The sequence below is a fragment of the Andrena cerasifolii genome, chromosome 8, assembly GCF_050908995.1.
Source record: "Andrena cerasifolii isolate SP2316 chromosome 8, iyAndCera1_principal, whole genome shotgun sequence".
In the NCBI taxonomy this organism is placed as follows: Eukaryota; Metazoa; Arthropoda; class Insecta; order Hymenoptera; family Andrenidae; genus Andrena; species Andrena cerasifolii.
The window spans coordinates 7,965,380-8,511,731 of NC_135125.1; the positions used below are offsets into that span (position 1 = coordinate 7,965,380).

At 40.3% G+C, this 546,352-nt stretch overlaps 39 protein-coding genes across 66 annotated transcripts; 21 read left to right on the forward strand and 18 right to left on the reverse strand.

Annotated features, from left to right (window-relative positions):
* Positions 1–1,193: 1,193 nt before the first annotated feature.
* LOC143372471 (succinate dehydrogenase [ubiquinone] flavoprotein subunit, mitochondrial-like) lies at positions 1,194–23,961 on the reverse strand. Its single transcript, XM_076818647.1, has 9 exons — positions 23,636–23,961; positions 20,796–21,222; positions 19,063–19,461; positions 18,627–18,795; positions 2,460–2,626; positions 1,986–2,212; positions 1,771–1,915; positions 1,388–1,692; positions 1,194–1,300 (listed from the first exon to the last, which is right to left on the reverse strand). The coding sequence occupies exons 1-9, from the start codon at positions 23,693–23,695 to the stop codon at positions 1,214–1,216; spliced, it is 1,986 nt and encodes a 661-aa protein (XP_076674762.1). The 5' UTR covers positions 23,696–23,961; the 3' UTR covers positions 1,194–1,213.
* On the forward strand, positions 19,500–20,771 carry LOC143372499 (uncharacterized). Of its 2 annotated transcripts, XM_076818700.1 has the most exons (4): positions 19,503–19,905; positions 19,980–20,124; positions 20,188–20,427; positions 20,522–20,768. In XM_076818700.1, exons 1-4 carry the CDS (start codon positions 19,826–19,828, stop codon positions 20,633–20,635), a joined length of 579 nt encoding a protein of 192 aa, XP_076674815.1. In that variant the 5' UTR covers positions 19,503–19,825; the 3' UTR covers positions 20,636–20,768. The 2 variants fall into 2 exon arrangements, with proteins under 2 accessions (XP_076674814.1, XP_076674815.1); XM_076818699.1 differs by having other exon boundaries at positions 19,500–19,905; positions 19,980–20,427; positions 20,522–20,771.
* A 932-nt stretch (positions 23,962–24,893) lies between the features above and the next one.
* Positions 24,894–34,659, reverse strand: LOC143372466 (succinate dehydrogenase [ubiquinone] flavoprotein subunit, mitochondrial). The gene is made up of 13 exons (XM_076818633.1): positions 34,531–34,659; positions 34,332–34,445; positions 34,146–34,227; positions 33,476–33,703; positions 32,443–32,729; positions 32,221–32,359; positions 31,988–32,156; positions 31,352–31,547; positions 31,062–31,259; positions 29,456–29,650; positions 28,354–28,497; positions 28,155–28,265; positions 24,894–26,384 (listed from the first exon to the last, which is right to left on the reverse strand). Exons 1-13 carry the CDS (start codon positions 34,657–34,659, stop codon positions 26,298–26,300), a joined length of 2,079 nt encoding a protein of 692 aa, XP_076674748.1. The 3' UTR covers positions 24,894–26,297.
* An 85-nt stretch (positions 34,660–34,744) lies between these two features.
* LOC143372428 (uncharacterized) lies at positions 34,745–52,257 on the reverse strand. The gene is made up of 8 exons (XM_076818571.1): positions 51,747–52,257; positions 48,940–49,214; positions 46,683–47,086; positions 45,369–45,443; positions 42,299–45,085; positions 41,555–41,638; positions 37,166–38,086; positions 34,745–36,249 (listed from the first exon to the last, which is right to left on the reverse strand). The coding sequence occupies exons 1-8, from the start codon at positions 51,877–51,879 to the stop codon at positions 36,036–36,038; spliced, it is 4,893 nt and encodes a 1,630-aa protein (XP_076674686.1). The 5' UTR covers positions 51,880–52,257; the 3' UTR covers positions 34,745–36,035.
* Positions 52,258–58,303: 6,046 nt separating this feature from the next.
* On the forward strand, positions 58,304–61,492 carry LOC143372161 (protein obstructor-E). The gene is made up of 3 exons (XM_076818111.1): positions 58,304–58,600; positions 59,982–60,399; positions 61,256–61,492. The coding sequence occupies exons 1-3, from the start codon at positions 58,354–58,356 to the stop codon at positions 61,281–61,283; spliced, it is 693 nt and encodes a 230-aa protein (XP_076674226.1). The 5' UTR covers positions 58,304–58,353; the 3' UTR covers positions 61,284–61,492.
* Positions 61,493–65,874: 4,382 nt separating this feature from the next.
* On the forward strand, positions 65,875–73,844 carry Cpap3-d (cuticular protein analogous to peritrophins 3-D). Its single transcript, XM_076818697.1, has 5 exons — positions 65,875–66,097; positions 69,217–69,435; positions 70,855–71,122; positions 73,320–73,454; positions 73,543–73,844. Exons 1-5 carry the CDS (start codon positions 66,043–66,045, stop codon positions 73,556–73,558), a joined length of 693 nt encoding a protein of 230 aa, XP_076674812.1. The 5' UTR covers positions 65,875–66,042; the 3' UTR covers positions 73,559–73,844.
* An 87-nt stretch (positions 73,845–73,931) lies between these two features.
* LOC143372497 (protein obstructor-E) lies at positions 73,932–165,142 on the reverse strand. The gene is made up of 6 exons (XM_076818696.1): positions 164,931–165,142; positions 164,528–164,620; positions 90,231–90,436; positions 89,237–89,653; positions 77,950–78,360; positions 73,932–74,874 (listed from the first exon to the last, which is right to left on the reverse strand). The coding sequence occupies exons 4-6, from the start codon at positions 89,286–89,288 to the stop codon at positions 74,564–74,566; spliced, it is 774 nt and encodes a 257-aa protein (XP_076674811.1). The 5' UTR covers positions 89,289–89,653; positions 90,231–90,436; positions 164,528–164,620; positions 164,931–165,142; the 3' UTR covers positions 73,932–74,563.
* On the forward strand, positions 111,257–115,623 carry LOC143372429 (uncharacterized). Its single transcript, XM_076818573.1, has 6 exons — positions 111,257–111,485; positions 111,532–111,692; positions 112,280–112,678; positions 113,788–113,930; positions 114,735–115,297; positions 115,620–115,623. The coding sequence occupies exons 1-6, from the start codon at positions 111,382–111,384 to the stop codon at positions 115,621–115,623; spliced, it is 1,374 nt and encodes a 457-aa protein (XP_076674688.1). The 5' UTR covers positions 111,257–111,381.
* Positions 152,047–163,472, forward strand: Gasp (Chitin binding Peritrophin-A domain-containing protein Gasp). Of its 2 annotated transcripts, none has more exons than XM_076818050.1 (4): positions 152,047–152,337; positions 156,406–156,807; positions 157,347–157,560; positions 163,139–163,472. In XM_076818050.1, the coding sequence occupies exons 1-4, from the start codon at positions 152,298–152,300 to the stop codon at positions 163,197–163,199; spliced, it is 717 nt and encodes a 238-aa protein (XP_076674165.1). In that variant the 5' UTR covers positions 152,047–152,297; the 3' UTR covers positions 163,200–163,472. The 2 variants fall into 2 exon arrangements, with proteins under 2 accessions (XP_076674165.1, XP_076674164.1); XM_076818049.1 differs by lacking the exon at positions 163,139–163,472 and adding an exon at positions 159,721–161,019 and having other exon boundaries at positions 152,058–152,337.
* A 2,723-nt stretch (positions 165,143–167,865) lies between the features above and the next one.
* On the forward strand, positions 167,866–174,581 carry LOC143372463 (nose resistant to fluoxetine protein 6-like). The gene is made up of 14 exons (XM_076818630.1): positions 167,866–168,008; positions 168,076–168,298; positions 168,498–168,742; positions 170,394–170,587; positions 170,922–171,043; positions 171,744–171,986; positions 172,343–172,550; positions 172,634–172,799; positions 173,408–173,487; positions 173,561–173,656; positions 173,729–173,858; positions 173,939–174,113; positions 174,196–174,338; positions 174,418–174,581. Exons 2-14 carry the CDS (start codon positions 168,094–168,096, stop codon positions 174,541–174,543), a joined length of 2,133 nt encoding a protein of 710 aa, XP_076674745.1. The 5' UTR covers positions 167,866–168,008; positions 168,076–168,093; the 3' UTR covers positions 174,544–174,581.
* A 473-nt stretch (positions 174,582–175,054) lies between these two features.
* On the reverse strand, positions 175,055–177,266 carry LOC143372489 (E3 ubiquitin-protein ligase TM129). The gene is made up of 6 exons (XM_076818682.1): positions 176,879–177,266; positions 176,542–176,800; positions 176,273–176,462; positions 175,492–175,686; positions 175,278–175,423; positions 175,055–175,205 (listed from the first exon to the last, which is right to left on the reverse strand). Exons 1-6 carry the CDS (start codon positions 177,078–177,080, stop codon positions 175,088–175,090), a joined length of 1,110 nt encoding a protein of 369 aa, XP_076674797.1. The 5' UTR covers positions 177,081–177,266; the 3' UTR covers positions 175,055–175,087.
* A 1,095-nt stretch (positions 177,267–178,361) lies between these two features.
* Positions 178,362–183,299, forward strand: Dare (NADPH:adrenodoxin oxidoreductase, mitochondrial). Of its 3 annotated transcripts, XM_076818669.1 has the most exons (5): positions 178,364–178,511; positions 181,263–181,401; positions 181,457–181,675; positions 181,743–181,958; positions 182,028–183,299. In XM_076818669.1, the coding sequence occupies exons 2-5, from the start codon at positions 181,282–181,284 to the stop codon at positions 182,853–182,855; spliced, it is 1,383 nt and encodes a 460-aa protein (XP_076674784.1). In that variant the 5' UTR covers positions 178,364–178,511; positions 181,263–181,281; the 3' UTR covers positions 182,856–183,299. The 3 variants fall into 3 exon arrangements, with proteins under 3 accessions (XP_076674781.1, XP_076674784.1, XP_076674783.1); XM_076818666.1 differs by having other exon boundaries at positions 178,362–178,511; positions 181,743–183,299; XM_076818668.1 differs by lacking the exon at positions 178,364–178,511 and adding an exon at positions 180,960–181,094 and having other exon boundaries at positions 181,743–183,299.
* On the forward strand, positions 178,506–181,099 carry Aft (cap methyltransferase 2). Its single transcript, XM_076818632.1, has 3 exons — positions 178,506–180,208; positions 180,292–180,841; positions 180,913–181,099. The coding sequence occupies exons 1-3, from the start codon at positions 178,760–178,762 to the stop codon at positions 181,026–181,028; spliced, it is 2,115 nt and encodes a 704-aa protein (XP_076674747.1). The 5' UTR covers positions 178,506–178,759; the 3' UTR covers positions 181,029–181,099.
* A 954-nt stretch (positions 183,300–184,253) lies between the features above and the next one.
* On the reverse strand, positions 184,254–185,840 carry LOC143372488 (baculoviral IAP repeat-containing protein 8-like). The gene is made up of 2 exons (XM_076818681.1): positions 184,864–185,840; positions 184,254–184,782 (listed from the first exon to the last, which is right to left on the reverse strand). Exons 1-2 carry the CDS (start codon positions 185,701–185,703, stop codon positions 184,420–184,422), a joined length of 1,203 nt encoding a protein of 400 aa, XP_076674796.1. The 5' UTR covers positions 185,704–185,840; the 3' UTR covers positions 184,254–184,419.
* Positions 185,841–189,598: 3,758 nt separating this feature from the next.
* Tsen2 (tRNA splicing endonuclease subunit 2) lies at positions 189,599–192,217 on the forward strand. 2 transcript variants are annotated; one of them, XM_076818674.1, is made up of 5 exons: positions 189,599–190,103; positions 190,178–190,352; positions 190,425–191,274; positions 191,755–191,915; positions 191,998–192,217. In XM_076818674.1, the coding sequence occupies exons 2-5, from the start codon at positions 190,185–190,187 to the stop codon at positions 192,160–192,162; spliced, it is 1,344 nt and encodes a 447-aa protein (XP_076674789.1). In that variant the 5' UTR covers positions 189,599–190,103; positions 190,178–190,184; the 3' UTR covers positions 192,163–192,217. The 2 variants fall into 2 exon arrangements, with proteins under 2 accessions (XP_076674789.1, XP_076674790.1); XM_076818675.1 differs by having other exon boundaries at positions 190,181–190,352.
* A 1,100-nt stretch (positions 192,218–193,317) lies between these two features.
* On the reverse strand, positions 193,318–194,235 carry LOC143372504 (COX assembly mitochondrial protein homolog). The gene is made up of 3 exons (XM_076818707.1): positions 194,096–194,235; positions 193,684–193,788; positions 193,318–193,602 (listed from the first exon to the last, which is right to left on the reverse strand). Exons 1-3 carry the CDS (start codon positions 194,157–194,159, stop codon positions 193,394–193,396), a joined length of 378 nt encoding a protein of 125 aa, XP_076674822.1. The 5' UTR covers positions 194,160–194,235; the 3' UTR covers positions 193,318–193,393.
* Positions 194,231–197,147, forward strand: Rpn11 (regulatory particle non-ATPase 11). Its single transcript, XM_076818687.1, has 6 exons — positions 194,231–194,357; positions 194,511–194,633; positions 195,606–195,755; positions 196,248–196,511; positions 196,581–196,847; positions 196,925–197,147. Exons 2-6 carry the CDS (start codon positions 194,541–194,543, stop codon positions 197,084–197,086), a joined length of 936 nt encoding a protein of 311 aa, XP_076674802.1. The 5' UTR covers positions 194,231–194,357; positions 194,511–194,540; the 3' UTR covers positions 197,087–197,147.
* A 117-nt stretch (positions 197,148–197,264) lies between these two features.
* Nop60b (dyskerin pseudouridine synthase 1 Nop60B) lies at positions 197,265–201,052 on the reverse strand. The gene is made up of 8 exons (XM_076818656.1): positions 200,894–201,052; positions 200,414–200,538; positions 199,997–200,329; positions 199,512–199,922; positions 199,298–199,418; positions 198,653–198,891; positions 198,344–198,571; positions 197,265–198,015 (listed from the first exon to the last, which is right to left on the reverse strand). The coding sequence occupies exons 1-8, from the start codon at positions 200,904–200,906 to the stop codon at positions 197,917–197,919; spliced, it is 1,569 nt and encodes a 522-aa protein (XP_076674771.1). The 5' UTR covers positions 200,907–201,052; the 3' UTR covers positions 197,265–197,916.
* Positions 201,053–201,416: 364 nt separating this feature from the next.
* Cdc45 (cell division cycle protein 45) lies at positions 201,417–206,267 on the forward strand. Its single transcript, XM_076818652.1, has 9 exons — positions 201,417–201,604; positions 202,504–202,656; positions 202,887–203,096; positions 203,173–203,340; positions 204,326–204,573; positions 204,653–204,989; positions 205,072–205,466; positions 205,538–205,614; positions 205,691–206,267. The coding sequence occupies exons 1-9, from the start codon at positions 201,554–201,556 to the stop codon at positions 205,753–205,755; spliced, it is 1,704 nt and encodes a 567-aa protein (XP_076674767.1). The 5' UTR covers positions 201,417–201,553; the 3' UTR covers positions 205,756–206,267.
* Positions 206,268–206,640: 373 nt separating this feature from the next.
* Positions 206,641–222,779, reverse strand: LOC143372479 (nucleoredoxin). Its single transcript, XM_076818661.1, has 7 exons — positions 222,164–222,779; positions 209,422–209,691; positions 208,645–208,745; positions 207,921–208,116; positions 207,742–207,832; positions 207,541–207,677; positions 206,641–206,974 (listed from the first exon to the last, which is right to left on the reverse strand). Exons 1-7 carry the CDS (start codon positions 222,650–222,652, stop codon positions 206,747–206,749), a joined length of 1,512 nt encoding a protein of 503 aa, XP_076674776.1. The 5' UTR covers positions 222,653–222,779; the 3' UTR covers positions 206,641–206,746.
* A 435-nt stretch (positions 222,780–223,214) lies between these two features.
* On the forward strand, positions 223,215–224,709 carry LOC143372505 (mitochondrial import inner membrane translocase subunit Tim10 B). The gene is made up of 3 exons (XM_076818708.1): positions 223,215–223,391; positions 223,504–223,599; positions 224,068–224,709. The coding sequence occupies exons 1-3, from the start codon at positions 223,368–223,370 to the stop codon at positions 224,299–224,301; spliced, it is 354 nt and encodes a 117-aa protein (XP_076674823.1). The 5' UTR covers positions 223,215–223,367; the 3' UTR covers positions 224,302–224,709.
* On the reverse strand, positions 224,586–229,334 carry Arfip (ADP ribosylation factor interacting protein arfaptin). 2 transcript variants are annotated; one of them, XR_013086296.1, is made up of 7 exons: positions 229,198–229,334; positions 228,433–228,621; positions 227,896–228,063; positions 227,500–227,821; positions 227,234–227,411; positions 225,207–227,163; positions 224,586–225,048 (listed from the first exon to the last, which is right to left on the reverse strand). XR_013086296.1 is itself a non-coding variant. In XM_076818683.1 (6 exons), exons 2-6 carry the CDS (start codon positions 228,602–228,604, stop codon positions 227,011–227,013), a joined length of 993 nt encoding a protein of 330 aa, XP_076674798.1. In that variant the 5' UTR covers positions 228,605–228,621; positions 229,198–229,334; the 3' UTR covers positions 224,586–227,010. The 2 variants fall into 2 exon arrangements, 1 of the variants encoding a protein (XP_076674798.1); XM_076818683.1 differs by having other exon boundaries at positions 224,586–227,163.
* A 1,691-nt stretch (positions 229,335–231,025) lies between these two features.
* Pix (ATP-binding cassette sub-family E member 1 pix) lies at positions 231,026–236,182 on the forward strand. Its single transcript, XM_076817842.1, has 9 exons — positions 231,026–231,156; positions 231,764–231,999; positions 232,263–232,478; positions 232,562–232,769; positions 233,189–233,375; positions 233,450–233,856; positions 234,944–235,256; positions 235,330–235,564; positions 235,638–236,182. Exons 2-9 carry the CDS (start codon positions 231,787–231,789, stop codon positions 235,683–235,685), a joined length of 1,827 nt encoding a protein of 608 aa, XP_076673957.1. The 5' UTR covers positions 231,026–231,156; positions 231,764–231,786; the 3' UTR covers positions 235,686–236,182.
* Positions 236,183–239,858: 3,676 nt separating this feature from the next.
* On the reverse strand, positions 239,859–299,554 carry LOC143372472 (uncharacterized). 3 transcript variants are annotated; one of them, XM_076818650.1, is made up of 11 exons: positions 299,344–299,554; positions 298,841–298,943; positions 297,982–298,087; positions 296,763–296,973; positions 293,683–293,849; positions 293,036–293,213; positions 281,023–281,412; positions 280,728–280,949; positions 280,433–280,651; positions 271,205–271,293; positions 239,859–240,261 (listed from the first exon to the last, which is right to left on the reverse strand). In XM_076818650.1, exons 1-11 carry the CDS (start codon positions 299,417–299,419, stop codon positions 240,199–240,201), a joined length of 1,824 nt encoding a protein of 607 aa, XP_076674765.1. In that variant the 5' UTR covers positions 299,420–299,554; the 3' UTR covers positions 239,859–240,198. The 3 variants fall into 3 exon arrangements, with proteins under 3 accessions (XP_076674765.1, XP_076674764.1, XP_076674763.1); XM_076818649.1 differs by lacking the exon at positions 239,859–240,261 and having other exon boundaries at positions 271,124–271,293; XM_076818648.1 differs by lacking the exons at positions 239,859–240,261; positions 271,205–271,293 and adding an exon at positions 279,350–279,594.
* On the forward strand, positions 248,740–255,114 carry LOC143372470 (uncharacterized). Its single transcript, XM_076818645.1, has 11 exons — positions 248,740–248,857; positions 249,129–249,264; positions 250,212–250,314; positions 250,893–251,050; positions 251,195–251,462; positions 251,862–252,069; positions 252,242–252,423; positions 253,158–253,365; positions 253,490–253,693; positions 254,269–254,502; positions 254,911–255,114. Exons 1-11 carry the CDS (start codon positions 248,755–248,757, stop codon positions 255,093–255,095), a joined length of 1,989 nt encoding a protein of 662 aa, XP_076674760.1. The 5' UTR covers positions 248,740–248,754; the 3' UTR covers positions 255,096–255,114.
* On the forward strand, positions 255,913–271,112 carry LOC143372467 (uncharacterized). Of its 6 annotated transcripts, XM_076818634.1 has the most exons (12): positions 255,924–256,088; positions 257,178–257,313; positions 258,142–258,244; positions 259,205–259,362; positions 260,123–260,390; positions 260,731–260,938; positions 261,123–261,304; positions 261,473–261,680; positions 261,745–261,948; positions 263,136–263,369; positions 263,549–263,773; positions 270,805–271,112. In XM_076818634.1, exons 1-11 carry the CDS (start codon positions 255,959–255,961, stop codon positions 263,755–263,757), a joined length of 2,040 nt encoding a protein of 679 aa, XP_076674749.1. In that variant the 5' UTR covers positions 255,924–255,958; the 3' UTR covers positions 263,758–263,773; positions 270,805–271,112. The 6 variants fall into 6 exon arrangements, with proteins under 6 accessions (XP_076674755.1, XP_076674754.1, XP_076674753.1 ...); XM_076818640.1 differs by lacking the exons at positions 257,178–257,313; positions 258,142–258,244; positions 259,205–259,362; ... (5 more) ...; positions 263,136–263,369; positions 263,549–263,773 and adding exons at positions 265,339–265,474; positions 266,101–266,203; positions 266,455–266,612; ... (4 more) ...; positions 269,757–269,960; positions 270,171–270,404 and having other exon boundaries at positions 255,913–256,088; positions 270,584–270,831; XM_076818639.1 differs by lacking the exons at positions 260,123–260,390; positions 260,731–260,938; positions 261,123–261,304; ... (2 more) ...; positions 263,136–263,369; positions 263,549–263,773 and adding exons at positions 267,176–267,443; positions 267,775–267,979; positions 269,134–269,315; ... (1 more) ...; positions 269,757–269,960; positions 270,171–270,404 and having other exon boundaries at positions 255,916–256,088; positions 270,584–270,831.
* On the forward strand, positions 264,552–279,424 carry LOC143372469 (uncharacterized). Of its 2 annotated transcripts, none has more exons than XM_076818644.1 (11): positions 264,552–264,705; positions 273,195–273,330; positions 274,637–274,739; positions 275,282–275,439; positions 275,994–276,261; positions 276,606–276,813; positions 276,998–277,179; positions 277,352–277,559; positions 277,684–277,887; positions 278,439–278,672; positions 278,882–279,424. In XM_076818644.1, exons 1-11 carry the CDS (start codon positions 264,645–264,647, stop codon positions 279,085–279,087), a joined length of 1,968 nt encoding a protein of 655 aa, XP_076674759.1. In that variant the 5' UTR covers positions 264,552–264,644; the 3' UTR covers positions 279,088–279,424. The 2 variants fall into 2 exon arrangements, with proteins under 2 accessions (XP_076674759.1, XP_076674758.1); XM_076818643.1 differs by lacking the exon at positions 264,552–264,705 and adding an exon at positions 272,345–272,526.
* On the reverse strand, positions 281,831–291,388 carry LOC143372496 (uncharacterized). Its single transcript, XM_076818695.1, has 2 exons — positions 290,570–291,388; positions 281,831–287,512 (listed from the first exon to the last, which is right to left on the reverse strand). The coding sequence occupies exons 1-2, from the start codon at positions 290,951–290,953 to the stop codon at positions 287,084–287,086; spliced, it is 813 nt and encodes a 270-aa protein (XP_076674810.1). The 5' UTR covers positions 290,954–291,388; the 3' UTR covers positions 281,831–287,083.
* Positions 299,555–299,731: 177 nt separating the features above from the next.
* LOC143372491 (INO80 complex subunit B) lies at positions 299,732–302,332 on the reverse strand. Of its 2 annotated transcripts, none has more exons than XM_076818686.1 (6): positions 302,197–302,332; positions 301,722–301,887; positions 301,437–301,623; positions 301,137–301,370; positions 300,882–301,054; positions 299,732–300,792 (listed from the first exon to the last, which is right to left on the reverse strand). In XM_076818686.1, the coding sequence occupies exons 1-6, from the start codon at positions 302,198–302,200 to the stop codon at positions 300,660–300,662; spliced, it is 897 nt and encodes a 298-aa protein (XP_076674801.1). In that variant the 5' UTR covers positions 302,201–302,332; the 3' UTR covers positions 299,732–300,659. The 2 variants fall into 2 exon arrangements, with proteins under 2 accessions (XP_076674801.1, XP_076674799.1); XM_076818684.1 differs by having other exon boundaries at positions 302,155–302,240.
* Positions 302,333–302,824: 492 nt separating this feature from the next.
* Positions 302,825–308,049, reverse strand: LOC143372493 (BTB/POZ domain-containing adapter for CUL3-mediated RhoA degradation protein 3). Of its 3 annotated transcripts, XM_076818689.1 has the most exons (5): positions 307,890–308,049; positions 306,895–307,207; positions 306,616–306,814; positions 305,894–306,044; positions 302,825–304,029 (listed from the first exon to the last, which is right to left on the reverse strand). In XM_076818689.1, the coding sequence occupies exons 1-5, from the start codon at positions 308,047–308,049 to the stop codon at positions 304,022–304,024; spliced, it is 831 nt and encodes a 276-aa protein (XP_076674804.1). In that variant the 3' UTR covers positions 302,825–304,021. The 3 variants fall into 3 exon arrangements, with proteins under 3 accessions (XP_076674804.1, XP_076674805.1, XP_076674803.1); XM_076818690.1 differs by lacking the exon at positions 305,894–306,044; XM_076818688.1 differs by having other exon boundaries at positions 302,825–306,044.
* Positions 308,050–308,440: 391 nt separating this feature from the next.
* Ift20 (intraflagellar transport 20) lies at positions 308,441–310,131 on the forward strand. The gene is made up of 3 exons (XM_076818705.1): positions 308,441–308,576; positions 309,009–309,163; positions 309,487–310,131. Exons 1-3 carry the CDS (start codon positions 308,453–308,455, stop codon positions 309,598–309,600), a joined length of 393 nt encoding a protein of 130 aa, XP_076674820.1. The 5' UTR covers positions 308,441–308,452; the 3' UTR covers positions 309,601–310,131.
* Positions 310,132–310,876: 745 nt separating this feature from the next.
* On the reverse strand, positions 310,877–317,624 carry LOC143372468 (putative protein phosphatase CG10417). Of its 2 annotated transcripts, none has more exons than XM_076818642.1 (6): positions 317,368–317,624; positions 315,311–315,590; positions 314,007–314,781; positions 313,757–313,916; positions 312,053–312,508; positions 310,877–311,966 (listed from the first exon to the last, which is right to left on the reverse strand). In XM_076818642.1, the coding sequence occupies exons 1-6, from the start codon at positions 317,476–317,478 to the stop codon at positions 311,724–311,726; spliced, it is 2,025 nt and encodes a 674-aa protein (XP_076674757.1). In that variant the 5' UTR covers positions 317,479–317,624; the 3' UTR covers positions 310,877–311,723. The 2 variants fall into 2 exon arrangements, with proteins under 2 accessions (XP_076674757.1, XP_076674756.1); XM_076818641.1 differs by having other exon boundaries at positions 313,757–313,922; positions 317,368–317,623.
* A 9,225-nt stretch (positions 317,625–326,849) lies between these two features.
* On the forward strand, positions 326,850–387,213 carry LOC143372457 (uncharacterized). Of its 2 annotated transcripts, none has more exons than XM_076818617.1 (2): positions 326,850–331,310; positions 380,301–387,213. In XM_076818617.1, the coding sequence occupies exons 1-2, from the start codon at positions 328,039–328,041 to the stop codon at positions 380,428–380,430; spliced, it is 3,402 nt and encodes a 1,133-aa protein (XP_076674732.1). In that variant the 5' UTR covers positions 326,850–328,038; the 3' UTR covers positions 380,431–387,213. The 2 variants fall into 2 exon arrangements, with proteins under 2 accessions (XP_076674732.1, XP_076674733.1); XM_076818618.1 differs by having other exon boundaries at positions 380,305–387,213.
* A 1,443-nt stretch (positions 387,214–388,656) lies between these two features.
* LOC143372458 (uncharacterized) lies at positions 388,657–440,030 on the forward strand. 3 transcript variants are annotated; one of them, XM_076818620.1, is made up of 9 exons: positions 388,657–389,242; positions 389,821–390,998; positions 433,880–434,366; positions 435,270–435,751; positions 437,087–437,280; positions 437,681–437,826; positions 438,186–438,260; positions 438,341–438,520; positions 438,625–440,030. In XM_076818620.1, exons 2-9 carry the CDS (start codon positions 390,016–390,018, stop codon positions 438,664–438,666), a joined length of 2,589 nt encoding a protein of 862 aa, XP_076674735.1. In that variant the 5' UTR covers positions 388,657–389,242; positions 389,821–390,015; the 3' UTR covers positions 438,667–440,030. The 3 variants fall into 3 exon arrangements, with proteins under 3 accessions (XP_076674735.1, XP_076674734.1, XP_076674736.1); XM_076818619.1 differs by having other exon boundaries at positions 388,660–389,242; positions 437,516–437,826; XM_076818621.1 differs by lacking the exons at positions 388,657–389,242; positions 389,821–390,998 and adding an exon at positions 416,491–417,330 and having other exon boundaries at positions 437,516–437,826.
* Positions 440,031–452,877: 12,847 nt separating this feature from the next.
* On the forward strand, positions 452,878–453,753 carry LOC143372506 (uncharacterized). Of its 2 annotated transcripts, XM_076818710.1 has the most exons (3): positions 452,878–453,067; positions 453,258–453,440; positions 453,606–453,753. In XM_076818710.1, exons 1-2 carry the CDS (start codon positions 452,985–452,987, stop codon positions 453,397–453,399), a joined length of 225 nt encoding a protein of 74 aa, XP_076674825.1. In that variant the 5' UTR covers positions 452,878–452,984; the 3' UTR covers positions 453,400–453,440; positions 453,606–453,753. The 2 variants fall into 2 exon arrangements, with proteins under 2 accessions (XP_076674825.1, XP_076674824.1); XM_076818709.1 differs by lacking the exon at positions 453,606–453,753 and having other exon boundaries at positions 452,880–453,067; positions 453,258–453,578.
* Positions 453,463–457,876, reverse strand: Rnh1 (ribonuclease H1). 4 transcript variants are annotated; one of them, XM_076818693.1, is made up of 8 exons: positions 457,760–457,876; positions 457,108–457,263; positions 456,869–457,018; positions 456,260–456,371; positions 454,677–454,807; positions 454,337–454,601; positions 454,181–454,263; positions 453,463–453,704 (listed from the first exon to the last, which is right to left on the reverse strand). In XM_076818693.1, the coding sequence occupies exons 2-7, from the start codon at positions 457,209–457,211 to the stop codon at positions 454,183–454,185; spliced, it is 843 nt and encodes a 280-aa protein (XP_076674808.1). In that variant the 5' UTR covers positions 457,212–457,263; positions 457,760–457,876; the 3' UTR covers positions 453,463–453,704; positions 454,181–454,182. The 4 variants fall into 4 exon arrangements, with proteins under 4 accessions (XP_076674808.1, XP_076674807.1, XP_076674809.1 ...); XM_076818692.1 differs by lacking the exon at positions 457,760–457,876 and adding an exon at positions 457,570–457,740; XM_076818694.1 differs by lacking the exon at positions 457,760–457,876 and having other exon boundaries at positions 453,463–453,746; positions 454,153–454,263; positions 457,108–457,453.
* Positions 457,877–458,409: 533 nt separating this feature from the next.
* Positions 458,410–461,995, forward strand: Rad17 (Rad17 checkpoint clamp loader component). Of its 2 annotated transcripts, none has more exons than XM_076818673.1 (9): positions 458,410–458,542; positions 458,704–459,097; positions 459,652–459,808; positions 459,875–459,997; positions 460,079–460,257; positions 460,336–460,425; positions 460,499–460,689; positions 461,075–461,197; positions 461,327–461,995. In XM_076818673.1, exons 1-9 carry the CDS (start codon positions 458,498–458,500, stop codon positions 461,348–461,350), a joined length of 1,326 nt encoding a protein of 441 aa, XP_076674788.1. In that variant the 5' UTR covers positions 458,410–458,497; the 3' UTR covers positions 461,351–461,995. The 2 variants fall into 2 exon arrangements, with proteins under 2 accessions (XP_076674788.1, XP_076674786.1); XM_076818671.1 differs by having other exon boundaries at positions 458,413–458,542; positions 461,075–461,193.
* On the reverse strand, positions 461,475–490,355 carry Ip3k1 (inositol-trisphosphate 3-kinase-like protein). 2 transcript variants are annotated; one of them, XM_076818680.1, is made up of 5 exons: positions 489,434–490,355; positions 466,455–466,755; positions 465,180–465,388; positions 463,971–464,442; positions 461,475–463,346 (listed from the first exon to the last, which is right to left on the reverse strand). In XM_076818680.1, exons 1-5 carry the CDS (start codon positions 489,460–489,462, stop codon positions 463,137–463,139), a joined length of 1,221 nt encoding a protein of 406 aa, XP_076674795.1. In that variant the 5' UTR covers positions 489,463–490,355; the 3' UTR covers positions 461,475–463,136. The 2 variants fall into 2 exon arrangements, with proteins under 2 accessions (XP_076674795.1, XP_076674794.1); XM_076818679.1 differs by having other exon boundaries at positions 466,455–466,739; positions 489,434–490,354.
* Positions 490,356–519,174: 28,819 nt separating this feature from the next.
* On the reverse strand, positions 519,175–530,681 carry Ana3 (rotatin homolog anastral spindle 3). The gene is made up of 29 exons (XM_076818616.1): positions 530,551–530,681; positions 530,297–530,481; positions 529,982–530,155; positions 529,147–529,295; positions 528,351–528,609; positions 528,115–528,273; positions 527,249–527,353; positions 526,665–527,186; positions 526,196–526,416; positions 525,870–526,107; positions 525,594–525,803; positions 525,300–525,506; positions 525,021–525,194; positions 524,815–524,950; positions 524,522–524,746; positions 524,188–524,449; positions 523,937–524,112; positions 523,618–523,860; positions 523,318–523,541; positions 522,783–523,076; positions 522,478–522,718; positions 522,220–522,388; positions 521,959–522,155; positions 521,152–521,885; positions 520,760–520,964; positions 520,482–520,693; positions 520,120–520,260; positions 519,782–519,911; positions 519,175–519,708 (listed from the first exon to the last, which is right to left on the reverse strand). The coding sequence occupies exons 1-29, from the start codon at positions 530,585–530,587 to the stop codon at positions 519,440–519,442; spliced, it is 6,498 nt and encodes a 2,165-aa protein (XP_076674731.1). The 5' UTR covers positions 530,588–530,681; the 3' UTR covers positions 519,175–519,439.
* Positions 530,682–546,352: the final 15,671 nt, after the last annotated feature.

Genomic DNA, 546,352 nt, shown 5'->3' on the forward strand with positions numbered 1-546,352 from the left:
ACATTAAAGTTATGGGTTTAATAAATGATATCCGCTGAAAATCCAGTGTGTTCTTTATAAACGAAGAGAGAATGCACACCCACACAGAGAACTACGCGGACATGAATTGTAAGATCCTACACGCTTGCGGGGTATTTTGCAGACAAATAATCTTTTCTGAATAAAAGGCTGTACGAATGCTTTTTTTTATTGACAATCTTATGTACACTTTTGTCATGCCGCTCAGCATGAGCACACGAATGAATTACTCCAAAGTACACAGTTCCGTGCATGTACCTCTGCTTCGAGATTATTCACTTGCAACATTTTATTAAATAACGCGGTACGATAAATTATTAATGCGCAAGTTTAACAGGTAACGTAGAAACAGGCTTATCGGCCAGCGAAAGTACAAAACGACGTTACAGTGATTCTTAAGGAGTAAGTACCGAGACTTCTGCACGAGCTGTTAATACCAGGGACGAGAAATTTTCATCGAGGGAATCCAGTACCGAGTGGCTTTCATCCCAACGTATACCAAAGCCTAGCTCTTGATGAACGCTGTTTCCGTGTTAGCCTGTCAACGTTTAAGTATTGAGCCGCAATAAAACCTTGCTGCACAACCTTTTAGGGAGTACTAGCTCGCGATTTATCGTATAAGATATTCCTTGCATTAAATACAGTCCGTTAGCGATTATCGCGCGCGCGCTGGTTCGTAAAGTGGCTCGTTGAGAAACGAGACCGTTGGCTGAGAATTATGAACAGAAATACTGGGCGTGTCGCTTACAGAGGTAGGGGGAACTTTCCTCCTTAAAAGATCTGTGCGTGAGAATTACTCGCTGCCTGAATCGCGCTAACATTTTTACTATTAGTTTACATAAAGGTAGCAAGGGGGAACTTTCCTCCTTAAAAGATCTGTGCGTGAGAATTACTCGCTGCCTGAATCGCGCTAACATTTTTACTATTAGTTTACATAAAGGTAGCACTGGTTCGCTAAGAAGTCGAACGGGGACTCTTCTTTAAAATAATGAAGACGATCTCAGCACCATTATCCTACAAGGACAACTAATCTTGCCCGCGGACGCGCGCAAGGGTATTTGACAAGAATTAAACTTTGGTGCACGACGTGGTTCACGTGCGTAATAAATAAGTTGCTGCATCGTAGTGTTAGGTCGAGTGGCCAGATTCGAATTAAGTATGCGGTTAAGCGAGCTAAATATTTACTTGGAGAAATCTAATAGGAACGAATCGCAGGTGGAACCGTCGCGCATTCACTTTTATCTAGGGTGTTGTCTATCACCGGTCTGTAGTCGATGGACACCTGGAAAACGTAATTTTTATTTTGTAGAATCGTAGAGACGGCCGCGGCGCTTTGCATACCGGGCGATTTGTTAGCAGTGGTACGTACTTCTCCCGTTCTTACGTTCAGTTTCGTCAGGGTGTGCTTTCGCCAGTGTTGGTCCAATGGTTTTGGTTGCTGCTTCTCTACTGGTTTGCTGTAGTCCAACTCATCGTTTCTGTCTTTGAAATCCTCGCGCGCGTGTGCCCCGCGACTTTCCTTCCTGTTCTCGGCCGCCACTATTGTCTGCATCGCGTTGACCATCAGATTTTGTAACTCGAGGGTCTCCACCAGGTCAGAGTTCCATATCATGGATTTGTCCGATACTTTAACGTCGTCCAGTTTCTTGTAAAGGGCAGACATCTTCTGGCATCCTAGTAGAATTCGGAATTAATTTACAAACATGCGTGCTTCATAGTCAAGTTGAACACAAGCGTTCATCAAGGGTTTACCATCTTTCAATGTCTCGGCCGTTCTAAACACAGCCGCGTGCGTCTGCATGGTTTTCTGCATGCTCAATCTCAAGTCCGCGGTAGGAATGTTACCCTTCGCGTTTCTCACCCAATCCAAATTCGCCACACTCTCTTCTCCAGCGTTCTAAAAAAATTGGATCGCTTTTAGCAGCTTCTATGTTATGTAACCTATTGTGGTGGATGGTAATACCTACAGGTCGAAGAGGCCCGATAGATTCTGCCGGCTTATTCTCTGCCGCTATTGTCTTGGCGCACGCGCGCCCAAACACGACTAAATCTAACAAGGAGTTTGCACCGAGGCGGTTGGCGCCGTGGACAGATGCAGAGGCGGATTCCCCGCAAGCGTAGAGTCCGGGCACGACTTTATCTTCGTTGTTCTGCCTTGTTAGAACCTGGCCCTTGTAATTCGTAGGTACTCCTCCTGTAGGATCAAATTGTCACGTAGTAGCGCTGCATTGATATTTGGTGGATTATATATCTTCTTTGTCGTTATTATTTATTATTCGTTCTAAAGTTTGCTGTGCTATAGTGCCAATCATTTTGGGGTACATTAAGGGGCCGTCCTTAAAATACGTAAGGGTAATTTTGGAGATTTCTTATCCCCTCCCTCCCACGGTATAAGAATTCAGTATAAAATTTTTTTTTAATGTCGAAACAAAATCACATACCCATGTTATAATGCACCGTGGGTATTACGGGAATAGGTTCTCTAGTCACGTCAACTCCTGCAAATATCATTGCCGTCTCTGAGATCCCAGGTAATCTGGCTGCCAATTGTTCGGGAGGCAAGTGATGCAGTTGCAAATAAATATGATCTTTTTCGGGTCCAACGCCTCTGAATCAGGAAAATAATTTTCAATCGTGTAGGTAAATTGATAGAAGTTATGTAACATTCGTACGGGGGCTAGTGATAATTCATTCCACTCTGATCCATTGCTAAAATACCATCATTCGCACTAAAATATTTACTCGTGAAATGCCCATCGTTTCTAGAAAAGTTTTTATAATATTGTATGCTTTATTGTATTCCCACTTTGAAGAAACACAGTGTTGTATGTATTTGCAATTCCATGTGCTCCTCCGATTTAATTTGTAAACCTCGGAACGCTATGATCATCTAGCGTTAACACACATAGGCCGGTATTCATAGTCGCTACTTATTCTTAAGCAAATGCTTAAGGGGGTAGACACGTCACGTGACCTGGCCACTTCTCGCTGTTTCATTTGCTCTCCGGAGACATTACTTTGTGCCATCTCTTTCGACGGCATGTTCTCCTGTTACAAAGTCATGATTGTTCGTTTTTCGTACTTATATGAGCAGATTTTGGTCTGGGAGAGGTCTCATTCGAAAGAAGAAGATTCAATGCGGAGCGCTCTGCTCATGGTTCAACGAGATTGTGTTGATATGTAATAATATCAGTGTCCAAAGTAAAGCAAAAGTCGACAAAATATACCCGCAGAATCCAAGCATTTTTAGGTCACTAAAAGAGTTTTGTGACTCAAACGGTGAGCAGAGCGCTCCGCATTGAATCTTCTTCTTTCGAATGAGACCTCTCCCAGGCCAAAATCTGCTCATATAAAAACGAAAAACAAAAAATCGTGACTACATTCCCAAATAAGAGTTCCGCCATATTGGCGATAATACGTAGCAAGTCACGTGACAAATTTAGTTGAGGTAGTAGATACGAGATGGCGCCTACTCGGGAGGACTGCCAACGTGGATTCATAGTAAAACTGAAGCGATAGCTGGATATACGAGCCACAATAAAAGCATGATGGAGTCAATGTATGACATTTTCGGACGATTGTAGGTTAGGTTATATTCATTTTAGGCATACATTGACATAGGAACTGCTGGGAATTGTATACATTTACTAAATTAATGCTTTTATCGTTACATATACATCACTTGAAATCGCTGTCGTATTTATGTCATAGTAATTCAGGCAGTTAGAACAACAACGGCCTAACCTACATTAAAAAAAAATTTCCTATTGTACATCGATGGCTTACAATTAGTGCTAAACAATTACAATGCACAAAATTGGGCTTTGTAACAGGAGAACATGATGTCGAAAGAGGTGGCACTAAGTAATGTCTCCGGAGAGAGAATCGAGGATGCCTTCGAAGCTGAAATTCAGAATACCTCTTTTCGCTTCATGTTCTCCTGATACCTGGGCCAAAATCTGGCAATAATTTTCAGAATGCACAAAATTGGGCTTTGTAACAGGAGAACATGATGTCGAAAGAGGTGGCACTAAGTAATGTCTCCGGAGAGAGAATCGAGGATGCCTTCGAAGCTGAATTTCAGAATACCTCTTTTCGCTTCATGTTCTCCTGATACCTGGGCCAAAATCTGGCAATAATTTTCAGAATGCACAAAATTGGGCTTTGTAACAGGAGAACATGATGTCGAAAGAGGTGGCACTAAGTAATGTCTCCGGAGAGAGAATCAAGGATGCCTTCGAAGCTGAAATTCAGAATACCTCTTTTCGCTTCATGTTCTCCTGATACCTGGGCCAAAATCTGGCAAAAATTTTCAGAATGCACAAAATTGGGCTTTGTAACAGGAGAACATGATGTCGAAAGAGGTGGCACTAAGTAATGTCTCCGGAGAGAGAATCGAGGATGCCTTCGAAGCTGAAATTCAGAATACCTCTTTTCGCTTCATGTTCTCCTGATACCTGGGCCAAAATCTGGCAAAAATTTTCAGAATGCACAAAATTGGGCTTTGTAACAGGAGAACATGATGTCGAAAGAGGTGGCACTAAGTAATGTCTCCGGAGAGAGAATCGAGGATGCCTTCGAAGCTGAAATTCAGAATACCTCTTTTCGCTTCATGTTCTCCTGATACCTGGGCCAAAATCTGGCAAAAATTTTCAGAATGCACAAAATTGGGCTTTGTAACAGGAGAACATGATGTCGAAAGAGGTGGCACTAAGTAATGTCTCCGGAGAGAGAATCGAGGATGCCTTCGAAGCTGAAATTCAGAATACCTCTTTTCGCTTCATGTTCTCCTGATACCTGGGCCAAAATCTGGCAATAATTTTCAGAATGCACAAAATTGGGCTTTGTAACAGGAGAACATGATGTCGAAAGAGGTGGCACTAAGTAATGTCTCCGGAGAGAGAATCGAGGATGCCTTCGAGGCTGAAATTCAGAATACCTCTTTTCGCTTCATGTTCTCCTGATACCTGGGCCAAAATCTGGCAATAATTTTCAGAATGCACAAAATTGGGCTTTGTAACAGGAGAACATGATGTCGAAAGAGGTGGCACTAAGTAATGTCTCCGGAGAGAGAATCGAGGATGCCTTCGAGGCTGAAATTCAGAATACCTCTTTTCGCTTCATGTTCTCCTGATACCTGGGCCAAAATCTGGCAATAATTTTCAGAATGCACAAAATTGGGCTTTGTAACAGGAGAACATGATGTCGAAAGAGGTGGCACTAAGTAATGTCTCCGGAGAGAGAATCGAGGATGCCTTCGAAGCTGAAATTCAGAATACCTCTTTTCGCTTCATGTTCTCCTGATACCTGGGCCAAAATCTGGCAATAATTTTCAGAATGCACAAAATTGGGCTTTGTAACAGGAGAACATGATGTCGAAAGAGGTGGCACTAAGTAATGTCTCCGGAGAGAGAATCGAGGATGCCTTCGAAGCTGAAATTCAGAATACCTCTTTTCGCTTCATGTTCTCCTGATACCTGGGCCAAAATCTGGCAATAATTTTCAGAATGCACAAAATTGGGCTTTGTAACAGGAGAACATGATGTCGAAAGAGGTGGCACTAAGTAATGTCTCCGGAGAGAGAATCGAGGATGCCTTCGAAGCTGAAATTCAGAATACCTCTTTTCGCTTCATGTTCTCCTGATACCTGGGCCAAAATCTGGCAATAATTTTCAGAATGCACAAAATTGGGCTTTGTAACAGGAGAACATGATGTCGAAAGAGGTGGCACTAAGTAATGTCTCCGGAGAGAGAATCGAGGATGCCTTCGAAGCTGAAATTCAGAATACCTCTTTTCGCTTCATGTTCTCCTGATACCTGGGCCAAAATCTGGCAATAATTTTCAGAATGCACAAAATTGGGCTTTGTAACAGGAGAACATGATGTCGAAAGAGGTGGCACTAAGTAATGTCTCCGGAGAGAGAATCGAGGATGCCTTCGAGGCTGAAATTCAGAATACCTCTTTTCGCTTCATGTTCTCCTGATACCTGGGCCAAAATCTGGCAATAATTTTCAGAATGCACAAAATTGGGCTTTGTAACAGGAGAACATGATGTCGAAAGAGGTGGCACTAAGTAATGTCTCCGGAGAGAGAATCGAGGATGCCTTCGAGGCTGAAATTCAGAATACCTCTTTTCGCTTCATGTTCTCCTGATACCTGGGCCAAAATCTGGCAATAATTTTCAGAATGCACAAAATTGGGCTTTGTAACAGGAGAACATGATGTCGAAAGAGGTGGCACTAAGTAATGTCTCCGGAGAGAGAATCGAGGATGCCTTCGAGGCTGAAATTCAGAATACCTCTTTTCGCTTCATGTTCTCCTGATACCTGGGCCAAAATCTGGCAATAATTTTCAGAATGCACAAAATTGGGCTTTGTAACAGGAGAACATGATGTCGAAAGAGGTGGCACTAAGTAATGTCTCCGGAGAGAGAATCGAGGATGCCTTCGAGGCTGAAATTCAGAATACCTCTTTTCGCTTCATGTTCTCCTGATACCTGGGCCAAAATCTGGCAATAATTTTCAGAATGCACAAAATTGGGCTTTGTAACAGGAGAACATGATGTCGAAAGAGGTGGCACTAAGTAATGTCTCCGGAGAGAGAATCGAGGATGCCTTCGAAGCTGAAATTCAGAATACCTCTTTTCGCTTCATGTTCTCCTGATACCTGGGCCAAAATCTGGCAATAATTTTCAGAATGCACAAAATTGGGCTTTGTAACAGGAGAACATGATGTCGAAAGAGGTGGCACTAAGTAATGTCTCCGGAGAGAGAATCGAGGATGCCTTCGAAGCTGAAATTCAGAATACCTCTTTTCGCTTCATGTTCTCCTGATACCTGGGCCAAAATCTGGCAATAATTTTCAGAATGCACAAAATTGGGCTTTGTAACAGGAGAACATGATGTCGAAAGAGGTGGCACTAAGTAATGTCTCCGGAGAGAGAATCGAGGATGCCTTCGAAGCTGAAATTCAGAATACCTCTTTTCGCTTCATGTTCTCCTGATACCTGGGCCAAAATCTGGCAATAATTTTCAGAATGCACAAAATTGGGCTTTGTAACAGGAGAACATGATGTCGAAAGAGGTGGCACTAAGTAATGTCTCCGGAGAGAGAATCGAGGATGCCTTCGAAGCTGAAATTCAGAATACCTCTTTTCGCTTCATGTTCTCCTGATACCTGGGCCAAAATCTGGCAATAATTTTCAGAATGCACAAAATTGGGCTTTGTAACAGGAGAACATGATGTCGAAAGAGGTGGCACTAAGTAATGTCTCCGGAGAGAGAATCGAGGATGCCTTCGAAGCTGAAATTCAGAATACCTCTTTTCGCTTCATGTTCTCCTGATACCTGGGCCAAAATCTGGCAATAATTTTCAGAATGCACAAAATTGGGCTTTGTAACAGGAGAACATGATGTCGAAAGAGGTGGCACTAAGTAATGTCTCCGGAGAGAGAATCGAGGATGCCTTCGAAGCTGAAATTCAGAATACCTCTTTTCGCTTCATGTTCTCCTGATACCTGGGCCAAAATCTGGCAATAATTTTCAGAATGCACAAAATTGGGCTTTGTAACAGGAGAACATGATGTCGAAAGAGGTGGCACTAAGTAATGTCTCCGGAGAGAGAATCGAGGATGCCTTCGAAGCTGAAATTCAGAATACCTCTTTTCGCTTCATGTTCTCCTGATACCTGGGCCAAAATCTGGCAATAATTTTCAGAATGCACAAAATTGGGCTTTGTAACAGGAGAACATGATGTCGAAAGAGGTGGCACTAAGTAATGTCTCCGGAGAGAGAATCGAGGATGCCTTCGAAGCTGAAATTCAGAATACCTCTTTTCGCTTCATGTTCTCCTGATACCTGGGCCAAAATCTGGCAATAATTTTCAGAATGCACAAAATTGGGCTTTGTAACAGGAGAACATGATGTCGAAAGAGGTGGCACTAAGTAATGTCTCCGGAGAGAGAATCGAGGATGCCTTCGAAGCTGAAATTCAGAATACCTCTTTTCGCTTCATGTTCTCCTGATACCTGGGCCAAAATCTGGCAATAATTTTCAGAATGCACAAAATTGGGCTTTGTAACAGGAGAACATGATGTCGAAAGAGGTGGCACTAAGTAATGTCTCCGGAGAGAGAATCGAGGATGCCTTCGAAGCTGAAATTCAGAATACCTCTTTTCGCTTCATGTTCTCCTGATACCTGGGCCAAAATCTGGCAATAATTTTCAGAATGCACAAAATTGGGCTTTGTAACAGGAGAACATGATGTCGAAAGAGGTGGCACTAAGTAATGTCTCCGGAGAGAGAATCGAGGATGCCTTCGAAGCTGAAATTCAGAATACCTCTTTTCGCTTCATGTTCTCCTGATACCTGGGCCAAAATCTGGCAATAATTTTCAGAATGCACAAAATTGGGCTTTGTAACAGGAGAACATGATGTCGAAAGAGGTGGCACTAAGTAATGTCTCCGGAGAGAGAATCGAGGATGCCTTCGAAGCTGAAATTCAGAATACCTCTTTTCGCTTCATGTTCTCCTGATACCTGGGCCAAAATCTGGCAATAATTTTCAGAATGCACAAAATTGGGCTTTGTAACAGGAGAACATGATGTCGAAAGAGGTGGCACTAAGTAATGTCTCCGGAGAGAGAATCGAGGATGCCTTCGAAGCTGAAATTCAGAATACCTCTTTTCGCTTCATGTTCTCCTGATACCTGGGCCAAAATCTGGCAATAATTTTCAGAATGCACAAAATTGGGCTTTGTAACAGGAGAACATGATGTCGAAAGAGGTGGCACTAAGTAATGTCTCCGGAGAGAGAATCGAGGATGCCTTCGAAGCTGAAATTCAGAATACCTCTTTTCGCTTCATGTTCTCCTGATACCTGGGCCAAAATCTGGCAATAATTTTCAGAATGCACAAAATTGGGCTTTGTAACAGGAGAACATGATGTCGAAAGAGGTGGCACTAAGTAATGTCTCCGGAGAGAGAATCGAGGATGCCTTCGAAGCTGAAATTCAGAATACCTCTTTTCGCTTCATGTTCTCCTGATACCTGGGCCAAAATCTGGCAATAATTTTCAGAATGCACAAAATTGGGCTTTGTAACAGGAGAACATGATGTCGAAAGAGGTGGCACTAAGTAATGTCTCCGGAGAGAGAATCGAGGATGCCTTCGAAGCTGAAATTCAGAATACCTCTTTTCGCTTCATGTTCTCCTGATACCTGGGCCAAAATCTGGCAATAATTTTCAGAATGCACAAAATTGGGCTTTGTAACAGGAGAACATGATGTCGAAAGAGGTGGCACTAAGTAATGTCTCCGGAGAGAGAATCGAGGATGCCTTCGAAGCTGAAATTCAGAATACCTCTTTTCGCTTCATGTTCTCCTGATACCTGGGCCAAAATCTGGCAATAATTTTCAGAATGCACAAAATTGGGCTTTGTAACAGGAGAACATGATGTCGAAAGAGGTGGCACTAAGTAATGTCTCCGGAGAGAGAATCGAGGATGCCTTCGAAGCTGAAATTCAGAATACCTCTTTTCGCTTCATGTTCTCCTGATACCTGGGCCAAAATCTGGCAATAATTTTCAGAATGCACAAAATTGGGCTTTGTAACAGGAGAACATGATGTCGAAAGAGGTGGCACTAAGTAATGTCTCCGGAGAGAGAATCGAGGATGCCTTCGAAGCTGAAATTCAGAATACCTCTTTTCGCTTCATGTTCTCCTGATACCTGGGCCAAAATCTGGCAATAATTTTCAGAATGCACAAAATTGGGCTTTGTAACAGGAGAACATGATGTCGAAAGAGGTGGCACTAAGTAATGTCTCCGGAGAGAGAATCGAGGATGCCTTCGAAGCTGAAATTCAGAATACCTCTTTTCGCTTCATGTTCTCCTGATACCTGGGCCAAAATCTGGCAATAATTTTCAGAATGCACAAAATTGGGCTTTGTAACAGGAGAACATGATGTCGAAAGAGGTGGCACTAAGTAATGTCTCCGGAGAGAGAATCGAGGATGCCTTCGAAGCTGAAATTCAGAATACCTCTTTTCGCTTCATGTTCTCCTGATACCTGGGCCAAAATCTGGCAATAATTTTCAGAATGCACAAAATTGGGCTTTGTAACAGGAGAACATGATGTCGAAAGAGGTGGCACTAAGTAATGTCTCCGGAGAGAGAATCGAGGATGCCTTCGAAGCTGAAATTCAGAATACCTCTTTTCGCTTCATGTTCTCCTGATACCTGGGCCAAAATCTGGCAATAATTTTCAGAATGCACAAAATTGGGCTTTGTAACAGGAGAACATGATGTCGAAAGAGGTGGCACTAAGTAATGTCTCCGGAGAGAGAATCGAGGATGCCTTCGAAGCTGAAATTCAGAATACCTCTTTTCGCTTCATGTTCTCCTGATACCTGGGCCAAAATCTGGCAATAATTTTCAGAATGCACAAAATTGGGCTTTGTAACAGGAGAACATGATGTCGAAAGAGGTGGCACTAAGTAATGTCTCCGGAGAGAGAATCGAGGATGCCTTCGAAGCTGAAATTCAGAATACCTCTTTTCGCTTCATGTTCTCCTGATACCTGGGCCAAAATCTGGCAATAATTTTCAGAATGCACAAAATTGGGCTTTGTAACAGGAGAACATGATGTCGAAAGAGGTGGCACTAAGTAATGTCTCCGGAGAGAGAATCGAGGATGCCTTCGAAGCTGAAATTCAGAATACCTCTTTTCGCTTCATGTTCTCCTGATACCTGGGCCAAAATCTGGCAATAATTTTCAGAATGCACAAAATTGGGCTTTGTAACAGGAGAACATGATGTCGAAAGAGGTGGCACTAAGTAATGTCTCCGGAGAGAGAATCGAGGATGCCTTCGAAGCTGAAATTCAGAATACCTCTTTTCGCTTCATGTTCTCCTGATACCTGGGCCAAAATCTGGCAATAATTTTCAGAATGCACAAAATTGGGCTTTGTAACAGGAGAACATGATGTCGAAAGAGGTGGCACTAAGTAATGTCTCCGGAGAGAGAATCGAGGATGCCTTCGAAGCTGAAATTCAGAATACCTCTTTTCGCTTCATGTTCTCCTGATACCTGGGCCAAAATCTGGCAATAATTTTCAGAATGCACAAAATTGGGCTTTGTAACAGGAGAACATGATGTCGAAAGAGGTGGCACTAAGTAATGTCTCCGGAGAGAGAATCGAGGATGCCTTCGAAGCTGAAATTCAGAATACCTCTTTTCGCTTCATGTTCTCCTGATACCTGGGCCAAAATCTGGCAATAATTTTCAGAATGCACAAAATTGGGCTTTGTAACAGGAGAACATGATGTCGAAAGAGGTGGCACTAAGTAATGTCTCCGGAGAGAGAATCGAGGATGCCTTCGAAGCTGAAATTCAGAATACCTCTTTTCGCTTCATGTTCTCCTGATACCTGGGCCAAAATCTGGCAATAATTTTCAGAATGCACAAAATTGGGCTTTGTAACAGGAGAACATGATGTCGAAAGAGGTGGCACTAAGTAATGTCTCCGGAGAGAGAATCGAGGATGCCTTCGAAGCTGAAATTCAGAATACCTCTTTTCGCTTCATGTTCTCCTGATACCTGGGCCAAAATCTGGCAATAATTTTCAGAATGCACAAAATTGGGCTTTGTAACAGGAGAACATGATGTCGAAAGAGGTGGCACTAAGTAATGTCTCCGGAGAGAGAATCGAGGATGCCTTCGAAGCTGAAATTCAGAATACCTCTTTTCGCTTCATGTTCTCCTGATACCTGGGCCAAAATCTGGCAATAATTTTCAGAATGCACAAAATTGGGCTTTGTAACAGGAGAACATGATGTCGAAAGAGGTGGCACTAAGTAATGTCTCCGGAGGAGAGAATCGAGGATGCCTTCGAAGCTGAAATTCAGAATACCTCTTTTCGCTTCATGTTCTCCTGATACCTGGGCCAAAATCTGGCAATAATTTTCAGAATGCACAAAATTGGGCTTTGTAACAGGAGAACATGATGTCGAAAGAGGTGGCACTAAGTAATGTCTCCGGAGAGAGAATCGAGGATGCCTTCGAAGCTGAAATTCAGAATACCTCTTTTCGCTTCATGTTCTCCTGATACCTGGGCCAAAATCTGGCAATAATTTTCAGAATGCACAAAATTGGGCTTTGTAACAGGAGAACATGATGTCGAAAGAGGTGGCACTAAGTAATGTCTCCGGAGAGAGAATCGAGGATGCCTTCGAAGCTGAAATTCAGAATACCTCTTTTCGCTTCATGTTCTCCTGATACCTGGGCCAAAATCTGGCAATAATTTTCAGAATGCACAAAATTGGGCTTTGTAACAGGAGAACATGATGTCGAAAGAGGTGGCACTAAGTAATGTCTCCGGAGAGAGAATCGAGGATGCCTTCGAAGCTGAAATTCAGAATACCTCTTTTCGCTTCATGTTCTCCTGATACCTGGGCCAAAATCTGGCAATAATTTTCAGAATGCACAAAATTGGGCTTTGTAACAGGAGAACATGATGTCGAAAGAGGTGGCACTAAGTAATGTCTCCGGAGAGAGAATCGAGGATGCCTTCGAAGCTGAAATTCAGAATACCTCTTTTCGCTTCATGTTCTCCTGATACCTGGGCCAAAATCTGGCAATAATTTTCAGAATGCACAAAATTGGGCTTTGTAACAGGAGAACATGATGTCGAAAGAGGTGGCACTAAGTAATGTCTCCGGAGAGAGAATCGAGGATGCCTTCGAAGCTGAAATTCAGAATACCTCTTTTCGCTTCATGTTCTCCTGATACCTGGGCCAAAATCTGGCAATAATTTTCAGAATGCACAAAATTGGGCTTTGTAACAGGAGAACATGATGTCGAAAGAGGTGGCACTAAGTAATGTCTCCGGAGAGAGAATCGAGGATGCCTTCGAAGCTGAAATTCAGAATACCTCTTTTCGCTTCATGTTCTCCTGATACCTGGGCCAAAATCTGGCAATAATTTTCAGAATGCACAAAATTGGGCTTTGTAACAGGAGAACATGATGTCGAAAGAGGTGGCACTAAGTAATGTCTCCGGAGAGAGAATCGAGGATGCCTTCGAAGCTGAAATTCAGAATACCTCTTTTCGCTTCATGTTCTCCTGATACCTGGGCCAAAATCTGGCAATAATTTTCAGAATGCACAAAATTGGGCTTTGTAACAGGAGAACATGATGTCGAAAGAGGTGGCACTAAGTAATGTCTCCGGAGAGAGAATCGAGGATGCCTTCGAAGCTGAAATTCAGAATACCTCTTTTCGCTTCATGTTCTCCTGATACCTGGGCCAAAATCTGGCAATAATTTTCAGAATGCACAAAATTGGGCTTTGTAACAGGAGAACATGATGTCGAAAGAGGTGGCACTAAGTAATGTCTCCGGAGAGAGAATCGAGGATGCCTTCGAAGCTGAAATTCAGAATACCTCTTTTCGCTTCATGTTCTCCTGATACCTGGGCCAAAATCTGGCAAAAATTTTCAGAATGCACAAAATTGGGCTTTGTAACAGGAGAACATGATGTCGAAAGAGGTGGCACTAAGTAATGTCTCCGGAGAGAGAATCGAGGATGCCTTCGAAGCTGAAATTCAGAATACCTCTTTTCGCTTCATGTTCTCCTGATACCTGGGCCAAAATCTGGCAATAATTTTCAGAATGCACAAAATTGGGCTTTGTAACAGGAGAACATGATGTCGAAAGAGGTGGCACTAAGTAATGTCTCCGGAGAGAGAATCGAGGATGCCTTCGAAGCTGAAATTCAGAATACCTCTTTTCGCTTCATGTTCTCCTGATACCTGGGCCAAAATCTGGCAATAATTTTCAGAATGCACAAAATTGGGCTTTGTAACAGGAGAACATGATGTCGAAAGAGGTGGCACTAAGTAATGTCTCCGGAAAGAGAATCGAGGATGCCTTCGAAGCTGAAATTCAGAATACCTCTTTTCGCTTCATGTTCTCCTGATACCTGGGCCAAAATCTGGCAAAAATTTTCAGAATGCACAAAATTGGGCTTTGTAACAGGAGAACATGATGTCGAAAGAGGTGGCACTAAGTAATGTCTCCGGAGAGAGAATCGAGGATGCCTTCGAAGCTGAAATTCAGAATACCTCTTTTCGCTTCATGTTCTCCTGATACCTGGGCCAAAATCTGGCAAAAATTTTCAGAATGCACAAAATTGGGCTTTGTAACAGGAGAACATGATGTCGAAAGAGGTGGCACTAAGTAATGTCTCCGGAGAGAGAATCGAGGATGCCTTCGAAGCTGAAATTCAGAATACCTCTTTTCGCTTCATGTTCTCCTGATACCTGGGCCAAAATCTGGCAATAATTTTCAGAATGCACAAAATTGGGCTTTGTAACAGGAGAACATGATGTCGAAAGAGGTGGCACTAAGTAATGTCTCCGGAGAGAGAATCGAGGATGCCTTCGAAGCTGAAATTCAGAATACCTCTTTTCGCTTCATGTTCTCCTGATACCTGGGCCAAAATCTGGCAATAATTTTCAGAATGCACAAAATTGGGCTTTGTAACAGGAGAACATGATGTCGAAAGAGGTGGCACTAAGTAATGTCTCCGGAGAGAGAATCGAGGATGCCTTCGAAGCTGAAATTCAGAATACCTCTTTTCGCTTCATGTTCTCCTGATACCTGGGCCAAAATCTGGCAATAATTTTCAGAATGCACAAAATTGGGCTTTGTAACAGGAGAACATGATGTCGAAAGAGGTGGCACTAAGTAATGTCTCCGGAGAGAGAATCGAGGATGCCTTCGAAGCTGAAATTCAGAATACCTCTTTTCGCTTCATGTTCTCCTGATACCTGGGCCAAAATCTGGCAATAATTTTCAGAATGCACAAAATTGGGCTTTGTAACAGGAGAACATGATGTCGAAAGAGGTGGCACTAAGTAATGTCTCCGGAGAGAGAATCGAGGATGCCTTCGAAGCTGAAATTCAGAATACCTCTTTTCGCTTCATGTTCTCCTGATACCTGGGCCAAAATCTGGCAATAATTTTCAGAATGCACAAAATTGGGCTTTGTAACAGAAGAACATGATGTCGAAAGAGGTGGCACTAAGTAATGTCTCCGGAGAGAGAATCGAGGATGCCTTCGAAGCTGAAATTCAGAATACCTCTTTTCGCTTCATGTTCTCCTGATACCTGGGCCAAAATCTGGCAATAATTTTCAGAATGCACAAAATTGGGCTTTGTAACAGGAGAACATGATGTCGAAAGAGGTGGCACTAAGTAATGTCTCCGGAGAGAGAATCGAGGATGCCTTCGAAGCTGAAATTCAGAATACCTCTTTTCGCTTCATGTTCTCCTGATACCTGGGCCAAAATCTGGCAATAATTTTCAGAATGCACAAAATTGGGCTTTGTAACAGGAGAACATGATGTCGAAAGAGGTGGCACTAAGTAATGTCTCCGGAGAGAGAATCGAGGATGCCTTCGAAGCTGAAATTCAGAATACCTCTTTTCGCTTCATGTTCTCCTGATACCTGGGCCAAAATCTGGCAATAATTTTCAGAATGCACAAAATTGGGCTTTGTAACAGGAGAACATGATGTCGAAAGAGGTGGCACTAAGTAATGTCTCCGGAAAGAGAATCGAGGATGCCTTCGAAGCTGAAATTCAGAATACCTCTTTTCGCTTCATGTTCTCCTGATACCTGGGCAAAAATCTGGCAAAAATTTTCAGAATGCACAAAATTGGGCTTTGTAACAGGAGAACATGATGTCGAAAGAGGTGGCACTAAGTAATGTCTCCGGAGAGAGAATCGAGGATGCCTTCGAAGCTGAAATTCAGAATACCTCTTTTCGCTTCATATTCTCCTGATACCTGGGCCAAAATCTGGCAAAAATTTTCAGAATGCACAAAATTGGGCTTTGTAACAGGAGAACATGATGTCGAAAGAGGTGGCACTAAGTAATGTCTCCGGAGAGAGAATCGAGGATGCCTTCGAAGCTGAAATTCAGAATACCTCTTTTCGCTTCATGTTCTCCTGATACCTGGGCCAAAATCTGGCAAAAATTTTCAGAATGCACAAAATTGGGCTTTGTAACAGGAGAACATGATGTCGAAAGAGGTGGCACAAAGTAACGTCTCCGGAGAGCAAATCAAAGAGCGAGAAGTGGCGCAGATGTTTCGAGACAGTGACTGTTTAACGAAGAGACGCAGAATTTTCGAACGCCTCTTGAAAGGCCTGCGCCTCTTATTTGCAACTTTAAGGCGATGCCTTTGAAGCTGAAATAGCCACTAAACATTTGTTGTCATATAGCATATATTTAGGTTATATTTTCTGTCATTTCGAGGAGCCGACCACATAATAATCACGCGCATCCAGTCTGCGCATTTTCACTAGCCCAATTCAACATTCAATACAATTTTGTATATATAATGTTTGTTGATAACTGCTTTCTGCAGAGGACGTGTAATAAGTGTATTTCATGTTCTGTTTCGGTGCTTTGCTAATAAAAAAATGTCTAACCTAACAAATTTCATTTTCTGGGGACATTCCCTCATCTATTTTCCCTTTTCACTTAGAATTCCTTACTGCTAACGTAGAATATTGTAGCATAAGCACATTTCAAGTAATTAAAATGTACAATGAATTTTCTACGTTTACAGTACCAGCCGACTTTCCGTTTAAATTTTTATAAGTATAACGGAACAGCTGAGAATTTCTTTCCTTATTCAGAATAGAATACAGTAAATAGCAAACAGCTCCCTCTCGCGTTCACCGGGTAATCGTCGATCTATCGGTATTACCATTTCTATGCAGAAAAAACTGCTGTAATACCGACCTGCCGAATCGGCCAGGTCACGTGACGTGTCTACCCCCTTAAGCATTTGCTTAAGAATAAGTAGCGACAATGAATACCGGCCAATAAATTAACATTCGCTTTTCAAAACGTGCAAAGATGGAAGAACCTGTTAATTTGCATTCCGAGATTCCAGATCGATTACAGAGGTCCTGCAACTCGTGATGCAACGACCTTCAACAACATATTCATTTATTGCTTTTAACAGGCTCTTAAAACTTTGTTTAAGTGGATGGACCAAGTCCCATTCAACGAATGCAGTGTTACAAAAATTTGTTTATTTATTCGCGTTCTGAGAGCCTGAATTTCTTGCAGAAGTGTTATAAATCATTATGCAACGATTTTGAGCAGCAATATTATTCATTTACTGTTTTTAAAGGTGTTTAAGAAAACATGATCAATTGTCCTTTTAAAACTAATAAATTTACGGTATTGTTGCTCAAAATAATTACGCAGTAAGCTGCAATATATTGTGAAGCTACCAGATCCTCCGAATTAGGATAAATATATAAATAAACAATGTTTTATCACCCTGCATAAGGTGAATGGAGCGCTTTAATTCACATATGCACCGCTAGGTGGATATAGTGTTCTCGGTTCATAAATCGAACGAATTTTTGAAACTACAATATGCATAGATACTTGACATAGAAATAAATAAATAAAAGGGCATTAGTTCATTAGTATCACATATTATTAAAGCACTTCTTGATCCAGAAATTAAGAAAGGAGTACGTGGAATTGCAATTGCATAAAGCAGGGCACTTCTTTCGACAATAAATGTAAATATTGGCTATGAAAATATAATCGAATGATCGTCTTTCTTAAGCAATAATCGACGTAACATAAATTGAAATCATAGCTTGAATGATTTTTAACCTTTAGAGGGCCGGGATTTTTCATTGAAATTGTAAATTTTATTTACTAAAAATTGATGCATATATACCACCAAAATGGCCGACAAAGTATCCAAATTCTTAGGTGGCCACTGTGGTGGCCAGCCCGGCCCTCTAAAGGTTAAATACTGACGCTTCTGCACCAACACCCTTCATGCATTCATGGTAGAGTATCCCAGAATCATGTAAAAAACAAGGTGCAAATTTCTTATGTTATAAAATCCTTTCCCATAAATAGTTAAAATTCCACTACACATTTTCCTTGCACTTCTCTAAGTACAGTAGAGCGTCAATTACCCGAACCAAAAAATCAAAGATTATTTTAAAAAATAAACTTCGTTAACATTAACTGTATATACTATGTGTTGTACACATATATTTTGCGAAATATTCATTACATTTCAAATTATAGTAGTAATAGTCTTGTATTTAATAAGTAACTTTAGGTGTAATTCCTACAGTTATAAACCGAGATGCATGCTTCGTTCTCCGAACTGTTCGATTATCCGCGCAACTCGATTTTCCGAACCACTTCGGTCCCAATTAGTACGGATAATTGCCGCTCTACTGTAGTATTTAACCAACACCACATTCTTTCCATATGTATAACATTAAATACACGTATCATGCGGTTACGTGAAACATGTATTAACTTTTAACGGCAGTAGAGGAGACCTTCTATTATATGCAATTTCAGATAAGAAAAGTAGCCCATAAGTAACCCATTTAATAAGTTAGATACCGCGCGCAATACCTTGAAAACGAAGCCTCGCATTGAAAAATGGTAAAAAGCTTCTATTTATTTGGACACGAGAGATGGGAATGCTCTTGTTTGCCGCGTGATTCGGGGATAGTTCGTACGCACCATTCCTATGACTCACCTGCCTTCCCGGATTTCAATGGTCATAGACCTAGATACTACATCCCTAGAGGCTAGATCCTTCGCAACTGGTGCATAACGTTCCATAAACCTTTCACCTTCGCTATTCACGAGGTAGCCTCCTTCACCGCGGCTGCCTTCCGTGATGAGACACCCGGCACCATATATTCCTAGAATGAAAGATCAATCACAGATCCGTTACGTTCGGGCTCGAGCATAAAGCCGAGAATCCACCGGGAAGCTAAGCTATGCTATGCGATGCTATGTTTTAACGTAGCTTTTGTGGAAACGGTTCCATAAGAATGTATTGAAGCTAATTTTTTTTAAAAGGAGCAGGACATAGCATGGGATAGCATAGCATCGCATAGCATAGCTTAGCTTCTCGGTAAATTCCCGGCTTAAAGCTTTGAAGCAACGCTCGGGTGTTAGTTCCATACCAGTAGGATGAAATTGTACAAACTCCAAGTCCTGATTAGGCAAATTAGCTCTTGAAACCATGGCAGTGCCATCACCAGTGCACGTATGAGCGGATGTGCACGAGAAGTATGCACGTCCATAGCCTCCGGTTGCTAGAACCGTGTTTTTAGCATGGAAGCGATGGAGAGTGCCATCTTCTAGGCAAAGAGCGAGCACTCCTCTGCACTCTCCATCTTCCATGAGCAAGTCCAAAGCAAAGTATTCGACGAAGTAATTGCAGTCATAGCTCAGTGACTGGCCGTACAGAGTGTGAAGCAAGGAGTGACCTGTCCTATCAGCTACGCAGCAACATCTGTGAGCTTGGCCACCTTTCCCAAACTTGAGAGACTGCCCACCAAAAGCTCGCTGATAAATCTTGCCTGTAATGAAACAAATAACTCAGCTGCAAATTTTACAACCGATCCCTGATACAATTATGCCTATTCGTATAATTATGTATCAAAATTGAAGTTTCTTTATAATCCTTTAAACAATATAAAGGGTGTTCCAAAAGTAAAATTCTATATACCATTATGAGAGCAACGTTCACATTGTTCACAGACGTGTAGCAATGTTTAGACGCATGGCAACCGTAAGAAGTGATTTGTTGTTTTTAAATGTCAGGAAAAATTTTTGTATTAGTTTCTCCTCTGGTACTGTAATAAATTTTCGCGACGATACTGTCTTTCTTGTCAAATATGCAGATACATTAATGTAAACAGTAAGATTGCGCACACTTTAACTATGGATAACAGTGATAAACAAGAGCAAAACCATGATGAATCTAACAGTGCGGGGAATGAGAAAGACGAGTCACAGGAGAGGTAGAAAGCGGCTATCGGTAGCACGCATGAAAATTCTTGACTAAGTAGTGATACTATTGCTTCGATATTTCTAGAATAAATTCAAAACCATATTTCACGCCCAAGCAAAATCAAAGTGGATGTCCCCACTCTCGTTCTCGATCACCGATCAATATCAGAAGCCCTATACAGTGGAGGAGCTCCAACGCTTTTGTAAATTTTCTGCACGAGTTTAGACAGGTAGGACGAGTACAAATGAAACATTCACAGAACCTGTTATCGGGAGGTATCCGACGTTTACAGAATTTTACCAGTCCGAAAAGCAGAAGGATATTTCAATTAGCTGGCGAGAGATGGAGGCAAATGTCCCCTAAAGAAAAACAACCATTCGTATGGGCCGCTGCGGGTATTCGGAGCAGGCTAGTGAATCAGCAGAGGAACGAGGAAGTGAATAAATCAAATAAGAATACAGAAGAGAGTAAGAAGGAGACCCCAAGAGGGAAACAAACAAGGAGGATTAAAAAGTCGGAAAGAAACAGCAAGGTTAATTCGTCATACATTCAGAGCAACTACAGGTCTCTACCATTTGTAAATAAAACAGAGATAACGATGCACAATAAGCATATGTTTATTGTAGAAACGGCAACAAGTTAAGAAGAAGAATAACACTTCTGAATCGGACACCGATTCAGCCACCTCTGGTACAGCTGGCTCGAGAACAAGCGGAGATATTTCGAACGAGAGTTCTTAGAGAGGCGTTGGTTCTGTAAACGTGTTTGTACGTACGATCGATTCATCGTTCAGGAATATTCTGCGTTATAAAACTGACTTCATCCAGGACCATATTAAATTGCCTCTCGTAATGAAGTATAACGCAAAACTAGTCTAAGTGTGATTTATAAAAATATTACCATCCGAAGTTCGACTGAAAGGCATTCCACAATTTTCCAATTCAATGACCGCCTTCGGGGCTTCGCGAGTCATGTAATGAATAGCGTCCTGATCACCCAGCCAGTCTGATCCCTTAACAGTATCATACATGTGCCACTGCCAGTTATCATCCTCCATATTACCCAAAGCAGCATTGATACCTCCTTGAGCAGCTACTGTATGCGACCTTGTCGGAAATAACTTAGTAACCACAGCTGTTTTAAATCCCTCCGCTACCAAGCCGTAGGCTGCGCGTAATCCTGCTCCGCCGGCACCCACGACAACGGCATCGTAGGTGTGATCCACTAGCGGGTACTGTTTAGAGATAGCGTCAGAAACTTTTGCAGCCCTGCCGTCTGGTGTATAATGGAACTTACGATTTCCAATAACAGGTAATCCCAAGTTATTCTGAAACGATGCGAAACCAACTTGGGAAACTCTCCTGGAACTTATATAGCGTGCTTTAGAACTATACATGAAACTCCAAGCAGTTAATAGGATCCATGAGGGGAAAGGAAAAAAGGTTCTAATAAAACAGGATTGCACGCCAATTGAATTTATGATACTTTTTTTTGATACTGTTTTTATGTACAGCCGGGAATCCACCAGGAAGCTAAGCTGTTATGGGATGCTACTCTATGCGATGCGATGCTATTCTATTCTATGCTATGCGATGTTATTCTATGCAATACATTCTTGTAGAACCGTTTCCACCAAAGCTACATTAAAACATAGCATCGCATAGCATAGTTTAGCTTAGCTTTCTGGTGGATTCCCGGCTTAAGTTTTTGTGAATCGTAAAACAGCGGTACTTTATACCGCGGTACGCACTGTGCGCACGTTACAATCTTGAGAGTTCAGCAATTAATGGCTGACCTCAAAATGAATGTTACGTGAGTAATGAACAAGAAATCGTATTAGCTTCTACTAACACTTGCGGCGATACCAAGATTCATTTCAAGTAGCAATTGTTTAAGCGATCCTGTATGCAGAGATCATCTTTATTTCCTCCGTAGTACACGTGTCAATTTACAAAAGATTACTTCAAAGTACCGAGTATCTGTGTATGGGTGTGCAAGTAGCAATGCAGAATTGGCAACTCGGTTGTATCACAGGACTTTACATAATCTTTGTAGTAGAACAACTAAATATCTCAGGAACAATTAGTTCATGGGCCTTGATTTATTAAAACTTTATCTCTTTATGTAAGTTCTGTTACTCGGTTGAATTTTCACTTACAGTTCTATACAACCCTGTATATACTCTGTACGTAGTTGCAAAACCATAATCAGATCTTGTGTCTACACTGCATGCATACATGTATATGTTGTGTGACATATATAGTGTCGTTAGTGCATTGCATTAACGAGCTATTTATAAATCGTGAAACGGTTTTAGAAACCCAACTTCGAAAAAAAAGCAGCACGACTATTGTTTAAGTTATTACAGAACGCGAACTAATTTAACGAATAATTCGAGTGACAGCTGACTTTTTATATTTCGAAATATGTCGAGAGATATATCGGTTCCCACTAAATTCGAAATAACGCACAACTTTCGACAAGTAACTCATAAATAATGTTTTTTCGACGAAATCGTAAGAACAGTACACCAAGTAAGTGGTCAAATAATTTATTTATTTAGCTTGGTTGAAATTTACAAAAGATACGAATTTCGACAATCACTATACGTACAGGTAATACCTATCTAATAATACAACAAACAATTCGCATTACTAACATTTATGATACAGGAATAATGAGTCGTTAGGAAGATTAAGGTTAACTAAGGCACACATCATTCTGCCAAAAAGCGTGGTGAACACGTACACAGGGTTAATTGACTACTAACGCATTATCGACGCATCTGGAAACATTACTTCCTCGACTGGAATTACGCGTGTAACAAGGAGGATTTCACAATACGACGAACGCATGTCTCCCAACATGCGAAATTCGCCACATGGAGACTACAGGAAGCGATACATGCACAGTTTCAATCCTCTATCACCAAAGAAAGCTCTCGGACGGCAACAAAAGATATTTGCAACGCAACGCGTTTCGCAAAGCACCGCTAAATGCGGTATAAATTAACGGGACCAGGATTATCTAACATAATTTCTACCATTCTCATCCGTGCAATGAGCAGAGCGGGATTACAGTAAAGCTCAACGAAACTGGAGGGCAGTAAGGCGATTAAGTTCGTGACGAGCGAGGAATCGTAATTTAAAGTGTGCAATTTCCCGCTAATGCAAACTTCCCGTGCCGGCTGGGCTCGTCCGCAATTATAATTGATCTTCCAAACTGTAATACACGGCGGACGATAGTAGTTTCGTATCGCGTTCAGCTTCGATATCAGTCCAGGGGTAAAATAAGCTGTTGTCCGGCTGGCACGGCGATAACGGAAAATTCGAAGCGGCCGTTGCTAATTGAGAAGAGTGAAAAGTGCATTGTCGTGGGGAAACCGGCTGGCTCGCGGGGTGGCGCGTACGAAATGAGGGAAGTGCGGTAAAAAAAGACACTCGACGTCAGAATCGTCTGCTAAACGTTTCGTGGTCCCCCTCGGACGCAGCCAACTCGCCTTCGATCGTCGCGCTTTCATCGTACATTTGACTTTTTCTATCGTTTCCAGGGGATCGCCTCGGCCGTGGAAGTTTGGTCGCGAGGAGATCTTTGCCGACCCAACCGACACGGGTAGACGTTGCACGATACGCGTGTGTGCTTGGCAAAACTTACGTAATTGATCGGCATAGAGAATCGCACAGCCGAAGGTGCATCGTCGCCGGGATAAAAATTATGTAACTTAATGAAAAACGCCTTACCAACGTTGTCGTGCGAGTATTTCTCGCCAGTAACGACGACAGCTTCAACAGGCCGCTCATCCTGCCACGACCCGACGTACCTGCGGCGTATTTTACGTTTTTAACCGGGACCCGTGCAGCTCTTCGTGAAACGCGCGACTCGGCTACACCGTGCAACTAACCCCAATTTTTCTTCAACTTCACTCCCGCACTTCTTGCACGGCGACGTGAAGCGTTCGAGTCGGTTGAGTACCGACTACTGGCGGAAGCTCTCAGATGTTACCAGTGCTGCCAATCGTATCGCCGCGAGATAACCTCACCTCTCGGGCACGCGTTCATTTCACGTTTCAGCGTCAATCGGCGATTGCTTTTCCTCATCGCTCCATTCAACCACCCGGCGATACGCCCTCGAGCCGAGGCCAGCCCCGCAGCTCGCGGAATTTCGTGGCTCGCGTCGTGCGAAAGTGGACGACCGTTGGCGGGAAAATTGAATGATACCGCGAAAGAAATAAATGTTCAAGCGGTTCTCATTTTACCCTACGCGCGGACGGGGTGCTAACGGTACCTCGAATTTTCGGATTATTCTATCGCTCGCGCTTGCAACGGGGAGAATCCTCGCCGCGGCCCGCACATTGTATTCCAGAAGTTCGCCTGTAGTTTAAATATTATTTATCACGGAAGGTGTGACTAATGCAAATCCTAATCGATAAGCGTACGCGCGGCTGTGCGGACCGGTGAAAGGTGAACGTATGGTCGAGAGGTAACACCGTTTGCATCTGAAAGTTTTAGAAAGACCTTTGTCGAATTCGAATTGGATCGCTCGTTAGGCGATATAGAGGACGATGCTCGATTATCAAGCGTGCACGTTACAGGTATCGCGGCTAGACGGAAACCTCGGGTCACGCGCACAATTGCCTGTTTGCGCTTTAAATCATGCAGCGTTCGGTCGCGCGAAAAAATCTCACGCTTTACGAGGTTGTTAGCACAGTTCGTAACGGAGCTCGCGCTTAACCGAGCTTTATTACCCGCTGCGCGGGGAAGGGAGGGGGAGGCAAAAGGAACGAGAAGGATTTGTCGCGCTGTGGGGTTGACGGCACGACGCGTGTCTCGTCTCCCTATTGGTCAACGCTCTGTAGGCTCGTCTCTCATACATATAGGTAAACCTTGGCTGCCATATGGTGGGGCATCGTATATATAGACACGCTGCCCAGCCAGATGCTACTGGCGCGACAGCGGTAAAAGTGTTGGTAGGCGTAGGAGTATTTCGCGAAAACAGGTTTGCTCGCATTTGTGTAGCCACAGGCGCGTGCACGTGCACGTAGCGCAGCTGACGGTTGCGCGTACATACACCACACACATTTTACACTTTCTAACCCCAGAATAGTGGCGCTCGGAAGACTCCAGCGGCAATAAGCTTTTTATATTTGTTTTGCGCGATTCCACTGTTGATGACTCAATCTGAGCGCGATAAAAATTTTGATGAGTTTACGATCACGAGTTGCGAAATTAGGTAGTACGGGCGATGATAGAGGTATGTGATTGACGTCTAAGAAATTTATATTATTATATATTCATATCAGATGTCAAATAAACATGAAGAAATAAATCTGCGTTCTCTCGCACCTCTTATCGGGTGGACTTATTTCATATCACATATCTTTCCTCCTTCTTTCTATACCCCTTAGCCATTCCACTACCTCCTCAACCCTTCTCTCCTGAAGTATTGTTTCCACACTTATATTTATTCTTTCCACACCTGTACAGTCCTCCGCCAGATGCTTTAACGACCTTATATCTCTTTCGCATAGCTTACACCTTCTATCCTCCTCTTTCATCCAATACCTATTCCCCTCTTCCATATTTCCGCACCTTGCCATAAGAGTGTTTGCACGTATGTTCGTCTATAAATTCGTTCTGTTCAAAAGAACACAAGGAATACAAAAAAATAAAGTAATTACTGAAACAACACAAAAACATTCGTTTTTCTTCGCTCACTATTTTTTTTTTCATAAAATAACCGATCCTCTAAAGGTTAATAAGTAGCAACAGTTTTACTTAAATTAATCTACCCCTTAATTTTGAAAAAAGCTGGAATCGCAGGGGAAGAAGTAAAACCAAACGAGCCAGGCATTTAAGTAACAAAATAATTTATTAAACCTTTAATACTAGCTTCTACGAAGCACATCTGAGAGCCACCTTTCGTTAGGCCCGTTTCACAAACGTCGATGAAATCGCGCGAAGGATAAACCCGTCGCCTCCCGAAAACTTTATAGTGAAAAAAGAACGAACTCTGCCTCGAAGCCGTGACGTACAGAATTTTTCCACCCAGCGATAAGAGGCAAGCATTCAACGGCCAATCGAACAGAGAAATTATTGACGCGCGCGCGAATCCCGTGCCTTAAACGAGCCGTTTCGCCGCTCGGATATGTAAATTCGATAGCGGATGGTTCCACGGGGTCAGAATTAATTAATTGTATAATATCGCCCGTTGGAGCCGAGTAAACAGACGATTTGCGCGGAGGACACGTACGGGGCGGGCAACGGAATCCAGCCGCGCTCGAGTCCCGCGATAATCAGCGACACATGCGTATCCCGATTACGTTGACAAACGGCGAAACGTTGGCGTCGTTTTAATTAAACGGAAAGGAGAAAAAAAATGAAACGCTACGGATCATTGTAGTCGTCAATAAGCTCGAACCGACGGGGGGACGTGCTTGGCCTCGTCCTCGTCCAACGTCGTGTCCATGACGGGCCGATAAGAGATACTGATCTGCAAACGCAGAAACCTCTCTGACGTCTTTGCGCGAGGGAACACCGTTGCGCGATTCGTATACACGCTATTATTTTTTCTAACTATTGAAAAAGCGAAGAAATGTTTCATATGAAATTTGATGGAGGAAACTTAAGGGGTTATGTTTGCCTGTGAGGTCTGGAGAAACATGTATACTCGGGAATTTTGGGGGAAAAACCCCCTGAAGGCTTTATCGATCAAACCTTCAAGGACTCAGACCTTGGTCACTTAAGAGTAACTACCGCGGGTTTTTAAACGCGTTAAGGGAAAACTTAATCAAGTTTAAAAGATTTTTCGTTATTTCGGTAAATAACTGTGTTTTATCTTTAATTTGATATTAAAAAAACCGCACACCTAATAATAATTATTCTATAATTTAACTTTGAAAGTGAAAGATGCAAAGGGTGCTGTTTCTGATCACCTTCACACGTTTTACTATGAGCTATCAAATTTTGCGTATAAATTTCAAAATGCTGCATAATTATTTAGTAATTTGTTGGAATAAATTTGTATCATAATAAGCTTATCAGGGCCGGCTTTAAGGGAGGGGGTGGGTACAGGCAGGGCGGCCGCCCGGGGCGCCAGATTTGTAGGGGCGCCGCTGTATGCGTTTATTCATTTATATCCGTTCTGCTATTTGTTTTTCGCGCCCTTGGAGGGGCGCCATGATAATCTATCCCGGGGGTGCCAAGTATGCTAAAGCCGCCCCTGAAGCTTATTATTTTAAGAGAATTTTTGATTTTAGATTAGCCTGTTATGAAATATCATGTACACCGTGTTTTTATCACCGTCAGAGTTGATTACGTCCGATCATTATACGGGCCATCTCTCCCAACGACGAGAACCATTTCTTTCGGCACCTCGGGAGAGATGCTCAGAAGTCATGACTTCAGTTTTCAACCCGGTTTTCAGCAAACAGGGTGGATGTACCAGTGAATGGACATTTCATATTAAAATGAGTAAAATAAATTATTAAAATAAGCAACTAATTAATTAGATACTTCTTTTAATTTCTTGCTTCATATCCAAACAATTGTTGCAGCACGTGGAGTCAATCGCGCTGCAAACAAAATTTTTAAAAAAGTGTTCATTCATTAGCCTTGAGTGTTCATTTATTGGTGCGTTTACCCTACCTATCGCCCAGTTTTTCTGAATCAGCTCAAAATTCTGAACACACTAGGTATATTCCAATGAAATAAATAATATCAGTATTAGTTTTAATAGCCATTTTATGTCAGGTATACCGACACCCCCGGTTTAACCTAGTTCCAAAAAAAAAAAATACATTGATATTGCAATCCCTGTAAATAATAGCTCCAACGCAAATCTTGATATTCCATTAAGTTCCTTCCATCAAATGAGACAACTTTCATATTAAACATTTTTCCCCTTTTTCAGAAACGTCAGAAAAACAACAGCGTGCACACGAACAAGCCGAACACACTGTACATAATGAGACGCAATGATAACGATAAAACATTTGCTAGCCCACGCTGAAAAATAGAGCAAAGTGTAGTATCTCTTTTTATCGCGCGAGATGGAGCACGTAGGTACTGATACCACCGTTTCGTTTTCACTGGAAGGCCCCCCTTCGAGAATAATACGCGCGGTAGGAGTTGGGAAAGGAAATATGTAAATATAAGTCGGAGGAGCTGTTTGGGAGCCTTTACGCGAATCAAGCGACTTGGGCCGAGCGTAGGCTGTTGGATCAATGACAAGTGAAAACCAGGAGCCCGATCGATAACTCACCGATCCGTCGTTCCGAGACCACGTGAGAGTGTGTTTGCGCCAGTGTTCACTGTACGGCCGTTTTGTCTGGCCTTCGAGCGGCTTGGTATAGTCGTACTCGTCGATTCTTTCCTGCGACCATGAAATGTTTTAATTTTGCTTCGACGTTCTTACGAGACGTTCGGAGGACTGCGATGGGGGGGACATGTTATGTAAATACCTTGAAATCGTCCCGTGCGTGCGAGCCCCTGGACTCCTTCCTATTCTCCGCCGCGTAAACAACGTGCAGACCAACCAGCATCATGTTTTGTAATTCGATCGCTTCAACGAGCTCTGTGTTCCAAATCATCGACTGGTCTTGCACCTGAAGCATACTTAGGATGTTCTCATGCCTGTCACAAGTGGCAGTAAATTCAAACGCAAGATTGACAATTAGTAGATTAGAATCGAGGGGAATTAAATGCTTTTACAGGGAATTGAAATTGTGCGAAGTGTTTACTAAAAGGCTTCGGAGCTTGGCGAAAAATATTCCACTCTCCAAACCAGTGTTTCTCAAACTTTCTCAGGACATCTTGGTTCTATCGAATTAATCCAACCGCCTCCTACCACATACAGGGTGTCCGATTTCAATCTTTCTACCGAGTTATGTCCTAACGTTTAGGGTTATTCTGAAGAAATTGTTTTAAAGTTGCAGTCCGTCGAATATTATCGATATGATTGATGTAAAAAATATTCTAGTGATACTAGAAAATCTGAGTATACGTTTACAGTTTTTCATAGTTACAAGGGGAGGACAGGGTGTGGTAGAGATCGATTTTGAGGAGCCTAGTGGGTAAAAATCCCACACTACCCTTGCGCCCCCGGGGATTCCCCTCTAGAGGCATTGGGGTGTCTTTTGAAGATTTCTCCACGTTAAAAAAAATAATTTATAAATATAATTAACATTTTGTTATTTTTTTTCCTATGTCTACCACACCCTGTCCTCCCCTTGTTAGTGAACATTGTTGAGTAATTATGTGCGACCTCGTGTTAATTAAAATTCTATTCGCACCCATTCCACCTCTTAACGCCTAATGCCCCCCCCCTTACTTTGAGAAACACTGGTCTAAAAAAAAGGAAGTGTCCATATTATTCGTGGGACTATTCCTTTGTTAGCGTTAAACCGATCGCCCAGAGTTTCGTACATTGTGTGTAGTAACTAAGTAGTAACTAATTTGAAAGTAAAAGTCCGCGCGAGGGTGCTGCACCGGCCACTCTTGCGATCTTTGGTGTACCGTGGCTGACGCTCGCGGGAGTGGAGAAATTTCGATCAATTCACCTACACATATGTCCGGTAGGTCGCAGGTGAAGAGCCGCGTCATTTCGCGACATCCTCGCTGCAGCACGTCGCAGGTTCTGAAGACCGAGCAGTAGCGGTGCATGGTTTGCTGCATTTCTTCCCGCAGCTCGGCGACGGGCACGCAGCCTTTTGCGTGGCGGGTGGCGTCGAAGCGACAAATGGCTTCCTCGCTGATAGCCTGCTCGCCAACATGTCAGGGAAATAAGGAAACACTCGGAGCACAATGCTCGTTGGAAACATTCCGCCGGGCAATTTATCTGCCGCTCCGCGATGCCGATCTATTAATTATCGCACGTTAGCCTTGGTGTAAGACCTTCTCTCGCGTTTAGCAGCGATAAAGGTCAGGCTTTATAAACTGCAGACCGCCTTTTATTGCAATTTTCGAACTACTCTGTACAGGGTGTTAAAGAAGTGGCGGTCACTGCTTTTGGGGAATGTACAACTGTGGGTCGGCTGACATTTGTGATAGAGGCTTGACGCAAATTTGTTTATAACATCGAACATTGATGTAATTTTTTTTATTAACAATACCTTTTCCACTACTTTGCACGTTTCGGCTTGTTTCGTGATTTTGAAACGCCCTGTATATTTCTAGCGCTGCCACGTGATTGCGCAATAGTAAAAAAATGGTGTGAAACCAATTTGAAAAAGCGGAGGCAAAGAAAGTAGTCAGATTGGCGTAACTAGTGGTAACATTTCTTGTTTCGTTGCCAATATAACATTAGTTGAATAAAAACAAGACACTCGTGTTACTGGAATAGAAGACCGCAAATTATTCCGACGCGGTTGGTTGCGCGCTTTGGTTAAGCAGACCTTTTTCGCTTGCGTTTGCAAGTGTAGTAGTGCGTACTCCTTTTATCTGAAGCGTTCTGAAGACTATACGCGCGAACGTTTTATTCAATGCTCGACACTTACTCGGCAGAAGTCATTGCTGGATTTTATTGTTCGAACTACTGCTAATGGTCCTCCACTTATGTAAATTCTTGCATATATACGCGAGCTTACGGCCGTTCTTAAATTACGTAAGGGTAATTTTGGTGATTTCTTTGGGATTCCCTTCTATATCCAGTATATAAATTCGCTAGATTTTATATTCCAACCACCTCCCCACCCCCTTCCTTACGTAGAATTATTTTACATTGCATTCTTTCAGTTATTAAAATTCTTTTAAAGGTCTGTATAATTTATTTAACTGGGATTTGCGGGTGCAATGAAACATCGTTTTTAGGCTACTCATATTGCAAATTAGATTTAAAAAATATTACAAGAGACGCTACCTGACTACCCTCTTTGTAAAAGAACGTAAGAAATTCGCGACCCCTAATCTACCCTTTATATCGAGGGTACAGTGTTTAGGCAATTGCGTATTTTTATAATTTTATAGACCACAGATAGAGAATTGGATTTCAATATAAATTTCTTTCCTCTTACAAAGATCTTCAAAAATTCTATCTTTCAGTTTTCACGCGTATGCAAAAACGTCCACCGTGTAATAATCACTGATTCATATAATAAGTCAGAAAAGGCGTTACTTAATTAACTATCGAGATTGCTAGTAATTAAGATGCAAGTGGAAGAGATATCCTTACGGTAGGCAGATCCTCGTGACGTTCACCAGGTCTGGTCATGCAATCGATCTGATCGGCGATGGCCTTGCCAAAGACGATCAGTTCTAAGAGACTGTTGGCGCCCAGTCGATTGGCGCCATGCACCGACGCACATGCAGTTTCACCCGCAGCCCAGAGTCCCTCGATAATGCTGTCCTCCTCGTTTTCCCGCGTCAGAACCTTGCCGACAGAATGTCCAATCGATGAATCACACCGCGTTTCTTCGTTTACCTAAGCTCGTTTGGTCCTCTCGTTTCTTTCCCTCGTCTCACCTGCGCGCGCCAATTCGTGGGTGTCCCGCCCATGTTGTAGTGCACCGTCGGAATAACAGGAATCGGCTCCTTCTCCACGTCCACGCCGGAGAACACCCAGGCTAGATGCGAAATCCCTGGTAGCTTCAAGCGTATAGTTTCTACTGGCAGGTGGTGCAGCTGCAGATGCACGTGATCTTTCCTCTCACCGACGCCCCTAGGTCGTAGCGAAGGAAGTATCCATTTAATCAAATTAATCGAGCGATCTGCATAGATTCGTAGCATTCAGGAAAATATTCTGCGCTTAGGTGATTCGAATCTCAGCGAATTTCCTTCAGCTGGAAAATAATCAGCTGCCTGACTTATTGCACGAGTCTCCTTTTTAGTAGATTCTTTGATTCTCATATGTCGTTTATAAGTATTGAGGCAGCTACTCGTCGCAAATTTTCCGTGGCCCAGATACTTATTATTATAAAATTCAGACTGGATTTAAAACCAAGACAAAGTTAAATAAAATTTTACTAAATATCCGATTTTCCGCAAACACAGCAGGTGTCCTGATACTTATAAACGGCATTGTACGTCTATCGCGCCACCGGGAATTTAAAGCTTCGAATTCTATCTCGTCCGCTGTATCTGTCCGTGCAACTGCGTCACCTTCCTTCGAACACTTCCATGGTTATCGCTCTGGACACAATGTCGCGGGACGCAAGGTCCTTGGCGTTCGGCGCGTACCGCTCCATAAAGAACTCTCCTTGGGAATTCATTAGCTTTCCACCTTCGCCGCGGCTGCCTTCCGTTATCAGGACACCGCTTCCGTATATCCCTAACGGAAAGGTTAACCGGTGTAAACGCCTGACTCGGGCTCGTTCTTTTGTCGCGCTGCATACCGGTTGGGTGGAACTGGATGAACTCCATGTCCTGTAGCGGTAGTCCTGCTCTGGCGCTAATCGCCATGCCGTCACCGGTGCAGGCGTGCGCAGCGGTGCAGGACAAGTAGCACCGACCCGCGCCCCCCGTCGCCAACACCTGCGAAAGGGTGTCAGTGGAGCATTCAGCGTTCATATCTAGTAGGAAGTAGGAATGGAGGTTCCCATCTTACAACCGCTCACCGTGTGATGGGCCCTGAAACGATGCAGCAGGCCAGTCTCCAGCTCCCACGCCAAGATGCCCTTGCAGCACCGCCCGTTCATGAGAAGATCAAGGGCGAAGTACTCGACGTAGTAATGCACATCGTAACGGAGGCTTTGTCCGTACAGAGTGTGCAGCATTGCGTGGCCAGTTCGGTCAGCAACGGCGCACGTTCTGTGAGCTTGACCGCCCTTCCCGAATTTCAATGACTGGCCACCGAAAGCTCGCTGGTAGATCCTGCCATCGTCTGTGCGACTGAAGGGGCAACCTGCAGATTCGAGAGAACGGACCTCTGGAGTTTAGTCAATTTGTAGCAGACTTTAGCTTGGAGCGTTTAGAGTCTTAACAGTTTCTTTAGGGGGAATGTTAGATAAGTACAGTACTTGTAGTATTTATTGCATCACTCGATTAAACAGGTTATCTATACTTATACTAGCAAAATATCCCGCGCTTCGCTTCGGGCCTAAGAGATATTAAGGACTCTATGCAAACTGAGTTCACCCCTTTGAACCCCGTAGGGGTTGATTAGTGTAAAATCCTGAAATTTATTTTTAGGGATTTGTGTGAGAAACCTTTGTAGGTAGAAACCAAGTTGATATCTAATCGGGCATAAGAGATATTGAGAAGTCCGTGAGAACACACTTTACCCCTTTTAACCCCCTTAGGGTTTGATTAGTGTAAAATCATGAAATTTATTTTTAGGGATTTGTGGGGGTAACATTTGTAGGTGGAAACCAAGTTGATATCTAATCGGACCTAAGAGATATTGAGATGTCCGTAAAAACACAGTTTACCCCTTTTCACCCCGTTACGGGTTGATTAGGACAAAATCCTGAAATTGGATCATTGGATTTCAATACCAATACTTTTCCTTAACAATTAAAATCTTCAAACTGAACCTCATTTCCAGATCATTGAAGTTCGGTAGGTTCCCGCATAACTTAGCCCAGACGAAGCTCAATACTGTCTGAATCGATAGTGTCTTGGTAAAAGCTTTTACAGGATGAGGGTTACCAAAGTTCTCCAGCTCGTAGACAGCTTGCGGCGCTTCCCGCGTTAAGAAGTGAATCGCGTCCTGATCCCCTAGCCAGTCAGATCCTTTGACAGTATCGTACATGTGGTACAGCCAATTGTCGTTTTTCTCGGTGTCGATGGCAGCATTTATGCCACCCTGGGCGGCCACAGTGTGAGATCTCGTTGGGAATAGTTTCGTGACCACTGCCACCCGATATCCCTTACTTCCTAGTTAATAGAAAAAAGGGGGTAAAGGCGAAATTAAAATTGATTCACTCCCAAATCATATTAATATATTAACCCCCTGCTTCAACTATGCATTCTTCCCTACGCTTTGATAATTCTCAAAATCAACCGCGAGTCATTTAGAGTCAACTGTATATTTAATAATTCATTCTATCAAGTAGAACATGCAACGAGGATCCGCGCAAGAGTGCTAAAAGAAGAAAGACACCAACTGCACACGCATTATCAGGGCTAATTTGTAATACTCTCGATTTATAATACTTTGGGACAGGTAATAGTGGAGGTATGAAGCTAAGGGGTGGCTGTCTGTGTGCCAGATTAAAATACTGGTAACAGATAGTTGTAAAACAGATAGCTGAAGTAGGAGAACAAATTAAGTAGAAGTTTCCTAGGGGATGATCCACGGATAACTGGTTAATATTACCTAAGCCAAACGCTGCCCTTAATCCCGCACCACCGGCGCCAACGATCACCACATCGTAACAGTGATCTATCATCGGGTAGCTCTGCAAGCAATTTTTCAAAATCCCAAGGTACACATTCACAGTTCGCGGGTATAGGTTTCGTGGGTACTAAGGTAACGACACGCAATCTATTGAAAGTATTTTACGTTATCACCGTCCTCCGCGCCGCATTTCGATTTCTCGGCTGGGCTGACGTTCACGTGAATGCTCCGTAACACTAAACCTTTCTCGCCGGAGTATCGAGGTTGCGAGGCACGCCGCTGGAAAATTCAACGAGTCGGCGTCAGATCGGGCGACAGTGGCCAGTTTAAAGTAATCCTTAAACACAATTCTTTTGCTCCTTACGAGAATTCGTGACAGCCGATGCACGGATCGTAGCATCTCAAACCGTTCTGCGAGAGGATTTTGAAATTTCGGTACACTTCGGGATACATTACACGCGATATACAACGTTACGTCACGTTCGCTCGTCATTTGATAAAAGAAGCAAGAAGGAAGCGCACCATTTTCAGGGCGATAACTACGCTCTTTTCTCTCTCTCTCTCTCTCTCTATCTCTAATTTTGTACAAGCATAACTTTATTGCACTTGCAAAAATACAGTTGGAAACATAGACAATTTTACATCTCGTCGATAGTATACAATTAGTTGGGCGTTATATTATCTGCACGCGAGTCGATGGCTTCGTTTCTGCGGATCTTCGGTCGCGATTTCGTCCTCTTTGGTACTGCTTGAACACCAGAGAGCTAATGGCAACGGCGAATCCCTTTCACTGGGACATTAAGGCTATTTCGGCGTATCTGTAGCGCTTGGCTCTTGGCTCGTTCGTAAACGGCCAGTCGTCAGACTCTTTGAATTAGAAAACGCTGAGTACAGTGCTCGCTGAACACTTGGAATTTATCTTCAGCAACGCAACCTTCGATTAACTACACGGCTGTTAATCGAGCCGCAGCTTCCGCAAATGGTTTCACCTATCTCTAACAAGTAACACTAAGCCTACGTTATATTGTAGTTATTTCGTTATACGCACACACATACACACGCGCGATTGGTGTTTATTTTTATTCTCCCGTTGTGCTTGCACGTGTAAAATGCTTTTAAAAAAATAAGGTACATTCGGGGGTTGGATAGAAAATGAAGACGGGGGTAAGAAGATATGGAAGTAAAGGTGTGAACAGTGAACGAAGCAACCGAGAACATTGGTGAAACTCGTTATTCCCATCTGAATGTGCGCTCCTTTCGTGTCGGTACGCTTCACAAGCGGGGATTCAACGCTGCTGCCGTTTATTCCGCGGCAAATCAAGTGGAATTTATTTGCAGATCAAACCCTGGGCAAGATTAGACCCTTGTGCCGACTACAGGCTAATGAGAATCCTACAAACCCGCGATACACCGTAGAATAAATACCATCACTCAGCTATCGGTCGACACAACTAGATATTCGCTTCTATTTAGAGCTCTATCATTTGCAATTGACGTTTCTTCCCTCCCTATCTCGTGCCCCTTAATACTGAGAATTTCTTCCGGCTGCATTAAAACTTCCAATGACAGTAATTAGTGACTAGAGTACAAGTACCTTCACCCTCTCCGGGTCTAAGCTGCAAGAATAGTATTTTCGCTTCTTCAGTAACACCTGTCGTTTAAAGTTATTCATCCTTCGACTACTTCGTGCCGATACATCTCCATTCACGCTTTCGACAACCTACTTATTACTCATGTTCGATTCGAGCTGTCTTATGAGCCAGTTGCTCGTAAAATTTTGCGCTTTCCGTCGTAGCGATGTTGGGCTGGGTTTCTTCAAAGACGTTTCCCTCAGCTTCGAAGTTGCCTCGGGGAGTGGCTCGGTAGGGTTCAAAGTACGAGTCTCCTGATGCCGCACTCGCAGCAGAACTTCGCGGTTTCCGGGAACTTAGAGCCGCACTCGTGGCAGAATTTCGACATCTTGCACTTGGCGGTGGCCCTGGTAGCATCGCCGTCCCGGCGATTCTTCCTCGGCATGTCCTCCTCCAGGCGACCGGCCACGTCGTTGGCGCTGCGTCCATGGTTGGAATATTTGCGATTTAAACTAGGAGGAAGAAATTTAACGGGGGGTTAGGCATGCGGGAGATAGCACCGTGCGCTGACGCGGTTATGTCTACTGCCAGAATCTCGGGGATCGTTGAATGAGAAAGAGTATTTATCGCCAGGGGAACACTCGCTAACGGGGAATTCTATTTTTTGGGGTAGGAAAAATAGCAAAATTGGGGGAATTTTTCTTTAAGAAACTAGCGATTCGTTTCATCTGAAATTTGGACCATGTTTTTATGCATCTTTGAAGAAGTTGCATTTTTTTTTATCATGCACACCAGCGGACGACGAACTTTGCGCGGCGCGATGGTCGAGCACGCGTAACTCCTATATTTATTATTAAAAACGAATAAAAAAAAAACTACATCTTCTTCATAGATGCGTAAAAACATGGTTCAAATTTCAAATGAATCGGATCGCTAGTTTCTTAAAAATAAATTCCAAATTTTGCTATGTTTTTAACCCGAAAAAGGAGATTTTTTTCGTCTTTCAATATCAGTTTATTTTCAACGAGAGATCATAACAACAGATTTGGAAACCTCACTCCAAAAAAGTCCCAAGCCTCTTGTTCCGAAGCCTCAAAGCTGTAAGCTGCAGAACTGTCGTAGCTTTTACAACCTCGCTATATCCCTTCCAGGCATGGCACCTAGATATATCTAGGTACTATAGTACCTAGACGGTACATAGCGAGGTCGCAAAAGCTGCAGGAGTCCCAAAGTTTACAGCTTTGAGCTTCCCGAACAAGAGACCTGGAACCTTACCTCCTCCAAGAAGTGCCAAACCACTAAGCTGCAAATTTTAAGACTCCCACAGCTTTCGCAACCTCGCAATACCCGTTCTAGGTGCAACACTGCAACGCGACCTGAACGTCCGCTTGACCACACTCAACGAAAAGCCGTAAATCACATATTAACCTGCTATAGGCGGAGTCAGCGCTGAGCTTGCCGCGGTCCTGCCTCTTGTAGCTCTCCGGCGAAGACAGTTCCTCATCGCTGACCTGGTTGTTGCGTTGTCTGCTCTGGGCCGGGCTAGACGTGGACAGGGAATCGTGCTTTAGGAGGGACTTGAGGGACGGAAAGGAAGCGTTTCCATCCTCGAACGAGGTCATCAGCTCGTCGAACACCGAGTTCGACCGTTTGATGTCCACGTCCGAGGACACTATGGAGCTGAGGCTGAGGTTGCTGTTCGACAGGTTCGCGTAATTATTGCTTCGATTCCTCAAGCTACATGGGGACCTCTGCGACTCGTTCTTACGAGACGGTTTCTTGTCACGCGAATCGTTCGAAGTAACAGCTTTCGGAGCGGACGAGGCCCTGACAGAAAGGGAACGATTGACCGCGGGTTGAACGACTTTAGGCGACACCTTGTCGAGGATCTTACGAGCCCTCTCTGTGCTGCCAACGAAACTCCTGGTACCGCGACCCGCGTCGTCCACGACGTCCCCGCCCAGCGCCCTCGACTTGTCAATGATCACCCTTCGACCTAGCTCCCTGGCGGGAGATTTCTTCTCCGCGTCGGGTCTAGATATCGACTCCTTGAATTCTTTGCCGCCCTTGAGGAACACCTCGCGCGACAATGAATTGGTCTCCGTGGAGTCGCTCGAGAAATCGGTAGTGAGGTCGTCGAATTCGAAGGGCGGGGCTATCAAGGACGAGCGTTTCTCGGGAACCGAGTAAGGGTATTTGACGAAAGCTGAGGAGTGGGATAAGGGGAACGAGGTATCGCGGCTCTGCTCGGCTCTCGGTGGACTCTCCGTTACGGATTGCTCGCTCGTGTCCGAGAGCAGGTCGTTCATCTGCTGCTCCGCCAGCAGGAACGGATCGTAATCCTTGCCGCTGAAAGCAGGAATAGTTAAAGGACCTAAACGCGTCTCGATGCAACAGACGTTTCTTTTTAGGGGACTCGATGAACGGATGCTGGGAAATTGGGAGCAACTTTGGTCCCTTGCCTGGGGTTCCACGTCCAAGCTTCGTGGCTTGGATGTATTAGGTTGATGGAGAAGGTTTGTCGTAATTGTCGAATTAATTAATTGTCGATGAGCCTTTCAGTCTCTCTTCTATAGAACTCTTGAATCCTGGAATGCATGAACTCTGGACCAGCAGTTTCGGTGGGAACTCTTTGTGGTGGAGAGACTGATCGAGGTGCTTAAATATGTAAATAAAGATGAGAAGATGTAGATGGTGGATGTGCGAGGTATACCTTTGTTTGGGTATACCATTCGTGCCATTTTGGTCCAGCATTCTCATGCAGAAGAGTTCCCTTTTCCATTGATCAGAGGGAGTCGCTTTTGCGGCAATTTTTGCTTGACTGCATCGAGGTACAAACGTTATTTTTATTTTAGAGCAGTGATTCCCAACCTGAGGGTTGCGAAGTTTTATCTGGGCGGTCGCCACGGTTATCTTTTCTTTGCGATTTTTAGCACTTATTTATTTTAATTATTAATTAAAATTATATTCTGCAATACCTGTTTTTTAATATGTGTTTTCTTTATTGTATTAAATTTACCTTAGCTCGTATAGGGGGAGGGGGTCGCAGGTTATTTAAAAAAAAGTTTGGGAAACACTGCTTTACAGTAAGGCTTTGTTTAAAAGCGACAAACCTTTTGCACCAACCTAATAGAATGTGAAGAGTGCACCATAACATATGGTAATAACTTCAGACGTACATATACAATAGGGTGGCCCTTATTTTCAACCTGCGATTTCTTTTGCTCTCACCACCTAACGTGGTTCCATTTCATAAAAGAAAACAGTCCCTGAAAAAAGATTAATGGAATCGGACAACAGGAAAGGGTGCCTACCAAGCCTTAAAGTTTAGAATCCATCAATAGTTTGGATTTAAAGGATTTCTCAAAAATGGTAAGCCCTAGCGAAATTTTGTTCAAATAATTCAGGCTTTCTAGAGGGTGAGAGCACAGAGATACAAAAAAAATCGACACGTATAAATAAGGGCCTAATATACATATACATTCAGAACATTAGTCCCCGAAAAAATTCCTACTAAAAATGTGTTTTAATGGCTCTCGTTAAAATAGAACTAAGCTAACTTTGGTTCACTCAGGCATCTACAGCTTTGAGTCTTGCGTATAATTTTAGCTGCTTCTAAACTCAATCATTTTATATAAATCCCTGGTTGACAGCTGACCCTCGAAACCAATAATTAACACCGCGAAATAAGCAAGTACATCCTACAGAATTTATAACATCAGTGGTGAGGGAAGTTTGAAAAAGAAACGTCTTCGAATCATAGAACGTTAGTGCATGTGTCGTATGCTTTCGTTTCTTGGAGGATTCTGCTGGTTAAACTACTTCAGCAACTACTGTTTTAATAAAGCCTGGAGCGCCTTAATCGTGCCGTGGTAAAAGGAAAGAGACGTGACAGATGAATGAGTCTTTCCCTCTAGGTACAGCTCGCGGATAAAACTGTTTGCGCATCCTATTCTAGAGAACGATCGATCAGCGGTATGGATGAACCTGTGACGAGATAACGATGCGTACATGGGGAATCGGCCAAGCCTATCAGTTTCGGGCAAACAGGCAAAGCGTGTTCTCCAACCAGTCTGCAAAGCAAACCTTTGCGCATAGTGGCGGGTAAACTCGCGTGGCGATAACACATGCGATGCAGAATGAACCGAAGAACGTGCCAAGAGTAAATTTGCGGTTCGAGTGGCCTGGGATCTGTCGTTAACCCTTTGAGTGGCGTCGGCGTGTTTTCACGTCGATATCTTTCGGAAAGCATCGGTGGTATTGATTGAAAGTCCTCGACGGTCGTTTGGTTTGAAAATAAATCAAGCCTCGCTTTACATTTTGTTGCCTTCGACGAGTAATGGAAATTGTAATTTTTATCTTAATTGCAATTAATAATTGTAAATTTTATGCTCTTTATTAGATCTTCATAAAAGCACGATCAATGGATAGGCGAAATTTTTCTGATGAAAATCAGCCGAATTCAAACTCATTTGCTTTATTTGTGACCATAATTAGATCTTAATTAAATTCAGTACAATTTGGCTCCTCCAACTAGAAATTTTGACGCAATCAATTGAAATAGAATTTGAATTCCACTAAGTTTACTTAAATTTGGCTCCTCCGACTAAAAGTTGTAACGTAATTAATTAACATCGAAGTTGATTTCAACTAAATTTACTAAAATTTAGCTTCACCAACTAAAAATTTTAACGTGATCAATTAAAATCGTAACCATAATTGTAATAATTGTAACCGTAGGCTGTTCGACAATAGAAACTGAAATAGGTGATTGCCATGATATGAAAATAAGATGAATGGCGGTGGAAGCTTGGTTTCTTCGTTATTGATCCTTTAGGTGCTGCCGCTTAGAATGCATAGCGTACACGGTGTGCGGAACTCTTCTAATCGTATCTGCTAACCATAGACTCCGAACGCCTATGGGCGTTCCCCGCGCGCACTGCATGCACAGAACGAGCCATAGGTCCCAAAGGGTTAATTGTTGAAAAAATCGGTTCAGGAACGCCTGAAGAACGGCAATTCGGCGATCAGTGGGACAGTACTGATGTACATACACCTCGCGCGCCGCTGATCGCCGAATTGCCGTTCTTCAGGCGTTCCTTACCCGAATTTTCAAACATTAATAACTAAAAAATGACGCCTCCATTGGAATTTCTTCACTCCTCATTTTCGTCTTATTTCGTCACATAGAATCACCCACTTCATTTTCTACTATCCATTCCCGAACACCCTGTATAATTGCGAAGCGATAGCGATTCGAATTATGTATAATTACAAATAGCCCGACTAATGTTAGATTTCGACTTATTTTTATCGGCGAAACTTCACCTATCCATTGATAGTGTTCCCACCTAGATTTAATAAACAACATTGAAGTTTAAATTTCCATTAGCGTCATCAAAACTTAATGGGCCATTTTCCCAAATCTTATGCCACTCAAAGTGTTGGAGTTCGGTCACAAGCTTTCCTTAACACGTTCGCCGAGGGTGTTAATTTTACTTCTTCACAGTGCAGGAGTCATGTATCTTATACAGTTTTCTAAAATATCGTAAAGTGTGCATCTAGAATCGTCAGCAAAGTTCCAGAAATGTGAGAGTTGCCACTTGAAGCCAAGATTACAGTTTCGTTGCTGTAGTATGAAACCTGTGGAAGACGCATAGATGCGCGTCTTGTACAACAACGAACGTGTTAAGGGAACTTCAACGGGAAGATTTCAGCCAGAACTCGCGCGACGAATCGAAACGATTCGGAGGAGGAGGATTTTATAATAAAACCAGAAATCTGTCTTGGCAGCTCGTTCATCCGCCTGCAACTTACGTTCTACCGCTAAGTACAAGATTAAAATCCGGCCTTCTGCGCACGTAATTGCTCCATACGGGACGTAATGGCAGTTTAAAACTCCTACAATATCGTATGCGTGTTAGGAGGACTAAGTACAGTGCAACAGATGCTTTTAATATGCAATCAATGCGATGGCAAGATCTGATCCTATTTGAAGCAAGCAACGCTACCTCTGCTTTTAGAGATCAACCCTGAATTTCCAAAGGACCTTCGGCAACTCGAGGATTAAAAGAAATCTGATACTTTGCAGAAATGTAGCTCGTGGTCTCAATATCTATTCTTTATCCATCATCGAATCGGGTCTGGAGTTGGAAAAATCCCCTCAAAGTAATTTTGAGTTTTCGTATTAAATATCGTTCAGAGAATATGGAGAGATGGAAAATATAAAATTGTATGGTGCTCAATGATCTATAACGTGACGGTATAAAATTTATGAAAAGTTAAATGTCACGGAAATCACCCCCTAGGGACTAAAGGCGGATTCGCACGTATCAGTTCCGTTTGGCGATTGTAGTGCCAATTTATAATATTTATTTAGTTGCAACTCAATTACTGTATTTCAAATTAACATTATCTATTAAATTACAATATCTTTCACCACTGACTGGCACAACCGATACGTGCGAGTCCGCCTTAATTCAGCAGAAATGGAAACAAGAATTCACCCCATAATTATAGAGGGCTAGCAACGATCGCACTCGAATCGCGTATCAGCGCTACCTGTATCTTATCAAGGAAGAGTTACTGGGAACAGGTGGAAGGACACAGACTTTCGGGTTCCTCTTAAGAAACCTGCTCGCCCCTTGCGACGGTGGATCCAGGTTAATCAATCGATTCCTCGAGGCCTTCTCCGCCTTCTCCCAATACGTTTGGGTATTAAGCTTCTCTTCGCCATACTTTTCGTTAACCACCACCTTGGCCGCCTTTTTAATCTCTGGCAGCACCCTGAACCTGATACTCCGATTCCTCGTGCCAATCTCCTCGATGGTCTCCACCTCGACCGATTCCACTTGCTGAACGTCCGCGACATCCATGGTGTCGAGCGACGAAGCCAAGCTGTCCGTGCTTTCGTTCAGAATGTTCATACCCCCGCGAATTTCATCTTCTGTTCGTATCACTCTCGAGCACCGCCTCTTCACAGCAGTCGAGCGACTCGTCAGTTTCTTCAGCTCGACGCGAGACTCCGAGAGTATAATCGATCGTAAATTTCGCACACCGATCGTGTCGTCTTTAACCGAAGTAGGCCCACGGTTCATTTTGCCCCCTATAATTTGTTCCCCGACAGTGTTATCGCTGTCGTAATCGAAATCGTTGCTCGCGCAATTTCTGTATATCTCCAGCACCTCCTCCTTCACCGCTTCATCCCTATCGACGATCGACTGCACGATGATTCTCGATTTGCTACTCTTACGAAGCTTATCCTTCGTCAGCTTCCCTTTGAAATTTGGTTTGCGAGGCTTCCTTGGAGCCACGTCTGGCTTGGAATCGGCGCTGTTCTGTGGAAAATCCGCGTCAGCTTGACTGTTCGAAGATCCCTCGACAGCCTTCCCACCCTTCTTAGTGCTCTTATCCTTCGAGGAATCGTCGCAATCGAAATCCCACATCTCATCGTCGCTCTCGTTGTCCACCTTCTCGCATTTAAAATCTAAAGAAGCGTTCGATGAACTATTGCATAGGTTTACTTGACAGGGGTTGTCTCTGACGCCTTGAACGGTCACTTCTTCTTCCTTTCGAATTGCTGCAGGCGAGACACTGGAGACGATTCTACTCGCGTTCAACTTCGAAGCTCTGGTGCTGGAACTATTTTCAAATTCTTCGTAACTAGTCTGGTTTGATTTATCGAGCTTGGCATGCACCGAAGAGCTCGATGCACTCGAGCCCCTGGTTTCCACGCGATATAGCATCTCTGCTCCTTTTTCTGCGTCTACAGACATTTTCCAGTCGCAGTTTTCAGGGGGCGGGGGTGAATTTTCTCTTAGACTGTCGTAAGTATCACATTTCGAAAGTGGATTTTCTATTTGAGCGTTGAATGGCGTACTGGATCCAGTTGGCTCTAACGTGTCATTCGTCAGAAACGCATCGATTTCTGTCCCAAGGTTTCTTTCGACAGGAGCCACCTCGTTCTTCGCAGAAAGGTCAAGTTCGTCTTGGAGGAACTCTGCATCGCTTTCATTTTTGAAAGCCTCTATATATACAGTCTCATTTGATTCTTTGTACAACGTCGATTGATCTGCTTCTTGCTCTAGTGTCTCATCATTAAAGATCGTGTTGCACTTATCGAATTTTTCAGAGAAACCTGTCAAGGCTTCTGTATCCTCTTCTCTTAAATTAGCTTTGCTCGTTGAATTTTCGCCATCTGATTTTGCATCCTCCGTCACAGACACGCGATTATTTAATCCAGCGATAATACTATTTACTCCACGATTCTCTTGCGAATCTGTGATCGGGGAACTGTCAGAACACTCCTGCGTAACTTCATAATTACTTTCCGGCGAGACCTCTGCGTAACCTGCCGATGTCAATCTCTTCCTCTCCAGAAGTTTGCTTCTCGTCGATTGAAAATGTTCACTGGGTAATTCCTGTTTCGACGTTTCCAAGTCTAGGTATCCTGGCTTAGAATCAGCCGGCTTGCTTTCATCCTCGATCCCAGGGTTCCTCGATCTATTCGTTTGATTCGCGCGGCCACTTCCAGCCCCACTACTACCATCCAACTCCGCGAGACGAGTACAGCCGTACGAAGAAGAGTGCAGTTTATCCACTCTCTCCTGATCCCCCAATCGAAATTCTATCCTGGGACTGTGTTTCACAGGCCTCCACTTCCTTTGACCCGTAAGCTGCGCGTCGTCAAGGTCACCGTACACCGAGTCCTTGAACGAGTACGTTCGATTCAAGTTGGCAGTAACCGTGGACCAATTGACGCTACCACTTCTCGAGCTGAGTTTACCGATATCGTCCTTAAAAGCACATTCGCTCGGGGCAGCCTCCTCTGCATCGTCCTCTAAGAGCCTTTCGTTCAAAACGAACTCCTCCAAGCCTCGATCCCCGTGATCGGGGAAAGGAGTGTTCGGAAGATTCTTCAGATTCTGAGCTTTCACGTCTCTGCGCTGCTGGCCCTTTTCCTGGCTGATCCTCTTCCACGTGGTTAGCTCATTGCCCCTGTATATGTGGCAAGGTTTCACGGTCATTCCGTTCACCTCCGCGTTGATCGAAACGTCGTTCACTTTCGGGTTGCCCTGGCTCCTGGCGGAAACGATGCTCGCCTTCTGCGACCTAGCGGAGTGCAGCGCCTGATGCTTGTCTTCCTGTTTGACGCGGCTGCTGGCGGGCTCCTCCCGCCTCGCTCTGTCCTCCCGCTTTCGAGGATGTCGCTTGGAGGCTCTTGGGGTGCTACTGCACTCTTCGAGACCTTCTTTCTTATGTTTTAGGGGCGGTACAGGGAGGTGGGAGGTTCTTTTAGTGGGGGGTGCAGGTCGGAACAGTGGCGGTCCAGCCTCGTCCTCTGGCGGCCTGAGGAGGAGGAAATAGGATCAAGGATGTAGATATGCCTGACATCAGGAGAAGGTCATCAGGCTTTTGTAGCACGTTGCAAAAGGGGGATGACTAACGTGAGAGTTGGGATATATATTTTACGTGGTTGAAAGATTCGGATTTTTGCCGCGAAACAACCTTGTCCCTTTTCCTTCTCCTCATGCACACTAGGGATACGCGTTTACGCTAGGTTTCCGCGCTTTTTTTAATATGAAACTATCGGCTACGCCAATGCGCGGTTAGAGGTAGGAAGGATGCTTACCTATTCGTACGGTCGATCTGCCGCGACTTCATCGGACCTAGGGGACCGGACTCTTTCGTTTGTCCTGAACGTCTGCTGTAATAATTAGATCTCTACTAAATTTCGAGCGAGTCAAGCCTAGACATCCTGACATGTCTAAACTTTAAACGTATTAAGTTTGTAAGGAGAGATCATTTTCAAGGATACTCTGTATAGATAATAGAATCTTAATATATAAAGCGGAAAGTGTTTGTGGGTCTGTCCGTCGCCTAAAAACTTTCGAACGGCAAACTCTGGGGTCGCGAAATGTGTCTCAGCTCATTATGTGACTATTTTCACAAATGAAAAAAATAAAAAAAATTATTTTTATAAAATCAGAATCTAAATTTCTTGTCATATGAAATTCTGGGGAACAAAGAATATAGTTTTTGGATAAAATCAGAATTTCTTTGGAAGATACTGCGCGGTTAAATCCGCCACTAAGTTTAATTAGTCTAGTTACCTGTAGCGTACATATATTAAGCTACACTTATTGATATTACTTCTTAAAGAAGTAAGAATCTTAAATCGCAATAGGGTCAAAACCCAACATAAAACCTCATTTCGTATTCGAAAATTCTACAGGGTGTTCGACAAGAGACAGTAGAACATGAAATGAGTGGCAAAATAAAACGAAAGTGAGGAGTAAAGAATTTGCGGCAGGGGCTGCGTTTTTTAGTGTTTGGAACTTCAGGTAAGGAACGCCTGAAGAACGGCAATTCGGTCATCAGCTGCACGCGTTACGTAGATCAGTGGCGCCACCTACAGTCATCGTCAAGAAACCACTATGTACTTCGCAGTCTTCGCGATCTACTTAAGTCCCAGAGTTTACAACTTTGATGTTTCTCTTAAAAACGTGCCAAAGCGTCCAAAAGTCCCGTAGGTTTTACAACCACGCTATAACCCTCCTAGGTACAATACAATACAGTCGCCGTGAGAAAACAAACACGCGTTGTTCTTTCACGGCGACTGTAGGTGGCGCCACTGACGCAACGCGTGCAGCTGATCGCCAAATTGCCGTTCTTCAAGCTTTGCTTACTTAAACTTTCAAACATTAATACCTAACAAACAAAGCCTCCATCGCAATTTCTTTACTCCTCATTTTCACCTTATTTTGTCACGTAGAATCACCAAATTCATTTTCTACAACCTGTTGCTAGACATCTATTCCACTATGTGACAAAATGCACCCCGTACCACAGCGTGAGCGACTGACGGGCCACCCTCCGTCCAAGGATAAAAAATCCTCGAAGCGCTTATTGGTTCCCTCAAAATGGTGAAATGTGTAAAACTTACACGACAGCTGATTTATGTTTCACTGGACTGTCGTTGGTTTTGTTGCAATTTGGCGCCGAGGCGCTCTCTTTAGCCCTGTTGGTTGGCAAACTCGGTGACCCCTTGTTGCTGGCATTCAGGGTGATCGCGGAACCGGGTGAATACTTCTCGCGGGTGGTTTGTCGACTATTCTTCAGGGACGGAGCGCGATACCTCATCCGTGCCTCGAGACGCTCCTTGGCGATGTTGGTCGCTGGACTGATCGGCGCCTTCGCAACCCTTTCTTTGCACCAGGCCACGTGTCTGTCGAAGGCCTTGACGCCGAAATGTCTGTTGCAGGTGGGGCACATGCCCTGCTCGTTGGCGCGCGTCGGCGCGCTAGACGTGGCCATCGAGTTGCAATGCTTCTGCATCGTGGGCTCCGCCTAAAAGCACAACACAGTGTCCCGTTGCATTGTTCTCGCACAACAAATTCGAATTCCTTCTCCGCGGCCTATTCACTCGCATTGCTCAACCCGCTGAGCGTGTCGGAAACCCCCGCTTGGTATTCAATGTATTTCAAAATGCTCGAAGGCGAATCGAATGCTACACGCGATGTAATGGTTAGTATTCTATTGTGAGAGTAATTGCTCCAGCTTTCGTAACGGATTGTGCCGCCTTCCTTTATTTACGAATTATAGTAATTATGGTTTCAGGTTTGGGGGCCTGTTCGGGTTTAGGGTTTTGGCAAATTGAAAATCTCTGGGGAGAAATTTTGAGGTGCTTTCGTCAAGGGGTTGGAAATACGGAAATGTTTTATTTGGAATTGTGGAGGTAATATATTTAAGAAACAAATGAATTGTTGCAAGTTAAGGCGTAGTGAAATAATTAAATAAACAATATCATACGCGATTCAAGAAAAATGTGCATTTGAGGATCTTGCAACAGGAGGGGTGCAGCTCCATTTTTTACAGTTGCTGACGTGTGATATACATAAAAATTAAAAAATTCTACATCATTTGATGCAAATTTCATAAGAAATGAGCGATTGATTGCAAATAAATAAAAATAGAAATATTAATATTAATATTAATATATAATATAAATATTACTATTGATATTTTTAATATTTTTAATATTTTTGTAAAACTTATCGGCTCAATAACTACTACTTATTGTGTGAAAACATGTATTTTTCAATTAGTGTTGTCTTGTCAATGTTAAGTCAAAATAATAATTTTATAAACAGCTTTATCTAATTTACTCGAAGTTGGTAAATATGGAGCTGCATCCCTCTTGCTGCAAGGTCTTTAATTGCATTTGGTACTGGCGCAAGTGCAAGTGAGTATGAAATGTATAAATGGTAATAAAAATAATTGCAATAAATGCACCATGTGAAACCTAATTGAACTGGATATCCTACATATTAATATCGATCTTGTATATTGATATGTTATTGAAAATATTAGTTGTTCTATACGTAATACAAAAGGTCACGTTGATGGCTTACCACAGAAATATTGTACGCCCACTTTTTGTGAAATTGTAGACTTGTGTATTTCTTTAATTATAACCCTTGCATTTTTAAATCTGTTTTTCTCGTAAACCTTAAAAGTGGACGCAGTAAGTGATCGACGTGTAGATTCAAATAGAAATTCATGAAATTCCACTTGCAACAAATATATAAAATATTCAATTACATTGACTAATTTTCTACTTCAGAAGTTTTTAAACGAGTCAATTTTATTTCTCTCGAACACTGAACGGAAAGACTTTGGTAATACAAGACCATGACGAATAATATAATACTACGGTACGGGTTGCAAAAGAAGTTCATCTCACGCACGAATGCACTTGCATCATTCACGATGCATCTAGGTTAATCTGCGCTCTACCTGCAATTCTCAACTCACATTTCTCTCTCTGTATATCTTCGTTTTTAATGCAGCTCTGTAACTCTACATTTTGAAGCTGCCTCAGACATACTAATCTCTTTAAATACTACGAATAATCATACTTATAAGCTAACTACACTATTCAACTTCCCCTACTGACTATTTCCTAATATATTAAATTAATATATTAAAATTTATGCATGATTTTCTACTCATTATTTTTGTATAGTCTCTTAAGACATTGTACTAAAAGTAGGTAATAACAATTTCATATGAAAACTGTAAATTATTCCTGAAAAAAATTCTTAAGAATGGCTTACTATTCCGCCCGCACAGTGCTGTTCCCGCTTAATCCGCCACCCCTGTAGCCAGCAAACACTCAAAACACGTAGCCCAGAACTTACGATTTCGTTCCGAGCGGCGCGGATCGCGCGCAGAAAATCATCGTGCGTCTGCTTCCAGGTGGATGCGGACGTTCTGTCGTCCTGGCAGTGCCGCCTCCTCTCCTGCCTGGGCTGAAACTCGGCCAGCTCCGTGCCCTGGATCCTCTGCTTGGCCGAGTCGAACAGCTTCCTCTTCTTAGTCGCGGCCTGCTCGCATATCCTCGCGTGCTTTTCCAACGACTGCGGCATAAAAGTCCGTGCGCAGAACGCGCACGGCAGTAGGATGGACGCCACATCTGTGTCCATTTACCGTGAATTAGTCTCCGCTGCTGCTATCCTCCCTCCTGTTCGGGAGGGGCGGGTGCGCGAGAGGTGCGTCCGTGCGGAGTGCGTCAGATTCGCGAGGGGCTTAATCACGCCGCGGTAGCGTCAGCCAACGTGCACCCTCGACAGAGCAACTTTCTGATCCGTTTCGGAGGTGCTGAACGTATCCATGGCTCGCGGCTACGGGTAAGGGAAGACAAACAAGGCGATTGAGCGGTCTTAACGCTTTGACCGCCGCCGACGACTCGATTGCGATTTACTAACAAGCCTTCCAGGTGGCCGCCACCGATCGCTTTGGTTTTGGGGTGTGTTTTAGAGGACCGAAAAATAACCAACGCGTGTGTTCTTACTTTGGGGTGATACCACCTCTCAAAGTTCGTAAGAAGATGTATAAGCATTGTGTTGAATAAAACTTGATATACACAGTTTTATAATATTATTTCAACTAACAATAGAAACTTTTATATTTTTTACCTCTTAACTTTCATACCTCTCGATATAGCTTTTAAACCTCGGAACTTTTATACCTCTTCTTATGAACTTCGAGGGGTGGTTTCGCCCCCTAAATCTGCAAGCGGGGCAAAATAGAAAGAAGCACGTATTTCTAATTTTTGCGGTCCTCTAATTCATATTCGAAAATCAAAGGAATCGGAGGCGGTCACCCGGAAACCTCTCCTTGTAAGTACTTTCCGCGAGCTTAAGGCTTAAGAAATCAATCGCACTCCCTATTTATCCCCGACAGAATTATACCACTCAAAGATTCATATCCTACTTATTACACGCTGTTTCAATAGTCTTCAACGACCACAGAATACTTGGAAAATTGAAAGAAGATATCCAGCAAGCGTAAGTTCGCCGCGAAAGGCGCGGCCGTCAAAGTGTTAACCCGACTCAGCTTCACAGAGTCCACAGTCTTGTAAACGCGCCCGAACGCGTCGAGAGATGCGTGTCGCTAGTAAACGTGAGAGATTCGTCAAGGCGAATGCGCAACGCTCGTTAACTGGACACTGGGAACGCAGAACAGCACCAGAAGCTAAACTGATCGCAACTCTGGAACGTCCCAAGCCTGGCACCAGCTCGATAGCGATTACTGCCACTGTGTATCGAACGGCAGGTTCGTCAAACTTTTCTAAATTCGCCACAGAACTTATAAAATCGCCGAAACGGTCGCAGCGGGCGAGTCGCAGTAGCGAGCAACGGATGCACAGCGAGCGCGTCCGGGGATCAACGATCAAGGAGATCAGCGGTACGCAACAGTGTCGATCGACGTCCACGAGCTCGCTGAGAGGCGATAATTAACTCCGCGACAGAGCCGACCGGCTAGCTTCGAGCCCGCGGATCGCGAACACCTGCGAGGCTCTCTTATTCAACGGCGACCACGACGACGCCGAGGACGAAGACGAGGTGTCGCCCCCGCGGGAGCCGCTCGCCTACGGAGGAGCAAGCTTCCTTTTTAGGCGCTACAAGCTTGCCGTTCATTGTAGGTATCTGTTGCACGAGCAGAGGAGCGCGTGCTTGCTCCTGTCACGATTCCTTCCGTCCTCGCTTTCCCGATGACGGTGTGGCCAAGTTTACGGTGTTGTAACACGTTTTCGTAGCAACGCCTTCACGGTCAGATCCCTGCTCCGCGTGGACGTAAGGCGGGCACGAGATGGTCGCCTTTCTTAGCTGATAAACGATTTTTCTTGGCTTCCGCGGCTCTGAGCGTTGCACGCGTCTCGCGTTTCATTACTGGGATGGGTTCTTAGGTTCGTGTGGAAGATTTGCATGTTTGTAGTTATTCTTGGGTAATTTACTGGATTAATAGGGTGGCATAGTTGCTTCTCAGAGTTTAGAAGAGTTAGGTTTCTTCTGGGATGTTCTGAAGTGTGATTTTTTGGGAAGAGTTAGGTTGATCTTAAATTAGAGTTGATCTAATTGTAATTGCGTAATAACTCACAAGGGAACACCGCGAACTTTGTGGGACTATAGAGTGACTTAAGACAAGAAGAAGGGTATGCTTCATTCGTGAACATCGCCCTTTAACGGCGTAAAAACTAACCTCAAAGTCAAATAGGCTCTCTCACTGTTTCGGATATAACTCCTGAAGTACAAGAGGCAGAACAAAATGTTTCAAACAAAAGTTTCATGGTATAATAAGCGCTGCAAACTTGCGTTAACAAAATTCTGGAAAGAGTTTAAACAAAATAAATATCTAATTTAAAAAACTTTTTTCAAAATTTTGTTAACACCAGTTTGCAGCGACGATTGCGCCATTAAACTTTTGTTGGAAACATTTTTTTCTGTCTCTTGTAGTTTAGGTGTTATACGCGAAAAAAATGGGAGTGCCTATTTGACTTTGAGGTTAGTTTTCACATGCTTGGGCGCGAACGAAGCATACCATTGTTCGTATCTCGAGGCACTCTATAAGCCCACAAATTTGCACTCCAGTCGGTGAGTGAGTAGGATTGCAGGCGTAGAAAAAATACGAAGGGCTCGAAAGCATTCCCAGCCACGAATCTCACCTGGATCGGAACATTGCTCGACTTCCAGCAGTGTTTCCGATTTATCGACAGCAGGTTGCACTTTCGACGAGCTTTGATCGTAGGGGGGGCCTCGGTCCGCCCCTGCGACGGCTCTCGAAACGCAGCACCACATCGAACAGCATGGACAAGACACCGACTGATTGTGAGAAGCACCACGAGGCTGCTCTTGCCCGCGGTCTCTGTCTCCTCTTGTAAGAGGGATTTATTTTAGGTGTCACCGCGAGAGCATCAGGAGCAGCGGTACACCCCCCTTCCTGTACAATCGGCTCAAAAATATCGTCCCGACGACCAAAATCCACGGAGAGAATATACCCTTCTAGGTACATTAAATAAAACCAGACGTGTATTACTAGAAGTAATTTCTATTCGTTCGTTGGTAGTACAGGACTTCTAATTGTGGATTTAGTATTAATAGATTATGGATAAGTAGAGTGATTGCTTAGTAAATAATTCTTTTGAGTCGATTGTACGTGACGATAGAAGAGAGGCTCTTCCATGATGCTTCACACATTGTGGGTGAGCGGTGTGTATAAAAGTATACACTTTTACTAGAAAGTGGGCTGAGAATTTCTGTTACGAAAAGTTATTATTGGATAGGAAGTTCAGCGGCGACTTGTCCACTAATTATTGCAGGGTATATGTTAAGGTTTGTCGGGTTTTAAAAACCGGGTTTAAAAACCGGTTTTTATTTATAAATTTGTAGAATTCGAAAACCGGTTTTTACATTTACAAAAACCGGTTTCTATTTATATATTTGTAGAATTCGAAAACCGGTTTTTACATTTACAAAAACCGGTTTTTAAATTTACAAAAACCGGTTTTATATACTAGAATTAATATGCAGAATGAATGAATTATTTAATTAAAAACGTTCACATTTTTACTTGAAATCGCATCGGACACAAGCATATTGTAGTAGGTAACAGTTTGCTGTAAAACTAATCTTCATGAGCTCATATTTTCAGAAAAATAATACTAAATGGAATCAAGATTTATAATTTGGTACCACCTTTTAAAAGATTTAACAGATATTTTGTACGGATTTTAGTTATTAAAAAATATGATAACTAAAATCCGTACAAAATGTCTTTTAAATCGTTAAATAAAATATTATTGTGTTATATTTTTGTAGATCCATAAATATTAAAAGAATAAAAAATTGTACGGATTTTGGTTATTCTATTTTTTTTTTAATTGGCTTCGTATAGATATAGTTCTAGTGTAACAAAATAAGATTATACATTTAATTTTAAATTTCCTTAGAAAGCTTTCCTTTTTAAGTCTGGGCATTAATTGATTAAGGCGAATATTTGTCGAGGCCTGCTCAAATAATCTCGGCAATTTAATACTGTCGACACAGGTTCGCCAAAACTAGAGAAATTGTTGCCAAGACATTCAGTTGTGACGAAGTATCGATTGCACTCAAGCTCGCGTCCTTATTTCGTTTTACGAGTTCCGCTTCCGGAACATGCCGTGGTCACCGATGACCCATGCAACACGAATAGTGATTTAATATACTGATAGCATGCATTTGTTGGTTTGGTCGATATTTGACAAAGTGGAGTAAACGAAACGGACTGATGCACAGGAATAGTTATGGACACAAGGAACAGTCAATGTACATACGTACATTATAAATGATTTCATTCTAACATAATGCATAACACAAAGAATACATTAATAGAAACGAGGAAGTACAGCATTGAAAGTGAAAATAAATTTACAAATACGATATCACATCATCTGTCTCGCATTAAAAGGCGGCAAATTTAATTTCTAACTGTAATGTCGGTAAAATATCTCAACAGATGAAAAAGAAATTCCTCGAAGTATTACGAACCAAATAAGGTTCATAGAAATATTTTCGATATATACAACGAAGATATCGTATTAGTATCGACCAATCACACGCCAGCTATCTCGAGCGCCATGGAATTACATATCGAATTGTTTTTCGTACGAATTAACTTCGACTGTACTTGCGACAAGACCCTGCGTCGATAATCGATTCGCGATCGGAGATTCAATTTTCCACACGATAAAATGTATAACCTTACCTTCTGTCAGCCATTCGGTTTCATTTTTGAGGAGCATTGTGGTTAGAAATCGGTCATATTAGCTCGAACCCGTCGCTAGCACCTCTCTTTTCCACTCAACCATCCGAATATATTCGTGTTCCCGTGGTTCCCATATATATATTATTAGAGAACCGTCCCTACCGCGAAACTGTAACCGGATCGGAAGGGCACCGCGTAAAAAACTCGCGCAGCGATCGCTGTGTTCTCTCGACGCGTTACTTACGGCATACAAGCTACCGCGATCTCGTAAATGCTAACAGAGGGGAATTCACGTATGCACACTTACCCTGAACCTCCGCCATGTTAGTTGTTAGGGGAAACAATGGTCGTCATAGTAACCGGTGACAGGTTCTCTGACTTTTAAGGACTTCGAATTAAGATCATTGCCACAGATGAGGCACAGGGTGAATATAATATCCGACGTAAACTTTTTGTAATACGATTCGCGGGTCTGTGTATCCATTACCATTTTCCTGTAACATCCGATATTATCGATTCTGAAAGGAACAAGGTAACAACGCTGTTAGCGGTAGGAATTAAAAGTGAATGCTATTGATATTATCAGGATAGACATCTCATCATCGACGAAGTATACCTGGTCTGTGATCTCATCATCGACGCTGTGATTGGGGGCTTCCGAGCGTCATACCATTTTCGTGTCGCATGCAACGTTATCGACTCGGAGTGGAATTCGATCGGAACGCTCCTAGTAGTTAGAATTAACATTAAAAATAGCGAAACTTAGGTCGGTATTCATAGTCGCTACTTATCTTTAAGCATTTGCTTAAGAATTTGTATTTGTATTTTTGTTTTTCCTGTGTTTTTACACAGGATGGCGTTTCAAGCATTTTTGCTTATATTGCCCAACGAACATTAGTCATTCCTTTTTCCCTCCTCTCTCCTTCGGGTCCCAGCAGCGGCAGCGCACTGGTAGAAAGGTGGTCTCCCATCTTTCCCCAGTACACCGCCCCGTGATGCTTAACTTCGGTGATCTAACGAGAACCGGTGTTTTCCATCACGGCTACGGCCGCTGGTTGCTTAAGAATAAGTAGCGACTATGAATACCGGCCTAAGTTTCGCCTTACTGTATCATCATATCAGCTCGATGTAACCTCACTAAACAGACCAGGTGTATGATAGACCCACGGTGTAATAGACAGGTGTTCCAACTCCTGTTCAGAATGTGTAACTTTTTCGTTCTAGTTCTTCTGGCGGCCGCTAGAGTGGCGCTCAAGGAGAAAAGGCTTAGTGATCCTCTAGGGAGTGATCGGTATAACCGCAGCCATTTTGGAGCAAAACCGGAAATAACATAACCTAAACGTTTATCTATCTCTTTCTATCAGTATTTCTCTCTCTTCCTATCAGTATTCTGTCTCTTTCTTTTTTTTACAGTTTCTTGTTCTTTCTACTTTCGGTTTAGACCCCAATTGCGTGGACCAATAGAAAACGCGCAACACATTTTCCGATTTGGAAATGGACATTTGACTCTGGACGATGAATATTTTTTTGTTTATAATTTTTAGCTCGAATAGTAATGATTGGACAAACAAACTGTAAATAGAAAAAATGTGTGCCGTGACGAGCTTTACAACACTATATGTTTTTAAAATACAGTTTAACAAAACTTAATTTTCCAATCTTTTTTAACGATTGGACAATATTATAATTTTTCCCATTTCCGAGCGCTAGTCCCCTTATTGCATCCGACCTTTCATTTACGCTTAAGGCTTTCTGACTGTTTTTAAGTATACTATAGTATTTCCTCTATCCCTCTTTTAAATATGGAAACATATAGTAAGCAGTTGCATTAAGTTCCCACGAATTATAATAACGATTTATACAATAAAATAAAAAATAAAAATAACATGTTTACATCCTCTGCACGGTGACATAATACGTTACACAATACCCTTGTCTTGTGTACTCGATAGATACGGGAAGATGATCCCTTGATCTTTGACAATATATAGTCTCACGTTTCCCAGCGCGAAAGGTGTTCAAAATGTCGACCTTTAACATTATCGATACGTATTACAAAGTGACACACAGCATCAGCCAATCACAAGATACAATCGTATCCCGAGTTGTGTCATCTACGTTTCATTCCATAATCGTTGCTTGGCTTTCGAGCAATATAGCGCTTTCGTGCCTGCGTCCGATTAGAAAATGCACTGCTGCGCCCCAACGGCACGAATCGAATGTGAATTTAAATTGTTCTGCTTTCTCGGGCATCAGTCACGGGACACCGTTTAAAAAGCGATCTGGCTGGATGAAAGAAGCGAGTGGAAACTGTATTTTTATTCAAATCATGGAAAGTCCGCTGCCCCCCTTTGTCTCGCGATGGCGCCTAAGTGAGCATCGGACGCGCATACTCTCGTTCCATCGCTTGATTCATCATCAGCAATAAGGTGCCCGAAGAAGATCACGCAGACCTGTTTGGCCAATCCCCTCGAAACAATTGAATAGCCCTTGTATAAAAATCCAAAACACTTTAAGTGCCAAAACTCAAATTTCTCAGGAGAGCAGAGAAAACTTCCCTGACTTTAAATTATTTACGAAATTTCATTTGTCCTGACTGCTAAATACGCTTGAGTATACAATAACCCAAATGCATCAGAAAATTTTCTATCGTTTGCTTTAATATAGTCGAAATACACGAAGAAAAGAAATGTATGTGCCACCCCTTAGTTGCAGAAAACACTGAATGTGACTCATTTAATGTGATTCATTTAAATTTGCAAGCACTTTAAGTGCCAATCCTGTTTGTCCCTAGCTAATTGCCTGTTAAGTACATATTTTCTGCACAGGTGGCGTTGCACGTGCCAGCAGTGCCATCTTTTAGCACTAGTGGCAACTTATTCACAAAGGGACATCGCATTAAAACTCTATACTACTGTATTACCATTGGCATGTTGAACATTTTTACGATAAATTTGTTTTTTTTTTAACTTTGGCACTTGCAGCGTTTTCTGCGAGAACTCTGGAGCAGGCACCGAAAAGTATTAATTCATTGATGAAAAGCGAAGGTTGAACGATCGAGATTCGAGAGCTGTGCGTATTCAAAACACCCGGAAGAGAACGTGTGCTCAGAAGTAACGATATTAACATTCACGGACACTTTCGAAGCGTTGCGCAAATATAATTTCGCAGACGCGCGTGAAATCGCGCGGAATGATTTCTGATCTATCCTCCATCAATTTCCGATCAATGGGACAGCAGGATTTGAATGGCCATTAACGAAAATGATCGAAACTAACACGTCGGATTAAGAACGTTCGAAGATGTTGATCGCGCCAGAAGAATAAGATTATTTACATAAATTCAGTAAGGGAAGAGTTTTTAAGGCAATATAGTCTGCGCTTTTCAAAATGAAAATTGCTACTCTATGAGTCTTATTAGTACCTATATCAGCAATATTTCGTTTTTCATTATTTCTTATTACGTTAACTTCAACGAGGAAGGACTTGACAGTGGTATATAATCAACTAGCTTTGCTATTCGGCTTCGCCTGAAATTTAGATTCTGATTTTATAAAAAAAATATTTTTTGTATGAAAATAGTCACATTATCGCAAGCTTTATTTATTGCAAATATAATACGATTCATTGTACCAACGATATCGCAACGAAAATTCTGTCGAAAGTGATCCAATAAATATTTTCAGTACTGTATATCTGAAAATCTATACTACCCTAGCTGACCCGTCACCCGGTGTCACCCAGGAATTATTTATGACGTTTCCAAAATAAAAATCCTAAAAAACAGACAAAGTCTCACTATTATGTATTAATATCGATAATTATTACATTATTTATATTATTAGCATTATCAGTGAAACTCGGACTAAACTCTATAAAAACACCAGTTCCAAACTTTCTTCCGACCACCGCCGTATCTATTTCCCTTAGCCGCAACATTCCATCCCCGCAATCGCCCGTTAATCGTTTCCCGCTAAACGAATGTCAACGGTAAATAATTGGATAAAGCGCCAGCCGGGGCAGCGATAAGACCCGGTAGCGGTCGTCGCCCGCCCGGCGGGGTGGGACCGAGGGTGCGTACGCGCCCACCCGGAAAGAACCCAGCGGACAGGAATATCGGTGTCAATAATGCAGACACGGTAGAAAATTAAAAAGCGACGAAAAGAAGAGCGAGCGGTAACGCCGGACAGAAAGCCGGGCAACGAGTCCCGGGAACATATCGACACTCCCCGTCGAAGAAAAGCGGTGACAGGAGAGCAAGCGAGAAAGGAGTTTCGGCGAAAGGGGGAGGGGGTGGGGGGGTTGTGAAATGCAAGGAAGGATGCAGTGGTGGTGTGGCGACAGAACGAATCAGGACCAGTTTCAGGCCTGCACTCACGTTATACCAACGTTGCTACGTGCCGCTGAGGAACCGCGAGAGGAACCCGAAGACGCACAGAAGAGAAAGAGGAAGAAGAACAGGAGGAAGACGAAGAGAAGAGCGAGCTCGGCCTGTGGCTTTCTGAATCGAGGGCTTGGAGGAAAAGGGCCATGTACCGTCGCGTCCTCTCCCTTTTGTTGGTCAGCGCGGTGACCTTGAGCAGGGCACAGTTTCGGTGCCCGGAGCCGAAGGGCTTCTTCGCGGACCCAGAACAGTGCGATCTCTACTACGTCTGCCTGGGCGGCAAAGCCGAGGAGAAGCTGTGCAAAGACGGCCTCGTCTTCAGGGACGACAACCCCAAGAAGGAGCTCTGTGATATACCGGCCAACGTGCCCTGCGGAGACAGAACCCTTCTGCGTAAGTTTTCCGCCCCGTCTAGATAGAATTTCGCTAAAAGAGCAACTAGCGTCATTGCAAGGCTCGCACTTGCGGCTCGCGACTGCTTTCGGGGACACCTCCGCAAAGTTCCTGCTCTGTTTAAGTGAATACACCCGAGGCACCAGTCGCTAGTCAAGTGTCTCGAGTAAAGGTGCTTCGCGAAGACTTTTGGACTTTGCCTTATCTGCTTTCGTGGTTATTTCACGTCCCGATTGAACTTGGACAGTGTCTGGTTTGAATTAGGTAACTCTGTAGTAGGTATGCAATGGGAGAAATTAATATCTGTGTTCTTGCACTCGCGAGGTTTGCAAGCTTCACCTGGAACCTTTGCGGTGGCAGTTGGTTCAGTAGCAATTTGTTGAGGAATATACAAAGGAACGTAAAATTGTGTGAGGTAACAGCGGGCTGCCAGAAGTCCTCTTACCGATTTTCAGCGGTTGCTTGACCCGCAGCCTTCGCGGTGACTAGGAAGGACTGGGTAAAGATCGCTTTTGAATCAGAGCTGCGGAAAAGGTTGCTTGAGGAAATGAATCGAATCGCGAAATATAACGGCGAAAAGATGGGCGCGATACCGGGAACTTTCTGAAGCGAATTTACGAGGCACCAAAGGTGAAAGTGACGTGTATCGATCGCGGCACCTAAGAATACTCCGGTCACGCTGTATTCGATTTTCGAGAAACACCGATCACCCGGCGCGAATCCAATTTCCAGCGCCCACTGGGTCTTGTTAGCCTCTCGGGGAAAAAAAAACGTCGCGTCTGAAAGTGGAAGCCCAGCCTCGTTCGAACGGCCCAGCCTCGCCCCTGCCCCCCGACACAGCCGAACGACAAAAGAGCAACCGATTAGATCGGCTTGCAATGTCGCCGCGGATGCGATAAATTGGGGCGAACCGGTTCCTCCATGAATTCCTGGCTAAATTCGTCTCCAGCCTTCGCTGCACTTCTTCTTCCCCGCTTTGCGTTTCCCTGCGGAGCTGTTTTTTATCGGACGAATAAATCTGCATGCTAATCCCTCTCAATCGTGCGAATTCCAGGGTCTGAGCAAAGGAAACGACGCAACGTCTGGTGCTCCTCTCGCTGGCCCATTTATCAGAGAACAACTGGGTTAGTTTCCTTTGCTCAGACCCTGGAATTCGCACCTAACCCAGACCTAACCCAGCCCATACGGCTAGGAGATGAATAGTTATCTGAATAGCTTCTTTTAACGTCGCTCAGAGTCATTCTACTAGCTTTTCCAAGTCTCCTTTCGCGACTGTGGATCAGAAAGACTTTATCGGAATTACTGGCAATTTGAATTGCAACGAGAGCAAGCTGATCCTTAATGGCCCTCGGTTAAGGTTAAGAGACATTTCGCTGTTCAGAGGAGCCTCAGCCGAGCAAGGGGTGCCCACGTGCTAATGGATACTTCAAGCACGAGGATCCAACCTCTTGCGATCGTTTCGTTAATTGCATCGATGGCGTGGCGCAAATCATGCCCTGCCCGCCTGGCCTGATCTACGAGGACAAGATGTCCAGCTGCGTTTGGCCAGCGGATGCGAGCAGGCTGTGCGAGCACGTGAAGAGGGATGTTCTCGATGATGGCTTCGTCTGCCCCGATGGCGACGTGCCAGGACCACTCGGCAGGATCTTGCCCCACCCGACGTACCCTCACCCAGAGGACTGCGCGAAATTCTACATCTGCAAAAACGGCGTGGTCCCGCAGAAAGGGCAATGCGAGCCGGGCACCGTTTACAGCGAGGACAGCTTCAAGTGTATGGAGCCAGAGAGTGTGTCTGGATGGTGAGCTTCAATGATTTTAATTTTTCAATTTTTAAAATTCTAAGGATTTTCCATTTTGAAGTGTTTGATTAAGCATTGAAATTAAATTTAAACTTATTAAATAACTTGAATTTACTTAACTTAGTAAACTATTTAAAATCAAATTTTCAATCTTGAAATTTGTAAAAATCAAACTTCTTGGTGTTTGGATGGTGAGCTTCAATGATTTTAATTTTTCAATTTTTAAAATTCTAAGGATTTTCCATTTTGATGTGTTTGATTAAGCATTAAAATTAAATTTAAACTTATTAAATAACTTGAATTTACTTAACTTAGTAAACTATTTAAAATCAAATTTTCAATCTTGAAATTTGTAAAAATCAAACTTCTTGGTGTCTGGATGGTGAGCTTCAATGATTTTAATTTTTCAATTTTTAGAATTCTAAGGATTTCCATTTTCAAGTATTTGATTAAGTATTAAAATTAAATTTAAAGTTATTAAATAACTTGAATTACTTGACTTATTAAACTATTTATATTAAATTTTCATTCTTGATATTTATAAAAATCGAACACCTCCTTCTTGATGTCCGGAATGTTTAATTGGTGTTTAATTAATAAACCTGTTTCGTGATGCAATAGTTTTAAACTTAACGATGAGTAAATCTTTCCCTGACACCTACTTTGAGAAAGTCAATTACGAAATATAGCTTCTCATTTTTTTACATACTTTTGGCAGATATATGATATATTATTGCTTAATAACAAATATTACTTAACTTTGGAAGTATCATTAAAATCATTTCTTCTCCGATTGATTTGCAAAAGTAAATTTCAGTAAAAATGATTATTTTTAATTTGTTTTCCCCTGTTGCAGCGAGGACTACTACAAGAACAAGAATTAAATAGAGACAAGGTGCCAGTTACTCAGCGATACATCTGTAACGCTGCATTTTTTTTTTCTACACTTAGGAACAATAAACTCGTGATACACTTACGTAAATGAGTGGCCTTTGCATACACCTCCCACGACAATTATACCTTTCTCCTTATGTAAACGGATTACGCTCTAGAAATTTATGGCGTCGATAACTTTGTTGCGGCTTGTTACGGTGGATGATAAAATGCGAATCGCCAGCCGCGACTTAACATACCGGAAAGAAATTTCCAGTGGCGGTAGCAGACGTAAACATTAGCGTGGATTTTATGGTATTTTCCTTCTAAGAGTGTACGAACTCGACTGCGAAACACTGTGATCTAATATACGAAATCCTAAGATTGGTATTTTGAAAAAATTCAAGACAAACCGCCCTCATTTTGAGAACACAGATATAACAGAATCTTTGAATATTGAATATGCACCAGGAACTTTCTACGATTGGATTATTGATCAGAGAATAATAATGAATGAAAATCTGATCTCGTTTGAATACAACGAACTGCGCATAAGTAATGAGTGGACTGGCAGACAATTTCACTCAATTCACCTGATTGCAACCTTTCTCTTTACGTAATTTACGATGTGCTCGATGAAACGCGCTCTCGCGACCCTGTCCGACCATCCGCGCTGCTGTCGAGCCCGTCGCATCGCCGAAAAGCTGCGAATGTTCATATTCGAATTGAACTTTCACTGTTTAAACGAACCCCGTGGATACAATTTCTTCTTACCTTCATACACCTATGCTTGAGTAAAAAGCTGTTGTGAAAGTTTACGTTGATTCGAAGATCGTTAATCACTCTATCTCAGTCTCTATATTTCGATTTTTCAAAGAAGGAAATTATAGCAATACGCATTTTCGTTTTTTTAGAGATTAAGTTAAATACTGGTTACGCTCACCCTTGATGAAGCAAAATTATGGGAAGCGATAATCGAAAGCTGGGGAAAATAGGAAAACTCTTTTTTTTAAATTAACGCGCACTCTGGAGGTAGAAAAATGATACCCACATTTATTTTAAAAGCAACACCCCTAGATTTCCTGTAACTTCGTAAACTAAAAATCAGTATATCTAAAAATCAGTGGATTGAGGATTACTAAAAAAAAAGGAATTTGAATGAAAAATATATAAACTAACTTGATCAAAGTATAAATAAATTAAACACGAATCCCTAGTTTCTGCGATAAAAAATACAAATATTCCTTCATTTGTTCCCACTTTCCTTGTTAATCGCACAGTGATTCGTAAAATTTGCGTCCCAATTTTTGCAAAATGAAACACGATCAATCCCACTGCACGATTATTAAAAAAAAAATAATAAAAAAACTGAAGTATAAGGTGTCAAAGAAATTCTACCCAGAAGAATTACAAATTACATAACTCGAAATAACCTCGTCAGCCAACGATTTCTAATGACATGCCCAAAACCAGTGGGCATAATGCCCGAAGCAGTCCTTTAGAGTAAATCTGCGAAGGCTCCCAGAGCTTCGGATCGTTGGACGTTTTATTGAGAAGCTATCTAGAGTATCGAGAACTCGATTAGCCATCGGCCAGCCGGAGACATGACCGTGACGTATTTATTTCGTTCATCTGACCGGTTCACCGACAATGCTGATACAGTGAGTAGCCCGATCGCGTTGGTATTCGCCGGCTTTCACTATCCATGCCGGGAGATCTGGTTCCCCCTTCGGCCACGAAGTAGCAATGAGTGTTGCGTAAGGACAGTTAAGGTCCCGGACGGGTAACCCGCGCTCATGCATGTACGCTATCGAAACGTATTCGAACAGACACTTGGGCCGAGGTGTATTCGAACACGTGTCCCGCTGACATTAATTCAGCTGCACGTTCCGTGGAGGAATGGTCCACGCGGCAGCCATATTGCTGGTGTAAGTTCTAGTAGACTCTGATACGAAGTACAGTACAGGAGGACCTCGTAATTAATTATTGGAAGGTCCCTATAGGCAAAATTAGGCAGCTGCCCATTTTTTAAAATGAAGACTTAAGGGGTCATCCTCAGTCAGGAGGCCGAAAGAAGGGTGGTCTTTGGAAATTTTTTACTCAAAAGCTATGACACATTTCTCAAAAAATCTTTTTTCCTTTTAAGCATTGCATCTAGTACCGTGCGTCGTAATTTTTTTATTTAAAAATATTTAGCAATAACTAAGTTATTGCCCATCACTCGAAGGTTCTCTAAAAAAAGGCTTCTGCGGTGACCACTGCTGCTCGAAAGTCGATCATCTAAAAGCCTTTTTTTAGAGGACCTTCGAGTGATGGACAATAACGTAGTTACTCGTGAATATTTTTAAATTAAAAACATACGGTGCACGGTACTAGATGCAATCCTTAAAAGGAAAAAAAGATTTTTTGAGAAATGTGTTATAGCTTTCGAGTAAAAAATTTCCAAAGACCACCCTTTTTTCGCCCTCCTGACCGAGCATGACCCCTTAAATGAAATATTACATGTTGAATTGTAAGTGTTTTAAGCTACGAATAAAAATTCAGAGGCTCAAAAAGGCCAAATAAAGGAGTTATAAGCCATCAAAAGGCTCAAATAAATTTATTATAAATACAGGGAGGAATTTGGCAAGTTCGCTTAGGGCCCAAAAAAGGCTCGACTCGGGCCTGGATGTTTGATGTGCCTTTTATGTAACTTTGGTTATTCCAATTTGAATATTATTCAATTTTGAGGGATCTTGGTGGTTTGTGTAGGGCTTGAAAATATTGAAAGGTTTTGAAAATTTTGGGGATTGATGAGTCTTCAAAGTCTTGATTTCATGATTTCTCTGATATGATTGCGAATGAATATATGGGTGGTACGAGGCGATCGAACATGTGTTGCAATTTCATGTGTTGAAATCACTTTCATAACTGATTTTATTATTTAATAGGTATTGGAGTATTTATCTGATGCAATGTGGTAAAGTATGTACGACCTTCAATGCTCAAGGGTTCCTTCAACTTTCGAAGAATTTTTGAAAGTGTTTAAAAAGGGAGAAGAAGAAAGACTGCTTTCAAGCGTCAGATACTTATCTGAACATTCACTGTAATTATAATTAGAGTACTCATTATCCACGCAATTATGTAAATAAGGATTATCTGAATAACTACTTGCCAACAGATTCGAGAAGCGCATGGAAATGTTAGCAGGAGGAAACGATTACCAGTGTTATAAAACATTATTTACCGGTTCTGCACATGCTCAAGAAGCATCATCGCGAAGCTCATTCCTCGGACATTTAACGAGTTACATCGATGAAGAGGTTGCGCTGATGCATAATGGGAAAAATATTTTTTCATTCGATTATGTAATTTGAAATGCTTGCTGCGATCCCAGAAGCGGCGATGGGTCGCAAATTTTTCTTCTTTTCAAAATGTCAAGAAAGCTACGCGTTCCACGAGTTCCTCTGGTGATTGTATTGACTAAGTTGCACGAGTACTTTTACTATATGCATAGAAGATACATTCAAAATCATCAACCCGATGTGTAAATCACTAGTAAATCATTATAGTACTGAATATTAAAAGTAAAAGATTAAGGCAAAGTATTTTGGTAAATAAATGTTTAGTGAGCGTAAAAATAAAAATTCATTCTGTGCCTGTTGATCTCATCTTAAATTACCTGTTTATTTTCTACAACGTACAGTGATTCCCGACCTGTGGGTCGCAAAGTGTTTTCGGGAGAGGGGGTCGCCACAGTAATTTTTAGTTGGCGATTTTTAGCACTTATTTATTTTATTTAATTATTAAGTTAGAATTATATTCTGAAATACCTATTTTTAACGTGTTTTTTTAACATTATTAAATTTTCCCTACCTTATATGGGGGGGGGGGGGGGTCGCAGGTTGTTTGAGTATTACAAAATGTGATCGCGATTCAAAAAATGGTGGGAAACACCGTTCTACAACATAAGAATTTGAATGATTTAATTAGATATTGCTAATTAAGATCTTGTTTGAACAATATCGGTAATTTTAGCTCACCAGTCAGAAGAAGCTCGCGAAGCTTTAGAAAAGTATAGTAAAGAAAAGTGGAGGAAGGTATTCTCCAAAAGCAGAGGAAGAATCTGATTAGCGAAATATTTATGTATACATTTCCCATATTAGGTACATAACAGGTACTGCACATTTCATCTATTAACGTTCCATCCAATGCGTACCTTACAAACAAGGATCTACTTTCCCCAAAATCAATACAGAAATAAAGACTACGCAAGAACGAATAACCGAAGTTTTACTTTCGTCAAGCCAAATCACCTTCAACGTCACTACAAGGACAATAATAATTCCTTTGTTACTAATCAAAGAGCCCTCATGAAATTAAACGAAGTTTGACCACCACCAAATGTTGGCTTCCAGTCGAACCAAAGATCGAAGAAATCCTCATATTCCAGCCCCACCCTGTCTCTAATCACACCAAACGCGAGCCACGGTGCCTCTGTACCTCTAGCCCCCTTTCAGCGGTCCCTCTAGCCAAATCCAGCTCGCCCCCTGGCGGCCGATTTTCGCCCAAACATTGTACGTATGCCCCCGAGAGCGACGGACCGCTCGGCTCTATTCGCCGGTTAACCGAGGCCGTACGATCGCGGTGAGAAATCGCGGGGAACGATCTGGTGGGGTGACAGGAGGCCGAGTATCAGGCAAGTGAAGGGAGAAGCTCTCTGTCCCGAGGTCGATAACGAAGTGTCAGTAGTCAGAGTCGACCCGTGGAGGATCAGACCGAGCGTGCACTATGAGCCATCCGAGGAGCGTGACCCTATTGGCCCTGGCGGCTTTTCTGGCCTCCGGTAAGTTTTTTGCGCCAATCAGCACCACCGAACGTTACCCCCGATCGCCCCCACCAATCGCGCTCGCCCGCGGCGAGCCTACGATGCACCCAGTGCTCGCGCGCCCGTCCAGGGCATGCACGAGCCCCCACGTTCGCGGATGTCTCCGTTGCGCATCGGGCCCCCGTTCCCCGTGCTGCATCCTCGCCAGGCGTTTTCCCTCGCATCTCCAGGGCTCCTCGTTCCCCCGCGTTACGACACCCACGTAGCAGAATTTCAATAGCTTTCACTGTCCCGCCAACGGCCTCTGCTCTCGCCATATGGTTACGTCGCCGCGACCTATGATATAATGGCGGAGCCCGCCGTCTAGCCGCTTCACGCCTTCCTCGTCTATTATTCAGCAATGCATCGGGCATATCGGCAGTTACCATCTACTCGAGAGGCATTATTCATGAGCGCCCACCTTGAAGAAGGGCCCCGTGTATCTAGCACTTTCTACCCTCTATTTTCTCTTCTTCCAACGTGATCCGCGGTGCTCGTTTGTATGTGTGCTGTTGTTCGTTATTTGTCGCTTTTTCGTGGGCGAGTCGTGGCAGGATTCATTGCAGTTGGAGTTTTATTGGATGTAATTGTAGATCGAATGGGATTTAAGCCGGGGATCCACTTGGAAGTCATGCTAAGCTATGACATTCTATGCTAAGTTATGCTATGTTGAGTTATGCTATGCTATGCTGAGTTATGCTATGCTATGCTGAGTTATGCTATGCTATGCTATACTAAATCTGGGAATCCACCGGGGAACTAAGCTATGCTATGTTTTAGCTTAGCTTTTGGTGGACACAGTTCCATAAGAATGTATTGAAGCTAATTTTTTAAAACGTAGCTTTGCATAGCATAGCTTAGCTTCTAGGAGGATTCCCGACTTTAGTTATGTTAAGTTATGCTGAGCTATGCTGAGCTATGCTGAGCTATGCTGAGATATGCTGAGCTATGCTGGGATATGCTGAGCTATGCTGAGCTATGCTGAGCTATGCTGAGATATGCTGAGATATGCTGAGCTATGCTGAGCTATGCTGAGCTATACTGAGCTATGCTGAACTATGCTGAGCCATGCTATTCTAAGTTATGCTATGCTAAGTTATGCTATACTATGTTAAGCTATGATATGATATGCTATGCTGTACACTATGCTAAGTTTGAAAAAAGTAGCTTCAATACATCCTTATGGAACCGTTTCTACCAAAAGCTAAACTGTGCAGTAGCATAACTTAGCATAGCGTAACTTAGCATAGCTCGGCATAGCCGCGCTATGTTTTTCGAAATCATAGTACACTATGTTAAATTTAAAAAGATTAAAGCTAAGCTAAGCTGTGCTATGTTTTTTACGTTTTATGGCACAGACACATATAGCATAGCATAACATAGCATAGCATAGCATAGCATAGCATAGCATAGCATAGCATACAATAGCATCACATAGCATAGAATAGCATCGCATAGCATAGCATAGCATAGCATAGCATAGCATAGCATAGCATAGCACAGCATAGCATAGCATAGCATAGCATAGCATAGCATAGCATAGCATAGCATAGCATAGCATAACATAGCATAGTATAGCTTAGCTCAGCTTGCAGGTGGACCCCCTGCTTTACGATCACAGGTGGTATCCTTTGCCTGTTATTCGTTCAGATTCATTAATAAATAATTGATGCTACTTTGGACTGCAATTCTGAGAATTGATGTTAATGTTCCCTCCATCGCTGTAATCTCGGCAAATTGATAGCGAATAACTCGATTCTGTATGGCTGACGTTGTTGGACAGCACATTTCTCCTTCTACCGCTACCAGATCTAATCCTTTCCTCCTAGCTCCTCGTCCTTTCTATCGCGACTACTGTCGAGGTTTTCTAATAGGCCTGTAAGTCGTTTCGACTACTGGCAATCCGCGATCCTGTCTATGTTCCATGAATTCAATACTCTGCAAAGAAGCGGCGACTTTCGATTCGACGGTGTATAAACGTTTACAACCTCCCGCGAACCACATTATCATTTTCTTCTGCGTCTGTGGTCTGTCATGCGGATCTCGATCACGACTTCCGTTTCATCGCCCGTTTACGCTTCAAGATCCAGCATCCGCAGCCTTGATTTCTTCTCGCGATTGCTTCTTGCTTTACGGATGCGGATTTCCGCCGCGCGCACCTTTTTCACACTTTTTGACGCGACCGTGACGAACTGTTTTCCTTTGCTTTTTGCATTTTAACGCCGGTGGCGGTTTCTGTTTCAATAATCTGTTTCTGGTAAATATTTTGCATAGTAGTGGATGTATCGCTCGGTTACTTGTAAAATTGAATAACTTTCTACAATTTGTTTAAAGCAATTCGTTTTCTCCATTTCTCAGTGTTTCTCCACTACCATTTACTATTCAGCCAGCTCGACGATGTTACCTTTGGGTCCAAAGAGACCCAGACACCACCAGTGGAAGATAAAACCATTCTCTGTAGAATATTTAATATCGAAGTGCCGTCTATTATGAAACAGTTGCTACGGTGGTAGATTATATGCTGCACAATTATCTTGGCATTGTATACACCACATATCGAGTTGCCACTTTAATCCAGGAAGTGGACGTAGGGCAGCGTTTCCTAATTGGAGTTCCGCCAAATTTTAGTCAGTTCGGAAGGTTTCGGCAGGGTACAGCAACATATGCTTCGCGAGTCAAATACGGTTATTTTGATACTTGAAGGAATGCAGAAATGTCCAAAGTTTCCGCCACCTAATATGAATTATGATACTGTAAATTTTTAATCACAATGGCTTTAGGGTACCTAACGCATGCTCGTCGTGTACTTGGTTCATCTGTGTTTTTTGTCTTTTTCCCCACCAAAGAGCATGCACTTCAGTTACTAAATTTCTATGGCTCTTCTAAAAATAAAGAACGTGTATTTTACCACGTTTTGACCCTTCTTAAATCCCGAGTTGGCGACCCCTGACGAAGGGGATACCTACCCTACACTCTACGTCACACGAAATTCTCTACACGCATTTCCATGTTTCCTCCACGTCCCTTTTAAATTTTCCCAACCCTTCTGTTTCTCCCTTCTCCTTTCTGACCTACAGAACTCTCTTTTTTTCACGCAGTGGAGTCAGCTGCCCTTTTGGACGCGCCACCGTGCCCCGATCCACACGGAGTGCACGCGTACCCCCATCCCGAGAGCTGCAACGCCTTCTTCCTCTGCACGAACGGCACCCTGACCCTCGAATACTGCGAGAACGGACTGCTCTTCGACGGCCATGGAGCGGTGCACGACCACTGCAACTATCTCTGGGCCGTGCACTGCGGTGATCGCAAGGCTGACCGTAAGTATCTCGTTACCGTGTCTCAATAATCGCGGCAATGTCATAACGAATGCAAACGAGGCACGCGCGAAGCTTTATCTTCCCACGGAGAGTGGACTTAAGGCGAGTTCCCGCGTATCACTTCTGTGACGGTCCAGTGCCATCGGCTTCAGTGGTGGGAAGTATCGTTTCCCTGTTTCGGAATGGAGCAGTTCGCGCTGATCAGTTACTGAAATTGACAGAACCGAACTGTCACTGAACTGACATGTGGGAATACGCCTTTATTGCCAGGGAGCCGTAGCACTGATGCGTTCGATGATGAGAGAAATTGCACGCAATCGCGGTGGAACACGCGCGACTGCTGTTAACATGTGAGCTGAGAAGGTAAGCGGTGTAAATTCACAATAGCGAATGGAGAAATCGAAGATTCTCATGGATTCGATTCTGTAATTCTACTAGAAAATCTGTGCCATCTTACTTTTGCTGTGCAAAAATTTAACGCCTAAATGGTATATTTTTTTATTGTGCTCCAGTTTTGCGTAATTTTTGTTAAGACATTTTGCTGTCAAGATCGAAGGTTGATCGACTTAACTGCGAAGGTTTGTCAATGTACGGGTTTAAGATACATTAAAATTTAAATATTATATAGAATATTCAATGCCAATAATAGTGTTTTTCCCCATGTGCATACGATGGTTTAAGGAAGATTTATGTACCGTGCTGTGCGAAATTATTTCAACTCACAGTTGTATGTAGCGTCTGTGTAAGAAAGTAAAAGTTCCAGGACCGAACGTTTTTGGTAATCGCTCGTTACTGAGCCACGTTGATGTCATACATCATAAGGACTTGGCACCGACAGATTATCTCCGACCACGCGTTGCAATATCTTCCAATTCCATTTTTCTTCAACCCCAATTTGAGGTTTAATGTCTGCTTTTGGCAAAGTTCCCTTTGTGGCCTACGATGGCAATATTGGTGCCTGGTTGGTAAAATTGACAGTCTATATTTTTTAATTTTCGGTAAATGTGAATTTAAAGTTCAACCCATTACCGTAAATCAGGTAATAATTGAAAGCTATTGCAAACTACGTAAGTTTAATCCCGTATGGAAGATTTGCTGATTTTTATTAATGTACTGTACAAATCTGGGAAAGTGTGTAATTACTTCCATTAATCCTTAAGGATTTTAGGATGGAATGATGAACTAACTTGGCCAGTTTTATCTACAAGATAAGAAGGCCAGATTTTACGAGCGTATTTAAAAAAATTTGTTTTCGATCACAGAATCCGCACGTGCAACGAAAACTACCCTCACTGTTGTTACGCTCTTATATGGAACGCAGTGTAGTATCGCGTTAAAACAGCTGAAGAAGATACTACTTCGTTATTATTCCAAGTGAACCGTCGATTCCATTTAGAATGTACTAAACGTTATTTCTAGTGACGCCAATCAGCGGCCCAGGTTGCGAGTACCAATTCGGCTTATACCCTGCCAGCGATGTGTGCAGCACCAATTACATTAAGTGTATCCACGGCCATCCCCATGACGCACAGTGCGACGCAGGATTAGTGTACGACCCGAAGACTCACACGTGCGTCTGGCCAGATCAACTGTTGCCCTACTGCAACCCAGATGAAATCGTTGGCTTCAAATGTCCTCACAAAGTGCCTTCCCACAGCCCAGCCGCTAAATTCTGGCCGTTCCCCAGGTGCGTATCGCAAATAAGATCTATTTCTTGTAATCCTTCTGCGGTGCTCGTCTCTTTTATTCTACACGCGCGGAAAACGCCTATGAGCGTTCGCGGAGTACGATTAACAAAGGTCGTCATCACTGCTCCGCACGTGGCGAGTGTTCAGTAAACAAGTTTCAGCAGAGTGAAAGTTAATACTTTTTCTCGTGGTCTATTTACGATTCTAAGACACAATCGAGCCAAATTCTTACAAGTATTATTTACAAATATTATTACCTACCTTCCTTAACTGAAAGAATCTTTAATTTTTATTTATTTAATTATTACGGGATAACAACCTTCTGGCACATTATAATAACGTGAAAAGACACGAATAGAGAATGGACAAATAAGGTAAAATTAGAATTAAAATTAAATATTCGAGTTTATGATTAATGCAAGCGTGGGTAATGTTGGAATACCTATATCTTCTGCTGTTAGTTTTACATAATTCTGAATCTTACTTTATTGTACGTGGTCGTTATTTCTACTGCTCCACAGTTAGATCTTCTGATAGGCTAATGACGAAATAGATATCATAAGAATGAGAAGATGATTTCTATTTTAGATCAACGAGAATTATATGGATTTTAGATTTGCTTCTTTTATTGCAATTGATACTAGACTCTTGGTAACTATCTTTCACGCGTAATTCAGGCAACACTGGCTCCTTGGTTAAATCAAATTCCCTGAAACCGCGTTTAAACGGAGCTACACGATTATTACTTTCACTTAAAATGACTTTTACTGGAGCTACTATCGTTTCACCACCACTTTCTAGAAATATCTTTCCTAATTGATAACTTAATACAGACGTTTTGCCGCAAATTTCATCGCAAACTACCACCCTTGGCAAATTACCAGTACTATGAACACTATCGTCAAAAAAAAAAAGAAGAAGAAACTAAGTCATCACTGCGACGTACCCGTAAAAAATTAATTAACTTTCCTGTCGTTCAGCTTCTTATTTAGCTTCCTCGAAATAGCCTTCTGAGAATTGCAACTGCACCCTTCTGCGAAAAAGTGCTACCACTGATTTCGTATCGCGTTTATAACACATGAATTCTACAGCGTACTTTTATCGCCGACTTCTTACGCATTTAACTAAAGAAGCACCACGCAGAGGATGAGAAATCTTCTTCGATAAACTACACTGCTGGGGGAAGAGTCACAGGCAAAGGAAGATACTGGACAGGTTTCGTTTGAAAGCAAAAGGAGGCACGAGTTCTTAAATATCACGCGATTCGCGTTTATCCGGTGCGCAAATTAAAAAGAACCGGTCTACCTCTGCTATTAGGGAAATTAAGTGTGCACGCCCGCTGAGAGACAACGCGTGTCTCACGAATAATCGATTTTATATCAGCCGTGTTAGTAAACATGTTACTGCTAAGAGCCAGCCAGGATGTTATTCTCGAACACGGTAATAAATAAAAAAAAAGAAAAAGAAAATAAGAAAAAGTTTGAAGTCGAATAAAATTTTTCCCTTTCAATAAAAATGTTTGGAAATAGATTTGTGATATAATTAAAACATCACTATTGATAAATGACGAATAGCAATACTTAAAATAAACTTAGAGTTAACACTTTGCCCCTAATGTGTACTCAATGGAAAATTAATTATTTAATAATGTCAGGATTAATGTTTTCTCAAACGCGAGTACATGTATGTTTATAAGCGTGTTATAAACACGCAGAAAAAAAGTTGGAGTTAAAATAACACATTTCAGACTCATCTATCCAAAAAGCTAAATTGAAAAGAAATCCAATTGGAAGTCTCTAAAGCTTAATTTTTAATTTTTAAATGAATTTCCATTTTGCGATATCCGAATGTGTATAATTATCATTGTGGTATTACACGTATTTATTACGTCACCAAAATTTGTAAATATATTCTATTCTTAAAGAATAAATTTGTAAATATATTCTATTCTTAAAGAATAAATTTGTAAATATATTCTATTCTTAAAGAATAAATTTGTAAATATATTCTATTCTTAAAGAATAAATTTGTAAATATATTCTATTCTTAAAGAATAAATTTGTAAATATATTCTATTCTTAAAGAATAAATTTGTAAATATATTCTATTCTTAAAGAATAAATTAAGAAAGCTCATTTTACCCCGAGGTTCACTTTGCCCCGGTCTCCCCTACATATAGAAACCTTTACGTTTCAGATTCCCTGTACCAGGCGATTGTGGCAGACTCATTACCTGCGTCGAAGGCCACCCACGTCTCCTAACCTGCGGGGATGAAAAGCTTTTCGATTCTGTGACTCTGAGCTGCTTGGACCCCGACGAGCTGCCCCACTGGTACGTGCCGAACCGTGTTTCGTTAATTCAATATTTACCGATACTCTAGTCCCTTAGAAGCTACCTAAACCGATGATTTCTGTTTCAGTGCCAATAATCTGTAAATAATGTAGGAAAGTCAGCGATCCCGATTCACACCATTAGCAAAAGCCTATCTACTGTCACAGAATCCCGAATCATCGAAGTCGTCTTCAGTGCTTCCTAAAGCGAAGTAAAATTTCCATTCCAGTCGACAACTCGATTGCCGGTTTAGAGGCACGCGAAGCCAGCCTGTTAAATAGATTTACATTTAGCCGGAAAAATCTGTTATTCCCGATCAGGTAGATTTTTTATAATTACCACAACGCTACCGCATTGCTGTTTCTGTATAAATGTATAAACCACGAAATCTGGGGGTATTTATGGGGGAGAATATTATTGAGAAATCCCAGCAACGATATGTACAACGAGCTATTCAAATAAAAATATGGACACGAGTACAAAAAAAAAAATATACAATGTACACTTTATTCCAACGGGTCTACATCGTACAGGTGTGAACGTTTCGATAGTAAGTCTTACGATTAAAGCGAGAGTAAGTGGGTGAGGATGGGTAAAAAGAGTATTTACACTTCGACTATAAGAATGATACAGAACGGATGGTGAGAGCTTGTTGGTAAGTGCATCCTCGCGATGAGCAGAGGGTTTACGATCGAGGGGTACGCGTCTCTTTCTGTTCATCCCTCTCGACTCGCGTTGCGCAAGTGCACGGGGGAAGAGCTGTGTCGACAGAGTCACCGGCCAAAGAAGAACGAAAGAAGTAAAAGGGAAACAAAGAATATCTGCTCCTTCTAACCAGTAGTAACGACTACGTTTATAACGAAGTGGTGAATATACATGAAACTTAAACTGAAGCGTCTCCGCGTGCTGCCGCGAGGCCCGTCCGATCGACGAGCGCCGTTCCACCGATCCGTGCCGGTGGATTCCGCGTGCCCTGGCTACGAGTGCCAGATTCCCGGTTGCTGTGATATCTTGAGACGTGGAAAGAGTTCCCGACCACCCTCGTCGCGGCTGGTCCTCCCTGTTCGCAGCTCGAGTGCTCGCACGGTTCATGGAACAGACCCGGCGGTCTAGTTTCTGGGCCGCGCTCGAAGGGATATGGGGAGCGCGCCTGAGGGCAACGGCGGCACGCCGGGCGGCAGGTTCTCCTCTTCTGGCTCCTGCTCGTTCCGACCTTCTGGAAGGTCGCCCTCTAGATTCGGCGGCGTCGTGGGCACGTCGCAATCCTCCGTGGGCGGGACCACGCACCTCAGTGACCTACGGTCGAACACCAGCATCGCTGGGCATCTCTGCAGCCGCGGGTAGCCGCCTTGGCATTGCCAGTAGCGGTTGCAGGACTTGCCCAGGGGAACGTTTCCGTTCGCGTCGTCGTTGCAGAGCGCTGTCGGGCATATCCGGTTACGTGTTACGGAGTGTATTTCCGCCGTGAAGGAGGATCGGATGACGTGTCGTTAGTAGTAGCGTTTGGCGTGGATGCTCGAGTTTGCGCGGCAGTGTTTCAGGAATTGCGTGAGTTTTTGTAGAGATCTGATGATCAGGGTGATTTGGTGGTATTGTTTAGAAAAATGCAGCGAGGGAGACTTGGGAAGCGGGGTAGTGTAGGCGAAGAAAAAAAAAAATTGGGTGATGGGGACTCGAACCCAAGATCTCTGGTTCCCCCGAGTGCCTACTGGCCAGCCGCGTTATAGTCTAGTGAAATTAGGATCTGCTTTTGGAATAATTCACACCAAGCTAAATTTTAGTATGGGTCTTTATTTGGTCGTTTTAAGCAGTATGTTAGAAGTCCCCATTGGTACGACTGCTGCTTAAAATTGTACAGAGGGTTGAAAGTAATGGTTTCTCGCGAATATCTCGTTATCTAGCAGTGTTACGACAAAAATAGTTATTATAAAATTTATAGCTTAGGAAATTCTCTGTGAGAAAGGTCTTATGAGTTTTTTTCGTAGGTGTAAGCATTTTCATGTATGTCGGGTTACCAAGTTTCAACCCCGATAATTTTGACGAGGGAAGATCTCGAATCCGGAAATTCAAAGAATTATGAAACTCTGTAAATATGTAGGGGATGTCCACCTGAGTACAACGCAATTTTGTTTGCTGATCAAATTCACTCCACGAGGGTGCAATTGACCCCTGATTTTTTTTTTATTTTGTATTATTACTCGCAAACTGTACGAGATAGAAAAAAATGGTTCAGGAAAAAGTTACTTCTTTTAATTAGGACTATCATTTGGTAACTTATAGTCCCTACAGTTCTTAGGGTTCGCGAGTTATAACACGAAATCGAAAAAAAAACTGATTTTCAGGGGTCAATTTCACCCCCCTAGTGTGAATTTGGGCAGCAAATAAAATTGCGTGGCACTCAGGAGGACATCCCCTACGTATTTACAATGTTGCAAACTTTTTTGAATTTCTGGGTTCAGGATCTTCTCTTGTCAAAAATATGATGGTTGAAACTTGGTAACCCGTTATACACGAAAATGATTACTTCTACAAAAAAACCCATACCACCTTTTTTGTAGAGAATTTCCTAAGCTATAAATTTCATAATAACTATTTTTGTGGTGTGACTGCTAGATAACGAGATATTCGCAAAAAACGTTTTATTTAATCCTCTAAAATATTTAGCGTTACTCTTTTCAGAATTCTACAAATACCGTTCTTATTTTTTTTTATGATCAGTGACACACCCAGAGTGGAGCCAAGGGCCCCTAACACCCCCAAAGAATGGGCTTTGTAAAAACAAAAAGAAAACTGGATTTTACTCTTTAAATAAACTTTTACAATCACCTACTGGATTTCATTGAGTTTGCATTAAAAAATATTTGTATCCGTTCAACTCGACTGCCCCCAATATTATATCTATGGTATATCTGTGCTTAATAGCTTCGGAACAATACTTCTCGCGAGTCCAAACTATATTTCCATAAAAAAATTAGTCGAATTTCTCTTAAAAGTGGCGAATTAGTTGAGACGAATTTTATCCCCCGAATTTGGAATTGAAATATTTGCAGAGTCGGGGTCTTTGTCTCCGCGGAGTCTACGGTTTCAGGAGCTGTCGCGATCAATGGGCGTTTTATTCGTGAAGCTGCCAGGCTACCTGGTTGCAGACGTCGCTGCGTGGGGCAGTCGAAGGCGCGACGAGAACTCACTTCGAATGCTAATTAGCGACCCGCCTGTTTTTCCTCGCGGAGGGCACTGACATCCAGCGAGGGAGTCTCCAAGGAGGAGAGGAAAAGAAGGAACCCCGCATAACCCACACGCGTGTCGTCTCGTACACGGTCACTTTCGAAAGTGAGAACGATCGCGAACATTGCTCCGGGGTATACGGGGCGGGTTTTGCGAAAGAGAAGAGAGAACAGATGTTTCGAAGCAAGGTGACGGATTTCGTGAATAGGATTTTAAAGCTTTCACAAGCCGCAACGTGAAAGCTGCCCGCTGCAGGCGGACCGTTGGGTGCCTTGAAGGTTCGTTAATGAAATCGAGTTGCGTAACTTTGTCGACGCGGGGAAATTAAGTTGTAGCATTCAGATGTATGCAGAAACTCTACGTTTTAATAAAGAGCATGCAAATTAAGCGTTTGTGTAATTTGAAAAAGTTTTACACTCATTTTTTTGTGATTTAGATAGGCTTATAAGCAGTAGACACTTGAATCACATAAATATCAGTTTGGAAAATAATATAAAATTTTGGATAATTGTAATTTGAAACGAATAGTAATCAGATTCTTAAATTTCCTTAAAATCACTATTAATATTAAGGTGTACGGACTTTGTTAACATTTAACTGTATTTAAGGTAGGTCAAAATGTGAAAACTTTTACATAATTAATTTTATATCTGTTAATAGAAATGTGAGATTACTGTAAAAAGCAAGGGAGATGCAAGTATCTCTATACTAATAATACTGTTAATTATTATTAGTATAATATTATAGTATTATTATTAGTATTAACGAATAGAAACCCAATACCGAAACTCCTTTCAATATTTCCTTCTCAGTGTTAGCATATATTTCCAAAAGGAAAGACGTATCAAAACTGATTATCTAGATCAGGGTTTCCCAAACACCAGTGTTCCGCTAAACCTGAATAGGTGTTCCGCGACAATTTCGAAAGGTTTTATACACTGCAACACATTTAAAGATCTTCTACTAAGTAGAGCATCTGGTACGAATTACCCAACCTAAAAAATAAGCTAAGAGTTCCCATAAAATTTCCGGGTTTGCGAAGTGTTCCATTGTAGAAAAAGTTTGGGAAACCCTGATCTAGATGTGTCGAAACAGTTAATGAAGCATTGCACTATCATCATCAGATTAACAATAAATATCACTTGAAACCAAAACAAAAACCTAGCAATGTTATAACAATGTTTATCACCTAAAAAACACCATCAACATGCAAGAATTTTTGTCATATGCATATGATCATAGAAGCGAAACGATAATAGTGTTTACTCACGATGCTTCTGGCACCCCTCGACGTTCTCTGGCCAATCGCAGGACCTGGCTCTCTCGTTGTACAAAAGACCGCCGATGCAAAGTTGCTCGGTGGCGGTGCCGTTCCAGCATGTCCAGTACCTGGTGCAGGATGTCTCGTGGCCAAAGATACCGTACAGCCAGTCGCAGTGGTCCGCTGGAATCGGGGGATTGGCTTGTCGTTTGCCATCGCAGTAGTTTGCCCTCCAGGGGTAGTCGCAGCCCTCTGTCACGCCACGGTGCTTCCCAGCGAAAACAAGGCCGTTTGGACAGTCGAATAGCTCGGGGCGTCCATTCACGCATTCCCAATAACGGTCGCAATATTCCAGGTCACCCACGACCCTCGATTTCGTCTGGCAAGGGTCTTCTTGCTGTTGCTTCTGGCCGTACGAGCCTGAAACAAAGGGTAATTTAAGCGTTAGTATTAAGGCTAGCTTTTAAAACAGCTGTTCCCTTCCCGCTGAACCTGGATGATATACTTTGAATTATCTTTACCTGTGAGTTATAAGACAAACGAAGTACCTGATAAGTATCATTTTTCATCGTAATTTGTGCGTGGAATGAAGACGTGTATATTATTATTATTGTAAAATGCATGAAATCCTTTTAAGACTTTCTTAGGGTCTTGGTACACTTATTGTTGTCGGTAAGTACTTGTGGTATAAATGAAACGTCCAGGGAATGTTACTAATTACTTTGCGTAATGTCGAGTAGGATATAATGATATTGAAAGAGGGGGTGGAGAAGAGAGAAGGAAGGGGAATAGATGTTGCAGAAAATTTAGAGTACAGAGATATAGAAGCGCAGCAACAGGGGCAGGACTTGAAAATAGTGCAATCGAAATATAGTCGATATATATATATATATATATACATAAAAAAAATATGTATATATAATATATTTTTATATATATATGTGCTATAAATGTATAGTGCACTAATATTCGTGTTAATAAACTTTTGCACTGAAAATGAATCCTATATCTTCCTTACTGTTGCATTTAATTTATTTAAATATTGAAGCAGCCTCCTTATTGCTGCAAACCCTTTGAATAGTGAATACTTTCTCACTCCAAACCATTTCAGATTGGACACAGTAACCATATCGATCACTTAGGATAACAATGCCAGCACAATGCAACACAATAGAGCAATTACTCAAAGTGACAGTAACAGTACTGATAATTCAACTAGAAAAGTGGGCGATAAACATAACGATTATGATTGCACCAGTGTGAGCTCGCGGTGACTTAAAGTCAGTCGTAAAATAGATCTTGTTTTCGCTAGAAATCGGTCCCACGAAGGAGAATGGCACCTATCAGCCGCTAATGAACGCCTTTTACAAAAGCACCGGGGAGATCAGACGCCTGTCCGCGATTATCAACACTTTTAAAGATTCCTCTTGCGCGGCTGTTTTTTTTTCTTCACGCAAGTAGGAAATTATGCGTAACTCCATTGAGAAGGCCAAGCGGCTCGAACAGCCGCAACTAAATATCAAGTTGCGCGACAGCACGCTCGTTCTCCTCTTTCGATTCAGGAACGTGTTCCCGCCGACCGTGAGGCATAGTAACACGATTTCTTGCCCGATCTGATCGAACGGTCGTGAGTCATCGTTCGTTGGCACATCCTTCCCATCGAACACGTCAGAATCGAGCTTTTCCTGATAGCATCGCTACGAAAGTAACCAATATTTCTTGCGAGAAAGTTGGAGCTACAGTGACTTTAGGCACTCACAATTCGAATTGAGCAATCAGCGTATCTGAATGCTAATTATTTAGAAAACTGCTGGACGCAACAATTTCTTTAGAGTGGCCTTTTTACATTATTTGTATAACAGTGCGAAGAATCGCTAAACTTCACTCTGACAGGGAATTTGTTTACTTAAAGCAGAAGTATATTTTTCAAAATAAAAAACCTTCAGTCGAATCGGATAATAACTTTTGGGGATACAGGTCCCACCGATTTGGATGAATTTTTTGACGCCTTGACTTTAACGAATCCCCAGTGCCGTTTGTAATGATTAATTATAAAACAAAAATATATTTCTATAATCTAAGACATCCTTAATACAATGCAAAAAGTCTCGTCAAATTATATGTAGCAGTTTTCCTTTAATTAATTCCTAAATATCACCTATTTTTGGGGGGCTCTAGACCGGAACGTCCCCTTAATTGGAAATCCTTCAAGAACAATCCTTTAAATGCAGCTTCTGCGTTTTAAGATTAAAACGTGATTTAATTTGAGAATTTTAGTGACAAGCACGCGGCCACGATAATAAATCCATACAGTACACAGACACGGAGGAAATAAAAAGGATGCTGACTCGTGAAGTGTTTTTTGTGATACATGGATTTAAACGATAAACCTAGTTTCTAAGTTACGAGCAGCTACATCCGTTTGCTTCACGGCTGTAGTCTTGCACAGCAACGAATGCGTTTTCAATTGTCTGCGTTACAGCGTAATTATGCATTACACTGTTAATCGAAGATAAGGCGCTCTAATGCGCGTTACGTGTTGCAGAATGCAATCCCCCGTGTGATACTTTCTCACATGCCAATCGCGATTAGAAAGGTGTTAATGTTCTTCATCATCGTCGCGTATAACCGTGAGAAAATAGCGATACAATCGGTGGAATAAGAATACGTGGATGGAATATGAAAGCTTTATTATAGAAATATGGTAATTAACTTGCTGTAAGTTGCGTTGCAGCAAGGGACTGGTTGTAGCTAGTTATTTTTCAATAATTAACTTCGTATTAGAAGATTATTATTTTTGGAGATATTACAAGAAAGGAAGGAGGAGGAAGAAATAAATAAAGGGGCAAATAGAATGACAGAGAGTTAATTTGCTGACGTGAAGAAAGTTTAAATGAATGTAGTGGCGATGAAAAAATTAATAATATCGTATATTCTATTGGAAAAATTATCTGTCTAATTTTGTGAGAAGGCTTTGAAAAATTTTTATCGATAAAAGTGTTTTTGTCACTTAGAAATAAATTCCCAAAGATGCGACTTATTTATTTATTTTTTTTTTTTTTTGAGTTTCTATGATATTTCTGAAGCCGTAAGCCAGCGTTAGCAATTGTTACTGTATCCCCACTATAGACAAAGTTCATAAATTTACATAAGCACAAACTTAATAAAAACGGACATTTCCGCACACCTAACATCACCTAGCAGTGAGCGAACGAACTTTTGCGCCGACCTAATAACGATACAACTGGTTTCCACGTCTGCAGCCTAGAATACAACACATCCTGCCTCCACTTCACTACCATTTTCAGCCACCCATGGGCACTTACTAGCAAGGGGACGTTTTCAGGCTTCCGCCTCCGATTAAATTCTATGCGATGGATTGAAATATTATAATATTCTTTAAACTAACAACAGGAACTTTTGCCCCTCTCCTTGTAAACTTTGAATGGTAAATTCACCCCTAAATATGCAAACAGGTAAAAATAAAAAAACACGTATTTGCCATTTTTCGGTCCTCTAAAACATATCCGAAAACCAAAGTAATCCGAGGCTCGAAAGGAAAATAAACACCTGGGAATCTTATGAATTTTGAGGGGTGCTGCGCAAATATGCAAACAGGCTAAAATAAAAAAGCATTTACATCTGATTTTTTGGTTCCCTAAAGCATATGCGAGAGGTGAAACCCAGTTGTATAGCAGCGGCCCAGGATCGCGAAACGAATTTACATGCACAGAGTCCTCTGTGCCCCGGGTCACCTCGGAGGAGTCCTTCGGTCGTTCAACCACAAGGGGTTACACGTAGCCAGCGTAATATCTCCGCGTTCCGTAAACGGGAGTAATTCGGTCTCCATTCGGAGTGGCCGGGCAGAAAAGCAAATAGTAAAGTAAGGTGGGAAGCCAGCTCGCAGCGCGCTCCCAAGAGAGTACACCTTCGATCGCAAGTGAAAGTGTCTAGCCTTGACTTGCAACCTTCAGGGCACCTCTTTCCTCCGCACCATGCTCCATAAAATGTACGATTCGATTCGCGACGTTGTATCTAATGTCGTTCTCTCATCCTCCTTCGAGGATCGCGATTACCAGCGAACAAAGCAGCCGTAGCTACAAGAATCGCCTGGTGAATTTCCCGAAGGAATGCAGCAGGATGAAATCGACGTCGGCCACCTTCATCTCCGTCTGCTTAATCAGGGCGTACCTTTTCGTTAACCCCTTAACGACACATTGAATTTTAGGAAAATGTTAAAAAATTACAACCTTTTTTATGCTTCTATTTTACTATATAAATGTTTATAAACCGGGATGAAACATTGGTTTTTGAAAGAAGCGTTTACTTTTGTGTACGTAATAAGAAATTATGCTTGTTAAATTATATGTTTGTAGAAAAAGTGAAAATGAAAACATGGAAATTCTAATAAACCAATGCAGTATATAAATAAATAATAATAATAATATTTCGCGAGGAATGTGTTGTAGTAGCACTGGCTCGTTGTGGCGACGTGTGTCATGAATCATGCGGTCACGATTATATCCAACGTTATATTACGGGGGTGGGATTTTGAGACAGCGAAAGTTGACCCGCGTTAACTTTATTCGACACATGACAAATAATTCTTTTAACTTTTATTCGTTATTCGAAAAAAAATGAAGCTAATTTTTTTATTCGTCGAACGTTTTGACTTCAGCGTCGAATAAATTTTTCAACTTTAGCTTTAGCTTTAACTTTAACTTTAACTGTATCTTTAACTGTAACTGTAACTTTAACTTTAACTTTATTCGACGCCAAATAAAGTTAAAGTTGGAAAATTTATTCGTCGCTAAAGTTGAAACGTTCGACGAATAAAAAAATTACCTTTATTTGTCGAATAATCTAAAGTTAAACTAACTTTTATTTGATCCGTTATTTAAATAATATTTTATTTATTTAATAGCCAACTCTGTTTTGAGACTGTTCGTAAGAAACGTAGGTAATATTACAGAAGTTGTCCTTAAGGGGTTAACATCCAACGATCGACTGATAGCTATTATCTCCAGCATTCAGCAGAATGCAGGAAAAAGAAAGAAACATATCCACGCCAGTTTATTTCGCATCGACAGGTTTCGGAGGAAAAAATGCAAAGAAGGTGGCACTCGTTTGGTAATTTGCCTAAACGAGACCCAAAATGTAATATCATTAAGCGTCCGATTCAGAAGAGGTCCACAGATTCCTTCGTTTTAAGTAAAACGTGTTTCTGACCAGGACGATGGACCTGGAATAGAATCCTGAATGTCAAGGGTGCCCAGCTCGAGATAATGCAAAGCAGGATGATTTGTGGATACGATCGTCCTCGTTCTCCAGTTTCAAGATGGAATCATCGAGTATTTATAGCTTCTCCTAACAGCCCAATCACTTCTAGCTACCTCTCCTAACGGATTATCCCTTCGGCTAAACCAGGGCCCATGGAGGAAGTAATAAATCCTTCGCGGTTCCCACAAATTTCACGAAAGCGTAACGCGAGTCGCTGTTGTTGTAATCTCTTCAGCGGCGGCGGTTTCTTGCCGCGTGGCCGTTTTATCGCAAATAAAACGATTAGCTCGAAAGGCCCGCATTGTTGTATTCGGGCGTTCACATGGAGCAGCATTCTATCGAGCATTCTAGACTACTGAAAGGCGGCGGTCCATTTTGAAAGGTACAGGATAGTTACAGGCGCACCGCGGCCACTTTTCTTCAGGTATGCAATCCCCCGTTACTCGTCGACGAATCTTGGTATGTTACACTAACACAATGAACGCCGCGCCAACACGGTCGCCGGACTAGATCCGATAGATAAGGGAAGGAAAGCGAGACGCCGGACAGGAATCGTGGTAACTTCGACTTATCCGATCCCTGAAATTCTCCTCCCTCCCTCCGTCGCGCAATTAACTGGTATCCTCGCCCATCGAAACGCGAACGCGAACCTGGCCAGCTTAATTGAAATTTAAAATCGCGTCCCCGGCTTGTGGTATTTCACCTCCACAAGCATCGTTAGCGTTGTTGGCAAGCTGTTTTAGTAGCTTGAAAGGATTATTCAGCGAACTCGGGGGCGCGAAACGAGACGTGCAGTTCAAAAATGCAACCGGGAATCCTATTTTCGGGGCTGAAAACATAGCAAAATTTGGGATTTTTTTCAAGAAACTGGGGATTCGATTCATCTGAAATTTGGACCATGTTTTTGTGCATCTCTGAAGAAGTTGCAGTTTTTCTTTATTAAGTTTTGATAATATTTAATATTTTTTATGAATTTTTAATAATAAAAACTGCAACTCCTTCAAAGATGCACAAAAACATGGTCCAAATTTCAGACGATTCGAATCGCTAGTTTTATCAAAAAGAATTCCCAAATTTTGCTACGCCTTTAACCCAAAAAATAGGATCCCCTCCTTAAGCGTTGTATAATTTGAAGGCGTAAAGAAAGTATAATACATCAGTATACTATTGTTATTTTACGCTATTAATATTAAACCAGTAATAATAAAAGTAAGATGAGATTTCGTCCAACGTTGTCGCAAACTAGATTCTTTTAAAATTTCATCTCGTGATGAAAGTTAATTATTTTGAGCTGCGCAGCTTTTGAAACCGCCGAGTCTTCAAATTTGCAAGTCCCACTTATTACGAATTCCACTACTGAGAATTTCTTTGCGTACACGGAGGTTAATAAATTTTTAATGTTCTACTGTATTCGGGGGAATGAAATCAACCATGAACGTGAACTAAATCGATTCGCATTCGTCGATGCCTTTCTTACATTAAAGCTCCACGCCTCGAAATCGCTAAAAGAAATCGTCGCCTGCTTTGTAGGTGGACACATCCCTGGTTAGGCAGCCTGGTTATGTAAGAGAGCCTCTTATTAGCAGTGTCGTGGCACCGTGTTACTTTCCCTTCCTTTACGACTCCTTGTAAAGAAGTAAGTGTTCGCAGTAGGTCACCGGTTGCTTCTAACAATGAGGATCAGAAGCGAGAGTGTCTCCACTGTGGAGCGTCTAATTCTTCACGTTCCACAGATAACACGCGCTCTCCACCATGAATTGTTAAGCTTCCCTACAGGCTACCTTCCGACGTAGACTGTAGATCCTAACTCCTCTGTACTCCAGCTCTCCACTTATTGTCAGCGGAGAATTTAATTGCTCGCTTTTCTTGCGAACGCATTTCTTCGAAACACCTCATCTACTTTCCCCTCGCGCCTGATTAATAACTCAGTGGCGTCGGCGTGTTTTCACGCCGAGGGAGCTTGCCTGAATGTTTACTTTGGAAACAGTCTCGAAACTTTTCTTAGATTGCCTCCTTTAATTTTAATTCCCATCCCAATTTCTGCAGCATGCCCTTGCTCGTTATTACAGACAAACTTGCGAACAAGTAGAATTATTAATTATCTGTGGAGTGCTTATTACAGGACACAGATGCATTGGCTCTCACAGAATGCAATCTATCTTCCTCTTAAAATGTAAGTAATCCTCTGCAAGGTGGAACGTCACAGAAATAAATAGGGAATGTCCCGAAACGCTTGGGGTTACATATTATGTTACATGTAACATATTTTATACATTAAATCAACCTCGATGTAAACCTTGATTAATATAACTTGGTTCTCGGTGCGTTCAATTGAAAAATTGGCCACAGTTTATTTAAAAGAGTAGATATTATTATTCGCGGCATTAGCGAAGATCGTGTAAAGAAATACTCGCCCAAATTTAATATTTAACTTATACATCAACTTAATACTCTTCTAATATCCCTGCGATTTTATCACAAGCTTTAATCTATTGTGCATATATTCAACTAATTTTCTGAGAAATTCGGGCTCATCTTGTTGTCATTCTTCTAGCAAAATTTCTTTCAGCATTTCTTTGGCGGTCGGTACTAGTTAAAAATATATTAATCAAGCTTTACACTAACGTCAATTAATCACAACAGGTAACTCTGAACTAAGTAGCATTATTTAAGGAAGCGAAACATGTCGCGCGTATGGGGTGGGTTTTCTTTTGCGAGTAACTTGGTGTACCAACTTCCTCGTAACAGAATATTTTCCAGAAATCAATTCGTTATCAGCGCGATTAATGTCCACGAAGAACTTGCCCCTGCTCGACTAATTCCCCGCGAATTTTCATTCGGGAACAGGTTGAATTAATTCGTTACAAGAACAACCGTAACAGGTTCGAGTCGCGGAAATTCTACCGCGCGTCGAAAGCGGCAAAGCGGCAGAATTCCCTGGAAAAGTACACCGTTACCACCCTGCTCGACCGCGCTCCTTCCTGAACGTGGAAATAAATGAATATCGACGCCCTTCCCGGGATCGTTAGCGAGCTACCAGGAGTTGCTCGACAGTCGGCAGCCCCACCTATTCCCGCGTGCCTTCCGTAAAGTGCAACGTTCCACGTCAAAACTCGGTGCGTTGTAATAAACGTGCTACGACCGAGACACGCCGTTTACGAGAAACGTGCCACTTCCTTTTCCTTCCCTCCGTCCAACCTTTTCACCCCTCCCCCTCCTCGCCGCAGCCAATTCCTCAATTTTCCTCGCATTCCACGCCTGATGCCAGATGCAATCTCCAATACGCGCTTCTGTTCCATCAAAACTGCATTTGCAAAAGCGTGGAACGGTATATATGTTCATTAACCCAACCCTGCCGGGCACTAACTAAATTAAAAAATATTTAAATAACGGATCAAATAAATGTTACCGAAGCTTTAGATTTTTTGACGAATAAAGTTAATATTTTTTATTCGATACTTGACGAATAATTCTTTTAACTACTGTTCGTTGCTCGAGATTTATTTAAATAAAGATTTGGTCTGTCTCTGGTTGCAGAGTCACAGTGGACCCAAACAAAACTGCTTTACTGACTCAGCATCAGTACTTTATGAAGATCAGAATTTTATATTTTATCGAGATGCAAATTTAGTTTAAATGGTTATTCTGAGAATTTTGGGGATATTATAGTATGGGTCAGAATAGACCCGGTGAGCGGGAATCAAAGGTTAAGGGAGATTGTAAAGCTTCAGTTTCAGAAATTTCAGGGAAATTTCAGATTCGGGCCATTCTTTACCCGGCGCGAGGCGCAGCCCATTGTAACACAGAGTGAGGGTTAAATTGCATTTTTCAGTTATTAAAATTCTTTCAAACGTTCATATAATTCCTTTAACTCGATTTCGTACGTGCGACGAAACACCCTTCTTTTGACTACTGACATTGAAAATTAGTTTAAAAAAATATTACCTAAAATGTTACCCGACTCCCCAAAAGCCTTAATTTAAAAACGACTCCTTTGCAGGCTATAATTTCTTTGGACCACATTTTTATCGTAATGAATTACAGACTCCATTTCTAGCTCGCAGATTTTGTCCCTTTCCACAACAACTTGCTCTCTGTTCGCGCGCGAAATGGCGCCAGCGGAACGTTTCTCCTTCGCATTCCCTTCTTCCCCCCGCTAATCACCGTTAACGTCAGACATTTTCTCTGCACATTATACCAAAGCTTCCGGCCGCGGAGAGTTTCCAGGCGTATCCCAGGCGAGCACACCAGCCGATCGCGGTTTATCGCGGGGAATTCCGGCCGGGAGGAAGGAAAGCGATCGCGGAAACGCGCGCGAGTAGCTAAGTAATTCGAGGATTACGCGGGACACCGGTTATCTGTCGGCGCGAAAAATAATCTCTCTAATAAAACTGTGCGCCAACGGTAGAAAGTAGAATCTCTTACGTAAACCTCGCAGAACGAAGCGGTGCCGATGCAAGGCAACCGACCCCTTCGAGATGCGTGGCGTCGTTCCGCGTCTAAAACGCATTCGGGAAATTACGAGTTCCGAGTGCCAGGCAGCGTCTCGGAAAACTAGGTGAAAGCGCACGGCTGGCTTGCCTCGGATTGTTCGCTTAGAAATTCGAGGGATGCTGTGTGTTACTTTCCTCGCGTTTCGCAACCGAGGTCCTTGCAAAGGGAGATCTGAATTGACTCCACTTTCGAAGCTTGCGGGTCTAGTCTCTCTAATCGCGAACGCGCGAGTACCAGGGACGACAAAAACTTTCTTTCACCGCGACCGAGACGATGGAAAGAATTAAACAACGGCTCGCTATCCGCGGATGCAAAATAAGGGAAGGAGAGAAAGAGAGAGAGAGAGGGAGAGAGAGAGAGAGAGAGAGCGATCTGTCTGCCGAGCTACTTTCATATTTTCACTCCGTGGGACACGGGAGAAAGTTCTCGAGATGTGTGAAACCCGGTGAATGCCCGTCATTGTCTTACGAAGACGCGTGTAATAATCGACGGGGGTAGGGGCATTCCTCCAAGTTAGGAGCGTCGCGCGGTATTGTGTAACGAAAAAAAAAGGAAATCCGATTAATTAGCCAATAGGAATGGGAGTCGACGAAATTCCACTGGCGACCGAAGTCGACGTTAATCAATTCCCTCCGCGCTCTTTAGTCACTTACTTGTAACATAACCGACAGCCGCGAATAATCGAAACTCAATTAAAAAGTCACATTTGCATGCCCCTACGCTCCGAGAATGTTTCACTCGGTTGTATAATCGCTGAGTGAATTCGAGCAAGCGCGATTAGTCCTTAAGTGAGAAATGAACGAAGCAGCTGAATTATTCACCGCGGGGGGGGCAATTGCGAAATGATTAATTCGATCTGCCCCGCGCGAATCACCCTCGATTTCACGGAGGACAGCAGGCTTTAATCGAGGCATCGTCGCGGAGGATCGCCCGCGAAAGTAGGCCGACGCGCACTTCTTCAGATCCAGCGGCAGCAAGAAACGCGCGCTCGTCTGATCACAGAAAGTCCGTTTTCACTTGCACTCGCCGCGGTACCAACAGCCGCGCTGCTCCAACCGCCGCCGCTACTTGGCCGAGCAACGAAACCCGCACGGAGTGTGTCCGTGCTTCTCATCGATTTGCCGTAATCAAAACGTCGTGTGACGAGCAGCGACGGGGCTAGAATGTTCATTAGTCGAGTGCCATTTCGTGGCCGTTTATGTACACCGTCGGAACACGGCGGCGATAAAGACGTTTGATTTATAGAATCGGTCGCGGACGACCCTCCCTCTGCGCCTCCTTTTAAAGGCTCGATAGAACAAAGTCGCTATTCACGTCGAGCGGGGTAGAAGTTAATTTGTTGGGGAACGACGCCGTTTACTGTGGGACGAAGGAGGCGATGAAGAAGACCCCGAGGCTCGCGAGGGCGGTGTAAAAAAGGGGGGACATGGGGAACGCGGAGGATGAAGAAGAGGAGGAGTAGAGGCGTGATAAGACGCGGCTGGTGAAGAGGAAGATGTAAATGCAAGAGGAGAGAACTCACCGTACGCAGCCAGCAGCACCAGAAGAAACGGGAGAACCTGCGACGATGCCATTCTGAGTTATACCGTGCCACGGCCTTGGGCAAGACCAATTCGATCAACTCGAATCTACTCGAATTTCAATCCGGGTGAAACCATCCAAGGATGGGGCGCAGAGCGTGAAGTGACTGTTATAAGAACCGAAGAAGCTCGGCTGATGAGTTTTCGTGTCGAGACTGGTCACTGGGAGAGGCGTTTGGCTTCGTGTCTTATATGAGCTCCCCACTCTTCCGGCAGGTCCGATCTCTGCCGCATAGGAAGGCCTCCCTGGAGAACACACCTGGTTTCTTCTATCGAGGACCCCGATACTTGGCTGCGCGGTATCCTCTCGCGATGATACCGGCGAATTGGCGGTGGGCATCGCGGGGCGCTTCCGATCACTGCGTGACAACAAAAAATCGAGTTAGCTTGATTGTTATTTTAGTCTGCAATGCGTTGGTGGCTGGGAAGTTTTAGTCGAAAGATCAAAGTCGATTTGCGAGAGTAATGTGTGTACTCTACTGGCGAAATGTTTGGAAGCTCTGTGAATCGAGGGAGGGATATTTTATCCGCAAACAAATAAATTGTGAGTGATACTTTTGTGCGATAAGGGATTGAAATGGATGGGAAGCAGAAATACTGTTATCACCACTGAAAGTGGTAACTTCGAATTAGATAAATATTTTTCGCCGGTAGTGTGTGTGTGTGTTAAGAGTATTTTGCATTGCAATCTTGGCATAGGTTATTAAAAAAATTTTAAGGCCTTTAAAAAAAATACCAGGCTTTTAAAAAAAATTGGAGAACTTTAAAAAAAAATTTAAGACCTTTGAAAGATAATTTAAGATCTAGTAAAATATTTAAGAGCTTCAAAAAATTATGTTGAATTCAATTTTTTAGATGCGAATATTGTTTGAAGTGACTTGAAGTAAGGAAATGATTGAATTTGAAAATTTTTAAGAGAGTGGATTGAAGACTCACTGTGGGAGAATTAGTTGAAATTTTTCCAGCATTTAGAGACAGAAGCAATTTTACTCGTAACTGGATCTTGGGGAGGATATTGTCCTTCGTTCTGCTTCCGCGATGTTCCTTTGGTATGGAGCAACTGGATGCCAGGGAACGAAGTGTGGTATTTTATTGAATTGATTAGAGGAATTCATTGCTTTTTCCATGCTGTTTGTCAGAGCCTGAAACAGAAAGAATCGCTACGTTAATGTGTATGAACACTTTGTTTTAAGTGTTGAAGCAATTGTATCATGAAGATTTATTCAAGTTTTGCATATTCAAATGAATAAAATTGGGAGCCACAAAGTGAAAATTTTAAATAACGCAGACGAATGAATTAAGTTTTGAGAATTAACAGTGATATCAGGTTTTATATTATGCGTTGGACTTTTTGAAAGATAAAACACTTTCAAGAGTGATAGTTTTTTCAACAGTGCATTTTATACTATTTGCATATACCTTTTATGGGTTTGTATCTGAAACTATATAATTGAGTATCTAAATTTTATAAATTGCTACTTGTGAATAATTCTGCATATGTAGATTCGATTTCCTTTATCTATTTGGAATTATCTACAGAATATTAATTTATTTTACCTGTCGAACTAATTTATTCTTTATATCACCACGTGGCATACGTTGGAAACGTAGAATTTAATTGTAATTGTGAATTTTTATTTTGTCCCCTTATATATTTTTGCCCAACTTTTATTATTTTGAGGTATTAATTTTAGATACATTGACGAAATATGATGTATCGTACAAAATTTGGTTTGTCTAGAAAATAATATAAATGAAATTTAAGACTAATAAAAAATACATAAAATATAAAAATGAATAAACTTATAAGATGAACTAATTCCTGCAAAAAAATACAAATTACTCTACTCCTGACGATTAAATAAATATTCAATAACCGCATTTTAGATATTCCATTCTAATTCCAAATAAAATCCCCTTAACATCTAAATTTAATCTATTCTTGATAAGAATTCTAATCCACGATTATAAATTCATCGCGTTAGAAATTATTACGCACCGAACATTCTGTTTAGGTATTCCTTTAAACACATCAAGCTCTACAGTAGTAGAATTCAAAATAAAATATTGCACATCGTTTAACGTTCTGTCACACCTTGACGTCCCCCAATTAATTCGAGCGCGCAAGTCCCAGTCAAAATACGAACCGAGATCGGTCGTTTTGATTCCATTGTGTATGATTTAACAACGGAGTAATTGGATTTATCGCGCGATACTTCATGCTCGGATACTTCGTAACGATGCCTAGCAAATTGCGTTGACTCTATCATCGTACGCGATCATATTTCACTCCTGTTTTCTTTCCCTTTTATGGAACGAATATGCAGGAATCCTTCCTGCTTTCTATGTCATCTGCTCGCAGCCTTTTCCGCAGCGCCGCGGCACCATTTATCTCGCGGCAAATTCTATTGATAAAACTATCAATTAGCCACGCTGGTCGACCAGCCGTTGCGAAAACTCTCCGCATCCATCGTCCTTCGCTAGATTCCCGTCCCTTTGACTTCCTTCTGTTCGCTGGCGATTGTTTAACGATTATTTCAAAACACAGTCACAGGCAAGCCGTTCGAATCGGTCCCCGAGGTTTCTATAGAAATACTATAGAAATTGGCAAGCTTCGCCTGAGAAACTGAACGCTGCGGGTATTGAGATATTTAGAGGGAAGAAGTGGAAGGGTTTTCTTTAATTTTATAGAAATTTGTTTCCCATGAAAAGAGTCCAGAGGTTGTTAAAAAAAGGAAATAGAAGTTATGGTATTATATGATTTTCAGGATAAGAGGAGAAGAGTTGTTTCGTGATTCTAAAAAGTTCTGTGTGAGTACTGCTGTTAATATTAAACAGAATTTTTTCAAAGACCACAAAGAACTGCAGCGCGTGTGAAAATGAAAAGAGAACACTTGCGACATCTTTTCTACATCCTCTCTACATCGCTACTGTACTAGCACCATCATTTCTGTACCTCACTCGCACCTAGGGTCAGAGATGGGTAAAATTTTTATCCAAATAAAATTTCGAATAACGAATCATTCGCTCCTTAACCCGAGCTAGTTTTATTAGACACGTGACGAATAATTTTTCAACGTTTATTCGATATTGGAAATTTTATTTAAATAAAAACTTCGCCCACGCTGCCTAGGGTTGGCGACCGTAGTATAACATATAGTACGGTACCTACTATATTTTTGTCTAGTGCACTATATACTGTTAGAAAAGGATATAGTACGTAAAATAACTACATTTCTGATGCATCGATAAAATTCCACGATTTTTACTTATCCTTTTATTCCACCCAACGTCGAACTTTAATTTGCGAATTTAAACTTTAAACTTTTCTCTGTTGATCTGGAAAAACTGTTTCAGTGTTTTCTATGATGTGTTCGGTCAAGATTTATATAAAATAATTTCATACGTTCTCTCTATTCCCGCCACCTCAGCTTTTACGCACAGGATTTTTTCTGTAACAAAATGAGCAGGAAAAGAGAAACAGACCCAGTCTATCTCTCATAAAAAATTGAGCTCCTCATATATACTTCGAACTTTCAGTGCAATCAAACCTTTAACATATTTGTTAAAGACAGTAAATAAATTACTAATACAAAACGCACAAAGAAATATGCATTTAAAAAATAAGAAATCGTTTGAACGTAGTACCATTTTGCACCACTTTCCTCTGGAAAGTACCATATTTATTCACGATGCACGTTCACCCGTAAAGTACTACATTCTCCCGGAAAAAAGTCGTCAACCCTACTCGGTCCGCGAAGCTAGAAAAATCCGTTCTAACTCTAACAGAATTACTTCCACGGTCCACGTTAACCGATCCTCTTTTACTCGGTTCGTCAAGTACCATTCACCATCCTCGCCCCGGACCCTTGCTTTTCAGCAGCCTGTATAATAAGAACAATGAAGAGAGCATTCACCCAGGGGATATCAGGGTAATCTTCGATCTAATATCTTCCAGATTTGACGTTACGCAAGATTAAGAGCGGCCGCGGCGCGCGGCTAACGACGCGGATCGTTCTTCATTCTTTCGAAACCGCGGAGGGGCGGGACGCGGGAGGGGTGGCGTTTGCTCGATATAAAACGGTGATTATTTTAAAGGAGAATCGGTATCGCGCCGCCGGTGAAATCCTCCGGGCGATCGTTCGCCGAGGATCGCGTGGACGGAACGTTCTCTCCTCGTTGAACGTTAAAGGCGGGGGGTACGATCCCAACAAACCGAGGCTGCTGTCTTTCTTGAGCGATACCACGGCGGCTGCTCCTGTTAGAAACGTCGGCGGGTACACCTTCGCGTCTCAGCGGTCTCGAAAGAAGGCCTTCACGGTTTCTTTCACCGGTTCGAGCCGCTTCACGCGATAAGTTGGTGAAAATAATGGTGAAACACTCCTGATTACCAGATGAAATTCACTCGCGTCCCCCTCTTCATCCCCTCCTGCCGTCTCCAGCCGCGGCTCTTGGGCGGATAACGCCAGGGGAAGCGGGCGCGACGCCGAGGAAGTCGGGAGTGATTCGACGGGGCAGTAATAATTTACTACCAGATTTAGAGTAATAATAATGGTTTGGCTGTTATAGCATCAGTTTTTTAATATTTGTTTAGTACAGTAAAATCAATTACCAAGCTTCGAATTAATGGTATTTGTTAAGTAAGGAACTGGTATGCAACCATGTCAAACTGATGAAATACAGTGCCTTCTTAATTAAGTCTTCCTTGACAAACGATTATTATTTTATGAATAGAGTAATGCGTCTTTACAACCTATAGTTTCGGGGGAAACTTTAGGAAACTCTGGTAACTATCAGACGCTACAATGGAAGTCCTTGTGGAAAACACTGTAAGTGCCAAAAATATTATCATTAGCACCTAGAACATTTTCCGATAATTTGTTTTTCATTTTGGCACTAACTGTGTTTTCTACCAGGACTGTTCAACTGAGTTAATTTTTTCTCCTGATTTTGTATTCTAAATTTTCTTAGTGTACAACGAGGACGTAGTGATGATAGTAAAAATGGAGATTTACGTTGCGTATGTGTGTTCTGTTTTACAACTGAAATGTCGATTCGAGTGTTTTTGCGAGCTGAATGTAATTGCGGTGGAGTAGAAATGGGAATTAAGTGAGAGGTTGTCTGGGATTAATTATGCGAGTTGTTAGAAGAGAATCTGGGTACTGGAATGAGCAAGTGCGTTGTTGAATTAGGAACTTTGGGAGTGAAGATGAGATTATATTAAACATTATGTTGAAGTTATGGAAAATAAGAGCTGAAGAAAAAGGTAAGTGGTGAAGAGGATGATTAGATAATTTTAGATAAACACAATATTATTCTACTGTTAACACTCGCTTTCTAAGAACTGTTTTATTACTTGCTGTGCAACAACAGTTTTTTGAATATTAAGAATTTAGTGAAATATTATTGTTGGAAGACCAGGAATTAGACTTTAATCTGCACATCTAAAAATTTATAAAATAACTCTAATAGTTCTTCTTGAAATTAACTTCTACTTGAATATTCAAAATAACCAAACAGGGCATTTAAAAATTATAAGAAGAAATTTTCCTGTTTACTTCGAAGATCGTCAGTAAATTTTGTCGTTCTATTTCTTCTCGACATCCTCTGCTTTAAATTAATTTGGCAAATTAGTTATAAGAAGAATTAATAATACATTGTACATTCCCCACTGGGTTTCTTTTTATTACACGTTGTTTATTTACAGAAAGCAAGAACCGATTTTCCATAACCGAGCCACTGATCCCCTTAAACCGACTGCTTGAAAAATATTTACGACAGCATGTCCTCCAGTTTTCCACTCGCAGGAGCACGTTGTGCAACTAAGTGGATCGTAAAGACACAACGTTTAGCATTATTATTAATCCCATGCGAATGAATAATGGAGCAGTTTTTCCTTCCCCTGATTCCTGTCCCTACCTACTCTTCCGTTCCTTTCACTCGCTTCCTAGTGATCCTGCGAGACATTTGCGGTGCTTGGGTAAAAAACACTTCACACAAAATATTCCTTCAAACGTTTGTACAACAAATTACCTAGAATTCGTGGTTCTGCGAAGACCGGCTGCCTGGAAGCAACTAAATGGACACCACTTTCACGAACGCTCGAAGAGCGTCTAATAAAGGAACTGTGTGTAATAATCTGATGAAAAAGTGATAGTCAAAGATGACTAACAAATCATTCATAATTGGCAATATGCGACTAACAATCCTTAGAAAGCGAGTATATAAATGTGCGTTGTGGGTCAATAAATCACCAAGTGTCTTTAACACTTTTGCTATCATTAAGCAGGCGAGTTGTTTGCACGAGAGTGCAATTTGCTGTGGCAAATTAGAAATATGTTACAGCACGAGATTCGTAGTTTTTTCTAAAGTAGATCGCTAATCGAATGCATAAGCAAGTAACGCTTATGAATAACGCAGGAACGCCGAGCCAAACAAACGTAGGCAGCAACGAAAGCGTTAATTTTCTTGCGAATGAATAATTACTCGCAACAGATTATTGGACTGTTTCTGGTGCTTTATTAGACTCGAGGATATTTTAATTAAGAAATTCGAGGGTAATAGTGATAGCATGTAGAAATCCCCATATTAATGCTCAAGCATTTATGAGCCTAGCTTGTACATTATTCATATTTATAAATATTCTAATACGTTTATTAAAACCAGCGATATAAATATGGTGGCTTTGTAATTTATTTAGAGAAATTTTTGTTTTAATTGATCAACTACAATGGGGTTGTTAAGAACGCGTTAATTTTATGCTGTGCAGTTTGAAGAATTGATTTATTTATTTTTAAGATAAGGTATGGACTTAATTTAAGGTAAAAGCAGAGCATCGTCAATATTGTAAATTGATTAATTGCAACAATATCAACGATGTTGAAAGTGTACACACAAATCATATCTCTGATCTGTCCAATCATGGAAAAAAATAAAGGAGTAGAAAGAATGTAATCATTGATTTAAAGAAAGATTAGTTACTTGTACAGCAATATGAATTATTCTACTGTGACACATCAATTTGTTATGAGTTTTTGTCTGCATGTCATTATGAAAAGTTTCCGAAGGGAATGATACTTGAATTAATAAGAAATGGAGAATCGTTTAAAAATTTATTAAACCCCCTTTACGACTCTAGTTACAAATTAAAAGATTTGTGTACTGCATACAAAGTTTAGGAAAAAAGTTCCTATCAACATCTGAATAGATCATTAGAACACGGTACGTAACGAAGTTAACGAAGCATCTCGTCCATCTTAGAAGAAAAAAAGAAAGGGAATTTTATAGAAACCTCTGCAATAACAGTGGTAGATAAAAATAAAATGTACCTCGCTAAACAATTAGTGATTTTCCCGAAAAGTCAGGAGACGAAATCAGGATACTAAAGATATCGATAATGAGGAATCTCGACAACTCACTCGAAACTGACAACATCGCCGAGGATGCCCCAGTGTTTTCTCACAAAATCGAAAGAAAAAAGATTTGCATGCGAGGTGGAGAAAGGGGGAAAGATTTCGTAAGAAATCGACTATGCTTCCCGGAAGAAGGAACGCTTGAAGCTCGACGACTGGAGTTTAACAAGGATTTTCACCTTGTTCCCTTGTGCAAGAAAATAAAAGGAATCGAGGAGGCCTTGTTGTTACCAGACTAAGATTATCACGATGCTCGGTGAGAATGGTCACAAGAGGAAACGAGAATGAAACGTAAGAATGAAACAATGGGCGCCGAGTTTCGAAAGTCTCTCGCGGTGAGCGAGGCGTTCGTACCCCTTCGCTCCCCTCGATTTCACCCCTCGTTTCAAATCTACCAATTAGTCGTTCAAACTGCTTAATCAAATCGTGTCATCGATTTGTTTCGCTTGCACCCCAACGGGCAGATTGAACGATGGAAATACAGTAATTAGGGAGTGATAAATTCCTCGTTTCTGTAACAGCAATTTCACAATTCTCAGACTACTATCGGCGCTAGATGACGGAGTGCGGCACACTAGATGCTATTAATATTCAGTTAAACCGATTTCAAGTTTTAATAACGAAATGAAAGGGTTTCAGAGTTATTATTAGATAGATAATTATTATAATTTCATTTCTAAACTTTATCCAGATAGGCAGTAAGATTTTATTAGCCCTGATTATAATCAGGTGTATGATAAAGGCAATATTATTATTAAATAGATAATCGTTAAGTTTATGGTGACTGTGATAAATACAAGTAAGTAGTGTACGTTAGTATTAGTATTTAAGTATGTCTGTTTGTGACTGATTACTATACTTAACTGGGAATAGATTTCACTGTGCTATTTTAAATAGAAAAAGAATTCAGTGATTGTAGACTAAAATGTCACACTTGTAACGTTTGTTACACAAATTACACTTACAGTGAAACTTTGACACTTATTATTATTATTATTATTATTATTATTATTATTATTATTATTATTATTATTATTATTGAAAATTAAACGGGCATTGCCCAATACAAAGCACAGTTACAGCGACGCGATAGGATTTTCCTGACACAATAGTCTGAAGAGCTTCCAACTGAAAGAGGAACTACTACCGGAAAAGAAGTCGACATAGTCTACATAGAAGCTAGCACTGAACATTAAGCGATCCATTGGATCAAGTGACCCACATTTACATTTAAATTTGCGGTATACGAAAGGTGGCCTTTGTCTGACACATCTGGTAGGAGCATATAGATCAACGAGTTCCAATAGTGCGGAACAATTAATTTCACTCCTTACGATCTTAAAAAGAAAGGTCATGTCCGCTACAGTTCTGCGCGCAGAAAGCGTTGTCATGTTAAGTTTATAACAAGTGTCGATGTAAAATCAACTTATCTTCAAAATATTGATTCTAAATGCAGTTTTTATGGTAAATATGAATAAATTTTTCTGAGCATCGTGTGTACAATAATACAATTTAGCGATTCTACTATATTTCAAAGAAACTTGAACCTATAAAACCACTTTCTTATTCTGTTAAAGAAAATTAAAGAAAATTTATGCATCGAAGCTGAAAAAATTGAATCAATTTCCTTAATATATTATTTAAAATCAGCACGTCACATTTCCAACTTTAACAAAAAATGTTTGCAAACTCGAAAAATCTACTTCGCCAAATGCAAGTACGAGAACTGCACACCCAAAATCGTTTCGTTAATAAAATTTCTATTGTAAAATCTTCGAGACAATAACCTCTTCCTCGCTATCATAGATTTTTTTACACCCCTGACATTTTACCTAAATTTTATTTCCCATTTTTTAAGCATGCGCGCCTGAAGGAACGGCAACTGTTGAGCAGCCGTGCAAGGCAGGCCACTGATGCTTAGAAACCAACAGCGCCGTCCTCTCTTTCTCTTTCTCATCCGCTCCTACCTACTGAAATTCGAGTAGGAAACGTTACTCTGTTCTCTAAAATTTCTGCTGCTGTTCCGACTGTCGTTCGCGGCATCGAAAATAAAAATGCTAAATGGTTCGATGTAATATCAATCAAGGCACAAACGCGCGATTTAAGAAACGCTCCTGCGAAACGTGTGCGCCGCTTCATAATCGTCGCGCACGCGTTAGAAAAAGAGCAATTATCGAGGAAGTGCTTAATGCTTTTTGCTCGCGAACAACCGTGCACGCTGACTCTTTCACTGAAACTTTCGACAGCGCGCTATAGTTACGTAAATAAAATGGTGATCGCTGAAAAACGTCTGCGAGTCAATTGGGAAAATCATATTCAGCTAAACGGTCGGTGGCAGTTTCTTGTGGCCACTTCGGTACAGGCCTCTGCGCGCGTTGAGCAGCGTTGATTAATGGACCAGCACACACTGTCAGATGCCTCTCCGCGCCTGACTAATTGTGCGAAGCGGTGGAGCTCAAGAAGATTTTCGCTTCAAGATGACATTTTAATTGGGCGAATTAAACGCACGAACACGCGTCGCCGTGCTTTTGTTTTTAAGGGGCGGCGAATTCGTGCGCACGTTTAATTGAAACGAGGAAAATGTAACGCAGAATGTGAATTTTAATTAGCCACGCGAATGAGCCATGGAATCTGCGCTGAAACGAAGTCGGAAAATTTTATATTTAATTTATAATAGTTTCTAAACTTCTAATTAATTTTTACTGCTTAAATTATCATCTGCTTTTCTAGTTTCTTTGCAATAGTTTTGGGTTGGTGACACGGTGCAATTAATTTACTATCTTTTTTCTGAATATTTGAAATTTCTGAACGGATATCGATGCTGTAAATATTATTAACGAGTAGGTATAAATTTAGTAGCAAGTAGATATAATTTTTTTTATTTGAAGAAGTGCACATTAACTTAATTCAAGGAATTATTTTTCTCTCGATGGAAGAAATTATTTGCATTGGAATACAAGCGAGACAAGGAAGACTAGAGAAGCTCAGCGGATGAAATAGGAATACTCTGAGAATAAGGTTCCATCGAAAATTATGTGGACAAATTCGTACGCGATATTGTTACACGCAGTGCGTCAATTTCCACAGAGTACCCCACTCATGTCCAAGTACAAACAGAAGCGAAATCACTGGCACATATGCGTGACACCTGACATCGACTAATTAATAAGTGTAATGGAGACGTGTTAGCGGTGAGGTAGATTAAAAATTTCACCATTGTAGCTTCTGCATTCTGCTATGATTACAAATAATAATCGGTGTGGAAAGTAAAAGTGCACGACGTCTCGTAATACACCACATATTAGCGCCAAAAATGAGCATAGCTTATATACTAATTTATTATGGGCAACAACCCTTTGCAACATTATAATGGCATGAAAAGACACGAATAGAGAACGGAGAAGTAAGGTAAAATTAAAATTAAGATTAAAATAACAAATACCAAAGAAAGCACCAGAAAGGGATGAAATGAGATGAACAGATATTACAAATACGAGTATCAATTTTGCAACTCAATCGCCCAGTAGCTATACACAGAACTGAATTTCTGAAGGTTGATAAGGAAGTAACGAAAACGTCAATATTATGTTACTATCCACTTACGAGCATACATATTATGTCAATACAATTGTGTTTACAATACAGAGTGTGATGTCTACCAATATGAAAAAGCAGGTGATGCATCATATCTCTATTAGGGAAATAGAATTTCATTGTTTCGTTATAATGTTTGCATTATAATACAAATGAATATTTATAAATTTCCATACCGAGTAATCCACTGGTGCATAATGCAACGTGGCGTATTCAGGGTACAATTTCGACTAACACCTAACAAACGAGTCACTCCATAAAAAAAAAAATAAATAAATATGTCGTGAAACTTGCATTCCTATCTGCATGCACATTTCACTTGCCGAGTGTTATGTCAGTAACCTACATTTTGCGTGAATCTTGAAGGCAAAAATAAAGATTGCGTAAGAGCACGTTTGTGTGTTCCTGCACGTGTCCTTTACAAGGAAGTTGAAAAATACTCCCTCGGAATAAAAACACTTAACACCTCCCCAAATTATTTACACAAAAAGAAGTGACGTTAATTTATTCCGAACACCTTCGTAAAGTTCCCCACCCTTTGCACAGCCACCGGAAATTCGCGAGGCATTAAATTTCATGTTATTCGTTCGATTCCAGCAGCTCGTAGGGCCACGTCGCCGAAAGATGGTCGTTAGAAATAGGATAAATTTGAGAGCCTCTGGAGAAGTCTGACGTGCAGAAAGTGTTGTGAGTCTGTGGGCTGCTATGACCCGGAGAGCAAGGACCTCTGGTCCTTGACGAGTTCGAGTCCACCGCTTCTTCTCCTCTCTTATTTTCTGCTCCTATCTTTTTATTTTTCTCTGTTGGCGGACCCTCCAGCAGCACGTTTCATCCTGCTGGTCCTTTGGCTCCTTTTTAATTGTTTTATCCCTGCCCCATCTTTCCGTCCGCCAAAACGCATTCGCTTCATTAGGCACGTCTAACCGAGACATGGGAAAACCCCACCTTATCTCAAAGACGGCGTCGATTCTCGGACAGCCGAATAAGTCTATGAGCTACGAATACCTTTGCCAAATATATACCTACTCTTGGCTTTACATTCGTCCTTTTTTTTTGTTATGGCCGGAAAGAAAAATTAATTAGGAACTGTAAAATAACAAAATGAATCTCTGACTGTTTGTTATTTACAAATATTGAAATACAGTTTCTGTTCATTTTTTTTTATTTGTTCACTGTTTTTTTAATTTTTTTATTATTCATTTACTTTGCTAATTGTCAGTTTAGATAGCTCTTTACTTGTCTAGCGCAAACAAATTAAATTTCAATAAATCTGTAGTTTCAGGATTGACTTGTTATTTTTTTTTATGAATAATTATGTGAACCATAATATAATTAAATTAGTATTAGGCGAAAAAATATTGGAACGGAGGATTTGTAATTAAGAATATATACTAATAAGTTGTAAAATATACAAATTTTTATGGGAAGAGAAAATTGTATAATTCTTAAAATATTTTGAATAATTTAATTATTGGAGGGTAATTAAATTTATAAAAACGTATTTAATCAAACGTCAAACGACTACAGTTTTCAAACCGAGTTTCAGCAAATATTCAGCAGTTTTTTTTCTGAATCAGCATAAAATTCTGAACATATTAGGTTCATTCTGATAAAGTAAATAATATCGGTATTAATTTTAATAGCCATTTTATGGCATGTGAACCCACTATATCGGACTTACACCATATACCTAAGCAATTAGAATTATCTATTGCCCAGGGTGGCGAAGCAAATGTTTCCCGACTGTGGATTTGGAGGAGCAGGGGAAGTACAAATTAAAATATCAAATTTCAACAGCCTAAGACACAGTAGCACGCAAACAGAAAATAAAAAAATGGTAAAAGTGCCTTCGGAATGCCCGAAGCTGGAATTCCACACACCCCAAAATCCGAAGCGTAGAGTACTCCACAATTTCCACAGAACTCACGCCGCCCGCTAGCGCCCGCAGGGGCATTCTCGCAAGAAACGCCTAGTATAAATACGCGTATTTATTTCAGACGCATTCACTCGGTATAGGAAGAGATAGAAAGTGTTTGTACACGTTTAAAGTACCTATTGCGAGTCAGAAAAGTGTCACTCATGAAAAGGCCATAAAAGGGCGCCAATCGTGATGTATCAACACTAGTTTTCTCTGCAATTATTCGTAATCACTTGGGAGCTCGTCTTACGAGTTCAGGCGGTATGCAAGTCGCAGGAAAAATCGGCATCCATTCGATTTCCTTTCGGTGGCCGCGTTGCGTAATACGCACGCACGCGTGTACACGGTAACGGTACAGATGTGCGTGACGGCGGTCACGAAACTGTGGAACGAGACGTAGACCGAGGCGATTAAAGCGGAGCCGAATCGGTGCGGGGAATAACTCAGCGTAAGCAGTCATCTGCAACGAGGATCTCTGACCTTCTATGCAGTTCTCTACGAACATCCCGGGCGAAACCGCAGCCGAGCAACCTGGCGGTGCAACGGAGGAATGTAACCCTGTGCTGGGGGAGTTTGTTTTCTCGGAATTGACGCGTTTCTCGGGAGTTGCAAGCATGCGGCAAAGCATGCGGCCGTTGTAATTCTTTCGTGACTAAGCTGCGGACTGATAGTGATCCGTTTTTAACATCGATGCTAACGAAAGTTAAGTAAACGTTGCGTCTCTTCCCAGGAGTAATGGACTATACTGCAATGGCTAAAAACAATAGGGGAAATCTTTTTTTCTAAAACCTACTTGGCCGATTGCTCTGAAATTTTTACAAAATAGTCCACACACTACTAGCTCTCGTTGGAAGCAAAAATATATTCTTATGTTGAGTTTATCATACTTTTTTTTACTGAAAAATGACCGAAAAAGAAAGAGAAATTTCGGACTTCGATTCAAGCATTCGCCATTTTGCCAATTTTCAACATAAATTATTTCTTCCTGTCCCGACGATAACAACAAACCTACCGATTAAGAATCTTCTTCATTTCTTTCGTTTAGTCCACCCTGAGAGCTCCAATCATCCACGCCAGCGAGACACGATTCTTAAACATACGTTTATTGCGGGCGAAATGAACACAACAAACAATTAATTTAAAACCGAATAAAAAATATATATGTATGCCGAAGAAGTGACTAAATAAACTACAAAAAGAATCATAACGATAGACGTACGTATCACTTCAAAAAAAATTCACGAACATTGATCAACTTCGCAGCGTTTGCAGAGAAATGGCCTCTTACGTAACACAGTTAAAATTTATATATATTTTCTGCCTTTGCGAAGAATTAATTTTCCATTGCGATGGTTTGCTCTCTATAGATGGCTATGTACTTTATACCCCCATTATCGACTCTCGCCTTATTGCGCAATTAACTACGATACTTGTTACAATCGTTACACAGCCTCGTCCATTCTGTTCTCAGCAATCGTTCGTCCACACTCGTTCAATGTTTTGATACACACTTCACCCGGACTCTACAGTATCAAGAGGCGATGTAGGGTTACGCGGATGGTTTCTAATAGAAGTATTACAATTTCACATTAACTCGAGATGCGCAGAAAGTCACAGAAAAAATAAAACGAGCAGCTATGTATGTTCGCAGCCCGTTGAACAGAACGTGAATAATTTGTTTCCTATTGGTGCACACCGATCTCCCCAGCGTTGAAAAACATTTATGTTCGGCGAGAGAGGTGAAACAGGTATAGTGAGACCACTTTCTACTGGTTCATTAGTTAAAACGTGGGTACATATGCTTTACGATTTGACCGAAAAGTAATGCAAATGATTTTTCGCTCCCCCTGTAATTGGCGATAGAAGTTTAAGAGAAAGTGAAATTACACTTGGATGCCTGCAACTTTCCTCCATCGCGAACACAACAACCAGAGCTTACGTGAAAACTTGAATTATCCCACCCGACAAGGTAGTCTTTCACGTTAGGCGACGTCAACCACGTACACACCCAAGCCTAATTACGCGTTGGGTGGACGTTATGCACCACTAACGTAAGACAGCGCTTAAAACAAATTCGCGCGATGCGCGATTGAAACGCTGCCGCTATAATCGTTAAGAGTTCAAACCCGCTACGCGTTGCAAGCGCGGAGGGACCAGTGATTCCCTACAAGTCCCCAAAAGAGCCGCCGAGTGTAGGAATTTTTCCTCGCACGATCCTGAATCAACAGCAATTACTGTAAATTCGCAGAGTCGTCTGCAGCGATTACGCTGAGTGCTCGTATCGCTTTCCAAAATTTATTCCCCTTTCTTCGAGAGTCTGCCTACCGGACAGTCTCTCCGAGCGAAACGGGCAGCCCGAACGGGGGTGGCCCATCTATTTCAGCCTCTCTTCGACCTACGTCTCAACGAGAGGCACACCGATGAATTTGAACGAGCATTACGGTATCCAGGCGCGGGTTGTGCATTTTCATCGCTCGTGCCATCCACCTCGAGTGCGTCAAAAGCATTTTAGGCATTTGCGAGGCCGGGCTTCGCGGAGGGCCAAAAAGGAAGGCGAGGTGAAACGCTAGGCTCCCAGAAGGGCATCGACATTAATTTTTTTTTACAGCCGTCGTTCCATGTGAATAACGACTGGTCACAATGCCGTCAAATTCGAGAGAGGGGGCCGCTGGAATTTGCGTCGAAGGTACGCGTGGGATATAAGAAAGGTGCCATTCGCAAATATAAATATGGAGGACGTGTTTGTACAATAAATTCGCCTGAATTGGATTTATCGTTGCTTGGCTGCAGGTAGCTGGGATCTGATAGTTTTCTGCTCGGCGCCATAGAGATGTTTTCGCAAGTTTCCTGACGGGGGATGGGCGATTCTTTCAGATGCGCAACTGTGGAGGTGCGCGAGAGGACGATATCTTTGACTTCTTTAATGCCTCGTGGACGTTCTTATTCTTTCTCTGTGCTTATTCGTAGGAAATATGTAATTAGATTTCCCTGGTCTTAATCCATCGTGGTCGCACCTTCTTATAATCACAAGTTGGTCACACGGGGTTCGCTGTACCCCAGCGTCATTTTTTGAGTTACCATTTTCGAAGTTTTGAATCTGTTAACTTTTCAGTGATAATTGTACGTTCGTAATACTTATACAGTCGTGGTCTACTAGTCTTTTTCTAGAAATGTGAATTTTGTTATGATAAAATTTGTAAAATAAATTGCAAACGAATGAATTTTTATCAATCATATTGCTATAAAAATTCTGCGTACTGCCTAAATTTGAGAGTGACGCAATAAATATTTCCAGTAATGTGTACCAAGTATGTACTTTGATCGACAGGTCCTCGTTCGTGCATTTCAGTGGACAATAAAGCTGTCAGTGCTGCGAGAAGAATGAATCTAGATGTGTTAATGAGATCTGAACGGTGACTCTAAAGGGCACTTCTCTGTCCACCATGGTCCAGCTCGGAAATTGAAATGTTCCACGATGTGGGCCTCAGGCCTCGAGCGAGCGAGCGGAGGTCGCGTCGTCGTTCCACTGGGACGCGTTACAGTGTGCGTGCTCGAGAGATATCACCGTCGTATTTGGACCTAAGTGGTAGATCGTGTAAGTCTCATCAAATTTATTGTCCGATTCGACACCCTGCTCGAGTAATCTCTTATCTGAACTCGTGGTTTAGGTGATCAGCTGCCAAAATTAATTGTACCGGAGAACCTGCTCCCTTTTCTCCAGCCATTTTTTTACTCCAGTTTCAGATTAGTTCTCTTCATCTGCCGAACGTCTATTTCGTTGGAATTTAGTGGGGTTAAACTCTATTAGTATCGATTATGATAAAAGAGTGAGATATTAAGGGGACGAGGCAGGAAAAACGCCTACACATCAGATGACTATAGCGCCGTCATATATATGTATATATTGTCAAAACAAATTTTTTTTTACTGTTTATAGTATTAGTAAACATTAGCTAAAAGTACTAGTCACAATTTGTATTCATTTCCTTCTAATTAATTTGCGAAAAATACTTGAATTTCGAGCGCTTTGACTGCCTCCTTACTTAATAGTCCCCTAAATTAATGTTAATACTGATCGTAGTGAACGGAAATGAAATATTATTATATCTACTGTTCGGCTACTTTATTAGGCCTGAAGGGGGTGTAAGTCTGAGCGGAGATCGAAGAATTTGTTGTTCGAAATTCATTGCCTATTTATTTTGTGAGATTTTATAACCTTCTCTTTCGACATCGCTGTCAAATTCTTCGCCGTGGATTTCGCTGCAGTTTATTTTCGTTCTATTGATCGTGCGTTCTATTTCGTACCCACGTCATGCGTCTTATTCTTCCGAAATCGTTCCCTCATATTTCTCGCGCCTTATTTTTCTATTTCTTTTATGTTTCAGACCTGCTACAGGTTCCTCCCGATTATCCAGCTTCATCTCTAGCCGTCTCTCGCGGTCCGCCGAAAAGTTGGCCGAAAGAAGAGCAAAAGGCGAGCGAGGGAGAACGCCGTTGTAGAGGATACTCGGATGGTAAAATGAACCCGATCGGGCCGATTAATCGCACCGTGGGACAAACGATTTCACGGCACCACCCCCCGGGATATATGTCGGATTATACTTTGGTGCCAGTTCTAATATTTCTCGTGTGATCCCCGATCACGACGGAGGACAGCTATTGAAAAGTGATTTTAGTGACACAAATCCGCTGCTATGCGAAACACGACCACGTCGCACAGATAAATATCAGAACTTGCCAATATCTATAAATAATTCTATAAAGTTGTAAACATCGTCTGCGTTGTACCGTGTGCGAAAAAACATTTCAAGGCGAAAGTTTTATGGTTCTATAGGGCGAAAGGAATGGGAATCTAGTAACAATTTTGTATAATTTAGTAAGTGGTAGTAATTGTATTATTAACTATTACTGAAAGTATCACAAGAATATTCTAGTTAATCTGTTACGAAACGTAATTATAAATTATTACAGTTAAATTTAGTTATCAAAAATTGTTACTAAGTATGTTTACATTCTTCCGCCTATGAAACCATCAAACTTTCACTTCGAAATTATTTTGTATGTTGTGAATAATATAAAATAATAATAATAATAATAATAATAATAATAATAAACTAGTGATTAGGTGTTCCATTTCTGATGGACCACTCTATACATATATGCCAACTCAACGTGATTAATTCGTTATATATTATACGTTAAAAATATTATATATATTATTATATTATCATGTTATCATAATATCATAATATCATATCATAATATCACAATATCATAATATCATACTATCATACTATCATATTATATATATAAAAGAAGACAATATATATGTGTGTGCACACGAATTATGTATATCAAGTGAAATACATCTGATTAAGTAATCAGTATGCATCCGCGTTTAATTAAACAGAAACGTAATACACCATCGATCGTTTCATAGAGATAAATAAAAACTCCTGTCCCATGAAGAAAGGAACTTATTTTAGCAAGCTTACTTTAGAATCCCCAGCAGACTCCAGAAGAGTCTGATGGACTCGGAAATTCGAATCACGGACGCCTACGGTGTCCCGTAATCTTTTTTCGGAGATACTCTCCATATAAGGGAGGCTTGTAATTATTCGGATATAGGAAGCCGAGAAACGAAACTGACACAAAACCGTCGGTGGACAGTTGAAACGTGCTTTTAGGTATTTTTACACGCTCGTTACAGACTCGAATCATTTAATTACCCGACTCTACGCACCGAACTTCTCTTCCACTTGAATAACGACATTCGAATGGATCGCAAATAATATGACAAAGGACCCTGCTTACACTCACGAAGAAAATCCTTTCGCGTGATTTTCTCGTCATGTTTCTATAACTGTTTAGTAAGCATACCTTCCACTGCAGGATCTGCACACAGCTGAATAAAATTATGGACCTTAAACGAGTCTAACAGCCAACGAATTCCCGTCACGAAGACGCACAGTGTTTCACATTTTATCTCTGCACGACGGTGCTCGCAGATCTTGCCAGCCATTGCGATTAACCGTAAAATCTTCGTCCTAGACGGATATGGCAATGTCTATATACGTGCCTTAAAAATTTCCTAAAATTCCTCCATCATTTTCCACGTTACTGAAAATCGCGTAGCGTGATGCATGTGCGCGGTAAATAAAAATCTATCTCAGATTTTTCCACGATAAACATAAATTGAAGAGTTCTTGTAGAAAACATTGTAAGTGCCAAAAATAAAAATTCTATAAGTACATTGGCACGTGGAACATTTTCCGATAAATTTTATTTTTAATTTCGGCACTTAGGTACAGTGTTTTCTACAAGGACTGTTCGTTTGAAATTGATTATGTCTAGAAATTGTTAAAAAAAAACTCTGATATCGAAGCTAATTTATTTGAGTTACTTGTAGAGGGGAACAGAGGAAACTATAAATAAATCTAGCTAGTCGTTTGAGGGCCTTGAAAATAGGGTGGTCTCTCTAAAAAGAAAACGCAGATCTATGAAACGAGTTTTGTTATAGGCAGCGCAATTATTCTGCAAGCAGGGCATTCAATAGCTTCAACTTAATCGCAAGTAATTTAATGCTTGATGAAAAGTGTAATAAAAATTTCTTGGCAAATCATCGTACCATAATGTGATTTTCATTTTTCAAACGCGAAAGAGGTTACATCCGCGCGTAGATTTAGTGTGTGTATGAATTTATACACCGCTACTGTACTGTACAGCGTGCACTTAACAAGCACACTAATGAACATGTTTCCGTGAGAATGGTAATTTACTCGGTGAAGCTATTATTTGGATGAATTTTTCTCCATAATGATCCCATCGTCTATTTTTTTTTTTTACAAATAATGAGAAATCGAGGATTGGAGATAATCAACTTCTCAAGTATTTTATAGTACTTGTAAGAGATAATAGATCTATAAATCGACCAATAACGCTGTACCTATACGAGAATAAGATTCCATTCCTTCGTCTCGGATTCACAAATATGCGATCTTAAGATACGCAACTGCATCCGCGGGAACAGCAGAATACCAATAAAAATGACACGCGAAGAAGAAATAAAATTTCTTGCGCATAACTGCGAAGCTATAAATTTATCCTTGTAATATTCAACCCTGTCTGATACCTATCTTCAAGACACACGTCACATTCTGAGAACATTATCATTTCAAAATTGAACGTAACATTAAAAAGTCACATTGAATTTTTCATTAAGAGAATCCAGCCTCGAGGCAGAAAACCCTTCGCGTTATACCACAGAAATTTCTCCACCACAGGGTGGCTTTGAATTCTGAGAATTCACTAAATTCATTAATGTCGCGTTACACAAAACGAATATACGACGAAGCTTCGAGTGACAAAAGCGTCGGAACCATGGAGCACAGTGGCCAACTTAACTGTTTCGAGAGCCACTAAAATGTAAATGGTCTCACGCACGGAAAACCGAATGCTGAGGTCACGCGTGACTCACGAGCGTACGCAGTGTTCTTGCCAAAAAATCTGTCGGGGGCGAGGACCCACCGACCCACCAGATATCTGAATTTCAGGATTACAAGAATTCGCTCGCAGCGTTCCTTTTTCCCCGGCTCCTCGGCGAGGATTCTTCCTCATTGCCGTATAATAAAAAAGGCGATGATCCCAGCGCCGCTGGTCCCGGTAACGCAACCTGCACCGTAAAATTCACGCAATGTCCCCAAGGGGAGATGGGGCGGAAGGGGGGGACAAGTTGTGAACAGAGGCATCCAAGGACCCGCCGTGCCCGAATATCAAAATGCACTTCGGTAATGAGAATCCTTCTAAGGAGCAATCTCCAGAGTGCATCTACCTCTGCATTTCGACTTTGGGTCCCACAGCTTCAGCGATCGAGGGTCCCTTTCTTCAACGACCAAGGATTTTAAGTAAAACGAAGGCGCGGCAAGTTCGTCCTACGAGATATCCGAAACTCATCAACCAAGATCGAATATTAACGCTCCTTAATTAAAAAGGAAAACACGAAGTCCTGTCCATCCTTCGGGGGCATTCTACCTTGCGCGGCCGAAAGATAGGTGAGTCATTGTGAATTTTTTGTAGAGAAACTGTTCGATAAATTAATTTGAAGTTTGGCAGGCTACTTGATAGTATCTTGAACTATTTTTCTGAATTTTTGTGTGCCACAGAATGCTGACTGACAGCGTTGAAAAAAAGGGTGGTCCGGGCGTTGATGGAAAGTAGCCAAAGGATTACCTGAAGCACAAAAAGGAAAAGAGATTCTTAACGTATACGAATGTGGCTATCAGTGGTAGTAGATTTGTTGCCACTCCTTATTTATTTAAAGAACTTTTCCCGACATTTAGGCGACATTCGATTCGTCTTTTCAGAAAGCTGCCATTTTAACATTTTTCATTTCTCTTAGTGAATCTACTACCACAGACAACCACAGTCACATAGATTAAGAATCTCCTCTTTGTGTTCCTGATAATTCGTGGGGTACTTTCCACCAACACCAGGACCACCCGATTTTTTCAGTCAGCACTCTGTGTCACAAAAGAATTCAGAAAAATAGTTCAAGACACTATCAATTTGCCGAGCAATTTTTGTACAACAAAATCCCGAAGACTCACCCATTTTTCGGCCCCGCAAGGTAGGATCGCCCCTTAAGGAATCGCGGATAATTGCGCGAAAGGTGGCTGCGTAGGACTGCAGCCGCCAGGATTGCATAAGGAGATTCTACGAGATGAGCACCAAAATGAAGGCGAAAAGTTGAACGCACAGCGAGCGGCTGGGGACAATACCGTTACAGAATACTCTGGTGAAAAGCCGCCGGTGTCCAAGTACGTACATCCTGGAGGGACCTTGACATCCTACGCGGTCGACCGCCACCGGCATCCGCGGCGGATCCATCAGTGACCGTGCGATAGCTGGCGAACAAACGAATGATCACTGGGGAATTACACGGTCCTCGCCGGTCATTCTAAATCTCCTCCAATAAGAAACCCGGCCGACGCGCACCGAATCGCGTCCTTGCGGCGTCTTCGACCCCAGTGGAGGGGAATTTTCAGCGGCAGCAAGAGGTGGTGCAGAGGCCTGCACTTCCTGAGCAAGAGCCCGCCGCCGGGGTCCTGCGCCCGTGTAATTGGGGTCCTGCGATGCTACTCCCTACGGAGCAGAATGGTGGGGGATGCCCTATGTAAGCCCTCGAACCGACCAGGTCCAGACCATCCAGCATCAGGACATCGTGCAACGTCCAGAACACCGGGATTCGCCACCGTTCTCCATCCACGAGTATCGCGAGTTCACCGTGAGACCTCCAGGGTGCCTATCCCCCCAGTATATCGTCGATCTCGTGGTCAACAGTCACGATGAGGTTCATCTTGATATTCCTGACCCTAGTGCTCAGCCTCTGCGACGCGGCCAGACGAACGACGACCGCCGCGTCCACCGCGGCTACGTACGCGGGCAGGCAGCTCGTGCCCCGCGGTCAACGTCAAGGTTAGCGTTCAAATAATAATTTTTCTCGCCATTTTCGAATTTTCCTGGGTCGAGCTAGACGGTGTAATGGATCGAGCAGTTTCGCGAGCTCACTTGGGAGAGTTCTGTGCAAGGTGCATTGAGGCGTTTAGAGCAACAAGGGACTAACGCTAGTACTCGGTTGACGGAGAAATAGGCGAGCTGAAGAATAGGGTTTCAACATTTTATTTTGCAGTCGTTGATGCCAGCGCGGGTATAATCTTTAGCTTCTGATGCTATTTGAAATGCTCCCTATTCAAGGCATAATTAATTTTCCATTTAATTGTAATAAGTACGCAGATGATACCGCGAGATTTCAATGCAACAAGTGACTTTGTTGTGCCATGTGATTTTAAATTAGAAAAAAAATAATTCTTCTTATTTTGTACGATTAGTGCAGGCTAATTCAATTTCGCAAAATAATGCGGGTTAGTCCGTTTTTCTTCGCAGTGCCTCGATTATTGTTCTCGTTAATAAGTCCAATTAGGAAAATGCTCTTTGAAACGTGAGGTTCGAAGTCTTTATACGGTGGCGTGATGGGTTTTTTTCTCCTGTGGCTGTCGCGACAGAGAATACATGGGACCTCGTGGAGCTGCAGAAGTTGGATAACCAGGCAACGGAGTTTTGGAATAGAAATCCAACTGCGCCTGCGAATGACACGGAGTTAGAAGATTCGGGCGTTTTGAACGCCAGGCAGAGTTACCCGGGACTCCCCAGCCCGGGAGACACCAACGAGCTGCCAGGGCCCATATCTTCGACGTCCAGACCGACTATTAGACCGCCACCAGGGTGTTACGCTTTAAGGGGACAGTTTCCCAGTTCGAAGAGCTGTGCGAATTACTTGAATTGCTGGGACGGCGTGGTTATCGAGCAAACTTGTCCTGACGGATTGCTGTTCAATGCACAGAAGTTGGTCTGCGACTACGATTACAACGTGAACTGCGGGGACCGACCTCTGCCACCGCCAAGTAAGCAAATCGTATCATCGACGAATGACTTAGAATCGTACGACCTCGATTCACCAATCGTTACACTTTTTCTGATTAAGGGGTTACGTACGTTCTCCACGCCCAATAATTGATCGTGCTTAGAAATTTTTTGCTGGATATGAGTGAAGTAAATTGAAAATCCTATAAAATTATATTGTTTCGGGGACCTTGATGCATGTAAAAAAAATTTGCAAGAAAATAGGGGCCTCTTGGGCAGCACGATATTTCCCCGAAAAAATGCCCAATAATAAAAATTCAACAACGATCTTGTAAAATGGTGTTGTAGCGATGGGCTAGTGGAATCAAATTATACACCTAGAGGGGCCTAAAAACTGATGTTCTTTCAGATTTTTTTTTATGAAGGTTTAACTTTATTTTACTCGTAATTTTTTTTATTAATTATGTTGCATCTTTGGTTATAATACTTCATTTTTGTATGCAAAAATATTAGTCGTGTAATACAGTTATAGAGGCTGGTTCCAAGTGATTAATTCGTTGCAGTGATTTCGGGTACGCTCATGATTAAACAGATTTTACATGAAAGCAAAAAGCAAATTAGCTGCTTAAAATATATTAACAAATGCTGCTTCTGACACGGCTGGTTTCAAGAAAGTTGATTTTTAAAGAAATGGCATCACTCTAAGTGAAACGTTCAATTTTTCGGCATGAAATCTTTCCTTTTTATGCGATAAAAAAGGAAGTATGAATCAAATAAAAAATCCGCCCCGTACAAAACTGCGTAATAGTGTATCGTATAGCCATGAAAAATTCAGAGTAAATCGAATAGTTCTTGAGTAATCGCGGGTACCGTGTTTGAAAACCTGGTTTCGACAGAAATGCATTTTGAAATTTGCATCAACGTATGGCAACACGTGAGCATATCTTCGATATTCCTACGAATTTCTGTTCCAAATATTGGGAAAACATTACTGACATATCAAGCACTGAAAATATGTAAAAAAGAAACCGATCTTTTTGATATATCAAGCCGAATGTCCCCTCTTAATGGAAGAGTAGAAAATGAAATTCTAACTGTTAGTAAGCGAAGGCCTATAAGTTTGTATTAACAGAGGTGTTTGTTTCAACAGAACCGTCAATGCCTCCCGGATCAAAGCTGTGCCCCGAGCCCAATGGTCGGTACAGAAGCTCCACAAACTGCTCGGAATTCTACGTGTGCGTTTTCAGAAAGCCCATCAAGTTCAGCTGCCCCCGCGGCCTGGTCTATAATGACGTAAGAATCCCATTGTTAAATTCTTCCACGAGCATTTCTGGAATTTTAAGTCGCGAAATGACAGCGCTGACCGGGCAAACGTGAGAATCTCCTCCGCCTCGACTCCCACTCTCCCTCGACCACGGTCAAAGGCCGCTTCTGCCACTTCCGCGTTGCTTGAAATCAAATTCGATACTAACGTGCTCGACACAGCCTTTTGATTGCGGTACTACTAGAACCCCGTTGAATCAGCATCTTCTAAATCACAGTCATCTTAAAACAAGGCTGTGTCGTTAAATGCAACTACTACAAACTTTAACGAAGACCACTGCCCAATCTTCCTCTACCACCCTATTTCAAATCTTTGAATGAACTTGATTCGTAGCAGGTACAGAAAACAGACTTTACAAATTTTCTAATATTTCTTCAAATGGCTCGAGTGCCACGCATTTGCCATTCCTGTGCTGTCACACAGCGGCGGAGAAAAGAAAGTTTACACCTCTTAAAGTCGCATGACTTTTTTAAAATTGGTCCAAACGACTTGAGTTTTTTTGAGAAGCTAGAATTATTAGTTCGCCAAGCAACGTGTTTCGTCGTTTTGGATAAAAATGCAATTGTTCGGAATGGCGAAGTGAATAGTAAAAGTCGTTTTTTTTTTCAAAAGGACAAAACACTCACTTAGCAAATCAATCCTTCTAGCTTCTCGAAAAAACTCAAGTCGTTTGGACCAATTCTAGAAAAGTTAAATGGTGTGAACTTTCTTTTGTCCGCCACTGTACGTTCTTCTAATGCTTTCTTTTAAATTCCTCATTTATCGTCCCACAGATACTGGATGTCTGCGACTACCCTTACAACGTCGACTGCAAAGGCGCAGCTACGCCAAAACCCCCGCCAATAACCATCTCCCCAATAACGGAACCGCAAACACCAGCGCCCACCTATGCACCACCCTATGGGCCGTCGCAACCACCCTCCGAGCCACCCCAACAGCCGTCCTACGGAATACAACAGCCGCCCACCTCGCCGCCGCAACCACCCCCGTCCTATGGGCAGACTTATCCCGCAAATCCTTGGTTGGAGAAGACAGACCCTTGGCACCAGCGACCAGTGGCGTCGCAAGCGGAACTCGACAGACTAGAGAGCGACGATCAATTCAGCGAGCAACCACAGGCGCCGGAGCTGATCCAAAACCCTTGGAACCTGCTGCAAAACATCCCTGCCAGCCTCGCCACGGTGCCATGCGAAAATGGCAATATACACAGGCTGAACGACGCCTGCGTGAACGTGGTAGTTTGTAGAAACGGCCGCCCGCAGCTGGTGCAATGTTCCTCGGGGCTCACATACGACAGACCATCGGACTCTTGCAAACCCTTCTCCATTGCCAAATGGTAGGTGTTTTTTTTTTTTTTTTATAAATAGTAAGACCAGAGATGGGCATTGAATAAATAAAAAATTCTTTAAATAACGGATCGAATAAAAGTCACTCTAACTTTATTCGAGGCTCGAATAATTCGGGTTAACTTTATTCGACACACGACGAATAAATGGTTTAAGTTTTATTCGAAATTTTTGTTTCATACAAATTTTGCCCATATCTGTGTGAGACTGAATAATTCATATTTTCTGATGTCAATGTTTTACGAAGGGAGACGTGGAGAGAAGTACCTACGTGCTGTATTTAATGCAACGTGCTTTTTCTTTCTGTTCCAGCTAATCGACCAATCACTTAGAACCTACGCTTTGTACTAATACGCTGATCATTTAAACGTAAATAAAGCATCGAGTTTTCTTAAAACCCGAGTGTATTATTCTCCCCCAGTCATTGTGATCGAAGTGATTTTTCAGAGAAATTAGGAGAATATTCAGGTATAAAGTGGGGTTCGATCTGTGCCAATTGTGAGTTAACGAAAGTTGTGAGAATTACCTTCGAGTAAATGAAAATGAATATTCTTTAGAAGTGTTATAACAGAATTCATGTGTTCTTTTTTTTCTGTGAATTAACTCTACTTTCGTAATTTCACTTTTCGCGTACTTGCGAAGCTAATTAAGAAATGCCTTTGCGTAAAAGTGAAAAGTGTCTTTCGAAGGCTTTGAGTGTTTAATACACAATGTAACGAAGGCTGTGCAATATTTGTATATGTGTGCACAATACTTAAAAGCCTCATGGCTGTACTATAAACATTTTCATATATTTATTTCCGGCGATAACATTCAATTTTGCAGTTTATAGAGGGAAAGAAAATAATAGTCTCTACTACTGTACAAAAAATGTGAACAGTCTTTTAAACAATCTGGCAATTAAGAAAGAAATAGTATTCTACAGCAATTACAGTTAAATTTTGTAAGTGGATAGAAAAATATTAGACCCACGTTTGGTTGCACAAATACTGAATAGTTCATGAGATATTTAATAATAATTATTATGTTTATCATATCGATGCATAATGGCACTTATACAGGTTTGTTTCGAAAAATCGACTCTTCCTTGCATATTACTTTTATATTTCTTGTATATTTCTTATATATTGTATAAGTACCAATACTATTCATAATAATTTAGTGTAGGTTAATCCAAAGTAATGTTTAGTCTGTAACTTGAATCTTTCGAAAGCCGCATTCGATGTAGGGAGGAACACAATTTCAAAAACTGTCTGTTTCTTAGAGAGCTGAATTCTTTTACGGCACTAAGTATCTAAATTTTTATGAAAATAGACCTTTATTAGATATGTCTCAAAGGTAAAATATAGAAACATATTTTAGATAAGGTTTAGTAAAAAAAAATCATTATATTTCTCGTCCGTTTATTTAACTGAAAAATAGAGAGTTAATAATTTTTTTTTAAAAAATATGACAAAGATCTATTTTGAGCAAAGGTACGTAAAAATTGCAAGTTTCTATCTCTGATACTTTTTGTAAAATGTGTGTCTGAAGTAGTAATGTAAAAAAATTTGTTTATTTTAAGCAGTACTCAGGGAATACATATATCCTCTGGATGGTAACAGAGAATTCAAAGAAGAAAGGAGTGCATCGTTCTGTTCGCCACTCTCAGAGCGCGGCACTGTGCTTTCACGTTCTCCAGTGGCGGAAACCAAGAAACGAAGCACCGGGAAATATGAAAAAAGGACCACGATAAATACAGTGACTCACAGATTTCTTCGCGTACTTTACAAGAATAAAGAAATCTAAGAATTACTACGTCAGTCTTGCTCTCTTCAAATCCAAAGAAATGTATTCTTCTTTATCGGTAGCTTGCATCAAATATGTACATTTCTAAATCAGCTATCATAGAATTTCTACAAATTTTCTAAGAATTTTCTACTGACACTAAAGCTACCATAGATTTAGTGTAAACTAAACTGACGTCTTCAGAATTTGCTTACAAAAAATCTACAACCGCTTTTAATAAAATCTAGAAAGGTGCACTTTTTTTATAATTATTATGAATGGCTATTATGTCAAACGCTAATATCTAAATATTCCTAAGTAAGTCCTCTGTGTTTAATTCAAATGAATATGGTCTTTAAAAGTGAAAGCATCGTTCCATTTCAAGTCCCATTACCTAACGCTCATCCAGCATTCCGAATTTTACTAAGATAAATAAACCTGTATAAATGCCAGGAAATGAATATGTCAATCTTATTTGAAGAAATCTGTGAGTCGCTGCATATTCTTGCAGTGAATTGGAGTACATGGAAGAATGGCATCATAAGATAATACTGAATTAAAGTCGTAGCTTCTATAATACTATTAATGTTTACTTGTAAACATAAACTATGCTTTTGGAATGGAACTAGATATTTTCTGCGTTGCCCATTTCCATGTTCCCACCCTTGTCGCGTTGCATTTCATTGCATCCCTTGCATCTAAATTTTTTGAATTTACAATTACTTAAAGTGCTATCTGATAAACCTGAAATTAACGAATATATTTTCCTCGATAAAAGACAGGAGAACTTAGCAGATCAGATTTACCAGCACCTTAATAATTCCGAATTTATAATTTATTGCCTGTACATTACAATTGTGTCAGACGCACACCTACTCAGAGAAAGGTAGAAATAATAATTTGTACTTAATAGTTCTATTTTTTCAATAAATCTTTCACTATAGGCAACTTTCCTATCAACAAGTGCAATAACTCCTCAAACCCGTTTTTACTTAATATATAAAACGCTGTTACTTTCTTTAACCTTTCACGTAATCTTACACTCAACCCTTCTTTATCCTTGAACAATGTTCCCAGAAAAAAAGCGCTGACATCAACTTCCTGCCGCGCACGGATCAAACAGCATTTGCTAGCTATTTCCAACATTCTCCCTAATAGGAATGTTATGGTTGATCAATCGTTGGCTCCAAAGAGGGGACGTGAAAATAGAAAAGCGTGGCCCAGCAGAAGCAATTTTGCAAGCGTTCAAAAATGAAAGGAACGAAAGTCTAATGTACGTTCCACGCGACTCTATCGTAAAATTCCGAAATTACGTAACAAACACCTTCTCTATCATTACTACATTATAAGGAGTAAGACTTTCCTTCATAACACTCAACAAACCTACACAGACGAGTTCGTCGAAACATGTAAACAATGGAACTTTCGTTTAAACTCATAAAGCCTTTCAGAATAGAACATTATCTAATCCCTTTCAAACATTCGTAAATTAATTATACATGCAACAGGAACTAGCGTAATTTTGTTTAATTATACCCAGGACACTTAAATATACAATTGAATGTGATGCTACATACGCTACCTTTTATAAATCTTAATCGATTCTCGTCTAACAGCCACAAAACCGAATGATATTTAAGAATTTTTTTTTGAAAAAACTGTTGGTCATATTGGATTAAACTCTTTTGGAATATAACGAGGCATCTTTAAACTTGCAAAAAATATTTTTTTTTATGTGGATCCTTCTTATTATTTATGAATTATTGTGGAATCTTTTTAACCTCTTCGACGATGTAACTCCTGTTGGCGGGATGTGTAGCAACAATCACAGTCATCCGATTGCAAAGAAAATAGAAGTTTCTTAAAGTTAGACAGTTTACGCTGGTATTGGTCCACTTTAAAGAAAAAAAATGAAAAATTGTAAGAGTTATGGCGTTTGAAAGAGAAAGTAAGTTTTTTCCTTAGACAAATTTTTCATATTATTCTTTATATCGACGAAAAAGTGTTATAAATAAAAACTAAAATTAAAATTTCAGGTTCAGTCCCAGCGTAAAGTATTTAACTTTAAGAAAATTCTCTTCTTTTTGCTATCAGATGACTATGGCAAGTGCTACACCTGACGCCGACATCGTCGAAGAGGGTAACAAGATTCCACAATAATAATTAATAAATAATAAGAAGGATCGACATAAAAAAAATTCTACAAGCTTAAAGATATCTCCTTATATCCCAAAAGAGTTTAATGCAATATTAACAATAGTTTTCTCAATAAAAATTCTTAAATTTCGGGGGTATTTGTATTTGCAGAAAATGTGATATTTACTACAGATCGAATACTTTTCACCGCTTCGCTAATTTAAGCTACCAAATAAAGTAAAATTTCTCGAAGTTCCTCCATAAATTTCCAACGGTTTTCACAATTATTCCACATAGGGAAAATATACTTAGTAAAACGGAGTTAAAAAATTGGTTCATTTTCCAAACACAAATTTATCAACTCAATGTTTGCTGAAGCAACAGGGGTAGCAGTGTCCTCGGTCCGTTCCTGAATGGAACCGAACGCACTGACAGCAAAGAGATATCACTTTCCCGGCTTTCTTGGTGCCACGCCCGTCTGCCGTGCTTTTGTGCGAACTTGAACGAAACGCGCGGTCTCCGCTGCATACTGATAAGTGAAAAACAGCCTAGTTTCAAGATCCGGTCAAATCGCGAGCGATGAACAAAACCGATGTTAACCAAACGATTCTCCATTGCTCGTTAAGGTGAAAACAGTAACACCACTTGTGGCATTTTTTACACATGAAATTAATAAAGAAATAAAGTTCGAAAATTCGTAATCACCTGTTACACATTTCCCATTTCTGCACCGAAGCCAACGCAAAACGGAGTGTAACCAAAATTCACAAAAATTCACAAAGGCCCAAAAAAAAAATCAATCTGCAAGAAGAAATCGAACTGCAAGAGAAACAGAGGCAAAAGGAAGATGCATATGTCGCGGAAAGAAAACGGCGGTGGAAATTCCTGGCACTTAAGCACGGAGAATGCGGCTCGCGGTATTATCGTGCGATCCTTTCGTTGCGGAAGGTTCAAGCAATGTCTACACAGGCGAGAAAGGACAGCGCTGGCTCGCTCGAGACTGCATATGGCCTCGACCTTTCCGGAAAAGCTTTCGATTTATGGTAAAGGATCCTCGTTATTAATTGTGCATCGGAGATACACAAACGGAGACTCTGGACGTTCTCACTTAAGAATATAATCATTAATCGTCCATTAACTTTTGCAAGCCTTCATTGTGTTTGTTTAATGCATCGAGTTGGATGAGTGAGTGGAAAATAATGGGTTATCGCTACGAAATTTCATCAGCTCCTTTCTCTCATCTCCACTCGCTTGCATCGGTTTGCTAAAGCAGAGGGTAGAAAAAATTTGACTGTAATAATACGTTTCATACTTTGGCGTAATATGGAGAACTGTTCCCTCCGTTCGATGAACATGAATTAACGATAGCCAGGGGACGTCTTTCGAGGTGGACCTTTGCAACATAGACAACTAGTAGACGTTGCTAGAGTTGATTTACTACATTTTCAACGCGTGCTTGCCAGTCATTTAGAGTTTCTTTATAATGCATCTTACTACGCGTTATGCAACGCACTAATGGATCGCGAAATATTCGATACCGTGTGACTTTGCGGAAATGAACCCACTGGGGTAGTTTCTGGTTTCACGAAGAGAAAAATCAGTTCTTCAGCAGTCGGTAAAATCAATCTTTTTTCTCCCGCAAAAATCGGGACTTCCACTTTAAATAGCCGTCATTATGTTTTAAATTAATATTTCGGAAATTCCCTCCCGTGAATCAGAGGATACATTAATGTACTAACGAAATCTTTTTGGCTTCTTGATTTTAAATAATCTGATTCCGAGTGGCAGTGCTCACCCCAAAACAACTTTTTAAAAAGGCCTTAAGACTCAAAAAAATTACCAAATGTTGTATAAATGTTGCTCTTTTAAGTGCAAAAAGTTCTGTAAAAATATGTGCTTCCGCTTTTTCAAAAGAAATTCCCAAACATTTGCCTTTTCTCGGCCTCCCGACTAGCAAGGGAACATCCCGAACCCGGAAGTTAAAAAAATTCGGGATCCACCCTTGTAGGTATAACCCCTTAAACTAATGGGAGGTCACATTCAACTTTTTTCGATTTAAGAAACTAATTTTCAGGTCCCCAATTTTTACATTACACATGTCTGTGACTGTTTAATAATCTTCACAGGCGCGAAGGAAGACGACTGTCGAGCCCGAAGACATTAAAACAAAAAGCTGGTCATTTCTGTGTGTCTGTGTTACATAATGTCGCGCAAAATTTGCAACATGGATGTAGACCTATCGCGTAATTCTTTATACCGAATTTAGGAGCAGCCCGCTCTGCGTTCGGTTGGCTCGCAATGAAAGTATCCATCTACCACGCAATTAGCGTTAAAATCGAACGAGGAAGTGGATAAATCGATTGCGTCACGGGGCTCATTCGCCGGCCATAAATTTCATACTAATATTCCCGGCTCCGAGTCGGTGCAACCTGAAAACGAGCGCGGATTACGTGCGTCGGCCAGCGGAACGTTCGCGATTCATGAATTCTGTCACACAAAAGACACGTGTCCTGTTCGCATACCTCGGCAACGGAACGCGATTGACGTGTCCTGACTCCTAACTCGTTTTTCGTGTCACGCGGCACATACCTGCTCGAAATGAATCAGATTTAATAAGGCTGCACGCTGCACCGATTGCCATTTTCGTGGAGAATCGTTCTGTCCGTCTGAATTCGTTAATTCGCCGGAGACAATGTTCCTGTGGCCTGCGCCGCGCGCGATCTAATTAATCGGAACTTTCGACTGAGCGGGACACTTCAGATTACACGAGATACCTGTGTATTACACCTACGGGTCATTGCATGGCCAGTGACTATAATTTACATCGTGCGATATTATATAAATCTGGGCGCGGGATGAAGGTAGCCTGAAGTCTATGAAAGTTGACAGTAAAAGTAGCTTATACTAGCATTGACTTTTCCACGAGGCTGGTAGGCTTCCTTGATATCACAGTAGGTATGTTTCCTACTGTGTAATATTGTGTAATACTGATTCAATTCGACAGGGATCTGAGAAGCCACGAGCTGCTTGCAGAACATTTGCGAATTGGTGGATGCGTCGTAAGTGACGTCATAATTAAATATTTAAATGCGCCAGTAAGAGTACACGTAGATAAAAACAGAAGCCACTGGGGGACTTACATAGGATGTGGTGTATTTGAAAATTTAATTTAGTAGGTCACTAGTAAAGAGCACTCAAATTAATAGAGCTTCACAGGTTCGATTTAATAGAGCGTACGAGTTAGTCGTTCGTTATTATTCAAAATACGAATCTAATTAGCGATAGCGTGCTAATTTATTTTGCTAGGGAAATCAGTAGAGAAGCAAATGCCCATCAGAGAATTCATGACTAAGGAAGATTTAATGCACTATAGCTACGCTACTAGTGGATCGTACATTCTGCGTACGAACTATTAATTATATTCATTATTACGCAGAGTAAGAGTCCATCTATGGCGCGTTAATTCCTTTCGCCAGGGAAATTAATAGATAAAGGAGAAATTAGCTCTCAATAAACGTTCCCAAGCGAGATTTATAGTCAAACATTTGCTAGCGAGTGAGATTTTTCGAAGCTTGAATTGCAGCTTCGGATGAACATAATTCACCTCGTAATTAAGGTTTTTAATCAGGATATGTTTTATTCACTTCATAGCAGTTTCTCTAGTAGTTAGTTTCACATAGAACTGAGGTGCTTTAAAATTGATGAAACGCACGATGTCTGTTCCATGTTATTATTCAAGGCTTTTTCCTTTGCAGAGATTAATAAATAGGAGCCTGTGGGTAGAGTCCTGTGGACATGGTGGGTGGGATAAATATTCGACGAGCAATGTACTTAGCTCTTGCAAAATTTCCTTTGAAACGGGGAATCTGACACAGTTAGCACAGTTTATAAAATTCAATATCTCAGTAGAAACTTATAAAAGAAGATACTAGACTTTTACTCAGATAACAATGTGATTCACTTTTTTCTAAAACTACTTTGAACGCTAATCCAATCTTGATACTTAGCGTACGCGAAGGTCTTCACTCGGGCTTTAATTTCCGAAAGCAGTAAGGCGCGCTCTTCAGCCAGATTCGAGAAAATCGACTTTGAAAAATTCTGCGATCAGTGCACAGCACTCACGACTACTTTTACTATAGACACTTTTTTTTTATTCATTTGAACACCTACCAAATTCGTGGGAATTAACAGATACTTAAATATCATTTTCAATTAAAAACTCACATTTTATTTTAAATTGCCTCTAGCTCGAAAAATCATACTTTTCATTGAATTTTTCAAAGTCAATTTTCTCGAATTTCGCTGAAAAGCGCGCCTTACTGCTTTGGGAAATTGATGTCCAGGTAGAGACCTTCGCGTACACCAAGTATCAACATATTCTGAAATTGCAAAACCTGAAGGTCCCCTTGTAAGTACAAACACGAACTTAAATGAAACCCAAGTTCCCAGCATACCAAACAATACCTCACAAGGGAATATCCCAAACCCGGAAATTCAAAAAATTCTGAAACCCCGCGAATATGTAGGGAATTTCCTCCTGATTACAACGCAATTTTTGTTTGCTGCCCAAATTCACTCGAAGGGGGTGTAATTGACCCCTGAAAATCCGGTTATTTTCCGATTTTCTGTTATAACTCGTGAACTGTAAAATAATTTTTTACCAAATGATAGATTTAATTAAAAGAAGTAACTTTTGTCTTGAAACTATTTTCCTATCTCTTACAGTTCGCGAGTTATAACACAAAATCGGAAAATAGCCGAATTTTCACGAGCTAATTTCACCCCCGTCGAGTGAATTTGAGCAGCAAACAAAAATTGCGTTATAATCAGAAGGAAATCCCCTACAAAATTTCAAAATTATTTAAACTTTCGAGTTGGGGATCCACCCTCGTCAGAAACTAGACTAAAACGGTTAACTCACGAAGTATCGACAAACTATAATTACCAAATTTTAATTCACAAATTTGGCCATTTTCAAGCGCGTAAAAAAAATCACGCGGAATGAATAAATCCGCGTAAATCGAGGGAAGAGTGTGTAAATAATACAACGTCCAACTTTCTCTGTCAAAATCGAAGAGAATCGACTAAAGCCGCTGCCAATTATCGTCCACCGCTCGGTCGTGCACCCTTCAAGGAACACATTGTTTCAGGGGCGGGTTCCCGCGAAGCCACGTGGGCGTACTAACTGCATTTCTCGCGCGTGACACATCGGAAACACTTGAATATCGATACGCAGCAATCTTGCACGTAAGCGTGTACCTCCACTCGGTTCTGTACGCCGCTGATAAAAAAGGCCCCGCGTAAAGAAGCGAAAAAGAAAGGGGGGAAGATGTTGTAGGTTTCCTCGCCCACCTCTCGCCATTCCGCTCCGCCATTTTTCCACTTCGAAAGGTAAATATCTCTTGAAAGTCATTGTTCCTAGGTGTGACTCGAATTCTTCGGATTCTCTCTCTTTCTCGATCCATTCCATTCGTCCTACCATACCACTTTGCCAGCCGCGCTGCCCATACAGCGCGGGTCGTGCTCAAAAACGCGTTCTCCAATGTGCCTCACAAGGGAAGATTCCAGACCCCAGAATTAAAAAAATTCTGAAACTTTGTGAATATGGAGTGAATTTCCTCCCGATTATAGCGCAATTTTTGTTTGCTGCCCAAATTCAATCTAAGGGGGTGTAATTGACCACTGAAAGTCCGGTTATTTTCCGATTTTGTGTTATAACTTGTGAAATATAAAATAATTTTTGTACCAAATGATAGATCTAATTAAAAGAAGTAACTTTTGTCTTGAAACTTTTTTTCTATCTCTTACATTTCGCGAGTTATAACACAAAATCGGAAAATAGCCGAATTTTCACGAGCTAATTTCACCCCCGCGAGTGAATTTCGGCAGCAAACAAAAACTGCGTTGTAATCAGGAGGAAATCCCCTACATGTTCGCAGAGTTTCATAATTTTTTGAATTTTCGGGTTCGGGATCCTCCCTTGTCAGAAGAAAAGACTGTTCGGAAAAGAGTGGAGAGGTTTGCAACTTATCCCCGCTGTTTTATTCAGGTGTAATAAATTCGCGGAGATGTTCATCTGCTTGGAAATGCACAATTTATGGAGAAAGTGTTTTAAGCTTTCGCATTTCATATTTTCCGTCTGTATTTCTCCATTTACGGATAAATGGAAATTGAGAACGACGAGGTGGATGGAACAGTTCTAAGGAGGAATTAAAAGAATCCTGATCTACTTCAATGCCTAATATTACAAAATAGGAATTATGGTACAAAATGGAGTTCCATGTGATGGATCTTAAAAAACTGGTAAACAACTGTTAAAGTTAGAAATTACGCATTAATTTTTCACACCCCCCCAAAGAAAAGGGAAAAGGGAGATTAATGTAACCACGACCGAAGTAATTTAAGAGCTTTGTAAAAACAAAAGAAAACTGTATAATGTTACAAAATAGGAATTCTAGTACAAACTGGAGTTCCAGGTGATAGATCTTAAAAAGCTGATAAACAACTGTTAAAGTTAGAAATTACGCATCAATTTTTCACACCCCCCAAAGAAAAAGGATAAAGGAGATTAATGTAACTTTAAATAAATTTTTATAGCCACCTAATGAATTTTATTGAATTTGCGTTGAAAATATTTTTAACCCTTCAAATCGGCTCCCCCCAAAATTAAATCCAGCTACACATTTAGATTTTACTCCCATTCATCTAGAGTAAAAATGGCGCTATCACTCTTATCGCTATTACTATGATTACAGCGGTTGTCATTAAATTGGAGGAAATAATTAAAACGACAGAGAACTAATGTTCGAAATTACCAGACAATAAAGAGCACGGAGGAGTTTAACGTGGAGGTTCGCCAACCTACTTCGATCGAAGGCACAACTAGGTCACCTTGCCGGAGGTTTTGCAACTCCGGTAGGCAGCTATCTAAGAGAACTATATAGCTGCGCAGGGGCGAACAGCGCCATACGTACACCATGAACTGAAAATCCGGTTTTGGAAAATACCGAGATACTCGAGGAGCCTCGGAGGACTGTTCCTTTCTGCTCCGCGATGGCCATTCTCGGGCAAACTTTCGTGAAATTCCTGGAACGCATTAACCACAGGCTCCCTCGTCTTCTTCGTCGGTCTTTCTTCGAATTGGATAACTTTAGAAAAAATACCTCGTCGATTCATTCTCCTTGCGTTAATTATCTTTTTTCTACATATTTTGCTGCCATTTTTTCCTCTGCGGTGAACAGGAGTCCAATAAGAAAATGGAATACCACCACAGAGTTTCCTTCTAAAACAAAATCCCTAGTTGCTCCATTTCTCTTCAAACGAATCGGAACTCCTTCACGAAGAATTCTTTGTCTTTCCATCTCGATAAGAAAGCAATCTCTGTCGATACAAATATCACTTTCTTCTTCGTTGTAAACAACGTAATATTCCGTGCCTGGTCAACAGCTAATTAACAATGCACTTTGTTGATTTAATTAATTACAAAGGGGACGTAGAACACAGCAGCCCTACAGCATGGGCCAATTTTCTTGCACCGAGACTTTCTTCGCTTTATCATTCTATATATTAAATGAAAAGAGAAAGCACTGGAATCAACTTTGTCATTGATGACGTTGCTGAGTGTACTAATGCCAACGATCTGTTTTTCTCTTGGAAAAGTAACGCTCGGCATCTGGCAAGGTCGATGGCGTCAACGACTGTCGGGAGACGCTTGAGAAATGGAAGGCCACTTTCCCTTTCTCTTCGTTCTTCGACAATGCGCTCGAGTGTTCCCCGTTTTATATCCCAATAAAATATTACGGAACGAGGCTGCGCAAGGTAAAACATTGTAAACTATCGCACGGAAGCCAGCGGTTGCTTATTACCTCGGTACCTTCAACGAGCTTAAAGCCTTCGGCAAAGATTTGTACTCGAGCTTCTCGGTGTAATCTCGCCCGCTTACTTTCTAACGAAGCACCTCTTGGTATTTATGTAACTAATAATTCGCAGGCGTCAGCGTACATTTTAATCGTACGTTAATAAAACAACTCTGCTAAGGACGACGAAACTTCTGTCTGATGCGATTGATCTCTGATTAGAAAATTCCAAGATGTCTGATTGCAAACAGGATGCATCTACTTCCTGAGACTACCGACGCATCAGGAGAAATTCTTTTCCCTGCTCGCTAGCCAGTAGCAAGAAAAAACAATATCACACGTCGTATTTATTGAATATAATACTTTTTGATTTTTCCAGTAAAGAATTCGCAGAAACTACAACATCAAAGGGAGGTCAATTCTATGCACCTCGATTCGACGATTTTCTGTGAATTAAACAAAAAAAAAAGAATAAGTTTATCCGGTACCTTAAACTTTAAAAGCTGTTTTCTCGAGACTAAGTTTTGCAAATCGGAGCTAATGATATTTCAAAAGCTACCGAACCGATTTGAATGAAACTTGGCACGATTATTTCTCAATCAATGTAGTCTTTGTCATACGGATTTTTTTTATAATAGCCACAGCTTGGTTTTAATCATTAAAAAAAATGATGAAGTTTGTCTGAGACATTGCACTACGGGGTTGAATTAAAGTTCAAACACTCGTATTTTCTTTTACATATCTACTGTATGGGACATTTTTCTTCTGCCCTTTTCGATGACATGCAGAGATCTTTTTGGCACCGCAAACTACACGGCGAACAGGACGAATTATCGTCATTTTTTTTAAATATTCTGTAAATTATAAGCTTTGAGATGCATATTATGAAATTTGATTAACAAAATTCCTTAGGGATGAAATTCAGAAAAAAATTGTGTGTAAACTCAACCACTAATTATAGTAATTCCCCGGAACCTTTTTCCCCACCAACAAATCAACCCTGAAACAATAACCCACCGAAAAACTACAAAAACTTATTTACCAGCAGGTGCTAGAAATATTTAATTCCATTCTTGTGCAACATTTGGAAACATGACGATATGCATTCCACGTGCATTCTTCGTGAATTAAGGGGGGCACCTGGTGTAAAACGCAGAGAAAGCAGGCAGGTTTGGGAATGTTTTTTCAATGTACCAGTATAGGTATCTTTTTCAAAATTTTTGGGATACAATTTCGCACCTTTCGACAAGTAAAAAAAAATATGCTGATTACAAAATATTTTTACGCTAGCTCACAGATAATATATTCCTGTTCATATGTATATCTTTTTTGTATTTCCTTCTCAGATGATCTAGTCATTCCCGACAGTGTGGGCCACTTTTTGCAGCGATCCGGGAAGCCATTTTGTTCACCGCCATTTTATACAATTTAAAAAAAAAATCTAGCAAAATAAAGATTGCTTTAAAACTGTATAAAAAATCCAAGCCCTATATTTTTATTTACACGAACAAAAAAATCCCTAAATTGGTATTTTATTAATGGCTTCAGAGTGGGGGGACCCCTGAAGGAATCACGATCCCAAAGATCTCAGGATCTTGAAGATCGCGATCGTCGGCCGAAGATAACAGGAAGAGGCTTCACCATTCCAAGGGGTGGCATTCCAACGCGGCTAGGTCCATAAACAACAATATTAATGAATGAAGAATAACGGGGCAAAGTTAGCAGCAGGGCATGGTCGAAATTTATACGCGTCTGACCTTACGGGGGACCACGTATGCCGTTTCGTCGAGATGCGTTCTCTCTCCGACAGCAGTGGAATTACGCAACGGCATATTATATGAACCTCTCGCCTCGCCTACCGCCTTCTCTCGCAGGCACCTCAGCTGTGCGTGCGTATCCGCGGTAAGGTTAAACTTCAGTGACATTTTGGACGACTTTCACCGGCCGGCCGGACGTGGAAGGCTGCTTTCTTCGTCTTTTCGTCTCGGCGAAGATCGGAGCCCGGTCTCTAATTAAATTAATCCAACACCGGCAGCACCGCGGGCCACGATACGCAATTCGTGGCTTAATTGGATTCACCAGGATCGCTAGGTGCACGGCCGATGGCCGTGACCCAATTTTTTTTTTGTTTTTTTGGCAGATGAAAGGAAAACACGTACACTCGTCCACTTTCCTGCGTGTAATATTATTGCGAACGATGAATCGGTGAGACGGGAGCAGGGTATTCTACGAACGGAGTAGCTACTTCGGATGGAACTGTAATCCCCGCTAAACGAAGGAAACGGTGGACCTGGAGAGAGGAGATAGCGAGACTATGCGGAGAGCAGATTGCATATGCGAGATCGTTTAATCGATGGCGGGCTATTACGAATGCGACTTATTGCGAGAATCCAGCGATCTTGTGGTGGAAGTGAACGCTGGGTGAAACTGTTTGTTGGGAAGGGACGAGTGCTAGTGTGAGAGGATTTTGTTCCAGGTTTGGCGTTAGTTCATTGGGTCGCCTGTTAACGGTTTAATTTAAGGGGCAGCCCTATTTAGGACGCTAGGAATAAGGTGATACTTGGGAATTTTTTTCTGAGAAACTGTTAAGCGGATCTTTTCCAAACTTTCAGGCATTTTAGTTCACATTCCAATTTAAATTTGGTGAATTTATTTAACTTCTTTTTTTAAGTGGTCGCAATCTAATTTTAATTTTGTTCAATGTTATCGGGTGGATCGGTGTAATATGACACTTTCCAATAATTTTCTATTTAATTCAGAGATTTATTTTCAACGAATCCAGGTCTGTTATGAAAATACTGTCTTCGTCTAATTCTATACTCGAACTCGAACGCGGATTAAAGGGAGAATCTGGTTTAGGACGTTTGAGAAAGGTGGTTTTCGAGAATTTTTTTAACACAGAAAAATAAAGTCGATCCTTCCAAAACTTCAGGGGTGTTTTAATATATATTTACACAATACAAAAGAGAATTTTAATTAAGAAATTTCGAGGTCATCGCGCCAAAATTTGTTTAATCATGCATATAAATATATTTTTTTAATTTCAAGGTTTCAACACTTTGTTTTTTTTTTCAATATTTTAGTTAAACTATTTTAGGGAAGAATACGTTCACTGTTAGTCGCGTCTACTTTGAGGTTGGGCCTGGGTTCACAGGCTGATTGCCGTCTATGATTCAGTTAACAATAAGGATTGAAAAATATGCACACACGCGGTTAATGAAGAGCAGCCCGGTTGCGATAGAAAATTTCATTACAAAGCGGCGTTTTCACTGAAGCCTCGTAAACTCTGAACTACCACTGCTCACGTTAAGCGCAATAATTTCAACATTCGAGGAAGATATGAGTTACATACGTTCTCCGCTTTCATATATTCAATGGGAACTAGTGCCTGCGTGCACGAAATTGCACCCATCAAAATCAGTAACCGTCCATCCTTCTCACACCTCTGCTCCACGAACTCGCGCACATTTATCGCGAAGTGTCGTAATTGCTCTTCATTAGCTCTTTAAGGTATCACGTGCAGCAAAAATTTGCATAATTAACGAAACCGTGCCATTTCTAGCAAATTAATCTTCGAGTAATAGTCCCCGCTCAATTCCCCGTAGAATTTAAAATCCTATTACATTCTTTAAACAGCTAATTCTATTTTGCTATCGCGCACCAACTTAAAATTAAAAAATTAATTAAAAATCTTCTTACAGCAGAAGAATCTCCTGCTGAAGAAATTTAATCACGGTTCCCTCAAAATTACGTTCCCAAAAATCACCGGACGTCTCAACAAAACATTTGGCCAATTTACTTAAAATTTTCAGAGGAGTCGATCATCCGTAATAATTAGTCAGGCTCGAATTCTTTCATAAGTGTTTCCATAAGTCGATTCCCAAGAGCTGGGCGCGCTCCGTTCAGGAGAAAGCGGGAATGGGTGCGAGGGAACAAAAGCAAACAGAACCACGCGTGCACCTTTCCACCGTATGCAAAAAGGCACGCGCGGTTCCCCTCGCATTTTCACCCTGCGTCTCCCGCTGATCTTTCGCGCGCGCCGCGCGTGCATTTCTTCCTACACGCCAAGCGTGTCGGCGGCCGATTTACCGGTCGCCGCGTTATTTTCGATTCGATCGCGGAAGAAACCGACTCGTCTCGTCTAAATATATTCAATGCAACCGGTACTCGAATCGCCGCGCCGCCACATCGCTGGCATTACGCGATAGCGCGCATACCGGGGCGCACAGAGGCAAGGCAGGGCGGCGCACACGTCCAGGGTGCGCGTGTGCGCTCGATAATCGTCCGTTTAATAATCGTATGCGCGCGGATAGTCGACGGCACGGCGCACTGTTCAGTTAGCTGCGCGCAAACCCGCCCGTAGACCGTCGGATAGCCGCGGAATATCTAGGGCGCAGCGCGAAGTGGTTCTCCTTGGGCCACCGATGCCGCATTCCGATCCATGCATCTCCTGCCACTGCCTTTTTTCCCCTCTTTCTCTCTGTCTTTTCCTCGCTTTTCCTTCGTTTCGCTGGTCTATCCTGTCCCCCGCCTTTATTCCTCGAGCGTAAACGTCTCGTGAAAGTAAACGTTTGATTTCAGATATTATTATCACCTTGTTGTTTGTGATTTTCAGTGATGCGGGGTTAAAGTATGGCGAGCAGGAAAGAAGAGACGTAATGTTGATATTTTATAATCCGCTTCCTCGATCAGAACATCCCTTTTACTTTAGGTACCCTCATCAAGCATCTGTTACTCAGTTTCCCTCTCGTCCGTTGTCCGTTATTCCCCCTTTCTATCTTCGTGTTTTACTTTCTCCCTCGATCCCCTCACTGCGCTCTTGTTTCTGTGTGTATTCCGTCGCGAGAGTTGCTTCTCCGCGACGCATAAAACGTAAACCACAGCCGCGTGGAAACAGCGTTACAGATCTGCCGCATCGTTTACCGCTAAGTGCGCTGTGCCTTCTACGAGTGACGTCTCCGCGAAGAACCTCTTGTAAGGCTGCGTTCCCACGTTTATAACTTCAGCGAAACAAAGTTTAAAAATCGACCTTTACTATTCGTTTCGCTATTCCAACCAACTACATTTTTTTCCAAAACGACGAAACGCGTCAGTTAGCAAACTAATCCTTCTAGCTTCTCAAAAAAACTCAAGTCGTTTGGACCAATTCTAAAATAGTTATGCGATTTTAAAAAGTGTCCGAATATTAATGCGAGTCACTGTACATCTCACGCTGTCCTAAGCGTTCGACCTAAGGCTCTGGCAAACGTCATTATTATTGCCCTGGCCCGAAGCTCGGTCCCACGCAGTAGGCACTCGAGCAACTGACAGTTTTAGGCTTAGGAGATAAACAAAACCTTCTCCAGGACCACAGTCCTCTAAATTGTAATACTACATAAGTGTATTCCATCAGGGGTTAAAGACAATTTTATATTATCAAACAACTATGGACACTGAGCTTCTAAATATATAAATTGCATGCCTGCGGCTGCCTTTGAAAAGCGACTTTCCTCAAACCCACCGAGCGTATTCTGCGCAACGCGTTAGAGACGTGCGAGCGCAGCCTAAGACGTTGACGTTCTGTTGCAACGCGATGCATTATGCTGGATCGTTCGCGACTCGTGCCGCGATTGCAGTTTTACCACGGATGGCGTCATTCAACTAGAAAAATTTCTACCGGTACGCTTCGACGCGGTGAATCTCCATGGCCTTGAAACCCAACGATGCTCTCCTAATCGAAAGCAGTTTTCTCGTTGTTCGACAAACGTAGCGAAACTAGCTGTGTCCTATAAACTTGCAAATTGCTATCTTAAATGCAACTCCGCAAATTGTAGAGGCAATTTATAACACTTATTTAATTGCAATAAACTGAGTTGCTATAATTTCAGTTAACATTATTTATTAAATACGCAACTGATATGGAAACATGTGCAGAAGTGAAATTACACTTCTTTTGAATCGACCCTCCTTGACAACTAGCTATTAATTTATAAAAAGAGTAACGTTGCTTAACAACGATATATGTATGATAATAAATGAACGAATGAAGATTTAGTGGCTATTCTTTCAGGTTTATACACAAAGGGGGCTTAATTCGTAGACACTGACAACATTGGGTGACTGTTCTTGTAAAAATATATAAATAATGTTGGATAATAATTTATCGTTTGAAGATTCGCTACCGAGAATGTTGAGCTTGATTATTTGTCGAGTATGTACACGTGCTATTCCGTATGGTCTGTCTACTACTCGCTGTTTCTACTTGCTCATTGATGTCTCTGTGAACGTTGACAGTAGTATGACTCAAATAAGACACTTACAGCACATATTTCTAAGGATTATTTGTGTCGCTAAAAAAATAGTGCTAAAGATAATTTGAATAATACCACAGCCAACGTTTACAAACACAAATACCGCAGTAAAAATAATTAATATTAGGCAGACAAGTCAGCCAAATCGTTCCTAGTTACAATACGGGTGTATCTAACAAATTTTCAAAGCCATCTTCCTTAAAAATCTTATTCCATATGGTCGAAATAAATTCTTAAGCATTTCAATTTCAACAAATTGTGAATTTTATCCATTTTTCGCACTTCTCCTCAAAGTAATTTCCTTTGTATACCAACTCCATTGTAATATAAAGAAATAGACGCCCTCACTGTGCTACATCCGTTCTACCACTTTTAAAAAAATGTCACACCGATTTTCTAAATAAAACAATTTTCTTCCTAAACATCCCCACATTCGCAGAATCGATACTATTGCGTCACAGAAGTCGAAATTACTTCCTGGATTAAAACAGACGTAACAGGACATTTGTAAGACATAACAAAACATTCTTTTAATTGAAATCGAAGTGAAATTCAAAACAGGTTTTTGTTTCGATTCCTTCGATCAGGTCTGAGCAACACATCCATTCCAGATTTCTCTAATTAGTCGTTTCATCGAATTTCGATGCTGCAGAAATGTTTATAAAACCTTAAGGGTTTCTTAAATAATTTACATTAAGCCTTTACGAAATTACTTCGAAAATGTAACTTTAATCACTCCTTTTAAATAAATTTTTGAATACCGTAAGAATTTGAGAATGTAATCGTCACAGGGTGTTGACATCCATTCTTTAGCAATAACACAATGAATTGCAACCATCTATAAAAATTCACATGCTTACTAAAACGACTGTTTTCAAATAGTGACAAATCGTCTTTAAATCGGCGACAAACAACTAACGAATTTGTCACGATGCTGGTAACTGTTTTTAAAGGCGACACGTCTGAATACGGAAGCAGACACGTAAGTGCGTGATACGTGGAACTGTAATCGCCGTGGTGTAGCAACGGACTACTAAGAATTACCACATCTACGAACTACGCTCAGCTATTTATAAATATTGGATCCAGTTATACAGGGTGATCCAGGGGAAAATATAAACATTTTCACGTTCACTTCTTCCGGCAACTTTGAGTGAAAATCGTCGCGCGGCATGTCTGATTAACAATGGCCAAAAGGCAGAAAAGTACGTTAACATTTAACTCAACAAATTTTAGTGAATTTTCACCTCGAATTCTGAACACTTAATAAATTTTGAAAATTTATACCATAATTCGAGCCACTGACAGACTCCAACCCAATATTAATTTCAATTTTGCAACAGAGAATAATTAATTAACTAAACTATGACGTTACGTTTCTCGTCATCGGTACAAAATGATCAATCAAAATCAATATTTCGATTAGTCATTCCGCCAGTTAGGGGAGGCCGGGGCTAAAAGTTCCGATTTCGATAAACCATAAAAATGACTGGAAAATAATGTAGTTATTCTCTTCACTATGGACTAATTTCTTGTTAAATTTATTATATCTTCTGATTTTAAGCTTGTGTTGAATATATTGTAATAGGTTTCCCATAGAAAGTAATTTATTTGTGGCTGATCGAAGCGGAACTTCTTACCCCTACATGGGGCAAGTTGTTATCGCATTGGGGTAAGTTGTTACTATGATATAAGAGTTGCCTTTTAATGAAATATTTCATTTTCTAATGAAATAAAGCAGAATTTTATTAATAATGGTTATTTATGAAGGTTCGGACCAACAAAAATGTATTATCTTTAAAAGAAAACCAAAAGCGACAGTTTTTATTTATCTTTACGCATAACTTCGATCGAAGTCGTGTCCCTTTCCGCCTTTCATTCATATGTTCGCATCTTAAAGCACAGCGGAAACAATTTATACATTTGCGGTAGGTCTGTGACGATAGCACCCCCAAATTCGAATTTTTGGAAAAACTCAACGGCATTCGTTTGTCCATCGTTTGCCCACGTTTGCCCATAAAAATTTTTTTTTGCCCACCCTCCAAAAAAAGTTATGAACAAAATAAAAAATTTGTCTTCATCACTCACGATGAATTCATTTCAATTTTTTAAAAGAAGGATACGAATATACCCGATCTGGCCACGTTTGCCCACTCTCAGATTTCATTTGCCCACCCTCCAGAATTTAAATAAAAAATAAAAACCGCGAAAACATGGGTATAGATGAAGCGATCGCGTTAAAGTTCGATTATTCTCGAAAATATTATCAAAATCGTTCTTTCAACGGTGCAGTTCGTTAGTTTAGATGTAGAAGAGATTTGCCCATCCATTAATTTCGTATGCCCACCCTTCAGAATCGAATTATTAATGAAGATAGCCAAGAAGTGCGGTACCCGTTAAAGCGATCGCGTTAAAGTTCGATTTTTCTGGAAAATATTATCAAAATCGTTCTTTCAACGATGCATATCGTTTGTCCAGATGTAGAAGAGATTTGCCCATCCATTAATTTCGTATGCCCACCCTCCAGAATCGAATTATTAATAAAGATAGCCAAGAAGTGCGGTACCCGTTGAACCGAATACCTTTCCGTTCGTTTTTTCCCGAATGAATTATCAAAATCAATTGTACTCACCGTAAAGGTTGAAGGTGTTTGGTGACATGTTATCCAAAAAATGTTGCACACACTTCTTTCTCACTTTATTGGAACGACACTTAAATTTGTATCGCTCATCGAACACTTCACACATCTGCAGCATGTGCAGAATAACACCAGAGTGGTTTTCTAGTCATTTTTCACTAATTACCGCAATGATATCGCACAACGGAAAATAATATAATCTCACAGTTACTTCACAAACCGTAAATGAATGCACGGTCTTGCAAGAGTTGCGTCCGAACTCTGTAGACCGACCGACTTTTGTGCGTCGTTGGAAGGAATTCGAGGGTATCGCAGACATCTGTTTACGTTTCGGCACGTTCGATGACGACACGCAGTGTTGATACCCTAAAGGGTAGCAGCGCCGAGTGCCACTGCCGAAACGTAAACAAATGTCTGCGATAGTCTCGAATTCTTTCCAACGACGCACTTCTTGGCTATCATTATTAATAATTCGATTCTGGAGGGTGGGCATACGAAATTAATGCATGGGCAAATCTCTTTTACATCTAAACTAATGAACTGCATCGTTGAAAGAACGATTTCGATAATATTTTCCAGAAAAATCGAACTTTAACGCGATCGCTTCAACGGGTACCGCACTTCTTGGCTATCTTTATTAATAATTCGATTCTGGAGGGTGGGCATACGAAATTAATGCATGGGCAAATATCTTCTACATCTAAACTAACGGACTGCATCGTTGAAAGACCGATTTTGATAATATTTTCTAGAAAAATCGAACTTTAACGCGATCGCTTCACCTGTACCCTTCTTTTCGAGGTTTTTATTTTTTATTTAAATTCTGGAGGGTGGGCAAATGAAATCTGAGAGTGGGCAAACGTGGCCAGGTCGGGTACATTCGTATCCTTCTATTAAAAAATTGAAATACATTCATGATGGGTGATGAAGACAAATTTTTTATTTTGTTCATAACTTTTTTTGGAGGGTGGGCAAAAAAAAAATTTTTTATGGGCAAACGTGGGCAAACGAAGGACAATCATTTCCCACCGAGAAATCATTAAAATGTTTTCATGGGGGTGCTGATGCAAATTTTTTTTTGCCATAATTTTTTTTTTGAAGGGTGGGCAAACGAAATTTTTTTATGGACAAACATGGGCATACGATGAACAAACGAATGCCGTTGAGTTTTTTTAAAAAATCGAATTTGGGGGTGCTATCTTCATAGACCTATTTGCGGCGGGGCAAGTTTTTACGGTAACAACGTGCCCCAAGTCACGGTAACAACTAGCCCCTACCGACACATGTAGCAATTTCAAAGACTATTCTGCTTATACATGTATTCAAACGATAAACCCTATTACACCATGTTCTTAAATGTCATTTGATCCATAAGAACGATTCAATCTATAATATATACGTTAAATAATTGAAATAGACCAAAATGTAATGATAGAAAAATTTTTACTTATCTGGTATGCGACTAATAGGTCCTTGCTTACAACCACACAATTCGCTGTCGCGGACGCAATTAAAATGGGCGAGAGAGTGGCGTGATCAACTCACGCGGAAAAAATAATTTAAAGTACAACGCTCTTTTTATTTTGAAGATAGAGCCGTCGGAACAACTTACCCCCGGAACTTTTAGCCCCGGTCTCCCCTACACAAAACCCTGCCCTAATTTTTTCACAGTCTGATTTATGCAAAGTCATTCCAAGTTGATTTTGTTAAACTTGAAGAAGCATTTCATAGCTATGAGTCGACGTTATCACATTTTTGAGAGCGCATGTGTTCTCATATGATTCGGTATAGCGTATTCGGCGAATTATTTATTCAGGCAAATGGCTTGCACATTTAAGTTACTAGGAAAAGTTGGAACTTTCAAAGTCATGTATCAAGCAATCGGTAAAAGTGAGCCATGAAATGAACGGAACCCGAGGCAACCACTTTGCTGCAGGCGTTAAGGATACCGTACCTTAAAGTTATGCGTTCACTCGCGTCCGCAGCTACGTTGCCGAGCTAACACTCCAGGCGAATTTCGTTATTGGTGATTGACCTTGAAATCTAGGCAACCTCGTGGGGTAATCGGTCTGTTAATTATTATACGACTGCAACCGAACGCTATTATTGCTAAATGGTAACATTCTTGGGATTGCTACTTCAACCGTGGGAATCATTCATAATTCCTGAATACTTTTTTCTCCTGTGTTGCGTTACCTTTATCAGTCACTTGACTTCGTCGATTATCACGAGCAAAAACAATTTATTAAGGAATAAAAGGAAACGTAAATAATGTTACTTGATTTCCACAGAGTAACCCTTGTGACGGTAGTGTGGTGGAATAAGTGTAATGAAATGAGAGGGAAATTGAAAGTTGCAATAAATCATCTAAACTTCCTTTACTTTCCTCAACGAGTAAGAAATTGAACTGTATCAGTATGAATGCAACCAATGCTTAATATTTCCATGCTTAATAATTAAAGGATAATGTACGAAAAATATGAAGTTAATTGAATAATTGACTGCTACCCTTAGAATGTACTCTTTCGTAATTCTATGCTGAAATTATTATGTTCGCGTATGCGTGTATTACATTACACGTGACATAACGAGCATACTTCTACCGTGGTGCAAAATGTTACATCATGTTTATCATCCTCGATTAACACGCTTCGTGTCTGAACACATAGGTAATTTAATGTATGCACAAGCCACGAACATTATTCTGTAGCGGGTGCAATTTGAATTCGTAAATAATTAATGTTTAAAATCGTGAGAGATTTGAAAAATAAGTGTTGAAAGATTTGTGCACAGGGAAAAACTAATTTAAAGGTGCTGCACATTAATATACAAAGTCATATTTAATTGTCTCCAAATTTCACCTTATATTAGTTGTGTTTCACTTCTATTTTATACTTTGCATTCAATTAATTCAGATTCTTATATTTATACTAGGTATATAGTAATTATATTATAATAAATTAGCAATAATTGAGTATTAGTATTAATACTAATTAATAGTAATAGTTAATACTATTAATGCTAATTAATAGTAATTAAGTGTAATATATATTTCTATTAATGCTAACTAATAGTAATTAAAAGTAATAGTAATTACTATTAATAATAAGTAATAGTATTTAAAAGTAATAGTGATTACTATTAATAATAAGTAATAGTAGTTAATAGTAATTAAGAGTGATAGTTATTACTATTAATACTAATTAATAATAATGAAGGGTAATAGTGATTAATGTTAATTTATTCCCAAAACCGCATAGGTTACATATCTAAATACTTTCCAAAGAAATGTGAGACTTACTTTCTAACTATCCTTTCCCCAACTTTTAATTGTTTTCTAGCACTGGGTCGCTGATTACCTATACGTAACCTTTCTGTATTTCGTCACGAAGATACGATGTGACTTCTTAGTTATTTACATACATTACTTTCTAAAAATGACTTTCGTTCCTCGTATCTTACGAATAACCCGAAATCTACCCGTACAAATTAACCCAGTCAATTCACCATTTAGTTAAATCAAAATCTATTCTCTGCCGATCCATTCTAAAAAAAAAATGAAAAAGTGAGAATCTGAGCCAGCGTAATGAGTTTCAATTATCCCTCAAGAATGAGTATCGAACGGGGTCAAAGAAATCCGTAAAAGGAAGAGTTATGAAAATACGCGAAGGCGAAGCGGGCTTAAAAAAAATCTCGGACAATCTCTGTTCCGTTCTGAATGCAACACTACCGCCGACTTCGCCAAGAAATGGTTTGTTGCACCAGCGGAGTGCAACCGCTGGTTGCATCCACTTCGCTCGCGAGGATTCCCTCTTTCCATTTGGCTAATCGAGCACGAGATCTAACGGTTTCTCATTATAATACCTGCTCGTACGTGCATGTGCATCGCGTGCACCGGACGCAACAGGCAAGTGCATGGCGTCGGGACATAAGAGCACCGCGGAACAGCGGGCACGGAATATAAATTTGGACGTTCGTTAACCTTTTCCACGCGATCGAGTAAATCATTTTTGCTCGCGATGATAGGTCGCGTCTTGCCGCCGCAGAAGATCCACGCACAGAATTCGAAATTTATGATAAACCCGTTGCGGGTATAGAAAAGAGACACGGTGAAGGGAAACTAGAACGGGGACATAAGGCAACATAATTTGACGACAGTACAATCCTGAAACGCGAACTGTGAAGTGAATGTAGAGATAAATCAGATAATTAAGAAAAAATTAAATAAAATAAAAATTGAATACGATAGACCAGAGAAAAGTGGAACCTTAAAAGTTTAAAGTAGAATAAAATTTGTTCTTTTCAATAAAAATATGTGCGAATAAATGTAAAATACGACTTAAATATTTTAACATTTCTATCAAAAATACTAATTTTAAAAATCCATTCGGAGATACCCAGAAATTAATTTCCAATATTTTAAAAGAATTCACGTTTTTCAACACCTGCGTGTGCACAAATATCATGGTTATATTATATAAATTTATTAGTTCACGAATATTTGTAAATATATTCTATTTTCAAATAAATAATAAGAAAAGCTCACTTTACCCTGGTCTCCCCTACGTAAACATTAACTTTAATAACTCTTCGTATGCCTTCCGAAATTTTTACAGCATTAAATATATCCCATACTTCGTCAATTTATTAAATTCTATTAAACTGATCCTATTCTTCTCATTCTCAGTTCGCCATAACATTTCTACCGCAGAAGTAGATCGTTTCATCGGACTGCGTTGAACGCTCCAACGTGCAGGTGCTATTAGCCTCAGCAGAGCTGGAATCAACTCGCAGAATTGTAACAGATAATACCACGCCACCCCGTACCTCAACGCTGCTACCAAATTCTATATACCCAAGCATTTTCACCGACACAGATCGTTGTTAAGTGCAAAGGGGAATGCACACATTAAGTCGATCATCGTCTCTGCCAACATCAAGTGTTACTGGCTCAAGTGAACTGAGTCTACGCAATTAACGATCTCGGTCACTTTCACTGTCGATTGAGCGTCTTAAAGCCGGGTTCACGCATCCCCGCAGACCCGGCGCGTAGTGTTTCAATTGTGTACGCGATAAATGTTTGGCGGCTTTCTAAAAATATTTTTTGCAAATTAATTGCGAATAAAAAGAGGCAAGGGACGAAAATCAAACGAGAAGCCTCTACAGTATTTATGCCCCAGTTCTGCTTATACAAATTTGGATTGCTTAAAAATTTATCTCATATTTTTTTAGGTCTTTCTTGCTTCATTCCAAAACGGAGAAACGATACTTTATACCACTGACACCGATGCCACTGAACGGTCACGGAATTGGCACGCGTGAATCCGCCTTAAGGGCCAGCGAAGCCGGGAGGAAGATCATCGGCCACCGCGGCTGCATTCCCGCTCTTCGCCCGCTCTCGTATCGGCGCTTAGAAACGAAATAGCGTCACGGCGGGGCCACGCAAAAAAGGTGATCGCGGTATCACGATTTGCCAATCCTTTGACACGAGCGTGGGAGGGGAGCCTCTCTTTTACACGGAGAAACGCCGACGGGACGGCGGAGTCGAAAACTGGGGGACACTTAAAAGTCGCGGCGCGCAGAGGCAAGCCGGAGAAAACCGTTTGAATGCTTCGCGGAATAAAATAGCCGGATTCTCGCGAAAGGGAAAAGACGTGCCAAGGCAGACTGACTGACAGACGGAACATGAATATCTGGGCTGATTTCGAAATCGTTATAACAACTTTCTTCCAACGAATCACCACGCAACGAGTCCGTTTAACCAGGAGGACTATTGCGAGTTCTTTTAGTCGATGTTCCCTAGCGTTGGATCTGAAAAATATTGTTCCACACTCAGGGGCTCTAAAATCTTCTAACGATTCTTAATCGAAGTGGTTAAAAGATTTGTATAAAATTGTAAAAATTCAGGTGCCACTTCTGTGACGAATGTGGACCTTCCTGCTGCCCTGAGAAGCTAAACGAGACGGTGAATTTCTTTTCTATTATTCCTAGTAATTCCCCAGAAAATATAACGCTTCACGCGGCCCGCCCCGGGTGTTAACTTATTTTAGTTAAACGCGTTTCTAATAAATAAGTACTGCTCCAACACGTGTGATCAGTGTTGCGTTCCACCGTTACCGAAACTTGCAGTACAGAAGCATTTTAACGAGCCCACTATGGGGAATAAGAATTTTGTTAATTATCGTATCTGGTGAGAATCGGCAAGAATTAAGCAATAATCAATTCTATATTATACAACTGTATATTAAAGAAAGGATATTGGCAACGAAATTCTTCGTTTCTTCCGCCATTCATTTCAGACGCGTTTAAAGACCGTAGGAGAAACCGCTGCTAATTTCGTTTCGACACAATGCTGCTTTAATCTTAGCGCTCTGGGAATTCATATCGGGCCGTATCATCGCGGAGGAAACGCGAAATAGAAATGCAAACCGCGTTCTGGGAGGAGCTGCCCTGATCGGCATTCTCGGGGCACCTCCGACGCACACGCCGTCGTCGACGACGAAAACAGCGAAGTGTCAACAACCTCGTCACCCTCTTACGCCCGTGCTGACGTAGCCATAATGCTGGACTCTTACGATTCGCCGTCCTCCCCCGAGTGACGGCGTCAGCTTCTTTTCACCAGCCACGGCCACCGATCCCGACGTCGCAATATTCCGCGACGCGAGCCAAAGGCGTTGCATTCCGTCGATCAAAAGTTCCATATGTTGGGCAACTTTAGAGAAACGATGCAGGGTGATCTGGGGAGGGGGGAACTGTAGGGGACTCTAGGGGAAACTTTAGACCATCTGCTGCACATTTTGGTGCAAAGTTGTCAGACTCTTAGACCCTCGCGTAAACAGATCGAAATCGTGATCTCGCGGAAAATTTTAAGAGCGAAATATAGCAACATAGACCTCCCATATTGTTTGCCTGATGATGTAAAGTACACTGCCAACAAACCCAAACGAGGAGTGTTAAGAGCTACAAAGGGTGCAGTTCGCGTTAAGGGGGGATTCTCGTGTAACAGCCCCAAAAGTAACCGATATTTATGATTTTTTTTTTTGATAAACTATTACTTACTAAATAGTTTACTAAAACTAAAATTATTACTGTTACTTAGTTATATGCTTCTTTGTATCTAAAGCCTACGTCCCGTTAAATTAATAAATAAATAAATAAATATATTAGCTAAGTGCTTTTTGGGATATAAGGGGACGTAATTAAACTTGCTGAAAATTGTTCTTTTTATAGCACCTGTCACAGTCATCTACTTGAGAGACAAAAATTTCTTAAAGTTAGATAGTTTGGGCTGGGATTCACTCTACTTTAAAAAAAAATAATGAAAAATTGTGAAATTTATATCGTTTGAAAGAAAAAGTATCTTTTTTCCTCAGATTACTATATATCGATGAAAAAAGTATTATAAATAAACGCTAAAATTAAAATTGTATGTTCCGTCCCAGCGTAAACTACCCAACTTTAAGAAATTGTTCTTCTTTTTGAAGTATCAACCATGGTTTATCCAAAAAAATTCAAGAATATCAATTACTTTTGTGGTTGTTACACGAGAATGTCCGCTTAAAGAATATTAAACAAACTAATCCAATGAATCTCCCCTCACCGAACTTTCAAATCTTTTTGACCCATTTTACCCCAAAAACTTACCCCTTCCACTAAACTATACACTAGAACAGAAGAGTTACATACTAAAGAATTGGTGGCTACCCCTGCTACGCAAAATCAAGACCATAATCAACGCACCAGCGATTGGTGCGATCGCAAATGCCGATCATAAGAAGAACAGACGCGAAGGTGCAGCTTTGGATGCTGAACGTTCATCGCAGCCAGCACTCGACTTTCACTCCTGCGGCCAGGGCGAACGATGCGCCGTGCCAGATAAAAGCCATGCCGGGTCGTCGGCAGAGTACTTGCCACCCCGTTCTATCCACGGCGTTCTCGACAACAGCCGTCTCTCAGCGATGTAGCGCGCTCGACACCATGCGCCGCTTCTCCTCGCCATTATGCAATTCGACAGACGTTACCTCAACTTACCACGCTAGCAAGAAACCGTCGGGGGCGCAGCGTGGCGACGCGGCTACCGAGCCGCAACGTCGCGTGCCAATCGCAGACGGATGCGCGTTGCTGCACGTGTTACGCGTACCTACTCGCGATGCATCGGCAACTTTTCGAGGGTCAAAGTTCCTTGGACTGCCAGAAACGCTGGTATCCAAGCGGACATCATAGTATCAGAGCGGACATCATGGTATCAGAGCGGAAATCATGGTATCAGAGTGGACATCATAGTCTTACGCTTCACAGTAGGATTTGGCGAGTCTACTCTATTATTTCAGAATCGATCGATTATTTTTGCTGAAAAATCGATTAGTTTATCGATTATTTTTGCTGAAAAATCGATTAGTTTATCGATTATTTTTCTGAAGAATCGATTAGTTTATCGATTATTTTTTCTGAAAAATCGATTAGTTTATCGATTACTTTTTCCTGGAAAATCGATTATTGTATCGATTACCTATTCTAAGAATTTTTATAACTCCAGTAGAAAATTACGAGACGGGTAAAATTTGTATTTAAATAAAAATTCCGAATAATGAATACAAGTTAAAAGAATTATTCGTAATTTGTCGAATAAAATTAACCCGGATTCTTTAAGCCTCCAATAACGGCTAAAGTTAAAGTAAATTTTATTCGACCCGTTACTTAAATAATTTTTCATGTAGTCAATGTCCAACTCTGGTAAGTGGTTAATACGGATCGTGTAATTTTTAAGAGTACAATAGACAGAGGGCTCACTAGGAATGCAGTGGATAATGCTTCCCGTGCATTGAACTCGCCAAGCTCACAGCCGTAACGTGATCCGTGGGTCCGATAGAAGACGGTGCAAAGACTCGGCATCGTACGCAATCTTTCGTAAGTTTCTAAAGCCCTCGGGAAGATGAGTTATTGACATCGAACTGTTCTGTCACTGGCCGTAAATCAAGCATCATAAAGGCCCGCGCTGTTACGTCAATTACGAATATAATTATACTGCATATAGCGCATAATTCTTCGGACCGAGTGTGACATACCGCCGTTGGTTCCGGTGACGCGGAACTGGTGTCACTTGCATACAAAAGATTTGCGTGTAACGGCAACTTAAAAAAAAGACGAGGAAGTGCTGTATTCATCGAGTGTCAAAAACGTCACAAATCATTTGCGATGGTAACTTCGGTGGATATGTGGCTGATAGCTGACGAACGATTTCGAACGCTATGCATTCACCATCGCATTACAATTTTTAATGAGTAGGCTGATTTTAAGTCGACTTTATTCACCCCAGATGTGCTATAGATTTTCTTGTAATTAATATATTTCTACTTAATTAGAAACAGTCTTAGCATGGGGCAAGAGGTGGTAAATGATTCGATATACCTGATCAATTGGATTGCTCGAAGTTAAAGAAAATTGTTGAAATACAAATTCAGGACTGTTTTGCAAGTGTTTGAGGTAAGAAGAAAGCCATCTTGCAATCGTTACATAAGAAAGTTTGGGAAATTGAAGAATACTTTCATCACCATCATGAAATTATTCTCAATGGACAATTAAACACTTCCCACCTTTATGTTCGAGTAATTTACAATTCCACCAGCAATGTAATGCCTTCTTTCCTTATTTCAGAAGTACTGCGTAGCACATAAATGCGTCATAAACTTGAAATGGATATAAGTATTTATAACTCCATAAATATCTCTGAATAGCAAGGCAAAATGTATTACTTCAATAAAATAAGCCAAAGGCACCCAAAGCAAGAATGTCTGAAATAAAAGTCATTAGGTGTTTGGTAAATTCCTTTTTGAAAAGCACGATCCAAACCTTTCAATCAAAACTTACATATTAATTTATGCCAAATCTGTCTCTAAATAAAATAATGAAATTATCGAAAGAATACACCAAAATTATCAGTTTAATCTGGTAAAAAATTCAACGTAATTTGATGAATTAATAAAATAAAATAATTAAATATATCCCCTCTATTCAACTTCAACCACAAATTTAAATCATCATGACAAATATACCTATATATAAAGAATAAATAAATCTAAAAAAAAGCATAGAAAAATAAAAATAAATTTTATTCAAATCACTAATCTCATTACTAATAAATTTTCTCCAACTAAATTCAAAGAAACTGGTGAAGCCATATTTGAAAAACATACAAAACCAAAAGATCAGACCCCACAATTTCCCCCATACTACATTCGCGATTCTTCCCGCGAGAGCCTCGATTTGCATTAAAAATCAAGGGAAACCGCTCTAGAATATCCTATTTAACTATCTTATTAGAAACCACGAGAAACTAGCCACGAATGCGAATACCTCGATTAATCACACAACCATAACACAGCTATTCTCACCCCGTTTCATCGCTTGATCTGGCATTCATGTCTCCAGCTCTCCTTGGCTGAAGACTCGCGCGAGCTTCGAGCAGCGCGCGTTTCCCAAGTACATACGTCTAAGCAAGCCTTCGACTTCCAATTTTTACCGCGAGAAAGGTTGTTCCAATTGGCCGCGGACAAAGGGGAATTAACATCGTGGAAACAGGCTGTACCAGAAAGTGCAGCTTGTAAATATATGCGTGTGTAAGTTCGACAGGGATTCAGGGCAAGGTGACAGAAGAAGTTCCAGGAGGAGGACGTCCAGTCCTGCTCGAAACGGGCGACTTAAGGAGACCAACGAGCCGAATATTAATTATCGACAGGCGCGGCACCTGCATCCTTGGGACACCGCGACACGTAACGACGCGCAGACTACCACCGCGACAAACCACCATAAACGCCGCAGCGTTCCCGTTATCCGGAAGGCGTTTGTGCATTAGCCATCCGGTGCAATACTTGCTCCTTCGTATTCGGGGGTGTCTTTCGTAAATGGGCATCGCCGCACCGTATTAAAAATAGGGGTTTACAAAAATTCCCGAGTTTCCCTTAACGCGTTAGCAGCGGGGAACGAGCTGGGCAATTCAGAACTTACTTTCGAAGGAGGCAGGAAAATGGTAGAAAGTTGTTTTATGCTTAATTAACGCAGCTCTCAGGAACAGTTTTATTGCCGATCTTCCGCTGGGCGTTAATGAAACTCTGAAATGTGAAACGCTAGATAATGATATCGAGCTGTAAATATGATTTGAAAGAAAAATTTAATTACGAAACTTTGCAGTGCTTGTACAGAAGTAATTGAGACGTGTAATTTCGACGCACGAATGTCTTCGTAAACAAGGAAAAGAGCGAGGCAGATCTTAATGGGAAGCGCGAAGAGCAACGTGGAATGCCACCCCATCGCGTTCCCTTATGAGTTGTCGGTAGCCAGGCAAGAAATTTCCACGATGGGCCGGAAAAATGTTATTTCCACCTGATAGCTGCTGTGCACGAGCGCGAAACTCCATTCTCCGGGCGCGAACGCGAGGTAATTAACAAGTTCGTATAAGCGTATTATGAGTTTTGATTTCTATCCGCTTTCATGGCCGTAGCCGATTCGCAGAACCCCGCGGCCTTGATTATGACCTTTCCCAGCAAACGTTACTCCCGATTGCACTATCTACACTTATGGCAGTACTTTTTAACACACCAACTGGGGCAGGCGAGGTAATTTATTACTGCAAAATGAGTCTGCATTTGGCGGAATGAATAAATCTAATGTGAAAGTATAATTATTATACTCGGGCGAAAGAAGGAACCGCGGCTTTAACCCTGGGGCGACGGGTACCGGGTCCACTTTGACCCACAACAAAATTCTGTGGTGTAGAAGAACGTTTCCCAATTGGAGTTCTGCGATAAGAAGTTTAGGGTTCCGCGAAAAGTTATGTTATAATAATGTTTAAATATTTACAAAACAAAGATCGAATGAAACTGTTAATGTTTTCAGTTAGTTATGAAATAACAGTAGTTTTTTCTTTACTATTATCACTTTTGTTCCAAGGAAACAGTTACAAACTGAAGTGTATTTACTGAAACTTTTTTCCCATACCTTTTTGCATAAATAGGGAACTGATGTTTTCTTGGAAGTGGAAAAAAGTTGCAGTTGAACAAGAACATTTATTCTGATTTGGAGAAGTTAAAGTTGCAGCAAGCAGATTTCCCGTTATGGAATATATAAAGAATAAATAAATCAACGTAGGTTTTTGATCGTTTTTCCTCTTATTGTTAGTAAAATAAAATAATTATATACAATTCACAACTTGCTTTCTCTTCGATATTTATACTGCTTTCAATTCCTTAAATAATGCTAATTAAAGGAAACAATTCTAACTTTTATATTTTACCTTAAAATACCTGTTGAGAAATATATGATCCTCCAGAACTTTTATTAATCGAATACGAAATAACTGTTAAAAACGAACTTTTGCAATGGAGTTAAAGCGTTAATGCACAAGGTTAACTTAAAACAGAAAAAAATGATTTAAAAGTTAAAAGTTCTTTAAATCACTTTTATTTATAAAAGTTAACAGTTTCGTGCGATCCCTGTTGCAAAAATGCGTAAATTATTCAGCGAGAAACATAGACTTGACTGCAAAATTTGAAACGGACTGTATACAAAAAGAAGAAAGCTTTCGAAGCTGGGTGTTCCAAGAAATTTTAGTGAGCTTTTCGAGAGTTCCTTGGAAAATTGGGAGACATTGGTGTAGAGCGTTCTATAGTCCTATTCTTTCAAAACAATGAAGCTAATCAGTAATGAAGTTTAGAAAGCTTAAATACACACTTTTAAGTCTGCAAGGTGAATTCCTAGTGGGAAATGGTCCAGTTAACAGATTAATGTAACGCAGGGATGGTAATACAAATATTAATATGAAGTGTGAACTGCGAACAAGTATGTCCGACGATTTAAGAGGAGTGTTGGGCGATGTTTCTATCGTCTTCATTTATATTGAGTTACGGCGCCAAGGTCGATCAACCTGCGATATTTCAGCGAGTTTTTTGCTGTTCGTTAGAGCAGCCGATCGTAGACGTGCACGTAAGAGCGAATACCGGCTCGGCCGATGCGATTTATTCGAGAAACTGGATTAAGCGGAGCGAGAAAGTTCCGTTATCGTCGAAAGCGTTCGGCATTAGCATGCGCCTGTCCGCCTTGATTGAAATCGTCGCCTCGAAAATTTCAGTGAATTAGAATACGTCCCTGAGGCATTGCAATACATTGAAGCGCTTCTTTTGATGAGTGTTTGACTTCACTTTCAGAGTGATATTGAATCACTTTCCTCCTTCTATGGCTATTTTATAATATTGCAAAGAGAAGTAGGAAATAATAGAAAAAGTAGAATTTAATGTTGTGCGTATAATATCGATGAGAATCATACTTCGAGATTTACATTAACTGAATTACAGAGAATTGGAAATATTTATTATTAAAATTAATAAAACTTTAACGATTTATATCAAACTTATTTTGGCCATGATTGTGAACCACACATTTTTGCAATAAATCAATTTCACAATACCTAATATTTTAGAAGTAATAATATTATTATTAATCTCTTATGAGAGCTATAAGTGATAACATGTTTATTCGAATGATGTAACAAATATTTCCAGTACTGTATAATTATGAGATTTGTATGATCTATGGTGTTAAAGTTGAGGAAAAATTGAAGGAATTAATTTGAAGAATCGAGATTCAAAAAATGAATTAAGGAATCAAAATTTAAGGGATCGATGTTAGTTATACGAAAGCTTTTCAAAGAAAACATCAGTTCCAAAGCGATTATCCTCTATCACTCTACCAATTTCGCGCACAATAATCGATTTCCTTCGAACCAAGCTGCTCCTTCGACAGAACCAGAGCTCACCGCAAGATATAAGAGAAAACTGACGAAATAATTGCAAAATCCTTGGAAGTTTCTTGTATAAGAAACGCAACAAGCGCCAGAAATGCGAATGGATGATGCAAGGGAATAAATGTCAATCGTCGGTCCGATCAACCGCGCATAAAATTTCTAGCCACCGAAATCGAAGAAACCGTTTTCGTAAGTGGATGCAAACCTCCAAGAGAAGAATTCCACTTTATCAGTGAAGAACCATCTGCAATTATAATTTAATTACAAGCCACCGACGGACGTGTTTCATTGAACCTATTAAGAAAACAAAATTACACTTTTAAGGAAGGTCCAAAACACTTTCTCACGAAATAACGCAGAGTAAATTTTAGAAAAATCCGAGCAGGTATACTGGGTTTACGTGGATTTGAATTTTTCTTAGCAAATCCTTGCCAATCTATTTTCGGCCGATTGCGTCGAAAAGCTGAAATAACGGCTACTGTCTTGCAGTTGTCAGAGAGACCCTCTGCCGGAATGTTGGGTGGTGTATCGGACCTGGGTGTCACGGTGAGTCACGTTGGTCGTGCTCGACCTTCGCCCCCTTCCAGCCTTCCCCGTTATTTTATATCAGGTAGTCGCTAGGAACCCACGATTATTATTATAATCACGTAGCGATCGGTCAATATTCTGCAAATCGTGCGACCACGGCAGCACGCTGCCTGTGTACAAAAACAATCGCACCTGGCCGGACCCGACGAATTTCGATGCTAGACGGGCCACGGTATATACGGGGACTGATCGCTCTAATACAGTTACGCGGAACAGCATGCTGCCACGATCAGATACCAAGCGGTGAGTGAGTTGAATTTCGAGAAGAAGAATCGGAAAGGCTGGGTTTGAAGAATGAAAAAATTAATTACCAGAGCCAGTGGCGGAATTAAGGAAAAAGGCCCAGGTGGCAAACGTTGTGAGGGGCCCATTTTTTCAGGAAATGAAGAGGTAGTTTACTTAAACGGGCTGAGTATAGTAGTACAGGAAAAAATGGTGTTTGGATGCAATTATAATTTTTTTTTTAACATAGGGCCCTAGGGTCCTTCTGAGCAGAGGCCCATTTTGGGGGAAATAAAGAGGCAGTTCACTAAAAACAGGCCAAGTCTAATAGTACAGGAACAAAAATATAGCGTGTGAATAAAATCATAAATTTTTTTAAGATAGGGCCCAGGGAGCAACTCGTCTTCGGCCGCCCGTTAATCCGCCACTGAGCAGGGCAAAAACTAAAGTAGTTAAATCTATCGAGCGAAAAAGAGACACGAAATTTGTGGGATTAAAATTGAGAAACTTCAATTCGAAGAATGAAAGCTAAACAAATTTTGAACGGATTAAATTTAAAAAAAAATCAATTTGAGGAATATCAGATTCAACATTGCAGCTTGTCTACCGTTACTATGTATTCCTGCCGTTCTATCGTGTCCCAATTACGGAGATAAATTATACTTTCTTGCCCAATTATGCAGGAAGCTGGTCTCCCATCAGCGCGGCGTACTTAATTTTTTACACCCACTTCTTACGTTCTGGAATAAAAGTTTTTCCACGAAAATACAGTTCAGCCGCAGTCCTCAGAGAAACACTAGTTTTTGCAAAATATTTAGAACAGCAGTCTTTAGTTTAACAAATTGCAACGCACTTAAGACTACATTACACAACGCCGAGTTCCCACCCATAAAACAAAAAAGCTTAAAACGCAAAGTAGGCATCGTAACTAACAAACGCAGCCGTTCAGCACTGGCGCTACACAGCCAAAAGAATTCACGAGCATCCTTTTGCCAGGATCGTCTAATCGACACACCCGCGACATCCTCCCGCCCCTCGAGCCCCCGGACCCCTGGCAACGGAAGGAGCGAGCCGAGTCCTTGGAGCAATATCGAAAAGTGAATTTTAAGGCGGACCGTGTGAAAACCACCATCGAGAAACTGGTCGCGCGGGTATTCGGAAACCGTGGAGCGACTAAAAACTGGATAAAAAAGGGAGAATCGTCGAGGCAGACGACACGGGGAATAAAAATTATAGCAGGGGCGGGGAGGGGAGTGGGGAGGGGAGTGGGGAGGGGTGGAGAGGAGAAGAAAGAACAAGACGAACGTTATTACCGGACCTCTGTTGGGTCTTTGGATGGCATTTTCAGCGGAGAAGAATAAAGAAAAAGAAAGGGAGATCGGTGAAACGAAAGAGGGACAGAGAAAGGGGGCAGACAGAGGGAGAGGGAGAGAAAGAAACGCGGAGTACATAGTACCTCTTCTTGAAGCGACGAGGAGGAGAGAAGGAGGTCCCGCGGGAGGTGGAAGAGGAACAACACGTGACCAATGACTTATATAAAGGTGGAGAACGACAGGGCGCAAACACGGAGTTCTCTCTGCGCAGTGGAGCCTGTGTCGTAAAAGTGATTACAATTTTTTTTTTTTTAAACTTTTTAACCGTACCTCAAGCAAGTAACTCGATCACGACGCCACGCGGGAGATACACGCATTCGTAACCATGAGGACGTACTACGTGATAGCCGCCATTCTGATCGCCGGTACGTACCCGAAATAAACGGTCGCGAGGATCGAGGGGGAGAAAGAAATGGGAGGATTGGGGAGAGAGCGGGTTCGGGACCGGGTTAATGGGGTGGATTATTGTCGGGGGCCACGGACCGGGGAGGGAAGTGTCGGCCCCAGGACGATTTGTCGGAAGTGGAGGACATAAGTGTGTGACATACGCGTGTGGACCACAGAGTGCACTATTCATTCGCCGCGCCTGTCTTGGTAGAAATAATCGCTAGCAATGCGTTGGTACGAATAAAGGAAACGGGGATGGAGCCGTGCGTGGGATCGTTTCCTATTTTGACAGCTGTCAATGCTCCTCCGTTAGACCTCCTCTCGGGTCTGCGACGGACCTTTGGCAACCGTGTCTCGAGTCGCAAACTGTCCAGCTACCGAGCAGTCTTACTATTTAATATTCGCTACCGTTTTACTTCGGTAATGATCTTTCGTTCCGTAAATTTTATCGCTCAGAATTTGTTGACAACCGCGTCGTTTCTGGCATCGACAGTGCGCACGAATCGCTCCCCGCTTCTTCCGATACTTTACGAAGTGTATTATTTAATCCTCCAACTGTAAAGTGGAATATTTAAATCACGCCTGATTTCTCTGAACTAAGAAATTATTGTACACTCTAATCGCGGCCAGGGTATGAGGATTGGCTCGCCATACGGTCCTATGTGTTACTCCAACGGTCTGTTGGTAGAACTGAGTAAGTCCATCAGTGGATCCTAGAATCCTTGAGGATTAATGGAAGCAATTACTTTCTAAGTTTTTTTACAACAATAGATTAATAAAAATCCGTATGGATTTATTGTAATAGAGCGAACATTAAGTTTGCATTTACCGAGAATAAAGGAACATGGGCTCGGTCAGTTTCACCAGCAAGCCAACGACCTGCCAAAGACCTGTCAAATTCGACTCACCCACCTTAACTCGCTCGCATATATTCCGGCATAAGATACCTATTCCTAATCAAAACGCGCAGCCTAACGAAACATGCGAAACCCTCGCAAGCCCAGAAAAGCCTAGACCCCTACTGTACATCCACCCAGCCGACGTACCCAGCGTAATTACCAGAAATCACGACTACGTTTCACGCTTGCCCGAGCGTTCTGCCAAACGAGACGAGATCGAAAGGCGTATTCAGTTTCCGTGCAAAGAGAAACCTCCTCGACGCGCATTTGCACTCTTTCGCCTCCCCTTCCCTGGACTTTCCTCGCCGCGACAGGATAACCTTGGCCCAGATCTTGACCCTTCTTTTTATCACCGATCGCCGCCGCCCCAAACGCGATATTACCCTTCGGCGGTCGAAGAGATTCGTAAACCAGCAAACGACGGCGCAGGGGGCGGAGTGGCTCCGATTACGAAGCAACGTTATCAGATTCGAGACGCGACTTTTGGTACCGGTGCCGAGAAAAATGAAAGTGAACACAGCGCGCGGGAGCCCGCCAGGGCCCCGCACGGAGGCGGGGGTTCGCGCGCGCGCCTGTGTGTACGTGGGAGAGTGCATGCTGGCGAACGAGGGAGAGAGAAGGAGAGAGCACACACGGCGGGAAGCGTGTAGAGGAGAGCCGAGTGAACGGGATGCTGGGAGGGCCCAGTCACGAGCCGTATTGGTGTTGCGGCCGCTGGCTTGGGCCTGGCTCTAGGCCCAAAGTGAAAGCGCCTGGCGAAAGTCACTTTGTGTCCTTACATAAGACGTTTAGGTTGTCCAGACATCATGCGCCGCGAGAAAAAAAAAGAACAACGGATTATTAGGCATAGTTGACAGCAGCGGGGAACGGCACAATACGGGACGAGCAATCGGCACTGATAATAAAACGCGCGACGTGGCAACGACAGCGTCCTTCCTCCTAAGCGAGCGCGAGACAATAACGGAGTCACCATTTTGCAGTCGACGGCCAGCTTCACCGTTTAATTCCCCCTCGAAGCCGCAGTGATACATAATGACACTTTTTTTTTCAACTCACTCTACAGGTCGTAATTTTTCGGTAAACTTCAATCTTGCTCATCGATATTGGGTCAGAAACATCAACTATAAGAACGTGAAATACGAATTTCCACCTGACATTTTAAATTTTACAATTTGATGTGCAATATTAGATTTGCGGTACGAATTAAAATTTTGATTTTTATAATAATCACCTTATACTCGTAATCAGCGTCCCCGAAAATCTATACGCACTAAGTTTCTTCCGAATATGCCTTTTTTTTAAATTTCGCTTCGACATATTGGATTCATGATCTACAATTTCGAAAAACTGACTTTAAACTTGGAACCGGTGGCTAAAAAAGGCCACGGGAATTGGTAAAGAAATTCAAAATTCCGGCTCGATGGATCGATGGGGAATTTAATTACGAAGAATTTAAAAAAAAATTGTCAAGTTTACTGAAAAATTACGACCTGTAGACTGATTTTAAGAAAATGTCATCGTGTACCACTGTGCGACGGTAATATCTGTGGAGCGGCAGAATTTAGCAGATTACCGCGATCCCTGGCACGATTAAATGTTGTATCGCGCCTAACCGCAGAGATTTTTTCTCCTGCGGATCGCTCTCAACTGGGAGACTCCGGCCGGGACTGGATGAATCCAGCGCGGAGATATACAATTCAACGATCGTCGGTGCTTTAATCAAACTGTTTACAATGATGAATCGTTCGAAGCTTCCTGGGACAGTAGAAACCGCAACAAAATCCTCGCTGCCGCTAATTTCGAAGCTAATAAGCAAATATGTAATCAGTTAAATTACAGCGCTCGGTTCGATTTCTATTGTTCCATTCCTGATTCGATTTACGTAAGGCAGCGTTTGTGCGAAGAGTTGCAGCTGGTTTAACAGTTTTCTTTCGAATGTTGCATCCTTTTTATGCATCCTTTCCTGTTAAATAAACTTTCTCGTGCATCTTATTACTGCAAAGAGGCCTTTGTCCGCCTACTGCCATAAACTAGAGCCAACTTTCTTCTTCATCTTCTTGTTGCAGAAGTGTCTCACTCGCTGTGGTGTTAGGAACACTCTAATCCTTACGTTTTTTTACCCCTCGTGGTATATTATAGAAGCGACTACTACAGTTCAATACCGGAGGCCAAATTCAACTTTCATTTCGTTATTTGAGGAACGACTTTTTCCACGAAATTCCGCTTCCTCGTTCAGCTGATTTTTACCATATCCCTTCCGGATCCATTTGGAAACTACATTTTATTCTTGATTATTCTATCGACGGATATTACCTTGGACTAAATAATTAAGGACAACCCGGTGCAACTGTTCTTCGTCGTCGTAGAAAAGTTACTTTCCTCGGACAGAATAGAAACCAAGTAAAGTCTCAGTTGAAGTAAGAGTTTTCTTCTCTTCTGAAATAGGCAGTAGAAACTGGCAGATCTTGTTTTCGATAGTGACTTCATCACATGTTAATCAAGTAAAATTCTTTCATTCCTCTGTGTTATTTTCTGCGGTACCACCTTTGACGATCTCCACAGCTGGAGTTTAATTTAGTTAAGAGGGGAATTCGCGTCTAACAGCCCCAAATGTAACTGATATTTAAGAATTTTATTTGGACAAACTGTTTGTCATATTGAATTAAACTCTATTGGGATATAAGGAGGCATCTTTAAACTTGCAGAAAATATTTTTTTTATGTCGATCCTTATTATTTATTAATTATTGCGGAATCTTGTCCACCTCTTCGACGATGTAACTCCCGTTGGCGGGATGCGCAGCACCTATCACAGTCATCTGATTGCAAAAAAGAAAGCAAAGTTCCTCGAAGTCAGATAGTAAAAATACGTTTGGTTTTTTATTTCCGATAATCCAGTTGTCCGAAATTTCAACCGTCAGCAAGGGGTCAAATTCTGAAGACGCCAATTTCACCGCGAAGTATTTACGTAACCAAATGAAATACGCAAACAGTAAAGATTTTTTCTTGTAATTCAAGAGTGACACAATAAACCCCCAAAAGTTCAAAAATGTTAACTGTATATGTCCTTACATAAGCCATGACCGAAAAGTGGCCGAATTTTCAGCCGAGACTACAGAATGCCCCCTTAACGTTGCGTCCATTACAGGCGTGAGCGCCCAGGAGTCGTTCAAATGTCCAGACGACTTTGGATTCTACCCCCATCACATATCCTGCGACAAGTACTGGAAATGCGACAACAATGCCGCGGAGCTGAAGACCTGCGGCAACGGTCTCGCGTTCGACGCGAGCGACAGCAAGTTCCTCACCGAGAACTGCGACTACCTCCACAACGTCGACTGCGGTGAGAGGACGCAACTGGAGCCAGCCATCAACACACCCCATTGTCCCCGCCTGTACGGTATCTTCCCCGACGAGAAGAAATGCGACGTGTTCTGGAACTGCTGGAACGGAGAGTCCTCCAGGTACCAGTGCAGCCCCGGGCTCGCGTACGATCGTGAAGCCAGAGTCTGCATGTGGGCGGATCAAGTACCCGAGTGCAAAAACGAAGGTGCGTATCCCCAGGTGTCCAGAGATCGCAGAGTTGAACGCGAAACTATCACCGCCATCCTTCTCACACGGAGAATTCAATTCTTCTCAAACAAAACGTCGCAATCCTCTCAGTGTCGGTGATCGGTATCCCAAATCAGCAGCAAAGGTCCGCAACTATTGCGATACCCTTGAAGAATCTTCTAAATATGTTTTCTCTTCGATGATACCATTCTTCATGTCCCTACGAACCTGACCGCGTTAGAAAACTCGCTGGGAGCCAATTACACGTCTCCGAGTATTATTTATTCGTTGTGGTACTCCGAGTTCGATTGCCGATACGTGACAATAGCCCCTACGCGCATCCTGTGTTTCTTCACGCGGAATCCCTGCTCGGTTGCCGGCGCGCGGTAGAATTCAAAGCCGAACCCTGATTTTACCATTCACTGACTCACAACGGCTGTTCCCCCCCTGCGGGTAATTGTGAGGAGACTCGCGATGGCGCTTTTGTCCGTCTCTCTTCCGTCTCACCGTAGCATGCCTGTTTCTCGCGTTGTACAGAGGTCGCAGGAGGCTTCACGTGTCCAGCTGCGGGTGAAGTGAGCGGAGCATCCGGCAGCTTCAGCAGACACGCCCATCCCGAGGACTGCAGAAAGTATTACATATGCCTCGAAGGTATCGCCAGGGAGTACGGTTGCCCCATTGGCACAGTCTTCAAGATCGGCGACTCTGACGGCAGCGGCGCCTGCGAGGACCCTGAAGACGTTCCTGGATGGTGAGTTCGGTTTTGTAGTTCGCTCGTTTCAGCAACCGGCGATCTTTCGGTAGGAAGACTGACTTCGGCCTTCTTATTCCGACGAACAATGATTTTACAATCTCTCGGTTAATTATTTGAGGAATTGTTTTATTTATGAGCTCGTTTTGAATGGAATTAGGGACTCGTGTGACCACGTGTAATTTAGATTGTGATGGATTATTAGCAGTGGCGGATTTAACAGGGCGGCTGACGAGCAGTTGCCGCCTAGGCCCCTGCACAGAAGGCCCCTGCAGGGCCCCATGACAAAAAGAAATATGATTATGCTTAGGTATCCAAACACTACTTTTTTCGTACTACTACACTTGGCCCGGGTTTTAGTAAACTACCTCTTCATTTTCCCGATAAAATGGGCCCCTGCCCGAACGGCCCCCTAGGGCCCTATCTTCAAAAAATTATGATTTTAACCGAACACTAGATTCTTTTCTGTACTACTACATTTAACCAGTTTTTAGTAAACTACCTCTTCATTCTCCCCCAAAAATGGGCCCTTCGGAACGTTTGCCACCTGGGCCTTTTTTCTTAAATCCGCCACTGATTATTAGAAGTTATAAAGTCCGGTGTGGTTGGTTAGAAAAACTACATCGTAGTATCGGGGAAGTAAGTAGTTGCTGATGTTTTATCAGATGCTTAGACTTGCTTTTAGACTTGTTCCACCTAATCGAAACAAAATACAGCGATTTTTGCCAAAGAGCGCCGCGACTTCCTTGTATCTTATCTCGTGTTCCGAGCTTCAATTAATAACGTTAAAACGAGCAGCAAAGAGAGACTTGTAAATTTCAACGGGCTGGGAAAGTGTGCGACCAGATGTTACGTAAAGACGAATTCTGGATAAACCAGGTATTATATAGTCCGAGTTTGATTACGGTCTTTAAAACTCTGGCCATACGTTCAAACACGCTCTGGAAGTGCGTAAGGTATTTCTTCTTTTTCGGGTGACGCAATTAAATGGATATTCCCGGTACACCTTGCTCTCATACCGGGCAGATAGGTTTTGCGTAACACAATATTTACATAATGTCCCTTGAAGAAAGAGATACCGGGTACGGACGTTTACAGCCTTCGTGTGTTGTTATGAAAATATTTTTAAAAATATTTAAGTATCTCGCGCAATTTTAATAGACACGCAAAATTTCAATACAACCCCTCAATTATTGAAATTATTCTGAGAATAATTGTGCGATAGAAATTGAATATTAGTTGTCAAAGTTGAAACTTAAATTGAAAGTGATTACATTCTTCAGCTACTAATGACGACAATCTAAAGAAATAATCTAACACTTTCAATAAGAATTAAGAACACGACCATTACCATTCATTTCAATGGTGCGACAATCATGATGTTAATTAACAAAAAAATTCTCTAACCTCATTTAATCTATTAATGTATCGTCCTACTACGAAGGTATCGCCTTATAAAAGTTACCAAATATACTTTGTCACGAAATAGAGTGTCGTGCCTTGAACGAGTACGTACAATGCAACTCTTAACCCTCCACGGTCACACCTTCGTATAATCACAAATTGGTCACATGGGTTTCATTGCACCACAACGTCATTTTTAAGTTACCATTTTCCTACTTTTCAATCTTTAAACTTTTGGATGATAATTGTACATTCGCAATAGTCATACAATGAAGCGCTAAATAGTTTTTCTCTGGAAACGTAAATTTTGATATGCTGAAATTCATATTTAAATAAATACTTGTGGATAAAAGCGGCATTATTTAAAAATCACTGAAGTCATAAATTTCGTTATTGTGGTCTAACAATTCACAGAAATATTGACAAAGACATATCCTGGGGTGCGGTACACCCCGCGTGACCACGAAGGGTTAAGCAACAATCTGATGCAAACGCAACTATGATACTTAAGTGTCCAATCATTCTCGAAAAATATATCATTCAAAATTAAAGTCTAAGATAAAATAATCGTCCCCTTGTTCGACGCTATATTCATAACACGACATTTCGCGACAAACTATCCGACACACTCACACTAAAACCGAATCTATGTGTGGTGTACTCTACGTGATTAACTCGACACGGAACGCACGCGCAAAGGCGGGTGGCACGTCACGCATGTCCTAACCCTGGATTTTTCCCGGTTTTGCTCCACAGTGAGGATTATTACGGTGACCTGGACCTAAAGAGCATCAGGAAGAGCGAGCTGCTTGCAGGAATCCAGCACACAGGAGAGCCCAGGAAGCCACCCCAGGGCAAGCCAAGGCCCCCATCGGCACCTGCGAGGCCCAACGCACCCCTCCAGGAATAATCTCTAATCTCCCCGTCCCCCTTCTCTCTTTCTCGCGTCTCTCCCTCCTTTCTTCCATTCTTCCATCTTTACATCTCTCTTCGCCAAAACACCCCCACCCCCTCTCTCTCTCTCTCCTCCCCTCTTTCTATCACACATACACAAACGAACACACACACCTACTCATACAATTCCCGAGTGAACAGTCCCCGATATGTTCGACACCTCGGTATACGTGTAACACCGAGTGCCAAGAGTGCCCAACTTCGTCACGTTCGGTTTAAGCGTTCCCATTCGAGTCAAATTCTCCAGAACCATATCGGCGGTTTCTTTCTACTCAACGGTTTGACTCGAGTCCGGGACGGAGAAGCACACCCGCGCGGTACGATTCGGCTGGAATCTACCTCGAGGTTGATGCGAGCTTGAAGAGCGTAAAATTCGGATGCTATTTGCGTCGACGCTTGAGTTCGGTAGCAGCCGACGCATTTCAATGCCGGCGATGGCAACGTGGACGGCGGACCCTCGTGCCCGTACGATTTTAATTCCCCGCGCCCTGTTTCCTGTCTTCAAGATCGTCTAGACGAGGAAATCAATCGAGGAACACGCACGAAATTATTAAGAGACTGACTATACCTCACCGCAGCGCGGGGAAGTCATTAAAATCTACGAGCAAGAAGCGAGTACTTTCTCCGGGGAACCCCATTCCCAATGCTCCCCTCGCTGGTCCCCGTTGCCACTCGGCGTATCGAAAAGAATCTTCGGAGTAGCCGATCGGTGCACCGAAATTCGAATCGCGATCGTACCGTCTCGGCAATAACTTCGCGCGAAGCTCCCTTTGAGCTTGTTCTTTCGTTCTTTCTTGCCTGTTGTCGTTTGCCACTTCATGGCGTCTTTGCTCTTGCTGTTGATAGTTTCCTTGTTATCGTGAGACGGTCGATTTTAAAAGGAAGAAAGCTCCCTGATCGCGGCATGCATCGTGCACGAAGAAATTCGGTGAGAGTCCTCTCACATTTTCTCGATTCGACCCTGCCCTGTCGCGCTCTTGGCCTCGGTCGAGCATGCTTGCGTAAGCTAGACTCGCCCGTGTATTTTTAAGTAATGTGAAAGATTCGTATAATAAAAGGAAAACGTCGTGGAAAGGCTGTGTACTTTTGAGACTTTAATTCCCGTTACTCGGCACATCAACTTTCACGCGAACGTTTCCTGTGTCGCTTTCTGCTGGAGCTCTGCGATCGTGAATCTAACTAATGCATGCTCATTTCCAAGTAAATAACACGCATAATTTTATGCACGTTCCCGTATGTGCTCAAGTCTCTAAACACTGTGACCCAGTCACTTAACACGTGAGAATTCTCGATGTGTTTGTCGCGAATTTTTGAGGATCGTTAAAATGAAATGAAAGGGTCGTGCTGTTAAAATTACGCTAATGAAGCATCATGGTGAGCGACCACTTTTGGCCGGGGGTGGATTTGTATATGGGCTAAGTAGGCTGCAGTCTAGGAGGGCAAATTTTTGAGAGTGGGAAATTTTGAGGGGCGGAAAATTTGGGGAGCGACAAAAATTGGGGGAGGAGGGTGAAAAATTTGGGGAGCGGAAAATTTTTGGGAGCGACCAGTTCGGGAATGATAGATTTTGAGGGGCGGAAAATTTGGGGAGCGACAAAAATTGGGGGAGGGGGTGAAAAATTTGGGGAGCGGAAAATTTTTGGGAGCGACCAGTTCGGGAATGATAGATTTTGAGGGGCGGAAAATTTGAGGAGCGTCAAATTTTAGGGAGCGACAAATTTTGAGGGGCGAAAAATTTGGGAAGCGGCAAATTTTCGGAAGCGACCACTTTTCGGGAACGATAGATTTTGAGGGGCGGAAAATTTGAGGAGCGTCAAATTTTGAGGGGCGAAAAATTTGGGGGGTGAAAAATTTGAGCGGCAAATTTTTGGGAGCGACAGATTTTTTGGAGCGGCAAATTTTCGGAAGCGACCAGTTCGGGAATGATACATTTCGAGGGGTGGAAAATTTGAGGAGCGTCAAATTTTAGGGAGCGGAAAATTTTTGGGAGCAAAAAATTTGGGAAGCGACAGATTTTGAGGGGCGGAAAATTAGGGAAGCGGCAAATTTTGGGGAGCGATAAATTTTGAACGAAGGAAATTGGAAAAGGTATAAACACAAAGGCTTGAGACAACTTTAAGAACAATTCTCATATGTAAGTTGCCATATCGAATTAATTTTAAAATTGTCTCAACGCTTTTAAATTAAAATATTTGAGTGGCAGACGGTTGTTAGCCTAGGGGCGCCAAATCTTCAAATCCGCCCCTGCTGCTGGTTTTGGTTTAGTTTTAGAGACATTTTTAAAAAAGGATGAAAATAGTAAAATAGCCTTTGCATGAGATATTCAATCTTATATGAATATTTAGAAATTAATTCAACTATAACTGATTTAATTTCTAAATTTGGAGACGTTTACCGTGTTTTAATTCAACTATAACTGATTTAATTTCTAAATTTGGAGATGTTTACCGTGTTTTAATTCAACTATAACTGATTTAATTTCTAAATATTCATATAAGATTGAATATCTCATGCAAAGGCTATTTTACTATTTTCATCCTTTTTTAAAAATGTCTCTAAAACTAAACCAAAACCAATGTTGAAGCACGAAAAGCACTTTACCGAATTTGTACACCAGGGGTGGAATCTGAACGTGTAATTTTTAATTTGAATCACTTCAGAGAATATTTATTTCCATTCTTCTGTGAAGTATACGATTCTATCTGAGTGTTTCATATTTTTTACGGTGCCATTAATGAAAACACTTGCACCATTGATACAAGTAACGTCAGAGCATGGAATGTTTGATAAAATGAAACGAAGAAGCACTAGGTAAATTCAAAATTCGTGAAGACAGCTTCGAGAGTATCGTGAAAACCTCAATACCTACAACGAATTCTTTTTAAGAAGTTATATGCACCACAAAGGTAAAAAAAGAACGTCAACTTCGGAATTTTGCCGCCGCGAAATTTTTAACTTTTATTGATCCATTTTGTTTTCATTTAAACGTGCATCTATCCAAGTGCTTTCAAGTTCCAATAAATAGAATTCTACTACTGTAAATGTTTGGCTAAAAAATTCAACTATTTGATACTATATTGAATTCTGCTCATTATTAATTATCGAAATTTCTCAAATTCAAATTAAAGGATATTCATGGGATATTTGACTTCTTTATTCTGTTTTTTCTTTCAGTAAGAGAATGATAATTTTTTGATTTTATGAATAAAAAATTTCATAGCCAAGACTACTATGGCGACGTGGACGTGAAGGCTCTACGCAAATTGGGATACAAGAAATGAGTATATACACTTCCAGGATGGAGAACTTAATCAGTTCAACGAAGATCAAAATTCACAAGAAGATTCAGGGTTCATCACGAATGGTCGATTTCCTCTTTTTTCTTCTTGAAGACTAAAGAGTTCCAATAATTAATCGTTCCATTTACATCGTCTTCTGACATTATAGACACCATACATAACTACGACCTCTCTCTCGCCCACTTTCATTTTAAATCATGCATACGTTATCATTCACGATAATTCATAGATTATTGTAATATAGATTACTATGTAAATAAATTACTATTAGAGAGCATATGTTTTATTCCATGCGTTGACTCTTTCACCGAAGATTACTATTTTTATAAGTAAAATTTTTTCCAAAAATTGATCGTTAAGCATCTATTGAAACCTTTCAAGATTCATATTTATATTGTACTTTGTAAATACATCTTTGCAGATGTAATAGTATCTGATACACCATAAGAAAAGATTTATAATTTAAGTATTATATAATTTCACCACAGTATTCCAACAATAAACTGTCCCACAAATGGACATAAGAAGAAAGCCCTGCACGAAAAAAAAGCAACAAGAGCTTCGCGATACATTTGGATATCGTTAGTATTTGATTAATGATAATCAAGTAGATAGTAGCAATTAAATGACTGTCGGTGCTGATAATGAGTAGGTGGGCTTTAAACCGAAGTTTGGTAGAAGAAGTGGACCCTCAAATAAATGTTAAAAGATTTTTTTGACCCAATATGACCACATATTTAAACATAAAATTTTCCGTTCTTTTCGTATCTGGTGTCGAAGACAGAGGTTCCCATTTAAAAAAACAAATTGACTTGGAATGGCCTCTAATTTTGAGCCATAGCTCATAGTCAATGCAACCATCAAATACCAAAGAATTTAACGAAGACGTACAGGGGACATGTGGACCCGCTCGGGACATTCCCCGAACGTGCAGTACGTCCGGAACATGTCTTTGTGCTATTTGGGTTCGCGATCAAATCTTTATACCTTTTATACGTGTTGAAAGTTTGAAAGACGTCTTAAAGACGTCTTATAGACGACGTATGCTATCTGGGTATTGCAAATCAATAAATCATATTATAGAACTTTCATTTATCATATGGCAAAACACGATGCACAAGAAGACCCTATACTGATTTAAGAAATAACACAACAAGAAATAGCTACTAACTACTTATGGGTATAAAACATTTAACATGCTCATGGTCACCGAAGCGCGTACTATACAACCGGTCACCCGTGTCGCTTCAAACATTTTCACCCAACGACATGATAGGTGACCGTAAGAGGAAAAAGAGCATGCGACTCACCGACTGTAGTCTTCAAGTTGGGTACCTTTCGTCATGGTGCTGCAACCTGATGGAGGATATCTCGGATGCCCCAGTGGAAGTCATCATAAATATCTATAATAGAAAGGAATAGAAGATATTACAATCTGCCCTTTAAATTATGACAATTTCGATTTTCAAATGCATTTTTATAAATTTGAAACACTGAAACTGGAATAGTTAACTTTGTAACAATATATTTGAACGTAATGGAAACTTCTAGTAATGACTTTTAAAATTCAAAATTCAATTCTGTTTGCTCATACGTACTCTGATTTCTCAAGAAAGATTGTTAAACTTTTAGAAATTAGGTAAAATAAGCCGAATAGAACACGCAAAAAGATAGAAAATTAGAAAATTTTGAATAAAATAAAACGACACTTACATCTTTCCCGCGCGATCTTGCACCTAACATCCTCCATGCACGCAGGCTGATTCTAACCTCTAATATCCGTCAGCGGTAACACTTTCAGAGATAAGAGAAAAGGTAAAAGAATACTAATGCGATTGATGATAGTAACCAGCGATCAAGTCAAAACTACAGAAATAGACGAAGTACAGGATCACAGACGAGGTATAGGATAAATCTATTAACCAATGCATTTTTCTGTCACCGGTTTGGGAGGTTCTAGAACCCCTTTACCATTTTTCTGCCGCATGCAACGTTACCGGTGAAACCTCGGAACAGATTGTAGCGCTACGTGTGGTAGGAATCGGAATTCAAGAAGTGTAAAATTAGTTCCTTCGAAACCCGCGATTTTCAAATGATTCTATTAGAGTAACAATTTATAAATCGTTTTATAAACGTATTCCGTGCAACGACCGGGAAAGAAGGAACACAACAAAACAAGAACACATACGCCTTTTAACCTTGCTGTCCTATTCAGGTTTATTTAACGCAAAATAAATTAATTTAACATACAAATTTATATAAACAACATTATTTGTGGAAGACATGCTTTCGTGATGTTACGTGGAATACCTTGCCAAGGACGTACAGAGATCAAAAACATCGAAAAAATCGACGGAATGAAATAAATCATGCAAAACCATCGAAGAAATACCTACCTGAAAGAGAATGAAATTCTGATTAGATATCTAGACCGAACCAAACTCACGCCAAACTAACCAGCAGCTCTCAGACGAGCACCCCTCGACTCAGCCCCAACTTTGCTGTCAACGCTGCAACCACTCTCGGCTAGCTTTACTTGCGCAAACTCTCCCGAAGAAATTCCCGAAATCAGCGATCTTCTCCCTTATTCTGCGATGTTTAAGGGTTTATAGCTCAGAGCAACGTTAACCGATTTAGATGAAATTTTCAGCATGCATACTTATTTCAATCTACAAACGGGTTTTTTGAATTTTCATTATAGGCTCGGAAAAAAAATTGAAAAAGAAACGACCTTCACTATTTTCATCGCTATTACGACTAGTTGCAATTTTTTTCAAAACGAGAAAACACGTCACCTAGAAAACTAATTTTCGCTAGCTTCCAAAAAGAAAACTCAAGTCGTTCGAACCAATTTTAAAAATGCTTTCTATCTGCAGACAAAAACTGCACGTTAATGTTGAAAAACTGTGTTGTCACCACGTATTCATCCTCTTCTTTTTTCGTCCAAACGGACACACTTATGTAGCTATTCCGCTGCGGCTAATGGTTGTCCGCAGTATTGCAAAGTAAGATCGGTATTACGAAACTATTTATTACCATGTGATTTATGAACGTAAGAACGGTACTAAGTAACGTATTAGGGATCGTTAACGATTGTCGAGTGTCTCTTATCTACTAAAAACTGAAACAAATTACACTGAAAAACAACCGCTCCAGGTTGGCGACGCATTAGAAAACACATCCGCGGTTTTTAAGCTGACGTCCTCGGTTTAAGAAAAAAGTACCTGTAGTATGTATAGAATATGGAAATGGCAAGCGGCCCAATTGCTAAAGAATAGGGACTCTGTTCCTGGAGGAGCTGGCGACGGAGTGGAGGAGGCTATGCCTTTTGGTAGGAGGACTGTGAGAAACCCCACGGCACTTACCCCCGAACTGTCCTGGAGCGAGCTTCTTGCAACCCTTCATGAAGTCGTTTCTAACAAGTATAAAAGGATAATATAACAAGAACACAGAATATCTTAACGCAACGCGACTGTGCTCTTAGCATGCTCGTCAACGACTCCCGATCCGCACGATCGCGGGGGACCGTCCCAATTCGACCGTTTGCGCCGATCTTCGTCCTACGGCTACGACCTACGCCGACCTCCGTCTTCCGCGCGACGGCCTTACGGTCTTTGCGACACACTGGTCGCCATTATGGAAGCTCTCCGCGTCTTTGGTACGTTCCGATCATATTATTGTAAAATATAGTTTGGAATTATATTTACGCCAGCGCAAATATAATATCGTAGAGCTGAAAAAGAGAACGACTACTTTGCAATAATAATACCGTTTCATTTGCATAATAATACCGTTTAAACGACACGCGGCGTTAGGAAACCTGCCCGCAGTGGCGGATTTAAGAAGAAAGGCCCAGATGGCAAATGTTTTGAGGCCCATTTTTTCGGGAAGGGTAGTTTACTAAAAGGGAGTAAGTGAGGAGTACTGAGAAGTATAGAAAAAAATATAGTGCTTGGATAAAATCATAAGATTCTTTTTTGAAGACGGGCCCTAGGGGGCCTTCTGAGCAGGGGCCCATTTTCGGGAAAATAAAGCTGTAGTTTACTAAAAACGGGTTCAGTGTAATAATACAAGAAAAAATATACTTTGGATAGATAAAACCTTAATTTTTTTAAGGATCGGGCCCTGGGGGGCCTTCTGGGTCGGGACCCAGGTTACAACTGCTCATCGGCCGCCCTGTCAAATCCGCCAATGCCTGCCCGAGGTCTCGCTCCGCTTTCGCCACTGTCTTCCTCGGGGATACTTGTGCCCTACCGTTCCACAGACATTTCCTCGGGGCCCAGTGCGCCTGTGGAAAGCTACTTGGTCTCCACCAACGATAACACATCGCCTGTTACAAGCCTGAATTCATCGCGAACACTATGCAGGAAGCTTGGCTCCCCAAGGGGCAAAGGGAGAAAAAGCGAGTCCTCGGATGCTCGCCTGCGAAGGGTTGAGGGGAACTCGAGGAACTCCTCAGTTATTCAGGGAAAGAGGACGAGCTCCAGCGATGAAAAATAGTAGTCAACCACCCCTCCGCGCAGGTGAATAATAAATCGCGGTGGAAATGGGTGGTGGGGTGTCGCGGCGCGACTTCAAATATAACGACGAAGCTTGTTTTGCACTTGGATTCTGTGATTATTCCTCCTGCACGGGAGTTCTTTGCCGGTGGTCGCATTTCGATACTCGGCCCGCTGATACAAATAAATCGTATTCTCAGTCGCGGACACGCTCTGTCTCCTGCCGGTGATCGGTGATTTCGGGTTCCCTTTCCACGCTTATGTTAGGCATCACACGGTGGTTGGGATATATGTAAGTACGCGTCGGCTCCTAGTGGATACCGATACCCGACAGTGTCATTTCCAGTTGTCATTTCCAGAATACTGTCCAGGGGACCATGGGGTGCGAGAGATTACTGCCGCTGCTGATAGGGTTGCTCTTGACGGTGCAGGGCTTCGCGCCCGACAAGAAGGCCATGGAGGAGACGCTTCCGGCGTACACGATCGCCCTCAATACGAACATCCTCAACGCCAGCCAGTGTCGAAGGGAAATGGAGGTGTTTCGGGGCGGCGTGGACCGGGGAATGCTGTGGAGTCTGCGAAGTTAGTAAATCGGAACTTCTCTCAGCGATGTTTCAGGGAAAACATGGATCGTGGATCGGGACCTAACGCCGCTAGTCCACCTAGTGCGTGAAAGTAACGCGGGTCCAATTCTCCCTCTGTATTTCCCCCGATCGCGCGCGGTGCTCTTCCCGTGCCTCGGGACGGACGATCGCGATCACGGATGCTTTTGTTTTCCAAGTGTTGGACGCCAGCGGCAAGCCTGGGTCTGGCTTCACCGAAGGGAACAATTATTGGCTGGGGAAACGGGACCAGTGCAAGTTCTTATCGGCCAAGACCAGCATGACGCTATCGGCGTCGGTCCGAAGGAATAACAGCTTGTACAGGGACCCGGAGCAGGAGCATCCGCCCTACGAGCTCGACTTCTTCATCGCTCATATGGTGCACAACAGCACCTTGCAGTATCACACTACGACAGGCAACGAGGTAGGGGGATTGCGGTTCGCGTAGTCGAGCGCGAAACTAGCAGGTCCACGCAGACTTAATAGGGACCGATAAACGTGATTAATCCTTTCCGCTGGTCACCTTCTCTGGCTGACGAAGAAAATACGCGGTGCAGTGCCGTGTGAAATTATTAGACTAGGAATCCACCTGGAAAAAAAATTTAGCTTCAATATGACGCGTATGGTAATCCTAATTAGCATGATAGTAAGAGTTAGAAATTTTAAGCGAGTTATAAATAAAGCGGAAGAATTAATGTTATTTGCGCCGCAGTCGAGATGCAGCGCATTAACTTTAAATATGCGGGAGATCGATGATTTATATACATTGGCGTATCTAGTTAGCCAGGCCCACCCGGCCCCCTTAAAATGCGGATTACCCTCCCCCCCCCCCTAAACGTGGAATGGCCCCTTCCTAGAAACTATCACAATAAGTAAAAAACATTCGTCCGTTAAATAATCAATATTTTTTATCCAGTTTACTCTTTGTTGTAGTGTCAAAAAAATATGTAGGTAAATGATTTTTTTAAAATGTGTATGTATATACACAGGAAATCTTTATATAAAGATGGGGCCTACCCTCCCCCCCCCCCCCAGACAAAAATCCTAGTTACGCCAATGTTTATATTGTCCCGATATTTCCCCGTGGAAAATGTCCTGTAAATTCGCTCTGATGTATGGTATGCAAGAGTGATTTTCCAGCGGAACGTCATTCTTTGCTCGGGGGGTTGTTTACAGAGTCATTCGGATAAACAGCAGCCGAACAGCAACTGCCCATCCGTCTTTAGCTGACGAAGCAAGAACTGCACCTGCGTCGAGTTATTAATCGATGACAGGAATATACATACGAGATATCTTGAAATCGCGGGCGTCCGGAGATGGAGGGGATGTAAAAGGGGCAGTTGCACCCCTAGCTTTTGTGAAAGATATTTCTTATTTTTAAAAACTGATCTTTATTAAGTTTATACTAAAAAATGGAATATTCTTAAATTTCTAATTAAATTAGCACCACAAAGTGGGTGCAAAAAATCAAGAGGGCTGCTCCATTCGCACCGCGTGTCTCATGATCCAATTCGTCTATGTCATTGCCAAGATCGTTGTTTCATTACTATATTTTTCTTTACCGTCTGGAAAAAAGTCTGCGAACGCCCTTGCTTGAAATATGCCCACACTGCTTTACACGTAGTAAGGGATGTGACTTGTGAATTCAGGTAAATGTGACAGAAACCGAAGTCGCTGTAAGAGTTCCTACTAACAGCTAAGTATGTGCCATAGGATTAGCAATTGAGAATAGCAATTTGAACATGAAATACTTTCTTTTCCAAGGATGACGTTTTTGATGAAGTATCTTAGAGCGCGTGTAAATTTGATAAAACACATTTCCAGGTCGTTATGTAAGGCTCATTTCTGGAGGCTGCCATTCGACTTAGATATGGAAATTCAATGCACTGGAAGCAATCGATTAGAAAATATTAACACGAGCTCGTTGGTTCTCGTTATACGATCAGTCTTCCGTGAGCAGCGCGACCGATGTCTACAGCCGGACGCGTTTGTTCCTCGCATGGGATAAATAAATCCCCTATTTCCAATGGCCCCGATAGAAGCTTGCGAAACTCCTGGTGCTTCTTGCATTTCAGGACCTGGTGGTACTCGGACTTTGCTTGCCATCGACCTGCACCGTGAGCGAGTTGACCGTCGTGCTGGAGAAAATCTTCCACGATAGAACCTTGCTGATCAGCCAGCTCTACTCCGCGGACTTCAAATTGCGCAAGGTCTCCAATTTGAGGGACGACAATCAATGGCTGCTCAGCTGGAACATGATCCTCGTTATGTGCGTAAGCGAGAGAGCGAGAGTAATCTTTGGCCCCCTGAATACAGCCGAACCTTTATACCCGCGCGCACGTCTGGCCCGTTGCGTTCGATTAACAAACGCCGCGATCGACAACGAGCGATTCGAGGAATTGCAAGCAGGAGTGAAAGTTATAAAGTATTACGTATCGCTAACAGAATATTCGCTGGGAAAACATATCGTTGCGGTGCTGTGTGGGAGGGTACGCAAAGAAGGTGTACCCCTTTGTCGCATAAGCGACGGCAAGTGTCCAACTATTGACACGCGCTAAAAGGAACGGACGATCCGTGACGGGTATTTGAATTTCTGCCCGCAGACTCATCCTGCTGTCTGTGGCCGGAATTGCGATAATGGGCACGATGTACGACGTGCTCGTGTACCAAAAACACTTGCGAAAGAAGAGGGAGTGGCTGACTTCCGAGAACAATAACAACGTTGGTAAGCTGATCATCTTGTAATCAAGCGCTGCTCAGTAAAATGTAACGTGGGGAGAAGAACAGCGGTGGAGTGTCCAAGATGTCAACTTGCCGGACGGCAAGTGGGTTCCCTGAAACATCAGACAATATATTAAAAATGTTAATGACCATTTAGCAGTGTCGGATTTAAAGAAAAAGGCCCAGGTGGCAAACACTCTGCATACATAATAGCATTACAAATCAATTTACGCGCGTGTGGTTCGAAAATTATGGGAAACCTGGGGCCCTGGGGTATCAGGGTCGATGTGAGTTGTATGGAATATGTGGAGTATTCCCCACTTGAGATTCGTGTGTAGAATTTCATATTAGAGGATTTGAGAAGCATTCTACCATTTTTTATTTTTTGTACGCGTACTACTATTTTTTAACCTGTTGAAATTTGATCTTTTGAGGTGGGCCTTCTAAGCAAGGGCCCACGTGACAACTGCTGATCGACCGTCCGTTAAATCCGCCACTGCCTTTTAGTAGCTTGAAAAACTTACTGTATGTAACTAAAATTTACTTTGTGATACTATTTTAAATAATACCCACTGAAGATGATGATAGAGAGCTTGTTAGATGAATATCGATCGTTTAAGTTACTCAGACCGTGTTACGTTGAGCACCGTTGAGAAGTTCTATTAACGGAATTACGAAGTGAGATTTCGGATCTGTTGGATTAGAACTGAAGAACAAGGCCGAGACGAACCGCGAGCCTGGTCAGGAGGAGGCGGCGATCTCGGACCTCAGACCGGAGAGCATTATCGGGCAAACTCTCATGTGTTTCTCCATCTATTCGAACGTGAAGCAGATATTCAAAGCAGACACTCGCCCGGACTCCATACGTGCGTTCCATGGTATCAGGTTCTTCGGGATGGTGTGGATCGTCATGATTCATACAATCTGGTTCGGAAGCTACTTCGTAGGTGAGAGGTATACCTTGCAGGCTGCACCGGCTCGTCCCTAAAGGCAAAGCCTTTCAACTGCCTAGGGCGTAAAGTTACCAAGGGGCGCAAAATGGACTTTTCATTGTTGGCATTTTCTGAAACAAAGTTTTAAATGAAATATTACAAGTCGTACTGTAAATGTTTTAAGCTACGGATAAAAAAATCAGAGTAAGGTCGTCGAGAAGCTCAAATAAATGTATCATAAATAGAGGGCGCATTTTGAGGCCTGCTTGCAAATACAGGATTGAATAACAACACAGAACAAAGTGATAGATAAAGGGGTAGTTTATAGTATTTATTACTTACATACAATGGAAGTTCTGTGATCATTTCAGGGAACAGGTCCATAAATCATATAATGGCCAACAGCTTCGTAATGCAAGTGTTTAGTAACGGGACGTACTCGGTGGACACGTTCTTCTTCATGTCCGGATTCTTGTTGGCGTACTCGCACCTGAAGGCGCAGAAGAAAGAGAAGGAGATCCCGTCCTGGCTCGTGAGCGGTGTTCAGTACTGCAGCATAGCCATCAAACGATACTGCAGGTATGCCTGGTAGATGAGCGTCGACCGTCACTCATTCCACGGTGCGCAACAGTTTTAACACATCTGAATCCCAACTCGATTAGGCTCACACCTATGTACCTGGTAACGATACTGCTCGCCATCGTAAACTTCAACTGGTTCGAAAACGTTTCGATGCACTATATGTCCGAGCGAATTGCTTGCAACTGCCCCAACTACTGGTGGAGGAACGTCCTCTACATCAACAACTTCTTCGCCTGGGACGAATCAGTATGAGGCAATTTCGATTATCTAATCGAAAAATAGGGTCACTATTATGATTTTTTTTTTTCATATAAAGAAATGAGATATTTCAAAATCAAGAGATACACCTTGTTGTGTATGAATTAAGCTGTATTCCCTTAAAAAAGAGATTTGCTATCTGCAGAGATGTTGCCGTAGCAGCCCCTTCTCCCAAGGGCTTTTCATAATTACAGCATTTGCGGTAGCAAAATTATCTCAGAGATTACTGAACCGATTTGATTAAAATTTTCCACGAATATTCTTAAGACTATAATCTAGTACTTATCGGCGCCGATTTTGAACTAATTTCTTATCCGAAAAATGGCAGCTACTCAAAGTCGAGCATGTGATTTTCGACCCAAGTTTTTGGTTAATAAAAAACAAAACAAGAAATTAATCGAAAAATCGTCTCGTCAATCACTAGATTATAGTCTTAAGAATATTCGTGCAAAATTTTATTCAAATCGGTCCAGTAATCTCCGAGATACTTTTGGTACCGCAAATGCTGTAACTCTGAAATTACAGGGAAACACAAAAATAGGGTGTGCATCCCCTTAAGGGCTTAAGTAATCTTTAACGGGAGACAATCGTTTCAGTGCCTCGTTTGGAGCTGGTACCTGGCCAACGACATGCAGTTCTTCCTGATCGGTTTATTATTGATGGTAGTGTCGACCAGGTAAGCTTCTGCAATTCGACTTCTGCAGATCCACCCGCTAGATACTCGACTAACGTTAGATCTATGGTTCCAGACACTTGCGCCTCGCACTGGGCATAAGCTTGGCCTTGATGATCGCGTCGATATGGACAACCGCTTACGTAGCGTACAGTATAGACTACTATCCAACGTAAGTGTACACCATGCTCGACGTGAATTATTATACATTAGATCGATATTTAAATGCGAACGCTTTTATTAGCTTGGACCAACAGTTTAAGAACGCAGGGATCGTGTACCAGCGACCATGGACCAGAATCAACCCGTTCTTGATAGGGATGAGCACGGCGTTTCTCCTTAAGAAGTTGAACAATAAATTGCATCTGTCGACGGTAACAATGGATGCTGACGAATGGTTCCCTTAATAGCGGTGCATATTGTATTAAATATTGAAACACGTTTTTCGTTGCAGACAGCCAAAGCTGCGGGCTGGACCTTTGGCATTTTGTGCAACTGCTCGATAGTCTTCGGTATGACGAACAAAAACGTGTCTCTGGCCGCGTCCGTGATTTATACGGCGCTAGGTAGGACAGGTTGGGGCTTCGGTATAATGTGGCTGACTGTCGTCTGTGCCACAAACAATGCCGGTGAATGAACTTTCTTCAATTTACTTCTAAGGCATCATTTTTTGCACTGTTTAATCCTCGTGTACGTTCTTCGTGCTTCTAGGTATTATTGGTAAATTCTTGTCGCTGCCAGCATGGGTCCCCCTGAGCAGGCTAACGTACTGCGTATACCTCATCAACCCTTTCCTCATAGACTCGGTATTCCTGTACAGTGGCTACCCCAGTTACATTGACGTTCCGACGACCGTAAGTATCAGTGACATAGACTTCTCTCGGAAGATGCCGTTAAAAAATTATCATTTCCTTTGTGTTCTGCCTGTTACAGGGTGGATTAGCCTTCGGGATGGTCTTCATCAGCTACCTTTGCGCTGTAGTTTTATCCGCGATTACGGAAATGCCGGGCATACTGCTGTTGCGACTAGCCTTAAACTCCAGTAGACAAAAGAAATGAGTATATATGCACATCTGTAAATAGATATTTCTTAGATATTTATAGGGCCAATTGTGCTGCGTATTCGGTGTTTAAGTTTTTAATTAACGAGCGGTCTGTACATAGCGATGCGAGCTTATAGTCAAATTAACTAAAGAAGGCGCTTGGGCGCGCCGTACGCCCGCCGCCAGTCCCGTTCGTCGAGCTTATAACGAGTGCGTACTGTTTACAGTTTTGTCCCGTTAAAGGAAGACGCTGGGAGGAGACAAGCCGTTCCCTCAACGAAACGGTATGCTATGCGGCTCGTCTTTGCCGTCTGCTTTTTGTAATACGATGCTATCTCGAATGAAATTGATGGCTTGTAACTGTCACATGCCATGTCGCTCATTCTCAGTCTCTCGCTGCGGCGACTACAGAAGAAGTAGCGGGGATAGAAATGTTCTCTCAACGAAACAGAGAACTCGTCCTTATAACGGGACAACACTCTACCATATACCAGTGGAAATAGTATTGACAAATATCGCTTAAAAAATTTGGTTTTATATTATCTTATTATTTGTAATTCTTAAACAGATTGTACAAGACATACGTCTAAAATGCAAAATTTCGATCTACATACAGGACAGGTACATTTGGAGGATAACCATGCTTCTGGAGCATTTTCATCTTGTCTTGATGCAAACCTGTAACGAAACGGTTTTTAGTTTAAGTGTTAGTACAATGCACAAAAAGTAATTGAAATTTCAATTATTAACCATTTTGCCATGCAATCTATACACCATATTGGACGGCAACAACATATCGTACAGTCGTCAGGATTTCCAGTTCCTACACTGCTGCATTGTTTAAACAATTTTACATTCGATGTGGCTTGCATACATCCAATGCATTGACCTAATTCCTTGAAACATTTTTATATGGCTATTGGTTTAAAAAAATGAAATACTAAATGTTTAAATGATAGAATACCTCTGAACATTCGTAAAACGGATTTTCTTGCACTTGCTCTTTAAAGTTGTCGATAAATCTCTCAAGTAAGGTTTTATGAAAAGTGATATTCTGCAATATAACGATGGGGCGTGAAATTTTATCTTGCAAATTTTTGAAGTCCAATGCATCTAATCTTATGTCAAAAGATTCTGCTCCGGTTCTTGTGGGCTTCACCTATAATAATAACTAAAGAATATGTTTTCAGTTAACAAAGCATAAGGGCTTTTTCACGCGACATACTTCTATGACTAGCAACTGATATTTCAAATACATTCGTGGCATTTTTCTATCTTTTTCTAGCTTCTTAAAACCAGTGCCATCTCCGCAATGTGAATATATCCGAAATATGTACAAGTTGTGAGTCTTGGAAGTGTCTTTTATGAAAAGGCTCTGAAGATTAATTTGTTAAAATAGTTTTGTCCACGAGTAGTGACTTTTATACGGCTTTCAAGCATGTATACACGGCGTGGCTAAATGGGTAGTGCATATAACTACGAGAGGAGTGATTTTTCATACAAAAATTAATTATCACTCTGTAATTTTAATATATAAAGCAGAAAGTGTTTGTATGTTTGTCTATCGCCTAAAAACTTTCGAACGGTAAACTCTGGGGTCACCAAATGTGTCCCTGCTCATTGTGCCTAGCTAATCCAGAAACCAAGTTTCTACCATTATAATATTAAGAAAAAGTTACAAACAACAATTTGGGATTCCTAGAGTTCTCCTTGGACAAAACCAATTTAAAATAAGTAAAACATACCTGAATGTTAATAAATTGAACTTCTCCTCTTGTCACAGGTGACATGTCATGAGTGTCACTTTTATTAACTATTAGAGCAGTGTCGCTCTGATGTGCAACTATTATTCCATAAGGCATAACTTTGATTATCCAGTTGTCGGTTACTATTATGGATGTTACACTATTCGTGGCAATTATAATTTTATCTACGCTAAAACAAAATTCCAATTCTTCATTCTGTTTTCTCAAAGCGAATCGCTTTGAATAATGTTCTGAATATAATATACAACCTTCGATACTCTATATTGATATCAGAAGCTATAGCGGTCCATGTTCTATTATTATAATCATTATTATTGTTACAATAAACTGCAAGATTCCTTGCTATAGGGTGCTTGGCCCAGTTGTTCATTGACCACATTAAAATTTTAGATAACGTATACAGCGGTATAATTGTGGCACAAATGAGAAACATCAACCACAAATTGGCGTGCCCTAATATTGTTACAGTATCCACATATCCAAATACAATTAACCCGGAAATATAACCTAAATGAAAGTGACATTTATTGCACTTTCAGGAGTACGTAATAATGTTTAAAATAATAAAGTCCGAATTGTATTTACCGAACGGAAGCACAGAATGTATAAATAATGTAATTGCACTTCTTCGTATATGATACTGAGTAAAAAACTCATTTTCACTACCTAACCAGTTCGAAAATATACTTTTGATGGTTAATCCAGCTGAAACGAATTCTGTGGGCGGATATATAATACATCCTGACATTAAAGTGTAAGACAAAGTGTAAAAGAAAAAGGCAGACATGCTTTAAGGAATATATATCCAACTGGGTATCGTCACTGTTTTTCCTGACCGTTTGAAAATTACTTTCAGAATAAAATGTTTGGCAATCGGCGTTTAAACGCTTTGCTTTGTCAACGTCGTGAACGTCACTTAATGCGAAGTGATACGAGCCTGCAACACATCCTAACCCTCCGGTGTCCGCGGGACGATTGGAGTTGATAAAATATCGATGTATCGAATATTCGATATTTTTCACGCAATATCGATATTTTCGGTCGATATTTTTCAATCCGATATATCGATAGTTCGATATTAAAATCTCAATATCGGCATCGATATATTTTTACCATGACGTCATGGCGTCATCACGCGCATGCATGGCGTGTTCCCCCTTCACTGACAATTTGTGCATCAGGAACATTCCCGGCAAGCATGTTCCTTTCTTCCTTTCATGTTCCTTTCTTCCTTTCATGTTCCTTTCTTCCTTTCATGTTCCTTTCTTCCTTTCATGTTCCTTTCTTCCTTTCCTGTTCCTGACTCCAGGGATGGCGGGCTTAAGCTACGCTGATGGGAGAGGAAACACCTACAGGAGCGGTGGTAAAGTGGAAAAAAGGCCGTAGTAGGTTGACAGAGGAGCATATAAAACAAAGAGTTTTCTTATAAATTATTCCTGAAAAATACTGGTTTAATTAATTTTTGTAATTTTTTTCAGTACCTACCTACTTAATTTTTGTATTTTTGTATTTTTTCAGTACCTACTTAATTTGTGGTTCTTTTATATTTCTTATATTAGTTAATAAACGTAATTAAAATAACATATAAGTTGTTTAAATTCTACCTCAATAATTTAAAAAAAGAACTTGTCCCTATTATCGTGCCCCTCGGTGCCCACTGATTCCCACCGTGACTGCTACACCTAACCTTACTTTCGTTTCTCAGAATGGGTGAACAGAAATTAATATTTGTATATTTTGCTTTTGTAATGAAAAGGTCATATTAAAATTACATAAAAACACCTCTCGTAGAGCAAAAAAATGTTTTGAGCAGTTCAAAGTTCAAAGACATAACCTAACCGCGGGAACGCTATTCAAAAAAGGGCACGGTAATTGGGACAAAAACATGTATTTTTATTTCAATTAAAAGAATATGAAAAATTAACATGTTGAACCCGAAAAAATGCCTTAATAAAGAGGAACGTTCAAAACACCAATATAAATTTTCACCAAGCAAAATTAAAGTAAGAGAAGTCAGTAATTAATTCCTTCCCGAGCAAGTCTGCGTCAAACCACGGCAATTGGGACATCTACCCCACATTTCATGTACGGTGTTGCGTGACAAAAATAGTTAAAATTTATTCGCAGTACACCGCATTTACAGTGTATCACTTTCATGGTTTTTCTCAAACGAACTATATAATAAAAAATACTGTATTTATTATCACGTTGCAAACAGGTGAGGAATAATTCTAAACACTGAAAAGGACGAGGGTCAGCCGAGGCAGCTAAATACAAAAAATAACCTAACAAAATTCGGGGCTTGTTATCTGTAAGAAACATTTAATCCATAGCGTTCGTAATTTTAGTTTCGGCTACATCCATACCGCCTACTTTAAAATTGCGTGTAAGAGATGCCTTTATACCATACAAAATTATTTTAACGCGCTATCTCTCTGAGCAAACTGAACAAATGACTTGAAGGGAATGATGGAAACAGATGAATGTGGTTTGAAAGGGCAGCAAAATTTATCTGCAGGTAACAATCCTTCCCACAATGAAACACCGATGGAAAGTGAGCATGTAAATAATTTATTCGAAAAATGCTTCCCAATCGCAAACAATGAACGTTACTTATTACCTGAACCAAAAGCAATATTTAAACATAGCTTATGGAAAATTGATAAATTACAAATGTTAAAAACTGAATTGAATAGCGCAAAGAACTGCTTAAATAACTACAATCTCAACGAATGGCAATCGCACACGAAGCAAAGAAACAGTGCGAAAGATGTTATGGCACGTTTGAGAAAAGAAATTCAACCGGAATTACTCACTCAAGCATGGAGTAAATTCTACGAAATAGTATCCTCCTTTCCTCTGGTACCATTAAATCATATCGCCGACAATAATCAATGCTTCAAGTCTATTCACTTGTGCGAGGCACCTGGGGCATTCGTAACATCTTTAAATCATTGGTTAAAAACAAACGCATCAAATATTCAATGGGATTGGATCGCTACAACGTTAAATCCGTATTACGAAGGCAATTCGCCGTCTATAATGATAGACGATGATAGATTCATAAGGTACACATTGAAACACTGGTGTTTCGGAGAAGATAATACCGGAGATCTCATGAACTTAGAAAATTTGGATAAGCTCGTAAAGTTAGCAGAACCGCATCGCGAGATATTTTTAGTCACTGCAGACGGCAGTATAGACTGCGCGGATGTTCCAGGGGAACAGGAGAATGTCGTAGGGCACTTACACTTCTGCGAGACTGTAGCTGCCTTACATCTTTTGACTACAGGTGGTAGTTTTGTATTAAAGATTTTTACTACTTTCGAATGCCATACAGTGTGCCTGATTTATCTATTATGTTGCTGTTTCGGCAACGTTAGCATAGTAAAGCCAGCAACGAGTAAAGAGGGGAATTCAGAGACTTATGTAGCGTGCACTAATTTTAAGGGACCAACCTTTGTGTTCCCATATTTAGAAAAGTTTAGAGAACGCTATGGGCACGGCATTACACAAGCGATTTTCGGCAAAGAGGATATTCCATCTGCATTTATAGAAAAACTCGTAGAGTGCAGCGAGTTTTTTAAGGCTCAACAATGTCTAGTCATAATGAACAATATCTTCACGTTTAAATCAGACGAGGCTAAACTGTTTTACGATATAAAACAAATTCAGCGTATGGTTGCTGATAAATATATAAGAGACTACAATTTAAAGAAGCTAACATCGGGGGAAATTATTGGGCAAACTATGTTAGAGGAAACTAACAGTATTAATGTATGTAAAGGGGCATTACAGGGATCTTATAATGATCGTTGCGAGCAACAACATTTAGCCCCCCAGGAACAATTAAAAAGTTTCTATAACGAATGTAACAAAATAAAGATATATATATCGGCCGATAAATTTGTGAAAGTAAGCTATTTTTCATAGACTTTTACCACATTTGGTTTTCCATTTCTTTTAACTGAATTAAAATTTTTACATTTTCTTTATAGTTCAAGTGTAACAAATTGCCGGAAGATTTGGAAATTTCTTCGGGGAAAATGTTTCATAAAGTCTGTAGTTCAAGATTCTGCGGTAAAAATATCTTGAAAATACGAAACTGTGTAAACGACATTCTTGTTCACTTGGGATATGAAATACAGTTTCCTTCGGCGACAAATATAAATAAATTAACGGAGAAACTTCTCATGAAACCAGGCCATAAAATTTTAATTTTCCAATATACAGACGTCTACGATAGCCATGAAATAATCACTAGAATTCATGACGCGCTGCAAGACCTCAATAGCGGGGACTCTTTGATTTTAGTTGGTTATTCGTTGCTTACTCATCTCAGCGTGGGACTTCTTTACATCATAAGTTGTGCATTTAATTCTCTCAAACTGGAAATTTGTAGCGACGTCGGGTCAAAAATTACTTTACAGAAGTATAGTTACAGTCTTAAAATATTGAAATGGTTCCTCGACATTAAAGCTGCTTCTTCCGATGCTGAGATGAAAGGGAAGTCTATTGTGAAAGTAATTCCTGCATCATTTTTATATGGTAAGGAGCAATTACTGCATTCCAGTTCTACTTTTTTTTTTACATCATGTCTCACATTCATCTTTTTCTAGAATGTGATTTATTCTTCTCAATAATGGACGTTAACCATTGGGTTATCAAATCATTTGTCCATTATACAATAAATACACTAGAAGGAAATATGTCCAGCAAAAACAGTGGCTCGTGATATTCGCATACTTTGTAAACCTCTTGGTCCAATACCTTTGGTATAATAAATCGCAATTGTATGTTGGTAAATGGCGTATTTTTTTCTCTCTTAAATTAGTCTGACGAGAATGTTATTCTTTGGTATTTGAAACAACAATACACAAACAACTCCTCGGCTGCCTTCTTTTTAAAATCATCATACCTTCGATTATAAGTAGTAACGAAGCATTAATTTTATTTTACATTCTTCTAGATTAATACAAATCACTACTATGAAATTTGGTACAATTCGTAATTACGTTCGTGCACTTTCAACGCAACCTGTTGTACCAAAAGTTTGCATTGTTGGTGCAGGACCAGCGGGATTCTATGCTGCGCAACAATTACTAAAGGTGTGTACGGTACGCGATAGGAATAAAGTAACACGGTAACATAATGATTCGACAGAGTTCCAGCAACATAAACGTGGATATATTGGAAAAATTGCCAGTACCGTACGGTTTAGTACGTTTCGGCGTAGCCCCCGATCATCCGGAAGTGAAAAATGTTATTCACACCTTCGAGAAAACTGCGTCTAACGCACGTTTTCAATTTATAGGAAATGTTAATGTAGGAACAGACATTACTATAAAAGAATTACAAGATATTTACCATGCAGTTCTATTGGTATGCACGAACTCACTTTTCTTCAATTTAACAATCCCGAATGAGTAATTATTATCTACTACTTCAGACATACGGGGCGGAGGAAGATAGAGTGTTCGGTATACCCGGAGAAAATCTAAATAATATAATATCAGGACGACGTTTCGTTGGCTGGTATAACGGAGTGCCAGCAGATAGTAATTTAGATATTAATTTAGACGCAGAGGAAGCGATCGTGCTGGGTCAGGGTAATGTCGCTATAGACATTGCCAGAATTCTGCTAACACCGATAGACAAATTAAAAGTACATTCTACACTTTCCGCAAAATATATCTCAAGATATATTCCTCTAATGCACCTTCCACTGTTTCAGACTACTGATATAACGTCACATGCCCTAGAACAATTATCACGAAGTAAAGTTCGCAAAGTATCATTGGTAGGAAGAAGGGGTCCCTTACAAGCAGCTTTCACAATCGCTGAACTACGCGAAATACTGAAATTGGAGAACTGTAGAACTCACTGGCGTACGGATGATTTCGTAAATGTAAAAGAAGTAGTCAGTAGTTTAGCGAGACCGCGGAAGAGATTGACTGAACTTATGCTGAAGCATTTAGAAGAAACGCCTAAGAATATAGCAGCAAGCGCGAAAGAATTACATCCAATATTCTTAAGGAGTCCCGTCGAATTTCTGGGTTCTGGCGACATCAGTGGTATTAAGCTATCGGTAAACAGACTCGAAGGAGATGATTTATCGACACAGGTCGCGGTGCCTAGTGGATTATTTGAAGACATTCCGTGCGGCTTAGCGTTTCGCAGTATCGGTTATAAATCTATTCAGATAGACACGTCAGTGCCGTTTGATAACAAAACTGGTCGTATTAAAACTTTAACAGGTAAAGTCGGAGATAATCTCTATGCTGCGGGTTGGGTCGCGACAGGTCCTACAGGAGTTATATTAACAACGATGACGAATGCATTCCACGTTGGTAAATTGATAAATAAAGAGTTATCGATTATAGGAAATAAAGCAGGTTCGACGGGTCTACGCAATATTCTTGATAAAAAAGGTATACCTATAGTGACATACAGTGATTGGAAGAAGATTGATAATGCAGAGTGTAAAAGAGGAGTGGAATTAGGGAAGCCAAGAGAAAAGATAACTGATATTAAGAAAATGTTAGAAATTGCTTTGAGCTAGTAAGAACAAAGAACTCATACAGGGTGTTACTCTAATGATAGTCAATACTCTAAGGGGTGATAATACAGGCGAAAATAAGATGAAAATCAAGAGTGACGAAATTGCGGTAAAGGCTTAGTTTTCAAGAAAATTCACTTCAAATTTCAGCTAACTGAAGGGCATGAGTGTTTAGCTGAAATTCAATTTCGTCACTCTTGATTTTCGTCTTATTTTCGCCTGTATAATCTCCCCCTACAGTGTTGACTATTAGTAGAGTAACGCTCTGTATAAGAAATATCAAATAAATAGGAACTTATAACCACCAAGGTTTAGTTTATTCCAAGATTTAAGAGAATTATGCATCAGCTTTATATAACTGTACACGATATATTTAAGAGAAAATATTCCTGTAATGTATTTATACGTATGTTACATTTCAATTATAAATACTGAATCATATTTTAATATTATAACTTATAATTTTTATTATTTACCCTATAAAGCAGGAATATATTATTGTATTAACACGTTTGCTGCGGTATGGGAAACATATATTTCATATCACATTCCGTAATCTATATATATGTATAAAAAATTAAAAAAAAAATTAAAACCGACTTCAAAAAAATAAAAATGCACTAAAATGTAAAAAATAATTTAATCCCTTATTTAATCTACTACTCTCGTATTTTTTAAGTCGGCGCTAGATTTACACAGTGCAAATGATGAGACGCCGACTTAAAAAATATGAGAGTCATAAATTAAATAAGGGATTCAATTATTTTTTACTTCTTAATTGTTTTTAATTTTTTTTTTATTTTTTATTTTTAGCTTTATATATATTGACACAACATGCTTAGGAGATATGCGTGTACGTACATAAAATAATAATAATTATTCGAATAAAAAAAGATCAAAATCGGTCCATATGCTGAGGAGTTATGCGGGGACAAACATAGAAAAAAAGAAGAATAAAAAAAAATACATACGGGGCGAATCTCCTCCTTTTTGAAGTCGGTTAAAAAGAAGTCCTGACTGACTGACTCATCAACGCCCAGCTCGAACCGTTTAACCTAGGAACGTGAAATTTGGAAGAAACATTGTTTTCATGACATACGTGCCCACTAAGGAAGGATTTTTGGAAATTGCGTCCCCAAGGGGGTGCACAAGGGGTAAAATGTATTTTATCGGATTCCTTAATATCTCTTAGGCCCGATTAGATATCAACTTGGTTCTTACTCACAAAGATTGCCCACAGAAATGCCTAAAACCCAATTTCAGGACTTTGCCCTAATCAACCCCTAAGGGAGTGGAAGGGGGTAAACTGTGTTTTCATGGAATCCTTAATATCTCTTAGGCCCGAAGCGAAGCGCGGGTATTTTGCTAGTGCAGTGAATGCAGTGATAAAGGTGTAACGCGTGAATATCAAAATATATTTAATTCATGTAAATGATTTTTTTATCAAGAAAAAATAAACATAACCTAACTTATACTTAAAAAAACTGACGCATACCAGCCTCCCTCTGTTGACAGCTCGACGAATTAGGCGTGACTGGCATCATTGCCTATCACAAGCAGTGGAATACTATGAGAAGAAGGCCCGCACGGTCATAGTAACAGGTTCTCTACATACAGCACAAGTTGTCATATCTGGGGCACACTTAACACACGCAACTATATGTCCACATGGTAGAAATACTACTCCTAACTCTCCGTTATAACAAATTTTACACATCCTTGCGTCATCTATGGGCTTATTGTATTGTGTCCCTGTATTTGTTACATCTTCCGTCCTCCCTTTTATGAATGCTACATTACTTCCAATCGCGTTCGCTAACCCACTATTGTTAGACCCTTTACTTTCAGAACTTGGACCAGGGTTACATTCCGCTTCTTCAACAGGTTCAACTTTTTTAATAAAACTAGGTAAATTCATTTGCAATGTTTCCTGAAACAAATGGGGTGTATATGAGCATATACTTTCATTCACTTTGTACAAATAACAAACAACTTCAGTTCTGCTATTTACTTCTTTAGACGGCGGCGATATGTGCTGACCCGTTATTTTATTAACATAATCTTGACCCTTAACCATTAGTAGATAGTAGCATTTAGAGAACCATTTCGCGTGCTGTTCCCAAGGATCGTCCTCTGGTTCCCAATCTTTTAAACCCCCTCCACAATGATAGCATAACGTCTGATCACCTTTTCCAGTATAATAAAAGCCTGCATCTGCTAACTGCTGTTTCGTTTGTGGCATAAACTTTGGCCATGTTTCGAAAGTACATAGCCTGGCATCATAACTGGCATACTCGGAATGTACCAATCCTTTGGGCCTTCCCAGTCCTAAACAGCTCAATTTTGCTGTGCTTGGTAATTGTAATTCTGTGGCGAAATTATGATTGTCGGGACCAGAAGTGGGCTGATACTTAACACCGCAAGGTCCACATACATCCCAGCTTCTCGATCTGGGCGGTAGAACGGTACTAGGATCAACCCCAATTGGCACATTACTGCAATGTATTTTGCGAATAAATCTACACCTGGCTGACCAACGTTGATGGTCAACCATAGGGTTATCGCCTTCTACCCATTGACATATCTCTACGTGGCATTCAAAACATCTCACTTTATCATCTTCACCAGTGTAATAGAATCCAGCCGCTGCAAGTTTTTCAGGTTCAATATATGATACAGGCCAATTTTCAAAGCTCTGTAGTCTAGCTGCTTCAAAGTGATAGTCGATATTATCCACTTCGTCGCTCAATACGTGAGCTGGTGTAGGCGGGGATGGTACCAAATGTGGATTTGCTGAAGGCTTAAAACTTTGATCGCTTTCCAAATCTCTGTGCTTGATGATACCAGTCATCTTATTTCAATAATATGTCGATGTGGAATATTAGAAAGGTGGTCGTGATTATTTTTAAACCTATGAAAAATTTTGGAATCCTTACATTGTGCGACTGTGATTATGTGGTTAATTTTACTGAAATATCCATGGACCTAAAGGACGGTGCATAAAATAGACTTATAGACGCGGGGAGTGAAGATTTCCGCGGGGAAGGACGGTATACACTCAGCCATCTTGTGCCGGTGTAGGGATCCGTAGCGGCTTCACCGAAGCTCCACCAGAGCAGAATATCGACTTATTAACAAAGGAAATCTATGGTATTCTTAAGGAAATACCATAGATATTTGAAATTTGGATAGGAATATGTAAAAGGTATTTCTGAATAATAATACAGTTTGTTTCAAGTTTCTTTCAATATATTTGCATAAAAGGCCTTTACAGTGTTACAATAAAGTATAAGGTATATAAAGTCACTATTTTCTTGTGATTACTATCAAGGTTTCCATCATTCCTTTGAAATATTCCGAAGTTAAAACCTGTAAGAAGAAAAATATTTTTAGTAACTTGACTTGTCTATTATTGAACATGGGAGAAACGTTACAACAGTTTGTCACGTATGAAAATATATTAGTAAAGGGAATAATTTTATTGTGCAACATGTTGGTTGAAATTAGTCGTTTTAGATATTATATGTTCCGGTAAGATTTAATATTAATTCCTACCACTCGTAGCACTGTAATCTTATTTTAGAATAAGTCGGTAACGTTGGGTGCGACACGAGCAGTGGCCAAATCAGCAACTACGTACTCTGAAATCTGTTGAAATGCGGTGCGTGGGTGCGTGCTTGTATATGTGTGACATGTTTAGAGTTTAGAGTGTGCCAATGCGATGTAACTAATCTGACATACTATAACTAGAGCGATTATTAATCGTGTATATTTCTGCTTTACAGGTAAGGAATTTTTACATAGAAGACGTTAAACCGGCTGCATTTTCGACTGAGTTCATTGATATGAAATTTGCACAAGATACTGCTTCAGCCGAACCCAGACCTAACCCAGACCTTTTTTTTTTTTTACGTGGAGAAATCCCTAACGGATACCCCTAACCCACCCCTAACCCAGACCTAACCCAGTTACACTTGTAACATTTCATTGTATTGCATTTCACTTATTTGAATAAATTGCAGTTAAGTGGTAATAGAGTTTTTTTATTTAACGAGCACTACTTACTCCTTCCTATTCCAAATCACATATAAAAGATATGCTAAAAAGAACACCTAAAAAGATCCTTCCACGCAGAGTGGTTTTAAAAATCTTCGCATTAAAGCACTACTTTAAATATGCCATTCAATACTCTCAAACTCTATCGACTTTCGTTCAAGGCTTCTACTTCTCTTCAGAGACATTATTTTGCGCTACCTCTTTCCACGTCATGTTATCCTGTTACGAAGCCTGATTTTAGAGATATCTGAAAATTTTCGCCAGATTTTGGCCAATATATCAGGAGAACATGAAGCGAAAAGAGGTATTCTGAATTTCCGCTTCGAAGGCATCCTCGATTCTCTCTCCGAAGACGTTACTTAGTGCCACCTCTTTCGACGGCATGTTCTCCTGTTACAAAGCCCAATTTTGTGCATTCTGAAAATTTTTGCCAGATTTTGGCCCAGGTATCAGGAGAACATGAAGCGAAAAGAGGTATTCTGAATTTCAGCTTCGAAGGCATCCTCGATTCTCTCTCCGAAGACGTTACTTAGTGCCACCTCTTTCGACATCATGTTCTCCTGTTACAAAGCCAATTTTGTGCATTCTGAAAATTTTTGCCAGATTTTGGCCCAGGTATCAGGAGAACATGAAGCGAAAAGAGGTATTCTGAATTTCAGCTTCGAAGGCATCCTCGATTCTCTCTCCGAAGACGTTACTTAGTGCCACCTCTTTCGACATCATGTTCTCCTGTTACAAAGCCAATTTTGTGCATTCTGAAAATTTTTGCCAGATTTTGGCCCAGATATCAGGAGAACATGAAGCGAAAAGAGGTATTCTGAATTTCAGCATCGAAGGCATCCTCGATTCTCTCTCCGGAGACATTACTCTGTGCCACCTCTTTCGACGGCATGTTCTCCTGTTACAAAGCCCAATTTTGTGCACTCTGAAAATTTTTGCCAGATTTTGGCCCAGGTATCAGGAGAACATGAAGCGAAAAGAGGTATTCTGAATTTCAGCTTCGAAGGCATCCTCGATTCTCTCTCCGAAGACTTTACTTAGTGCCACCTCTTTCGACATCATGTTCTCCTAGTACAAAGCCCAATTTTGTGCATTCTGAAAATTTTTGCCAGATTTTGGCCCAGGTATCAGGAGAACATGAAACGAAAAGAGGTATTTTGAATTTCAGCTTCGAAGGCATCCTCGATTCTCTCTCCGAAGACGTTACTTAGTGCCACCTCTTTCGACATCATGTTCTCCTGTTACAAAGCCCAATTTTGTGCATTCTGAAAATTTTTGCCAGATTTTGGCCCAGGTATCAGGAGAACATGAAGCGAAAAGAGGTATTCTGAATTTCAGTTTCAAAGGCGTCACCTTTAAAGTTGCGAATCGAAGCTGCAAAGGTTTGGAATTTGGATAGGAATATGTAAAAGGTATTTCTAAATAATAATACAGTTCTTTTCAAGTTTTTCCCACTTTATTTGCAGAAAAGGCTTTTACAGTGTTACAATAAATTAATATAAGTATGTAGAAATGAATGCTGATTAATATTGTATTATTATTAAGTATAAAATATATAATTTCACTTCATTTTATGTATAAAATCACTATCAGCTTTCCGTCATTTGTCTCACTTAAAGTTCCTCAATCCTGTCTACCGAGAAATGTTCCCAAGGTTAATCTGTAACAAGAAGAAAATATTTTTAGCAATCTGATTTGTCTATTATAGAAAATACAACAAATAGATTTGTCTATTATAGAAAATACAACTAATTTCAGGCAAAACATATAAAGAATATAATTATCTTCCTAATTTAAGACAATTCCCCTTTATTTCATGTAAAATACATCTCAACGCTGTACAATTCTACTAACATATCAGTAAAGTACATAGGAAATGTATAATATATTAGTAACTTGAAAAATATTTTTAGTAACTTGACTTGTCTATTATTGAACATGGGAGAAACGTTACAACAGTTTGTCACGTATGAAAATATATTAGTAAAGGGAATAATGCGCTCCAAAATTCTGCGTCTCTTCGTTAAACAGTCACTGTCTCGAAACATCTGCGCCACTTCTCGCTCTTTGATTTGCCCTCCGGAGACGTTACTGGATGAAAATAGTCTTGGAAAAATGTAACAATAAATAAAAAAAATTTAAAGTGTTCCTATATCTACCGCGAATTACTTTTTTATTCCTGTTACTTTAAAAATAAATATAATATTGAAGTGAGATTATTTCCAGTATTATTCCTTTCATTCATTTTTATATAATATCATTCAGTATAGTATGTCCTCCTCTGTACTTGGTTACAATAGCATGTCCAACTTCCAAGCATTATTGTCGAGTTATTATTATAATTTTGCAGATTCTAACTTATACTACTAATTACATACTTTCAGTGATACCTATATTACAATAATGCAAAAAGTATTTATGTAATTATAAAGTACCATTGAATGTTTGAACCTGTTTTTCTCAAAAACGCTAAAAGTGGACATACAATATGTGTGCACTAATTGTAAGCCATCGATGTACAATAGGAATAAATTTTCGCCAAGCAAAATTAAAGTAAGAGAAGTCAGTAATTAATCCCTTCGTGAACAATTCGGTCTCAAAGCACGGTAATCGGGACATCTACCCTATTCACAAAGTTCAGAATTTTTTGACGTTGCGGCGTCATCACACGCATGCGTGGTGTGCGTAACTTCCCCCATCGTTACAAATAGTCTGCCAAATACCAAATGTACCAAATTACAGTTCATTTAACGCATAATATTTACATGTAGGACGTGCAAACAGTGAATTGTTGATAACGATATTGACGATATGTATTTGTATCACTCGTGGCACTATAAAATTGTCTAATAAAACCGGAAGAGAACCCATGTAGAGAAGTATTATTTATTCTGCAATGTCTGCAGAAGTACCGAATATGTCTTTAGAGTTTAAAATTGTACTTGCGGTTAATAATATTTTAAAAGTTTCAATTATATGATTGAGGAGAAATATATTTCTTAAATTATATATACCGATCTCTAATGAATGTGATTCCTCATTTAAACTTCCGAAAAAAGCAACCTTAAAGTGTACGATACATTGTGAAATACAACAAAAATTGTATTAGGTTTATTGAATATAAAATTTAAAATCGCATCATCGACTGTACACGAGTTATTGATATTAAAGAAGTTCCCTGCTAATTGTATTTCTGTAAGTGATTATTGAGATTAATCTTTATAAGCTTTTTTGTTGTTAAATTACATGTACGTACTTATTGCATACAGTAGTAACATGAATTTACGCGAACCGAAGAAGAAACGACGTGTGAAACTAAAAGAGCAATCACCATTTCCAATTGTACTGGATGAGAAAAATGACTGGATAACTTATACTGCTCATCTCACGGAACTGGGATCATGCATTATCGAACCAAGCGAAATAGCTGCGGTACATTCTATGGTAATGATCACTAAATGATCTGTTACAGATATTAAGTATATATTATTCTTACCATGGCAGTTACTTGTTTAGGGCTCCTTTGGCAAAGGTTCGTTGTCGCGTGGTTTTCCTGCATTCGGAAAAGCGCGCTACGGAGCACCTCCTGTTATTAAAAATAGACAATGGGTACGCAGGCAGGAATGGTTAAAACAATTTAACGAACTTAGCATGGAACCTAACAATAGTAGACATATTAATTCAGAGGAGAAGTACGAACATTCTCAATCCGAAGACCCCAAAAGTAATGAAAAGTCTTCGAGTAATTTGGAAAATGACAACGCATTAGACATAATAGAAGTAGACACAAATTGTATTCCTTCGGAGAAAGAGGAGAGGAAAGGCCAGGAAACTGATAAAGATATAGAAATTACGCAAATAATTCTTGATTCTGCAAAAGAAGATGATACCTGCGTGATTCTGAACAAAAGTGGTGAAGAACAAGCGCATGATACTAAGGACAATGAAAAAGAAGTCGAAAGCAAGGAGAAAGAGAGGTCCGATTGTTTCGAGGATTTCAGTTTCAAGGAAGACGATGTATATTTTGTTAATAACGATACAAATATTCAAAACAAATTACTTGTCTTACCAGACAGTGATTCGGAAACTGAGAATTATTTAAAAGAAATAAAACCCAAGATCGAATGCGAAAGTTTTCCAGTTCAAGAAACGCTTCACCTCACATTCGAAGAAACGTTTTTCCTTCTGTATGGCTTAGGTTGTTTAAATGTAATAGACTTCGACGGCAATTTATTAGACATCGATAGCGCCTGGAATTTTTTTTGCAAAGCCGATAAGTATTTTATTCAGAAGTATGTTGTGTATCATTATTTTCGAAGCAAAGGATGGGTAGTAAAACCTGGACTTAAGTACGGCGGTGACTTCTGTTAGTATTGTTCTTTTTTATGTTCGATTTAAGAGGTCATGCTGGTAATCACGCCGCAAAATTCGGCAACATTCAGGCTTTTTTTCTCAGTGAATACAATGAGCAACACTCAAACTTTAACAAAATTGCGCGCATTCAAACTTCAAGAATGGAAAATTTCGAAACTTGAAGTTTGAATGCGCGCAATTTTGTTAAATTTTGACTTACGTGGCTAATTCTGGCACCTGCGATAGCGGTACTCATAATGATTAAGAATCAGTTTGGTTGTTTTGAAAAGCACACAATTAAAAGTGTATTTAAAAAATTGTTCCGTATACATTACAAGTAGCTTAATAAATGAAAAAAAAAGTTTGACATTGTTATTCATTGTTTTCACTGAGAAAAAAAAGCCTGAATGTTGCCGAATTTTGCGGCGTGATTACCAGAATGACTCCTTAATATAATAAGCTATATTGTAATAAATTATTTTCAACATTCTAGTATTATATAAACAAGGACCACCATTCTACCATGCATCGTACATTGTAATAGTGGACGTTTTAGACGGGGATTCATCGATCAGGCATGAAAGTAAATCCATGCACAAATCGACATGGAATAATTTATTAGGGTTAGAGAGATTGTCGGAGACCGCGGCAAAGGTACTCCGCAGAAATCATTTATCTTTCAAGTTCTCTCTTGTACTTCAACTATATTAAATTCTATTTTGCATTCCGAATTTAGGAAATATTATTTGCCCAAGTTTTATGGCCGTCTTCGGTTTCGCAAACTTCTAGTTTGCTGAACGTGGATGTTCTCTCGGAATTTTCTGTAAGAGAACTATTGTGGAGAAGATGGAACCCCAAACATAATAGAGAGGTGGAAGAGGAAGATGATGATTCATGTTAATATTTAATGAATTTATGAAATTAGTAAATAAATGTGAAAGCATTATAATTTGTAATTCTGTTCTTTCATTTATCTCTACTCTTTAACGTTTCATTATCTTTACTGCAAGAATATATTTTCATTATTGGAAGGAAGTAATACAAAAAGGTATTACACCTTGTTTATAAATTACAAAATGTGGCGAAATGCACACAAAAAATAGAATGGTAGGTGGTGTGGCATATGGTATAGAACGCGCAAAGATAATATGTACAAATTAATGAACATTCTACTAAACAACAAACACTGCCAATACCTCATACCACTCGCCATTTCATTTATGTGAGTATTCTGACTAATCCTTAAGTGAATTGGGCCTAGTGGACCCAGCCGACATTTTTAAACTGCGAGTAAAACTACTGTGAACATCACACCACCCACTCCACCTCGATACCTTCCTGCAACCTGGCGATGAAAGCTCTGGCAGGAGGGTGAGCAGCTCGCGTAAATGTAACTTCTATTGGGTGCGTTCAGCGGACTCAACCGCTACGTAGCCGCTCACTGATTTTTCGTCGAACGCTACCGCTAGGTTGCTCACTAGGGCGGAGCGATATTATATAGGCGAAAAAGGAACCTGCAGACATGAATATTTTCCAATTGTTTTTTACAGTTGTGCTTGGTTAATCAAAAGACAACTATCCCGCATCCAGGCCAACTGAAAATTCAAAATTAAATTTTCCGCTCCGCCCTATTGCTCACCGCTCAACACGTTTAGTGAGCGGTCGCCATTTTTTCGAGCGTAGATAAACTCCGGTACTTTTACGGAACGCGTTCAGTTGCTACAAATATCGCTACCCTCCCAAGTGTTGTTCAGCGGAACCAGGACCGATCACGGCTGACTCAACATTTGAGTCTGCTGAATGCAGCCATTTTCAACATTCAAGTGGATCCAGTGAATCAACGCTCCATTTATGTAACTCTTCCCAATACCATTTCACAGATTGCCACAGTGTATTTATCTAAAAGTTCTACCAATTGGTGCTCGCATAGCAAATAATTCTGTACACATTACCCATATGCGGATGCTCTGGCATCCAATGTGTTAATTTATCTCTTGAGGCTGGAACAAACACATCAAGTAATTTAGTCGAGTAGCGAAGAATTTAGCAATATACCATTGTTTTCATAAACTACTCGACTAAATCAATGGATCGGTCTGAACCAGCCTTTATCGAAAGTAACTTAAAGGTTTCTATGCGGATGGTAGTCTAGCCGTTCTGCTTTTCAAAGGTATACCAGTCCTTCGATATTGTGATCTCTCTTCTAAATATTCTTGCGTACATTCTTCCTTGAATTTTTCGTCAGTAAACCATTTCGTTAAGCATGATTTCAAAGCGGCATTTTGTTCCCGACACTTAACAACCATTAAGAAGCTGCTATCTTTACAGCACTTTGAAAAATCTACGAAGAAAATACATAAACAACAGTATTGCATAACATATTCGGATATGTGTAATATTTTTGAAAATACATTAAAATTACCTGTAACCTCTTGAGTGCATTTCAATTCCTTCGCCTTGTCTCGCATTTTCTGTGGTATGAGCACATCTTTCTCTACATTTCTTAATGTTTTATCACAGGGATCGCCTACAAAACGCGTCTATGCGTATGTAAGTTCGTCAATACTATTTGCGTACTCGCTACGTAAAAATTACTATTTTTTTGCATTATTCCGAATAACGTGACTCGTGGAAGAAAATATTCCGTTGCTTAAAAGAAACTGACAACAAAGTAAGTTAAGAATATTTGAAAGTAAATGTAGGCAGCTGCATTCTAACAAAAATTATTACGACCTGGCTGTTCCTAACCTCACTTTATCATAAATTATATCTCGCTTTACACATTCGCTTATTCTTTTCTTAAAATATTTATTACAAGAAGCTTGGAAATTTACCGAGATTATGCGGTCCTCCTCCCAATCTTTGCGGAAGAACCGAACGCTGCAACTGATCTTTCATTGTGTTCAATTCTCTTGTGTTTCGTGTGATTCCGTGTAATTAATTCTGCAAACGCAACTCACCCCCAATAGGCTGCGCTCGTGAGTGTGCACATTTGAGAGTTGTCAGTACGTTGCTTATTTACAAAGGGAATGGTTGCTTGAAGCTACGGATGAACGAGAAATTATAACATCCCCTGTCAGTCGTCTAATTTATTAAGTGAGTAGCATATTCTGTACGATTTAAAATATTATACTTTCATTTCGATGCATCGTTAATGAACATAACCTCAACAAAGACTGTCGAATATTTAGAAAGCGGTATGTTTTCTGTCTCTGACCCGCGATTTAAGCTTACATACGATGCTTTTAGATTCGTCCAAGAAATAGAAGCTAGAAAAATATGGATCGACTTCTGAGATTAGGTGGAGGTATGCCAGGCCTGAATCAAGGACCTCCACCTTCGGATGCTCCAGTTGTTGACACAGCGGAGCAGGTAAAATATCTCTGACTTTACATTCATCACCATTGTTTAGTTCCATTTTCTAAGGAGACTAAGAATTTTTTTGTTCACTGCAATTCAAAATTTCACCTTCGAGAAGATCTAAAAAGGGTCATTCCACTTTTCGGAGTAACATTTCGGATTTTGGTGCAACTTGGATATGTTGTAGTCTTTAGGGATATATAAACATATCTCGACGGATTTTTCGAAATATAAAAAATTGTGGATCTTACAGCTCTTTGAAATATAGTGTTAACTTTTTTTCAAAAAGTTATAACTGTTGAACTAACAAACTGATCAAAATGAGCTGGGTGCTTACAATGAAGACATAAGAGTACCTAATAAAAATTATTTCATGAAAAAAAAAAACAAATTTTTGACTATTTATTTTGCAATTGTTCTAAACAAATGCCATGTTTTAATAGCGGGGCACTATTTACAAATTTGAAAAAAATGAGGGTGTAGTCCTATTTGCAATGGCGGATTTAAGAAAAAAGGCCCAGGTGGCAAACATGCTGAGGGGCCCATTTTGGGGGGAAAATGAAGAGGTAGTTTACTAAAAACGGGCCAGGTGTAGTAGTACGAGAAAAAGTAGTGATTGGATACTTATATCTAATCATATTTTTTTTGTCATGGGACCCTGCAGGGGCCTAGGCGGCAACTGCTCATCAGCCGCCCTGTTAAATCCGCCACTGCCTATTTACGGACCCGTTTTCAGAAATACGGACACTTTAAAATTGGCCAAATGAAAATTAATTGAATGTTACGCCGCGTCGCCCAGCACCGGCTCCGGAAAGTTACTCCGAAAAATGTCCGACTTCGCGTGGAATGACCCAAAAGGAAGAGTCGATTTTGTTTCGGTACGATGGCGGTCGGAGCTACACAAGAGTATTTAGCCAATGTCGCAAATTATAGATTAGTATAATAGCCTGCGTTTATCGATAAACTAATGTTATCTTATTTTAGGTATACATATCATCGTTAGCACTTTTAAAAATGCTTAAACATGGACGTGCTGGTGTACCCATGGAAGTGATGGGTTTGATGCTGGGAGAATTTGTCGATGATTATACTGTCCGTGTTATCGATGTGTTCGCTATGCCTCAAACAGGAACAGTAAGTATAAAGATCTATTAGGCCCGGTGTAGACGAGCGGTTTACGATAGTTTGCCGCCGCGAGACGCGCGTGAAATTTTTCTAGCAGTTCACATTTTCCGCAGTTCGCGGTTTTGTAACGCTACGATTCGCGTTTTCTTCTCAAAGGAGCATTTACTTCTATGTTTGTGGATTTGAGAGAGACATTTTCTTGCGTTAAATAAACGCAAAACGCTCGTGTGAACTGCTTCATATAAATCTATGTTCTGCCAAAACGCTGCGGCAAACTGCCGCAAGCCTCTCGTCTGCACCGGGCCTTAGATCAGTGATGAGCAACCCGCGATTGTTTCAATTGAAAATCTATGTCAGAAATAACAAAGTCACTCCAAAAATGGAAATTCATTGATTAGTATATTTACTGGTCGCTACCGGCCGAAGGTTGCTCGTCGCTGTACTAGATAACACTTTTCTAGTGCTAAATTTACTAGTACTATACTATTCGCACACTTACAGGGAGTCAGTGTCGAGGCAGTCGATCCAGTATTCCAAGCGAAAATGTTAGATATGCTTAAACAAACTGGTAGGCCAGAAATGGTGGTTGGGTGGTATCACTCTCACCCGGGATTCGGCTGCTGGCTTTCCGGCGTGGATATTAACACTCAACAGTCGTTCGAAGCTCTCAGTGAAAGAGCAGTGGCCGTCGTCATTGATCCCATACAATCTGTGAAAGGAAAAGTTGTCATCGATGCGTTTAGGTTGATTAATCCAAATATGATGGTAAGCGCCTGGATAAACTAATTTCTATTTCCAATGGAAATTTGTACTTATTATTTGTAAAATTTATAGGTCTTGGGACAAGAGCCCCGTCAAACTACGTCCAATTTAGGCCATCTCCAAAAACCATCCGTTCAAGCTTTGATTCACGGCTTAAATCGCCATTATTACAGTATTAGCATTAACTATCGGAAGAATGAATTGGAACAGAAGATGCTGCTGAATTTACACAAGAAGACGTGGATGGACGGTCTCACGCTTGCTGAATATTCCGAACACAGTAGGCTCAATGAAAATATCGTATCCGAAATGCTCGAGCTTGCCAAGAATTACAACAAGGTACAGTATTAAATATTTCTTAAAAACGAACCCAGTATTCCAGAGGAATGTGCTAATGCGAGAATTCAATTGTATAGGCTTTGGAAGACGAAGAGAAAATGACGCCCGAACAGCTGGCTATAAAAAATGTGGGCAAACAAGATCCAAAGCGGCATTTAGAAGAGAAAGTGGACACACTTATGTCTACAAACATTGTTCAATGCCTGGGTGCTATGTTGGATACAGTTGTGTTCAAATAATTATTTCTTAAAACACCATTTGCAATATATTATTAAAAAAATATACATCTTTCTAAAATAATTCCGTTCGTGATATGCACCCCAAAATAGTACATATAATACGCATACTTTTTTACTACTACCTTTTTCCAATTTTCATCGCCTATTTGCTTATAAAAAAAAGCAAAATGCGTATAAGGTTTATGTTCTTTTTTATTCAAGATGGATTTATAAATCTGACAGATATTCAGACAGTACATACGATTTGTTTTTTAACCTAAGGCGAGCAACATATGTACACGCCGAAAAAGAATGGAATAGTGTAAAAAGATAAGCTGCAACAGAATGGAAATAATGCACTGTTGCGCGTTATTAGAAACGGAAAGTAAGAAATAACATCGCAGTGAATAGATTTGAAAGGAAATATTTCTTTACATTTACAAAATACTTCTGTAACTTGCAAGTAGAATTCATTTGCTATGTACACTCGTTGCTACAAAATATAGTGCCGATAGTTTTTATTTGCGAAATTTATGAAACTTAGCCAACAGTAATATTTGATTTTGCCTTTGTTGTACCGCTAATACAAGGTAATATATTACTGTAAGCGAAACTCCGAGATATAATCTAAATGATCACTAAATATAACTGACACGAATTATGGTCTGTACAAGTTTACAGAGCATAGAAAATATTATCTTCAATTTAATACAATGGATACCACGTATCAGGGAAACTGAACATTTTTTTACAAATTAGAAATTGCAGAATATAAAGGTTATTCGTGTAGGAGCGACTTTTATGGAAAGATTATAATATTCCTTTAATAACCGTTATTTTAAAAAGTGTTTTCAACTTGAAGCTGGTGCTGCTTCTTGTTCCTGTTCCGGTTCATGATCTTTATCTTTCTTCTTCTTCTTTTTCTTCTTTTCCTCCTTTGCCGGCGATTCCTACGAACAGAAAGCATTGCTGAATATTCCAAATCCTTAACCCGGCGGGAGGCGCACCCCATATTGTAACACCGGTTGTCGCTACCGGGTCAAAAATACCCAAAATTGAAATGTAAAAAAAACATTTATATTTATAACTTTTTCCCCCATAAATATATTTAAAATTTTCTTTTTGCGCATTAAAGTCAACGAAATGGCGCTTAAAAAAGTAAAACAAAAATTATCTCTATATTCATTTATTACTTCAGAATGTGCGTTTGAAGAAGGGCCTGATTTTGGGCTGTTGAGGGTAACCTACCCCCTTAAAGAATATTCAAAATCATCTTACCTCAATTGCACCTTCAGCTACCACTGAATCATCGGCCTCGGATTCAGTCTTGTCCTTTTTCTTCTTCTTCTTCTTCTCTTTCTTCTCCTTCTTCTTCTCTTTTGGCGATGTTAACTCCGGATCTTCAACTTCCTCTTCCTTTATCGTAACATCTGCTGCAGGTTGTGGGCCCGTCTCTTCCCGTTTGCGCTTTTTACCAGCCGCATCGGTAACGCCATTTTCCTCAGTCTGTTTAGCCAACACAATTTAAATAATCAATTCGATGCTGATATATATTTGCACAAAAGTATCGGGAGCATAAACCCTTACCTTAATCGTAACTGCAGAGTAGTCTGTGTAATTTGCTAACCAATCAGCAGGTGTATTTTCATTTGGCTTTCCATGCTTATCTAACTTTCCTTCGAGTATCATGCGTTTCTTTACAGAAGCCTTTGGGCCCAAACCCCATTTTCTCGGATACGCATCCCTCTCCATGATTACTCTTTTAATTTTCGCAGCTACACCGTGATCGCACGCTGCCATCGTAGGAGATGTCATTAACGCTACAGCTGTACACGTGAAAAGAAAATTGTTAGTAGAATTATTCTGAAATAGTCTAAGATTGGAATTGTACTGAAAGTTCGAGTAACAGAATATTAAGAGGACCTTCCGGTCTAAAAGTCGATTTCTTTTTTATTTAATTTTTCGAATGTTCAACCTTTTAGGAATACGTGTTTCAAAGGATTCGTTGAAATTCGTAAAATTCCCGAAGTTATAGGCAAATGCCTCAAATGAGTAGCGGCAAATGCATGGGCAACCGGCCACTCGGCGCCCACGTAAAACTTTAAACGCGTTTTTCTCGAAACAGTGGGACCTGTATTTCCAAAAGTTATTATCCGATTCGACTGAAATTTTTTTTTATTTTGAAGAATAGTAATGTGCGGCATTGCTATACTACTTTGAAAATTTATTTACCAAGTGCTATAGCTTCGCCCTTAGTTGTTACTATTACGATTTCCTGGTTTAATTCAATGCCATCGTCATACATCAGAATACCAGGCAGCATAATTTTAGCTCCATAGCAAATAGCATTTACCTATTAATGTAATTAAACAGCATCGTACAGAAACGTTCTCTCCCATTATGAGAATTATGCGCAGTTGCGTAAACACGGATAACGAATACATACCGCGCTATCTTTCACAATAATTCTTTTGTGATTTACGAGTAGAGCTTCGAGAGGTTTAATCACTCTCCTTAAATACGACTCGTCGCCATGGTTTTCGTACAACCATTGGGCATCCAGTATATCGTGCATAGTAACCATACCATCGTTCTCAGATTGCACGCCCGAACGGTTTCTGCGCAGTTCTTGCATCTGGCAACCGGTGCCTAAGAAGAGGCCAAGGTGAACACAAATAGTTCTAATGTAAGAACCAGCCTCGCAACTAACTTTGAACACTCCCATATTTCGTTCGTCGTCATAGTCGAGGAACCAACTGTCGTAAACTGTTCTGACACGAAGCTGGCGCTTAACTGCGGATATGAGCGGTGGCCGTTGGAACAGTGCGCCGCGCAATTTCTCCAGCGCTTGACTCACCTACGTCGTTTCATTGCAACATTAGCAAATTATAGAAGAATTAACAATCTAGGTTCGACGCGAGTTACGCTTACCTTCTGTAGACTTTCAGGAGCGGAGTGCAATTTGAAAACTGCAACGTACTCTTTCCCAGCGGACTGTTGCGACTTAGCTAGTCTAGTCGCTCTATCGATACATACTATCAAGCAACCAGATACCTTGGGATCCAAGGTGCCGGAGTGACCAGTCTTCTCTACTTTTAAAATTCTCTTTATCCACGCCACGACTTCGTGCGAAGATGGATTACACGGCTTGTCGAGATTAATGCACCCGGATTTTACGTACTCTGATAAAGTACGATGTAGCGGCGTCGAACCACTGGTTAGAGGCGTAAAATGTTTTGTGCGCGTCAGCATTTTATTAAAATTCTGGAATATTAATTCACCTTCGGTTAGCATCGCGCGAGAAACGATTTTCTCGACAGCGGAGTCGATTTGTTTTCGTGTACGTACCTTAAATAAAAGAGGCCAGTCCTTGTACTCGAGCTTTACGGGCTCGTCGGAAGGTTCGACTTGGCACTTCATCGTCGCTTGAATTTCGCCAAGCGATTTCTTTTTACTTTTCTTCTTACTCTTGTCTGCAAAACAGAAATGAAAGCTAACCTATATATTCGCACGCTTTTTCATCCTTAACGTTCCGTTAACACGACACGATAATCGTGCACGCACGTGGAGAATTAATTTTAACATAAAACAGGTGCAAGTGATGGGTAAAATAGATTGTACTTAAAGTAATATCGTCAATCGCGGTTTTTATGCCAGAAAAACACGTGATTGCCGCTAGACATTTAACCAATATTTTTAACAGAAGGTGTGCGTCTTTACTGTTAGCTACAACGCGAAACAAGGACTCTCACTTAAGGTAGATACTGTAGTCCGGTAAACACTGTACTAGATAATACAATAATAATTAATAATATTAACAACAATTACCAGTTTCTGCCATTTTTAAGTAGATAGAAACAACACGTGTACCGCGAGCAATCACGAGGAACCAAAGCGACACCAAACACGCGGGAGCGTCCTGCGTCGCGGAGATAATTCCACGGACAACGTGCAGAGTAGATCGGAGTAGATCTGTTACTTTAAAATGACACTCGAAGGGTATAGAAAAGTATCTTGAAATTTTCTTTAATGTTCGATCTGTACAGTACAATAATCAAATTAGATAAAACTGCTGGGCGCTGTGAAAATGATACAAAACGCCAGACATCGAACTTGATTTTTATTCGACCTAAAAAGATACGATTGAGGCTTATCTTCCATTTTACTTGTGCAATGACCACTTTCAAATTCAACTGCAATCTCCGCTCGATTCTTTAGAAATATCTTTTGTATTTAAAATTGTCCATTACGGTGTGACATACGCATTAAAAGAAAATTCTCATGGAGCCTATGAGATTCTTTACTTTGCGCATTACACATATAGTAACTTATGGAATGGACGTTCTTTCCCGCTTTTCTATGGGTGCATCTGTTGCATATTCTGTACCGCGAACAGCACGCTGTCGTTTAGAATTGGCGGAAGGCGAAGCGGAGTAGAACGAACGGGATAAACATAACATACATTCCCATGCCGAGGATTACTGCAACATGTTCGTGGAAAACTTAGAGAGAGGTTTCTACCGTTTGATAAGGGACGATGTGAGTTTCTGCGGTTCGAGAGTTCGTTAACCTGATATGTTTATATAGGTTAAACAATGCTTTCTGTACACCTATACTGCTTTCAAATAATCTCGAAATCTTACTCTCAATATCCCTGTACTTTTCACTTTTCATTCGTGCCTATTAAGATATTTAATACTTGCTAACAGCCGTGAATGCCTCAAATTGTTTCGCATTTGTCAACAAGTAGTAAATAAGCAATTGTAAACATTACGAAGTTAGATATTTTTTATACTTAGTGAAGTTGTTGTAAATGTGTCTATAATATTTAAAAATTTGATATATCTTCTTTGTAGTTGCATTACCACACTGGGGATTGTGTAATAAATTAATCAGAGAAATTAAATTTAATTGTAGAGCCCTCAGGCCCTTGCATAAAATGGAGAAATATAGAAAAGAAATTTGTTTTTTAACGTCATTTAATATTTCCATAACGTTTGAAAGAAACATAGATTATTGAAGAAATATAGTCATAAAATATTCATAGATCGTGTCATGTTCAGATTGATGTGTGTTTGGCTTACGAGTTAGAGTAAGTTGGTCAACATCGATTCACAAAATTTATTGTAGCTCTGTCAATCTCAAAGATACGCCAATGAAATTTAAAAGGTATATGTAACAAAGAACGAGGAATCTAACTCTGAATTTGGAATCTCGCACTGATTCTGGCACCCGCACAGAGTCAGTGCGAGATACCGAATTCGCTATAATTATGCGTCTCATGCAAAATGGGCCTGAGTGTCCTGAGGCCGCTCTCGCAGCCAGCAGTACAATTACTATTTACAATTGTTTAGCTTAAATGAAAATAGTAGTGTATTAGGTTGTAATTCATAATTTTAATTGTAAAGTTATTTGTGTACCTCCGTTTGTATTTACAGAGGTGTCTGCTGCTAGTTAATTTTGATATCGACGCCATTTGTGCCTGCAGAATTTTGCAACAACTTTTTAAAAATGACAATATGATATATACACTGGTGCCTGTACAAGGTATCCAGGATATGGTTCATGCCTTCGAAGAGAATTGCGAGGAGGTAATGTAAAAGCAATGTAAACGTATGGCTCCATATCAAAACCACACAGTACAATATTACACATGCAATTTAGCACACATCAGAATAGTGCACAGAAGATGGTCTACATAGAATTAAAAAATCATGCTAAATTGCATGCATAATGTTGTACTGTGTAGTTTTGATATGGAACCAAACATATATCCTTTTCAATGACACACTCAACGATCGATGATTTATTATTTGTTTAGATAAAGAATGTTATTTTTATAAATTGCGGCGGCACATTAGACTTAGTGGAATTACTGCAACCGGCAGAATCTGTGATATTTTATATTCTTGATAGCCATAGGCCCTATGATTTATGTAATATATATTCGGAAGATCAAGTACGCATACTTGGGAAGGCTGACGAAGATGAAGAGATTCCTGAATACAATGAGATCTTCCGAGACGAATCGGTAAATCTGTTTTTCCGTTTCTTGTGAATATAAAGTTGTGAATGCGGAGGAGAATGTTAAATTCTGTGCTTTTTAGTCTGACGAGGATGATGCGAACGAAGAATCGGACGGTGAGGAATCTCAGAGGAAAAGACGAAGGTTAAACGAAGAAGATATTGTTAGAAGGGCTGAACGAAGGAAGTGGTCAGAAAAAAGGGACACTGTTCTGTTCAATTATACGCAATACAGTTACTATGGCAGATCAGTATGCATCTTGTTAAAATACATCACGAATAAGTTTGACCAGAAATGGACAGGGTAAGGCACTACTTGAGGCTACTACCTTGGTTTACATCAATGTTTCTATTTCCATAGGAAAGTCTTTTTTATAGCCGAATTACAGCGCACGTTACATTCAATTCAATCAGAGTTGTGCAAATTTTATTTCGAATAAACTTTTATTCGTTATTCTGGAATAACTTCATGTTATTCGTAACTTTTATTCGAATATTATTCAAAGCAGAATTTATTCGACAAAATTTATTCGATGTTTAATTCGAATAAAAATTTATTCAATATTTAATTCGAATAAAAATTTATTCCATATTTTATTCAATATTTAACTCGAATAAAAATGTATTCAATATTTTATTCGAATACCGCCCAGCTCTGAATTCAACCATCACAGTTCACCATTAAAGCACGTAAATGAGCACGTAAAGCATAAACAATTGGCTCGCGATCCCTTAATAAAATTAAATGATTATTGTATTATCTTACATTTGCTATAAAAGAAAATACAATCTAGGGGCCGCCCTTAAATTACGTAAGGGTAATTTTGGTGATTTCTTACCCCCTCCCTCCCCCAGTATAAAGATTCGTAAGATTTGCCCCCTTCTTACGTTATATTTTTTCAGTTATTAAAATTCTTTTAAAGGTTTATATAATTCATTTAACTTGGTTTCGGGAAATTGAAACTAAAACTACTTTTCTGGAACATTAATGATAGAATTTGTATTTATCGAAAATTAGATTAAAAAATATTACGTAAGACACTACCTGACTCCCTCCCCCGTGTAAGAAAACGTAAGAAATTCGCGACCCCCTCCGCCCCCCCAAAAAAAGCCTTACGTAATTTAAGGACGACTCCCTACTATTCTCTGCAGGCAATAATACTGATGTAAATCGAAGTAATAGCCTCATGTGCCTTTATGGTAGTTTAAATTTCATTAAATTTTCTGTTCTCACAGAGTGCAATGCTTGTTTTCGATATGGCGTGGAATATGTCAAAAGACAGTTTGGACATGGTTTGGTGGGCTATAATCGGTTCCACCGAACAAGCTATTCTTGGTAAGATAGAATCAAGATTGAGTGTCCTAGAAGAGGGATCACTCCAAGCTCATGTGTCCAGATTAACTCACAAACAGGGAGGCGAAGTTGACAGGCAACCGCATCAAGAACAGCAGCAGAGTACATTCAGAATTACTTACGACAAAGAGTATCCTTTCATCTCGAGAATACTTCTTATCAAATCTATAACAGACTATGAAATTCGATTCCTTACATATAAATTACAGTCTTTCACTCGCGTTGTATCGACACTGGACTGTAGAAGCTAGTTTGAGACATTCGGTACCCACTGCAGTATCGTTAAGACTTTGGTCGATCAGAGGAGAGCAACGGTTAAAGGAGCTGCTAGCAGAAATGGGATTACCTCTGGCGCAATCGAAGCAGCGATTTTCCGCAATGGATCTTGTGCTTAGACAAGAGTTTCGGCAAATGGTCGAGAAATTAGCGGGGAAGTATAAAGTAGACACTATCATCGGGACAAGCTTTACCCTTCAGTACGGTTACAGATTTAAGTACTGTGCTTCGGATGTAGTTTACGCTATGCTTGCTCTAATGGAGTCTTCTGTAAGTCGACAGTACCCGCGCGTCTTTCGTGCTCAACTCCAGGAATACGCTTGTAGTCACGTTAACTCTTTTAATCTTACAGTCGAAGGACAAGTTGCCGCAACGTTGTTTCTTAGAAGCATTGGACTGTTTGTCACGCACGAAAAAGGATATTTTACAAAGCGGCGTAGAAAAAGCGAAGCTTATGCTTAGCAGTATTTTTAAGACGGCCCAGAGTATTTTACAAATGAAACAGATCAGAAGCGCCGGTTCGTTTCTTTACACAATCATCCCAGAAGGGGTGGCTGACAACCACGTGTTCGCGCATCCGCATTCGTTAATGATGCTAGCGCAATTTACTCTGAAGGCTTACGTAGATTCTTCGAAAAACAGGCGAGCGCCAGAATGGCCGCTTATAGTCTCTTCGATATGTAACAGAGAAGATGGCACGTGCCTTGTGGTTGGTATACCACCAGTTTGCGAGGACCAGCCGAGAAGGTAAATTAAACTCCTGTAAACACGAAAATATTTTAACTACGTGCGATTATAATAATATTAATTTATTACAGTCTATTTGGAAGGGCCTTCGAACAAGCGGCGAAAAATACAAACTCTTACATAGAAGCGGACTACTTTGACACTACAAGTAAGAATCCAATAATCTTTACGATTTTACTCTCAAGACGTTTAATCTTCGAGTGACCACTCCCTTCTCTTTTCAGTAATAAGACTGAAAACCGAAGAAAGATCAAAATTTCTGGACGCTTTGGCAGCTCTCCTAGCGTGAATTTTTTTAGCGATTCCTTTGACGTATGAAAATAAATATTTTCTGCCTATTATTTATTCTCTAGATAAAATAGAGCAAACAGCCACAGCGGTGTCTTTTAAAAAAGAAAAACGCGACGATAGAATCGATTCGAGATGATTTACGACGCGCTGTGGCTCTTTGATAAACGTGAACTACTTAGTAATATCTGTTTTATAAATAATGACGCGTAGCTTTAATCGTACTGTAGATATGTGTACAAAGTGAAACTAACGTAACGTATATTGTAAGGCTTTCGTTTACATGTGAAATGGCTAATGAAACATATTTGTAATAAGATGAGCGGTTCGTTTAAGAAAAAAAAAAAATGAAAGTGAGAAACAAAAGTGTGTTCAGAAAAAGAGAGATACAACTTGAAGAATAAATAATTTGTAGACGAGCAATGTAAAAAACGGCGCTAGATATAATTTTTTACATGGAAACAAGTATACTTATGAGAAACAGAAATTTCAATAAATTTGTCCAATTTTTTATACCTGTTTATTTTTCAATTCGCAATGATTACGTTAATTTAAGATACGGAACTTCGCGCAGCCAACGATTGCTTGTTGCCTGTACGGGGAGCAGGATGAATTAAGCAGTTAGTAAAACTCCAGATACGTTCGACGTGTTCATTTGGCGTTCCTTAAGTAATACATCGTAATATATTAACGTACTCGTGTGCGTGTGTACACTTAAAAATACAATCCGCTCGATTTATTATTGACTATGATATATAATACATGTCTTTTGGTTACTTCCACAAAGGGGCGTGCGAATACAAAAGCGCAGTCCTGCGCGGGATTCCTTCCTACTGAAAGGAGCAATGGTATCACAGAGACAGGATTGAGAAGAGAGGATGGGGGGTTTCTTTATTCTGTGGTTGTATAATGACCACTTTAAAGCCTAACTGCTCCTTCCCCCATGGTCTTTAATACATTTGTATAAAATCATCCGTCCAACACCATACGACTCATGTAGAAACTTGATCGTTCTTCGCGGTCTTGTGCACCGCGGCTATTTTGTTTATGGGCAATCTGTTGTTGCGGAAACCATCGACAAACTGCTGCACAGAGTCCACCGTTATCTCGGCGCCGTCCTCCATCACGATGTAAACTCCTCGGGGTATGTCGATCGCCGTTAGGAGCGGCACGGCGTCGTCCAGACCGACGAACTCGCGCAGTATATCTGACGTCTCGCACTGCGATACAGACAATTAGGTATTCAGTGAACTAAAACCAAGCTGGTGATGCGACGTAGTCAATGCCGGATTAAGATCTTCAGGGGCCCTAACCACTTAAAAGATTCTGAGGTCCTCTTATACAGGTGATCACTTCAACGCAATGAAGGTTTCTCACTTAAATAACGTGAGGCTTTTTGGGGGGAAGAGTTCACGAATTTCTTACGTTCAAGCTTACGTTTACCGAGTTAAATGGATTATATAAACCTTTAAAAGAATTTTGATAACTGAAAAAAAAAATGGAAGGGGGTTGGAATATAAAATCTTAGGAATTCTTATACTGGGGGAGGGAGAGGGTAAGAAACCACCAAAATTACCCTTACTACTACTTACGCACTTGATATCACTAAGTTGTGTTTGGAAAATATAAAAATTCTTTTGAATGGTACTGTTGGGTTCTAGGTGTGCGAGAAAAACCTCTAGTTCTAGGAGAATGAGTCTTATGTATGAAACTGATTGATATTAAATTCATATCAATATCCATATTGACCTTGACCTCACCACTGACACGTGCGTGAAATACTTACATCTAACGCTACATAAAACTGCAAAATATCATCTGGATCATCGTAATTTGCATCGTAATCTGGCCTGTCTCTTCTGTACGTCTGCGCGGCCGGTAACAATACGCTTTCCGCGAACTGAATCTCGCTGTCTTCGCCTTCTGTCAAAATATACCATCGGTAAAAAGGGAACGGCCTGGGACAACGCTTTTCGAGTGAACTTACCGACGAACAGTATAATTGCCGGCGCGTCGTGCAACGAGGTGGCATACTTTTCCGTTAAGATGTTCACCAAACGACTGGTCCATGGAAAGTTCTGTAGAATGAACGAGCCTGAATGTAGAGCGAGTAATACGAAAGCGATAGGGACGGTTTAAAGCTGTTCGAGGAAAATTCTCATTTACCAGTCCTTCGGGATCCTCGATCAGCTCTGCTCGACCGTCCAACGTTATAATATTATCCCGAGGATCGAGTATCACTAAAGTGGGTATTGCTTGCACGTCGAGAGCTCTCGCTAATTTTCGTCGTCTCTCCTCCTGACTAAAGGGTATCCTCAACCAAGGCATCGTTTCAATATAAACGTTATAAGATTCCTCGCTCCTGGTGCAGTAAAAAATACATTTTAATCAGACCTTATCTTCTGCATTTATACATACACGTTGTCTGATTGCAATTAGGGCCGGCGTGAACTACATTTTATAAGAAATATCTATGCATAGGGCCCCGAGAAATCTACGATTAACTGTTCGTAGACCGTGGGGCCTTTTGAAGAAATTTTACAATAATAAATATCCATGCATAGGGCCCCGGAAAATCTACGATAAGCTTTTCGTAAACCGCGGGGCCTTTTAAAGAATTTTACAATAATAAATATTTATGCATAGGGCCCCGGAAAATTTACGATTAGCTTTTCGTAGACCGTGGGGCCTTTTAAAGAAATTTTGTAATGATAAATATCTATGCATAGGGCCCCGCAAAATTTATGATTAGCTTTTCGTGGTCCCCGAGGGGCCGGGTTCCGGTGAACGCGTTGGACCCGCTTCGCGCCAGCCCTGATTGCAATTACAGGTTTTCTTACTTATTTGGGGATGAAGGAACAAGTAACTGTTTGGCAAAACGAGAACTTACCTATCTGAACTCACGAAGATCACCTCAAAATCGTGACCCCTCTCCCGAATTCGCTGATAGGTATCCACAAGCTGTGGGGTGAATGCTTTGCAGGGTGGGCACTGACATAGGAACATAAAAAATGCATTACTTATTACTACAGTAGTTGGACCTAACGCGTTATACAAGGCGAGTCATGTAGCTTGTTGAAGCAGGACCAGATTGAGATTTTTGGGGCCCAGGACTATCAAACCTTCGAGGACCCCATTGCTTGAGAACCAGGTGGAGAGGGGTAATTTCGTAATAAACCATAAAATAGAATACGTAAATCTTTGAAAAATTTAATTTTTGATTTCATCAGAAGTAGTAGACAAAATTTCATTTAATTATCTTTTTACAGAATGGAAGGCTTAGAACGGGGCCCCACTTTCCAGTGGAGCTGCTATTAGTAAAATATCAATGACTACAGCGAGGTCTCGACTAACCGAGCTTCATATATATATTAATAAAAATTTGAACTGATATGCAAAGTATTTCACAGACTGCAATGTTTAAATTCCTTAAGCCCAAAGATTCCAAACGCTAATCGCACACCGTGTGCGGGAACCCTCCGATCATACTTGTCAACCACACTCGCTGGACGCCCATTGGCGTTCCCCGCACGGACTGTATGCAAAGGGTTAATCTACCACTACGCTCAGTATTTACTATGCAATTTTTCAAGGTACCTCGCTCAGCCTATATAACTTTTCCTTCCTTAAAAAAAGAAGAAAAAAAAGCAAGGGTTTGTGTACGTACCCAGTGTGCGCTAAAGTAGACACCCTTGAAGCAGTGTCGCAGTTCTTCGTGTAGCATGGGCTCATTGCTATCGCGGGCTCCACACGGCAACAATGGCCCATCCTCGAGGGCTGCTTTCGGATGAGGAGGCTTCCAAGGAAATTCAGCCCCGGTCGGATCGCCGATGGTTCGCTCTACGCCCCCTCTGGTCACCACCGAGCCGTTGGAGCCGTCCAATAAAATTAAAGTCGGTACACCGGCCTTTATTCGATACCTCCGGGTCAGCCTGGTCTGTAAAAAAGATACTTGATCGCCTGCAACAGCGTTTCACCCATCGATCGCAGGATTCTTAAGGATCCTTCATGAATATACATTTCACGGGGCCCTTTGTTTGAAGTCGCGGCAGATTTGCATTCGCGACTTCCGCCGTTCATTCCGCGATCAAAGCTTTCTGCAGTTTTTTTTTTTTTTTTTTTAAAGAAACTCTGGCCATCTTGGACAAGTTTTACGCCGGAAATGCTACCGGTATATTCTAGGGCTGTTACGAATAGTCGAGCATTCTAAGTATTCGAATATTTGAATTATTCGAAGAAGTTATTCGAATATTTGAATTATTCGGAGTTATTCGAATATTCGAAAAATTATTTGTATTCGAATTATTCGAAAAATTATTTGTATTCGAATTATTCGAAAAATTATTTGTATTCGAATTATTCGAAAAAAATATTTGTATTCGAATTATTCGAATATTCAAACAAAAGTAGTGGCTATTTATGAATTGTAATTGCATCGAGGATTCCTATCAAGAATTAATAGTGCGACTTTAACGGTGAATGCAAACCTCGATAGTCTTGTTTAAATACATATTTGCAGGATGTATATTTAAAAAAGTATTAGCATACAGGTATGCACAAAGTCGAGATCGCTTGAGCTTTATAAATAACCACATCTGTTTCTCATCCCAAAATTGCAGGAAATATGATTGTACTATAATAGTGTTTCCTAATCTTTTTTGAGTCGCGATCCCCTTTTATAATATCCGAATAACCTGCTCCCCCCCCCCCCATATAAGGTAAGCTAAAGAAAACACATTAAAAATAGGCATTTCAGAATATAATTCTAATTTAATAATAAAAAAAACAGAAAATCAGGGTAGAAACACTTCACGGCCCACAAGTTGAGAATCACTGTACTATTCAGTCGTCAAATGTAGATTCAAGAACTGTACAAATTCCATTTTCAGTTGCGTTTCAGTTGTAAAACGATCAATTAAAGCAATTAATTTCGAAATTATAAGAAAATTAATTTGCAGAAACTCTCTTTGAAAAGACCGCCAACATTCACTAAACTATCGCCGTATTGCAAATCCTCTGCGTTCCTTCCGTCCCCGACGTTCGCTACATTATTCAGAGGCCTTAAAAGCTACGATTTAAATTCTAAAAAACGTATAAAAAGAAGTAGCAGGTACACCGAAGCACGTAACGTTTGCACGAACAAAAGCAATAAGTTCCCCGGCAACAATTTCACGCTACTCGGCTTCGGCAGAATTTCGTTTCGAGTCACGGTAAACGGCGGGCTCGAATCCAGCTCGGGCGGCGGGCGAGTATTGACTGTAAAAAGAAGACGAGATAAAAAAAAAAAAAGGAAAAAAGGAACGGAGGTAGAGGAAAATCGAATCCCATCAATTCCAGGATGCGTGAGAGGAGTACGCGATAAATGAGTGTGTACGCGAGGCAAGTAAATTCAGAGCACGTAGTTTGCCTGTGTTTCTTCCGTTACCCTTGCCGCGATACGAGATTCAACCGCGGCGAAAAGGGCGCAACGAGTGTCTCTCTACAGGGGAGTAACGTCTGCTGACAATGAGTGCCATCCCTCCTGCCCAGCTGCGTGATTACGGTGCTACAAGAGGGGGAGCAGCGGGGGGGGGGGGGGGGCACGGGCGCGAACGTGATACCAGAAACTGGCAAGGCCCCCCGCGCAGCGGACAGATAAGGGAGCGCGGACGTGCAGGAAAAGTACAAGGGCAACGCAGGCGCGGCTGGCTTTCCGTTTCTTTGCAGATAAGCAATCAACCCTTTCAACACCGCGCCCTTCCGCGGGGGGGGGGGGGAAGTATCGCCGGGCTGCGAGGAAACGCCAAGAAAATGCTCTTCGCTTTCAGAGAAATGATCGAGAATAGCGTCTAGTGTCTGCCGATAATAAGTACCGTCGTCTTTCTGTCTGTTCTAGCAGACTGCGCGATTACAGTAGCATCAGACGCCGGGAACGAGACGGCGACGGTAAAGCGAGAAACTTCCATCCCGCTGGCGGGGATAAAGGAGAACGACTCTGTCACGACTAGACTTCAAGGATTTCTAACAAGTTTCATGAGCGTTTTCTGGTACTCTGAAATGAAATCGATGGAGGGTCGCGGGGCTCTTCGAGAATGTCTTCTGCTACTGAGTTAGGGGTGGTGAAACTAATTCCTGCGATGTGGATCTTGTTAATGAATTTGGGAATATTATTGCTGTGGGCTTTATAGGATTTTTGTTACATTTTTTTAAGTTTCTTTCTCGAATTCTGAAGAAGAATTCGTGGTCAGTTGTAGGTGTTTTCATAGTTTCTCTATTTTGGAGTTATCAGGTTGCAACTTATGCTTATTATGTGGATCTTGTTAATGGATTTGGGAATATTATTGCTCTGGACTTTATAGGATTTTTGTTACATTGTTTTAAGATTCTTTCTTGAATTCTGAAGTAAAATTGGTGGTCAGTTGTAGGTGTCTTCATAGCTTCTCTATTTTGGAGTTGTCAGGTTGCAGCTTATGCTTATAATGTGGATCTTGTTAATGAATTTGGGAATATTATTGCTGTTGACTTTATAGGATCTTTGTTACATTTTTCTAAGTTTCTTTCTTGAATTCTGAAGAAGAATTGGTGGTCAGTTGTAGGTGTCTTCATAGCTTCTCTATTTTGGAGTTGTCAGGTTGCAACTTATGCTTATAATGTGGATCTTGTTAATGAATTTAGGAATATTATTGCTATGGACTTTATAGGATTTTTGTTACATTGTTTTAAGATTCTTTCTTGAATTCTGAAGTAAAATTGGTGGTCAGTTGTAGGCGTCTTCAGACATTTTCTATTTTGGACATATCAGTCTATAACTAATTTTTATAATGTGGATTGTGTTATTCAGGCTTATAATATTATTAGTAGGTATACATTATATAGGATTTGTTTCAAATTTTGAAGTAAATCGATGGGCAGCTGTAGGTCTCTTCCAAGTATAGAACTAGTCTCTGTAATGCGGATTTTATTACTTTGTAATATTACTAGAGGCTTCATGGGATCCTCTTAAGTTCTTGTAGGTACCCTCTTCTTCAATTTTAAAGCACTATAATATCAATAGCTTACTGTAGGCCTCTTCAAAATATGTTCCAGTATTTACCACAAGTTAGATATCTACAATTAATTTTTGCAATGTCAATCCCATTTTCCCCCTTTCTCAAAATATTATTCCTTCTCCCTGCGAAATACCAAAATCATAAAACTTAAGTGCTGCAAAATATCCATAGAGTTCATTCAGAAAACAACGAAAAAAGAAATATAAAAAAATAGTTTAAAAAATAATACATGTACTAAAATACTGAATCTAAAATGATTATTGTCACATTCTCCTAAGATCAATTAAACTTTATGAAGAACTAGAGTAAGTATATTAAACCACGCTCCAACTTTCCCCTAAAAATTATTTCCTTCACTGGAAACATTATCATCAGAAATGCAATACATCTTCATTTTCCGTTTCAAGTAATACGTTGCACGCTTTTCGCTAAATGAATCTTTAGTGATCGCTCGACGATGAGCAATTAGTTCGTTCAAAGTAACGCTCTATTATAACGCTGTGTTAATTTTTTACACCGTTGAATGCGCGATTATCGATTTCGACAGACGACAGCGGGAAATAATTCTCTCGCGAGAAAGTGATCGACTATGGTACCCGTTATTACTGAATACCGATTCCCGTTAATCTGTCTGATTACTGGAGAACAAAAGGGGCAGAGATGATTGGAGCACAAGACATGTTCTGGAAAGCTTTCAACATCGGAGCAGCTAATGGAGGGGAGATCCAGAGAACGGAAACTGTGCTATGAATTATTTAAAACGCATCGAAGAAAAATAAATGAATTTCTCGGTACACATTGTCTCGTTGTTACAAAGGCTCTGGTGTACCATTGTAATCAGCCTGCTATTATAATATCTCGCTGCACACGTTGCCGTGGCTAAGAACGTTAGAGGCACAATTATTGGGCACGTTCCAAATATTGGAATTTCTCACTGGAAGCTCAGAGCAAAAAGTTCAAGTATCGTGATTAGGGAATCCAATCCCGCGATCCCGGCTGGTTTTTGGATTCCACTTTTATATTTCTCAGTTGTTTATAAAGTAATTTACGTTTTGAAAATCCTCGGGATAAGTTATAACTTGATATATCAAATCCCGGGGGTTTTAGAATAAAAAAAACAACCGGGATCCCGGGATTGAATTCCCTAATCGTGATAAACATTATAAAAACCAACTTTTGGAAAAAAAACCTTCGTTCATCTACTGAATTCAACCATATATTAACAGAAAGTTTTTGAATTTCTAATTTCAGCTGATCAGGGAAAACTTGCTCACCGCACAGCGCCCTTATCAAAACAGCTTCCGCGAGAATGGCTGTCATTCGTTCATTTCTTAATGTTTTCCTACAACAAAATTACTAAGACTTGCTACACATATGTACTTTTAAAATAAGCGAACAGTTGTAAAAAAATATACAGTAGAGAATTCACAAAAAATTCCCTAAAATCGCGTTCTTTTTCGAAAGCTGACTAGGCGCAACCCCTTAATTGTAACAATTTCCACAAAAAGCTTTATCACAAACAACGCAAACAGTAGTCAGTCGCAAAAATGACGAGCCTTAGAGTTCTACCTTTAAGCCATAAAAGAAAGCTGCGAAGTATCGCCTAGAACTGAAGACAGCTCTTGAAAAACGTCTCCCCTAAGCTGACGAGCTCACCCATTAATAAGACTCGGCGGTCTAACGCGCCTACCGAATTTCGCAGCGGCCCTTGGTCGGGCCGAGGCAACAATTAGCCAGGAAAATCAAATGGGCTTGGCGGCCAGGCGTTGCGCGGAGGCGAAAGGATCAAGGGGCTATCGGGCGGCCATCGGAGCCGCCACTGTATCAAGCTGCGAGGAGGGACCGAGGAGATCCCGGCGGACCTTTGTGCCGCGAACGCCTTTCAGCGGCACGGCCGGCGGGAAATCGCTACCCTTTCGAGACGTTCTCAACGGTCGGCGATATTTCGCCCGTACAGCATCCGGGGACAGGGGATGCCTATTCGCCGGGCTTGCCCGTGTCGCGTGCACCGAGATACACCGGGATTCTTTGCCGATACGTCGCGGCTGAGCACAAAGGGAGGGTGCGAGCGGCGGAATAAGGCAAGGAGGGTCCGCGCGGCACGGTCTGGGTACCGAACGTGCGACGTCGTACGTTATCGCGACCCTCCACGGGGGAGGCATTACCGCGGTCCCTTCGTGTATTCCCTACCCGGCGCGGCCTCCCGCCCGTTCGCACGGGTCCGCGTATATACGCGGAGTTTCGTTTGCCGTCTCCGTCTCGAGCGGTCGATAACGCGTATACGTCCTCCCTTGGCGTTGGCTGCCGCTCGCTCGACGGTGCTATCGTTATTTCCCCCGGTGGTCTGTATGTCCCCTACCACGGGCCACCGCCGTCGCTCCTGCTTGCTCGTTCCCCCGTGTCGTCCTTGCCCTCCATCGCCCGCTTACCCTCGTCGATTCTCTCCACCTCCCTTCGCCCGCTCGCTGCCTCTCCGCCGCCCCACCTAACCGCCAACCAGCTACCGGGAAACTTGTATCAGTACGAAAAACGCCACTGTAATATCACTATTTTCTGATCCCGCCGTGATTATGCGCACGCTTGGCTCAGGCTCCAACAGCGCCCGTTGACGGTTGCCTCTCTCTGTGTTCGTTTGCAAAATCCGATGCAGGGGCATGGAGATTTTGCCAGCGACGCGTGGCAGGTGATTCGAGCTGCTGGTGTGGGAATTTTAAAGGTACTTTTTGGGAGTATTGCGTAGCTATTCTTCCAACTGTTGAGTTATATATATGTATGATATTGGTAGTTGGAGATAATGGGAACTGATACAGCTGTTGGATCGAATAAAGAAGTTCTGCTGCGTTGCGTACACACGAATGGTGTCAAGTCGAAAATGGCCTTATTAGGCTTTCTAGCTTCTTTTGAAAAGTGGAATGTTATATGTAGATGATAGGTTCCTAATTAATGCGAGAGTATTAAATTTCATGTATGTTATTGCTTGTTTTTGGGTAAGGTGATTCAGTTTTTTTTTAATATTAACGTAAGTACGGCATTTAGGCGAAGTAACTTAAACTAAATATCCTCTGCTGACGAAAGGAATTCCTTGAACTGCAACACCCACAATTGTCGTTCAGTATTTCTCGTCTGCTAATAATGAGCATCAGATTCGTCAATTTTAGAAGGCACAAATTCTTAATCCAGTGTTTCACATTTTATAATATTCTTATAATAAAGGTAAGGTCAATTGAATAAGGTAAAGAAAGCACATTAAAAATAGGTATTTCAGAATATAATTCTAACTTAATAATAGTACCAAAAAAAACCGTGACGATCACCTAGAAAACACATCACGACCCACAGGTTGGGAATCACTGTATTAATCATTCGCCGTGATCAGGGAACCTGAACTTAAAATTGCAGAATTTCGATCGATATGGCAGTACCTAGTTGAATATTCGGCATTCAATCGAAGTTTAAGCCTCGAATTCATTGAAACGGCTACCGAAGAGGAAATCGATAAAATCGGTCGCGTCTCGGAATGCTCTCAGTTGGTGTTGCTCTCCATCGATTTCCTTTCGACTTAGTGTTTCTCAGTGAACGAAAAAGCTCTCGGTTCGTTCGGCTAATTTTCGTGGTATTAATGACGATTTCGCGTAGGACGGAGGGTAATTTGAAAAGTGACGTCTTTCAGTCCCCATTTTCTACCAGACACTCTGACGCGCGGTCTCCCTTGCAAGAGGAAGCCCTCTGGCATACCCGTGACATCGGGTAGAAGACAAGCGATGGAGAGGAAGGGATGAGATCACTGTTGGCTCGTTCGCGCGCGTTCAATCGCCTCCTTCGTGAACGACAGAGGTGCGCAACGTGTGCGTACTTTGTCGCCTGATTCGCCCGGCAAGCACCGGGGAAAAAACTTACATGCTACTATTCAGCGAAAAATTCCATGGAAACTCCCGCAAGGCGCGTTTCTATCTAGTAATGCGCGAAGGGTTCTCCAAAAGTGACACAGGCTTGTAATCTTTACGATTAGATAAATATTAATATAAATCTACAGATCTGTGTAATATACTGAATAATGTGGGGGTGTCTATTTTTGAATAAAATGAAATTTGGAGTGAAACTGACTGCCTTACTTGAAAACTATTTAAATGCCAGCGCTGTAATTATTCTAATATTTCAGAATTTGATATTCACGAAGTTTTAGTATCTGTAGAACATTAAGTTTAAATTCAGAAGGATTTAATAACTTAAAAATTTGACTAATCAAGATTAAAGATATCGCAGTGTAAATTTCAAATGATGTATCGAAAGCTTAAGTTTGCGCAAATACGATAATTTATTACCTCGCACGTTGGAAGTGCCATAGAAACGCGGCTTGAAGAACGTCTGGCTAATCAACACACAAGTACCCACCTCAAAAAATGATAATTCCTTTACACGAAAGTTTACCAACGATATCCGTGCTGCGGAATATCAAAAGTAAATTTCAGGTGGCACGCCACAAATGTCGAATATCGTTAATCGATTTCGCGCGCGGTCGGGGTTCGATGCTTCCCGACACTTAAAGTTGCGCACCCCTGGGTGTACACAGATATCGCCTGCCGACGTCTCCCGCCCAACCACGACGCAGACCACTGTGTTTCCATTGGTCAACCCCAGCAGCAGCGTCTTAAGCTGCCGCTCTTTCAATTACACGCCGCGCGAACGACCACACGCTGCCGCGAAGAGCCTCGAAAAAATTGCGCAGCATGGAAGATGCAACCTCTCGCTTGTCGTCGCTAGCAATCGATCTTACAATGGCTACCATCGATAATAGAAAGACGACATTCTCAAGTAGATATGCACCTCGCCTAACTGTTAGCGCCCGCTAAAAAGAGAGCACAGTCGCGCCACGCACAGTGCGCGAACCAAGCGCGCGGTAAAAAGAACTTACCGACAATCGGGCGAAAATGAAAGGCGCAACTTAAGATGGGATAATTTCGAGAAACGAATCACGGAGATGAAAGGTATCGCGGGAGCAAGCGGCAAACGGCGCGGAACATTTAATTCCTTTTCTTTTTCGCATGCAACTTTCTACCACTTTCGTCGCAATACACGCGTGCTCGTCGGGCGCGCGACGTCAAAGCATTCGGAGGGGGTCTTCACGCGAGTATTCGAGTCATAGGTACTAGAATACATTTATTCGAGCGATTCGCACGTACTTCACTTCTCCTTTGACCATCGCCGAGTAGGTCGTGTGTAATCTACGCGATATGCCGGCTAAAAAGCAGATAGAAACAGCGGCGGAGGAAGTGCAGAGGGTGGCGTGGGTGGGCGTGCGTGAGGGAGGGAGACAGCGCCGCGCACGGGTCACTCTGTGTACGAACTACCTCAAAGTCTATCTAGATTCCAACGTTCCTCGCGTTCCTTTTTTCTCTCCTTTCCGTTCCAGTCGTTTTTCGTGGGAAGGGACCTGCATCGCGGCCGATCCCCCGTCGCCCTCTATCCCCGGCGCACGCAAACGTAAATATATCTGCCCTCTCTGTCGGCCGCTCGGCTTCTTTCTTGATCTCGCCGGCCGAATGAGAAAGCTATTTGCGGAAGATATGGGTCGGCCACCCCGGAATGGAAAGGCTGCTCGGCTTGACTCTTTTTCCCTCGGCGCTTCCCCGTCGATGGCAAAGGCGTGTACCTTTATGAAAACGGTTTACGTCGTACAAACGATGAGCAGCGTGTCTCTATTATATGCCACCGTTCAACCGGCAGGCGGACATCGTAGCAGCGCTCTCTCTCGGCCTTCTTTATACCGCTAATCGGTTAGCTTCGTCAGGCGAACTGGACGGCCCCGAAATAAAGCACGAGCCAACCTCCGCTGTTTAGAGAATCGAATATCGAGCTGATTAAAGAGCTATTTACACGGGACACTCCGGTAGCTCGCGAGTGCCGTCATTTCACAGTGTTCTCGTTTTCATGTGTAACTTGAGTGGCAGACACAATTATCAGGTTCTAACCAATGGGGACAGAAGCACAGAGTGTCCAATGACAGGTCGTTTCTAAAGACCAAGGTATCGACAGTTTTAATAGCTTTAGCGACTGACACGATTTGTGTTTTCGTTTTCTATTTCCGTCGTGTTTAAGGTTGCACTGGTGTCGTTCGTCAGTTCTGCGGCAAATATTTCGACGAACGGGTGATCGTATTAAGGACTGGTCGTGATACAGTTGCTTTGACCCTTGCAGTGGCCGTTGCCTAGGCAACCAGCGCCAGTTTCACATTTCTTTGTTTACCTTGAATGCGAGCTAAGAAAGTACCGGAGGGGGGGAAAGGGAGAAGAAAGTATACCGTGTCGATTCTTCTCGCAAGCAGAGTATACAGCGCCGAAGTTGCTCTTCTCATTGTTAAATGAATGGAACAAGTATACAAAGGAGGCTGCGATTTCAAGGGGGTGATTCCCAATGTGGATCGGGCAGATAGGCGGAATAACGAGCAAGGAAGAATCACGAGGCTACTTGACGCTAATTGCGGAGGACGCTTATCGTTGCGTTTACTCGCGAATCAGACTATCGAGTGTGTGTGTGTATGCGTCACCAACACAAACGGCTCGAGTGGCCTGACTAATGATCGTGGAAAAAAGACAGAGAATAACGACCTCCGATATTCTTTCATTTATGTGCATCCCGGTAATGCGTGTGTATTGAATAAATACCAAGAACATTCGTCTTATATAGCAGTTTTGAGCAAGCGGCGTGGTATTACATTCAAATTCAAGTCGCTGCCTAGAAGCTCGGTATAAACCAGACGCGTTTCTTTTTCTTTCCCTATATATTTTTTCCCTTTCGTTCGTTACTCGACCGCGATGCTAGAAGTTCGTTAACTCGCGTAAAAAATACTGAGGAGAACCGAACACCGTTACAGGGCCGTAATGCAACGCACAGCCACTCAAACTTTCGAGACACGAGATACGCGGCGCGTTATCGAGATGCGCGGGCCGATGAAAAGGTTCGATCCTCGAAACTGTCCTGCCTTTTACTCGAACCGATAAATATTCATAAACTTATCATTTCAAACTGATTTTATGTATATAACTATTCCCTTTGGGACAATGTTTTAAAATTCGAACTACTCAGTGCTCCACCTCAAAGGAAATTCTTGTGTCAATTGTTTCTCCGCAACAAATATTTTAAGGTAAATAATTACTCGATTTTGTCAGGGGGCGGATTTGGAGATTTGGCGCCCTTAGGCTAACAGGCGACTGCTGCCCTTTCCATGAAACATCATCCAATATTTTATTTCAAAAGGGTCGAGACAATTTTAAGATTAATCCAATGTGACAATTCATATAGGAGTTATTGCTAATTCGCTATATGAAAAATAGTGAACTGTTTTTAAAGTTTTAGCAAGCCTCTGTGTTTAAACCTTTTCCAATTTCTTTTGCCCAAAATTTGCCTCTCCTAAAAATTTGTCGATCTCTAAAATTTGCCGCTCCCCAAAATTTGTCACTCTCCAAAATTTTCCGCTCCCTAAAAGTTACGGCTTCTTAAAATTTGTCACTATCGAAAATTTTCCGCTCCCCAAAATTTGTGGGTCTCGAAAATTTGCGGCTCCCCAAAATTTGTCACTCTCCAAAATTTTCCGCTCCCAAAAATTTACGGCTTCTTAAAATTTGTCACTCTCAAAAATTTTCCGCTCCCCAAAATTTGTCACTCTCCAAAATTTTCCGCTTCCCAAAATTTGTCTCTCTCCAAAATTTGCCGCTCCTCGAAATTTACGGCTTCCCAAAATTTGTCGTCCTAGACTGCAACCTACATAACCTATACACAAATGAGCCCTGGATGTTGCATAATAATAAAGAAATGAACAATCTAACACCATTGCAGCCGAAAAAGAGAGGAAGAGAAAGAGAATACTCCTTAGGAGAAGTGTCCCGTTTGAAAAATTGGAGCGAATCACACGAGCAGCAGTTGCTTCGTGGAAATATCGCGGACGATTTTTCGTTGGAGAAAGTCGGCTCTGCCCGATGTGCTGGGCGCAAATAAAATCGGCCCCTAAATAGCACGTCTGGCGAGGGGTTAAAACACCCGTTGGAAATAAAAAAGGCGCTGCACGCGCGGTCGTTCTGCATAACGGCGCGCGTGCCCCCCTCCCTACGTGCACGTGTAACTTTATGACAGACATGTGTACAAATTTCAAATGATACGCTCGCTTCAATTGGTCGCGCGCTACGTACCGACCGTAAAAGTTCGCGCAACGCCGGGGCGAAAATCACCAGCGATCGTAAAAAAAAAAGAAGAAAAAACCGTTACGAACGCCCCGGAGGAATATTGAAACACGGTGAGTCCATTGAAATTATTATACCAGCGGCTGGTTTTAAAATCAGTCGGGACGCTTTCGAAGTTTCGAGAACTTACGGATTATCTGAATGACCGTTGCGGCTGGAGGGTCGTTATTCGGCTTAAAAACCGGGTCTAATTATTTAATTGAATTTAATTGAAGCTGGCGCATGTCTGCGGATCGCACGATAAAGAGCCACGGTGACATCAGTCCGGGACAAAAGGGAGAAATGTAGAATATCCAGCCCAATTATTCGCAATTATATTTCGAGCATTATAATCCCGACAGATGTAGAAGTCTTTAAGCCGACATATGTTCAATTATACGTTGTGGTAAATACGTTACATTGAGCGTGGAAATGTATCTCCTCCGCGAAGAATTTCGCTTTCAATATCCAACAGTAACTACAGGCTTATAAACTTACTATAAATTTAAATAAAAAGGGAAGAGGCAGAATGTTTAAGATATTCTGTATTAACGTACTGTCAACTAAATAAATTAGTTTTTACTTTTCTAAAATTCATAATCTATTTATTAGTAAAACAGAAGTTGGTAACTAATCCTCTAAGGTTGTGTGGGTAATTTACGGTTCTCTATTCTATCGACGCTTAAAGCAGGACTAAGAAAACGAGGAAAGTCTGCCAGTCTAAATTCGTCGGTTTATCGGGAATTAAATGCGGGATGCGAGTGCGACTGGGTCAATGACAGAATAACGTGCACTTATCTCACACTTATACGTAAACTTGCATTCAACGTCCCTCTAAAAACTGCCTTGATTCGCCCGTGATTGTTATCTTTATTAAAGAATGTACTATTACTCGGGACAATCTCATACCATTTGCATGAAGCAGGAGAGCACGGCGTGAAAAGGGGAAAATCTCCCCGCTGCGTCGTTCGACGATGTTACCTCGACCAGTTGGCAACATATTGTATTAATACTACTTAATTCGACGCGCAATTACACACGTTACCAAGGTAAAAACAGAAAAAGAATGTGTATAACGCACATAGTTAGCTATCGCATACTTAATATTAACTTCATTATTAACCGAAACGTTAGACGGAAGAAATAAAAAGTCGCGTATGTCTCTTACCTTCCTCTCGTAGTCCAAGTTCGGCACAGCTAGCCAGGGTAACTCGGAGACGTGTGCGCGAAAGCTCTCCTCGAAGTCGAGGACGTCGGCTACGTTACTCCAAAGCACCACGTGCACGACCTCGAACTTTTTTCTCCTTTCCCTTTCCCTGCCGGGATTCTCCGCGTCCCGGTCGTTCTCCGCGCGCGGCGAGTTGACGTTCGCGTAAAGCTCGAGCAGCTGACGCGTGAAGTCGTCGCAGGTAGCACCGGGGTTAATGAAACTGAAATACACACCGATCACCCCACAGGTCGGCCGGCCGTCTTCGTCGACCAGCGAGCCGCTAGCGTCGCACGGTTTCGTGTCCTGCTGATTAACCTGATTGCACCGCGACAGTTGTTTACCGAACAGCCTCTGTTGCCAGCAGACCGGCTTCCCGGCGGCCGCGGATGACTTTTTCGTTACGTTCCCCGAGGTGGACGATGCCTGCTCGCTGTAGCACGCGGCCATCGCGCGTAACAATTGGCCCGCTTCATTCACCGGCGACACGCACCGACGGACCCCGCGTTCCCGACACCGCGCGAAATCGAACGTCTTCCTCCACCCTGCCGTCGACGCGGACTGATTCACGTTTCGCTGACTCGGGACACGCGACCAATCACGAGCGCTCCGATCCGACCGGGGCCGAGCGCGCCCCGACCGGCGCCGATCAAAGCGCGCTTTTCTTCGACCACACGCATCGAAATTCCTTCTCCTTTCGATTAATGCAACATTGAATGTTTGTCCAATAATACGAATTATGTATATATCTTTTACAGTTACACTTTATGTTTGGAATATTTCAAACGTCTTAAATTGCAAATTCTAAATTCGACAGAGAGAATATCTGTTGCATTCGAAAGTTGTGCTACATTTTGGAAAAAAAAGTACTTTTTAATCGTTCGAGAGTGTGAACTTATTAATTACTCTTCTGTATTATAAGTAATATGCGGTTTTAATTATAATGCGTAATTGTATTGAAAATTACCTTATCGATTGTACGCACTTCTCGATATGGAGCAACGACGATAAATCGAATGGGAAGTTGTGTCGATAGTCGATATTAAAGAAGTCGTATCGTTATGAATTTGAAGACTATGGTGTACTGTAACCTAAACGAAAGAAGAAATTGTGAATATTAGAACGCTGCGAGCGTGTCACTCGATTTGGAAGTAGTAATACTGATATGGACGGTACACACATAAGAAATGTACTTACTGTTAATACTGTATATTTAGTAATTAAGTATCACCTCCTAACCTATTTCCGCACGCGACTAAATCAGAGTAAAACGATGCTTTTACACGACTGTTATTTTGTAGTTCAAGGATTTTCTGCTTCTGTATAATCAAATATCCGAGGCGTGCTTCAAGAGGTGTACGAATATATTTATTTCCAGGGATATTTCCAACGACGAGGTAAGTCTCCTAATAAAAACACTCGTAGTGCACCGCTGCTTTCGTGAATGAACTATACTGTTAACTGGATGGAAATGAGTTCATTTGCTGCGAAAATTTCATAATCACACAAAAGCGGCGAATTATGGTAGGTCGTCGTAACATTCATTGCGGGTTAACTGTTAATAGGTCGATCGCTGCGGACATTTGAAACAAATCTTATACTATAAATCAGAAAGTGTTTCGTATGTTTGTCTGTCGCCTAAAAACTTTTGAATGGTAAACTTGGAGGTCACGAAATGTACCTCAGCACATTATGCGTGGTTAATCCAAATAAATGTGATTATTTTCACCAAAAAAAAAAAAAATTTTCTTTTATAAAATCAGAATCTAAATTTTTGGCGAAGCCAAGCAGTAAAGCTAGTAGATAACATAAAACCATACAGTTTTTAAGCGTAGAAGTACCGTTTTAAACTCATTATTTTGCAGGACATCTGCTTAAGAAAGTGCTTGCAAAAACATATTCAGGCGAATCATAAAATGATGGAAATATTTATGGAAGTGCAGCCTATCTTTGTACGGAAGAGGATAGAGGAAGCGCAAACCGCTCAGGCAGCGTTAGAAGCACAAGCTGCTCAGGCAGCGTTAGAAGCACAACCTGCCCAGGCAGGGTTAGAACCACAATTGCAGATGGAAGAGAGCGTTCCCAAGGTTGCAGCATAGATAATCCTGTGCAGTTAAATTGTCCGTTACATGTTTTACGGAAGTTATGCTTTCAAGTAATAAGACGTAAAACGGTTACTTAAGTCAATGAATATTTATATTGATACAGTGTAAGATAATTTAATATATTGCAACGAATAAATCACTATCCACAGAGTAATTAGTAAGCAGCTAATTATAGCGAATTATTTCTCCACAATTATATTTTTCAACGTTAAAATGACAATCTAATATTCAGATAGAGAAAGTACTGTTAATTGCTCAGAAATCTGTACAAAGCAAAGTATATAAGCATTCATTTATTATTAGAAGTTTGTATACACATAATATACACACAATAACATCATGATTAGGAACATAATACATTAGCTACGATACGTTTATAAATTAAAGACCGTTTAAACTGTATTCTTCAGTAATGCAAGTTACTTGATGTCCCTTTCCATTCTTATTCCTTAATAATAAATATCTGACTCTTTATTGTTATTTTATTACAGTACCTTTGTATTGGCCTAGACATTCCTAACAATTTTTTTCTCGTGTAGTGGAATGTTTTGTGTACAATCATAGCAAAAGCTTGAAAGGAAAGGAAAGAAAAAGAAACATTTAACGATCTTTGAAGATTGCATATTAAATAAACGCGATTGCTATGTCATGGACAATGATTCTTATTAATCCCTGTTGCTATTCCACAGATAAGTGTAGCTTTACAACTATGAGAATTTGCAGAAATTTTGGAAGTACAGTCTTCCTCGGATTATTGAAATGCTTTTCTCCCCGGGTTATCGGGAAAGACCTACCCACCCTACAGTTTTGCTTCCCGAGAATTTCCCGGACCCACATCTTTCTCGATAATCCGGGGAAGACTGTATGTACTATGAATTGTGTACATATGATTTGCTTACACATATTACATTATGTATATTCGAAGGTTTACAATCAGAGCTGAGCATTAGTCGAATAAATTTTTATTTGAACGATCTCGAATAAGAATTGCGAATAAACTGAAGTTATTCGAGAATAACGAATAATTTTTTATTCGAATAAATAATGCCCAACTCTGTTTACAATATGATCGCGTTAGAAGTATTACACTTCAAAAAATAATGATAAAACGTATTGATGATATTACGATATAAATAGAGTAATTTCTTTATAATTTAAATTACTATCAATGCTAATGTAAACTATGAGTGTAAGTAACAAACAGTGGTGACAATGTACATACATTTATTTCCGCTATATTAAAAATTTTCTATGTGTAAAGCATAATGATCTGCAGTGCTTAGTGCAGATTCTATGTATTGTTGCCTTAAAATAGACTATAAAGTCAACACATGAAATTAAATGTAAAGTACAATTTCCATTCGCATAATTTTTTAAGTGTTCACTTAGACTTTAAGCCTTAGAGAATATGACTAGTTCAGTTTTGCAACGATTCGATACTTCCTTCTTAAAATACAAATATTTTCAATAGAAAATGATTGTATGTAATGAAACATTACTATAGCTATTACAAAAGAATTATTCGTACACGCGTTTCTTTCATCGAAATACTCGAAAGTATTTCTGTAAAATAAATTATAATCACACGTCACATATTACATTTTGCTGTAATACAATTAATTTTACAAACGTACATGCTCTGTATACATTTGTATCTTTGTTATAAAGATATGAATACTATTTAATAGATTACTTTTGATTAAGAAAATTATAAAACTAAGTGAATTTAATTATAAGCAGCTTCTTATGCATATTAAATAAAATCATAAGAAGAGTATTTAAGTTGATTTAAACGTAAGATTAGATCACATGGCCGGTTCAAAAGTTATTTCATTCGTGGCCACTTAAGAACAGTTAATTTCGGTATAAAAATCAGTAAACGTAGGAAGATAATGATAATGCCGATATATATGGCAATTTAAATATACAAATATTGAAAATTTAACATATGTATATTCGGAAGTGTTAAAATTCCCATAAAATCTTTTTCCGTTTTCAATCGAATAGATTCAATGCAGTACACAAATAAATCTGTATTTAGGAAGATTGATTCTCAATGTACCGTAAATAAAAATTCAATCGGTACGTCGATATTTAAAATGGAATGAAAAGTACAACAGAATATGTAAACTGTTTATAATTTCATTACTAGTATAATGTTGGTGCAAAATGTAATATAAACAACCAATACTGTTTTACATATACTGTAAAATTCAAAGCTCGGTTCATCATGATATTTCATGTACAATTTACATTTGCGACTTCTCTAAGAAGTCAGATATAAAAATTAAATATCTATTGCCTTTATAGTTTCACAAGCATCACTAAATAAAGAAAACTTTTACCAAATCTCTTATCAGACATGTTCTTAATTCTCGCGAAGTGTTGCACGTAAGTTCTATTCATATGATTAAGATGCATCGATGCGTCGTGCCACGCGGCACATATAATGGATACTGATCAATATTTAAAGCATTACGTATACGGAAAAAAATTCAGTCTGTTTTTGTCGTAATCGATACTTATTTCAGAAATCATTTGCACTGACAAATTACTTGACAGCAATACCTTTTAACACATTTTTAAAAGTCTGAAGAATGATCTACCTTGTCACTTAGTCGGTCGCTCGAAAACTTCGCGTAGACGAACGCATCTTTCTCTTCGTCTCCTTCAAAATATTTGCATTTATTCATTCTACTGTAACTACTGTTCGAGCCACGATGGTAGAGACGAGTTCGGTGACTTGACCTTTATATTAAACTGCTTCAGCGTTGCTTCCAATGCAGTCTGATTTCCAGAGAAATAGGCAGACACTGCATTATGAAATAGCAGTAACTGCTTATGCATTACCTTGATCTGTAATAAAATTTTCATGAAAACAGGCGCAAGGCATTTGGAAGAGAAATTGCGAGAAATAGAAACATACTCTATTTTCGTCTAAAAATTTCAGTTTTATCGAGACATCTGAGCGTAATTTCTCAAAATTCTGTTTATGTTCCTCGTAATTGGCTTGCGCCTCTTCCAATCTCCCGGCGTTAGTGCCATCAGATTTTGTTGCCTGCGCCAGTGCTTCGAGATCCGTTCTGTAGGCGTCGTATTCTATTCTGCGAATAAAATTAATATTTTTAAAAATGCTAAAACTACGAGAGGCTTTCAAGATGTTCCAGTTCTAGCTTTTACATTTAATAATACCTGGCCGTTTCATATTGCCGCACCGTAAGCAGGGTGTCTTCGATAGTTTTATTACAAAGTGTATTTACGGAAGAAACAAAGAAATTTAAGGCCCCTAATAACGTTTCACCATTTTTAGTCAAGTTTCTTTGAGTCTCAGAGTTATACAGAAACTCTTCTTGCAACTCTGGAGACTTTTGAGCTAGTTCAGAAAACGCTTCCCCTAGGGCATGTTGTGTTTGAACGACGTGATGGAAATGAGAAGCTAAAGCTCTAGATAGTCGCAAGACATTGCAATACTTTCTTTGTGTGTCTCGCAGTAATTCAATTTGTGTTTCGAGCTCTGAAAACGAACATACATTACAATTACAACGTGCAATTCTAAGTGCTTTTACATAGAGTAGAATCTGAACTTACCTGAATCCACAGTACGAGATGTTTTTCCCAGTTTCTCATACATTAACTGTTTTGTACACTTATAGGTAGAAATACTCCAGTTTTTAATACTCTCGATTTTACTCTGCGCAGTACGCATCGTTTGGGTATCGCCATTTTGAATAGGCGTATTTGGAGATACCGTCACAGCTGTTAGATTCACAAACGTATTAATATAATTTTTAATACCTTTGCACTGTCGTTTGCAGGAAAGAAGGAACCCGGACGCTAAGCGGGGCTACTTTGCTACTTTGACGAATACAAAGTAAGGGAACGAAACATAGGCAGGGGCTAATGCGAACAAAGTAGACCCCTTGCTCCGCTTGGCGTCCGGGTTCCTTCTTTTCTGCAAACGACAGTATGCTGCGTTCAGTCTAAGAGTCTCGCTTGATCATACTGCGTTCCCTGCCAGTTTCCTGCCAATCGACAGGAGGACGTTGCAACGCCACCTCAGAGCGAATGCTCCGCGGAACCAGGTTACTCCTAGGATGAACGCAGTGTAATAACTATGATACCTACACATTTGCGATGTAGGACTAGCCAATGTTAAATTTATCGTAGCTGGTCTGGATTGAGTATCGTTGCTACAATTATTCGGTACATGGGGTGGTGGAGTGCCACCGTGTACTGCACTGTCGCTGTCATTCAAAGCTGGAGCATCCTTCAACATTTCATGAATACTTCGTTCCATTCCACTCGACCCACTAACTGTTCGAAAGATTTCAGTTAGAAAATAATTCGTCACATAGATCGCTTAAAAGCTTCCTCGAAATTTTACAGAGGCCAGCAATGATGTATATCCCGAAATAAAATCTGATTAGAGTGGATTAAGAATTAGTAAAAAATGTTACTGAAATGTGCATTCAAGTAGAATGTTAAAACCACTGTGACTTCGTAGATATTGTACGAGAAATTATTATAACGAAATGATTGGTGAACTTCGCCGAAAATGGGGAGTTTTGTAAAAAGAAGAAAATGTTTACGCGCTACCGCCATTTTTTTATAACGCTCGAGTCAGTAAAAATTGGCATACGTAAACAGAAAAATGTTGCGTATGAATAATGCACTGCGTTATAGTATATTAAATTATCGTGCGTGTTTCATTAAGGAGGTAAACTGTGCGAATGAAAGGAGCAGTGAGAGCTGTCACTTGACACCTGTTTTAAAACTATGTACGGTTAGGGTACAATGTTCATTTATAAATTTCAATTAGTATTGCTTAAACAGGCTACGATTGAAAATCTCTGACAATGGAACGAAACAGAGTTTTAAGATGGTACTTACTAGGAGATAGTGGATTGCAGATATAATTGCTATTATTATATGCTTAAAACTTCAGAATGAATCTTTATAATGTTTCATGTGAGATGCAGTACACGTAGCTAGGTGGCGCGACGCGTACAATCTTTGGAAACACCCGAATCCTATCGCGCGATTCCGAGGAAATTTTCAGATACTAACGAGGGTTGGTGCCCGTATAGCGCTGAACCGCTCTGCTCGTCGGAGTGCGGGTGTTTCAAATAAAACAAAGTACAAGGAGAACTATTGGGAATTTCTGTGAGAGCGAATTCAATACACACAAGTATCGAAACAGTGCAATAATGTTTTTGTCATTAAATAGTCTGTTAAATTTTACAAAATCGATCATCAAACAGTCGAAATTCCCAATATTAATTTTTGCCACCAGATTGCGTAGCGGAAATAAGAAAATGCCAATTTGTAAGTTAAACTTTGGAGTTTTATTCTCGATATCGGTTCGAACTGTTCAAGAAAGCAGTTAATAACAGAATGCATGCAGCGTTTCGAAGTATTCTCCGAGGTCTTCGCGGAAGTCATTGGCCAAGTCCTCCTAGTCCTCCCATAGATCTTCGTAGTCCAATCAGGATGGAGGATGCGTCAGATGCAAGCTGTCCTTCGGATGTCCGTCCGCTCCCGCGAATCGGCGTCTATCTTTCTTTCCGTCTTCGGGTTGTGGTGGAAACTCGGTGGAAGCGCGTTTTTCCGTTATGCAGCGGGGTGCCCACGTGGGAAGAGAAAGTATACTCTACTCCGAGGATCGAGAAAATAACCCTTGAAGGAAATTTATGGGGCCCTCGGAACGAAAACCTCCACTGTTTTCCCGGTCGATATAGGAAATACGGCTTAAAGGTCTGTGCACACATATCAGTTCCGCGTGTCAGTACCGTTTCGTCGTGCCAGTGGTAAAAAGAAGAGGGGCGTAGAGGGTGCTAATACGGAACTGATATGTGTGCGCAGACCTTTAAGGACCAGTGGAAAACGGAGGGTCCGTACCAGATACTGAGGTGATCGTTGAGGGGTTAACGTCTCCAACACTTCTGGAGTCAATCGACATTCCTAAAGACTAAACAAAGAACAGGGCTTTCTCAAAAGATTACGTGACTTAGAAGAAACTCGCGATTCGTTTCGGGGTTTACTAATTGAGACTCTGCATAAGATCTTTCCCACGCATGCCACCCGTGTCGCGTATTCTTAACAATACTCTCCTTGATCACACGCAAATGTCTGCTTTTAAACTTCGCTCCTAATTCACATATCGATTATATTCATTCCCGTAGCTACATTCGCGTGATCACGCAACACACCAACGAGCAACACACCGCAACAATCCTCAGATTCGTAATTATAATTTCCCAAATGCCATCTGCTAGTCTTATAAGAAAATGTAAGCTGGGAGAAAATAAAAAACTAACCTAACTTCCCAGATAGCAATTCGTTGCATTTATTTCCTATATAGGTAAAGTTCCGAAGAAATGTTGTTTTACTGAAATAGGTAATTTCTCTTCCACATATTAATGAAAGGTTCACACGATTATTCTTCTCTATAACATTTAGTGCTCCGAAGAAATGTTATTTTATACTGAAATATAATTTCTCTTGCATAAATTAATGGAAGGATCAAACGAATAAATATAGCATAAAGACTACTTTTGTTAATTGATCGATTTATAAATTATTATTTGAAAATTGCATAGTACATTTCGATTAATTTAATAAAATCTGGCAGTAATTTGTTTCCTCTGTTATTTATGACGATTAGAACCGAACGGTATTTAAAATTAATTTACAAGTTAGACTTGCACTTCAATATCGAGTGCATAGTCTACATCCCTGTGCTCTATGATCGAAAGCGAGGCATGCGGTGGTGGTGTGCGAGTGCGGAACTCCTTCGAAAAGGTTGCAAAGGGGTTTCCATGCTTCCCTCCACGTTTTTGGTTTTGACAGGTATGTATTTGTGGACGGTGGCTATTAAATAATCCAAAATAATATGATACATGCGTAACGAATTAATTTCGTTCATTATGTGATATTCTCGCGAAATACTTTTCGGCAAGTATGTTCTATGAATAATTGAACGAGGTTAGAATCGCGTGGTGAATTCGGGAATTATATTCTAGTGTAATTACACGTTCACAGCGGTCGCAAATATATATCTAAATTTTTTTATGAGCTACTTACCATTAAATCGGTCTTTTCCATTTTGCAGTTTAATGAGACGAGTAATTAATTATTTGTTAAGAGGATATGAGTAAAACATATGTTGAATTATTTTTTAAGTTCTAGTTGGTTAATAATATTCATCGTTTAAAAGAAATTCCTCTTTATCAGGAGGACATTCAATTAGTTTAGAATATAATTTATTAAGCATTTATTCGTAATTACCCAACATTTTTTAGAACATTAAAGTTTCTTTAAGCCAAGTCCTTTTGAGATATTTTTGTACACGTTAAAACAATCACGTTTTCACACCCATTCTGATTACATCACCGAATCAATGCCGATCCATGAAAAATTCGGAACACGCGTTATTAAGGCAACTTTGAATTTTCAGGTAGCTAGATATAAAATATCATCATGCCGCCGAAAAAGTCTATGGAGGAAACGGACCGCCTGACTCGTATAGCTATCGTCAATTCGGACAAGTGCAAACCGAAGCGGTGCAGGCAAGAATGCAAGAGATCTTGCCCAGTTGTGCGGATGGGAAAACTTTGCATAGAAGTTACTCCTAATAGTAAAATAGCGTCTATTTCAGAAGAATTATGTATTGGATGTGGTATTTGCGTTAAGGTATGCTGAAAAATTCTTATAAGTGCGTACAAGAGCGCAAGAGCTAGCGTTTCATTGTCGGGCTACTACGTACCTCGTGTTTTTACCATTAATAATTATTTAACTATTGTACTTCAAGCCGGTAGCACCCTTGAGTAATTAGTAAATGTTATTTTAACTATTAAGAAGTTTATTGTATCGTTTCTCTGAAGCTCGCGAAAGTGCCCGAGGATAAGATGTTAAATTCATTATTGCTTGAAACATAACGTGACTTTTGTTTTCAGAAATGTCCGTTCGAGGCAATATCTATCATTAACCTTCCTAGTAATTTAGAGAAAGAAACTACGCACCGTTACTCAAAGAATTCATTTAAACTGCATAGACTGCCTATTCCACGTCCCGGGGAAGTGCTAGGTTTAGTTGGGACCAATGGGATTGGTAAATCAACTGCTCTGAAAATTTTAGCAGGAAAGCAGAAGCCGAACTTGGGAAGATTTACCGTACGCACACTTTATGCTTCAAATTATATAAGCAACTTTCCTGGAAGCTTATAGAATTTTCTTTGTCGATTTCGTTAATTCAGGATCCACCAGATTGGACAGAAATCTTGAGCCACTTCAGGGGCAGTGAATTGCAGAATTACTTCACCAAGATATTGGAAGATGATTTGAAAGCTCTCATCAAGCCTCAATACGTAGATCAGATCCCTAAAGCTGTGAAAGGCACTGTGCAACAACTCCTGGATAAGAAGGACGAGTGTAAAAATCAATTAGATATTTGTAGAATGTTAGGTAAGTTAAAGACGGGAAAGTGATTAAGGTAGTAGAGCAGGCTTGGGAATTAAGTGAACTTGGCGGCCGATTTTCAGAGGCAACGGCTCCTTTCTCCCGCCGCGCGCCTTGGCCCCCGCGTTGGCCTAGCTGCTTGGAGCTCCTCAGGCCCGTACCACGTGAGCCGCGCGTGGCGCGTTGACAAAACAAAAATGCATCGACAATTGTGCTCTCTGGGATGTGGAAACCTATTGATACAATGTCGCCGTAATGCGCCACGCACGGTTCATATGGTACGGGCCTGAAGCGCTCCAAGCGCCTAGGGGACCAATACGCGCGGCGCCTCTGAAAATCGGCCGCCAAGTTCACTTAATTCCCAAGCCTGTAGTAGAGGAATCGAATAAGAGACTGATTTTTAATGGCTAACAATTGCTGTTCAGATTTGTTACATATACGCGACAGAGGCATCGAAGCACTTTCTGGCGGGGAGCTTCAACGATTCGCTTGTGCTATGGTGTGCATTCAGGACGGAGACATTTTTATGTTCGACGAGCCGTCTTCATATTTAGATGTGAAACAGCGTCTCAATGCTGCCGTAACTATCCGATCTCTCATTCATCCCGACAAGTAAGCAATTAGTATTTACGTAATGTAATCGTAGATTTTCTATAAAAACTAACGGCATTGTTGCAACTCCACAGGTTTATAATAGTAGTGGAACACGATTTATCAGTTCTGGACTATTTGTCAGACTTCATATGTTGCCTTTACGGTGTTCCCGGAGCTTACGGCGTCGTCACTATGCCGTTCTCCGTGAGAGAAGGCATAAACATTTTCCTTGACGGTTTCGTACCGACGGAGAATCTGAGATTCCGCGAGGAATCTCTTGTTTTTAAAGTGGCGGAGAGTGCCACTGAGGAGGAGGTGAAACGTATGAATCACTACGAATATCCTGCAATGGTAAAGACAATGGGCTCGTTTCGGTTACACGTCGAGAAAGGTCAGTTTACGGATTCGGAGATTCTTGTGTTGCTCGGTGAAAATGGGACAGGGAAAACGACGTTCATTAGAATGTTGGCTGGTAATCTGCCACCGGATGATGGCTCTGGTGAGTGAGATTCAATTTTACTTCTATTGAAAGAGCTTTAAGGGATCATTCCGGTTAGCGCGCCGATAAATTCAGCGATTTTCAGAAATTTATTGCGACGAAAATAATTACAGTAATGGAATAAAACTTTTTTCTATTTATTAAACTACATTTCTACAGTTAATAGAAAATATAAAAGTAATCAAATTATTGCTTTTCAAATGCTTTTGAAAGCGGTCTTTTGATGACATGTTTAAAAATTCATGCCTCGATCGTGAAGGCGATTTCAACTTATCTGAACCTTAAAATCCAAACAGATTCTTGATTAGTATGACTGTCGCTGTCGCTCGGACTATAATTAGTGAATTATCTTAAAAATTAGCAAAATGGTGGGCAAAATGCAAGAAAAATGTTTTTTCGGCTTTTTTCTGTTGCTATTTTCGATTTTAAAAGTAGGTTAGACTCAATGAAAATACTTGGTTGTAGTCCCTGCGAGAGTTTCAGGTGTGCAGAATAAGCAGTAAAATTTATAAAGCAATCGGATTTTGAGATTTTATCTTCACGATGTGGACAAATGACGTTTCGAGAAAAACGCGATCAAAGTTTTCATTTATAGAGACCGAGCGTCTGCGCTCCCTACAAAATGCCTCTGTAGAATGACCCCTTAATATTAGGAACTTCATTTTAATAGCCAACTAACGGCAAGTGTCTTTTGTGATTATCTCGAAAACTAGGAAAAAGTTGTTGAAAATTGTGCCCCTGATAACATATTCAAAAATCATTGAAATCGGTGCTGGAATACCTTTTCTGCATAATCACCCAAATAAATTTCACATTTATTAGTCGCGAATTTTCATGTTTTAAAGCCGTTTCACATTGTGCTAAATTTATGAAATAATTGTATTTCATTGTGAATTTGGAGATACATAATAAGCATACAAGTCTTCCTTTTATTAATACCTAATCATTATTGTTATCCACATCTTAACAAATTTTACTTTATAATTTTATTAAACTAGATTCCCACCAAGTCTAAGCGAGAGATGAATTAGAGACGTAAGGTTATCTGTTTCCAATTAGATGCTTTAAATAATATCGACTTTTACAGGAAGTATCCCTCAACTTCACATTAGTTACAAACCACAGAAGATAAGTCCTAAATCTCAAGGCATCGTGCGGCAGTTGTTGCATGAGAAAGTCAGGGATGCTTATGTCCATCCCCAGTTCGTGACGGACGTAATGAAGCCATTAAAGATAGACGACATCATGGATCAAGAGGTGCAGAATCTTTCCGGAGGAGAGTTGCAACGAGTGGCTTTAGCTTTGTGTCTTGGAAAGCCTGCCGATGTTTACTTGATCGACGAACCTTCTGCCTATTTGGACTCCGAGCAACGTTTAGTCGCGGCTAAAGTAATAAAACGGTAATTATTGCCTTGGAGTAGAAGACAGCGATGCCCGTATTTAAGGAATTATTAAAACTTGTCGTTATTCTAGGTTTATATTGCATGCGAAGAAAACGGGATTCGTAGTAGAGCACGACTTCATCATGGCTACGTATTTGGCTGACCGTGTAATAGTATTTTCTGGCACACCATCTTTGGAAACCACGGCTCATAGTCCGCAATCTTTATTAAACGGTATGAACAGATTCTTGGAACTCCTAGGCATCACTTTCAGAAGAGACCCGAACAATTTTAGACCGAGGATTAACAAGAGCCAGTCTGTGAAAGTACGTAATTTTAAATTCTCATACAGTTCGACGTGCAAACGAATACGAAATATTGATAATATTTTCTCGATAGGACCTGGAACAAAAGAAAGCTGGTCAATATTTCTTCCTGGAAGAGTGAGAACCGATCGCGCCGATAAGTTGAATAGCAGCTCATATAAAATACTATTAAGAAGTTTTTGTAAATCTTTATACGTTTAAAAGCCGGGAATGAATTTCTTACAATATACTAAACGCTGGTGGTGCATAATTTTGCGTTAAATATTCCTATATTTCACGCAACATACTCGAAATATTTGTAATTCCAACACGCCCAGTATCCCTGCTAACGGGATATTTATTTTAATGAATTTAGCAAAAAAAAAAATTGATTTAAAGAGAAGTACAATCGTATTTTTCTACGATATACTGCTGCCGCGAATTTATTTATATTGAACATTCGTCACGAGTCACATTTCGAATTTGATAAATAAACGATACGGTGCATTTTTTTTTGTACAAGTTCTTATTTATGTCCTATTGTGTGTAACGAATCAAATGAATGTAACTGTCAGTATATTTACATGTAACACTGCTATGAGACGTGAATTATAATACAAGTGGAATGTGGAGATGAAATGAATCGATCATTTGATAAACCTTACGAATTCAATAACTTTCCGATTTTATATATTGAAGCTACGTTATCAGCTTTTATCCCTCATTTTATCAACTGTGCTTACCTAGGCAACGATCTCTTATATAGTACACTGTCCGAATAAATGATCGCTAAATCTAGAAATCCTCGATTCTCTCTCCGAAGACATTACTTTGTGCCATCTCTTTCGACGGCATGTTCTCCTGTTACAAAGCCCAATTTTGTGCATTCTGAAAATTTTTGCCAGATTTTGGCCCAGGTATCAGGAGAACATGAAGCGAAAAGAGGTATTCTGAATTTCAGCTTCGAAGGCATCCTCGATTCTCTCTCCGAAGACGTTACTTAGTGCCACCTCTTTCGACATCATGTTCTCCTGTTACAAAGCCAATTTTGTGCATTCTGAAAATTTTTGCCAGATTTTGGCCCAGGTATCAGGAGAACATGAAGCGAAAAGAGGTATTCTGAATTTCAGCTTCGAAGGCATCCTCGATTCTCTCTCCGAAGACGTTACTTAGTGCCACCTCTTTCGACGTCATGTTATCCTGTTACGAAGCCCAATTTTGTGCATTCTGAAAATTTTCTCCAGATTTTGGCCCAGGTATCAGGAGAACATGAAGCGAAAAGAGGTATTCTGAATTTCAGCTTCGAAGGCATCGCCTTAAAGTAGCAAACAAGAGCTACGCCTTTCATGGGCCTTTAAACAGTTCTCGGTTAATGTGATGCTTTTGAAAGACTCGAAGCTTGTAATTTCTGAATAGTATTCCATGGGCATTAGTTGCAAAATTTTCTTCAATATCGACTTATTAACAAAGGAAATCTATGGTATTCTTAAGGAAATACCATAGATATTTGAAATTTGGATAGGAATATGTAAAAGGTATTTCTGAATAATAATACAGTTTGTTTCAAGTTTCTTTCATTTTATTTGCATAAAAGGCCTTTACAGTGTTACAATAAAGTATAAGGTATATAAAGTCACTATTTTCTTGTGATTACTATCAAGGTTTCCATCATTCCGTCGAAATATTCCGAAGTTAAAACCTGTAAGAAGAAAAATATTTTTAGTAACATGACTTGTCTATTATTGAAAATGGGAGAAACGTTACAACATTTTGTCACGTATGAAAATATATTAGTAAAGGGAATAATTTTATTGTGCAACATGTTGATTGAAATTAGTCGTTTTAGATTTTATATGTTCCGGTAAGATTTAATATTAATTCCTACCACTCGTAGCACTGTAATCTTATTTTAGAATAAGTCGGTAACGTTGGGTGCGACACGAGCAGCGGCCAAATCAGCAACTACGTACTCTGAAATCTGTTGAAATGCTGTGCGTGGGTGCGTGCTTGTATATGTGTGACATATTTAGAGTTTAGAGTGTGCCGATGCGATGTAATTAATTTGACATACTGTAACTAGAGCGATTATTAATCGTGTATATTTCTGTTTTACAGGTAAGGAATTTTTACATAAAAGACGTTAAACCGGCTGCATTTTCAACTGTGTTCATTGAGATGAAATTTGCACAAGCTACTGCTTCAGCCGAATTACCCAGTTACACTTGTAACATTTCATTGTATTGCATTTCACTTATTTGAATAAATTGCAGCTAAGTGGTAAAAGAGTTTTTTTATTTAACGAGCACTACTTACTCCTTCCTATTCCAAATCACATATAAAAGACATGCTAAAAAGAACACCTAAAAAGATCCTTCCACGCAGAGTGGTTTTAAAAATCTTCGCATTAAAGCACTACTTTAAATATGCCATTCACTACTCTCAAACTCTATCGACTTTCGTTCAAGGCTTCTACTTCTCTTCAGAGACATTACTTTGCGCTACCTCTTTCCACGTCATGTTATCCTGTTAGGAAGCCTGATTTTAGAGATATCTGAAAATTTTCGCCATATTTTGGCCCAGGTATCAGGAGAACATGAAGCGAAAAGAGGTATTCTGAATTTCAGCTTCGAAGGCATCCTCGATTCTCTCTCCGAAGACGTTACTTAGTGCCACCTCTTTCGACATCATGTTCTCCTGTTACAAAGCCAATTTTGTGCATTCTGAAAATTTTTGCCAGATTTTGGCCCAGGTATCAGGAGAACATGAAGCGAAAAGAGGTATTCTGAATTTCAGCTGCGAAGGCATCCTCGATTCTCTCTCCGAAGACGTTACTTAGTGCCACCTCTTTCGACATCATGTTCTCCTGTTACAAAGCCAATTTTGTGCATTCTGAAAATTTTTGCCAGATTTTGGCCCAGGTATCAGGAGAACATGAAGCGAAAAGAGGTATTCTGAATTTCAGCTGCGAAGGCATCCTCGATTCTCTCTCCGAAGACGTTACTTAGTGCCACCTCTTTCGACGGCATGTTTTCCTGTTACAAAGCCCAATTTTGTGCATTCTGAAAATTTTTGCCAGATTTTGGCCCAAGGTATCAGGAGAACATGAAGCGAAAAGAGGTATTCTGAATTTCAGCTGCGAAGGCATCCTCGATTCTCTCTCCGGAGACATTACTTTGTGCCATCTCTTTCGACGGCATGTTCTCCTGTTACAAAGCCCAATTTTGTGCATTCTGAAAATTTTTGCCAGATTTTGGCCCAGGTATCAGGAGAACATGAAGCGAAAAGAGGTATTCTGAATTTCAGCTTCGAAGGCATCCTCGATTCTCTCTCCGAAGACGTTACTTAGTGCCACCTCTTTCGACATCATGTTCTCCTGTTACAAAGCCAATTTTGTGCATTCTGAAAATTTTTGCCAGATTTTGGCCCAGGTATCAGGAGAACATAAAGCGAAAAGAGGTATTCTGAATTTCAGCTGCGAAGGCATCCTCGATTCTCTCTCCGGAGACGTTACTTAGTGCCACCTCTTTCGACATCATGTTCTCCTGTTACAAAGCCAATTTTGTGCATTCTGAAAATTTTTGCCAGATTTTGGCCCAGGTATCAGGAGAACATGAAGCGAAAAGAGGTATTCTGAATTTCAGCTTCGAAGGCATCCTCGATTCTCTCTCCGGAGACGTTACTTAGTGCCATCTCTTTCGACGGCATGTTCTCCTGTTACAAAGCCCAATTTTGTGCATTCTGAAAATTTTTGCCAGATTTTGGCCCAGGTATCAGGAGAACATGAAGCGAAAAGAGGTATTCTGAATTTCAGCTTCGAAGGCATCCTCGATTCACTCTCCGAAGACGTTACTTAGTGCCACCTCTTTCGACATCATGTTCTCCTGTTACAAAGCCAATTTTGTGCATTCTGAAAATTTTTGCCAGATTTTGGCCCAGGTATCAGGAGAACATGAAGCGAAAAGAGGTATTCTGAATTTCAGCTTCGAAGGCATCCTCGATTCTCTCTCCGAAGACGTTACTTAGTGCCACTTCTTTCGACATCATGTTCTCCTGTTACAAAGCCAATTTTGTGCATTCTGAAAATTTTTGCCAGATTTTGGCCCAGGTATCAGGAGAACATGAAGCGAAAAGAGGTATTCTGAATTTCAGCTTCGAAGGCATCCTCGATTCTCTCTCCGAAGACGTTACTTAGTGCCACCTCTTTCGACGTCATGTTATCCTGTTACGAAGCCCAATTTTGTGCATTCTGAAAATTTTCTCCAGATTTTGGCCCAGGTATCAGGAGAACATGAAGCGAAAAGAGGTATTCTGAATTTCAGCTTCGAAGGCATCGCCTTAAAGTAGCAAACAAGAGCTACGCCTTTCATGGGCCTTTAAACAGTTCTCGGTTAATGTGATGCTTTTGAAAGACTCGAAGCTTGTAATTTCTGAATAGTATTCCATGGGCATTAGTTGCAAAATTTTCTTCAATATCGACTTATTAACAAAGGAAATCTATGGTATTCTTAAGGAAATACCATAGATATTTGAAATTTGGATAGGAATATGTAAAAGGTATTTCTGAATAATAATACAGTTTGTTTCAAGTTTCTTTCATTTTATTTGCATAAAAGGCCTTTACAGTGTTACAATAAAGTATAAGGTATATAAAGTCACTATTTTCTTGTGATTACTATCAAGGTTTCCATCATTCCGTCGAAATATTCCGAAGTTAAAACCTGTAAGAAGAAAAATATTTTTAGTAACATGACTTGTCTATTATTGAAAATGGGAGAAACGTTACAACATTTTGTCACGTATGAAAATATATTAGTAAAGGGAATAATTTTATTGTGCAACATGTTGATTGAAATTAGTCGTTTTAGATTTTATATGTTCCGGTAAGATTTAATATTAATTCCTACCACTCGTAGCACTGTAATCTTATTTTAGAATAAGTCGGTAACGTTGGGTGCGACACGAGCAGCGGCCAAATCAGCAACTACGTACTCTGAAATCTGTTGAAATGCTGTGCGTGGGTGCGTGCTTGTATATGTGTGACATATTTAGAGTTTAGAGTGTGCCGATGCGATGTAACTAATTTGACATACTGTAACTAGAGCGATTATTAATCGTGTATATTTCTGTTTTACAGGTAAGGAATTTTTACATAAAAGACGTTAAACCGGCTGCATTTTCAACTGTGTTCATTGAGATGAAATTTGCACAAGCTACTGCTTCAGCCGAATTACCCAGTTACACTTGTAACATTTCATTGTATTGCATTTCACTTATTTGAATAAATTGCAGCTAAGTGGTAAAAGAGTTTTTTTATTTAACGAGCACTACTTACTCCTTCCTATTCCAAATCACATATAAAAGACATGCTAAAAAGAACACCTAAAAAGATCCTTCCACGCAGAGTGGTTTTAAAAATCTTCGCATTAAAGCACTACTTTAAATATGCCATTCACTACTCTCAAACTCTATCGACTTTCGTTCAAGGCTTCTACTTCTCTTCAGAGACATTACTTTGCGCTACCTCTTTCCACGTCATGTTATCCTGTTAGGAAGCCTGATTTTAGAGATATCTGAAAATTTTCGCCATATTTTGGCCCAGGTATCAGGAGAACATGAAGCGAAAAGAGGTATTCTGAATTTCAGCTTCGAAGGCATCCTCGATTCTCTCTCCGAAGACGTTACTTAATGCCACCTCTTTCGACATCATGTTCTCCTGTTACAAAGCCAATTTTGTGCATTCTGAAAATTTTTGCCAGATTTTGGCCCAGGTATCAGGAGAACATGAAGCGAAAAGAGGTATTCTGAATTTCAGCTTCGAAGGCATCCTCGATTCTCTCTCCGAAGACGTTACTTAGTGCCACCTCTTTCGACATCATGTTCTCCTGTTACAAAGCCAATTTTGTGCATTCTGAAAATTTTTGCCAGATTTTGGCCCAGGTATCAGGAGAACATGAAGCGAAAAGAGGTATTCTGAATTTCAGCTTCGAAGGCATCCTCGATTCTCTCTCCGAAGACGTTACTTAGTGCCACCTCTTTCGACATCATGTTCTCCTGTTACAAAGCCAATTTTGTGCATTCTGAAAATTTTTGCCAGATTTTGGCCCAGGTATCAGGAGAACATGAAGCGAAAAGAGGTATTCTGAATTTCAGCTGCGAAGGCATCCTCGATTCTCTCTCCGAAGACGTTACTTAGTGCCACCTCTTTCGACATCATGTTCTCCTGTTACAAAGCCCAATTTTGTGCATTCTGAAAATTTTTGCCAGATTTTGGCCCAGGTATCAGGAGAACATGAAGCGAAAAGAGGTATTCTGAATTTCAGCTTCGAAGGCATCCTCGATTCTCTCTCCGAAGACGTTACTTAGTGCCACCTCTTTCGACATCATGTTCTCCTGTTACAAAGCCAATTTTGTGCATTCTGAAAATTTTTGCCAGATTTTGGCCCAGGTATCAGGAGAACATGAAGCGAAAAGAGGTATTCTGAATTTCAGCTTCGAAGGCATCCTCGATTCTCTCTCCGAAGACGTTACTTAGTGTCACCTCTTTTGACATCATGTTCTCCTGTTACAAAGCCAATTTTGTGCATTCTGAAAATTTTTGCCAGATTTTGGCCCAGGTATCAGGAGAACATGAAGTGGAAAGAGGTATACTAAAAGGTATAGCCGGTTAATATGGTAAAATGTGTCCTTGAACCGAATTCGACTCACGATGAATCATTTGAAAGCTTATTAAAAAAGAAACATTTGTGGCAATTTTCAACTTCGTATCTCCACCAGGACGGTAGTAAAGGGCAAAAATAGGAAATCAGGTTTTTGTTGAATTTCTCCTATACTAGGGGATGAAAAATTTTGAAAAAAATCAGAGACATTTCTGTTGTCGGGGCACATATTAGAGAATTGTTTCAGATTTTTAAATTGAAAAACCAAGCTGTGAAAAATAAAAAACGCCAAAAAATGCTGAAAGATGCCGATTGTGCATCGAAGCATGCTTGGCACTATAATTATATTTTTACTGTAAGTACGTATGATTGTTACTATTGTCCTGAATTTTTTTCAGATTTTTCAATTGAAAAACCAAGCTGTGAAAAATAAAAAACGCCAAAAAATGTTGAAAAATGCCGATTGTGCATCGAAGCATGCTTGGCACTATAATTATATTTTTACTGTAAGTACGTATGATTGTTACTATTGTCCTGAATTTTTTTCAGATTTTCCAATTGAAAAACCAAGCCGTGAAAACTAAAAAACGCCAAAAAATGCTGAAAAATGCCGATTATGTATCGAAGCAGGCTTGGCACTACAATTATATTTTTACTGAAAGTACGTATGATTGTTACTATTGTCCTGAATTTATTTCAGATTTTTCAATTGAAAAACCAAGCCGTGAAAACTAAAAAACGCCAAAAAATGCTGAAAAATGCCGATTATGTATCGAAGCAGGCTTGGCACTATAATTATATTTTTACTGGAAGTACGTATGATTGTTACTATTGTCCTGAATTTTTTTCAGATTTTTCAATTGAAAAACCAAGCTGTGAAAAATAAAAAACGCCAAAAAATGTTGAAAAATGCCGATTGTGCATCGAAGCATGCTTGGCACTATAATTATATTTTTACTGTAAGTACGTATGATTGTTACTATTGTCCTGAATTTTTTTCAGATTTTCCAATTGAAAAACCAAGCCGTGAAAACTAAAAAACGCCAAAAAATGCTGAAAAATGCCGATTATGTATCGAAGCAGGCTTGGCACTACAATTATATTTTTACTGAAAGTACGTATGATTGTTACTATTGTTCTGAATTTATTTCAGATTTTTCAATTGAAAAACCAAGCCGTGAAAACTAAAAAACGCCAAAAAATGCTGAAAAATGCCGATTATGTATCGAAGCAGGCTTGGCACTATAATTATATTTTTACTGGAAGTACGTATGATTGTTACTATTGTCCTGAATTTTTTTCAGATTTTTCAATTGAAAAACCAAGCTGTGAAAAATAAAAAACGCCAAAAAATGTTGAAAAATGCCGATTGTGCATCGAAGCATGCTTGGCACTATAATTATATTTTTACTGTAAGTACGTATGATTGTTACTATTGTCCTGAATTTTTTTCAGATTTTCCAATTGAAAAACCAAGCCGTGAAAACTAAAAAACGCCAAAAAATGCTGAAAAATGCCGATTATGTATCGAAGCAGGCTTGGCACTACAATTATATTTTTACTGAAAGTACGTATGATTGTTACTATTGTCCTGAATTTTTTTCAGATTTTTCAATTGAAAAACCAAGCCGTGAAAACTAAAAAACGCCAAAAAATGCTGAAAAATGCCGATTGTGTATCGTGCAGACTTGGCACTATAATTATATTTTTACTGAAAGTACGTATGATTGTTACTAATGTCCTGAATTTTTTTCAGATTTTTCAATTGAAAAACCAAGCTGTGAAAAATAAAAAACGCCGAAAAATGTTGAAAAATGCCGATTGTGCATCGAAGCATGCTTGGCACTATAATTATATTTTTACTGTAAGTACGTATGATTGTTACTATTGTCCTGAATTTTTTTCAGATTTTTCAATTGAAAAACCAAGCCGTGAAAACTAAAAAACGCCAAAAAATGCCGATTGTGTATCGAAGCAGGCTTGGCACTATAATTACATTTTTACTGTAAGTACGTATGATTGTTACTATTGTCCTGAATTTTTTTCAGATTTTTCAATTGAAAAACCAAGCCGTGAAAAATAAAAAACGCCAAAAAATGCTGAAAAATGCCGATTGTGCATCGAAGCATGCTTGGCACTATAATTATATTTTTACTGTAAGTACGTATGATTGTTACTATTGTCCTGAATTTTTTTCAGATTTTTCAATTTGTTGCGCCGCAGTTAAAAAAATTAAAAACCGACCCCTTAAGGTAAAATAACGTGGCGTTGCAATTATACGGATAAATTGTAATGAATACATTTTCAGTTACAACTGGGAGAAATGGAAAGAGTATTGGATGTGGCGTCTTCCCCTTTCAATCACACAAGTGTCGCTATGTGTGAACACAATTTGGTATTTGTGTGAGGTCTGTGCTTACAAGTGGAGGACTAAAGGATTTAATTTTATTTCTAAAAAGTAACTGTCAAGGGAAGAACACCATGTGATAGGCTTCGATTTTAATGAGCCTTGGCACGATGAATGTACGTCGAAAATAAGTAAATAGGTGTCCGAGCGTTTCTGCCTATGGGCCTTAATAATAGAGATATTTACATGGAAATTATTAAAGTTGCACAGGCACCTAGTTTCTCCAAACTAGACGAAGCCGCGAAAAAGTCCTTGATTATTAAAGCTGCCAAAGCGGGTGCTTTTAAACGATAAGCAGATAAGATAATAAAATGTATGTGATATTTGATGCGTAACAGCTTTAAAAATTCTCCAGTTTCTCTATAATCGTTACAGGTACCGGCACCACCAAACAGAAAGATAATTACGATTCTATTTTCTCGCTATTCGCGTCTTAATTCCCTTTAATTAAGTTTCTTATATCCATTGAAGTGCATTTATTCGTTAACATATTACATTAAGTTAGATTTGTAAGAACATACTCATCCGTCTGATTCGACGACGAAGTTAAATCTCGTAGAGATACATCGCGTTTCTTTTATACACAGAATAAAATTCTGAATAAAATCATTTTAAGCCTCTCTATGACTGCCTTTTTACTTTTATCTACTGACTGTTTCCGTGCTAAGGAGATATTCGATCAACAGACTCTATAGCACCATCGTTCGTACATTATTTTTATTACGATATTCTCAATATGTAAGTGAAATACAATACAATCAAATCTTGCAAATGCATTCATAATATCACAGATTAGGTATAGACAATTGAAATCGCCTGCCCGAGCGAAGCATGAAAGTTTTTAAATATATCATCAAGACTGCTCTCAAAAGCATTTTAAAAGCAATGATTTTATTATACTTTTATATTTTTCATTTGCTGTAGAAACGTAGCTTAATAAATAGAAAAAGGTTTTATTCCATTACTATAAGTATAGTTCAAGCGACTGAATTTAGTCGATATTTCAGAAAATCAGTCGACTATAAAATAGTAGTTGTTGATAAATATGTAATAAGAAATGAGACTGTCTGTGTATGGTGCATGTAATAAAACTCAAAACTGATAAAATAAATAAATGGAGATTGAAAAAATCGTATCAATTATCTCTCCTAATAAACCTTACTGCTCCAGTAAAATATTCTTATGAATAATGTTAAATGTTCAGTAAAGACAGATACATATATATGTGTATCGTCGCACGAAGATATTACCGTTGTTTTCATGGCAACAAAGTTTATATCAAGAAATTTGTATATGCAGGAAGGGATTGCAAATGCTTGTCTATGAAACATTCTATCCAGCTTTGACGTCACTGCATTTCTAAATATTCCAGATTGTGTAAAATAACAAATATATACGCTACACTGATAATGAAATTGAAACAAATTATTGTTTTGAACAATTGATAGCTACTCGTTTCTTTTCCTCGTGCAATTAACTCAAATGAAGCACAATATTTTGAAATTCTCGAGGTCGTTGCTAAATTGTGCCGGTGATTATGAAAGTGGTGTAAAGTCACGTATTTTTTTTTTCTCGAGATATTTAGATTGTTGCGTTTGGGTGTATTAAAAAATATTTTTCCATTATTGGAGAAAATATTTCGCAACGTATATGCTCCTCTAATGCCAAACTTATCTATCAATGTAAAATTTTATGAATAACTTGTACGAAAATATGTTTTTTAGATCCTTGAATGTCTCTCAAATTCCAAAAATGGTCAAACGTAGTTTCTCGATCTTCACAACTTAAGGGTAGAACCTGGCGTAATCGGCAGAAATCAAGGCTCTTTTGGAGAATTTTTTGCAAGGAAACTATGCAGGCAATCTTTTTAAAACTTTGAGGCTGTATTATTATGTATTTCAAGAAGTGAAGAAACATTTTTTGATACAAAAATAACGCGGTAGTTCCAAATGGCGCAAGTGTTTCGGAGTGGCCGATTTGTTCAACTGCGTGCAGTCTGGGGTTCTTTGTAGTGGTGTGAAACCAAAAAGCAAAATAGTTTTGTATTTTTAATAAAATTGTGCTATGGATGAGCCTCAATCCGGGGTAATATTATTAAATTTAATAAGTTTTATTGCACAATTAACGTGAAATTTTTTAGAGAAAAATGCCACTATTTTTTCAAACACTCACCATTATCTTAATTTTTAATTTTTGAATGCGGATTTAGGTTCATCCATAGCATAATTTTAATAAAAATACAAAACTATTGTGTTTTTTGGTTTCAGTTTCCTTACAAAAAATTCTTACTTGGTTTTTACAGTTTCCTTACAAAAAATTCCCCAAAAGAACCTTGATTTCTGCCGATTATATCGTTCCCGCTTAAAGGGGAATACCCCTGTGACGGCCGGAAAAGTAAGTCGCTTTCAAGAATTTTTTCTAGAAATGTAAATTTTGATATGATAAAATTTGTAGTTGAAAATGAGCGATTTTCCACGGTTGTGGGAAAAAAGCGATTTTTAAATTTTTTTTATGTTTTTTTTCTTGCGACAAATCCTCTTTGGAAGTCGTAAAGACACGACATTTTAGCTCGAAAATTATTCTTGGGGTACAACACACCCCTTGCGACCACGAAGGGTTAAGGGAACTTTTCGAACGGATGAGAACATGGCGAGCTAATGAGTAATTTTGTGTTAAAATAATAAACGCCAGGATATTAAGGCTAAAACCGAAACGGAACAGGGAAACGATTTCCTGAGAAGTTGTTGGTTTTCGTATCTCCCTCATTTGTAAAACGCACAAAATTACAACGTATTTCACCGTGCCAGATAACATTTGTGCACTTCTTCCGTCACAACCAGCTCCTGTAAACTGTTGTGCAATGTTAAGAATGTTTCTAAAACTGTACAATAAAAATATTCTTAGTATCAGTAATTATAATCTTTTCGATGTTATCTATACTCTTTCCAATCGCAAAATTATCTCTTATTCATTTCCTAATCTTTGAAATATGCTAACGAACTACTGCTTTGGTATAAACGAACAATGCATATTTTTGCTTTAATGCCGATTGTATTACATATGTATGAACACGTGTTTTATCAGTCGCGCGATAAATTCTTATGATTACAATTAGTTTGATCGACAGTGGTCGGAGAAGTTTTAATAAGAAAAAGGGAGACACTGCGCGGGGGTGTTTGAATTATATTGACCATCCGAATAATAAAGTCTCTATTAAGTACAGCTTCAGTTGATTAAAATCAATATTAGACATCGACTAACAATGAACAATTTAAACTGACCTCATTTTCAATGCGTTATCAACTCACTGTCTTGTAAATAATATATTCGCGCGTAATCAAGTACATACAATGTTTTTGGACATCCAGACACCTCAAGCGTTTTTAGAGAATAAAATACGAAATGTTTTGAATGCATCGCTTTTATACCACATATTTCATCACATCATAGATATATATATATATATATATATATATATATATATATATATATATATATATATCAATATTCATATTAAGAAAATTGATATTTATTATCACATGATATCGATAAGGAGATGAGCATGGATTAAGTACTATTTAATTGGCCTTTGTTTTTTCTGGTCCATTATTGAGCACCTAAGTCGTTTATCCTTTTATCAAAATTTGGATATATGGAAATATTTAATCGACTATCAATCATTGGATACAAATAAACACGATACTAAAACACAGCAGACCGTTTTTTTTTGTTTTAACAATTATTGATACAGAAACGTGTTAGAATAGTATTAGCAAATGGGGTTGTTACAAGGTACTTTCAATCGATGCTGCCTTCAAATGGTGAGACATTCAGATTACAGTAACGTTAACACGATATTCACATAAACTTATTCAGTGTCGGGATAATTATGCACGATAATCCGCACACGTTCGGCGATTTCCACGAGTTTGGAAATATTTAGCGAGAAAAAGGTTTCGACAGATAAATTTCCCACGGTATTATAAAGGAATCGATAAACCCGGAAATGCAGGCCGATAAGAAGACGAACGCGCGATTCAACACACGACCAGCAGTTTTCCATAAATTAGAGGCCACCGATTCCGCGAACGCAGAACGCTCGATCGTAAGGGAAACGCGGATGCTGCGGATCATCCCCGCGAGAAGTGATGTCGCAGCGTTCCCCCTTGGTGAAAAGTGCTTTTTCAAACGCGACGAAGTTTTGCGCCCTCTTCGTAATTCTTTTAATCCACGCGCAACAGTCGCGCTGCTGTAAGTACATGGAATAAAAAATATAATAAACAAACATATTTTTTGTAGGATTCTAGTTAATTCGTCTTATCTTGCTTATCTGCCCTAAAAATATGTAGGTGTCGGGTTTTAAATCATTTTCTGAGGAATCCTAATGTCTACTTGATATGTTTCTACTCGATCAGATCATTTCCCACTGTTAAATGGAGTTCCACCTACTTTTTACGAATAAAATTGAATCCTCAACTTCTGAAGGGAATTCGTTGTAATGCACTATTTCGTTTTCATTTAGCGTCCGGGGATGAATTAAACGAAACGGAGATAAGCTTTTCGACGCCTGAAGAATGTGCACGGACTTGCGTCGATGATGAACCGCCAAAATATTGCCATTATAAATTCCACCTGGAATTCTACACAACAGTTGGACCGTATGTATCACTAACGTATTTACTGTAGAATCTTGAGCGACAGAAGCTTTAAGGGGTCATTCTATGTACTTTGATCGGTCGAAGAATTAAGCTATTTGTAAAGATTTTTTTCTTAGTAAATGCGACATATAATGAAATAAATATTTATGGTATTTATTAAGCTACTCTTATATTATAGAAAAAAAATTAAAAAGAAATTTTTTATTATGTTTTAATGTTTTTTTTTGTAAAAAGCAATTAAAACAAATTGCAAAAATTCTTTTTAAATTTTTTTTTGTACAATGTAAGAGTTGCTTAATAAATACCAAAAAGATTTATATCATTGTATGTTACATTTACTGAGAAATGTATATCATATAAGTACTAAATATTTGCAATGGTTAAGTAACACTTTGTGTGCGCGAAATGATTACATACCGTCACTATTATTAGGGAATTTTATAATTCGCAATTATAATTTTATTGTTAAACTATTTAGCTTTGGCACCTCAGTTTAGAAGAATAAAAGTTGAAAAAACTTACTATTACGTCCATACAGTCGGTATTAAAACGTAGAAACGCAATAACCGTGTTGATTCTACCTTGTCATTAGTCTACATGCTATCAGTATTATTAACGCTGCAACGGAAAGTTTTTATTAAAATATGAAACCATAACAGCTGACTTAGGTGTACACACAAACGTTCAATACAATCCTTCTATATTTGCATATGAATTTGTTTTTTTAAAAGTAAACAGAGCGAAAGTATAAACGTCCAATGATACGAAAATAATCCTTTAATCGAGTGCATTCTTCAATATATTCGGCTGGAATTTTATATTTCTTAACTGCATGACTCCTCGCAAACAACGCGTCGGAGGGACACTCTTTGCTTTTGCATACGCATTCTTATATTATTATCATTGTATCTATATAATGGCCCACATGCATTGATTATTACTTTCAGCGCTTGCAATGTAGCGGAACAACAGAAGCAATGCGTTTTCGCCGATGGATTCGAGAAGACAATTACAACTATTAATCGACAGTTACCAGGACCTAAGATCCAGGTACGTGTTGATAGTAAAATATGTTGTAGTAGACAGACGATTTTTTCTAATTATGTTTTGCTACTCCTAAACTTAAAACACTGCCTTCCTTTTCATTACTTGTAACTATGCGACATTATTTTGCAATCGACAAAACGTTATTCTATCAGCATAATAAGACTGCGAGTAGTTTGGAGAATTCGTTTTCGAGTGACTAGATTTTTCATTCCATTTTTCATACATATTTATAATGAGACTTAGCATCCCCCGTCTCGGCTTCGCCCGAAATATTAGCGTAACTGATTCATGATCTGTAATTTGCAAACTAAACTCGAGAGCCCTCGGCCACTTATTCCCGCCGCGGTGCTGTTTCGCGAGCGAGAAGCGCGCTCGGCCATTATTTAAAAATCAGTATTTAAAAAAAATAAAAACGTTAGAACCTTCCTCTCGCCAAGACGAACAAAGTGATGTAACACAATTGTGCGTACAGTTCATATTTACTGAGAAACCGTATTTCAAAGTATGCAACTTCAATTTTACATAATAGTATAGATTTAGGAATTCATTTAATTCGATAAATTTTTATAATCGTTTTACAGGTGTGCCTGGGCGATTATGTTATAGTCGATGTGAAGAACGCTGTTATGGGCCAAGAAGTCACAATACACTGGCATGGAATCTTTCAAAATGGTTTTCAATTTTACGATGGCGTTCCTTATGTCACGCAATGTCCTATTCCATCATCTTCAACGTTCAGGTGAAAATTATGACATACTGTATTTCATATATGATAGACTTGCTGTTCTTTACAACGACTTTAAGGGAAAAGGCCCAGTTCTGGCAAACGTTCTGGGACACAGGATACATATATTTTTTAAGAAAGATTTTATGAATTTCGTAGGTACCAGTTTAAAGTGGAAAACTCCGGTACGCATTTCTACCACTCTCACATATCCACGCATATGTTAGACGGACAAAACGGACCTCTCATCGTTAAAGATCCTCCGTCTGAGAACCCTTCTCGTGATTTGTACGACGAGGATGAGCACGTGATCTTTTTAAACGACTGGATGCATGAATTTTCTGTCGAACGTTTTCCTGGTCGTATAAAAAACAATCTGGGGCAAGTTGCCGACAATTACCTGATAAACGGCAGAGGAAATTGGACGGTAAGATACAATTTTTTTGTAAAATGAATCCTTCTGTTCATAGCATAGCATAGCATAGCAGAGCATAGCATAGCATAGCATAGCATAGCATAGCATAGCATAGCATTGGATAACATAGCATAGCATAGCATAGCGTAGCGTAGCACAGCGTAGTGTAGCATAGCATAGCGTAGCGTAGCACAGCGTAGTGTAGCATAGCATAGCATAGCATAGCGTAGCATAGCCTAGCATAGCATAGCCTAGCATAGCATACCATAGCATAGCATAGCATAGCATAGCTTCCAGGTGGATTCCCGGCTTTACACATGGAAGTCTACAAATATATATTTCTTCAAATTTCTTGATGTAATCTGTAAAAATACTCGAGGAGTTATCTTATAAGGGTGTAATTACCGACAGGATCCAGACAATCCCAACGACACTACAAATGGAAATTTGACCGAATTCGTAGTTACCCAAAATAAGCGATACAGATTTCGCATAATCAATTCGTTTAGTACAGTGTGTATAGCAGAACTTTCAATTCAGAACCACAATATGACGCTAATAGCGCAAGACGGTGCGAACGTGAAGCCCGAACACGTGGACATCCTAATTACGTCTTCAGGTCAGATCAACTCCTGAGACTTTAATTTGAAGAGTCGTACACATTTTATGTTATAAGTATATTTAAACATTGTACTATGCAATAGCATTGCAGAATAGTAGCCGTTGCATAAAATATTACTGATTGAATTGTACTGTACTTTTGTGAGAATTTAATATGTATATGCACACAGGTGAACGAGTGGATGTGATAATACATGCAAATCAACCTGTTGATAATTATTACATTGTCGTGCGTGGTCTCAGCGAATGTGCGGAAAAACGTGTACAACAATTAGCTATCCTGAGATATGTGGGTGCTCCGTCTACTCCATCGAGGCCTCTCCCATCTTATGATGACGCGCCGACTGGTATTGTGAGTGAACACCTTAAGGGGGAATCCTTTTCTTTGAACTAAAAACATAGCAAAATTTGAGGTTTTTTTGGTAAGAAACCAGCGTTTCCATTCATCTGAAACTTGGACCATGTTTTGATGCATCTTTGAGGAAACTGCAGGTTTTTTTTTATTAATTTTTAACCACAAATATAGTAGTTATGCATAATCGACCATCACGCCGCGCAAAATTCATCGTCCTTTGGAGTGCATGATATTTACCTACCAGGCAATGTGAAACAGAAAAATGATACGGCGTTTTATTTTATACATATGTAGCTTCAAATTGATGAACCAGCAAAAAACAAAAAAATTTTTTTTATTTACCTGGAAGGTAAATATCATGCACACCAGCGGACGACGAGTTTTGCGCGGCGTGATGGTCGATTATGCGTAACTACTATATTTATGGTTAAAAATTAATAAAAAAAAACCTGCAGTTTCCTCAAAGATGCATCAAAACATGGTCCAAGTTTCAGATGAATCGAAACGCTAAGTTCTTAAAAAAAAATTCCTAAATTTTTGTATGTTTTTAGCCCATAAAATAGGATTCCGCCCTTAATGAATTTAATTTCTAACGATGAGTTGATCACATCGGGCAAGAAAAGAAAAGTTGACTTTCTATGTAATTTCTATTTCATTGGTCAGGATTTTGTAGGAAGAATCTGAGAATGTTTAATAAAAGATTTACCATATGAACTTTGTAAACCCCATAGGTATATAATCCACTGAATGGAACGACCTGCAATTCAAACGACACCAGCAAAGCAGTTTGCGTGAATCAATTGAAAAGCGTAGATGAGGACCGACGTCCATCTAATGTCATGCCTGACCTGATTCAAATTTTGGACTTTTGGTTTTTCAGTTTCTCCGATGATGGAAACAAATTACTTTTTGAAACGGATTCGTATCGCAGCTTTTTCAGTACGTACATCAACGTCTTGTGGAAGTATAAAACTGTGGCCGAATTAAAGCAGCAAAAATTAGAAGAATGTATTAACGTTTGATTCTCATATGTGATTGTATTGAAGGGTGCCATTTATTTCAGATACACCTGGTGCGACTCAGATCGTATCTATGCTCAACAATTATACATTCGAGACTCCATCTTCGCCTCTACTCACGGACGCAAGAAGTTACGAGACTATATGCAAGACGAATCACCCTAGTCAATGCGTAGAGCCTTGCGCATGCACTCAAGTTTATGACCTTCCACTAGATACCGATATAGAATTGCTGATATACGATCGAGGTAAAATTTTTATTTTTTATACCTTTCTTGCAGCTTTGCATTCTCATTCTCCTTCTTCTTCTCCTTCTTCTCCTCCTTCTTCTTCTTTTTTTTTCTTCTTCTTCTTCTTTAAAATTGTAAGCACATAACGAAAAAATTTGGATGATAAACAGTTTGACTTTCACTATATTAGAAATTTTTTAGGAAGTCTTACCCGAGTGTTCTTCGCTATAAATAATTTTACATCATTGGGTTTCTACGTGCTAATTATCACACTCGCATCACGGGCGTCCGGAAGGGGGTGCAAAAGGGGCGTTTGCCCCCCTGACTTTTGAGAAAAAAATCGCTTATTTTTCAAAACTGATCTTTATTAAGTTTATACTAAAGAAGGGAGGATTTTTAATTTTCGGTTTTTAAATTTTTAATTAACTTGGCACTACAAAATGGGTTAAAAGAATCAAGAGGGGTATATTTTTCATTACCATCATCCCAAAATTGCCCTCCCCTGGAAAAAAGTTTGCGGACGCACCTTGCCTTTTATATAAGCTTGCTATTTTCTCGGAATCCCAAATGATTCATGAAAAATTATGTTTCAGTGCCGGTGCAAGGTTTGAACCATCCATTCCACTTGCACGGTTACGAGTTTCAAGTGTTGGAGATTGGGCAGCATCCCGATGGTACACCCCTTTCACCGGCGGATATAACGGAGATAGGGGCGGCCCATATCAAACGTCTTCAGCAGGGTCTTTACCGTGACGCACCTGGTAAAGACACTGTTAAAATTCCAACCGGCGGGTACGTGATTATACGTTTCGTGGCTAATAATCCAGGTAAAATGTTTCATTATTTTTCTTAATAATAATTTTGAAAAGCATAGCTTCGTTTACTGAGACTATTGAAAGTATAGCCAGGGCCGTTCCTGGCGGGGGGTGCAGAAGTTGCCAAGAATAATAATCGAAACTCTTTCGCACGATAACTGTTTAAAATTATGTATATATACATATAAAAGTAAACACTGCATATCAAATTCTTAACTAAAAAATATTAAATTAATGAGGGCGGCAAAATTGTTTTTGCACCTGGGCGCCAAAACCCAGGAACGGCCCTGAGCGTAGCAATAAATTCTATACTTATCTTACGCGCGAAACTTATTGCTACTGTTAGAGAAGGATTTATCCGTTGTTCTGCGAAGTATATAAAACGCTTTTATTTGCTAAACTGTGCGATTTTTGTTGCAGGATGGTGGTTAATACATTGCCACTTTTCCTGGCACCATCTCACTGGAATGGAAATGGTCATTCATGTAGGAGAGAAAGAAGATCTTCCACCATTACCACCTGATTTTCCTACATGTTCTAATTGGGTGCCACCAATCCAGGCTCTGAATGATTTTTACAGCTTCAGATATCCGGTACCTCATTAAGGGGTGGTCTAGAGCCCCAAAAAATAGGTGATCTTTAGGAATTAATTAAAGGAAAACTACTAAATATAAGTTAGTGGGACTTTTTGCATTGCTTTAAGGATGTCTTAGATTATAGAAATATATTTTTTGTTTTATAATTAATCATTACATACGGCACTGGGGAGTCCTAATGAAGAGGCAAGATTTCATATACGAAACTTGCCTTTTGAAAACGTGAGCGTTCCATTTAAAGTATTGTTATTTCTCCAAAAGACCATTTTTAAAATCGGCCTTGTCAGAAACAGCATTTGTTAATACATATATTTTAAGACACTAATTTGCTTTATGCTTTCAGGCAACATCTGCATAATTAGGAGCGGGTACCAGTAATCACTGCAGCGAATGACGCGTTTGGAACTTGCTTCTACAACTCTATTATACGACTAATAGCTTTCGATACAAATATCAAGTATTATACCCAAAGATGTGACATAAATAATAAAAAAAAATTACGAGTAAAATAATGTTAATACCTTCATAAAAAAAAATCTGAAAGAACGTCAGTTTTTAGGCCCCTCTAGACGTATGTCTCCCTTCAAACTGAATGACAAATCACACATGCACAAGTGTCAGGATAATTACGAACGGCAATGGGCGTATGTTAAGCGATACCCTCGAATTTGGATATTCTTAGCGAGGAAAAGCTTTCAACAGAAAAGTTTTCCCCGGTGTTATCAAAAATGAATCGATAAACCCGGAAATGCAAGCCGATAAGAGCGCGCAATTAAACACACGACCAGCAGTTTTCCATAAATTAGAGGCCACCGATTCTACAAAAACGGAGCGGTCGTAAGGGAAACACATAGATCCTCGGATCGCACCCGATGTTGACGATCGTCCTGCGAGAAATGGTGTACCCGCGTTCCTACACTACCAAAAGTGCTTTCTCAAACGTCACGAAGTTTTACGCCTCGTTCGTAATCCTTTTAATCCATGCGCAACAGTCGCACTGCTGTAAGTACACGTAATAAAAAATATAATACAAAAAGGTTTTATAATGGCTGAATTGAAAAAGGAAATGAAAATGTAGGTTTTAAAATCAGCCTATCTCTCCAGTTAAGATATGTTCTATTTTAGAAGTTTCATGATCGTAGTTAATTCATTGTACCTATCTTGTCTATCTGTGCTAAAAATATGCAGGGGTGTCATTTAGGAGAATTCGAAAGCTTTTGATATATTTCTACTCAATCTATCAGATCATCAGAATTTTGTCAAATCCTTTCCCATTGTTAAATGAAATAGTTTCATTTAGATCTCACAAAGAGGTATTTCCCTCTGGAGGAGTCGGGGTGCCTGTTGAAGATTTCCCCAAGTTAAAAAAATTTATAATTTTTAAAAAAGAAATTATAATTTTTAAAAAAGAAATTATAATTTTTAAAACAAAAATTTATAATTTTTTTTTATTTTTTTTTTAACGTGGAGATATCATCAAAAGGCATCCCGACGCTTCCAGAAGGAAATTCCCCGCGGGCGGCAGGGTAGTTGTGGGATTTTTACGCACTAAAACCCCACGGCCACTATGAAATTTTTAATAATTTATATGTAAATATCTTTAGTATTAAGGCTTATTAGCTAAAACGTTCGGGCACCTATTTACTTATTTTCGACACAGATCCACTGTGCCAAGGCTCCTCAAAATCGATGTCTATCACATGGTGTCCTTCCCTTGTCAGTTGCTTTTTAGAAATAAAATTAAATCCTCAACTTCTGAAGAGAATTCATTGAAATCTACAATTAAAAACTACATCGCGCATTATACACGATGCGTCAATATATGACCGGGATCCTGACTCTATAAACAAGAAGGAGCTTGAATTCTAAATGCTACATTAATCGAGAATGTTGAATCAGTTGAATCATAGCTAGATATTTGGAAAAAATTCAATTGTTTTTATTTTATCTCAGCAAACTCCCAATTTTTATTCGATCTCAATTTCTTTAATTTTACAAGAAATTGAGACTTTCTGTGAATTCTATTTTTTTCCAAAGCAAGTCGTTTTCTTACTTTTTCACTTTTTAATGCAGTATTTCGTTTTCATTTAGGGTTCGATTATGATTACTCTGAAACGCAGATAAGCTTGTCGACGCCTGAAGAATGCGCACGGACTTGCGTCGATGGTGAACCGCCGAAGTATTGTTATTATAAGTTCCACCTGGAATTCTACGGAACAGTGGGACCGTATGTATCATTGCCGTATTTGGTGAAACATCTTAAGCGACAGAAGCTTTAATAAAGCCACTCCCTATTAATTAATATAACTTTGGTGCAGAGGATTCAATTTCCACAATACTACTTGCACTCTTCTTTAACTCTGCATCACATGTACAGTGGCGTGCAAAAGTATTCGGTCATCCTTTAAAATAGAATAACTTGTTTAAAATTGATCCAAACTAATCCTTCCAGCTTCTCAAAAGACTCAAGTCATTTTGGACCAATTTTAAACAAGTTATTCTGTTTTAAAGGGTGGCCGAATACTTTTGTACGCCACTGTAGGTACAAAATATTTGCAATGGTTAAGTAAGACTTTGTGCAAAGTGATTACATAACACCATTATTATTGGTGAGATTTATAGTTTGCAATTATAATAGCTAAACAGTTTAGCCTTGACACCCCAGTTTAGAATAATTAAAGTCGAAAAAAGGAGCTATTACGTCCATGTAGTTAGTATTAAAATTAACAGCGAGCTAGATTCACGGAGAAACGCAATAATAATAACTCCGTTGATTCTACCTTGTCGATAGTATTATCAGTATTATTAACGCTGCAACAGAAAGTTTTTATTGAAATATGAATCCATAAATAGCTCACCCAGGTATACCCGCAAACATTCAATACACTCCTTCTGTATTTGCATATGAATTTGTTTTTTGAAAGTGAAAACACAATGTCCAATGGTAGGAAATTTTTCGAATTTCATAATTGCTAACTGTGACCCATCGCAAACAACTTACGTTAATATAATAATTGTATGTATATAATGGGTCACATGGACTGTTTACTTTCAGCGCTTGCAATGTAAAGGCACAACAGAGTCAATGCGTTTTCGGCGATGGATTCGAAAAGACAGTTACAATCATTAATCGGCAATTACCAGGACCTCTGATCCAGGTACGTGTGATAATAAAATATTTAAGGGGATGTTCCGGTCTAAAAATCGATTTTTTTTTATTTCACTTTTCGAATGTGCAACCTTTTAGTAACACGTGTTTAAAAGGATTTGTTGAAATTCGTAAAATTCCCGAAGTTATTTAAACTTTAAACGCGTTTTTCTCGAAACAGAGTTCTCAAAACGGTGGGACCTGTATCTTCAAAAGTTATTATCCGATTCGACTGAAACTTTTCTTACTTTGAAGAATATAGTTCTGGCTAGGAGGGAAACCAGGAAAATACAAAAACTTGAAAATTTATAATTTTCTAAGGCGTTGAAAGGACGAAAACTATAGGGAAAAAGTGATTTCAAACTTCAAGCGTCGTTGGTTTCTAAAGAAATGTCATTTTTGTAATTTTTTCTGCCCTCCCCCTAGCCAGAAGTATATTCTTCAAAATAAGAAAAGTTTCAGTCACATCGGATAATAACTTTTGGGGATACAGGTCCCACCGATTTTGATCAATTTTTTTGACGCCTTGACTTTAACGACTCCCCAGTGCCGTCTGCAATGATTAATTATAAAACAAAAAATATATTTCTAAAATTTAAGACACCCTTAATACAATGCAAAAAGTCCCATTAAATTATATATGGTAGTTTTCCTTTAATAAATTCCTAAAGATCACCTATTTTTGGGGGCTCTAAACCGGAAGGTCCCCTTATTTGCGACTTTCTCATTAACATGTTCTTACTCCTAAATTTAAGACACTGCTTCCTTCTCATCGCCTGTAATTACTCGACTGCACACAACGAATAAACATTGTTTCGCAATCGCCGGACCGTAAATCAGCATAATAGACTGCCGGCAGCTTGGAATTTTTTTTTTCGTGTGACTAAATTTTTTCACTGCATTCCATGCAGATTTGTAATGTGATTTAGGAATTCATTTAAGTCCATGAAATTTTACAATCGTTTTACAGGTATGCCTGGGCGATTATATTATAGTCGATGTGGAGAACGCTATTCTTGGCCAAGAAGTCACAATACACTGGCATGGAATCTTTCAAAATGGTTATCAATTTTACGATGGCGTTCCTTATGTCACGCAATGCCCTATTCCATCGTCAACAACGTTTAGGTGAAAATCATGAAACACTACATATATTTCATATATGGTAGACTTGCTGTTCTTTAGAACGACTTCTCCACGATATTAGAAGAATTTTTGATAATTCGAGAGAATCACATTTACATCACAAAATTTGTATTTTTTAATTCTAAATCTAGGTATTGTGATATCGGTTATAACACTAAGGAGACAAGGGTATGCAGCTCCATTAATAGCAGTGGCGGATTTAAGGAGAAAGTCCCAAGTATGAAACGTTCTGGGACACCCTGTATGCATAACAGAATTACAAATAAATTTATTATATAATTTTTGTGGAAGATTGGGCCCCGGGGGCATCTGCTCATTGGCGGCCCGTTAAATCCGCCACTGATTAATAGGAGAGTATTAGTAATGTTTATCAATGTGAAACAAAAGACTCCGGGTGTTTAAAAATGATATGTATCACGTTCGTTTTTCTGAGCCATCTAAATTATGTTCTATACATTCCTGACTTCGAATCGAAAAAAAAATATTCAGGTGCCTTTCTATTAGTGATTAATTGATTATCCCCCTATAAAAGTGCACTGAATTCTTCAATTTTATATTTTCACTGTATTTACTTCGTAAGGGTAGCAAAAAATGTAATTCTTTTTTTAAGGACACATTTCATTATTTTGAAAAATAATCTCGATGAACGGTAGAAACAACCTACTGAGCTCATGACTAAATTAATTAAAAGTTTGGCCCACAGGATACGTATATCTTAAGAAAGATTTTGTGAATTTCGTAGGTACCAGTTTGGAGCGGACAACTCCGGTACACATTTCTATCACTCCCACGTATCCACGCATATGTTAGACGGCCAATACGGACCGCTCATCATTAAAGATGCTCCATCTGAGAACCCTTTTTACAATATGTACGACGAGGATGAGCACGTGATCTTTTTAAGCGACTGGTTGCATGAATTTTCTGTCGAACGTTTTCCTGGTCGTTACAGAAAAAATATAGGGCAAACTGCCCAAAATTTCCTTATAAACGGCAGGGGAAATTGGACGGTAAGACGCAAATACTTTTAAAATCAATCCTACCGCTAACATTCATCTGTGTCTTTTATCTATTCCTCAATCAATTCGAGGTTCATGAAATTCTCGCAACCCAAATCCTATCGCTTCCTATTAATTTTCGATATTGTACCTTTGACTATTTGAGGCTTCCAGCTGCAAACTACGTCCTCTGAAATTTTCCAATTGAATACCGTGCGTTAATTGAAATTAAATGTTAAAAGAGGACAATACTTGCACTTGGAAGCCTACAAATAAATATTTCTTCAAATCTCTTGATGTAGTCTGTAAAAATACTCGAGGAGTTTTCTTATAAGGGTGTAATTACCGACAGGATCCAGACAATCCCAACGACACTACCAATGGAAATTTGACCGAATTCGTAGTTACCCAAAATAAGCGATACAGATTTCGCATAATCAATTCGTTTAGTACAGTGTGCATAGCAGAGCTTTCAATTCAGAACCACAATATGACGCTAATAGCGCAAGACGGTGCGAACGTGATGCCTAAACACGTGGACATCGTAATTACGACTGCAGGTCAGATCAACTCCTGAGACTTTAATTTGAAGAGTGGTACACGTTTTATGTTATATGTATATTTAAACAGTGTCCTATGCAATGGCATTGCAGAATAGCAGCCGTTGCATAAAATATCAAGCACTGAATTGTGCCGTACTCTTGTGAGAAATTTATTAGATATTTAATATGTATATGCACACAGGTGAACGAGTGGATGTCATAGTACATGCAAATCAACCTGTCGGCTCTTATTACATTATCGTGCGTGGTCTCGGCGAATGTAAGGATAAACGGGTGCAGCAATTAGCTGTCTTGAGATACGTGGGTGGTCCGTCTACTCCATCGAGGCCTCTTCCACTTTATGATAACGCCCCGACTGGTATTGTGAGTGTACACTGTAGTTAAATTAATTTCCACCCCTTTCCGAATCATACCACAGTTTGCTTTCCATCAAATTTCTTCTTACAAAACATAATTCCCATTTCATCGGTCAAGATTTTCTCAGCCAAGTTTAATTAATGATTTACCACGCCTGCTTTGTAAACCCCATAGGTATACAATCCACTGGATGCAACGAAATGCAACAGAAATGACAACAGCACCGGAGTTTGCGTGAATCAATTGGAAAGCTTAGACCAGGACCTGGAAGTATTAGTGGAATGGCCTGTCGAGCGTCACGTGCTGGACTTTTGGTTCTTCAATTACACCGAATATGGGAACAGATTACTGTTTGAAACCAATTCGTATCGTAGCTTTTTCGGTACGTACGTTGACGTTTGATTCTTGTCCACAGTAATTGTGTTGAACGGCACTGTTTATTTCAGTTGCCACCGATAGGTCTGAGCTGGTTTCTATGTTCAACGATATTACATTCGAGACACCATCCTCGCCTCTGATCTCGGATCCAAGAAGTTACGAGACTATATGCAAGCCGAATCAACTCAGCAACTGCACAGACCCTTGTGCATGCACTCAAGTTATTCACGCACCACTCGATTCTGTCGTGGAGCTGCTGATATACGATCGAAGTAACGTTTCATTTTTTACACCTTTCTTATCACTTTGTATTATTATGACTATTATTATTCATCTTTATTACTCATTATACGAAGCTACACGTAGATAAATTCGGTAATATAGTACATGTATAGCCAAGGAGACTCAAAGTGTTATGCAGTATTGTACAGAGCGATTTTTATTGATCAACGCGATTATTTGCTAACTTTAATTCCGTAAGTTCCATTTTGAAGATGCTGTTGCATAGTAAAAACTCTTGTCTTTTCGGTAAGAGCATCCACGGAATTTCATCTTCACTACTTCAAACACCGCGTTGCATTTTGTCGCGTATAGAATGACTACATTTTCAGTGAAATTTATAGATCGATTACGTAACATCAATCAACAATTTGCAGCCCATAAATTGCATATTCGTTTCGACGGATTTTCTCATAATTATGAGCATATCTTTCCAATCTGGGGTGCCTTTCTCTTGAAAAGCGGTGATTTACATATATCTGATCTAATACTTTTAAGATTATGAATTACCGCGTCAAGTGTCCGGAGCGTTTAAGCTTACTTCAGCTTAATGTTCCGCTTAGAGTAATAAGCAATACTGCACTATTTATGCTGCGTAAACATTCTACTACTTATTGCGCGAACAACTGTGTTGATAGACTATTAGATCTAATGCTAGATCTAATTAAAAGAAGTAACTTTTGTCTTGAAACTTGTTATCTATCTCTTACAGTTTGCGAGTTATAACACAAAATCGGAAAATAACTTTCAAGGGTTAATTTCACCCCCTTCGAGTAAATTTGGGCAGCAAAGAAAAATTGCGTTGTAATCAGGAAGAAATTCCCTACATATTCACAAAGTTTCAGAATTTTTTGAATTTTCGGGTTCGGGATCTTCCCTTGTCAGCTACCATTAAATGTTTCTGCAGTAGGGTTACAGTAGACGCACCGTCTGTGGCCACTTTAATGTATTGCACCAGTTTTGGCCACTTCTTAAAAAATATAATACTTTTCCGCGTAAGCAATAAGTGTAACCTTATATTTCTGGCGGTATATTAAACAAAATATTTGTGACGTGAAATTCTCCGCGTAATAATGATCTGCAAGCAATTTAAAAACAGGATATTTATGCGAATGGCCAAAAACAGTGGAATGGCCACGAACGGTACATCTACCCTACTGACTAATAAATTATGTTTCAGTACCACTCACGGATTTGCATCACCCATTCCACTTGCACGGTTACGAATTCAAAGTGCTCTACATTGGGCAGTTTGCCGATGGTAGAAACATTTCGAAGTCGGATATAGACGATATATTAGCGGCCCACGAGCAACGTCTTCAACGGGGGGAGTACCATAATCCGCCCGGTAAAGACACTATTAAAATTCCCACGGGCGGGTACGCGATTATACGTTTCAAGGCTAATAATCCAGGTAAGATATTTCACTCTTTTTCTTAATAATAATTTTGAAAAGCGTAGATTCGCTTTCTGAGAATATTGGAAGTATAGCTGTAAATCCTATATTTATCTTATTGCTACTATTACAGAAGGATATATCTGCGAAGTATATAAAACGCTTTTATTTGCTAAACTGTGCGATTTTTCTTGCAGGATGGTGGTTAATACATTGCCACTTTTCCTGGCACCACATCACTGGAATGGAAATGGTTATTCACGTAGGAGAGGAACAAGATCTCCCATCGGTACCACCAGATTTTCCTACGTGTTATAATTGGGAGCCACCGATCCAGGCTCTGAATGATTTTTACAACTTCAAATATCCGCCAAATTATCAGTACATTGTTAGTCCACCAAATTGAATAATTAGGAAGTACCGTGGGGTGACTTTGCCCACCGGGGTGACTTCGCCCACTTGTTCTACTCTGACTGAAAAAATCACCATACCTGTGATTGAATTCGCTATTGTTATTTTCCTTTCACCTTGAATAAATTATTGCCATCGATTACAAAACACCATACGTTCTAATTGCTTCGCAATAAAATAGGATAAGTTTTTTCCGAACAGTGGGCAATGTCACCCCGGCGCGGGCGAATTCACCCCAGTTTACGGTACGTAATTAGCCGAATAAGAAATGCTGCATTTACTGTATTATAATTGCGTCGACAATACCATATCGCTACTGCCAACTTTCGTAGGTAGACTACGAAACGAAATTTTTAGTGGAGCATATCTGAACTGAACAAAATAAAGAAGCTGAATAAAATCTTTTAAAAATTGCTCGAGATACTATAGTCCACTGTTCTATTGTCAAGGTTCATCGTGTTTCATTTTGATAAAGAGCGAGCGTTAAAACTGAATCGATACCAAACACAGCTATGATAATTAATCGCTTCACTCAATAGACATTTCTGTCACATTGTTTAAACTGAATGACGCACCGCAAATGCGCGGATGTCAGGATAGTTATGGACGGCAACCTACGTACGCGAAGCGACGCCCTCTAATTTGAAAATATTTACTGACGAAAGGCTTTCAACAGAAAAATTTTCCGCGGCCTTATTAAAAATTAATCGCTAAACCCAGAAATGCAAGCCCATAAAAGCGTGTAATTAAACACGCGACCAGCAGTTTTCCATAAATTAAAGGCCCTCGATTCTACAAAAACCGCACCCGATGCTGACGATCGTCACTGCGAGAAGTGGTGTCCTCGCGTTCCTCCAGTTCTAAAAGTGTTTTTTTTCGAACATGACGAAGTTTTACGCCCTGTTCGTAATTCTTTTCATCCATGCGCAACAGTCGCAGTGCTGTAAGTATTCCTAATGAAAAATATAATACAAAAATATTTTTGGGGAGAAAGTATGCTGAATTGAAAATGAAAATAGAGACGTAGGTTTTAAAATCAGCCTACCTCTCCGGTGAGGATATGTTATATTTCAAGAGTTTTGAGTGAAATTATACATGTCGCGTGATCGTAATTAATTCGTTGTACCTGTCTTGTTTATCTGTGCTAAAAATATGCAGGGGTGTCATTTAGGAGAATTCGAAAGCTTTTGATATATTTCTAATTTTTTCAAATCCTTTCCCATTGTTAAACGAAATAGTTTCATTTAGATCTCGGTTAGTTTTTAGAATCAAAATTAAGTCCTCAACTTCTGAAGAGAATTCGTTGAAATTTACTGAAATTAAAAGCTACGTCACGCTTTACACACAGTGCGTTAAAATATGACCGGGATTGTGACTAAAAATTTGGTACACAATGCCCTCCTTTATAAATTTGAAAATATGTATATTTGAAGATCCCAATTTTGATTCGATTTCAATTACTTAAATTTTACAAGAAATGGAGACTTTCTGTGAGCGACGTATACTATTTTTTTTTTCAAACCAAGTCGTTATTTTACTTATTGACTTTTTAATGCACTATTTCATTTTCATTTAGGGGTCGATTATGATTACTCTGATACGGAGATAAGCTTGTCGACGCCTGAAGAATGCGCACGGACTTGCGTCGATGGTGAACCGCCAAAATATTGTTATTATAAGTTCCACTTGGAATTCTACGGGACAGTTGGGCCGTATGTATCATTTTGTTATACAAGAAATATCAACTTTGGAGGATTTTACTGAAGTAATTCTGTGATAAATGATGTCTTAAATGTTGTTAACGTTATGCGATCTCAGTGAGCGTTCCACATCGTGGAGAAAAGTGTTTTGTAGGTTCAGTAAAAATTTCAACCAAAAATATCGATCCGTTCTCGAGTTACGACGTTCACCGTCTTGAGAAACATAGTTTTGAGTGAAATGGCTTTAAAACCCGCCGCGAAGCGTTTACCTGCACTGGCCCGCTCGTTACTTTTTACGCTGTAACTCTCGCAATTTTTCGAATTATTCAATGAACTCTATTTTAAAATACTTCTAAGGTTTGTGGCTATCATAAACCATCGAAAAAAAAATCGATTTTCTGACTCCGAAATACCCATGTACCCTCGTCAAGCGTCAAGATTTTATTAAAAGTGAAAAAAACACCATCGAAATTGTAGTACAAGAAAAGAATTATTTTTTAATGCATTTTTTTAATAAAATCGTTTTGTGAAAGTAAAGAGACAATGTCCAATAGTAGGAATATTTTCGAATTTTATACGTTAGTGTAACACATTGTATGTACATTTTTTAATGGGCCACATGGACTAATTAATTTCAGCGCTTGCGATGTAATAGAGCAACAGAATCAATGCATTTTCGGCGACGGATTCGAGAAGACAATTACACCCATTAATCGACAGTTACCAGGACCTCTGATCCAGGTGCGTGTGATAATAAAATAATTAATACATGATTTTCTCATTAACATTTTCATACTCCTAAATTTAAAACAATACACTGCTTCCTTCTCATCACCTGTAATTTTGCTCAACATTATTTTGCAATCGACAAAACTTACGATTAGTATATCAGCGTAAGAGATTGCGAGCAGCTTGGAGAATTCATTTTCGGGTGACTAGATTTTTCATTTCATTTCGTACACATTTATAAAGAGATTTGGTTCGTTTCGCAGGTGTGCCTGGGCGATTATATTATCGTCGATGTGGAGAACGCTGTTATGGGCCAAGAAGTCACGATACACTGGCATGGAATCTTTCAAAATGGTTATCAGTTTTACGATGGCGTTCCTTTTCTCACGCAATGTCCTATTCCATCCTCAACAACGTTTAGGTGAAAATTATGATATATAATATTTCATACATGGTGGACTTGCTGTTCTTTAAAACGAACTCTTCGCGATATTAGATCAATCTTTGAAGAATCGAAAGGATTACATTTACATTTAAAAATTTGTATTTTTTTTAATTCTAAATGAACGTTCAATATTATCTCGAAATCGTGAAACAGTAAATCGTTGAATCTATTGTGACATCGATTATAACATCAAAGAGACAAGAGTATGCAGTTCCATAATAGTTTGTGGGGCACCCTGTATATATACATAACAGAATCACAAATAAATTTTCGCGCGCGTGGTATCAACATTATGGGGAACAAAAAGAAATATAGTGTTTGGATAAAATCATAATTCATCAATTTTATACTTTCACTCCATGTACTTCTTAAGGGTAGGAAAAATGGCATTATTTCTTTAAGGGTACGAATTTGATCATTCTGAAAAATAATCTCGACCAACGGTAGAAACAATCTATTGCGATGATTACTAAATTAATTAAAACTTAAGCCCGCAGTATACACATATTTTCTACGAAAAAATTTTATGTATTTCGTAGGTACCAGTTTAGGGTGGAAAACTCCGGTACACATTTCTATCACTCTCACACGTCCACGCATATGTTAGACGGACAATACGGACCTCTCATCGTTAAAGATCCCCCGTCTGAGAATCCTTTTTACAATATGTACGACGAGGATGAGCACGTAATCTTTTTAAGCGACTGGATGCATGAATTTTCTATCGAACGTTTTCCTGGTCGTTATAGAAATAATATAGGGCAAGCTGCCCAAAATATCCTGATAAACGGCAGGGGAAATTGGACGGTAAGTCACAATTTTTTGTAAAATGAATCCTTTCGTTAACATTCATCTGTGCCCTTCTATATCTATTTTCTTGCAATCCAAATTCTATCGCTCCCCACTGATTTTCAATATTGTGTATTTGACTATTTGAGGCTTCCAGCTGTAAACTACGTCCTTCGAAATTTCCCCATTGAATATAGTGTTCACTGAAGTTAAATGTTTAAGTAGCGCCAAACTGGCGAACTTGGAAGTCTCCAAATAAATATTTCTTCGAATTTCTTGATCTAATCTTGTAAGAATACTCGAGGAGCATGTTTCAAGGTGTTTCTTATAAGGACGTAATTACCGACAGGATCCAGATACCCAGGAAACCACCAATGGAATGTTGACGGAATTCGTAGTTACCCAAAATAAGCGATACAGATTTCGCATAATCAATTCGTTTAGTACAGTCTGTATAGCAGAACTTTCGATTCAGAACCACTATATGACTCTAATAGCCCAAGACGGTGGGAACGTGACGCCTAAGGACGTGGACATCATAATTTCGACTGCTGGTCAGGTCAACTTCTGACCCCGGGTCTCCACCAAGGCGAACACGAACAAAAACAGTGCTCGCGAACGTTGTCGTCTGTTCTTGTCGCGTCCACACCGCCAGAACAAAACGTTCACATATGATTCATACCCTCAGTACTGTTCATGTTTGCGGCGGCGTGAACACGACAAGAACAGACGAAAACGTTCGCGAACACTGTTTCTGTTCCTGTTCGCCTTGGTGGAGACCCGGGGTGGGACATAAATTTGAAGAGTCGTTACTGTACCAATATTACACATTTTATGTTACATGTACCTATATTTAAACATTGTCCTATGCAATAGTAATATGATTTTAGAAATATTACGCATTGAATTGTACTGTTGGTACTTTTTCGAGAATTTGTTCAAATCACGTTATTTTCTCGGTGCGCCTTATCAAAGAGATGCCGCCTGGTCAACCGTGACGAGGTCAACCCCCAATGGTGCCTTTCCTAAATTGTGGATTTCGACCCTCGAAGGGGTTGGAGTACCTATTAAGAAGTGCGAAATGTCCCGTTCCCGCGTTTCTCATCAGATCTCTGCGAAAATGATGCCAATCGATTCCTTATGTTTCGCCGATGAAAATAACATCAAGAACGACGGAATTCGGAGCATAATAATATCCGACCGCAGCAAATTAAGGTCGGCGCCCCGCAGTCCAGAGTGAAAAAGCGAAATATTCATTTGAGCGTATTAAGAAATTCTTTATTCTTTATCGTATCGATATGGAAGTGACACCAATGGCTTCCTGGCGTTCTCCCGATTAAAATCATACCAAACGTCATGCAAATCGGACTATTTTCACCGAAGTTAGCTTGAAATTATGCAAATCAATTTTTCATGTAATTTCCTTCATTATGCTCCGAATTGCGTCGTTCTTGGTGTTATTTTCATCGGCGAAACATAAGGAATCGATTGGCACCGTTTTCGCAGAGATCTGATGAGAAATGCGGAAACGGGACGCACTTCTTAATACGTACTCCAACCCCTTCGAGGGTCGAAATCCATAATTTAGGAAAGACACCACTGGGGGTTGACCTCGTCACTGTTGACCAGGCCTTATCTCTTTGATAAGGCGCACCGAGAGAATCACCCTGTACTATTAGATATTTAATATGCAAATATATGCACACAGGTGAACGAGTGGATGTCATAGTACATGCAAATCAACCTGTCGGGTCTTATTACATTATCGTGCGTGGTCTCGGCGAATGTGCGGGAACACGTGTACAACAATTAGCTATCTTGAGATATGAGGGTGCTCCGTCTACTCCATCGAGGCCTCTTCCACTTTATGATGACGCGCCGACTGGTATTGTGAGTGAACACCTTAACTAAATTAATTTCGGTCGATGTCTTGATCATATCAAAGCCTACTTCGCCTCTATTCAATTTATTTTTACAAAACACGATTACTATTTTATTGGTCCAGATTTCCTCATCCAAGTTCAATTAATGATTTACCACGCCAGCTTTGTGAACCCCACAGGTATATAATCCACTGGATGGAACGCAATGCGACAGACAAGACACCACCAATGGAGTTTGCGTGAATCAGTTGGAAAGCTTAGATGATGACCCGGAAATATTAATGGCCGAATCTGTTCAGCGTCACGTGTTGGACTTTTGGTTTTTCAATTACACCGAAACTGGAAACAGATTACTGTTTGAAACGAATTCGTATCGTAACTTTTTCGGTGCGTAGATTAACGTTTGATTCTTATACACAATTGTATTGAACGGTGCTGTTTATTTCAGTTGCCACCGATAGGTCTGAGCTGGTTTCTATGTTCAACGATATTACCTACGAGACTCCATCGTCGCCTCTACTCACGGACGCAAGAAGTTACGAGACTATATGCAAACCGAATCAACGCAGCAATTGCACAGAGCCTTGTGCATGCACTCAAGTTCTTAACACACCACTAGATTCCGTCGTGGAACTGCTGATATACGATCGATGTAACGTATCATTTTTTATACCTTTCTTGCAACTTTATATTATTTTTATTATTCGTCTTTCGTAAAAAAACTCACTAGCTTTACTACTTTCCAAAATATTACTTTAAAACAAAATTTCGGTTATTTAAATTTGAAATCGTGTTTTTTTTTCGCGGGACTTTTGCATACCTTATCTACGTACCTTATATTGAACGACAAATTATGTTTCAGTACCGCTGCCGGATTTGCATCATCCATTTCACTTGCACGGTTACGAATTTAAAGTGCTCTACATTGGGCAGTTTGCCGATGCTAGAAACATTTCGACGTCGGATATAAACGATATATTAGCGGCCCATGAGCAACGTCTTCAACGGGGGGAGTACCGTAATCCGCCTGGTAAAGACACTGTTAAAATTCCCATGGGCGGATACGTGATTATACGTTTCAAGGCTAATAATCCAGGTAAAATATTTCATTCTTTTTCTTAATAATAATTTTGAAAAGCGTAGATTCATTTACTGAGAATGTTGAAAGTGTAACAGTAAATTCTATATTTATCTTATTGCTACTATTACAGAAGGATATATCTGCGAAGTATATAAAACGCTTTTATTTGCTAAACTGTGCGATTTTTGTTGCAGGATGGTGGTTAATACATTGCCACTTTTCCTGGCACCATCTCACTGGAATGGAAATGGTTATTCACGTAGGAGAGGAACAAGATCTTCCACCGGTACCATCAGGGTTCCCTACATGTTCTAATTGGGAGCCACCAATCCAGGCTCTGAATGATTTTTACAGCTTCAGATATCCGCTAAATTATCAATACGCTATTAGCGGAACGAAGTGAATAATTCTGAAGCAGGTAATTAGTCGAAGAAAAAAATGTTGCATTCACTGTGTTGTAATTGTGTCAACAATACCATGATATCTTCCCTTGGGTTCATTTGTACCGTTAATTGACGCTAATATTTAGTAAATGTATAATAATATGACGGAGTATTGTATTTTATATCATTCCTTATAATATGAGGTATATGTATGAGTTGCGTGGCTCATGGAATCCGATATGATGTATGAAAATAATGACAAAATGATTTACCATGTACGATAAAGTTAGATAATTAAGATCATATGAATATACACATTAAAATATAGTGAATTATATTTCACCCACTAAATCAGTTTGTCTCGAATACCACGTCTGGCCGTTTATTATTTCCACAGGCGGGAAAATTGAGGGGAACAAGTATGAAACTTACGCGACTGCCCACTTTCAATAAAAATTCCATGCTAGGTCCAAACAGTTTCGGAGAAATTGCTGTGCTCCGTGCCTCCCACAACCAGTAACCTGTGAACAGTAATCAAATTGATGTTTGAACATATACACTCTGCTTTATTTTAGTCAATTTACGTAAATATCTATAAAGCGGTTAATATAAAAAGTATACGAGCCTGAATTTAAGAAATTCCGTAGGAATTAAGACTATCATTAGTTGGGAATGTTTAAGTTAGTTGCTATTATTCTTTTTAATAGTCTCGTGTGTTTTTGTACGTAAAGTTATAGCTTTAAAATTATTAGCTTCTTTCTATTTAAAATAGAAAGTATTTTAAATGTTGATAGAGTTGATAAGTGTATCAAGAAACGTGAAACATTCAACTGTAAGTAGTTACGAAAAGGAAGAAGTGGCGTTTCGAAATAATAAATTTCCAACATTATTAATTAATTAAAAATAATAAGAATAATAATAATGTGCAGTATTAAATTCGTCTATTTATTTAAGATATATTTGCAACTCTATGTGCTGTATAAAGTTGGACGTGTACGGTGTAAGAATTACACAGGCACGTGTCTGACTCATATTGGGCGTTACTACTTATGCTACGGCGAGGCCCAAGAAAGAAATTCTTTACCAACTGTCCTGAGTTTCCGCTACTTGTCCAATGATAATTATTCACAAAGTAGAAGAATGAAACTGTTAGTGGGACATATCTCAACTTAACAAAATGCAAAAGTGCTCGAGATAGTGCTTCGTCCACTGTTCCATCATCAACGTCCATCGCGTCATTTTCCTAACGAGCGAACGTTAAAACTGTATCAATACCGAATAGAACTATGATAATTAATCGATTCACTCAATCGACATTTCTGCCGCAGCGTTTAAATTGAATGACGGACCACAACTGCGCGAATATCAGGCTAATTATCGACGGCAACCTACCTACGTTACGCGATGCCCTCTAATTTGAAAATATTTACTGACCAAAAGCTTTTAACAGATAAGTTTTCCGGGGGTGGTTAAAAAGGTAATGATAAATCCGAAAATGCACACCGATAAGCACGCGCAATTAAACACACGAACAGCAATTGTTCACAAATTTCAGGCGACCGATTCTACAAAAACAGAACGATGGATCGTAAGGGAAACACATAGATATTCGAACCCCAACCGATGCTGAAGATCGTCGCTGCGAGAAACGATGTCCTCGCGTTCCTCCAGTCCTAGAAGTGTTTTTTCGAACATGACGAAGTTTTGCACCCTGTTCGTAATTCTTTTAATCTATGCGCAACAATCGCGATGCTGTAAGTATACGTAATAAGAAATATAAATACAACAATATGTTTTTGGGGGGAGGGGGGAAGTATGCTGAATTGAAAAAGAAAACGGAGATGTAGATTTTGAAATTAGCCTACCTCTCCGGTGGAGATATGCTATATTTTAAGAGTTTTGAGTGAAATTAAACGTGTCGCATGATTGCAGTTAATTCGTTGTACCTATTTTGTTTATCTGGGGGATGGAGCCTGGCGCCCCCAGACAAAAATCCTGGTTACGGCAATGGCTACTAGTTTATGCAGTATAATCCAAAACGTGCTATTCTTCGTAGCGAAAGAGTATACTGTGCTAGTTTTCGCCGCAACAGTACGAAATGTACTATTCTCCTTGGCGACGCAGTCAAATATGTTAGTTTTCGCGGCGGAAGTCCGAACGTGCTAATATTCGTCAGAAAAGATGGAATGTGCTTCTTTACGCGGCAAACTGAAACGCGCTGTTTCTCGCAAGAAATTTGAAACGTGCTACTTTTCGTAACGCGCGTCGATTTGAGGATCGCAATTTTTGCTTCGATTTCAATTTTTTTTAAATTTACAACAAAAGTCAGCGACGCTTTCTGTAAATAACGTATACTATTTTTTGCAAAGCAAGTCACTTTCTGACTATTTCTAGTTTAATGCACCATTTCATTTTCATTTAGCGTTCGAGGATGAATCAAATGAAACGGAGATAAGCCTTTCGACGCCTGAAGAATGCGCACGGACTTGCGTCGATGACGAACCGCCAAAATATTGTTATTATAAGTTCCACGTGGAATTCTACACAACAGTTGGACCGTATGTATCATTAACGTATTTGTTGGAAAATCTTAAGCGATGGAAGCATTAATGAAGGCATTCCCGATTCATTAAGGGGGAACACCACTGTGACGGCCGGAAAAGTAAGGCATTTCTAAGATTTTTTTCAGGAATAATATGCAGTTCTCATAGAAAAATTTTATTACCTACCTTTAGTACGCTGTCTTAAGAGACTATACAAAAAAATTAATAGGAAAACATGCATAAATTTTAATATATTAATTAATCTTCTAGACCCTCCCACGCGAGCTGGTCGAAGGTGTAACTATGGAACTGCATGTCGCTTTAGAAGAAAAGTTTCGAAAATCCGCGAATAGGTAGACAATATTTCGAGCGTATTTAAAAAAATTTGTTTTCAATCAAAGCATCCGTACGTACAACGGAAACTACACTCATATAGTTTATAACAAAAAAATGAAATTTGATTTCGGACCTGCTGTTCCATAGTTGCACCTTCGACCAGCTAATTAATTAATATATTAAAATTTATGAATGTTTTTCTGTTTATTCTTTTTTGTATAGTCTCTTAAGACAGCGTACTAAAAGTAGGTAATCAATTTTTTTTATGAAAACTGAAAATTATTCGTGAAAAAAAATTCTTAAAAATAGCTTACTTTTCCGGCCGTCACAGTGGTGTTCCCCCTTAATATAACTTTGGTGCAGAAGATTCAATTTCCACGATACGACTTGCACTCTTATTTCATTCTGTATCAGATACAGTGTATCTCATATAGGTAATAAATATTTGCAATGATTTGTTTTGTGCAAAATGATTACATACCGCCACTATAATTGGGGAGATTTATAATTTGCGATTATAATTGTAAAACCGTTTAGCTGTGGAACCCGAGTTTAGAATAATATAAATCGAAAGAAGGTAGTGTTACGTTCATACAGTGTGTATTAAAATTAATAGCGAGTTAGGTTCACGAAGGAACGCAATAGTAATAACTATATAGATTCTACCTTGTCGGTAGTATTATCAGCTTAATTAACGCTGCAACGGAAAGTTTTCGTCGAAATATCAAACCATACACACTTAGGTGTACACAAAAACACTACTCGTTTTCTGAAAATGTATTTGTATATGAATTTGTTTTTTGAAAGTAAAGAAACAACAACGTCCAACGCTAGGAAAATAATCCTTTAATCGAATGATCACTGCATTCTACGATATTGTCAGCTCGAGTTTTATATTTCGTAACTGCGTGGCTCCTCGCAAACAACTTATGTCATTATATTTGTATATGTATATAATAGGCCACACGCGACTGATTACTTTCAGCGCTTGCGATGTAAAGGAACAACAGAAGCAATGCGTTTTCGCCGACGGTTTCGAAAAGACTGTTACAATCATTAATCGACAGTTACCAGGCCCACCGATTCAGGTACGTGTGATAATGAGATATTTAATACTAGCACCCCCCATCTCGGCTTCGCCCGAGATATTGGCGTGACTAATTCATGTTTATCAGAATTAGTATCTTTTAAGGAAATTAAGTATTTTGAAAAAAGCTCGATTACTTCGTAATATTTCGGAGAAGATAACATTCTTGGTATAATGATTTTCTGACATTAGGATGAATTGTTGTTGCGCATCACCTGCCCGGAGCAATGATGGCAAATATTGCTCTATTTGAACTTCTCCTAAGTTAACATATCTAGTTAATTCCTGAATCATAATTCAATGAAAACCTTCCGGTAACATTCACTCTTTTATAAGTCCAGGATTTACCAGTGTATTTTAATATATAAAGCAGAAAGAGTATTTGTGTGTTTCTCTGTCGCCTAAAAACATTCTCGAACGGTAAAACTCAGGGGTCACGAAATTTCTCCCAGCTCATTATACGTACATAGTCCAGATGAACATGGCTATTTTCGAGATTTAGGGTTTCATTTAAGTCCATGAAATTTTACAATCGTTTTACAGGTATGCCTGGGCGATTATATTATAGTCGATGTGGAGAACGCTGTTCTTGGCCAAGAAGTCACTATACACTGGCATGGAATCTTTCAAAATGGTTATCAATATTACGATGGCGTTCCTTTTCTCACGCAATGTCCTATTCCATCCTCAACAACGTTTAGGTGAAAATTATGATATATAATATTTCATACATGGTAGACTTGCTGTTCTTTAGAAAGAATTCTTCACGATATTAGAATAATTCTTGAAAATTCTGAAGAATTGCATTTGCATCTCGCAATTCAGGCAATTTGATGAAAAAAGGGCATATGTACCCTTTTTCCTTAAGGGGGAGGCCTACCCAAAACGCTCAAAACAACATGCTTCTTTGGGAATTTTTTCTAGAAAAACCGATAAACTTTTATTATTAAACATTAGTCTTATGGAAAGAGCACATCTTACGAATATTTCAGTATTTTTTGTGATAAAAAGTATTGAAAGTTTTGTGATATCAGGGGATATTTTCAAGATGTTGTACTTCAAGAAAATATAAAAATCGAAAAATCGATTTGTCGAAAATTTCTAGGTAGGGCTCCCCCCTTAAGGACACAATTGATTATATTGAGAAATAATCTTGATCAACGGTAGAAACAATCTACTGTGCTCATTACTAAATAAATTAAAAGTTAGGCCCACAGGGTACTATATCTTACGAAAGATTCAATGAATTTCGCAGGTACCAGTTTGGAGCGGACAACTCCGGTACACATTTCTATCACTCTCACGTATCCACGCATATGTTAGACGGCCAATACGGATCGCTCATCATTAAAGATGCTCCATCTGAGAACCCTTTTTACGATATGTACGACGAGGATGAGCACGTAATCTTTCTAAGCGACTGGTTGCATGAATTTTCTGTCGAACGTTACCCTGGTCGTTACAGAAAAAATTTAGGCCAAGCTGCCGAAAATTTGCTTATAAACGGCAGGGGAAATTGGACGGTAAGACGCAAAATTCCTGTAAAATCAATCCTACTGCTAACATTCATCTGTGTCCTTCTTTATCTATTCTTCAATCAATTCGAGGTTCATGAAATTCTTGCAACCCAAATCCTATCGCTTCCTATTAATTTTCGATATTGTACCTTTGACTATTTGAGGCTTCCAGCTGCAAACTACGTCCTCTGAAATTTTCCAATTGAATACCGTGCGTTAATTGAAATTAAATGTTAAAAGAGGACAATACTTACACTTGGAAGCCTACAAATAAATATTTCTTCGAATTTCTTGATGTAATCTGTAAAAATACTCGAGGAGTTATCTTATAAGGGTGTAATTACCGACAGAATCCAGATAATCCAAACGACACTACCAATGGAAATTTGACTGAATTCGTAGTTACCCAAAATAAGCGATACAGATTTCGCATAATCAATTCGTTTAGTACAGTGTGCATAGCAGAGCTTTCAATTCAGAAGCACAATATGACGCTAATAGCGCAAGACGGTGCGAACGTGAAGCCTGAACACGTGGACATCATAATTACGACCGCAGGTCAGATCAACCCCTGAGACGTTAATTTGAACAGTCGTACACGTTTTATGTTATATGTATATTTAAACAGTGTCCTATGCAACAGTAGTATAATTTCAGAAATATTCTAACATACTTTTCTGAGAATCTGTATGAATCGCGTTATACGAAAGTTATTAGATATTTAATACATGTATGGACACAGGTGAACGAGCGGATGTGATACTACATGCAAATCAACCTGTTGGAAATTATTACATTGTTCTGCGTGGTCTCGGCGAATGTGCGGAAACACGTGTACAACAATTAGCTATCTTGAGATATGTGGGTGCTCCGTCTACCTCATCGAAGCCTCTCCCATCTTATGATGACGCGCCGACTGGTATTGTGAGTGAACACCTTAACTAAATTAATTCCGGTCGATGTCTTGATCACATCAAAGCCTACTTCGCCTCTATTCGGTTTATTTTTACAAAACACGATTACTATTTCATTGGTCAAGATTTCCTCATCCAAGTTCAATTAATGATTTACCACGCCAGCTTTGTGAACCCCATAGGTATATAATCCACTGGATGGAACGCAATGCGACAGAAAAAACACCAGCAATGGAATTTGCGTGAATCAATTGGAAAGCTTAGACGACGACCCTGAGATATTAGTGGACGCACCCGTCGAGCGTCACGTGTTGGACTTTTGGTTTTTCAATTACACCGAATACGGAAACCGATTACTGTTTGAAACGAATTCGTATCGTAACTTTTTCAGTACGTACATCAACGTCTTATGGAAGTGTAAAACCGTGTCCGAATTGAAGCAGCAAAAATTAGAAGAATGTATTAACCATTGATTCTCATATACGATTGTATTGATGGCTGCTATTTGTCCCAGGTGCAAATGATAGGTCTCAGCTCGTTTCTATGTTCAACGATATTACCTACGAGGGTCCATCGTCGCCTCTACTCACGGACAAGAGAAGTTACGAGACTATATGCAAGCCGAATCAACGTAGCAATTGCACAACCCCTTGTGCATGCACTCAAGTTATTCACGCACCACTAGATACTGTCGTGGAACTGCTGATATACGATCGAAGTAACGTTTCATTTTTTATACCTTTCTTGCAACTTTATATTATTATTATTATTATTATTCGTCTTTATTACTCAGTATAAGAAAATGCATGTAGGTAAATTCAGTAATATAGTGTATGCACAGCCAAGTGAGATTTAAAGTCTTGTACAGAGCGACTTTTGTTGATCAATGCGATTGTTTGCAAAGTGTTGCATATAGTGGAAACTCTTATCTTTTCGGTAAAAGCATCCACGATATTTCAACTTCACTACTTTAAAGGGTCATGCTCAGTCAGGAGGCCGAAAAAAGGGTGGTCTCTGAAAATTTTTTACTCAAAAGCTATAACACATTTCTCAAGAAATCTTTTTTCCTTTTAAGGATTGCATCTAGTACCGTGCATCGTATTTTTTTATTTAAAAATATTTATCAATAACTGAGTTATTGTCTATCACTCGAAGGTTCTCTCTAAAAAAAAGGCTTCTGCGGTGACCACTGCTGCTCGAAAGTCAATCATCTAAAATAAAAAATTCAAAAGAATTTACTTATACATCGAATGACAAATTATGTTTCAGTACCGCTGACGGGTTTGCATCATCCATTTCACTTGCACGGTTACGAATTTAAAGTGCTCTACATTGGGCAGTTTGCCGATGCTAGAAACATTTCGAAGTCGGATATAGATGATATATTAGCGGCCCACGAGCAACGTCTTCAACGGGGAGAGTATCATAATCCGCCTGGTAAAGACACTGTTAAAATTCCCACGGGCGGATACGTGATTATACGTTTCAAGACTAATAATCCAGGTAAAATGTCTCATTCTTTTTCTTCTTAATAATAAATTTGATAAGTATAGCTTCGTTTAGTGACGAAATTGGGAGTATAGCGATAAATTCAATATTTATCTTATTGCTACTATTACAGCAGGATGTATCCGTTGTTCTGCGTTTTCTCACCAATCTCTGTCGATATCAAGTAGATCGAAGTTTGCTGAAATGTGCGCTCTTTGTTGCAGGATGGTGGTTAATACATTGCCACTTTTCCTGGCACCACATCACTGGAATGGAAATAGTTATTCATGTAGGAGTGGAGAGCGATCTTTCATCAGTACCACCAGGTTTTCCTACGTGTTATAATTGGGAGCCGCCAATCCAGGCTCTGAATAATTTTTATAGCTTCAGATATCCGGGAAATGATAACACAACGTATATAGTGCAATAAATTGAATAATGCTGAAGCACGTAATTGGTCGAATCAGAAATGTTGCATTCACTGTATTACAATTGTATCAACAATACGATGATATGTTTCGCTAGGTTCATTTGCACCGTAAGCAGACTGCAATAATACTATTGTATGACGTTTTAAAATTGTTATATTTTATATCATTCCTTACAATACGACGAACATAATCATGTAATGCGATATGACGTATGAAAATACTTTAATGACAAGATGATTCACCATACAACGATAAAGTTAGATAATTAAGATTATATGCACTACTTTGTTCGTATGTACACAACAAAATATAGTGAATTATATTTCACCCACTAAATCAGTTTGTCTCGAATACCATGTCTGGCCGTTTGTTATTTCCACAGGTGGGGAAATCGAGAGGAACAGGTATGAAACTTTCGCGATTGCCTACTTTCAATAAAAATTGCATGCTAGGTCCAAACAGTTTCGAAGAAATTGCTGTGCTCCGTGCCTCCAACAACCAGTAACCTGTGAACAATAGTCAAATTGACACACGCGCTACTTTATTTCAGTCAATTTACGTAAATATCTATAAAGCGGTTAATATAAGAAATATATTGGACTGAATTTAAGATATTCTGTAGAAATGGACTCTCTTATAGTCGGGAACGTTTGTTTAGGGTAGTTGCTCTTATTTGTATTTAATAGACTCATGTATTTTTGCACGTAAAGTTATAGCTTCAGAAAATGAACGACTTATTTTGAAATGAACGACAAATTATTTTAAACGTTGATACACGAAAAGGTATCAAGAAACAGGAAACATTAAACCCCTGTGCTGTAGAGAAAGAAGTGGCGTTTCGAAATAATAAATTCCTCACATTATTAAGTAATTAAAAATTATAATACCAATAACGTGCATTATTAAACTCATCTATTTATTCACAGTGGACGTATACGCTGTAAGAAAGAACCACTACTGTCATATGTCTGACACGTGTTGGGCGTTACTACTTATGCTACGACCAGACCCAAGATGGAAATTCTTTCTCAACTTTTCAGTTACTATTTGTCAAATATGTATAATCATATTATTCTTTAAGAAATAAACCATAAATTTAACCTTTAAAAAAATAAATTCCGCTTTTCTCCACAACCGTGGAAAATCGCTCTTCTTGAACTACAAATTTCATCACATCAAAATTCAAGAAAAAAGACTATTAAACCAGGAGTGTATGAATATTACGAATGTACAATTAATTATCATTCAAAAGTTAAAAGATTAAAAAATACGAATTATTATTGCATCGTTCGAGGGAGAAAAAAATTAGTACCTAAGTACATATATAAATGTAAAGGCTCTTACCTAAGTTATCTGTAAAAATTCGAAGGATAACGTAACCTTTGTTTGGCACAACGAAACTGTCCTTCTGTGGTGGATTCGCAATATTACGATGCAATTTCCCATTAACGTCCAAATACGTAATTTCCTTCCTAGTAATTGGTTGCTCAAAGCTACCCCTGCCTACGATACTCGCATTATAGCCGTGTACATGAAACGTGTGAGAAATATTCCCACCGAAACCTGAACAAAAAAGTTGTCTTAAATATCACGAGGGCAGTTCGTTTTAAATTTCTTTTGCAAATCCTGAAAAGCTGACCCTCGTCAATTAAAACGATGTCGACGCTCCTTTCGGATGGGACTTCGATCATTTGAATGCACTCGCAAAATAGTGGCGTACTGGCACAGTGCCTCGAGCGTTCCTCGATGGAACAAATTAATTCATCTGGAGTATTCTCTGGCTGCGACAATAATGGAGAGGATGGATATTTGAACGACATACCGTTAATTTGAGCGACCCTTGCCCCTCCTTTATTCATACCTGAAAATGATAATCGTTTCAGGTGAAATAAATAGAGTGAATGGTTAAGAGTTACCATTATCCATATTCTTACTCAAATAGGAGGGGTAGAATGCGCATTCGAAAAAATGATATCTGTTGTCGCTCATCTCATCCGTGAAAGAAGGAAAATCATTCAGGTCGTACGGAATATAAATCACTTCGTCCGAATTAATCCCAGCGGACGTCTCAGCCGGTCCTTTCAAGTCCAACGCACAAATCACGTTCTTCGCTGTTTCGTGGCAATCGTGGCCCTTGCTTGCAATCGCATCGTCATCGATTCTCAATAGCTGCTGATCCTTTATCACCGTCGATCCCGGTTTCGCATCATTGTAAAGAATGAAAGCTTCTTGACGAAGGTTTTGACACTCTTGGAGGCCCTTAATTTCGATGAGGTATTTCCCAGAGGATTGATTGGCTTCGATCATTGTGTCGAACCGCTCCCCTGAAATTCAATTTCTTTGGACAGCCCTTACAAGGTAAGAATATCTTCTTCCGCGCAGGACATCTGCTTTTCAACTTTATCTTACTTTCCCTCGACTCTAACCGTTCTCAGTTGAATCACTTCGTGCGATGTGCGACTATCGGTAATCATCTGTCCCTATTTGTTGCTAGATTTTTCAAGCGTACGAATAACTGTATACACGGAATACAATTATCGTTTGCTAGAACAGCAATACTAACGACACATTTCTTCAAAAAATTATAAATTATAAAACATGGCACGCTGCGCCAGGGGAAGATGGGAAGGGGAAGCAGGCGCGTGAAGGGCCCCTACGCTGGAGAGCCCTGTAATAGGATATTCGTCTGATAGTATTCCTATACTATATTGCTGCTACGGAAAGAGTAATTGCATGTCTAAGAACGCTTACGCTAGTCGTTTTATTCATTAAAATCATACAAGGTCAAACTTGCGTTGTATGACGTATAACGTTACAGAAAAATATATAAACGAATACACAGGCTGTCAGGAAGAAAAGCTCTGTTTTGATTGTAGCAATTCACGTGCAACTTCCGTAACTTTCCTCTACCTGTTCGATATTAATCTTTCACAAAGTAGAAGAATTAATCATTTAGCGAGACATATCTGAACTTAACAAAATACAAAATTGCTCGAGATAGTACTTCGTCCACTGTTCCGCTATCAGCGCCGAGCGAATGTTAAAATTGAATCCATGGAAAATACAGGTATGATGTAATTAATCGATTCACTCGAGTCACAAGAGAATAAAATCACACGTGCATGATAATATTAATCTTTAACGCCCACCTTGATTTCCCCAGTTGGATCTTGGAGAACCTTACTACTATTTTCCTTACGAGAAACTTTAATACTAGCGGAACCAATTACGCTTATCGGTGCGCTAGTATTGATATTGTAATTACTAACTACAGGAAGAAGGGGTAAGACGAGATATACCAAGGCAACGGTCGCAGTTTAACTCTCATATTGACCCGTATTCGAATTACTATACATTTCCACTCAATCTTCTGAATGTTGACTTACTTTTTCTTAAATATTTGGTTGTAACTCATCGATCTTATCGTTGAAATCAAATGTGTACCGACAATTTAAATAGTTTATTTTCATTACCCTTATTTTTTATATTCGTCTGTGTATCGATTTATTCACTTTTACGAGTCACGCTGCGATTTCGGCAACTTTAATTTTCAAAACTATATCACTGTCTATGAAATATTAATTTAAATTACATTTTCGGTGGGCACAAATTAGTTCAAACTCTTTCACTCCCTTTGCCCACATCAATTTGACACAATTTCGAAATTCTGTCATAATAACATTAAATTAACTTCTAATTCTGAAGCATGTATTGTAACTATTTTTTTATTTTCACATTAAAATTGTGTGCCAAGTGTGTATTTTAATAGAAGTAAAGAAATTAGTAAGGAACATTTAAATGGCATAGAATCACAATTCACATCTGAATGGATCATAATAAAATTTCGAACCCCAAAAAAACTTTTGTTTTTCTTCAAACGTTATCTCACTTAATATCTATAAATTGTTCTTCTGAAAGTAATCCAAGTTTGAAAGAATTACATTTCGTGCACCGCTTGCACATTTCCAACATAGAAATTAGATTCGTCTTTGCGTTGAATTTTTGCCACATTTAATGTTGCTGCTCGAAAAATTCCGGTAATTTTTCGGTTCCATCTTCAAAGCCTTTGTAGAAACCGAAATACGCAAATACCGGTGTATTCACCGGTAATTTTTTCGGTTTTCGGATTTTATTACAGTTTTCAAAATATTATTAGACAAGGATCTATACGGTAAACGTATACTAATATTTTGATATTTTTATGAACAAATATTACGTTACGTCGGCGTTTCTACAACTCGAATTAATAACGCTTACGAAGATAATACTTTAATCTACCATGTCACCGAAAGAAGAACCGGAAAAATACCGGGATCTATTTCGGTTTCGGCACTTTAACGATTTCGGTATTCACCTATTTCGGTTCTACAACGGTTTTTCGGTACTCGTCTGTTTTGATACGATATCAGTTTCGGCATAGCTTTGTCAATGTAATACCGGTATCAGAATCGTATCGGTTTGAAGTCCACCCAGCATGGTGAAATTATCGGAACGATGAAGAAAAGGTTCGATCGGGCGAAATAACACACTGGCAGTATTGGTCGGACGACCGATTTTGTTTAATTGAAATAAAAAAGAGAAGCTTACTTGATAGTGATGTATTTTTATAACGAACAGAACGTTTAATGTGAGTAGTTTAAAGTATGTGTTATACCTTAGCTTTTAATAATCGCAAGTGAAGAGACCTCGGAAAAGGATTGTGATAATACAAAAATATAAAACTATCGCTGGGATCAGGAACAATGGATAACGTTATAGAGACATGCACCGGAGATTGTTAAATCATGCGTACCATTACGGAAATGTTAACGAAACACCTGGTGATATGAGATACGACGCAGTCTTTATCCGAACGAAAGTTAAACGATTCGCGACGACCTATCCTCATCTTTACGGAGGGACTTTATTTTTTCGATAAAAAATAGTTCGCTATCTATACAGCTTACTACGCCTGCTATTTAAAGCCCTGAAACAATACCAATGAAATATTTATAATCTACGTCGTCGTTGAGCCAGGTTGCGCCACAGACCGAACAGATAAAACGAAACAAGTTCTTAATACTTCAAAATAATATACGACGGTTTGTTACAAGAATACTAATCGTTTAATAAGATTAGATAATGAGACAGCGCGTTGCCGTAATTAAAACTGTGGGAATAGTTACGAATTTCATCTCTGAAGTTGCATTGCATTTTCATGGTGCACCTTTAAACAGTGCTTTTGAAAAATATGTTTCCTTTAACCTGACTCAAAGGACACCGACATTTTCCTCGTTTTTTTTTTTACACCTAAAATCACATATCCGCTATTACTACCGAATATGAGTAACATTTCGTTCGACGATTGTACAGTGGGATCAGCAACAGGTCGCTTAAAAATTACTCGACCACTGTTAATCGTGGTGGACACATAAGTTCGGGGAAACGAAACACTATCCTTTAAAATACAGTCTTTCCCGTGAATCGAAGTCGTTAGAGCCATTGCGCGCATTCCGCACTGTTCCCCATACGTAGAAGGCGCCCGTGGATTCAAAGACAACTCGATATCACTCCCTTTGTTTCATCTACGTTTCGAAATATGCGTTCTACTCGCGTCGCGCGTGACTTTTCTAAAGTAACACGACTGTGACTAACAAACGAAATTAGTCATCCGAAAGGCTCGCGTGCCTTTGCACGCAACGCAAAAGGGCATTCCTAAAAGGATTTCCCTACAACTTTTCAATCCACAGATTAATCTTAAAAGTACATTAAGTAGTTCGCCCCTTTGTTTTTATAAGCATTCAATTTTGTTCCTGGGGCTTCGAACGACTATCTCCCAGGAATAAAGCCAATTTTGTACAATTATCGAAAAAATATAATATTAAGTATAAACATTTCTCTTACGTCATTAATGAGCAGTACGATTAAATGGGTTCCCCGCTAGCTATTCGAACTGGTGAATTCAAACCGTAAATTACACCGCGCAATAAGCTACAATAACTCGTAATCATCGTGCTTCATCGTGTCGTTAAAATTTCTTGCCTCGAACAAAGGCAAACGTCAATTCCCCATAAAATCTTCACCGCGCTCCGCCTAAAATCTCAACACCTTTAACTCCCCTACGCCTATCAATCGTCCACTTTGAGTCTCGCGTAAAGCTTTAAAATTATAGTCGAATTAACGAAAGAAGGCGCCTTGGGACCGAGACCGGAGTTTGCGACGTTGCCGCTACTCCAGGCTCGCGATTGGTGGCGGACAAGTCGAGGAATACAGGCTCATAGGAGTTCTTATTCTATTTAAAGTCATTCCCCTGCAAATCGATCACTTTTTGCACTCGATGTCGGAGACTTTGTTCAAACTGAAATATTATATAGGAAGGGATTTCAGTCATCACTTTGCTGGTTTTGAATTTGCTCAATTTTTGCCTATTTTCATGAAACCGAGCTGTACTTGTGAATTTTTATCTCGGAAACTCTTTATCGTATTGAATTCATTCTTTTTTCATTTTAATCGAGAAAGTGCGGGCTATTCTAATGCTCTTTTTTTATATTGAAAAATTAATTTTGTAATTTTTAAAATTATAACCGAAGTTTTATTTTGCAAATTTCACGTACGAAATATTCTGCTTTCAAGCATGGAATTTTGAAAATTAACGCCAACATGAGCTGTTATTAACCGATGAAGAGTTTCATTAACCCACTCTTGGCCCCGTTTCAGGTAAAAATATTTTGCTCTGCCGACATTGTTTGTAAACTTTATTGAAATAAAGACGACTATGTAACTGCGGCGTTAATTTTAATGGTGTTATCCTGGAGTAATACTTTTAAGCCATATTTAAAGGAACGAATTACTTTTAAGCCATATTTAAAGAAACGAATTCCTGTCGGAAATGAAATGAAAACCAATTATGCAATTTCGAAACTTTATTCTGAAAGATGAATTCTTCTCGATTAAAATAAAAGAAAATTAACGCGATGCTGTTAGTTTTGGAGACAGAAATTCGTAAGTACAGCATCTTTTCACGAACATAGGCAGAATTTGCCCAATTCAAAGTCCTATATCTTATAACCAAGTTCAAAACCCGTTAAACAATAACTGAAACCTTTCCATAATTTCACATGGTTCACAAAATACATATTGCATTCTGATCAAAGTCTCTAAAAATGTGATCAATTTGGCGTGGAGTGACTTGTAGATGAAGGAATCTGTTTTATCGAGCCAGTGAGAGAGACACAGTTGCGCTTGAAGATGGAAAGAGACGTCCGATCTGCCGCACAAAGTGGCAACGTCGCACGAAGTGCGGAGCAGGCATTGGGTCTCTCCGGACCCACGCGCGCCGGCCTACGGGCCGCCCAGGCGGCTTCTTTCCTTAATTCGACTATAATCAATTCGAAAACCGATCGGTGCACCGCGTGCGGAACATCATTCCTTGTCCGAGCAACGCGACACGAACAACCAGATTAATTCCACGCTCGAACAATATTCATCCAACGTTCACACGTTACTCCAACAAATAAACGCTGAAACGCAGCGATTAATTTCGGAAATCATACGATACCGTCGCTTCCCGGTGAGCTTCAAACGAACAATCAGCTATAGTCCTACGGTTAAGTTGGAAGTGCTGCTAGAACGGTTCTTAGCACGCTCTGTGCTATTACTTATAATTCCCGCGACATTACGGCCCACCATCGCACCTACCGTCGCGGCGCGCCAATGTACGACTTTATTCGTCCTCGTTAAAACCGACAAACTTTCATCCGTTCTATAATATATACTACTTGGACGCGTCGACGTTGTCCATCGGCGCGGATTCGCGCTGGGTCTCCGTGCCCTTCCTATGCTTGCAATCCGTTCGAAATCGCGCTCTACGCCTCTGCACAAGACGGTTCCTTGATTCCTCGCGACGTGAACCTTTCACTGGCCGGATCGCCGTTTGCTTCTTCTCTCCTACGAGCATCGGAACGCGAACTGTGGTGCCAGCAATCGAAGCGCCCTAGTGTCTCTGTGCCGGGTTTGTTAGCGACGCGTTTGCGCGTAAACGCCGATCTCCGCCTCGAATAGGATCTGATTAATCCTGAGCTTGGCGACGGACCTCGAGTAGGAGTCGGGTATCTCCGCCAGTTGCACGGCGATGCTCTCGGCGAACTGCGCGAACTCCTCTTTCGTTCTCTTCCGTTCGTTCGACGGGATCTCGGGTTTCGTTTCCACGGACTCGTCGAGGTCACCGATCGGGCTGTTCTGCTCTTGCGGCGAGCCGTTGTACAGTTTCATCGCTTTCAGGCTGGACGACGACGACTCCTCGGCGTCCTCGCTCAGCGAAGCGTTGAAGGAACCAGTCCCCGAGCCGTTCGTTTCCTCGTTACAGTCTATGAACGTTATGCTCTCGGGATCGATGTCACTCACTATGTACTCCTCCTGCAGCTTCGACGGGTCCTCCTCGACCTTCTGCGGGAACAAGCACAGACTTCGTATTTCCCGCCCCTTGGCGACGACGTAATGGCGCCGTTCGCGCGCGTGAGAGAAACCCAATTGCTTATTTAATGCCCATGCGGTACTGTAGCGGCGGAGCTATGTGGGAGGGATACTATAAGCCAGTGTTTCCCAACCTTTTCTGAGTCGCAACCCTCTTTTATAATGTTCAAATAACGCGCAACCCCTCCCCCATGTAAGGTAAGGCAAATATTTCCTTGCTTTCATTTTTGAAAAATCAGTGTTACGCTGTGAATAGAATATGGCAATGCAACCGTATTAAAATTAATAACCGCTGAGAATCGTCAACTAAAAATAACCGTGGTGACTGCTCAGAAAACATTCCGCGACCCACAGCTTGGGAATCACTGCTATAAACAGTTTGCGTATTTATAATTTGGATATGTGTGTTTATGGAAATTTTTTAATACAAATGTAATAATTTTATGCTCGCGATTCTCTGATGAGCCAGTAGCGCAATGATGCACGCGTGGAAGTGATACGTGTGAAGTTCCTATATGTTATCCAGTTACGATTACGCGATGTTTCTAATTAGGAATTTTTAATTAACCCTGCTGGTTGTTTCTGACGATCTAGCGCGGCCTTCTAGGAACCCTCTGCGCGGCAGATGTTGAATTTAATTTGCCTATAGAAATTTATTCGAGGAGAGAAAACTTTGCGCTATTGATAACTGTAATTACGTGGATGTAAACACAGTCGGGTCGGATCACGGAGCCAATCTGCTATGCTCGGTTCACACGATTCAATATTAATCTCGCAGTTCGATCTGTTGGGGAAACTTGGCGCTAAAACTTTCACAGGTGTACATTTTCCTCTGTGGAACAATGGCTGTATAGTACGCTTAATTAAAAAACTATTTGGCGTTAACTGCGCGACGCTTCAAATGTATACAAGCTTGAGCTTACTTTTGAAATTGTACAATTTTTTTATTCTACTTTGTTCATTCATAGTTATGTATCGACTTTAAGAATTGGATGTTATTCACAGAATTTTATATTTAACAAAAGGCTGCTTCTGATACTTGGGGCTGATTTCCTATTTATGTATTAAACAACTGTGAAATTTGATCTTTCTTTGTGGCCACTTTTCAATATTGAACATTACAAATTACTCGAAAGAAGTATAACACTAGTTTCATGTGAACTTTACCTCTTTGAAACCTTCTTTAGGGTTGGAACTTATATTTGTGGAAAGTACTTGTATAGAGCAGTGTTTCTCAATGGGGGGATACGCGGTAAAACGTTTGGGGTTACGCCGTGAGAGCTCAGAAGTCGCCAGATCTAATAAATGTAAGATAGTGCCACCCTGTGTGTTCCGGGCGAACGTTAAATTGTTTATATCACACTTTGTGATTTTGTATGAATACAAAATTTAACCCTCCATGGTCACATCTTCCTATAATCACAAAATAGTCAAATGGGGTTCACCAGGGTTGCCACCTCTCCGGTTTTCGCCCGGAGAATTCGGGTTTTCAAGCAAATCTTCAGGCTCCGGTTTTACTGAAGTCTTTTTTACTTAATAACTTTTCAACGGATAAATTTCTAAACTCAGAATTGATATTTTTCAATATAAAATTCGGTAGAGGCGTATTTAGGGTGGGGCAAGTAGAGCTCGTGCCCTGGGCGCCAATGCCGGGGGGAGGGGGACGCAAAAAAGCCGAAAGAAATAATGTTTCTTGAATAAATTTATTTGGATGGTTAATGATAGTAGTTTACGTTTGTTATTATAGAAGCTTCGAGAAAAAATTGCTGCACTTTTCGGCTTCATTTGCCTCCAATTTTCGCCTCTTCCGCCCTTCAGCACCACTTTCTTTAAAAGGATTCTCTAAATTCTAAATAAAATGTTTTGTGTGATGAACACTTTTAACAAAGAAGTAGAACAGAAAGGATGGAATTGTAATGATATACGTGGGGAGAGGGGAGTGGACGGGGGAAGGGGGGAGCGCAAATTCTACGCTTGCCCATTGTTTACACTAAATACGCCACTGTGCATGCCATTTGATACGTGCTTTCGAGCAATATAAATTTACGATGAAAAAAAACGTTTCCCAGAAGATAAGTGTACCCGAAATGATAATTTCAGGATGAATGTAAACCGTCGAGTTTGGAGTTCGATCTAAGAAAGAAAGGGTTAAGTAAAAGTGTCTCTCCGCAGTGGTTCGGGCGCGTCGAGCCGCGAGTACGCGCGACTCCATTTTCGTACGCGGCGTTAGGAACGCACCTTGCGAAAACGCTGCAGCGCGTCTTGCCCTAACAATGTATCCATATAATTCAATCATCAGTCACCGTTACGAAGAAACGACGAGTGGATGCACGAATGCGGGGAGAGAGGGGGCGAGAGAAACGGAGACAAAGGCGGACAGCGTCTGACGAACAAAGGGAATAGGCGACGAAAGGAACGTAGCGTAGAGCGAGCGAAAAAGTACGAACAGAGATTAAAAGCGGACGAGAAAGTGTCGCGTAGCAGTGCGGCATGTACGCCCGAATCGGGCATGTTCTCAGATCGATTCGACGTACCACCATGGGAGCAGTGGGACTAATTGCAGAAAGCGACTTAAGCTCGCCGGTTCGCGCAAAATACTATGACCATGACACGTCGCTACGAGTCGACAGAAATGTATCCCGGCAAGCGACGCGTCGTTCAGGCGACTCGGTCGTTTCCGCGAAACACATTCAGGCACAATGATCCTTCCCCGAAATCCCTCGGTTAATTACGCGGATGGGGCGAACTGGCCTCTTCCCGACCAGAGAAAGGAAGGCTTAGCAACTGGTCTACCTGTGTCGGTCTCGTTCGAACGACAGAACCGACGTTCCTCTCCACCTACGATCGTTCGCGTGCATAGGACAAGCGGCTCGAAAACATCGCAAGAGGGCTACGCGTATGTACATCCCACCCGAATCGTACGCGACACGTGGGAAACGGAGACACGGTCCGTGACAACTGGGCTTCTCTCACGAGCGGTCCGCGCTGGTGGCGTGCATACTCGGTGTACGCGTTTCCACCTGGGCATACCTTCTTCCTCTTACTGTATCTGCGTGTGCCGAACTGCAGGAACTGCATCGCCTTAAAGGCGAACCACTTGGACACGTAAACATCGTCGGGCCCGGTGGCCGCGTCCCGGCTGTTCTGTATCTTGTGCACCTCCCTCGAGTACTGGCACTTCAGGTTCGTGATCTTCTTCTCGATCTCGAGGGTGTTGCAGCAGAGTATTTCGGCCAGCTCCTGGATCGCCCGTCTGCGTTTCGCCCTGTCCCGATAGCCGCGAGCGTTCCAGTCCCACAGGACGCGCCTCTGCTGGTACTCGCGCAGCAGCTCGAGGGTCTTGTCGCGGGTCCACTCCATGCCGAGCCGCGTGTCGTTCGTGGCTAGCTCGTTCCACGCGTCGTAGTTAGACATGGAAAATCGAGGCGGCGAGCGGCGGCCACGGCCCTGCGCGAACACTGGCGGCCGTTCTGTTTCGACGGGATATCCCGCGGCAGGAGTGACGGAGAGCAGCGGACGGACGTAGGAACGTGCACAGAGAGCCGGCCGGTAGACAAACAGCCAGCCAGCCAGCCAGCCAAGCGAGCGGGCGGCCACACGCTCGTGTACCCGCTAATAAATCGTCTACTACGAGCCGACAACGACGCCGCAGCCGCGAATCCAGCACGCGTTTTAATGATTTTTGCGCGAGACCCGCGCGCGCTTGGTCACCTTCCTTTCTTTATTTCCCTTTGCGGAAACCCGGCGAGAACACGAAGACGGCCGAGTCTGCGCGAACGGGCCTGCCTGCCGTTGCACGCCGCATCGCTAAACGTATGAGCGCCAAGCAGTTTCATCCTCTCGCCCCCCCCCCCCCCTCCTTCTCTAAAACGCGCTCTCCTGTCCCCTCCACACTCGCTGCTTTTTCCCGTTTCGCATTTCTCCTCGCCAAGCCTGGCTGGTAGGTACCTTCCTTTACATTCCCTTCCTCTTTGTTTACCAAACGGCCTTGCGCCTCGTTTCGTCGTTTTTCGTTCCGCCGTTCTTTTCGATGCGTCCTTTTTCTACGCGTGCCTCCTCTCCCATCTTATTCCCTCTTATCTACGCGAGTCTACCGTCTCTCATTTTTGGCACAACCATTCGCAGTTCCTTCGGTGCATTTTTCTTTGTTGAATTCTTCTCTAAGCTTCCTTATCTTGTCCCTCCACGGTTTCCTTTCTCCGTTGAGCTCTATTCTCTGCATTGGTTGAAATTTTGTATCTCTCTGCTTTGGTTTGTTATTATGCTTGTAGTTTTATTCCTTCTTTGTTTCGCTCCGGTTTCCTTTATGGCGCTCCTCCCATGCGCTATTTTCTTTGCACCACTTACAATTGTCAAATTCCTGCCATTTTATTGTACTTCTTCTCGCCTTACTTATTTATTTTCATTCCTCTCGATTTCCCATCTGCTTTCCTTTCTCCGTTTTTTCCTTCCAGCTTGCAAATCCCCTTTCCCTGCTTAGCCCATAATCCTAACAGTATCGATACTGCTTCTCACAGGCGGACCACGCTATAAAGTGAAATCCTACGCTGCACTCGAATATATGCATGCGATCACGCATCAAGTTGTCCGATGTACGACAAATGAGATTGCCTCGCGTTTTATTTATCATTTCACTGCGTTCCCCGACTCAACCTCTTCGTCTCTAAAATTTGAACGCCTAGCGTTCGCCGTGTGCGGAAATCGCACGCTCGCAATAGTTAACCGTGTCCGCTGAACGCCCATAGGCGTTCATCGCGCGGGGTACATCGATTGACTGATTAGTATGCGTTCGCAACGCCCAACTAATTGCGTTGCATCCTTAAGCTTCCAGGGTGAATTTAAACGCGAAAAATATGCCCCACGCGTTATCAATTTCCCTCTTCCTTGTGTACACAAACACGAAGTACATATGAACTCTACGCTATCAATTTAATTTCGCTATGCTTCAACCTGTCTTTTTCAATTACGATTTTCCTTCGGCTGCTCTGCTCGCTTTCACTCAACCTCGCATTATGCATTGTTAGAGCGTGGTCGCGCGTAGGAAAGCGAGATGAAGTTGACGCATAAGGGCCTTTTCGCACGAGACGTTTCGGTGTCTCTGAATACATTCGTTTGGTACGGCACTATTTGAAAATGAATACAATGAAACAGAGAGCGTGTAAACTTGTCCCCCGAGACACCAATCGCGAGTGACAAAAGTGTCCCGTGGGAACAGGCCTTAAGAGATTGATATCCCGCGCATGCTCGCGCATTTCCTATCTCTGTTTACCATTTTCAAACCAGCAACTAATTACATCCAAGATACTAATTGCGAGCCGCCAGACTACCTCACGCGGAAAGGCCTTAAGGTACGGAACGAAGCGTTTCGCGCAGAAACGCGTGCACGCGTTCAACTTGCACGTACAACAATTATATGCTACGTGTGTTGAATGTGACGTTTCTTTGTGCATAGGACGCTCGATTGATCGCGCGAAGAAGCAAGAGCTCTCGACATACCTGGAAACAACACTACGTGCTTGGCAGTCACCGGTTGAACCACGTTGCCATCAGCAGCCAGTACTCGAAAATCATGTCCAGAAACGGATAGCCGTGTGGGACAATTGTACGCATTGGCGTTGGCGATCCGCAATAAGTATCGCCTGCCATGCTCGACTTTTATTACCGTTCCATGGATCTGGGGAAAAGAATAACTCCACTTATCATTTCCGTGGAGCGCAACGTTACGCTCGATACCCACTTTCGTGGATCGGGAGGAAGTCCTGACGCTGTTAACATAACCTCTGTTACACAACAATCCGCGAATAGAACTAGACCGATAGAGGGCTCTGAAACTCTTCGAAACTTTCCCAACGCCAGTTATGATTAATAATCGGCGCGCGTCGGAAATCGGTTAAATAATTTACTGCAACGCGAATTTGACGGTTCGAATTAATCGAACGTTTCGAGAACAGAGGATAGTATCTCCGGACTGTAGAATTATATTCGATGGGCAGCTACGCAGAAATTTTCGAGAATTATTTTATGCATTTATTTTATGCACCGTCGTCGTGAATGTTTCTCGTGTTCGGTTCTACATCCATTCTCCTTCCAACGCGCCCCCCCTCCCCCCCCCTCGGTTATTATCTAATTAGATAAATCAGTACCTGGCCGTTCAAGAGGAGTTCAGTGGGCGTGGGTGGCTGTAGGTGCGAATGCCGCGACAGTGGAGTTGGTGGCCTTGATGACAAGAGAAGTATCCTTTCCAAGCTAGGGTCATCTTGTGGTCCTCGAACTGTCAACGACCCGTACACACCGTCGCCCTGCTGCGAAACTAATAATCCCGATCGATTATGCTTGTATTATTCTCACGATCAACGGGTGGTTTTATGATCTACTAGTAGATAATGAATTTCTAGGTTTGAGATTTATCGGGAAATGGAATAAAATTCGTTTTTAAAAAAAAACAAAGTGTCGAGAATTAAAGAAAGTGAATATAGGTACTTATAAGCCGTTTTTAATTTTATTATGGACTACAGTCAGTGCTGGATTAACCAATCAGGAAAATGAGCAGGTGCTTATTAGGGCATCGGGAGAAAAGGGGCATCATAGAAATTTTCTGAATTTTGAAATCTAACTTTTGTTAGAAACGCTTTTTAGCCAAATTATCGGAAATGACTAAGAAATCGTACATTGCGTTGAAGTCATATCACCCTGTATAAGGGGGTCTCAAAATCTTTTAAGTGCTTGTGGGGTCTCTAAAGGTCTTAATCCGGCCCTGACTGCAGTACAGATATACGAAGAATGGCGAATGTATACATTAGTAATAACTTCCTTATATTTTGCTCAATGCTTGAAGCGTCAAATGGAAATAGGATTGTGTCAAAATAGACCCGAGGGGCGTAGGGTTAAGTATGATTTGATTTGTATAGAATGATATATAGAACTTGACAAAAATAAAAGGAAATAAGTAAGTAAGCTTTGTTATCTTAATATATAAAGTAGGAAGCTTCTATATGTTTGTGTGTTTGTTTGTCGCCCAAAAACCTTCGAACTCATTAGGCCTGACTAATCCAGAGGAATGTGACGCAAAAAAAATTTTTTTTTTGTATAAAATCAATCTAAATTTTGGGCGAAGCCGAGTAGTAAAGCTGGTATAGATATAGTTTAATTCATGTAAAATAGTGAATAGGTGATGCTGTAAACAGAATTATTGTTATTTGTGATCAGTGGCGCATCCAAAGGGGCCCCCGGAAAGAGGCCCTGACACCCCCCAAAGAAATGGCACTGTAAAAAGAAGAGAAAAATGGATTTTGTTCTTTAAATAAAGCAAGACAAAATCAACGACCACTGAAAGTACCATTTTTGTTTATATTTAATACGAAATTCATGATATGTACTTAGAAGAGATATTTTAAGTCTATGTTGTTCAAGCTTGAGAAAATCTAACATAAATATGGCTTGGGGCAATATTTTATCACGCACAATAATAATCTTGACGACAAAATAATTGTATTTGTGAACGAATCCTTTGTAGAATATATGTAGTTTTAATATTTACTTGCAAAAATTATATTATTATTTTATTCTCATATGAATGAAAGTGATATCAACAACTGCAATTTCATTTTCCTTAATATTCCCTACTATATTATTAAAAAATCCTATAATACCATTTAAAAAGAAATTCGTTTCATAAAAAAGTGCTTTGAAAATTTGTATTACTTGTTTATTGCTCGCTTAGAACAGACTAAGTTCATAATCTTGCAATTGCACGATTGCGAGTGCAATGAAATGCACCGTTGTATGCACAGTTAGATGGTGCACCCGGTATGTCAGAAAACCAATAAAATGGTTACTGTAATCACCGCTAGGTGGTCGCTGACAGTGATCGATTTTCGCGAATGTTAATAAGATGTTAAATAGCTCCCTACAGATACAAGAACTACCCAAAATTAAATCGCTTCCAAGAGAAAGTTTCTGGAAAAGGGCTCACAAAAGAGTCCAATAACAGACTCTATACAAAACACAAAATCCTTCAAAAAACGAAAACGGCCCTGTCCATACACAGAATACACATTAATCAATTTATTTAATTTATCTCAGTAATATGAACAGATCCACAAAACTATATTTACGACAAGAAAGTGTTTCGTATATTTAGGACTAATTTTAAAATTAGCGCGAATCCATTCCATTCTTCGCAGAAATGTAAGAACATTTGGGTAAAAATTTGATTCAGAGAAAATAAAGGACTTCATTAAATGAGCGCGATAAATAATACATTTCAATTTATTCGTATTTATCGTACTTTCAGCGAAAATAATAAAGAAATTTCTACCAATAAATATAACAAATGCTGCAATCGAGAACAATTCTTTTTCATACTTTTGTATATTTGACAGAAAATATTTCAAAGTACCTGGTTGTTCGTGGCAAATGGAGGTTCCTTGTTCACGTCATTCTACTTTGCTTTTTTTTCGACCGGAAAGCTAACACACGTAATTCTAACTTAACGGGGAGCAATGCTAAGACAGCTATTAATACAATTGACGTTTCTGACACTTGCCGGACACAACTTTCCTTCACGTACTGTCAAAAGGCTGACAGAGGTCCGCGCGTAACCTAACTTCTACACGGTTTCAACATTATTGATCTACTTTGATTCTGCTCCTCCTGCCGGAAGTAGAAGTCGTTCTACAGCGCGGGAAAGTTGGAATGCGGATGAAACTGAACGAAACGATACTTGAACGAGATATTTAATAATTTCAATGTAGGATTAACAGCAGTTTAATTCTATTAACCTTTCTTCGTAATTTACTAGTCTTATGTATCGAATTTTACGAATATCATGTATATTATCGTCACTGTGTCAAAGAACAACGCTAGTCAAGCGATGTTCAATAAAATGACTTATAATATTACTGTTTAGGTCAAATTTAATGAAATTAAATGCTCCTACGACGTGTATTGTTTAATATTAAATTTTATGAAGTACCACGGCGATATTTCGATAGAAAAAATAAGTCGAGAGTTGGAGGGAAATAGTGCTTGATTTGAAACCGCTTGTAACCACATTTAGTGGGGTCAATTTCAAACGCTTTTGTTTGTTTCTTTTTCGTATGTAATATCAGCTTACAGATTATACTGTGTTCTCCTCCATCATGTTTAGATATATTTTAATATACCATTCTCGTTATAATGACGTTCCTTGATACTTACTACTATTATTTTCGAAGGTGCTCACCTGAATGTGCATAATAGATGTATGTACCAACTGATTCTGGTTTCAGTTTGTACCGAAACCCGCCAAACGGCAATATCGGGCATTGCGTGACCATCGACACACCGTCCATATGATTGGAGCCCTTTTGTTGCAATCCATGCCAGTGTAAAGATAATTCCTCAGATCCCAACCTATTATACAAAAGGACTTCGATCGCGTCCCCAAGACAAACCTGGAAATTAATAAGTATTTGAAATGTAATGGAGTTACAAAATTACAGGCTTCGTGATATCTATTTGCAACTGTATAGAGTGCCTAGGGATAAATGTCGCGCGGACTAGTTACTAAATACGAGCGTTTAATTTGAAAGCAGAATAAACTTACTTTTAATAAAAAATATTTAAACTGCTCAAGTGAGTGGTCATTTTGAGCATTCTCTGTAAAAAGAAAAATTAATTTTCGGAAAGTAATTTTCAAAAATGTAATTTATGAAATTAATCAAATTTTGTCAAAAGTAAAAAATATTAATTTCCAAAAATTAATTTATTGAAATACGGGCAGGAGCTTCAATAAATTAATATTTTCTATTTCTTAAATATAATTTTGTTAATTTTTTTTAATTACAATTTGAAAATTACTTTGCGAAAATTAATTTTTCTTTTTACAAAGAATGCTCAAAATTACCACTCACTTGAGCAGTTTGAATACAAAACATTTTCCTACACACTTTCTCAATTATTAACCACTTTGTAATCAGAGACTGTTTCATATATGCACTATAGGTTGCACAGCTCGTTCTTTTCATACAGAATGATCAAAATGACCACTCACTCGAACAGTTTGAATATGAAACAAATTCCTACATGCTTTCTCAATTATCATTCCAGCTCCTTTCACTTTTAAAACTCACAGAATAATTAGACCTGAAAAACTGAGAACTGTTTCACTTTTCAAGCACGTACTGTACTACCTAAGCCTTTTTTCCATACCGATAATGAATTTGTATTCTGCAAGTTTCTATTTCTAGCGTAATAATATCCGAATGTTATGAATTTCCTAGGGATATTTTAGCATTCCAATATTATTGTTTACGTAAGCTCCGAATATAAATTGTTCGTAATTATCGACCAAAAAAGTTACATTAAAGGCAAAGATTAATTAAACACATCTTCTTAGCGCGGACAAATGAATTAGTTACTCAAGAATAATCGAAGACGAAAATTTCAAAATTTCTGTTTACCTCTATTCGAGGACCTGGGCTTTTTCCGTTGATTCCCAGAAAGCTCCTCGACGAAGTCGCTTCGTTGCTGGTGACCGGTTCGTCTTTGTTTATGGATTCGTTGCGGCTGCAAGTAGTAATAAGAATCGCGTGGGACGTAAGGTATGTTCTTGAAAAACATTTTATTCTTTATAATTATAAGACTTAAAACTCGACAAGGAAGCAATAGTTTTCGAGCACAAGAGTGTTAGATGGGAATGATTATTAACAGCATACACGCTGGCCTCGAACTTGGCCATGAATAAAAGCGCGACGATAGTCGCACTTACGCTATAGGGATTTGCACGGAGTATATGCGACGCTATTATCTAGCGTTGCTGTGTACAGTGCTAGTAACCACGTGTTTGTGGCACATAGTGGTGTCGGAACCTGTTGGATATCGTAAAAAGTTGAGATGCACTAAGTAGCGAAGCGTATCTACCGTTACCTAGTAGATTGCGGTAGAAATTGTGTATTTACTGGGGCAACGTGAAATTGACCGAGATTCCAACTGGTTATCCTTTATCCGAGGGTATTCGATGTTACAGGTTTATGTTAGATATGTATGTACTATTTTGGTGGTCTTCGTTGCGGACTAACTAGCTCTTGTATTTCTTCTATAATCCTACATTAGCTAAGGTACAATATTAGTGTTCCCTAAATGAAAAAAGTTTTTGTGACACGAACATGTTCTGAATTACCGTTTTGTTCGTGCTAAACTATGGAAGCGATGTGTGAAATTATTCTTCGACAAATAACACTGAAGCAATTCTTCTGATGTTTCTTACATATTTTCACATACCAAAATGGAATAATACGTTATAGAAGTAGTATCTCTCACCTGATCGCGGCAGGCAATTTACTGACGAAGAATTCGTAGCGGCACAACTTTTTCGAAGACGCTTTGTTGGCACAAGGGCGCAGGCATTCGTGATAATCGTCATCTAATTTTTAAGGAAAGAACGAACGTTGACTTAGAATTCCTCAGCCTTAGCAACCTGTGCTTGTAAATTAACCGATTTTAATGCAACTATGAATCATTTCGACCGTTTACAAATTACATAACTCAATGGAAAGTTGAAGACTTTCAAAAAATGAAATGAACTGAAAATGCCCGTTTAGTTTCATTAAGTAACTGTTAGTACCAGTTACTTGTCTTCTACCAGCTCCCCAGAGCCTTATTTAAAATCAGTTCTAAATGTTCACGATCACGTTTCGTGCGAACACATTTATATTTCGGAAGCGCCGATGTCGATGCACTTGAAAAATAATTACTCTCAGTGGGCCGTCAGTTTTATTTTAAACAAATTAAATGGACTCGGGAAGTAGACAAATTTTTCTCACCCGGCGTCTGAGATCTTGAAGTCTCTAGTGAAATTAGAAGAACTATGAGAACCACGAAATTACCGAACCGCGACATCGTCACCCAGAGGTTCTGGGTTTTAGCAGTGTTTATTAATCTATATCAGTCGCGGTGTTCGCATCGCGAATCACGAGTCGAAGATGACCCGGGCAATGGATACCGCGATGTTACGTGTTTCACGACTAAACGACGACTTGGTCGGACCTACCTCAGTCGGTGAAAGCAAGGCCTAGGCTAGTCCTAGTTGCACAAGTTGCACTCGATGCACATTTCAGATTTTTGTTCTGTCTGCCAGACGACAGTGTAACGTTCACGTAACTCCTATTTGCAGATTTTATCGACGATTCGGCGGAATCGGTAGCCCGTGAATAAATGTAACGTAACATTCTCCGTTTCTTTTATTTCAAAAATACATTCGCACGCAAGATTGTAAGTAACAATTTCGCATTTAAAAAATATTACAGACAGTACTGCCTGAGATGTTAAAACTGTACAGACGATTGCATATACAAAACTATTTACAAAACGGCCATCGTGTTAACCCTTCATGGCCACATGGGGTGTATTTGCCTTTGCCAATATTTCCGTAAATTTTTAGCCCTTAATAATGCAATTTAAAAATTTAGTGATTTTTAACAAAAGACCAATCGCTTTTATCCACAACTATTGTTTTTCAAATACGAATTTCACAGATGAAAATTTACATTTCTAGAAAAATACTATTAGAGATTCAAAAATACAAAAATGGTAACTCAAAAATGACGCTGGGGTGCAGTGAAGCATGTGTGACCAATTTGTGATTAGGGGTCGTCCTTAAATTACGTAAGGCCTTAGGGGGAGGGGGAGGGTTGTGAATTTCTTACCTTTTCTTACAAAGAGGGGAGTCAGGTAGCGTCTTACGTAATATTTTTTAACCTACTTTTCAACAAATACAAATTCTATCATTAATGTTCCAGAAAAGTAGTTTTAGTTTAAATTTCCCGAAACCAAGTTAAATGGATTATATAAACCCGTCCCGACCTCGGGTTCCCAACATTTTCGGGTTCTCGCATATCTCTAATGACAACCGTTTTAATATCTACCTACTAGGCTTGTATAAAGCAAAAGAAATTTCTTTACTTCTTTGTGAATATAAATATTACGTGAAAGGAGAATTGAAACTAGTCGAAGTAATAAACGAGTTTAAAAATCGTAGTAATAAATAACTTAACGTTTGTACTCCTTAATTTACGAACGGGATGAACCTAAGGAATCTGGTTGAAAAACTTTCGAATGCAATTGTTGTTATATCCCTCCCTCACGTGGATATCGCTAAATTAGTTTTATAACATTCTAAACTACACAAGGGTACTCCGGTCTTTGAACACGAATATTTTTTCGGATTTTTGCAGTGATTCACACCACAGAGAATTTGCGGTGGAGGGTTTCTTCTGGAAAGCAAAGACATAACATAATAACACGATTAGTTTCTAGCATTTATAATTAAATTTATCCATAGCCTTATATAAGTTTTACTCACCCGTGAGTAGTTTGCAGGGGAAAATTTTCTCCTGGAGGTAAAGATATCGAACTTTTTTCGAGTGTTAAGCGGTATGTAATTAAGGGAACTTGTCTTTTAGAAGGCTTTCCTTTACTAATTACTTTAGAAGCTTTAGACTCTTGTTTCTTCAATAATCTTTCCATGGTCTTTTTCTACAAGTATGAGTGAAAAATCTTACAATCTGTTATATTATATAGTGAAAAGAGAGATTAAAAATTTTAATAACTAAGCTACCTTATCTTTCTCCCTTTTTTCATCAGCAAGTTGTTTCCTTTTCAAAGATTTAAGAGCAGCTTTCTGTATGGCTTCGGCAGTCATGACTTTTTCTTTGTATCCAGTCGGTAAAGACATAAGTTGTTCTACTCCTGGATTTGGTTCCGTGTCAGTCTTCCTTTCAAACATAGCCCTCTGACGAGCCGTCATTAATTTTGGATCCTTTGGTTTGATCTTCTTCAACTCATCGTCGACCTGTAATGAAATAAACGTAACTTATAATTCGTTATAAATTTCTAAACATTATTCAAGACCACTTACCTCTTCCAGTTTACCGGATTCTATTGCATCAAGCCAGCGTTCCTCTTCGCTACTAGTCCCACTATCTTTACCTTTGTTGCCTTTAGGTACTTTCTTCTTAGTCGTCGCTTTTGGCGAGGGAGCAGTGCTCGAACCCGCGACACTGAGATTAGACAATTTTGGCAGTTTTTCACGAGGCCTTTCTGACCTATAAAACAATATTGATATTATTCCCAGTAATATTTCAACAGAATATAAAATCATTCTTAATGCGATAGTATTTTAAATATCTTCTATTTTATTTACCCTTTATCATCATCCTTCTTCACTTTCAATCTAAATGTTTTCTTCTTCTCCGTGTCGACAACAATATCATTAAAATTATTGCTTTCTTCGTGCATCGTTTTCTTCTTCTTATGTTTCTTATGTTTATGCTTCTTATGCCTCTTTTGCGGTGATACTTCATTAGCTTCTAAAAGGTGAGGAATGTGTAAATACCAAAATTAGGAAACGACGGCTAAAACTAAACATAAAGCATGTATAAAAATATTTCATTTTCCCGCGGAATTTTAGTTTCGTGAAGCGTCACCATTTGCTGTTGATGTCCCTTCACTGGGTTGACTATCTTAGAAGTGCTTTACTAACCCCAGCGACGAAATTAAAATGAAGAAAAAATTAATACATTCGATCATTGTCGCGCAAACTGAATGTTAATCATTCGCTATGTGGCGAGTCCTACCTACAGACGCTTCTTCATCTGTGCTCATATCTTTCCTCTTACCCATTTTGTTGAAAAGCTGATCTGCTCGAACTGTCAAAAGTACGAAAGTGTTGAAGATGCGGTGAACGCCGTGGTGCGAAACTTAGTTAGTTTCGCAACTGTTATGTTGGTATACGAGCTTTAACGTTGGTAAGCTTGAAATACAAATTTTCATATAATAAAGGGCGTAAGTGAAACGCATTCATATTATGAATTCCCTTTATGCTCAAATCGCCCGCGCTCACGACCGTAAAATGAATATCATAAATTATATGTTCCTATTTTCGAGTCGTAATTTATAATTAAAAACCTGTATTTTCCGATAGTGACTCTTTCACGGAGTTCTCTTCCATATTTCAAGAGATTTTCATAAACTTTGGAATGTTAATCACGGGCGTTGCGGGCGATTTAGGCGTAAGTGGAATTCGCCCATAATAAAATATGATAAGTTTAACAGATGTAGCATAGCAGGTAATAACTTTAAACTGAAGATAAATTACTTCTTCATTAGTGGAATATTATTTTTAAATACAAAAACAATAAATTTGTTTATTACGTATTTAGTATTGTTTGGACATTTACAAAAAATAGCTTTAGGATAATATATAATAATAATGTAAATATAGGTGTGTTGAAAATGAAATTTAAAAAAAAAATTCTTTATTTAAAAAATCCAAATTGTAGGATTCTTCAAATTCTTTTGGTTTAAACCAAAACGTATTCTTATGAAAAATTATGGAAATAAAGTAATAAAAATATTATTACACATCAAATAATGAAAAGCAAGTAGAGCAATTTTTTTCACACCACCAGCTAGAAAATCATTTTAAAATAAACAATACTTTAAGCGTTATTATATCATATGCTACCTTTATTATGCAATTCTGCTTTCCACAACACAGTAATACTTATTTTTCTGATTACATATCCATGTATATATACTGTTAATATTCCGTTATTTTATTAACATATAATATGTTTCAAGTAATTTAATTCACCTACTCAGGACAGATACATATTCACACGTTACATGTTCTGATCTTTGTTTACATTACTATACTGTTCCTCTATTATGTATCCAACAAATACTATTTTACAATACACTTTACATTTTGTGAAAATACCCTGTTCACCAAACAATTATTATCTCAGATATTTAATGGCCCCATTATTTGCACATATATATTTCTTGAATAAAGGTCGAGAAGATTTTGTAAGTCAGTCTTTTTCTAATAAATACGCATGCAGGCATAAGTAATATATTGAAGTTATCCGACTGTGCAATGAAAACTATAGCTTAACATACTTTTTCGTGAAATGGTACTAAATGTAATAACATCAATTTTTTTGTAATAGCATTATCTGTACATGGTGCAGGGCTATTTCTATTCAGTAGATGGAATTTGATATTCAACTGTGTACACTACTGTCGCTTGATATGTTGCTTTTGCTCTTAAATAAAATATTTTTGCTTGTCTGCAGACTCACAACCGATGCCACGTGCATCTTCGTTACTTACAAACAAAATAGGCAAATTCGATTTGTCGGGGAAAATATGGGTCGAAAGTTTGCTGTTTTGCAATTTAAGCAGCAATTACAGAATTCTTGAGAAAGCAGTAGCCACTAGCTTTGTGTTTCCGATTTACGAACTAAACGAACAAAAAGAAAATCGTTCAAGAAAATTTAAGAGACGACCAATTCACCCGGATACAAGACAAAACTTCTCATACATTTTCAAACAATTATGAAACAGAAACGTCGCTGGCTTGCTCAATGTGGCTAGATTAGAAATATCGTCGTTTTAATAAGTGGACCTTGGCTACCCTATGTATTTTGATGGGACGTACTAGTTTCCTGAAAGAAAACATAAATAATAATCAGTACATTATTTCATTCACTTCCGGCAACGGCTAATTCTATTATTTTAAGGTATGAAAGCATGTAACTCGAAGAACCGTTAAAGCTCGTGTCGATTTTACCTGACTACAAGGAGGCCGCTAAATCTGTGCTCTACCGTGAGGTTGAAAAATTCAAGCAGCGATAATGTTTTCATTAACATAATATATATTGCATTTAGCTTAACTTACATGATACATAATTTTATTAGCTACAGCGATTTATAATAAATATGAAATATGAATGACACTCGCTACCTACAATTTCAAAATCTTTCTTATATAAAATTATAGGAACTTAAGCTTTTCTCTGTTGTAGATTATCAAACCTTGTTTTCCCATATTGCTATTGCTATAATACATACGCATAAATATCGTCTTGTATTCGGGAGAATAGAATATGCGGACTCTTAATTTTCGCACTCAGTAACTCAAGGAATAACGGGTGATCTTTGTACGAAAGTTCTACTACAGCGAAACAGCTGCAGGTATAAAACTGAAATACGCATGGTCCCTTCATTAAATCTTGGATTTTGCACCATATAAAGAAAAGTATGCTATATCAGTTCGCAGTGCTCATTGAATTACATATTCGTTTCCGTAAACTGAAGTACGTGCGTAAAAAGCATTAATGTAAGAAAAAATGTACCACATTTTGGAATGATGTACAGAAATTAATACGAAGCTTATATGCTTATAGAAATTATTACGTTATTCATGATAGAGGACCTATGTTTGTAATTTCAAGCAACATTGAGAAACCAATTGCAGCTTGAATTCATTTTCAAGTGTCTGACCTATATTCTATATACTCTGTTGTAATTTTACCGGTAGCGTTTACTCCACACCATCCTTTAAGCAGTTTAATAGAACTTCCAAGTTGAAAAATGCGAACACACTTTTTACTTTATCAATTTATTCACACAGAATTCTGTTTTGTAAAAAAAAAAGAACAACATATAAACGTGTAGAATTTATGACGATAGTAATAAAAATATCGATGATTACGATAGTAATGATAGTTACAATAATCGTAATATGTAATATAACAGTAATAACCATAAAAATAATACTTACAACAGGTAACAATGCAGTCCTACGTTGCGCAAACTTTTCTGTATAATTTATTCTCCTAAATAACTGCTTAAAAGTTGTTATAGAGTATAAAATAGTAAATAATCCCGTCAGTCACAGAATGGCAACTTCGACTTATCCTTGCTTTTGCCTCTGACACGAACATTTGGCACATAAATAGTACTCGCGTCTCTGTTCTCTTAAAGGTACTCATTTCCACGCTTGATATGAAAATAAGAAATCAGGGAACGCATTGCAGCCCCCTATTATTGTATACCTTATTGTATAAATATGAATAGATCCAAGGCGAATTTGTCATTCCGTTCTCAAGTCGGAATCATCCCGTAATAGTCGTAAATGATCCCAGATATGTGAAATAATTAGGATATATAGGTATATACCAAGAACATATAAGAGTGTGATGTGAAACTTAGCGATAGCCCGTCGTACAATCAATCCGAATAACATTGTTCATTCAGCTTTGCGCAAGAGGGAAGAAAAAGAGACGCGTTAGATGTTATCATCTCACAGTGTCGTATATACAATACCTGTCCGAATGGATATCGTATATATGAAACTCTGCTTCCGTCTCCTTTCTCACACATCTTATTTTGTATTGGCTCGCGTCTTAAGGGCGAGGACTCGAACGACGTTAAGGGTCGTCGGAGGGGGAAAGGTGGGGGGGACAAAGTAGGGTCAGTTGGTGGTTTGTTTGTTGGAGCGAAGGCGAGCCAAGCCTGAACGCTCACCGTCTTCTTCGTCTGATGTACAGGGTGGTGCGCCGCTGACTGCACCGCGGGAGGACGTTGCTTGCATTAATTCTTGGTCGGGACCGTTTCGGTGTTCATATAATAAAATATTTAATGTCTCTTCGTAAATTCTCGCGTCCGGAAACTCAACCTACGCGTTACGAATTAAAGCTTTACTCCTCTTCCCTTACGTTTAACTCGGATATTACTGTAGATCAGGATTGACTAGCTGGTGGCTCGCGAGCCACCGGGGGCACCTCCGCCTTGCTGCCACGCTGAACGGCCTCCTCCATACCTCCCAGACTCTGGCGATCGCAGTCAAAAAGAGAAGGAAAGAAGGAGGAATCGACTGCGATCGTCAGAGTCTGGTCGGTATGGAGGGAAGCCGTTCAGCGCGGCAGCAAGGCGGAGCTGCCCCCGGTGGCTCGCGAGCCACCAGTTAGTCAACCCTGCTGTAGATCATGGCTGCACAGGGTGCTGTTTTCAGCGCCTAGCGGCGAGCAACCGGCCGCCCGTTGAGCTGTCCCGTTGCTAAACGACAAAAAGCCGCTGCGAAACACACTACTGTAGTTCTCCTCACTGATTCTACCCTTAGCAACGGGACAGCTCGACGGGCGGCTGGTTGCTCGCCGCTAGGCGCTGAAAACAGTACCCTGTGCAGCCCTGCTGTAGATTATGTTTGTAGCTAGAAATTTAGAAGTTATAATATAGTCTGACGTTACCTTTGTATGTTTCTTGTCGGTCGTATATACAATAGAGTGGCAACAGACCTCCGCGATCTTGCGCCCATGACCGTAAAACGTCCAACAACAGATTTCACTGGAGCCGATCACATCTTTAATAAATAGTACTCTACCACTGAATCTAAGAGACAGTTTGTCGAACAATTCTATGTTTTTTAACAGATTGTCATCTGACGTACTGTAAAGACAATGCTTTTTACATTTATTTATTCCGCGTTTTGCTGCGCATCGCAATTTCTATGAAACAGGTAGTATCACCTTGTATATGAATATTTGTTATTGTGCCTATTAACGAGCAGCTTCACTACCGGTTTAGTAGTGCTGCTGATTAAATATTGTTCTTCTCTTTGGGAGGTGATAAGCGGAACCCTACAAATCGGCTCTGCCTCCCTCTCCTTTCGAAGAAGCGCTTGCTCGCAGGACTCGGCCAGTTCGCTGATACAGTAAAACTTCGCCTCCGCCATTAGCTCCGCCATCTCTTTCGTACTTTCCGGTAATGGGACCGAGCCGTCCCTTAAGAAATTCAAGATCGTTCCAAAGTGTTTACCGCACCTGTCTATTAATATCCACCCTGCGAATCAAGTTTGTAAGATGTAACCAGGAAACAACAGATACCTGCGTGTTTGATCTCAAGCTATATAAATAAGGAATTTTAAACGAGACTCTAAGTCCTCCTGCCTCTTTCATAAACGAATACACGTACTCCGATACGAGCTTCCCAAGAAACTACGGAACCTTTTATCGGTGGAAGATATTGCAAAGCGTAAAGTATAGCGAGCAACGTTTAGGTAGGCTCTCATTACGCCTGGCCTCGCCTCGGAGCAGCTTCTTTTCGCACTCGCATCTGGGCTGGGGCCTGGTCTCGGTGCAACTTCTTTTCGCACTCGCATCTAGGCTGGCCTCGCCTTGGCGCAACTTCTTTTCGCACTCGCATCTAAGCTAGCGTCGCCTCGGGTTTTCCATACCTGAAGTTCTCTGAGCTTGTCTCGGTTCATGGGTTTGGTCAGTTGCTTAGCGAACCTTTTCCTGTGCGGTGGCATTGCATCCACTCGCGCTACGCCTCGCCTCTCTTCCTCAAAATAATCTCGAGGAAGAATCTGCGGCTCGGAGTCGCGCTGAGGCCAGGCGAGGCGCAGTGTTAGTCAAATTGTCAAAATACATGAGAAAAGCGTAGGAAGAATAAAATGAGCTGAGGCGAGGCGTAGTGAGAGCCTACCTTTACGGTAACAGTTAAGAATTATGAAACACCTCACCTTCGGAGTCTGTAAGAATTTCCATGCGACCACTAAACATAGCACGCAGCATAGTGTCATGTTTTTGCAGTGTGCCTAAAGTTGTATAGTGTAAGGAACCGCCGATATTGAGCTTGACGTACTCCGAAGGATTAATTCCCGCTTTGTGATCTCCGGACATAACGGACTACGGCGATAGATCGAAAGGTCGGACACCGATGGCAATGAATGTCGAGGGGGGAAGAAGTATATTGGCTTTATTAAATGTCAAATCGGAAATATAACAGAGAAACGAACGGAGCGTTGCGAGTCACGGGGGCGACAGCGCGAGTGATAAACGATGACCAACACAGAGGCGATTTACGTGGCGTTTATCGGCCTCATCTTAAACGCTGGAAACTTCGCTGAACGGCACGATTCACTGATCTTTTTATGTTCCGCGAATTGACGAGAAAACTACACCCTACCGTACCCCCATTTTGGCGAGTGACTAGCACGAAGAAACGAATATGAACGAATACTAAATAGCTGGAGATAGGCGCAGGCGCGGCTGCCTACAGTCGATCGTTTGTTTATTTAAGAAAATGGCCGATTCTTTGGCAAAGTATGGAATTTACATTGACGATTTGAGCAAGATCCGCGTATTAGAACCGGAAGTGGCGAATCAGACGAACAAGCTTAACGAAGAATGTCAGAGTTTCGTGTCGAGTGAGTTTTATGGCGACCGTTCCGATCACACGATTATTTGTGTACAACCAATTGCTGCTTCGGTACCCGCGGCTTCGTTAGGAAATTGGCTTCGCGAGGCTCGTCGGTAGACTCACCTCGCTGTCTCTCACCGTTTCGTGGATTTATTATTTGTTCAGGCTGCCTTTGTACAAAACAAACTCACGCACATGCTTGCTGACAGTAATTACTGCCATCTACATAGGTCGCCGCCTTTGGACCGAATCTTCACCAATATTTCAAAATGAATGTGTTCGATACTTCTTGAAATATCCACTTGGTGTACATAATTCTGTATCTCGTTGTTGTTGGCATAGGCAGTCTGATTTATTTAACCGTTTTCTATTTAAGAACACTTTCTATTTAATGTGCATCGTTTTATTCGATGAAATATTTATGTTTTCTGTTTCCCAGAAATTACCGAGTTTCAAGCGAACGCCGATGAATTTATACAAATAATAGATCGATTGGCGAACGAAGTGGAGAAAGAGAAAATGAAAACAATTGGGACCCGAAATTTACTTCGCTCGGTAGCGAAGGAAAGGGATGCCCAAAAACAGCAGATTCAGGTCCTTCACAAATTTAAATATTCAAGTTGAATATAGACAAATACAATTTTTACGCGTTTTTTTATATCCCCCTTGTATTACTGCGTTTTAAATGTCTCAAAAGCTGGTTGAGTAATCGTAACGCGAGCGTCTACTTTGCGACATGCGCTATGTTCCCACGGATCTGATATTTAACACGTAGATGTTCATAAATATTAAATAAATAATTTATGAACTCCGAATTATAGTACAAGATGTATAAGATTCAATTAGCTTAACTTACGAAGATATTAGCCACTAAAGTAAATTATATTTTAAAAGATATTAATGTACATCAATTGCAGGCTCAAATTGTCGAGAAATCTATGGAACTTGAGAGACTTCGTATACAATATGATTCCTTGAAAAAGATTGAAATGGAGCAGCTGGAAACTATTGAGCAATTAACAGTGAATTAGAAATTATATTAGTTTAGAGAATAGAACTCATTTCGTAATTTTAAAGCTACCTCTGTTACGTATGTGTCTTACATAGCAGCTGTTTATATATTCTCATATATGCAGAAATTGACAAAAATGAGGAGGATAAGTAGAAATACCAGCGATAATTAGAGCGACATATATTATGAAACAAGATATTTATACATAAATTTATGACGAAATTTGCAGTTAAGACGGTATCGGGGTTCAAACCCTTCTTAATAAGACGGCGTCGAATGTACATACATATTGTGAAGGTTCTCAACCCCTGAATTAGAAAGGCACATCAGTTAATTCTGAGTGATACTAGGTACTGTTTCTAGTATTCATATGCTACTGATCACCTCGACAGTGGTGTTATCCTTTTTCCATTTCGCAAAATTTACGGTTACTTTCTGTATGTAATTATAAACAGTTTCTCGTACAATTTACTGTCTACTAACAGCCGCAATTACATGTGAGCATTGGTAGGAGATGAACAACAATAAAAAATCTGAAGATACCGCACATGATCTGTGCGAATCGTTTATGTAACAGCTACACTATTTTACCAAACAAAAACTTTATATTTTGCAAATACACAATCGTTGCGGTTACCGCAATATTCATGTTGCGACGAGATAAGTGATACAATGAAACCATGCTGGTGAGATAAAAAAGAATTTGTGAAGCAGTATTCCTATATTTTACTTATTAAAAATTTTCCTTACTTATGTATCGTAAACACGTAAAAAAAAGAAAGGAGAAAGAAGTGAACTAGTCACGCAGACGAGAAGCTATGCGAGCGCGTAGTGCTTTTCTCGACGATTTCGACTGAAAATAAAGTACATATTTCTTAAAAACAGATAAATAATTTAAATATCCTTTCCCATCCTCCCTTTTTACACATTTCTTATGTTAATTTAGTCTACTTTTCAATACACATCCTATCAATTTCCAATTTCAAAATCGTTTTGCCCTCTGTTTAAATAGCCCTTAATTTAATCGATTACTTTATTACTCTTGCTTTTTAAACGGTTATTAGCTTTACGTTAGAAATTTACAAACGATTTACGGTGCCGCGTGAAACTCGGAGAAGAAAGTCCAGGGCCTTTTGAAGTAGACAGTACCCCTTAGTACAGCGCATACCCTTTTAACAGTATTTTTTAGTACAAGATCACAAATTGTCAACGTGTAATACGCAATTGTCTTCGTTACACGATACAGTTTTACACATTTTAAGACTACTCGCACACCCATCCATTCAACCACTATACCCAGGGATTCAAAAATAAACTTTATTTCGTAAAAATAAGAAATGGTATCGTGTTGAATTACAAATATAAATCCTATAGTCTAAATTTATAAATATGTACAATTACATATCTACTATGGATGTCATCTAAAAACTCAAAGAGTATATTTCGTAAATGTTCATGGAGCAAATGGGATGACGTGGAAATCAAATTTCTTTTAACGAACCATTCAGAGCTGCAGATGCCCGAATGTTGAGAACGATTTTATAGATCCTGGAGTTCAAGAACGAAAGGTGCATTTTTTTATCTAATCGTCACCGTATTATCTTACGCTACTCGTGAAATCTTACAAGGCTTCGACTTAGTAAATGACTTTAGATCGGTATTATTTATACTTGCCGTCTACCTTATTATTATCGTAGAAAGTACTTATAAAGAGAAACATCTATTATCTCGTTAATGATACAGAATTATGTCTTGCGTGTCTTACATATTTTGTACAACGATGTTATAAAAATGTTAGACCGTACAATACTTTACCCGCTAATAATAGATGCGCTGAAGTTGCTCCGAAATCAATTCACTTTTAAGTAAAGAACAAACAGAGACGTTACTTATTCGTATTAAAGTAGACCTGCGGTACCGAAGCGTAAGCAATAAATTATCATCCTCATGTGCTCCAACTCATCAGTCTGCCACCAATAGTCAGTACTAAGATACTTTACATGTTATTTGAAGTAACTCTTGTATCGATCGCCATTGAGTTTCCGTTAAAAATTCACAGTTCTATAGAATTACATAATTTTACATAAATTCACATTCACTCATCTGTTTCCAGAGATCAGTTCGTAACGTTTAACACGAGCCTCACATGGTCGCCTCTGTTTTCGGGCGTTTGCAAGGTGTTATCGTGTTTTCCTGCGCGACGCAGTCATTATTCTCTTCCGTGGGTATAGACGGTGACAATGACCTTTTGGCAGTACATACTTCAGCGGTAGTACTGTTTGTCACGGCATCAGCTGTCGGCGTAAATCGGACTATTACAGCCGTCATATTGTCGCAGCCTGTGCCGTCTCCACAGGTGTCGGGTGCGAGACAATAGTCGAACAACTGTAACGGATGTAATACTTGTATTAGCAACTGATGGTTGCGCTGCAAATTAAGACAAGGCTGGGATGTAGTCAACTAGCACGTACCTCTTCGCAGATCTTTGAAAGAGTATCAGAACTGTTCGTCAAACGGATACGAATAAAATGTACCACGTCTTGGCTCGACATGAAATTCCAAATGCCATCGCAGGCAAGCACCATAAACTCATCTTTCTCCGGCACGATCGTGATATGCCTCACATCCGGAAGTGCAGAGATCATTTGCTCCTGCGGCGGTAAACCCACGCTTTGTTTGTATGCATGATCCCCGAGTGCCCTTGATAAATTAAGGCCACCATTTACTCTACCATCGGCTGTTACTTTTCCACCAGCTTTTACTATACGCTCCATTTCTGGTTCGTCTTCAGGCTTGTGATCTAAACTCAGTTCAACCGCTTGGCCATCTCTACATAAAACACAACGGGAATCGCCAGCATTCGCTACATACAATTCGTTGCCTTTTAGTACCGCGACCACTGCTGTGCATCCGCTATCATAACCTGGCTGTGTAAATTAATTATTCATATTATTTCATTTTACATCTCCTTTACCATAGAATTACTATTTCAATGCGGTGTTATTAGTGTAAATAACGATTCGTTATTAGGAAATTTCAATTTTAATATACACATAGTAGGGTAAACGGTACAGTTATTGACCAGGGTACAGTAGTTGTGACCACTTCAAATTTCTGCCGCCATAGTCTAATGAACATGCGCGCTTCAGTGATGCACTTTGATCAGAAAAGACAGTTCTACCTTTTGTTTCAACCGAAAATCGATGATTTCAGTACAAGTATTCCGCCGTGCGATCGTCGGAAAGGAAAACGTGTAATTTCAACTCTCAAAGAAGGTAAGGGCTTAGCGGGCATCTTTAGAGCGGCGACTTGTTTAATGACTGTATAATCATTGTTCAATTTTGTTTGCCATGAATGCCATTGATCACAATAGATGACAAGGGCCCAATGTTAACATTCGCCATACGTCCAGTCGTGTAGAACGTGATTATGCTGTGTTTTGGAGGGTGTTCAATAACTGGTTCGACGAATGCACAGTAATACAGTTATTGACCACTCGTAATTTTCTTGCTGAAAGACCGCGATGAAAATTGATTTAGATCTTTGGAGGCACGGGGCAATGTGCCCTGCTTTTATATGGTTTCGGGTATGCACCTCCGCCGATGACTTCTGATTTTTCATTGGTCTGGGGGTCGGTACGATAATTCGGAGGTCAAAGGCGCTTGACGAAAAAAAAAGAAAAGCAAAAGAAGAAGAAGAAAAGAAAGAGCAGGTGAGAGAGAAATCTAAGAATAAAAAAAAAGCGAATGAGAAGCCAATGAGACCGCGGCAAAGTGCACGGCATACGTCGTGAAGGGTGCACATGAAACTCACTCTGCCCCAAGACAATATGTCTTTGGTTTTTATATGGTGACAGATGCATTTAATAAAAATGATTTTACAGTAAAAAATATGCCATTTTCTTTTATATTCAGTAAGTGGTACCTAGACCGGTCAATAACTATACTTTTGAGTTATGTTTCTTTATAATAGCATAACATCGAAACTACGGATTTCTTCAAAGTTTCTTTGGTGTTATAATCATCATCGATGCTTTTCTTTCCGCCTGGTATAACAAAATTTCATTTATAAAATTCAAGTTACTTATTCCATAGCGTTTACCTAAACTGAAGCTCTTAGGTGGTCAACTACTGTATCGTTTACCCTATGTTGTAAAAAAGACAAAATTATCATACCTCTTCTGTGTCCATCATGAGACTCTCACTATCATCGTCGTCATCGTCGTCGTCGTCGTCGTCATCGTCGATATTACCGTCTCCATCTTCGTCTTCATCTTCTTCGTCTTCGTCCTCGTCACTTTCATCTTCGCCAATATTCTCAGTGTCTTCTTCATCGCTGGAACTATGTAGGGTAGAAACACGATACAAAATTTTATGTTGGCGACAGAGGAGTATTTCACTTTATTCAGTAAGCAGTTTTTTTTACCTCTCTCGGAGCCCATCAAACGTTTCGTCGTTCTCATCATCGTCGTCATCTTCCTCTGAATCTTCGTTGTCTTTCTTTAGAAGAGTGTGATACAAAGTGATAGGTTGAATCCTTCTTCTACCAGTGCTGCTTATTCTTTCTTGCTGCCCTGCGTCCCCATTCTCCACAGGTATACATGAACTACTCGACACGTTATCACCTCCACTCTTACTACTATCCGCATCTCCGATTCGCTTCGATTCTGCACCGTTTACTTCCACCTCGTTCACGTTTGATTCCACACTTGTAATTTTACTGGGGCTTGAAACCTTTTTGTTCACGTCCTCGGAACTGTCAGGCATATCTTCACTTTTCGTTGGTTCTACAAAAACGTCTGCTGTTGATCCTACCGGTGGAGACGCGTGTACGTTCCCGTTACTAGTCGTCGAATCGAGGACCTGTTCAGCTTCGTTGTTCCCAACGCACTCCGATTCCTTTCCGTCCATCGTGCTGGACAAAGTCGATCCACATGGCTGGCTGGAGCTGCTCACGTCACTCTCGTTTGTATTCCACAAAGACGAAGACGACGAGCATCCTGCGCCGGACGACGTGGAGCTCGCTTTTTCTTTACCCCTACGACCACGTAAGAATGGACTCGCGGAGCACACTCGCTTATTGCATTTCTCATTCTTCAGATTTTTAATTTGAGGGTTTAATTCTGATTGATACTTTGCCATTACTTCCTCCAGTGGCATCGCTGCCTCCATACACAGGTTATTGACATTTTCTTCTTCATCTGCGTGGTATATAATTATGATGACAACTTTATCGAATGTATCTCGGTACAAAGAAACGAGTGGAATATACTAATAAGTAGGGTAAAGGTACCAGTAGTTGACAACTTTGCAGAAAAACCTGAAAAACGAAGTTTCTAGAAGTGGCGAACTGTGGATATTAGGAGCCACGGCGCGCTGTTGAACAGAGATAGTTGCGCTTCTAAAAACCTTATTTTTCACGTTTTTCTGAAAAGGTGTTAACTACTAATATTGCAGAGAAGGAGGCGCCCAGACGCTAAACGGGGCAAGGGGGCTACTTTGCTCGCATTGGCTCCCACCGCCTGTGTCCCGTTCGCTCACTTTGTATTGCTCGACGTAGTCGCATCGGCCAATGCGAGCAAAATAGCACCCTTGCCCGCTCAGCGTCCAGGCGCCTTCTTCTCTGCAAAGGGCAGTACATGGTCAACTACTGGTACCTTTACCCTAATGGTAGAATATTTATAAACGCAATTAGAAAGGGAGGTATTCCGAGTAGAAAAGGAAACACACCAGATTCATTTGTGTCGTCTTTCTTTTTATCCGACGTGGATGTTCCTGCAAGCTCTTTGAGAATACTAATCACCTCAGGCTTCTCAAGCGTGGCATCGAAGCCTAGAAATGCGTCGATCAGAGCTTGCCTAATGTCTCCTCTTTTGTAAGCCTCAGTTTCTTTAATAAAATCTGGGAGATTACGTGCGCAATATGTTGCCACTTCGTGTCCGCCGTGACCGTCATACACAGCGAACAAGGAAACATTTTCGTCGAACTCTATGCAACAATTGTGTGCATCCTACAAACAAATAATTAGAATTATGGATGCGACAAGTTTGCAGTGGTTCTTTCGTTAGAAAATTCATCTAAAAAGTTTATTGGCTACGTGCATGCGTGTTAAGGTGCGTCTCCACCACTGTTTGCGAACTGTTCACGAACAGTATGTGAATTTAATTTCCTAGGAATCGTCTGTTCTCGAACTGTTCGTTAGTGAGGACGCACCTTCACACGAGCAATGGTTATAAAGAGTTTGCGGACAACTAGCGTGCATTGTTTGCGAACTGTTCGCTAGTGAGGACGCACCTTTATAATATCTGTGATTGTATTGCAATTAATATATTGCGTAAAGCTTATTTATTTAATTAATAGAAAACCTGCTGAAAAATAATCCCTGCCGTTACAATTATATTCCTTACAAAATTAAAGATGCGTGATCTACTGCTTTACAAATTTTAACATTTTCCTGTTATAAGCTTTTCAATGCTTTTGTACGATTTCATAAGTAAACATCAAAACGAGTTAAAACAAGCGATGAATGCGCCTTTCTGTTAATTCACCACCGACGTTATTTATCAAGTTACTTTGTTTACTAATTTTTAATAAAGGACAGTGAAACGCTTGTTTGTTTGTGTTTCAAGAAATCAATACTTATAATTTCTGGAATGATAAACAACAATATATCCAAGTGGTATACATATATCTACTCAATGTTATTTTTAATCCCCGTTTTCTGGAAATCGAAGTGAGGAATAACAAAAATTCGTTGCGTTCTCTAGACTTATTTTTGCGTGAGTAATTGTTTCTTCCATGATTATGATACAAATGTATCCCGCTTTCTTGGATTTTGAAAGATTCTTATTCTTTGTATAACTAATACCCATCGCGATCAATGTTACAAGCATAGTATAAGTTTCCACCTGCGTTGTACGAATAAAAGCTGATTTAGACACGTCGAGCAATTTAGTCGAGCAGTGAGTAATTTAATAATTTACCATTGTTTTACTAAACTACTTGACTAATTTTTAGTGTTCATACACGAAAAATTACTAAATTACTTGTTACTCGACTAAATTACTCGACGTGTTTGTTCCAGCCTTTAGGTTACCTTCCACTCTAAATAATACCCCTCATATACACACACATTGAATTCCTATAAACAAATACATGTTCAATGAAAAAAATAGTTGAAAAGATCGATGGTACCAGGCAGAATACATTGCACTGTTTACAGAATCGCATATTATAGATCTCCTAAAATGATATTCGGATATTCTCGCGGTTTATTATTTAATAAGCGACTGTTTATAAATACAGAGAAATTAGTCGCGGCAATTAATATAGCCAGCTTGGGTTGGATAATTCTGACAGCACCATTACTTTCCACTTAACAGTAAAGCAGAGAAGCAACGTCCTGCAGATTAGAATGTTTAAATAAAATATAATAAGCGGCGGTAAGATTTCCGTAAATCACAACGATCTTGATGGATCCTATTAACGTTCGTCTTAAACAGAACGTGGAATTGTAGCGATGGATATTGTTGATTTTGCAACAGTACCATCCGCGATTTTGTTCACACGCGAAACGTTGAGGCATTCCCGTTACATTCATCGCAGTATTCCCCGATCATCGGAACGAGTAGACTGAATTTCGCGCTTCGAGACATAGGTGGATTACGTTTGCGATGGATCAGGATGGATGTCGTAATAGCCTGGCGAAACGGTGAACCGGCAAACCGTTCTCTGACCGAAACGAAACTGGGTAACGGTGCACTGGCCGCTCGAGGGTTTTAGCTTACCTCTTGACTAATTCGCCAGCCTTGCATGGAACTCGCGCCGAACGCGACATTCCTCCCTGCCTCGTCGCTCGACACTTTCTTCGTAATCGGCTCTGACAAGTATGCGCCCATTTTCGTCGAAACCGGCGATCTTTCAGTCGATTTTCTGCCGTCCGCGTATTATCACAAATATCTCGATGAAATTACTATTCGCAAGCGCGGCGCACAGTCGTTAACTAGCCTCCATGACCGGTTTGGGTTTCTGTTTTCACTGCGCCGCTGGCTCCACCTAGGCCGCCACTTTTCTTACATGCGCATTGCGTTTTCGCGCCAAACTTTCGACAATTTTTCGTTGCTACGGAATGGCGGCCAGTGGCAGCTCGCGGAAGCCTCGAATTTTCAAAGTAAGTTCAGCTCGTTTTCGTTGAACTTCCGTAAAAAGAGAGGTGCATTCGTGTCCAAAGTATTTTGCATTACTTTCCTAGCAAGCGATTCCTATATTTTTCATTAAAAAAAGGGGGGAAAAGTTGTTAAAGTGAATAGCAAAAAGACTAGTTTTTCTTGTAATTCTAGCATGTTAACGATTGTAGGTTATTTGTTCTAAAAAGAAGAGACTCTAGAAAATGATTTCAGACAAATAATTAATGTTCGTGTGTCGAATGAAGGCGAAGCATTTGTTGCTATGTTGTAGGTCTTGTTTAACTTTATGAAGTTTTTATGGATAGGAATTGTACAAATTAATTTTCCTTTTAATTTTGTGCGTGTCCTGTAGAATATTGTATAGTTGCGTTAAAGCATATTACACGGTGTGTTTGTTAATCGTAGATAAGTGAAAGAAGAGCAAAAATGTTACGCAACCAGGATTACGTTATGTACATTACTCGTCCTGGGGACCTACAAACCGCCATGTATTTCGTGTGTGTGTTTGTGCGCGCGCGCGCGTGTGTGTGTGTGTGACACAGTTCCTCTGCGTGGCGGTTATGGCAAAGGAATCAGGTGAGCAGATTGGCAGTCGGTAAGTACGAAATTCTTAACGTAACATATGAATGCATGAGTTTGTTGAAACATTTATGATTAAATTAAATTGTTCCAATGTGGATCCTATCACAGACGAGATATCGAATAGACTTTACATTCAATGTAAACTATTGTCGCACAGATCGAGGGCTTTAGAGCCCTCTAGAGCAAATAATATGGGTGGGTTTATTCCGCACAAATGTGGTGTAGGAAGCGTATGGACGTTTGCGGCAGTTGATAAAGGTGCATTAACATTGGTCCCCTTTTTATTATATATTCAGTTTTAATCCTAGCCGCTGGTGGGCTCGTAATCGTTTTCCATTCTGATTCGATAACATTGCATGCGACACTGAAATGATATAGAGTTTCGCACACCCAAGAACGGTGGTACAAAAATTTATTTTCTGGCTGTGGTAATTGTTGCAACAAATTTACTCTGATCATCATTCAGCTGTTATCAGCCGTGAAAATAGCTGGGGGTTGAAAAATTGATTTCTTTTCCGCGAATGGAAAATATAGAAGAGGGTTATAGAGTCACCTCGAAATATCTCATATCGGGTTCGTCGTTGATGGAACAGACGTAACGAAGTTGTAAAGTTAGCGGAGGTGAAGGACATAGCATTTTTAAAGATTCAACGTTAGTATTTAACGGACGTATAGATTTTGTGCACAGCAAGATGGATAGGAGTTGGACACACCTTTTACACTAATATGACTAATATTTATTCTAAATTAAGCTTTTATTACACGCATTCGCTTTGATCTATTCTCTCTATTATATCCACAAACCAAAACTAAAGTCTCTCGTCGCCATCTAGTTAATCTCTACCCAATTAAACACATCTCCACAGTTTTGAGTCCTATAGAGTTCTTTCGCGAGTGATGAGAATCGCATCTGACGGTTTTTACCCTCAAGGGTATGGTTTTACTGACCACTCGAGTCGGGCTTCAAGCGGTTAAGTACATATATCTGTTTCACTAACAATCATCTCCGACTCAGAGTAGTCTGTTGAGGTTATAGTTGATAGAATAAATATATTTAGTGGACTACTTGAGGCCCATTCAACTGGCTTCAAAAGCGCCATCCTTGATATTAAAACCTTCGGATGTGCTTTTCGTCATGCAGGGCCCTGCAGACCCAAAACACCTATCCACCTTCATGCCCTCAGGGTCTTAAAGTATCGTGTCTGGCATAGATATAGTGATGTCGTAAATAAAAGCAATACATAGAAGATTACATTTGCAGTGGCCTTGACTGTTTTGCGGACAAATCGAGAACCCATGAACATATTCAACATTCACTTTAAGCATAAGTGGTGCAAGATATGTTGGTGCACAGTGGTACATAACCTAGTAGTTATGCACGAATGTGACCAAATGAATGTAGCCTTGCGACGAGTGTCCAGGAACACATTTGGGGGCTTGCACTTTCAGGAAGCAGCATTACACAGCACTTGAGAGGTTCGCAGGTTAGCCACTGTTTCTCCACAACGTACAATACTATTTAACCTTTAGAGGGCCGAGATTTTTTCACTGAAATTGTAAATTTTATTTACTTCAAGTATCCAAATTCTTAGGTGGCCCCTACGGTGGCCAGCCCGGTCCTCTAAGGACGGTATTCTCAGTCGCTGCTTATTAAGCAAATGCTCAAGCATTCGGCATCCTTTACTAACTACTAGGTTAGTAGAGGATGCCGCATGCTTAAGCATAAGTAGCGGCTGACAAGGGAAGATCCCAAACCCGAAAATTCAAAAAATTCTGAAACTTTGTGAATATGTAGGGAATTTCTTCCTGATTACAACGCAATTTTTGTTTGCTGCCCAAATTCACTCGAAGGGGGTGAAATTAACCTCTGAAAATTCGGCTATTTCCCGATTTTCTGTTATAACTCGCGAACTGTAAGAGATAGAAAAAAAGTTTTAAGACAAAAGTTACTTCTCTTAATTAGACCTATCATTTGGTAGAAAAATTATTTTATACTTCATGAGTTACAACACAAAATCGGAAAATAACCGGATTTTCAGGGGTCAATTACACCCTCTTAGAGTGAATTTGGGCAGCAAACAAAAATTGCGTTATAATCAGGAGGAAATTCCCTACGTATTTATAAACTTTCAGAATTTTTTGAACTTCCGGATTCGGGATGTTCCTTTCTGAGAATACCGCCTTAAAGTCAAAAGCGGCTACCATTTTCGGCCGCTACTTCTTTTGCGCTCGCTATATCGGGCCCACCAGCAGTGTTTCAGCGCGGTCCGAAGAGAGTCGGTTAAGCGCAAGTTAACCGTAGTAGCTCTTTTCCCCGCTCGAAGGGAAGGTTGATTAGGAAGTGGTAAAAGAAGCGTCTTCCTCGAATCAAAGTTCAGCGAGGCCGCATTCCTCCCCTTTATCTGCCCGATGCACGGAGTTCCTGCCATGTCGCGGACAAAATTGTCGCGAGTCTCGCGTGCGTCCACGGTCAGTGACGTCTCCCTTCTATGTATGCTCCCTCGTCTGATCCTGGACGAAGTCCACCGCGTGACCTTGTTGCTATACCTCGTGTTTGCCTTCCAGTCGCTGGCAAACACGAGGAAGACGAACGTCTGTTGATAAAAACCACTTCGCCATTAACACTGCCCATCGGCCTGGTCTTCGGCCGTGCCGTGCGTAGTCTGATTGAGAAGATTGCGTGCATCAGGCTGATGCACGTACGCGGAGGACATTGCGAATCCGTAGTTGACTTTCAGCCACTCGTTTAAAAGGTTTCTTTTTGCAATGTGTCCTTAAACACACGAGGATTGCTTCGGCGTCGTTATTTGGCAATTGCTCCGACGAGTTCGACGTGATACAACGTCGAGAAAATTTTGTATACCTTCTGCGAGGCGGAGGCGACTTTTCGAGAAAGTTGTTACCGTGGCCTTTCGTGTCGCGACGAACGCACTGTTAATTATAAACAAAGAGTCATCGATTTCAAGGTTCAAAGTGCGATGTACATCCGTACGAGAAGTTAAGAAGACAGCGGGAATAGCTCATTCACCCCGAGGCTTTTGTAGTCGCTTCTGGAACCTAATATTTTTTAATGTTACTCGTTTTAGGATAATTAAATAGTTAATAAATCCTTCCATCGTTCTTGATATTTCGTTAATTCTTCAGACACGGTTATCCTTTAATTACTGCAAGTAGTATGCAGCCGCTGCAATGTCTCTTAAGCGAACGGCATTCAAACTGATTACTCGTGGAGTAAGTAGTTCTGTATGTTGTGTAAAGTAATTTAGTGAGTAGGTTTTAAAGTGATTGCTGGGTGTTCCTGAGAATCATCTCTGTATGGGATTATTTCCAGATACGAAATAGGATAAAAAGAATCCTGTCGTGAGCGCAGACTCAAGCAGATACTAACGAATATGTTAATAAAAGACATTTTCAAATTTATTATGCGATTTGTTGCAAGGGAACCTGAGATTAGTATCTGGAAAGATATCAACACCAGTTATCACTAATATTACCCAAGCCACAGCAGGGTAAAGGACCCGATTACTGACACTTAATAAATTACTGTTAATTAATAAATTATTTTACTTAAAATAACGAATAAATAAACGTTGCAAAGTCATACACAAACAGAATTATGTAATTCAACCTATAATCTATACTATAGTTTATTTATTCGTTATTTTAAGTAAAATAGCTTAAGTAATTGGTTAGGTGTCAGTAATTGGGTCCTTTACCCTAGACTTTCGAAGTAAAGATCTTTCTTCGCGCAAAAGTGAATTTGGTACAAAAAAGATAGCCATGCCTCTTGAAACAGTTGGAGTAGCACCTACTGTTACTAAATCCTATAAAATTCCACGAGCTTCTTCGATTCCCCAACCTGTTTGTGTAGATTGATGACTCGACTGGCCGTAAAATAAAAGTCGTATGATGAACTATCTGGCGATCGGAGCATCGTTTCCACGTTCTATCCATCAATACGGGTAATGGATTTGCATCCATTATCTCACTGAAACAGTGAAATATGTTGGAGCTCAATCACGTCGCCGCGTCGTTCTCATTGTCAGCGGAGTGACGTCCATAACACTGTTAGGTAATTTTTAAAAACACTCGGAGCGCCCGCGAAGCCTAGCGAACGAAATAGACCAATTACAATAAGGCTTAGAGTACCAGTTCTTGCATTAAAAAGAGGAGTGGAGTCCGCATATGGTATCTGTGAGCCACATGTGGGCTTTTAATCGGTCGATGACTGTTTCGTTAATTAAGGATCACGTAAACGTAGTCTCTGCAGTGAATAAATTTTGCTCGATAATAACAGGAAATAAGGGCCAAATACAGTGTTTGAATCGGGAGTCTACGTCAGGACTAACTCTGAATCGATTTAAAACAGAGGCTCTTGGTCTTGGCCAAGAATTTCTCGCGCATGTTTCGCGCTATTGCTTCCTGCTCTGAAGCGGCGAATCCACGACGAGATTTTGCACGGAACTTTTCTATCGTCAGACAGAAATCTCAGCGACAACGAAATGTACATAATGGAAGTAAAAGAGTAATAACAATGGGGATCAAAGTCTCGCTTGAGGCACGATATTTTTGTACAGTCGCGCGAGATGAGATTTCCGAAAATATATTATGAAACTTGTCTAATGAGAGTCTGACTTCATGAAATCAATGGCAAAATAATTAAAAATTTATATAATAATTGTCTCGTGAGAGTAAAGTCTCATGTGAGTTACGTTAACTTTATCTCATCGTGGATTTACACCTTTACGTTTTCTTCCTGTTCAATAATTCGAGCAATTCTTTGTATGGAGATCTCGATGTTCTATTATCGAATTAGGATTATGCCTAGTTTGACATCACAATTAATATTTCATGTATTCTTGGTAAAATGTACGGAGTGGGGAACTTGAAAGTATACTTAGAGACAGTGTTCTCGATGAAAATAATCCTTCTATCATATGTATCTCTTCAAACCAATCAATTTTCGTATCTTTTTTACGTCTTCGTAAGTCCAAACCTGTGTATAGTTTAAAGTGCCGCATCTTCTGCATATATTCGTTATCAGGGAAAATCAGAAACTTCCATTTAGTCCAATTATGTAAAACTATTCGCGTCTACGTCTGCAGGCATTGATCACGTTATTTGAATGGATAATGCAGCAATTAATTACTACTAGTAGATACACAGATATCAGCGCCAGGTATCACTATTTTCGATGGAGCTTATACAATATTATACCACAACCCATCATTATTTCAGTTGCATTCATTATATGCACTAATGAGTGAGTTCAGTTGGTTTGTCTGAACGAATTTAATAAAACCAGTGATCTAAATTTTCTCCTTGCATGGATTTCCTTCGGGGACCAACTATGCGGATATCAAAATATAAGAATGAGAAATAACTGTTGCGACATACTTATACCTTATTTACGGGAAAATAAGTAACGATTAATTCTGCAAAAGTGCATTAAATATTTAACATATAAAATAAAAATAATAAGTGGGTTAAAAGTGTAAATTAATAATTAGTTTGTAAGATTTAGACTGCGGAAGTTTAGGCAAGTATGATATTTATTATGATAATTAAGACCGTAAGAAATTGTAAGTATTGTAAGTAAATATTGTAAGAAAACCGCGTATACTATAATATCATGGTCGCTACTATACTCGAGCTAATTAAGTTCTGTAAACATAGCATTTTAACAAAATAAAAAATATATTTTGAAAACCCTCTAATATCGAAATATATTTCTATTAAAGTTTCGCTTATTTAGTCCTTTTCTATAAAAATGTGTATTTGCATAAACATCCGCAGTCTAGGAAGAATATATGCTAGAGACATAGAAACTAAAATTCTCAAACATCATTTCCTATTTTACATTCTATACTCATGCGTAAGAAATCCTCACAAGCATTTACATTTCTTTTGTAAATGTAGCATGCAATTTATGCCTTTCATAAACATTTTCATATTATTACGCATTCCCATCGAATCTTTGCTTTTCCTTTCGCAAACAGCGATACCTATCTTTAATTCTTGTATTCCAATATATGCATAGTCGTCCTCTGAAGAGGATTCACACTAGAACTCTCAATATTCGAATAATTTTGAATACGAATAATTCCTTCAAATAATTCGAACAATTAGGAGCATTCGACTAATTAAATAGGAGTATAGGAGTATCCAAAAAATTCGTAATCCTCGCATTTCGGATGGTACCGAATAGGAATCCGAACGTGAAATATTTGTTCACACTTTTCATATTGGCCTTTACAATTATTTGTTTTTCAAACGATAAACGCGAAACTTTATTAATCTTTGGCGAACTTATAAATTTTAAAACAAAAGCTATAGATTCTATTTAAATTCAGGGACGTAATGTATTTAAATATCGAATCATAACGCTGACCCTTAGAATATTCGAATATTCGTAAGAACCCTACTTCGCGCGAGGTCCACAGCGTCGCCGAGACATCGTTTTAAGTAAAAAAATTACTTCAACCCCCACCGTGACTTATTAAAATCCTAATCATTCGAAACGGAATTCGCAATACTGCGGAAGGGCGCGCACCGGAGGATCGAAGCCTCGCGTATGTAAGGGCGGAAGTGCAAACGGGGCTTAATGCAGCATCAGCATCCGACACGGTGTACTGCGCGTTGAATTTGTCTCTCTCCCTCCATTAGGACGCCTCCCCTCCTTTTAATAAAAATATTCCTCTCTCTCCGTCTCACCGCTCCCTCCACGCGGTCTCTCCTCTCTGCCTCTCCGCCCCTCCCGATCAGCCCTCTCTGTCCCCCACGCTCGAGGGATATAGGGTGACTACGATTTCGGCCCCCTTCGCGGAGCCACTTAACGAGGAGGTGCTCGTTTATCGAAAACTAGTTCCTCCTCGGGGACAGGGGTAAATCTCTCTCGTCCAGAAAATACCGACATCCTTTCTCTCTCTTTTCCGAGTACCCCGGACGCTATACCGAGAAACCAACCAATATTTTCGCCTCCGCAACGTCGCGACGTGAAAACGTCACTGGCGAACGTTAAATCGACGGGGGTCTCGATTTATTTCCCCGAAATAACTGACAATGATCGATCCGTGCCAAATTCTGAAATCTATTCGAGGAACAGCGAAAATTTGTAGGGGGCTCGGTATCAGAAATCACGTTCGCAAATGGCTGTGGGTGGAATGCTGGCAATGTTTCGTCGAATAGGACGTTAACAGCGGCGAGCTTAATCAGGCAAATTCGGTCGGTTTTAACGCTGGTAAAATCGTTGATACCATTGTAATGGAAGTTACCTTCGGCACACTCTGTATACCCGTATATACACACAGGTTATCCCATTCTCTTCCTCTCCGTCTGTCTCCGTCGCTCGTGCCTTTGGTCTCTTTCCATGGTCGGTGCTCCGGTCGCGAGCTGGCTATCTCGGGGCGAGGGGTAAGAACGCTACAGGGCCGGCGCCCCGCGTTCCGGCGCCCCGCGTCTACTTGGTAGCGGTGTTATCAACGTTCTACGCAAAGCGACGATGCACCGTGCACTAATAAAGGAACAGGCCAGTGCTTTCGTACATCCACACTTTCGCGATCCAATCGTGCGAATTCAGAATTATGTCTGCGGTAATGCTTGCCGCAAATGTATTTAATTGTTGGGCGTTTTAAGGATTTTCAAAGGATACCGTATATATTTTTAAGCGGACGATGCCTGTTGGAAGGGAAATCTGAGGTGCTTCTCGTCGAATGTAGCTTGAAATGTTTGGGGAAGCAGGCGTTTGTCATTGTTAATTGAGGATTAATTATTCCAGCGCCAAGCGATGCTTCCGATGTCAAATTACCGGTCCACGCGACGAATTCCGGGGAATTCCGTGTTGAAAATGTGGAAACACTTTATAAATAACTTGGGACGCGTTTATTTCGGCTCTCTGTGTATAAATGAGCTCGTATAATGCAGTTACAAAGCATGAAATTACAATAATCATTGCGAGGCGACGGGGTTACATAAAAGGCGCCGGATATCAAATTGGATTATTTGATTGCTGGCAGACTTGCGCTACAATTCTGTCGGCTGGATTTGATACCCTTGCTCCAGATTAAGTTTCGCATAAAATTCTGAAATTTTATCGCGAAGCATTCTGATACAGGCCCTACGATTTATTGCCCGCTTGTTTGTACCATTCTAAATTCTAAAATTATCCTCAAGCGCCCCTTAACTCGCCCGATTGCCTGAAGAGTATCGTAAATATCCAGCGTTAAAAATTCTGTCCTTAAGCCAAAACTCCCAAAAATTTAGCAAACGAAACTCGTCGTGGACCTGGTGCGTATAAAATTTTAATTCCACGATTGGGTGGCAGTGTAAGATTTTACACCGAAACGAAGGGAGTGCCGGCGAACGTGAAGAATTACTTGGATTTATCGAAGGTGGGCGAAAGGTACGGACACGTCGGGTGGTCGAGGGCGCCCCGACTAGCGCCGAGCCTGGCTCGCGATTCTGCGGAGCGGGGGCGGCGGCGACGAAGTGGAAGGCAACTAGGAGGCACCGACAGTAGCTCCCAGACAGTGACTCCGCGCGTAACGACATGTAACCGGTGGATAGAGCTCGCCGTGTTATGTCATCGATGACAATTGTTCGACAAGCACGGTTCCATCGTCAACAATTTGCGCAGGGTCAAGGATAAGAGTGCCGCCGAGGGAATTAGACGTACGTTGGCGTTGCGAAGCCAGGACGAGCGGGAAGGATTAGGCGAGCTTCGGAGGTGAACGGATTAGGGGTGCGACAGGGGCCCGTCGAAATCAGCACGTAAGTAGAGTGGAAGAAGAAGGAGACGTGATATCGCGGCGGATAGAGAGGCGAGCGGGTCGAGAGAAGCTCGATGGGTCGAACAAACTCAGTGCTGCCAGCCGTAAGCTCGACGGAGTCGACGCCGCAAGCTCGATGCAAATCGACGTTGTAGATACCCCGATGGGAATCGTGGACAGCGCGGGTGATCTTCCACTGCTCGCGGCTGCACCGTGTCACGGCTCGATAGCTGGATGAACGTCGACGACCTCCGCCATCGGCGAACCACCTTGACGGCCGTGGAATTATCTACAGCGGAACCGCCAGCCTCTTTGGCCAGTGTCGTCGAACCCGCGGACCTCGCGTAAGGTCCTCTCCTCGCGGCGGGCAAGAGACGGAAGCGAGGGAACAGTAAAGAGAATTACAGTGGTCGGCGGCGAGGACGGAAGCGTGGAGGAAGAGGAGAGCGTGGCTTATGTGTCCGGTGCATCTGGCTGGCGGAAGTGCTGGGTCAACAATGTCAATGCCCTTAAGATCGATCGCTGGTTGCTCGAAACTGACTTGTCCGTTAATGGACGGCGAGAAATTGACTTCAGGGTGAGCCGAAGCTAGCCGGGGTGCGTTCGAGCCAGCCGTCAGCCAACCTAATTACTTAGTCGATGGAGGTGTGCGCCGCGAAGACATCGGGAGACAGGCTCAACGGCCGATCGGAGAATGTAATCGGGATCGAGGAGACTGCCCATCGCGAGCTGCGTGACGTTTAAGTATTTTATGCGCAGGGGGAGATTTTTCAGCGCTACTCTCAGGCGGGAGCGCTCGCGCGCGCCGATCCAGCGATTCGAGTGTTATTAAAAGCGATCGATAAGAGCGGAGAGATCGTTGGCTGAAGAAGTCGTCTCGGTGGACGAGTGGCAGAGTAATAACAGCTCGTTGGATGGAGTGATGAGCGGGGCCCCTGAACGGGGCACAGCGCCCCGTCGTCAAAGACGTCATCATCATCATCACCATCATCAGAAACACCAGAAGCAGCCGAGGGACGGGCAGCCGGGGGAGCTGGAAGAGAGGCGGCCGAAAGTGAACCCGATCTTTCTTTGGGCCTCCCAGCGAGAGCAGAGGATCGTCGAGGTAAGATGCGAGGACTACGACAAGAGGAATCGCATCAAGCTGACGAAGACCGCGCAGGGATGGCGCTCGATACCGAGGACAGCCTCCAACATGTACTCGACGGGCCTGGGGGTCGCCCCCCAAAAGACGGGCAGCGAGAGCTCTTCGAGCTCGTCCGACACAAACGACGGAAAAGAGATGGTCAAGCAGCCGGGGCACGTGGCGCTGAATCTTCAACATATCTCTACGAAGGAACTGGCAAATGGACGGACCAGTGGTTTGGTCACCAGGGACGGTGTCGGACGGAAGAGGACCTACGATGAGATTAACAGGAGCGGCGAGCAGAGGCGGGATTACGGTTTTCCTTTGGACGATCTGCGGGACAACGCGAGGGTTAAGGCGAGCTGGGACGAAGACAGGCGGAGAGTGCCGTGCTCCGACGACGACGAGGACGAGGAGGACGAGGAGGAGGATGAGAATGAGGAGGAAGCGGAGGAGGAGAATAGGTTTGAGAAAGACCTGCCCGGTCGAGATGGTAGAAGGAACCTCGAAAGGCTGCAGAAGGACAAGCTGTTCCAGCCGCGAGTGATGCTGGAGCAGCTTCGCTTTTCTCAATTGCCCGAGGGCGTTCATCAGAATGTCCTTCAGAGCCAAGGAAAAGATGAGAAGAGGCAGAACGCGGGCGATGTTATCGCCACTGAAGAGGAGTCGGTGGTGGGCAGCGAAAAACGAAGGCACGCGAACAAGGCGGGCATTCAGGACATACTGAACATGATAAATGCCACAGCTTCGCCGGTTCTAGCCACCGATACGCCTAGCGCCGATCTGCCCGTCGACTCTACGAAAACCTACGAGCTCCTCAGCGAGAGCCCCCGTGGCAAATCTATCGAGAGCAAAATCAAAGATCCCAATCGTACGGCGCTGATGGAATTGTCGAGCAAAGTCAAGGAACAATCGAGGATAGATCCGATTCCTAGTTACCCGCAGGAGGGCGTCCTTAAAAGTGTCGACAGTCTTGCCGACGATAAAATAGAGATACACGAGGAGAAGATTCTCGGGAAGTACGGCGTCGAGAACGGGGAAGGAAAAAGTGCTCGCGTTAAAGAGAACGTCGTCGTTGTTTCCGTAAAGAACAATTCGGACTCGAAGTCGTGCAAAGTTGCCGAAGCGGACGGCGGCTTTGGAAATCGAGCAAAGTGCAGATCGAGCTCCCGCTCGAAGTGGCAGAATATGGTCGCAGTTTATGACGACGATACACCGTTAGAGGCGGAAGAGGAGAGACCCGACGAGCCTGGAGAGCCGATCAAGATGGATTATAACGACAGTTCGAAGATTCTAACCGCGCTCAGGAATACTCCAGGGCTTTCAGTCTCTGTAACCAGAACCCACACGCCAGAAATCACGAAGAACGTTGCGGTACCTTCGGCGAGACCGCCTTCGAAGGCGTCCTCGTCGAGCAGATCGCCCGACTCCCAAGCGGAGTGCGCCGAAAGGCTGTTCAAGAACGCCGACTCGGCGACGGAGACGCAAAGGGCGGAGCCATCCCCGAAGAACCTTCCCGGCTTGTCGATCGTCATACCGAGTTACCGGTACAGAAATCCTCACACGGTCGCCGCAAATGCAGCTTCTCCGGGGACGAAGTCGCGCGTCGAGTCTCCCGAAAGCACCGTGAACTTCCCTAAAAGCGACGGCTTCGCGGACGAGTCGAAATTGGATGGGTTCCCGCACGAAGAGGACGACGACGAGAGGGACATGGAGGAGGACGAGGACGATTGCGACTCGCAAGTGCTGGAGGATCTGAGGCGACAGAAGGCGGACTCGTTGGCGTACGAGTCCGACAGAGACTACTTCCACAGGCAGAGTATGGGGAACTCGGAGGATCGGAAGACTCCTCTTGAAAATGCGAAGAATCAGGCACACTGGATCAGCTCGAGCAGAAGCAGCGAGGCCCAGGCGAAGTGCAAGTATCAGGATGTAGAACACTTCGACGAGCAGGTTCTCGAGGAACTCCGGACCCGCGGTACAGTTGTATCGCCGCAGCCGAGTGGAATTCCGTGTTCCCCGGCTTCCAGGAGGCCCTCGTCCGCGTACCTCGAGAGGCTACTACCCAGCCCACCTTGCTCGGTGTCCTGCTCGGAGGACGCGAAGAGCGACTTGACCTTGAAAGGCATCCTGTCGTCGCCGAACCAGCTGGAGGCAAGGGATCACGAGAAGCAGAAGGAGATTTCGAACCGTTGCGATCAAGTACCCAGCGAGCATCGTGCCGTTCGCTCGGACCCCTCGAAGGATATCGAGAAAGCTAGCGCGCGAAAGGGGAACAGAGGCTTCCAGGAACGGCTGACCCTTCACAGCCAGGAGATGAGGAACTGCGGCAGACCAATGTCCAGTGGCGATATCCATAGTACCTATTTCGTGACGGACCGCGTCACGCCCAAGAGACCGATGTCTGCCGAGTGGTCCGCCGGCAGGCAAAAGGGCCAGTCGACTGGCTGCCAAAAGCCCTCCGGGAAGCATCGGGTGCACACGATGGAGGAAGTCTGCGCCACGTCCACCAGCACCGATAAGCTTCTCGATCCCGCTAGTCAACTTAGAGAATTGATCGAGACGTCCGGACATCTGATCCCTGATCCGCTTCTGGTGCCGAGGGACTACTTGCCCGGCCTCGCGGCGGCTCCCGCCATCGAGATCCCGAAACTCCTCACCTCGAGGCCGGAGCTGAGGCTGCCGGAGGCGCTGACCAGACCGGATCTCCTGAGGGATCCAGATTTATTGGTGATATCCCTGGCGCATCTGCAGCACGTTCTCGACCACGGCGAAGGCCCGGTCTCCAGGTCACGACAGTCCCATCCGAGGATCAGCAACGGCACTAACAAAGGGCCCGGTCACGCGAGCAACGGGGCTAGGAACGCCTCGCAAGCGAGGCCCAAACTCAGCTGCAAGCCGATCGGCACGCTAATGCCAGCGCCGATCGATCTGTCCAGCAGTCGACGGAGCAGCCCCTATCCGCCGCTGCTCAGGGTACGGAGCGGATTACTCAAGCAGGAACCGGAAGTCAGCTCCACGGCCAGCTCGCCCGATGACTCGCAGCTCTGGCATCCTCTATTCGGCAGGTAACTTTTCATTTTCCCTTGTCATACATAATGCAGCCGCGACACGAATTTCGAGGTAGGAACACCAACGTCACACTGCGGAGCCTGTGCGGAATGATGCACCGCTCGAATCGTTGCGCCGCGGGTCGCAATCAATTTCCTCCATCGACGGCCAGCTAGCTTGAAAAAGTGTGCCCGAATACCCGCGAAACGGTTTGGCAGTTAACTTCGCAAAGTATCAGAAGGCACGCTATAGGAAAGGAATAATTTATTCTAATGATATGCAATTTCCTGACGTCCCGATGCATGCGGTAATAATATAAAACGTAGCTTCCATTGTCGTAGAAATGTTCCGTATCGAGAAATTCAAGTGAAACATGTGACCGTCACGTGTCTTTTATTTTATTCAAGACGGAAAAGAACTACCTGAAATGCACATCAGTAACGGCAACCAGTGTTCAGAGTAGTGGAAGAATACCATCGCTTTTAGCTCGTCAATTGTTCTGCTTCGGGATCCTCGCTGATTCTGTACGTGTCTTTTAATCAATGCCTGCGCGAAGAGTGCGGGGCATTGGCGCGTTTTTACCGCGTTTAATATACAGAGGTGCGCGGGTAAAAATTTGAATGGGCCAAACTGCAGGAGCGCCGGATATTTTCTTACATGTTCCGCGAACGAGACAGTTTTCAAGCGAAGTCTTTTTTCCCCGGCGGGGACATTATTCGACAAAGATAATTATGCACGGTTAGTTTATTTACTTTCTGGTATGCAAAGCGGGGAAAGGGAAACACGGCGCGGCAACACGATGGAATGAGAAACGTCTGGTCTGTATGACGTCGACTGTAATTAATGCGAAAGAGAGGAGAACGAAGGGGTAGAAAACATCATGAAAAGCATATAAAATTGAGAGTCCATGGATTAACCTCTCTCCGCATCTGCAATCTGCATCTAGAAGCAGAATCAACTTGCAGACGCGACGTTGCCGGTTAAAACAAAGAAGTTTCGTCCACACTGTTATGCGCGTCGTGAGCGCCAGCTTTGTTGAGGCGAACTTCTGCAGCAACATAGCATATGTTACAGAATGGGATCTTTAAAATTATTGAGTATTTTTATCTGAATTTAAACGTAACGATTTCAGCCCGAATCGTATATTTTTCAAACCTTTAACAAATTCTGTTACTTTATTCGTCCATGTACAATATTGTATAGGTGAGCTAGGGTTGCCAACTTTTTTTCCAGGAACATATAGTACTTTACGGCCAAATGTGAAAAAATATAGTACTTTTCAGAGGAAAGTGGTATCTAGAAAATCTAACTACATTAAAATGACATCTTATTTTTTAAATGTATCTATAATTTTGTTGCATTTTGCATTATTAATTAGTTTATCGTCTTTAACAAATAAGCCGAAGGTGTGATTGCACTGAAAGTCCAAATTAAGGGGCTGTTCCAGTCTAGAGCCCATGAAAATAGGTGATCTATAGGAATTAATTAAAGGAAAACTGCTACATATAATTTAATGGGACTTTCGGTATTGGATTAAGGATGTCTTAAACTATAGAAATAATTTTTTTGTTTTATAATTAATCATTACAGACGACACTGGGGAGTCGTTAAAGTCGAGGCGTCAAAAAATTCATCCAAAACGGTGGAACCTGTAGCACCTAAACCATTGATTTGAAGCAAAAAACAATACCACATTATTAAAGGGCATGAAACTCACTCGTGGACTGACCAGAAAAAATTAAAAAAAATGTAATTTTTTGAGAAAATAACGACATTAGAAGTTTGAAATCACTTTCCCCCTATATTTTTGTCTTTTCAAGGCTCGTAAAAATTACAAATTTTCAATTTTTTTTTAAATTTTAGTGGTTTCTCCACTACACCGAAGTATATTCTTCAAAATAGAAAAAGTTTCAGTCGAATCGGATAATAACTTTTGTAGATACAGGTTCCACCGATTTTGAGAACACTGTTGAGAAAAACGCGTTTAAAGTTTTACGTGAGCGCCGAGTGGCCGGGTGTTACCCATGCATTTGCCGCTACTCAAATGCCTATAACTTCGGGAATTTTACGAATTTTAAAAAATCCTTTTAAACACGTATTCCTAAAATGTTGAACGTATGAAAGGTAAGGGGGAAAGCAGGGAATGTCACAAAACAGCTTTATCGAGAAAATTAAGAGTTTTGTTCCAGTCCAGAGTGGACATTACCTGTTTTTAACCAGCACCTATACGAAATATTTAACGTTATCTTAGGGAGGTATTTGAACTTTATAACCCTTTGTGATTTGACAGTTCTGTAGTCCTAGTTTCCACCAAAAAAATCTTAATATGTAAAGCAGAAAGTGTTTGTGTGTTTGTCTGACGTCTAAAAACTTTCGAACGGTAAACTCTGGGGTCACGAAATGTGTCCCAGCTCATTATGCCTAACTAATCCAGACGAATGTGACTGTTTTCACAAAAAAAAAATTTGTATAAAATCAGAATATAAATTTCGGACGAAGCCGAGTAGTAAAGCTAGTATGCAATAAATCGCAAAATCACGAAAAATGAACATTCCTCGTTTTCCCCTTACTCTTCATGTATAGGGAGTTAATTTTCTATGCGAAATAGATTGGCTCTGTTTCTCTCTTCCCGCCGTTTCATGTTTATTATAGAAGAACCCCCTCTGTTAAAGTTTAAATCCGCAAATTAAAGCTTTGATGTTGCCATAGAATAAAAAATAAGTAAGATTGCAGAAGTTTATCGATGCATCGGAAATATAGTATTTTTACGTACCATATCTTTTTCTAACAGTATGCATTATTCTAGACAAAAATATAGTACAATACTATATACCTATTATAGTACGGCTGGCAACCCTAACAATAAGGTGAGCTCGAATTATTTAACTCGACTCAAATGGTAAACTATTAAACCACCTAGGCTGCTACATTATACATGCAGGGCTTTCTTAGTGCGCCCACGGGATCATAAAAATTCATAATCTCGCATAAAGGAATAATTCCAACCTGTCAATCAAATATGAAGACCGATCGAATTAGCCTTTGCCATAGAAAGAATATCGCATTCATGGAGCGTCGGCGTCGTAGCGATCGATAATCGAGTACCAACGTCTCACGACACAGGTATTATTCAATCAATGGTAAAAGATGGAGCGTAACGAACCGCGAGAGTTCTTTGTACGTCATCGCGATTGTGCCAGGGAATCATAATTAATTTATAACCGCTGTCTCCAATATTCTTTCGTTGTTCGAGAGCTCAGGGATTGCAATTAGTCAATTAGCCTCTGCATAATCGTCGGAAACGTTTAAAGCCCCGCAAATGCCTTGCCCTTGCCACTTTCACTGTACGAGCCTGCAGGGCCAGTGCGCAAGGCTAGGGTCACCGATTTGGCTAAAATCTTAATTCACACCGTGCGTAATAATACACTAAACGGATAAGACGTACCTAAGTGCCTAGTACTTAAATTGTCTCGAGTAAATCGTGTTGAAGTAAATAATTAATCCCAGGAATAATAAATATTAAGGAAATGAAACTCTACGGATAGTTCCTTTGTTACGCACAGATATACCTAGGGGAGTTCCCCCAGTGCCGGACGCTTGAGGTTTTCCTCAAGAAAAAATAAATAAATAATAATAAATCAATCTTCTTAGCTGTGCACACTCGACTGTAACGTTTCGAAACCTATTTGGTTGTTTTTTTTTCTATTCCCTCTGCGGTTTACGCGGATCTCGAAGTTTTAACTTCGTGCAAACTTTGAATAGCGCACCCCGCGCGTTTAATATATAATTATACATACGTGGTGCGCAGAAACTTCATGAGAAGTGCGCGCTTCGTGCGCGCCCCTCGTTAGTTTTGTGTCGCTCGATGCCAGTCTCCTCTTCCAGGGACAATTAAATGTCGATCCCGCCACTCGTGTCTTGACAGTATCCCGGGACAATTAAATTTCTATTCGGATGAGCACGTGGAACGGTGCACGGTGCGGCGATACTTTATGCATACAGAACGGGAAAGGAGATGGTGTCAGGTTGTTTTGCGAGTCCCCGCGTAGACGGAGCCGCCCGGCACGGTGATAGGAGCGACACTCGGTGATAGTCCGATCATTTGCATTTTAATACAGGTACAGACGATAGCGGCTGTATCTCGCAGACTCCACCCCCGGTCTGTCAGTCCGTTTATAACGAGTCGATCGGCTCGCATACACGACCACCGTTAAATATTTAAACGAGATCGAACATGGTAACCATCCACGGTGCCACCTACGTCGAATGACCCGGGCATGATCGATGCGCATCCTCGCGGAGCCAATTAGCCAGCACCGGCGAAATTCGAGGATCCGCTTAGATCACTTTTTCACTTTTTTTTTCGACGTTTTTATTAGGACGTTGGAACCTTGATGTTTGTAGAGAATGGGCTAGTTGTTTTGTAAATAAGGTAAAAGGAACTCGTTTCAGATTGGGACAACGCTGTATTCTACTGTTATCCGTTAATTGGCGAGGTCGAGTTAACTCGTCAATCGAAAATTCTTCCCCGTGGCTAAGACGAATTAACTCGTCAGATGAAAATTTGTCTACTTGGCTAAGACGAGTTAACTCGACAGTTGATAAATCTTTGTTTTAATCAAGACGAATTAATTTGTCAGTTGAAAATTCTTTTTCTAGGCTAAGACGAATTAACTCGTCAGATTAAAATTTGTCTACTTGGTTAAGACGAGTTAGCTCGTCAGCTGAAAAATCTCCGTTTTAACCAAGACGAGCTAATTCGTCGGTAGAAAATTGTTCTTCTTTTCTAAGACGAGTTAACTCGTCATTTAATAAATAAGAAAAGATAATTCGTCCCAAAACCCGAAACGGTTCTAAGGTAAAAAGAAATAATGTATTAGATCGCGGCGTCGCATTTGCTGTGGGCGAAATAAATTAATTGGCCTGCAATCGTTTTTAAATATACAATTATAAATTCATTAAGACGGTTTTGGCCGAGAAATGGCTCATTCAACAGGTTAAACATGCTGCTCTATTTAAATTTATTTGACTCGAGGTAATATGTTTCATTTATTTATAGACAGAAGGGTACGGAGTGGAGAGTATTCGAGAAACGATTTTAGAAAACATATAAAAAAAACAATAAAAGAAAGATTATCCAGTCGTCACTGATATCATTACTTATTTTATTAGACCTTAAAGCAGAATTTCATAATATTTATCAGCTTGCAAGTTTTTCATAAAATTTATCGTTTTAATCATTTTTACTTCATTTGGTGGATTGGCAAAGCTGAGTTACTTTTTCTCGTACCTTAAAAGCTTATTGGCGGTCTGCTACTTTCATTCCACATGCACGAAGCAATTTATTTTTTTCATTTATTGTATTGATCCCCAATATTTTCAAATATTCTGTGACATGCCTCCACGATGAGAAAATCTATTTGCTTTTTCACATGATATATTCGATCGCGGACGAAACATTTCAAAGCAATCTGTGTATACAATGGAACTGATATATTATCAAACTGCACATGACATTTGCGAAATAAAATTCTGTCGAATTTAAGACACGTTGGAAATAAATGCGTTTTAAAACGGGCTTTAAAAAAAAATGCCACCGTAAAAATACCCTTCGGATGTAAAAACGAATATATATATACGCACACTCAGGAATAGCGAGGGGAGACTTTTTTACCATTATACTTTATTCTTCGAAAATATTGATTTGGGACGGTTTCGAAATAAGCCGTTCAATTTGAAAAAGAGAAGGTAGGATAATGCTATGTGAGCGCAGAATGTTATTGGTACTTTCGTTTGTCATGTAAATCCCAAGATATATGTAAAGGGAACAGTGCCAAGTATGCAGCAAGATAATACAGAATGACGAAACATTCACGATTTAAATTTGAATAAATAATATCCCAAAAGAAATCTACAGCTTGTGTTACCATAAGACAAAGCATCTGCAGCGATTCAACACGTTCCTTTTAAATGTCCTTTCATTGTGGAACAATTTATTTCATTCCTTGCTGTCAACGCAACAAATGCCCCGAAATCTATTATTTCTCGTCATTATAGTTACCATTGCTCAAACAACTACCGCTGCCCAATGTAAAAATAATCAGCAACGGTCCAAGTAACAAGGAAAACCACATTTATTAAAAATCCGCTCCAAGTGCGGTGCAGCCCAGTTGACAATTTTTGATCACCAACTTTGGAATGATCCGTGAAATGAAATCACTCGATCGCGTGTTTTGGATCGTTCCTCGCAGAACGAAGAGCTCCGATCGCTGAATTTTCTAGCAGCCAATCTTTGCAAGAGTAACGAGACCGAAGTAGATCGGGGCGGTCGGGCCACCGCGATTTATTCGACTGTTGAACGTCTGCCATGCTAATTTTCTCGGGTCACAATTCACCAGGGTCTGGAATAGAATGGTTCGCAGTGGATTGTGAAAAAAAAAGAAGTCGGCCGATACTCGATAGAAGTCAGAGAGTCGCCGAGATACACTTGGACGACTTGATCGTCAGTTTCTCACGAGGGTGGTCGAATTCTGATGTTCGATCTTGTAACGCGTGACTCCTAATTGATGATCGAGCCTTCTCTAATTAGGACCGCCTGTTCCACGATCGGCAATTGGCACGACACGAAAGTGGGTCGTGGCTCCGCGTTTCGCCCTACGTTCGTTGCCTACGTTTTGCGACCACGCTGTTGCGCAAGCAGATACTTCAAATTCATAGTGTTCGTCCATGCTGCGAAGGATTAGAAGCATAACAGCGATAGTAGGTCGTGGGGAGAAATGGTGAAATGTTAGAAAGGAAGGAAGTCGCGCTACTGCTGGTAATAGTAGCATTACTATTGCTAGTAATTACTATTTAAGGATCGTCGTTACTAGTAATAGTAGGTCGTTATTACAAAGGAACAGCAAGATCGAATGGGGAAGAGGATAATGCCTGGAAGTACTTAATTGAGAAAGTGTGCAATGGGCGAGGTTCGGGGAAAGATGGTTCGAAGTGGATTAATACAGATATCCACGAAATGGTATCAGGTTAATCCTTGAAATTCAAATTACCTTCGTATATTCGAGCGGCGTGCAATTTTTCTCTATATTCTTTTAAAAAATTAGGTTGCTTTGGACTGTGAATTATTATGGTAAGGGCTATAGTTTAGCTTCTACAAATAGTAAAGTGTAAATTTTTAGTCCTGGCAAGGGAAACAAAGACTTTAGAAATTCTGGAATTTAAAATCACTTTGTGTTACAAAAAAGTAGTGGAGGTGTCTGTAAACATTAAACTGCAATTTAGTAAGGTATATTTCTATTGCATAATTGAAGAGTCCTGGTAGAAAACACTGCGAGTGGCAAATTTAAAAAAATTATCAAAAAATGATTTACGTGCCAATGGTAATACTATGGTTGGCATAGAATTGGATTTTTGACGCTTAAAGTGTTTTCTACAAAGACTCTTCAATTTATGATATGTTTCTCAAACAGTTATGTTCTTTAATCATAAAATTGCTTGTTTAAAAATAAATCGAAAACGCGCAGCGGAGTTTTCTCGGGCGATCTTCTGGTTTCGAGAAAATCTGTTTCAAAAATGCGTGGAGCATCCACGGTCTTGACTAAAATTCAATTTAATGAATTTCCCTATAAACGACGATCACGCGCATAAATTATGGTAATTTATAATAAAGATTCTATGTTCTCGTAATTAATTTTGTAGATCGAACGTATAAAAACAGCTAGAATCCGGCTCATTATACTTTTAGAATTGATTTTTTTTTAAACCTGAGACTCGCATAATTTATTCTACATTTTCGATTTATTTTTGGGCTCCGCCAAATATTGTTGTCCGCAATGTGTAAATCATTCCCTTACGCAATAACGAGAAATGTAAACTCCATTATTAACTCACGAGGCAAGGACAAAGCCCCAGAAACTGCAGTTTAATTTTAATTAAAGGCGTAATCTCTGAGTTGCCGGTTCGTTCGTTAAAAGTTACTGGAAATAATTTTCGAGTTTCCAAGTTTTACTTCGCTTCTGTGGAAAAGTCGTTACCTACGATTCAGTATAAGTCATTACCTCCCACGATTCCCCCATTGTCCCCGTTACTCCTTATTATATCGTGCCCATTATAATTACCTTCATTGTCGGGACAATAATGGAATTCATGGCTGGGCAGAAACTTTTATTCGCAATTTGAGCGCTGCGCAAACAGAACGAGTTAAAAACGCAACATTAACATCTATCTTCCAGTTGATTTTGAAAGATCTATTGCTGCACTAGGGTTAATCTAGTATCCCCTTAAAACGTTGAAGTGGTGTAAAATTCGAGTCGATTAAAATGAACCAAATCGGGTGTCCAGTTGCTCCAGCGATATTTTAATTCAAGTAATTGCAAAAGGAATGGGGACAGCTTGCGAAAGCTTGGGTAATTCGAAAAATGGAAGCAACAAAAAAGGTAGAGTAGTTTGAGGGAATCGGACAAGCTACCAAGAAGATCGAGTAAGTGAAAAGATTTATATAACTTCTTGAAATTTGTGCAACTCGAAAACTTCCAATCGCTCGAATAAGGTTGATGTAAAATTCAAGCTACTTAGCATTTTCGAGTCCTGAGGAAATTTCGAATGTTCACGATTTCTCTTTCGTTCAGTAGGTCGAGCTGCATTGTGCGTCACGTGCACTGATTACACATTTTAGTACGCCAGAACAAGAACCGCGTTCAAAGTCGAACAACTTAATACTGCCATGATGATCGTCAGTGCGACTGATTTAGACAGAGGGAAATAAAATATTCCATTGGACTGCCGTGTCAGCGGTGACTAGGATTCTATGACATTTCGATCGACAAACCTTATGCGTGTATGCAAATGACGCAACGTGCTAATGCACTTACAGTTGGTCGATTAGATCAATCGTAAACACTCGGAGCCACGACTAATAAATATAACGCTCCGCATTGCAAATCGGAGTACTCTATAGGGTCCGAAAATTTCTAAAACAACCAACGAACTCTCGATCCGTTTCGAAAAGTTTCTACCTTGATCTACAAACATTTACTTTACTATCGCAAATCGACCGTCGTCTCGTGCTCAAATACAAGTAATCATTAAAAAAAGTCTGGGGAAGAAAATTCGAGTCGAATAAAATACTTTTGATCCTGCCGAACCTGGGGTGTTTAATCGACAATCGCTATTGGAACTTGCGAGACAAATTCGACGAAATTAGAGAATACTATTCGAAGAATTCTTCAACATTGCGCAACGCGAGACTCGTTTTCAGTTTCACACTTTGCGCGACTCCTTTTATTTCCAAGTATCCTTATTATCCTCGCTATCCACGATTTTGCACGCTGTTTTATCGCTCCCTTACGAAACTTCTGTCATTCCTGTGCGATGGAAATTTTCATTTGAAAATTTCCGCCTTGAAATTGCCGTTTGCCTCCGCGTGGCTGTTGCAGGTCCCCTTCGACAATTCTCTACTATGTTTAAATCAGCTGGCCTTGCCGGCGTGGAGACAGTTATCTTTTTTAGCATGAAAGTACTTTACGACACAGTTTGCGGTACACAGCTGCACTGCCCTGTGGAATGAATTTTTGCCGGGAATATTCCTAGGATATTTTTGCGCTTGCTCCTCGATTGAATGCTCGCGTCCAGCGGTGTACACTCGCCCCTTTCGGAGCTTTAATTCAGACTTTCCGCGATACCCAATTTCCCCTCGAAAGGAACGGGGTCTGGCATCATTGTGTCGCGCATCGATCGAATTTTGCGAATAATTTCTGAAGACCGAGCTGCTCGAGATATTCGAGTAACGAGCTCGTTTCGAACGCTCCAGTTAAGTTCAACTCTGCTCTTTTTTTCCAAATACACTCGGACAGCTTTAGCACACTGGCTTCGGTATAACGATCTGGACTCGTAGCTCGTGACGTAAGCTGAAGTGCGCATCTGCGAGTTGAAGTCGCAGCGAGGTATGGCGTGATTTAATGCAATTAATTCAATTCGATTCAATACCGAAAAGGCTGCTCCCTTGGCGGAGTGCGCTGCGATGGAATGAAAGAAATGTTTCAAGGCATGCTTTGCCCGGTTACTCTATTTACAGAGATTATGTGGCACGCCGAGGCGTGTTTCACGTGTTCCTAATGAATCGCTGATATTCTATGCGCTGGCGAGGCTCTCTCGCCATCATTCCCGTTTAGTGTTCCCTTGGCAATTGAGTTTTGGCGCGTGACTGGTAAACATTTTAACGTTCTTCTGTAGTTCGCAGGTAATATTCGGCTTAAAAAGTGCATGTAATCCAATTTCAAGGTGGGACTCTTGTTTCTTACATCCGTAGTTTCCCGCGGAACCAATAGAAACTAAAATTAAAACAGAACTACTAAATTGCTGGCCGAGAAACGGCGATTATTTCGAGATAAACTCGGCCGTGTTTGTGCGTTACTAGAAATTCGCGACTTTTTAATTTTTTTTATGAAAATCTCGAGTTTCTGCGGACCATGTCAGAGGTTTCGCGGGAAATGGCACATGTTTTACACATCCTGTAATTTCTTCTATTCGATCTGGTCAAGGGGACATTCTCATTAAAATTTTTCTGAAAATGGATTTTTTGGCATATATATTTATAACTGATTATAGGACTAGAAGTAAAATTAGTATCAATGGATGAATAAAGTTTATTAAAGTTGATGAAATAATAGTAATCATTATTAAAAGGGCTAGAAGTATACATAATATTTTTATGTAGAGAGAAGTTGTCATAAACAAAAAGTAGTTTAAATTGAAACTTTAATTTTGGGTATTGATAATATCTTTATAAGATTTTTTTGAATTTTGCCTGTGAGAATTTTGTACCTAAACAAAATTAAATATAGGTAGGGGAGACCGGGGCGAAAAGTTCCGGGGGTAAGTTGTTCCGACGGCTCTATTATCCTTGAATAACGAATAAATAAAGGCCATAAAGTTGTTTTACTGCAAGCTGTATACTCTCTCGAAAAAGAATCCTAAAGACCACCTATTTTCTGATCAATTTCATGGAAATGTCCCCTTAAGGTTTCAAAGGTATCGATCTCGTTCTAAATTGGGCAGATGAACAGTAAAAGAGCAGGCAATCATTTATTAATATTACTTGTTCATTCCTTTTGTGGTGCTAGATACACCTTTCAACTCGAGTACCTATATGTATACCGAGCAGCAGCGAGGTCCCCCGTGTGCATATATCCATAGACAAAATGGCGAAATGTCTAGAGCCGCTACCCACTTCATTCCCTAGCACGAAATCTGTAGGGGTAGCGATGGGTAGAGTCAAGGATTAGCGGACGATTTGCTATCGATCCATTAGAATTTGGTGACTGACAAGCAATGCCCTCCCAGGTCCTCCTTTGTACCTCACCTTGTAGCACTTACACACCTCGCTATTGCTCGGTATGCCTACGTACAGAGTAATAGGGAGGCTTCTAGCGCGCACGCTCATACAGAAGCTGGGAACTGGGAACTCTGTAAAGTCGATGACCTTCTCCACCCCTTAGCGCGAATTCGATGGAGATAAGAATTCCTCCATTTTAGACTCGCCAGGTGGTCCAGTATCGAAGCATAACTATTGGATAGCCTACAACCAGTGGCGGACTGGGTCTAAAAATATTGGTCGCCAGGGCCCGCAACTATAAGGCCTCGTATAACCCGAATCAGAATTATTTTTTTAGAGTTATTTATTATATCTTTAAATACAAAGCTCTGATTAGATATCAATTTGGTGTTTACTTCGAAAGGTTACCCACATAAATGACTAAAAACCAATTTCAGGATTTCGCCCTAATCAACTCCTAAGGGGGTGGTGAAATGTGTTTTCACGGAGTCCTTAATATCTCTTAGGCCCGAAGTGAAGCGCGGGTGTATGTTGCTAGTGTATTATATTTCCATAAAAGATCATTAACATTTTTAACATGTCGGGTGTTTAAGGGGGCCCACAGGACCCACTTGCCATCGGGCAAGCTGACACCCTAGGCCCTAGGCAGTCCGCCACTGCTTACAACCCTCCGTTACAACCCTTCTTCTTCTCACACCCTTATCTTAACTCCTACACACTTCACTGCTTGGTATAGTCCCATATTTCGACACTTCGAGGGCAAGTTCAATTTGTAATGAGGCCCTCAAATACTCGGAGGCCTGGATAGTAGGAGCTCAAATTTGAATCCATCAAACCTGATCAATACGAGTCGAACGAACGCAGATACGTTCGTGAAACAAAGGGAACGACCACCAAGGCCGATCGAAGCCAAAATATGTTTGCGTTTCCGGGGCGGCGGAAAGCGAGCGGGGTATTTTATTGTAACGCGGCTGGCACAAGCGCCGCGACGCGAGAAACAGTTTCGAACGCCCTTTCGCTCCGGCGGAGCACTTGTGTAAATAGCATTAGGATGCTACTCTCCGCGCTGCGCGATGGGCGGACGGCTTTAATGAGAGGGAGAGGTATTAAAGGAGGGTTCTCATGTGACGACACGAGCGTCCATCGATCGTGCCGGCACGGGGAATTCGAAAGCCGCAGGCCAACCGGCGCGGGGCAGTGCAGGAAATTAAAATCAAAGCTCGTTTCAGCGTTCTGCTGGGGCCCTTCCGTTCTTCCGACGCCGGCACGCGAGAATCGCCTTCGTTGCTGCTCCGTTGCGACAGATTGCACGTGTTTGTACACACGTTCCCCGCGCCGCGAAACGCATTATCCAATCGTTCGTCGCTTTTTTTTTCCCCCAGCCCGCAATCGAGCGGGGAAATTGTCCACGTTCCTCGATCGCATTTCCATACGATTCTTCGCGTGACAAGCATAATGCCAGCCCGTGAACACCAATTTTCTACCTCGTTCGTTCATTTCCCCCCTTCGCTCCATTTCGCGACGCTTTTTCTCTCGTACATTTGGAGTTGTATCAATTTCTGCCATCCACCATCGCGATCAACGTGAACGCTTAGAATGTCAACGCCATCACTTACCATCAGACACATTTTGTCTTTCTTACATTGCATTCCCTGGAAGCGACGTCCCTAGATATAATTTCACTAGATCCTCTTAAATTATTCGAGTCGATGACTCATGGTATAGTATCATAAAATGCGCTGTTAATTCCATTCCAGAAGCCGCTAGCAAACTAAACCAAATTTTTGCCCTCCTAAGTATGGAACCTCGTAAAGTCCCTGCTCGTAATAGGACTGTAACGAATATTCGAATAATGTAAATATTCGAATACCAGAGATTTCGAATTTAAGATTCGAATATTCGAGTATCAGAGAATTCGAATTTGAGATTCGAATATTCGAATATCAGAGAATTCGAATTTAAGATTCAAATACTAGAGAATTCGAATTTAAGATTCAAATACTAGAGAATTCGAATTTGAGATACGAATATTCGAATACCAGAGAATTCGAATTCGAGTATCAGAGAATTCGAATTTGAGATTCGAATATTCGAATACCAGAGAATTCGAATTTGAGATTCAAATATACCAGAGAATTCAAATATACCACAGAATTCGAATTTGAGATTCGAATAACAGGAGTATTCGAATACTCGGGGTGATCGAACTTCGTATGGTACCGAATAGTAATCACTATGATTAGAATAATAATATTATTAACTAATGATTGCTTTCGTTTGCAAAATGTATAAATTTACCAAAGATTAATAAAGTTACAAATTTACCGTTTGAAAAACAAATAATTCTAAAGGCAAATATAAAAATAATTTCACGATAAAGGGTGCACAAATGTTTCATGTTCAGATTCCTATTCGGTGAAATCTGAAATTCGATCACTCCGAATATTCGAATACTCGAATTATTCGATTATTCGAACACTCCTACTCATTCGAGTACTCGCATACTCCTGATCATTCGAGTATTCGAATGCTCCTAATTATTCGTATTCTAAATTATTCGAATTATTCGAATAAATACAGCTCTACTTCACAGTTCACCTGTTCACGTGTCACCTCAAACTAGTCTCGCGACTTTGAGCTAAAAGTATAGCCTGGACTAAAGTCAGACGCTCGAAGCACTGAGCCATACTACTTCGTTTCTCGAAAGAGCCGGCTGCAAATAGTCGCCTCGCCACTGGATCCCGAATTCGGCCCCGCGTGGACCCCATTTTTCACACCCAGCCGCGACTAAATTCAAGATCGCTGAGGAGACGAGAAGCGAATCTAGGTGTCTATCAATGTTACCCAAGAGTCGCGACGCTGGTCACGATTTACGATGCGTCCAGTTGGATCGGTCGATGCTCGTCGGCCCTGAAGGCTTACCTCGCCTACGTCCACGCCCACGTTTCCACCGCAGAGAGACAGAGAGGAGAGGCGAAGCAGAGTGAAAGACAGGGTGCGGGATAAAGAGGAAGAGAGGGAGAGAGAGGGATAAAAGAAAACGATAGTAAAAACTTGTCTCTATCTCTCTCTTCATCTCCGTACTATTCCTCTCTTTCTGCAACCCTCCCCCTTTGTTTATTCCAGCCTCTTTTAATACCTCCTTTTTTTTTACCACCCCCAACTCCTTCAATCTCATTCCACCTATTTTCCCCATTTTTCCGCACACTTCTAATTGGTTCTCTCTCCTCCGACCGTTCCGCAGCTTGTCTCATTGTCTCCCCTCTTTGTCCCATCCAACTCTGCCTCCCGAAGCTCTGCCGTCTCGTCTCCTTTTGTCAAGCCACTGGAATTCGGTGCAATTCGGGCCCCGTCTTGCTTGTTAATACATCGCCGAAGAAAAACGTGCGCGGTGTATTCGAGTGGGTGCGAGTCGTGTGCAGAGAGGCGCACAAGCCTGTCAGCGTTAGAGGTACGAGAGAACGCTGCTCGGCTTCGTTTCTAGCACCGCGAGGTTCACGGCTCGTCGCTGTGAACGCCCCTTTAGAAACGGATCGATGGATACCAGCAAGCACAGCCGCTTCGGAGGAATCGGTTCGAAAGCGTCTCGTGCTTCCCGGATCGATGAAATCCAAGGTTTCTTCTTAATTCCATAAATTCGTCCAGTTTATCTTTCCGCCCACCCCCCTCGGCCCGAACAAAGGGGAACATCAATCTAGCCAATAAACGGTTTGACGAGAATAGAACGACTTTGCCTGACACGTGGTGCGATTTTAGGGGAGTTAGGTTACGTTGAATTTGCAGTTGCATTAGAAAGTTATCGTGTTGAGCGAATAGACGAAGATGAAGCTGTTTAAAAGTAAAACGTGGATAGCAGAGTACAAAAGAAGAACAATGTAGCTGGGGCATGGTAGCTTCTTTCTTCAGCAGACACTGCTTGTTGCATAAAGGCTCTCTAAGTTAGTGCGAACTAACAATGACGAATATAACAATTTAGTAAATATAGGCTCCGACTTGCAGAATGAATATTTTCTTATTTTTCACAGGAAGTGTTCTATTGTTATCAGTATCTTTAGTATGTTGTATGTCTTCCTCTCATTTTAAATGCAGACAATTCTGCAGGTTTTCCTTTATCCTTCGACAACAATGCTAAACTCGTTTTTTAATTTACCAAAGAATGACGGGGACGGATTTGAAGGTTTGGCGCCCCTAAGCTAACAAGCGTCTGACACCCTTTCCCTGAAATATAATAAATTATTTTAATGCATAAGAATTGAGACAATTTTAGAATTAATTCAATATGACAATTTATATATGAGATATTGCTGATTTGGTGCGTGAGAAAAAAGTGATATATATGTTCGTTTTTAGAGTTGTCTCAAGCTCCTAGTGGTCGTCCTTAAATTGCGTAACATTTTCTTAACCTAAGTTTCGATATTAATCATATAAATCTTTAAAAGAATTTTGATAACTGAAAAAATTACGTAAGGAAGGGGAGGGGGTGGAATATAAAGTCTTACGAATTCTCATGTTTGGGGAGGAAAGAGATAAGAAACCGCCCAAACTACCCTTACGTAATTTAATGACGGACCCCTATGTTTAAAGATCACCCATCGTTTTCGATGTTAGGGAAAATAAATAGACATTTTATCTTATAAAGGAAAAAAGTTACAGGCAAAAACATTTTGCTACCTATTTCAATTTCTTTCGCCCAAAATTTGCGTGCAGCCTACTTAGCCTATATAGGGGAGACCGGGGCTAAAAGTTCCGGGGGTAAGTTGCTCCGACGGCTCTATCTTCAAAATAAAAAGAGCGTTGTACTTTAAATTATTTTTTCCGTGTGAGTTGATCACGCCACTCTGTCGCCCACTATAATAGCGTCCGCGACAGCGAATTGTGTGGTTGTAAGCAAGGAGCTATTAGTCGCGTACCAGATAAGTAAAAATTTTTCTATCATTACTTTTTGGTCTATTTCAATTATTTAACGTCGATATTATAGATTGAATCATTCTTATGGATCAAATGACATTTAAGAACATGGTGTAATAGTGTTTATCGTTTGAATACATGTATAAGCAGAATAGTCTTTGAAATTGCTACATGTGTCGGTAGGGGCTAGTTGTTACCGTGACTTGGGGCACGTTGTTACCGTAAAAACTTGCCCCGCCGCAAATAGGTCTGTGAAGATAGCACCCCCAAATTCGATTTTTTAAAAAAACTCAACTGCATTCGTTTGTTCATCGTATGCCCATGTTTGCCCATAACAAAATTTTTTTTGCCCACCCTCCAAAAAAAGTTATGAACAAAATAAAAAATTTGTCTTCATCACCCACGATGAATGCATTTCAATTTTTTAAAAGAAGGATACGAATATACCCGACCTGGCCACGTTTGCCCACTCTCAGATTTCATTTGCCCACCCTCCAGAATTTAAATAAAAAATAAAAACCTCGAAAAGAAGGGTACAGGTGAAGCGATCGCGTTAAAGTTCGATTTTTCTAGAAAATATTATCAAAATCGGTCTTTCAACGAGGCAGTCCGTTAGTTTAGATGTAGAAGAGATTTGCCCATGCATTAATTTCGTATGCCCACCCTCCAGAATCGAATTATTAATAAAGATAGCCAAGAAGTGCGGTACCCGTTGAAGCGATCGCGTTAAAGTTCGATTTTTCTGGAAAATATTATCGAAATCGTTCTTTCAACGATGCAGTTCATTAGTTTAGATGTAAAAGAGATTTGCCCATGCATTAATTTCGTATGCCCACCCTCCAGAATCGAATTATTAATAAAGGTAGCCAAGAAGTGCGTCGTTGGAAAGAATTCGAGTGTATCGCAGACATCTGTTTACGTTTCGGCAGTGGCACTCGGCGCTGCTACCCTTTAGGGTATCAACACTGCGTGTCGTCATCGAACGTGCCGAAACGTAAACAGATGTCTGCGATACCCTCGAATTCCTTCCAACGACGCACGAAAGTCAGTCGGTCTACAGAGTTCGGACGCAACTCTTGCGAGACCGTGCATTCATTTACGGTTTGTGAAGTAACTGTGAGATTATATTATTTTCCGTTGTGCGATATCATTGCGGTAATTAGTGAAAAATGACTAGAAAACCACTCTGGTGATATTCTGCACATGCTGCAGATGTGTGAAAAGTGTGAAGTGTTCGATGAGCGATACAAATTTAAGTGTCGTTCCAATAAAGTGAGAAAGAAGTGTGTGCAACATTTTTTGGATAACATGTCACCAAACACCTTCAACCTTTACGGTGAGTACAATTGATTTTGATAATTCATTCGGGAAAAAACGAACGGAAAGGTATTCGGTTCAACGGGTACCGCACTTCTTGGCTATCTTTATTAATAATTCGATTCTGGAGGGTGGGCATACGAAATTAATGGATGGGCAAATCTCTTCTACATCTGGACAAACGATATGCATCGTTGAAAGAACGATTTTGATAATATTTTCCAGAAAAATCGAACTTTAACGCGATCGCTTTAACGGGTACCGCACTTCTTGGCTATCTTCATTAATAATTCGATTCTGAAGGGTGGGCATACAAAATTAATGGATGGGCAAATCTCTTCTACATCTAAACTAACGAATTGCACCGTTGAAAGAACGATTTTGATAATATTTTCGAGAATAATCGAACTTTAACGCGATCGCTTCATCTATACCCATGTTTTCGCGGTTTTTATTTTTTATTTAAATTCTGAAGGGTGGGCAAATGAAATCTGAGAGTGGGCAAACGTGGCCAGATCGGGTATATTCGTATCCTTCTTTTAAAAAATTGAAATGAATTCATCGTGAGTGATGAAGACAAATTTTTTATTTTGTTCATAACTTTTTTTGGAGGGTGGGCAAAAAAAAATTTTTTATGGGCAAACGTGGGCAAACGATGGACAAACGAATGCCGTTGAGTTTTTCCAAAAATTCGAATTTGGGGGTGCTATCGTCACAGACCTACCGCAAATGTATAAATTGTTTCCGCTGTGCTTTAAGATGCGAACATATGAATGAAAGGCGGAAAGGGACACGACTTCGATCGAAGTTATGCGTAAATATAAATAAAAACTGTCGCTTTTGGTTTTCTTTTAAAGATATTACATTTTTGTTGGTCCGAACCTTCATAAATAACCATTATTAATAAAATTCTGCTTTATTTCATTAGAAAATGAAATATTTCATTAAAAGGCAACTCTTATATCATAGTAACAACTTACCCCAATGCGATAACAACTTGCCCCATGTAGGGGTAAGAAGTTCCGCTTCGATCAGCCACAAATAAATTACTTTCTATGGGAAACCTATTACAATATATTAAACACAAGCGTAAAATCAGAAGATATAATAAATTTAACAAGAAATTAGTCAATAGTGAAGAGAATAACTACATTATTTTCCAGTCATTTTTATGGTTTATCGAAATCGGAACTTTTAGCCCCGGCCTCCCCTACAAATCCGCCCCTGAATGTCGAGTATTTTATACTTTTCAAATATTCCTTAAGGCTTAAACAGAAAGGACAGAAGTTACTAACGAATTTTGATTTGCTTTGGCAAGTTCTGAAATCTCTTTTATTTATTTATTTATGGGGTAACTCTCGAGAATAATGTCGAGAAGTTGTCACTCTTAGTATGTCACTGACTTTCATTGTGACGCGAAAAAGAAGACATTTCCAATTCTTTTAAATTACCTCACAGTTCAAATATTTGATGGTTACATATTTATCTACAAATTTTTTAAAACAGAGAAGAGTGCAAAGAATTCTATTTATCATTTCATTGGTAGGCAAGAGACAGTAGACGTGGTAATAATGTACACAGATCCTATTAAAGTCATGTAAATCTGATCGCGTTGCTGCTGCAGGAACAGAACAATCAAATTTTGCTTAATCTTAGGCTTATATAAATATGACTGGATTACCTAGGCTGGCATTGCGATATCGATCTGAATGGTATTTCCCGACAAAGGGCTGCAATCAAGATGAGCACAGTATGTAATCTTCTTCGAGTCTGAATTAATGCCACATAACATGGCATAACGTCGTGTTTTTATTAATGCGGAACATATTTTCTACGCTAGATGTATTCAAACCACGTTTATGCCACAAGCAACATTGTAATCAGCGAAATGCAACAGTACTTTAATTATCTGATTGTGAGCTAATATTACTTGTTACAGCGGTCAGATAATTGGATGACTAGATTTTAACACGAGGTCTCATTAATTGGACAGAGCGTCTGTCAGGTCTTCGTAGAATCATCGTCAACACATTCTATGTTCAGAAATAATTATTAAAAAAATTATAACCAAAATTATCACACGGTGAAGAAATGTATCTTGCAAATAATACGCTATTCGAGGCAATGGCAGGATCGCCCACTCAAGTAACTTTATCGCCCACGATAGTAAGGTATCCGGTGCATTATGAACTCTAATGCATGAATTACACGTTGAGTAAAAGTATTAAGGGGGCATGTACACCTAGGAGAACCAAAACAGGGAATTTTCAGGATTTTCTTTCTAGATATGTATTGGAGTTATCGGACTGGGCCTTTTCGTATTTAAAAATATACACTTTGAAGGAAGTGATGAATTTTTTTTATTGAAACTTCTTGCAAAATGGCGGAGATATGGTATCGTGAATAGGCGGCCTGGAAAACGTTACTATGAAAAGCCAACGTTTTAATATCCAAAAGAATATAATTAATATAGTAAATAAATTGTACTTATTTTTTAAATTTTCAGTTTCCTTAATATTCTGGAATTACAGAAATATAACAAAATAAAATATACTCTGTACAAAACCCCAAAAAAATTAAAATAACTAAAATCCGTACAAATACGTACAATTTTTTAGTTCATTTAATATTTATAGATCTACAAAAATATAACACAATAAAATAGACTGCATACAAAACAAAATGAAAAAAAAACTAAAATAACTAAAATCCTTACAAAATATAAATCTTTTAAAAGGCGGTACCAAATTATAAATCTTTATTCCATTTAGTATTTTAATTAAAGTAAACTGTTACGGTTAACTGTTTTTTAAATTTAAAAACCTGTTCTCGGATTTTACAAACTTATAAATAAAAACCGGGTTATAAAAAGTGAAAAACCCTATTTATCATCTCTGATATTTACTTTACTTCCCCAACTGTCTTCACTGATAGCACAAATTGCTGCATTTGCTCCAATCTGATTAACTCTATACCGAATGTCCCTCAAATAAAAAATCCCTCTCCAAGTCCCACGAGAGCTTCAAGAAATCCCCTCAAACATCCTACCGACAAGCAAACACCCACAATCCCTCAGAAGCACGTTTACTTGCAAAACTATAATATAAAAGACGCATTTATAATTCCTTAAAGCCACCCCACCAACTTTCCCACGAACAAGAGAGCAGGTCCCGCGAAAAGATCCTGCCAACCCACATTTCCTTTGCTCTAACAATTAATCCCGCGCTACAGATTTGCGCGGCGGCCGGTGCCCCCGCCCGCCTCGATTCCCTCGAGTTTTCACCGGTCGGACCAGTTGAATCGTTCCTTTGATTCCCGTTAGCCGATCAAAGGAGAGACGCATACCGAGCGGGCCGCGCTCTTCACGCGCCCGCACCATTAGCCTACTAACGACGATCTTTCCGCGAATGAAATCGAAGGAAAAAGAATTTCAAGGTGACAGGGTCGACGTATGCGCGAACGTGCGCGAGCTCGAGGGCCGTTTCGAGTGTTGCGGGCTGGTAGCGATGGTGTTCCGAGCTACTTGAACGGGCAGCCCGCGCTGGCTGGGCGGCGGGCGTGTACGCGGCGCGGAGAGGAGACGATACTCGAGTTACACGGAGATACATGAGATACTTGTCGATACTCGAGATACCTGGCTCGAGGGCGTGGAGAGCGGGGGACACCTGAAGTCCGCTTAAAAGCGTACGGGGATTACGAGAAGACACTCGAATTACAGACGTCGCCGGGACCCGCGAGCACGGATCTCGGTCAGTGGTCGCAGGAAAGTGCCGCGATCTAGTTCTAACGACGCCATTGGCATTCAGGGCGACGGCTATTTCTGGAATCGCCGTTTACGAGGATTTATGAAATTATGAATTTATCGAGCATTCGCTCCCCCACCCCGAGTTTCGATCTAAATCCATTTATTTTCCGCTGCATCGGCGTCCCCGTTCCAGCTGTTTGTCATTATCGCCGCTGTCACAGATAAGCCTCTTACGGGAAATTACTGGCAATTTTGAGAAATGCCTCGGTCGAGCTGATATAGCGCTCGCTGCTACTTGATTAATAGGGAACGTTCGTGTGCTCTGTCGATTGTATTTGGAAGAAGGTTGAACGGTGATTAGGCGCTCTGTAAACGATGGGAAATGATAGGCTATTCGTTTTCGGCGAAGAGGATCAGCGTTCAGCGATACAATTGGGAGCGTTTGATTGTTTAGTCTGGAATCGATGGTTAGCGCTTAGAAGGCGAGGACGCGAATGGGACGAGCGATTTTTAAGGCAACCGGGCAGAAAATAGTGAGACCGATGTGTGTAAACAAATTCCGGAATATTAACTGTGAATGATCAGGAGTTTTTAAGGAAAATGGATTTTAACCAGAAATAACAGTTATTTTTTAATTTTTTTGCGAAAAAAATCATTGAGAGAAAGTTCATTTTTATTTAAATGGAAGTCAGTCTTCATTAAATACTGCATAAATATTCGGAAAAATCAAGTGATTGAAAAATATTAAGATTTATCTGTTTTGGTTACTGATAACCATTATTGTCGACAGAAATATTTTTTGGTCACTAATAATCATTATTGACGACGGAAATAATTTTTCGTCACTAATAACTGTTATAGACGGTGGAAATTGTTTTCGGTTACGAATAACCATTATCGATGACCAGAATTTTTTTGGGTTACGAATAACTACGCTTGTGGAGAACTGATTTTTAATTATCGCACTATTCTAGGTGCAAGCATCCCGAATTACGAGCCAGAAAGTAGGGTTCGAATCCCTGCAAGGGGTGGTTTTTATTTTCTTTCTTGTTCTCCTTACATTTTCGCCATTGCGCGTATCGTGGTTATTTAATTAAAATTTCGCAATTTTCAGTTTAATATCTCGATAAAAAAAATTAAGGGGGGATAACACGGTAATGGCTCGAAACGGGAGGATATCTTTGGGAATTTGTGGTGGCACGTGCAAAGAGCTTGCCGCCTCATTGCGACCAGGCGAATTTCGGCGCGGATGCGTCGCGCTACAATTGCAGCGTAAGGGTTCTCGAAAAGCGGCGAGGACCGTCGTCGATACTTTATTGTATAAACATCCTGTACTTACCGCGTGAGAGACGACGGTCCCCAAAGATCCGCGACGAGACCCCCACACAGCGATCAGTCGAACTGAATCGACCGAGTCAAACGTCAAGAGCGCTACGGACGACACCGTTGCCTGCGTCAACCTTTTCTCAATGAAGATAGCGACTGAACAGGAACACCAGGAATCATTTCACCTTCCCGCCAACCATAAATTTATTAAAAGCAAACTACTTAATGAATTTTTTTGAAACTTTCAGGACTTTCTATTGGGTATTTCAGTTACATGAATATATTTTTTGAAATTTATTTTAAGCAGTTATATAAGCTGTACGGGGCCAGTAAGTCAGCGCTGCAAAAAATTTCCGCTGAAATGGTTGACAGTTCTCCGACGAAACGGTTCTTTTGAAATCAAAAAACCAGACAGTTTTAGAAACTGTATGCGGATGGCTAGTAACAGTAGTTTGCTTTAATAAATTTCCAGAACAGTAGTTTGCTTTAATACATTTCTAAATATACCTTTCCCTTTCGGGCCATTACCCTGTTGCCCCCCCTTAAATTTAAATACTCGTTATATATACATATTTATGTATAATTTCCAAAATTCCGTAATGTTAACGAAATATGTTTTCCGTCGCATATTGCAATTAAAAAATTCATCTGTACAGCGAAGGTGATTTATAGCACGCAAGTTGTGTACAATTCTATTCTGTTTCCAATTATTTCCATGACGTCGTGGAGACTTACGGAGGTATTTGAACTTTATGACCCCTTGCGATTCGACAGTTCTGCCTTAACCCAGTTGCCACCAACGAAATATGCTTTAAATCGCAAAATGACGAACAATTGACATTCCTCGCTTTTCCCCTTACCCTTCATGTGTGTATGTGTGTGTTTTGTTTATAAATAACAGCACAAATATTATTATATGTTCTCATTGCACCTTTGTGCACGGTATAAGTTAAGAAGGGTCAACGAAATATGGAAAACTAAACATAAATATATAAAAACAGCTGTGTGCTTCTATGAAGTTTACCTCGTATAGAATAAAAATTAAAGAGTGAAGGGTGCAGAAAATGAAGTAAGAATTTCTTAAGACATACAGCAGTGAAAGCAAATTATGAAATTAAGCAGAGAGAAACTACAGACTAGTTCAATGATATAGATGTATGCACCGTTCAGTCGAATAAATCGTAATGTAGTTCATATCCTATCACTTGCACGTTGCAACTTCATTATTTATTTGCACGCGAGTGCGCCTCAAATATTCACTTTCGTAGATATTTAATACCGAACTTGTAGGAAGTAGGTGGACGCTACATATGTAGGTAAATGCATATTTGTTGGATTTGCCTTTAGCTTCTCTCTACCTTAAGTACGAAGAGAACACACGAGTCGAATAATGCTCGTGCGATTACCTTGTGAAAAGTAATATTTCATAATTCTTCGAAACTCTGAAGCGTGGCTGTTTAGGTGTTTTATTCCGCGTATACAATTATACAGGATGTGGCATAATTTGTCGTGGAAGCGAGTTTAAAGTAACTCCTCGTGGAAAAAGAAGTTCAAATTTTACAATTAACTTTTTTTCATTTGACACGTCATTTTCAAGGAAAACGGCTTTCATTTAGCTCGCGTGCATTTGCCTACTTAGGCAAGTGTACTTCTACTTGCGCTCGTATTTCAGCCGTCCCGTGTAGTTCGTACTACAAATAATCTAAATCTTGCCCAACTAAAAAAATGTAAAATCTCGTAAAAGAATTATTAGAAGAGCACAACTAGGTATTCAGCACTGCGTCGACATTTCCAACAATTTCTTAATTAGTATAAAAAAATTAAAACCGACTTGAAAAAAATAAAAATGCACTAAAAAGTAAAATTATTTATTCCCCTTATTTTTTAAAAATATGAGAGTCGAAGATTAAATAAGGGGAAAGATTATTTTTCTACTTTTTAGTGCATTTTTATTAGTTTGAAGTCGGTTTTAATTTCTTTTAAATTTTTTTACTTTTAACTGTTTAGTTTTATATATATTCACACAACATGCTGAGAAAATATGTGCGTACGTACATAAAACAATAAAAATTAGGTGACAATAGTCCCTATTATTAACCAGAACTGGAAAAATATTGAGTCAATATTGATGCAATGTAGGATAGGACCAAGGCCCTTTTTCGAATAAAAAAAGATCATCAAAATCAGTCCATATGCTCAGCAGTTATGCGGGGACAAACGTAAAAAGAAATACATACGAGTCGAATCTATAACCTCCTTCATTTTGAAGTCGGTTAAAAATAGAAAAAAGATCCAAGAATTTCTTGAATTCTCTTGAGCAACTTCATTTTGCAATCCTGTGCATTGCGCGTTGTGTACGAGCTACTGCTCCTACTATAGCAGTCTATCCGTGACCACACAAGCCTAGGCAAAGTCGTTGTCCTCGATGGAAAGCCCTTCTTCTAGAAAACGAAGCTTCGCATAATTTTCCAAAACAAATTATCCCAAAGTAACGCGAGTTAGATCTTTGAAGCTCTGACGTTAAAAAGCATCCCTTCCCTTTTGTCGCAAACCAGGCGAAATGCTTGTAATGATGATACGGGTGTAATGGGATGATTGCTACTTAAATATCAGTTTGAAACAGCGATATCATTTGCCACTGGCAGGTTCTCGAGTGCGTAGCACAGTTTCACGATTCTACGAATTTTTCCATACACAACTCCCCGGTGCGATTGACCCTAATTGATCCGATTGATTCACCCCTCGAACCGGATTAAATTTCACCGTGTTTGCACGACGAAGAACTGGCGAAAACAGACATACCGTAACACGTGGCAGACACTTTGGGGCGCAGAGATTTGTACTTTGCTGGGAGCCATGGGACCACTCTCGCGGATCGATGTTCGTATGATGTACTACGGCGGTATAGACAATCTGTTCCCGCAGCTAGATGGGTGGGTCCTGTGCTGCAGGTTCCCTTGGTAGACTCTGGACAATGCCCTAATCCGCTGCAGCTTTTAAATGTTCCCACGTTTTAAAATATTCGTTGATCTAGAAATCGAGGGCATGTATTGTTTCGTTACCAGTGGTGGCCAAAAGAGAGTTTAAAATTCATGTTTTTACGTGTCCGCATAACTAAAGTCCTACAGCACAAGGCCTCGGCATTTTTGCGTATGACAAAGCTTTTGGCAGGATGACGACTACTTTTTGTGTAGGAGAGAGCGGGGACAAAAGGGATGATAACAATCATTTTTTACATTTGACCTAGCTGACAATTACTTTGAAATATCAAAAAGAAAATTATGCCTTGGGATAGTAGGTTTATTGGTCTATCATTGGACACAGATTTAGCCTTATGTGATAATTAGTCAAAGAGATGTGGCAGGTTTCCGCAGTTATTGTGCCCTGAAAGGGCAGAGCGAAAGTAACAGTAATTATTTTGCGGAGGATTAAATAAAAATACTTCTTCCAACGCAAAATAGAATTTTTATTATAAGAAACGATAGAAAGGAATATTTAAATAAACATATTTCAAGTAACGATGAAAGAAAGCAAAAATAAAATTTTCAATATTGTACAAAAGAGATAAAAAAATTTAGGAGGAGATAAATTTTCAGAATTCTATTCTATTAATGAACATAATATTTTATAATAATATTCATATTATTAAAATAATATTCTTATTATTAAAATTATATTCTTATTATTAAAATCATATTCTTATTATAAAAATAATATTCTTGTTATTAAAATAATATTCTTATTATTAAAATAATATTCTTATTATTTTCGGTATTTTAAAGTAAATGTTCATTATTAGAATAGAATTCTGAAAATTTATCTGCTCCTAAATTTATTTAGCTCCTTCAAGATTTTTATTTCTGTGATACAATATCGCAAATTTTATCTTTGCTTTTTGTTTTTATATATAAAACCTTTGAACAAATTATTGGTATTCTATTTAATGTCTAATAATATTCAAGGTAATACGGTACTCACAAAATTATTAATTTCATTTCATTAACATTATTATTGTCTCGAATATTATTATAAAAATGACAAGGCCGAGTATCTGTGTAATCACGAGAAGAACTGGCTCATTCGCCGATTCCTACAATCTCTTGCTTTGTGGCCGCACATTTTGAATCTCACAGTTTGAGTCTACATTTTCATTTTCATATTCCTTCCGTCTTTCCTCTTCAGGGGGAAATGTTCATTTACGTAATGTTTGTGCCGCTCTCGACGACGTTGCTTTCGTGTAAAGACAAAGTGCAAGCACAACGAATGGGAAAAGTAATACAGTTGAGGCTCCATTACACGACCTTTTTAATATCCAAGCTATTCTGCAATTCAAACGTGTCCATTTCGCACAGACTAATATCGTTGTTTTGCTTTCCCGCTGGCATTAGCGAGTAATATGTCTGCCATCGTGTCGGCGTCGAGTGCTTCGTTTCTCTCGTCCCCGAATTATTTTCATATTTCCTCGGCGAGGTGAACGTGGGCAACAGGCTGAAGGGAATAATGTAACGAGATAAAATCACGCTCTTTCTATCTATGATTAAAGCAAAGACTTCTTTGCATAAAAATAATACTCGAGATTAAAGGTATCGCGAAATGCAGTGGCACCTGAATTGAAGGGTAGGGGGAGGAAACAGGGAATGTCCATTTCTCGTGATTTTGCGATTTATGACATATTAGTTTTACTACTCGGCCTCGCCCGGAATTTAGATTCTGATTTTATAAAAAAAATGTTATTTACTTATTTTTTTGTGAAAATAGTCACATTCATCTGGAATCACATTTCTGGTTTTTAGGCGATAAACGAACACAGAAACACTTTCTGCTTTATATATTCAGATTTTGTTGCTGGCAACTGGGACTACAGAATTGTCGAATCACAAAGGGTTATGAAGTTCAAATACCCCTGTAAGGTAACATTCGAGATTTGCTATACTGCTGGTTAAAATTAGGAAATGTCCACTCTGCACTAGAACAAAATACGAAATGGGCCCAGTTTGCCTAAGCATAAGCTTCTATCGTGAATGTAAAACAAGAAATTATTGAAGAAGACAATTATACATGAGAGTTGAATTCATTCAAACTTGGTTTTCTCGATAAAGCTGTTTTCTGACATTCCCTTACCTTTCAATTATTCAAATTAACAGTGAACTCTGACACTTCGAATAAAAGCATTCTTCGATACAACCCGCACTTCTCTCATACTGGTGGCTCTGTATTCAGATGTTAATAGAGAAGTTTACATCGCACAGTTTTTTTAAATGTACGTTTTATAAAGTCACTTTGAGTGGCAGCAAACGCAGCTGTTCGATGCTATCAATTCTTACTAATATGACGCTGCTCTCAGCGCTTTCCAATTTTTTCATGATCACATAATTCTCTCCTACTGTTAGATCCTACCACTTTGATACTGTTTTCATGCGCGAATGCGTACACTGTTACTTCTGCGAGTGTTCTATTGTTTCGGAAATTCTTTTATTCGGACAACCGCCTCACTGTTAACTGGAATAATGAAAGTTCTACTGCACCGTGAAAATTAAACTTTGGAATATATGATTCGTACAATAGCTTTTTTTTATTATTTATTTAATGTCGCATCTGCTTGTTAGCCATTAGCGACCACATTGTTTAAGAGAATATTATATCCCATAAGAAACTTCAAAAAAGTACAAAAATCATGCCAAGTAAATGAAAAAGTCGAGGACGAAAAAGAGTATTATCAAATAAATCACAAAGATTAGAAGAAAATAATGTAAATATAAGAAAAAGTTTATGAATCGCAACAAATTAGAAGAAAATAATATAAATCATAAAAATTAGAAGAAAAATAATATAAAAATAAGAAAAAGTCCGTGAATAGCGTGAATCAAGTTAATTTTGGACTTGTTTCCCTTGTCGTTCCGGCGTATTCGTACGAAGGTCAGAAGGCACAAAGCACGTGTCACCGGTGTCGCCACGTGGCCCTCTTTTCACGAATAGTTTCCATCCCCCTTGTATCGTAATTCGTATAACGGCAGTGAGGATATTCGTTCAGCTATTGTGGATTTGCATGTATACATGACTTCTAAAAAATTGAAAAAAAATATTCAGGCAATTCGATAGCTCAGACTGATTGGAAAATCAAAGCACGATAGTGGAGACATTCCTTTTTTTTATTTCCCTTTTTTGTTGTTCTTGCGGCTTTTGAACGATTGTTGCACATTTTTTTTGTTAGTTCAAAGTCATTTTAGTGAAATGAAAAGATTAAAAAAATTTAAGAAAAACATTTCTATCGCTTTGGCTGGTGCTAATGCCACTTATCGAAGTGCCTAGAGTTTTTGTCAGTGCAAGGAGTTTGGATAAAAATGTTTCTCTTGTTTGGGTTTCTTAACGGGTTTGGAGAGTAGATACTTTCAGTGGAGAGAATTGTTATCGTTTATAAATGTAATATTGCGTAGTAAAGGAGAAGTTTGTACAAATTTAATCGGGTAATCAAGTTTCTGCCGTGCAATTTTAAATTCATGTTATATCCAGAATTAATTAGCAGGAAGAACGAAACGAAGAAAAAAAAACTAGCCGTATGCTAATTACGTGCACAGAATTGTGCCACGTTCAGAATACTTTCCTTTTTATCACGCACAGTGTCGTGCAAAAGTTTGCAGATATTTATAGTTTTACCTCTGTTTTCCAGAGGGAGAATCAGAGCAAATATTAGATAAAACGAGATTAAAGTATAACGAGGGAAAAGAACGCGGCGGAGAAACATTTTCCATATTTACAATGATATTATTGCAAACCTAAATGTGTTATTGCTGCGCGCGCAGGCTCCCAGATAGCGTCCAATTTGCATAGCGTATCGCGCATAAAACAGGTTACAAGTGCAAAATTTATCAAAAAATTACAGTCGAAGGTATTTCAATATTTTGTCGGCGTGTCATTTGCAACTGTAATGGCAGTATAAGGTCGAGTCGTATACCTGATCCAATGATTAGTAAGATCACTTGGAAATTTATTAATTTATTCTGTTTCTCAGTTAAGCATCGAAACGATTGGTTTTCGTTTCATTTCACACATTCATTCGCTATCAATAGTAGGGTATTGAGTAGAATTAGAACCCTGTCGTGTTATTATAAGATCTCATTTAATATTCGTACGTTTTTCAATGGCAGACATGCTTGAATTGATTTCAATCAATATTTCATATTATTATCTCATTACCACTCAAGTGGTATCTTATTTTAATTGTACGACAGCAAATATTGTTCTTATATCATTCATTGTACATTTTTCATTTCTCATTACTCATTCTTTACCTCTATTTTTTCATTCTTCTCTGCATTGTTAAGTATAATTTGATATAGTATGCATATATGTAGATTTATTTTTATTCAACACGCAAAATATTATGTATCCTTGCTATATAATGGGTTCTACCCCGTTTATGATTAATAAATAAATAAATAAATAAATAAATAAATAATAATAACGATTTCCACTAGCTTCATCGCTGGGCTTTCGAAATAAAATTTAGTACTGCAAATGGGAAAGTCCATAAATACTCTTAGAAGAAGAAACCAATTAAAAACGATATCTATTTACCTACCGTATCCTGCTTTTCTTTCTTATCACAATTGAATTCCGCGTGATTTAAAATCCATCTCAGCTTTCCCTGTCCAAAGTATGTTAAAGAAAGTTAAAAATTCCTTTATATAGAAACTTTTGCAGGACACCGTGTATATATGTATAGAAATAAGAAAATCCTTTACCAAGCTGTACTAAAAGTTATCCACTCTCTGCGCTAACAAATTCAACTTAATCACCAGATATTTGAACAGGTATCTAAAATAATGCTCAGCATTAAAGTTTCTCCGTTTCAAACTTGAGGGAATCAGATCTTAGGCCTCTATCGCTCTAGCATGTGACGCATAGTGCGCTAACTTAAACATTTTCGTTACCAGACAGTTAAAAAGAGTAAACAAAGCTATAACAGACTTCCAATTTATTTTTGTACAAGGACACACTCCAATTGCAGTTGTGCCATGTTTACTGCAACATTTTGCCAATTCTTATAGCGAGTCCGAAAATAGAGACCCGTATCAAAAGGTTTGATTCCACATTTTTTAAATCTTATTCGTGCACCACTGACACTCTCCATCGTCGAAAAAATCGCTGTAAGCCCAAACTTTCTCAACGCGCCATTGACATATCGATACATCCATTTTATTGCGACCTTCCCTAGGAAATCGCGGTGATTTTTCGAGGCCAGCTTCGAGCGCTGTTTATCATGAAATTTCCAAAGTCGCCCGCCTCCTTATCGCGGGGAAATCCAGAGGGGGTATCCAGCGGAGAAGTTCATTGTCCAAGGGGCACGTGCGTGTACGAAGGTCAAATGACTTGCGAAATGCGGCATATCCTCCGACGCCGCGGTGCCTAACGCGGCCACCGTTCCCGCGAGGGTTTGATCTCGCGATGAAAAGAGAAGCGGAACGAAGGAGAAAAGAAAATGTGTGCCTCGTGGGAGGGTCGACGGACGGGTGACACGTGCGCGAAGACGGTCGCGTGAGTTATTCGATTTCACCTTCGTAGATTCGCGAGCGCGGCACGGCCAGCACATTCGCCAGGCTGGAAAAAGTTAACAGTGACTGGATAACGTCGATGGAATTTCACCCTCGGCTGACAGACAGTGGGTCACTCGAAACCTTTTCGCGAAATATTATCAAACATTTTAATTTAAAAGAGTCGAGACAATTTCAAGATTAATTCAATATAACAACTCACGTCTGAGTTATCGCTGATTCGACACATGAAGAAAAGTGAATTGTTTTGAAAGTTGTCCCAAAAATCTCTGTTCAAAACTTTTCCAATTTCTATCGCTCCAAATTTGCCGCTCCCCAAAATTTGCGCTCCCTAAAATTTTATGCTTCCCACAATTAGCCGCTCCCCCGAATTTGACGCTCCCTAAAATTTGATACTCCCCAAAATTTGTTGCTTCTCTAAATTTGTTGCTCCCCAAAATTCAACTATCCTCAAAATTTGTCGCACGCCAAAATTTGTTGCTCCGCAAAATTTGCCACTCCCCAAAATTTATCGCTCCCCAAAATTTATCGCTCCTCAAAAATTGTCGCTCCCCAAAATTTGTATAGGCCAAGTAGGCTGCAACTTATAGCGGCAAATTTTGGGGAGCGGAAAATTTTGGGTAGCGCTAAATTTTGGGGAGCGACAAATTTTGGGGAGCGGCAAATTTTGAGGAGCGATAAATTTTGGGGAGCGGAAAATTTTGGAGAGCATCAAATTTTGGGGAGCGGAAAATTTTGGAGAGCATCTAATTTTGGGGAGCGACAAATTTTAGGGAGCGACAAATTTTGGGGAGCGCTAACTTTTGGGGAGCGACAAATTTTAGGTAGCGATACATTTTGGGGAGCGACAAATTTTAGGTAGCGATACATTTTGGGGAGCGGCAAATTTTGAGGAGCAATAAATTTTGGGGAGCGGCAAATTTTAGGGAGCATCAAATTTTGTGGAGTGGCAAATATTAGGGAGCATCAAATTTTGTGGAGCATCTATATGGGCATTTATGGGTCCTCTCTATAGGCCCTATACCAAAATCCGCCCCCATGCATATTCTAATAATCTCTACATTCACACGAAGTGTTATTAAAATCAGAATTTTACCCTGGACCCTCTAACGCGCACCCTTAAAATACTGTAATTCCAATCGGACCCATTCTTGGACCCACGTTTGCGCGATACCCTTTTATCGGCCTGATTAGCAGAGTAGGTGCATACGCTGGTCGAGTTTGGCGAAACAATTCGGGAGCACCCTGTATAGGGGTGGGTGGGGTGGTACATGGGAAAAGGGTGGGTTCACCTCGTTGCGGTGTACGACACATTGCTGCCGCTGGAACGAGAGGCACAGAGAGAACTATCTCTCTCGCCACTAGGTTAGGTGCAAGGGAATAGGTAATGCCGGTGGCGGAGGGACGAAGAGGGAGATCGTAAGTAGAACTCGGAAAAGTATGATAAAGGGAAAGAGATAAAGGGGCAGGTGGGACGGAGGGCGAGGGAGGGGACGGTGATAAAGGTGGGAAAGAGGAGGGTAATGAAGAGAGAGAAAGGGAAAAAGCCGGAGTGGTAGGGGCGCGGGGCAGGGAGGGCCCGTTCTGCGCACGTGCGCAACCACTGGCACCTCGATCGATCCTCCTCGTTTCGAAGAGCCGTTACGAGCGGAGTACTGGTACTCTTCGAGCTGGTACTAACAGCCGTAGACAGCCGTAGTACCGGCACTCGAAAATTTTCAACCAAACTAAAGATACACTCCTTACAATGGCACTCCCATTGTTAAGCGTCGCCGGCGCCGCGTTCGCCGGCCTTGTTTTGATTCTTCGCCCGTGAGCTCGCTGCTTCGGGAATGACAATTCCTGTACACCTCCTCGCAGCGACCGGGGTTTCATTCTTCCCAGCGCGAATTTTCTGTCGACGCGATCATTGTCCTGCTTCGAATCACCTGGGATCAGTGGCGCATTTAACCGGCGGCCAATGAGTATTTGCCACCTGTGCCCCTAGAAGGCCCCATCTTAAAAAAAAAAATTATGATTGTATCCGAACACTATATTTGTTTTTGTACTGTACTACACTTAGATTTCAGTGAACTGTCTCTTCATTTTCTCGAAAAAATGGGCCCCTGAGAACGTTTCTCACCTGGGCCTTTTTCCATAAGTCCGCCACTGCTTGGGACATGTGTCGCGCGGAATGTCAGAGATCGAAGTTTTGGTGGTTCCTGAAAGGTTCGATGAGAAGTCGATGCCCTGATTTGTCTTTTGTTTGACTTTCGATGCACAGGTTGGGCATGCAATTGGGACTTTTGGGACTTCTGATTGTAAGCCCACAAATCTGTTCATATTATTGAAGAAGTAGATGTCAAGTCAAGATTTTCCGAATCTATGAAGACTTTGGAGGGTGACGGTGATAAACATTTTACGGATTCGTTTTCAGCGCTCGAAAACCTATAAGAAACGGCTATTTAATGTTACAAGTCCAAAAAAAAAAGGCAAATTCTGTCGCACTGTGTAATTCAGGGTAGAAATTTTAACAAAATTTCATGGTTCTGAAATGGCAATTTGCCAATTATTGTCCGCGCGTGATTAAAGTGGCATAGTAAATTACAATGTCGCAGTTGAACCGGTTATAATGTATTCAGATAATGAACACTAGCCGTAGCAAATGAAGAGAATGGACTTCGTGGACACGCTATCGCGAGGAAATTATAATGTCCGTTTACCATCGACGATTTTAAAATTTCACGGGGGATACGGCTTAATTAACATAGCAGCTTACATCAAAAGAATGAGAACGTACCTACTGCGTTCAATACGGACTTTAATCAAGACCGCCGACTCTGTGATAAGAGCGTTCGATTGAAAATAAAGCTGAGTGTATGAATTGCGAAGCTCCTCGTTATGCCATTCAGGGCTATAATTAACCACCTCATTAGGCTCGAACGTCTAATCCAGAAACTTACTTCTCGGTGGATTTGAAAAATAATACTTGTCCTTTTACTTATCCTACGCGACGCAACGTAACTTAATTAACTTTATGAGTTCAGTGTACAAGTAGTATTTTCATAATAGACTAATTACTCATCAGTCTAGTTTGATTTTCAAAGTATTTGCATGCTAGACTAATATTACCACGTCAGAATGGAAATTTCTTTAAATCTTTATTGATAAGCCTGCTGTAAGCACACTGAGCCATAACATTGTGCCTGACATCGTTGTTTTATTAGAATTCGATTTTACAGTTCGTATACTTTATAGCTACTGTTTTACCGAGGTCCATGCATATTTATAAAGGAAATGAAACGTGAGATCGACGGCTGCAACTTAATTATTCAGTTCCAATACATTTTATGTGTCTATAGCTCTTGCTAAAAATAAAACAAACAATTTTCGTTTGGATAGAAACACGACCGCAAGAATCGACTACCCTAACATCTTCTGCTTTAATTATAACACAGGTAATCGAGGTTCTAACGCGAAACCAAGCAAAAAAATCGCATTGAAAGTGAAACGACAGAAAGCACTGAATTTTTATATAATCCTTAGTTTATCCGAATAAATTATAGGTAACAAATGTTCGTTCATCGTTTTAAGATATAATTTTCCGAATATCTGTGAAATTATTCGATGCCCGTGGTAATTAAGTAATTTGGATAATGGGGATTCTACTGTATTTAATTATCCTCGGAAGAATAATCGCCACCGAGCGCACGATTTTATGACCATTTTCACGCCTCTAATGCGGCGTATCGTGATTTCATCGGTGAAACAGAGATTAATTAGGAAGTGTTAAGCGATCTTAAAGATACCGCGTAACAAAGCCATCGGCAGGTTAAACATAATTGTGTAATGTTTATTCTCGATCCAGACGTGCGCGCTGAATAATTTCGTTGCGGCTGTCGATCTCACGTTTCACTTCCTTTATAAATATGCATGAACCCCGGTAAAACAGGAGCACGTCAATGTAAAGTGAATAATTACACATATATGTATGAACGTCACAATTCATCGGACAACAATTTTTGTACACCGTTCGTAAGTGCAATACGCACTTAGAAGCTACTCAAAGGGGTCGTGGTATATGTACTCTTTCAGAATCGATTCTACACTCCAAAGTTATGAAAAAAATATTCGTACAGAACGGACATGGGCAAAATTTTTATTTAAATAAAAATTTCGAATAACGAATAAAAGTTAAGAAAAAAAAATTATTTGTCACGTGTCATATAAAGTTGAAGTGAAAGTTAAAGTCGAAGATTAATTTTATTCGTTGAGTAATCTAAAGTTAAAGTAACTTTTATTCGACCGGTTATTTAAATAATATTTCATTTAGTTAACGCCCAACTCTGATACAGCATTTCAGTTGCAAGCACTCAGGATTTAATACCGGGAGGACCCGAGCTGGACGGATAAAAATATTTCTAATCCAAATTCAGTAAAATTCAGAATAAAATCCAGCTTTCTTTTGTTTTTACAAAGCCTCTTTTCTAGGTGCGTCACTGGATCGCAAGCAATTCCTAAAATGCAGGCCGAAATTTCTACAAAACTGTAGCCCCTCTATCAACGCCCAGCTTTCGGTGCTCTTCAGTTTCTAATGCGATTAAGAACGTGAAGTTTTGAATTTTACACCAATCGGTTTATAATATTGCAAAGGAATTGCTCTGCTGCAGGTGTTTTTGGGGAATGGAAAGCAACATATAGACACGCATTATACAAACTTTCCCCGGCATTGTTGGCGCGCATCGGTCAGGGAAATGTGCCGCGATTTTTTCCGCGCGCCTCGTATATTTATTCGTCATCCCTGCGAGGAATTAATTCGTCGTTCGTGTGCTCATGCATAATATGCGCACGGTCGGTCGCATGAGAATTAATATCGAGGAAAAAGATGAATCGCGAAATGCAGTCGCGTGATTAAAATATTTCGCCGCGGGGAATAAATCGCAAGGAAGGCACGTGCAGCCGGACGGGGCAAGTTTTTAGTTTTCCGCATTACGTGGCCGGACTCGAAAAAGCGGGATACTTCGGATCTTTCGAATTATGAGTATTGATTCGTTGCCGATTTAACGAAGCACGGGGCGAAGGGGCACGACCGCGTGGCGGGGCGGGATATTGCCTGGCCCCGCAATCATCATCGAATCACTCGACAGGGAGTCATTCGTGTTGAATGAAAAAACCCCAGTTCCGGCGAACCTTCGATCGAGGCTTCATATTTCATAACTGTCAAGGCACGAAGGCTGGACGATCGGCTGTCTGTGTTTTCGGTCGCGATAGACGTACGCGATATTAAAATATTATGATGCATTAGGCTCGAGGGAACGTCGTCCTCTCTTCGCGGTGAAATTTCACGGATGTTGAAAGTTTAATTACTATAGTTATACAAGCAGAGGCGGGTCTCGGGGATTTTCATGGAGGGGACGAAATATGTAAAAGTTGGGGGTGTGCAGGTACTCCGGAGTTGTTAAAAATGTAAATCTAATTACGGATTACAAATTACGAGTGAAATGTAATTGTGCGATTGATTACGCGTTATTCTCTGGAATTGTTAGTTCAGGGAGTTGGCCACGATTTTGTCAACCGGTACCCGAAATTGCGGGACCCGATTTGCGAATCGGGGACCGATTTTCTTGTTTAAAAATTCTTATAGCTGATCACACTGCAAAATCTCGACAAGTTTTTATTGGCAACACAGTAAGTGTGTATCTAACAAGTTTTCCAGAATGTGACATAATTTTTTTTGTATTTTATTATTTCTGGAGGCGGATCTTACTTTGCGCCCTTCCTCCCCTCTGGATCCGTCCCTGTCGTACAGGGTGCTTCAGAACCATAAGTACAGACTTGCCTGATCGATAGAACTTATAAAGAGGGACACAAATTTTGACGAGCATACGTACGTCGCCAAATTAATCGTTTGTTGGTATTTTTGTTAGCCATTGGTTAAGCATTTGGGAATAGAAGAAAGTGATGTAAATATGTGATTCATAAAACAATGATTCCGCTTTAATGCAGTTAATCCAAGACGAACACTGTTAAATTGCGGTTTGTTTTAATAATATTGAACAATGTACAAAATGCACATCATTTGTAAGATGCATAAAAAGGGCAAATTATAAAAGTATTTTATACATATAATATTTAGACGTGCCTACTTACATATTCATGAAAGGTCGAGTAGTTTTATCAAACATCATTTTGTTCTGATAACATCTTTATTGAACCGTGGCGCGTGGACAGTAAATGGGCTAGAAAATATTAATATTTAACAGTTCTTAATATTCTAGTACTATCAACCGAATCTCAAATTCGAATTCCCTGGTATTCGAATATTCGAATCTCAAATTCGAATTCCCTGGTATTTGAATATTCGAATCTCAAATTCGAATTCCCTGGTATTGGAATATTCGAATCTCCAATTCGAATTCCCTGGTATTCGAATATTCGAATCTCAAATTCGAATTCCCTGGTATTCGAATCTCAAATTCGAATTCCCTGGTATTCGAATCTCAAATTCGAATTCCCTGGTATTCGAATCTCAAATTCGAATTTCCTGGTATTCGAATCTCAAATTCGAATAATCTAAGTATTCGAATCTCAAATTCGAATAATCTAAGTATTCGAATCTCAAATTCGAATAATCTAAGTATTCGAATATTCGAATCTCAAATTCGAATAATCCAAGTATTCGAATATTCGAATCTCAAATTCGAATTCCCTGGTATTCGAATATTCGAATACTTAGATTATTCGAACATTCATTACAGTCCTAATCCACTACCCGCACGTTTAACTTTAAACCTGCGTAACTTCGTTAATATTTCGAATTTCTCAATAAAAGTTCAACCGAATACTCAAGAACCTCCGTACCAATAAAAAATATAAAAAAAATCTATTTTTCGATCGAATACCTCGTCAATACTTGCCATAAATTCTACTGTATATATTTTTCGATGAGTTTCATTCGACAGAAATTCACTAGTGCACTTCTATTTCTTTCACCACCTGTGAATGATTCTTCAATTCGTCGACTGTTGAATCTAACGAACGACTTAAGTCTTACAAATCCCTGCGCACAACGTTTCGCACGTGAATCACGTAACGAAAGTTTTCGCCGATGATTCTCTAACAGTCGCTCGCAGCGCATAACAGCGACAAATCTCGTTTGCTTTATAGACACGTTACAAGAGCTGGGACAGTGGACACCGTCGCGTAGTTAGACAGTGACGAGGTAATCCGTCATTAATATTTCGGAAGTAGGTACCGCAAGCTCTTATTTCACGCGGCGCCATTCTGGTTTCATACGTTTTTTACGCGCGACTCGCGTGCAACCCGTAGTTTAAGTCAATTAGGATGCTTAAGGTAACAGCCCCGATACATAATCGAAAGGTTTCGTGATCCTTGACGAGAACGGAACGCGAACGTCGAACCGTATGCACGCCGAATTTCAAGAAGAAAGTTCTGCATAGAATTCGGTGTGTAGACAATAAATCTGCGGTATATGCGGTCAATATGTTAATTGGATCTTTCAGCTGAGAGTAATGTAATTCAATTACCATTTTACCGCGAAGGAAAATTTAATTATTATATAATCCTATTTAACTTAATCTTAGGAATATATAGTTTAACGTAAACGTATAAATTAATTAAGAATCCGTCACACTTGGGGTTTAAAGGAATCTGGTAGGTACATTTATCGAATTAATTGCGAATCTGCTTGCCAATTATTCATTAAAGGAGTACGCCACCTTGGAGGCCTAAACGAATGGGTAAACTTAAAATTTCTTTTCCCAAGTAATTTTTCAGCGAAATATCGGGATCTTTTTGGGAGATGTTAGGCAAGATTTCAACTGTATTTTCATACATTATTTATCCAAAAGCGACTGGCACGTGCCAAATAAAAAATTCTTGTGTCAACTTAACCAGAAATAGATTGTCTTCAATGTAACGTACGATTCTTTAATAATTGTAAAAAATCAGGAAATGGCTTTGTAGAGAAATTTTTTCCACTGGAAAGGGGCACCTTTGTAGACTTATACCAAATTACAATACGTAAAAAATCGTACGCTACATTGAAGAAAATATATTTCTCTTAAAGTTGAAATAAGAACCTTTCATTTTTCATGTTCCAATAGTGCTGGGGGCCAGCTGGCAAGGCATGCTGGTAGACAATGTTGTATAACTCCGTCATTTTAAATCTTTACGTAATAAATAATGCATGAAAATAACGTTACAATGTTGCCCAACATCTGCTAAAAAGATACCAATATTTCACAGGAGAATTACCAGAAAAAAACCAACTTTAAAACCCCTTCTTTTAGGCCTACAAGGTGGCGCACCCGCTTAAATAAATTAATCTCTTCGCAAGGAAAACTCCCTTCCCCATTAATTCTGCACACCTTCGTTTCTACCTTCACTTACTAAAATTTACCATATCGTTCTTCAGCTACCGCCCATAACACTTAACGCAGTACCATTTACTGCTATTACGTACGCGCGTCACATCACCTAATTACAATTTACCCACTCCGCAATCGCCTCCAAAACAGTCCAAACCGCTGCCGAGCTTCGCAGTGCGGAACGACTCGAAGGAACGAAATCTCGCAAAGAGTGGAACATCGCGCGCCGCGTTACGAGCGATCTAGAACCGCGCGGGACCCGCCGAGACCTCGGAAGCCCTCGTCGGATTAAATGCAATGAATCTCGAGTATCTGTTATTTTCTACGACAGCGAGGCACGATGAAACGAAATACCGCGAGGCCTCGACCTTGTTTCAATTAGAAGGACGCCGTTACGCGGAAAATGAGAGGCACGGTTTCGCCTTGCCGCGGCTCGTTTCTTCGGCATGCGAGCCGCTTGCCGCGCGACCGAGATATGCGGATAATTCAGGTTACCAGAAACGAAACGTTCGACGCCGGGGCACGCTGACAGATTTATCAGCCGCTGATGCTCGCCGTGGAAAAATAGGGAAAAGCTACTTTCGGCCTCGGACAAAGCGGACACAATGCCGCGTCTCGTTAACCACGCATATGCATACGTGGCGATCGCGGGGTTGACGGGGGAGAGGCGGAGAAAAATACGGATCAGAGGCGCCGAATCGCGGAGTCGCGTAATTACTGGCCGTTGCTGGAGCCGGGGTCGAATTTGCATTCCGACGCAATTACGATTCACCGGTGTAATCTCGTTTTCGTGGATATTACGGAGGCATTATCGTTATAACTGGCGGCCTGCGCGTCCCCGCGACGCTGTCTCGCGCGCCGATTGTTAATTCCTTGGCATTTATTGTTGCTTTATGACGTCAGGCAAATTGGAAGACACTGAGGCGTTTCCCTCGTTTCCCCTTCGAGCGAATTATTTAAGGGGTCATGCTCAGTCGGGAGGCCGAAAAAAGGGTGGTCTTTGGAAATTTTTTACTCAAAAGCTATAACACGTATCTTAGAAAATCTTTTTTCCTTTTAAGGATTGCATCTAGTACCGAGCATCGTAATTTTTTTATTTAAAAATATTTAGCAATAATCTATCGATAAATTATTTATCGATCATCTGAAATAAAAGATTCGAAAGAATTTACTTATTATATTATATTATCTAGTATTTGAACGAAGGATATTTTTCGAAATATTGATTTGGGAAAAATGGCTGATGTTTAAAGTAAAAGTTTCAATTTCTATCATAAATCGTGCCTGATTTTCGTCAATTAAAAGAAAACTAAGCATCAGGACCAAGCCACACCGTTGGTCCTAGAATAAAAAGACGAATAGTTTTGTGATCTACACACTAAATACTGGAGACGCACTGAAATTTTCGAGGAAATATTGATTTTTTAAGGAATGCCGAATTACTTGCTCGAACTCAATCATTTATACATTTGGTGGACACCAGTGACTTAGAAACTCGAGAACTTAGAAGTTTACGAACCGAACGCGCGCATGTCCCATGCATAGTTCGAAATCGATTGTCTCGCAAGCGGAGCCTCGTGCAACAAACTTTTATTCCACGTTTTCGGACCATTTTATCTCGCCAGAAGTCAGGCATCTGGTGTTCTGCTGCACTGCTGCATTTCTTACTGTTACATTCGGTAAAAACGAAACTGACGTGTTAATAAGTCCAATTCGTATGATTAAACTAGCTTTTGCATTAATAAACGTTTATCTATCAAACGTGACATTTAGAACCGCGCGGATGATCTTTTAACTACCTACGTATGTCTTTGGCTTGCGAAGTATTAATGAAATCACTTAACCGATTCATTTCTTCCAAGGTTGCGTAATGTCTAGTCTACAGTCTACATATGCATACATGTGTATGTACGAGTTTTTTTTAGGGAATATAAATTTGTAGAATACGACATTCTTCGACGTCACGTATTGATCGCCGAGAAGTCATAAAGCCAGGGAAACCATTAACATCGTTATGACGATAACCTCAAGAGTGTAGCCTGCAGTTTTTCACACACTCTAGCCTGGAGCGTGCGACCACGTATTTTGCCAAGTATTATACAGTGAAACTAAAATCGTATTTTGCCTTGCATATGCAAGCAATTGCGAGGAACAAATGAACCGTTTATTTTGAAAGTAGCCTAAGTCCATCTGTCAATATTTGTTGTTGTTGATTGTAGTAACATGTACAACTTGAAGTTAGTATTAAATATTTATGTATAAAATTTTTTTAAATATAAATGGACTTAGGTCACTTTCAAAATAAACGGCTCAAATAATCTTGTGGTATAATTCCATTCAAGCCTCTGGTAATCCTGCAGGAATAAATATCTACGAATGCTCTCCAGCATTTTTACTTATCTACCATAAATCATCGTCAGCTCAATTTTTCTCGAGTTACGGCACGGCCGAAAATTAGGATTTGTTCGTTTTTAAAAACCGGGTTTAAAAACCATTTTTTTTATTAACTTGTAAAATTCTAAAACTGGTTTATTAAATTTTAAAATCCGGTTTTAGATGCTAGACTAAATGTACGAGAGTTCATTCATTATTTAACTAAAGACGTTAACATTTTACTGTAAGTCGCCACCTTAATCGCAGTCTCTTCTTGCAGCTTTTTAGCAATCAGAACGAGATACTTTTCCAATATCTTTCTCGGTCGACAAAACGATTTTCAAGGATCTTTTTAGTACCCACCTCAGAAGACGGTGGTGTAATAGAAAATAAAAAAGTACGTCGTAATTAAACATTGTTGCTTATTAAGCTATTCGTTGCCTAACGCGTAACGAACGTAATAAAAAATCCAGAACCTGATTTCGGAATCGAAGAACTTTAATAACTCGATGATAATATCGGTTGCATAAACCTGTCGTATTAATATCCAAGGAAATCGATTACTTTTTATAGCCACGTGGTTATCGTGGTACACAGTTACGGGCGTCGTAACAGAATTTTTAACGCTTCTTTTAACAATCGAAATTTACTGTTGGCAGTAACCACCGAGGTTACTGTCAAAATAAAGTACTCTGTAACGTGTACTTGAAATTAAATCGAAACATTAAAACCAACATTTTATATTAGATATCAAAGCAATAGAATACACAGTGTATATCTATATACGTGTCTTCGAGTGACCAATTCGGTAAACTTTGCAAATTTCCAAACGGTAAAAGTTGGCACAGTAAAATCCAACGAGTACAGTGAATTATAGCGCACCAACTGAAACACAATAATTTTTATTTCGTCGTTCGGTGTTACGCGCAAAATACCTGGTCTCGATATTTAATTTTTAAATAGTCTTAACAGGTGTCACGTGTTCGTACAAATAATTTTTTACAAGCGGCGTTTGGAGATAGGCACTTAGCCCCAGACGCGCACGTGTCTTCAAAATTCAAGCTTATTAGGCCCTCGGTTCGACTTATTAATTTCTTTATGTATATTCTTGCATTTACGTCGTTGCCAATTTTCACGTCTAAATAATTACGTAACCTGTCCATGACAAATATCAACTTCGACCCTTACAAATCGATACCATCCATCGTCAAGGACCAGCCTTCAACTGTTTTCTACATTTACCTGCCTATATGGAGGTGGTAGACCAAGAGGCATAGCTGCACTGCACGTGACATTATTATTGATTGGTCGATGCCATTCAACAACGGACGAATCTTTTCTCTTCGCGATGAAATAATACGTTACCCGGATAGAGAAGTTAAAGAAAAAAAAATCCAATTATTACTTCGAGCATACCTTAATATGCAGGCAAAGCGCCGGATAATATAAACTTATAGTTTTTGTTAAATAAATTCCCGAAGATGACGTTGAAAAGCGGGCAGTTACGCTACACTGCGTTCCACGTTAGAGCGTACTCGTTTCGCGCAGGGTACACTGTTGATTGGCAGTAAACCGGCAGGGAAAGTGCTACGACCAATCGCGTGTGTCAGATCCGTGGGAGCTGCGCAGATCAGTCGCAAATCGGTGGGGGGCGTTGGTGCACTCTTATATGGAACGCGGTGTAGCGTAAGGCTGGGTTCCTTGTGGGGCCCCAAAGCAGGTACCAGGCCCCGTAATGTAATTCGGTGGGGTCATGAAATTTCCAAAACATTTGCTACTGCCAGCATTTCGTGTGACTTGACGGTTCGAATCTACTGATAATAAAACATTTATTGCTGATAATACTTATCTTTTCAGCGACGCATAAAATAATTAGAAAGTTAACACTATGCAAATAAATAACTTGGAGACAAAGAAAATAAAGTTTTTAGTAACGATATATGTTATTTATAAAAGCTAGAACATGATATATGAATAAATATATACATGTGTACAGTGGCAGGTATTTTAGATATATTCACACATTTTCCATCATTTTCTGGACTTCTTAAACAATCGCTGTCGCTGCTAACTGAATACAGTGGTGGTCAAAGGAAAGTTTGAAACTCATATTTTTATACATATGTTCGCATATCGAACTTAATCCTATTTAGGTTTAAAATATTACTTTGATATCACTATCCTACTTAGGGATATCAATTTTATGGATTACCTTATTTTTGGTACTGTTCACAGTTTAAACTTTGTTTTCACCACCACTGTGCATCTGCAACGTGGTCATCATAATTTGAAGTTACATAAATTTTATAAATAATAATATCGATAATTATAACAACTTGAATAAAATATTGATTAAAAATTCAATTATAATAGTAGCACGAAATGTAACAATTTTAATATATTACCAGTATTTTCATTTCTATACTTACAGATTAATTTCTAAATTTTAATTTGTCTTTAAATCTGCAATGTAATATTTGCAATAAACTATAGAAATAGCCCTAAATAAATCTAGTAGTGCTAGAAAAATTATTTTCATAAAGAAATTTACAACTTATTCCTTCTATCAGGCATAATACTTAAAATTTATAAGTCAAAATAACTATTAATAATTCAAATTAATTATATATTAATATATTATAAAATATGGTTATATTCAACCATTTATAAAAATATTGAAACATTATATTTAATTTCAACAGTAAAATTCATTATTTATACAGAATTCAGAACATACGGAGTGAAGCACAAATGTGTCCGGTGTGAAAGAACCTTAATCTGTAACTTCACGCCTGGTACTCGGTACATTCGGCAATCAGCTCGATGCAGAACTCTAATTGCAACAGTTTTATTTTACCTTTTCGGCCGTGTTTGCGCATCGACAATTTTACAAACTCATGCCTGGTGCGAACCTTCCGGTGCGCAGCTAGAGTAACAACCACGACAGCAGAAGCTGGTGTGTACTGCACAGTAGAATTCGTTCAGGGTCGGCGAAAAAATACGCTTGCAGTCACGGTTCGCTGTGTTGAACGTTTACGTGCAACGTGACGTCTCGTTAAATGTAGTTTCACCGGAGGGATTGTATTTTGTTGAAATTGTTGCGCCGAGTAACGTTGTTTTCCACGCGCTGCGTAGAAGTTGGTATCTGCGTGTTACGTTGCGAAAGAGTTTCTGTTTACACTATCGACCCAAAATTTTTCGGAACAGTAACGTTTTTTCAGTACTTTCTATATTAATTCCGTGTGGACTGATAAATAGGAATTCAGGATTTAAGGGGGGTCACTCAAAAGAATTCCATATTCCACTATTCCCAAAATACTGGTCAATTCGGTTTTCGAATTCCACTATTCCCAAAATACTGGTTAATCCGGTTTTCGAATTTTCACAAACAAATATAATTAAAATAGAAAATAAGTATTTGTACTTATTTTAAAAAATTTCAGATTTTTTAATATTTATGGGATTACAAAAATACAACACAATAAAATACACTGCATGCAAAACCAAATGGGAAAAAAGCTAAAATAACTGAAATCCGTACAAAATATAAATTATAAATCTTTATTTCATTTAGTGTTTTTCTTCCAAAAATATGAACTCATGAAGATTAGTTTTACAGTAAACTGTTTACTACAATATGCTTGTGTCCGCGGCGATTTCAGGTCAAAATGTGAACATTTTTAATTAAATAATTAATTCATTTTTACATATTAATCCTAGTACATAAAACCTTTTTTTTTAAATTCGAAAACCGGTTTTCAAATTTCAAAAACCGACAAACCCTATACGCGGCGATATACGATGCAGTTTTGACGGATACGAACTACAACATTATAAATGTAAAATTATAATTGATCTTCAGCCCTATTACTACCGCCATATTTAGTAGCGGAAATGAAACATTCTAAGTTGGTCGAGTCATCGACGCTCGAACGTTCGATCTAGATATGCATAAGAGCAATAATTTCAAACAAGATCTCCTCTGTCTATAATACGTTTCACAACATTTCACAATATTCTACCCAATCTGTTAATTTTCGATTGATCACTGCGTTGGGCATTGCTCGTTCTTTTATTGCAATACATCCTGTCAGACTTGCAACGGCCAATCGATTTTCACTGGGACAGGAAACTGCTTCCAAACTTTTTCTCGATCCTGTATATTTAAACGCTCGACTGGGGCATACTTTATTGTGATTGGAATTGATAATTTGATCCTTTCTACCATTAATGTCATTAATGTACACGTACGAGTCGAAAGTCTTTCATAAGGTAAAGTTAATTCTTTTAAATGAGTGGAGTTTATACGACGTTTAACACAAATTAGCTGAGATTGCTCAAGGAGGGTAATAAACTTTATTCGATAATGTTGCGCTGGGCAATATTGCAATTCACATTTATACTCATACAGAGGCACTTTGTCTATCTTGACTAGATATCTTACTATGCCCATTGATTTTAATTGCACGAAAATATATAAAGAAAGAGTGGTTTGCTTCTAAATGCCAAGTACTGGTAACTAGAAATTCTTTCATTCTAAGATTACTTTTTTTTCAGATTCTTATAGTTGTCGACATTTCTTACAAGTGAAGATCCCCACCTGGAAATTCAAAAAATTATAAAACTTTAGGGATATGTTGAGGATATATAGATATGTATTACACAATTTTTTGTCGTTGTCCAAATTCACTCTAAGGGGGTGAAATTGGCCCCTGAAGATCCGGCTATTTTCCGATTTTTGTGTTATAATTCGCGAACTGTAAGAACTGCAAGTTACCAAATGATAGCCCTAATTAAAAGAAGTAACTAGGCTAAGTAGGCTGCAGCTTAGGGTGGTAAATTTCGGGCTAAAGAAATTGAAACAGATGGCTGTAACTTTTTATTTTTTCATCGACAATAATTACATAGATTTCTGTTATAAAAGAAAATGTGTATCTGAAAATTAAACACAGAGGCTTGAGGCAACTTTACAAACAATTCACTTTTTTTCATGTAGCAAATTAACAATAGCTCATATTAATTTAATTCGATTCAGTCAAGGTCACTTGAAAGTCAGCATCACACACATAGTGGAATTTATTTATTTCCTTAACTACGTCACTTTGGTAATAAACATGTTCCATGTAACCTAAGGAGTCATTCTACTTTGATCGGCCGAAAAATTAAACTACCTTTAAAGATATTTTTCTCAGTAAATGCAACATATAACGAAATAAATCTTTTTGGTATTTATTAAGCTACTATTATATTATACAAAAAAAATTAAAAAGAATTTTTGCAATTTATTTTAATGGGGAAGATGACGCAAAGTTCGGCACAGGTGCGCCAATTTTTATTTGTGGAATGTATGAAGTGGGTAGTTACATAATGTTTTAGCGCGATACTCTCAGTCGCTACTTATTCTTAAGCAAATGCTCAAGCATTCGGCATCCTTTAATAATTACTAGATTAGTAGAGGATGCTACATGCTTAAGCATTTGCTTAAGAATAAGTAGCGACTGAGAATACCGCCCTTACACGTCTGCTGGTGACGTCACGGGTGAGAAAAAGTTGCAGTCATCTTCCCCATTGTTTTTTACAGTTTTAACATGGCACCTAAAAAAAAGATGTATGTTAATGGCGCAGGCGATTTCCCGGCTCAGGCGTATCCGAAACAAGAAATTCCAAAAGATTCTTAATCTGTATGGGTTTCGCAACAGCCCCCAGCTCAATTCACAATTTTCTGTTGAAAAGTAACAAACTAGCGCCGGTTTGAAAAAAAAGTTTGACAAAACACCCAGAAGGATGTTTTCTCGGAAGTTCCATGAAAAAAATCTCGGTCATTTCTCGACAAAGATTGTTAATTGAGCTGCGGGCGGTAGCGACACTCCTACAGATTAAGAATCCTTTCGAATTTTTGGTTTCAGATAACCCAGACCCGGGGGAAACCACCTGCGCCACGAACGTACCCCTTTTTTTTAGGTGCCATATTGACGCTGTAAAAAAAAACAATTAAACAAATTAAAAAAAAAATTATTATTTTTGTATAATATAAGAGTAGCTTAATAAATACCAAAAAGATTGATTCCATTATATGTTGTATTTACTGAGAAAAAAAATCTTTACAATATCTTAATTTTTCGACCGACCAAAATGGAATGACCCCTTAAACCACTTTGATGGTCCCGAAGCCTCTCTAAAAAAAACGGTCTCCAGAAAAGTATCTTTTCCTATCGAACCGAGTCAATCCATACACTTCTATGTTTAGCTATGGAAATCTCCCACACGTAAATAGGATAATGAGATTTCTATTCTTATCTAGGAAATTTGAATGCAACCTCTGTAATCGTACGACCGTAACGACGCAATAGAGATACCAGTAAGCGATCGTATAACTTCCACCGCTTAGAGTTTAAAACAGCAAAGTGCTGAATTTCTACCGACCGGCATGCCACATTCGTATCTGAAACTGCTCGGATATTACGCATTCAGAGATGCGATAACTCGTTACCCTTATCTCGAAAATACGGATGTATCAAGCGTAACGATACGATCGAAATGACAGCCCGCAGATAAAGGTGAAGTAAGAATTTAATTCCGCGGCAGACACGTCCAAGAAACCACGGGCCAGAATTTGCGCAGAAGGCTAGCGACCTTTGCCCTTTAACTCGGAACACAAGCGTTACGAAGTTATTTTTCTGACAACGTGGAACCGTATTATTAATGATCGATAGCTCAGCCTCGCATTTTTATGATATTTAGCGCTCCTTTCACTTCGACTCCTCAACCGTCGGGAAGCACGGAATACGCGTGAATACGATGAACAGTAGTAACGCCTCTGTATCCTTTTATCGCTAGACAGATGGAGGCACGTTACCCTAAAACTCGAAGCTGTGCCATTTAGCATCGTTCCCGCAAGGAAGCGCGGCGATCGCATCACCAGCGAGCCTATCCCGCGGCGACAAATAATTAAGGCGATATTTCACTAGCCCGGTATGCCCGCGGTTAAAACGATGGCCGTCGACCGCCTACGCGTCGCGAATACCGAAGCCGAAATTCAGCCGACGGCGTGAAAGTAATCGCACGATCCTGTTCTTGGTTCACAGCCAGAAGAGGCAGCAACAGCAGCACCACCACCAGTACCACCCCCAGCAACAGCATCAGCATCAGCATCAACATCAACATCAGCAACAGCACCAGCACGCCTCCTGGCACAGGACCACTTTAGCTTCCTGACCACGGTGACCTTGACCCTGGCCGCAAGCCGAGTAGTCCTGGCGCAAGGGGGAAAGGATTCTCGCCGGATTCCTGTCGAGGAGATCCCTGAAAAGGAGGATCCATCGAGGCGGCGGTGGAGCACGAGGAGAAGCGACGCGGGGCATCGGTGTTCCAGCCGCGCTTTCAACGTCCCTCTACGGCGCATTCGTCGTGACTCTCGTCGCCAGAGCTCTCCGCTTCGATCATCCTTGTCGCGCGCAGGCCTTCCCGCGTCCATCGCGGTTACTATCCGAACGAGTGTCCCGGCACTCGTCGTAATTCCCTCTGCGAAGAGTTTCTGTCGCGCGCCCGCTCGCAGAGGGGCCCTCTGCACGCGCGATCGTTCCCGCAGTGTTTCCGCGAAATCTGTGATTCCTGTCGCTGAATTCCTAACGCTGCGTTATATGTAGCACGGTTCACGAAGGACGCTTGGAGTTACTGGGAATTTTTAACACTTCCCTCCAAGAGTTACGACGTGCTTTATGCTGGTATAGTTTCCCGAGGCAACACGCCGAGAATTGTTATTCGTTCCTGTTCCGTTCGGATGAGAAGTTTTCGTCGGGCGAACGAAGTGTTAAAAATCCCCAGCGTCGGCTATCTTGCACGGGCGAACGCCGGCCAGGGCAACGGTGCAATACGCGAACGCGCCGCGAGACGAAGATTTCCGCGTAGACTTTTTCTTTTCTAATTCTCCATGGAAGTTCGTTAGCGGGTAGGATTTTCTTTGCGAAGGGCAGACGAGATTCGGCAAGCCGCTGCGCAGTCGGGCTTCGATGGTGTCTGAATCACACGTTCCTTTAGAAGAAGTAGATCGATCCAACGTAGCGAGTAGCAGGAGGTATTTATCCGCAAATGAGATAGGGCGTTAAGATTCTGGTAGAGGCAGAGCGTGAATCGGGGGCCGAGTGTAAATAAACCTCACGTGTCTATCGTGCCGCGCGAAGTGCAATGTATCATATATGGATGTAATTTCATAGAATTCCAGTGCAACTGTGCGATACGTATCCAAATCGCGCGAAGGTGTGCGTTATCTTCGAGGCACAGTGGGATCGTTGTGCTTCGAGAAGCCACTTCTGCTCGTTTGCGCGAGCCTCTGCTTGTATCGCTCGGGCGTTACCAGCAGAGGTGAAACGTTTCTTAATTTTTGTTATTAAGCGCGCAGTCATTTCTCCTTTAATTGTTCATCGACGCCATATCGGGCGCTTTCGAGTTACGACACCACTGACCGTCGGTTTAATATGTATATTTATCGGTTAACCTGCGCGTGATCTTGAGATAGCGAAGATGATTATTGGAACCAGAATAATTTGTTCGTTCATTTAACACGGAGGGCAGCAAAGTCACTTCGTCCTGCGTATGTATGTACAACAGCGTGGACGAAGCTCGTTGGTTACCTTCGATTAGAGAGATTGGGTTCTGCATCTTTCCCTGTTCTTTCGTCCAACCAAACTTGTGTTTCGGCGATTAACCTCTTAGCTACGGCTGGACTTTCCGCGGGACTGTACGGCAGAGTTCTAACGACAGAGTGCGCCACTGTAGTGGCGTACAGTAGCTAAAAGGTTAATTTAGGTACTGCTGTTATTCGAGCATTGTTATGATCGTTTCGTACTATATATAATACAATTGTTTTGCCGCGCAGAGCGTAGTAAGTGATAAAGCATACGCACGCGTGCGGGCGAGGAGATGTGCAATAACTTTTAATCCGATCATTTCGCGTGGATCCTCACGACGATCGTGAATTCCTCTTACAGTTCTATCGACATCGATGTAAACGAATATTCACGCCCCTACGTCTAAGTCGAGTTTATGCATAGAACAGTACGATCTACGGATTATATACTTGAATTAGCGAGAGGTAGTCCATCGCGTGGATCATTTCTAAAGTTACTTTTAGTACTGCAGCGATCTTAGATTAAATAAAATGTATTTTGGTATACATCTGCATGAGAGAAGGAGCCGCTCGAAATTTTCAAGGTAATCTAGCAGAACGATGTCACTTCGATACTGTCAACTGTCATGCCTCGAAATCGATAGAGGCACAGCTTTCGTATCGCTGGCCACGGTGGACTTAATATAGCCACGACTAATTAGGTCAGATCAATTTTTTATAGCCTACATCCGTCGACGTTCGAGTTGTCTCGTGAAATCGTTTGGTCAGGGTATTCTCGGTTAGATTTTTTTTCTTCAAACGCGTATTAAGAAATATTATTCCGGGAAAATATGACGACTGATTATACAGATGCACGAGGAAGCTAACCAACCTCGATTAAAAAAAAAATTACGTAAAAAGTAGAAATACCAGTTACATAAGTGATCGTCCAAAGATATTTAACGGCGAATAAAAGATGGTGACTGTAATAAACGAAGTCATAATGACGCGCTGGTTAAATTCAGAAACAAACGAAAAACGTAGCAGAAAATAGTTTGTAGTTGTAAAATCATTGCGTACCAAATCATTGATATCATTAAACAAATGTGTAGTAGGTACCGTAGACTGTACATACGAATCCAACGAAGATTGTAAGGTTAGGTAGCGCGTATTAATAATTTTGCTTTCATTCAAGTGGAGAGATCGACCAACCGTTTGACGAATTAATTAAAAACATATCATGAATGTCATTTTGTAAACGTCACGTTAGTTCCATTGCTACCAAAACTCTTTTATCATCCGCAATTGCACTGTATCAAGCAACATTGTAATTTCTATGGCCAAAGAGGAATTAGATTTTACTCGGTAAAGACGGCGAACACATTAATTTGTCACCACGTAACGGGTGTCTCGTAAAAATCGCAAGTACCTGCAACTTTTTAATGCGTTACTTTTAGAAATGATCTATTTCCCTGGATCGAGCTGGTTTTCGTAGCTGTACCGTTCCTTTCGTGGACCCGTGCTCGTAAACTCGACTGTGACAAGCGGGGTTACGGTGTTAGGACACCTTTCATGTCACGACTATGTATCAAAAGGCGAATGAGGTGCGGCTATGCGCGTCTGAAATGACGGAAACAGGTGCTATTCGATAGTTAAAAGGGAGACGAAAACGATATTTCGGTGAATGAACGGCACGGGGGAAGCGTATAGGTAGATCTTTTAGGTAGAGAAAATATTTTACATAATAATGTACACGCGTAGGACATGCAGGCGTACCGTGTATAATAGGGTATGCGAGATCAAGTGTACCTGTGTACGTACCATGCACGAAGAATGGCCCCCCTAATTAGCGTTTCTCGGTGATTGCCAATCGTTTGCGAATGAGAACTATTCACCGACCCCACGTATTTTATAATTTCGTATGGAAAGCATACGCGCCACCGCGACGACAATCGCGTTCAAGCGAAGTACTGTTAATTAAATATATTCCGGTAGGGCGTGCACCAGAATTTCCAAAACCTTCTCGTTTCGAGATACAGTTCTATTCGAATTGCAAGGGAATTTTTTTCTTATCGCGCTAGACAGAGGCGGTACGCACGAATATTTTGACACTGTCGACGATTGTTGAATTCAAACGAACTCGGCTCTCCGCCCGTGGCAAAGACTTATTGCTAGTACACTTATATTATCATCATCTCCCGTTTCGAACACCGTAATATATTATGACTGCGCTAATTACTTAACTCGCTAACTGTGTACTCATAATAAAAATCGATTACGAAATCGCTTTCACTTTCCTGGTACTTGGCAAAGTACGAAACCGATTGAGTCGCTCGTATTTGCTTAACCGAGTTTTCGAGTCGTGTTAACTGTCGTCCAAAGAGAAGTGCGGAGGGTTATTTAACGGCTAGGGATTAATATTTATTTCCCGGGACGAGTTAATTAGGAGCACGTGTACAGGACGTTTCATTTCAATCGATCCGTCCGGTTATTATCGGAACCGTCAGGGATATGAAATAATGTCTCGGATGAAAATTATAGGAAATCGAAGGCGTATCGCATATATGGTGACCACTTTGTACGCGGAGACTGTTTCTCTTACGTTTTCATACAGGGCGAGGGAGGAGAGTCAGGTAGCGTCCTACGTAACATTTTTTAACCTAATTTTCAATAAATTAATAATTACAAAAATACAATGTAAAAAATATTACGTAAAGCAGGGGTTGCAATATCAAATCTTACGAATTCTTATACTGGGGGAGCGCGGAGGTAAGAAATCGCCAAAACTACCCTTACGTAATTTAAGGACGGCCCGTTACACCATCTGCATCTATATTACTTTTACTTTACTGTAACAAATACGATTAACTACTGTGGCCCGATGGAAAGAAGACGTTTGAAACGTCATAGAGACAAGAGGGGTTCTTCGCTCGCATTGGCTCCCGCCGCCCGCGTCCCGTTTGCTTACCTTCTATTCGTCAACGTTGTCGCGCCGGCCAATAGGGATATACTATTCGGACCCTAGAGTTTCTCGACGGACTTCTTTCCATCGGGTCACAGTACCTAATCAGTAATTGCAGATTCCTTGTAGGAAACACTGTAAGTGCCAAAAATCAAATTCTATACTATAGTATACCATTGGCACGTAGAACATTGCCAATAAATGTTTGTTTTTTTTGTTAATTATAACACAGTGTTTTCTACAAGGACTCTTCAACTACCGATTATTATTATTTAATTAACAGACGCCCACCCCTTTGAAAGAGCAGAAAAATATGCGAATACATTGAAAATACCAAAGACGCCCTATCAGCTTCAATGTCTACAGGGCGGTCCATTAAAATGGAACATCCTGTACACGTGCAATACGAACTTATCCTAAGACTGTCGACAAATTGGAATTTGCTGTCCGTGTCTGGCGTCCGATATTACCCCGTTTCCGTCGGGGAGACGTTCGCAAACGTCGGGTTGACAAGCACCGAGAAAGTCGGTGGTTATCGAGGGGGACTCGAATTGCTCGGCTGCGACGAGAAACGAAAATGAGAATTAGTGGCCTCGCGGCATTTGTACGGTGACACGGGGGGGTTCTCCGACGGGATTGTATACTATTAAGCGCCGCGTATCCGAAATAGACGATGCACCCGATTACACGTGTCCCGATTCGCAGTTAACAGGTTGCCGCGTACCCATTGTTGCTCGCCGTGCAATTCATGGCATTCATACTTGCCATGAGTTACGGATGGGGAAAATGCCCTACATCACGCCCAAGTCGGACGGGCGTGTTAAATAATTCAGCGTGCTCGCGCGGAATGCTGCTCGAACGCACGGCTTCGATCACCTCGGGGATAAACAAAAAATTAACTCCCTCATTCCTGAAAGACACTTTCCTACAGTGGTCCCCGGATTATTGACATGCCCTTTTCCCCCGGATCATCGGGAAAGACCTACCCACCCCACAGTTTCGCTTCCTCGGTGCGAGCGAGGGCCTTAGGCCCCGGGTAGACCGCCCGTTGACTGCCGCGAGCAATAGAACCGTTGGGTCAGGTAAAACACCCAGTAGAGAAAAATAAAACGTTCATGTTTTTGGTAAATGTTGATGAAAATATTACTAATGGATTTTTTTTTAGGATTTCCCAATGAAAATGAGTTCAAGTATGGAGAGATTCGGCCCATTTTTAGCGAACGTCACTGCGTTCACTGAATGTTGTAATTCACACACTGGGGAGTGTCTCCTTTTTAAAATTATTACGCACTATGTAATAATGCAGAAGAGAATTTAAATGGAGAATATCAACGACCTCGCCAAATTGTAAAGTGTTTGCTGAAGATTGCTTAAATGCGGCCTGATTTTCGTCGACATAAACTCACCAATTCATAGGTAATACTCCCATCAAAGTGTAATCAGTACTATGAAAATTTTCATATTCAATGCTGAATCTCAACTCGCCGTCGACCGAGGGACTCTCGGTTTGCGTCGTTTAGTCTCCTTGTCAGATGGTTCGAGAGAGGGTCCTGACATGGGTCAGTTTATTAGGCCCAAACTACTTCCCCTGCCCCGGTTTATGGAGAACTCCCCGGTCCCGAATCTTTCTCGATAATCCGGGGACCACTGTGTTGCATATTCGCTTGGGCCCGCGACGCAAGTGTTTCGGTATTTTTAATTTCCGAATAAAGCTGCTGGCACCGTTTAAAGTCATTGGAAGTTATTTAAAAGAGAAACAACCACAGAGGGCTAAGTGTAGAGTATTGCCTGCTGGAGAAGTCTTGTTATTCGCTGTAATCTTTTCTAACAACTTAGTAATCCAATTGTAAGGATAAAGGACGGTGATTAGCAGTGGATCCTGTTTCGTAACATGGAGGAGATTCTTTTTTTTTGTTTTTAAATTGAAACAATTTCGTTGCAAGGGTGTAGAGAAGAAGTTGCAGCATTCACTGCGCAACCGAATGGTCCCCGATTTCTGTCATGGTGGAATCCCTCGGGTATATTTCTGTTCGAACGATTATCCTTGAAAAGCATTTAGGTAGAGATTGAAAAGAGACTGCTCGACGTCGTGTTCACTGCGATCGCGGTTCACAATATCAATTATCATCGCTACCCTCACTACCGCGTGACGCACGTGGAATGTGTATAGATTTGTACTTGTTTGTTTATTTATTGTTAGGTAGCAAACGTAAAGAAAATTTAAAAATGAAAAAAAGGAGATGCCGCGAACGAAAGATTTGCGGCGCTGAAGGGAGCCAATTTTTAGATCAACCTTGACTGTTTAGCCTTTAGATTTTATTAGCCACATAAGAACGACTAAAACATTATTTTGTTGATATATATATAAATATTATACGATATTATTGATTATAAATCATGGATAATCTGTAAATATATGAGACCAACGCAATGTCGCATTCTTTTTCTCGCAAAATTGTCCGCATAATCCTTTTTACTGAACATTTCTTATTAACAGTTTCTTTCCCATGCACAATTTACCGTTACGTAACGTATTTAAACAATATAAATTACATAATGCAGCTGATAACACAGAATCAGAAAGGTTTCGATTAACCCTTTTCGTTGATTTTACTTTTATTATTATTGCGAGAGTAGTGCTGTCGAACGAATTCGAGATTTTAATTATTTAATTTATTTCTCCTTACATGTAAATTGTGTAAGATGGGTTGATTAGAATGTATGAAAGCATTGCCGAAAATATTTTTAAAAAGTACTGAAACACGAATGATTAGAATTTAGTTTGCGTAGCTATTGAAAAGGATTACAGGAACTATATTTTACTCGTGTCAAGAAGTATTTATTTAAACTAACATAAGTACATTGTTTGTAATAATAAGCGATGAAATGATAAGAATAATATACTCTCTTAAATTACTATTACTATACAGTTTATTTTGACAATGCTTAATTAACAGTACTGTTCTCCTTAAATATATAAACAATATATAATTAGTACATAATTTAATAAGGCTTCCCAATCGCATTAAAACTTCCTGCATTCTTACTTATAGACTCTACCAGAGCGAAGGTACCGTGTGCAAAAATTATTAATTTATTTACTTACAAAAAGTAATATATATATAATCCTGCAACGTTTAAACAGTTATTACTGTTTTATACAAAACGTATACAATAAGCTTATCAAAATTATCTAGAGGGTATGAATATTTCTTCGAATATATCGTTTCATAGAATTTAAATCTCGCGCCACCATTATAAGGACTACCACACACCGATCATTATATAGTTCATGCAAATTATTCTCAGATTTAATACAAAACGATCGATCAGTGCGTTAAAGAACCACGAACGTGTGCCGCCGCGTGCACGCGATTACCAAAATTCACAGGCACGAAGCGAAAACTACAAACGTCGAGAATATCCGTTGCACCGCGCGGCGGCCATTTTGTGGAGGCACGCGCGCGCGGTTTGGCCACAAACAAAAAAATAGTCCCAGTGCCAGCGTGCCGCGAGTACGGTAGAGTTTTTCTGCCGTGGGAGCGTTTCGCGTGGTTTTTTGCGCACAACTTACGTCACGGCCCTGTGACGGATTTCGTGGCGACCGAGTATCGGTGCCGACAGTGCGCGAGAGGCGTCGCTGTCAAAGGGACGTTCTCGCGCGTTTGATTGGTCGAAGGAAAAAAATCCGCGAAGATGCAGGCCGCATGAAATGCCACATAATGCGGCAGAAATGCAACGGCGTGCGCAATGACTGGCCCGGGCTACGTTCGCGGTGTCGTTCCCCACGGGAAACACGGTTCCACGGGCATTTGAACCGCGGGCGTCCACGATGCGAACGGCATTAGGTAAATCGGAATAAGCACGTCGGCATGCTATAATGCGCGATGCACAGTTGCACATGCATGCACATATAAACGCACACTCGAAAGCGGTAGAGGTCACTAGCCTTACGCACCACGGGGTCGTGTTCTCGTTTTACCTCGGTACTGTGAAAACTTCTTTTTAACCGTACATCACATATTGCCTGGATCGGACCGTTTCCGTGGCCGTCGGCTACGATGCGAAAATAAGAACAACTGTTCGTGAGCCAGCGGCGGAGCGAGAGAGAGAGAGAAGGGAAGACAACAGAGTTGACTGACACGTCCCTGCGGTTTCGTAAACTCTCGCGGTGCGCAGTATTTTACGTGCCTTCTGTTCAATCTCTCTATTTCGACGATGGCTATCTACGCTTAATCTCGCCGCTCATCGTTACGGTTCCGCGCCCACGTTATTTCGCTTCGCTGTCGTAATCGACTTGTCAAAGGGGAGATAAGTGAGGTTATGAACGTGTCGGCCAGTAACGTTACACTTTGCTGGTGTTATTGAGTAACTTGCGGGTGGAACAAATGTCACTGTCTATTCCAAAGTGCATTTCGTATCGTGGTACCAAGTGAAAGTGGGAAAACAGATATACGAAGGTAATTGCAGATACTTGAACCCCCAATTGTTCTAACCTTTCGTTGTATGAGTGGGCTAATTCGTAAAGCACAATGAGAGATTTTCCTCGCATCAACTATGTAACTGCTCGATTTACTGTCGACATAAATGTCGGCGGATTTCCCTGCAAGTAGAAATGGTGACACAGATGTTGGGGCATCATTTACGCAGACGATTATTTGGTTATAAGCTACTGGGTAATTGTGATAGATTTTCTAACTCAATTAACAGCTCGATTAAATCCCAAATTTTTGCGTCGCTTTAATTGGGGCGAACGTCATCGGGTCTGAGAATATGCTCCGAATTTATTTTGGCAGGAAAGATCGCAGCGCATTGATGCTTCGCATGAACGTATATCGGAAATGTTTGTTCACACGCTCGCAGTAAGGTGTTTTCTATAACGTAAAACTGTCCTAACCTCAAAGCGATACATAAACCCGAGTTCGCGCGATCGTTTTTACCGACTATCCGTTGATAAATATTATGTATGAAATTATTGCAAATATCCTTTAGAATAATACGCCGTTTACGACTCTAATTCATTGCGTTTCTTTTTCAGAAAAAGACTGAAGCACACAGACGAACGATGCACTATCTTAGAAGGCGGAATTTCTAATTTCGACTCGTGTAACATGTTGGTGCATACTCGTACGTTAACATTAGATTTACAAAATCTAGAAAAATTTCCAATCGCGAAAATGTTCGTGCCTGCTACGATGTCAGAAACGAGTGTCTGAGAGAAATCCACGTAACAATGGCAGAGAGTAAGATTAAAAAGACAGACTTTAAGAAGACCGTAAGTACGAAGGAAGCGTTGAACGATCCAGCAATGTCTACGGATGAGGTGGAAATTGTGGAGAAAGAGACTCTAGATATTCCTGTCGAAGATATGTTGGAAACAAATTCTTCCAGCAAGGATATCGAGATAATTGATATTACTGACGCGAGGGAACAGAAGAAGGGCGAAGGTTTCGAAGATTCGAAAGGAAGCGGAGACGTTACGTCCGAAGTCGAGGAAGATTCTGAGGCTTGTTCGAAAGCAGACGTGACGCTAAATGCGAATGTTAAAGAAGTAGATAAAACAGAGAAGTCTAAGGAACCGGATAACACGTCCGCAAGAAACAAAGACGCTCGTTCAGCGACCAATGTTTCGGAAGAGGAGGCGACGCTGAATGAAATATTGAAAGTGGTGCATGAAAATCTTAGCTCGAACAATGTTCACCAGTCCACGAAGGAGTCGAAAGATTCGAAGAGAGAAGATAGTTGCAGCGTCGAAGAGACGAAGGAGAAGATTGATGAGAAATCGAGGAAGGATAATATTCTGAAGGAAGTAGTTAATGTTGAAACAAATGTTCCTGTGGAAGTTGAAACTATGAAGTCGAGAAGAGATTCCGAATCGAAGCAGTCCGTAGAGCTAGTGGAACATATGGAAGTTGGCATCGTTGGACCTCCCACGACTGTTAGCGAGCTTATTAACGAAGAAGAACTGAGAGCAGAGTCTGCGATATCGTCGGACCAGAAGGTTCAGGATCATGTGGCGGAATGGGTTCAGAATTCTGCTAAAGCTGAAGAATTGGCTGCGGAGGAGGAAGAAACTCGTATTCGCGATGATCAACGCGAGAAAAAGACTCTTAGGGAAAAGAGGACCAGGAAGAAGAAAAATAATGACGCTCTTGCCTTACCCACTAGGAAATCTCAGAGAATTGTTAGCAACATCATCAAAAAAAGTATTAAATGGTGAGTGACGTTCCATAACTTTTTATTTGCTTTCTCGCGTGGATTTATGTTTAAGCGGTCATTCTGGTAATCACGCCGCAAAATTCGGCATCATTCAGCCTTTTTTTTCTTAGTGAATACAATGAATAACAATGTCAACTAGAGACAGAAAATGGAGTGAAAAACGAGTGTTTTTAAATTTTTTTGAACACTAAATTTTTACTTATTCGATTAATAAATACTTATTCGGAATGTTTGGTGGGATCCGAGCCTACTTTCAATATTTTGCCAACTTACCACCACAGCGCTGAAATCTAAGCCACACCTCCACTTGGTTTCCTAATACGGAACAATTTTTTAAATACACTTTTAATTGTGTTTTTTCAATGTTATCTGGAGTTTAAAATCGCGCCTTTGAAAAGAAATACCTCTCTGGCGGGAGTGATTTCTGCTCACAGACTGACCTGTAACGAAAAAACCTAACTGATTCTTAATCATTATGAGTACCGATATCGCAGGTACCAGAATTAGCCACGTAAGTCAAAATTTAACAAAATTGCGCGCATTCAGACTTCAAGTTTCGAAATTTTATATTCTTACTTGAAGTTTGAATGCGCGCAATTTTGTTAAATTTTGACTTACGTGGCTAATTTTGGCACCTGTGATAGCGGTACTCATAATGATGAAGAATCAGTTTAGTTATTTTGTTTCAGATGAGTGTGTGAGCTTAAATCAGTCTCGCCGGCTTTTCAAAGGCGTGATTTTTAACTCTAGAAAACATTGAAAAAACACCATTAAAAGTAGATTAATAAATGGAAAAAAGTTTGATATTGTTATTCATTGTATTCACTGAGAAAAAGAAATCTGAATGTTGCCAAATTTTGTGGCGTGATTACCAAAATGACCCCTTAAATGATTATCGTCTGACACCAAAATAGAGAATTTTACATATTAAATTATAACTATTTTCTGAAATATTTCAAAAGATCAGGTATGTCATTGCTTGCGTTAAAATATGTTTTGCTATATAAGACGAAACAAACAAAGAAAATTCTACATCTGATTTGTAGCTAAATAGAACATTTAAGAAGTTGTTCATATGTTTAACACGGTCCGTGCTACTTCCACAATATTTATTGGGAATGAAACTTTCATCTAACGAACTAGCATATTTTTTAAATCTATAGATATTGAAATAAAATAGGAAATGATGCTGAAATTATGTAAAACTTTGCTATAATTAAATATTGCAGTCTAATTACTTTTACCTCCTTTCAAAGTTTCACTGCAAACCTTAATTTCCATGATGGCATGGAACGTGTTGAATAAGCATTGGGATCTGACATGGGGGCGGGGCCTAGCCAAGATGGCGCCGATATGGGTACAAGATACATGTGTTGTATATGCGATAATGTAGTTTTTTTGCGAAAATGTTCCTTTCTATGCAACGTATTTGTGATTGGGCAAGTTCAAATCCCGCTCAGCGGAATTTTTGCAACGGCACGAGAACAGGCAGGGACTGATGTGTACCCAACGAGCGCTTCTACTTTCCGCCACCAGATGTCATGGTGACGGATGTCAGATCCCAATACTCTAAACAAATCACAAAAATGAATGCTTCTTTAGAGTTTACAGTAGTCCTACCTTATGTTGCAATATTTTTACACATAATTTCTTTTATTAGTGTATACATCAGATTAGAAATTTGATTCTATCATGCCACTCTTACTGCAGACTACAATGAAGCATACATGGATGAACAAGCATTTCATATAAGAATATTAACTATGTTTTCATTTCTAAGCAGTACTGTTTACGATTTAAAATATAATTATTCTAACAAAGTATACAGTTGAAGCGGTACAGAAAATTACATAATGTTAAATTGAAATTATGGAAGGCATTGTGTACTTCTGTAAAGAAAAACGAAAAGCTATAGTCTGATTTTCGAGAGTTGAGACCTGTGGTCCCTCGGAGGGGGCGTGGTTAAGGAGGAACCAATGGTACGCTACGGATTGCGTGCGGCGTTGCCACTATCGGTTCCTCCTCAAACCACGCTCCGTCCGAGGGACCCGCCTCAGGTCCCAATTCTCGAAAATCAGACTATAGTATATCTATTATTACATTTAAACCAGAACAGAGATTATGCCACTTCTTTTAAACCTTAACTTTTACTACTCGATTCGAATCTGAAAGAATAGGAAATTTTCATTTTCTTAACCGTCGGTATAAACATAAAACTGTAAAGAACATTTGGAGGAATTAATATTTCAATTTCAAGACCAACGTTTTCTCTAGCGGGAAAATATTTTTATTATTTCTACGTCTAATCCGCCTTATCGAATTCCACCGATTATCTCCGCTCAATTTTCCATTCGATCGATATTTCAATTACAGGATCGTTCGATTCATCGTGCGATTTATTTACAAGGGATAACAGAGCAATGGTCAGCAACGGCTTTCCGGAATCAATGTGCGCGTCGAAATTGAGAGGGGTTCGTTAAAAAATCTCGCGCAAAATTAATCTTTACCACGACGTTCCAAGTCAAATTTTGTTTATTGCTTCCACGTATTTTGCCGAACGTAACAAGTAGAAATAAGTAAACACTTTTGCTCCCAGTTGAGTGAACATCGCGTCAAATTGTAAATTTCGTAACGTTACACCAAGCCCAGCGACCTTTCATTACACAAATAACTACAAACTCAAGAGTTATCAAGACAGCATATCTTAATCAGAAGCATTCTTAATCATAAAAAAAAGTTTCAAGCGACGCTCCTCAATCGTTCTCCGGCAACTGGAAAAGGAAAGGTGATTCGCGTATATGTACACAGTAATTATCATTAGCGCGGTTCGTTTCCTGCTGCCGAGGACTGTGTAGAAGCACGAAAACTGTTCCCCTGTCGCTTAACCGTTAACGAATCTCCTCCGATCCAGATGCTCGTGGCCGTTACTTCTTTCGCAGCCCGTGTACGTGTACGTTTCGAGACGAAAGCACGTAACGAAGCGTTGTAGACACTGTCCGCAAGCGGATCGTCTTTGTAACGAGGTTGCGGTCGTTGCCGAGCGCGTTCAACGCGCGGAGAGAGAACGGCCGCTCGCTCGCCACCGACAAATTCGATCAGCGACTCGCGGCAGCTCCGCGACGGCGTTGCCGTCTGCTTCCTTTTTTCGCCGTAATCGCCGATGCTGCCCGTGATTGGCGTTATCGGCCGATAAAGTCGGGATAAGGAGGGCATTGACGAGCGCGCAAACGCGCTGCAACGGCACGGCGGATCGGGCAAGTGGGAGTGAAAGGGAAAAAAACCGGGGAAAGAAATATTGACCGTGGGACGATAAGCAGCGCGGTAGTGTCGATAACAGGATGGCTATTTCTGTCGTCGTTCCTTCGGCTTACCTGGCTCTGTAACAGAAGGGGAACGCCTCTCCTTCGATCCTCTTCGCTTTCCATCCGTCTCTTGGCTATTTCTTCTTTAACAAACACGCGATACGCCGTCTATCTGCCCCGATAATACTTACCGATCGGTCCCCGAGCGTTTCGATATGTGTAGCGCTGCTACAGGAAGTACGGAAAGAGCGACAATCGAGTTTGGTCGTTAACCTCTCACGCTCGGAATTGCGCTTCTGCGAATTGATTGGTTACTCGGAAATCTCGCGCTCGAGCTTAAGCCGCCTCTTCGTGTTTCGCTTATCGAGCGGACACCTTCTTCGGATTCTATACGCAATAATGCTATGCAATTCATCAAAGTTGGAATACTAGTATCTTCGAATATTTAAGCAGGTATAACGCTGGTATTATTCCTGCTCCGGGGAAACACGGAGCGCCCTTGGAGTCTCCTTGACTGCTTCGCGTATACAAGCGTGTTGTTTCTCTTAAAGTGTTTCACCTTTGCTAGCATTTCTCGCAAGGAAGATAGCAAAGGAATGTCTTCGCGCATTTCCTTGAATCTTCTATAGCGTGGCGGGTATTTTATGTCCACAGTTATCCACAAGAGACTAATACGAAGGTTATGACACCAGTCCTGACAATCTCGAGTTAATACATTTATTTACTGCTCGCACGATAGCGCTGTCGATAATATTTTTTTTAGCAAGGGTAGTAGAAAGATTTACATTTTCTTTGGCTCGTATCAGCGAAATAAATATAAAACGGGCGATGATTGCGACTTTGAAATATTCCGAGTACGGGAAAATTTTTAATATTCAACTGATATTAATACATTTTTATAAATTCAACCGCCCGGCCAATAATTAAGTTAAACAATATATTTTCAGGAAATCAAATCATCGATCCTCCGTGAAAGTTAAAAATCCATAAAAACATATTTTCATCCTTTTCGTCACTGAGTATTCTGTTTGGTTTGCAATTCCGAACAGTAATTGCCTCCCTCTATTCCTCGCATACCTTCATTGTTGAACACAAGCGCGTCCTAATTTAACGATACCCACGAAAGGGGTGAAATTGTATGTTTTCATAATTCTTACTCCAAGTTTATTTTGAGTCACGATCGGGAACTTCCTGGAAGCTTCCCACTCACCCGGCAGACGAATTCAGTTTGCACAACAGGCTATACACTCGCGGACGCTTCCGACCGCCATTGAGGGGCGTAAGAGCAGTCTTCGTTCACGAGTAGCGAGCCAGCCTGCCATTCGTGATATAAAGTAGTCGAGCATTCACAAAATGAATTTTCATTGGCCAGACTATAGGCTATGGGAGATTAACACAGTCAGTGGAATTCTCTCAGTGCAGTGTCTCTCAATTAATTACCCATAGCAATTCGAATTAGTGCATGCACCTATTTCGTTAACACACTCTATTCTCTCAATATTTCTCATTTCGATTGCTAGATAAGCGATCACGATCTACCTCTAAAGTTTAAACTGCAAAAAGGAACTTAAAGATTTTAATATTCGAAATTTCGATTGCTAGTATTCCATCAAACCGCAGCTATTACCGTGGCAAGCTTAAGCCTCAAATATTACTTCAAATCATCATTCCTTATCCCTGATTCCAAAGCAAATTTGCCCAGCTTGCAGCAGGCCAAACGGGTCGCCGCTGGTGTTCCGTCTAGCCCGTGCCTGGCGCAGGCCAAACACCAAGAGGGTTAAACCTATCGCACCGGTAGGTTCCTTTAATTCCCCGGCGGCTGAGAGCTCGCGCCGCGATACCAAACAACCATCTCCCGGGCCGTGGCGGCCCATAGGCTACGGGCGAAAAGTGGCATAATTATCGGCCGTCCTAATTGCATTAATTATTTAAAGCGGTCGTTCGCTTATCCGTCGTCGGGAAGAGGCGCGCAGCGAAGTCTGGTCCCAGGCCAAGGCTGGTCTCACCCCGCGGCCCGGATGAAAGTGGAGCGGTCTGCGAGAGCGGGAGGGGCGTTAATCCCTGCGAACGGTACCATAGAAACGGTACCGGTGGGGTCGTTACGTGTGCCTGCAGACCAGCGTGTCGAGCAACCACTCTGGGCTGCCCCGGTACCAGATACGCGGTCTGTCCGTGTGAGTGCACGCGAGCCGCGTGCGTGCATGCGTGCGAGCCGAGCGAGAGAGAGCCTACGATATAATCCAGCCCAAGGCCCCCCTAAGAAAAGGGGAAGGTCTTCTTTGTCCCTCGGTCCCTCGGGCGAAGGACCGCGGCCAGATGTCGGCTGACGGATCCTTGCGACTGCGTCGACCACGGCACCGCTTCCTTATCGGTGTACACACGTGTGCCCGCCTCTACGTGTGGCGCGTAACCACTGGCTACGTAGGCGTACGCGCGCGCGTCCACCGCCGAACGCTCCACCGGTGTTGCGCGTATCCTTCGACGGTATTTTTGGTGACCGTCGCGTGTGCGCCTTGGTCCCTTCGCGCACGAATTCGTCCGCCCGCGTTCCACCGCAGAGACGACTCTCTGGAAAAGCGTTGTCGCCCTGGAGCGAGGCGCCTTCCGCCGTGGGCTACGCCTACAGCTTGCCTGCTCTGGGTGGCAGGTATGCAGGGTGGGACCACGGCAAACGGAGCACCAGGGGCGTCGCTGTCGGTTTGGTAGACGCGAGGAAAAGGCTGGGAGATTTAGATGATCTCGGTTGAGCCGAGTTATTCGAGAAGGTACCAACCCTCGGAATGACAGGAAATTAAACAGTGGGGCCCATAATTTTGTGATCTCTATTCTGCAAATTTACCGGCCCGCAGAGGAACTCTTGGATTGTGCTATTATTAACGCTAACGTTGTTACATTTTAGGCTTAAAAAGCACAAACTACGGATAATTTAAAATAATATTAAATAACGCATTGGAAGATTGTTGGCAATTAATAAGGGGAAATAAGATATATCCAGTAGAAATAAAGCTACTTTTCTTTCATAATTAAAATCTTCGAAGTAATACCTACTCGAATTTAGATCGTTGAGGGGTGGTAGCTTTCTGCGCAACTTGGCCCAGTTGACGAACCCTATGAACGCAATTTTCTTCTTTTGCTGAAGTGTCAGGGTTACGCTTCTTTTTATGGAGCTGTGTGCAGGGTGGACTAGCTAGTGAGAATTAGCACCTTGAATATCTCCGAAATTATGGAAGTAAGAGAAAAATCGCTCCTAAGCAACTCGCCTGTTTTATACCAAACAACTTTTACCAAAAACAAATTCTCTTACTTGCATGGTTCCGCAAATCTTCAGGGTGGTAATTCGTATCGGTGAACCTCGTACACTTTTATTCGTTGGGTATTGCAGCTGACGTCAAGACGAGTCTAACAATGTACCCTTAATAACTGTATGTCCTTGGGTTCACCTTGAACGTAGCAGTTTAGAAGCAAGCAGTAGGAACCTTAAGGTGTAAAGTCACTTTATAGTAATTGCTGATAAATTGTGATTATTAAATTGTGTGTTTTTGAATCGTTGGATCGGTTGGAATGGGTTGGAATCGTAGCCAACTTGTTCGCCAGGTATTACACCAATGGCGAAAGCTGAAAGACGATATGTATATGCTTATCGTGAGCAGCTATCTACTCTAAAGAATTCTGAAATGATTAAAAGTTCGATGTAACCTGTTACCAGCTCGACTAACACAATTTTACACCTAAACATTTCTATTATTTCACTGCAAATTTCTAAGTTCGAGGTCATCCGATATGTTTAACTTAGCTGCAAAATGCGACGAACAAAAGTAGCACAAAATATTGGTTAAATATTTTTTCCAAATTTTAGAAAAATATTTTTTGAGCCACACTTTTTAATATGATAAAAATATTGAATGCAAATAGGATATGCGCATGTCTAGATTGAATCTATTTTTAATATTGCATAAAAACAATTTAAAACGGATGTTTCAATTATACAGAAAGGAGTCCAAGGTGAAAAAGATTATGCGCATCACATTCGGTTACCAAAGCCATCCAAGTTTTTGTGCCGTAGGTTTTTTTCTGTATCTTGAAATCCCGCAGAGGTATCCAGGTATTCTATTTCTTATGACCCACCCTGTATAGCCCGGTGACGTGTAGGGTGAACGTGGTCTTTTTGTAGTCTATTGGATGGGGCTTTTCGTAGACGCGTGTAAAGGAAAACGGACATTCTTGCCATTTCGAATACCAAAGAATGCTTCGGGATGTTTTGTTCTTCCTGGCTGCAGGGACAGTTGTCGAGCAGGGATCCTTATTGTGGAAATTATTTTTCTACTGCTTCGATTTGTCGAACCACTTTCTGCCCACAGCACCACTTTCATCGAGCGTCTCGTGGCAAAACTGCATCGTTCCAATTCAGAATATTTTTATCACGCTGCTACAACTGTGTAGCTTCCCCCCAAAAAATAAATCCGCATTGTATGCCGATTATTTATGTCTCGGCGTACTTTAATTTATTATGCGAGGGAATTTCCATCGGTTGAAAAAATGAGCAAAGAAACGAATAATCGTTTGAAAACAACTATTTCTTATTGATAAATAAAAAAATTAAAATAGATGCAAATTATCAACAACATTGATCTTTTTGATTTTCAAATCGACTATCCAATAGACGTAACGTCAATTATTGCTACAGAGTTATACAGAGCAGTACCTGCGTTCAAAATTTTACTTCACTTTCCTTGAGAATCATTATAAATTAGTATGTATCGAAAATAAATTCCTGAGTAGGTGTTACTTGTTGCTTATCGACACTTCACTAATAAGATACTAAATAACGATAAAAAGTGCTTATATATTATTGCTCAAATTAATATCAGAACAGAGCACGAATAAATTACCATGTAAAACACTTTCTAGCAATTTTACCCGATACATTTATTACTTCGCCGCACTTACCAGGGAAGATGCCGAACCTGAAAATTCAGAAAATTCTGAAACTTTGCGAATACGTAGGGAATTTCCTCCTGATTACAACGCAATTTTTGTTTGCTGCCCAAAATCAGTCTAACGGTGTGAAATTAACCCCTGAAAATTCGACTATTTTCCGATTTTGTGTTATAACTCGCGAACTGTAAAAGATAGAAAAAGTTTTAAGACAAAAGTTACTTCTTTTAATTAGATCTAGAATTTGGTAAAAAATTTATTATACAGTTCACGAGTTATAACAGAAAATCGGAAAACCACCGTTTTTTCAGGGGTCAATTACACCCCCTTAGAGTGATTTTGGGCAGCAAAGAAAATTTGCATTGCAATCAGGAGGAAATTTCCTACATATTCACAAAGTTTCAGAATTTTTTGAATTTCTGGGTTCGGGATGTTCCCTTGTTAGTGGAAAAATAGAAATTGCCTCCAAAATTATCACTAACCGGGGCATTTATTTTAACGATAAGATCTGCGAGGAAAGAACGAACTCGGGACGAAAGATTCATATTTTCGATGAAAAAATAAAGCGAATGGTCGTAGGCGTTCAGTAGACCCTTGCACGATCACGAGAGTCTTTCTCCCTGAATATTTCCTCGCAAGCGTACGCGTTAGTTGGTGCGTGTCAGCCCTTCTTCGAGATCCTTGGAGCGTGCGTGGTGGTACCAGCTCGATGGTGGAGAGCAATCCGCACTTACCCGTGAGAGGGACTCTCTTTCACTTGGGTTAACGTACCTCTAGCCTCCTCGAGGTCCCTCCTTCGACGGTATAACGGCCGTTTCCTGGAACTTCCTAGGTATCAGGATCCGAAGTTCGCCGATTCAGGCGGCTCCCCGGACGGCCTTGAAGGCTTGGTACCTGAGGCCATGGAAATGCTTTGTCTTGGAGGGATAAGACGGTCCCCGCGGTCAGCTCGAAAGGATTTCAAAGCCCGCAGCTTAGGAGGCCCTAGATATTCTGAATGTAACGCGTCCCCGGCATTTCTCCGGCAAGTAATATTCCCTCCGTAATTATCCTCCCCCTTTAATCGGCCCAAACGCCTGCTGGCATTCCACCCTTGAATTTCCCGAGCGCGCGGGGCCCGCCGATGATTTTCAACGTCGCATCCCCAGCGATTCACCGGGGCTCGTGATTTACTGCTGACTTGAGGAGAGCCCGGGAACCTTGAAAACGGTACCGTTCCCTCATTTACAATTGAAGCGCGACTCCTGCCGATCCTCCGTGATTGGGTCGAAATTGGAGAAGGATCGAATGTCCACCCCGCCCAGCTGACCTCGATTTCGACCTGCACGGGCGCGGAGAGCTTGAAATCAGCCCGCAAAATTCTTGGATCCCTCGGCAGCCGTTTCTATCGATCCAAATCCGCTCGGCTTCGCGGAAGTTGTCGAATTTTCGGATTGATTTAAGAGCAACGGAAGCGCGAGCGCCTGCCAACCGACCTCTTCGACGGAAATAAATTTATTAAACCGAAAATCGCGGAGAGGCAAGTCGGCTGTTTAGTGGAGCTGTCTGGGGGCGCGGCGTTGTTCCCCTGGATTGGAAGGGACCGTTTTAGGGGCCACGGTCGGCAAATAGTTTTATTACAGCCCTGCGAAGGCTCTTCGGCGTAGAGGAACGCCAGGGAACTCGAATGACGCTAGCTGGCCGCTAAGTATTCAGGATTACTTGGACCGAGTCAGCATTGTGTTATTTTCAAGTGTAGGATTACCGTATCGCGCTATTAGGGACCCCCAATAATCCACGGTAATTACAACCTCGTCTTCCAGTACCTCGTTTGTTCTACAGTTATTTCCTTGAAATGCCACTTCGCAGACTTTCTGCCCGGTAAAAGTAATTTTCGCGCCTGATGTGTCCCCCGAAGATTAATTTTAGGTTTAAGAAACTCGAGTCGTTCTCTCCTAGGAGGAGCAGTCAATAACGACAAGCCAGGGGAATTTGTATTAACGAACGCAAGAAGGGAACCTGATGCAATCGGTGGAACTGAAGGTTCTTTTTGGGGAATTCTTTGTACGGAAACTATACGTGCAATCTTTTTAAAACTCTCAGGCTATATTGTTAGGTGTTTCAAGAAGCAAAGAAACATTTCTTTGTGAAAAAATAACGCGGTAATTCTAAATGGTATTTTGTGCTTTTAAGGGGAAGCCACTGTGACGGTCGAAAATAAATGCGATTTTCAAGGCAGTCTTTTATAATGAAATGTAAATTTCCACGAAGAATCTTTATTACCAATAGAAAATACATATATTTAGCTAATATTTTATGCTTCTAGATTGAACAGATTTTGGGTAGAATGGCCACAGCATACGATAACATTAGGCTCTGTAAAAAAAATTTAGAAAACGGGCGGTCGCGTAACTTTTTAATGTTTGCTCTGAATTGAAGAATTCGAACGTTTCTTTAAAGCACATTACAATAGCTTCAGTTAAGCGTACAGATTTAAAAAAATATTAATTTTTGAAGAAATCGCGGACTTTGAAAGAAAAGGTATGAAAAATCAATGTTTTTTCAACGTTACAATTAGATTAATTATTCGATCAGAACACTTGTACGCTTAACATAAGATAATTCTATCACGAATATTCCCTGAAAATTTCAAGTGAATCCGATAAAAATTGACTGCGTTATTAATCCGCCCGTCTGAAAGATGCCGTTTCGAGATAATCGCGTTTAAAGTTTTGACAGAAGTTATTTTCTGCAACTCAAAGATCGCGGCTGTATACGGTCTCGTCGGGGCCAGTGATTCTCTACCTAGTTCCAAACAATATATAAGCCCATAGTCCCTCTTATTAGATACATTTGAATTCTTGGACATAAACTTTTCGGGCGATCGACACCAAGTTACCTATACAAAACCTTCCGCAGCTCCGAGAATTTTTCGAGATCCACTTTGAAATTGCGCAGGTATATTTTCGAGGCCCCCCAACATTATAGAAATGCATAAAAGCAAAAATCGGCAAACAAAAATGTTCACAGTGGCTTAATAAAATTACGCTACGTTTATACCTCAATGCGGAAAAATATTACTACTCCCCGTTATCTTAATTCTGCATTTCTGACCCCGAACTGAGGTTCTCCCCAGCTTAATTCCACTAAACACTTCTTGAAAGTCGTAACAATATAGCCGGAGAGTTTTAAAGAGATTGCACGCATAGTTTCCTTGCAAAAAAAAAAACCAAAAAGCACCTCGATTTCTGCGGATTACAGATGCCCGTTTAAGATATCGTTGCAGCATCTTGGCTGCCGAAAGACAAATCGTTCGTGGGCAATGTTCCCATGTCCCCGCGAGGCCATACGCGGCCCAGAAGATCGCGTCTCAGCTGTTCCCGGGGTCGAAGGTTAAACGCGCCGTTCAATAAAGCGGAGTAAACTGTCGCTGGAATAATTATCATAGATTACTCGTTCGGACGGCTCGTCCTCCTTCCCGGTATCCTTGCTCTTTTCGATATCTGGGCAACAGGTATAAATAAAATATCAGGGATCGCGGCGACATTATCCTCTGGCGGTGAGGCTTCGGCCAGTTACAGTCAGATAGAGATCAAGAGCGGCGGCAGGGGGGGGGGGCCTTAAGTATTACCATAAGCACAACAGTCACCGCGGACGGGTCCAAAAGGGCGGCGGAGGGGAGAGGAAGAAAAATATATCTATTGTTAGGTCGACTGCGACCTCTCGGATGCACCTCTCCGCGGGAAGGTGACGTTTTCATTGGTCTTTGATCTTTGGTATCCTGGTAACGCAGGAATGACGTCATCCGGTGATCCAAGCCCGGCCGGCTACCATCCGTTCCCATCGTGCAGTACCACCACCCTCAGGCCTGCTCCCCAGCCCCTGCGTGCCTCGCCGCGCGGCCATCCCCCTCCTGGAGATCCCCCTCGCGAATCCGCCCTCCAGACGGGCTCTAACCCCTCTCGCGCTATCGCGCTTGTAGCAATAACGAGAGGAAGAAAGAGCAGGTTCCCCAACGCGGCGCGAGACTCCACGGGTTCCGTCCTGTCCGAGCGAGGAACCTTCCTTTCAACCCCTTCTGGCGTCGAGGGTCAAGCAGATGGGATCGCACGGGGCGGTTCTTGGAGGATCCATAGGTCGCGGTCGAAGTAGGATGATTCTTCCAATTCGTTGGTCCACGTAGGTTTTCTTTATAGTCGCGGGCAGTGGCGCACTCGGGAGTTAATCTTAGGGGGGTAGAGTCGAGGAGAAAAAATATTTTTAATGCAAGTTCAATGAAATTTATTGGGGCGGTTAGAAAATTTATTCAAAGGAGATCCAGTTTTCTTCTGTTTCTACAAAGCTTTTGGATCGCTTCAGTCGTGATTATATTTACTCATTTTTTTTTCCCTCTTTCTTTGGGGACTGCCGGGGGCCCTTGGCCCTCCTCTGGGTGCGCCACTGGTGAGGGGTGGTGTTTCGTTGGTTTCTATCGCATTTTTTGCATCCTTTTTTTTAAGAATATTTTAGAATTGTCGATACTGCTTTATGCAAGGTGTGCACTACTAATCGAAGCAGTAAATTCAATGAAATTTCAATTTTCTGATTATCATTATTATTATTATTATTATTCGTCTTTATTACTTGAAACATACAAAGAACAGTAATACTGCAGTATAATAATGTTAGAAGCCTAATCGCAACTAAATATCTAAAACTAAAACCACAACTAGGGAAGAGAAGTAAAAGCAGAAAAATTAGGAGAAAATTTATTAAGAGATTTTTTTTCTTATTATTCTGGCGCATTAAGATAGAAAAGCATAAACGTAAATGGACAGACAGGGACGAGGCAAGGAAATGTGACGATTCGTGACGAAATTGAGATACTAGACATTGGCGAGTGGATTTTGAATAATTGATACGAATAACAAAATATATATATATATATATATATATATATATATCAAATATATATCTTTACCGCAAGATAAGTTGAATACCGCCATTTTGGTTGGCCGCGTACAATGGCTACGAGTTCGTACGTTCGAAGGCTCACCAGACTTGAATGCAAAAGCTGGTTCAGTGGTAGCCTGTTCGAATAGATGCAAAGAATTAATTAGAATGCACGGAGATCCCTGAATGCAATGCGACAGGTTTTGGAAATATATACGGGGGGGGGGGGGGGGGAGTTGCTCTCGATTTTTGGATCGATATGCTAAGCATAGAAATCAGTTATCCTCTCAATTCCATTTTTACAGTATGAAATTATAACATAAAAAATTTGTCCCCGCTTCTGAATATTTTAATTTCAATAAAACACGACGGACAATGGTAATGATACGCTTTTATACAAGCGCGTTGTGTTAGAATATTCCTTACTAGTTTCACTACTAGGCTTCGCTCGAAATTTAAATTCTGATTTTATAAAAAAAATTCTTTTTAGTTTTTTTTTTGTGAAAATGGTCACATTTCTCTGGATTAGTCAGGCATAATGAGCTGAGGCATATTTCGTGATCCCAGAGAATATCGTTGGAAAGCTTTTAGGCGGCAGACAAGCACACAAACATCTAGAAGCTTTCTGCTTTATATATTATGATTTCGAAAATCATTTTGTAATTCGTTCGAAATCTCTCGATTATTCGATTGCGCCTGGTCCCAATGCTGGTTCCTAGGAAACCTGTGGAAAGATTTAAACGCCCTAAAGAAATCTCAACCTGCCGAAATCACTGTGGTCCCAAATCTAGGGTCGAAACCTTTCTAAAATATTGTCCGCGAACCATCGAAACAACGTTCTGGTACCCGCCTCTCCAGTTCCAAAAGCGACTCTTCCGACGCGCTGGAAGCATCGGCTTTATACCTGGTAACGGGGACAAAGTAAAGATGAATTAAACATAACTTCGTACAAACCGTTCGGATGGCCGTACTTTATACATCACTGACAGCGTAACCGCGCAACGATGCATCGGCAGTCGTTGCCTAGCGTAAACGCAAGACGCTCCCCGAATTGAAAGCTAGCTATAAACAAATTAATTCCCAATAGCGCAACGACACGCGAAACCTTTTTGAACAGCAAACCGAGGCAAGAGTTCCCGCCAAGTTACACCGTGACGAGCCTAAGCGACCAGTTGGAGCAACAGCTGGTCGAGTTTAATTGGAGATTACGACGGTTCCGTTCGATTCGATGAAATTAAAAACGACGGAAAGGAAGATTAGTAACTGTACCAGAGATATTCGATCAATACTCCTCCGTCGATTACAACTGCAATTAACGATCCACGAGGAGCATTCGACGCTGAAATGCCGTCGACTCCATTCGCCCCTCTTCCAACGCTACCGCACCAGAAGACTTCAACGATTCTCCCCTGAGAGTCTCAACCACCGCCATGTTTAAACCGAACGCCGAACATCCTCGGCGTCCTCAGTTTCATCGTCGCTAAAAACTTTCCCCGAAGTCTTTCTCGTTCCCTGCCGCTCCATCCCGTATCCCGCCACGCCGCGATCCATTCTATTGATCGCGTGCCGTGGAAGTCACGTCGGGCGATCGCTCGCCGGCCGCGAGGAGCTGGCCGCGTCGTCTGCACGGCGACACGAAGGCACGCCAGCCCTGACGGATTCGGGAAGCCACTCGAATTCTCCGGAGACTCGGCCAGCCGGACCTGGCAGGTTTTGGGCAGGCAGTCTCGGGCCAGGCAGGCCAGGCAGAGGTAGGCAGCGCAGGCAAAGAGAGGGTGGCTTGGACTTCGGTTCGGATGGCGAGTATTGATCCTAGCGAACCTAGCAGCGGGGTGGCCGGGACCCCGCCTCAAGGATGAAGGGTGTCTCCCCTTCTGCCCCGGCCCCTCTCGCTTGTGCCTCACTGTCAGCCGGTGTTAAAGCGAGACGAAGATAGGAAGAAGCACGTGAGTGGGGTGGTTGCCCCTTAAGAGAGAGGGGTGAACCACCTAGAGCGCGCCGTGTACCAAAGATACCATCCCTTAGGCCGCTCGTAATAAGCGGCCGAAGTGGCCGGAAAACGAGCCGAGGGGGCGACCCTGGGGGCGATGGAAAATCTCGAGATGCCAGGTGAACCCGCCGCGCGCCGCTCCCGTCGATAATACCACGGGGCCGCGTCGATCCTTCTCTTCCGTCTGCCCTACCCTCTGGCCGCTTGGAGAACCGACGCGTCGTCGCCCGCCTAGGTGTACGCGCGCCCGTCGCGAATCTCGCGCTCTCGTCCGAGACCCCTTCGCTGCCTCTGGGGCAACGCGCTCGATAAGCACCGAGGGTTCGCGAGAACGAGCGTTCGCTCTCCGGGGAATAACGCGATCACGCTCGTCGATGATGGCTCCTCCGGCCGTGACGTCATGTATTTTTCTACGGTAACGCAGACATATCTTCCCGCGTGCGAGGAACATACCTCGGCCAGTGAGTCACTGGCTCCGTTGACGCGTAATACTTTCTCGCCTGGCTGGCCCGCGTGCCCCTCGCCGATCATAAGTAAACAGGGCTAAACGGGCGTAAGCTCGCGGCGAGTATCGGGGCCCATTTTCTTGCGGATAGTTCCCTCCGCGAAATCAGCCTCTTCGCAGAGGTGAGGCGACCGATATGGAAGATCGAAGGCCGATGAAGTGGCCGCGCAATAAATTGCTGTTCACTTTCGAGGAGGAAGCCGTTCGAGCTTTCACTCAGCTACATCCTCTCGCAAATAGTTGAGAGAGATCGACCAAGGGGGAGTAAAAAGGTAGAGGCGACCTGACACCGCCGCGGTACCATCTCACGCGCTCGGCCTCCGGCAGAAACACTTTTCGCTCGGCGAGTGCGCTCGGAGTACGCATGCTCCGGTGTCCATGCTTGCAGACTCATGTGCGAAGATACATTCTGTCAGAAAACCACCGGGAATCGATCAATTAAAAAGCTCGCTTAAAGGCACTGTTGAAATTCTTTTTGTCGCTAAGTTGGGGTAACTGTCTTCTATACTCGCGCGGAGTTTCAGCGTCACTTGTCATTTAGTTTGTTTACAGCGCGCCATCTCGTCAGCTCATCTCAAGCGTGCTTCGCGATTTTTACAATGGATAAAAATAGCGAACAATGAATCTGTATGAAATTCTGCATCGCAAATGGAATTTCGTGGGCCGAAGCGCTGAAAATGTTACGCAAGGCTTACGGTGAATCGATTTTATCAAAAGCACGCGCGTATGAGTGGTACGGTGCGTTTAAAAGCGGTCGAGATGTGGTGGAAGGTTTGCCTCGCTCTGGTCGGCCATCAGCGTCTTCGACTGAGCTTCGCATCGCTAAAGTAAAGGAAATGGTGGCTGGAGATCGTCGTTTAAGCCTGAGAGAGATAGCCACCGAAATTTCTGCGTCTCGCGAATCAATTCGTACGATTTTAAGCGATCGTTTTGCTGCAAAAACTCAATCGCGTTAAGGTCGCTGAAGACGCGCTAGAGCGAGTCAATTCCGACCCCACATTCCTAAAACGCATTGTAACCGGTGATGAGACATGGGTTTACGAGTTTGACATGCAAACCAGTCAACAAGCTTCGGAATGGCGCCTTCCAATTCAGCCGAAACCGAAAAAAGCACGTCAAAGTCGATCAAAAGCGAAGGCGATGTTGAGTTTTTTTTCTCGATTACCGCGGTGTTGTGCGCTCGGAATTCTTGCCAGAAGGTAAGACGGTAAATAAAGAATATTATCTGAGCGTTATGCGGCGTTTGAGAGAGCAAATTCGTCGAAAAGGACCAGATTTGTGGGAAGAAAACTCATGGATTTGCACCACGATAACGCACCATCTCACAGGGCTATTATTGCGAACGAATTTCTAGCCAAAAACGCAACGAATCTTATCGAATAGCCACCGTATTCCCCTGACATGGCTGCGGCCGACTTTTTTCATTTTCCAAAACTGAAATTACCACTTCGAGGCGCCCGTTTTCAGTCGATAGATGACATAAAAGAGAATTCGCGACGAGTACCGAAGTTGATTCCAAAAAATGCGTTCAAAAAATTTATTTCGAAAGGGGCCTACTTTGAAGGCGATACAATAAATTTGGACGAATAATACATATTAATATTTTATTTTATATTATTATTTCATATATATATTTTTCATTTCTTTCTCTTATTTTTATCTTTCTATGTAGTAATGCTAATAATTGTGTATCTTTCCACTAAAGGCTTTCCCGTTAATAATAATAATAATAATATTTTGCGTTTCATTGGCCAATTCGCGGTACTTTTTTGACAGAATGTAGGTTGACACCAGGCGCACCGAGTCCCGATTACGGTCTCCGGCGTCGCGTAATATATTCTGCGCGAGTACTGTCGCGTGAACGACAGTGGAGCTTACAGCATTAATTATTCTCCACCGAGCGTTATTAAAAACAGAAGCGAAATATACGAGGGGGTGGTTCATCGATTCCGATGAGATTTCTGAGGTACCATTTTGTTCAGCGGTCCTGCTATGCACAGTAGTCGCGTCCTCTCTCCGCTTTCCATTCCTATAAATCCACGCCAACGGCGTCAGCCGTGCTCCGCAAAGAAGCGGCAATTATTTTCTGCTGTATATATAATGACACGGCGGCGGAGCGTAAGTAAGCGCGTCCGTTGGACAACGCAGCCGCGAGTAGAGGCACGATGTGTATCGACGGAGCTGGAACCGCGGTGACGGAGCCGGCGCGCGTCCTATCGCCGAGGATATTTCCGTCTAGCAGATAGCGGTGGCGGCAGATTAAAAAGAATAAGCGCTGAAATCGCGCTGGGCTTCGACGGCGGTGCTCTCGGCCCACGGTCCCAGGTCCCGTTCGTCCCACGGAGGAGATTTTTCGACCTGCGGCCGGGAGAGCGAGCGGTGCCGCGTAAAACGGGCAGAAGAGGGTCGCAGCTGCGCATCCTTCCTTGGTCGTTCTCCAGGCAGCCGTGTCTGGTGGCCCCGAGTCGGAGACGCCTCGGCTTATTTCCCTCCTGCGCCAGCTGTGCGGAGCGCCCGCACACAGCCTGCTAAGAGGAGACGAGCATCACAGCGCCGGGCACGGGCGAAGAGGAGGACAGCGTGACGGGCGGCGCGGCACGGTCGACTGGGACGGAACGATCGCTCTAGCCTCCGACTGAGAAGGAGGCGAGACGTGCTCTAGTAGCCAAGGGACGGAGAGAGACGAACGGCTCAGTATTGTCGAAGGGGAGAGAGAGATAAGAGCGAGGGAGACACTTAACCGACGATCCGCTCTCTCGCTCCGTGACGTTGGACCAAGAAAGGTCTTCGGCAACGAGGGAGAGAGAAACAGAGGGGGGGACAACCCTCGATCGGCGGTTCCTTGGTGGGGTCAGGTTGCTGCAGAGGTTCGGAGGGGGGAGCGAGACCACCGGAAATCGGTCTGTCCTTATTTGAGAGGCCGCGTGAACCACACCGAAGCCTGGCCAGGCCTTTCGTGCCTGCTTCTTCTCCTCTTTTCGATGGCTTCTCTCTGGCTCCACGCGGTCGAAACAGGGACGCGGTGGCTGCCTGGCGTCGAGGCAAAAACCTCTCTCCACCATTCCCTCCCGGGAACCATCGCGAGGATGTCTCCTCTCTGGCAGCAGCGCCTCTGGTACCGGGTCGTCCACGGTTTCCGAAGAAGCGCTCCGAGGAAAATCGTCCCGCCGGCCCCTCCGGGTGGGGTGAGAGCGTCGGGGAACGCGGGGGAGACGCTTCGACGCTCGCCGCGCTGGTTATACGATATCGCGAAGGGGAAGGATCCTCGGCGAGAGGCCGTTGGGGACGCTGTTGCGTTGCACGGAACCGCTTGCCTCGCAACTGGAGCAGCCATGCCCGTATCTTGCGAAACCGTCCTTTTCCCCGGCGCGTTTAATCACGAAATAGGGGATTATTTTCACGGCGTGCTAAAAATGACGATGTAACGGTTACGGGCGCTTTTACGGTCCAGCACTACTTCGTGCTCGGAATTTCTGTGGAGACGTAAGAGCCACGAGTTGCTACGTGATATTTTTATTCGGGCATCGGGGTACCTATTGCTTTGGTGTTCTTAGGAGTATCGTTTCTCTTTTTACGATGCACGGTACCTCGAGGAGAATCGGAAACATCGATGTCACGCGTTTTAGAAAAGCTGACAGCAACGGCCCCACGAAGGGGTTTCCATGCCCAGCGCGCTCAGCTGGTCCAACAGATTTGAATATTATATTCACCACGTGTCCAGCACAGCGAAACCGTGGTAGAAACACTTCGCCTTAAAATCATTTCGACGCGCGTTACGAAAAGGAGCGCATTTCATTTTTTCTACGCGCAGTTGTCCGTGAGAAAAAAAATGAAAGGTGGTACTCTTCGTGACGCGCGTCGATTTTGTAGTTACAGTGTATACAGCTGATCGGATCTGGCTATCGTAGTGGCACGAACTACTAATAGAACTACTCGAAACCATTAATTCCACTAATACACGATTAACCGTTCATTATCTGGTACGCGTGTCTTCATTATCAGACCAAAATGGCCGACGTGGCGAACCGAGTATCGCTGGGACAGTCCGTCAATTTGTTACGCTCGCCCTTGAGGATCCTCCTCAGACTAGTTCCTTATCAGCGATGTTATATATCGGTGAAAATCTGTATTTCGAACGGTTAATCTTCCGTGCGCCTCGAAAAATTATCTCTAAGCTTAACCACCTGATAGATTAACCAGCAGATACACAGGGCCCACCAGAAAGATGAGAACACCAGATTAACTCGGGCGTCCGAAGTTTTTTTCCAAGAAAATGTTTCGGGGAAATGTTTTAGGGGTTGGAAAGAGGCACCCGATGGCGACTTTCACTGCGACCTAAGGGTGAAATTTAGAGGTCATTTCAAGGTCAACTTGATTTTTTATTAGGGAACCCCTGTTTTAGGCACCAATGATGAAAAGAACGGGGAATTTTACGTTCAAATATTTTTTATCGCAAATTCTGTTGAATTCGCCCTAACTTTTTATTTTATTCTGACCTTCTTACAGTCGCAAATTGGTCACACGGGGTTCACTGCACCCCAGCGTCACTTTTCAGTTACCATTCTCGTATTTTTGAATCTTTTAACTTTTCAGTGATAATTTTGCATTCGTAAATCGCATAGAATCGCGCTCTATTAGCCTTTTTCTAGAAATGTAAATTGAGTTGCGTTGAAATTTCTATTTAAAAAAATAGTTGTGGATAAAAGCGACTTCTTTAAATCGTTAAAATTCACCGAATTTGTCAATTTTATTATTAACACTTTAGGCACCGGGGTTTTAAACTTGTAGAATTTTCTCGAGGGTTAAAATACAGAGGGTGGCCACATTTTCGTCAGAACCTGTGAAAGTCGTGGCTGTAATTAAAGTAACAATGCATGAATGTTATTGTTTTTCTCATTCATTGATTAGCTACAGCATCTGGCAACATTGTGAGTAATTTTTTCAGCATATAAATCTGATTTGTTTTTACAAGGGCGGGGATGAAATTATTGCAAATAAGACAAAAATAATAGAGAATATCATCAGAGTACGGCAGAATATTCCAAAACTGCAGGAAGTAGCCACAGAATGCATTGAAAGCATATCACTTCGAATCCAAGCTATCATAAAAGCTACAGGCGGAGTCACCAAGTATTCAATAATTATATTCTTCCTACAAAATTACCTTAATTTATTTAATTTGCATTCTTAAATACACATACTAGTATTAAAAAATAATATAATAACATTACAAACGAGACATCTATTTCATTCCCTCGCTTAAACTTACAAAATCTCAAACCTTCAAAACTTTATACTAATCTTTAAAAACCTTCAGCGTCCGTCCTCAATCCGCGGTACCCGAGGAAAATATTACCTTGCCAGAAAGTGTGGCGCGCTGGAAATACTCTTTTTGTGCTATTAAACACCTTTGGCGAGCGCACGCTGGAAAATCAATTTGTCTGATCTTTTAACGGCCGAGAAAGAGTCGCGTCATTTATTTGCGGCTGCGGGACCGTTGCTCAGCGAATGGTACTAAAATATAACGTTAATGGCGGCAACAATATGAGTAATTTCCGGGAGAGCAGGCGTCGGGTGTAGCATTCAAGGTGGTAGAGACGACGAGGGTAGTTGCGTGCCAATATCCCCGGTGACTCCTCGCTCAATGCCAGATTGCGCTCTCCCCCTCGCCGCTTTCTTCGTCGCCTTTCTCTTCGCGCGAAAGGTTGGCCCTGCCGCGCCACATCGTCTTCGACAAATACGCCCACGAAAGGGTCCCCCGATTTTCCGAAGCCGGCCGGCCTGTGCCCGGTTTCGCCGTAGGTTCCTTGGCAACCGATCGGGAAAAGGATCTCGGTCGATTCGGATGATTCGGTGGAGGCACACCTCGTCGATGCGCGGGATTTTCTTCCGCCGGGACAATTAGCTTGACTTATTGATCGTGCACTGCAATACAGTTTCGGTTTGCCTGCGATCGAACGGGGTCAAGTTCTCCTCCCTTTGTGCCACATAAGATGCCATGAGAACCTGATTAGCGGCGATAGGGGAGAAATAGTAGCGCGTCCGTCGAGACCCAATAGAATTCCGTCTAAATGCCAATAGCTGAGCCCGCACGGCACAGCGCAAGTTACCAGCGGCGTCCACGTTTTTTAACACCAATGACGAACGCGGAGGTGAACGCAATTTTCAGATGGAGCACATTCCAGGACGAGATTTCACTGACGGTATCATGGTGAATACTTATTTTTTTAAATCGTTTTTAAATATTTATTACGAAAGGTAAGGGGTTGTTTTTAAATTGCGCGAGAGGGGGTCGCGAATTTCTTAGAAAGGGGGTGGGAGTCAGGAAGCACGTTACGTAATATTTTTTTAACCTTATTTTCAATATAAGCGACGCCGAGTTAAATTAATTATATAAACCGTTAAAAGACTTTTAACAACTGAGAAGGAAAGGGTAAGAAAGGGGTAAGATGGTCAAATGTGCCCTTGCACCGAATTCGACTCACGATGAAAAATATAATTATAGTGCCAAGACTGATTTTTTGGCGTTTTTTATTTTTCACAGCTTGGTTTTTCAATTTAAAAATCTGAAACAATTCTCTAATATGTGCCTCGATAACAGAAATGCCTCTGATTTTTTTCAAAAATTTTCATCCCCTAGTATAGGAGAAATCCGGCAAACACCTGATTTCCTAATTTTGCCCTTTACTACCCTCCGGGTGGAGATACGAAGTTGAAAATTACCACAAATGTTTCTTTTTTAATAAGCTTTCGAATCGTGAGTCGAATTCGGTTCAAGGGTACATTTGACAATCTCAACCGGCTATACCCTTTACAAAACTACCCTTACGTGATTTAAGGACGGCACCTAGCTGCCAATCGTCCAAGATTTAATATAGGCCATGGTCTAATTGTTACTACATGAAATGGGTGGTTAGATGTTGTCATAGTTTGATTCATTAAAGTACAGGGTTCTTAAAATTGAGAATACGCATGCTTGAATTATTGCAACTGAGATTTCTAGGATGAATAGTATATTTTGGATAACAATTATAATTGGTATAATTATTAAAAAATTATTTAACAAATTACCAAGGAGTGAAAGTAATAGATGTCCTGCTAGTATAATATTTATAAAAATTTCGATCGCGTTTCGTAGCGAAAAATTCCCTAAGGCACAACAGGCGAGGCTCTTTGTTCGCCGTTAGTTCCATCTGGCCACGAAATGGCGACTTCCGCCCTGCTCGCTAAGGCGTTAAGCCCACAGGTTCCTTTCGTTGCTTGTTGGAATCCCTACGATTCTCTTCTGCAAGCAGCTTTCGCCGGTGAATCTACTTGCTTATTACATTCTTTAAACGTTAAAGCCAGTGAATGGGAGGAAGGAAACAAGGGCGTATACACACGAGTCACTGAAATTCCATGCCACAAGTTTGTATCAGCTTCAGTTGCAACGATACACGCGCAGCTTCGTCGCTTTAGCTTCCGAAAAGCCACGCAGTCTTCTTTCGGTCGCGCTGCGAAACGAATGCGCGGGCATGTGACGACGCGTTGCGAGAAACAATTACGCATTCGGGGGGATCGATCGAAGATTCCACCGCGAATACTTCACACTGTAATCGAACCTCTCTCCGCTTTCCCTATTTTTAGCTATCATCACCGAGAGGACGTTGCGTCCGGTGGAAGAGATCTTGCGGTAAAAGGCAAATCGTTGCGCAATTCTTTGCCCCCGAGGGGCTTGGCGTTGAAACGCACTAGCTGAGAGCTATCCGTAGGGGAGGGCCGATACGTCTTACCACGGTTCCTCCGAGTTGGCCGCGCACGGGGGCAAAAACTGCGACAATTCTGTTAACGCGCGCTCGCCCGGCGTACAATGGACGCCGGCCAGCGGGTTCGGCGTGTCCGCGGACAAAGCAAGAACCGTTCGTGGGGACGAAGAGAGAGAAAAAGAGCGCGTGTAATCTAACGCCCTGTTGAGGACCAGGTCGAGGAAGCGCAACGTGGTGGCTGAAGGAAAACGAGGGTCGCCTGGGGGGGAAGAGAGAGAGAGAGAGAGCGAGAGCGAGAGCGCGAAAGGGAGAGAGAGAGAGAGAGAGAGAGGAGAATCGGTAGCGGTTGGTTATACTGGATAACACAGAGGCGAGGAGGACCGCGTGGTTCGAGGGGTGGCGAACCCCTGAAGGACCCTAGTCGGTAGCGGTGACCTCCTCCCTCTTTTTCCCTGTCTCCCTGGTCTCTCTTCCTTTCCAACCCTGCCCCCTCCACGGTGCTCGTCATCCCTGCCGCGACGGCACCGGAGCACGATCATTGGTTCACCGGTTTCACGCAGACACGAGGAGGCACACGCAGCTGCCACTGGCTGTCTCTTGTTCCACGGCCGGACCCGATCGGCCAGTCCGGAGGAGAAGCAGCGCGCGTGCAGTAGTTAGCACGTTGTCTGTCACGCGTGATATATACAGCACGGTCTCTTAATTACGCTCTCGCGGGTTACACGCGGCGGTGGTGGTTCCCGTTTCTTCTTCCGTCGGCGGCACGAGGACTGGTCGTATCACTGGGCAGACGCCGGCGCCGCGTTTCCGCCGTTCTTCCGTCGCGGTTGTGTCGAGAAGACAGACGCGGCTCTTTCCTCCCCCTCCCGGCGGTGACTCCGGTTACCACGAGTTGTGCGCAAGCGGTTCGGCGATTTTCGTGGTAGCTCGGTGACGATCGTCAGGCCGCGTCACCGTCATCCGTCGCCATCTTGACGGCCCGCCTACCAATCAACGTCACGATCGCGCGGCGCTGATCGTCACCAAAACGGGGAAAGATACACGGGGCGACACCTTTTGCCGGCTACGCGGACCCGTCTAGCCCGCACGTGTCGCGGAAAGAGGTCCGCGCGACGCGCGCTCTCCTAGACTCTCTTTCGATTTATACGAGGCGCGCTGCCGCGAGTGCGTGTGACGTTTTGAATTTCAGCCGAGAAAGTGGTGGCGTCTGCCGGGGGCCCACGCACACACGTCGTTTTTCAGCACTCCGCCGTCTGTGCTTCCCCTCCCCCGCCGTCCTCCTCCTCCTCCTCCTCCTCCGTCCCTTCCTCCCCACCCTCCCTGCGGCCGTTCGCCCCGTCTCTGTCGCTCTTTGGCCTCCAGCTCCCCCCCCCCCCCCCCTCCTTCTACGTCGCCAGCCACAGTTTGCAGGGCGTCGCACGCAGGGCGGTACCGATGCCCTTTCGACCTCCCGCGGTCATCGAGAGTACGCAAGAGTGCTTCCGTCGCGCGACCGTCTCGCCGTCGATTCTCACGTACCGCCGCGTCGCCGCTCTATCCGCGCCCGAGGCTCTTCTGTTCGCGACGCTCGTCCTTTGAGGACGCTTCGGCTCTCTCTCTTTCGCCACGCGCACGTGCCCGGTGTTTCGCGAGCGGGGAAAAACGCGATCGGGAGAGGATATCGGGATAGAAGGCGATCGGACGCGGGCATCGGGATCATCCACCAGTCTCCAGCTCTCGGCTCACGAGCGCGCGCGCGCGCGCGACCGTGCGCGCGTCCCCGTCTACACCCACGTGCGCCTGTTTTGTTGGAGCGTCCGAGGTGTCACTCGGAATCCTGGCAAGCCCGGCGACACCCGTCCGCCCGGCGAAACGCACATCTAGTCACGCGTCCGCTACCAAAGTAAAACGAAGGCTCTCGCGCGGACCGCCGGGACCTTCGGCCACCGGAGCATCGGGGTAAAAAGAACAGGAGCTTCGAGTGTCATTCACCGAGGAGAGGAACATCGCATCGAACCAGCGCGCATCTGCCCGGCCAGGGGCACGCACGGTATCGTCGCAGACGCCACCGGGCTCTCGCCAGGGATAAACGCACGCTCCCGGACCAGAGAGAGAGGAAGAAGGAACGCTCTCGCATTTGGCGGACGATGAGCGACGTCGGTGCGCGAATTGCAGCGCTGCGATGATGGATCGCCGCCGGTAGGAATTCCAGCGGGTATCGTCGAGGATGTCGTAGATAGACGGCGTTATCGCGCGTGGCCCCCCCAAGTGCGTGTGAGAGCGTGTCAGGCGCGAGCGTGCGTGTGTCTGTGTGTGCGCGTGGCTGTGTGTTACTCGATACGAAGGAGAGAACGGATTAAGAGGTTAGGATGCCGCAGTGCGCCGTGGCTACGTGCCGCAACAGTCATCGTCGGACGCGGGGCCGTCGTATCCGCTACCATCGATTCCCCCAGATACCGGAAGTGCGCTCGCGATGGGTGCGCGCGTGCGGTCGCGTGCCCCTCTCGAACGGCGAGATACCGTTCAACATACAAACGGCGCGCATATGCTCCCTCCACTTCACCAACGACTCGTACGAGAAGGATATGGAGCACCTTGTGCTCGGTCTTCCTGTGCGCAGCAGGCTGCGTCGTGGCGCCGTGCCGACGATCGGCGTGCCGGTGAACGTGCAGCCGGTCACCAAGATGCTGGTCGAGGACGCGAAGCGCTCCCTCCTCAAGGTCACCCACGCTAAAATGCTAACCGGACAGAAAGTGACCGGCAATAACGGCCTCAGCGCCGACAGTAAGCAGCAGAGCCATCAGCCGGCCACGGAGAGGCGGCAGCAGCAGCAGCAGCACCACCACAATCACCATCATCAACATCACCAGCAACGTGCCAAGAGCGGCAATCAAGTGAACCAGGAGCAAAAGATGGCGGGCATCGACGTGCTGCTTGCCCTCGGTCTCAAACCCGCGCCACGGTGAGTCCGTTTTTACACCCGCCGACCCGGACGATTGCGTCTCCGATAAGGCATTCGAAGACGAATCTGGTACCGGAAACGATATGGAATTCCATCTCTCTCTCTCGCTCCCCTTGCCCCCTCCAAATATACAGTCCCTCCAGGGACGCTACTTTTTCCTCCTGCTCGACGATATCGCGTGGTATTTAACGATTCAGGTTAAACATGGGAATTTCGAGATTCTTTTCTTTCGTGTCGCAAGATGTTGGTTGAAGTTTCCAATATCTTTTTTGTTTTAGCAAGATTCTGGTTACTGTTTCTTTTTTTTTTTTTTTTTTTTTATATCTGGCTCGAGAGGTGCGCGAGAATGTCGTTTCGCGCAGAACGGGCAATCGCTCGCACCGATAAATATCGATTTTATGGGTTAAAATTGGTACACTTGCAATTGCGGTTTAGTTATCGCGGCAACCACGAAGACCTTTAGCGCGACCTCTGGCAAGAATGGCGCATTGATCCGCGATTGCGGATCATTCGAAAGTCCACTAGTTTCTCTCGGAGTGCACGCAACGGAAGTTGCAGCAACGCGGGGAAACTCGACGCGCCCGTGTCTCCGTAGTTTCTTCCTCGAGTTTTCAAGGTCACCGCGATCGCGCCTCAAGGTCACGCATTATTTTGACCGCGCGACGACTCCCGTGCGACGTTACAGAGAAGCATATTCGTGTTAACACCGATTCCATACGGTACTTATAGATATAGAGGCTACTTTCACTGTCAGTGGTGGAGCAGAATGGCCGTATAATGAGTGGGAAGATGGTTACGTAATTTTTACGTTGCACAAAACAGCTATTACATGATTACAGTTAGTAAGGTCTCGTTAATTTTTCCCCGGTAACGCGATACAGCCGTGAATTCGTTAATGATGCAAGGTATAATAATGATGTAGGTAGGCAGGAATTAAACTTCAATTTTATGTACACGGAGGAAATTTAATCTTGTAATTGAACATTTACCTGAACTTTTATGTTTACCCGAAGATAATTTTAGCTTCCCAAAAAGTTCATTTTTGCGAGACTCGCGAAGGAGGCGCAAAAGGTTATAGATCAGTGGTTCCCAACCTGCGGGTCGCGACCCCCTTTTTTTAATATTATTAAGTTAGAATTATATTTTGCAATACCAACTTTTAATGAGTTCTCTTTACCTTATTAAATTCACCTCATTTTATATAAGGGGGTTGCAGTTTATTTGGATATCATAAAAACGGATTGCGACTCAAAAAATATTGGGAAACACTGTATTCCAGAGTAAAAATAACATAGCTTTTCAATTCGATACCACTCACTAAGCCAAAATCGTAATCCGGTCGTCGTTTCTGTAAACTAAATTTCAGTCGGAACGTAATATCGCTTAGTCGAGAAGCTTCAGAACCGTGCGCGACATTTCTCGCCTGTATTCGGGCTTAAAAGTTGCGCCGTACAATGTCGACAACGCTCGACTAACTCGCGAAATAAAATACCGCGCGAGTAAGCGCTGTCCCCGCGAATTGGAGAACGCGTCTACTTCGATGCAGAGGAACGTCTCTCCGCGAGTAAGTTCTCCCCTGCCGTCCAGCATCGGCCAATGAGAGCCCGCGTTTTTATCTTCCTCGCGAGGCACGGGCAGATAGTGCTTCTTCAACATCTCCTTTCGCTCGAAACGGCTTTCGAAACGTCTCGCCTCCACCGGTTTGTTTGTAATGTTTATGCCTCTTCAGGACTTCGGTCTTTCCACATTGTAATGCACCCGTTGATAAAGGTAGTGTTGTTTTTACGAGTAGATAGCACATATCTGCACGGGTTCCATCGTCGATACATTCGTCGAGGCCTTTTTATCTCCTCGTTGCGTTTAAGGACTGGAAAGACTTCGTGGGAAATCCGTTGATTAATCTTTTAGATACAAGTAAATAAATTTTGTGCGGTAACGTTAATTGCAACGAATATACGCAAGAAAGGTCGAGCATAGGTGCGCGCTGTATTTCGAAAAACAAGAGAAGGATTGCTTTGTTATCGATGCTAATAATCGTTATCACTTGGCTCACGATCCAAAATAACGATACCTGGTAAATACTCGGCGAAAAGTTGCTCATAAATCATTTTACCGTGACATTGATCTCTTGCATACGTCTGCTAGGAAGGAATTACTTGCAGGTGTAAATGGCAAACTTAAAAAATCAGATGGGGTGGCTTTCACCGCAAAACTGAATTTTAAAACAAATCCCTCTAGCATCTATTGTACAAAAGGTATTATTCTCAGCAGTGGCGCACCCAGAGTCGAGGGGGCAAAGGGGCCCTCGCGCCCCCCCCAAAAAAGGGAAAAGGGAGATTAATGTAACCACGTCTGAAGTCGTGTTCAAGAGCTTTGTAAACAGAAAAGAAATCCGGATATTATTGTTTAACCCTCGGTTGTAGCAAAAAAGTTTATGTCGAAACTCTTATTGCTTCAATTTTTTTTTTAAGCATGATGACACCTTAAATGTCAACTTTCAACGAGGGGCATATATTCTACAATGTTCAAACTTTATCTGAGAATTTTTCAGACCTAACTTAACAAATAGTTTTTAAATAACAACTGATTGAAAATTGGCAGGGTAAAATTGACCCAGTGTGCCGACGATGATTATTATTGTAAATTTTTATAATCACCTGACGAATTTTTTTGAATTTGCATTAAAAGTATTTGTATCCGTTCCACTCGGCCCCCAGGATTAAATCCCAAGCGCGCTACTGATACTCAGACAAAATGCACTTTGAGGTAGGCAATTAAAGCTATCCAAGTCACTGATATCTGAGAATAACACCTGTTCTATAATAGATGCTCTACGAATTCATTTCAAAATCTAAGTTCGTGGTCAAAGTTAGATTTACCACATTTAGGTGGGTATTCTCGTCTAGAGGGACGAGGTCCTCTATTCTCTTTAGGGACGACCCACAAAAAACGACGCAATTTTTACCGATAAGAATTATCCACGCATATTTACTAACATCTCAGTAACTTATAAAAAAAAAATCAGTCATATATAATAATAATTAATGGAGACATGATTTTTTTCAAAACGGTGTTTTTTAATGACAGTACACGCGATATCTCAACTTCTAGTGGGCCAATCTGTTCCATCTTTTTCGTACACTCGCAGAAAACATGTAATTCTATCCAGTAGCAGAATCAAGGCGAAATACTTTTTTTCCACAAGTTTAAGGCCGCTTAAAGACGAAAAAACAGCACGGAAAAGATGAGTTTTAAATTCAATGTCCCGCCATTTTGTAAATTTTTAATTGATTTTCATAAATCTGCTACCGGCTACAGCCGCACTCTTGCTGATTAAGAATCCTTTTGGCGTTCTCGTTTTGGATCAGCAGAGCGGCCGGAATCGTGTGTACCATGAGGCAACTTTTTGTTTGCACACGCTTTACAAAATGACCCATATCTCCCTTAATTATTATTATATATAGCTGGAATTTTTTTACAACTAAGTGAAACGTTAATAAATACGTGTGGATAATGCTCGTCGGTGAGAACCGTGTAGTTTTTTTGTGCGGTGCCCCTAAAGAGAGGCAAAAAATTGTCCTTCTAGACGAGAAATACCCCCTTAAGGGTACCCTGTACTTAATTACTTATCCTTCAATGGTACCTCGTTTAGTTTAATAATGCATGAGTCGCTAATATGCCAACGATGATGCCCGAAGTATGCATTTAACAACGTATTACGTAAAAGGAGAGTACGCTCCGCTGCCTAAAATTTCTCACTCGAAACAAGTTCACTGGGGTACCGAAGTAAGAGCAGAGTCAACCGCAATGGCGTAGCCCTTGGCAGAGCTCGTCGATAGCCGCGCGAAGTGATCGTTTACCCAGATGATATTTCACAATTTCTCGGATTGGAAGAGAAACCGAGCGTGCATGCGGGTGGCTCGGTTGCTCGACAGAAGGGAAATGCGTCCTTCGCAAGAGAAATGAGCCCGGTGAAATTGGCGCGTTAGGTGCCGAAAATCGGTCGGGCAAAACTGGGGAGAAGAAGGACCGGCGACCACCCGACCATCTTTGGTGCACAAACAGCGGACCAGGGTCGTCTCTGCGACGGCGATTTGACCTACGGGCGACCTCGGGCCGAGAATCGACCGTCCTCCTTTCGTCATTCCACCTCGTGATATATCGCCGTTTCTCGTAGAACGCTCGCGCGATCTTATGTGGAAAAAGCGGCGAGAACCGGGGACGAGTTTCACAGCTATCTTGGTCAGTTCGTCCCCGAGCGTCCTTGAGCGTGCAAGGTTTGCCTGGAGAACCATTTGCATCGCGTGGCCCTCCAACGGGACGCGTGACTGGTTTCGGGAATTCCAGCGCGGCCGAAAACGATTTTTATTGCGGCCCCATCCTCTTAAATTAAATCTCTCTGCGGGACCCCCCTACGCGCCAGATCGAGTACCGCATTTTGCAATTTTAAGAGCACACGGCCCGTTAACTGATCCATCGATCGGTATCTGCCGTTGCTCTTCGAAATCGTTGGAAAACGAAAATCCCTCCCGTTGCATCTATAAATAAATGGTACGTATTCCTTTTCGTGACTGCTATTCCCGGCACCTTCGTTCGAACAGAGACAGTATTTGTTCAGAAATGATGAATAAAGATAACGATTCGTATGGTTTTGTCGGGCAATGATACTAAGTAGTAAACTGCAAAAGTGGCTCGTCTGAGAAGTCCGTTACAGAGTCGATTGTGTATATATTTAGACGGGGGCCGATCTTCCTTTTTCTCTGCAACGGAATTTCAGGAACCGATCGATTGTACCGAATTGACGGGGAGACTTAACGGACCGCTTTTTGCGCGAACGTAACGCGACATTCGACTGTTATTCGCGCCTGGCGTGTGCCGCTTGTACACCTCGAAATTGAGTACAATGTTGTGAAATATATTCAGAACCCTGCGATCAAGAGTTCTTAATTTATGGATGACGATAGACCGACGTCTTGTTTATTTGCACGCGGAGACGTACGAGGAAAATTCAACAATTTGATCACAGAACTTTGTACTAGTCTAGACCTAACTTAACCTAATTCAACCTCTGACCGATGGCAACGGTATTCGAGAAAGGCCTTCGCTGGTCAGGGACGAGGCGAGACCGGCTCGTTTCTGGCAAACGCAACCAGCCGCGTCGATTATCTTCCGAAACTCCAATCGTCGCGAACTTTTTGTGCTGCCATCTTCGAAGCACCTCTGCGATTCCCTCCGGTCGCCAATAACACCACGAACGGAAGGAATCGTATACCTGAACATGCCCCTGTAATCTCTGTACCGATCTATGCCCGATGTGATACACAAAAATTACGGTAAAACGTTCAGACACGTACGTGCACTCTTATGTGCTCGGTTTTCTGTTTTCGTATCCCTAAAAAAATAGCCGTACTCATTAGCCGTACGAAGAAGGCATGGGAAGGTAACTTCTTCGTAAAGGTAACGTGCCTTCTAAGGGAAGAGGTGTCCGAGCTCGACTTCGTACCGAGAAAACTTCGGCGTAACCTCCGCGCACGGTTCACCAACGCTCGAGAACGTCCTTGGCGCTCAGGGACACCTCGGGCAGGCGAGAACACTCCTCCGATCGTCAGCGTCCGCGAATTAGGTCGAGAGGAGAGCGCGAGCGGGGCGGGAGAGCGCGCTCTCTCGTAACCATTCGATGTCAATAATAATAGCGCGAGTCTCACTCGCGTGGAGGTTTCCTTCTTCGCCTTTTTACCCTCCTGGCATTTCGTTCTTCTCCGACATCGCCTGTTTTTTTTTTCTCGGGACAGCTGGGCATTTCGCGTTGCCCCTTGGGTCCTCCGGGGGGGGCAGTTTCGAAACTATCGCAATGGTTAAAGAAACTTGTTACGGTTGGGATTTCTGACTGGAGAGCTTATATTGCGTGGTTGACTAAATAGGATATTTTATGGTAAATGCGGAGCAACCTGCCGTGTCGGCGCGAGGTGAGCGTTGCGACAAGCTGGAAGTACGTACTCCGAGCATTACGAAGGACGGGGGAAGTGGAAAGATCTGTTAAAGATCGCCTGGTATCGATGTTTATATAGTTTAGAGTTTTAGGAACTTGTTGAAGAATTTTGGGAGTTCCACTTTCTTTATCCTTATATATATTTTATAGAAATTTTTAACACTAGAACCGCCGAAAGTTTAACCTGTATAAAACCGCCAACACCGATCATATTGACCGGCACTAAAACACTTAATATAAATTTTTACTATTTATTACAAGTAATGTAAGTGCATATTTGCTGAAATTTATTAACATAAAGTAGCATTGTAGCATATTAACATATCTATAATTTTTTTATTTTAGTTTTTATTTTACAGCGTGAAAGAGTACCTACTTTAAAGAAAAGTCACAGACGCACAAATGTGCTAATATGGCTAAAAATACACTTAGTTTAAAATTGTTTAATTTCAAAGTACTTGAAATATAACTACATAGGTACTGGGGTCATTTTGTGTTTTAACATTTTCTTTACGTTTGCAATGCGTTTTGAATTTTAAACGAGTTTGGAATTGTATTTTCGACTGCCAATTATATAAATAAATTGCAACGGTTATTGCAGTGAAGGATTATGTAAATTTTTTTAAATCAAGTTTCTTTGGTTTCATTCGAAGTAGTGATAGGTTAGGAAAGTTACTTTATACTATACAAGTGGTGATACTTCTGTATTTCCCAATAAAACAACATGGAAATGAATTTTTGGGGATTTCAATTGAGAAAACATTATTAAAATTTCAAAAACATTATTATTATTTCATTAAAAAAAAAATCTATGCACTTCTAAGATTAACAAACTGGGTTGCCTTTTGCTTAAAATATTTTCCCGCTATCCCACTTACTAGCTTGTGGAGAAACCGTGAGGTATTATTGCTCGTCTTTAGTATTTTGCCCAAGATCACAAACCAAATTAACCGGAAGGTTTTAAAGTGTACCAACAGTGTTCCGAGTACCGAGAAACGAAATTGTTCTTTTCCTTTCTTCTCCCTCTCGTGAAAGCCATTCCGATGTGCCTGAGCGAGAAAGAAGTCTCCCTCGTAACCATTCGATGTCAATAATAACAGAGCGACTTCGACCGTGCAGAGGTTTCCTTCTTCGTGTTCTTCCCCCACCTCCGTCACGAAGTCGACCGTTCCGGCCTGTCTTTCCGTGGACACTGTGTTGCTCGCCCTGTCCTCTGCTCCGTCATTGTTGTTGTTCCAGCATACAATTTTAGAGTATCCTCTGTTTTCGTGTCATTAAATTATTTCTGCGATCAAGCTGAACACGCCGCGTCTATTCCTAGAACAAATTTCATTCGATTTTTATTGAAACCGCGAAGAAATCGCGTGATTGCAAATAATATTAAAATACCTTTTTTCTAGTTGGTCATAATTGCTGAGTTTTTACGCAATCTTTATCCAGAGTTCATCCACCTCGCGCGAGCGGAGGCAAGCTACTGACTTTTGGTAAACGAGTGCACCTCGTCCCCGATAGTTTGTTTTTCCTCGCGTTACCTATAATCTGTCACCCGTGCGTCAATAAAAGTAACTAGTATTATTGTAATTACAGCCTGTGCTAACATGCGTGTCCGCGGAAGGTCACTTCAGCAATTGTTTAGCAATAAAGCATTTACGTTCCTCGTCGTGTAAAATTGAGTACAGAAAATCGCTGTTAATAAATAATGAAATCAATAGGCTAGCCTAGAAACGGTGGAGATATAAAAATCTCGTTTGGTACGTTGGATTCTAAAAGCAGGTTTACCTAGAGAAAACTAAATCCGTGTAAAGTTGCATTTCTCTTTCTACCAATAATTCATACTTCTTTCATTTTGCATAATCGATAAAGGGCGTCAGAAGAATGTCCTCGGATGGAGGTGTGTTTTAGTCGAGCACGTAATCGTTGCAAAGCATCGAGTAGGATGCAAACAGTAACAATAACAACAGCAACAATGACCAGGAGGTAGTAGGTAGTAGAAGACAGTAAGAGACGGAGGACGAAAGCGCGCGTTCGCTCGCGAAGAAGTAGGACGCCGCTACAAGGTCCCCTGGCAAACGTTTAGCATAACCTAACCTAGCCCAATCTAGGCGCGGACGCACACGCGCGCGCGCGCGCTTCTATCTGCCCCTCCGCCCCCCCTCGAGTCGCCGCATTAACCGCGGCAACCCCACCTAAGCCAAGCCGGTCGACCTGCTGCACTCGGCTCTCACCCTCTCTCTCCCGCCCGCTCTCTCTCTCTCTCTCTCTCGCTCTCTCGCTCTCCCACCTTAGCTATATCCGTACGTTTCTATGACGAATCTGTCTCCGTCGCTCGGACTTCTGCCCGTACTCGACGGTATTCGCGCGGTACTCGCGCGCCTCGTAGTCGGTTAGGCGTCCTTCGTCTAACCGTAAATGCGCGAAAACAGGCTCCGCGCGCGTTCGGGGAGTGTGTACACGCTAGCGGTTCTCCGCGCACGGTCATAGAACTCCCGTCCGTGAAACGTGTAGTGACTCGGGAAGCTGCCTCGCCTCGCTAGCTCGCCGCGGAGAAAGCGACGAGAAAAGGGTTACGCGGCTCCAGTCGTGTCGGCCTGCCAACCCGCGGCTGCAACCGATCCTCGTTCGGTTCGGGTCGACGTCGCGCTCCCGTTAGTCGCCGAAACATCTCGTGCTCATCTCCGATAGACGAACGACCTTTCGTGACCTTTGCCGTTTAACCACCCGTTGTAAAAGGGGATCGTCGATGCGCCGCGCGACTCTGCCGAGCGGCCAGTGTCTCGGGCAAAGAAGACGAAGCGCGGGCGATTGGTCGCGATCGGCTACGATCGACTACGTCCGGCTGTCCCCCGGGGTGGGAGGGGAGCGGAGGGGGAGGGGGAGGGGGGGGGGGGCGGTGGAAAGGAAGGATCGTCGCGACCGGCGAACGGCCACGCTCGGTGAAAAGTGCAAGTGGAGTGTGAACGGTGCATGCGACGCGTGTGCCCACGCCGCTCGGCTCCCGTGTCAACGGTTCTCGTATCCAGAGCGAGCTCTTTCTCATCTCGGTCGCGGATGCACACCTTGCGAAGCCGCCTTTATACATGAACGGATACTTTTGGGAAGACGTAACGACCTGCCGCTAATGTCTCGTGGTATATACGTCGAACGTACGTACGTTTACGCTTTACCAGCTGAAGCCTGGTTTATGTATAAGGTTAGGTCTCAAAGTTTATGCGACATCCGTGTGCTTCGTACAGGTGGAATCCACGAGTGTGACAGCCGAGTGGAATGTCCATACGAACTTCGTTTTTCTCTTCTTTTTATCGTCATTTACACTGCGTTTGACCAGTAACGCAGAACTACGGTTTATATTGAGTCGACCAATTGTTTTCGATTCTCTCCGTGAGCAATGTAGAAACTAGTTTCGGGTCCATGTTTTATACTGATCGGTAACAGTGATAATTGTATTGTTTCGAGGAGATTTCTCTTTCCTTTGTGCGAGAAACAGTTCGTTGTCCTCAGTGTTTTTTTTTTTTGCAAATTTGCATCGTTGTTCCTTCTCGCGCGACAGCGATATTAATGCTGACACCAGGGGGAGGTGTTCCACGTTGAATGTGCAAGTAGTTTGCGACGCTCGGTTTCTGGGGCGAAACTTTTTTTTTTTTAGGTTATACACGAGGTTCGTTCGTCCAGAAGATTTCAGATATACCGTTTACCGGCCGGTTTCGCTTTCTCCTTCGCTTTCGCTATCGCTACAGTTAAACAGTTGCGCGCTCTGCTATGATTTTATGCGAGCGAGGAAAGCGTGAAAGGAACAATAGCCCGGCGAAATGCGAGTCCTTTAATCAGTGCTGCGAGCAACGTTGCCCGGTGTCCTTTAAGCAGCGTTTGCAACTTCTCGAAACGGTGTAGTGAATGTTGGTAATGTTTACAATGGAGGTCGTCGCTGTATTGACATGAAGTAAGTTGAGCATCGACAAGTCTTGGCTGCTTCTAAGTAGTCGGCACTGTTTAAAATATTCCCGATATTGCAAAGCAGACGCAAATCGAGCACTTGCTTCGTGGTGATCGATGCAAACACTACAGCTATGTTTCCCAGTGGTGAAAGGTCTGTGCGATTCGAAGTCGAGATCAGTTGCACAAATAAATATTACAGTTAGAAGTAGAAAGCGAACTAACGCGTTTCTGTTGAAGAATAAATCAGAGCTGCCAATGGCTGGTGGTGTTACCGGCACCACTAAAATTCCGGGGAAGTTTATGGTAGGTTTTTATGAAGCGTCGTCGAAATCAAGCACTACTTGATCGTTGACGGGCCCGCGACTGCTGAAAACGAAAATCGATGCGGCCACTAACCACCTGTTACATTCTGCCAGAAAAAAAGAATGCGCGAGGGGGAAAAAAAAACAGCGGGACGAGTATCGGAAGGTGGTTCATGTTTCCCACGTCCTTTAACGCATCGAGATGCAACTACTTGGTCGTGCATTTTATTAACAGACCCAAAATTTAAGTAACCCTGCGTTATATGAAAATCAAAGCAGAATCTTTACCATTTTAACCCCGCATGCACGTTAAGCGCAAAGAAAAAACAATTTCACCAATTAAAATTAGAATATTCCAATTTTTAGGGAATAAACTAAAACAGTAGCAACTATCATTATACTTTATTTAATTTTATAAAAGTAGCACGTAAACTTTGGGCTTCTTTTACGACTACCAGCGCCTTCCATTTTGTTTTCAATTCTGTCCACCACGCGGGAACAGTGCATCTCGTTCGTGAGAAACTTTCAGTTCGTCAAATTTTTCGAGCCGACTAGACGAATTAAAATAGCCGCCAGTCCCTTTGTGCCGATCGAAAGGTTAGAAAACTCGAGGAAGAGTTGGAGGGCTTTTCAGAATTGGTACCGCGAAACCTATATCCGCGTCTATAAAGTGCAGTGAACGCCACCGGGTGCAACGAACTTGGCTTTCCCCCTCTTTCGCGCCCTCTCTAGCGTCGCCTCCCTCCCTCGCGTGCAATTTCCCCCTCTGGGAGTCGCTGCTCCCTTCTCGCGCCGCGTCGCTCGTTGCGAACCCGCCACAGGCGTAGGCACGATTTTTGGACGGCTCCGCCGAGTGTCTTTCATCCGTTCTCGCAATGTTTACATTGCGCCCGGCGAGCCAGCCCTCCCTTTCGGGCCAAGATTTTTAAATAATCCCACCGTTCTCGCTGTAAGAGATCACTCTCGATCGCTCTACGCGGGCGGTGCTGGCGGCAATAGCTGGAGGGAAAGATTTTTCCCTGCAAGCGTATTTAGTTCACAGTTTTGTCACAAAGTAATTAGTTCGAAGCGCGCTTTCTTCTTCTGTGTCCAGGTTTTCATAAACTTTCTACCGTCTCGTTTACAGTGGCCAGGGTTGACATAGTTATTTAGGAATTTTTGCTTTCCTTTCCGGTAATTTGTAATTCATTTATGCAGGTGGGCGAAGCTAGACACGAAGGTAGTATAATTGTAGCATGCGAGCTAAGTGATTATCAGGTATGTGGGTAAAGGGGTGAAAACATGTGTTAACAGGAGAACTCTTCTGGATACTAGATATATACTAGCGTTTAAAATTATCTTGCTATGTGCAGGTGAGCTTCTGGCTTTGCACTACTGCCTTATGAAAGGGTTGTCTTTAAATGGCTTTTGATAATCTTTTAAGTAGGAAATGACTTCGTGCTGGTAGTTTGGAATTCGGGATTTAATTAATTAGCTGCGTTATTGATTTAAGAATTCTTCTAAAAATTGCCGGAGGTAGCGTTTTCCTTAAACACAGCCCTTAGAAATTTTCGTGTACAAGATCCGTAGGGATATTCATGGCAACTGTCTTCCTCCTTCTAGTGAATTCAGAGACTTTTTAATTCTTGGGCCATTTTGACCCAAAATCGAATCAAATCGTCATTCTTCCTTCAGTAATGTATTATTTAGATTGTAACTCCTTCGTATCTTTAAATAACTAATAACTGTCAATAATAATAATTTTTTAATTCGAATTTTTTTATTCTGGAAATTTAATAAGTTCTTAAAATATTTAACCACGATAATTAAATGAGCTGAGTTTTATCTTTGTATGCTCTTTTCTTCTAACCATATGATATTAGGTCAATTTGACCCAAATTTACTTATCCGCGTAACTTTACAAATTCCGAATTACCCAAATTAAAAATTCCAGAAAACAGTTATGCGAAGACGAATCGATTTTTCAGATTTGTTCTCAGAAGCTCGTGCTTATGTCGTTAGAAACGTTGGTAATGAAAGTAAAAAGAACAAATATGGGAATTCAAATTCGAGGAACGAAATTTTCTAATCATAGAAACATCCATTTTACGAATCTGCATCACGATTGCGAATTTTTATATGCATACTATCCTGAAGAATCTCTCCTCCACCCCCTCTCTTTGTCTCTGAACTAAACAGCAGATAGAAATAAATCATTCAGAAGTGTGAAATTTGTTAAGGATGAATTTCAGTGACAATCTTACCAAAAAGTTAATCAATTTCCCAGATATTAATAAAGCTGAATTCAGTTGAATTCGCTCTTCTTATTTTATTTTGTCCATTTATTGAATACTTCATCTTTTATCATAAACTTGTTTGTTGGAATGTAGGTAACCGAAAGCATTTTCTTTCATTTAAAAAAAAAAAAACTATCGTATCAATTGTCCGGAATTTTTGTGACAATTATGTTCACTGTTTGATCTTTCTGCACACAAGATTTCAAAAACTTGGGCCCGTTATTTCACTTTTAATTTTGTAGTTATATTTCTCGATATTGCAATCTCCCATAAGTTAAATAATTTAAAAACTACCGGATCAATTTTTCTAAAACTTTGCAGGGGGTTTTACCATCACATAAAGATTCATTCCTGCAATTTTCAAAGACGTTCGCTTATTTCCAATGTTACTGAAGTTCGTCCTTAATTCACTTCGCGATCGCGAAGTCTGGACAGTGCGTAGATACAGTCCTGAAGAGGGGCGCTCATACTGGCTCATACTCTGTGAAGTATGTAGGTAATGGAGCGCATGGGAGGCGCGAAAGCGTTAACCCCGCTGTGTGGTCACCTTCTATTCTAGTGCGTGTGTAAGCGCGCCTCTTGCCGAGGGTAAACGCGGAGCGGCCAAGCGCACGCGTTGCAAAGACCACCCTGGGTCATCTTCGTCGTGGGAGTACCCTCGCTTTCAACGTACTCCTCCACGTCTTCGTATCGATCAACGAAACCGAGTCGGGGAAGATTCGAAAATTCTTGGGGTCGAACAGTGTTCGCAGGATAAAACCCCACGCACCCCATGGAAGCGCACAGTATTGGTTAAATATTCTTCTTTTTTTTTCAAATGTTAGAAAAATATATTTTGAGCCACGCTCTTTAATACGATAAAAATATTGAACATTATACACATTCAGGAAATGTTAAATAAATATTCAGAATTAATATTTTAGGCAGATGACATTGAACGATCGTATAGAATATATTAACTGCTGATTTTTTTTATAGCTTGCAGAAAGCTGTTGTTCGAAACATTACTTGGAGAAGGGAGATCTGTAGCCAGCATTTTATCTTTACCCTGCGCAAAGAACGCAGTAATATGTCTACTAATACGCGTCAAGTGATTATTCCTACCCTGTTCGTTTAAAAAGCGATGGGTGATTCAGGTTGCACATGTGCAAATTCTACGTAAGGTGACCGTGTGTAATATGGAACGCTTGATTTCGAAAGCTTGCCAAAAGTAGGGTTGTCTTTTATTAATAAAACTAACATGAGGCGACGAATGGGGAAGTAACGCGCATCGTTATATTTAAGTATATAGTTGAATGTAAAAAATTCAAATGTTTTAAAATTATAGTAAAAACAACTAAAAAGAGTATCTGGAATGGAACACCCACTTGGGAAGTTTGTACATAAAACTGAAGAAACTTTACTTTAATTCCTAAGAAGGAAGACTTATTAAAAGCAAGATACAGATAAACAAATTATATACCATACTAGGTACGCTGAATAGAATTTTTTAAAGTGACCATAATAAGAAAGTTAAACCAACTTGTTGCAGATAATTATTCGAGACACTCGTTTTTCTTTTTCACACAGTACTTACAGTAGAATGCCTTCATTGGGTGAGGCTGTTCGTGCATGTTTATTGTGCACTTACAAACTTGAAAATAAGGCCACTGAAATAGTTGGGGAAGTTTAATTATAAGCAAGCACGGTTTAAAAATATTAAGTGTAATTGCGATAAAATTGAAAATCAATCACAGAACAATACAAATATATTTACGTGCTGTAAAAATTAAGTAAAATAGGTCATTTACGATTTTACCAATTATTGGAAACGCAGGTGTCTGCGTTCCATTGCCTCTGCGTTACAAAACGTCGAATTTCTTAGATCGTGAACCAATGTGCTACAAGAAATGGAAATGATACGCCTAAATTAATTTCGCCTGGTACTTTCCCACCCCCGCTTCACTGTTACACCTAAAAACCGTGCGAATCCTTTCGAGCGGAACCGACCAGTTTACATAGAGATGAATCGGAATGATTAATGAATTGAACGAATTAAAAATTCATAGATCTGAAAATTCTTGCGCCACATTCAGATTTCTCTTCTGAGCTGAATATTTAACGTGACACGTTATGAATGCTGGTGCATTAACGAGGATCCTTTGATAGAATTTCAGTTAAAATTGAATGCTAAATTAATCGCTTCAGAGAAGTGTGAAGAACGATGGTTATATTTTTCTACATCGATTTAACGAATTACTGTGCGCGTAGTAATCTCTATGCTAAAATGGCAATTATTTGTTAATTGGCCACTGCTTCGTTGAAGTTCGTAACGGAGCCACTTTGAGTTTGCAATCTGTGCAAACAAATTTACGTTGCCTTCCTATTGTTCATTACAAAAGCAAAGCATATTCGCTGCACTTTTAATTGTGACCACTTTATGCAACTCGTCTAATTACACGGTTCCCTTGGACAAGTGGCCGATATAAACATTTGTATCCGCGACACTATGGAAATGATAATATAGGCGCATGCCCGAGCGTTTCCCATTGAAACCGTCCTTCATCTCAGTGACAACTATTTTCTGTGCAAGGTTGAAGCTTCAACTTCTCCAGCAGAATTATCGGTTTACCAATGTCATCGTTAGAAATCGAGCGTTTTGTTCTCGATTCTAATTGACGTGTGACTTGTTTCTTCTTCTACCTTCAACTTCGCGAGGTGCTCGCCGCCCGCAATAAATTGTACACATCACCGTCTACGACGCCAAGTGTAGCTGTCCACTTACAGCCTACCATATGATAGAAAAAAATACCATCATGTTTCTTGAATTATGCTTGACGAAATGTGTAGCTGAGAAAAGGTAAAACAGCTTCAGAACAGGGGGCATAAAATTTGTGCACAGCCTTGCAGCTAGTGCCAGTCCAAGCCCCATGTTTCCCCACATCAAAGCTCTACTTATAGGTATACTTTCACAGAAGATTTCAGAGAAATTTAACCCTGCATGGTCACGCCATATAATCACAAATTGGTCGCATCGGCAATTTTAATTTTCCTGAATTTTTTAAAAATCGGTGCTGCGGCTGAAAATTCTGAAAAAATTCACAGACATGTACAGCAGTAGGTAGAATGTCTCTGATTTTTTTTGTAAGTTTCCATTCAGTAGAACACAAGTAATGGAGCTTAAACTGCAAATCACCCTAATAGTAGGGGTATCGGCTTGACACTTGGCTGAAATAGTTTTCTTTGAGGAATACGTGCACTTTTTAAATTGTATTATTAAGGCCTAGGAATTTACAGAAATATTGGCAAAGACAGGGGTGCGATACACCCGGAAATTCGATAAATTCTGAAACTTTGTAAATATGTAGGGAATTTCCCCCTGATTACAACGCAATTTTTCTTTGCTCCCAAAATTCACTCTAAGGGGGTGTAATTGACTGCTGAGAATCCGGTTATTTTCCGATTTTCTGTTATAACTCGTGAACAGTAAAATAATTTCTTTACCAAATACTAGATCTAATTAAAAGAAGTAACTTTGTCTCGAAACTTCTTCTATATTTTACAGTTCGCGAGTTATAACACAAAATCGGAAAATAGTCGAATTTTCGGGGGTTAATTTCACCCTCCTCGAGTGGATTTGGGTAGCAAACAAAAATTTTTGGAATTCCCGGGGTCGGGATCTTCCCTTGGAAGCTAAGCTATGCTATTCGATGCAATGTTTTAACGTTTGCTTTTGGTGGAAACGGTTCGATAAGACTGTATCGAAGCTAATTTTTTTAAAACGTAATATAGCACAGCATCGCATAGCTTAGCTTCCCGGTGGATTCCCGGCTTTAATAAACGAAACAGAAACTAACCACTGCCACCGTGCAATATTATTCACTAATCGGCCAGCTTCGAGCTTCCTTTTCATTTTCATTAATTACAATTGCCAAGGATCGAGAGGCAGCTTGTAAAAGCGACACTCCGCGATGTGAGCCGCGGAGCAGTGGTACAAGGCCGGCGGCCTGAAAGAGCCCGAAGGGCACAGGAAACGCTTACTCACGGGAGAAATATTTGTTTGCTTGCAGCTTGAACAAGATGCACGCGATGGAAGGCGCCGCCGGTAACGGGAAGAAGGTGGACTCGGCCGAGAAGACCAGGGAGGACGATTCGTCGCGAGCGTCGCCGAAGGTGCCCCAGAGCCAGCAGAACGGAGCGGCGCTCCCGGAGGAGACGGCCGCCGCCCCCGGGACCCTCGAGTGTATACGCTCCTCGGCGTCCATAAAGAAGGAGCCGCTCTGCGACTCGGAGTCCGAGGGGACGTGCAAGAACGCCACCTCGGCGGAGGCGGCCCAGCAGAAGTCCGCGGCGTCCCGTTGCGCGAAATCCGAGACAGAAGGGGGCAGCAGGAAGCGAAAGTCCACGGACGGGCAGCTGCCCTCGAACGGCAACTCCGCCCCGAAGAAGTTCTGCCACGAGCAGAGGGAGCAGTACATCACGTCCCTCGTCGGCTGTGAAAAAGTTACCGCGGAGGAACTTGCCGCGAGAGCTGACCAACTCCGGGCCGAAGTACAGGTAAATACAGGAGGGGGACCGCTTGGACCAGGCGGATTAATTTTATCGCGGATGAACGGCCCCTTTACTCGATAGGGGAGCGATATCGTCATCTTTACAAAGTGGCTTTTGTAAGGTGGCTGCAGCCTGTGGGTTGAACTTCTTGGAGGTCCGACTTCGATTTTCACTTGGTCTTGCAGAATGTTAACAGACAGATCCCTAAGGATATATAGTCACTGGACTGATACGTATTTACAAGGCTGATCCCTGATAATTGTTAAGATATAAATGAGTGAAGTTTCATACCTTGATAGATGTACTCTGCAGTGGCGGATTTAAATACGGTTGCCAACCGTACTGTAATATATAGTATTGTAGGGGAGACCGGGGCTAGTTGATACAGTCCAATTATCTCGACACCGTATATGTGTAGCTCCATTTCAGCGAGATGTACGATGATTCTTGTTCAATTCTTTCCTTAGATCCAGCGTACGTGTGTGTACATTGACGTTGACAATCGTTTTTTAACTGTTTTTTCATTCAGTTTGTACGTATTCTCTCAAGTTTTCGCTTACTATATATTAAAGAGGAAGGACCAAAGTATATTTTAGCATATATGTTATCAAGTAATTAATTCAAACAAAAATGAAAAAAATTGAAAACTGAAAAACGTATCAACTAGCCCCAGTCTCCCCTACTATATTTTTGTCTAGTGTACTATATCAAAGTTGTCATGTATAGAGGCCGACCCTTTGCGCTCACTACAAAATGCCTCTCAAACAGAAACCGATAACCCAAGTATGCCAAGCCTCCTACAAACTTCACTACACCTTTAAATGCGCACAATAGCGGCCAGTCATTAAGCATGAAGATTAAGCAGAAACGTAAATTTAAATATTCCCATTGCTTTCTGCTCCCACGTAGGCCTTGGACGAGTTAGCACGTGCCAAAGAAATGGAATGGAACGAGATCCTGAGCATGAGAAAGCTGAAGGAGGAAGCGTACCTGAGAATCGAGAGAAGAAGGCAAGTTATGGGATTCATGGAGGGCAACGGTCAGTTAGCAGACACGTTACCGCCAGCCAGCCTGGCACTGGGGCCTGAATGGGAGAGCAGCGGCAACACCACTCCTGTATCCAAAGAGAAGATGAATTTCGGCTCGAAGGAGGACCTCCCCGAGGAGAGCTCGCGGGACTCGCCCGCCTTCAAGAAAGAGAAGACCGGCAAGCAGGGCTCGCATCGGCAGTCTACACCTCCCAAACAAGGCGGAGAGAACGGCCGCAAACACGCAGAAGCGCTCAGCCCAGAGAACCGGCAGATCGGCGAGGGTCGCCAAGGCGCCATCGTCGATGTCAGGTCCATCATCGCTGATTACAGGCTGAGGCATCCTGAAACAGTGCCGCGCAGGTAATTAGTCGCAACACTAAATGCACAGTAGAGCGATCAGTGACGGATTGAAGGGAACAGGCCCAGGTGGCAAACGTTTCTGGGACCCCCTGAATGCGTAACAGAATTGCAAATAAATTTACTCGCGTGGTGAGGTATGGAACATTGTGGGAAGTAAAATAAATATAGCGTTTGGATAAGATCGTAACTCTTTTTTGGAAGATGGGGCCCAGGCCGCCGTTAAATACGCCAGTGAAGGTGACCATTCGTCCACGAATTGTGTCCCTGGTAAATTTTGTTCTCAATTCTGAATTTAAGGCAATCATTCGTCACCGGTTTTTGGTAACAGTTCTCGATTCTGTGTTCGTTCTTTAAAGTTAGAAAATATTCAATGCGAAACCGAAGCCGCGAGTTTGTTTTTAAAATTCTGTTAATTTAGTAGAAGTGATCTCTAAAAACAAATGTCTCATGTCCCCCGGAAACTCCAAGAAAAAATTGTCACCTTGGTATACAGAGGACCATAAAAGCTACTTTAATGCTACTAGAATACTGTAGCTTTTAAAAATATATTCATAAAATTCTAGTGCTTATCAACATGGGCGGATTTGCGTATAGGCTAAGTAGGCTGCAGCTTGGGATGGTAAATTTTGGGAAGCGGCAAATTCGGGAGGCAGCAGATTTTGGGAAGCGACAAATTTTCAGTGAAAGAAATTGGGATAGGTTTAAACACAGAGGCTTGAGACACCTTCAAAAACAATTCCCTTCTTTTTCGTACAGCGAGTTAGCAATAACTCATATGAGTTGTCATATTGAATTAATTTTGAAATTGTCTCGACTGTTTTAAACTAAAATATTTTATGATATTTCGCGGAAAGGGCGACAGACACTTGTTAGCCCAGGGGCTCCAAATCTCCAAATCCGCCCCTGCTTATCAGACATTCGAGTATTGAAATGTTACAAAGAAATGAGTCCACTTAAGTAGTTTTGTAATCTGAAATGAATCGTTTCTTAATTAAATTCTTGTGGAAGTTAGAAAGTGGTATCAGGAATAGATTAATCATAGTGAAACTTCAATATTATAACTGACTGTAAGGCTGCATCTGTGCAAGACTTTGACTATTATGCTAGAAACTGTTTCTTCGCTACAAAATAGAAGTAACTTGGTATCGAGAGAAACGCAACAGCTTCTTGTTTGTTAGCATAAAGTTTCATTGCGTCGAAGAAGCACGAGTAGAAAGAAAATGTTACAGGAGCTAGAAGTTTTCAAATGTATCGTTATGTATTAAATAATTTAATTTACAGTTTGACGTTAATTATAGAAAAGCTTGCATAACGTTGTATTTGCTTGAATTTCAGGGGACGAAGAATGAGAAATTCGGTGAACGTCGGCCTCGGAGCTGGTGGAGCTATGGTCGAAACGGGGCACAGCGTTGATTCAAGGCCATCTAGTACAGATTCTTGTAAAAGCAACCCGAACGCGGTTGATCCTAATAATTCCATGAGCTTCAAGGACGTGCTCGTGCAGTTCGCTAAACTGAGCCAACAACAAGGTACACAAAATTAATCCTGCAAGATTACACATCAAGCGATCGTACATCGTACCTCCTTGTAACTGTGTCTCTTCGAAGCAGTGTAGTTTATTTCCAAAGCCCATTCGAAGCAAACTGATATGAAAGTGTTATATATTGATAAAAGTCCATCTTTAACTTAGAAGTTGAAGACGCTGAAAATGTCGCGTCGATTAAATGCTAGACGTCAATTAATTTCGAAAACGTAAAATTGTAGGTGAGCCCGTGAAGACGCCTCAGAATTATCCAGATGTAACGCTTCATCCTGTTGCACCGTCCCCGGCGCCTCAGAATACACCACCTCAACAGAGTGGTTCATTACTCCACGGAATTCTCACGAAATCGCAATCTCCAAGACCTACCACTTTTTCACCTACTTTAGCTAGATTACTCACCGCACCTGAAAGAGAAAGGAATGCACCAACAGCCGCGTCCATGCCGCAGCAAAGCGCGGCAACCCAGCACCTTTTGCAGGCATATCAAGGCTCTAATCCGGTTTCTATCAGCGACCTCCTATCTTCTTCCAAGGTATTTCACTTTTCTATAAAATAATACTTCACGCGGTCGCTGTGTCCGGGCCTCGGAGCCATTGATCCACTCGCGCGTCTACAAAACTGATAAGCTTTTTATTGTGATGGTGCGCTTAGCTTCGATTCTGATCACATTGAAAACATAAGTATTTTGTGATTAACATGAAAACGATGACGAGGAAAAGCTCGTCGCAAATTTCGCGGGGCTTTATGCATAGATATTTATTATTATAATATGTAGAAGTGTCAGAAGTGTATGAACAGAAGTTCATAAACTAAAAAATCGCGAAAATGATACATAGCTTTCGCAGTGTTAGTCTCAATATAATTAAACATTGTTTATTTCTGTATTTTCAGGCTCGAACTGAAATAACAATAACGCCGGTGGTAAACACTCCGGTGCAATCTCACTCGAATAGTTTAATTCACGTGGTAAGAGATGCATTAAGATTCGTTGAAATAATTCAGTCGCATAAACTTCTGTATTTAACATCCTCCATTTCGCCAAGCAGGACGACGTTGAAGAAGAATCAGCTGTAATCGAAGACAGAGAGACCCGCATTTCTTCAGGCGGAAGGGACGCCAGAGAGGACAGAGATAGTCCTCCGCGATGCCAAGGATGTCACGAACGTGCTGCACAGTTCGTGTGCGCTGGCTGCGGAAATCAGTGGTACTGCAGTCGCGAATGCCAGGTAAGATCTAAAATCTGCCGTCTTCTTCGCTGGCGCCACGTTAAAGAGAACAATTGATTCGTAATCAGCTGCGCGACTATTATTAATGAGAGAATGCATTTTAGGTCGCTGCATGGGACGAACACTCAGAAGTGTGTTCTGGCTAAATAACGAGCGTCTGTTATCCACCTCGGACCTCGTACTTGTGGCATCAGGTTAAATACCTATTCAACTGAGAATGAATCTAGTCAAAAACGAATGGCCAAGAATTTAACGCGTATTGAGCACGATAAGGCGCTGGGAGAAAATGTTAAGAGAGCAGTGTATATTTTTAAGGATCTTCAAAATATGTTTCATCTGTAAAGGATAAGTTTTATTTCGTAAAAGGGGGAATCGCCGCGCTATAGGCGGTCCCCGTAAGAAATGAGTATTTACGAGAAGGACGGAAGCATTAGACTTCGAGGCACCTAGACCAGGAAAGATTCGGAGGCGAAGTTAAAAAAAAAACGGTCATTGCTTCATTGTAATCACCGCGTTGCTTTTATTCGTTATTCGGTAACGAACGATCGAGAGTCTTCATTAAGACCAATAGAGAGAGTATTAACCCTGCTGAAATTAAGCATTTAACGTGTATCTTCCAAAGGACAAATCTGTTCGAGGGATTCCAACTGTAATAGGAATTTGCGTCGGACATAAACATTCGTAACAACTTCGTGTATCGGATTACCTTCCTCTTTTCGTTTTCTTTCTAGATTTCAACCAATGCATGACGTACGATGTACGCTAGTCGAATGTCTTCAACATTTTCCGAAGCAAGAAAAGAGAAACAAAAAAAAAAAGAAACCAGACCGGGAGTAGCTGATGTGTACGCTTGTAACGAGGAACAAAGCACAAAACTTATATCTCGTGATGCTGTACATAATTTTATACGTGTTAGCAGGGTTGTTCAGCGTCAGATTTTAAAACAGTTGGTTAACCGCGTGCCATGCGTAAGATTCGCTTCATCATGGTCAGCTTTATATGTTGGAAAGATTTAAGTTGTAGATTATTCGAGTGTTTTTATAATCCTATCGTTTTGTTTCGTTTCTCTTTTTCTCTCTCCTTTTTTTTTGTAATTCAAGTCTTTTGCATTACGGTCAGACGACGTCGCATGATGCGAAGTACACACGGACATTCAGCCTTCATATATTTTTGTCGTTCGTTCAAGAAAGACGCGTAAAGTGCGTACCGAATACCAATATTTTATACCACATTTGTTACCAACGTATAAATCTAGAATTAACGAGATGTTAGCCTTAGTATAGGTTTAAGCTACTTCTTTTTTCTCTTCTTCTCTTTCACGACTTGTTCGTTGGTAACGTATCGACACGTTCTAAGTTCTTTTTTTTTCTTTTTTTTTTTAAATTAGCATGTTACCCAAACGATAATTGTCCCAGACATAATCTGTAGTCCAAAGTTCCTACAGGTACACGCAACATTATATATATTTTTCCCATTTACGAAGCAAACCAAAATAAAGTTTTTAATCGTATCATAACGAGCATTTACCGTTTCTTCAACCACCGGCGTATTACAGATTAATTATATTCCGATCGATGATTCTATGAAGTTTATTGAAAGAAAAATTTCCGCCATTTATTTAGAATTTTAATGTTACGCAGTGAAGTTGTTCCGAGGTTCCATTTCAAAATATCTGAAGGTGCGATTTCATGCTGACGCTCGACGCTCGTTTTGAGTGTCAAAAACAGTCACGTGATCGGTCCACGGGAGTTTCAGCATCTACGCTCGTTTTGAGCGTCAAAACCAATTACGTGACCGACGCTCGACCAACGAACGAGCGAGTCAGAGTGAACGAGCGTCAAGCGGAAACTCGGTTTAGCTTTTCCGCTTGATGCTGAAAATCGCGTGCACTGATTACGTGACCGGTTTTGACGCTCGAAACGAGCGTCGAGAGTCAGTATGAAATCGCACCTTGACTATTTAAACTTTTCGCTCGGATTTCTTCAATGCCTAAGTGACCACAAAATGCACTAATCGATTTGACCCGCAGACTTTTTTTCCAGAGGGGGCCAAGCAACTTTGGGATGATGGTAAAGAAAAATATACTCCTCTTGCTTTTTTAACCTATTTTATAGTGTCAATTTAATTAAAAAATTAAAACCGAAATTTAAAAATATTCCCTTTTTTAGTATAAACTTAATAAAGATCAGTTTTTAAAAATAAGCGATTATTTCTTTAAGGGGGTAGACACGTCACGTGACCTGCCCGATTCGGCAGGTCGGTATTACAGCATTTTTTTCTGCACAGAAATGGTAATACCGATAGATCGACGATTACCCGGTGAACGCGAGAGGGAACTGTTTGCTACTTCTGTATTCTATTCTGAATAAGGAAAGAATTTCTCAGCTGTTCCGTTATACTTATAAAAATTTAAACGGAAAGTCGGCTGGTACTGTAAACGTAGAAAATTCATTGCACATTTTAATTACTTGAAATGTGCTTATGCTACAATATTCTACGTTAGCAGTAAGGAATTCTAAGTGAAAAGGGAAAATAGATGAGGGAATGTCCCCAGAAAATGAAATTTGTTAGGTTAGACATTTTTTTATTAGCAAAGCACCGAAACAGAACATGAAATACACTTATTACACGTCCTCTGCAGAAAGCAGTTATCAACAAACATTTAATATACAAAATTGTATTGAATGTTGAATTGGGCTGGTGAAAATGCGCAGACTGGATGCGCGTGATTATTATGTGGTCGGCTCCTCGAAGTGACAGAAAATATAACCTAAATATATGCTATATGACAACAAATGTTTAGTGGCTATTTCAGCTTCAAAGGCATCGCCTTAAAGTTGCAAATAAGACGCGTAGGCCTTTCAAGAGGCGTTCGAAAATTCTGCGTCTCTTCGTTAAACAGTCACTGTCTCGAAACATCTGCGCCACTTCTCGCTCTTTGATTTGCTCTCCGGAGACGTTACTTTGTGCCACCTCTTTCGACATCATGTTCTCCTGTTACAAAGCCCAATTCTGTGCACTCTGAAAATTTTTGCCAGATTTTGGCCCAGGTATCAGGAGAACATGAAGCGAAAAGAGGTATTCTGAATTTCAGCTTCGAAGTCATCCTCGATTCCCTCTCCGAAGACGTTACTTAGTGCCACCTCTTTCGACGGCATGTTCTCCTATTACAAAGCCCAATTTTGTGCATTCTGAAAATTTTTGCCAGATTTTGGCCCAGGTATCAGGAGGACATGAAGCGAAAAGAGGTATTCTGAATTTCAGCTTCGAAGGCATCCTCGATTCTCTCTCCGAAGACGTTACTTAGTGCCACCTCTTTCGACGTCATGTTATCCTGTTACGAAGCCCAATTTTGTGCATTCTGAAAATTTTCTCCAGATTTTGGCCCAGGTATCAGGAGAACATGAAGCGAAAAGAGGTATTTTGAATTTCAGCTTCGAAGGCATCGCCTTAAAGTAGCAAACAAGAGCTACGCCTTTCATGGGCCTTTAAACAGTTCTCGGTTAATGTGATGCTTTTGAAAGACTCGAAGCTTGTAATTTCTATGGTATTCTTAAGGAAATACCATTGATATTTGAAATTTGGATAGGAATATGTAAAAGGTATTTCTGAATAATAATACAGTTTGTTTCAAGTTTCTTTCAATATATTTGCATAAAAGGCCTTTACAGTGTTACAATAAAGTATAAGGTATATCAAGTCACTATTTTCTTGTGATTACTATCAAGGTTTCCATCATTCCGTCGAAATATTCCGAAGTTAAAACCTGTAAGAAGAAAAATATTTTTAGTAACATGACTTGTCTATTATTGAAAATGGGAGAAACGTTACAACATTTTGTCACGTATGAAAATATATTAGTAAAGGGAATAATTTTATTGTGCAACATGTTGATTGAAATTAGTCGTTTTAGATTTTATATGTTTCCGGTAAGATTTAATATTAATTCCTACCACTCGTAGCACTGTAATCTTATTTTAGAATAAGTCGGTAACGTTGGGTGCGACACGAGCAGCGGCCAAATCAGCAACTACGTACTCTGAAATCTGTTGAAATGCTGTGCGTGTGTGCGTGCTTGTATATGTGTGACATATTTAGAGTTTAGAGTGTGCCGATGCGATGTAACTAATCTGACATACTGTAACTAGAGCGATTATTAATCGTGTATATTTCTGTTTTACAGGTAAGGAATTTTTACATAGAAGACGTTAAACCGGCTGCATTTTCGACTGTGTTCATTGATATGAAATTTGCACAAGATACTGCTTCAGCCGAACCCAGACCTAACCCAGACCTTTTTTTTTTTTTACGTGGAGAAATCCATAACGGATACCCCTAACCCTCCCCTAACCCAGACCTAACCCAGTTACACTTGTAACATTTCATTGTATTGCATTTCACTTATTTGAATAAATTGCAGTTAAGTGGTAAAAGAGTTTTTTTATTTAACGAGCACTACTTACTCCTTCCTATTCCAAATCACATATAAAAGACATGCTAAAAAGAACACCTAAAAAGATCCTTCCACGCAGAGTGGTTTTAAAAATCTTCGCATTAAAGCACTACTTTAAATACGCCATTCACTACTCTCAAACTCTATCGACTTTCGTTCAAGGCTTCTACTTCTCTTCAAAGACATTACTTTGCGCTACCTCTTTCCACGTCATGTTATCCTGTTACGAAGCCTGATTTTAGAGATATCTGAAAATTTTTGCCAGATTTTGGCCCAGGTATCAGGAGAACATGAAGCGAAAAGAGGTATTCTGAATTTCAGCTGCGAAGACATCCTCGATTCTCTCTCCGAAGACGTTACTTAGTGCCACCTCTTTCGACGTCATGTTATCCTGTTACGAAGCCCAATTTTGTGCATTCTGAAAATTTTCTCCAGATTTTGGCCCAGGTATCAGGAGAACATGAAGCGAAAAGAGGTATTCTGAATTTCAGCTTCGAAGGCATCCTCGATTCTCTCTCCGAAGACATTACTTAGTGCCACCTCTTCTGACATCATGTTCTCCTGTTACAAAGCCCAATTTTGTGCGTTCTGAAAATTTTTGCCAGATTTTGGCCCAGGTATCAGGGGAACATGAAGCGAAAAGAGGTATTCTGAATTTCAGCTGCGAAGGCATCTTCGATTCTCTCTCCGGAGACATTACTTAGTGCCACCTCTTCTGACATCATGTTCTCCTGTTACAAAGCCCAATTTTGTGCATTCTGAAAATTTTTGCCAGATTTTGGCCCAGGTATCAGGAGAACATGAAGCGAAAAGAGGTATTCTGAATTTCAGCTGCGAAGGCATCCTCGATTCTCTCTCCGAAGACATTACTTAGTGCCACCTCTTCTGACATCATGTTCTCCTGTTACAAAGCCCAATTTTGTGCATTCTGAAAATTTTTGCCAGATTTTGGCCCACGTATCAGGGGAACATGAAGCGAAAAGAGGTATTCTGAATTTCAGCTGCGAAGGCATCTTCGATTCTCTCTCCGGAGACATTACTTAGTGCCACCTCTTCTGACATCATGTTCTCCTGTTACAAAGCCCAATTTTGTGCATTCTGAAAATTTTTGCCAGATTTTGGCCCAGGTATCAGGAGAACATGAAGCGAAAAGAGGTATTCTGAATTTCAGCTGCGAAGGCATCTTCGATTCTCTCTCCGGAGACATTACTTAGTGCCACCTCTTCTGACATCATGTTCTCCTGTTACAAAGCCCAATTTTGTGCATTCTGAAAATTTTTGCCAGATTTTGGCCCAGGGATCTGGAGAACATGAAGCGAAAAGAGGTATTCTGAATTTCAGCTGCGAAGGCATCTTCGATTCTCTCTCCGGAGACATTACTTAGTGCCACCTCTTCTGACATCATGTTCTCCTGTTACAAAGCCCAATTTTGTGCATTCTGAAAATTTTTGCCAGATTTTGGCCCAGGTATCAGGAGAACATGAAGCGAAAAGAGGTATTCTGAATTTCAGCTGCGAAGGCATCTTCGATTCTCTCTCCGGAGACATTACTTAGTGCCACCTCTTTTGACATCATGTTCTCCTGTTACAAAGCCCAATTTTGTGCATTCTGAAAATTTTTGCCAGATTTTGGCCCAGGTATCAGGGGAACATGAAGCGAAAAGAGGTATTCTGAATTTCAGCTGCGAAGGCATCTTCGATTCTCTCTCCGGAGACATTACTTAGTGCCACCTCTTCTGACATCATGTTCTCCTGTTACAAAGCCCAATTTTGTGCATTCTGAAAATTTTTGCCAGATTTTGGCCCAGGTATCAGGAGAACATGAAGCGAAAAGAGGTATTCTGAATTTCAGCTGCGAAGGCATCTTCGATTCTCTCTCCGGAGACATTACTTAGTGCCACCTCTTCTGACATCATGTTCTCCTGTTACAAAGCCCAATTTTGTGCATTCTGAAAATTTTTGCCAGATTTTGGCCCAGGTATCAGGAGAACATGAAGCGAAAAGAGGTATTCTGAATTTCAGCTGCGAAGGCATCTTCGATTCTCTCTCCGGAGACATTACTTAGTGCCACCTCTTCTGACATCATGTTCTCCTGTTACAAAGCCCAATTTTGTGCATTCTGAAAATTTTTGCCAGATTTTGGCCCAGGGATCAGGAGAACATGAAGCGAAAAGAGGTATTCTGAATTTCAGCTGCGAAGGCCTCTTCGATTCTATCTCCGGAGACATTACTTAGTGCCACCTCTTCTGACATCATGTTCTCCTGTTACAAAGCCCAATTTTGGCATTCTGAAAATTTTTGCCAGATTTTGGCCCAGGTATCAGGAGAACATGAAGCGAAAAGAGGTATTCTGAATTTCAGCTGCGAAGGCATCTTCGATTCTCTCTCCGGAGACATTACTTAGTGCCACCTCTTCTGACATCATGTTCTCCTGTTACAAAGCCCAATTTTGTGCATTCTGAAAATTTTTGCCAGATTTTGGCCCAGGTATCAGGAGAACATGAAGCGAAAAGAGGTATTCTGAATTTCAGCTGCGAAGGCATCCTCGATTCTCTCTCCGAAGACATTACTTAGTGCCACCTCTTCTGACATCATGTTCTCCTGTTACAAAGCCCAATTTTGTGCATTCTGAAAATTTTTGCCAGATTTTGGCCCAGGTATCAGGGGAACATGAAGCGAAAAGAGGTATTCTGAATTTCAGCTGCGAAGGCATCTTCGATTCTCTCTCCGGAGACATTACTTAGTGCCACCTCTTCTGACATCATGTTCTCCTGTTACAAAGCCCAATTTTGTGCATTCTGAAAATTTTTGCCAGATTTTGGCCCAGGTATCAGGAGAACATGAAGCGAAAAGAGGTATTCTGAATTTCAGCTGCGAAGGCATCTTCGATTCTCTCTCCGGAGACATTACTTAGTGCCACCTCTTCTGACATCATGTTCTCCTGTTACAAAGCCCAATTTTGTGCATTCTGAAAATTTTTGCCAGATTTTGGCCCAGGGATCTGGAGAACATGAAGCGAAAAGTGGTATTCTGAATTTCAGCTGCGAAGGCATCTTCGATTCTCTCTCCGGAGACATTACTTAGTGCCACCTCTTCTGACATCATGTTCTCCTGTTACAAAGCCCAATTTTGTGCATTCTGAAAATTTTTGCCAGATTTTGGCCCAGGTATCAGGAGAACATGAAGCGAAAAGAGGTATTCTGAATTTCAGCTGCGAAGGCATCTTCGATTCTCTCTCCGGAGACATTACTTAGTGCCACCTCTTTTGACATCATGTTCTCCTGTTACAAAGCCCAATTTTGTGCATTCTGAAAATTTTTGCCAGATTTTGGCCCAGGTATCAGGGGAACATGAAGCGAAAAGAGGTATTCTGAATTTCAGCTGCGAAGGCATCTTCGATTCTCTCTCCGGAGACATTACTTAGTGCCACCTCTTCTGACATCATGTTCTCCTGTTACAAAGCCCAATTTTGTGCATTCTGAAAATTTTTGCCAGATTTTGGCCCAGGTATCAGGAGAACATGAAGCGAAAAGAGGTATTCTGAATTTCAGCTGCGAAGGCATCTTCGATTCTCTCTCCGGAGACATTACTTAGTGCCACCTCTTCTGACATCATGTTCTCCTGTTACAAAGCCCAATTTTGTGCATTCTGAAAATTTTTGCCAGATTTTGGCCCAGGGATCAGGAGAACATGAAGCGAAAAGAGGTATTCTGAATTTCAGCTGCGAAGGCCTCTTCGATTCTATCTCCGGAGACATTACTTAGTGCCACCTCTTCTGACATCATGTTCTCCTGTTACAAAGCCCAATTTTGGCATTCTGAAAATTTTTGCCAGATTTTGGCCCAGGTATCAGGAGAACATGAAGCGAAAAGAGGTATTCTGAATTTCAGCTGCGAAGGCCTCTTCGATTCTCTCTCCGGAGACATTACTTAGTGCCACCTCTTCTGACATCATGTTCTCCTGTTACAAAGCCCAATTTTGTGCATTCTGAAAATTTTTGCCAGATTTTGGCCCAGGTATCAGGAGAACATGAAGCGAAAAGAGGTATTCTGAATTTCAGCTGCGAAGGCCTCTTCGATTCTCTCTCCGGGGACATTACTTAGTGCCACCTCTTCTGACATCATGTTCTCCTGTTACAAAGCCCAATTTTGTGCATTCTGAAAATTTTTGCCAGATTTTGGCCCAGGTATCAGGAGAACATGAAGCGAAAAGAGGTATTCTGAATTTCAGCTGCGAAGGCCTCTTCGATTCTCTCTCCGGGGACATTACTTAGTGCCACCTCTTCTGACATCATGTTCTCCTGTTACAAAGCCCAATTTTGTGCATTCTGAAAATTTTTGCCAGATTTTGGCCCAGGGATCAGGAGAACATGAAGCGAAAAGAGGTATTCTGAATTTCAGCTGCGAAGGCCTCTTCGATTCTATCTCCGGAGACATTACTTAGTGCCACCTCTTCTGACATCATGTTCTCCTGTTACAAAGCCCAATTTTGGCATTCTGAAAATTTTTGCCAGATTTTGGCCCAGGTATCAGGAGAACATGAAGCGAAAAGAGGTATTCTGAATTTCAGCTGCGAAGGCCTCTTCGATTCTCTCTCCGGAGACATTACTTAGTGCCACCTCTTTTGACATCATGTTCTCCTGTTACAAAGCCCAATTTTGTGCATTCTGAAAATTTTTGCCAGATTTTGGCCCAGGGATCAGGAGAACATGAAGCGAAAAGAGGTATTCTGAATTTTAGCTGCGAAGGCCTCTTCGATTCTATCTCCGGAGACATTACTTAGTGCCACCTCTTCTGACATCATGTTCTCCTGTTACAAAGCCCAATTTTGGCATTCTGAAAATTTTTGCCAGATTTTGGCCCAGGTATCAGGAGAACATGAAGCGAAAAGAGGTATTCTGAATTTCAGCTGCGAAGGCCTCTTCGATTCTCTCTCCGGAGACATTACTTAGTGCCACCTCTTTTGACATCATGTTCTCCTGTTACAAAGCCCAATTTTGTGCATTCTGAAAATTTTTGCCAGATTTTGGCCCAGGGATCAGGAGAACATGAAGCGAAAAGAGGTATTCTGAATTTTAGCTGCGAAGGCCTCTTCGATTCTCTCTCCGGAGACATTACTTAGTGCCACCTCTTCTGACATCATGTTCTCCTGTTACAAAGCCCAATTTTGTGCATTCTGAAAATTTTTGCCAGATTTTGGCCCAGGTATCAGGAGAACATGAAGCGAAAAGAGGTATTCTGAATTTCAGCTGCGAAGGCCTCTTCGATTCTCTCTCCGGAGACATTACTTAGTGCCACCTCTTCTGACATCATGTTCTCCTGTTACAAAGCCCAATTTTGTGCATTCTGAAAATTTTTGCCAGATTTTGGCCCAGGTATCAGGAGAACATGAAGCGAAAAGAGGTATTCTGAATTTCAGCTGCGAAGGCCTCTTCGATTCTCTCTCCGGGGACATTACTTAGTGCCACCTCTTCTGACATCATGTTCTCCTGTTACAAAGCCCAATTTTGTGCATTCTGAAAATTTTTGCCAGATTTTGGCCCAGGGATCAGGAGAACATGAAGCGAAAAGAGGTATTCTGAATTTCAGCTGCGAAGGCCTCTTCGATTCTCTCTCCGGAGACATTACTTAGTGCCACCTCTTCTGACATCATGTTCTCCTGTTACAAAGGCCAATTTTGTGCATTCTGAAAATTTTTGCCAGATTTTGGCCCAGGTATCAGGAGAACATGAAGCGAAAAGAGGTATTCTGAATTTCAGCTGCGAAGGCCTCTTCGATTCTCTCTCCGGAGACATTACTTAGTGCCACCTCTTCTGACATCATGTTCTCCTGTTACAAAGCCCAATTTTGTGCATTCTGAAAATTTTTGCCAGATTTTGGCCCAGGGATCAGGAGAACATGAAGCGAAAAGAGGTATTCTGAATTTCAGCTGCGAAGGCCTCTTCGATTCTATCTCCGGAGACATTACTTAGTGCCACCTCTCCTGACATCATGTTCTCCTGTTACAAAGCCCAATTTTGTGCATTCTGAAAATTTTTGCCAGATTTTGGCCCAGGGATCAGGAGAACATGAAGCGAAAAGAGGTATTCTGAATTTCAGCTGCGAAGGCATCTTCGATTCTCTCTACGGAGACATTACTTAGTGCCACCTCTTCTGACATCATGTTCTCCTGTTACAAAGCCCAATTTTGTGCATTCTGAAAATTTTTGCCAGATTTTGGCCCAGGTATCAGGAGAACATGAAGCGAAAAGAGGTATTCTGAATTTCAGCTGCGAAGGCATCTTCGATTCTCTCTCCGGAGACATTACTTAGTGCTACCTCTTCTGACATCATGTTCTCCTGTTACAAAGCCCAATTTTGTGCATTCTGAAAATTTTCTCCAGATTTTGGCCCAGGTATCAGGAGAACATGAAGCGAAAAGAGGTATTCTGAATTTCAGCTGCGAAGGCATCCTCGATTCTCTCTCCGAAGACGTTACTTAGTGCCACCTCTTTCGACGTCATGTTATCCTGTTACGAAGCCCAATTTTGTGCATTCTGAAAATTTTCTCCAGATTTTGGCCCAGGTATCAGGAGAACATGAAGCGAAAAGAGGTATTCTGAATTTCAGCTGCGAAGGCATCCTCGATTCTCTCTCCGAAGACGTTACTTAGTGCCACCTCTTTCGACGTCATGTTATCCTGTTGCGAAGCCCAATTTTGTGCATTCTGAAAATTTTCTCCAGATTTTGGCCCAGGTATCAGGAGTACATGAAGCGAAAAGAGGTATTCTGAATTTCAGCTGCGAAGGCATCCTCGATTCTCTCTCCGAAGACGTTACTTAGTGCCACCTCTTTCGACGTCATGTTATCCTGTTACGAAGCCCAATTTTGTGCATTCTGAATATTTTCTCCAGATTTTGGCCCAGGTATCAGGAGAACATGAAGCGAAAAGAGGTATTCTGAATTTCAGCTGCGAATGCATCCTCGATTCTCTCTCCGAAGACGTTACTTAGTGCCACCTCTTTCGACGTCATGTTATCCTGTTACGAAGCCCAATTTTGTGCATTCTGAAAATTTTCTCCAGATTTTGGCCCAGGTATCAGGAGTACATGAAGCGAAAAGAGGTATTCTGAATTTCAGCTGCGAAGGCATCCTCGATTCTCTCTCCGAAGACGTTACTTAGTGCCACCTCTTTCGACGTCATGTTATCCTGTTACGAAGCCCAATTTTGTGCATTCTAAATATTTTCTCCAGATTTTGGCCCAGGTATCAGGAGAACATGAAGCGAAAAGAGGTGGCACTAAGTAACGTCTCCGGAGAGAGAATCGAGGATGCCTTCGCAGCTGAAATTCAGAATACCTCTTTTCGCTTCATGTTCTCCTGATACCTGGGCCAAAATCTGGCGAGAATTTTCAGATATCTCTAAAATCAGGCTTCGTAACAGGATAACATGACGTGGAAAGAGGTAGCGCAAAGTAATGTCTCTGAAGAGAAGTAGAAGCCTTGAACGAAAGTCGATAGAGTTTGAGAGTATTGAATGGCATATTTAAAGTAGTGCTTTAATGCGAAGATTTTTAAAACCACTCTGCGTGGAAGGATCTTTTTAGGTGTTCTTTTTAGCATATCTTTTATATGTGATTTGGAATAGGAAGGAGTAAGTAGTGCTCGTTAAATAAAAAAACTCTTTTACCACTTAACTGCAATTTATTCAAATAAGTGAAATGCAATACAATGAAATGTTAGGCGAGTGTAACTGGGTTAGGTCTGGGTTAGGGGAGGGTTAGGGGTATCCGTTATGGATTTCTCCACGTAAAAAAAAAAAAAGGTCTGGGTTAGGTCTGGGTTCGGCTGAAGCAGTATCTTGTGCAAATTTCATATCAATGAACCCAGTCGAAAATGCAGCCGGTTTAACGTCTTCTATGTAAAAATTCCTTACCTGTAAAACAGAAATATACACGATTAATAATCGCTCTAGTTACAGTATGTCAGATTAGTTACATCGCATCGGCACACTCTAAACTCTAAATATGTCACACATATACAAGCACGCACACACGCACAGCATTTCAACAGATTTCAGAGTACGTAGTTGCTGATTTGGCCGCTGCTCGTGTCGCACCCAACGTTACCGACTTATTCTAAAATAAGATTACAGTGCTACGAGTGGTAGGAATTAATATTAAATCTTACCGGAAACATATAAAATCTAAAATGACTAATTTCAATCAACATGTTGCACAATAAAATTATTCCCTTTACTAATATATTTTCATACGTGACAAAATGTTGTAACGTTTCTCCCATTTTCAATAATAGACAAGTCATGTTACTAAAAATATTTTTCTTCTTACAGGTTTTAACTTCGGAATATTTCGACGGAATGATGGAAACCTTGATAGTAATCACAAGAAAATAGTGACTTGATATACCTTATACTTTATTGTAACACTGTAAAGGCCTTTTATGCAAATATATTGAAAGAAACTTGAAACAAACTGTATTATTATTCAGAAATACCTTTTACATATTCCTATCCAAATTTCAAATATCTATGGTATTTCCTTAAGAATACCATAGAAATTACAAGCTTCGAGTCTTTCAAAAGCATCACATTAACCGAGAACTGTTTAAAGGCCCATGAAAGGCGTAGCTCTTGTTTGCTACTTTAAGGCGATGCCTTCGAAGCTGAAATTCAGAATACCTCTTTTCGCTTCATGTTCTCCTGATACCTGGGCCAAAATCTGGAGAAAATTTTCAGAATGCACAAAATTGGGCTTCGTAACAGGATAACATGACGTCGAAAGAGGTGGCACTAAGTAACGTCTTCGGAGAGAGAATCGAGGATGCCTTCGCAGCTAAAATTCAGAATACCTCTTTTCGCTTCATGTTCTCCTGATACCTGGGCCAAAATCTGGAGAAAATTTTCAGAATGCACAAAATTGGGCTTCGTAACAGGATAACATGACGTCGAAAGAGGTGGCACTAAGTAACGTCTTCGGAGAGAGAATCGAGGATGCCTTCGCAGCTAAAATTCAGAATACCTCTTTTCGCTTCATGTTCTCCTGATACCTGGGCCAAAATCTGGAGAAAATTTTCAGAATGCACAAAATTGGGCTTCGTAACAGGATAACATGACGTCGAAAGAGGTGGCACTAAGTAATGTCTCCGTAGAGCAAATTAAAGAGCGAGTAGTGGCGCAGATGTTTCGAGACAGTGGCTGTTTAACAAAGAGACGCAGAATTTTGGAGCGCCTCTTATTTGCAACTTTAAGGCGATGCCTTTGAAGCTGAAATTTAGGTTATATTTTCTGTCACTTCGAGGAGCCGACCACATAATAATCACGCGCATCCAGTCTGCGCATTTTCACTAGCCCAATTCAACATTCAATACAATTTTGTATATATAATGTTTGTTGATAACTGCTTTCTGCAGAGGACGTGTAATAAGTGTATTTCATGTTCTGTTTCGGTGCTTTGCCAATAAAAAAATGTCTAACCTAACAAATTTCATTTTCTGGGGACATTCCCTCATCTATTTTCCCTTTTCACTTAGAATTCTTTACTGCTAACGTAGAATATTGTAGCATAAGCACATTTCAAGTAATTGAAATGTACAATGAATTTTCTACGTTTACAGTACCAGCCGACTTTCCGTTTAAATTTTTATAAGTATAACGGAACAGCTGAGAATTTCTTTCCTTATTCAGAATAGAATACAGAAATAGCAAACAGCTCCCTCTCGCGTTCACCGGGTAATCGTCGATCTATCGGTATTACCATTTCTGTGCAGAAAAAAATGCTGTAATACCGACCTGCCGAATCGGACAGGTCACGTGACGTGTCTACCCCCTTAAAAGCCGCGGACGCCTATGAAGCTGAGATATTTGTGCATATTGACGCGAGGCATTTAAATTCTTAATACTTCCAAGATTTTATTATTTCGTGTTGGTGGCACTGCTGTGTTTCTTTCATATAAAGGGGTGTTCACGCGGAAAATTAGTTGTTTTGTGCTGTTTGAAATCGTCGACATATAGGATGACGTTTCCTCAAGCTCACCAAGTAGAATTAATAGCACTAGCAGAACTAGCAGGAATTTCGGCAGTCCCAGGAGTTTATCGGTAATAATTCATGAAACACTTACGCATAACCTCTGAAACTCTCTGACGGCCTTCGCGAGATGACCTAATATTTTGACATTTCCCAATTGGTGTAAATATGTTTCAAGCATTTTTAAAATTATATCAGATAAATTAATCTCACTCATATGACATTAAAATATTGCGAAAACAGTTAATGTTATTCTTCTAGAATCATACTGGAACTTCTGGCGCTTCAAATATCACCGGAGGACATATATATTCTCCTCAAGCAAATATGCCCACGATCGATAGACAAACAACAGACTGTAAATACTACTAAAGACGTGCCCAATACGTTACCCACGAATTAATATGTACCTTTAAATAATCGACTGCTAGCAGAGACATAATTGTAAGTGTTCCGACAAGCGTGCATGTTTCTCTTATGGCGTTCATTACCCAAAGTATTTATTTAAAAAAGTTACAATTATAAGTTACTTTTGTTCAAATAAAAATAACGCAATTAACTCAAGAGTAAAGAAAACATTAATCCTTTCGTCGCTGCTAATGTTGACAGGCATTCGCTCGATCGACAAATTACCCACTCACTGAGTGATAACCAATCTGTGTCATTAATCTACGTAAACGTCGTATGATAACTGGTGAGATCGCAGCACTAAAAAGGCGAAAGTGTGTGTTGAAGAAATATATTCAATTTCTAGACTGTATAATACAGTAAACCCTCCTATAATGCGATACTCTCAAAACATGGTTTCCATATAACGCGGAGCAAAAATTGCGGCAGTCCTCCTACCTATAACGCGGTACCAGGGCCGAGTTTGGGGAGCAGGCAGGGCGGCCACCCGGGGCGCCAAATTTGTAGGGGCGCCGCAGTATGCGTTTATTCATTTATTTCCGTTCTGCTAATTGATTTTCGTGCCCTTGGAGGGGCGCCATGATAATCTTGCCCGGGGGTGTCAAGTATGCTAAAACCGCCCCTGCTGGGTACTCTCATAATGCGATTTATATATAACGCGTTTCGAATTAATATGACTTGTACTATGTAATTCTGAGTTTCTTATAACGCGGTTTCCATGTAACGCGGTACCGATTAATCGCGTTACAGCATGGTTGACTGTACTTTGATTTTACCTTTAATATTCCAAACAACCTGCTCTCGCTAATTTGTCAGCCATTTCGTTACCATAAATTCCAACATGACCATTCACGTGGTTCTGAAATATTTTTAAGTACACAGTAAGTATGAAATACGAGAAGAAAATTCCAAGGAGTGACAAGTATTTTTACCCATTTTATATTCAAAGAGACAAGCGCCTCCTCCATTTCTAGCAGCTCGACCTTATTTATAACAGGCTTATTGCTTACGGTTTTCCATCCGTTATTTTTCCACTTTGGCATCCAAGTTTGTATACAATACAGGAGGAACTGTGAGTCCGTGTTGATCTTTAAATTCTCTATACCCGCCTTCTTCGCTTGCCGGGCCGCTACAGTCACGGCCTGAATTTCTGCATGGTTGTTAGTCGCTCGACCTTCGAGTGCTTTCGATACATTCCTATAATCGGTAACATTAAAAGCGCTTCTGTGTCAAGCGAGAGTGCAATATAGCCAATAATGTAATGATAATTACATGGGATGATCGTCGCCAAACCAAACTCCTATACCTGCGCGCGAACCTTTTCTACCGTTCTTACTACAAGCACCATCCGTGTAAACATTCACATAACCATCTTTATCGATAATATAATCTGACGGTGTTTTCTACAAAGAATTATGAAAGCATTGAATTTGATTAGTTGGAAAGAACCATGAATTTTAGGGTACCCTCCAGCCAAAACGCTTGAAAAGTACGTGATTTTCATGAATTAAAACAAAAAGAAACTGAACATCATACAGTAAAAAAGCGTTTTGGACTTTATTACTATATAGCGCTACGCCACACGCAATTCGTAGCGTACCATTGGTTCCTCCTTAACCACGCTCCGTCCGAGGGACCCGCCTCAGGTCTCAACTCTCGAAAATCAGACTATAGTATTGGTTGGGGCTAGGTAAGTGCAGGGAGCGCGTAAAGCCAGGAGTCAATTCACTTTCCCGTCACCCACAGTTAACACTAGAATTACCGAGTTTAACACATATTCACATCGATTCGCTACCATGCTTTACGCGCCCCCCGCTCTAATCTAGCCCAAACAATTTTGTTGCAAATATCTCGTAAACCAAAGCCGAGCGCCGAAAAGTTTAGAGGGAAATGTTATTCAGAATAGGGCTGGGACTATTTGTCGAATTTTTCGGTATTCGAATACTTCAGTTACTTAATTATTTGGCGAATATAATTCGAATATCCAAGTATTCGAATACTATTCGAATATCCAAATATTCGAATACTATTCGAATATCCAAGTATTCGAATACTATTCGAATATCCAAGTATTCGAATACTATTCGAATATCCAAGTATTCGAATACTATTCGAATATCCAAGTATTCGAATACTATTCGAATATTTAAGAATTCGTATAGTATGGTGTGAATTATAAATCAAGTTCTTTAGGTTCATTTGTCAGGGTGAAATCTTGTAAGTTAATTTTGACCCACTTCACACCGTACTATTCGAATACATCAGTATATTCGAAGTTTATTCGTAGCAATCGAATACTTGTAAAATATTCGAATATTAAATTATTCGAATAGTCCCAGCCCTAGTTTAGAATGATGGCCTTGACAACATAAGTGAAGGTCATTGAAATCGGAGAATCCTCCCCTAATCTAAACATTTACCCAAAAAACTTTTTTACTGTATGCTGCTCAGTATTTTTCAAGCGTTTTGACTGGAGGGTACCCTTAAGAAATCAGCAGGGGTGGATTTGTATATAGGCTAACAAGTGAAACTTGGTGGGGTGATCCGTCTCTATCTAGAAACCACAGATATCCAGCCAATTATGAGAATAGTAGATGTAAAGCTTGTGAGAATCGCGCAGTCCAGTACATTTGAGTAGTAGAGTTTTTCTTCGCGTAGCAAATTAGCAAGAACTCGTACGTAAGTGAATTTTAAATTTGTCTCAAGTCTTTTAAATTAAAATATTTGATAATGTTTCATGGAAAAGGAGGCAAAAGCTTGTTAGCCTATGGGCGCGAAACCTCGAACAATTACTAACTGTGCCAAAAGTTGACGCATGAATTATGCAAATAATATGTACTCTTAGAAATATTTACTTTTGGTGCAGTACATTCTGAGTTCAATTCATTTATGACTATTAATTTGCGCTTCTTCGAAGACGGCTTTTCATTACTGGCATCTGAAGATGCACTTCTCTGTTGTAGCGATCTACAAAGGTTTTAAAATTGAGGTATTTTACCCTAACGTATCAGTGTAGTACAGTGGGTGCATTCAGTGCAACCAACTGTTGGCCAACCGCTTACTTACGCTCACTGATCTTTCACTGAACACTACCGCTCAGTTACTCACTTGCCAACAGCAGTCGCTATTTTTTCGAGCGGAGTCAAACTCCGCTCACTTTACCCGACATGTTGGGAACTGCTAAAACACCCCCACCATCCCAAGTGTCGTTCAGCAGAACTGAGTGGAACGATGGCTGCTCACTAAGGGTGTGTCGATTTTTTGTGGGTAAATTTAAAAATTTTTAAAATTTTAAAATGACTATATAATGACAAAGTAATGCTGAAATTATAGGGTTTTTCCACTAGTCGTTTTTAAAATTAAAACACTGAAAAATTGACGCACCCTACTGCTCACCGATCAGTTCCCAAACGTTCGCAAACGGTTGGACAATTGGTTGCGCTGAACGCACTCAGTGACCATACCTTTTCCCAAACGCAGGTGCTGCAACTGACAACTTATTTCCCTTAGTCGAGTTTGCATTTTGTTTAATGAAATTCTCTGCCTCTGCTTGTGAACTGAATTTTTTATACACAGGGCCAGAATATTGGTGAACCTGGGTTTTACATTGATCCCTGATTGGAAACAGAGATAAATGTATTAACGTGAAACAGATTTAAAAATAGGATGTAAGAGAGCTCTGAAGATTTAAAGATTTGTTTACCAAGTACTGTAAATCCCAGGCTTGCGACCTTTGGCAACTGCATAATACGATGGTGCCATATTTCTGAGTGTACTACACAGAAAACTTAACTGAGGTATTTTCATTTATTCTCTTTTAATACTGCCTTAACCTCCTCGTGGATTTATTAAAAACTATCTGCAAAATTTGACATCGTAAGATAATGCTGGGAATACCACTATCGTAAACAATCGTAAAATTTACGGCGGTGCGAAATATAAAACGTGAAATGCACACGACTATTAAATAACAATATTGTACGACACTGTACGATTCTGATGCAACTACGGTAGTAGTACGAAAAGTATGTAATAATAGACGCAGCATTAGAATAGAAAACTTGTTTAAAGAACGTATGAAAAAGTAACAGAAACGACAAAGCGAATACAGAATTGACGCGTGTTTACATATTTAGAATAAGGTGACGTAAAATTCGCTTTGTACCATACATCTTCCCACTGTTAAGTTTTTATACGGGTGTTAAGGTAATTTTAATTTCTTCAAAACTAATTCAGTTTTTCGCGTCACATGTGAAAACACTACGCGTTAAATGGCTCGTAACGGTTTCGTAACCTAAGCGCTCTTGTTAGTGTGATCGACTTGTCAAACTGTACACGAAGGGGGTATTACTTACGTCGTTTCCTTTTTAAATTTCCTTTGTGATTTCACTTTAATCATAGTTTTAACAGTAAATATACAGTTTTATTGTTGACTATGGTTGCTAAATGATGGGCAGTGACTCTATGGAAAAGCTTAGAACTTCAGGTTGTAAAATAATAAACAAATAAACATGTTATTCCACTTCTGTCAGTGCGACTTTTACGCGGAATTGAACTTGCCGCCAACTAATGAATCGTTACTTTTTTAAAATTAATTTATCTAGTCTCTTCAAATTAATAAATAATCCATATTGTAGGCGTATATCATTGCATAAAGAGTTACATTGTCTTTTTTTTGTATATAAGTACAATAATAGATCGCTGTTTAACTAATTTCCCATAAATTCACGAGGAGCAGCTATCGTTTAATTCAAAACAAAGGTAAGCGATGACAGTAAAGATAAGTGATACGCAAATTGAACGATTTGTATGACACTTACGTTGCATCGCACGATACTTTTCAAATCATTAATAATTGAAAATTCAAATATAACCTGGCTATTTGTTTACGGAATAGTTCAGTCCGTCGGCATATTTAAAAAAGAAACGGTGCACTGTCGTCTGCTACAGGGTAAGTCACGTTTAAAGTTAAATCATGATTCCACAGAGAAGATATCCATAAAGTTATACTGTATAGAACAAAACTATGGAAGTTATTTAAAACCAGTTACACGATAAATATCTGCATAGCATTAAGACCAGATTAATTTGTTATGAATTCTTGTGCACATCAACATTATAACATGGCCCATTCAAAGGTACGTATTCATGAAGATTATCAACGTTACATAAATTTGCTTCAGAAACAAATTATTTAAACAGTTCCTTAATAACTACTTATGCAGCAATATGCAAAAACTCAATCTAAATAAAATGTTACACATTTCACAGACTGATATTTCTGTTCGTTTCTACATAGAAAAATAGCAGTTGGCTGATGCCATCGTTCGACAACGAACCTGTTAGAAAGTCGCCGAAAGTGAATCGCACTGTGTCACACGCTTTCGAGACCAGTGTGTTCAAAGCGCCAAGCACCCTACTACTTCCTAGGAGAAAAAGTACAAGCGATCTGTCTGCTTTGCTGGAAGCTTGCGAGCCACGAAATCCTTCTGAATTAGTAGTCAGCAGACAGAAACAGCAAGAGATTTCGAACTGGCTACAATATAAAGTGAGAAGGGGCCGACCGTGCGCGTTAATTTTATCTGGCTCGTCGGGGTGTGGGAAAACCACTGCGATAAGAGTACTTGCCAAGGAAAATGATTTCAATGTCACCGAGTGGATCACCCCTATTGATCCAGCGATGGATGAAAATAGTAATATCATTTCCTTTAACAAGAATTTGAAAAGCTTCGAAGAGACGAAGGTCGAAGCCAGATATATTGGCCGGTGAATTTGTAGTCGCAAGCAGCGATCAAGGAGAAATCAACCACCACCACCTGACGATCGTGGAGTCGGAGATGCATGGCCCTCGCAAGGTATGGAGGGGTAACGGGTACTGTAATAGTTGTGTGCGTTACGCAGCTATGCATAGACCAATACGAGATAAAACCCATCGAGAAAGAATCAATGTTCTGACGAATAAAGCTCCTGAATTTTTACGGAGCTAACGCACACCTATTCTGATGTGTGTATTTCAAACGCTCACAGCTCGGTGTGGCCTACACGCCAGAAGCTTGGCACTATCCCCACCGCATCTGGCTCACTCGTGTTCTTCGAAGGCGAGAGCAAGATGGAACGAGAGTGAGTCAGAAAACGTTGACAAAAGGAGAAACTCACCGGCCAATATATCTGGCTTCAAACGTAGTAATAGTCTGACTGGATTTTGATACACCTAATGAAAATACAGAGGTTGTTAATTATCTTCCAGATAGGGTAATGAGACAAGGAGACAGATTTGAAGAGTTTTTAATTAGAGCTACTCGTTATAAGTCGGTCTTAAGTAGTTACTCCAGTCGTATTCTTCTAATCAAGGATTTTCCGAATGTCTATATGGATGAGAAAGATAGCTTTCACTCTCTGTTGGGGTGAGTAATATTATCGTCCTCGTTTCTTGTATATGCTGTAGGTAATGCATTTATTTATATTCCCAGAAAATACTTTGAGATGGGAAAGGAACCTATAGTCTTCATATGTACGGACTCAGGGAATTCAAGATTACTGCAAATGCTATTTCCTCCTAATATAAGAGAAAAATTTGGCATCGATATGATCAAGTGAGTGTTTTACTAAAGGTAACGATGCTTCTTCTCATTGTACTGTAATATAAACGACTTATAAAACTCTTTATAATCTAGTATAAATCCTGTTACGCAAGCTGCGATGAAGAACGCACTGAAACGAATAAGCTGTACTTTAAATTCAATCGCTGGGCACATGCTGGATGTTACCCAAGAGAAGATTGATGAAATCTTATCGAACAGTATAGGCGACATCAGAAATGCAGTCTTGAATATTATTTTCATTTCATTGAGAGGTACATGGAATCCAGTTACATTGGTACATTTGATTTTGTAACTGTAGCGCTATATTATTGTATCTGTTACGTTGTTAGTACCTGACGAACAGCAAGAAAACAAATGCAATGCTCGAGAAGAGGCCTTGGGACTTTTACATGGTGTTGGACGAGTAATTAACCCAAAGAGTGAGTAAAAAGAAATAGTAAGCATTTTAAACAGCAAAACGGGATAATGAATAAAGTGACATGGATATTGCAGGAGTTCAGAATGGGAATTCTTGGAAATTCGCCCACGATCCCGATGAAATAGCAGCTTTTTTTCAATCACAAGCGACGGTGTTCCTGCGCTTCCTCCAAGAAAATTATTTAAATACCATGAGGGGTATAGAGGAAGTGAACGTCTGTGGAGACATTTTAAGTTTAGCAGACGTATTGAATTCTGAATGGCGTGTATGATACTTTTTCTGTTATATTTAATTACAGGTGACCCCTGCATAACGCGGATATTCCGTTCCATAAAAATGCCGCGTTGTATAAGTCGCGTTATGCGAGACTCTACGAGAGTTTACTGCATTCGTATGAATTTGGGATGGGAATAGTATTCGAATAGTATTCGAATAGTATTCGAAGTTTATTCGTAGCATTCGAATACTTATAAAATATTCGAATATTAAATTATTCGAATAGTCCAAATTTTTTTAACACTTGACAATGTAAGGTTTCGCTTTTATCGTAGCAATGAAAATTTAGGAGTTCGACGGGCTTTTCGATTCCTTTCGATATAATGAAGTTGCATGCCTCCACTTGTCCGATAATATTCAGATATAATTTTCAGGATCCTAATTTAAATAAAGTTACTTTATCTTTCTGTGCTCGAGGCGTGATGGTAGCCAATGAAAAGCCAGTTTCTGGATGGAATCCAGTAAGGAAACCACAAAGCGACAGCATCAACGTGTTAGTATATAAATTTTACAATAACTATAGTAGTATCGCGTAATTCCGAGCGACTGTACATTAATAAATTGCTATGTATAGATGAATCATCATGCACGAGTCAGTGTATAATGTAATATCATTATTTATACAGACAAAGATGTCTGGCAGCCGCTGAAGTTCGGTGGTACGAGTCAATAATTAATTCAAAGCCAAAGGAGACGGAGGATTTGTTCGATGTTGACATCGAATCAGTTATCGAGTAAAATTCATGGAGACTGAAATTCAGAAGGAGCAGAGCGTATATTTATTTATGATTTATTTCGTATTAATATTACGTGTACGTGAAATATAATATCAGTAGAAAAGGAGCGACGCGAGGAGTATACAAGACAAATGATTGTTTTAATACATTTGCTTATGATTTTTAAGAGTTTCTGTAAAGTTTATGTGACATCGTCGAATAATAGCTCCCACATCGTTATTGTTTAATGTCTCCAGTATTATCTTATTATCGTGTGAAACAGTTATCGTTAATGCAGTAAATAAATATTAGCGCGAATTAAATTTACAGATAATGATATGAAATGAAAAAAAAAGAAGAATTACGTTGATAGAAAATGCAAAGAATAACATTCGTTAAATATAATTTTATACAATTTATACACATTAAAATAAAATATTCTTTACGACAAATATTTCGTTTTATAATTACATTCTTGGCAGTATATAAGAAGGAAATAATTTAACGGAGAAGTACGAACAGTTCCCTAATCGAATTTTAAATCGAAATTACGATACCGAGTATTTAATTGAAAGAAAACGATCTTAATTTTACAACCGTACAATTTAACTTGTTCTTCATAAATAATTTTAAAACAATTACATTAAATTACCTACATTTGTACATTAATAATTAAACTTTGTACAGATCTTAAACATGCCGCGGAGTGCCATTTAGAAGATTTCCTTTCGTCTGAAAGGGCTTATAGAGAAAAATGCAATAAACAAGCAGTCTTCCGCTTCAAATACCTCATACGCGTTTGTCAGTGTTTGCCAAATCGTTTCAAGTTACTTGTAAATATTTCCTATGATTTTTTATATCGATTGCAGTCTCTGAGCTCGCAGGAAAAAGGGAAAATGCATAGAAATATGAGAAACACTGAACCGATGGAAGAACGTTCCTTAAGTTATCAGTATTACAAAGTCTTAGGTATATTAAAAGTTGTATTTAAAAAAGAATATTTGTAAAACGAGTAAAGGTACTTTTTATAGTGGAGATAGAATAGTTCTTGGCTAATCTATAAATACAAATGGAGATGATCGAGTCTGAAAATTAGTATGGCGAGACCAGAATGGGAGATATCTAAATACACTGTCTTTCAGAGATGTAGTGAGTAACTTGAAAACCATTTAATACGCGCGTAAATCAATGCTCTTGAAGGCACGAGCCTCCAAATGTGTTTTTGGCTACTCGTTAGAGGGCTACGCTTACATATCTCTGGACGTTATAGCCAGACCCGGCTGGTCGCGTGTGCAAAGTGCGTGATGCACACAGACGCAAGAGAAAAATTGCCTAAAAAATGGATAATTTTTTAAATTATAAATTAATGGCGTGGTATGGTGCTACAAACATAATTTATACAGTATTCTGTCGATATATTGTCGCTACCGATCCGGGGTCGCGGTAATACATCGAGGGTGGGACACGATTATTCGTTTCATTCGCAATTTATCCCACTAAATTTTTTTGGAAAGGTGCCAAACATTTATCGTACACATAATAAAAAATACCACGCGCCGAGTCTGGTTAAATCATTCAGAAAACGCACCTGTGCTTTTGACAGGTTTACAGATCCTGAGCCTGTAAGACATGGAAAGCTACTATTCATTTCATCCCCCGCTGCTCCCGTGGCATCACTATATCTCTGCAAGGCAGGAAATACAGGAAAAAGTATCTGAAACTATGCCGCCTTTGAAATGTCAACTGCTTCTATCGTTGAAATCAAGTTATCAAGGCCAAATAGAAATCCTTCCTCGCGGTTGCCTTGTTCCCATGGCTTTCTGTGTGTCACCCTTTGCCCCTTTGGCAGTGCTCCTGTTTTAGCGAAGTCGATCAGCCACACGCCAACTTTGTCGTCGTCGTAAATCATGAAGATGCTACTACCAATTATCTGGAAAGAAAATTATTGAGTGTGTTACGCATGTATTCATTCAACAATATTCAGGATAGGAGAGAAATCTACTAAATCACTAACGAAATCTTTTATGTTTTTTGATTTTAGATAATCTGGTTCCGAATGGCAGTGGTCACCGCAAATCCAAATTATTAAAAATGCTTCTTGGATGTCGGTTGCTACTTTCTTATAAACGTAAATATTTTTCTACTAAAAAATTACCAAATGTTCTTTAAATGTTGCTATTTTAAGCGCAAAAAGTTTTGTAAAAATATACGCTTCCGCTTCTTCAAAAAAAAAATCCCAAATATTCGCCTCTTTTCGGCCGCTTGACTAGGTATAAACCCTTACGAGGAATCAGTATGAAACAAATAACTCCCTGGAAAGTCTTTGATTGCCCACCCAATAGCGAATCCCCGATACTAGATCATCCGTCAAGCCTCCAATCTAGTCATCGCTACTCCTGCAGAATTCGCGCTCTAAAGAACCCACCTCATTCTTCCATCTCCTGCAGGCGCATTCGCGTTAGAGACCCCACCATTGCTCGGTACATTCACCTCTAAAGAAGAGGAGCGCTAGCTTCCCTGCTTTGTGCTTTAGGAAAAATAATGCTACACGTACTTCGTGAGTTTTGAAATATTCGGACGCCTCGATTTTGGAGCGCAGGCTTTTCAGGCGTACGAGCAGCTTCTGGCGCGTCACCTCGCGCCTCTCTAGAAACAGCTTCATGGTGTCGAGGACCTCCTGGTGCGACTTGACTTTCTTCAGATCCGTGATCGGCGGTGCGCCCGGCAATTTCATACCCTCGACGCGGAACCCGTGGCTGCAGGTCGAGCTCTGCTCCTCGCGGAACTGCATGTACCGTAACTTCGTCACGGCGCGTTGCTCGTGTTCCTTCTTCGTCGGCGCGGTCGGGTCGACCGCGATCATCTTCTGGTAGAGGTCCGGTCGCGCGGTGGTCTTCGACACCTCGGACTCGAGGAACGTCCTCGTGCCCATCTTTATGTCCATCACGTGCGGGTCGCTGAAGCCGAAGAGCAAGTCCTGCAGCTCGATGAACATCTCGCCCTTGTACTCGACTTCTCGATAGTATCTGCGAAAATAAATAAATAAATAAATACCGACGCATGGAGGAATTGACACTTTTTTGAATTTCCGTGTTCGGGATCTTCCCTTGTTAGATGAATAGAATAGCCGAAATCACGGCAGCCAGGGGAAGATTTTTCTTAGCGAATGCGTTCAAAACCCTTGCATTATTTCTCTCTAATATAATTTTTAAACATTACTGAAAGCTGGAGAAACGTATGAACGAAATTTATCTCTAATATAATTTTTAAACATTACTGAAAGCTGGAGAAACGTATGAACGAAATTTTGACGGAAAAGTTGCTTCATAAAAAAATACCCCAAATTGGGTAAGAAAGCGCGTTTTAGGGTAGAACACCCTCTTAAGAGACATGGCTAAACGATCGGTAAGAGATCCTTCTAAAGTGGGACACTTAAATTCCGTTTGCCTGGTCAAAGACGGTGAGAAAGACAGAGTGATTTATCTAGAGAGACCAATAGATTTCAAAATTCTATAAGGATCATTGACTTTTGAACTTGCAGGAGCACGGGCGTCAACCACTCGTGCGTTGGTTCGTTCAAAATTTCGTAACTCTGTTAATTTATTATGCACATTCAACGCAGTATTTTAGGAACATATTTTCAAGACTTCGTGTTACTTATAAATAAAAAAAATCCCTTAAGTGTTCTACTCTCTGCAACGATACCGTTGCTCCATTTATAGCTAGATCGCGTTTGATTAAAGTAATCAAGCTTTTTGCTCACCTCGGTATGCAATCCCGCAATTCCTTATCCTTGCTGAGAGCCTCGTAAACGATTCTCTCTGTATTCTCCGATCCCCCCGTCTTTCGTTTCCAAACTGTGCCAGGACCAGCCGGCGCGAAGCCATCCGGATGTCCGGTTAATTGGAACCAGGACTTCAGCCTGTTCTTCAGCAGAACGTCGCTGGCCGGCGCTGTTAAATCCAAAGCATTCTGCAACAGGAGAGCAGAAAATATGAGATGAGGAGTGAGAAGAATTATTCAACGGATTTGAAGATATTGAACAAAAAAATAAGGGAAGCTTCCGATTTTGGTATTATACTTAGAACATTATATTTACATTAACTGGAAGAGTTAAAAATTCTCCATATCCGAGAGATTCAATTTAGAGAAATCTGCTTGTATTATAGATTTATTATTGCACTGCGAAGACGCATTTAAAGTTTACTAACAAGGGGAGGACACCTTGAGGTAGACACCGATTTTGACGAGCCTTGGCACGCTGGATCTATGTCGAAAATTATTAAAAATTTCATAGTGGTCGTGGGGTTTTAATGGATAAAAATCCCACACTACCCTGGTTCCCCTGGGAGATTCCCCTCTGAAGGAGTTGGGGTGTCCTTTGAAGATTTCCTCAAGTTAAAAAAAATTTATAAAAAAAATAATTAATTAAAAAAATTGTATAAAGTTTCTTTGTAACATGGAGACATCTTGAAAAGGCACCCCGACGCCTCCAGAAGGGAATCACTACGCCAGGGTAGTGTGGGATTTTTACCCACTAAAACCCCACACGGCCACTATGAAATTTTTAATAATTTCTATGTGAATGTCTCTATTATTAAGGCCCATTGGTAGAAACGCTCGGACACCTATTTACTTATTGCAGGTGCCGCGATCAGAATTGAAGGGGCTAGGCAAGAGAAAAGTGAGAAAACTATTTTCATTTCTAAAACTGTATTCTATTTTTTTTAGCTATTCCAGCCCTTTCAGGTTTAAGCCGCGGATCAACCTGGAAACTAAGCTAAGCTAAGCTAAGCTGGCTGTGCTATAAAACATAAAACCCATAGCACAGCTTAGCTTAGCTTTAGGTGCAAACGGTGCCATAAGGGTGTATCGAAGGTACTTTTTTAAAACTTATCACAGCAAAGCTTAGCTTAGCTTTCAGGTGGATTTCCGGCTTTACTTGTAGCGTCTGCACCCCCCTAAAGTGCCCTGAACTGTTACCAGACAGAAGCAGAGAAGAGGCTTATGGAAGAGAAAGCTGGTGTTGATGGATTACCAGTGCCAGAAACTTCAACGAGAGATCCTCTTCGGGCATAGTGGCGTCGGAGAGGACCATAGGGAATTGGTCCATTTTATGCACCGTCGCTGGATCATTGGGAAGCTTGGCGATGGATCCAGCCGAGCTGGAGCCGACGCTGTTGGATCGATTCGAGCCCGTCGAGGTGCTCCTTCGCCATTGACGGAATGCGTTGTAGGTGCCTCCTGACGAGGCATCCTTCTGCCTTCGGCGCTCCTTGTGGGTGGAGTTATGGTTGATCCGCGTCTGCTCTTTGTTCGAGGGCTGTAACCAAAGAAATCTACTAAGAATTTAATCCAGCCGACGCAACTGCGCTTGCTCACGAAACGACTATCCATAGATTAAAATACTCGGGCTAGGGTTGCTCATATTTCGATGTGCATCACCAGCGTGACTGAAGTGCAATGCTGCTTTGATATGCGTCGTATATGTCGGGCTGTTATTTATTTAATATATCAGGGATGTCATAGAAGAATTCACCATGAGGGCAAATATCTTTTTGGGGTGCAACAGTAATTAGAAATTTATTGTCAGTTAATCTTTATATTGGACATATGAATTGGTCGAATGCATTTCAGGGGGATTGATAATGCTACTTTGTAATCGATTTCACTCGTTCCACTTTATTTCACCGTTAACTATTTTATTTTTAGTAATGTATAAACATTTCTTTTTTTACACCTAAAAGGATCTAATAACCCTCTAGGAACAAATAGAAATAAATATAAAATTCCTTTTCATTTATATTTTACAATAATTGAAGATATTTTGGGATTCGTTTTACTTATAATCATTCATTTTTGAAATTATTATACAATATCCGTATAGTTTAGAAGACCCTGGCAATTTTATTTATGCAAATTCAATATCTACCCCTAGAGAAGGTTTCCTAAACCTAATTTAATATATAAATATATATAAATAAATAAGTTTTATATATATGAATATATATCCAAATTTATATATACATAAATTATTTATAAAAATGTGTATAAATATATATATAGGTATAGACACACATACCTATTAGATTATTAAATAAAAATTACACTCTAAGAAAATTAAATATACAATAATACATATAAAAAATATAAAAATGAAAAATTTCCTAAACTACAGTTTAATTTCCTAAACTATGTTGCTAAATAGTAGCTGAATATCACGGTGGAGTGGGTCAATAGAGGGCGGCCACGTTGAGGATTAGACTAAATAGGTAAATATGTGTTTATATCGGTTGAGAGGGTAATTCGATTTAAGTTGCACATATCACAGAATAAATAGAAGGAAACCTTATCTTATTGATTTTCCGACGTATGTTTAGTTGTTTAAACTATTGCAATCGCAAAGATGTCTGGCTCGAAAGGCGAAAAGTGACATTGGACTTGAATGTATCGCGTGATTGGTACTTGTAGAGATTGAAAAATTATTGTTTTTGTTTGTCTGAACTATATATTCTTGTAACAGACATTTTGCCCCACAGTTGAAGATGCTCTTTATGAGACGTGTTGGATGTATAGTGTCTGCCGTGAGTGCATGCTGGAATGTAAAGGTCAAAATTGAATCAACATTCAAAGAGCAGATACTGTGATTATGGTTTATTGTTTAGAGAAGGAAAGATGTTCCTTTTCTGGTCGAGCCGAGCGGGCACCGATATTCGTTCTCTTGGCTCTCGTTGGGGCCATTCCTTCTTAGCGACTTGTCTGTTACAGACACGTATTCCAAGCTCTTTCTTATTTAAAGATTGTGATAACAAAAGACTTGTTTTAATTGATCACCTACCCGAAACACCAATAAGATGAATAATCTTTCGTATTCCTCATTTTATAAGCTGGATCGTGTGTGCAATCTTTATATATTGGAATGTGAACAAATGGCAACCTTATCTACAATTCTTAATAAATTAAATATTAAGACATTAAGCAATAGAAGAAAGGTGTTCGAGATAATGTTTGTACGCAAAATCGTCAAAGGTGTTATACCTCGCCCCGCGATTATGCAATTGTTCTCGCTAAAGGAGCCTTTTAGGGGCTTAAGAAATCACGTTACAGGGCTTCGTTTACTTGCTCACATTCCTATGCACCCCAGAGCCTAAAAGTAATGATGCCCCAAAAGTGTGCTAAACACATTCTCAGGCCCTCAACTTGTCAGCAAGACACTCGCGCCAAGTTAAGCAGAAACCTTTCAACCCTCAAATACCAAAAAAAAATAGTTAAACACAATGCGGGATCCCATAATTTATTGATCTTCATTTCGCAAAAAAACTACCAAGTTCCATTTCAGGTATTAAAAAAGAAAAACTCCAGAGAATTTAGAATAATATTAATTACACTACTCGCTGTTAAATATCCCCTTGTAAAAACCATAGCAAGAAATAAAATATACCCAGTGGAAATAAAAGCTACTTTTCTTTAACAATTAAAATCTTCTGCATAAACTTAGCCCACTTAAGGGCCCCATTATAATTATCCTCTCCTACTTTAACACATCGACACATGTCTGCAATGCACGATGCACCCGCCAGCCTCGAGCGTTTCGTAATCGAGCCGAGCACGTGAATTAATTAGAGCAGTAAGGATTCCTCGCTCGAAGGTGAGGGCGGCGTATTTGCGCACGTGAAGCAGCGCGTGCGACGGAATCGAAATCCAGCGGGTAAGGGTCGTTTAATTGAGTTTAGCGAGTTAACCGAGCGCGGCTCGTGCTAATTGGTGCGTCGCGGCTGCCACTTGATCTGATCGCAACGCGTCATGTGCGTTCCTTGGATATGTATCTACACGCGTGCTCAACGGTCACGACTAGGCCAATTAGACAGTGCACGCGTAACGATTCAGATAATTGTGTATAGGCACGAGTGAGACGGAGCAACCACGAACGCGATACGAACCATGGGCAAATTAGCTCGCGTCGTTAGTCCGGCTTTGACAAGCTCAATTTTCTCGCAAAATGTTAAACAGTTCGTCCTACGCGCCCGACACTTTATTATACAATTATGCTTAGGCTTGTTAACAGTGGTTAACACTGCAGCCAAGCAATTTACTCTATCAACATTACTAATAAAAGTCTGTGGAAAGAGCAGATGTCTGGCATTAGCTGAATAAAAAATTATTTAAACAACGGGTGAAATAAATTGTAATTTATTTCAACTTCGGATTATTTGGCGAATAAAGATAATTTTTTTATTCGCCGAGCGTTTCAACCGCAGCGTCGAATACATTTTTCAACTTTAAATTTACTCGACACATGGCGAATAATTTTTTTAACTTTTATTCGTTGTCAGATTTTTGCCCCTCTCCGATAAATAAAGAGTTGCGTAGATCGCCTGTATATTCGTATTCAGTAACAAAGACGATTAGAATGGATAACAAATATTGAAAACACACAAAATTGGCAACCCTTCGAATGGAAGTTCTCATTTCTCGGAAAAGAATTTGTTAGTTTTCTGTGTCGCGAGACTCGAATGTTGCAAATAATGACTTCATTCTAGTTCATGCGATAACCACGCTTATGTAGGTTAAGAAAATTTTTGTGTTCTTTGTTTTAGATAACTACGCCAGACAGAATCACGGTCGTCAGCGTGAAAGATTCTTTTAAAACTCTCTTACTTAGATACTACCGCTATAACTTCGAACAAGATGATTATTATCGTATAAAAAAAATAGACCACATTCCTCGAATGCCAGTTAATAAATGCGCAACGTTTGGAATTCTAATACCCGATAGTTTTCTTTTAAAAAAATCCCCAAAATTGGCCTGATTTTCAGAGCGTCGAACTGGGGAGACCCCTTGAGAAGAATAATAAAAAATACATTGCCTGCATCAACTACGCGTAAAAGTTGAGCCCAGTCGGTGACTATAAATCGCATGTACTCTGATAGTTAATCGAACAATCGCTGGACGTCTGTGAACCAATGCGAGCTACACTTCCTCAGCGACGAAGGACGGTTTCATCATTATTGCTGTTATTATTGTTATTATTAGTGGCACGTTATTATCGCGAAAGGCGTGATTGGATGGAATTCGATTTCGCGATACGCCGTTCATTTTAATCGGCTCGGCAAGGTCCGAACGTGAGGACATCGCGGAATCGAGTTCGCAGCTTCTCCGTCTGGGATTTCGGTCGCGCCTTTTATCGTCGTTGTAATTCGCCTCGCTCGTATCACGCAGGTGAGCAAGGTCGATTAACAGCTCTGCGAGCCAGCCGGTGGGTTTGATCGTGGTAAACAATACGGGCGCCACTTGTTGGATCAAACGGAATGGTACCGTGCAGTTCCTATCGGAACAATTACCGCTGCGACGACAGTCGTAACAATTGCCAGGGAGCTGATCAGGGATCGTGCAACTAGGTAGGCGCTCGATTGCTCGTACGACGAATCTTGAACAGAGGAAGCTGTTCGGGGTTTAGGGGTTGCTAGAATGGGCTAGTCATACCGGTGTCATTAAATCCTAAGTAGTGTTAAGTTAGTTATGCAGATATATGAAAATGTGGGATTCAAACATTCTTTTGAGCAACACCGAATGTTTTTATTTTAATTTAGTTATTTTAAGTTGCATCAACTGCTCTAAACTGGGTCATTAGCGACTCGATCTGTAGTAATACACTGCGTTGCAGCGATAAGATTTACTTGTCGTTTCAAGTCTCCTGCGGCAGGTATTTGGAATATATCGCAATGTTTTCGGTTTCTGAGTGCTTTGATGAAGTAAACAGAATTATTAGGATACTTTTAGGGAAGGCTGCAACTACGTTTTGTATTAAATTATGGAATTTTACCTCGGATTCAAAAGGATACGACTTGCGCCAGTTTCGCGAGTTAGCCTGGACTTTACTGTATTTAGTAGGGCGCAGTAAGTTGCTGCATAAATAACCCAGGTGGAATTAGCAATTGTATCACCAGTCCAGCAAATTTAACGATGCGTGACTAATAGGAGGCTCGTTATCCAACAGAGTTTAGTTGAAACTAAACTGCACTACTTCGTTGTAATTTTAGAGTTTAAATTTTGCCAGTGAAACATGCAGCTGATTAAAAGTTTAAAATTGCCTTCTGATGGGTTTGCAAATATCTCCTCAGTTTGGTGTTTCTTATCGACTACATTCTTATGCTCTTTCTCAATTTTCATTTACTAAATTTTAGTTTAGTTGCTGAGCTTATTTCCACTACGTGGTTGGACGTTTTAGGAAGCACGATGCACGCAGACTGATTGCGGGCAAATGTAGCGGCAGTTTCAGACAATAAAACTGTCGTTACTCAATCCCATTGCGCAATGCGCAGTATTTTTCAATTCCTGAAGCTTCAGCCTTGACGCCCAGCCGGAAGTCAAGATTTGTTATTTTTCCAGATCTCCACACGCATCGAACTTTCAAATAAACACGAAAGGTATCTGCATACCTTTCTGGCACGTATAATAAAATGTTTATTAATATTCGAAATTTATATTTCTCTATTTCTGAATTTCCGTCATTATTCAATTGCAAAGGTGATTTGTCGCGTTTTGTAGAGATAAGAAAGTTACTTCGAGGGTATGGATTCGTTATATTTCCCTCGCTGTAAATTTTTAGTAGCTGCATAAATTTGTGTCACTAAGTTTGCAACGTGAGTTTAATCAGTTCTTCTCTCTCGTGACGTTTCATATCATTATAATGTACCAAAGGGTTATTACCCGTAATAAATAAATAAATAAATAAATAATCAGGTATATGTACTTCTAAAATAAGGAAATAGTTCTAAGAAACGTACATCACATTTTTCGCAAAAAATTCCCGAAAATGACGTTCTTTTTCGTCTGCCAACTAGGCATGATTCCTTAAGCTAGGCGATTGTTGCTTATTCTTTATCAAATTACTAATCATTTCTCTTATTATATACACGTGCAATTTTGCCACTTTAATGCATAGATAATGATATTATTTTTACATTTTATGGCAGTGAATTTTTCAGATCCTTATAACTTGTATTCAATTTTGAAGCAATAAATTGTTTAACGACATTTCGATTTTGATAATGTTACTGTTACGTTTTATGATTGACTATATCGTTGGCAAGTCTTTGGTCACCAGGAAAACGTTTAAACCAGCAAAATCAGCAGTTGTAGGTATCTCAGAAAGAGGAAGCCTGCAGGTGTTAATAATAATTGAATTGCAGTTCGAAAACCACTTTTAAGATAACAAAGTAGAAGAAACGATTGTTATAAGTTAAAGTATATGCAAGTTGGACCATAAACATGTACTGTTTTCTATCTTATCAAACGCACCTGTAAGTGATTAAATACTTCTGAGCGGTAGTATATATGCAAAAGGAAAAGTAGTGATACGTTGCCTCCCTTCAAACTTTGAGGCCTCATGACTGACAAGGGGAGGTTTTTAGGTGTCCGCCTCTGATTACTTTGATTTTCGAATAGGTCTCAGAGGACCAAAAAATAACAAATACGTGTATCTCTTATTTAGACACGTTCGTATATTTAGGGGGGTGAAAGCAGCCCTCAAAGTTCATAAGAACAGGTATAAAAATAAATTCCTATTACCTATTCTTATGACACAGCTATACACAATGTTATAATAATCTTTAATGTAATAACAGGAACTTTTGTGCCTGTTCTTATGAACTTTGAGGGGTGCTTTCACCCCCTAACTATGGAAACGGGTAAAAATACAAAACACGTATTTATTATTTTTCGGTCCTCTAAAAACTATTCGAAAGCCAAGGCGGCAATAATTTTACTAGACTTAAGTTTCTCCAAAATACTGTAATTTCTCGAGAAATAAGCAATTAAAAAATTTCTCGAGAGGTTCTCGAGAAGGGAGACTAAGTTTCCTTACGCTTTATCCCACCCAACTGTCTTGTCATCTGTTATTTTTCATCCCACGAGATTAAATGAAGTTGGGAAGATCACCTTTGCAGAGATATGTAGCTCGTTAGGCAGCGCGATGAATAAATAAATCGTGCACCTTTATCCTTCGCTCGTATCGCGCGGGCAAGAGGAAAAAGAAGCTCGTGACTTGTTCGGTCGACGAATAGTGTCGTGTTTTACGAAGCATTGACGTCACCGGTGTATTCACATTGCATTGTTGCAGATAAGTCTCAATCGAGCACCGCTCTAGTTTTCACGTTTAACGACAGCCGCGAGACACAGAACAGCAGACTCGTTACAAGCGGCTCGATTAGAGATTTCGACGAGCAGATCTGTGGATCCACCATGGTTAGGAAATTGAACAGAAAATTATTCAGGAAAAAAGTCTGTTCTATAATGAGAACGAATTATTTCTAATTCATGAGAAAAGATTTCGAAATGAGTTTATTACTATATTGCGGAAATAAGAAAATGCCTATAGCACAGCACAAGCAAATCAAATGAAAAATGGGTGCAATGTACTGAACGCGAGGATTCATCGCATGAAGAATGCACCAGCCAAAACGTTTTCTATTCCTGCCACAATGGCGACACCGCATAATTGCTGATAAATTCCACTGCTTTTCATTTATTATTATAATTAAAATCAATAAATATTTTAATTTTGTAAAGTTAAATTCGTGCCACTATCGACTCCACGCAGTGTTACAACCGACCCGGGGTCAGGGACGGTTGTAACACTTTCTCCGCTTCTCATTCTTCATTAATAACCGGTATATTACTTGACATGCAGCGAAACTGTCGTGGCTCAAATAACGTCAGATAAGTAACATTTTCGTAAAAAAAAAACTGTCGTTGTAACTGTAATAGTCTTTGAATAATCGTATTCCAAAGTCGAAGTGTTACAACCGCTCCCGGTCTACCATACCCCACCTTTTCACTAAACACTTGCAACTTACTCAGCACACCGTTCGTCATCTGCGTAACTACAGTGGTTCGTTTCTACGAAACAAGGAGTTATTTTAATCGCACCAAGCCGTGCCTCGTAAAACGTAAACAAATGTATAGCGAAGAAAGTCATGCACGAACGGTGAATCTCGCAGTGGTGTTTTTTTTTTAAGGAGTAGTTCGCGTCGCCCTGAATAAAACGAACGAGAAAATTTTCGTCCGGACTAAATTCCGTTAACCAACGACAATGACCTCGGCTCGCGTGCGTCAATGCGCGCGCACGCGCGGAACGATTTGGTAAAAATGCGACCGTGGCTTGTCTCCTCCGTGAAAGCGTTGCAAATCATCGTGCAACCGGAGTGAACGCATTGTCCTCGTTGAATCACACCTCCGGTGTCGTCTCGTGGTTTTTAGGGCCCTTTCGGACGTCAGAGGCACGCACGGTTTCCTTTGTGGCGTAGAAGAGAAGCAACAAGCGATTCGCGTAACAGTTTAACACGCTCCACTGTCACGCGATGGTCCCACGCTTCCCGTTCACTCACATTTACTCAAATAGATATATATCGCTAGGAATAAGAATATTTTACTTAATGCTCTACACGTGATTCCTAATGATAGTAATACAGTACAGGTGTTTGCTGCTCGAGGGGTTTATTTATTGTAATCGAGGGAAATATTGTCGGCTTGCAGTGATGCTATGTTTTTTCAGGGCTGACAGTCTGCGCGGGGAACGCCCATGGGCGTTCAGCTACTGTGCTGCAGAGGTACGGCTAGAGGAGTCCCGCACGCGGCGTACGGTGAGTGTTTAAATTTTGTAGCGGTCAAAGTTAACCCTTTGTAGCGTAGTGTAACACCCGTGTTAGACGAATTGAAAAGATCGTGCTCGCCATTTTAAAGCGTTACTTTACCATTACTATACGTAACAAGTGTCCTTAGAGCAGAAACACTTCTGTAGAAATTCTACTGCGATCACGGTCTTGTGTTATTGATTGCAAGTCTTAGTTTCGCGAGGACCACTGAAAGCACCAGGTAAATGCTATGTTTTTCTCTCAGCTATTTCGGTTTTCCTTTTTGAATAAATTTTGCAAAACCAAGTATTAGCTTAATATTATAATATATAGGTAACTTTATGCATGGTGTAACTGGTCTTATATCCATATTTTTTTAATTTATGTAAAAAAATTGTTACACTAGGAATTTTTTGCTCAACAGACTTCAAAAAGACAGAGGTTCTCAGTTCGAGGTGTTTGTATGTATGTTATACGTATCATGTTTGTCCGCGAATTTCTTCGCAACTACTGAACCGATTTTGGCGAAACTTGTCGCATTTAGTTTGGCTTCGATCAACTTAGCTAATGGAGAAAGAATTGTCCAAATCGGTCCAATAGTTTTGAAGTTACACACAAAAATAAGACACCTGTTAAAAAATTAAAACCTACTTCAAACAAATAAAAATGCCCTGAAAAGTGAAAAATAAGTTTTTTCCTGATTTAATCTATGACTCTCGATTATTTTTAAGTCGGCGCCAGATTTATACAGTGCAAATGGTTAGGCGACATAAAAAAAATTGAGAATCATAGATTAAATAAGGAAAAAACTTATTTTTCACTTTTCTGGGCATTTTTATTTGTTTGAAGTCGGTTTTAAATTTTTTTTAAATTTTTTATTTTTACAATGAAGTGTGGCCAAAAATGCGCAGATAAGAATTTTTCTGAAGGAAATAAAAAAATCATGATACTAAGAGTATTAAGGTTAATGTCCCAATTTCTGTTCATGTTCCCATTTCTGGTCATTTCGTATTTTTCTTATTATTATATGCGTTACGTTTGTACTATAATTGCAACAAAATAATTCTAAACTATTTAAACATTTACGCGAGTGTTGCACGAGCTTGGGGCAACACATACATCGCTATTTTTCATGAGCAGAAATACGGACATTTAGAGCGTTATATATTTAATTAGAAATTACTAATAGTTAACAATCTTGAAAAATCTTTCTTAAATACTTTTTGAATCCGTTGATTTATTATTAAAGAATTAATCAATTATTCTGCAAATTTTGATCACAAACAAATTTTGTACACCTTCTTTATGACGAGTTATCTGTTAAATGAGTAGAAATTGGGACATTCACCTTAATGGCTGCATGTCGCGGAGCAAAAACTCTCAAACTGTTATCCTTACTTGCAATTAGTCTTAAAACTCTTGAATCTAATATTATCGGTGCATCCTTGCCAATATGCTGCTCACTGACAGTGTCTCGGTTGAAAAGGGCCATTATCTGTCGTCGCAAATCACGAGGGCAGGCTAAGCCTTTTTTAGCAATCCTCGTTGGGTCCCGTATAAAATAAATAACATCGATCGAGCAAGGTTGCCCGACGAATTTGTATGCCGAGGAGTAACGGAAATTCGCGGATGTCCTGTGTCGCTAAATTGAAATTCGATTTTGTACCGCGCGTGTTATTGACACGTTCGAGGTCGTGCGAAATTCAACGCTCCCGTTGGAATGGTAGAGAAAGCCCGAGTGTCCAAGATTATACTTCGATAATCACTGGCTGAAAATTAATTACCTTCTTCTTCATTTTATCCTAATTTCGAAACGCTGACTTTGCTTGTTTAATTAGCGGGAGGTGTTGCCTCTGGTAATTACTTTTGATCGTCGGTGACAAATCATTTAAGGCAAATTGTGGCTCCAAACAAAATATATAATTTTCATAATTTATATTTTTTATATAATTGTAATCATATATGTGCCGGCGATTATCAAAGTGGTGTAAGTCAGAAATGCTTTTATATTTAGTCATATGAGGAAATTCTTCTAAGGCAGTCATTTACGCCGGTATCAAAATTATTTCTTCCTTCCTAGTATATTTTAATAAAAGCTTGTTTTAAAAAAAATATTATAAATTATTTCATGCTTTTTAGTGAAAAACTTTGTATTGTCATCGTAACTGCGTGTGTGTGCAAAGTTTCGAGCCAATCGGATATGTGGAAGTGGGTCAGAATTAGCTTCCAAGATTTCACCCTAATAAACTAACTAACGAACTCACAAGTGAAGCTAAATAAAAGCTTGTAAAAAACGAGGATAAGATAAAGAGCGAGTATGTATCATATGACAACGGAAAGCCAGTTTTTCTCGAGTAGAATAACACGGAAATTAAATGCCAGACCGACGTCAATGGCATGATGCATGAGTACCTGTTATACTGTTTGCTTGCTTGTCACTTGGAGGTAATCGAGGGCTCTAAAATGTCGACAGATAATCCCCCCCGTAGACGTGACCCCACAGGAAAAAAACAATTTATAAATCAAGCCTGACTTTAATTTATAGTAGGTACCGTCAACGGAAAGCGACTCGATCACGTGTCCACGGCTCTTTTTTTTAGCGAAACGATCGAATTTAATGAGTAGCCTGTATTATCTAATTTTTTCGATTAATTTGTTGAACCCTCAGGCATTCCATTTCTCAGTTACTACACAACACGGACGAATAAAAATATAACTTCTGCAAGACAATAAAGGGAATGAAATTTTCTGCGATTTTGTGCTCGTGCAGAATTCTGAATTTTTACTGGAATAATAATCGAATTTTAAGCGCTCCGGCCAGTATTGTTATTATGCTGCTGTCGCGAAAGATAATCTGGAGAAAATTGTTGATGGTCAATAATTTTTCACAGGGTGCGAAACTCTATGATTTCACTTTTAATGTTTCTCAGGAAATCTTAATGAAATAACTGGGAGAAATGATTTTTTTTTAAATTAGAGGGAGGGAATTGTTAGTACAGATCTGACAAAGAATTTTTTTTTAGAAAATTCAGACTAGATGAACTAAATACAATGGAAGTGTTAGCAATAATGAAAGTTTCAAACCATTAATAGAAAAATCGGCAGACAATAATAATAATAATAATAATAATAATAATAATAATAATAATAATGATAATAATAATCAAAATAATGATAATAATGATAATAATAATAATAATAATAATGATAATAATGATAATAATAATAATAATAAAATAATAATAACACCGAGCTGAAGCTCGTGAAAAATTTAATAATAATAATAATAATAATAATAATAAAAAAAATTTTTTGTTTCTTTTAGTGAAAATAGTCATTCATCTGGATTAGTCAGGCATAATGAGCTGAGGCACATTTCGTGATCCCAGAGTTTACCGTTCGAAAGTTTTTAGACGACAAACACACAAACATAAACTTTCTGCTTTTTATATTACGATTGTAACGAATGCTACGGGCGAGCTAAGCTTGGACTAGGAATTTGTGAACACCTTGTAGAAGTTGGGAAAATATTTCGGGGGCCGGGGACCATTGTGAATCACAATCATTCGCGTGATCTTCATACGAAGAATGACATTTATAGAATATTCCTCCCGCTTTCATATTCAAGTCACACAATCGTGCAATGCAACATTGCTCATACTCGTGATTAATATTGCCACGTTACGTAACCGAAACCGCTGTTGTTTATCAATGAAGCCTCTGTCCTTCCAATTATCCGACGTTAAACAAATAATCAATATTGTCGTTTCTGACACTTCCGAGCTGGCACCTCGTTAGCACCAAGTTGCAGTTATTTTTTATTAAACTGTGATATCAAGGAGGTGAAGCTTTAACATTCAAACGTATAAATAACTTTGAATTAAAAGAACTGCGATTATTTATCAAATTGACGATTGTAGTCGATTTACTGTGCACATCCCTATAGAATCTAATTATACCATTTCTCTCTTTTTTTAGGATCACTTTAAGGATCAGGGGGACTTCCGCAGAGTGTCTGTGTCATCACAGAGGCACAAACATTGTGACTTAAATTCACACATTTACAATTATATTTTGGAGATATAAAAAATACATTTATGTACAGCAAGGAATAATAGACAATTAAGAAAAAAAACATTAAAATCCGTATGTTAGTTCTTGAGTAAAAAATTCATGAAAATGCTGGTGACGATGCCTTCGCTTTGACTGCCTTTGTCCTCGTGTATTCTTATCTTGAGCTCTCCGAAATTCACACCGACGGCACACATTCTTACCACGCGCTCCGGTCACCCAAATCCTCCACGTGCATTCGAAGAAATCATTCAAGCCTTACACCCCTGACACATTCGATATCTACTCTACCATAAACATCTGCTGTCGGTCCCAATCGCTCAGTTTCAAACATACTTTATCAACCGACGAGCCTTCGCACTACCACAATTCAACAAATATTTCTGAGTCACCTAAACTCGAGGACGTTGAAACGAGTAGCTTTTATAAAAATCCTAATAATCCCTTTGTACTAATCGGAGTTTGAACAAATTCTAATAATCTAAAAGCCTGTGTTTAATCGAGCGCGCAAATGTTTTTACAGCACATTAAAATTCTCGCCGAAACAGCAGCACCCTTGCCATAATTATTTTGCGCGCGCGCGGAATCATCATCGGCGGTCGTGTTTATAAACAGTTAAATCAACAAACGGTAGAAGGAAGGTGATTCTAAAAATACCCGGCCATCTACGTGGCTCCGTGTATCTAATTAATACTCGATTAGCATAAATAGTTTCGTGGAAAAATCGTGAGAATTCCTCGCACGCGACTACCTCTCGGTCTCACTTCTGCCGGAGACTTAGTCATTTTCAGAATTCATAGCAGTTTTTTGAGGACGTAACTTGAGCAGAGATAAAGAAGAGAGGACCCACCGTTCATCAGCGCTACGCGTTTCATCATTTCCGAGAATTACTGAGGATTTGCAGAATGATACTTTCGTCCCATTGCTATTCCATGTTGCTACTGGACGAGTGACCTGTGGGCCATCTGCGACCAGTTTTTTTAATAGTCCACCGTTGTCACAGAGATCGTTGGTCTCTGCGGGTGACTTCTTTGCCTCGGTTGCCTGATGGAACCGTTGTTACGAGGTAGAGAAGGCACTCGTGTGGCTTTCTCAGTAACTTCAGAATTTATTGTAGATAGACATTGTTTGTTTTTATTGTTTTCCTGTGTTTTAAGCAGGATGGCGTTTCAAGCTTATTTTTGCTTATATTGCCCAAGAACTATAGTCCCATTTTTTTTTGTTCCCCCCTCTCTCCTTTGGGTCCCAGCGTGACCCATTGCATGCCCCACAAACGCTACGTCTACGCAAGCGACAAGTGTCTACGCTCGAAACTGTGTCACGCTGCCTCCAGCTATTTCTCACAGACTTGTATCAGGATGCAGTGACGTGTTGATATCGATCTTCGAAAGGGGCCGATCAATTCACGGCGATTTAAAGACGACTAGGTATGTTGTAACAGGCTTTATAAGTCACATTGTTTCGCGAAACAAGTGGAGTGTAAGGCTAGTATCGAATCGGGAAGCAGTCACGAAGAACGACGAATGGAAATCGTATTAGGATCAGTTTACACTAGCAGCTGACAAGGGAACATCCTGAACCCGGAAATTCAAAAAATTCTGAAACTGAATACGTAGGGGATTTCCTCCTGATTACAACGCAGTGTTTGTTTGCTGCCCAAATTCACTCTAAGGGGGTGAAATTGACCCCTGAAAATCCGATTATTTTCCGATTTTGTGTTATAACTCCTGAACTGTAAAATAATTTTCTCACCAAATGATAGGTTTGATTAACCCTTCGTTGACACTCTGTGTCTTTTATGTGTAAAATAAATACCTCTTTTCCAAAGCCGACTTACAAACTATTTTTTCTCTGAAAATATTATATCTGAACAATAACTCTGCAGATTTTTAGCTTCTAATATTGGAATTTGTAAAAGTTACAATTTTTTGAATATTTTCATCGTGTTTTCTCGACAAAATGTAATCTAGATTTTTATTTACAAAAACTGTGATGAAATTTAAATAAAAAAACTATTGGAATACATTTTACAGACCTTAAAATTGACCCATGATTTTTTTCATAATGATTGGATTCTTCAGATAAGAATGGCAGTCGTTTAAAAATTGTTCGAGTGAATTTGGGCAGCAAACAAAAATTGCGTTGTAATCAGAAGGAAATCCCCTACATAGTTACAAAGTTTCAGAATTTTTTGAATTTTCGGTTTCGAAATCTTCCCTTGTGAGTAGCGAGCCGAAAATCGGACCGTAATCGTTAACGTCATGCTCCTGTGTGTGCGTAACTTAACAATCCTCTTGCCATAATTAAATATTTCCACAGGGGTCTCTCTAGTGTGGCGACTTAAAAATACAGGGTTTTTTTCGGAATTTATTTCTAAGAAATTAATTTGTCTATCCACTTAAAATTTTGTTCATTGCATGTACTATATTTGAAGAATATCACCTATTTTTTTAAGCAAGAATAACGATTTTATTAAAAGGTATAAATGAGTGAAAGGAATTTCCAAAATTGCGATCTCAAAAAAATATCTGGAGCAAAACTAGAAATTTTTCTTTGGAACCCCCATTTTGTTATTTTATCATGGCAGCTAATCTTGAAAAGCTGTTCCTTTCATTCATATATAACTTTCAATAAAATTATTAGTTTTACTTGAAAAAAATAGGCGATGTTCTTCAAACATAGTACAAGCAATGGACGAAGTTTTAAGTCGATAAACGAAGTAACTTCTTAGAAATAAATTCCGAGAAACGCTACATTTTTAAACCACCACACTAGGGATTATTTCCTAAAACCTGTATCGCTGTTCCGAAAGGTCTGTAAAAGGCCAGCGCGCCGTATTATTCGACAGTAGTTTAAATTCCATACCATTTCAGTTGCAATGTTTACTCCTTTAATTTCATTACAAGTCTCAGGGTCACAACTACTTATCACAGCGTAAAACCTCATTAAAAAGTCAAAGTTGCACCCAGAGACCTCTCCTTGCCAGTCTCGTTTTAGTTTAGTTGTAATTCGTTACCAGGTTAGTGGTAAATAAGAATTCAGCTCAGTGGAACGAAGTGCTTTTGCATCAGCCTTCGTCCCTGGATAAATCGGTTCTACACACGAAGCAGACTTTTACTAAAAAAAAAAAAAAAAAAAAAAAACGGAGCCTTGAACGAAAAATATTGAATACTAATAAACGTTTACAAAAGAGTGCGTTGAACTATTAGAATTCTAATGAATTCTAAGGTCGGTGCCAGTGCCTATCGATTTTTATATTTCGATCTTTTCTTTACATTCTCCTTAAACAAAAGAGTGGAGGTGTAATATTGTTCGTCATGGTTAATTCTCAAATCCAAATTAAATATCTGCTGGGACCAGCGGCCGTGGCCGTGATGGAAACACCGGTTCCCGTAAGATCACCGAAGTTAAACATCACGGGGCGGCGTACTGGGGGAAAGATGGGTGACCGGACCACTTTGTCTCCCGGTGCGTCGCTGCTGCTGGGACCCGAAGGAGAGAGGAGGGAAAAAGGAAAAAATGGGACTCTATCGTTCGTTGGGCAATATAAGCAAAAAATGCTTGAAAAACAAAAAATACAAATACAATATCTGCTAGGATAAAGCGATAGCGTTTTCATCGTGCGTTTCAGGCGCGAAGCGGAACATTTGTTTCTCATTAAATCGGTTACGTTCGAACCGGAAGCAATTCATAGCCGCGGGGTGAAGATAACAAACGAAATTCGATTGTCTGACACGTGGATCGATTTCAAATCGCCTTGGTTATTCGCGAATTTATTCCAGTCACTTCGATTACTTTAATCGCGTTATTTGCATTCCGCTTGAGTGTATTATTATCGCAGGCAAGAGGAGTAGGACGTTGCAAATGAATATCGTCTTTGGTGGCACGGTTAAAGCGATCTATAAATAACTCATTAAAAAATGAACAACATTAAAGGTAACTAGTAACGAATTAGAGCCGGGCCAGGTTAGCTATTTTATCGAATGAATTAGAAATTTGGAAGAAGGAGTCGTATAAGAGGCTGCAACGCTTAACACTCGCATGTTTTCAAGAATGTGGTAATTGCAACCCGTGTGGTTATTGGAATTACTACATTCTCCTTGATTGACGTCGACGGTTACGTAGTAACAGTACAGCACGAGCCTCGATTTCCTCGCTGTGTTTATGTTGCAAGGTTTAAAAAAGACACGAGAGCACTCCCACACCTTCCAGGTATTAACCATTGATTTAAAAAAAAAAGAAGCACATTTGTTCTTACTTATACTGGATTTTGAATAAAAAATATCGTTGGTGAAATTTTTCGAGAATATCAATCGCGAGTGCACAAGGATCCTTAAGAAACAGTTGTTTGTTAATTAAGATTATTCCACTGTTACCCAATATGATTAAACGTACTCAAACTTGATAAGATAATCAAGATAATGTGTTTCAATTTAAACGTTTGAGTGTTGGGGTAGGTTTCGTCTGCTGAGGCAGAGAAATCTTTTGGTTTCGGTTTCGTTCCGTTACCAAAAATAATTGGCCATTTTGCGTCCACACTTTATTAGAAAAATGTAATGGTTGTTTAGTTTTTGTCAGTTTTTTTTTTAAGTTTTATGCTTACTTATTCTATACATATACTATATATTTTCAAACCTATCAGCTGGAGAAAATGAAGATGGATCTCTGTTTTCGATATTTAACGATGCATCCGCAGAGGCACAAAGTAGCGTGACATGAATCATGGAATTATAAAATAGCAATGTAGATTCAGGCATCCATATGCCTCGCTACTTTTAGCCCACAGTGTAGATACGTCCCTGACTCGTTCGACCTCCTGTTACGTGGACTACGCCAAGCGTATCTTTCACGTCATAGGAATTATTTTATACCATATTCATAGGTACGGGTATGGGCACCAGAATTGTCTTCCGATACTAGCCTAAGACTCATTCTTTTTAAATTGCTCCACGTATTTGGCTATCCGAACAGTATTTCGAATTATTGAGTCACTCCAATTTTTTTCTTGAATTCCTCGAATCTCTTTGAGACACATATTTGCCTCGAATATTTATTAATGTACTGGGAATATTTAAATACCTAGCTTTCTACTTGCTTTTTCCTGATGCCTGAAAAGCTCTAATTGGAATTATCGTGAAAATTTATCGGTTAGTTATAATAATATACATGGTGTTGATTTTATTTATTGCTCAAGAAACCACTGTCGCCCTTATTGTTATTTTAAATGCAACTAGTGAATTGGAGATTCAGTTACATGCAAAGGAAGAAGAAATTATAAACCTGAATAGCTGCTATGTCCTTGATATTTAAATGAGCTTTTTGTGTAATATTTAAGCAGATTATAATTATTCCCAACCACCTGCGATACGTTTGATGTGAACCGACTAGCAGTGGGAAGATAAATCGAGCACGAAGAAATATGTGAATCAAGACCATTCTTGTAGGAAAGTAGTCGACATAAAAAACGATTTCCATCAAAAGATATTTACGACATTATTTATGGGGTCATTGTTCTATAACTCGAATTAATCGACAGTAAATTAAGAAATATTCTCAGAGCTAAAAGAAAGAGAAACTGTTTCGTTTAAGGGGACCTTTCGGTCCAGAGCCCCCAAAAATAGGTGATCTTTAGGAATTAATTAAAGGAAAACTACTATATATAATTTAATGGGACTTTTTACATTGTATTAAGGATGTCTTAAATTATAGAAATATATTTTTTGTTTTATAATTAATCATTGCAGACGGCACTGGGGAGTGGTTAAATTCAAGGCGTGAAAAAATTGATGCAAATCGGTGGGACCTGCATCTCCAAAAGTTATTATCCGATTCGACTGAAACTTTTCTTATTTTGAAGAATATACTTCTGGCTAGGTGGGAAACCAGAAAAAGACAATAATGACATTTTTTTAGAAAATAACGACACTTGAAGTTTGAAATCCCTTTCCCCCTATATCTTTCGTCGTTTCAACGCCTTTGAAAATTATAAATATTCAATTTTTGTATTTTTTTCTGGTTTCCCTCCTAGCCAGAAGTATATTCTTCAAAATAAAAAAAGTTTCAGTCGAATCGGATAATAACTTTTGGAAATACAGGTCCCACCGTTTTGAGAACACTGTTTCGAGAAAAACGCGTTTAATTAAAGTTTTACTCTACTCAAATGCCTATAGCTTCGGGAATTTTACGAATTTCAACAAATCCCTTCAAACACGTATTCCTAAAAGGTTGAACATTCGAAAAGTGAAGTAAAAAAATCGACTTTTAGACCGGAGTAAAAAAATTTTGAGCCACATTAATCTATTGCGCCACAAGAAGAAACGAGAACGTTTCTTTCCTGCAGTAAGCAATTATGTGCACAGCTTCTGATCGATTTGAATCGTTTGAGATTTCACAAGAAATCGTTACAAGGGTAATCACAGACTCTTTTTACAACGATTTGATAAGCTTCTAAATTATATAGAAAGTGACGCAATTGTTAAGTAAGATACAAGAAGATACGAAATTTTAAAGATCGACTCTAACCAGCAAGAAATATATGAAGATTAAGTAAGAAATTAAGTGCAGTTCTAAGTTGGTAAATTTACAAGGAATTCCACGACCAAATTACTTCGATTAAATTAGTTCTTCGAGCTGGTGGATGTTCGCGGAAGGAACGAGCGGGAATGTGCGAATTCGCCGATTAAAGTTACATACTTTCACGTTGAAAATAGAAGCTGAGACGCAATTTTCATTTTTATCTTTGAAACGGAAACGAATCGTACGAGGTTAATGGCACAGCGTGATTTCTGCTCCAGATACAGGCGATCCTTGAATTTGTCACGGAGAATCGCCTTGAATTTATTCATCATCTGCCTTCGTCGAAGGTCGATCCTGTTCGAACTTCGCGAGGCCCCGTTTAAATCTTTTATTTCGGATCGAATTTAAACGGAGCTGGCCGACATATTCAACTGAACGACATTTACGATTACTAACAGCAGTGTTCCTTACTTGATATTGTGTGGAGGAAAGAATTTAAATACTCGTTAAAACCGCGGGACCGGTTTGCAAGGCCCAATTCAGCTTTAATAGAGATGCAACTTCTTAGATTTGCGTAATTGTATTTGATCGGCGACAGTTATGTGTTATTTAAGAGAAATTGGCCGTTCCACCCGAATTGTGGTCATAACGAAGATTTACTTCTTCTTACTATTAGTTAGTGCTGCAAAGTAAGTGGAAATCTTAGGCCCTTTTCATACGGGGCAGTTTTGGGTGTTTTTATCGTTTTTAAATTAGTAGGCAGGGTAAACCAACCAGTGAATGACCGAACTGTTGAATCTATGGACCTTTAACTTTCAATTTTGAGATTTATTATAATTTAACTAACTTTACTAACATATTTTTTTTTTTTAATGGAACTTACGACTGGTACGACAATTTACTATATAAACATCCATCAATGAGTAATATTTACAATTTCTCTGCAAAAGGAAGCGAAGAAAGTCAATTAAAAATATTATCAAATTAGGGATTTATCATAATTTAACTAACTTTACTAACCTATTTTATTTTTTTAGTGGAACCTACGACTAGTACGACAATTTACTATATAAACATCCATCAATGAGTAATATTTAAAATTTCTCTGAAAAAGGAAGCGAAGAAAGTCAATCCCAAAAACTTTCAATTTTGGGATTTATTATAATTCAACTAACCTTACTAACCTACTTGATATAATACTTAGGGCCAACAATGTCACTCGAAGAAAAAGCCATTCATATATCCTAATTACCCGAAGAAAATTGGCTTAAAAAAATTAATCTAACCACTCTTCAACCTCTGCCTGAAATATTCTTTTCGTATTCCTAATAGCAGGTGCTCGGCTTCTGGGAGACCACCCAGTATGTGCGCGATAAAAATGCAACAAGGTATATGAATGTTATATAAGTATTAAGTGAACCGGACCGTTATTTAAATTATATAAACGAACAGGGACACAACAAACTCCACGGCTGGAATTATAACGGCGAACTGAAAAAGTGACCGATGTTACCGTTAATGGCGCGCAGTGAATACGGATTAATGTTCAATCACAGAGTGGAGGGAGGCACGATTTTCACGACGACTACTCATTGAGATCGCATTCTGTGATAGGTCAACGATCGCTGGCTCGGGAAATAGATGTGTAATATCATTGCTTCTTAGCTCGATACCCAAGCTTTTCTAATTTCAGTCCCTGTTACTTTCACACTGTTTCAGAAGTGCAATGGACTTTCAGTGAGTTTTTAAATCACAAAGAAACTGACTCTAATGCTCGCGAAATGAAGGAAGAATTTTCCAAAATGACAAAGCTTATGTCCGAAAGCTTGAAACAGCATTGATTGAAGAAACGTTGTAAATAAAGATTCCTAATGATCTTAAACCGAGAGAAATTGCAGTTTCAGCTTCGAAGTATAAGCACAATAGTATCTGTTAAGCTCGTAACCACAATCCAAAATTTTGGACCCGTAGTGTGTGACTTTTCTGCTAACCAATTCGGAAATTCGGACTTCGAGGAGTGCATAGTTTCAGCAACGATTGCAGTGCTTCTTTATTTCAATAAATTTGAATACCTTACCGCGCGAAAAAGTGATTTAAATCTGTTTACTTCACTGGGACATGATTCCAAAGTTCTGAAAGGTAGCGTACGTGTTCATCGTACTCGAGCGGTGAAGTTGTTTGGTTTCTGAACTCTACAAGGTGCAATTACTCTTTCCCTAACATCTTCAACATTCTCCATGCACGTTTGATGCATAATGGTCTGTAAACATCTCCATAAATAGAAATCAATCAGAGATAGATCCGGTGATTCATTGCTACTAGAGGTTACTACATACCGAAGATAGAGAAAATACTAAGAAAAAAATCCTGCCAGTGAATATTACGATACAACTTCTAAACAACATTTAAGATTGCCCTAAATGTGATAAATTTCAGTGGCGCGTCGCGAAGTCGTTGGATTTATGTAAATATTAATAATAATATGATTATATAGCCCCGCGTAGATAAAACACCAGGTAACCTTGATATTTCTCGAAAAAAGGTACTTTCGAAATTTTTGTCACTTTACTTGTTTGCGCACCCGAAACAGATAGAATTTTGTTTACAACTATTTTTTGTTGCAATACTATAAATGTCTGATAAATCGCGCAAACTATCAAGGCGCCTCCAAAGCAACACAAATATTCGCGGCGTCGCTTTCGTATGGTATGGACGTTTGTCAAATTAAATACTATTAATAAAATAATGTAATTAAAACTACTGTGCTCTTGAAATATTTTTGTACCATTTGTATGCCTCGTGTTTGCAATAAATATTTCATAATTGCTACACAAATTATCAGATTCTCTCGATGTGCATTATCCTAACAGTACAGTACACAATTCACTGAGTCCCTCCACTAATAATAATTTCTTCGAAAAATTTGATTTAAGTAATCCGTTTCCAAGTAATCCACTAAATTGCTCCTATAAAATTTTAGGAATCGTGATCTATATTCCTATATATAGCTCTAGCTGACCCGTTACCCGGGAATTATTTATGATGTTTCCAAAATAACAAAACCTAAAAAAAATTGCCTATAACCTAATCTAGGACGTGCGTGATGTATATTCAAAATTTCATTGAAATCCGTTCAGCCGTTTAGGCGTGAAAGAAGGACAAACAAGCAGACAACGTTTCACTTTTATAAATCAGTAAGGATAATGATATACAGTATATAATATCTCTCATTTATATTATTATCGAGTGTTATTGCTTGTATCCTCCCTGATCTACTGTTTGGGTTCAGTGTCCACATAACCTGAGCGTCGATTGACAATAGATCCAATAATAAAAGCTTGGCAGTAAGTTCAACTAACCGACTGCTGGCCATGAGTGCTATTTCAAACGGAGTTCAACCGCCTTTCGAAAACTATTGTAGCATGCGTTACCGTATCTATCCTTAATAGCAAGCGTTGGTAAAAAAGTATTCTCTTTACTCGTACTTTCATTTCGATGCATAGAACAACCGAGTTACCACCAAGCCTCTCCGATTAATTCATTTGTATCAGCCAAACAGGTGGCATTTCGACGGGTTAACTCGTCGTCCTCGGTGAACAGGTTAATACCGACGACGCTATAGCCCCGAAAAATATTACGTCGCGCTGCAGACATCGATGTTTCTCGCGCTTCGATTAAGGTACAGAGGTGATCGATCCGCCGGTCGCGTTATTGACGCCGCGAATGGACCGACGCGACGCACGCGAGAAAAGTGGGAGCCGTGCAGTAAGTACTTATGAGTTTTGACACGCGTACCTTGAAGTGAGCCTGCAGAAGCCGCTCATATTGGTCGGCAGCACGGAGACAGAGCCTCGTGGTGAACGCTTCCATTCGTGCTGGCAGGGGCGCGTGGCAAACACTGCTTGACATTATTTCTCCGTTCGGGTTGGCACTCCTCCGGGACACGCACGGACGCACGTACGCATGCACGCACAGTGTGTACAAATAAAATCGTCACTCGCCACGCACCAACGGGCGCACTTGACTCGCGACGATCGTTTAGACGCCAGCTAACCTCAATCGACGCTGGCAAACTCGTACCCGTCCACCTTAGGCGTGGCCTCGGAACTGCTAGACTGCTACTCTGCCATAATCCCTCGAAGACCGTCCTTTGAACAAGCACCCTCCGCGCGCGCGCGCGCGATTGTAGCCAAGTGCAGCCGTCGCTACTCGTCTTTCTCCCTATTAATTCCGTAAACGTCCATAGAGGCCACTTTCAAATATCGCTGTCGCTTTCACGTCGTCGGAACTGACACTACTTCGCGCGGTACTTTCGAGCAGGAGCCGATTCCAGAGTTACGGATTTCACGGTGGTCTCGTTAAATCTCACTTTCCATCGCGCGGTCCGTTTTAACCGAAGCACTTGACACGCTACGACGATCTTACTTCGATTGTTGACCCGCGGTGCCGGCTATTGAATAATCGCCCAGCGAAAAGTCGATAGCCTTCGGAATTGAAGAAGCGTGCGAACACCGTTGACGATTGCGCGCGCACGCGGCACGTAAGGACTAGACTACTTTGCAGAGGCAATTGCACTTTGTATCGGGTGGGGTGATGAATCTCTGTCACGCGTTGGGCAATGCTTCCCTGTTCGTGTTTCCGTGTGATTGAATTTGTAAAACGTCCCAACCTCTCACCACCTCTCGCTGTCCCAAAGCAGACTGAGCGGCGGAGAGAGCTGCGTGTAGTTTTATCGTCTCGACGCGCCCCCCTCCATTCGGTGTCGACGTCCGAGGCTCGCTCGCGCGTGTGTGCACGCATGCCCGTGTGTACGTGCGGTTTTAGCCGGAGCCGCGAGCAGGGCTACTATGGATTCGGGTCGAAGCCCCTTTCTGCTGCGTTAGAACTGTAAGTATATAGAATTTTTTACGGTATTGAATAGAATAGAATAATAATAACGTGCACATGAATATTTCAAATTTTGTGAGTTATTTTCATACGACTTTTTAGTAAATGAATTTTTGTTTAATTAGCGGTTACTTAAACTGACGACACTTTAACGGTGATTGTATTATGTGGTACTATCGAGAATTGCGTAAATTTATTGTATATGGAAATTGATGTCTTCATTGATACCCGTAGTAATTAACTTACTTTCGTGGCCAATTATAAGTTCCATATTTATAAGTCGATTAAAATTTTCATTGACTCAGCGATTACAGTTCGTCGCGCTAATTATTCGTAAATTGCATGTGTATATTATAATGTCGTAGAATTAATAGAATAATAAGAAAAGTGGAGGGATAATGGTAACCATTTTAATCTTAGAATATAGCAGATGCATTTGTTGAAATATACGGGGCAAGGATTCTCTTGCATGTGTTAACGGCATTAACGTTATCTGCATTAATGTAGTAGGCCTTATCTGTTTCATTAATGAAATAGTATTATTTGCCCAATTGGAGACTTATTTTTTCTTCTGACCTTAAAGGTTTTTAATCTCCACTCTATCTCCCCGTGGATATGAACATTAACACAGATGCATGCGTAAACTTACGTCAATACGGTTTAAATTAGACGCACGCGTTGATACTGTTATCAATCGTATACTTAGATTGCACCGAAATCATCGTACGACATTTGTAGTTTTCTTGTTTCATTGAATTCCTCACGCGACGAAGTTTCTGCTGCAGAGGGGAATTAACTAGGATAGGTAACTGAAGTTTGACAGCCATTCTTTCCAGTAAATATGTAGGGGAGACCGGGGCTAGTTGACTAATATTTAACATTTCTCATTTTTATAAATAATTGGTATTTTGTTGACTTGTTGCACACCAGAAGTTTACAAATTTCATTAGGTATACGCTTAATTTTTAAAATTCTTTTAATTGAGTCTAGGTCGTAGTTTTTATTATATTTAGAGTAGTGAGCCGAATAAGTCAACAAACCCCGGCTGTGGGGTTAGTTGACAAATATGATGGGGTTAGTTGACTTGACATTTACTTTTCAGGATTAACGCAGCCAATTCCATCAATATAGTATGCGAAAGGCGTACGTATATATATATATTCTACGACCAATAAATTTTTTTTATTTTTTTCCATTCCTTCATACTGTTATTTATTTTTTTTTATTAAGTATCATGGTGTTAGATACTGTAATTATTTTCTACTTGTTTGTTATGGTCTATTTGGAAGGCCTGAAAGTTTGAAGGAAGGGGGTAAACCAGTCCTACCATTGTAAGAGTGAGTTTGGAGGGTTTTGTGGTGGGGGAAGTGGATTTGAGCAGCCAAACTCTTCGCCTCGACTGCATCTTGAGGATAAAAAGTGCAATTTTTAGTGGTATTGCTATGTTTAGTCGAGTAACCCCGTCCGACATTGTCCACATGTTAAGGGTCGTACCTACAAAACCTCCACGCACCGGATAAAATAAAATACCCTAAATTATAGTGAATGTATCACATTTCCACAAAATATTCATGAAAATACATCAAGCAATACTTAGTGGACAAAAAAACATAAGTAGTCGAAACAGAGATATTTATTTCCCGCCGACCTTTTTCGATTTTTCATTCTCGCATCATTTCATTCTCATATCGCGAAACGCAGCATAATTTATAACATAATACAACAATTAAAGGGAATTAGTCAACTAGCCCCGGTCTCCCTACTTTAAAAGCATTCTATCTCTCACAAAGAAAATATGCAAACGTTGACAAATTGAAAAATTATTCTGAAGGAAGAATGACTATAGTGACCTAATGACCATTAGGTACTTACGTACTAACACTACGTTGTGAAAAGAAAAATAATGACTGGGTTTTATCGAAGTAGGTTATATTAACGAGTGGAAATAGTCCATTTCAAAATAGCAGCAGATAAATGAAATAGTTTCAGGGCAATTTGCTTCGAGAAGGATAACTACTTAATTACCTACAAATGTCCAATGGCGCTAGTTAGAACGGGAGGGTTCTGAATAAATCAGAAGATAGCAACGCATAGATTCATTTTATCTACATGGTGTCTCAAAATAAGTGTCATTTGAAAAGACAGCCGAATTACTCACTTCATAGATTGATGATAAAAAAATTTCAACGTGAACTTGATTCTTTTAAATAGGGTGCTGTAATTTTTCTTGATATTTTGTTAAATGAAAAGTCATTTGCAATTAGCAATTACCGCCTACGACTTTTCATATTTCACTTTCCTCCAGATTTCTTTCCGCAACTGATCGCGTGTCATGTCCCACATTTTTAATTTATACGCGCTTCGAATTTTACAACACGTGGGAAACGCTGGAATAACTATGTGTAGAAAGGTGCACACTTCGCACGAATATTAGTAATTATACTAATTGCTTTGTATGTACGTCGCGACATGGGACCGATAAAAATAGCTGTTGGCAAGAAACGAGAAACGGTACTTTATGACAACTCTCATCGAAGTCCTTTGCAATCTATAATAATCTATAGTATTGCATAATATCCGAGGTATGCGTTTTCCCCTCGCGCAGTCAGGGTCTAGGATTGGCAGGGAAAATACATGAATCATTCTATCTTGTCTAACATATTATTAAAATCCAAGCAGGCTTATCTCGATTATCGTGTAAACACGACGAAGAAATTTCGAATGCTTATTCATTGGAATATAATATATTCTGACCAATTAATGTGACTTCAAGAATAGCTCATTTTATTGTTAACCTTTCGCTTATAACTTCAAGCCCAGAACCAGAGCTCTGAAAATAATTTTAATTCATTAGTTATGATATTTAAAAATTTTGTTGCATATCTATGTTTCTGTTCATACTCATAGGAAAACACTTAACCCTTCGTTGACACACCTCTTTTTTCGATCAACTTTGACATACCTGGGTGGCTCACACCCAGAACAATATTTGAACTACTGCCATTCTTATCCGAAGAATCCAATCGTTATGAAAAAAATCATGGTTCAATTTTAAGGCCTGTAGAATGTATTCCAATAGTTCTTTTATTTAAATTTCATCACAGTTTTTGTAAAAAAATCTAGATTACATTTTGTCGAGGAAACACGAAGGAAATCTTCAAAAAATTGTAACTTTTACAAATTCCAATATTAGAAGCTAAAAATCTACAGAGTTATTGTTCAGACATAATATTTTCAGAGAAAAAAAATAGTTTGTAAGTCGGCTTTGGAAAAAAGGTATTTATTTTACATATAGAAGGCACAGAGCGTCAAAGTCAACTTATGGGTGGCTCAGACCCAGAGTGGCAACGAAGGGTTAATCCATCGGTCTTGAAATAATTGTAATTAAGCTACCATCTCATAATCAAAATGTCACTTCAGTTAGATTCGTAAATCTAGGTCATATTAATTAGCCAACAACATTACTGTACAACAATACACTTTCGATAGTGCTTTATGCTTTTGCGAAGCAAAATCTGACGTATCGCCATTAGGCAAGCGTGGCATTGTTACGTAAACACGCTAATAAATGTGGTCATGAGATAGTCTTCAATTATCCATTGTATCAAGCGGCGCCAGTGGAAGTTTACTGGAATTCTATGTACACTGAAATTAATTCAGCACGCGCGCTTGGATGGAAGTTTGTTAAGCAGAGCTTTTCTAAATAAATAATCGGCTCCTTCGTATTCAGGTGACAGAATGTCAGGCAGTTACACCTTTTCTGCAATTTCATTTTCCAATGATCTGGTCCATCAGATACAGCCGGAAGGGACATTTTGCTGACGCAAATGGCCTTATCGCGGTGAAAGTCGGTGGCGCGACACTTTTACGATTCACTGCGAGATTTGGGGAACTAGAAATCGTTCGCGATGGGAGAAACTGGCTGTTGCGTTTTCTTTTAAATGGAACAATGTCCTGACCCATTTAAACCTCGCACTTCTCTAGGAATTACGGCAATTGTAACAACAAGCTATTGCATCGCAATGCGAGGGCGTTTTTTTTTTAGCCATCTTTGCGAAGTACGTCACTGCAACGCGTGTGGTTCAATTTGAAGATTGTTTATTGATGTTTATAGATATGAATACAGAGCAGGGCTCGAAAGAGTTCTGGAACTTTTCAATACGTTCTATTTGAAACATGGACCGTGGAACTTTTTTTAAAAATATTCTCACATTTTTAATTCTCGTGAGAACTGATAAAGTAAAAGTTCTAGTTGGAATGGAAGATATAAAATATAGAAATAAAATTTTCTCTGTAACAGGAACAGATATTTTGTTCGTCTATATTAAATATATTTTCCTAATTAAAAGAAGTAACTTTTGTCTTGAGACTTTTTTTCTATCTCTTACAGATTGCGAGTTACAAAATAAAATCGGAAAACAGCCGAATATTCAGGGGTAAATTTTTGAATTTTCGAGTTCGGGATCTTTCCTTGTCACCATCATAGGACTGTTTCTGATTATTTCACTTTTTATCGTAATTGCTTTCATGTGTTTTGTTTAATTTTATTATTTTATCATATTTTGTTTATACTGTTAAGAAAGTACGATGCAAAATACTTTTTTTAATAAGACTATACTGTTTGAATAATTAAAGAAAATTTTTTTTATCGAAAAATGTTCTACGTGCCCATCGTAATATTATATCTATTATATAATTTTAATGCAATTTTCCCTTTGTAAATAATTCACTAGTAGTTCTAAAAAATGGTAATGGCTTTTACATTGTTTTCTACGCTGCTGTAGAAAACAATGTAAAAGTCAATTTTACTGTTCATTCAATTGCACATTCAATTGAATGTTCGAGTAACCGAAAGTATGGTTAAGTGGTGGTCGCATGACCGAGAGTCTACTGCATCTCGTTGACACAGAAACTGCCAGTGCTAACTGTCAGAAAGGGTCCTATCCTATGCTTGATCATGGTAATACCGAATCGCGAGTTTCACATGTGACGCTACAAAGTCCGAGTAGCATTGTAAAATATATATAAACATCTGAATTATAACATGTCAAATACAAGAACTTTGATCGGCCATTCATTTCCACCAACCTAGTGGCACATCATTAGCTACGTGAAAAGATAAGACTTTTTCGCCATGAAATAATAGTCACTCGGTAGCTTGGCGAGGCGATAACAAGTGTTTCGGAAACATCCTCGAAACATGTAAAAATCACGTGAAAACTTTGCACAATGTGCTTCTCGGTCTTGTTCATTCAGTGGTTATAAATAGTAGCAATAACAGCGTGATAAAATAAATTGACGTCATATCTAGCAGTTACACGATACTTACGATACGCTTTCAAATTTGACTCTGTTGTTTGACGTAAGCGATGCTGATACACGAGGAGAAAATAAAACTTTCATGAAGGAAAAAGTCCGTTGGTACGCGTACGTGCTCTGCGGCACGCAGACTCATTCACCTAAATAGATCATGATTTTTATTTCACGCATACATAATGTGTAGATACACGTGCGTACCGATTGCACGATTTTTCAAGCGATTGAGGAAATCGAAGAAAACGCATAGATCAGTTGCACAGTCGAACCTCGATAACTCGAACGTCTGTGCTCTCAATGATAATTTGAAAAATACCTTTTGTAGATTTAAGTAAGCTGTATACGTGCTGAAAATTTCATCAAAATCGGTTAACGCAGCTATGAGCTACGAACAGTTAAAGTTGGTGAAAAAAAATTCAGCACGTGTGCAGCTTACTTAATTCTACCAAAGGGATTTTTTAAATTTTCATTACGAGCACAGACAAAAAAATTGAAAAACACATATCTAAATCTATTACGATATTAACCATAAAAAGAAACAAAGAAATACAATTTTGTCTAGTCATTTATAAATGACTGCCTAGGTATGTGCCTAAATCCATTACAAAATTAACAAAGGAGAGAGAACAGAAGAAGAGGAAGAAAATAGAATTTTGTCTAGTCATTTATCCTGACGAGGAAACAATGGAAACGGTTACGAGTTAGAGTTGCCATTATTTCTTTCGTGGTACATTCAGGTATTAATGAAGTCAACTGTCAAGATGGTTGAATAACGAATCAACATTCGACTATTATCTCCACATTGTGTGCTAATTTCTTAATTAGCGTACAGGCTGACGCTCGTCTAGAAATGATCGGGCAAGGACAATTTCCTGAAAGGCTACATTCACGGATTGCCACTTGTGCATCGAACAATAAGGCCTCACATGTGCCTTTAACTTATTTATCATTGAGCATGGACCTTTTGAACAAACGATAACCCAGAATGGCTCATGCGGATGGCACGCGGGCCTTTTTCAGGAATGCACTATTCAGACAATAATCCCGGATGTTGACGTTTGACGTAGGTATTCTAAGTAAAGCGTCGAAGGGAAGGAGGTAGGGTTTCTGGGACAAGCTTGTGAGCAAACTTCGTGTTTCCCCCTGACGTTTGCTCCGAAGTCGTGTTCATCGGAAAAGAATGCTTTGCTCGATGGAACCTTTTGCGACGTAGTACATTTCCAGCCACATTAATTGTATTTATTATTATTTTACAATATTTCTAGCGACTTGTTACTGCTACGTTTAAGGGGAGAGGCCACCTTAGGCGGAGCAAAATTGCAGTCTCGGTCAGAAACTGAGTCTCGGTTCGGTCCGAACTAGGGGTGGGACTATTTGTCGAATTTTTCGGTATTCGAATATTCGAGTACTTCAGTTGCTCAATTATTTGGCGAATATAATTCGAATATTCAAGTATTCGAATATCCAAGTATTCGAATATTTAAGTATTCGAGTATCCAGGTATTCGAGTATCCAGGTATTCGAATATTTAAGTATTCGAATAGTATGGTGTGAATTATAAATCAAGTTCTTTAGGTTCATTTGTCAGGGTGAAATCATATAAGCTAATTTTGACTCATTTCACACCATAAAATTCGAATACATCAGTATTCGAATACTTAAATATTCGAATAGTATTCGAATAGTATTATACTGATGTATTCGAATACTTGGATATTCGAATTATATTCACCAAATAATTGAGCAACTGAAGAATACATCAGTATTCGAATAGTATTCGAATAGTATTCGAATAATAACATTCGAATACTTAAATATTCGAAGTTTATTCGTAGCATTCGAATACTTGTAAAATATTCGAATATTAAATTATTCGAATAGTCCCAACCCTACTCCGAACTTCAAGCTACTCGAACATTCGAGTGCTCGAACAGCCTTACCACAACCTCCCTGTAATTATTATTATTATTATTATTTATCGAGATGATGAAAGCATTCCCTAGTTTCCATCAAATATTACGCAAACAGTCTATTGCAATCTATGACAATGGAACAATTAGTAAAATATATAGGTAAATGAATACAAAAGAAAATTCTTCTATTTACAAATACTCATAATGGTAGGTACATATCTATTCCTTTAGCAGTTTAATGAAGCGTTGCGTCTGTTTTTCGCCACATACCTAACCGTTATGCTCGAACAAAAGAATGTTTGATTAGGTAATCAAGTATGCGGTGGAGGGGTGAGGGTGAGTTTTCAGTTTTACAAAACGAAGTCTGTGGTTCTGACGTCGCGTCGCGACGATGAGTTCCTATTTACAGCAGGATATCGCGAATGTTTAAAAACAATGGCACGATCGCGATGCTCGAACAGGAAAAGGAACTTTCGTAATGGGCACTGGCGAGTAGACGATGGAGGCGGCGAGTCACGCCATACCGCATCGTTGCACCTTAATTTACGCACGATTCGTGGGAGGGAAGAACGTTGCGCGTCGTTTATGATCAGCTGATCAATGGTCACCCTTTGAGACACTTCTTCTCAGGGATTGCATCACTCTACATTGTGGTGTTTAATCCGACCGCGTCATCCTCGTTTCCAGTAGCCACTTAATCATCGATAGAGTTCGATTGAACGCAGTTATCACCCCCCAAATATGAAAACGGGGAAAAATAAAAAACACGTATTTCTTATTTTTCGGTCCTCCATAACATATCCAAAAATCAAAATGATCGCAGGCGGACCCCTAAAATACTCTCCTTGTAAGATCAAAAATCGCGAAATTCCCGAAAACAGCGATTTTTATTTTCAAAACGACGAAACACGTCACTTATCAAACTAATCCTTCTAGCTTCTCCAAAAAAAACTCACGTCGTTTGGACCAATTCTAAAGAAAGTTATGCGATTTCAATGGATGTACCTGAACTTTCTTTCGTCCGCCACTGTGTCCGAAATAAAAACGGAAAATTCTTCGAAGGACTTTATCTCCCACTCCCGGCATATACCTGCTCCTTCGTTCATGTCTGCCGTTAGCGGAAAATTACCTGTGGGTGATCAATAATCGCTTGCGCTCCGTTGGGTACTATCGTGCGCGTTGTTCAAACAAAGTACGGAGAACGGCACGGGACCGAAGCATGGCGAGTTGCGTGATGAACGTAATCAATTAAAACCGTCGACCGATTCTCGAGCGTCACCCTTGGACAGTACGAAACGGTTTTCACGTATCCCCAAAGTCATGTTACTACTTAAGGGGCGGCCGAATTACGCAGAAGCAAGTACAGCGTTTAATAATCAATCGGTAATTATTGCATTCATTTCTGCTTCATTTTTTTTTTAGCGCGATTTTTCCAACAAACGGCTTCGTAGTTTTTCGTCCGATCGTTGACGACCCGTGTGACGATCGGGTCACCGGTTTATTATTTCCGCTCTATTTCTGTCTGACGTGCGTACTTCGATCATGATTGTCGAAGGTAGACGATCACGTTATTAATTTTAATATGCACATATTCGTGGCGTGAGAGTGACTGACCTGTTACTTGAAGCCGCGACGGCAGACGTTGCTACTGTTTCCCAATCACCTTTTGTCTTTAAATCCTTCCACTTCTTATGATTCGCCTCGAGTATATTAAATCGTTTAACCAGTTCTGGGTGAGATTTTATGGCCCGAGAATATAGGAGAAGTTATGATGCCCTAGTTTATTTTCTCGGATGTCTCGCTTGCAGCTGGAAATATCATATATTTTTTGTTTTGTTGTATTGAAAGGTAGACTGGGTAGGAACTTCGATTGGACTTGATTATGCAGAAACGTAAATGGAGGGAACCTCGTTTATTGACTTCCCCTCGGATATAACAGGACATTAAATACTGTGGGAGATTTTCGTTCCTTAGGAAATTGCGCAGGTAATGAACCTCTATTCGCTGGAAAAACTGCAGAACTGACAGAATGACAGCAGTTTGAAAAAAAATGTCAAAATCGTTATTTTAAGTCTTCGAAAGGTACACTCGCAAATCTTCACACGAACTTGCGCTCATCGAGCCCCCCTAATGTGATCTATAATTTCTGTGACATTCATATATGTCCACTGTCTACCTACGTCGATTAAAGTATGCCAGAGAATTCGCGGAGACCGTCTTAAAACATCGCAACCAGAAAATCTACGCGAAATTTTGCACGCGCTCTATCTACGTCCGAAACTCGTGTGCTTCGTTTGAAATAATCAGTTTAACGTGCATGCTTATTCAATCTGTCTAATAATGCAAATGTTGCGATAAACCGAACCGAACAGAGATTGCGCAGTCCCGATAGAAGAGTCGCTATCACTGGTGCAACGAATTTATCGTCTTTCCTGCTTTTCCTTCCTTCTGCCTTATCTAAAAACGTCCGTTCGCGTGACGTTCGCCAGAAAAGTGGCGTGATGAGCAACAAAGGATGTTCGTACGACGCCAGAAACATTTTTGAAACGAAATGTCACGAATTGCCAACAGTTTATGAACTCTTACTTTTTACTTTATTTTACGCGCAGATGCCATTTAAAACCATCTGAGTACCTGAAACATTCCCAGGCCCCCCACTTCAAGGATTTTTCTCACAAAGTTCTAACGAGCCTCCTCAATTTTCACACCTAAATTTAATATTTACGTTCGTTTGTAAATTGTAATAGGACACCCCGCATCGCTCTCTGAATGCAAATTTCTTTCTAACGGCTATATTTCACTGCTTTTTGCTGCAGTGATTGCATTCGCGTGGTTATCGCGCGCAAATCATTATTGATTATCTTGATGGAACGAATGCCAGTTTACCGTTTGAAATTCGCTTCCTCGTTCCACTTGCATCTCTTGCCTTTCAAGGGTAATTGCGTAACACTTGACGCAATTGTACGTTTAAATATGCACGCGATAAGGCTCGAACTTCTGCAATTGTCACGTGCAAAGTAAACGGGCCCAAAGGTAAATTTCTTTTACCCTTGGAACTTCTTAGATTTATTCTCCACAACGAATGCATCTCGCGAAACGTCTCCTTGGACGTTTTTAAAGAGTGTAATTAGTCGAGTTAGTTTTTATAATTCGGTATGTTGTACGTAAAAAAAAATCTGCAAAGTATGTAGTACAAGAATTTATCGTTAAAGTAATTCTCAATGACAGATGGCTATTAAAGGGTAATTTAACCCATTGCGAGATTAAGTGTAATCATTTTTACCACGATTTATATATTTTATGAATTCAGAAACAAGACGAAGTTTACTTCTGCATATGTATTACGAAATTTCGTAGGAAGATCTGAAAATATCGAGGAAAATGTTTCCTCTGCATTATTCACGATTGAAAATGCTGTTGATTTACAATACACTAAAAGACAAGCACAAAGCAAAATCGCAGTTTTTTTAATATGTAGTAAAGAGTAATATTTCCAGCACAAAATGTGACTTATAATTATTTTTATATATGTAGGTATATATGCAGTACATATTTATTTATTTATTTATTTATTACGGGACAAGCCCAATTTGTACAGTAAAGAAAACAGTGGCATACGTACAAGAAAGAGAAAAGAAAAAAAAACAATAAAAACAATACATCGAGCCGTAAAAAAAGAAAGAAAAAATTAAGTAATGCACCTTAATTAATCTATGACAATTTTGCGCAGATTGCTTTTGAATGTTTGCACTGATCCACCGAAGAAACTGATGATTAAGTTGCAGGTATATTTGATTATAGGTATACAATAAACAATTGACCTTTAAAAATGGAATTTGTCTTACTTTACAGCTTCGCAAGTCGAAAAATGAACAGTCTTACAAAGCCTCTATAAGTCAAATTTTAATTTGTCGAACTTATTTCACTCGAAAGCTCGATAAGCCGAAACCTCTGTAATTCGAAGATTTCTTCCCTTGAGATTCGAGTTGTATAAGTTCGACCGTAAATGATATGTTAGATCATGAAACTTACGTAGTGGATTACTCCACCGATTGTGCCATTTTACTGTATGCGGAATAATATAAAAATTTGAATAAGTACTGCTGAAGATGAGAATAAATTAATAGATAAAATATTATCCAAATTAACTCATCTGTTCCAAATGAAATTTCTTAAAATTTACACATAATCGAAGTATTACAGTATACGCATACTCTTGCGTTTCAATAATTCTGTTGCCGATCGAACTTCATTTCGTTCAGCAGATTTTCACGCCGAAGAAAAACCTCGGAGAACGCAGTGGTTTGTTAAAGGAATGAACGATCATCATGAATGACATATCATGAGAAATCTAGCACTTACCGCGATCGAAAAGACGTCGATGCAAGAATTCGTGACGCATGTCGCCTGTTTCACGTTTCGACAGAATAATTTCTACTCCTCGGGTGCGAAGTTAAGGGTAATTCCTTTCAACAATGTCGGTGTACGGATGTCAACAAACGTGTTATGCATCATGCATTATGAAGATTCTTCGCCGCTCGGAATACATTGGTGGTTGAACGTTGCTGTAAACACCTCGCAAGGGCTTTGTATTATTGTGCGGCGGTATTTCTCATAAATCTGCTCTCCGTCAATTGTATTTAGGGTATTTCTAATTTTAGGATCACTCTCTTGCTTCTATAACACACTACGCGATTTGAGAACAGCGGGAAGATAAGTCAGAAAATTCCCAGAAATTTGATATATTTCGTAGTTAGAACATTAGCGTATTTAAATTTATGCACTTGTGCATATATTCCTTCGAGTGTAAACACCAAAGGCGAATAGCCTGAAGAAATAATTGCATAAGTAGGACTTGCTTATATTCCAGGATAAGCTATCGAACGCGAAGCATTGTTTTAATTTCGCTTTCGTGAAAATTCAAGCTTGTATTAAAGTCAAGAACAAGGGACGCGGAGAGAAGTCGCCGAAGTGTGAGACTTATAAAATCTCGTGTGTAAATGAAAGGTAGGTAAGTGTGGGAAAGTAATTTATCATTTAGTGGAAAAACCTGAAGTGTGCTGAAAAAGGAAAATGGAAATGAAACTGAAATGAAAACAATTCTTGTTCATCTGCAAGGCAAATCACAGAATCGGCAGGCGTAAAAAGAGAAGATGAAGAATGCTGAACGTGTTTCGCAACAATTCCAACACGTAAAACGAAGAAACCGTAAGAAAAAACCACTATTACTACGACGTAAAGAGGATTGGGTATTTTGGGTTTGCAATAAAATATATTCATTAGATGGAAGAGTGGAGGACTGTTATCTATTTAAAAAAAGTGAAAATAATTGTTTTTCAAAACTCTTTTTTCGTTAAAATTTTAAAGTCGTATTTGTTAGAGATTTTCTAAAGGAAAATTAGCACTTTAGGATAAAAAAACTGTTTTATAGTAGAGCTGTTATAAATATTTGAATATTCTGAGCATTCGAATATTCGAATACCAGAGAGTTGAAATTTGAGATTCGAATACCGGAGAGTTCAAATTTGAGACTCGAATATTCGAATACCAGAGAGTTGGAATTTGAGATTCGAATATTCGAATACCGGAGAGTTGGAATTTGAGATTCGAATATTCGAATACCGGAGAGTTCGAATTTGAGATTCGAATATTCGAATACCAGAGAGTTGGAATTTGAGACTCGAATATTCGAATACCTGAGAGTTCGAATTTGAGACTCGAATATTCGAATACCGAAAAGTTCGAATTTGAGATTTGAATATTCGAATACCAGAGAGTTGGAATTTGAGATTCGAATATTGGAATACCGCAGAGTTGGAATTTGAGATTCGAATATTCGAATAATAATTGGGAGTATTCGAATAATTAGCAGTATTCGAAATTATTCGAAGACATCATTCATATTCAAAATTATTCAAAGATATCATTCGTATTCAAAATTATTCGAATTATTCAAATATTTACAGCTCTATTGGACAGTTGCATTGCATGATCATGTCATATTTTGCAATGAGCATTAAACTAGCAGAGTTTATTATGGACTTGCTGCGTACTTTCGTTTCACTAGAACCACATAGGTATCTATGTATGTATTTAGACTTAACATTTATTACAGTGCAACGTGAATCACTTTATTTGTTAATTCATTTAAAGGAAAAGAAAGTCGTTGGCGATTATTCAAAGGAAAATGGCTTTAGTAAAGAAGATGAGCATTTTACCATATTCACCGTATAAAGTCACACGTGTACTTTTTACAGCAGGTGTTTGAAACTGTTTTAGCTAAAAAAAAACTTGTGCCACATTATTAATCTTATCACATGCAAATTTTCTGTGATAACGAACGTATTCTATATTTAAAGTTAATCTGAAACTTTAAATATTTTAGCAGTCCTTGACGTCATCTGTTATAGATCAGCAAACAAATGCTTTTGAGTGAAGTTTGCGAGGAATATTATTTGAATTACTTAAATTAATTCTAGCGAGCAGTAATTTTTTATCGAACAGCCAGTATTTACTCTTATCTTTACTTTGTACCTACAATGAAAAAACGGAAACACCCTGACACACTTTTCTATAATTAGTCCCATTATTATTAATTCGCGATGCCTTAAAGAAAACAAGTCTCTGGAAATACTGTTCTTAAAACATTATTCCTCCTCCCTTTAAAGCCCCGAGATTATCATGAATTATTGACATGTTACATCGATGTTAAAGAATTCAAGAAATTCTGCTGACAAACACACAAAAGAGTAACATTGAATTCTTTTTCAAATTAATGTATGCTCACGCTTGTTTCTTTTCATCGCTCGTTATTATTCAGGCGATATTGCGCGCGCCTCGACTTTTACTGTTCTCTTTTTGTCATTAAAATTAAAATTAGATTGATAGTGTGAAAACGAGAATTCGTGCGCGGTGCGATTTAATTATCGACACCAAGGTGACACACACGTCGAATATACTATATTTTTTTTTACTTGTAAATTAAATCCAACGCAACGCTGCGAATCCATTCATGATTGATGATCTTGTAACACAAATTGATGGAACACTACGTGTTTTTATAACTTGAATTGTGTTAAAACGTGAATTGCGCTGAACCGTCAGCCGTTATATAATTCACATAAATTATTGTAATCTTGTAATTGTCTTTTATGCTGCGCATAATGGAGGCGAGCTGCACGATTTTCACGAATAAAAATTGTTGCTCTAAGCGACAGCGATTATTACAGCGAAACATCTTTCTAGGAATTTCGATTCAACGATTGATTACGGTAAATTAATTCCCGCAATTAGGGACATTTGCCTTTCCATCTCGGACGATTCGGAAGGAAATATGAAGTTTGTGTGCGCCAAGAAGAATACGTCATCATAAAAATTATAAAGAATTTACATTACCCTAAAAATAAAATACAATATAGATAGGGACAGATTTGGAGATTTGCCGCCCCTAGGCTAACAAGCGTCTGCCGCCCTTTCTGCAAAATACCATCCAATATTTTAATTTAAAAGAGTCGAAGCAATTTTAAAATTAATTCAATATGGCATATGAGTTACTGCTAATTTTCTACGTGAAAAATAAGTGAACTGTCTTTAAAGTTATCTCAAGCATCTGTGCTTAAATATTTTCGATTTCTTTCGCCCCAAATTTGCTACTCTAGGCTGCGCCCTACTTACAAGGGAAGCTAGGCAACCCGGAAATTCAGAAAATTATGCAACTTTCTGTGCAAGTAGAGTGGTTCATCCGTAAGAGCACACAATTTTTTTTAGCGCCACAGTGTGGTTTTGTGGGATGAAATCACCCCTTGAAAAAAATTGCAGAGAGTTTTCTTTTTCGTGGAATATCTCGAGAACGAAAAGTGATATCGAAAAGCAGTATAAACAAAAGTTGCATCTTTTTTTATATCTATAAAACTGCGTAAATATAATTAAAGTTATTTTATAAATAAAGTAGCATAATTTCCTGAATTTCCGGGTTGCCTGACTTCCCTTCTTAGCTTACATAGGTACAAATCCACCCCTGGGTATAGTTTCTTCTGCCCGTAATTTGGATCAGAAATAAAGAGCCTAAGCAATCAAGAAAATCAGCACAAGTTGACCTTAGGAAAAAAAAGAAATATTCTATTAGTAGACTCTGAGGAACAGGTACAACTAGCCACGAAAAAATGAGCGAAACACGATCCATTATTGTTATTATATTCCAACCTTAAATTTGAATTTAAAATATACACATATTCGAAATGTCATATTTAATGCAGGTACGTAAGAAAAGTTTATTCGATTCGAAGCAGTTAATCCGAGAATAATATTCAGAAAAAGTTTTACAATCTACGATGCGTTGATTCCAAAAGTTGTTTGTGTTAAATTTCCTATCAGCCCTTGAATTTGCTGAAGTAACGAAGAATGATACCCTTGCGGTCCCCGTTAACTGCCAAAGAAATATACTTTCTCAGTCGTCCGTTCTATTAATACTACAGCCGAGGATGAGCTATTAGTGATTCGATTCGATCAATCAATCGAGCTTAACAAGCACAAATCAGATGTAGGCAGAGGCATAACTGGCTGGGCGTGCAATTCACGTGGAACAGAGTCTGTGTGCAGAAGAGACGAATTTAAATATCGTAGCTCTAATTCCGCTCGCCGCGCAATTGTATAAAGCCATAGCGGCGCTATTTGCGTAAAGATTTTGTAGGTGGAGAAACCTCGAGAGGCTGTGAGAGCCTTGAGTCGTATTGAAGCTACTACTATCTAATTTGATGCTTAGGCGACGGTGCTCCGACAAATATACTTATCAAGTAGTCTTGCGAATCATGCATACTGACGTAGATACAGCAACCACCCCTATAATAATTAATTGGTGACCTGTAGAAATGCGTTTCACGTAAATATTATAAAACCGAGTCTATCTCTTGGCAATTGCCCTGAAATAAAGAATTAATTAATTAATTAATTTAACTTAACTACTTCGTTTGTGTAAAAAAGAAATATCGTTATTCTGTCGTTGGTCACATCGTACTTCTCCCTATTAATAGGTCTCTCTCATTAAATCGCTCAAAAAATAGGTATTGTTTTATTAGATTTTTTTCTAAAAAAAAAATACAACCCGCAGTAAAGAAAACTCTACGTCCTTTATTTATACGTTATTCAACAATACGAATTTTTCATTTTCTAATAGCTGTTCGATTTCCACGTAGCGCTCAGTGCACTGCTGCAACAAAAGGACTGTAGCCATCATAACTCGGCATAGGATTGTCTGAAATCAACGCACCAAGAAAATTCTTAAGTGTTACATCAACGGCTATGATTTTTACTGCAGGTGGTGTACCTTTTAGAAAACGCCCTAAATATCACCTATCTTTTGAGCAATTTGATGAGAGAGTCCCCTTTTAAATCTTCGATCGATCCCGAATTTTGAAAAATGGCCCCTCAAGCTTTCTTAACTCGCTCCAAACAAACTCGAGGTGTTATAAATAAATAAAAATAATAAATAAATGTCCCCTCCGATCACTTAAATAATACGTCAAATAAATTGTCATTTCTATGTGAAAGTTCCGTGTTCCGTTCGGTTCTAATAGTAACGATGAAATGTGTCGTCCAATCTGATTGAACATAGAAACGCAGGGCATTATTAATGTAATATCCGTCCACTACCTACTGCACGTACGCCTGGCAATTATCTGCGGTGCCAGATGTTCACGTAATACTAACGGGATAAACAATGTGATAGACAACCGATGACGTTCGCGGCCCTAATCATGATATTTGAACCCCTTTCATAATTATCTCTCATAAACACGTAGGTGGTGTCGTTAACCGGTGTCCGAGCGCGTACGAATTTTGAAACGTCCACCGTGTGCGCAGAGCTAGCGTGTTTGCCCCGCGAATTAGTACGCGCGCTAACGTAACCGTGGAATATCACCGGCCAAAAACCGACTTTTCCATTTCTCGGGGGCGTGCGAGCGTAGGTACTTTTGCCTTCGAACAAATCACGCAGGGATTGGGCCGAGTTATGCAGAAAGCTACAACGAAGTAGCTCTGAGGAAATTTAGTTTGAAGATTTTAATTGGTAAAGAAAAGTAGCTTCGTTTCTGTTGGGTATATTTTAATTCTTGTTATTGTTTTATTTAATTTAGTGAGTAGTGTGGTTAATATTATTTTAAATTTTCGGTAGTTTTTGTTTTTTAAGCCTAGAATGGAAATATGGCTTGGTAGTTTTAATAATAATTGCATAATATGAGAGTCAGTGGCGCGGTCAGAAGGCGAGGTGGAGGGGCAAAGGGCAACCCCTCAAGCTAGGGGCGTTGTATGAGGGAAAGAAAGCAGAATTTTATTCTTTAAATAAGTTTTTATTATCACCTAAATTTAGAAAATTTAAAGATCAGATCTTGGTAATAGAATCTCTAGTAATTGAAACGAAACCCCCTTGTTCTTTTAATGGTAGTTAAAGGGCAACGAAATAAACAATATTTGCTATAAATTGCATTAGAAAGTGCACCGTTATGCGTACATCTATCGAATAAATTAATTATCAGCGCGGTGGATTTCTTATATACTCATCCAACATACAATTCTTTATATACCCTCAAATACCTGGATTTAACACAACTTGCTTTCTTTTTATATAAAAAAAATTAGAAGACCATATTTGTCGTTGAAAGTTTGTGATTATAAAATGAACGAAATAACGAATAATCGGAGCTTGTGTTGCGAGGTTGTAGCAACAAAAATCATCGTTATACGTTCGTTAGGATTTTCGATTATTATATGGAACATGGGCTTAATCAAAGGGAATTAATCGGTGAAGAATTTCGCCAATGTTTTGAGAATAGCAGGGAGCGCGTTTGCGGCTCGATTTAAGTCGAGGAATCACGATGCATGCGTTTGGAACGCAGCGTTCTCAGACACGTTCATTGTCAGTGGATAAATAAACTGGTCGTGTACGTAGTAATGAGTAATTTATTCGTATAAGGAAGAACCGTGAGAAAAATATAGCAAAACAGTCCACAGAAGACGTCAATGGATATAATTAACATGGGAGATTAATAGTGTCATTGAGTTTCCTTTCATTCACAGAGGTTTCTGGAAAAACTAAAATCTTTCGTTCGGAACACTGCTCTTTCTTCGATACAACGCGCATAAAATTATACGCACTGATAACATTATTTAATTCAGATCTACTTAGATGTTTAATTGCTTTATTCTGAAAAAGGAAACGCATTTATTCCTTGGTTCTTTAATGCTTAACTGAAGAAGGAATATTTGCAATTCGTTGACGCAGGTAATATAAGTCTGTAAAGAAAGCAATGTCATCTCTTCAGATATCCAGCTATCTTGTTCCAGCCATTTTCTTATTTAATCACTCGCAAAGCGAATTTCTGCTTATTGCATCGAAAATAATTTCTAAGGACTTTTAAAAATTACTACTGATTTGTAAAACTGTTACTGCTGATTTTTAAAAAATTACTACTGATTTTTAAAAAATGACTGCTAATTTTTTAAAAGTTACTACTGATTTTTAAAAAATTAAAAACGCTTTGTACACGGCTCGGTTTAAGAAAACCGCTAAATTTTCATCGGAAAAAATTCTTTCGAGTGCCCATCAACAACCACGCTTGCATAATCACAGAATAACTAGAATACAAAAATTTCAAAGATTGTCAAGGAAACCCTTTCGCCGACCCGCCATTTCAATACCGAAGTGACGTCTCGTTTCGTCGGTGTATCACGTGGAATGCATAATCAGGAATAAATGAACAAGTTGCGGCAACCCTCGCGCAACTTCCTCATACTCCTACAACATTATAACAAACAGAAGCACTTTTTTTTTTATCTATGCATAACATTTGCGTCAGACGCTCGACGGCTGGATACGTCGCACGTTGCAACACGTGTCAGATGTTTGATAACGTACATCTTTCTTAACAAAGCCAAGCGAAGTTCAGTTTGATTATAAAATTATACAATATAGTCACCCCTATCCGCGATGAAAATTCAGGGGATCGTTTTCGTCGATTTCAATTAGTGTTCAGTTTGGTACCAAATAACGTATGCAAAGTTGGTCCAATTAATTTATTTTTAATTATTTTCCCCATGGCCAGTGGCGGATTTAACAGGGCGGCTGATGAGCAGTTGCCGCCTAGACCACTGCACAGAAGGCCCCTTCAGGGCCCCATGACAAAAAAATATGATTAGATATAAGTATCCAGATACTACTTTTTTTCGTACTACTACACTTGGCGTGTTGTTAGTAAACTACCTTTTCATTTTCCCGATAAAATGGGCCCCTGCCCAAAAGGCCCCCTAGGGCCCTATCTTAAAAAAATTATGATTTTAACCAAACACTAGATTTTTTCTGTACTACTACACTTGGCCCGTTTTTAGTAAACTACCTCTTCATTTTCCCCCAAAAATGGGCCCCTCAGAACGTTTGCCACCTGGGCCTTTCTTCTTAAATCCGCCACTGTCCATGACATAACGTTTAAAAAAGAAAAAGTCTTGGCGATTCAAATTTTACTATTATTATTAGTAGTAGTAGCAGTAGTAGTTATTATTATTATTATTAAAGTATTATTATTACTATTATTATTATTAGTATTACTACTACTACTATTATTAGTATTACTATTACTACTATTATTATTATTAGTATTACTACTACTACTATTATTAGTATTACTATTACTATTATTACTATTATTATTAGTATTACTACTACTACTATTATTAGTATTACTATTACTATTATTACAATTATTATTATTATATTAAATTTAGTAATTGAGGCATTGAGAATTAAAACAAACTAGCCCACATTCCGCGCGAAGTTGAGTTAGCACTATTATTATTAGTAATAGCAGTAGTACTATTATTATTACGCCTTTATTACTAACAATAGAAAATACATTAAACAATACACATAGACGAGTAAAAATAAAAGTAAATCTAGAGTAAAGTCGAGCCTGCAGTAGGAATTCTGTTGGTAAGCCTAAGCATTAAGTACCTAAAACTAAGAACTAAGCCCAAAACTAATACAGATAAAAAGATCCAAAGTTACCTGCACACTGTTAAAGTAATATATTCCCCCATACACCTTAGCCTGCCCTCGTAGCTCATACTCCTACGATTTGCAATTGAAAAAGCAGTAACTGGGATCGACTTTATCGCGCCAAACAGGTTTCCAGTCGAATAAAGGATTCATCCGTCAGCCGCCTCGTTCCTTCGCGAGACGCTCGGCGAAACAAGAGGCCGCGCAACAATTGTACTAATCGCGAGGCGGGCGTCGGTGTTAAAGGCGTCGCGGAATCTGCAGGTCGGTTTCGCGGCCTTGGATGCCACCGCGGCAAGTAGAAACGGAAAGAGCCTGATAAATCCGACGAAATTGCCAGGGAAACGAGCACATCCTCGTTCCCGGCGTTGGTAAACGAAACGCGTGCGTCACGGTCGCGCGTGTATTACTGCTGTCATATTTTCTTTGCCTCTTCATGGCCGAAATAACAAGAGAGATCCCCGTGAACGCTAATAGGATCATAGAACGAGCAAACAAACGAGCTTGGGTGGATGGATTTTATTGTAGTCCTTGGCGTTTACAATGCTTCCCACCGGCCGCGTTCAACGTCACTGCGTTGACAGAGCTTTTGCAGCGCCTGCACTTGCAGTTTCACTTTTTAGCTGTCGCTCAGCGGAGGATTAGAATTCAGAGGTGCGAATGGATTAGAAATGTTTCGTCTCTGTGTAATGGGTTCGCTGATAAAATTAAGTATTTTATGATCTGCACTTGGTGCGTTACACTTGACGTGTATGGATTTTAATTTTATTGAAGAACCAAGGGGGTTGAAGAAACGAAGCGGTGCAAAGAGAAGAATTGGGCCAAGTTATGCAGAGACCTAACAACCCTCGAAGTGACAAAAAAATTGGTCAAACAGCATAATTTTGTGGTCTTCATTTTGCAAAGTATTACCAAGCCACAGTTACATTTTAAGCTTGAAAAAATAGAAACTATAGAAAATTTGAAATAGCGTTAATTATACTACTAAAACTTTATAAAACAATAACAAGAAATAAAATATACCCAATATACTTTTCTTTAACAATTAAAATCTCTCAAACTAAATTTACTCAATTTCAGATCATTGAGGGTTGCTAGCGTTCGGCATAACTTGGCTCAATTACATGCATACAAGTGGCAAGTTTTCGATGCTCTCCATTTAAGAGAGTGAAATTAAATAGTGGGTAATCAAAAAATTGAAATCTGAATTTACCATAGAGATGTTGAATACCCATCTTGGTAAATATTGTATAATTAAACTGCGTTGGTACTTTAAACAGGGAAATATAATTTTGTTTCTTCATCGACGTGTTGCTAAATAATGAACACAAATGTATATCGAAAGATTAATATTAAATAGTTGGTAGGTAGTATTATTATGGAATAAAATTATTATATCTGCGTCATAATGAAGCCAGGTGTGGTCCAGATTTAGTTCAGTATAAATCGCCATAATCTTCATACGCAATTACTCTCCTTCCCCTATACACGTCAACTATTTTTTAACTTTTACACTTCCTGCATTCGCTTTAGGTAAGCTTCTGGAATATTACTTCAATCTGCTTGCTTGGACTTATGCATCTCTCCATTAGCTAATTATAACTTCTTATTTGCACTTATTTCTTCTTTATCTAACTCCTAAGTAGTAAAATTTTTTCATTTATCTTATTCAATTTATTCCTATTCAGTTTGTATTTCTTATTCTTCTCTGCGTGTCGTTCCTTTCTCTTCGATTTATCGTCTCATTTTTCTTATAACTTTAATTTTTCTCTAATTTTCCTTGTCCCACGATTTTCTTCCCCATTTGCTTCATTCATTCTTCTTTTATTTCAAATCCTTTTGTCTTCTTCGAGTTAATTCTATTTTACTTTAAGCCTTTTTTATTTCTCTTCTTCCATCTTGTTTCTTCATTTTCATTATGCCCCTTGGTAATTACCAAAGGAAATTCCTCTTCTTTTCTTCCCATGCTGTACTTTCCATTTTTTTTTTACTGCAGAGCTACTTCTTATTTATTTCTTCATTTCTTCACTAAACTTCTTTCTCAAGCCTCCGCGATCGCAGCTTCAGATATGCTCACCTTCATGGTTACGTATCACATACCTATGTAGGTATATCTGTGAACACTCTCTTCTTTATACTTCTTTTTCTTTTCTATTTAATGAGTGGACATTCCTGTTATCCCCGCCTCCTTTTCTCTCTCCCCGACCCAAACCTCTTTTACCTCGCGTTTTCTTTAACATTCGTCTTCATTCTATTTTTATCAGCCAAAGTATTTTTCATTCCTATAATCCTCTTATTTCTTTTGTATTTTATTAATCGCCACTTTTTCCCTCGCTTCATACCACTAACTCTTTCCATCTTCAGGATTCCCTCAATTTCCTCTTTTCAGGTATCCTCGTCTCTCGAAACCTTTCTTCTACTTAAGGGGGTAGATAACCCCCAAAATCTTCGAAAATTCGATTTTGGCATTTTTGCATATTCCGGTAGCTACATCTTTTCTGTGTATTTTAAGCGCAATCGAAAATCTCGAAAATCGCTCCAACGATTTCAATGAAAATTTACAGAGAGGCGCAGAAAACAATTCCCCACAATATGTCGGGAGCACATTTTCAATATAAATTCTTAAAAAAAAAGATAAAAAATATTTTTCCCACAAAGAAAGGATAAAATCATATACATCAACATAAAAATTGTATTAATTTATCAAAATTTTGCTTCCAACAGAAGATCGGGACTGTCTTACAGATTATAAAAATGCCTTCACTTTGTGTTTTAGTTAATTCATCCATCAGACGGTGGATCGCGCACATGCTCTCACATTTATATTCATAACTTTTTTCCCAGCAAACATATTTAAAATTTTCTTTTTGCGCATGGAAGTCACCGAAATGACGATTAAAAATTAAACCAAAAAATTAACTCTACATTCATTTATTACTTCAGAATATGCGTTTGAAAAATCCCTGATTTTGGGACTATCGAGGGTTTACCTACCCCCTTCTACCTCCACAATCCTCCCTCTTCTCTTTCATTTCCCTAATCTCGCCTCCCCACGGTACAGCAAACTTATCATCCCCCTCCTTCAACCCTTCCCTTATTTCCCATCAAACCAACCCTTTTTATCTTCGCAACCCCTCCACTACTTCTGCCCCCCTACTTAATCCTGTCCTTCCATTTACTTCGAACTCTCCCTCATTCCCCGCCAATGAAAAACTTCCCGCGTCCATTTCTCCGTCGTCCGCCGTGCAATCCTTTTTTTCTCGCGGCGCCCCCGTTTCCCCGAACGTCACCGACACATACGGTGGCATCCTCCTGCCACTCTCCGTCGCAGCGCTCCGCGGCCCAGGCCTTCTTACCTCATCTCCGGCGGTGGTATGTACGCGCTGGTCCCACGGGTCTCCCGTCAGGGCCCATGGGGTATGCGGAGCGAGGGCGGTGCGGCGGATACGCGAACACGGAGGTCACCATTGACGCAAATCCATCTGACGGTCACGTGACCAGCCGCGCTGGAACACAATACCCACCGCGCGCGCCAACTTTCATTAAATCCGCTCCTCCTCCGCGCGTTCGCTACGCGCGCACTTTGCGTCGCTGGCGGCCAGACGCCGCGGAATAGCTGCATGCAGCCCGCGGCCCACCCACGCCGCCGAATAATCGGCAATTAACAGCGAACGAACCGGCCGCTCGTAGAATGCCAATAGTCTCGTTGTTGCTCGGCGCCTTCGCCCCCGTTCCTCCCGTTTTCATTTCATGCCCCGTCGGGCTGGCAGAGGCTCGCTGGAAACTGAAGCCACCAATGGCACGGTCCCTTGCTTGGATGCCCCGGTGCTCTGGGCCTTGGGCGCATTCGATCGACGATTTTATCAGATGACTTTATGCTAATCCCAGCTGTGGTCATTGGCATATTTGTGGCGCGAGATTCCTGCTTCTGGGATCCCTTGCTCTCGGCGACTGTCGCTTTTATTAGACTGCTCTTGCCTCTGGAATACCTCGCTCGTCGGACGTTCTGTCTCTTTCGCGCCGCGTGCGCAGACACGTGCTTTTTAGAATCCCTTATGAGCCCGGAGTGGCTGGCATTAATGTGTGCGAGCGATGGCTTCCTTTGGCAATCTTCGGGCAGCAATTGTTTCCTTTGGATAATTCGCCAGCTAGAAAGTAGAAATGGTCAACTTCGTGAAGTAAAAAGTAGAGGTAATGGGTACACTCAACATTGGCTATGCGCTGGGGTAATAAAATCGAGTGATCTTTAAAATTACAATTAAATGATGTAATTGTTACGTTTCAATTTAATTGGATTTCATTTCTTGTCGCTTCTTATCAACGGGTGGAATTAACTGGAACAGTGGGAACGGCTGAAAAAGATATATTATTAGCAAAGTGTTTGCTTAATTTTTAGAAGATTTCAAGATCACTTTCAAATTTTGCAAGGTTGAAATATTTAGACAGCTAAACCAACCCTTCGCGAGATTCAATTATATTTAAGTACCAACATTAAAATTGGTGAGAGATTTGCGATTCTCTGATAATAATGTATGTTAGGGTGAACAATTTTATTTTTAGTCAACAGATTGCTATCTATTCCCATGTGCCACAATGTCTGTCTGTTGAAAAAGTAGCCTTCGATATTGAAAATAAATGCATTCCATTCAACATTCCAGTTATTTTTGAATTTATTCGAGAAACACTTCGGCAGAACTGTCATTAATATATTCAGATGAAAACTGAAAAGTTTTTGTTAAGGTATCGATTCTTTTACGTCTTCGCAGATACAAACGTGATGATTGTTCAAGAATAAAATGATTTTATTATATTTAATGGTTCAAAAGTCCTTGAATATTAATAATGCAATCATCGAACGAAAATTTGTTATTTCTGGCCAAAACGGTTCCATTCTTTGTTGCGTTGGAGATCGTTTACCGAACAAAATTGCAAGTTTATTCTAACTTTTTAGATAACAATTTAGAATAGTTTCACATTCATTCGAGAATCAAATTTGTTCGATTTATTCATTCAGGAATGCATGTTACTTTTAATAACTCCGTACGATCTCATAAAAAAATGCTTTGCACATACTTGGAGAAATTTTCTGATTAATTTATGTTGGTTCTAATTAACCCTTCGTTAACACTCCAGGTGCGAGGGCAAATATGTAAGATTTTACAATATGTAGATTCTACGTAGAATATCGTGGATATTCGCGAAATATCTCAATTTTCTCAATTCCCCAAATAGCCTATCTTCTATATGCAAAATAAATACAAACTATTTTGTTCTCAAAATATTATATCTGAACAACAACTCTGTAGATTTCCAGCTTCTAACATTGAAATTTGTAAAAGTTACAATATGGCAATCTAGAATTTTTTTTTACAAAAACTGTGATAAAATTTCAGTCAAAAAACTATTGGAACACATTCTAGAGACCCTGAAATTGACGCATGATTTTTTTCATAACGATTGGATTCTTTGGATGAGGATGACAGTCGTTCAGAAATTGCTCTGGGTGTGAGCCACCCAGTATGTGAAAGTTGATTGAAAGAAGAGGTGTGTCAACGAAGGATCAATGGCTTACTCCGAAAGGGTAATTTGGAATTTTCCTTTCCGCCACAAAAAGTGTGCGTTGCTATTGACCTGACACAAATAAGTATACAACCCCACTAGTTGAAAAAATTCCATTCCAGTCCCAATTAACCGGTTACCGTTTGGGCCCCCTGCTCAGAACGCCCCCAGGGTCCCATCTTCAAAATAAAATTATAATTTTACCGAAACACTATATTTTTTTCTGTACCACTACCCAGCCTGTTTTTAATAAACTATCTCTTCAATTTCCCGAAAAATGGCCCCTCAGAACGTTTGCCGCAGGGGCCTTTTTCCTTAAATCCGCCACTGAACTTTCGTACAAACAATTTTCGTGAATAGTTCAAGAGACGATTTAAAACGTGTCCACGTTTAAACCGGACTACATAAGTGGTCTTCGTTAAAAAGTGGCTCAATCTCGTTTGGCGTTGAACAAAGAGTAAAAATCGGGATAGCCATCTTAACAGCAGCCTCACGCTCCGAAGCATCTGCTCCGTGCTTCTTGTTTTTTTTTTTCGTTTCTCGAGATGAGTGACGCACATACCCGTAAAAAAAAACTGAAAATTTATGCGTGGGTATCGAATCGTTACATCTATTTGCCCAGGGTATTACTCAAGAGTTGAAGTGTTGTAATTGTTGGAATGCATAAAATTAAGATTCTGTCGGTAGAACTCTAGCAAAAGTGGTCGGCGTGGTTCGTTTGTGATATTTTTTTCAAAGCAATGTTATACTCGCTGATTTGCAAGCCACTAGTAATAGATTGATTCAATGGATGACCATTAATGTATCACGGTTTTAATTACGTCGAAAATTCTGAACTGTAATTTCACAGGCAATAATAAATTAGCGTTATCACTGTTCATTATTTTACCTGCAATTAGAATTAAAAAGGGAGGAGTATAATCTAAGGGGTACGTGCTCTAATTTCCCAATAGGATCCTGCTGATAAGCCCACATTATATCCACTAGGTGTAATGGCAACAGACTATGAAATAGGTACTTCCTTTTTTAAAGAATATTAAAAAACCTCAGAGTCATCATATTTAATGTAACATTAAAAGAAACGAGAATTCGACTTTGAATGCGAATATAGATTGAAGTGAATCTTTAAGTAAGTTAAAAAGAAGAAGAAAAAGATAAACACTAGATTCACTGCGCACTTATGTAATTTTAGGAAGATATCATTTGAGAAAAAATTATTTCTCAGCGTAATTCATTGCAACTAGTGCAATTTAAAGTACCAACAAAAAAATCGATGCTCTTCCTTCAGAAAAGTAGAGGCACGTGTTCATGACAAAAACAGGGGTCATCGCGCGAAAAATTATCGAACTATGTACACCTGTTCTGTTTGTCAAGAAATATCGCAGGAATTTCTCGGTGCACCGGTATTGTTAGCACAAGTACTACCGACGATGATTTAGTGCCATGTACAAACGGTTCTTTGGCTTCTTTCATGACAGCAGGTAAGGTATCACAGGACATGACTGTGATGTCAGAGGAAATATTGCCATGCGACGTTACACGCGCCTTCCTTTTACGGAGGCATGGAGGATCCGGTTTTTGCCATCCACGATAATGTCCTGAACGTGAGGATTTAGCGTTCCGCAAAGGGCAGGCAAGTGCTGGAAATTTAGGAAGACACAGAATAAATATCGAGACACTTAATCCGTTGCCAGTGTTCTAGCTTTTGGAGTTCTTAATAGGTCTGTTAAATAGTATCTTCTCATTTGCTTTAGATGATAAAATGAATTTTGATAAACACAAAGCAGGATATAATTTGCGTTTTGATCTTCCTAAGCTACCCTAGCTAAATAATGAGAAAAAGAGTTGAAACTGATCCTCGATTTTCCTTAAAAAATAATATTAATCTTTGGCATATTAATTTGTAAATCGGAAGAAGATAACGTTCTTTACTAATGTTAGCCTTCTCCATGGCCCCGTAAGTCACTCAGCCACATGAAAAAGCATCAATGCCTCGGGGTAAACATTCAGTGTGTAAATGCTTTCTATTACATTCTGAGGCATTGTCTCGTCGTGAGATCACGCCAACTCCGAGCAATTGATAAGAATCGTCTTGGCGTTAAAACACGTAATGCTACTACAGAGTTAAGACACTATCGTCAAAGAAACCTTGCATTTCAGTTACCTGCTTTGGACCCCGGCACGTGCCGCATGATCCCCCCGCTGTAAGTCGCAACTAACTAACTAACTAACTACCTGCTGTGAACATTAAAAGAAGTCACTCATTCGACAATATTCGAGTGAAACGCCCCCAGTATTTTGTCCCACTAAATTTATTCGTTTCACAGGGAACTGCTTCTTCGTCAGAGTCAATGTCTGCTGCGACAATTCGTTTCGTGAATTCTATCAGATTCTTCATCTACCACGCTGTCTACCATAAGTTTATGACCATTCGCGGTTTTGTTAATTCAGTTCGTACGGCGTGGTTACCTTTTTTACGCAGGAAGCGTTGTATTTTACGATTCTGCGTTAGTGAAATTCGATCTTCATTCGCGTACTCTTGATTATCAAGTTACGTTGATTAATGCGCAACGAAGAATTCTGTTATCAGAGAAATTAAGCTGCGCTGTCTTTAATCTCTGAATACGAACAAATGAAGCTTGAGGATCAGAGATGTTCAGCGGAATAAAATCGTTACACGCATAAATCCTCATCTGAATTTGTAACCTTGGCATATACATTCATATATGCATCTGCAGATACTACTAAAAGTTCCAAGTGTAAAATTAAAATTCTGCTAACAGAAGCGCCCGACTGTAAACATGCTTCATCTCGAAAGATATATTAGATAATCTTTATTGTCAAGTACTTTATAAAATACTGTATTTGACATTTATAAAAATATACATGCGATTTCCGAAGAGACATTTCATTAAATCGTAAAAAATTAGAAACTGTTACAATAAATTCATGTTGGACAGTATCGGCAACTTTAGTGGGAAAAATATTACAAATTGTATATTGATATCGTAGACACGATGTTAAAAGAATAAAATCTGTATGTACAATTATACCTATCAGTCATTACCTTAATCGTTACCTTATTCAATCGTTTTTAGTATCCACTGGACTGAGGATTCTTAAGACGTATTGTAACATTTTAACTAACTCCTGTTCTTGTTTCCTGTCATGTATAGTTAATAGCGTAAGTCTACCTAAAGCTTCTTGGATGCTTTGAGAAAAGCCAGCGCTCCGCGCTATCAGCTTTCCCTTCTGATTATTAGCTATCAGAGACCACAGCATGGAACCCGCTATTTTAATTTCGCACAGGGAGCCACTTTTAAATATATCGTGCAGCACGTTGATGAAATCCACTGAAACGTATACGTATGAGATGATCAAGTCATAAAGCGCTTAATGATACTAAAGTGCTGGCGGACTTCATACCTGAACTAAGTAATCGTGGCCTGTTCGTTAGATTAAACGCCAGATTGCGCAATATGGAAATCGCAAGAATTTTGCTAGACGACGAAGAACATTTCGACAATTGCAATAAAACGTCCAGACCGTCGACAGCCTGAAAATTTATTACGGATTGAGATACTAAAGAATCATTAATTTCTACTTTATTACGAATTTGAACGATTTTTCTAATTTTAATATCTAAACGCTCAGTGGCGCACTCAGGATTTAATCTTGGGGCAGCCGAGTTGAAAAATATTTTTAAGAAAAACTTGTTTAAAGCTATTAAAATGTTTATAAACTGCAATTTATACTTCGTTTACCTTCGGTACACATAATTGACCTTCTTCGTAATAAGTAAAGTCAATTAAAAATTCCAAGCAGTACAACTCTACGAGTGGCCAAGGTTTCACTCTTTTTGTGGTAATTGGGTGTATTTTTGTAAAGAACTGTAGGAGATTACTCTAAAAAGTTTAATTTAATTAGTAAACAGTAGGGGTGTGCGGGTACCCGAAATTACGCGACTCAATTTGCGAATCGGGAGCTGAGTTTCTTGTTCAAAAAATTCTTACATCCGATCAGACTGCAAAATCACAGCCTAAAAGTTTTTGGGTCTCGGGTACCCTAGTAAACAGTATTATGTATTATCTATACTGTAATTTATACCAGGAGAGAATTGATTTACCTTTGAAATCGACACTCTACATTCATGAACGTGTACTGCATTTCGCAGGATATGAAACGCGAAATGTAACTTGTGATTATCAAACATTTGTCCAGCCTTGTCGATCTCTTTACACACTAATTGTATAATAACATGTATTAACGCAAGTGTATTAGGGGTTCTTCTGAGCCCTGTTCCTGGCAAGATAGTCGTTAACGTCAACGATTGTGCCGCTACAAAGAGTTCGTACAATTAATTTAACCATTCCTTCATTAGTGCAACTGTGAATAATAAAATACCTGCAGGACATTTCGTGGTATAGGTTGCCAGCAATTTTAAAGCTGTGGTAGAAACATTCTTATTTAACGCTATCCAAGCCCACAATTTATGCAGCACGTCTGCTAATCCACACTTTGTTAGGATCTCTTTGACCTGCACGCTACCGTACATGAAGTTCATTAATAATATGAAGATGCTATTGACGTCGTGTAGGAGCGGAGGAACCTGGAGAAAAAGTGAGGAGAGCTTTTTACTACAATCTACCAAGATGCGATCGGGAATTCCGTGTGACGAGCGTGCATAATATTTGCACTACAATATTGGAAACCCCACCGACTTAGCATAGTGCAATAATAGCTAGACGCTGAAGAATGAAATATGCAAGTGCATGTTTTAGCATCTTATTACACACCTTTCTTTCCCGGTCTATTTGATTCTTGAAAAGTTCGAAAGGTTGCAGATTTAATCTAACGTATAATTCTTTCAACACCATCAAGGTTGTCTCGGGCAAATTCTCTTTCAGCGCGATCTTCTTAGCTGTATTAGACACGCACAGCAAATTAGTAAGTGCGCTTGTGATCAAGTCTTGGTCCTCGGCTAGTTTCCGATTCTTTTTCGACCTGTTATAACTATAAGCGATAAATAGATGTAACAAAACACTGCAGAGCTCTTCGCCGATTGCAATCTCTTCCTTCTCAAAGCCACGATCAGTTTTTTTATCGTAAATTATAAGAATGTCGTCGTTCTCGGTTGGTTTCTTTGAGTGGACGTTCGCGCTTCGTAAAGACAGTTTATTAATGTCTGATATAACTTCTCTTAAGTTGTGTTTATTTCCCCTCGATGTCTGCGTTAACGTAGTGTCTATTACTGTTTGCAACGAGACATTGCTTCTCCCTAAAGAATCTTTCTGAATTTCTTGCGAAAGCAGAAACGCCAGGCAACCTATGGCACCCATGCGAAGTTCCGCATTGTAATCTTTTATTGCGACACAAATAGATGAAAGTACTGCTTCGGGGCCACATAATTCTAAAGCTGCTTGTATCGGTTCGAAGTGCTGATTGTCGGTTAACGAGAGTATAGCTATGAAGTTGAAAATCTCTGTCCACAGTCGGTTCCGCAAATACACCAAGTGTGATGTGTCAGTGCCTGCATAAATCGAATTGTTGCAATTTCATTTCGAACAGTAGCTCTACGAATACTCTTGTGATTTTTAACTTACAGTATAAATCGGTATTTAAGAAACAGAGCAGAGTGTAAAGAGAATCTGGAGAGAAATTAATGAGGGAGATATATCCGTTACTGTGCGTCACACAGTTTATTAGAACCGTGCAAATGTTAATGTACATTTCCAAAATGTCGCAGTAATGCGTCAAACTTTTCTTAGATTCAACGTCTCTGGGGACTTCGTTGATACATCTGAAAAATAATAAGTACACCAAATGTACATAAAGCATATACTTGTTGCTCTCTTTTCACTTACCCAAATAAATATTTGTCTATAGAATGCTCATAAATTTGATGGACCACTTCCTGCTTTCCTATAAATATTAAATTATTTAACAATCTACAAACAGCTGTTATTAGCGACGGCGTTGCTACCAACTGCAAAGAAGTGTTCGTGTCTGTGGTGGCCGAGTCTCTAACTGAAACTGAATATCATTATATTTCAGAAACATTTCGGTAAATGTTCGCAAAGAAAATAATTCGAATGATATGATAAAACGAAGATCATACGTACAAGGTTGCAATTCATCGTGACAATTGTACAGATACGAAATTGTACGCGGTACTAACGAAGTGCAACTCGATTGCACACTGTGAATAGATGGTGCTTTCCCACTCTCTTGTTCTCGGTTATCTATTTGGTCACAATCCAGAGTTGTGTACATAAAAATGTTGGAGCACAGAATACTGATTTCGTAGTAAGTGTTATTTTGTTCTATGTATATTAAAATAGCATTTGCTTTCAAAGAATCCACCTAAATCAAATTTAATGATCACTCTTATATTTTGCGCCTAGTCTATAATTCGGTATCTACTCACGTATTGGAAAGTCACGGAATTGCAATTTTTCACTAAATTACTAAATGCGATGCATGCCTGTTCTCTGACTATGCACGACTCTTCCCTGCTGGCAATGCACTGAAGCAGTGTTTGGCACAATTCATTTGGAGCTAGTGCCATGGTGTTTAAAAGCTGCGAAGCTGTGTGCAAATTATTCATTAAACCGGCTAATAACTGTAAGGCTGATGCTCGGACTAAGGGATCTCGATTCTGCCACAGCATAGGTAACCAATTTAACGTGCGACCTTCTTCGTACCAAAATACTGTAAAAGCCTGGTGGGAAATTTACAAAAAGAGTATATAGTCCAGTGAAATTAGACGGAGATATGGCCAATCTGCGGAATCATTCCCATCAAGTTAAAGATACAAAATAAACATTTTACGACAAAAATAGTTATTATCAAATTTGTAGCTCAGCAAATTCTTTACAAAAAAGATTGTATGAGTTTTTTTCGTAGGAGTAACCATTTTCATGTATGGCGGCTTATGGAAATATCTGATTATATGTACTTACGTTTTTATTAAAGTTTAGTTGCATCTGATACAACAAGTGATTCAGGCATATTATAGAGTTTCTAGTTATGGATAGACCCATAAAGCTAACAGTTCCAGCCCCATGAAAAGATATAATCAATTCAATTAATGTGTTCCCCATTGATAGCAATAGATTTTTATAATTTGCCCACTGACACTTCCCAATTAAATACGTCAAGCATGTTAGTAGCCAATCAAGATACGCTGTAACAAATGAAAATGGTAATCCGGTTTAACTTTAAAGAACTTATGTAACGTATCGAGGGAAAACACAACTCACCCAGATTGTAAAAATGCTGTTGATCCCCGAAGCACAAAGTAGAAACAATAAGTTCGATAATGTGGAGCCAAATATCTTCGTCTTCGTCGGTGGACTTTTCAGATTTCTCTACCGCTGAGCATGTACGAGCCAGCTTCAGTATAGATTGATGTACATCTTGATTATCTAGTTCTGAATTTTTAAATAGCTCTGATAAAGACCTTGTTATGTTCTTCACTATTTTGCTGGTCCATCTATTCTTACCTAAATGATTAGAGAGAATGACTTCGCTTATTATTAAAAAGAATACGTTAATTTCATTTTCAATATTAAAATCTACCGTTTTTTGTAATATTCACATAGAGCTGTAAAAAGTTTAAAACTTCAACGAACAAATCGCAGTCCTCTTTACTTGCAGGATGCGAGAGTAAAAATCGTTCAAACGTTCGCTCCCAAGGTAATAAGCTTATATCCTTTATTTCCTCGTATTGTTGCATTTTGTAAAATTTTATGTACCTGAAAAATGGCACGATCGCCAATAAATAGAAATAATACGATAATATTTGTGGAAACATTGGAAACGATAGTTACATCGTAAGGTAATCAAGCGCGCACGAAACTGCGTCGTGTGTTGTTGAATTCTGTATGTTGTATAATTGTTGTTGACAATAATAGTGAGGAAAGCTGAAATGTAGACACAGAAATTCGTTTTCTTGAATTCTCAGTTTCTCTGATATGTCGGAATCATTCAGATCATTCCAATTCTTCCAAAGTACGTTTAAACCATCGTTCCATTCCCATGTCCAATACTGTTTGATAAACGTCGATGCTAATGGATTGGTGTTGTGAAGGACTAGAAACACACAGAGAGAAGTACTTGTATTATCTTTTATACGTGCGTAATAATTGAGTTTAAAATATTTACCAGATATATTTGACCGCCTGTGCATGCTCACTTTCCAATGAGACTTACAATGAAACGGTAATCTCATTTTGGATACGATGATATAAGGTAAAGAAATATTTAACTGATTATAACTCTCCGTATACTTTTCACTCAGTCTCATAATGTATTCGTTATAAAGCAGCAAGCATAAAAGCTGCGAGCCATCGGTTCTAACGGATTCATTGTTTGGAAATAAAAAGAGACCTAAAACGTAAGCTTTCTGTCAGCATGAATGCGTAATTAAATAATTTGCATGCCTTTGTTATACATACTACGTATTATGTTTGAAAGAACATTTATCCGAATGGATAGATCGTGGCGTATGGAAGACTCGGTGGATGCCAGCAGGTTTAGTATAGCGAGTATTGAAATTACAGAATCTGGATAATTAACGTAATCTTTCTCTACCTAAAAATTCGTACGTTCTGAATATAAGTTCGTAGAAAATATTGTTTAATAAATAATCAACGAAATTTACCAAAGCGCAGTCGAATATTTTTAAAATTAGGGGTAATCCATTTTCAGTAATGAATAGTTTATGTAGAGAACTGTCCGAAAGCATGACGCTAATTTGGACTAACGCAGATTTCCGAATCTTTGGGTCAATATTCGGCTCGTGCAGCATCTCAAGAACGGATAGTAAATTGCTTCTCTGTAAAAAAAAAAGGATACAAGTTGTGAATGTAAAATTCTTACGAAAGTTTCTTAGAAAAATATTTGTGAATTCGTATACGAGCTTATGTAACAAATATGTGACCTGATAGTTGCCTCTGGATTTTTTAACAAATGCCTGATGCTCAAATATACAAAGTGAGCCAAGAGGTAAACCGTGTAACGACGATAATCGTGGCAATTTTTGAACCGAATCCTTTTCTTTCCCAAGTAGCCAAATCAATCGACAAACGGCCTCTTCTCTGATATCACCATCCGGGGAAAATAGATACCTTAAATTACCTTTTAGGACCTTTTAAACGAAACCATATATTTAATTAGACTATTCCAGACATTCTGCAGGAAGTACAATTTCTTTTAGTAACAAGACTTGTGTTACCTCGATGTATGGTAACTGTATATTAGAAGAAACGTCAGGATCGAAAATTTTCGTCACACATTGACCTAAAGCTGTAGACGGGTGAGCATGGCACTGCAACAGAGGCAAGACTGGAACGACGGCTTCTAATGATCTCAACCATCCACTTTCTCCCATTTGTACTCTTCCCTTTAGTATGAAAACTAACATTTCTTCCGACATATCTTTTATCTACGGGAAAGATAAATAACTCTTTGTAAATTACAGTTCTTTACTTGCAATTAACATTTATCTCACCCTTTTGTCGTCATGCGTTACACCGTGGGAAATTATTTCGGTTAAAACAGATGATTCGAACATGAATATTAAATTCTGCCAAGACAGCTTCTCGCTGTTATAATCTACACCTAGAATGTTTTTAACCAAAGTATGGCATTCTTGATACGTCGCGTACTGTATGTCAGCATCTCCATTCGCCAGGAAACTCAATATCAATTTTGTGGCTAACGTGTGATCTTCGTTATTTAGGGAATACCTTATTTGTTATAGAAAAAGTGATATTATTATCATTTAGATCGTTCAAAATGGGCAGTGTTTTGATGGTTGCTTATTAAAGTACGCACCTATTTATGTTTTGCAGAAACTTGACAGTCTTTTTAATAATGCAGAAATTCTTGTGATACGACAAACTTAATTTTGAGGCGTATAACGTGTTCAATACTTCTAAGTGAGACAGATCGGATGAATTCTTTAATAAGGATATGGCTGCTTGCATTGATTTCGCTATTGTCCTCGTTTCGTCGAACATTTTGATATACGCAGTTTCGTCACTACCTTGAAATTGCTGTTGAAAAAGAAGCAGATAATGACAAAAAATTTGGATCTCCAGCTGTGGATGTAAGATCTTATTAAGGGAGGAGCCTCGCGTAACTAGCTGAAATTCAAGGCATAATAACTTAATTTATCAAATTCATTCTGCGGCTTTGGGAGCATATTTTCGTGATGTGAATTGATTTATGCAAAAAAAAATCGATTTTTTCGACCTGCTACACGAGGCACGCCCCTTAATTACGTTTATTAGAAATCGCTTACACGGCCATATTCTTGCAACACGGAATGTAATCTCGGATACAAGAGGTAAATAGGAGCATCCATTATGGCTACACATATCGACGTTTTAAGTGATTTTGGAAGAACGACGTCTGCTATTTCCAGAGGAACGATATTACTCAAAAGTTTCATCGTGATAGTTACAAGGTGTAGAAACGTTATCCTGAAATGATCTGTTACGCTGTAGTTTCCGAAATATTCTATAACATCTCCGAAGACGCTGAATAATTCTTTCATATCTTCAGTGACTTTTAAAGCCATGTCGTCGTTACAAAGCCAAATATTTGGCATGACGCTAGTAATAAGTAATTGCACCAGTTCGTATGCCAAATCCGTTACATATTTAACGTTCTTTAAAGGGAACGTCGAGTTAATAGGAATACTCAGCTGAGATATAACATGCTTCAAAGACTCGATGCAAAAGGTCGGTATAAGCATCTGTTGCAGTTGTAAAATAGAATCATCGATGTTGTCCGTCACACTTTGACTCCTTTCGCTTGAACCCTGAATAAAAAGATGTAACGTGGAGAACTGTGATTAATTTTAATTGGATTATAAATACTTACTGTAGATCGATATGGTTGGTAATTAGCCTCGGGGAACCCACCGTCAGGGCTATCCCTGGTTTCGGAGGAAGAATACACATTGCTGCTTAATTTCTCTGATAACAGCTGAGAAGTTCAGTCCTTGTTAATAGACCATTTTATACTGTGAAAATGGGTGTATTTACACTGCTAGATAAAATTAACGGATCACTATAAGTTTCCGAAAATTTTGGTCATTTTCATGTGTGTATCTCCGCGAAAAATGGTCGCAAAAAATATTTAAGAGAAGCATTTTAACGCTTGAAGTTTCTAGTTTTTGAATCAAGAACTTAAATTATTTTTTCAACCATTATGATACTGTTTCATCGAGATGAAGCGCACGATGCTTAAAAATTGTTTGTCTTTGAACGTATATACAGGAGAAATTTGTTTTTTAGGTAAATACTATGGAAGGCTCTTGTAGAACAAACATTTCCCTTTAATTTCGTGTTTTTGTTGTGCTGTATGATTTTTATTCACCGCGTTATCCGCGATCAAAGCAAAAAGGTACTTTTCACGTTGAATGCCTATAACTTGCGAATGCATAAGTTGCCAATTTAATGAAATTCTTTTCGTCGCATAAAATCCATTTTAAAATGACCCCAAAAATTGCATACTTACCATTCAAGTGTCCACGCTTTTCCGAGTAAAGATATTCGAGACAAAAAATGTTGAGCCCTTGATTAAAAAACTAGAAGCTTCAAGCGTAAAAATGCCTTTTTTAAATATTTTTGCGCCCATTTTTTCGCGGAGATACAGACTTGATTTGAAACTGACTAAAATTTTCGGAAAATTACAGCGATCCCTTAATTTTATTCAGCAGCGTATTTTAAGATGCACGTACTTACCTTTTGTTTTTTGTTCGCAATACACGGTTCACAGTAATAGTAAATCCTCAGTCTTAGTGATCGCGTTAGTTTGTGAAGCGTTTTCAATACCATCGGCACAACGCTCCGAAGATTAATGTTCGAGTTATTTGCACTGGATTCCAAAATATTGTGCAATATCTGAAATTTTATTTCCCATTAGCAAGTACTAGTAAATACCCAATTTAAACATGTGAAAGCTGTACAAGCTTAAATACCGAGACTATCGCTGGCCTCTGAAGAAACACTTCCGCTGGAAAATCTTGCATCATTACATTCGTTATGAACTGACAAGTTTGTAGTATGAGATTTGTGTCCAAGCTATTGTTCACAGCTTCCTCGACTGCTGCTAAGACACCTCTGTCGGAAGTTACCAATGGCTGCCACGGCATCACCAGCCACTTAATACCACCTTCGGTAGTTTTCGATATTGGCGTTCCGTCTCCACATTCCAATGTTAAGTCGAAAGGTACTGTACTGTAAAGCGTATTTTAAACAGGGGGCTGCAAGTTTCTATTTAATAATTTCGTTACTATACGTACACAGACTCATCTGAAACAATAAAAACCAAACTGATTCTTAATCATTACGAGTACCGCTATTGCAGGTGCCAGAATTAGCTACGTAAGTCAAAATTTAACAAAATTACGCGTATTCAAACTTCAAGTAAAAATGGAAAATTTCGAAACTCGAAGTTTGAATACGCGCAATTTTGTTAAATTTTGACTTACGTGGCTAATTCTGGCACCTGCAATAGCGGTACTCATAATAATTAAGAATCAGTTTGGTTTTTTTTGTTTCAGATGAGTCTGTGAGCAGAAATCACTCCCGCCGTCTTTTCAATGGCGCAATTTTGAACTCCAGATAACATTGAAAAAACACAATTAAAAGTGTATTTAAACAATTGTTAAATGGTGAAATTGTAATAGAATTGTAGCCCCGAATGGGACAATAAAAAGAGATATGTAGATACTATATTATGCAGTAGCAGCTAGATTTAAAATACTTTTTTACCTATCCAGAGTGGAAGGGAGGGTAAGCGCACTATGCGACAGATCGTGATCCTCGATTCTATGTGTTGTAATTCCATTGCAATCGCGATCTTTTATTCCTGTCCTATGTCCATCGTAATCGACAAGTCCCGTTCTTAGAGAGCTCGAATTCTAAAACATGAAGGGAAGAACGCTTCCAATTAGATGGAGTAACAACTCTGCCCGCCCGAAATATATCTGTTATTGTTTCGAGCTTATGCATCGTAATGCATTAAAATAGAGCCATCGTTTTTTCATGTACGAAGGCTTAAAGGATATTGTAAGATCACTTTACTTTGCTTTTACATGGAATGTTACAAGTTTTAGTTTTTAATACGATAGAATTGAGGCAAGTTTGACGATGTATAATGATAAGTTACTCGCTGTTCGCAAAGCAATAGTCTTACTATGTTAGATTCCTCTTAATATATTAAACAATAATGGATATATTTCAGGTAAACAGAGATAATATTGCCCTTTGAGCGGATATCTAAATTAGTAATTTTATTATTGTAAGTAATTATTGAGAGGATATTGGGAGATGAGAAGAAGACCGACTACCCATAAGCTGAAATGTCACAGAGGCAAGGGGAATCGTCCGCTCGTGTCAATCTATCCCCTTTAATACAGTTCGTCCCGTGACAAAGAACGCGAATAAAATCAATCGCGACAATCCGCGGATATGGACAGCCGCTAAGAACCGAAAAGTAGGACTTCTTGGAGGGGATAGGATGGAGCAAGCGGGCGATTCCCCTTGCCCCTGTGACAATTCAGCTTGTGGGTAGTCGGTCTTCTTCTCATCTCCCAATAGTACGAACCTTTGTGTGTCCAATATCTATTTCTGTTGTCAGTAAACTGTTGGCATTGACAACAAATTCTTCGATTACATTTAATTTGTCATACCACTCTGATCCCAGTTTTCTTCTTAACTCGTGAAGTTCGTTTTGAAATCTTAATTTGCCAAATGCATTTAAGTAACTTCTATCACCTGTCTTATAAAACATAGAACAATTAATCAAATTTATACAGCAATATAGAACATTAAAAACACCACGATAAATCGGTAATAAAAATATAATTGCCTAGTTAACCAGATCCTAATTCAAAATGTATTTCGAATGATTCATAAATACCTTTAACAGACGCAGCAATAAATCTAAAACTTTCTGCGTTTGTGAAAAGGTTTCGAAGCAGAACCAATTAAATAATTTCGTTATTAATTCTTTCTTTACGGCATCGCAATCGCAGCCGAATCCGAGATCATATTTTGAAATGATATTGTCTAATGCCCTCGTTCGAATCTCCTCGATATTATGACCTGAAAAAATTCAATGCATTCTCTACGTTTTCTTATTTCATTTAATGGGGTTATACTGCTCGTATTTACTTAATTTCTTAACATGCACCGCTGATATTCCATTCATGTTTGACGTCTCCGTAAAATATAGCAAACTGTCATAATTTAGGTTAATCGCCCTGGCGTCTTTTTGAATATGTCGCCGCCAAATGCGGTGCGCATTATGGGTAATCTCGATCTTTGGCTCGGTACTTATGAAAGCATGCAGGTGCGATTCCATGCTGACATTCGGCATCCTTTACTAGCTACTAGGTTAGTAGAGGATGCCGCATGCTTAAGCATTTGCTTAAGGGGGTAGACACGTCACGTGACCTGGCCGATTCGGCAGGTCGGTATTACAGCATTTTTTCTGCACAGAAATGGTAATACCGATAGATCGACGATTACCCGGTGAACGCGAGACGGAGCTGTTTGCTATTTCTGTATTCTATTCTAAATAAGGAAAGAAAGTCTTCCTATATGTTACTTTAAAAATAAATATAATATTGAAGTGAGATTATTTCCAGTATTATTCCTTTCATTCATTTTTATATAATATCATTCAGTATAGTATGTCCTCCTCTGTACTTGGTTACAATAGCATGTCCAACTTCCAAGCATTATTGTCGAGTTATTATTATAATTTTGCAGATTCTAACTTATACTACTAATTACATACTTTCAGTGATACCTATATTACAATAATGCAAAAAGTATTTATGTAATTATAAAGTACCATTGAATGTTTCAACCTGTTTTTCTCAAAAACGCTAAAAGTGGACATACAATAGATAGATAATGTTTGTGTGGATTTAGCTTTCGCTGATACCACAGTGTTTTATTCTTGATTCTTCCTTCCTTATTCTTCGTATTGGCTTGTCGTCTGAAATTTATTTGTTCGTTGTTTTGTTGGTTAGTTGTATTTCTATTATAGTTGTGTGTTCATGCTTGCAAAAGCTTGTGTTATGTTGGCTAGTGTTTCCATGTCATTACTAAAGGCTAAGGCCCTAATATCGTATGGAGCTTGTATTCCCTTTGTTTGAATGAAATTGATGAATTTGTCTGAGGCGTCTTTATTTAGGGGACATGTGAATATCAAGTGATTTAGGTCTTCTTCTTCATAACCACAATTGCATTTTGGTTCTGGAATTATGGAGAGTTTATATAAATGTGCATTTGTTCTGTGGTGATTACTTCTGATCCTGTTAATTATTGATATCGCTTTTCTATTTGGTTTTTGTTTATATTTGGTGAACCATTGTGTATTTAGCTTAATGTTTTCGTCTATTAGTTTAAAGTAACTGTTATTGTTTGTTTGTGCTTTTATCTCTAGATCGTTTTTCCAGTTTGTTATGGCTGTATCTTTGAAGATATTTTTTGCTTCTTTTATAGTAAGTTTTGTTGATATATGTTTTCCAACCTCTCGTCCTAATTTTGCCAATTGGTCTACTCTCTCACTATTCTCTACTCCTAGGTGGCCTGGGCACCATATGAAAAGAATTTCTTTACGTATGGTCTGACATCTGTATGCTAGGAATTTTATTTCTGCTATGAATTGATTTTCTTGTGTATTCTGGTTTGTTTGATTTAATTTAGTAATAAGATATTTGGCGTCTGATATTATTTTGCAGGATCTATGAGTGCTAGTTTTGAAGAATTTAATCGCTTCTATTATTGCTATTGCTTCCAGAGTTTCTGAAGAATGTTCTTTCATTATGCTAAATAATTCATATTTATCTAATTGGGGGATGTAAAAGGCTGCTCCTGCTTTTGTATTTTCTTCATTGCTGTTATCTCCTATTGTTTTTTTGTGTCCAGATCCATCTGTGAATATTTCTAATTCATGAGGTGGGAGTTCAGATAGTTTTTTGGTGAATGCTTCGTTTGGGTTTTCTGCTAGCTTTATGATTTCGCCTATTTCTGTGTTTACTTCAAACTTGTTGAGGTGTGTTTGTATTGGAAATTCGTATATTATAGGTAGGTTTGTATGGTGTATACTTTTTAGAGTGGGCTTTATACAATTCCATCTTTTTATCAGAAAGAAATTGTATCTTTGTGTTGTTGATTTTTTTAATAATTTGTCTATATAATGTAATTTTGTTTTTAATTTATGTGATGTATGTGAGTGACATTTAGCTAAATAGTTGTTTGTTAATATTTCCGCCCTTTGGTATATGTTCATTTCTTTTGCTATATGCCATACTATTGCATTTGGAGTTGATGGCATTAGTCCTAAGCACTTCTTTAATGCAGTTTGAGTTAGAGTGTTGATTCCTTTCAGGTTAGTTCTTGATCCATTTATGTACTGTGGAAGGCCCCACTCAATCATTGTTCTAATGGTTGCTTTATAAATTAATAGTAAAGTTTCCGGGTGTGATCCCCAATGTACTCCCGATAGCCATTTTAGAATTGTTGTTGCCTTAATCAATTTTTCTTTAAGGTATTTGATGTGCGGTGACCAGTTTAATTTCTTGTCCAACATTAGTCCTAGGAATTTTGCTTCATTGGATGGTTTGACAATTTTTCCTTCAATGTTGATATCGAAATCTTGAGGTTCTTTCTTCCTGGAGAATACTACTAATTTTGTTTTTTCAGCCGATATGTTTAAATTTATTGAATTTAGCCATTTGTTTAAAGTCTCTATTGATTCTGTTAAGTCTCTTTTTATTTTAAGTTTCTCAGTATTTCTACAATAAATTACAATATCGTCTGCAAATTGAAGGGTGAAACAGTTATTTCCTGTATGATTTAGTATATTATGTAGGTAAATGTTGAATAGTAATGGACTTAAGATAGATCCCTGAGGGAGACCTTTCCTGCATGTTCTGGTGTCTATGTGTGTTCCTTTTAAGTAGAAATGGATTGTTCTTTCTGATATTGTATTTTGTATAAATCTGATTATGTTGGCTGGGATTTTCAGTTTGTTTAATTCGTTTATTAATATTGTTGGATTTACATTATCGAAAGCGCCTTCCACATCAATAAATAAGGCTCCCAATGATTCCCTTTTGAGGTAGGTTAGGTATATGTCTGTGGTAAGTAGATTGAGACTGTCTTGGCATGATTTATTTTTCCTAAATCCAAATTGTATATTTGGCAGCAAAAGGTCATTTTCAATGTAATGTTCAAGTCTATTTTTTATTATTTTTTCAGTTAGTTTTAATATGTTTGAGGCTAGCGATATTGGTCTGTAACTGTCTTTTTTTTGTTTAGGTATTAGTGTGGTGTTATAAACTTTCCAGTCTGCTGGGATCTCTCCTTGCTCGATGATCTGCGATATAATTTCCATAAGCCTGGTTATTATGTTGATTGGTAGTTTTTGTAGTATTTCATTTGTGATATTGTCCGCTCCTGGTGATGTGAGAGGTTTTAAGTTTTTAATTATTGTTTTTATTTCTTCTATTGAGACCTTCTGTTTCCAAACTGATGGTAGTTCTTCTTTTTTATTGTTGATGTGAATGTAGTTTGCTGTTGATGGAGGGGCAAATTTTTCTGCATATATCTTTGCTGATCTTATTTGATCTTCCGATGTGCTGCTATTCGGTGTATTCCATATTTTGCTATTACTGAATGATTTAATAGTGTTCCATATATCTTTTATATTTGTGTTTGGGTTAAGTTTATTTACTGTTTCTTTAAAACTATTTGATTTTTCTTTCTTTATTATTCTTCGTGTATTGCTAATTTCTTCTTTCCATTTGATTAAGTTTTCGTTGGATGGTAGGTTTTTATAATCTAGATATGCTATTTTCCTTTTATTTGTTGCTTCTTGGCATTCATCGTTCCACCATATGAGAGCTGGTCTATTATTTTTGTTCCTCCTTATAGTTGTCGTATGGTTGTTTTTTATGTTGTTTTGGTTTTGTTGTTGGGTATTCAGTTGTTTTGCACCATATTTAACGAGTGTGTCTTGTACAATATTTGTTAGATTTTTGTATTCCTCTAGATAGTTAGTTTTTAGTATTTTATTGTTGAATGTTATTCTCTCTAAGTCTTCTATTGTTTTAGTCCAGTCGACTTTTGTTGTTGATAACTTTGGTCTATCACTTGTAAATATTTGTGGTTGAGAATTTGTTTCAATTGATATTGGATGGTGGTCACTGTTCATTGGGTCTGTTATGATGTTAATTTCAATATTGTTGATTAAATCTAATGAAATTATTTGTAAGTCTGGTGCAGTTGGACTACAGTTTATTTTTGGTATCATCGTAGAGTCTCTTTTTGGAACTATTGAAAAGTCTTGTTTATTAACTGCGTACATTAGATTCTTCCCGGTCGAGTTTTCAGTTCTGCTTCCCCATAATTTATGATTAGCGTTGAAGTCTCCACATATGATATGATTTTTGTAGCTAGATATATTCCCTAATTTGTTTAATAGTTCAAACCATATTTTGCCTGTTGTTTTTGCTTGAGGAGGTTTGTAAAGGTTGGTTATATATAGGTCATTATTTGTGTTAGTTTTGATTTTTATTGTTTGAATTTCGAATTGGTTGAACATTGAGAAGTCTTCATTAATTTTGTCATATAATATGGCTTTGTTTATTGCTATTAAGGTTCCTCCTCCGTGGTGAATAGCTTGTCTGTCATTTCTTTCGATGTTAAAATTTCCCATGTTTATATAGTTCCCGTCATCTAACCAGGTTTCTTGTAGTGCTATTATGTCATAATCTTGTGCTATGTTTCTTAGATCCAAAATTTTATTTCTAATTCCTCTGCAATTCCATTGAAGGATTTTCATTATAATTGTATTACTATTGTTCTTTATTCCTGTTCCAGAGTTTTTGGATTGATTGTGATTGCTGAGTCTGCTAATGTTTTGGATCTAGATTTTTGATCGTATGCGATCTTTTTAGTTCCATTTGTGGTGTTGTATTTTGTTAATTCCTTAAGCCTTGGAATTATCGGTGAATTTTTAATATAAGTGTTTTATTTGTTTTCTTACTTACTCTGGAGTATGGAAAAGTATTGTTCGAGTAAAAGGTTTTTATGGAAGCCTCGTCTATTTTGGTTGTTCTCCCTTTATCTTCGATTGTATTAATTCTTATTGGATTTTGTGTATTTAGTTTGATTAGACTTAAATTTTCTATGTTCCTATTTATGTCCAAGTGAGTTCTTATGTCTTCTTTTGATACGTATTTTTTTATTTCCTTCACGTTTGTGTTTTCTATTGTTTTGGGCTTTTTTAGTTCAATTTCTTCTAGAGTTTGGGGGTTTAGAAATTGCTTTTCCTTCCAGTCAAATATAGCTATTTTATTTATGTCTTTGTAATATATGTTAATAATTTGATTTTCGCTTATAATATTGTTTTTCCTTATTATATCTTTTGCCTTTTTATGGTCCACATTAAAATAACTCATTGTAGTGGCTAGTATTTTTTGGTATTGGAGTGAAGGGCAGTTAATATCAAAGGTACCGTGCTCCCCTTTGCAGTTTGCGCATTTCCTTACTGTTTTGCATTCATTAGTTTCTAAATGTTCTGCTTCTGAACATGTTGGACATCTTTTTTGTCCTCTACATTGTGCAGATGTGTGTCCGTATCGTAGGCAGTTATAGCATTTTTTAACGTTTTTTTTTATTGGAGCTGTTTTGCATTTCACATACCAAATAGTGATGCTTTGAGGAAGGAGATCTCCTTTGATTAATAATTTGATAGCATTTGTTGGTATTAGCTTATCTGATTTGTTATCGTAACGCATTAGCCTTTCAATTTCGACTATTTCTGGATTATAGTCGTGCTCCTCTATTCCCTGTTGGATTTCTTCTAAATCCATTTCTTTTGGAATGTCATACACAATAATTCGTCTATAGATTTTATAATCCGGAATGTATGTGTACCATTCCGTTAGCTTGTTTTTGGATTTTTCTATAAACTCGTTAGCATAAATATGGTTGTTGAACGTTAGTTGTATTTTATCTTTTCCTAGCTTATTTATTTTCTGGAGTTGAGTTGCAAGAGAGGCAATCTTTTTTCCCAACTGTAGAGGATGTAAGTTACCCAGGTTTTGGGACTCATCCTTTGATGTCATTTGAATTATATACGGTCCGGAGATATTGTCTCCATATCTATTCTTTTCCTGCATTTCGTGGAAAATGTTTTGCTTTTTTTTTTTATTTATTTGACTTATATTTGTGTTATCACTAGTTCCTGCTTTAGACTCTCCATGTATTGTCCTCTTTAAGCTATTGTCCACATTTAGGTTGTTATTATTGGAGGATGAGGATGGGTTTATTCCTATAATATCCAACATGTGTTGGTTGTTTGAAATCTGATAATTGTTGTTGTTCATTGTTACTTTGTTTTGACTATCTTTGAGGTCAGAAGTATTTTTATTTTTGTTTTTTGTTTTGTCTTCTATTTCCATTTCTTCCATGTCGTGTTTGTGATGTAGAATGTGTTGTGTAGTTTGTAGGTTATTTCCTATGTAACTATCTAATCTTCCCTACCTTACGTCAGGATATTGAAGGTTCTGTTGTTAAGGCCTTACTTTTAATTTCTCTATTCTAGTTATGGTATTTGGTAGATATTTTTGTATTTATTTATTACATTTGTACTTTGGTTATTTCACCACTAAACTTCGCGTGTGTACTCGTTAACGATCAAACCGGAAGTCCCCGGACATACAATATGTGTGCACTAATTGTAAGCCATCGATGTACAATAGGAATTTTTTTTTAATGTAGGTTAGTCCGTTGTTGTTCTAACTGCCTGAATTACTATGACATAAATACGACAGCGATTTCAAGTGATGTATATGTAACGATAATAGCGTTAATTTAGTAAATGTATACAATTCCCAGCAGTTCCTATGTCAATGTATGCCTAAAATGAATATAACCTAACCTACAATCGTCCGAAAATGCATACATTGACTCCATCATGCTTTTATTGTGGCTCGTATATCCAGCTATCGCTTCAGTTTTGTTATGAATCGACGTTGACAGAAGAACATAAAGTGGAAAGAGGTATACTAAATTTCAGCTTCAAAGGCATCGCCTTAAAGTTGCAAATAAGAGGCGCTCCAAAATTCTGCGTCTCTTCGTTAAACAGTCACTGCCTCGAAACATCTGCGCCACTTTTCGCTCTTTGATTTGCTCTCCGGAGACGTTACTTTGTGCCATCTCTTTCGACGGCATGTTCTCCTGTTACAAAGCCCAATTTTGTGCATTCTGAAAATTTTCGCCAGATTTTGGCCAATATATCAGGAGAACATGAAGTGTAAAGAGGTATACTACATTTCAGAACAGTCACTGTCTCAAAACATCTGTGCGACTTCTCGCTCTTTGATTTGCTCTCCGGAGACGTTACTTTTTGCCATCTCTTTCGACATCATGTTCTCCTGTTACAAAGCCCAATTTTGTGCATTCTGAAAATTTTCTCCAGATTTTGGCCCAGGTATCAGGAGAACATGAAGCGAAAAGAGGTATTCTGAATTTCAGCTGCGAAGGCATCCTCGATTCTCTCTCCGAAGACGTTACTTAGTGCCACCTCTTTCGACGTCATGTTATCCTGTTACGAAGCCCAATTTTGTGCATTCTGAAAATTTTCTCCAGATTTTGGCCCAGGTATCAGGAGAACATGAAGCGAAAAGAGGTATTCTGAATTTCAGCTTCGAAGGCATCCTCGATTCTCTCTCCGAAGACGTTACTTAGTGCCACCTCTTTCGACATCATGTTCTCCTGTTACAAAGCCCAATTTTGTGCATTCTGAAAATTTTTGCCAGATTTTGGTCCAGGTATCAGGAGAACATGAAGCGAAAAGAGGTATTCTGAATTTCAGCTGCGAAGGCATCCTCGATTCTCTCTCCGAAGACGTTACTTAGTGCCACCTCTTTCGACGTCATGTTATCCTGTTACGAAGCCCAATTTTGTGCATTCTGAAAATTTTCTCCAGATTTTGGCCCAGGTATCAGGAGAACATGAAGCGAAAAGAGGTATTCTGTATTTCAGCTGCGAAGGCATCCTCGATTCTCTCTCCGAAGACGTTACTTAGTGCCACCTCTTTCGACATCATGTTCTCCTGTTACGAAGCCCAATTTTGTGCATTCTGAAAATTTTCTACAGATTTTGGCCCAGGTATCAGGAGAACATGAAGCGAAAAGAGGTATTCTGAATTTCAGCTTCGAAGGCATCCTCGATTCTCTCTCCGAAGACGTTACTTAGTGCCACCTCTTTCGACGTCATGTTCTCCTGTTACGAAGCCCAATTTTGTGCATTCTGAAAATTTTTTCCAGATTTTGGCCCAGGTATCAGGAGAACATGAAGCGAAAAGAGGTATTCTGAATTTCAGCTTCGAAGGCATCCTCGATTCTCTCTCCGAAGACGTTACTTAGTGCCACCTCTTTCGACATCATGTTCTCCTGTTACAAAGCCCACTTTTGTGCATTCTGAAAATTTTTGCCAGATTTTAGCCCAGGTATCAGGAGAACATGAAGCGAAAAGAGGTATTCTGCATTTCAGCTGCGAAGGCATCCTCAATTCTCTCTCCGGAGACATTACTTTGTGCCATCTCTTTCGACGACATGTTCTCCTGTTACAAAGCCCAATTTTGTGCATTCTGAAAATTTTTGCCAGATTTTGGCCCAGGTATCAGGAGAACATGAAGCGAAAAGAGGTATTCTGAATTTCAGCTTCGAAGGCATCCTCGATTCTCTCTCCGAAGACGTTACTTAGTGCCACCTCTTTCGACATCATGTTCTCCTGTTACGAAGCCCAATTTTGTGCATTCTGAAAATTTTCTCCAGATTTTGGCCCAGGTATCAGGAGAACATGAAGCGAAAAGAGGTATTCTGAATTTCAGCTTCGAAGGCATCCTCGATTCTCTCTCCGAAGACGTTACTTAGTGCCACCTCTTTCGACATCATGTTCTCCTGTTACAAAGCCCACTTTTGTGCATTCTGAAAATTTTCTCCAGATTTTGGCCCAGGTATCAGGAGAACATGAAGCGAAAAGAGGTATTCTGAATTTCAGCTTCGAAGGCATCCTCGATTCTCTCTCCGAAGACGTTACTTAGTGCCACCTCTTTCGACATCATGTTCTCCTGTTACGAAGCCCAATTTTGTGCATTCTGAAAATTTTCTCCAGATTTTGGCCCAGGTATCAGGAGAACATGAAGCGAAAAGAGGTATTCTGAATTTCAGCTTCGAAGGCATCCTCGATTCTCTCTCCGAAGACGTTACTTAGTGCCACCTCTTTCGACATCATGTTCTCCTGTTACAAAGCCCACTTTTGTGCATTCTGAAAATTTTTGCCAGATTTTAGCCCAGGTATCAGGAGAACATGAAGCGAAAAGAGGTATTCTGCATTTCAGCTGCGAAGGCATCCTCGATTCTCTCTCCGAAGACGTTACTTAGTGCCACCTCTTTCGACGTCATGTTATCCTGTTACGAAGCCCAATTTTGTGCATTCTGAAAATTTTCTCCAGATTTTGGCCCAGGTATCAGGAGAACATGAAGCGAAAAGAGGTATTCTGAATTTCAGCTGCGAAGGCATCCTCGATTCTCTCTCCGAAGACGTTACTTAGTGCCACCTCTTTCGACGTCATGTTATCCTGTTACGAAGCCCAATTTTGTGCATTCTGAAAATTTTCTCCAGATTTTGGCCCAGGTATCAGGAGAACATGAAGTGGAAAGAGGTATACTAAAGGGTAAGATGATAAAATGTGTCCTTGAACCGAATTCGACTCACGATGAATCATTCGAAAGCTTATTAAAAAAGAAACATTTGTGGCAATTTTCAACTTCGTATCTCCACCCGGAGGGTAGTAAAGGGCAAAAATAGGAAATCAGGTTTTTGCCGAATTTCTCCTATACTAGGGGATGAAAAATTTTGAAAAAAATCAGAGACATTTCTGTTTTCGGGGCACATATCAGAGAATTGTTTCAGATTTTTAAATTGAAAAACCAAGCCGTGAAAACTAAAAAACGCCAAAAAATGCTGAAAAATGCCGATTGTGTATCGAAGCATGCTTGGCACTATAATTATATTTTTACTGTAAGTACGTATGATTGTTACTACTGTCCTGAATTTTTTTCAGATTTTTCAATTGAAAAACCAAGCTGTGAAAAATAAAAAACGCCAAAAAATGCTGAAAAATGCCGATTGTGCATCGAAGCATGCTTGGCACTATAATTATATTTTTACTGTAAGTACGTATGATTGTTACTATTGTCCTGAATTTTTTTCAGATTTTTCAATTGAAAAACCAAGCTGTGAAAAATAAAAAACGCCAAAAAATGCTGAAAAATGCCGATTATGTATCGAAGCATGCTTGGCACTATAATTATATTTTTACTGTAAGTACGTATGATTGTTACTATTGTCCTGAATTTTTTTCAGATTTTTCAATTGAAAAACCAAGCTGTGAAAAATAAAAAACGCCAAAAAATGCTGAAAAATGCCGATTATGTATCGAAGCATGCTTGGCACTATAATTATATTTTTACTGTAAGTACGTATGATTGTTACTATTGTCCTGAATTTTTTTCAGATTTTTCAATTGAAAAACCAAGCTGTGAAAAATAAAAAACGCCAAAAAATGCTGAAAAATGCCGATTGTGCATCGAAGCATGCTTGGCACTATAATTATATTTTTACTGTAAGTACGTATGATTGTTACTATTGTCCTGAATTTTTTTCAGATTTTTCAATTGAAAAACCAAGCTGTGAAAAATAAAAAACGCCAAAAAATGCTGAAAAATGCTGATTGTGCATCGAAGCATGCTTGGCACTATAATTATATTTTTACTGTAAGTACGTATGATTGTTACTATTGTCCTGAATTTTTTTCAGATTTTTGACACTAAGTAACGTTTTCGGAGAGAGAATCGAGGATGCCTTCGAAGCTGAAATTCAGAATACCTCTTTTCGCTTCATGTTCTCCTGATACCTGGGCCAAAATCTGGAGAAAATTTTCAGAATGCACAAAATTGGGCTTCGTAACAGGATAACATGACGTCGAAAGAGGTGGCACTAAGTAACGTCTTCGGAGAGAGAATCGAGGATGCCTTCGCAGCTAAAATTCAGAATACCTCTTTTCGCTTCATGTTCTCCTGATACCTGGGCCAAAATCTGGAGAAAATTTTCAGAATGCACAAAATTGGGCTTCGTAACAGGATAACATGATGTCGAAAGAGGTGGCACTAAGTAACGTCTTCGGAGAGAGAATCGAGGATGCCTTCGAAGCTGAAATTCAGAATACCTCTTTTCGCTTCATGTTCTCCTGATACCTGGGCCAAAATCTGGAGAAAATTTTCAGAATGCACAAAATTGGGCTTCGTAACAGGAGAACATGATGTCGAAAGAGGTGGCACTAAGTAACGTCTTCGGAGAGAGAATCGAGGATGCCTTCGAAGCTGAAATTCAGAATACCTCTTTTCGCTTCATGTTCTCCTGATACCTGGGCCAAAATCTGGAGAAAATTTTCAGAATGCACAAAATTGGGCTTCGTAACAGGATAACATGACGTCGAAAGAGGTGGCACTAAGTAACGTCTTCGGAGAGAGAATCGAGGATGCCTTCGCAGCTGAAATTCAGAATACCTCTTTTCGCTTCATGTTCTCCTGATACCTGGGCCAAAATCTGGAGAAAATTTTCAGAATGCACAAAATTGGGCTTCGTAACAGGATAACATGACGTCGAAAGAGGTGGCACTAAGTAACGTCTTCGGAGAGAGAATCGAGGATGCCTTCGCAGCTGAAATTCAGAATACCTCTTTTCGCTTCATGTTCTCCTGATACCTGGGCCAAAATCTGGAGAAAATTTTCAGAATGCACAAAATTGGGCTTCGTAACAGGATAACATGACGTCGAAAGAGGTGGCACTAAGTAACGTCTTCGGAGAGAGAATCGAGGATGCCTTCGAAGCTGAAATTCAGAATACCTCTTTTCGCTTCATGTTCTCCTGATACCTGGGCCAAAATCTGGAGAAAATTTTCAGAATGCACAAAATTGGGCTTCGTAACAGGAGAACATGACGTCGAAAGAGGTGGCACTAAGTAACGTCTTCGGAGAGAGAATCGAGGATGCCTTCGAAGCTGAAATTCAGAATACCTCTTTTCGCTTCATGTTCTCCTGATACCTGGGCCAAAATCTGGAGAAAATTTTCAGAATGCACAAAATTGGGCTTCGTAACAGGAGAACATGATGTCGAAAGAGGTGGCACTAAGTAACGTCTTCGGAGAGAGAATCGAGGATGCCTTCGAAGCTGAAATTCAGAATACCTCTTTTCGCTTCATGTTCTCCTGATACCTGGGCCAAAATCTGGAGAAAATTTTCAGAATGCACAAAATTGGGCTTCGTAACAGGATAACATGACGTCGAAAGAGGTGGCACTAAGTAACGTCTTCGGAAAGAGAATCGAGGATGCCTTCGAAGCTGAAATTCAGAATACCTCTTTTCGCTTCATGTTCTCCTGATACCTGGGCCAAAATCTGGCAAAAATTTTCAGAATGCTCAAAATTGGGCTTCGTAACAGGATAACATGACGTGGAAAGAGGTAGCGCAAAATAATGTCTCTGAAGAGAAGTAGAAGCCTTGAACGAAAGTCGATAGAGTTTGAGGGTATTGAATGGCATATTTAAAGTAGTGCTTTAATGCAAAGATTTTTAAAACCACTCTGCGTGGAAGGATCTTTTTAGGTGTTCTTTTTAGCATATCTTTTATATGTGATTTGGAATAGGAAGGAGTAAGTAGTGCTCGTTAAATAAAAAAACTCTTTTACCACTTAACTGCAATTTATTCAAATAAGTGAAATGCAATACAATGAAATGTTACAAGTGTAACTGGGTTAGGTCTGGGTTAGGGGAGGGTTAGGGGGAGCAGCACAACATCGCTGCTCCGTGAAGTGCGATCGAGTTCGTGGGGTGGATCGGGCGGCCGTTGTGATTCCCGGCCGCTCCGCGCATCTTTGGGCCTGCCGCGGCTCGGGAGCGTTTTTCCCCGAGTTCCGTGGCAGTTGAGCGGCCGGTCAGCGGCCTGCCTGTCTTCGCCCCCGCCTGGCCGCGACCCTCGGTCGCGGCTCGGGTTGCAACTCGATCGCGGGGGTTGTGGGGTGGGGGTGCCGGGGGGCACCTCCCACCTTAGTAGCAGCAACCCCGTGGCGACGCGGACGCGTGGTCCGTCCCGCGTCGTCGGAGCTGGGTGCTGGGGGAGGAGTTAACTCCCCCAGGGAAGTCCCCGAGTCCTCGGGGAATGGGTGCGGAGTATGCATCACCATCATGCGCGTGAGGGGGGGGCAAGCGGATGAATCGCTAGCTTGCTCCCGCATCAAGTCCTCCTCCTCAGGCGCGCTACTCCGCACCCGAGGACGACCACCGTGGAGTTTTAGTGGGTGCAAGCCCCACATAACCCCTGACCCTCCCCCGAGGGTTAGGGGTATCCGTTAGGGATTTCTCCACGTAAAAAAAAAAAAAAAAAAAAAAAAAAGGGGAGGGTTAGGGGTATCCGTTAGGGATTTCTCCACGTAAAAAGAAAAAAAGGTCTGGGTTAGGTCTGGGTTCGGCTGAAGCAGTATCTTGTGCAAATTTCATCTCAATGAACACAGTCGAAAATGCAGCCGGTTTAACGTCTTTTATGTAAAAATTCCTTACCTGTAAAACAGAAATATACACGATTAATAATCGATCTAGTTACAGTATGTCAGATTAGTTACATCGCATCGGCACACTCTAAACTCTAAATATGTCACACATATACAAGCACGCACCCACGCACAGCATTTCAACAGATTTCAGAGTACGTAGTTGCTGATTTGGCCGCTGCTGGGGTCGCACCCAACGTTACCGACTTATTCTAAAATAAGATTACAGTACTACGAGTTGTAGGAATTAATATTAAATCTTACCGGAACATATAAAATCTAAAACGACTAATTTCAATCAACATGTTGCACAATAAAATTATTCCCTTTACTAATATATTTTCATACGTGACAAAATGTTGTAACGTTTCTCCCATTTTCAATAATAGACAAGTCATGTTACTAAAAATATTTTTCTTCTTACAGGTTTTAACTTCGGAATATTTCGACGGAATGATGGAAACCTTGATAGTAATCACAAGAAAATAGTGACTTTATATACCTTATACTTTATTGTAACACTGTAAAGGCCTTTTATGCAAATATATTGAAAGAAACTTGAAACAAACTGTATTATTATTCAGAAATACCTTTTACATATTCCTATCCAAATTTCAAATATCTATGGTATTTCCTTAAGAATACCATAGAAATTACAAGCTTCGAGTCTTTCAAAAGCATCACATTAACCGAGAACTGTTAAAAGGCCCATGAAAGGCGTAGCTCTTGTTTGCTACTTTAAGGCGATGCCTTCGAAGCTGAAATTCAGAATACCTCTTTTCGCTTCATGTTCTCCTGATACCTGGGCCAAAATCTGGAGAAAATTTTCAGAATGCACAAAATTGGGCTTCGTAACAGGATAACATGACGTCGAAAGAGGTGGCACTAAGTAACGTCTTCGGAGAGAGAATCGAGGATGCCTTCGCAGCTGAAATTCAGAATACCTCTTTTCGCTTCATGTTCTCCTGATACCTGGGCCAAAATCTGGAGAAAATTTTCAGAATGCACAAAATTGGGCTTCGTAACAGGATAACATGACGTCGAAAGAGGTGGCACTAAGTAACGTCTTCGGAGAGAGAATCGAGGATGCCTTCGCAGCTAAAATTCAGAATACCTCTTTTCGCTTCATGTTCTCCTGATACCTGGGCCAAAATCTGGAGAAAATTTTCAGAATGCACAAAATTGGGCTTCGTAACAGGATAACATGACGTCGAAAGAGGTGGCACTAAGTAACGTCTTCGGAGAGAGAATCGAGGATGCCTTCGCAGCTAAAATTCAGAATACCTCTTTTCGCTTCATGTTCTCCTGATACCTGGGCCAAAATCTGGAGAAAATTTTCAGAATGCACAAAATTGGGCTTCGTAACAGGAGAACATGACGTCGAAAGAGGTGGCACTAAGTAATGTCTCCGGAGATAAAATTAAAGAGTGAGAAGTGGCGCAGATGTTTCGAGACAGTGACTGTTTAACGAAGAGACGCAGAATTTTGGAGCGCCTTTTGAAAGGCCTGCGCCTTTTATTTGCAACTTTAAGGCGATGCCTTTGAAGCTGAAATAGCCACTAAACATTTGTTGTCATATAGTATATATTTAGGTTATATTTTCTGTCACTTCGAGGAGCCGACCACATAATAATCACGCGTATCCAGTCTGCGCATTTTCACTAGCCCAATTCAACATTCAATACAATTTTGTATATATAATGTTTGTTGATAACTGCTTTCTGCAGAGGACGTGTAATAAGTGTATTTCATGTTCTGTTTCGGTGCTTTGCTAATAAAAAAATGTCTAACCTAACAAATTTCATTTTCTGGGGACATTCCCTCATCTATTTTCCCTTTTCACTTAGAATTCTTTACTGCTAACGTAGAATATTGTAGCATAAGCACATTTCAAGTAATTGAAATGTACAATGAATTTTCTACGTTTACAGTACCAGCCGACTTTCCGTTTAAATTTTTATAAGTATAACGGAACAGCTGAGAATTTCTTTCCTTATTCAGAATAGAATACAGAAATAGCAAACAGCTCCCTCTCGCGTTCACCGGGTAATCGTCGATCTATCGGTATTACCATTTCTGTGCAGTAAAAAATGCTTTAATACCGACCTGCCGAATCGGCCAAGTCGCGTGACGTGTCTACCCCCTTAAGAATAAGTAGCGACTGAGAATACCGCCCTAACTCTCCCGCTTGATGCTGAAAGTCCTGTGGACCGATCACATGACTGGTTTTAACGTTCAAAACGAGCGTCGAGCATCAGCATGAAATCGCACCTTACAA

What these genes read in the sequence shown, in the direction of transcription:
- Aft (XM_076818632.1), top strand. Translation starts at nt 178,760, where the DNA reads ATGATGGAAACAGATGAATGTGGTTTGAAAGGGCAGCAAAATTTATCT. An exon ending in CGGCCGATAAATTTGTGAAA is followed by an intron (nt 180,209 to 180,291) that starts GTAAGCTATTTT and finishes TTTTCTTTATAG; the next exon opens with TTCAAGTGTAACAAATTGCC. An exon ending in TCCTGCATCATTTTTATATG is followed by an intron (nt 180,842 to 180,912) that starts GTAAGGAGCAAT and finishes ATCTTTTTCTAG; the next exon opens with AATGTGATTTATTCTTCTCA.
- LOC143372457 (XM_076818617.1), top strand. Translation starts at nt 328,039, where the DNA reads ATGAGCGGGGCCCCTGAACGGGGCACAGCGCCCCGTCGTCAAAGACGT. An exon ending in TGGCATCCTCTATTCGGCAG is followed by an intron (nt 331,311 to 380,300) that starts GTAACTTTTCAT and finishes CTTGGTTCACAG; the next exon opens with CCAGAAGAGGCAGCAACAGC.
- LOC143372469 (XM_076818643.1), top strand. Translation starts at nt 272,424, where the DNA reads ATGTCCTCGCGTTCCTCCAGTCCTAGAAGTGTTTTTTCGAACATGACG. An exon ending in TGCGCAACAATCGCGATGCT is followed by an intron (nt 272,527 to 273,194) that starts GTAAGTATACGT and finishes ATTTTCATTTAG; the next exon opens with CGTTCGAGGATGAATCAAAT. An exon ending in CCATCCTCAACAACGTTTAG is followed by an intron (nt 275,440 to 275,993) that starts GTGAAAATTATG and finishes TGAATTTCGCAG; the next exon opens with GTACCAGTTTGGAGCGGACA.
- Tsen2 (XM_076818674.1), top strand. Translation starts at nt 190,185, where the DNA reads ATGAATTTACGCGAACCGAAGAAGAAACGACGTGTGAAACTAAAAGAG. An exon ending in TAGCTGCGGTACATTCTATG is followed by an intron (nt 190,353 to 190,424) that starts GTAATGATCACT and finishes TTACTTGTTTAG; the next exon opens with GGCTCCTTTGGCAAAGGTTC. An exon ending in TAAGTACGGCGGTGACTTCT is followed by an intron (nt 191,275 to 191,754) that starts GTTAGTATTGTT and finishes TCAACATTCTAG; the next exon opens with TATTATATAAACAAGGACCA.
- Arfip (XM_076818683.1), bottom strand. Translation starts at nt 228,604, where the DNA reads ATGGAACGAAGTATTCATGAAATGTTGAAGGATGCTCCAGCTTTGAAT. An exon ending in TAGTCCTACATCGCAAATGT is followed by an intron (nt 228,064 to 228,432) that starts GTAGGTATCATA and finishes TGAATCTAACAG; the next exon opens with CTGTGACGGTATCTCCAAAT. An exon ending in CGGCAATATGAAACGGCCAG is followed by an intron (nt 227,412 to 227,499) that starts GTATTATTAAAT and finishes TTTTATTCGCAG; the next exon opens with AATAGAATACGACGCCTACA.
- LOC143372491 (XM_076818684.1), bottom strand. Translation starts at nt 302,200, where the DNA reads ATGGGTAAGAGGAAAGATATGAGCACAGATGAAGAAGCGTCTGTAG. An exon ending in AGATGAAGAAGCGTCTGTAG is followed by an intron (nt 301,888 to 302,154) that starts GTAGGACTCGCC and finishes CTCACCTTTTAG; the next exon opens with AAGCTAATGAAGTATCACCG. An exon ending in AAAAAAGGGAGAAAGATAAG is followed by an intron (nt 301,055 to 301,136) that starts GTAGCTTAGTTA and finishes TCATACTTGTAG; the next exon opens with AAAAAGACCATGGAAAGATT.
- Rad17 (XM_076818671.1), top strand. Translation starts at nt 458,498, where the DNA reads ATGAATTCTTGTGCACATCAACATTATAACATGGCCCATTCAAAG. An exon ending in TCCAGCGATGGATGAAAATA is followed by an intron (nt 459,098 to 459,651) that starts GTAATATCATTT and finishes ATTATCTTCCAG; the next exon opens with ATAGGGTAATGAGACAAGGA. An exon ending in AGCTTTCACTCTCTGTTGGG is followed by an intron (nt 459,809 to 459,874) that starts GTGAGTAATATT and finishes TTATATTCCCAG; the next exon opens with AAAATACTTTGAGATGGGAA.
- Cdc45 (XM_076818652.1), top strand. Translation starts at nt 201,554, where the DNA reads ATGTTCGTGGAAAACTTAGAGAGAGGTTTCTACCGTTTGATAAGGGAC. An exon ending in AGATCTTCCGAGACGAATCG is followed by an intron (nt 203,097 to 203,172) that starts GTAAATCTGTTT and finishes TGTGCTTTTTAG; the next exon opens with TCTGACGAGGATGATGCGAA. An exon ending in ACAGTTACTATGGCAGATCA is followed by an intron (nt 203,341 to 204,325) that starts GTATGCATCTTG and finishes CTGTTCTCACAG; the next exon opens with AGTGCAATGCTTGTTTTCGA.
- Rnh1 (XM_076818693.1), bottom strand. Translation starts at nt 457,211, where the DNA reads ATGAAAATACCTCAGTTAAGTTTTCTGTGTAGTACACTCAGAAATATG. An exon ending in GCACCTGCGTTTGGGAAAAG is followed by an intron (nt 456,372 to 456,868) that starts GTATGGTCACTG and finishes AAACCTTTGTAG; the next exon opens with ATCGCTACAACAGAGAAGTG. An exon ending in TCTCTTTGAATATAAAATGG is followed by an intron (nt 454,264 to 454,336) that starts GTAAAAATACTT and finishes AAAATATTTCAG; the next exon opens with AACCACGTGAATGGTCATGT.
- LOC143372470 (XM_076818645.1), top strand. Translation starts at nt 248,755, where the DNA reads ATGTCGCAGCGTTCCCCCTTGGTGAAAAGTGCTTTTTCAAACGCGACG. An exon ending in ATTGCTGATATACGATCGAG is followed by an intron (nt 253,694 to 254,268) that starts GTAAAATTTTTA and finishes ATTATGTTTCAG; the next exon opens with TGCCGGTGCAAGGTTTGAAC. An exon ending in TTTCGTGGCTAATAATCCAG is followed by an intron (nt 254,503 to 254,910) that starts GTAAAATGTTTC and finishes TTTTTGTTGCAG; the next exon opens with GATGGTGGTTAATACATTGC.
- LOC143372493 (XM_076818688.1), bottom strand. Translation starts at nt 308,049, where the DNA reads ATGTCCGGAGATCACAAAGCGGGAATTAATCCTTCGGAGTACGTCAAG. An exon ending in AATTCTTACAGACTCCGAAG is followed by an intron (nt 307,208 to 307,889) that starts GTGAGGTGTTTC and finishes CTTGATTCGCAG; the next exon opens with GGTGGATATTAATAGACAGG. An exon ending in AACAAATATTCATATACAAG is followed by an intron (nt 306,815 to 306,894) that starts GTGATACTACCT and finishes TTGTCTTTACAG; the next exon opens with TACGTCAGATGACAATCTGT.
- Ift20 (XM_076818705.1), top strand. Translation starts at nt 308,453, where the DNA reads ATGGCCGATTCTTTGGCAAAGTATGGAATTTACATTGACGATTTGAGC. An exon ending in ATGTCAGAGTTTCGTGTCGA is followed by an intron (nt 308,577 to 309,008) that starts GTGAGTTTTATG and finishes TCTGTTTCCCAG; the next exon opens with AAATTACCGAGTTTCAAGCG. An exon ending in CCCAAAAACAGCAGATTCAG is followed by an intron (nt 309,164 to 309,486) that starts GTCCTTCACAAA and finishes CATCAATTGCAG; the next exon opens with GCTCAAATTGTCGAGAAATC.
- LOC143372466 (XM_076818633.1), bottom strand. Translation starts at nt 34,659, where the DNA reads ATGACGAGCGAACGTGACGTAACGTTGTATATCGCGTGTAATGTATCC. An exon ending in GCGCGGAGGACGGTGATAAC is followed by an intron (nt 34,228 to 34,331) that starts GTAAAATACTTT and finishes AATTGCTTGCAG; the next exon opens with AGCTACCCGATGATAGATCA. An exon ending in AAGGGCAGCGTTTGGCTTAG is followed by an intron (nt 33,704 to 34,145) that starts GTAATATTAACC and finishes TCTATTAACTAG; the next exon opens with GAAGTAAGGGATATCGGGTG.
- LOC143372467 (XM_076818637.1), top strand. Translation starts at nt 255,959, where the DNA reads ATGTTGACGATCGTCCTGCGAGAAATGGTGTACCCGCGTTCCTACACT. An exon ending in TGCGCAACAGTCGCACTGCT is followed by an intron (nt 256,089 to 257,177) that starts GTAAGTACACGT and finishes GTTTTCATTTAG; the next exon opens with GGTTCGATTATGATTACTCT. An exon ending in TTTCAAGGCTAATAATCCAG is followed by an intron (nt 270,405 to 270,583) that starts GTAAAATATTTC and finishes TTTTTGTTGCAG; the next exon opens with GATGGTGGTTAATACATTGC.
- LOC143372429 (XM_076818573.1), top strand. Translation starts at nt 111,382, where the DNA reads ATGCCCTATGTAAGCCCTCGAACCGACCAGGTCCAGACCATCCAGCAT. An exon ending in CCGACCTCTGCCACCGCCAA is followed by an intron (nt 112,679 to 113,787) that starts GTAAGCAAATCG and finishes TTGTTTCAACAG; the next exon opens with AACCGTCAATGCCTCCCGGA. An exon ending in GCGGCCTGGTCTATAATGAC is followed by an intron (nt 113,931 to 114,734) that starts GTAAGAATCCCA and finishes ATCGTCCCACAG; the next exon opens with ATACTGGATGTCTGCGACTA.
- LOC143372479 (XM_076818661.1), bottom strand. Translation starts at nt 222,652, where the DNA reads ATGGCCGCGTGCTACAGCGAGCAGGCATCGTCCACCTCGGGGAACGTA. An exon ending in ACTTGGACTACGAGAGGAAG is followed by an intron (nt 209,692 to 222,163) that starts GTAAGAGACATA and finishes TCTTTTTTACAG; the next exon opens with ACCAGGCTGACCCGGAGGTA. An exon ending in GGCAATTATACTGTTCGTCG is followed by an intron (nt 207,678 to 207,741) that starts GTAAGTTCACTC and finishes ATATTTTGACAG; the next exon opens with AAGGCGAAGACAGCGAGATT.
- Pix (XM_076817842.1), top strand. Translation starts at nt 231,787, where the DNA reads ATGCCGCCGAAAAAGTCTATGGAGGAAACGGACCGCCTGACTCGTATA. An exon ending in GATGTGGTATTTGCGTTAAG is followed by an intron (nt 232,000 to 232,262) that starts GTATGCTGAAAA and finishes TTTTGTTTTCAG; the next exon opens with AAATGTCCGTTCGAGGCAAT. An exon ending in CGAACTTGGGAAGATTTACC is followed by an intron (nt 232,479 to 232,561) that starts GTACGCACACTT and finishes TCGTTAATTCAG; the next exon opens with GATCCACCAGATTGGACAGA.
- LOC143372471 (XM_076818647.1), bottom strand. Translation starts at nt 23,695, where the DNA reads ATGAGCGGCCTGTTGAAGCTGTCGTCGTTACTGGCGAGAAATACTCGC. An exon ending in TGTACAATTTCATCCTACTG is followed by an intron (nt 18,796 to 19,062) that starts GTATGGAACTAA and finishes CTTTCATTCTAG; the next exon opens with GAATATATGGTGCCGGGTGT. An exon ending in ATTGAAATCCGGGAAGGCAG is followed by an intron (nt 2,627 to 18,626) that starts GTGAGTCATAGG and finishes TTCCTGATTCAG; the next exon opens with AGGCGTTGGACCCGAAAAAG.
- LOC143372489 (XM_076818682.1), bottom strand. Translation starts at nt 177,080, where the DNA reads ATGTCTGCCTTTTTCTTTTACACTTTGTCTTACACTTTAATGTCAGGA. An exon ending in ACATTCTGTGCTTCCGTTCG is followed by an intron (nt 176,801 to 176,878) that starts GTAAATACAATT and finishes ACTTTCATTTAG; the next exon opens with GTTATATTTCCGGGTTAATT. An exon ending in TTCAATTTATTAACATTCAG is followed by an intron (nt 175,687 to 176,272) that starts GTATGTTTTACT and finishes TTATTATTATAG; the next exon opens with GTGAAGCCCACAAGAACCGG.
- LOC143372504 (XM_076818707.1), bottom strand. Translation starts at nt 194,159, where the DNA reads ATGAAAGATCAGTTGCAGCGTTCGGTTCTTCCGCAAAGATTGGGAGGA. An exon ending in AGGAGGACCGCATAATCTCG is followed by an intron (nt 193,789 to 194,095) that starts GTAAATTTCCAA and finishes CGCGTTTTGTAG; the next exon opens with GCGATCCCTGTGATAAAACA. An exon ending in ATGCACTCAAGAGGTTACAG is followed by an intron (nt 193,603 to 193,683) that starts GTAATTTTAATG and finishes TTTTCTTCGTAG; the next exon opens with ATTTTTCAAAGTGCTGTAAA.
- Gasp (XM_076818049.1), top strand. Translation starts at nt 152,298, where the DNA reads ATGAGGACGTACTACGTGATAGCCGCCATTCTGATCGCCG. An exon ending in AGCCGCCATTCTGATCGCCG is followed by an intron (nt 152,338 to 156,405) that starts GTACGTACCCGA and finishes CGTCCATTACAG; the next exon opens with GCGTGAGCGCCCAGGAGTCG. An exon ending in CCTGAAGACGTTCCTGGATG is followed by an intron (nt 157,561 to 159,720) that starts GTGAGTTCGGTT and finishes TTTGCTCCACAG; the next exon opens with TGAGGATTATTACGGTGACC.
- LOC143372428 (XM_076818571.1), bottom strand. Translation starts at nt 51,879, where the DNA reads ATGTGGTGCTGCGTTTCGAGAGCCGTCGCAGGGGCGGACCGAGGCCCC. An exon ending in CTTGTACTTAGCGGTAGAAC is followed by an intron (nt 38,087 to 41,554) that starts GTAAGTTGCAGG and finishes TCCTGCTTTCAG; the next exon opens with CGGCAAGGATTACGATCCGT. An exon ending in GCTGACTCCGCCTATAGCAG is followed by an intron (nt 36,250 to 37,165) that starts GTTAATATGTGA and finishes TCTTCCTCCTAG; the next exon opens with TTTAAATCGCAAATATTCCA.
- LOC143372458 (XM_076818619.1), top strand. Translation starts at nt 390,016, where the DNA reads ATGGCAGAGAGTAAGATTAAAAAGACAGACTTTAAGAAGACCGTAAGT. An exon ending in AACTCCGGGCCGAAGTACAG is followed by an intron (nt 434,367 to 435,269) that starts GTAAATACAGGA and finishes GCTCCCACGTAG; the next exon opens with GCCTTGGACGAGTTAGCACG. An exon ending in CCTGAAACAGTGCCGCGCAG is followed by an intron (nt 435,752 to 437,086) that starts GTAATTAGTCGC and finishes CTTGAATTTCAG; the next exon opens with GGGACGAAGAATGAGAAATT.
- Ip3k1 (XM_076818679.1), bottom strand. Translation starts at nt 489,547, where the DNA reads ATGTCAAGCAGTGTTTGCCACGCGCCCCTGCCAGCACGAATGGAAGCG. An exon ending in CGTTGAAGTTTCTGGCACTG is followed by an intron (nt 465,389 to 466,454) that starts GTAATCCATCAA and finishes CTCCTGTTGCAG; the next exon opens with AATGCTTTGGATTTAACAGC. An exon ending in TTGCGGGATTGCATACCGAG is followed by an intron (nt 464,443 to 465,179) that starts GTGAGCAAAAAG and finishes TTATTTTCGCAG; the next exon opens with ATACTATCGAGAAGTCGAGT.
- LOC143372505 (XM_076818708.1), top strand. Translation starts at nt 223,368, where the DNA reads ATGGACGGTACACACATAAGAAAT. An exon ending in ACGGTACACACATAAGAAAT is followed by an intron (nt 223,392 to 223,503) that starts GTACTTACTGTT and finishes GTTATTTTGTAG; the next exon opens with TTCAAGGATTTTCTGCTTCT. An exon ending in GGGATATTTCCAACGACGAG is followed by an intron (nt 223,600 to 224,067) that starts GTAAGTCTCCTA and finishes ATTATTTTGCAG; the next exon opens with GACATCTGCTTAAGAAAGTG.
- Cpap3-d (XM_076818697.1), top strand. Translation starts at nt 66,043, where the DNA reads ATGAGCCATCCGAGGAGCGTGACCCTATTGGCCCTGGCGGCTTTTCTG. An exon ending in GGCGGCTTTTCTGGCCTCCG is followed by an intron (nt 66,098 to 69,216) that starts GTAAGTTTTTTG and finishes TTTTTCACGCAG; the next exon opens with TGGAGTCAGCTGCCCTTTTG. An exon ending in CGGTGATCGCAAGGCTGACC is followed by an intron (nt 69,436 to 70,854) that starts GTAAGTATCTCG and finishes CGTTATTTCTAG; the next exon opens with TGACGCCAATCAGCGGCCCA.
- Rpn11 (XM_076818687.1), top strand. Translation starts at nt 194,541, where the DNA reads ATGGATCGACTTCTGAGATTAGGTGGAGGTATGCCAGGCCTGAATCAA. An exon ending in CTATGCCTCAAACAGGAACA is followed by an intron (nt 195,756 to 196,247) that starts GTAAGTATAAAG and finishes GCACACTTACAG; the next exon opens with GGAGTCAGTGTCGAGGCAGT. An exon ending in TGATTAATCCAAATATGATG is followed by an intron (nt 196,512 to 196,580) that starts GTAAGCGCCTGG and finishes TAAAATTTATAG; the next exon opens with GTCTTGGGACAAGAGCCCCG.
- LOC143372497 (XM_076818696.1), bottom strand. Translation starts at nt 89,288, where the DNA reads ATGGCATCGTCGCAGGTTCTCCCGTTTCTTCTGGTGCTGCTGGCTGCG. An exon ending in GGTGCTGCTGGCTGCGTACG is followed by an intron (nt 78,361 to 89,236) that starts GTGAGTTCTCTC and finishes CCTTTGTTTCAG; the next exon opens with GCTCGTACGGCCAGAAGCAA. An exon ending in CGAGGGGTGCCAGAAGCATC is followed by an intron (nt 74,875 to 77,949) that starts GTGAGTAAACAC and finishes TATGCCCGACAG; the next exon opens with CGCTCTGCAACGACGACGCG.
- LOC143372472 (XM_076818649.1), bottom strand. Translation starts at nt 299,419, where the DNA reads ATGTCGCGGTTCGGTAATTTCGTGGTTCTCATAGTTCTTCTAATTTCA. An exon ending in AACTCCTCTTGAACGGCCAG is followed by an intron (nt 293,214 to 293,682) that starts GTACTGATTTAT and finishes TCTTTTCCCCAG; the next exon opens with ATCCATGGAACGGTAATAAA. An exon ending in AATTTTTACAGATAACTTAG is followed by an intron (nt 271,294 to 280,432) that starts GTAAGAGCCTTT and finishes TACTGTTCACAG; the next exon opens with GTTACTGGTTGTGGGAGGCA.
- LOC143372499 (XM_076818699.1), top strand. Translation starts at nt 19,826, where the DNA reads ATGGATAACAGTGATAAACAAGAGCAAAACCATGATGAATCTAACAGT. An exon ending in AAAGACGAGTCACAGGAGAG is followed by an intron (nt 19,906 to 19,979) that starts GTAGAAAGCGGC and finishes CGATATTTCTAG; the next exon opens with AATAAATTCAAAACCATATT. An exon ending in AGTCGGAAAGAAACAGCAAG is followed by an intron (nt 20,428 to 20,521) that starts GTTAATTCGTCA and finishes TGTTTATTGTAG; the next exon opens with AAACGGCAACAAGTTAAGAA.
- Ana3 (XM_076818616.1), bottom strand. Translation starts at nt 530,587, where the DNA reads ATGAATGGAATATCAGCGGTGCATGTTAAGAAATTAA. An exon ending in CTCCCTTCCACTCTGGATAG is followed by an intron (nt 528,610 to 529,146) that starts GTAAAAAAGTAT and finishes TACGCTTTACAG; the next exon opens with TACAGTACCTTTCGACTTAA. An exon ending in CTTAAATACCGATTTATACT is followed by an intron (nt 521,886 to 521,958) that starts GTAAGTTAAAAA and finishes CGATTTATGCAG; the next exon opens with GCACTGACACATCACACTTG.
- LOC143372463 (XM_076818630.1), top strand. Translation starts at nt 168,094, where the DNA reads ATGGGGTGCGAGAGATTACTGCCGCTGCTGATAGGGTTGCTCTTGACG. An exon ending in TGGAACATGATCCTCGTTAT is followed by an intron (nt 170,588 to 170,921) that starts GTGCGTAAGCGA and finishes TTCTGCCCGCAG; the next exon opens with ACTCATCCTGCTGTCTGTGG. An exon ending in CTGTGCCACAAACAATGCCG is followed by an intron (nt 174,114 to 174,195) that starts GTGAATGAACTT and finishes TCGTGCTTCTAG; the next exon opens with GTATTATTGGTAAATTCTTG.
- Nop60b (XM_076818656.1), bottom strand. An exon ending in ACTGGCCTCTTTTATTTAAG is followed by an intron (nt 200,330 to 200,413) that starts GTACGTACACGA and finishes TTAATATTCCAG; the next exon opens with AATTTTAATAAAATGCTGAC. An exon ending in TTATTGTGAAAGATAGCGCG is followed by an intron (nt 199,419 to 199,511) that starts GTATGTATTCGT and finishes TTACATTAATAG; the next exon opens with GTAAATGCTATTTGCTATGG.
- LOC143372506 (XM_076818710.1), top strand. Translation starts at nt 452,985, where the DNA reads ATGACGTTTCCTCAAGCTCACCAAGTAGAATTAATAGCACTAGCAGAA. An exon ending in GCAGTCCCAGGAGTTTATCG is followed by an intron (nt 453,068 to 453,257) that starts GTAATAATTCAT and finishes TTATTCTTCTAG; the next exon opens with AATCATACTGGAACTTCTGG.
- LOC143372496 (XM_076818695.1), bottom strand. Translation starts at nt 290,953, where the DNA reads ATGTCTAACTACGACGCGTGGAACGAGCTAGCCACGAACGACACGCGG. An exon ending in GATACAGTAAGAGGAAGAAG is followed by an intron (nt 287,513 to 290,569) that starts GTATGCCCAGGT and finishes TTGTTCCCGCAG; the next exon opens with AAGGTCGAGGAGGACCCGTC.
- LOC143372488 (XM_076818681.1), bottom strand. Translation starts at nt 185,703, where the DNA reads ATGACTGGTATCATCAAGCACAGAGATTTGGAAAGCGATCAAAGTTTT. An exon ending in TATCGCCGCCGTCTAAAGAA is followed by an intron (nt 184,783 to 184,863) that starts GTAAATAGCAGA and finishes CATTTGTTTCAG; the next exon opens with GAAACATTGCAAATGAATTT.
- LOC143372161 (XM_076818111.1), top strand. Translation starts at nt 58,354, where the DNA reads ATGTACCGTCGCGTCCTCTCCCTTTTGTTGGTCAGCGCGGTGACCTTG. An exon ending in CGGAGACAGAACCCTTCTGC is followed by an intron (nt 58,601 to 59,981) that starts GTAAGTTTTCCG and finishes TTCGCTGTTCAG; the next exon opens with AGGAGCCTCAGCCGAGCAAG. An exon ending in CCAGAGAGTGTGTCTGGATG is followed by an intron (nt 60,400 to 61,255) that starts GTGAGCTTCAAT and finishes CCCCTGTTGCAG; the next exon opens with CGAGGACTACTACAAGAACA.
- LOC143372468 (XM_076818641.1), bottom strand. Translation starts at nt 317,478, where the DNA reads ATGGGCGCATACTTGTCAGAGCCGATTACGAAGAAAGTGTCGAGCGAC. An exon ending in TTTGATGGGCTCCGAGAGAG is followed by an intron (nt 313,923 to 314,006) that starts GTAAAAAAAACT and finishes TACCCTACATAG; the next exon opens with TTCCAGCGATGAAGAAGACA. An exon ending in TTTCAAAGATCTGCGAAGAG is followed by an intron (nt 311,967 to 312,052) that starts GTACGTGCTAGT and finishes CATCCGTTACAG; the next exon opens with TTGTTCGACTATTGTCTCGC.
- Dare (XM_076818666.1), top strand. Translation starts at nt 181,282, where the DNA reads ATGAAATTTGGTACAATTCGTAATTACGTTCGTGCACTTTCAACGCAA. An exon ending in CTGCGCAACAATTACTAAAG is followed by an intron (nt 181,402 to 181,456) that starts GTGTGTACGGTA and finishes ATGATTCGACAG; the next exon opens with AGTTCCAGCAACATAAACGT. An exon ending in TTTACCATGCAGTTCTATTG is followed by an intron (nt 181,676 to 181,742) that starts GTATGCACGAAC and finishes CTACTACTTCAG; the next exon opens with ACATACGGGGCGGAGGAAGA.